General features: G+C 35.2%; 1 protein-coding gene and 1 long non-coding RNA gene across 18 annotated transcripts; one reads left to right on the forward strand and one right to left on the reverse strand.

Moving 5' to 3' along the window:
- Positions 1 to 68,253: 68,253 nt before the first annotated feature.
- Positions 68,254 to 311,781, forward strand: LOC149578593 (Metallo-hydrolase/oxidoreductase superfamily protein). 11 transcript variants are annotated; one of them, XR_016364586.1, is made up of 10 exons: positions 68,254 to 68,388; positions 68,469 to 68,571; positions 69,255 to 69,380; positions 97,942 to 98,100; positions 114,960 to 115,078; positions 155,227 to 155,418; positions 155,586 to 155,676; positions 183,922 to 183,994; positions 196,461 to 196,547; positions 262,247 to 262,867. XR_016364586.1 is itself a non-coding variant. In XM_089830048.1 (9 exons), exons 1-8 carry the CDS (start codon positions 68,312 to 68,314, stop codon positions 196,542 to 196,544), a joined length of 951 nt encoding a protein of 316 aa, XP_089686174.1. In that variant the 5' UTR covers positions 68,254 to 68,311; the 3' UTR covers positions 196,545 to 196,547; positions 311,148 to 311,781. The 11 variants fall into 11 exon arrangements, 9 of the variants coding, with proteins under 9 accessions (XP_089686174.1, XP_089686153.1, XP_089686159.1 ...); XR_016364585.1 differs by having other exon boundaries at positions 262,252 to 262,867; XM_089830048.1 differs by lacking the exons at positions 183,922 to 183,994; positions 262,247 to 262,867 and adding an exon at positions 311,148 to 311,781.
- LOC149578594 (uncharacterized) lies at positions 250,981 to 269,206 on the reverse strand. 7 transcript variants are annotated; one of them, XR_016364599.1, is made up of 5 exons: positions 268,918 to 269,206; positions 268,565 to 268,640; positions 265,160 to 265,321; positions 260,776 to 261,019; positions 250,981 to 251,253 (listed from the first exon to the last, which is right to left on the reverse strand). It is a non-coding gene; the product is annotated as an uncharacterized LOC149578594 (long non-coding RNA). The 7 variants fall into 7 exon arrangements; XR_016364600.1 differs by lacking the exons at positions 250,981 to 251,253; positions 268,565 to 268,640; positions 268,918 to 269,206 and adding exons at positions 251,540 to 252,205; positions 252,321 to 252,370 and having other exon boundaries at positions 265,160 to 265,435; XR_016364592.1 differs by lacking the exon at positions 250,981 to 251,253 and having other exon boundaries at positions 260,529 to 261,019; positions 268,918 to 269,205.
- Positions 311,782 to 576,716: the final 264,935 nt, after the last annotated feature.

Raw genomic sequence — 576,716 nt, forward strand, 5'->3', positions numbered from 1 at the left:
TTTTTGTGTAGCCTAATTTCATCTCCTCTTCAGAGATTCTTTTTTAAAACTCCATGGCCTACATTTTTTCTTGGTATCATGAATTTTTTTGTAATCAATTTCATCAAGACCAAAATTTTTATAGTTTATAAATATTTGCATATAATTTTTCATTTACTTATACTTACAACTCATGTAGCAAGTTTTGAATATCCACCTGAGCTGACTTTGTGTTGCCCGTGCTTTTGTTTTCTTGCTTCAGTTGCCTTTGATGTGTCAGGAAACCTATGTGAAGTTTGAAATATGTTAGATCACATAAGTACCAAAATTAATTATTACATAATTTCATTCTTAATATTATGACATACCTTCTTTCCTCGGGTGGTACCGGTTCTCCATGATCTCTTGCTTTTATCTCAGTGGCATCCTATATAAGATTATCCCACTTAATAATGGGAATATGGGGGGGCGTTGATAACAAGGGTTTTCTTTTTCATTTGGGTCCTATAGTTGAACCCAATATATACTTCAAAGCTTGGCTTTCTTTCTCAAAGAGCCTAAGTCTTTGAAAGATGTTGGGTCCAAAAAGTGATGTCATGCCATTAATGAGTTGGTCCTTTAACTCTTTCACTTGCGAATTCCACCTTTTAAGAAAATAAAAAAATTCTTAGATTCATAAATGAACAATTTACTTGAAGAAATTGATCAAATTAAGGAAACATGATCTAGCAATGAAATCAAAATATGATACCCTGTGTGTATGTTCAACCCAAATATATGCAAACATTCATCATTAAGTTTTTAATAAAATATATTATTCCTTATAAAATAATAATGTGATTAGAAGTTATTGCAATGGACTACACTAGAGGTTAATGCATTTGGTTATGAGTATAAGATTGTATGTAAAAGAAAGGATCGGTCTTTAAAGTGCCTAGAAGTTGGGGTACTTTTAGGGGAAGACCATCTTCATTACTAATGAGCAATTGATCACAATTCTTTAATGTTCTCATACATCTAACATGGGAACACCCAAGAATGTCCTTATTGCCTGCTACATAAAATGAATCCAATATTACAAAACGCCCCCTAAGAAATAATAGTTCAAGTGAAATAAACACATGAAAAATGAGAGAGAAAAAGAGGAATCAGCTTACTAATAGGCAGTGCCACCACATCTGTCACTAAGCTATGTGTTGCCAAATTTTTAGTCTTCAATGTCTCTTTAGTTATATTCCTTGTAGCAGGTGACATATTGAACAAAGGATCAATGGTAGGAGCTAAAAAATGATATTGTTAGAGCACAATAAAACAAGATTGTTAGAGATTTTTTAAAAACACATTGTTTAAGATAAACACAAGTGTAGGATACAACATGTGATGTACTTAAACCACCTAAAGTATTATCCTCTAGGGGATTGCCCATTAACATCCTTACCATCCTCTGAAAAAATAGCAAATGCATTTTATTTAATGACATAAATAAAAGAGTATACTATAAAAACCATTATTGAACTTTTGTTCTAATTAAAAACTACATTAATAATTATTGAATATGTGTGAGCTAGGGTCAACAACCTATTGATCTAATCTTGTGTTGCAGGAGTTTGAGGTTGAGTTCATGCCAGTTATGATAATTTTTTTCCTATATTATTAATACACTTCTTTAATGCAAGAACTGGATCAGGGGTTGAATTAAAATCAATAGTAAATTCAGCCAACTCATCATGGCGTGTCTCCTCATCCTTATGGACTACTTTTTCCTTTCCCTTGTCCTAATTAGCACTCATTTGTGAGAGCAATATTATCAGCTCTATCTTTAAAATTAATCCAAAATAGTATTGAAGAATCAAACATAATAAAAAAATATGAATCAACACATTTCTTGTATCTAATTTTTACAACAACAATGAGTTTTACCTGTCGAGAAGAAGAATTATCGACATCATATGGATCTTGTGGCTATTGATCCATAGTGTAGCCCTGCATTTCAAAAAAAATCATTGAGATATGTTAAAACACATGTGTTATTATTCTAAGTTAGTAAAAGATATACAAATTTAATGGTATGTTTATTTTTACTGCTTGGAGTTGATTTTAAATGTGCATAATATGTACCACCTCGCCCATGATAGTGCCTTTGTTTGGATCTATGTGATTCAAATTTTAATTAATAAGAAGCTTTTCACCTCCACGTATTGATTTTATTGCACATACAAATACACAATTTTCCTTGCGCACCTCAAATATGCAATTGGGTCGCTTCTTAGTTGACACAGGTAGTGTACTATTTATAAAACTTGCAATATTCTGTAATGCGTTTGGCCTTTTGTCAATCTATACAGCTATTGTTTTACTTTGTTTACTAACTTTTTGTTGTATATAATTTGCCGCAAGTGCAAGATCTGACATACTCCATCAATTCAACAACCTTGTTGTAAGAGACCTTTATGTCATCCATGAAAAATATCCCCAAACCATGTAATGAGGATGGTGTTATGTGATATATCCTCTCTCCAACACAAAAATCATTATTTATTGGAGGAAGTTCATTGGGGACCCATTATTTATGTAGACTTTTATACCTAAAGGGCACATCGAAGTCACCTTTACTCTCATCATCATAAGAACATGACCCCCCTTGAGCAAGGAAAATTTGCATGCACTTATTGAATTTCTTTCTAATAGTTTTCCCTCAAGTCAATCTCCTTGATTTAGAAATACTAAATGTCTCACTTTCTTCTTCCATTCCTACATTTTTCCTTGCTCGAGGAAGACAAATCTGAAAAATACCTATTTGTTGGTACCTGGACTCTATGAAATAAGAGAAATGGGTAGTAATGAGAGAGATATTTTACAAATGGTAAAAGACATTAATATCTATAGGGCATACTAACTTATACCTAATGATCCATGAGATTGTGTGGGATGCTTGTGAAAGGGCTTCATGTTTCTACAATAGTAAATCAATTGTCTTATGTTAGCTAAAAAATTCATGATATATATACTCAAAATTACATTGAATATAAGCATCACATATAAATTATTAAAAATAAAAGGTTATAATCATCATCATCATCATCCTCATCATCATGATCAGTAGAAGCATCGTCATCGTGATCAGTAGCAAAATCAGGAGCATCATTTGCTTAATGTTTATATTTGCACATATGGTTTTGAAAGAAAAATTTGGTGTAATTAATGTGTCTATCTACAAAAATATTGGACATGTTGTACTTAGTATTTATATCTGCACATATGGTTTTGAAAGAAAAATTGGTGTATTTATGCCTCTTCATTTTGATTTTGTTCAAGGGAAGCTTGTCAATGGTAATAGAAAACAAGAATGTATTTTCCAAGAGTTTACAATTGTTCAATAAAATTAATGTTTTACAAGAAAATGCGCTTGAAGAATAGTTAGCTCAAAAGCAAGAACATGGTGTTGATATTAAATATGCCTTTCTAAATCCTAATGGGTTGGGCCATTATTATTTGTCCCTGTCACATTCACTTTGATAGCCATGTTAGGGATGTGATCTCACCTAGTTCATCCTCATGACTTTTAAGTCCTTAATCACTATCTTGGGTGCTGAAGTTAATGTCCAAAACATTTTTGCCTTAGGGCCCTATCTGATCATCATTTGAAAGGGTCTCAATGTCAACCACAAAATCTCTTAATATGTTTAGGGGTTTAGAGGTAATGTTACTCCACTAAAGTTATTCATAATCATCCTTAGATTCCATTGTTGGGCCAGTGTATAAAGCCTTTATATCCAACCATTCATTATAAGTTAGAGAATGCACTTCATGCCTGGCATACAAGTGATGCATCTACATATGCAATATTATCACCTTACAAATTTGTATTTGATCGTGCTAGCTAGGAACAACTGATTTTTCAAATTATTTTCACTTGAAAAATTATTTCTCCATCTTTAACTAACCTAAATCCTTGCTTCTCCTAGTTGTATTGTTTTTCTATTGTTCTATGTTGTAGAATAGATTTTCAATTTCTTTCTCCGTGTTTTTATGATGCATAGAAAAGCCCATATCATCTCAGGATAACACTAAGGAAATTGGTTACAAATATATGAATAAAAAACTCAAAAAGGAGTTCAATTAAATAAATTATTTGTGTGTCTGATGTTATTTAATGACATATTAAACCAACTAATCATCATATACTTATAACGATCAAAGTATGCACAAAGTAAGATCTTGGTACATAAAATTTCAGCAAAAAATAGAGGGAACAAAATTCAAATAGGGAGTCATATTCCTAAAAAAAATCATAATATGCAATATGAATTACAATGAAGAGATAACTCAAACTAAATTTGTAGTATAATAGAGCTAGTTATGCAAGTTAGAAGTGCATGATATGCACAATGTATAAACTAGAGCCCAACTAAACTATGATATTATAAATTTAGGCTCAATTAAGTGAACTTAAGTTAGAGCATGAATGTACAAGCATGCTCTTGATTATGTATAAAAATGTGTATGATAATATTCTTGAACATGTATGCAATTATTTAATGCAAGATTGAAAACACTCTTAGCATGAAATGCATGAATAGGTCCTAACAAAAAAATACCTTATTAAGTACCGTTGCACAATTAAAACCTCTCAAAGTGAAGAAAAATGAGCAAAACCACATGGTCAAAAACCCTCTCCAAAAGTGAGAGACGTAACTATGAAATGTAAAATAAAGGGAGGCCTCAAGAGGACCCCTCAAAGACAAATTCCTTCATTGAAATAATCAAACACAACTAAAGATATGTAGTCCCTGCCCCTAGGTCGCATTTTTGTTATCATTGTTGAACTCTTTTAGGGCTAGTTTTATGTTGATGGTTAGCAGCATTGTTTTGAGACTATCAGATATGTGTTATGGATTCAGTTGATATGTGATGAGATTACTTGGTACTTTATAGTTCATGTATGCATGATGATTATTCAAGTGATTTCAGTTATTGATGGTTATTAGCTAGATGGTTTATCATCATGTGTTTTCTTATGGATACTTACCCCATACTTGCATGTGTATGGTGTGCATGTTTTCTTTTGTTTGGCATGTCTAATGTGGTTAAGAAAGGGAGTCGTAGTCACCTGCTAGTCGGGATCTACATGATGCACCACTTCCTGCCATTTTCTGTTTAGTTTAGTATATATTGTGCTTGTACATGCATGGTTTTTATGCAGGTTGCAGGTACTGGGTATCGACTTCCCTAAATTGCCAAGATGAGCGTACCCTATCACATTATCTCAATGATAAGAGAGGGGAGATAAATTCTCAAGTCCAAATCCCAACCTTTTAAGTCATTTGTCCTAATTGGAAATTAGGACAAGTATCTGTGTTGAGTACCCTTCGAATGTGTCAGATGATGTAATTTGTGATATTAACCCTTGGTTGATTTTGTATGTATTTTGGCTATGATGGGTTTTTCATATTTTATTTTATGAGTCCTTGATGTATTTTCTATTAATTAAGCCTAATTAAAATATTTAATTAATGGTTTAATTTAATGAAAAATTAATATGATATTTTAATATTTATTTTATTTAATTAATTGGGAAATTAATTAAATAAAATAATTAAATTTGAAGATAAAAGTTATAATTTTAAAGTTGGAATGTGATAATATTTATTTAAATAAATAAATATTTATCAATTAAGTTTCAAAAATAAATGTAAAGTGGAAAATATATTTATAATTATTAAAAGATTCTAGATTTCATGTGATTAAAATATAAATATATTAAGTTAAACAAGTGGAGATATTAAAGTTAGTGCATGAGATTTAATAAATAAATTAATTAAATTGGAATGAGTAAAGTAAATATTATATTAATGATTGTGCATTATTTTAATGTTTGCTCACATAGGAGTTTGCAAATTCTCAAGAGTTGTCATGTAGACAACACAGGAGTTTGCACTCTAAGTATGCACTAGTTGTCTACACTTAGGAGTTAGCATTTTATTTGAGCACATGGTGTCTACAACCTTATGACTCATCTAGAAGGTTGGAGAAGACTCATGCTTGGTTGTCATGCTTATCTTCTAGTTGTTTCTAGACACATTCTAGATGCATCTTAGAGGCCTTTAAATAGAGGCTCTCCTAGTGTGTTTGGACAAGCTTCAAAGCTTACATGCATTTGAAAAGCTTATATGCTTCTACATGCTCATATGTTTCTACATGCTTCTATGATTCTTCAAGCACTTCTAGTCACGTGGGAATTTTGGTTGGCTTGGATCTTGGAGATATTGCGTATGAGAAGAAGGAAGGGACTTTTTATGGACTTCTGAGGCATGGCAAATTAGCATTAGTGTCCAGGTGCACTCGTGATAATCACATATTCTATTTGCACTCTTTCTTTTTCTGTCTTCATCGTGTATGTTATATGTGTCTGAGACTTCTCTATGATTGAATCTGTAATTTGAAATTGGAATCTAGATATGTATTTATTTGGTTGCAAAAGAAATCAATAGAGAACTCATTAGAGAACCCTAGCTTCAATTTAAGAAAGAAATTAAATCTAAATCGGGTTTGGGTTCGAACTTATATTGTAAAATTAGTTAGACAAGATTTGAAATTAAAATAGAAATTCTAAGTTGAAAATTTGAATGGTTAGATGTAATCTTTTTATCAAATTATATTTTCAGATGCATACGGACAAACCTATTAGATGGATGAATGGGTAAATTTAGAGAACAATTACCTTTTAGGAGAAATTCTTAATTCATCACAAACTGCCCTGTCGCTGCCCCTTGGATAGACTCAAACTTAGTCATTCATAACTTTTTATCATGATCAAATTTATTCGATCACTCCAGTCAAAATTGGCACAACTTGGCCCTCTCTAACATATTTCAATTTCAGCCCGATCCAACGGTTCATTAGGGAGATATGGCCCTCGTACTGGGACTGTTTATTCAAGGACAGATATTTCTCCATTTCCCATAACCAAGAGTTCTTTATGCTTAAACTTCACAAAAATAATATATCAAAGCATGGAATGAATTAAAGATATTATTGCAATCTTTCCTTAGTAGAATCTTATGTTTATGCATTAGTTTTATATGATTTATTAACTAATCTAATTTAATTAAGATTAGTTAATAGTAGAAAAAGCATAATTAATCTATTTATCAACCAACATAGGAGGTATTTAGTTGAGATATTAATATTGGGGATTTATTATAATTTTTTATTAGTAAAGTAATAATTTGAACATTGATGGAATGATACATAGTTGACTCTTAATGAACGAAAGTATTATCAGTTGATAATCATGTAGTTATTGACATAGCTACTAGTTAATTTAATCGTAGAATTAATTAGATTTAATCGATAATAATTTAATTGTTTTATCAAGAAAATATTAGTATTCATTGAAAGAATGACGAATGTGGTCATTATAGATTTATTAATAAGATTCCCAATATAGCTTGTTATTAAATATTAACAAGTTATTATTATTGAACTATGAATATAAATATTTGTGTACTAGATTATAGTTGACTTTTAACGTACAAATTATAGTTAGCTATTAATCAACTGATATTAATTGAAACGTTGTCATGGATATGTAATTATTAATTAAATTAATTAGAGTTAATTAGATTTAATTAATAATTAAGTTATGTAATAAAGTTTTAATTGATATGCTAATATCGATTCTCTAGCAAAGTTGTGAAGTATCTATATTGAAGTTGATAAGTCTTATTCTAATGACTTGAATAATGACTTTGGATATTTTAATGGTTATTAGTGATGATTTAATTGTTGCAATGATTAAATTAAGAGACTTAAGATTTAGTAACATTTAATTGAGAACTATTAGAATGTAAAAAGGTCATGGATTGTGTACCTATGTTAATTGAATGATTAAATTGATCATTTTAATAAAGTTATAATCTCCTTATTCGAAGATTGATAACTGGCTCTCTTATAATATAACGAATAATGATCCTCTGATTAAGTTGAAGTAACATTGAAGAAGAGTTAATCAATTAGAATAGGGATCATAGTTAAATAAAGGGAACAATTTAATTAAAGGTCAATGATGATTAGTTTAATGAGCAAATATTTATCCTTAAGCTATTCTTAGGATATTATTTTAATGATGGAAAGAATAATGCTATCGGGGAACAAACGGGTTGACTTATAGGTCAAATGATTAAACTTATACACTTGAAGTATACTTGCAAACAGAAAACAAGAAACCTCTACACTTAATTCAACTATGTGATTATAGAAAACCAAAACATGTGTCTGAATTGTGTTTTCTCTATGCTTCTTGTTTTGGGTTTTTAGGTTGACTAGTGTTTACTAATCTTAGGTCGTTACCAAAGGCTTGGGGGTTATGCGAATGTGATGGCATGTTGATCTTATTTGGTCTTGATCTTTATAAACCCAACCATGGTTATGTGATGGAATGCTCTATGAGATGTTTGTAATTACTGATTGTTATAGTTGAGATTCTTATGAATGAAACACTTGAGCTAATCATTTTTGAGTCATCGGTCAGTTATCCTTGGATTACTTTCTAGTCGCCATGATGGGACTGAAATGTTGATTTATTTCTTGATGATGCCATGTTGTGACATGTTTTGACTCAACCATTTTGGAGTCTTTGATCAGTATGATTTTGAGATATTCTTGGTTTCTTGTTGAGAACCAATGGATATTGTGATTTATTTTGAGATATATTTTGGTTATTGAGAACCAATGATTATTATGATTATCAGTGATGCCTTCAGTTGCCAATAGAGAACTGTTGTGGTCATGATTTTCTATGGATGCTTTTCAGATGCTCATGGAGATTTGATGCTTTTATTGTGGATATTTGATGATTCTTTGTATGGATTATCTTTTGGATTTTCTTTCCAGTCACTTGTATAGGATTGGGGTGATTTTATGATTCCATGAGCTTAGGGTAGGTTATCTACTTGTAGTGTCGAAAAGTGGCTTGCAACGGGGGTCGGGGCCCTAAGTGGCTGCTAGGGTAACTTATTGTAAGTTTGGTTAATAAGTGATAACATTTACACACTAAATGGAGATTAAATGAACCTAAAAAGATAATTGTTTTGGTTCTCACCCATGCCTCGAGTGCTTGTACAAACTAGGATGGGAGTAGAGAGAACGCATGGTTGTGACCTTGCATTCCATAGTATGCCTCGTCAGTATGAGAGGATACTAGTGGCAGGATAAGGATCAGTATGGACCCATGGAGTTTAGCTAATTGCCAGGGTAACTTGTACATGATATATGCGATGACACTTTCCCACTTGCAGAGTAGGTTTCCTACATGTCATTGTGTGCCTCTGGGAATTAGATGTCAGTTTTGTGATTGGAACCTATGAGTTAGTATACTTTTAAGATTCCTGGACTTAAAGAGTTTTATGCTATGTGTATTGATATCCTATTTGGGACTTGAGATTATCTCCTCAGCACGGTGGGAGTGGACCACTTAGGTTTCACGCGATTGGGTGGTAGTTTTTTTCCACTCTTATCATTTGAGATCCGTCCGAGACACCGTACCTAATGCATTATTTGTAGGTATTTATCTTCATTCTGTTCTTGGATCATTATGATAGATGATATACCCTATGATGGATGTATTTACTGGTATGTTCCTTATATTGATGATTTGCATATGTTAAATGATGTTATCTTATACTTTACTTTGTATGTTAGTAGGATGTTTTAGGAGTGACATTCCTACTATATTAATATCGATGATCTCTTCGGTGCTTTGGGATGTTATGCATGGAGGGATGGCTAGGATCCACGATGGTTTAATGACTATTAACGGTTGGGAGGAACCGTGCACTTAGTTATTTATGTTTGTGATGTATAGTTATCTCTTATGATGGATGTCTATATCTTATGTGATGATGTATGATTTGTGGTTTCATTTATGTTATCGCATCGTGGATTAATATTGGATGATGATGTACTTTATTTACATGGATGCTTTATTCTTTTAAGCCTTTCATACCTTGTAACATGTACAGTGGATGATTGAGCTAAAATGTAGTTACAAAAAAGACACTTGTATATGGTTTAAGAATGTTGGATGTATCATTGTTATTTCATAAGGATGTGATGTTAGATGAATAGTTAATTTAGATATGATTCAACGTTAAGGGATCTTTAAGAATGTATCTGTTATGTATGTTATGTTTATTTGAATTGTTGCTATTGCTTCCGTTACTATGTATAAGTTGTGAATGGTTTATATTTCATGTTTTAAAAAAAAAAATGTTTGAAAAACTTAGTGAAATTCTTTGGATCCCTTGGCAGGGCATTACAAGATAACATGGAGATGCCAAAGTCTTTACAAAGATTGCACAAAATGTGAATAACACTCTAATTATCACATAAAAGAATAATGAGACCATTAGGAGAAAGAGAAACTCTATCATTAAATATGTAACACTAACACTAACACAAAAAAAAATAAAAATTTGAAACCAATAACAAGTACAATGAATGCAATAATTATTTTTTATTTAATTCAACTTATTACAAGATCAAGTACAAAGATTGAACACCTCTCAATCTGGAAACCTCAAAATGAAAGATGATATCATCCAAATATGTTTCCATTAATATGCTAATACATAAAGAGTTCAGTAAAATAATGAAGTACAACAACATCATTCTTAAACACCTATCTCCACATAGGGACCCTAAATGTTGTTTCAAAAAGTAACTTCAACAGTCGTCTTTAGCTACTTGCTAAACAACTCGAAGCACCTGGAAAAATACACAGAAATGCAACACAACATAAAAGGGGGCTCAATACACACTGAGTTGAAAAGCGTAATCCAACTGCATACACGTTAGAACAAACATATACATAACCATAATGCAGATATCTGATTCACTTTAACATAGTGCAGTTCCATAATTAATATGCAAGAAGTAAACATTTACTTAACAATGCAAAATTAAACTTGCACTAAGAATAATCCGTAAATGAATCATATATATACTGAGGTGTCATCGTTATGGCACTAAGATTCTGCATCCATGTATGGTATGCTCATAGTCAACAAAACGGTATTCTCTATTATACTTGTCAATGACAGAATAGAGATATGCCTTGTTCTCCGTACTTAACCATATAGATTTAAGTCATAGGTAAGGCCAATTATCTTTTTTAAATGTAATTAACCCACCCAATTCACTTTAAATTTATTGCTGAATTAATTAACTAAATAGGATATACCAAATTCAGCCACCCCGATATATGTTCATCATAGCTATTCTTAAAATACACATCAAACAGATTTACAAAAGAATGTACATGCAACAAATATAAAATCAATATGCAACATGATACTACATTCTTTAATCCATTCGTAATGCATCTTATTTTTCCAATTTCAAAAGTAACCTAGTTTACTATAACAACAGGAACAAAACTTTAATATTAAGATCTCATAAATATAATTAACTAACATATCACCTTAACGATATTCACCAAATCTTAATACTACACAATTGAACCTTGCTATCGTAATAAACTAGATTAATCTTCAAAATGACTAAGATAATAGAATTAGAGTAAATATGATATTCCTGTTTTAAATGACTTTCATCAAACAAATATCATAAAACTAACTTTATTTGAAAACAATTTCCAACTCAATATTAGATGGAAAAAAAAACAAAACTTCATCAGAATAATAAATCCAATTCATATATATATAAATTCCATATGGTTAATATTTCAAACCCATTTAGTTCTAGTATATAATGGTGTTTATTTCAACCTATGCTGACTTATATTTTACTGTTAAAAAAAATCACCTATTGTTCCATATAATAGTTTTCTACAACATTCTAATAAACAACTGTTCAATCATTACAAATATTATCATACAAATATAACATAATCAATAATGCTAAGATTTTATTTATTTTATTTCAAAATCCCAAATTGCAAATTCTACATATGGTCAGCTTACAGACTTTAACTAATTTTCACTAATACAAAAATATGTTCGACATAACTACTGCCCAGTTCCAATTTACCAAACAGCATAAGATAACTGAAATCCCAACAACATAAGAAATTCCAAAACATGTCATATCAAAATGCTCGATTACACATGTTATCGGGTGTTCCCCTACCAACTCCTTATATGTTGATAACCATAATAACTATGTTGAAAAAATAGAAACTCAACTATGTTTTAAATTGCAAACAAATTCTACAATCATAATGTCTAAGACTGGTGTCAAATAATAGCAACCATCTAATTTTCCAAATATCATATGAACACCATAACAATCGACAAGTCATTCAATCCACGACCTTTGCTCATAAACATCCATTTAAATTACCTCACATTTCCACAAGTTTGCTAAGTTAGAGAAATAGATCTAAACCAATGACAGTTCACAACCCCAAGTGTTTTTCAAAAGATATCAACTAAGTGACAATATTGAAATCACATCATAACATTCTACAGTTACATGCTAATTAACATAATTTAGATTTCATGCTAACTATTCGATAAAATGCCTCAGCTCTTGACTACTATCATGAGCTCAAAATTCAAGTGAACGCGAAACTGAGGTCGATCCTCTCACACCTTTATTGGTGCTCACAGAGCTCGATGGAAGTTTTAAAACATAAGTGTTATTACATAATCCACAAGCATGCTAACTGTCGTGAGCATGTATTTCTCACACAGCTCGACTCTAAGGAATACACAAGTATGTTTATATTTGTATATATAAACCATTTTACCCAAAGATCGAGCTCAAACAAAACCTATTCTTATTTTAACTGTGTCCCATGTCGTATGCTATGTGTATAAAAAAATATCAACAACATACATGGAAACAAAACACACAAAGAACCACAGACTTTTAAAACTGAAAATGGAAACCCGTATATTAAACATTAACTAAACCCAGATGCAAACAGCAAAGCATGCAAATATATGTATTACCCATATCCAAATATGAATAGATACAGAACTTGGTAAATCAATTGCCCAATCCTGCATACACCCATACTTGGGTATCGATAAGCATATTTTAACCACAGATTTCTTATTTTCTTCAACAAACTAACACTACAAGAACAGTAAAGGATTTCAGTTAGAAAATGCCCCCTACCTTAAATCACAGCAGGTGGAAAACCCCAAATAAACTTGATACAAAAGCCCGAAATGTCCAACTGAAAGCAACCTTCACAGAGCTACCACACAAAACTCGCAACCAACCTCCACAATGAAAGATAACAGCGAAAAATCAAACATCAAACAACAAATAACTCCCCCTGAGAAATCTCCTTGCTCGACTTCATAAGCAAGGATTTCTTTCCAACTGAAACCCTTCATGATGTCGATACTCTAGTAACATAACACAAATGTTATGTGTATGCAGAGCAATGAAGCCAAATTATCGGCATTGCTTCCACAGACCCAATGCTTGAAAAAGTATGGTGATAAAACCTTCAATGCCATTAAAATCTCATTTACTTGCATTTAATCCATCTGTGACACATCACAGACCGAGTACATATGACAAGCCTATTACCACCGCCATATTTTGGCTTTCAAAACAATGAACATATTACCATTAAACATAGCATCCGACACCCACTTAGGGTTACTTGATAATAAGAGGTAATAAAAAAAAAATATTTAAAATAAGAAAATTGAAAAATGTTTTTGCCAATCTCAATTTAGGGTATTTAAACCCTTTCAAAAACAAGTATATCTATATGCAATGCCAACTGCAGTTAGTAATGACAAGTCAATATAAGTCAGATAATCAAAACCAAAGTGATAATTCAACTCCCTCTCAGTCACACATATGAAAATATAGTGACAACTTCAAACACATAGAGCATATGAACACACAATAGTATTTGCAATAACAAGTTGAACATACAACTAAAACTTCTTTCTAATATCTATTCAACTCATAATGCAATTTACATCAAGTTTGAAACATATTAAACATAATCGATACCCAAATAGCATGCAATTATAGTTTCACATCGTAACATCCTAAGTAACCTTCAAAACTAAACAATTAGTTCTGAACAGAAAATATGTTCATCATAAGTCTCGAGTTCCAAATGACTCAAAATATAACCAAGTTCTGTAATGAAAGACAACATATCTATAGAAATGAACTCTAAATAGAAAGGTCTAAAATGCTGATGAATAGAACTAGTGGTTAGGCATGACACCCTCCCCCACTAGGATTCGACTTTCTCCTGGAAGTCAACAAACAAGTGCGGATGAACTACTCTCATCATTTCAGTGTCCTCCCAGGTAGTAGATGCTTCATCATTGGAGTCCCATAGGACCTTTACCTGCCTTATTTCTCTTCCTCTTAAACTCATAGTTTTGCTTTGCATGATCTACACTGGTTCCAGCATGATTTGACCATCCAAAATCTGCAATTTTTTCCAATCAAGTACGTGAGCAATATCAGGTATATATTTATGCAAAACTGAAACATGAAATACATTATGTATATGAGAAAGACTCGATGGCAAGGTAAGTTTGTAGGCAACAGGTCCTATCCATTCCAGAATTTCAAACGAACCAACAAATTGTGGTGCTAACTTGGATCCCTTTCCATAATGAATTGGACTCTTACGTGGTCTTACCTAGAGAAACACTTTATTTCCAGCCAAGAATTGACGGTCAATTCTATGCTTATCAGCATATTTCTTTTGTCTATCTTGAGTAGTAATAAGGTGCTCTCTGATCCTCTTAACATGTTGCTCCAAATCTAGCAACATATAAGGTCCTAAAAGAGTCTTGTCCTCCAAATTATCCCAACTGAGAGGTGTCCTACAAGGTCTACCATACAATGATTGAAATGGTGCCATACCTATGGAACTGTGATATCCATTGTTATAGGCGAATTCTACCAAGTGTAGATACTCCTCCCATTTATTCTGTCTATCCATAACGTACATCCTACGCATGTCTTCCAGAATCTGGTTGACACGTTCAGTTTGTCCGTCAGTCTCTGGGTGATAAGCTGAACTAAAATTCAGCTGAGTACCTGACTCACACTGCATGGATTTCCAAAGAGAAGAAGTAAACATTGGATCCCTATCAGAAATAATCTTTTTAGGAATTCTGTGTAACTTAACTACCTATTCCATATAAATCTTGGCAACCGTTGCATTATAGGATGATCTAACAGGAATAAAGTGATCAACCTTAAAAAATTGATCCACTACAACCATAATAACGTCATGCCTACGAGCTGTAATAGGCAATCCAGTAATAAAATTTATAGAAATGGTGTCCCATTTCCATTCTGGAATACTATGTGGCTGCAATAAACCCGCAGGGTGCTGATGTTCAGCCTTGACCCACTGACATTCCAAACATCAAGCCACAAAATCTGCTATGTCTCTCTTCATTCTAGGCCAATAGTAATGTTGCTTAAGGTCAGTATGCATTTTCTTGACACCCGGATGAGCCGAATATGGTGCTTTGTGGGCCTCTAACAAAATCAGATTTCTCAAATCACCCAACTCAGGAATGTACACACTCCATCTATACAGCAATAAACCTTCAGGATTCATCGAATATCCCTCAAAATTCCCTTCCAAGATGTTGCCACTATCCATAACAGTCTTAACATCCTGGAACCAATGATATGTGGAAAGGTTCTGTAAAATCTTATCCTTAAGATCCACTATTAGGATTAGAGAAGATAATTCATGTCACCTTCTGCTAAGTGCATCAGCAACCACGTTCTCCTTCCCTTGCACAAATCTGAACTCGAAGTCATATTCACACAAGAACTCCATCCATCTTCGCTTCCCAACATTGAGGTCTAGTTGTGTGAAAAGATACTGAAGGCTTCGATGATCAAAATGTAACTCAAATCATTGACCCAGAAGAAAATGTTGCCACTTGGTCAAAGCATGCATAATCGCAGCAAGTTCGAGATCATAAGTAGGGTAATTCACCTCATGACTCTTTAGCTTTTTGGACTCATAAGCTATAACACATCCATCTTGCATCAATACTGCCCCTATGCCATCCAATGATACATCAGCGAAAACCACGAAGTCTTTAGCTGAATCAGGGACTGCTAGAACTGGTGTACTGGTCAAACATTCCTTAAGTTTTTGAAATGCTACCTCGCACTCATCTGTCCATGTAAATTTCTTCCCTTTTCCCTGAAGAGATATTATAGGATGCGCTATTCTAGAGAAGTTTAACACAAATTTGCGGTAATAGCTTGCTAAGCCAATGAAACTTCAAACCTCTGACACATTCGTAGGTGCTGGCCAATCAACAATAGCTTGAATTTTGGATGGATCTACAGAAATTCCATTCCCTAAAATGATATGTCCTAAGTAACAAATCTTTGATTCAAAGAATTTGCACTTCTCAGGATTGGCATACAGTTTGTTCCTACGAAGACATTCCAAAACCTGCTCTAAATGCTGCTTGTGCTCCTCAACAGAGTTAGAATACACTAAAATATCATCCAAAAATACCACTACGAACTTGTCTAGGTATGTTCTAAACACACCATTCATTAGGCTCATAAAGATAGAACGTGCATTTGTTAACCCAAAAGGTACTACTGTGAATTCATAGTGCCCATACCTGGTATGAAAACTTGTCTTGTAAATATCAGCTTCCTGGATCCTAAGTTGATGATACTCGAATTTCAGATCAATCTTCGAAAAGACTCGGGCACCCTTGACTTGGTCAAACAAGTCATCAATTCTAGGAAAAGGATACCTGTTCTTAATAGTGACCTTGTTTAACTATCTATAATCTATGCAAAGTCTTAAGGAGTCATCTTTCTTCTTGAAAAAGATTACTGGAGCACCCCATGGCGAAACACTAGGACGAATCAAACCTTTCTCCAAAAGCTCCTCTAACTGAAATTTAAGTTCAACTAGCTCTTGAGCTATCATTCTATAAGGAGTCTTGGAAATTGGTTCCATTCCTGGCACTAAATTGATTCGAAAATCAATTTCTCTTCTCGGAGGTATTCCAGGAATCTCTTCAACAAAAACATCCAAAAAACTCTACAAGACTGGATGATCGAGAGAAGATCTCTTAACCATAGAATCTTCTAAATTGTTTACCAAAATGGCAAACAAACTGTAGCCTTTTTTAGCACACCTTGCCAATCGCTTGGCAGAAATTGTCCGCAAAGAGATGGGTCTCTTAATTCTTGCAATAACCCTAGCTAATCCAAAATCATCAACACAATTGATTGACTTATGCTTGCAATCCAAAATAGCTTGATGTTGTTCTAACCAATCCATTCCCAAAACTATGTCATACGATCCTAAAGGTATAACCCTAAGGTTCACTGAAGTAGTAAAAGATTTCATACGAATCTTACAGTCAGGAGAAAAAATATCAGTGTTCACCCTAGAACCTGACACTAACTCCAGTTGCCATCTATTCCTTGCCCTAACCATAGTATTCCACTATATGTAACTAAAGCAAAAGAAATAAATGAGTCTGTAGCTCTAGAATCAAATAAGATAGACACTTTCATAACTTGAGTATTTCCCTGAGCTTCAATAACCGTGTTCTAGTGTTCGGCTTGCTTCTAATCCAAAGTTGCAAAAATACGGTGGTTCCTGGTAGAATCACCAACTGTCACTTTCGACCTAGTTGGCTTAGGTCCAACCTTCGGCTTATCCTAGTTAGGGCATTGAGACTGATAATGACCTAACTGTCCACAATGAAAACACTCAATAGATTTCCTGAATCCCATGTTCTGACCAGAAGGATTAGGAGATGGTTTATTACTCTGCACACTTTCAGGTGGTTGAGATGGTCTAGGCTATTCTGAACCCTTGGAGTCCTTATCAAACTTCTTCTTCTTGAATTTCCCACCTGAAAATCCCAATTTCACACTACTCTGCGGAGGCTTTTGACTCTTACTGACATTCGAAGTAGGTGGATTCATGCTAGTTTTTTATGAAGCCCCATGACATCCAGACTTCATCTCAATTAGCTTTGCTCGCTCCGAAGCTTCCTACATAGTTAAAGGTCAGAAAGTTCTCACTTCCTCCCCAATCTTGGGCATAAGTCCTCTGATGAAGTGCTATATCATGGCCTTATCATTTTCTACCCAACCAAAAACTTTTTAATCTTGTAGAACCTACGTTCATAAGATTCCACTGTAGAGCCAGACTGCATAATCTGAAAGAACTCCTCTGCACGGGCTCGATGCCAATATTCAGACATGAACCTCTCCTTGAAATGCTCTACAAAGAGTTCCCATGTAACAAGAGAAATGTCAATGCCCAGCTTCTCCAACTCCTATTCCCACTACGAGGAACCAAATCCCCTCAAATGCATAACCGTCCATCTTACTTTCACGTTACTCAAGTAACGATCTAAGACAAAGCATCGCTTAATATTCAACAACCAAGCTTCTGCCGATGTACCCTGTTCTATACCAAAAAATAATGGCCCTTTCATCTTGGAAAGATCCTTGAGTTGAGCTCTTGCCGCTAGATCTTCTTCTACAGGAAGGTTAATACCTTGCACAAGAGGTCTCCTATCATTCGCTCCCCCACCAGGAATCTGGTTGTTAGCCTCAATATTATCGAGACGTTCTATAATCCTCTAAAGAACCATAGCTTGATCTGCCTAGTTATCCTGGTTGTTTCCAACCCCAGCATTCTAATCAAACTGATCAATCCCAGCAAAATTTTGGTGCCTAGGACCTCTATCACAACCTCTACCCCTGCCTCTACCTCTGCCTTTTCCAGCAAGGTTATCCTAAGGAATGCCACGTCCTCGAGTTCCTCTAGTAATGGGAGGCATGATAGCAACCTAAAAACAACTAACTGTTAATACACATCGATAACAAGTTAAACCCTATAACCCAAGAGTCCTAGTTATTCTAACCTGGCTCTGATACCAAATGTAACACTACCACTAACAATAAAAAAAAAAAAAATTTGAAACCAATAACAAGTACAATGAATGCAATAATTATTTTTTATTTAATTCAACTTATTACAAGATCAAGTACAAAGATTGAACCACTCTCAATCTGGAAACCTCAAAATGTGATCCGGGGGATACTTTCATCAAAATTGAAGTATCTCCAAAACTCCAACAATCAGCATCAGATTAAACTCCTTGAAATTTTGGACCTAATGCAATTTGAACAGACAAAAACGGAGTCCATATGCAAAAGTTATGGTCAGTCAAAGGTTGGTCAAATCGAGAACGAAGGTCATAAAAAAAGGTGAAAAAATAATCATCACCAAAGTGGTCAACAATGGATTTCAAAATAAAGAGCTCGTTGAGAGCTTTCTGACGGTGTTTGTTTCATCAAAAATAGAGCCCGTACGTGGAAGTTATGCCATTTTGAAGTCCAAAGTAAGAGATGAATATAGTTGATGTCATCATGACGTCAGCAAAATGGGGAAATAGGAAAAAAAGAGAGTTCATGGTCGGATTTGAACTCATGACCCTTTACCTTTAAAATTTATGCCTCAACCGTTGCATATGGGCGGCAACTACAATTTAAACATTGGCTAGCACCAATTTCAAATAAGGTAGACCGCCAAAGGGGTTAGAACCCCCGACCGGTGGTTACCATAAAATTATGGTTAACCGTTGTGCCATTTTAGCGCTTAGAGAACATGTTGCGGGATTTATATTTTATCCTTAACCAAACAAACCTCCAACCTTAGTAAATTAAGGTTATAATCTTTTTTTTTAACCCCAAAATTGACATGAGCCGAATCTGTTAAAAATGGCTAACAGGTTATTCCGAGAGGGGAATTAATTGAAGGGGTTATTTTTGTAAATTTGGTTATAGCCTTATTTTGGCTAATTTCATGTATAAAAAGGGGGTTTAGGAGACTCTTGGAGGCATTCAGAAAAAGGAGAGAACGTCCAAGTGCTAAGTATAAGGGAGATTTTTGAAGTGCTCATTCCTGTACTTTGAAACAGCATGATGTTCTTGTACTTCAAAGGAATGACTTTGTAAACATTTGTACATGATTTTTGGAGATAATCGAATCGGTCCCCCTATTGGAGCTGGACCCGGAGACGTAGTCCATACGGATGAACTCCGAGATCAAATTGTTTGCGTCTTCTTGCTCTCATTGTCTCTTTTATCAGCTTAATCTTGTTGTTCTCTTATTTCATTTACGTTAATTTGATTTTTTAAAAGTTTTAAATTAATTCTATGTAATAAATTAGCATTCCTCTATAATAGTCCTAGATCGTAATCAGATCAAATTTGGTATCAGAGCTTTTATTGGACTAGTATTGCAGATTTGAATGCTAACAAGATCCAGGATTGAGAAAGGCGAAGCAAAGCTTGAGGAATACAATCCTGAGATTGGAAAATGAAGGACTAAACCATCAGCACAAATGGCAGATGAAGGTGGACAAGCTTTTCAAGATAAGAGTATGCAGAAGACTCTTCAGAATTTGCAGACAATGGTAGAAGTTTTGGTACGAGAAAGAGAAGAGAAGATGCAAAGGCGTGCAGCTCGAAAGGACAAAGGGAAAAAGAAAGGTGCTGATTGTGATCCACCAAAGACACCTCCTTCTTCTCCTTCTTCTCCCTCTTCTCCTTCTTCCCCCTCTTCTCCTTCTTCTACCCATTCTGAGTCTTCCAATATTTTCAAAGGAGGACATAAGCCTCGAATTAAGTTGGATGTAAAGTTTGACTTACCAAAATATTGTGGGGAGTTAAATGCTGAGAAACTAGATGATTGGATTCAGCAAGTAGAAGTCTACTGTAGAGTTCAAAACCTTGTAGATGATGTTGACAGAATTCAGTTAGCCACTCTTCGTTTAGGTGGTGTAGCCCTAACTTGGTGGGAGAGTAGGTCTTGGGATGAAACTTCACAACATGGTAAGTTTAGTTTGTCTTGGTCAGAATTTGTTACTACTTTAAAAAAGCAATTCTACCCCCTAGGCCATATGCAATAGTTAATGATGAACTGGCAACATTTTAGGCAAGGGAAAGGTCAGTCTATCCAGGATTACACCCATGAATTTTGCAAAAAAGCTATTTCATTAAATGTCCCATTGTATACCCAGGACACCTTACTCAAGTATATAGCTGGTCTTCATTCTTACCTAAGGCATTCTATTCTCGTCCTGAATCCTTGTAATTTGGATGAAGTATGTGTCCAGGCAACACATTTAGAATCAAGGGGTAAGGGTACTTTCATTGATAAGTCTGATAAAAAGTCATCTAAGTCTGAGGAAAAGTCCAAAGGGAAAGGAAAGGGTAAAAAGACAGCAACAGTCAAGAAAGAGGGTGAGAAACCCACATGCTCACATTGCAAGAAAGAAGGGCATGATGATTCTAAGTGCTGGAAGTTACATCCTGAAAAGAGGCCAACGCGATATGGTGGAAACAAAGGTAAATAGAAAACTGCTGCTGTAATTCAACAAGATCTTGGATCTGACTCTAGAGATGAGACAAAGATTGTTGCTACCGGGATTCAAGGTAAAGGAAAAGATATATCTCTTTCATCATCTCCAAGTTCTTCTAGCATAAGTGCAAGTACAAGTAAAGAATCTTCTCCTAAGAATGATAAGCAAAGGAATGAATTATTTCACATTCGAGTTGTTATCAAGCATAATAAGGTTGATACATTATTCGATACGGGTTCCCAAGTTAATTTGATTTTTGAGAAAGTTGTTAAAAAGCTTAACTTGACTACAACACCTCATCCAAAACCATACCCTCTTGGATGGGTTTGCGATGATGCACAGTTACAGGTAACTAAACAATGCAAGTTAAGATTTGCTATCACTGCAAACTTTGTAGATGAGGTAGAAGCTGATGTAGTCCCTTTAGATATATGTGGTCTCATACTTGGGAGTCCCTATTTGTTTGATCATCAAGCTATCTTTTATAGGGGGGAAAATAAATATCATTTGTTTAAAGACAAGATTGAATACATTGTACGGGCACATAAGGTTAAGACTAATCTGGCACTAGTTAATGCCGGTCAGATGAAAAGGTTAGTCAACTCTAGTAAGAATTTTATGTTGATGCTTGTAAAAGCCAAAGAAGATGAAACATCTGAGGCATTTAAGGGATGTGATCCAAAACATAAGGCTGAAATAGTCAAAGTTGTTTCCGCTTACGATGACTTGTTTCAGGAACCGAAAGGATTGCCTCCTAAGAGAGAGATACAACATGAGATTCAGTTGCAACAAGATGCACCACTTCCTAATATCGGCATGTACCATTTATCAGTCTTGCAGAATGAAGAAATCAAAAAGCAAGTTCAGGAGCTCGTTGAGAAAGGAGTTATCTGTCCTAGTACTTCTCCTTGTGGTTCTCCTATTGTGTTGGTTCCAAAGAAAGATGGGACTTGGAGAATGTGTATTGACTACAGGGCTCTGAACAAGATAATGGTAAAGAATAGGTACCCTCTTCCTAGAATTGATGATTTACTTGATCAGTTGAAACATGCAATCTATTTCACTAAGCTAGACTTACGTAGTGGATATCATCAAATAAGAATTGCAGAAAGTGATCTTTGGAAAACTGCTTTTAAGACAAAACAGGGACTTTTTGAGTGGTTGGTCATGCCATTTGGGCTTTGTAATGCACCAGCTACATTTATGAGAGTCATGAATGATGTCTTCTATCCCTTTATAGATGATTTTGTCATAGTCTATTTAGATGATATTCTTGTATTTAGTAAGTCTTGGGATGATCATGTAATTCATGTAAAGAAAGTATTTGAAATACTGAGAAAAGAAAAACTATATGTAAAGATGTCAAAATGCGAATTTGCAAAGACATCCTTAGTGTACTTAGGCTATGTCGTAGGGAATGGTCAACTGAAAGTAGACCTTGCAAAGGTCGAATGTATTGTAAAATGGCCCAAGCCAAGTACAGTTACTGAAGTCAGGAGTTTCTTAGGTGCAGTTCAATACTAGAGGAAGTTCATTGCAAACTTCTCTTATATTGCATCACCATTGCATGCATTAACTAGTACGAAGACAACTTTTTAGTGGGGAGGTCCGCAACAGAAGGCTTTCGACACTTTAAAAGAAAAGTTGAGCACTGCACCATTTTTGGCTTTACCAAATTTACATCAACCATTTGAGATCGAGACAAATGCGAGTGGGTTTGCCATGGGAGCTATACTCATGCAAGGAGGTAAACCAGTCTGCTACCACTCTGAAACTTTTTCAGGAGCAAAAAGTAACTATCTTACGTATGATAAAGAACTTTATGCTTTAGTTCAGAGTGTTAAAAAATGGAAACATTACTTAATGGGAAAAGAAACTGTAATCCACACTGATCACCAGCCACTACAATATTTGCACTCACAATCTAAGTTGCAACAAAGTAGGCACTTTAGGTGGATGGGTTTTCTACAACAGTTTCATTTGGTAATTAAGTATAAGAAGGGTTCCCATAACAAAGTAGCAGATATGTTGTCTAGACCTCCTATTCAGAATGCTTTGATAATCCTTCAAAATAGTTCTATGGTTCATGAAAGTTTTCAAGAACAATATGCTAATGATGAGAACTTTAAGGATATCTATGCAGCTTTAATCCAGGGTAAACATGTAGAAGAGAAAGATTACTATGTGTAGGATAATTTGTTGTACCACTTGGGAAAATTATGTATTCCTAGAAATGAACAAGCACATGTAATAAGTGAAGCACACACCTCGATGATTGCAGGACATTTCGGGGTAAGTAAGACATTAGCTCAATTGCAAAAATATGGTTACTGGCCTCGTATGCAGGAAACTGTCACCAAGTATATAAAAGGGTGTGTAATGTGCGCAACCAGCAAACCAAGTAATAGGAAATTGGGTTTGTACACACCATTACCTGTACCATCCCGTCCATGGGAAAGTGTATCTATGGACTTTATAGGAGGTTTACCTATGTCTAGGAAGGGTCATGATTATTTGTATGTAGTAGTTGATCGGTTTAGCAAAATGTGTATTTTAATGTCTTGTAAAAAGCAACTTACTGCTGAACTGACTGCTCATTTGTACTTTCAAAATGTATGGGTTCATTTTGGGTTACCCACTTCTATTGTATCGGATTGAGATTCTCGATTCTTAGGGGAATTTTGGTCATCTTTATGGGGACTCATGGACACCAAGCTGAAGAAGAGTACAGCCTTCCATCCGCAGACCGACGGACAGATAGAGGTAGTGAACAGGACAATTGTGCATCTACTTAGAGGCTACTGCAGCAAACATCCTAAGTTGTGGGATGAAAGTCTTCATTATGTGCAACATGCTTACAACCATGCGGCACACTCTTCTACAAAGAGGTCTCCTTTTGAGACTTGCTTCGGTTACTTGCCTAAGACACCAATGGATTTTTCTTTTGGGAAGGACGATGTTGTAGATGGACGCCATGATGCAAAAAAGGCTTTAAAGTTCATCTAGAAGGTCCAAGAAATCAATCAAGCAGTAGAAGCACAATTAGAGCAGAGCCAAGCAAAATACAAGGCTCGCCATGATAAGCATCGCATTGATCACCAATTCCAAGTTGGTGACAGAGTTTGGTTTCATATCAGCAAGTAAAGAATGCAAGGTGAAGGAAGGAAGCTCAAAGCTATCAGGTATGGTCCTTTTGAGATCTTGGAAAAGATTGGTACTAATGCTTTTCGCCTTAATCTTCCTCCATACATGCAAATTTACTCAGTTGTCAATGTTGAGAATCTGAAGTTGTATGAGCCTCCAATGATCTTGGATGAAGACATCAGTGTTCAGGTTCCATCAGTAGATGATCTTTCACCAGAGTATATGTCAGAATTGCCAGAAGATGTTATCCTAGATAGGAATGTCAGAACTTCACGAAGAGGACCAGTTGAATACCTCCGAGTGGGATTGAAGGAGATGCATCCAAGCAAGGCAAGATGGATGGAGATTGGTAAAGTGAGGGAACTATACCCTCACCTTCTTTCTGAGTAATCCAAACTTTCGGTGGTCCGAAAGCTCCTTAGTGGGGAGGCTTGATCTGGGGGATACTTTCATCAAAATTGAAGTATCTCCAAAACTCCAACAATCAGCATCAGATTAAACTCCTTGAAATTCTGGACCCAATGCAATTTGAACGGACAAAAACGGAGTCCATATGCAAAAGTTATGGTCAGTCAAAGGTTGGTCAAACCGAGAACGAAGGTCATAAAAAAAGGTGAAAAAATAATCATCTCCAAAGTGGTAAACAATGGATTTCAAAATAAAGAGCTCGTCGAGAGCTTTCTGACGGTGTTTGTTTCATCAAAAACAGAGCTCGTACGTGAAAGTTATGCCATTTTGAAGTCCAAAGTAAGAGATGAATATAGTTGATGTCATCATGACATCAGTGAAATGGGGAAATAGGAAAAAAAAAGAGTTCATGGTCGGATTTGAACTCGTGACCCTTTACCTTTAAAATTTATGCCTCAACCGTTGCATATGGGCGGCAACTACAATTTAAACATTGGCTAGTGCCAATTTCAAATAAGGTAGACCGCCGGCGGGGTTAGAACCCCCGACCGGTGGTTACCATAAAATTATGGTTAACCGTTGTGCCATTTTAGCGCTTAGAGAACATGCTGCGCGATTTATATTTTATCCTTAGCCAAACAAACCTCCAACCTTAGTAAATTAAGGTTATAATCTTTTTTTTTAACCCCAAAATTGACATGAGCCGAATCTGTTAAAAATGGCTAATAGGTTATTCTGAGAGGGTAATTAATTGAAGGGGTTATTTTTGTAAATTTGGTTATAGCCTTATTTTGGCTAATTTCATGTATAAAAAGGGGGTTTAGGAGACTCTTGGAGGCATTCAGAAAAAGGAGAGAACGTCCAAGTGCTGAGTATAAGGGAGATTTTTGAAGTGCTCATTCCTGTACTTTGAAACAGTGTGATGTTGTTGTACTTCAAAGGAATGACTTTGTAAACATTTGTACATGATTTTTGGAGATAATCGAATCGGTCCCCCTATTGGAGCTGGACCCGGAGACGTAGTCCATACGGATGAACTCCGAGATCAAATTGTTTGCGTCTTCTTGCTCTCATTGTCTCTTTTATCAGCTTAATCTCGTTGTTCTCTTATTTAATTTACGTTAATTTGATTCGTTAAAAGTTTTAAATTAATTCTATGTAATAAATTAGCATTCCTCTGTAATAGTCCTAGATCCTAATCAGATCAAAATGAAATATGATATCATCCAAATATGTTTCCATTAATATGCTAATACATAAAGAGTTCAGTACAATAATGAAGTACAACATCATTCTTAAACACCTATGTCCAACATAGGGACCCTAAATGCTATTTTGAAAAGTAACTTCAACAGTCATCCTTAGCTACTTGCTAAACAACTCGAAGCACCTGGAAAAACACAGAAATGCAACACAACACAAAAGGGGGCTCAGTACACACTGAGTTGAAAAGCGTAATCCAACTGCATACATGTTAGAACAAACATATACATAACCATAATGTAGATATCTGATTCACTTTAACATAGTGCAGTTCCATAATTAATATGCAAGAAGTAAACATTTACTTAACAATGCAAAATGAAACTCACACTAAGAATAATCTGTAAATGAATCATATATATACTGAGGTGTCATCATTATGGTACTAAGATTCTGCATCCATGTATGGTATACTCATAGTCAACACATAACGGTATTCTCTATTATACTTGTCAATGACAGAATAGAGATATGCCTTGTTCTCCGTACTTAACCATATAGATTTAAGTCATAGGTAAGGCCAATTATCTTTTTTAAATGTAATTAACCCACCCAATTCACTTTAAAGTTATCGCTGAATTAATTAACTGAATAGGATATACCAAATTCAGCCACCCCGATATATGTTCATCATAGCTATTCTTAAAATACACATCAAACAGGTTTACAAAGAATGTACATGCAATAGATATAAAATCAATATGCAACATGATACTACATCCTTTAATCCATTCGTAATACATCTTATTCTGCCAATTTCAAAAGTAACCTAGTTTACTATAACAACAGGAACAAAACTTTAATATTAAGATCTCATAAATATAATTAACTGACATATCACCTTAATGATACTCACCAAATCTTAATACTACACAATTGAACCCTGCTATCGTAATAAACTATATTAATCTTCAAAAGGACTAAGATAATAGAATTAGAGTAAATATGATATTCCTATTTTAAATGACTTTCATCAAACAAATATCATAAAACTAACTTTATTTGATAACAATATCCAACTCAATATTAGATGGAAAAAAAAACAAAACTTCATCAGAATAATAAATCCAATTCATATATATATAAATTCCATATGGTTAATATTTCAAACCCATTCAGTTCCAGTATATAATGGTGTTTATTTCAACCTCTACTGACTTATATTTGACTGTTAAAAAAATATCACCTATTGTTCCATATAACAGTTTTCTATAGCATTCTAATAAAAAACTATTCAATCATTACAAATATTATCATACAAATATAACTTAATCAATAATGCTAAGCTTTTATTTATCTTATTTCAAAATCCCAAATTGTAAATTCTACGTACGGTCAACTTACAGACTTTAACCAATTTTCACTAATACAAAAACATGTTCGACATAACTACTGCCCAGTTCCAATTTACCAAACAGCATAAGATAACTGAAATCCCAACAACATAAGAAATTCCAAAACATATCATATCAAAATGCCCAATTACACATGGTATCGGTTGTTCCCCTGGCAACTCCTTATATGTTGATAACCATAATAACTATGTTGACAAAATATAAACTCAACGATGTTTTAAATTGCATACAAATCTACAATCATAATGTCTAAGACTAGTGTCAGATAACAGCAACCATCTAATTTTCCAAATATCATATGAACACCATAACAATTGACAAGTCATTCAATCCACGACCTTTGCTCATAAACATCCATTTAAATTACCTCACATTTCCACAAGTTTGCTAAGTCAGAGAAATAGATCTGAACCAATGACAATTCACAACCCCAAGTGTTTTTCAACAGATATCAACTAAGTGACAATATTGAAATCACATCATAACATTCTACAGTTACATGCTAATTAACATAATTTAGATTTCATGAAAACTACTTGATAAAATGTCTTGGCTCTTGACTACTATCATGAGCTCGAAATTCAAGTGAACTTGAAACTAAGGTCAAGCCTCTCACACCTTTATTGTATAAGAGAGTTTTGATTCATTGGTGCTCACAGAGCTCGATGGAAGTTTTAAAACATAAGTGTTATTACACAATCCGTGAGCATGCTAACTGTTGTGAGCATGTATTTCTCACACAGCTCGACTCTAAGGAATACACAATTATGTTTATATTTGTATATATAAACCATTTTACCCAAAGACCGATCTCAAACAAAACCTATTCTTATTTTAACTGTGTCCTGTGTCTTATGCTATGTGTATAACAAAATATCAACAACATACATGGAAACAAAACACACAAAGAACCACAGACTTTTAAAACTGAAAATGGAAACCCGTATATTAAACATTAACTAAACCCAGATGCAAAAAAAAAAGCATGCAAATATATGTATTACCCATATTCAAATATGAATATATACAGAACTCGGCAAATCAATTGCCCAATCCTGCATACACCCATACTTGGGTATCGATAAGAATATTTTAACCTCAGATTTCTTATTTTCTTCAACAAACTAACACTACAAGAACAGTAAAGGATTTCAGTTAGAAAATGCCCCTACCTTAAATCACAGTAGGCGAAAAACCCCAAATAAACTTGATACAAAAGCTCAAAATGTCCAACTGAAAGCAATCTCCACAAAACTACCACACAAAACTCGCAACCGACCTCCACAATGAAAGATAACAACGAAAAATCAAACATCAAACAACAAATAACTCCCCCTAAGAAATCTCCTTGCTCGACTTTATAAGAAAGGATTTCTTTCCAACCAAAACCCTTCATGATATCGATACTCCAGTAATAGAACACAAATGTTATGCGTATGCAGAGCAATGAGGCCAAATTATCGGCATTGCTTCCACAGACCCAATGCTTGAAAAAGTATGGCGATAAAACCTTCAATGCCATTAAAACCTCATTTACTTGCATTTAATCCATCTGTGACACATCACAGATCGAGTACATATGACAGACCCATTACCACCGCCATATTTTGACTTTCAAAAGAATGAAAATATTACCATTAAACATAGCATTTGACACCCACTTAGGGTTACTTGATAATAAGAGGTAATAAAAAAAAATTTAAATAAGAAAATTGAAAAATGTTTTTGCAAATCTCAATTTAGGGTATTTAAACCCTTTCAAAAACAAGTATATCTATATGCAATGCCAACTGCAGTTAGTAATGACAAGTCAATATAAGTCAGATAATCAAAACCAAATTGATAATTCAACTCCCTCTCAGTCAAACATATGAAAATACAGTGACAAATTCAAAAACATAGAGCATATGAACACACAATAGTATTTGCAATAAGAAGTTGAACATACAACTAAAACGTCTTTCTAATATCTATTCAACTCATAATGTAGTTTACATCAAGTTTGAAACATAATAAACATAATCGATACCCAAACAGCATGCAATTATAGTTTCACATCATAACATCCTAAGTAACCTTCAAAACTAAACAATTAGTTCTGAACAAAAAATACGTTCATCATAAGTCTCGAGTTCCAAATGACTCAAAATATAACCAAGTTCTGTAATGAAAGACAACATATCTACAAAAATGAACTCTAAACGGAAAGGTCTAAAATGCTGATGAACAGAAGTAGTGGTCAGGCATGACAAAATAATTAAGCCATGATACCTTTTGACTATTAAGAATGATTGCTTTGTACTTACCCTGTGTAGATGATAATGCAATTATAGATTAGTTCTTGCAAAAAATGTAATAAGGCCTAAACCAAGATAAACAAAGTTATGAAGCAATATAATTCCTCTTTAAGAATGATGCGGTCAAACCTGTCTAAACGTGCTTTGAGAATTTCAAAATTCTTCCATGGTGTAGGAAAACATATAAAATCCTCACCCACAACCTCTTTTTCAATCATCAAAAATGCTATCCAATTGTGTATATCGAGCGATGAATAGTTTTTAGCAGTAATGGGTGATTCAATTGACAGGCTCTTTTCAGGACTGGATCACGCTTTAGAAGGACTAGCTACAACCTAACTTATCAGAACAATTGGATTTGAGTATTTCTATCTAAAAATCAATTTTTTTCAAACATATGATCAAGATAAATTCATTCTAGCTAAATTATATATGGTCTCACACTTTTCCAATTGGAAATGTCTATTAAATGCATGTTTTACACTAGTTTTAATTAAATTACTAAAGAAATAAAATAATTTCAGATATCAATAGCTCTTTCTATTTTTTTATGATATTTTTTTAATACCATTTTATAGAGCTAAATGTCAAGAATATTCTCATATAGAATTTATAGTTTTTTAATTAGATATAGTATATTGTAATTAAAAAATTCTATAGGCATGTATTTTAACACTAAAAAAGATGACGATTTTGAGAAAAAAAACAATATTAAATCATATCAAAAAAATAAAAAATTATATTATGTTCTATAGGAGAGAGTCATCTTCCAAAATATATAATTTTTCTTCTAGTTAGAATAGATTTGTTTTGAAAAAAGTGGTGGGAGATGAAAACTATCGATTTCAGGTGAGTTGAAATTTGAATCATTATAAAAGAGAAAATATACATCTAAATCCATTTTTTTGTTTTTTATTGTTCTAACTATATATGTTGTCTATAACATAGTCTGAGATCAAAGGGAAATACATTTTTTTCATATAGTTTTGTGGTGGGAACTAGACCCCTAATTTTCAGTATTTTTCAGCAACGAAAAAATTATCTATAAAAATTAGGAAAATACATCATTTCTTATTCCAAATAATTATTTAAAATTATAACCCTAAACTTCCTTCATTTTTACACATTTCATTAGTTTATTTCATTTTCAAATTCTAAATTGTAATACCAGTTTTATGTCAATGAAGTTGAATGATTATACTTTTGTTAACCTTTTCCTTTACTAAAGGGTGACACGGCTTTGTGTTTTTACCCAAATCTGACTCTAAAGAAAATCATACAATTATTCCCACCATGGGCTTCAATAAAGAAAGTCTAGATGTTCTGCTTATATTTGAGTACAAATCAAAAAGTTGCAATCAAGGACAAGATTGTGCAGTCTATCTTTTTGAATTCCAAGAGAATGAGAAACGTAGAATTTTGTCAAACTGCAACCACAACTTCCATACATAATGTATTGATATGTGGTTTTACTCTCACTCTACTTGTCCTCTTTGTAGAACTACAGTGCAACCCTATTCATCTTCAAAGGTTAAAGCAAAGGAGGAGGCATCAATTTCCCTAAGTAATATTGGAAGAAAAAATGGCAATGTTTATACCCATTTGATGAGACGTCAAACGAGTTCTATTGTGGTGCACTACAAGAAGCCACCAGATATTGTTTTGTGGGTAAGAGAGAGTGAGCTAGGTCAAGGACTACCCATTAGAAGACCATGACCACAAATTGCTCTTCTTAGCCCTATCTTTCGAATAGGGATTTCTCTATTTTTTCAAGCTCTATTGAACATTTTGACAAGTTTTCCCTAAAAATCTCCATTAATGGAGGCTTTTAGAACCACATCAGAAAAATTAGGACACCACATTACTTCATGTAAATAGTATAACCTCAAAATGCATAAAAAAATTCTAGTACCTCAAAATGCATTTGATAGTCGGCCACTGACTCATGTGGATCATGAGAAAAGTGTGCATGTAAAGGTCAATCATACAAGAAATATTAGGACAAGTATGTGTTAGGTATAAAATATTGCCCAATGAAATATCAACTAATAAAGAAGTACTATTGGTATTCAAAATAATACCTAGTTGAAAGAGTGTGGTGGTAAGCTTGGAATCAAGCATGCCAAACTTTTGAAAGCATGTCATTTTTGTTGACAAATGAAAATCACATGGAAATATTGAACAACCTCAATCCTAAGGAAATAGTGTAGATGTCCAAAATCTCTCATGTCAAAAATCTCCATCAATGTTCACTGAACACTTTGAATCATGGAGTGAGATCCATATTTAAGGACCAAATCATCTACATATAATACCAAGATAAAATTATACCCCTTGTGTTGTTTCCCTCATGCTATTGAGTGTTGGGATTGGAATGACAATGAGTGAAATTAGGAGAGAGAGAGAGAGAGAGAGAGAAAGAGAGAGAGAGAGAGAGAGAGAGAGAGAGAGAGAGAGAAATAGTTCATCTTCTCCTACCAAGCCCCACAGACTTGTTTGAGGCCATATAATGAATGTTGGATATTACAAGAAACATGGAATTCCTAAAAAAATCCATATAGATCTCCTCATGAATATTTCTATGCAACAATGCACTCTTTACATCTATTTGAAAAATTCATCATCCCTATGATGTTAATTTACAATAAGTAAAATGATGTAGAGGCCAATGTTATGGAATATGTATGTAGCTGGGTCATTTTTTGTAAAGATGATTGTTCATTTTATTGTACCTAATCTGATGATAGTTGTATAGGAATTTGTAATCAACCCAGCTAATCAGCAACTATATCAATTTAACTAGGTTATGGCTTGTTTATTTCTAAAAATATCTACTATGATATGTTTTTGTAAAATTTCTTGTGAACTCTTCCCATTTTTCATGGTTTCCATTATTTTTGTGCAAGATCTTGAGGTAAGTCACTTAGCACGGGTTGAGTAAGTTTTATTCTTTTATTATTTGTATTCTAGAATATGTATGTAGCTAGATCATTTTTTGTAAAGTTGATTGTTCATTTTATTCTACCTAATCTGATGACAGTTCTATAGGAATTTGTAATCAACCCAGCTAATCAGCAACTAGACCAATTTAACTGGGTTATGGCTTGTTTCTTTCTAAAAATATCTGCTATGATATTTTTTTGTAAAATTTCTTGAGAACTCTACCCATTTTTCATGGTCTACATTATTTTTGTGCAGGATCTTGAGGTAAGTAACTTAGCACGAGTTGAGTGAGTTTTATTATTTTATTATTTGGATTCTAGAATATGTATACAATTAGATCATTTTTGTAAAGCTGGTTGTTCATTTTATTGTACCTAATCTAATGAAAATTCTACAGGAATTTGTAATCAACCCAGCTAATCAGCAACTAGACCAATTTAACTGGGTTATGACTTGTTTCTTTCTAAAAATATCTATTGATATGTTTTTGTAAAATTTCTTGTGAACTCTACCCATTCTTCATGGTCTACATTATATTTGTGCAGGATCTTGAGGTAAGTCACTTAGCACGGGTTGAGTGAGTTTTATTGTTTTATTATTTGGATTCTAGAATATGTATGCAGTTGGATCATATATGTAATAAGCTCCTTGAAAAATATCTCTCTGAATATATAAAGAGATATATGTTTAGAAGGAAATATAAAAACATACATCTTTACAAGGAAAAGAAAAAAACATTTAAATACATACCTCTTCTCTCCCTTGAAGAAAATCACAGAGCAAGGGCATGACAGGTTAATCAAATCACAGAGCAAGGCATGATAACGAAATGTAGAGATCACGAGGGCACATCAACCAAATCCACCAATCAGAAGGGCCATGACAATGTTCACATCTCTCTACCCTCATAATTCAAAGCTCTCCTCCTCTTTTGTGCATAGCTCTAAAAAATCAAAACAAATAGAAAATGATTGTTGTGTTTTCTTTTTTTTTTGTTTTATGATTGGGGGGCATTGCAATTACGACATTGATGTTAGTATTGTGATGACATTGGGGACAATTCTAAAAAAAATAAAAAAATGTAAATGACCACAAATTACATCATCATCACAAATTATTGTCACAATTTGACCCCAAATATTGTAGTGTGGTCTATTATAGCATACTAGGACCTTTTTTTTGCCAAAACATTACCTTGACCTCTTGACTATGCTCTTTGATTGGAATAGTTGTTCACTTGTCTATCTATCTTTGGCTATATATTTATGGTTTTGACACTTGATATATTGACTCGACTTCCAAGTTTCATAAATTACTTGAATACTTTTCTTGTAAAGTCTCTTTAATCTCTCTTTATTATTTTGGCAAGTAAACGCTTTACCTCTTTAGCTTAGACATCAAGTTATCTTGTGTCACCTTTTTATATTCTTCTAGTCTCCTTCATGTTTGACTTTATATCTACCACTATAGGTTTCAAATATTTTTCTACCAAATCTCAACTGAGTCCTTAAGAAATTTCAAGACTTATATGAAGAATATGAAAAACTAGAAATTTCAAACCTTGATGACCTTAAGAAATTTCAAGACTTATATGTTGAATATGAAAAACTAGAAAAGACATTTTATCCCTCATACCATAGACTCACTAGGACCATGATGTATTTATAGGTTGACCTTGTAAAGAAAATAAGAGAAATAATGACATCATCATATGAGTTTTTATCAAGTCCTCCATTTTTGTCTAGTGTGGAGTCTAATCAGTGTCCAAGTGGGAGATTATTAGTTTGTGGTGACTAATCAGGGAAGTATTGTACATACTTCATAATTCTTTGGGGCTCGAGGAATTGACCCAAAAAAAAATTTGGGCCCTATTTTATCGGCATTTTATGGCCTACATGTTGTAACTAATTTTAACCCTAAAGTGGCAAAAATACTTGTATAAAAGGGCTTAGGGTTAGGGATTTTTTTAGTGTGGGTGATGCAAAAATTGCTTCTTGTAGTGGTATTGAGCTATAAGGGATTACGAATTGTAATTAGGTTGTAATCACTGGAAAATAATAATATTGGACTTGTTGTTTGGTGGATTTAGCCTAGGGATTGGGTGAACCACGTTAAATCTTGGTGTCTTGTGTTCTCTTCTATGCGATCTATTAATTTCTGTTATTATTTATATTTGCATGTAATTATTATTTATGTCTGTGTTTTTATCCAAACATCCATATGCACATGGGTCATCTTCTTTGAGGTCTACATATTCTACTCTAAGATATCAATTGTCTTCATCTTTTGGATCTAAAGACCTCTCTAGAGAACAAGAAAGTGATACCTCCTTTGAGCCTATGTCAAGATTTCATGATGGACATATCTTTGACCAAAAGACAATGGTGAAGACATGGAAAGATCATATTCACTTGAAGAAAAACACAAAGATCCTAGACATACTTTTGAGAGGCATTTTTACTCCTTTGGAAGATTCTTATGATGTCATCTTGCAAACACTTCTTGACACTAAGATCATCACATTTCCTAAGTCTATCTCATACGTAAACACATTCTTGGAAATCTATTTTCTTATCATCGATATAATGACCATAGTACTTCATATTGCATTGAATTGAAAAATAAAATTCAAAACCTTATCGATGATGTGATCATTGATGTTAAGACCCCTAAAGACTTATGTGATGAGGACACTTCTCTTGAGAAAGATCAAATTGTAGTCTCTAATACTTCCAACACTTGTGCATCATCTAAAATATCAAAGCTTTCCAGCATGGCTCTATCAAGTAAAGAACCCAATGCTTTTTGTATTGACTATGTGTACCCTCAAGGGATACCTCTAAAATAAAGTCAAGGTAATCTACATTTGGCTACAAACCTTTTCAATGCTACTAAGAATAAATATCCTAAACCTTAATTCTCTACTATGTCATTCATGCATACTCCAACTAGTCCTTCATTATCTCTTCAAGAGCCCATCATTCAAAGCCAACATTCTACCTCATCCTTAGAACTTCCTCCATGTCAAGAGGAATCTCATAAATATAAAGCTATAAAAGTCAAGAGAGATCAAGATCAAGAACCCTTTCATCTCCTTCAAGATTCCACCTTTCCATATCCTATGTCTTATCCATCTCCAAAGTATGATGAAGATACCACTTCCACTATCTCCATTGAGCTTATTGAAAATAATGAGAAAATAACTATGTCTATTCTATCAAAAGAAACTCATCAAGATCAAATTATCCCTTATTTTTCTACTTCTCCACTTCAAACCTATGCTCAAGCTTCAAATGATCCTATCAAAAGTGTTCCTCCTATCGAAGTTACTCTTAAATATATTGATGGCTTTGGTCACTTTTCTCTCTGTAAAGATGTTGAAATCCCCACCCATTATATATTTGCATCTTCTAAATCCATAATTATTCCTTATCCATCTTAGATAAAGTCCTAAAAGCTTCCTTCCATATTGGGGTATTATGCTCCTCTGTCTCCTACTTCCACTCCTAGTTCATTAGCTACTTCTCTCATTATACCTCAAGATCAACAAAGACACTCATCCTTGAGAAATATTCATTCATATATATCCATCTAAATTATTCATGTCATCCTTGTTCATCCAAAAGTCCCAACCTTTTGGAAGAAATTTGGATGATGAACCTACAAATAAACATAAGAATCCATTGAAAAATGAAGATGACTATGTCCTATCTAATCGACATGTGAATACAAATAGAGAAAAAAATATTCAAGAGACCACAAGGATCCACTAAAAAAGGAACAAAATAAAAGAAAATATGAGTTCTTAAATCCATCATTGAAGAAGTACATTCTAAAGTATCCAAAGGAAAAGAAAAATCAAAAGCTATATGGATTCCCAAGTCTCTTTTGAAAGACTTGAATATTGAAAATACATCAAAGTTGACATTCAAGCTTCCAAAGAATTCCACTCCATCTTCTTCTAAATATATTCCTCAAAAGGTTTCAAATCCTTTCACTCTTCCTTCCTCCAACATTACCCTATTACCTCATGAATCCAAACTTCAAACTATTTCCTCCATGATCTCCTCGTCATTCCACCACCCTTCAAGGTGTGCATAATTGTTGATCTTGCCCACTTTTTATTCTATCCTTGTACATCACTTTCAATATCCTATCCACTATCCTCCCACCTTCTATCCTCCCAACTTTTATCCATCTATCCCATTTATCTTGTCCAAAGCCTTAAACCTTATCCTCCCTATACTTTTCCCACTATCACCTCCCTTCCATCAACCTATTAACATCTTAGAGAATACCTTTCTATGGTCTTGTATTATCATGAATTATCCTTCCAATAGGAGCACTATCCAAAATGAAAAGGCTTGAAATCTAAAAAATACAAAAATGATAAGAAAATAAATCAAAATATCTCAAAAATACAAAAAAAAAATCATATATAATGCTGAAAAAATCTTTAAAAGAAAAAAATGCCCTAAAAATTATCATGTTAGTGAACACCTAGCAATAGGCACATTGATATATCATTGAAAAATAAACAAATATCTCACAAATATAAAAAATCATAAAAAGTCTTGAAATAAAATAATAATCATGCCAAGTGGTGGGAACCTAGAAATAGGCGCTCCTTGAGATCCTCAAACTTATATCTATCAACATATCACTTTGCACTCTAAACTAATCCATCTCATATATCTCTACCTTCCTTTTTTTGGAATTGATCCTTTTGTAATCCTAGGGGGCATGAAATGTATAACTTATTGGGTCTCTAGGTTGTGTCACTATTTCTTTGGTCACTCTCTTAATATGGATTTTCAAGACTTATTGGATACTTTGGCTATAGTCTACTATGTTGCAATATTTCTCACTAGAAGATTTTATTCTTAGGAATATGGCCATGTAACATTCACACACGCACTCAAACTAAAAATTAGTTGAGACTTGTTGGATTATTTTCATTGTTTGTTGTCTATGATGATTTTTTTTCTAATTATTCCATCCCTAATAGTCTCTCAAGGATGTCATGAACTAGAGGATTGGGAGCATGGGCCATTTTTTAATTTGATTTCTGCCCGTGGGTGTAATTTTTAGATTTGAGGTGTCTTGAGCATCTTTCTCTAGCACACTTGACACTTAAGATCTTCAAAGTCACATCTTGTCTATTTCATTGTGTTTTCTCATGCAAACCTCCACTCGAGGCTTATCCTAACACTTATGCCTTGATATAGGTGTAATCTTGCTACAGTAAACTTAGGGAATCTAATTGCACCATCATCTTGACCTTTATGTCTTTGATGCATAGGTTGGATTCCCACATTCCTATCTAATATAGATCATATTCATATCCTTGTAATTTACACTAGTGATGGTTGTATGATCTTATGATGTCCCTAATAAGGCTCAATGATAAAAAAAATAGGACCTACTTATATAACCCTTGCAAGTGCACTTTCCATACTATCTTTCATTCTAGGGTTCATTCTAGATTAGTTTGCATTTGAGTTTCAAGAGAGTCTTCTTTATCTTTCATGGATGTGTCGACCAACCACATTCATCTTCTTGATTCTTCTTGATCATGTCTTCATCTTCTTTTGATATTTTCATCTCATTATTTTTTCTTTTATTGGCACCAAAATGGTTAATCTTATGATCACATCTATCTACCCTTTTGGATCCTTTATATAGCATTTTGACCTTATTTTTGAACTTGTCAGATTTTCACAAAAATTAAACCTAATTTTGACGAACTAGATCCATTTTTGGGATCAAAACCAAAATTCATGTTCATCTTGTTGGTCAAAATGACATTTTAAAATTCTTCCTTCTTTTGCACAATTGGTTGACCTTTCGAGGCTTAACTTTGAATCTTTCTGAGGAGATCATCACTTCTTTATGTCTTCATCATTTATATGCTCTTTCACTCTTCCTATTCATTCCATTTCATTACATATTATATTTCTCCTTGATTTGACCTATTTCCCATGCTTTATCATTCTTGATCAAACATATTCCAACTGGGGAAGATAGTGATCTTATTTTGAGGAAAAGTCTTTTTAAAACTAGATGTAAGATTGAAGGAAAATATTACAAAGTGATCATTGATAGTGGTAGTTCTAATAATTTGGTATATGAAGAGTTGGTAAATAAGTTGAAGTTGTAGATAGAAGCACCCTATAATTATCTTATTTCTTGGATCAAGGATGAACATAAATTACTACTAAGTACACAATGCCCTATGAGATTCAAGATTTGGAAATACTTTGATGAAGTTTTGTGTGATATTATGCCTATGGATTTTTGTCATGTTATTTTGGAAAGACCTTGGCAATATGATAGAAATGGTCTACATTATGGTGAGTTGAATCAATATACTATTTAGGCTAATGAGAAGAAACATGTATTGTTTCCTTTGATTGAGAAACTTAAAGAGTCATAGTTTACTATAGTTAAAGTTTTCTTGGTTGAAGAAAATCATATTGTAAAGGAAATAAACAGACTAAATGTATTTTTTTCTTTGATTCCTAAAAAGACTGAGAAATAAGATAAACTTGAGCATGCACTTATGGTTAAATCTTTGTTGATAAAATTTTGATATATTATTTATAATATTGCACCTAATGGTTTAACCCCCTACAAGAAATATAAGTTATCATATGGGTTTGACACCTAGAGCTAGTTTTCCTAATAAAGTACCACATAGACTAAAATTTGCAAAGAATCAAGAATTAAAAAAACATGTGCATGAATTACTTAAAAGAGGTTTTATCAGAGAAATTTTTAGTCCTTGTACAGTACCTTTTTCATTGTTACCTAAGAATAATGAAGAATATGCACTGATTCCAGAGCTATAAACAAAATAATAGTTAAGTACATATTTACCTTTCTTAGGATGGATGACATAATGGATCATTTGAGTGGAGCAAAATATTTTACAAAGATTGATTTGAAGAGTGCATATCATCAAATTAGAATCAAAGAAGGAGATAAATGAAAGATTGCTTTTAAGAATAATGAAATTTTGTGTGAGTGGTTGGTTATGCCTTTTGGTTTAACTAATGCACCTAATACTTTTATGAGGTTGATGCATGAGGTTTTGAAGAAATACTTGGGTAGTTTTTTGGTTGTATATCTTGATGACATACTGATCTACAGTAAGACAAAAGAAGAACACCTAATGGATATCAAACAAGTGTTGTAAAGGTTGAAAGAGGAAAATTTGTTGATAAACTTGAAGAAATACTATTTTATAAAAGAGGAGATTGTGATCTTGGTTTTGTGATTTTCATTGATGGTTTGAAGATGGATCCTAAGAAAGTAAAAACTATTCTTGAGTGGCCTACACCTAAGAGTGTTGGGGACGTTAGATCATTTCTTGGATCGAAAAGTTTCTATAAAATGTTTATCATAAATATAGTTTAGTTTGTAATGTTATGATAAATACTATGAAAGGTGATAAAAAGGAATTTACATGGACATGTGGAGAAAATAAAAACTTTGAAACATTGAAGGAAAAGGTCATAGAATTGTATGTGCTTTCTTTACTCGATTTTCCTAAAGTTTTTCAAGTTGACTATGATGCTGATGGAAGTGCAATTGAAGTTGTTTTTAGTCAAGAAGGTAATGATACAAAAGGTATTGCATATTTTTTATTCAAGAAGGTAATGATACAAAAAAAATTGAATGATGCTAAGAAGAAACATTCAATTTATTACTAGGATTTCTATGCTATTATTCAAGCCTTGAAGAAGTGGAGACATTACTTGATGCCTAGAGAATTTGTGTTGTACATGGATCACAAAGCCTTATAGTATTTGGGAAGCTAGAAAATTTGAATCAAAGACACAATAAATAGGTGGAGTATATGAGAAAAAAATTATTTTGTGTTGAAACATAGAAGTGCATAGTCTAATAGAGTTGTTGATGCTTTGAGTAGGAGAAGAATCTTATTAGCAGGGATGATATTTGAAGTGCTTGGTTTTGATGATCTGAAGAGCTTGTATAAAACTAATCTTGATTTTGTAGAACCTTGGAAATCTTGTAAGAATCATATGACTAATTAAAATGACAAGTGGGTTGATTATTTCATTTAGGAAGGCATCTTGTTCACAACATTTAAGTTGTGTATACCTAGAGGATCTATGAGAGATAATATCATTAAAGAGAAAAATAGTGACAAACTTGCAAGACACTTTAGGATTGATAAGACAATAAAGTTGATTTCAAAGATATACTTTTGGCCATAGATGTATAAAGATGTTCAAAAGATGGTGAAGAGTTTTAGAACTTGTCAAGTTGCTAAAGGAGATAGTCAGAATGTTGGATTGTATATACCTTTGCTTGTTTTGTATAACCAATATGGAATTTGTTCTAGGATTATCTATAACTCAAAGAGGTAATGATTCTATCTTTGTAGTGGTTGATAGATTTCCTAAGATGACACATTTCATACACTACAAGAAGGCATCAAATGCAATACACATAGAAGACTTAATTTTTAGAGACATTTTGAGAGTACATGGATTTCCTAAGACTATTGTTTCGGACAAAGATACTTAGTTTATTGGATACTTTTGGAGAACACTTTGGAAGAGATTGAATACCAAGCTTAAGTTTAGTTCTGCATTTTATATACAACTAGATGGAAAATAAAAGTTTGGGTAACTTGTTGAGATGCTTGATTGGAGATAAACCTACTAATCGAGACTTGGTCTTGGCACAAGTAGAATTTGCATATAACAGTTCAATGAATAGAAGTACTAAAAATACACCTTTTGCAATTGTAAATGGAATGCATCCTAGAGGAACTAAAAAACTAAGAAAGCTAAATAGTGAGTTGAAATATAGTTCTAAAGATGAGGAATTTGTGGACTTCATGAAGAATTTGCATGAAGAAGTGAGGAGTAATCTAAATAACAATAATTAGGAGTATAAGGAAAGAGTAGATAAGAAGAAGAGACAAAAGACTTTTGAGGTTGGAGATAAAGTGATGGTACATTTATAGAAGAACAAATTTCATGTTGGTACTTATAAAATATTGAAGATGAAGAAGTTTGGTCCTTGTAAGATCTTGAGGAAGTGTGACAATGAAAATGCCTTTGAAGTTGAATTTCCTGCTTACATGGATATTTCACCTATCTTTAATATTTCAAAAACTTATGATTACTTTGAATATGATGAAGAAAAACCTAATAAACTTGATTATCCTAAGAAGAAGACAAAGGGAATTGACATAACTATGGATAGTAGAGTTGGTAAAAGCACTAGAGGAAAAGATGACATAGAATACTAAGTGAAGTGGAAGATAGTTCTTCAATATCATAGGGTGAGTTGGATCTTAATGACACTTCTCAAAACATTAGAGCTTCCTGACGTGGACATCATTCATTATTTACCCAAGGCATCTAATACAAGAGCATCTTGGGTACTAGGGCAATCAAGATGCATTAGCCAAAAATATTTCCTTTTAGTTATTTTTGTCTGTTGTTTGAGGAATGGCCTTTTTTGTTCATGTTTTCTCTTTCTGTATAGCTGGTTCCTTAATCTAGACCTATATTGGATGCTTGTCCTATGTTTATAGAAACCAATTCATTCATATGTTGGAGTTATCCTTCTTGTTTTCTTGTGGCATGTTTCTTCTTGGCAGTTTGAGTAACTTGTGGTTTTGGCTTCAACGAGGTTCAACATGGTATCAAGGATTTTCATGACCTTGGGGTTTGCTTCTTAGATCACATGTGGACCTATCTTTGTCCCAACAGATTTTATTTTTCTTAATTGTAAGATCGTTAAATTCTCCTTTGGGGAAGGACCTATTATTTTGTAATTATTTGCTTGACAGGTCAACCTATGGTCTTGTTGGCTATATATTTTGAGATCTAGAGTTAGGATAGATAGAATGAAGTTGGATAGAAGGAAAACATTAATATTTATCTTTATAAGATTAAGATTCTAAGCTCATAGATCGCATGTGAATATTTATGGTTGTAAATAGGTAGGCCTTATGCCTAGCATGTTAATAGAAGATTGTCTCATCATATCTACATTAAATTATTTAAAATTTATTCCTATATATTGACTTCCATGTGTAACTCTCAGCAAGGGTAGCTTGGGACTACCTTCTATTGGCACCTAGCCTTGTGTCATATATATGTATATATATGTGTGTGTATATGTGTGTGTGTGTGTCATGTGTGTGTGTGTGTGTGTGTGTGTGTGTGTGTGTGTGTGTGTGTGTGTGTGTGTGTGTGTGTAGAGAGAGAGAGAGAGAGAGAGAGAGAGAGAGAGAGAGAGAGGATGTCATTCAAAAATAAAAGAGTTAAGCTCTCTTGAGCTACTCAAATGAGGCTTGGGAATTACACATTACATTGGTATGGATTGACCATTTGTAAAATGGTTTGTCCAACTACAACAAAAAAAACTTTAAATCAATATCCAAATCAATGTTAGAATTTGTATCATAAACCTTTCAAACTTAATCTAAGTTATGCTATATGAATCATAAGTATATTTCCCCAAAACCATCACTAGTACCATTATTGATTTTAATGCACCAAATCTTTTCCCTATTATGGAAACCAATAAAATATAAACACAATTCCAAACAAATCTTGAATACTTGATAAAATGTGTTAATGTACTTTATTAAATCAAAATCCTTTTTAAATTCCTAACTTAATCTTAGAGATATTAAGAGAAGATGTAAGAAAGAAGATAAGTCGAAATTTAGCATAGGGTACACACACACACACAACATAATATAGTTTATGTATTTGATTGTGTGTAGGATTTTGCATCGACATTTCAAATCACACATTGTAATCCATCATCAGGATGAAAGGAGAGCTGAAATATAAAAAAATAGAATCAACCAAATCAAATAAACTAGCAATTTATCTCAAAGTCTTCCTTATATAAGAATTTTCATCATATTGTTATAAAGCCATTTATAAGAATATAAACATCATAACCAAAAACAATATAAAAGCCTAAAAATAAAAAGTTAGACTTGTCCTCTACAAAAGAAACTACTAGTATCCTGCCCACATAAAAATATTATTTACATTAACCAAAACCAACTCCTCATTCAAGCTACCATCCAAGTCCACAAGAATCTTTATAACATTGCCTTTAGTGGCATTTTTATAGTATTGTACCGAGAAAAGGAATTATGCTATAAATAAATAATTTTAGTTGATATTACATATATTTTTACTTAAGTTATTTATAATGATGGGATATAAATTATTTAAGAAATTAATAAAATATATTTATACTTTTAACTATTTAAAAAAATTTTAAGATAAAAATAAAAGGCAAAGAGAGAGAGAGAGAGAGAGAGAGAGAGAGAGAGAGAGAGAGAGAGAGAGAGAGAGAGAGAGAGAGAGAGATAGAGAGAGAGAGAGAGAGAGAGATTTTCTTAAGATTGTATCTCATTATATGATTGTCTACAAGTTGTTTCTTCATACAAGTATGATTCTAATCTAGAAATCTATTTTGTATTGTTCATTCTAAAACATAACAAATATTAAATAATGGAGATGCTAAATTGATGTAGGAGCATCTTGGGTTGCCTTGTTATCTTTCTCATCTTTGTTTATTATGCATGTTAGTGTTGAGTTCTAGTAGTTGCTGAGTTGCAGTAGCTGCTAAATTGTTTGGTGTTGATTGAGTGCTTTAGTGGCCGAGTGTTCCTTTGTACACTGAGTGAATCTAATATTTGTTGATGCTATGTTCCTTCTTTGACCAATTTTTTCTATGATTGGTTCTTAGTGTGAGCCAACTTATGTATTTAATTTGGATCATAAAATTTAATGTAAAGATCTTGTCTTAGGATATGTGCAGACCATTTTGGGGTCAGCATTCTATTATGTGATAATCCAGAATATTTTGTAATCCATTTTGGAAAGTATAAATAGGGGTGTTTAGATTAGGATAGTTATGTTGGAGAGAATGGGTGTGAAGTAGGAGAGTTGGGAGTTTGAATCAAGGACCTATGAAAAGTCTTAAGTATGGAATTTTGTTAAATCTTGTTCCATAGTTGACAATGGCCCCCATGCGTACAACATCTTGCTTGGTAGACTGTGGATTCATGATATGCAAGAAATTTCATCTACCCATCATCAGTTTCCCTTACAAAAGAATGAATATTTGTATACCTGGGGATAACACTTTTCTATTAACTTAATTTCAGCAAGTGATTATGTTCCCCTCAATAGAGAAGTAGAAGACTTCAATGCAACCTTAGTTGAATGTAAAGACAAGTTCAATTTGGTAGACCTTGGCAAAGGGGGATCAACTCAACTCCCTCACAACACTACCAGTTTCACCTAGGTCTTATGGAAATCCTTCACAAGAAATAAGACCTTCCTCTTTGGCTATGACTTTATTTAGCACTTTTGTAAGCTCCTTGGTACCTATTCAATATTAGAAAGAAGACGTGGTTGCTAGAGACTAAATTTATAGAGAAGAGAAGTACATGTGAAATGAGAACTTCTCTCCCTCTCCTAAGGCTTATGGAAGAGGGTATACTTTTGTCAAACAAATGGGTTATCCTAGACATGGCCCTCTAAGTCATAGATTGGATGCTAGAGTTAAACCCCTTGATCATGTTCTTTTTAGATGCAAGTCTAAGGAGATGGTTGGCCTAGGATCTGTGAATCATAATGAGAACACTACTCCTATCCTTGATAATTCAGATAGTGAAGAAGAACCACAATACATGCCTAATTTGGAAAATCCTTCCACTAATCTCCTTTAGGGAGATTCAGATAGTCCAGTCACTCATGAGGTAGTTGCAACTATGGAATAAGATGAACTAGATGTAGAAGATCCTATCAGGGAAAGTCAACAAAAATGTCTTGATAGTTTGATGGAAAGTGAAGGTGTTACCCTTGATAGCATTCAAGCTTCCACATCAAGACATCGCAAACCTTCATGGTGTAAACACCCTAGTTGAAGTTCATAAATGAGTTCACATGAGTATGAATGGGACTCCTTCTCAGAGCCTTCCACAGTTGACATGGATGTTGATTTCATCCACACTTATAGTTCTTAATCTGAGGTAGCCGACAAGTCACGTATAGGATTAGAGGATTTAAACTCACATATTGCCTTAGTGGACAATTCTTCACTTGTTAGGATGAATCTTGATTTGGGTAGTTCGAAGATACTTGATGGACTTTGACTCTTTGATCACCAAAGATGATATCATTCACATTTACAACCTTGAACAAGTCATTGACTTACCTCTTGTTCATCCTAACCTCATTGATTGGTCCCAATGCTATCAGGAACCTAAGCTCTTAACATTTAAAAATGATTATGAGATAGCATGTTATTTAAATGTCATTGAACTTGTATTATCTTCCACTAGTGAACTGGCTACCAGCATGATAGAGCCATACATCAAGTACCTTAGTCGTAAAATAAAAAGAAAATAAAATAAAAAGAATAAGAGTTCTAATGGTGAAAACCACTCTGTAGCAGTGTCAGAACCAAAAAAAGTAAAAAGAAAGGATGTATCCAAGGGTGAAAACCTTTCTGAGGCACCTAAGGATGAGGTACTTGATCATTTCCTTGACTACTTTCAAGTTCCTAAGTCTTACAAGTAACTGATCTCATGTACAAATAACATTTTTTAGTATGAAGCTTTAACAAATGGACTTAAGATGGTCATAGAATGGAGAATCACAAAGTTACACATCTATAGGGATTCATAGCTGATCATCAACCAAGTCAATGATGAATATCTAACAAAAAATGAGAAATTGGTACCTTGCAAGCAGATGGTTGATTCCTTGAGATGATACTTCACTATTTCAGCAAATTCCTCCAGCAAAAAACAAAGTAGCTTATGCTATGGCTACACTTGCTTCAGTCCTTTGGTTAGGGCAACATGAATCCAATTTTAAATTCCTAGTGGAAGAGTTGCATCACCCTATCTATGAATCCCAAGAAATTCATGTCATTTGCACCCTTGTTCATCGCGAGTCATCCTGTTATAGTGTCATTTACACATACTTTCGTGATGGCATTATACCTGAAACCTTTAACCAATCTAAATGCATAAACCTTATCCAAAACACCTCTCGTCATTCCTTTATCTTTGGTGATTTGTATAGGAGGGGTCTAGATGGAATGCTTCTTAGATGCTTAGAAAAGGAAGAATCTAACCAAGTGTTAGTTGACATCCATGAGGGCATTTGTGGGTGACATTCCAATGGTGTTCCCATGGCTTGAAGGTTTCTTAGGGTGGGGTACTATTGGCCTACGATGCATATTGATGTAGAAGCTTTTGCAAAGTCATGTGAAAAGTGTCAAAAACATGGTAACCTGATACATGCTCTAGGAAAAGAGCTCATTCCTTCTATATCTCATTGGTCATTTCAACACTAGACCTTTGATCTTGTTGGGAAAATTCATCCCAACTCATCATGTGGACACAAATTTATTATCACTTCTATTGATTACTTCACAAAATGGGTAGAATTTGTCCCACTTTTTTTTGCCTCGAGCAAGATGGTCTCTCTATTCATTCTAAACCATATTTTTTTGATATGGAGTGCCTTATGAAATTGTCACTGAAAATGAAGGCCAGTTCAAAAATAAGGACCTTAACAAATCTGCAAGAAATTTAAGATTAAAACAACATTGTTCTTCCATTTACTTTCCACAAGGAAATGGTCAAGTAGAAGCATCAAACAAAACCATTCTTAAGATCCCACATAGAATAGTTTGTAACAATGGTAGAGATTGGCACTTATAGATAAATTTGGCTTATGGGCCTATAGAATGAGTATTCATACTCCTAATGGGGCTACTCCTTTTGCCCTTACATATGGTGCTAAAGCAATGTTGCCTTTAGAGGTTGAGATTCCTTCACTTAGAGTTTACCTAAAAGGTCTAGTTATAGATGAAGACTACCATGCCATGAGACTTCAAGAGTAAGAACTTCTATACGAGAAACATCAAGCATCATTTGCCCATATGAGGGTTTATCAAAAGTGCATGTCAAAAGCCTTCACCAAAAAAGGTTCGCCCTAGAGAATTCCAAGTAGGAGATCTTGTCCTTCATGAAAATCCTAAGATTCAACAACATAGAGATCAAAAGGGAAAATTTGAACCTAATTGGCTTGGACCTCACATCATTACAACAACTTTTGGGTCAGGTGCTTATTTACTCTCTACAATAGAGGGAGAGAAACTCCCTGATCCTATCAATGTTTTGCACCTGAAGAAGTTATATCCATGATGCATGTTCTATATGGGGGGCATTCTTTGTACATACTTATTAATCTTGAAAAAATAAAAAATAAATGATATATTGTCAAAAATTATAAAAATCAGAAAAAGTCCTGAAAAAATGATCATCTTAGTGAAAGCCTAACAATAGGAGCTTTGATGTGTCTCCAAAAAAATTATATATTCCAAAAATTCAAAAAATTCAAAAAGTGCCTTAATGAAAACCTAAAAATAGCTGCCTTGGTAGCAAAAATACAATTTAATTTTTTTTGTTAAAAAAAACTGAAAAATGAAAAATGAAAAATGAAAAAATGAAAAAAATTGCAATAAAATCCAAGTGGTGAAAACCTATAAATAGGTGCTACTTGAGGCATTTGCCCCCTATTTATTAGTGCATGTCCTTGACACTTAGCTGTTAGCTTAAAGAATAAATTTGACAACTGAGTGTCAATACACTTAACCAAGATCAAGAATAGGTGCCGAGTGCAATAGATGTCGAGTAATCTTCAGGTGCCGAGTAAAGTGTAGGTGCCGAGTGAAGATCAGGTGTCGAGTAAAGTTTAGATGCCGAGTAACATAGTTTTGTGTAAGTGCCGAGTAACTCAGTAGAATAGCATGTGCCGAGCAACAGAAATATTTCAGGAGCCGACTAATCCAGGATATCAACATAAGAGTTTGGAATCGCACAAACTATGATGAAAACAGTCTTTACAGTCGACATAAGGAAATCTCGAAGGATTTAATGATCAGATCGAATCTTTTATATTTCCTATGTAATTTGCATGCAGCCAATAAGAAAAATGATAAAGGCATGCAACCAAACAGCAAAAGATAAGTATTAAGCGGAAATGAAGATTGAATATGGATCATAGATCCAGACCTAACCCTAAATCCTCGAATGTCTTTATAAGGAAGACGATATCTCATAGAGAAGACATGATAGAGAAGGAGATGATGAAGATGATGATATAGAGGAGAAGATATAGAGTGGTTGATATACTATTTTCAGAAGCGAAAGATATCAGATCACAAGGGATCAAGATTAGACAAAGCAGAACAGAGCCAGCATTCAGCAATCAAGGATTGTAAACTATCAGGTTCATTTTACCTCATACTTTCTAGCCATTGTATTAGCATGGAAATCCTATGGTGATAGGTTAGCTTAACAGCTATTTCATTGATCCTAGAGATAGGTGATTAAATCCTTTAACAGTGTGACACTTCATGTTAAGTGTTTGTAAATAATCTAACCAGGTCGCTATTGACACAGTGTAAAGCCTTTAACAAGGCAGGCCTTTAACAGGGCAAACCATCAGAAGTGGTTAAACAATATTGCTGCAGTAATTTTTGTGGGTATCATCCCCACCCCAGTTTTACCTTCTTATTCCTGGAGGGTTTCTGGGTTACCAATTTCAGGTGTTATGTGTTATTGATGCATGTGTTAGTTTCATGTTTACTTAATGTATTTACATGCATGCAATTTATTTCCACATAAAAGTTTTATAGGACAAATTTTAGTACTTCTGATTCACCCCCCCCTCTCATAAGTACTCTTTCCACATTTGAATATTCCAACATTAGCCTTTCTCCATCATGCCTTGTCCTTGTAAAATTGGTCTTTGTCTTTGTTTAGGGAGCATAATTGTGTTATCTTTAGTCTCTTGGATGCGTTAGTCTTCATGACATCTTATGAACGATTTTTTTTTCAACACCACCCTAACTGTATTTTTCAATACAACCCCTGATATCAAGTATTTTTTAACACTTATTGGTTTGGCCTTACCCAGTTTTGTCATGTGATCTTACCTACTTGCAAGCATTTGATACTTATCCTCGGAACTCAATATCAATTAACACACTTAAATTTTTAAACACAAATACTTACTGCTTGAGCTATGTCATGCTTTTTTTCTTTGTGTGTTGACTGTTATTAATTTTCTTTAAGTTTCCTTCTCTAAAAAGTCTCTCCGATATGCATAGATAGAGGACTTGGGGCATGGGGCATGTTTTTATTTCCTTTCTACTCGTGGGTATGGTCTTAAAACTCTAGAGTGTCCCTTTTTGTCCCCTTGAAACACTTAGGAGATTGAGGTATCATCCTTGATTGTTGTTGCACAACCATTCTTATGGTCATCTTGATATCTATGCCTTGATGCGAGCATGGTTTTTCTACATTAAATTGGGTAAGCTAACATCAAAGTGATCTTGACCTTTATGTTTTTGATGCTTATGTTAGAATCTTTCCACATTCATATTCAATATATACCACATTCATATCTTCATTGTTTTAGATTACGGTAAAAATAGGTTTTGAAGGGACCCCAAAACCATTTCACATCCTCAAAAAAGGAAAAAACAAGCCATCCATTAGGAAAGAGTCCTTATAACTACTAGAAGCAGTACCAAAATTAGGTTTTACAAGGACTTGAAACCACTAAAAAAGTCCAAAAAATGTACCCAGGTTTTACAAGGACCTGGAACCATCAGTACAGTTTAAAAACTAAAAGCCAAAAAACATGACCAAACACAGGAACTAGAAGTAACAACCAGCAAACAGGACCTAAACAGGATCCCAACCACAAAAGAAGACCCAGGAAACTATTGCAGTTTTGTAATCATCTTAACTACCTCCTTACCAATCTTAGTCGTGTCCTGGATGGATTTAGCAGCCAAAGAAGCAGCAACAATCAAAGCTTTCTTCCTTGAACTATGTCTTGTCCTCTTGCTAGGGCCCTCCGAAGATATGGTTCCTTCATTTTCTCTTTTGTCCAATGTCGTCGCAGCTACACAGATGCTTGGGGTTACCTGCTCCATTTTTGTTCCACTTTCCTTGATGAGCATTCTAAGATTCTGCTCATAATCCTTTAGTTTTTTTGGGATATCTCCCATTTGCACCTCCATGTGTTGAATAATAGCCTGATTAGCCTCCAGGTTATGTTGCAAGGTATCCACTTTCTTCTTCAGCCTCATTATTTCATTATAAATCCAGGATTCGACCTGAAGGAAAGGGTCATCTTTTTGTTTGGCAGAGTGAAGGAAGGAAAGTTTGGTTTCCCTCGCTAGGGAGTCACCTGTGTCATCAGCAGGGGTGTGTGGTAAGGGGCCAACTTTATCAATTTGAACCTCCCCATCCAACAACTCCTCCTCACCAGGCTCCATAGGAATATGATGGCTCGGGACCTCCTTATCTTGTCCCTCAATCTCCTTTACAAGGGTGGAAGCTATCCCCATTTTTTCCTCCTCACTCAAAATGGCTGGATCATCGATTAAATTTTTAGACTTTCTCTGTTTCGAGTTATCCTTAGTAGTATCTTCCTCTCTCCCTTCCTCATTTTTGTCTTTCGTATCTAGATAACCATCCAGGTTAGAGCTAAACTCCCCAGCATCCATCCCTTCCTCTTCCTCAGGGACATCCTTATCTGAGCCTTTAGTACTCTCCACCTCTGTATCCTCTTCCACAATTTGTCTTCGAGAGCTGGAGGGTTTCTGTTTAGCCTTAACTTTCTCTTTAAGATTCTCATTAGTTTTACCTTTTAAGGGTTTAGGATTCTTATGCTTGCCAGTGGAAGGAGAGGAAGTAATGGATTTATTTTTACAAAAACCCTCAATGAGAAAAATTAGACCTTCATGTAAGATGGGTCGAGATTATTTCTTTCTATGGGAATTCAAACTTTGAAGCAAAGAAAACTGCTAATAGAAAAGGAAGGAAATTATGTCCTTGTACCTGAAATGGTTAAGAAAGACAAAGTGGAATTTGTGCACCCTTTTATTCCTTCCATCAAGGATAAAATACTCACGAATACAACCAAGCACATCATACCTTTAATCTGTTGCACATCAAAGAAGTCTCCATTCTTCTCCAATTGCATCTCCTCTTCATCCATCTTTAGGAATTTTTTGTAGGCCGCATTGGAAATATTGGTCTGCTTCAAGAATTTGATACATTTCATGGGGAGACCAGTGACCTTGGCAATGAATTCCTTAGTAAGCTTTACAGAGACTCCATGTAAAGGAACTTTGTCATCCACCCAGTTTTTGAAGAAGGCAGTGGTGACATGGGTTTTGAATCCATGCAACCGCTCTAGGTAGCTAACCACCTTCCCTTTCTGGAGACTCTTCCAAACGTCCTACCTAGCCTTCCAATCATCAAATTTTTTGGGTTCCTGCTTCCTCGGTTCACCCCCCATTTTACAGAGCGAAAAAAATACCAGAGACACCCAGATACCAATAGCAGAGAGGTTGAAGTGAGACCAGTTTTTTGTGACACGATATCGAGGTTGCCTTTTTGATGATACATGCAAAGAACACAGAAACTTCACATGAATGTACCTCCTCAGGGATGGCAATCTGATAGTCATAAGGCCACTCCCGCAAATCATTAAATTTCTAATCCAAGCAAATCTTTCCCACTTTGGAATGAATAACATCATAATTAATAATCGCTTTAAGATCCACATGTTTGTTTAATTTGTCAAGCCACCTCATCTTTTGCCCCATTTGAACTGCATGATTTGCTATCCAATCAATGACCCTGTTGGCTTCTCTATAAGTATGGGAAATGACCACTTTTTCAAAATTTTGAAATAAGGTTTTGATTTTCATAACCGTTGCCTCTATAGACCAAGAGATAGAATTTTTATTATTAAGGATATTTATAATATTTAGAGAATCACCTTCCAACCATAATTTGGAGTACTCCAATTCAACAGCTAAGATAGTGGTATAAAGGGCAGTAGTAGCTTCAGCAATATGGCTATTCAAGTGACCAATAGGGATAGCAATAGCATCAATAACATTTACCATATGATCTCTAAGAACACCTCCACATCATGCTCTTCCCGGGTTACCCTTAGCTGCTCCATCAAAATTCCCTTTGATCCATCCATTAGGAGGAACAAGCCACTTTATAATCGATCTAGGATTATCAATTTTCAACTTAGATCCTTGAGATCTTAAAGGGTAATCAAGTTGGAAGGTTTGAGCAAGCTCCCTTTGGGACTTAAAATTCTCCTTGAAGGCTCTGATGATATTCTGACCAAGCTCCCATCCTCGAATATCTTTATTTCTAAATATCTTGTTATTTCTTTCTTTCCATATGCCCCACCAAAGTTGGGGGAGGGTTAGTTTCCAAAGAAATTGAGCATTAGGATCCTTTGAGGGGCATCTCCAACTCTTGAAAGAAAGATCCACATTGTTTTGATGGACCCATGTCATACCCCAAAAATTCAAAATCTCAGTTTAGACTTCCTGGGTATAAGAGCATCTCAAAAACATATGATCTCTATCTTCAAGTCCCTTTCTACATAAAGAACACCTATTTACCAAATTTATACCTCTTTTTTGCAAGTTGTCAAGGGTCAGAATTTTGTTTTGGAGAAGAGTCCAAAAGAAAATGTTAATTTTGGCTATGAGATCCTTAATCCAAGCTTGTGACCAGAGAGGTTGATTACTCTTATCCTTAGAAGCAAAGATAAAAGAGACGTTAAATTTCCCACTAGGATCAGCATACCAGATAATCTCATCCTCTAGATAAGGGTAAAGAGAGACACCATTTAGGGATAACTGGATATTACTAAAGCCTTGATCAACATCAATTAAATTCACCCATGAATCATTTTGCCAGTAATGACTAACAAGAAGGCCAAATCTTTGCTTGCATCAATCAATTAAGGTCTTGTCATGAAAATATTCAATCAAAGGATGGTCCATAAGCTAGGTATCCTCCCAAAATTTCACTTTTAGTCCATTACCAACTTTCCAAGAATAACCTTTTTCTAAAGTTTTCTTGGTCCCCTGAATAGCTCGCCATATGGAGGAAGAGTGAATAATATCAGGAGAGTCGAGGTAATCTGGAAGGGAATAAGCATTGAAGAGATACTTATGTTTCCAAATGGTACTCCACTCTTTGTTGTCATGGTAAACTCTCCAACCCTATTTGGCTAAAAGGGCTTTATTCAAAATTTTGATTTTCCAAATTCCCAATCCCCCTTCACTGCGAGGTTTACATACTTGATCCCAAGCAATTAAAGGCATTCTCCTTTTTTCCTCAGAGCCAGTCCATAGGAAGTTTCCTTGAATTTTATCAATTGACTCAACAAATTTAAAAGGAATTCTGAAAAGACTTAGAGCATAAGTAGGAATGCTTTGGAGACAGGCTTTGAGAAGAATTAACTTACTAGCCTAGCTTAAAAGAATTCCTTTCAATCCCGCCAACTTTTTGCTAAACTTGTTAATAAGATCTTCCTAGAAAGCATCAGGGACCTTCCAGCCTAGGGGGAGCCCAAAGTAAGAGGATGTGAGAGATCCTATAGAACATCCCAGGATTTTAGCAATTTTAAATTGTCTGTGGATAGGGGTGTTAATGAAGAACACATCACTTTTACTCCAGTTAACCCCTTGTCTAGAAGCAACAGAATATAAGTTAATAGATTGCTTTAAAATCCTGACTTCCTTCACTTCAGCCTTACCCATGAAGATGGTATCATCAACAAATTGTCCATGAGAACAAATTAACGGATGGGAAGATGGTTGTAAGCCCTTAAGAAAACCTCTTTGGACCAAGTCCCCAATAAATCTCCCCAAGCAATCAGCCATAATAACAAAAAGGACGGGGGATAAAGGATCACCTTGTCTCAGCCCTTGAGAAGGAAAAAAGAAAGGAGAGGAGCTACCATTAACCAAGACCGCAATAGAGATAGTAGAAACCAATTGATAGATCAAACCCACAACCTTAAGATCAAAGCCAAAAGCAAGCAAAATATTATAAAGGAAAGACCAATCCACTCTATCATAGGCCTTAGCAATTTCCACTTTCATAATGAAGCCCTAATTGTTAGAACAAGCCAAGGAATGAATATTCTCATGAGCAGAGATGATAGAGTTAAGGATTTGTCTACCAAGGACAAAACCATTCTATTGTTCTGAAATAATCAACGGGATCACCTGAACAAGTTTGGAGGTGAGAACTTTGGCAATAGTTTTATAGAAAGAATTACATAGGCTAATCGGTCTAAACTGATCCGGAGAATCAACCCCAACTTTCTTAGGAATAAGGCACAGAAAGGTGGAATTGATTTCTTTAAGCATTTGTTTTGCCCCATAGAATTCCTTAACAGCATCACAAACATTTTTACCAACAACTTTCCAAAGCTTTTGGAAGAAAAACATGGGGAATCCATCAAGACCAGGGGCTTTATCTCCTCCTAAAGAGCTAACAGCTTTGAGAATTTCATCATCCTTAGGAATTGAACATAACATTTTATTTTGTTCCTTCGTAATCAGTGGAGGAATTACTTTGAGGAATTTAGCCTGACTATCCACATTAATGTTGGAATTAGTCATCATAAGGGAGGAGAAAAAAGTTACCATCTCATTCATGATAGCCTTGTCTTCAATAATTTTTACATCTCCCTTTTTAAGATATGATATGCAAGTTTTGGCCCTATGCTTCAAGGTGGAGAGATGGAAAAACTTTGTATTTTTATCTCCTTCCCTCAACCATAACAATCATGATCTTTTTCTCCAATAGATTTCTTCTTTAGTGATGATGTCATGGTATTGGGCAAGCTTTTCATTTTCTTCAAGGAGGAGATCAGAAGTATAACCTTCCTTCTAGATTTTTTCTAGTATATTTAGAATTTCTTCCTTAATAGGAATTTTGTTCTCAAAAATGTTCCCAAAGTTGTTCTTGTTCCATATTTTGATTTCCCTTTTAACATTTTAAATCTTGGAAACAACTCTAAAGAGGGCAGTGCCTTCAAAATCAATATTCCACTATTCTTTCAATTTAGTTTCAAACTGTGGGTGTTGCATCCCAATCTTCTCAAATCTAAAAGGAAAATTCTTCTTGAGGTTAATCTTCTCAGCGGTGAATATAAGAGGGAAATGATCTTATCCAATTTTCTGACAAGCCTCCAGCTTACAAATGAAGTCTTTAGTCCAATTAGGAGAAATAAGGGCATGGTCAAGCCTAGCCTGAATACATTCATTACCAACTTTCTTGTTGCTCCACATGAACTGGATTCCATAGAGGTCCAAATCCATTAAGCCCTCATTATTTAAGAACTCCATTAAATTCAATCTTCCTTCCAACTGAGTAGCATTGCCTCCCATTTTCTCATGGTCATAAAGAGGGACATTAAAATCTCCCATAGTGATCCATCGACCAGAATAGTCTTTGCTTTTAAAATTAGAAACAAAATCCCAGACCTTTTTCCTTAGATGCTTTGAGTTTGGAGCATAAATATTCACAATATACCAATCTTCCTTCTGGTCTGAACTATTAATTTTGGCTATCATAAGGTGTTTACTAGCAATCAAAATTGTTCCAGAGAAACAATTCTTCATCCATAACATCAAAGTTCCCCCTAATGCCCCTTCTGAATTGCTAGCATTTAATGAATAGTTTTTAAAAGCTTTAATTTGTTTCACTTTCTCTTTATTCATCTTAGTCTCTTGAAGCAAGAGAAAATTAGGCTTTTGTTCTCTAACAAAATTCCTAACAATGTCCAGTTTATGAGTACCATTCAACCCTCTAATATTCCAAGTTATGATCTTCATATCCAATTTTTAGGAGTAAAATCTAGAATAGTTGCCTGCCTACCATCACCAATATTTTGCATACTTTCTAACTCTCTAATTTTCTTAGTAGATCTTCTTCCAGGTTTGTCCAGGGAACCAACATCTGGTTTTACCTTAGTGTGTTGTTCTATTCTTTTCTCAATTTTTTCTAGATTAGAAACATGAGGTTTTCCCTTGATATGCTGATCTATTTTGCTGCTTCTAGTCTCTACCCCCTTAGTATTGTTCTTTTTTTCAACCCTTTTCCTTTGGTTTGGTTTATAAATTGAACCATTTTCTTTCACATCATCTAGGGGAGGAGGCTCCACCATAGAAAGGTCATTTTCTACCTGGGTTTGCACTTGAATCTCCCTAGATTGAGAAAAAGGAAGATCTCCTTCCTCAGGTAAATTTCCAATATCAGCCAAGATTTCACCATCCTCAAGCACAATTTTGTCATCAATATCTCCCCATTGGTCTTCTATCCTCTGATAAATAACAATTTGTTTTGATATATTTGCCTAATTTTCCAATTCTTGTTCAGGTAAACTGGTTTCAGTTTGTAAACCAAGACCTTCTTTCTCAGAGTTGGCTTCCTTAGAAGCAAGCTCTTTCTCTGCCTTAGCCTGTGGAACTTGAAATTTTTCGTTACTTTTTTGTTCTTGGTGTTGGCCTTCTTTGGGTTTCCATACTTTCTTATGATGAACCTTGTTCCTTTAACATATTGAACCTTGGCCTTCTTTGGGTTTCCATACTTTCTTATGCTAAACCTTATGAACCTTGGCCTTCATATCTTCATAGTTGTGCTTGTGACTAGTGATGATTGTGTGATTTTCTAATTTCTGTTAATAATGATTCAATGATGAAAATAAGTTATTTAACATTCTCTGGTGAATGATGAGCACAAAATCTTATGTTATAGTTTTTCTATTGCAAGTACACATTTGGATATTCATGTAGCTTGCATTTATAGACTTCATGTTAATTTGAATTTTTAGGTTGCATTATGAGTTTGAGAGGGTTTTTTTTTCTTTCATCTTTCTTGTGGACTTTTAATCAACCATGGTCATGTTTGATCTTCATTTCCTTCTCTTCTTTTGTGATCTCAATCAAAATTTACTACCTTAAATAGTTGATTGATTTTGGGGCATTCTCTTTCTTAAGGAAAATTCTCTTTCTTGTTGCCATTTCTTTCCACCTCTTTCAAACTTCTATCTTCCATTAACTTTCACCCCACCTCTTTTCTTCTAATTGAATTTTGGGGAATAATCTTTCATGTTTGATGATCAACCTTGGTTTTGTGATCCTTGCATCTTTCATCTTACACCAAGAACCTTATCTTTAGTTCGATTTGATCAAATTTGTCAATTTTTTTATTTCTCCTCTATCTCATTTCAACTTTGATCATGAGCGGGAAGTACCTATCAAACTTCAATCATTGATTCAACTTTATCAATCTTTGCTTAGCTTGGGCAACCTCACCTGAGATTCTTATCTCAAACATGTCAATTGCCTATTTACAGGGATGTTGACCTTATCTTTTTTTTCAAATCAAAATTATATTCTTTGTCCTAACGTGTTCCCAAATTGACCACACATCTAGGTTGTTTTGTGATCCCAAGTTGACCTCACACTTCAACTGCATTCTTTGACTACATGTGTTCCTAAATCAACCACACATTAGTCAAAGAGGTGCAAATTTATGCACCCTAAAATGGTCACCTAGACTATGGGCCCTCATTTATCAAATTATCAATTGCCTAAATCAATGCTTTGCAATATAATATCAAATCAATTCAAATCATTTTCTTTATCAAATTGTAATTAATTCAATTATTTCAATATTTCTTAAGGTTTGATCATTTTATCCTAAGTCTTATTTAATTAAAAGAAAACTTCTCTTTTAATTAAATAAATTAATCTCATTTAATTAAAAGAAAATCTTCCTTTTAATTAAATAAAATAATCTCCTTTTAATTAAAAGAAAAGCTCCTTTTTAATTAAATAAAATAATCCCCTTTTAATTAAAAGAAAAGCTCCCTTTTAATTAAATAAAACAATCCCCTTTTAATTAAAAGAAAATCCTTCTTTTCATTAAACAAATAAAATCCTCACTTAAATATCTTTGCATGATGAAAAAAGGAAATAAAACAAATAAAAATTCTTTTTCTCTACACTTAAATGCACATATTTCTAAGAAAAATTATTTTTCCTCTTTCCACTTTCTTGTCAAACACTCATCTTTTCTCATTGGTGGAATTTTGTCTCACACAGATCAAACCCTATTATCCTATATTGGTTGTGAGAAGCCTCCCACCTCCACACTTGACTATATAAGGAGCCCTCTTCTTCTCATTTCATGAGAAGAATAAGGTTAATGGATATAGTATTGTTACGCTACAGGTTTGGAGAGCAATTTTGGAGGAGTTTGAGCATTAGGGTTTGGACATTAGAGCTTCATTGCAACTTCTCTCTTCTTGTCTTCCTCTATCATGCATCCATGGCTTCCATCATCATGTTTCATCTTTGTATTTTTATATTAGCTTAGAGTCATATTTTTTTTCATAGATTAATCTTGCATTATTATTTCCTTTCATAGATTAGATTTCCTTTCTTGTATTTCTTTGCATTGTTATCATTTAGATCTTCATTTTCATGCATATTTGATGATCATGGAGACTATAACCCTTTCTTTTCCTCTTTGAATCTCTTATTTATGGTGTACTTACATGGGCACAAGCTAGGTCAAACTGAGGGCCTCTATTACAAATCATTGCACTCCATGAATAGAGAGCTATGAGGCACCATTTGAGATCTCATTCTTGAGAAATCTTGGATATAATGATTCATAGAAGTGTGTCAACATTTTAACACACAACAACTGGGCATGTATGTGTATAATTTATTGAATTAATAAAGTATTATGTTGATCCTTCTCTCCTTAGTGTTGTTCTCTACATTATTTTCTTTTGTTGTGTTAACTTAGCAAGGTGGTTGGATAGTTATGTGTGCCTCTGACCCTAGCTTTTCATATCACTCCTTATGTCAAGTGGTATCAGATCTTGAGGTTCTTCCTTGAGGAAATTGGATCATTTAGAACCCTAAGTTGGATTTGGTTATAGGGTGGTAGATTTGTGGATTTGACCTATAACTTGCAGAGGGTTATGATCTTCTAAGAAATTGTTCATAAAGATGGTTTGAGGTAGAGAAAATGTTGATATTGTTGGTATGGACATGTTGAGACAAAATGTAGCCAGATTAGATGTTGTGGAGATAGCCTAGAGGATAGGAGCACATCTTGATGATGTGAGTGATGATAAAGCAATGATACCAAAGCCTACTATGAAACCTAAGGAAGACTAGGATGATGAAAGATTATTGAGAGTGTTGTCTAGGGAACATTCAAAGCTTGTTGTGGAGGTTATTCCTTATGATGGAAAATTGGACACCAACATTGTGTTGGATTGGTTCTCTAATATCGAGAAGTTCTTTGAGTTTGAAAACACTCCTGATAATAGGAAGGTAAATATTGTAGTCACTAAGTTGAGGGGTGATGCCTCACTATGGTGGGAGCACTTACAAACTGATAAATAGAGAAGAGGAAAAGAGAAGATTGGGACTTGGTTGAAAATGGTGAACAAGGTAAAGAAGAAGTTCCTTCCTGTAGATTACCAAGTTATCTCATTGAGAAAGATGCAAAATTTGAGACAAAAGGACATGACTATAAAAGAGTATATTAAGGAATTCTATAGATTGGACATCAAATTTGGACATGTAGATGATGAGGTTAATAAAGTTGCAAGGTAATTGAATAGATAGAGCTATGAAATTCAAGATGAAATAAGTTTTGTGAAATTGGAAAGTGTGGAAGAAGCATATCAATATGCCTTGAAAGTTGAAGAGATCTTGGTAAATAAGCATGAACAAAGACAAAGAGGTAGAGGTGGAAGATTCAAGGGAGGCAGAGGTAGATCTTATGGAGAAGGTGGTAGATCTGAAAATTTTGTGCAAGATAAGGGTAAATCTAAGTGGAAAACTGAAGATAAAGGAAACACCGAGTGGAAAGGTGGTAGTTCTTACCGAGTTTCGAATGAGAAGGTACTAGTTCTTACTGAGTAAGATGCAATTCTTATTCTATAGGTGGTTTTCATGGTAATTGTATTAGATGTGGCAAAGAAGGGCATAGATCCTTTGAGTGTAGATACTCTAGTGAGAAATAACAAGGTAACATAAATGATGTGATTCAAGGAGACCTTGAGGGTTGACCAAGTGGACCTAAGGTTTGAGAAAACCTGATGGTGAGAAGAACTTTGTGTAATAAAAGAGTTGATGATGAACCTTTCCCGAGGAGGAATCTTTTCAAGACCAGATGTAAGATGGCAGGAAGATGTTGCAAAGTAATTGTTGACAATGGTAGGTCATCAAATTTGGCATCAGAGGAACTAATTACAAAGTTGCATACAAAGTTGCAATTGTAGAGGTTGAGACACCCTAAACCCTATCATGTGTCATGGATCAAGGATGAACATAAATTGTTGGTAAGTGAGAAGTGTGTTGTGAAATTCAGGATTCAAAACTTTTTGATGAAGTTCTATGTGATATTATGCCTTTGTATTGTTGCCATATTTTTCTAGGTAGACCTTGGCAGTATGATAGACATGTTGTGCATGATGGTATATTAGATCAATATACTCTTTGGGTAAATGGAGAAAATAAAACATTGTTACCTTTAATTAAGTCTCTTGATGAGACAATTTGTACTACTATTAGAATCTACATGGTTAATGGAAAGCAATTCAAAAAAGAAGTAAAAAAGTACCAAGTTTGTTTCGCTATAATTCTAAGAGGACCAAGTTGTGCTAGTAATGGCCATAGTAGATGATGAATGATAGCAGAAACTAATAGTTTTAGTTAAGTGCCAATAAAAATTGAAAGGTTGTTGAATGAGCACAAGGAGATTGTTGCTGAAGATATACATGATGGTTTACCACTAGTAAGAAGTATAAGTCATTATATGGACCTAATTCCTGCAGCTAGTTTTTCAAATAAAGCACCATATAGATTGACACCTATAGAAAATGAAGAACTTAACAAACAAGTGCAAGAGTTATTGCAAAAAGGTTTGATTAGAGAAAGTTTGAGTTTGTGTATTGTACTTGTTGTAATAACACCTAAGAAGAATGGAGAATGGAGGATGTGTATTGATTCAAGAGTTATTAATAAGATCACATTAAAATATAGGTTTCCTATGCCAAAAATGGATGACATGATGAATTATTTGAGTTGAGAAAAATGTTTTACTAAGATTGATTTGAAAAATGATTATCACAATATTAGAATCAAAGAAGGTGATGAATTGAAGACTTCTTTCAAGAAAAAAGATGGTTTGTATGAATGGTTGGTTATGCCTTTTGGTCTGACTAATGCACCTAGTACTTTCATGAGGTTGATGAATGAAGTTCTTAAGAGATTTTTGGGCAAGTTTGTGAGTGCTTACTTAAATGATATTATGATATTTAGTAATACCAAGGAAGAACATTTTGAGCATGTTAGACAAGTATTGTAGAGATTGAAAGAGGAGAAGTTGTTGATTAATTTGAAAAAGTGTTACTTTATGCAAGAATAGATTGTGTATTTGGCATTTTTAATTTTAGATGATGATTTGAGAATGGATCCTAAGAAAGTTAAAATGATTTTGGAATGACCTACACCTCAAAATGTGACTGAGGTAAGATCATTTCATGAGTTGGTTAGTTTCTATAGAAAGTTTATAAATTTTTTTAGTTCTTTATGTAATGCTATGACTGAGACTATGAGAGGAGATAAAAGGTATTTCAAGTGGACACGTGGAGCTGATAAGAGTTTTGAGACTTTGAAGAAAAAGGTTGTTGAGTTACCTGTATTGGATTTTCTTGATTTCAATAAGGCATTTTAAGTTGACTATGATGTAAATGACAGTGCAATGGGAGTTGTTTTGAGTCAAGAAGGTAAACTTATTGCTTTCTTTAGTGAGAAGTTGAATGATGCTAAAAGGAAGTATTTTGTGTATGATCAAGAGTTTTATGCTATTATTCAAGCCTTGTAGAAATGGAGACATTATTCAATTTCTAACGATTTTGTGTTGTATATTGATCATAAAGCTTTACAGTATTTGGAAAGTCAACATAAGTTGAATCAGAGAAATATGAAGTGGGTTGAATATTTGCAGAGTTTCACATTTGTGATAAAGCATAAGAGTGGAGTCACTAACCAAGTTGTAGATGCATTGGGCAGAAGACATTCTTTTTTGACTAAGATGAAAGTTGAAGTTCTTGGTTTTGATGAAATGAATGAGTTGTATGATATTGGTTCTAATTTTTTTGAGGTGTGGAGAGAGTGCAAAGCACCAAATATATCAAATCATATAAGTATGTATGATGAATATTTTATTCAAGAAGGTATGTTGTTCAAAAGAATTCAATTGTGTATACTAAGAAGTTATATGATCTAGTTAATTTGATTAAGGAAAATCATTGTGGTGGATTGGCTGGGCATTTTGGAATTGATAAGACGTTGAGTGTTCTTAAGGATAAGTATTATTGGCCGCAAATGTATAAGGATGATCATAAGTTTGTAAGGAGTTGTAGAATTTACCAAGTTGCAAAATGAGTAAGTCATAATACTGGATTGTATACACTTAATTAATGTTCATAAGAAACCTTGGAGTGACATCAGTATGGATTTTTTTCTTGGATTACCTAAGACAAACAAGAGGGTATGATTCCATGTTTGTTGTTTTGGATAGATTTTCTAAGATATCACATTTCATACCATGTAAGAAGACATCAAATGTTGTTCATGTTGCTGAGATTTTCTACAAAGAGATTGTTAGATTGCATGGACTACCAAGAAGTATTATTTTTGTCAGAGACAATAATATTATTGGCTACTTTTGGAGGACTTTCTAGAAAAAGATGGACACTGAGTTGAAATTTAGTTCTACCTTCCATCCACAAATAGATGGGCAGATAAAGGTTGTGAATAGAAGCTTGGGTAATTTGTTGAGATATTTAGTTGGAGATAAGCCTTGTAATTGGGATATGGTATTAGCACAACCTGAGTTTGCATATAATAATTTAGTGAATAAGAATACAAGAAAAACACCTTTTGAGATTGTTACTAGAATGCAGCCTAGACGAGTATTAGATTTGAGGGATCTTGCTGGTGAAGAGAAGATATGTGTTGAAGGAGAAGAATTTGTTGGGTTTATGAAGTTTGTGTACGAGGAAGTGAAGTTGAGTTTGGAACAAAGTAATTAGAAGTATAAGGAGATTGTAGATAAGTCTAGGAGACATCATGTTTTTGAAGTTGGTGATGAGATGATGGTTCATTTGAAGAGAGGAAGATTTCTTGTTGGAACATTCAATAAGCTGAAAATGAAGAAGTTCGAACCTTGTAAGATCTTAAGGAAGTTTGACATTGGTAATGCTTATGAAGTTGAGTTACCTGATGACATGGATATATTCCCTATATTTAATGTTGCTAATTTGCATATGTATCATTAGTTAGATGATGAATTTGTTGTACCCGATGATTATCCTAAGAAGCAAATTGAAGAGGTTGAATAGATTTTGGACCAAAGAGTTGGTAAAAGAAGAAGAGGAAAAGATTACTATGAATATTTGGTGAAGTGGAAGAACATACCTATGGAAGATGCTACATGGATTTCTCAATCTGAGTTGGATTCATCTTAGGTTGTGACACTTGCATGATTAAGAAGAACCATTCATTTCAACCCTAGTTTTCTAATGCACAAGCATCATGGGTTGCCTTGCTATCCTACTCATATTTTTTCATTATGCATGTTAGTGTTGAGTTCCAATGGTTGTCGAGTTGTAGTTGCTGCCAAGTTGTTCAGTGTTGGCCAAGTTGCTTAGTGTTGGCCGAGCTGTCCAGTATTGACCGAGTGCTTTGGTGTTCAAGTGTTCCTTCATGTGCCGAGTGAACTTGATATTTGTTGATGCTTGCTTCCTTCTTTGACCGATTTTATTTGTGATTGGTTCCTAGTGTGAGATGACTTGTGTATTTAATTTGGATGTGTGTAGACCATTTTGGGGTAGACCTTCTATTATGCAATAATCTAGAATCTTCTATAAGCCATTTTGGAAAGTATGAATAGGGGTGTTTAGGTTAGGATAGGTATGCTAGAGAGAGTGGGTGCAAAATAGGAGAGATGGAAGTCTGGATGAAGGACATGTGAAAAGTCTAAGTCTGTAATTTTGTCAAATCTTATTGGTCATAACCCAAAAGGCCTTACAACTGGGCATGCATGCAAATAATTATTTAATTAATAAAATATTTTTTTGTTCCTTCTCTCTTTGGTGTTGTTCTTTGTGTTATTTTCTTTCATTATGTTAACTCGGCAAGGTGGTTGGATAGTTAGGTGTGCCTCTAACCCTAGCTTTTTAGACCCCTTCTTGCATCATAAATATAACTTCTTTTTTTGTAAATCATTGTAGTTATTAGCTTTAGAAACATTTAAGATTCATGATATAGGTCACATCGCTAAAAAATGTCTGCACCAATGATATCCATGTGCTATAAGGTAATATCATAATGGATAATTTATAACTAGTATTTCTTATCAAAAAACAAAAATAAATACTTCTCTCTCACATTAGTAGGACTATATCTTCTTTTGAGTTAGTTTGAATTTCAAATTTATAATCCCCTCCCATCTATCTTTCACATACCCATTGCACAACAAGATACAATTACTTATATATTGGGGAAAACACCTAGTAGTCACCATGCTAACTTTGTGCACCTGGAAATCATGATTCCTAAGTCAGAATTCACATATTTTTTTGGTGTACCTCTATAGGTGAGTGAAGTGTTTAAAGCTAAGGTTTCAACTTTTTGGTATTCATGGATCTCTCTATAGGGATCGTGGAGCCCAATATGGTCCAAAAGTGCCATTTTAAAATACTCGCCTAATACCCATTATGTTCATGCACTAATAGTCACTTACTAAAATATGCCCATAGTTGTGGTTGCATGTCCAAATAGTCTTTATGAAAAGCCATAATCGTGGTGCACAAATGGGCCAATCATGAACCAAAAATCATAAAAATGATAAACTATTAGTGCATGTATTTTCATTTTTTGTGCTATAATTAGAAGTATACTTGACAAAAATAATAAAACTTTTTAGACCCCTATTGATAATGGGGTCTTTTCTCCCTCTCCATATCAAATTCTTATATAAGCCCCCCTCCCAATAATGTAATCAATAATCAAACTAACACTTAGAAGGCTACAAACTAAGCAAAAATAAATTAAATATGTTTCACACACACACACACACATATTATGTATATGTATATATATTATATGTATATGTATATGTGTGTGTGTGTGTGTGTGTGTGTGGGTGGGTGTTTGTATAAGTATATGCATATGTGTGTGTATACACACACATATGCATATACATATAATATATATACACATATACATGTGTGTATGTATATATGTATATGTGTGTATATATATGTGTACATATATGTATATGTATATGTGTGTATATATATGTGTACATGTACATATACATATATGTATACACATACATATATACATACACACATGTATATGTACATATATACATGTGTATGCGTGTACGTATGTATGTATGTATGCATGCATGCATGCCACGTGTGTGTGTGTGTGTGTGTGTGTGCGCGCGCATGTCTATATATACATGACCAAATTTTAAAAATGATTCAACAAGTAAATTTAAAGGATGTAATTCATAATAAAAAGAGTTAAGTTCCCTTGACTTGCTCAAATGAGGCTTGGCAATAAATATTATATCAGTATAGATTGACCACATATAAATTGGTTTGGCCAACTACAACAAAACAACATTAAATCAATATCCAAATCAATGTTAGAATCTTTTAACACTTTGAAACTTAATCCAAAATATGCTACATGAATCATAAGCATGTTAAGATTGCATCCACACTTTGTGATTCATTAGGATGAGAGGACAACTGAAAGATCAATAATTTAGAACCAACCTAATTAAATAAACTAGCCATTTATCTCAAAGTATTCCTTATATATGTCTTGTGATGATACTAGTATAAAACTATCTGAAAGAGTATAAAAGTCTTAACCAAAAACTATATACAAGCCTAAAAATAAAAAGTTAGACTTGACCTCGACAAAAGAAACTACTACGACCCTATCCACTGAGAAATCTAATTACATTTAACCAAAACCAACTGCTCATTCGAGCTATCATCCAAGTCCACAAGAATCTCTATAGCATTTCCTTTAGTGACATTTTTGGTAGTGTTGCATTAGGCAAATGAGTTGCAACATAAATAATTAATTTTAATATATATTATATATTATATATTTATTTAAGTTATTTATACAGTGGAGGATATTAACAATTTTAAAAATTAATAAAATATTGTTTTACTTTTAACAATTTTAAATTTAATAAACACAAAGATAAAAATAGATATAAATATAGGAATATAGTTATAGGGACAGAGGGAGAGGGGAGGAGAGGGAGAGAGAATTTCTTTAGATGTCATCTCATTGTGTGACTTTCTACAAGTTGTTGCTTCGTACAAATATGATTCCAATCTACCAATCTATCGGGCACTATTCATTCTAAAACACAACAGTTATTAAATAATGGAGATACTAACAACAACTTTTTTTTTTGCAAATTATTGTAATTATTAGATCTAGAAGTACTTAAGATTAATGATAGGTCACGTTACTAAAAAATGTTTGCATCCATGCTATCCATGCTATAAGTTAATATCATAATGAATAACTTGTAACTACTACTTCTTACCAAAAACAACAACTAAATACTTCTCTCTTCAATTAGTAGGACCACACCTTCTTTCAATTCAATTTGAATTTCACAGTTATACTCCCCTCCCATATATCTTTCACATACCCATCACACAATAAGATATAATTACTTATATATTGGGGAAAACACCTAATAGCCACCCAAACTAACTTTGCACACCTAGAACTCCTAATTTGTAAGTTGGATTTCACTTGTTTTTTTGGTGTACCTTCCTAGGTGAGTGAAGTGCTTAAAGCTAAGGTTTCAATTTTTGGGTATTCATGACTCTCTCCGTAGAGATCGTGGAGCACAAAGTGTTTCAAAAGCATCATTTTAAAACACTTGCCTAAATCACGCTATGTTCATGCATATATAGTCACTAACTAAGAAATGCCTAGTGTTCTTTATGAAATGTCCAAATAATGACACACAAATAGATCAATCACCAACTACAAAAACTAAAAAATAATCGACTGTTAATACATATATTTTCATTTTGAAAAATATAATTAGAAAAAATAATCAACTATTACTACATATATTCTCATTTTGAAAATTATAATTAGAAATATCCATGACAAAATCAATAATGATTTGCAGACCCCTATCTATAATATGGTCTTCCCTCCTACTCCATATGTTATATAACCTCCCCGCTTCCCCAATTTAAACTTTGAAGAAAAATCTTTAATTTCATTTTATACGAACATTAGAAGATTAAAGGTAAAAAATAAACTACTCTATTTTTATCCGCGTCCCTACGTATAAAGCTCTCACCGAAGAAGGCGGACAATAAATGTACACGTAAATGCCCGAGATCAAGTGAAAGGGAAGAGCGGTTTGGAATGAGCCATGGCTTTTACGTCTACTGTTGCTCAATCTTCTGTGTTTTATGCACCGACTTTCCATACTAACCAATATTATCGCAGGTCCACATATCCCCCTGTTTAAAGTATTTAGTGCCAATTTGGTTTATGTTGTGTATAATTACGTTGTGTTGTTGATACAGACACACAGGAAGTGTCAGTAGGAAATTGAGGCTTAAGATGAGCGCAGCTTCCAGTGGGGTTACTTCAATTCAAACAAAACCCCTAACGCTTACTTACCTCGAGGTTAGAATTCCTTCTCTTAGCACCCATCTAAACTCATCATGTTTCTTTAACTAAGATAACCAGGCAAAGATAGATGAGGAAGCTTGATTTTACATACTTAAATCTCTAAACAAGCAGACATGTTATGTTTTGGCTTTATTAAAATCTATTTAATTTACTGCATCCAAATGATGCTCTTAATAATAAAGCAGAGCATTTAAGAAATTATCCATCCCAAAATTCAGTAAACAAGTTGCAAAGCAATGCTACCATTTAAGTATGTTGAAATCAGTTAATTAGTTGAGCAGTTGCTCATTTTGCAGTGTTTCACCAACAAAATCTTATAGTAAGAATTGCCTTTTCTCAATTGCATAATTTTAAGTTTAATTTATTGTATCCAGATGATGTTCACAAAAATAAAGCAGAAGAATTTTTCAAAAAACTATCCATCTTAATAGACAATAAACAAGTTATAATGCAATGCTAGCTTTAATTATGTTGAAACTAGTCAATTAGTCGAACAGTTGCTCATTTTGAAGAATCAACTTTTCTTATACTATATCCGCACATAGTTCATAAAAAAAGGTTAGGGTATGTATCTTTCATAGCATATGGAATCATACTTATTTTTGGTGTAATTTGGGCAACACTACGGTGCAGTACAAAAAATTGAAGGCATTAATTGAATGACGGAAATGGTGCAGGCGAATGGCTGGCTGTGGGAAGTAAATGGAGTAAGGATAGTTGTTGATCCCATTCTGATTGGAAACCTTGACTTCGGTGTGCCATGGCTGTTCGATGGTGCTAAAAAGAAACTCAAGAATTTTCGGGTAATAATTCTTTTTGTACTTCTCTACTTGATTTCTAGATGGATATGCTCCATAGTTGAAATATTTTTTCCCCGCAGTTGTTTAATTTACAGGGTCCTTTCAAATGCGATTCAAATACAACAGAACAACCGAACGTACCAAGAATTTGTTTAGTTTAATACAAAAATATATTGGAGAACAGTTTAAAGAATTGAATCAGTTAGTAAATAAATAAGTCGTGCTGTGTAGGGTGGTCCAAGTACTCTTTAAGAAAATGCACATAAAGTGAATGCGATCCACATTTAAGAAATACATCATTTTGTGAAGTATCCCAGAAGACGTTAGATACACCCAAGTGTACCATAGAAATGTTTCCTTAAGTAGATGCACATAAAATGGATGGAATCTACATTTGAGAAATATATGTTATTTTCTAAGTATGCTATTAGATGTTGGATAGACGTATAGTTCATTATGCTTCAGCCTTGTTTTGAACACATAATCTATGGTATAGAGACAGTTGGTGAGATTTGACATAACCGTAGATATTCAGTGTAGACATCAATCCCAGCATCCAAAATATGGGCGTAGGTAGGTTTCCTAATATTTAATTGATGGCTCTGATCGAGTGGGGGCCATGGTTCATTGTAGAAGGTGCTTGCCAATTATATAATTTTTCGAGGGTTGCAAGTGTAAACTCATTGAGGTGTTAACGAGAATTTACCGAGATAAATGAGGGATGAGGATGAGTCCAAGCCATAAGGGGATTTGGGCAGAAAAGTTACACCAAGACATGGCAGCTTAGCTGAGGAGACACCTTTGTTCACATGTCCAAAAGCTTGCAAGTTGTGTGATTATTTCTCACCTCCAAGATAGTAAATATAAATTCTTGAAGTAGTTAGTGATCAATAGATTTTCTTAAAAAGGGAAGAATAAGTTCTTGGATTCCAAAGAGATAACATCTTGGAGGCACTGTAATGTCCCTGTTTTTAGCAGGTTCTTGCAGTTGGCTAGGTTAGTTCACCATTGCAACCCTCATGAGCTGGAAGTAGGATTTGAGGGTCTCAGTTATGTGGTTATAGGCTTTCCAGCAGCCTATAGTGTGTTTTGGCTCTATTTGAGGGACTTACTATTTATAGTAAGTCAAACTGTTGGTTCCGATGAGTTGAGTTGGGTTAGAGGAGTTGTCTCTTAGTTTTTATTTCGGGCTTCCAGTTTGGGCTCCAAGAATCTTGGAGGGAGCGTCTATTTATGGTAAATCACCCTGTCAGGTTCATTAATCATCTTTCATCATCAGGATCACTTTGGTGTTGTCAGATTTTGATTCTGATGCCTCTTCAATTGTTTTCGCAAGCTGGGTGATTTATTATTATTATTCATCTAAATACGTTGAGGTTGCTATTTTTGTTAGTGTTGTTGGTTGGTCACCTCAATATCATAGCTCGTTGGAACCGAGACAAAAAGTTTTAAATTGTGGGAACAAGAAATAGTGGCCTTGCGTGTCAAAATATTAAGTTATGGTGGAAAAGGTTATTTTTGGAGTCAAAAGCGATCAATAAATCATATTAATGACACTTTAGTATATTTTAATGTTGTGTAGAGAAAACTTCTTAAGTGGAGTTCTTTTGGGAAACTAGTGCCATTTGGAGATTATAAATATGAGGACATTTTGACGAGGAAAGCATCCAATTATTTGTTTATCTCTTTGCTTGTTGTCTTTGTGACATTTCCTGAAGTTCTGATTTTATATGCCCTTGCTGAAGTATAAGGGTTTGTATATGAGAAGCGCTTGGTAATTCACAGTTGAGGTATTATGAATGAATTCTGAGAGTTGTTATAGTCTGAATTGTGTTGTCTTCCTTATGTTTTGACTGTAGCTGGGAGACATTGTTGTGTGGGAACTTAATTGCATTTCAGCCTGCGAATTGGGAAGGGTTTGTGGCATTATTACCTAAGTTGAGCTAGTTCTTGCGTGGATATTAATTTGTGCAAAATTTCAGTCATTCCTTGATCCAGGCATGAGCTAATTGGAGCTGTTGTGATCAAAGTACACTTGTGTGGGGGGGTTTGGAGACGCCTATGCATATTGTGGAGGCTGCCATTAATTTCTAGAACAGCAATTGGCTTGTTTATAATCTGCGAACACCTCTATACAGCCTGCTGTTATAAATCTAGAGGCCTACAATTGTTTTCTGGTGGCCTGGTTCAATTTCTAGTGGTTTGCGTTTAGGTTGCTAGTGAAGGAAAATCCACCATTATGCCGAATTTAGGTTCTTTATCAATTAATGTAATTTTAAATACATGATTTGAGCAATTTAATTGCAGCATCAAGCTTTTGTTAAAAATAGATCAATTCAGTATTTGTCATAAAATTATAACAGAGTTATGCGCCAAGTGTTTGACGAAATGTCAAACCGTCAATTTGTAAAGAAAATTGATGTTTGTTTATCCTATAAGCAGACAGGGTTATTACAATGGTATCGGAACGGTTTCCTGTCAACCTGCAGGAATTGGGCTCAGTTTTTATTTTGTTCAATGCTGACTTTGAAGATTTTCAGATCTGATTTCTAGAGTGACCAACACTTTATTTTCTCCAACTATTGACAGACATAGGACTGACAATTCTAGAAGTTAGTGGAGTAATGAGGAAGTTAGTGTAAAAATGAATGCCTTGCAGGAGAGTTTGGAGAAATTGAAGCTTCATTAATAAAGGTTGGCGGATAGCTTGTCGGATCCTGCGACAATTGAGAGGGCAGCGAGGTATATGGTTTCTGCCTTTAGAAGGCTGACATCAAGGTTGCAGGGAAGGAAGCTTGAGTTTTCCCTGATAGGTGTCCATGATGCTGATGTACCTATATTTAGTACGATACTTGCTAGCCCCATCCGCAGTGTTGATGATGAACTCATTTCACAGAGATTAGTACCCTTGGTGGATAGCGGCATTGAGCTTTAGTAGGTTGAGGCCCCCAGAGTTGTTGCAGCTAGTGTAGAGATAGTTGATGCAGTTATTACTACTGACACTATTGGCTCTCTCGAGTAGGGGATTATTATTGGAGATTTGTATGTGAGCTATCATAGTGTTACTCTAGTACAAGAGGCAACTGCTTACTCAAGTGGGACCAATGCATATATGGAGTCAATGATGTTGGTGATTTGTATGCTACAGTGGAGTCGGTAGATGTGGGTTCATGCTTTCGTGTTATTGATTCACAACTTGACGTTGAGTCATATGTGCAGTATCAGGTGTCAGCAGTTAAGGCTTTATTAGGAGATATGGATGCAAATAGTCATGTGCAGTATCAGGTGTTAGCAGTTAAGGCTTTATTAGGAGATATGGATGTAGATAGTATGGACACATTTGATGATGCTTGTTGGGTGGATATTTTGCAACCGACAGTTTTGGGTAAAAATTCAGTCGCAAAATAGGATGACCAGCGACAGCGTGTGAGACAGTCTTTCCTACCTTAAAGGGAAGGCTCCCCCTTTTCACTGTTCCTTGGATCAACTCAAGGTAAGCAAGAAATTGAGAGATTTATAAACTGGGTGTTACTATTATCCTTTCTTCTTAACTTTCAAGAAAGGATCCACTTATTCGTAAGACGAATAATGGGCAAGTTGAATCTCTAATTACACTTCTATCACGAGTTGGAAATAGTGATACCGATAGATTTTCACTAACTCAAAGGCTAGCCAAAACGTACCAATTTGGCTCTAAGTCCTGTTGTACTTCTATGTGGTAAAATCTTTACAATTAGGGCACAAAGACTCCTAAAAGTAACAACAATCTAACTATTTTGCAAATTAAGACGAACACCCAAGCTACAGACAAAGCTAATAGCTATGATTTTCACAATTGTTCTTGGTCAAAGCTCGGGATTCAATTGTTTCTTAACTCTTTTCTATCAATCACAAGATACAATATCAATGACAAAAGATAGTACGAATCAAAGGTAACTTGAATGAATTATAGAGAAAGCTTACAATTCACACAAATAACAATCTCACTTAATCAAAGTTAAGTCTCAAATGCTCCTTTGTATTCATTTTCTCTCAAAATAGTGCTACACAAACAAAGTTCTGCTGGCACAATTTCTCCAGAGCCCTCTTGCATAAAGATAATGATGATTTTACAATGAGGGGGGCACTCGTTTATATAGGCAAAGAAGTTGAGAAAAAGGGGGAGGAAAAAGTGGGAGCAACTCAACCAACTTTGACCAAGTCTAACTACAGAAAATAAAGGGTTATATGCAACTGCATGTGCAACTCACATTACATCGTTTTACATACATGTAACTCGCATTACATATAATTACACTTTTTCATGTAATGCATCTTCTCCAACTACAAACATGAAAGAAGAAGAAAGAAGACGGAAAAGAAAAGAACAATTTTGAAAGGTCTTGTACTTGATGATGCAATCCTAGATGATAACAAGATTGGGAGTTCTTGTACCTTGTACTGCTGCATTCACATTGATAACCATAGTGTTGCGTCTTTTGACAACCTCTAGCTCTCTTTGATGAATTGTCCATTATCATGTGGAAACATGATGTGATCCATCTTTTTTCGCTCAAGTTGTTGTGAATTCTCCTTTATAGATTAGCACAAACTGGAGTCTTTGACACTTTGAAAACTTTCTTGATGATGTTTGGATGTACACTCGAAACAACTTTCTATCAGCACCTTTAATTCCCTTTTTATTTTTTTTTGAAGTGCTTGGCGCATGGGAATACGTGTAAATGGTTTTCAAAAAGTGACTTGGGCTTTCAAGATCTCACTGCACGGAAAATGGATTACATGTAAATGCAACATGTAACAGAAGGTGGAGGGTGAAATGAGATGCAAGTGTGAGTGAAAGATACGCTTTACATGCATATGCGGATGAAGGTTAAGATGGAAAGCATGGAAAGATACGAAAACATGTATTTGCTCATGGAGGTGTGAATGCATATGGAAAGGAGAAAATGACATCTTTTTGACTTTTCAAAAAGTGACTTTTAGTCAAAATTGGACTTTTTAGATGCAATTACACGTAAGACATTTCGTGTAATCGTGTCGTGCGAATTAAAGCAAAAAATGAGATTGATGAAAACGAAAGTGGAAAATGGGATTACATGCATGTGTGAATGGTGAATGAGGTGAAAAACATGTAATCACATTTGTTGGATGAGATGTGAGGTGTAATGACATGGAAATGGAATGTGAAAAATGATAACGCTTTCGCATGTAATGAAGGAAAAATAAGTTTTTGGGAAAAAACTTGCAACTTCTCCAAATGGAGAAAAATCGACAAACAAAAACACAAAACCAAAAAAAAAGAAAAACAACATATTTTTGAAAACAACTCAAAACATGCCAAGATGCAATGCACTCCAAAGATGAAATTCGAATTTGGAACTTGGGGAAGAACCAAAAACATCAAAATGAAGGGGAAATTCATATTTAAAGGAAAAATGCACATTCTAAGGCAAAGATTCTTACAAATAGCATCCATTCAACGATTTCATGCATAAAATTAACAAAGATAAGTATGAATTAAAATGCATGAAAGAAAAGGTCTACTTACATGAAGATTAAGTGCCAAAAATGAAGGAGAAAGAGCTAAAATAACAAGTTTTATAGTCTTAAGACCAATTCTCCCTTAAATCCGGATTTTCAAACAACCTTTTGACTTTTTCGGCACTTGCATGTAATGGACATTCAATAGTCGGATTTGACATGAAAGTGCCAAATAAATGGTCTCCAAAAACAATATCGTGCATTTAAAACTCAAAAAACAATCCCTTTGGATCAAATGTATGGGTTGAAAATGCAATTTTTTGAGTTTTTTGAACAAAAGCATGACTTTTTAGTTCAAAAATTTGGGCCGTTTTTGCAAAAACGTGGCAAAAAACTGCATGTTTTTGAGTCATTTTTGACTTGTGAATGCAAAAACGACTTCCCCAAATGGATATACATGGATCCAAATGCAAAAAAGTTGCTTTAAAACACATAGAAGTGGATTAAAACCCCAATTTTTCGGGCATTCTAAGCAAAAACGATTTGGTTTTTTAACACCAAAATAATGATCACAATGTAATGGAATCAGCAAATAAGGTCAAAACGATTTGATTCCAAACAAAAACATGTTCCAAATTTGAAGATTTATGGAGTTTTTGTGCAAAATTGTGCCTTAGCTTGGGAGTTTTGAACACATTTTTAGGTGCAATAAACTGATTTTTGATGAGGGCAAAATGATCACCTCTCCAAAACATTTTGAATGCAACTAATTTCATCCAAATCCATGGAGAAAATCATAAGTTATGATCAAAACAGGAGGTTTTTGGAGCAAGAACATGTTTACTTCACATAATAGGACATTTTTATGTTCATTACATATTTTAAAACATGTTGGAAGGCAAAAGATGACCTTTTAGAGTCCATTACATGTTTTAAAAAATATCTTGAGACATAATCTCACTTTTTGAGACTCACTGCATATTTTAAAATGTGTAAGACTCTAAAATCTCACTTTTTGGAGTCACATATTTTAAAATGTCTCACCTTTTTGATGCACAAGAATAAAAGCTCAAATTTTCATGTCATTGCATCAAAAAGGTCCACTTTTACAAGCATTTGATGTAATGGCATGAAAAAGGTCTTCAAGATGAGTTTTTATATGCATTAGCATGAAAAGTTTCCACTTTTCATAATTTTTTTATATGCATATGCACATAAAATGTCCACTTTTAGACTTTTAAGTTATGCATTTCACTTATTTTTATAAAAATGTCAACAATATGGGTCAAAAATAACATTTATGCATCATATTAATCAATATAATACAGAATTATTATATTAAAGTGACATTTATATAAGTATTTGATTTAAAAATCAAAAATTTAAAAAGTAACTATATAGTTCTATAGTCACTTTAAGTGAAAAATTAAAAAGTAACTCAACTTAAAATTATAACATAAAGTGCACTATAGTCACTTTAAGTTATAAATTTAAAAGATAAAGTAACTTAAAAACATAACAAAAAGTGAGTAAAATATTATATTTTTTAAAAAGTGAATGTCAAAATGAAAATATAACATCATTTTTTAAAATCGTGATGTTGCACCTAAAATGTCCACTTTTGAGGCACTAAAATGACCATATTTCTTGACTGACAACTCCGATTGACCTCTAGGTTAGACCGAATCGAAGGGGAAAACGAAAGGCATAACATGAACAAATTCAAATGACCAAAAACAAGCAAACACAAACTCAAAAGCAAAGAACGGACTGTGAAGGCTTCAAAAATCAAGCAAAGGCTCGACAAAAAGCAAAACAAAAAAGGCTTGACGAAGGCCTTCAATAAAAAGATTCATTGTATCAATTGGTACTGATTGGTTGATCAATACTAACCAATTAAATAATGAAATAAACTGAGAGAAATGCGAAATTAATTTGAAAAAGTTTCATATTGTTATCTACATTTTGTGGTGACAAAATGCAGGACAATAGCGGGCTCTGTCTGGGGAATGTTACTCGTTAATTCTTGAAAACAAAGAGTGACATAGAATCCAGTTCTCTAAGTGCCTTTATCCACTCCATTGGGCTATAGAGTTAGGCGACCAAAAATAAAAAGAAATTTGAAGCGACTAAAGCACAGCAAATCTAATAAAACAAAAATGTGCAAGTGCACTTATTGAAAACAAAAGAAAACCTACCTAATTAAAACTAGCCTAAAATGCAAATTTTAAATGAAAGCATTTACGGGTTCAACAAAATAGATACTTTTTTTCAGTAGCTTGCATGTTCATATGCAACTTCATATTGATGAAACACGAACAACTTGAGCAATGATGTCAAGGCCTGATGTAACACCTCCTGGAAGAGATGGAAGAATTCACCCTTTTGAGATGAATCATATGTACTGCTGCTCCAAGAAAATTTCATGAATTAAAATTGCTCCTCCATAAATGAAAATTCTTCTTTGACATCTTCTTTGATAGTATGTTCATATTCATGTACATGTGGAATCTCTAACTTTCTATTAGCCTCCAACCAAGCAAGATGTTGGATTGGACATCCCCTTGATCGAACAAATTCTGAATTTTTCTTGCCAACTGCAATTTTTTTGATTGGTTCATCAATCACCACTACCTTAAGATGCTCAAGAGAACCTTGCTCATGTGATTTCAGTGATGACATGATTGTACTGCCTGCCTCAACATGCTACTCACAAACTTGACTTGGGAAAGTCTTTACTATTTATGAGAAATTCTTTTTCAAGCTCCGGGTTAGAACATTTATGCAAAGTGTTTCCAAGTTCATGACCTTGAGACACAAACATATTATTTTCAGCTTGATTCGAACTTGCTTGCATGTCAACTTTAATGACATAACCATCTTGAACCTTGGAAGAAATTTTTTCCTTAATCTTTTCATCATGGGCATTCTGAGACTGCATACACCAGATATGAGAGTCACCAACTATGTCTTCTTCCTTTTCTTGGAAGAGAATAGCAAGATCACTAGCTTCAGATATAGGGTGCATCACTGTTGTCTTTGCTAATGGTGCTTTAATTGCAAGCTTCTTAAATGGTGAAGCTAACTTTTGTTGATTCCCAACAAGAGAACTATGAGGAATAACTGGAAGAGGTCTCCTTGGTATATCTTCATGAGGAACAAAGAACATGCCTTGAGCTATTTTCTTTTTGAGGGCAAGTATCTCATTTGCTAATCTCTGCACCGTAGGATCTACCCTTATACCGGACGAAGGTGAATTAGAAGAATAATAACTTTCTTCAAACTCGCTAAAATTCTTATCTTCCTAGCAAGAATAAGATCATCTTCAATTTCAATTGCCAATGTCTGTGCAGCTGCAAGAGTAATCGGGGTTTCTCTCCTTAATAGAAAACTGACTTCAGGAATTTGAGCATTGACAAAGAAACACTTCAAATTGGCAGTTGTAGGTTGAGCAGCAACTGGAATTCTTCGTGTCAATTTGTTGAAATGAGCAACAAATTCACGCATAGGCACATGAGAAAACTTTTTCAGTTGAGCAAGTTGGGCCAATAATGCACAGGCATCTTCAGGAGGCCCGAACCTTTCTTCAATCTTGGCTATGAGGGTAGCCCAATTTGTGATAGTACGTGATGGTAAATGGTAAAACCAATCAGCAGCCACACCTTGTAGAGTTTCCACGAACAGCCTAACAGACACGTCCTTGTATTCAATAGCATGAACACCGCATGCAATGTAGAAAGAAGCAATATGCTCATCAGGATGTTGTTCATCATCACCAAAGCACTTGGGAAAGTTCTTTCATGAGCCATTAGGAAGATCATGTAGAGGTGGAGCTAGATTCAACGGTCCAAAAGCATTTCTCCAAGGACCTTGTGCCATTTACATGTCCTTGGTAAATGTATGAAAGAATTTCAATAAATATTATTACAATGAAAAAGGATACGGGTATGCTCCAAATGAAAGCATGAGGCTCTCAAATGCGCGTCATATCCTCAGTAGAGTCGCCAAAAAACTATTGGGTGGATATTTTGCAACCGACAGTTTTGGGTAAAAATTCAGTCGCAAAATAGGATGACCAGCCACAGCGTGTGAGACAGGGTCTCTCCTACCTTAAAGGGAAGGCTCCACCTTCTCACTGTTCCTTGGATCAACTCAAGGTAAGCAAGAAATTGAGAGATTTATAAACTGGGTGTTACTATTATCCTTTCTTCTTAACTTTCAAGAAAGGATCCACTTATTCGTAAGGCGAATAATGGGCAAGGTGAATCTCTAATTACACTTCTATTACGAGTTGGAAACAGTGATATCGATAGATTTTAACTAACTCAAAGGCTAGCCAAAACGTACCAGTTTGGCTCTAAGTCCTATTGTACTTCTATGTGGTAAAATCTTTACAATTAGGGCACAAAGACTCCTAAAAGTAACAACAATCTAACTATTTTGCAAATTAAGACGAACACCCAAGCTACAGACAAAGCTAATAGCTATGGATTTTCACAATTGTTCCTGGTCAAAGCTCGAGATTCAATTGTTTCTTAACTCTTTTCTATCAATCATAAGATACAATATCAATGACAAAAGATAGTACGAATCAAAGGTAACTTGAATGAATTATAGAGAAAGCTTACAATTCACACAAATAACAATCTCACTTAATCAAAGTTAAGTCTCAAATGCTCCTTTGGATTCACTTTCTCTCAAAATAGTGCTACACAAACAAAGTTTTGCTGGCACAATTTCTCCAGAGCTCTCTTGCATAAAGATAATGATAATTTTACAATGAGGGGGGCACTCGTTTATATAGGCAAAGAAGTTGAGAAAAAGGGGGAGGAAAAAGTGGGAGCAACTCAACCAACTTTGACCAAGTCTAACTACAGAAAATAAAAGGTTACATGCAATTGCACGTGCAACTCGCATTACATCATTTTACATACATGTAACTCGCATTACATGTAATTACACTTTTTTATGTAATGCATCTTCTCCAACTACAAACATGAAAGAAGAAGAAAGAAGACGAAAGAGAAGAACAATTCTGAAAGGCCTTGTACTTGACGATGCAATCCTAGATGATAATAGAATTGGGAGTTCCTATACCTTGTACTGTTGCATTTATGTTGATAACCATAGTGTTGTGTCTTTTGACAACCTCTAGCTCTCTTTGATGAATTGTCCATTATCATGTGGAAACTTGATGTGATCCATCTTTTCTCGCTCAAGTTGTTGTGAATTCTCCTTTGTAGATTAGTACAAACTGGAGTCTTTGACACTTTGAAAACCTTCTTGACGATGTTCGGATGTACACTCGAAACAACTTTCCATCAACACTTTTAACTCCCTTTTTTTTCTAAAGTAAAGTGCTTGGTGCATGGGAATGCGTGTAAATGGAGATTGCCGATTTTCAAAAAGTGATTTGGGCTTTCAAGATGTCACTGCACGAAAAATGGATTACATGTAAATGCAACATGTAACAGAAGGTGGAGGGTGAAATGAGATGCAAGTGTGAGTGAAAGATACGCTTTACATGCATATGCGGATGAAGGTTAAGATGGAAAGCATGGAAAGATACAGAAACATGTATTTGCTCATGGAGGTGTGAATGCATATGGAGAGGAGAAAATGACATCTTTTTGACTTTTTAAAAAGTGACTTTTAGTCAAAATTGGACCTTTTAGATGCAATTACACGTAAGACATTTCGTGTAATCGTGTTGTGCGAATGAAAGCGAAAAATGAGATGGATGAAAACAAAAGTGGAAAATGGGATTACATGCATTTGTGAATGGCAAATGAGGTGAAAAACATGTAATCACATTTGTCAGATGAGATGTGAGGTGTAATGACATGAAAATGGAATGTGAAAAATGCTTTCGCATGTAATGAAAGAAAAACAAGTTTTTGGGAAAAAACTTGCAACTTCTCCAAATGGAGAAAAATCGGCAAACAAAAACACAAAACCAAAACAAAAGAAAAACAACATACCTTTGAAAACAACTCAAAACATGCCAAGATGCAATGCACTTCAAAGATGAAATTCAAATTTGGAACTTGGGGAAGAACCAAAAACATCAAAATGAAGGAGAAATTCATATTTAAAGGAAAAATGCACATTCTAAGACAAAGATTCTTACAAATGGCATCCATCCAACGATTTCATGCATAAAATCAGCAAAGATAAGTATGAATTAAAATGCATGAAAGAAGAGGTCCACTTACATGAAGATTAAGTGCCAAAAATGAAGGAGAAAGAGCTAAAATAGCAAGTTTTATAGTCTTAAGACCAATTCTCTCTTAAATCCGAATTTTTAAACAACCTTTTGACTTTTTCCACACTTGCATGTAATGGACATTCAATGGTCGGATTTGACATGAAAGTGCCAAATAAATGGTCTCCAAAAACTATATCATGCATTTAAAACTCAAAAAACAATCCCTTTGGATCAAATGTATGGGTTGAAAATGTAATTTTTTGAGTTTTTTGAACAAAAACATGACTTTTTAATTAAAAAATCTGGACCATGTTTGCAAATACGTAGCAAAAAACTGCATGTTTTTGAGTCTTTTTGACCTGTGAATGCAAAAACGACTTCCCCAAATCGATATACATGGATCCAAATGCAAAAAAGTTGCTTTAAAACACATAGAAGTGGATTAAAACCCCAATTTTTTGGGCATTCTAAGCAAAAACGATTTGGTGTTTTAACACCAAAATAATGATCACAATGTAATGGAATCAACAAATAAGGTCAAAACGATTTGATTCCAAATAAAAACATGTTCCAAATTTGAAGATTTATGGAGTTTTTGTGCAAAATTTTGCCCTAGCTTGGGAGTTTTGAACACATTTTTGGGTGCAATAAATTGATTTTTGATGAGGGCAAAATGATCACCTCTCCAAAACGTTATGAATGCAACTGATTTCATCCAAATCCACGGAGAAAATCAAAAGTTATGATCAAAATAGGAGGTTTTTGGAGCAGGAACATGTTTACTTCACATAATAGGACATTTTTATCTTCATTACATATTTTAAAACATGTTGGAAGGCAAAAGAGGACCTTTTAGAGTCCATTACATGTTTTAAAAAATGTCTTGAGACATAATCTCACTTTTTGAGACTCATTGCATATTTTAAAATGTGTAAGACTCTAAAATCTCACTTTTTGGAGTCACTTACATATTTTAAAATGTCTCACCTTTTTATGCACAAGCATAAAAGCTCAAATTTTCATGTCATTGCATCAAAAAGGTCCACTTTTACAAGCATTTGATGTAATGGCATGAAAAAGGTCTTCAAAATGAGTTTTTATATGCATTAGCATGAAAAGTTTCCACTTTTCATAGTTTTTTACATGCATATGCACATAAAATGTCCACTTTTAGGCTTTTAAGTTATGCATTTCATTTATTTTTTATAAAAATGTCAACAATATGGGTCAAAAATAACATTTATGCATCATATTAATCAATATAATACAGAAACATTATATTAAAGTGACATTTATATAAGTATTTGATTTAAAAATCAAAAATTTAAAAAGTAATTATATAGTTCTATAGTCACTTTAAGTGAAAAATTAAAAAGTAACTCAATTTAAAATTATAACATAAAGTGCACTATAGTCACTTTAAGTTATAAATTTAAAAGATAAAGTAACTTAAAAACATAACAAAAAGTGAGTAAAATGTTATATTTTTGAAAAAGTGAATGTCAAAATGAAAATATAACATCATTTTTTTAAATCGTGTTGTTGCACTTAAAATGTCCACTTTTGAGGCATTAAAATGATCATATCTCTTGACTGACAACTCCGATTGACCTCTAGGTTAGACCGAATCGAAGGGGAAAACGAAAGGCATGACATGAACAAATTCAAAAGACGAAAAACAAGTAAACACAAACTCAAAAGCAAAGAACGGACTATGAAGGCTTCAAAAATCAAGCAAAGGCTCGACAAAAAGAAAAACGAAAAAGACTTGACAAAGGCCTTCAATAAAAAGATTCATTGTATCAATTGGTACCGATTGGTTGATCAATATTAACCAATTAAATAATGAAATAAACTGAGAGAAATGCGAAATTAATTTGAAAAAGTTTCGTATTGTTACCTACATTTTGTGGTGACAAAATGCAGGACAACAATGCTATGAGTTGCACCAGGTATGATAGCCCTTGTCAAGTATCAACTGATGACTCCGAGGAGGTTTTGGATGGGTCCTAGGATCAGTGTTACAGGGTCTATCTTTTGAGATGGAAGCTGAGACATGCGGGGATATTTATATTGCGAGGGCTTCCATTTCTTCAGACAAAGAGTTGATTGAGGCACATAGTAGTATCTCGTATGCAGAGTTGTGTGAGGTTGATAGCACACATGTAGTGATTGATCTTGTGGTCGGTAGTTTTGATTCTGTTTCATATCACAGTGTAGTTACTGAGGTAGAGAGCTTACATAGGAGGCAGGGGTTACATAGGCATCATGTGACCAGTCAGTTGAAGGTAAGTGAAAGTGACATCGCTTCATCTTTCAAGCATTATGATGAGATCCGTCAGATGCTAGCTACATCTGGTCGGGGTGTTCCTATTTCTGATGAGCACAGTGGTAGTACTCTTTCACTAGCTGAGGTTCATGTGCTTCCAGAGGTTGTCAGGATCTTGAAGCATAACTATTTGTAGCTAGTTGCTGACAGGGATTACTTTTTGGAGTGGGGTAGCACCTGTTATGAGACATTGTTAGAGAAAGAGGAGGTGGTTGAGCTTACCTAAGAGCTTGAGGTGACTGTGGACTTTTTTTAGTGTACTCAGTTGGCTCTTCAGGAGTTAGAGTGGGTACAGTCAACCCTTGTCACAGACCCTGTACAATTGCATATTGTGGTTTGGGGTGAGTTTGCTTCCATAGTTAGAGATGAGGGACGTGATAATGTGGTCGACACACCCGTCCAGGATATGGGTGTAGTAGGTACAGAAGAGGTAAGAATGTTGGTGGGGACAAGGTCTCACGATGATTTGCTTCCTTTTGCTAGAAGCGAATCTATTTCTTCATCTTATATAGCTGATAGCATTGGACAGTTGACAATGCTACATTTTCAGAGGGATCAGTTGTGGGTCATAAGGGAGCAGGTTGATGCTTCCATATATAATTTCTATTGCACAAAGTTTTTCATGGAGTATCTTTTGGAGAGTTTAGATGTGCGGGAGGATTCATACAAAGTGTTTGAGGGTACTCTCATTCAAGGCTCTCATGCAATTCAAAGGTTGGTGGGAAAGATTGTAGAGACTCTGTCTACTATGCTTCCCCACAAGGATTTCAAGGTTGGGTTTGTTGAGAGGATTTCCCAAGATCCTACCTGACCAATAGTTCAGAGTCAGAGATTGGAGCCATATTTTGATTCCTAAATTGATACTGATGAGCCCTTGACAGAGATTGAGAGTTTTTATTGACATTACACTGTGAGGAGTGCTCATCACTTTTATTTTGACCCACAGGTAGAGGATTTGGTTTCACATCGGTGTGGGTTGGCTCCAGTTTCATACCATCCATTATGGGATGGGTTAGCACCATCTTTTCCAGATGGGATTGATAGCTGCAAATTAGACCCCTTGCAGTATATACACACCCAGGACGGTTTGGCAGAAGTTGGAGTTGGTGGTAGTGTTTCAGGTACCTATGGTTGTTATCATCTCCACAGTGCACTTAGGTGTGAGTATTAGTTTGATGGGGACTCAGGTGTGCACAGAGTTGGTATTTCAATTGCATTGACTTCCGATGAGTTGTTGCCTTCGTCAACGCCTCAGGTCAGTTTTCAGAGGATTCTGATATTGATGTCTGTTATTTGGGTGTTGGTGCTACAGGAGTTGCTTGTAGACAACAGGGATAGTATGTAGTTCTACCTTTGGGATCTAGGTGGATTGTGATGTCCATTTTACTTTGGGATTGCTTGGGGACAAGCAATCTTAGGGAGGGAGAACTGTAATGTCCTCGTTTTTAGCAAGTGCTTGTAGTTGGCTAGGTCAGTTCACCATTGCGACCCTCGTGAGCTGGAAGTAGGATTTGAGGGTCTTAGTTATGTGGTTATAGGCTTTCCAGTAGCCTATGGTGTGTTTTGGCTCCATTTGAGAGACTTACTATTTATAGTAAGCCAAACTGTTGGTTTTGATGAGCTCAGTTGGGGTAGAGGAGTTGTGTGATGCTCTTAGTTCTTATTTCGGGCTTCTAGTTTGGGCTCCAGGAATCTTGGAGGGAGCATCTATTTATAGTAAGTCATCCTGTTAGGTTCATTAATCATCTTTTATCATCAAGATCACTTTGGTGTTGTTAGATTTCGATTTTGATGCCTCTTCAGTTGTTTTTGCAAGTTGGGTGATTTATTATTATTCATCTAAATATGTTGAGGTTGTTATTTTTGTTAGTGTTGTTGGTTGGTCACCTCAGTATCATAGCTTGTTGGAATCGGGATGGAAAGTTTTAAATTGTGGGAACAAGAAACAGTGGCCTTACATGTCAAAATATTAAGCTATGGTGGAAAAGGTCATTTTTGAGCCAAAAACAATTAATAAATCATATTAATGGCACTTTATTATATTTTAATGTTGTGTAGAGAAAGCTTCTTAAGCGGAGTTCTTTTGGGATACTGGTGCCATTTGAAGATTATAAATATGAGGACATTTGATAAGGAAAGCATCCAATTATTTGTTTATCTCTTTGCTGCTTGTCTTTGTGACATTTCCCAAAGTTCTGATTTTATATGCCCTTTCTGAAGTATAAGGGTTTGTATATGAGAAGCGCTTGGTAATTCACAACTGAGGTATTGTGAATGAATTCTGAGAGTTGTTATAGTCTGAATTGTGGAGTCTTCCTTATGTTTTGATTGTAGCTAGGAGACATTGTTCTGTGGGAACTTAATTGCATTTCAGCCTACGAATTGGGAAGGGTTTGTGGCATTATTACCTAAGTTGAGCCAGTTCTTGCGTGGATATTAATTTGTGCAAAATTATAGTCATCCTTGATCCAGGCATGAGCTAATTGGAGCTGTTGTGATCAAAGTACACTTGTGTGGTGGGGTTTGGAGATGCCTGTGCATATTGCGGAGGCTGCCACTCATTTCTAGAGCAGCAACTGGCTTCTTTATAATCTGCAAACACCTCTATTCAGCCTACTGTTATAAATCTGGAGGCCTACGATTGTTTCTTGGTGGCCTGGTTCAATTTCTAGTGTGGTTTGCATTCAGGTTGCTAGTTAAGGAAAATCCACCATTATGCCGAATTCATGTTCTTTATCAATCAATGTAATTTTTAGTACATGATTTGAGCAATTTAATTGCAGCATCAAGCTTTTGTTAAAAATAGATCAATTTAGTATTTGTTTTCAGAATTTTAGTGTGAAGCATTTATATTCTAAAAACACAAAAAGAAACAAATACATTCCAATGCCATAAAATCATAACAAAGTTGTGCACCAAGTTTTTGACGAAATGTCAAACTATTGATTTGTAAAGAAAATTGATGTTTGTTTAAGCTATAACTAGACAGGGTTATTACAGGCACAAATAAGAAAACATGAAAATTTGCAGAGTTGTAAAGTTTGCAAACAAGTACTCTTATAGGAAGAGCTCTTTTTTACTCTTTCTTCTTTTTACAAACAATGCTAGTTCAACCAGGCTTCTAATACCAAATTATGTTGCAAAGCAGTCATTTACATCGATTCAAGTACTAGCCAATATAGAAAGTTTCAATGAGGAAATGCATTATTGTTGTTTGCCTAGACCAATCTGAGCAAAATTGGACAGTTGATGTGAATGGAGCCACTAAAGCCCATTCATTGATGTGAATGCTTTATGAACCATTCATTGTAAAGCCCCATAAGCTCCTCAATTGATAAGTAGGAATATTTCCTGTAAGAACCCCAAATAGGCTCTATGCTGATCACTGTTTGTTTCCCTGAGTGTAATGATTGTTTTTTGTTGGTTCTTGAATGTTTCAAGCTGCTTCTGGTTTTTTTTTTTTGGGTTTATAAAAGAGAATACAAATATTGAAACTAATTTACCCAAAATTATAACTCAAATCTAATTATAATGCTGATCGAACTCATTTATTCAGATGGCTCATACAATTTATACAATGTTTATTGTTGGAAGAATACATAAAAAAAACATCAGCATTAATAGTTGAAAAAAACCTGATTTTTGACTCCAAAATGCAAACACGCTGCTGATTGCTCCCTCTCTAGGCAGCGCCTATCAAAATCTGCAATATTAAATCTCTGATTCTGAATTTACTGTAGCGCGGTACTGTTCACGGCACTGTTCACGTCACTGTTCACGGCACTGTTCACGACACTGTAGCGCACTGTTCACGGTACTGTAGCTGCTGTTATAAATCTGCAAACAGATCCATCCAATTTTCTCCTACTGAAACACAATATTGACTTCTGGATGAAGCCAACTCACAGGCAAAATTCGGGTGATATTTCACACCTTCAAATTGCATCAACTCTGAAGAAACTACGTCCTCCACAGTCTGAATTCTTCTCGAATTTGTAGAAACCCTGGTTTTAAATAATTCTCATAACATGCTCTTGAAGGAAGACAAGGTTTGTTTATAAAGACTCCTCAACTCCAGAATGAGGCTCTACGCTCAATGTGGGATAAAAGAATATAATAATAACATAAAAAATGTTATTACATTAAAACTTAGAAAACCCCTTTTAATTTTCCCATAAGCTTGGACCCACAATTAATTGAAATATGGCCCCCTTTTATGATATCATGACCCTCACTTAAGTTATAATATAAAAACATATTATAACTTAATAATATAAACTCAAAACCAATAATGTTTATTCTAACTAAATAAACATTAATATCTCCATTATTACTCAACATTTTTGAATGTCGTCTGAACCGGGAGCTAACATGATAGAGCTGCATATGACCATACCCCTTTTCTAAAAATAGCAGGGGTCCACCTTTATAACTCCAAAATTGCTAAAAATAGCCTGACCAAGCCAAACTCATAATAAACAAACTCTGGCAACCCAGAAGTGTACTCTTCTCAGGTCCTTGGAAGATCTCCACACCAAGGTGACCCTCTAACCAATCCTACTAGCCTACGAGGGTCTCTGATAGGCTAATCACAAGCTAAAGTGATGTCTCTAGCTAGAAGGGGACATCACAGTCCACCCTCCCTGAAATTGCTTGTCCTCAAGCAATATCAACTCTGGATGCTGTAAAATCTCCTCGCTCTCCCAAGTAGCATCCTCTACCGGCAAATCCTTCCACTTCACCAAATATTCCCGGATGGTACGTCTCCTCAAGTTCCTTTCTCTGAAATCAATGATAGCCTCCGGAATCAAAACAAGTTTTCCCTCATCATCCAGGGGCGGTAATACTGTAGAAGGCACAATATGATGCCCCAACGCCTTCTTGAGACGTGACACATGAAAAACATTGTGCACCTTGCTCTCTGCCGGTAAGTCTAACTCATAAGCCACCTCTCCCACTTTCCTGATAATCCTAAATGGACCATAGTATCGTGGCTTAAGTTTCTCGGCACCATTCTTCTTGAGAGTGGATTGACGGTATGGCTGCAACATAAGATACACCATATCTCCGATCTCAAAAGTCCGCTCAGTCCTCTTTTGATCTGCGTATTGCTTCTGCTGATTTTGTGCCTTAGTTATATTATCCTTGAGAGTCTTAACAATGTCTTGACTCTCCTGTAACAAATCACCTGCACTGGGCACTCTACTGTCACTCAAAAGCAGATCCATAAAATTGGGTGCCTCATACCCATACAGGGCCATAAAGGGTGACATCTGAATAGACATGTGATAAGTGGTGTTGTAACAATACTCACAGAGATAAATCCACTTTACCCATGCCTTCTGTTGCCCTGCTATATAATTTCTGAGATATCCCTCCACCCATTTGTTCACTATCTCCGTCTGACCATCTGTCTGAGGGTGGTAGCTAGTACTCGGAGTGAGCTCTGTCGCACACAACCTGAATAACTCCTGCCAAAAGTGACTCATAAACCTGCTATCTCTGTCACTCACAATGCTCCGAGGTAAGCCATGTAATCTGAATATCTCTTTGAAGAACAACTCTGCCACTTGTGTAGCAGTGTATGTAGCAGTGATCGGAAAGAAGTGTGCAAACTTCGTAAGGCGATCCACAACCACATATATACAGTCCCTGCCTTGGGCTCTAGGTAGTCCTGTGATAAAGTCCATAGACAAACACTCCCACTTCCTATCAGGAATCGGAAGTGGCTGCAGTAAACCGGCTGGATAGGAGTGTTCCTGCTTATTCTGCTGGCAAGTGAGACACTCCCTAACATACTGAAGTACTTCTGTTTTGAGCCCCTTCCATGTGAAGCGCTCTCTAATCTGCCGGTAAGTCTTGTAGAAACCAGGATGTCCTGCCATAGGTGAATCATGAAAAGATTTCAGAACCATCCTTCTCACCGCTGATCCTGGGACCAAAAATATTCGCCCTTTGTAAATGATGAGCTCATTCACAAAGGTGTATCTGTTGTCCTGAATAGTCCCATCTATGAATCCAGTTGCCCAAGTATCCTTCGCATACTCTGCAAGGATCAAGTGTCTCCAATCCTCCGATATGTCTGTCAATAAGCTCAAATGGGGCCTACGTGATAAGGCATCAGCAACTACATTCTGCGTCCCCTTAAAATATGTAATATCAAAGTCATAGGACTGTAACTTGCTCACCCACTTTTGTTGCCTATCATTGAGATCTCGCTGCCCTAGAAAATGCTTTAGGCTATTATGGTCGGTTTTGATACCAAATTTGCTACCTACCAAATATTGCCTGAATTTAGCCAAAGCATGCATAATGGCTAACATCTCCTTATCATATATACTGAAGCTCCGCTCTGGCCCTCTCAATTTCCTGCTCTCATAAGCAATAGGGTGCTTCTCCTGCATAAGCACCGCTCCAATGCCCTCTCCAGAAGCATCACAGTGTAGCTCAAAAGGTTTGTTGAAATCTGGTAATGCTAACACTGGACAAGAAGTCATCAACTCCTTAAATTTCTCGAAACACTCCTGTGCCTCAGGAGTCCACAAAAAAGCTCCCTTTCTCATCAAATCTGTTAAGGGTGCTGCATGCCTGGAATATCCATCCACAAACCTCCTGTAGAAACCACATAATCCCAGAAAACCCCTCAACTGTGTAAGGTTCACCGGTGAAGGCCACTCCACAATGGCACGAATCTTTTCAGGATCCATGCGTACGCCCTCTGCACTGATGATGTGACCCAAGTACAACAACTCTGTCATGCCCAAATCACACTTCGACTCCTTTGCATACAAGGATTCTCTACCCAATATATCCAACACCGTGTCAAGGTGAACTAAGTGCTCCTCCCAAGATCTACTATATACCAAGATATCATCGAAGAAGACAAGTACAAATCTCCTCAATTGAAGATGGAAAACCCTATTCATTGTTGCCTGAAAAGTAGCGGGTGCGTTAGTTAGCCCAAATGGCATAACTACAAACTCAAAATGGCCACAATGACATCTGAAGGCTGTCTTCTCAATATCCTGCTCTCTAACTCTGATCTGGTGATAACCTGATCTCAAATCTATCTTTGAGAAGAAGCAAGCTCCATGAAGCTCATCTATCAACTCATCGATCCTGGGAATGGGGTACCTGTTTTTAATTGTCTTCCTATTAAGCACCCTGTAATCAATGCACATCCTCAATGTCCCATCCTTCTTCTTTACTAACACCACTGAAGAAGCAAAAGGAGACTTACTTGGTCTAATGTGGCCCATAGCAAGTAACTCCTTTATGGTTTTCTCAATTTCATCCTTCAACCTCTTCGGATGCCTATAAGGTGTAATCATGATGGGCTTAGCCCCCTCCTCTAACTCAATGATGTGCTCAATACCCCTGTCTGGTGGTCTACCTGGTGGAATGTCACTAAACACCTTAGAGTGTTTAACTCTAAGCTCCTGAATATCAGGAGGATATTCAATCTTCTGCTGTCCCTCCTGTGATGGCATTAACATGCACTCTGCTGCCCATTCTACCTGATTATGTCGAATCAATCTAGCCATCCTCCGAAAAGAGACCATCCTGAGATCACTATCCCTAATTGCCTTAAGGATATGTGTCTTCCCATTCACTTTAAACCTCATCTCCATCTCCTTGAGGTTAAGAGTGAACTCACCAATATCGTGCAACCAACTCATCCCAAGAACTATATCTGTATCTCCCATAGGCACAACATAGAAATCTGCCTTAAAGTCATAATTATTAACTTTCAATGGGAGTCTAGTGATCTTACGATCACAATTGAGAACATAGCCATCCGCTACCCTCACTCTAATTCCCCCAAACTCCTCTGTTTGTATGCCACGCTTCTCCACCATCCTAGCATCGATGAAATTATGAGTGGCACCTGTATCAACCAAAGTTATAACTCGCTGTCCAGCAAGTACTCCTCTCATCCGGAATGATCCTTCTTGCTTAATACTAGTGAGACGAGCTTCCCTAAGTTGCCCATCTCCTTCCCCATCCTTGGACTCCATTTCAAACAAGTTTTCAGCCTTGTCTTCCTCTTTTCCACCATCCATTTCCTCTATATCAGACTGCTGATCTGAATTATCTGATTCTGATTCCTCATAGTATGCCCACATAACTCTGTTAGCTTTTCCCTTTGGCCTAAGAGGACAATCATGGTTTGCATCATAGGGTCCCTTACAGTAGAAACATAATTTTTTCTTCCTCAAATCATTTAATGTTTCCCTGTCAAAAGGTGCTGGAGTTTTATCTTTAGAATCATTTTTAAAATCAGTCCTCTTTGGTTTTTTATAAAATGGTTTGTTATCCTTACTAGAAGATGCTCCTTTGGACTGAAATTTGTTTGTTGGGACTGCATGTTCCATACTTCTTGCCTTTTTCATCGCTTCCTGTAAAGAAATAGGATCAAATGCCTTTATCCACCCTCTCAGTGGTTCGGATAGGCCCTCAATGAAAAGAACTATCAATCTACGCTCTGAAATGTTTGGCACCATCACTGCCAACCGCTGAAATTCACCAATGAAATACTCCAAGTTGCCTGTCTGTTTCAACTGTGCTAAGTCCCGGAAGTAAATCTCTGGATCTTTCTTATCAAATCTTTCAACCAACTTATCCACGAAGTCCTGGTACTCTGTCACCTGGTTATGCTGAAGTGTTACCATACCATGGTACCACCAATCATGTGCTACTCCCTCCAAATGCAAGGTGGCATATTTGATAGCTTCAATCTCTGTCATTGGCCTCAGTGCCAAAAATGTGTCAAGCTTATGAATCCAAGCTTGAGCTGTCATCTTACCACTCCCATCAAATGTAGGCATAGTAAGCTTGCCTGTAGCCCTCTTCAGCTCACTATTTTGACCTCTAGGCCTCCTATCCTGTCTGAGTGACCTGTAATGCTCTCTCCTCTGATTAACAAAGCGTTCAAAGGTCATTTTCTCCCGAACCTGTGGAGCTAATAATTCCCATTCATCATTTGCAGCCATGAGTGCATCTGCAAATATGGGGTCTCCTGCCGCCTCCTCTGTCGGAGCTTCTTCTGGCTCCTTCGGAACAAATGTAGGGCGTGTAGGCCTATCAGCTGTTCTAGAATGGGTCCGTTGTGGTCTCTGATTACCTGTAGCACTCCTGTTATCTCCCTGTACTCCCTGTTCCCCATTCTGTCTAACAGGTGGGTTCATCCTTTCTACCATAGTAGTGAGTGCCTGTAATGCCTGTGTCATCTGCTGCTGCCCTGTAACCATTGCACGAAAGAATTCTCTGGTATCCTGATCATCATTATTCCTCCTGTTTCTAGGTGGACTACCATCATACCTCTCTTCCATATTTCCTGTTTCCTGTAGCTGTTCTCTGTCAATCAAAGCTCTCCTGCGGGTATAGTACCTGTGTGGTCCAATTTCCAGTGGCTGCATATGACTCCCAAACCCTCAGGATGGCAGGAACTAGGCTCTGATACCACTGTAAGAACCCCAAATAGGCTCTATGCTGATCACTGTTTGTTTCCCTGAGTGTAATGATTGTTTTTTGTTGGTTCTTGAATGTTTCAAGCTGCTTCTGGTTTTTTTTTTTTGAGTTTATAAAAGAGAATACAAATATTGAAACTAATTTACCCAAAATTATAACTCAAATCTAATTATAATGCTGATCGAACTCATTTATTCAGATGGCTCATACAATTTATACAATGTTTATTGTTGGAAGAATACATAAAAAAAACATCAGCATTAATAGTTGAAAAAAACCTGATTTTTGACTCCAAAATGCAAACACGCTGCTGATTGCTCCCTCTCTAGGCAGCGCCTATCAAAATCTGCAATATTAAATCTCTGATTCTGAATTTACTGTAGCGCGGTACTGTTCACGGCACTGTTCACGTCACTGTTCACGGCACTGTTCACGTGTACTGTAGCGCACTGTTCACGACACTGTAGCGCACTGTTCACGGTACTGTAGCTGCTGTTATAAATCTGCAAACAGATCCATCCAATTTTCTCCTACTGAAACACAATATTGACTTCTGGATGAAGCCAACTCACAGGCAAAATTCGGGTGATATTTCACACCTTCAAATTGCATCAACTCTGAAGAAACTACGTCCTCCACAGTCTGAATTCTTCTCGAATTTGTAGAAACCCTGGTTTTAAATAATTCTCATAACATGCTCTTGAAGGAAGACAAGGTTTGTTTATAAAGACTCCTCAACTCCAGAATGAGGCTCTACGCTCAATGTGGGATAAAAGAATATAATAATAACATAAAAAATGTTATTACATTAAAACTTAGAAAACCCCTTTTAATTTTCCCATAAGCTTGGACCCACAATTAATTGAAATATGGCCCCCTTTTATGATATCATGACCCTCACTTAAGTTATAATATAAAAACATATTATAACTTAATAATATAAACTCAAAACCAATAATGTTTATTCTAACTAAATAAACATTAATATCTCCATTATTACTCAACATTTTTGAATGTCGTCTGAACCGGGAGCTAACATGATAGAGCTGCATATGACCATACCCCTTTTCTAAAAATAGCAGGGGTCCACCTTTATAACTCCAAAATTGCTAAAAATAGCCTGACCAAGCCAAACTCATAATAAACAAACTCTGGCAACCCAGAAGTGTACTCTTCTCAGGTCCTTGGAAGATCTCCACACCAAGGTGACCCTCTAACCAATCCTACTAGCCTACGAGGGTCTCTGATAGGCTAATCACAAGCTAAAGTGATGTCTCTAGCTAGAAGGGGACATCACATTTCCATAGCAAGTTAAATTTTGATATTGCCATTAGAGTTCAACTATAGTTTGTGTCAAACTCATTGACCCATGTTTCATGAGTAGTGGCTCACAAGAACCCATCTCTCATGAGAATGAACAGAACACTTAGCACTCATTGTATCTAGGTTCTCATAGAGGTGAAGCATTGGGACTTCATAGGAGGTCACCCATCCTAGTACTGCTCCAGCTCAAGCATTCTTAACCTAGACTTCAAGTGTGACTTCAAGTGAGCATCATCTAGATGCAATGAGTGCTAAGTGTTCCATTCATTCTTATGAGAGATGGGTTCTTGTGAACCACTACTTGTGAAACATGGGTCAATGTGTCTAAGAAAAAAAACTACGAAGTTGGATATAGATAGTAATATGATAATGTTACAATTTGAATTGCTTTGGAAAATATCTCCTTGTTATCAATTGATGAGCTTAATGAGCTTTATAATGAATGGTTCATAAGGCAGAATATTTGCTGAAGGTGTTGCAAATGGGGTTGCAAACAAAGTGGGCTTAACCTTGGAGGAAACTTTTTGGTTAAGTGTGCTTGAGCTGGAGTAGTGCTAGGATGAGTCACCTCCTAGGAAGTCTCAATATGTCACCTTTGTGAGCATCACCTAGATGCAATGAGTGCCATTCATTCTCATGAGAGATGGGTTCTTGTGAATCACTACTCATGAAGCATGGGCCAATGAGTTTAACTAAAAACCAAGGTTGTACAGGGATGGGGGTACTTGGGTACTTAGGGTACAATACTGGTTCGGGTACGACTATTCTTCAAAATAGGAGAGGGGGTACTTGGGTATGTCAAACTTTAAAAAAAAATAAAATTAATATTTATAGAAAATCTGAAAATTTGAGTCATGACAATAATTTTTGAAAACAAGAACAATGATAAAGTTTGCAGATGTAATGTATTGTTTTTAGTTTCAGATTTGCAATATGTTTGTAAACAGTATTAATAATATACGATGAAGTTTTAGATGCTTAACGGAGAAGGCAGACTTTACACATGAACAAGAAGATCATAAATCATGTAAGCTATAACGATGATATTTCGCAAATGATAAACTTCTGACTTGAACAGTGATTTAGTTTATTGTCAATTAGTATTGTATCAAAGTTTTAAACTGATAATGTATTGAATTAAGATTGATAAACAAGAAGCTGACACACAAACAAAAAACTGAGGCAAAAATTGGAACCTTTATCAAGATCCTTAGAAATGATGCTCTCCACTGAGTACACGGTACTTGGGGTATGTGTACCTAGTACTCAGGTACGTGGGTACACATCCCAGGGGTGTGGGTACGTGTGCCCATGCAACCTAGCTAAAAATCTACATAGTTGAATCCTGATGGCAACATCTCAATTTGACACTTTGTGGAAAATATCTCCTACTTACCAAGAGATAATTGTGTCAAAGCGGTGAGCCATGGGATTAGTTGTAGGTTTTTAATTCTATTGTAAAATGATGGACTATTATCAATCAATGATTAGGTGAGCATTGTCCAAATTCCTATAAATAGAATCCTTTTCCCCTGAGTCTAGATCTCTTGCTGCTGTCTTAAGTTGGTGACATAAGAATTTGGTGTTGGTAAGCTCTTGTTAAGGATAAGGGAAGGTCATCTTACAAGAACGAGTTATCTTGAAGTAGCATAGTTTTCCCAAGGCTATTTGTGTTTAGGCCTTTGGGCCACATTTTCTGACTTAGATTTTTTTTGATTAGTGGTTTGGTTAGGTGTTTCTTGAAGAAGCTTCTAGATGCATATGTAAAATTATTTTCAAAAAATATATAAAGATTACTTTGGATGAGTAAGGGATAGTGAATCATTTTGTCTTTACATGATAACTTCAATTCTGTGAATAATTGTCTAAAATGTATTTAGAGTTCAATTCACTGGGTTTCTAATAAATTCTAGTTCATTCACAAAATCTTACATACATTTTCTGCACGCTTTGCTAATCTAGACTTTTATTTTGATGGGTGAGGCACCAATTATTGGGCTATTGATCATTTTTCATCTCTTTGAGTCTATTAGATCGTAAAGTAATTTATTTTGTGTTAGTCAAATGTAAGAGGTAAAAGTTGATTTATCTTATGAGAAATTCATGGAGTAGGTGTTCTTTGCCATGTTTATTTGTGTCTAGCCATTTAACAGAGTATGATTTACAAAACCCACAGATGATTGGTTTGTTGCCACACATATGGTATGTGTTACTTTCTGCAATCAAAATCTTCATTATCTTTCATTTTCCTATAGGTTTTTATACAATCACCTTCCTTGGCCGAGCAGAGCCTAGAGTGTAGAAGAATTACTCAACCTTGTCAAGTGGCCTAGGTAAAGTTATAATATCACTATGAGAAGTAATTTGATTTTATCTTAAAAACTATCCTTAGGAGCTCTATCTGGTCTATTTCTCTAGGATTGTAAGAAGTGAGCTTGGAGCACCAACACAACTATTATTTATTTTTTATAAGCTTGATGAAGGGTGCTCCCCTTAATACCACAAACATATAACAAAAACAAAGAAATAACAACAATTTGCGAGAGCAAAATATGGACTTCTTATTATTGCCGCAAATGCCAAATTACAGAATTTTGAAATACAATATGCAAACACGCATGGGCGCCTTCCTTACAATAATTTGCAACACAAAGTTGCGAACTATCACCTGGAGTTGTCCTAGACAATGTATGGGCATTCCTTATATAGGCATTTTTACACCGTCCGGGAAGTTTCTAGACATCAAACCCTAACCCTTGAGACCGACTTCAAAATTACATAGAGTTAGCCCGATACACCTTTGACACTTATTTTGGAAATTTTGGTCGGCCCAACTTTGGAAGGCCATAACTTTCAAACCATTGCTCCGATTGGCTACTAGAACTCCTTTTCAGAATCCACAACTTCTGATCTTCAAGATTGTACTCGCGTAAGCTCTAGTCGACCCCGTTTCGGAGCCCACTTGAGGCCTCTAAGGTCTTCAAAACTGACCCTGAAGTTTTTATACCAAAATTGCATACCAAAAATCTGCTACAACTTCACAAATACTCATGATATGGCATTGAGCCTCAACTAATAGGCTGATGTATCCAAGATGAACATCACCTAAAATTAGGACATTCCAAGCTCGTATGACTGACTTATTAAGTAGCAAGCCTTCATAGACAACAACTCTGCATTGAGGCAACCCTTATTCAAGAAACAAAAAAGGAAATATTTTTGGGTGATGCAAGATTGCTCTTACACCCAGGATGCTCCTGCATCAAAGCTCATGCAAAATTATTCAATACAAATATGAAATCAATTATGTCTTTCACATTCAAATATGTGTTAATATGTATCATGTGCAATAATACAATGCATCTCTAAAAAAGTCTCTTAACCAATCAACTACAAGAAGTATACAAGTAACCTCTTTTCTCATCCATATTACAAAATGGGTCTCATCTCATGGTTAACAGTTGATCAAAAGAAAAATATTAGTTTACACATGTGAAACAATGTGATAGTTTTGATGCTGTCCATTTGATTGCTGTTTGTTAGTATTGAATTATTTACTGCCACAAGAACTTATTTGAATCTTTAGACAGCTTTTCATCCTTGCTAGCTTGCTGTAGAATTTGAGATAGCAAATATAGTGGTCAGTATTAATATTATGTAGTATTTGTTTTGACTTATGTTGATATAGGTCATATTGACAGCCATTTAACTTTATTTTGTAACTTTTTATTTCATTTGTTTTAATTTGGCAGCTGGAGAATCTAGAAGAACTTGATTGCTTACTAATAACACAAAGCCTTGATGATCATTGCCACAAGAGGACATTAGATGCTCTATCAAACATATATCAGGACTTGCATGTGGTTTCTACCCCAAATGCAAAGCCGATTTTGGAGACACTTTTCAAAAAAGTATGACTTTGCATTTTTGGTGAGATAGAAATTTCAAATTTAATGGTACATGCTTTTCTATATCCTGTTTCAAGTGAACTTGAGTCGTCATTTGATATGGTCATTTTTACATTTGCTTCAAGCTCATATTTGTGCCTTTCTTGGATCTCCTTTCCTTTCATAAATAAGCACATTGATGTGGTTTGGAGATGGTGTAATGCAATTTTTTTCACATATTTATCTGTATTTTATAAAGGATTGGTAATCTAAATCAAGTATTGCTGTTAAACATTATTGAAATAGGGAGGTCTACATTTGTCTACATGAGACTGGGATGATGACTGTCAATGGTCACATTATGGAGATTGTGTGGCTGAATGCCCATTTTGTGTCCATTTTGTCCCATTTCTACAAATTTAGCATTTACTCATTTGCACTGTAAACACCTTAAAAATTGTTTAGAATTTGAAAATAATGTAAGCAATGATATGTAAATTTTTGAGTCAGAAATCAATTGGTAATGTTTTGGCTGGAAGTAATAATTCTCTTGCTTTTGAAAATTGAGTGTTTTCAAAATATTTCATTTCTTTAGCTAAAACTGTATATTGAATGGCATTTTTTGGATTACTTTGATGCCTAAACGATGCATGTTTCTTTGTTTGTTTTCTATTTTAACATGTTCTGAAGATGTTAAAGTTTGCTAATTATAAAGTTGAAACTTGAAACCCATTTATCAAAAATCCAATCTTTTATAAAATTTGTGAAAAATGAATCATCAAAATTTAGTTATAATTTTTTATGTGCGCAAAAAAAATGATTTCACGTTGGTTTTTGTTCTTGTCATGTTCAAGAGATGGTTAGTAGAAAATAGTTTTACTAATTTTAAATCAAATTGAATTTTATTTAATTTTTGAAGATGAATATTAATTTGTTTAAATTTTTAAATATGCATATGTAGGAGTTGATTGGTGATGACTCCACCCTGACAGATTTGCAAGAGGCCAAAATAATTGTCATGAGAGAGAAAATGGCTAGAATAGCTTACTTGTTCATGAATGCATGAATGGACTTGAAAATGTACATTAGAGGCTTTTCTTATAAAGACAAGGTGAGAGTTAGGATTAGACAAGATGTGGACATGTGATTTAATCCTATACAATGAGACAGCTGAAGTGCTAAACATTAAAAAATCTTGATAACTAGAAGTAGTTGTCAAAAGATAAAGATCATTTGACAACTAATCAATCTTCTAGGACACCTAAGGCCTAAGTAAACTTAAGTCATGTGAATAAGTAACCTTTGAGGAATTAGTGAAAACACTAAGTACAGGACCTTACTAACACCAACATCTCCCTTAAGTGCAACTCAGGGAGTAGTTTATTATGTAAATATGCAAGATTATTATGATAGGTTTTGAATACAAAACCATGTTAGATTCTCATGTACAATGCAAATGTTATCTCTAACAAATGAAGCTATGGATAAAATTGAGTGGGACAAGGCTCCTCTTCACAAGTGAGAAAAACTTACAAAAAATAAAGGATGATGTGGACTCAATGTTACATAGAATCAATTATCCCCCTTAGGAAGCATTAATAAGAGACAAAATATCACCGCCCTCCCTCCTCCCCATCTTGAAGAAGGTCCAATGTTGATGAGTATGCTTGGAAACAAAAAAGATCTAATGCCTGCAAACAACACACATCTTCCCTTAGACAGAAACAAGTCTATAGAATGATGAAGAAGCCACTCCATGTGCAACTGTAAAGAGGAGGAAGGTCTCCAAATGTATGTCTTTGAAAATTATGTTGGAGCCTCCAAGATTGAATGAGTTAGGACATAATCATGGTCATTCTCAACCAAGAAACATGACAAATCAAGAGGAGGAAACTCATAAATCTCAATCACCAAAGAAAATGAAGACGTGACTACAATTGTGCTAAAACTATCATCAAAGGGGAGACAAATTTCCTAGAATAGTCTGAGATCCCTATCAAATATTCATCCTACAAAGAAAACCTGAAACACTATGACATCCTGCTGATTAGAAGCATTCGAAGCTGAAGAAGAAGGAGGTGGATTAGGAGGCTAAACATTGTTCTCTAGAATACCAAGATTCAAGTGACCAAATTTCTTCGCAAAGACATGATTCGCCTTTGATGAAAGGGTGTGTACATCGACCAAAGGAACATTATCTTCATCAAGAGCAAAATGAGAAAAGGAATAAAAATGAGATGAATGCTCAACCATCCCAACCATCCCAATAACAATGGTCTCCCTAGTCTTTATGTCCCTAATGTAAACATAATTCGGAGTGAACTCAATTAGTTTACTTTGTCCTCTATGTGCGAGTTGATGAACAAAAAGGAAATTAGATGACAAGGAGGGAACATAAGGAAATAAAAAATTCCTTCTTTCATGTTAATAGAATCTTTGCCACAAAACCTCATGTGTGTGTTGTTATCTTTCAATATATGAAATGAGTTACAAGGCTCAGAAGAAGAGATCATATCCTTAGAAGATGCCATTTGATGAGATGTTCTTGAATCAAGAAGCCATCTCCCATGTTCAAGAATTCTAGAGGCCAGGAGTGCTTTACCTTTCATTTTGTCAAGCCCATGTGAACCTCATGTGGCTGCTGACTGTTTTGATGAATTTGTTGCTAATTGTGACGCTAAATAAGAATAACACCATTGTTACAAGACTTGGACTTGACAACCATTGTTTCATGTATCATGTAATAAATTAACCTTAAAGACACAATAATCTTAACAAATAGCAGCTACTTTGAAAGTTCATACAACATCAAGTGATACAAGCAGCCAAATTGTCACTTCAAATTGATCAAACTTGCCTACAAAAGTATAATTATGCATTTAAGGAAACTGTAATGTCCCCCATTTCTAAGGTTGAACTTAATAAATAATACCAATTAAAATAATAATAAATAAATACACAGATATTGTAATTTATTATTTAATATATTTATCAAATTGATATAATATAATATTATATCAATTGATATATTATGGTACTTGAAAATAATATAATATAATATAACTAATTGTATTAGTAAAACAATAGAGAATAATTCCTAAATAAATATATTATTCATAATAATAAATCTATTATTATTATAATCTGATTATTATAAACATATTAGTATGCAATATAATGCATAACATATACATTTAGTAATAAATCTTACTAGCCTATCTTAAATATATATTATAATTAAAATATAAATATATACTAAACAAACATTTTAATATAAACAAAACCAATATCCAATATGCTAAATGTAGACTTATGAATAGTCACAACTTTTAGCCCAGACTTATATATTAGAGAGGAAGATTACACATAATAGGGGGAGGCTATTATCAAGTACAAAGGAGATATATTTTGGAACTGAATAATTATATACGGAGAAGCATATGCAGAAGAAGACGGAATAGACCAGGGACTATTGAATTAGGAACCCTATCCAACAATAATAAGGGAGGAGAAAAGATATAAAAAAAAGATTGGAGAGCATATTAAAATGGAGAATACATAGTTGGCAACTTCAAAGATAAGAGAAGAGTCAGTATCCAATCCAACAGATATAAGGATAGATCGTATCACATAAACAATAAGCAGAGTAATTATGATATTTACTAGAAATTCGTGAGGGCAGAAATTATCATTGAATCAGGACATAACATTACCTTTGCCATCAGATTGCTTACGAACATACTGAGTAAAATGATCCATGGAAAGAACTTCGAGAATTTAGAATATCACTTTTTATATAGAAGACAGATGGAAATCAAGTGAAGAAATAGAAACATCAGAACTCAACAAGCTTAATATTTGAAATCAATGTTATACTCAGAAGAGTATACATTGGCAATTAGGAAGCGAGTGGATATAGTAATTTATTCAAACATATAAGTGATTTCATATAATATTATTTCTTTAGGAGAATCTCCAAACGAGAAATATCATCGCAGAGGACAAATAGAAAATGTTAGAAGAATGAATCACAACAGGAAGAGAATGGAATGCATTTGCATATATTAGGAAATCTCAATCGACATACATGAACGCACACTAATTCAAAGCCAATTATCAGAATAGCATCTTCATCAATTACTATCTTCATACAAGAAGACATGTTATCGTAGAGCATTGACAGACACTCGCATAAGTATTTGGGAAGTGATTAAGAAGTTGGTAAGATCCATATATTATTTGTGTTTGAGGGAAGTATCCAATCAGCGGCTAGGAACGAGTAGTCAGAAAATAGAGATATACACAAGCAAAACACAGAGCAACATTACACAACATGATGCTTTCTGACTCATCATCAATGAAAAGAAAATAAGTTACAAGGGAGAGAAATTCACTGTGATCTCATATTAGTTATAAAATATATATAGAGGGTCTAGTTCATTGAATGGATATTAACAAGATACATATTTATCATATTCAACATTTACATACATTGATGTGCAAGCTATTGATTGAGAGAAGTACTTTTTTCCATTTTTTATATAGAACTAAGAAATTTGTTCAAAACTTAAGTGATTGTAAAGAGGGATATAACAGTGGTATCAGAGCATGATCCTGCCATCCTATACGGTGAATCTTAAATAATGATCAGCATATAAGAACATAAATTGTCATCAAAGACATGTGGGAGAAGAATGAAAAAAGATATGTTAAATAGATAGACCAGGCAGTAAGCAATAATAAGGGGAACCATTTATTTTAGATGGCAGATATATGAAGCCAAAAGCACAAAGCAATGGAAAGCATTTGTGACATGGCTGCAGATGATCATCATTTAGATTAGCAACAAGTTCATATAATGAGGAAACGACAAGATACCTCATCCATTGAGGACGTATACCTCATCCATTGAGGACGTATAAAGATTGGAGACTCTATTCAAACTCTAGCAAGTGGAAGTATAATCCATATCTGAGCTACCCAAGTAACACCTTGGAAACAGTGACATATCTATGTGGCATGGGTCCTTCGACAAAACATATACAATTTGTAGGTACTACTAATCGTCACTAGACCATGAAGGGAGTGGTAAAAGAGAATTAGATATTACTTTGGCATCTACATGCATCATTTGGACAATTCTTTTCTTATGAACATCTCGATTATTGGATTGACTTTTTTAGTAGTCTCCATACTGGCATACAATTATAGTTAGCAATCAGAACAATACCATTTCAATTGCATACTTACACAGTAAATCTGAAGTAGGGATTACATTATCGCTTTAAACAATTGAGAAGACTTGCAACGTATTTCATACTTCCAAATCATGGACACTTGTAAGTGATTAAAAAGGAAACTACTGTTGTCATGCATTTTGTCACCACAAAATGTTGGTAACAACACAAAACTATTTCAAGCTAGTTTCGTGTTTCTCTAAGCTTCAATTTGATATTCAATTGCTTACTGTTGATCGATCGATCCATTTCAATTTGTGTATCAAATCATTTTACTGAAGGCCTTCATTAAGTCTTTTTCGTTTTGCTTTCTGTTGAGCCTTTACTTGATTTTTGAAGCCTTCATCATTTGTGCTTTGCTTTTGAGTTTGCATTTGTTGTTTTTTAGTCTTTTGGTTTTGTTCATGTCATGCCTTTCGCTTTTCCCTTTGATTCTGTCTAACCTAGGGCTCAATTGGAGTTGTCAGTCAAGAGATATGCCCATTTTAGTGTTTCAAAAGTGGACCTTTTTGGTGCAACAACACAACTTAAAAATATGATGTTATATTTTTAATTTGACTTTCACTTTTTGATAAATTTAACTTATATTCACTTCTTGTTATGTTTTTAAGTTACTTTAACTTTAAATTTTTAACTTAAAATGACTATAGTGCACTTTATGTTATAATTTTGAGTTGAGTTACTTTTTAATTTTTCACTTAAAGTAACTATATAGTTTCAGTTTAATTTTTCGTTTTAAAAATCAAATGTTTATTTAAATGTTACTTTTTAAATGATGTTTATATGTTATATTTTTAAATATGATAAATAAATATTGTTTATGGCCCATTTTGTAACATTTTTATAATTTTAAGTGAATTAAATGACTTAAAGTCTTCATAAGTGGACATTTTAGATGCAATAACATGTAAAATCCATCAAAAGTGGACATTTTACATGTCACTCCATATAAAGTTTACTTTGGTGGACCTTTTTGATGTGATTACATCAAAATTATAAGTGGATCTTTTTGATGCTATTGTATCAAAAGTGAAGTTTTTATGCTTTTACATCTAAAAAGTGAGATGCATTTGAAAATATGCATCCTCCCCAAAAGCTCCGATTTTTCTTATGAGCATATTTTAAAACATGTAATAGCACCCAAAAGGTGCGATTTTGATGAGATACATGTTTTAAAACATGCAAGTGACCCAAAAAGGTCCAATTTTGATCAAAAACATGTTTTAATATATGCAATGACACTCAAAAAGTCTGTTTTGAAGAACATGTTTTTGCCCTCCAAGAACTTGATTTTGATCATTGTGAGAGATTTATTTGATGGTTTTGCATGAGATCTTCTCCGATAGGGTCGTTCTTGCTTAGCCATGGATTTTCTAACATTGAAAATGGATTTATCGTGCTAAAAACAAATTTTCAAACTACTTCCAAGGGCACGTTTTTGGAAAAATCTTCAAATAAATCCATTTTGAGTGATTTAAATTACGGTTTTGCAAGGAAAAGAGGAGTTTTGGCATTCTCAATCATTTGCAACACCTCTTGGCTTACATTTTTGCACTTAAAAGCCTAAAACAAATTCATTTCATGCCTTTTATGATTCACGTTTTTGCTAAAAACGCCTAGAGAATTGGAGTTTTTATCCACTTTTGCATTTGGATCCCCATGTATATCCATTTGGGGAAGTTGTTTTTGCATTCACAAGTCAAAAATGTCTCTAAAACATGAATTTTATTGGCCACGTTTTTTGCAAAAAAGGCCTAGATTTTTGCATTAAAAAGTCATGTTTTTGTTCAAAAAACTCAAAAAAATGCATTTCCAACTCATACCTTTGATTAAGAGGGGTCGTTTTTTGAGTTTTAATGTGTGCTCTTGTCTTTGGAGATCACATTTTTGGCCTTCTCATGTCAAATTCGACCATTGAATGTCTATTAATTCAAGTACGGAAAAAGTCAAAAAATTGTTTGAAAATCCGAATTTGAGGAAGAATTGGTCTTCAAGTCTATAAAACTTTCTATTTTGGCTCTTTAACCTCCAAGTAAGTGGATATTTTCAAGCTTGCTCATCAATTCATGCTTATCTTGTTATTTCCATGTATATTATGGCTTGTTATTGCACACTTGTCCATATATATGCCATAAAAACTGCATTTTGCCCTTTAAAAATGATGAAAACTCTCATTTTCACACTTTTGGAATTTCCCCAAACTCCAAATTCGAAATTACATGTTGAAGTGCATTGCATCTTAACATGTTTGAGTCTTTTGCCAAAGGCATGTGTTTGTTTTGTGCTTGTTTTTGTGTTTTGCTTGTTTGCATTTTGGTTTTTCCTCCATTTTGGAAGAAATTGCAAGTTCTTTCCCAAGAACTTGAGCACGTTTCACTTCACTCCACTTTCCATTTCATGCGAAAGCATCATCACATTCCACTTCCATTTTCCATGCCACAACACTTCATATCTCATCCGACAGATGTGATTACATGTTTTTCATCTCATTCACTATCCGCACATGCATGTAATCCCATTTTTCACTTCAATATGCATTCGCACCTCCATGAGCAAATACATGTTTCCGCATCTTTCCATGCTTTCCATCTCATCCTTCATTTGCACTTACATGTGAAGTTTACCTCCACCCGCATTCGCATCTCATTCCACCTTCCATCTCCCGTTACATGTTTCATTTACATGTAATCCATTTCCGTGCAATAACATCTTGAAAGACCAAGTTGCTTCTTAAAAATCAGCAATTTCCAATAGCAAACATTCCCATGCGCCAAGCACTTCAAAAAAGAAGAAGAGGTAAAGGTGCCGATAAAAGGTTATTTTGAGTTTACATGCGGACATTGTCAAGAAGGTTTTCAAAGTGTCAGAGACTCCAGTTTGTGCTGATCTACAAAAGAGAATTCACGACAACTTGAGCGAGAAAAGCTGGATCACATTAAGTTTTCAAATGACAACGGACAATTCATCGAAGTCACAGACAATTCATCAAAGTCAGAGGTTATCAAAAGACGCAACACCATGGTTATCAAGGTGAATGTAGTGGTACAAAATATAGGAACTTCTGATCCGATGATCATTCAGGATTGCATTGCCAAGTACAAGGCCTTTCAGAACAATCGCTAGGATTGTTTCCTTCTCTTCCGTCTTCTTTCATCTTCTTTCATATTTGTAGTTGGAGAGGATGCATTACATGAAGATGTGTAATTACATGTAATGCGAATTACATGTGTATGTAAAAGATGTAATGCAAGTTGCACATGCAGTTGCATGTAACCCTATATTTTCTCTTTTAGTTAGACTAGGTCAAAGTTGGTTGAGTTGCTCCCACTTTTTCCTCAACCTTTTTCTCAACTCCTATGCCTATATAAAGGAGTGCCCCCTCATTGTACAAATCATCTTTTGTTGTATGCAAGAAAGCTCTACCACATTTGTGCAAGCATAACTTTGATTGTGTATTATGAATTTGGGAGAAAAGTGAATAAAAGAAGCAGCTGGATTCAAAGCTTTGACTGGAAGCAATTGTGATAGAGAAAACTAGAAGCTTTGACTGTAATTTGCGCCTATTTTCTTGATTCATGTTATTATTGTGTGTTCAATAAAAGAGCATAGTGTTTTAAGAAGCAATAGGAGCCAAAGCTTTGACTGAGAACGATTGTGGAAATATGTAGCTAGAAGCTTTGTCTATAGCTTATACTTCTTTCTTAATTCGCAAAATAGTTAAGTTATTCTTACTTTTAGGAGTCTTTGTGCCCTAATTGTAAAGTTTTTTCATATAGAAGTACGACCAGACTTAGAGCCAAACCGGTACATTTCTAGCTAGCCTTTGAGTTGGTGAAGGTTTATCAGTATCACTGTTTCCGGGTCTTGATAGAAGTGTAGTTAGAGATTCACCCTGCCCATTACTCGCTCCATGAGTAAGTGGATTGTTTCTTGAAAGATAAGAAGAAAGGATATTGGTAACACCCTTTTTATAAAATCTCTCGACTTCTTGCTTACCTTGAGCTGATTCAAGGAACGGTGAGAAGGGGGAGCCTTTCCTTTAAGGTAGGAGAGACTCTGTCTCACATGCTGTGGCTGGTCATCCTATTTTGTGACTGGATTTTTACCTAAAACTGTCGGTTGCATAATATCCACCCAACAACTACAACACAATCCATATTGCCATATTACCGTAGGCAGACAATTCATTAAGAACAAATAAGAAGTTGCACTATAGTTCTAGAAATCTGCAATAGGCAGCAAACAAAGCAGATATGTTATAAGAATTATAAGGATATTCATATTATATATGTTTAGAATTGCGTTCAATACTTTACTAATGGAAGAATAAAAGAACCGTATACAATTTATAAACAGAATGAAGTCTTTTAAATTGGAATTATAAGAATTTAGCTCAATAAGATTCCAAGGTTGCCAAGGGGATACTATAGTGGTAATATCTCAGACCCGATTAAGTGACCAAGATATATTATCCATTGTGGATCAAGAAAGCTATAGGCAATAGCAGATATAAGATCACATCAGGACTTGGTTATGAGTAATTAAGTAAAGGACTCCTCATTTGCATCAAATTGGAAATAAATATTAAAGCAAGGACATTCTAAATTGAATGTTATAATTCTTAGTATGGAATTAAGATAGAGAGAGATAACCTCTGTGAAGGACTTTGCAAGATATTCTATAATTGAATATTCTTAAGGAAGTGAGGCAGGGAGTCGAGTATTCTTTGAAGGACAATATATATTGTTAAAGAAAAACATATGCATATGTAAGGATAGATACACCCAGCGTAAGAACTCCCTCCTAGGAAGGATGGATACATCAAGATTGATCATCCATAAGGTCTTAATGAGAGAAAGTAATGTGAGAAGATGGTGCTTAGTGGAGAGTTGTTCTATTAATTAGAGCCCCCGGAAGCACTCCCCCAGGAGCTAAGCATTTGATCATAATCTCTCCTTAAGAAACAGATTAAATTGGGAATTATGATCACTTATTTTATAAACTGGCAAGAATTGAAAAATATTTTTCATGTTTTCGTGTTGGAGTCCTAACATATGATGCGCATCCATTTGTCAAGAAGCTAGTCACCACCCACAAACAACAAGATATAAATCTGTGAAAAATGTCCTTGACCTTTGCATATTTCAAATTGTAATTAGAGGAAGGAATCCACCAAAACTTTTAACATGTGTATGCTTTGTGTTTGCATCGTGTCTTCATGCATTAATGTGTATACTTTGTGTTTGCATCGTGTCTTCATACACTAATGTATATAAATTTTGTGCATGCTTTGTGTTTTCACATATTCTAATATATGTTCTTCGTGAGTGCCAAAACGCTGTGACAGTCTCAATGAATGTCAAAAGCAAGGACATTTTCTTAAGGAGTATTGAACACCATGAACATTCTTAGCAAGTGCTAAGATTAAGGACATTTTGTCAAGTTCTTAGAAAAGAATTAAGAAAAAGATTATATATCATTGAAAGCTTACTCATCTAGAAAGAAAGCAACACCTAGCAAGAGGAGAATCACAAGTACCACAATACCTCAAGATACGTTCTCTCTTTTTAGCAATCTTGTGATCCTTAAATTTATATTTACAACTATCTAATCCAAAATTGAAATTGTTGTTTCAGGATTGTAATGAGGTGCATCAATCAAATAACAAGGAGAAAATATTGAGTTCCTTCAGGACAAGCAATTTTGGGAAGGGCGGATTGTAATGTCCCCCATTTCTAAGGTTGAACTTAATAAATAATACCAATTAAAATAATAATAAATAAATACACAAATATTGTAATTTATTATTAAATATATTTATCAAATTGATATAATATAATATTATATCAATTGATATATAATGGTACTATGAAAATTGTATAATATAATATAACTAATTGTATTAGTAAAACAATAGAGAAGAATTCATAAATAAATATATTATTCATAATAAATCTATTATTATTATAATCTGATTATTATAAACATATTAGTATGTGATATAATGCATAACATATACATTTAGTAATAAATCTTACTAGCCTATCTTAAATATATATTATAATTAAAATATAAATATATACTAACCAAACATTTTAATATAAACAAAACCAATATCCAATATGCTAAATGTAGACTTATGAATAGCCACAACTTTTAGTCCAGACTTATATATTAGAGAGGAAGATTACACAGAATAGGGGGAGGTTATTATCAAGTACGAAAGAGATATATTTTGGAACTGAATAGTTATATACGGAGAAGCACATGCAGGAGAAGACGGAATAGACTAGGGATCATTGAATTAGGAACCCTATCCAACAATAATAGGGGGAGGAGAAAAGATACAAAAAAAGATTGGAGAGCATATGAAAATGGAGAATACACAATTGGCAACTTCAAAGATAAGAGCAGAGTCGGCATCCAATCCAGCAGATATAAGGATAGATTGTATCACAAAAACAGTAAGCAGAGAAATTATGATATCTGCTGGAAATTCGTGAGCGAATCAGGACATAACATTACCCCTGCCATCAGATTGCTTACAAACATACTGATAGTAAAATGGTCCATGGAAAGAACTCCGAGAATTCAGAATATCACTTTTTATATAGAAGACAGATGGAAATCAAGTGAAGAATTAGAAACATCAGAACTCAACAAGCTTAATATTTGAAATCAAAATTAGACTCAGAATAGTATACACTGGCAATTAGGAAGCGAGTGGAGATAGTAATTTATTCAAACATATAAGTGATTTCATATAATATTAATTTTTTTGGAGAATCTCCAAATGAGAAATATCATCGCAGAGGACATTGATAATATTAGAAGAACAAATCACAGCAGGAAGAGAATGGAATGCATTTGCATATATTAGGAAATTTCAATTGACATACATGAACACACAGTAATTCAAAGCCAATTTTCAGAATAGGACCTTCATCAATTACTATCTTCATACAAGAAGACATGTTATCGCAAAACATTGACAGACACTCGCATAAGTATTTGGGAAGTGATTAAGAAGTTGGTAAGATCCATATATCATTTGTGTTTGAGGGAAGTATCCAATCAGCAGCTAGAAACGAGCAGTCAGAAAATAGAGGTATACACAAGCCAAACACAGAGCAGCATAACACAACATGATGCTTTCTGACTCATCATCAATGAAAAGAAAAGAAGTTACATAGGAGAGAAATTCAATGTGATCTCATATCAGTTATAAAATATATATAGAGGGTCTAGTTCATTGAATATTTATCATATTCAACATTTACAAAAATTGATATGAAAGTCATCTTCTTCTTTCCCTCCTCCATAGTCAAGTCCTCACAAGGCAAACTCCGTACAACACAACCACCTAGTGCAAGCTGCCTCACATTCGACAATCTATCTACACACTCAAGAACTCCTTGACAAACTTCACCCAACCCAAGGTCTTGGTGCAAACTGCCTTAAGTTCAACAATCTGTCCATAGGCTCATGAACTCCTGCTCTGATACAACTTGATGAATGGTGCTCCTCTTAATACCATAACACAACAAAAATAGAGAAACAACACAAATTGAGAGAACAAAATATGGGCTTCTTATTATCGCCGTAAATGTGGAATTTACAGAATTACAATATGCAAACCCACATGGGCATCTTCCTAAAAACAGTCTACAAGACAGAGCTACGACTATCACCCAGAGTTGCCTAAACAATACTACGGGCCTCCCTTAAATAGGCAATTTTCACCATTGGGGAAGGTTGTAGATATTAACCCGAACCTTTAAGGCTGACAAAACTCCAATTAAAAATTATTTTTTAATTTAGGGTCAGCCCTAATTATGTTTTTAGGTACCCGAACTTCTGGAGGCCATAACTTTCAAAACGCATGTCTGATTTTCAACTATAAGTACTTTTTGGAATCGTCGGCTCGTGAACTACAACACCTGATACGCGTAAGCCCCAGTCAACCTAGGGATGACCTCGTTTTGGAGCCTCTAAGGCTATCAAATATGAGCTCAAAGTTTCTGTACCCAAAAACCTCAATAACTTCTGCAATACATATAGTATGACAATGCAACTCCACTAGTAGGTTGATATGGACTAAGATGAACCTCCACCTGTGAAATCAGAACATTTTGAGATCGTATTGTAATTTCTCCATTTTTAGCAGGTACCTGCAGTTGGCTAGGTCAGTTCACCACCACAACCCTCATGAGCTGACAATGGGATTTGAGGGTCTCGGCTGTGTGGTTATAGGCTTTCCAGTAGCCTATGGTGTGTTTTGGCTTCGTTTGAGGGACTTACTATTTATAGTAAGTCAATTTGTTGGTTCCGATGAGCTCAGTTGAGTTAGAGGAGTTTGGTGATGCTCTCAATTTTTATTTCAGGGTTTTGGTTTTAGCTCCAAGAATGTTGGAGAGAATGCCTATTTATATTAAGCACCCCGTCAGGTTCATTCATTATCTTTCATCATCAAGATCACTTTGGTGTTGTTAGATTTTGATTCAGCTGCTTCTTCAGCTATTTTTTCGCAAGACAGGTGAATTATTATTATTATTCATTTAAATACATTGAGGTTGCTATTTTTGTTGGTGTTATTTGTTGGTTAGCTCAGTATCATAGCTCGTTGGAACCAGGATGAAAAGTCTTAAATCGTGGGAACAAGAAATAGTGGTCTTACGTTTTAGAATATTAAGTTATGGTGGAAAATGTCATTTTTGGAGCCAAAAGCAATTAATAAATTAGTTTATAATGACACTTTATTATATTTTAATGTTGTGCGTTTGAAGCTTCTTAAGTGAAGTTCATTTGGTAAACTTTGTGCAATTTGGAGATTATAAATACGAGGCCATATGATGAGTAAAGCATCCAATTATTTGATTATCTTATCTTTCTTTGTTGTCTTTGTGACACCTCTGAAGTTCTGCAATTTTGTGCTCTTGCTGAAGTATAAGGGTTTGGGATCTATTGCTGAAGTATTGTAGATTCAATTCTGAGATTGCTTGGCAAATTGTGCTGAGGTATACGATTTGTCATTTCTCCTACTGTATTAGTTGTTGCTAAAGAGAAGATTAATTTTTCTTGCTGCTGGAGGTTGTTCTGGAATTTGTGACGGGATTCACTGGAATTGTTATATCAAAGTGTGCCAGTTAATTTGGAGTTGGTTGAGTGCCAATTTATATCTGTTGCTGGGTGTTATTTTCTATTTGCATTTTGGGAGCAACATTTTCCAAATCTGCAGTTGCATTTGTTTGTTGAAAAATTGTTTGTTGCTGCTAGTCTTCGATTTCAAGGCATGTCTTACCTGTAAGTTCATGGATTGTAACTTCTAATTTTTTTGGGTATTATTGATTTAGATAATAGGGAATATTTTATCAATTGGATTGTTGGTATTTTGTGAAAATACTCAATATCTAAGTTGATAGTGAAATCTGAATTTTTTCAGCTGTATATTCCCTATGTTATATCTAAATATTTGAATTGAAATTATTATTGCAAAATCTTCTAGTTTGCTGCTATATTGGAGTATCAAAATTGCAAAACCTCAAGAACAAAAAAAAAAAAAAATCAATTCTTTAGCGCAGATGTTTGGGATCCAGTTGAGTTATTACAGTGGTATCAGAGTTTGCTTGCAAAGTGTTTGACGAAATGTCAAACAACTGAATTATAAAAGAATTTGATGTTTGATGAAGTTATAACCAGTTGGGGTTATTACACATATGATCAACTTACTAAAAATAGTAAGTTTTCATAAATGGTAATTCTGTACTGAAATAACCCTTATTGAAAATGACAAAACAAAAATATTTTTGGCTGATGCAAGGTTGCCCTTACACCTAGGATGCTCCTGCATCACAAACTTGCAAACATTCAAAAAATAAATCAACGCTATATATTAGTAATTACATTTCATTTGAGATATGATTAATGTTGATCAATTAGCTTCCTATTAAAATATCTCCACATAAATGGAAAATTTAAACTTCTATAATTAATTAATAAACATGAAAGAAATTTGAAATTTATTAAACTATTGCAATTAATTAATTAAAAACATATTTTATTCACTTTTATAGCCTTTCAGCTTGGGCAGAATCTCAAGCATGGGGCTTAGTGAGTCTGCTAAGTCTGGCAGACTTAGCAAATCTGTCCAGACTTGACCGAGTTTGACTCCAGAGCACAATAGACTCTGTACAGCTGCCTCGGCTCAGGACTCTTAGAGTCTTGTAACACTGAATAAGACACTAATGAGGGCAGTAGGATGCCATTCTTTTGAAGTTGTGTGAGTTCATCAATCATCTTATCATAACACCTATGCTCATCAAGCCATTCCTACTTGGAAAAGGGATTGGACTTAGGGGTGTGCTATGAAGAAGAATCCTAAGTTTGCTCATTAAACCTGGGATCCTTTTTCTTCAACTTACCTTTTCCCCTACAAGCTTTTGGATTTGGATCTTTTGCAAGAACACAAGACTTTGAAGAATTCAATGGGCCTATGTGTGCCAATTTGGCTTGTTCCCTTGTGAGTTGAGCTATAAATCCATCAAGAGCAAACATTTTGTGTGTGGTGCCTAGGGCATCCATAGTAGCATAAAATATAGAAACAAAAAATAAATGACCAGGATTGAGCTTAGCAAGAGTAGAGAATCAACTCTTCATCCTCTTTGATCCCACAATCAATCAACTGTAGCCTAAGAGAATTAAGATTTGTGAAGAAGTCCTAGATATTATTAAAATTCGAAGCATTAAGACTCATTAGGTCATTCTCCAACATAAATTTCCTAATCTCATCAGGCTTATCAAAGAGACCATAAAGCACAGTTGCATGGGTACTTGTATGCAATACCCCTAAGACATGTACCAGGTACTGGTACACATACCCAAGTACCGGATTCTCAGTGAAGACTATCATAGCTGAGGACCTTAATTAAGATTTCTAATTTTTGTTTCAGTTTTTTGTTTGCATATCAGCTTAATTCAATATGCGATGAGTTTGGAAATTTGATACGATACTGATTAACAGTAAACTTTATCACTGTTCGAGTCAGAAGTTTATCATTTGCAATATGTCATCATTCTATAATTTATGATCTTGTTCATGTTTACATTTTTTCTTCTCCGTTAAGCATCTAAGCATTTAGCATACATTGTTATTGCAAACATATTGCAAATCTGAAATTGAAAACAATACATTGCATCTGTAAACTTTATTAGTATTCTTTTTTTGAAAACCCATTGTCATGACTCATATTTTCATATTTTCTATAAAGTATTAGATTATATTAAAAAAACTGTTGTACCCACATACTCCCATCCTCTGTTTTGAAAAATAGCTTTGCCCATATCCAAAGTACCCAAGTACCCCCGTCCCCATGCAATCTTTGAATGTTACAACTTAAAACTTGCTATTTCTGAACCATGGGTTTAGTACAATTTGAAGGAAAGAGTTTATGGTGAACTGGTCATTAATGAGGTTGTAGGATCACTGTTTCCCACACTAGTCTAAAAGGTAGTCTGTGATGAGACTTATACTGACATGAATTCAAAGTTCTGCTTTTATAGTGCTATTTGGTTCTGATTATAATTTATTGATTATTTTATATTTTAATAAGAATGCTGGTTGCAAATCATGTTATATTTATAATGCAGGTAACCTACATAGAACCTGGTCAAACCACACAATTGAAGGGAAGAAATAGTTCAGAGATAACTATTCGAGCATCAGCGGGGCCTGTTCTTGGCCCTCCTTGGCAACGTCCTGAAAACGGGTTAGGCCTACTTCAGTATGATTAAAATAGCATATAAACTTGCAGCTCAGTGTTCATTTTGTTGCTTGTTTTTCTTACTATTAAATGAAAGATATTTGCTTCAAATTTCACATAAGTGGCATGATCATTACCAAGTTCTTGCGTTTGTATCATGATAGGCTGAAATAATAGATGGTTTCAGTTGCATATTGTAGTTAGTATACTATTGCTAGTGAAATAATGTAAGCTCACACACTAACTTTTTCGATGCAACATATATAGCATTTGTCTTTCGGTGACTTCTCAGTCTTGCTGTTCAGAGGTTTTGGCTAAAGATGGTTCCAGCTATCAACAATGTAATTAGAGTAGGAAATATCTTTTTTTAATATATTATTTTTTCCCAAAGAAATCTTCCTTTTCCTTCCATTTGATAAGATCAAAATTTTATTTTAAATCACATAAAATGCCAAAAAGAGAAACAAAAAGACAGATTACATATCTGCCTTCTGGGTAAATTCTTCTGTCTTCACCAGGTCTCAGAAAGGAATATATGGATTTTGTGGATTTGTGATCTCTTTCCATAATGAAGCATTTTGTTTTGACTTTAGAGGATTGCTTTGGCTAGCTGCAAGTAAGTTATGTGAATGCTACAATTATATAATGCCCTTTAGATTATGTTTTTCTATTTTACCTATTAGAGAAATAATTTGTATGGTATTTATAAAATTTTCTATGTTCTAGGACCTTGTAGCATACCTATTATGTGCACAATAAAAATAGAGTGAGAGTAGGAATTAAATGGTCAGTAGAATTTGTTTCCTTTTCTTCATACACGCAAAGATATTGATTGTGTTTATTTCAGATGCTAAAAATATGCATTCCATGCTTATTATATTCTCTATGAAGTCCAACAAATATTGTAGTATTTGTAGGTATCCACAAATTCTATTTTCTCTTAACTACAAGTAGTCTAGTCAAAACTTTTATAACTGTTTGTTATTTCAGTGTTTTGCAATTTAGCCCACAACATTTTTATTGTCAACATAATAGAATACTTTTCTACATTTTGGTTAAGGTTTGTAAATAAATAATCATTGTCTAACTAAAACATGTTTTTGGTCAATGAATCCAAATATAGCATGATGGTGTTCATAGAAGGGACCTCTTATATTGTCACACTCTCCTGTATTATGGCCCTTTGTACACTATTTGGGAAGACATAACTTCATTGTCATACTCTCCCTATACCTAGCTATTTGTAAAGTCTCATGAAAAAAGTTGCATTTATCGAATTTGTTATCATGCTTTTTCTCTTGTATGTTTGTTCATCTATAGTACATTTCTATCACTTTGTTTTTGTTGGAGTAGCGTTCCCTAGGACATTACCTATGCAAGGTCAAGATGGGAAGAACATATGACCAAAAATATCTAAACATTATGTGTTCAGTGTTGTCATTGATGTCAACATGCTGTGTGCATTGATGTCAACCTAATGCAGAGTAGTGTAGAAGTATGAGAGTATCGTTTACCGCATGGGGTAAATAGATCAATGCATATAGACAATGAACAAAACAAGAATACTCCTTTATTATTCGCATATGCCAAGAGATTACACAATGCTTATGATGATGATTACAATGATCCCAGAGGGTGTATATATACTTTTCGAAGAACCTTCCCGAAGGGGTCGTCGGCTACATAACAAGAACCTTCCCGAAAGGCCCGTTGGCTACATAGTATTTACTGATGACATACATCCCATTGGCTACAGAATAATTACCGATGACATCATCCCCCCCCCCCCCCCCCCCAAAAGAAAAGTCGTCTTCGGACGACAATTACAAAATATCCAAGACAAATTAACAAAACGGAGTACATTAACTGACTAACTACAACAAGATAGATCTGTTTCTGTCACACCACTTTCACATTTGTCCCATGCCTGCACCAAAATGGTCTCCAAACCACGTTGCATCTGTAGCCTTTGCTAACATAATACTGTCTCCTTAATCAAACTGATCTTGATAGCCACCCATGCTGCTTTCTCTGTTTCCAACTTCTGGGTACCTTGGGCCAGGTGTCACTGTACTGTCTTCAACTGGATGATCAGCTCCTCCCGAGCTCTCTATGCATCCACCAAGACAGCTTCAAGTCTAACACCTACTCCAAGTGCCTCAAAGCATATCACCCCTCTCGAAAGGCTTGCTCTGTTGATCTTTCCACCTCTGGCACACTATGCTTGCAACAGCTCCAGGTCTCATCAATTTGTCACACTTCCCACAACTGATAATTGCACTGATTGGGGGTCTAGGGGGCATCGCCCCCAGCGGGGTTGAGGGGCAGCGCCTTGGCGGGGTCTTGGGGCAGCGCGGCGGGGTCGAGGGGCAGTGCCCTTGCCGCCAAGTCCAAACTAGCACTCTGGAACTCACATGAAAATTGCATGGAACACACCATTTTTGCAATTTTCTTCCAATTCCACATTCTTTCCGGCAACTGCTTATGTTTTCCCTTCCCTTGGCATCATGTGTTACTGATTCCAAACTGTTTTAATCTGTCGTTTTTTTTTTGCTCCTCTTCTAATTGCTTCTGCAAAACCTCCAGCCACAATCGGCCTCTGCCTGCACAAGCTCGTACGGTGACAATGCAGATGCAGTGTGGAAAAATAAATCATAAACTTCCCCTTCTGCTAGCCGTACAGTGGTCGCAACATGTTTGCAGAGCTTACATATGGTTTCCTTCTTCAATTGCCATACAGACTCTTTCATCGTACACCTTGCATTCTTGGATTTGCCCATGTCTTCTTTACCGTACGCTGTACGGTTCTATCATGCCACTGTAGATGCCGTACAGTCCTATTTTCAGCTGTGTGAACTGCCCTGCCACCCTACGTCGTATGGTCTTTTTTCTCCCTACTGCAGACATATTTTAAATTACATTTTTCATTGGCTATAAGGTGGTTATTAGTGTGCTGATGTTGCCATACAGTGACTTTAAAACTCTTTTTTTTTTTTGAGAAAAATTCTGCTGCTCCTTGATATTCGTCAACGACAAAACAAGGCACGCCTGATATATTTTCAATTTTGAACCATTCACTATTTCCAGAATTTCCTGCCTGTCCAATGTCCACCACTTTATTGCTTCGTTATCACCTACTTCCCAAATCTGGTATGGCCCGACCCATTTGACTTTAAACTTGCCCGGTTTGATTTCATTCCGTTCGTCATACTTCAACACTAGTTGCTCTAGTTGGAACTTGTTGAGTTTCAGGTGTTTGTCATGTCATGCTTTGCGCCTGTTCTATGTCACCTCCGTGGCCTTTTGTGCTTGCAATCGTCGAAGTTTATTTAAGTTACACGATCTCTTGTTCTCAACACTCGGTACCATGAATTCCGTCGGCTGGCACTCCTTGCCGTCAACAACTGTATTCTTGATTTTAGAACCTTCACTCCATACTACTGAAGCTTTTATTAAACCCTTCCTCTTTGTTTCCTCTGCAGACCGTATGATGTGTTTTCCTTGTTGCCGACACCTTTCTACTATATCCGTGATTCGATGTAACATTTTCTTTTCACGCGATCCGTTCACAGTGTTCTGTACGGTGGAATCTTTCCTTTTTTTGGGTTCGTACTATATGTTCTTCTCTTCAGCTTCAGCCGTAACCACCTTTCCTTCTTCCGCTTCTTTGTATTCTTTTGAACATTCATTTTCCTCTTCTTTCTCACCTTCGGTGACCCTTAACATATTATAGCTCGGAAAGAGCTCGTAATCCTCCATCTGCCAGTGAAAAAGGCCGTTCATCGAATCCAAATCATCTTCTTTCAATCCACCTTCCAACCGTAGGACTCCTTCCTCATTGGGTTCTAGTCGCTGCTTTCCGTTATCCTCTTCTTCGGAATTAGATGATATGGCTTCTTCGCCCACCATTTGTGTGTGTAAATCAATAGTGAATTGTCATCCCCTATTTTCCATTGATAGCGTATTCTTCTTCTAGTCATGCTTGACCTTCGCTTACACGCGCCATCCATGGCCAAGAATGGTGTTGTATCTGTTTACTGTACAGGTAAAATAAATGAACGCATACAGATAATGGAACATGAACAGCAGAATTCTTTAGATTATTTGCATATGCCAGAACATTACATTATGTTTAATAAGATGAATGATAGAAGATCGAAGATGATTTACAATGATCCCAGACAGGATATAAATACTATCCGCCGAACCTTCCCGAAGGAGTTCGTCGGCCGCAAACATTATGTCCGCTACAAACTATTTACCCGTCAGCTACAAAATACAAAACACCGACGATAATCATTCCGTCGGCTACAGAAACACCGTCGGGACCATCCAGTCGGCTGACACCATCCCCCCCAAAAAGAAAAGTCGTCTCTTGACGACTAACAAAATATCTGAGACAAATTAACAAACAAAATACATTAACATACTAATTACAACAAGATAAATTTGCTTTTGACACATCACTGTCACCTTTGTCCCGTGCCTGTAGCCTCTGCTAACACGACACTGCCTCCTTAATGAAGCTGACCTTGATAGCCACCAGTGCTGCTTACTCTGTTTTCAACTCCTCAGTACCTTGAGCCAAGTGTCGCTGCACTGCCTCCAATTGGATGATCAGCTCCTCCCGAGCTTTTTACGCATCCACCAAGACAGCCTCTCGGCCAACACCTACTCCTAGTGCCTTTGGTACACAGACAGTCCATGCCTGCAGCAACTGCAACTCTTTTGAACTGGTTAGACTCCCACGACTGATATCCGCAACGACTGGGGGTCCAGGGGGCAACGCCCCTGCGGGGTCCTTGTCGCAGTACAGGGTAGGGTCGAGGGGCAGCGCCCCTCGCCGCCAAGACCAAATTAGGACTCCGAAACCCACACAAAATTGCACGGAACACACCATTTCTGTCATTTTCTGCCGATTCTACACTTTTTTTGGCAACCACCGATACTTCCCCTTCCTTTTAGCATCATCTGCTACTCATTTTGAACACTTCGAATCTGTCGTCATTTTTTTTTTAAATTTGCAAAATTCCTCTGCCTGACATGAACCCAACAACTATCATTGCCTGTGATGAAGTCGTCTCTTCCTTCCTCAACTGTCGAAATAAACAACTCATGACATTAATATACCAACACTATTCGCAGATGCCGTAGAAATAAAAAACACCCGCGGGAATGAATTCGCGGCCTTGATAAAAACTTCTTGCCGAAAGACACTGCCCACGGAAGAATGTCCGCGGAGCACATAGGGAGGAAAATGAAAAAAAATTGCCTCTTCGTCTTCAATTGTCGTTCCCCTGTCTCAAGCCTTCAAGTCTTCTTGCAACGAAATCGCATAGAAGAATAACAACGCCGGCATGTTGTTTTCCACGTGTCAAGTAGATTGAAATCCGCGGCCTCCAGATAACGCCGTGGGAATAGGTCCTCCACCAAATGCAACGAACAGGAACCCGCGGAAGACTGCAAAAAGGTAGCCTCAACCGTCCCTGCACAGAGAGTGACAGAAATAGCAGAATTATATTCGCATATGTCAGACATTACATTATGCTTCATAAGATAAGATCAATGATAGAAGATAGATGATTTACAATGATCCCAGACGGGATATAAATACTATCCGCCGAACCTTCCCGAAGGAGTCCATCGGCCACAATCATTATATCCACTACAAACTATTTACCCGTCGGCTACAAAATACAAAACACCGACATTCCGTCGGCTACCAAAACACCGCCGGGACCATCCAGTCGGCTGACACCATGCCCCCAAAAATAACAGTCGTCTCCTGACGACTAACAAAATTAGGAGACAACTTACAGACAACAGAAGAAATACTAAAGAGAAGGGGGTGTCCCAGAAGTGTGCTGCTGGCGACGTAACTCATACACCTGCTCTGTCCTGATGCGGAGATTTGTCTGAATCTGGCAATTAACCTTGACGACCTCCTTTAGAAGAAGCACCACATCCATAGCCTGCCTCCTAGCTAATTGCATCTTGTGCTCAGCCGCATCCTTATCCCGGACTGCCGCCTCTGTACCTTGCCTAGCCACGTCCTTCTCCTGCACCGCTGCTGCCATATCTGCTAGTAGTGCCGCTCGCTCTGCGGCCCATGCTGCCTGCCGGTCAGCAGCTAGCTTCTTTCTAGCCTCACTCTCAGCTGCCAATGATCTCTCTGTTGCAACCCTGTCCGCCTCCGCACGCCGATGACCATAGTAAACATCCTTGTACAATCCCACAATCTCATGTGCTAGCTTCATCAAAAGGGTGTCACTGGGTCCCAACTTCGGCTTAGTAGCCCAATCCGCCAACATCTCAGCTGTCTCCACCGCCGGCCAACCCCTGTCTACAAAACAAGTCTGAAATCGTCGAGGACAGATCCCACGGATATATGCTCTGATCAAATGCCACTCCCTTCCGCCGAGTCAGGGCCTGAATTGCCACATCGTGTCCCTTCTTCAACGCAGACTTCATAGTCCTGAGGTAATCCTGGCACCTGTCCTCATCCGACCCGTAATCCTCCTTGGCGAAGTCCTCCAATGACCATTTCGCATCACTCTTCTCCTCCTCATCAGCGGGAGCCATGCCCACATCCGGTGCCGCCTCCTCTGCTGTTGGTGCAACCACGGCATGTGGCATTCCCTCCTCCTAAAGCTGAGGCTTTGGTACTGCTGGTGATGTTCCTGAATGCCTAGGAGATTGAATGGACGGACCTCGCTTGGCAGGAGTGAGTCGGAACTGTTGCCTCAAAAACACACTAGTTCTATCCATCACCTCCGGTTGGTCTGACTGCGCGAGCTCTATGTTCTCCTCCAGTCCTGGCTGGGATGACTCGACCTCTGCTAAAAAAGATGACGAAACAGTGACAATTGCATCACAATCGATGACATCCAACCGAACCTGCGGCTCAGGCTTCGGCGGTGGCAACTCTGCTCTCTGTGAGACTGCGATGGTAACATCTGCTGGTACAACTGGAATCACCTCCGCTACAGCCGTCAGCAATATCTCGGCGACTGTTCGCAGAACAACATCTGTCGCTGTTTGTGGGACCATCTCCGTCATTGTCTGTGGGACATCGGCCTCCGCTGGAGGAGACATGAGGACCGGGGCATGGCGCTGGCCAAACGGCGGAATAACTGTCGGAAAAGTAGTCAAGTGCGCCGAAGTTGACAGTTCAGGAGGGGTAAAGAATGTGGGTCCACTACCCGCTGCCTCACCGCCAACTTCCACCGAAGTGCTCTCCTCTTCCACGAACTCAACCCCGTCACTCACCGAAGTGCCCTCCCGTCTGCTATCTGTCTCTCCGAAAGCATCCAGTTTGCAAAGTACTTTCTTGTGGCCTGCTACTGATCCTCCTGTATCCAAGTGTCGTCAATAGAATATGGGAGGCTCCCCGTCTGCCAACTTGCCCCTTGGAGGAGCCTCAAAATCATCCAGTGGAATCTGGCTAGCTGCAGCCTCTAGAAACAGCCCGATGGCATGGTGCGGCATAAAAAATGTTCGCTACTGAAGGGTCATAAACTCCTCCATCCTATCAGCTAGGGCTGAGGCCCAATCATATACCACTCCCTGCATGATACCATTCATAAACACAATCTGTGGCAATGCTATATCTGAAGCTTGAGTGGCACCTATCAACCTTCTCTTGATGACGTCCATGATACACCGCCAGTGACCCTCCCGAATAAAGTCCCTGCGAAGCCTTCTGCACTTTGAATACTGAACCGCGCCTCCCTCTCCACGGGTGTAAGGTCCCGACACACTAGATCTATCCAATGCTCCTTTCGTTCCCGTGAGAGTTTATGGTACAGAAACACCGCCGGGACCATCCTGTCAGCTTACAGTATCTTCTTCGTTTCAGCGGGATAACGACAAAGTCGAGTAGGAACGGTTGGGTTCCAATCGTCACTGGTTGTGCCATCAGAACACCAAGAGGTTTAATGCCGTGTTGGTCCGCTGTTAGCAAGTGGTATGTAGGTGGCTACAATGTCGGCTGTCCCAACCTCTTCTAGGTATCCTCCGGTAACACATTCACACCGGACCCTTCATCCTCAATTGTGTCTATCAGGACAGTTCCCAAAATTCCAATCTCGACGATTGTCGGATGCCGTTCGGATGAGAGGGCTAGCAACATTGGATCCTTTGCACTTGTGCCACTTTCTTTCTCCCTTGTTCTACTGGTAATTTAGCCATTGGGGCGATGTTTGTGAGTGCTGATCGGAGTTGAGGCATTGAGAGCAGCAGGTCGCTTACTTTGATGGGTACTTCAATTTGTAATATCTGCCGTATGATGTTATGTTCCGCGCAGTTCCTTGTTGAGGTACCGGTAGTGTCCTTAGGTGTGTTTTCTTCGCCTGTGTTGCTTTTTGGATTTCTGCCCATGCTTCCTCCAATCTCTTCTTCTCTTCCGTCGGGTCGGGGTAGAGTTTTGCTTGTTTCCGTGTGATTGCCAGAACCTCCTCTTCGTCCGTTTCGATGGTGATCAAATTGACTCCTGATTTCGGAGACTTGGCATCTTCATGATCTCCCGAACTGCACCATTTGCATAACAACTTTGGTGCGCTTGCCGTTGTACAGGCTCAGGCAAAGTGGCCCCACAAATTACATGCTCGACATTGAACCATTGGTCGTTTGTTTGCATCATACTGAATTCGACTGCGGCTCTCATTATTATTATTGGCATTGTTGTTATTTTGCCCTCGACAATTATTTCTGTACCCTCCCGACATGGCACCCTCTGTATTGGTGTTTCTGCTCCCTCCTGACGCGAAAGCCTCCTGTGTCAGGAACACTTATTGAGGTCCTCTTGTTTTCATATTGAAGGGGCATTCTTTTGTGGAATGTCCCATGATCTAGCAGATCTCGCAGAACTGGTGTTTCAGATAGGATCCCTTCGTATGGCCTTCTGTCTTGCAGTTTGTGCACCATAGCTCATTTCCCTTGGTCTCCTTCTGCATGTTCTTAAATTCTTTTTTCATTCAGATCATATCCTTTTGGAGGGCTTGGACCTTCTTGCTACCTTTTTCGTCATCGCTGCTCTCTTCTTCTGAAGATGCATCGCTATCTGAATCGAATGAGCTACTCTTCTTCTTTTTTGTCTTCTGCTCGCTTTCTAAGTTCATTTCTCGATTGTATGCTTTAGTGTATGACGATGGCGGCACAATCTTCATCTTCTTCCGCAACTTCGAGTGTAGGCCTTCAATGAACCATCTTTTTTGCAGCCCATCAGTTGACTTATTTTTCATATTATTTATTAAGTCTTTTAATTTCCTAATGTAGACTCGGACTGTTTCATTCTTCCCCTGTTTTGTGTTGTATATCTCGGCTAAGATCTCATTATCGTCGTGGAGCAGTTGAAATTCGGTGGTAAACTCCTTAAAGTTGTCCCAATGGTTAATTTCTCGGGATCCGTATCGGCGAACCAATCAATTGCTACACCCCATAGGGTTGCTAGAAATTGTCGGACCCATTCATTTGTATCTGTTATGCCATTCGCCTTCCAAATTGTTTCGCATGTTTTACAGTGTTGGATTGGATCGGCTGTTCCATCACCATCAATCTTTGGCAATTTCTCCTTTGGTCCTGCTATTATTATTCGAGGATGAGGGGTTTGTTGTGTACTTACGTTTTTTTGCACTCTCGTGCTATTCTACACACTCGCATTGTTCTGCACACCCACACTATTCTGCACACCTGCGCTGTTTCTGACAGTCGTGCTATTTGGTGAAGAAGGGTTTTTCTCAACTGAAGCTGTCTGTTCCGAAAGTGTATCTTGGAGGAAGAGTTCACTCTACGCTCATGCTTCCTCGACACTCCGAGCCGTGCGAGTTAATCCCCTTCCATTTGGATTCTCTTCCCTCGACGTATGTAGGTTCAGAAACTCCTCCCTTGCTTCTTCCACCAAATTCAGCCTCTGTCGAGTCTCTTCCAACAATTCTTCAGTGCTACGGTGTCCGTCGGCAATTTGGTGAAACCTTCATCTGCGTTCGGCCTGTTGTGCCAAAATTAAATTCCCTTGTGCTGTACGTATTTCATCCTTTTCCTTCAGCTTTTTCTTATTTTTATTCAACTGATTCGGCATTAGTCTTCATTCCTCTGCCTTCGTACCAGGTCCATCGAGCAATGACGCCAAATGTTTACTGCATGGGTAAATAGATCAATGCATACAGACAATGAACAGAACAACAATACTCTTTTATTATTCGCATATGCCAAGAGATTACACAATGCTTATGATGATGATTACAATGATCTTGGAGGGTGTATATACTTTCCGAAGAACCTTCTCGGAGGGGTCGTTGGCTACATAACAAGAACTTTCCCGAAGGGCCCATCAGCTACATAGTATTTACCGACGACATACATCCCGTTGGCTACACAATAATTACCGACGACAAGTATTTGAAGTTTGATATGCAAGAAAGAGTATTTTGATATTTGATATATGGATTAGAGTATTTGAAGTATTGTAATATAAGCTCACATGAGCAATTTGATGACTGGTGGTGATAACAAGGCTGCATGAGGTATATTTAGAGGATGGAAATATGGGAAGCTGAAATATGCAAGAAAGAGAATTTGAAGTCTCTATGGGAGAATGCTCTGCATTTCTTTGCATAAGAAGTTGATGGCTTGTAGTGTTGGTACTCAAATGCATGGTTTGTGAATGTCACACTTTCATTTTTTCCAGTCCACAGTAATTCAGAGGAAGAAGTTGTGTTTTGCTGATAGGAAGGCTGGCTTGCAAGAATGGACAAGATAGGTTTGGAGAATGTTCTGCATTGGCATTTTAGGATGTGATTTGGTGGACATTTTTCTAACATCCATGCAATGTTCTAGTTCAGATATTTTATGTTGGTTTGCTTCTCAAGTGAAGATATCTTGTTTTGAGTGCAACATTGTTGTTTGTGTTAAGTCTTTGGCCGACTCAGCTAATTTTGATGAACTAATTTATAACTTATTGGTTTGAATATGCATTGGAAAGGGTTAAGAGATTGAAATAGTTCCTACTATGATGTGTTGTGATTCACATGGCATCATATGCATTGGAGAGTGTTTTCGAGATGACCCACTAATGTGCTTGTAGTGGCTGACTTTGTGTAAACATTGTTTATCTTTCTATGGCTGACCTTGTTAAACTTACAATGTTCAAGTCTGTATATATTAGTGTAGAAGGATGAATTGAGTGTGGAATTAGTGCGAATAACGTATGGATTGAATGTGAAGGCAGAGTAATGTGAATGAGAAAGAGAAGAGACAAAAGTGTGTAGATTTGATAGAGTAGCTACTGAGTTTGATTGAGAGATTTAATATCTTTTATATCTTCATTTCCTTGAACCTTCTAGAATATTGTGTTTTATTTCTGTAGCTTGTGCAAATTTGTATCTTGCACTTAGGCAACATGCTGTAGCTTGTAAGTTCTTGTTACCAATTTAATATTCCTCCTAAATTGCTATGTTATATGCTGAACTAAGTGTGTTTTAGTTGCTGAGAATACATATTACAGAATGAAAAGAATGCAGAAAGTAAAGTACAGGAACCAGTAAAGAAGAAAATTGATCACTTTTATTTAGAATACAAGTACCAAAACAGTACATTTTATTGAAATACTCAAAACTGTTTTGATAACGTACAAAGTGTTCAAGTTTTACACAGTACTTAAATACAATGCATTCAGATATCACAAGCATCCTCAACTCCTAACATAATATCTGAATAAACACATTGTATAAACAGAAAAATACTGAAAAGAAGATAAGAGGAAAGGCATCTATTGCCTGAACGGAAGATTTGTTGTGCTGAATGTTGAAGGGTTGAGCCCACATCTCCGTCTGAGAATAAACCTGCAAAAAAATGAAAGAAGAGATGGGTCAGTTCATGAGAATTGAGCAATGGAAATCTTTCCAATCAACTATACTCTACTGTTCCTACACCGTGGTTATTCAGATAACTATATTAAAAGACAAGAAGGCAAGAGAGAATGTTGGAGTTGAGGAAAGCCAACTCCGAAGACGCCCAAGATCACCTGCATGCGGAAACCTGTCAAAGAGAAGCCAAGGAGAGGAAGAGCATGGAGCAAGGGAAAAACCCTAAACGGACATGAGAGACAATACGCAAACACAAGAAGAAATGTATTTACAATATGCACAATGCCTTATGATGTGTTATGAAAATACAAAGAGGGAGCCCACTTATAAAGAGCTCATGGAAGCTTGTAGAACAAGCTGGAAGGTGGTAGAAGATAAGCTTGACAACTCAGCACATATCCACAAAAGGTGGAACATGCTAGAAGGGAACAAACTCCCGTGTTGTCAACAACTAACCACTACATGCATTAAATACTAAATATTAAATAAATGCATTTACCTAAGTAAGCTTAAGTAATAGAATAAATAATTAATAATTAATTAATTATTTACTCTAACAGAGAAATCCGAAAATAAAACATGTTTATATTAATGAGTTTGTTCCATGTGTAGATACAGGTATGAAGTTTGAGGTTGTTGAAGGATCTTGCATAAATTACACACTTGAAGCCTTTTGATTGAATCATGTAGGGGCCAAGGCTGAAGGACTGAGGAGGCTATCGAAGGGACACACATAAATTACAAGCATGAAACCTTTTGGCTAAATCATGTAGAGGCGATTAAAGACATGGAGAGACTGTCGAGGGGGCATACATAAATTACAAGTATGGGACCTTCTAGTTGAACCATAGTAGGAGATTGAAGACACGAGGAGATTGTTAAAGGGATGTACATGTGTTACAGGTATGAAACCTTTCAGTCAAATCATGGAGGGCATATAGAATTCTGAGTCTACAAGTTGAAGGAAATAGATCTTTACAAGTATACATCAGGTATTTTCATAAAGAAGTTTGAATCAGCAAATAAGTTGTTTGCTATCATTAAAGGATCATAATTCAGAGACATAAGATCACATATATAATAGCAAAAGAATCTAAAAAATAAGGATACAATTAGCTACATTAGGGCAGATCAATCATAACGAGAACACATATTGAGACAGTTAGAAGTTTAGAACCAATAGAAATAAGTCATGACTGGTCTGACTCAATGGATAATAAACTATACAAGGTATAGGTCACAAAAGAGAGAAGTACATCATGGCATTGAACTAGAGTGCTGTAATACGAATCTGATATATATTTTATACCAGCAGTATGGCATGAAATTACTAAATCAACAATAGATACAAACAATGAACGAGTTCTTGTGAAATATTCACATGAAAAGCCTCAGAGAAGACGGATTTCTCAACAACAAGGAAGAAAAAGCCTCACAATTATATAAAAATCTGAACAGTAGTAACCTACAGCCATCAAGATATATTGAAAGAGAACATGGACCTGTGCATGCAAAGCAATTGGTGATGATACAGCAGAAAAATAAATAAATTTTTTTACAGTTCAACATATTGCGGCGATGTTGGATCCGACAATCAGAATAGTTTAAAAGGTTTATGTAATCAGTTGAAAGTCACAACATGGGAATCAACTGCCTTCTTGAATGTTATTCATTTTCAAAGAATGGGTGGTGCAATTCTGTAGTATGGTGGTAATAAAGAAAATAGCATTGATAAATCTGAATACAACTTTGGAAATGCTTGTCAGCCGACTGGATGGTCCCGGCGGTGTTTCTGTAGCCGGCAGATTGACTGTCGTCGGTGTTTTGTATTTTGTAGCCGACGGGTAAATAGTTTGTAGTGGATGTAATGTTGTGGCCGACGGACTCCTTCGGGAAGGTTCAGTGGTAGTATTTATATCCCGTCTGGGATCATTGTAAATCATCATGGACTATTACTAATCTTATCAAGCATAATGTATGTCTGGCATATGCGAATAAATTCTACTGTTCGTGTTCGTGTTCATTGTCTGTATGCGTTGATTTCTTTACCAGTACGGTAAACAATGCTACTTATCATAAAAATGACACATTCAACCTCTAGAAAACAAATAGCACTATTTATGGAAAGCAATCTGCTGGGATTAAACTAGTTTTGATTTTGAATTCCATATCTGAGGGTGCAGGACAGAATAGTTTTTTTTTTCCTTTGTTGTTAATGGAAGATGGTTCAGCATGATATGACGGCAGGATATGACAGAAAGAAAATTTTTCCAGTATAAGATCCAGATTACTTTCATGGTCAGAATGGCAAGCCTGATGTCACAAATCTTAATTTCAATGGCAATTTTTTTATTTTTATCTGTTTGCGACAATGTTCACCTTTAGGAGATATAAATCTGGTTGATTAAAAAACATGTCAGAAAGAGACTCATTTGGATCAAGAAAGTGCAGAAGAAAATAATATTACAAGATGTAATTATGATATCATTACCAACCACACTAATAAGAATATCATGCGTAGTGAAGCCTTCACTTTGACAAGGGCTTCTCCATCAAAAAATGCTAGATACTAGTAATGCTAAGAGCATGGTAATGATGAATGCTTTTCTTAGCCAAGAATGTAAAAACAGTTCTTATAAATAGAATATTATGAAGGAGAAAAAAAGACTTACGACTAGAATGTTGAACCCATAAATCCAACAAAAGATCTCCACGCAGCTAAGGCTCAAACTCAAGCTGTTTGGCATCCAATGGCAGCCGTATACCAAGAGAGTAACCCAGAAGAAATTGACCAGCATGAAATAACAAAGCGGCCATGAAAGAAACAGTGAGCTCACACTAAAATGGCATGCAAACTCCATGCCCATGTTCGAAGCCAAAGGAGAAGACTGCAAACATGGTGTCCAAAGCACAAAAGGAAGCCTTCCAGCAAAGTAGAAACTGCTGTATAATTTAGGATTAGGTGATCACTATTTAGGAACCTGCCTAGCTTCTAAAGATTCATCTATCATTTTAGGACAACCCACCACTCGAGAGAGTTTCCATGTTTCAGCAGGATAGCTAGATTTTATATCTCGCTATAGGCACAATCCTGATTGACAATAGTTCTACTTCAAGGAGCAATGTGCTTCCATAACAGTGTGCCTAAAACAAATATTATAAACAATTATTTATATAGTGAGTACATTCTCACTGTATTTTTTTCCATATTGGGTTTTCCACGTAAATCTGGTGTTCAAATGTATGAGTGTTCATTGCAATATCTTTTATCAATGATTAGTTGGATTAAATTTAATTACTAAAGTTTATGACAAAATAAGTTAAGTTTTTGTGGGCAAGGAAATCGTGGTCGCAATTATAGCAAAAGTCAAAGCACTAATTATATCCATAGTTGCAGTCGAGGGAGTTGTATCAATGACTTCTAAAGAAAATAAAATCACATCTTGGGCTATAGCCCATTCATCATTCTACTCAGCACCATTATAGCAACCTAGGAGCCATTACTTATTTGAAATTTGTTCACAGAGATGTCATGCATGGTTTGGGTGTACTCATTCTTTATTAAACAAGCTTCTTTACTTAGAAAAGAGTGTACATTCTTCTTGCATCTTGGACAATGATTTGGAAATTTTCCATGACATGTTTGATATCAGGTAACTTTGTATCGTGCTGAAGTGCATGCATATATAAACCAGCTTTCTCACACAACTATCCTATTCAAGGACAATCATAATGACTGGAAATTCCATTTGCCAAGATAGCATCGACAATATTGGGAAAGTGACCAAAATAATCTCAAGAACCTTAGTTTGAAGATGTACATGCTCTGGCAAGATGGGCTTCAAAACATCCAATAAAAGGCTGTTTCCTCACACATCATATTATGCTGAAGAAACAGATCTGTGATGATATTGTAGTCAAGTCATTAGGAAGCATCTCCTTGAACAGCAATACTCTCATTTGTGTTCCCCTCTAATTTAATCTCATTTATTCTGCATTTTTCTTCCATAAATCGGTGTAAATCTGAAAAAAGATTTCCTTTGTTATTACTGCAATATCTATCATATGCAAATGTGGAGTCATCGGGCTTCCTTTGAGAAATTTGCTTCTTTATTTGCAATGGTGCTTTTTAAATTCGATCAAGCTGTGAGATATCAATTTCTAGCATTATTGCCGACATAATGAAAACAAGGAACATGTTGAATAGAGTAATTTGTATTGCTTAAATGTTGAAATTAAAAAATGATGAGACCTTTATAATTGGCCTATGCAAAATAATGCTTTCTATGAGATTTGAGATTTATTTACTATAAAGATGTAACTTAAGGACATGAAAAGATACACTTCATTATCTGGTCATATGTAAAGATCATTGAATCTTTAATATAAATATGCTAATAATCTAAATACAAAATATAACATTAACAATGGGATTAAGAGACCAGAGAGGGTGCCCAAATGGAGGCCCTAATTTGCTAAAATTAGGGCTCCATCAAATTTTTGGCCGACTAAGCTAGTTTTGATGAGCTGATTTATAACTTCCCTTTCCAACACTCCATGATGCAATGCTTTTCAGGTCTGTAAAACTCTCCAAGGATAGCAGGTCATCATTATGCTCAATAGTGGGGCAATACTCAACTTCATCAATCCCTTCGTAGTGGCCAAGAGATGGTTGCACATAGTAGAGCATGGGGGATTTAATGTCAAGGTGGTAGGAGGCCAGGTCCTACCATGTATACATTTGGTGCCACAAATGAGCATTGATGAGGCTAATTATTGCCTCTATTTTTATGATAATTTTAATACCCTGTTTTAATACCACCAAGACATTTGTTAACTTATGTTTACTTGAACTGATGATTAAAGTCCAAAATAAAACCATTAACCTATGGGTAGATAGTATGTCATATTTTGTGAATATTATCTATATAATGCACTATTTCATATAATCATCAAAATGTGTGTTCTAATATTTGGATTTAATTTGATTATGCTTATTTGCAAATATCTCTGCATTATAACTAACTTGTTAGCAAAGGAAGTTGAAGATGGTCGGAAGCATTCAAGGGGGAACATTGAAGATGGCCGACGACATTTAAGGAGAAAACGTTAAGGTTCAACCGCGGTGTAGTGGAAGAAGTCATAACGGTACCAAGAGACACGATCACTACCAAGAAGGAGCTATGAAGAATTGCTATATTTGCTCTGCACTTACTATTGTGTCGAATCGGTTGTCTAGACTTTATTACTCATACCATGAACTATTATCTTTCCTTCTTTTTCTCTGACGGATTTGTAAGTGTCGATCTTCTATTTATAGGGATCGGATCAATAGTGTTAGGAGGTTAGAAGAAAGTTTATGAAAAGAAACTGTTGACTCTTGCAGTGAGTTGTTTTTACAGTTTTATGTATCGTTCTCATGTAAGGAATTTTCGGAACATAATGAAATAGCTCTTGGTTTACATTCTATGTTAGCAGATTAGCAGAAGCCAATCAAGGGGGCCCACTTGGGAGGTGGATTAGATTAGAGTAGTATAGATTTGTTTTCAGTATTTTTAGTATTGCAGGTAGAAGTTATAAGTTCCTTCTTGTAGCATCATACTTTGTGAGTGTTCCTACAACATTTGTAAGAATAGTTATAGTAGATGAATTGAGTTAGAATATAAGTTAGTATTTAATTGTATTTCCAACATTCGTTTCAGTGAAGAGTTAAGTGTGTTAGTTTCCCGTAGCACTAGTGTAGGTTCTTTCCTTGCATTTTACTTTCCTACAGCATAAGCATAATGACTCATTAAGAAACCTAGTGCACATACCGTGCCGACCATTTCAAGTATACGCCCCTAGGTTGATAAATTAAATGCTCCTCATAGTGGGGAAAATAGTCTTTAGATTGAATATACTATTCCTAAGTACGGCCTTAGGCATGATTATTATACACCTATTGTGAGACGGATCATTTTTGGCACCATTGTCGGGGATGGTGTCAAGCTAGGAGCATTCTTGAGTCATAGTTCTTAGTTCAATTTTTTAGAAATTTGTAGGCCTAAAACTTTCTTCACTAGTGTGAAGAGTTCAATTGCATGCATAAGAGGAAGACAATGAGATGAATATGGCAGATTTCTTCCATGGGAGTCTGTTAATTTGAACGAAGAAATTAAAGAACAAGAAGTTGAGTTGCCTTTTGAGGACGCAAGCCCTATTTTTCCTACTGAATCATCCTCAAGAGTAGAACCTATGGATACGAGTGGTCTTCAACCTTTTGCAGAAATTTTGGCCAGTTTCCTTGATAGTACTGCTCCAAATTCACCAATTGTTAACAATCCAGTACCCAATGTTCCTTTTTAGTAGTAACCTTATAATCTAATACACTTTTCCATTTCCTCTTCCAAGCCTCATAAATAATGCTAATCTCAAGAATATACCCGCAGTTGCTCTTCCAAAGTTCTATGGCCTTGCAACTGAAGACCCTGATACTTTCTTGTTTGAGTTTGACATACTTTTTCATAGCTTTGACTACAACATTGATGCCCATAAGCTCAAGTTGTTCCCAACAACACTAAAAGAATCAGCTCTACGATGGTTTATGGGCTTAGGAGCCAATGCAGTAGGAACTTGGGATGAAATGCAAACTCTGTTTCTGGATAAATACAAAGAGTATTGCAAAGCATCTGGTTCAAGAGGAGATGACATCTTTAGGATATCACAAAAGGAGGAAGAAACATTGGAAGACTATGTTTTACGTTTCTTGTATACAATGCAAAAGATCCCTCAGCATGTGTTGTCTGAGGATTCATAAAAGCTAGTCTTTTTGAGAGGTGTGCATGATAATTGTCTAGAAGCACTAGACCTCATGGTTGGTGGTGATGTATATCAATCTTCCTGATATTACCTCAAGAAAATTTGTCAAAACTATTCAAGGTCAACTATGAAGAAAGACCAAGGACCTTGTTCCACAGGCAGGGTATTTCAAAGCTCGAGATATTTAACCTACTGACAGATTTCAAGCAGGATATCATAAATGATGTTGCTACACATCTCGACACAATGAATGCAAAGAAGAAGCATGCAGAAGCTGAATCACGATTAGTCGAGTACTGTCCTCATTGCTGCAAATAGAAGCAAGATTGTGCATGTAAATTGGTAGCCAACCTAGAGAACCAGCATTTGCCGATTGAGTACATGAAGATAGACGGGGACAATGATCGGGTGTTCTTCATTGCTCAATGTCGACCATGGGCCTCGAGACAAGTTATGCCTCAAGATCCTCTACAATTGTCAAATCCTTATAATAATCAATGGCAAAACCAAAGCTATTAGAATCCCTCCCAGTGCTCCCAACCTTCTTGGCCAAACCAATACAATAACCAGTAGCCAAACCAGTACAATCACCAGTGGCAAAATCAGCAAAACAATCAATGGCAAAATCAATAGAACAATTGGCAACCACCGCAGGGAAATTGGCAGCCTAATAATCAATGGAGGGGGCCTTCACAATGGCCTAACCAAAATCCTGGTAACCCAAAACTACCGCGTCCAGTTTAACAACTTGCAATAATGCCACCTCCTGCAGCAACTAATGTTAACTCTAAGCCAACTCAGTTGCCTGCTCAGCCTCAGCCAAATCCAAACAACAAGCAACCACAACAACAATTGTACACTACAGATACTCAGCAATTCCCTACATAGTCCTTAGAAGTATCTGATATACATTTAAGGTTGGGTAAAACTTTACCTACACCAGAATACCCTATTATAACAGAAGTCGCAGATACTCCTGCAGCACCTCTTCCAGAAGTGATACTGCTAGATATCAACCTGCTAACTGATGTATCTAGCAAGACTATTGACCATATCGTAGTGAATCCTCCTTTTCCACATAGGCTAGATAAAGAAAAATCTATACCCCAAAAGGAAGAGACATTTGACATTATTGAGCTGTTGAAAAACATGCATGTTCAAATTCCTCTATTTCAAGCTATCAAGGATGTCCCTCTTTATGGGAAGGCTATTAAGGAAGCATGTCTTAAGAAGCCAGGGCAGAAGCAGAAAGACCCTCAAACAGTTCATGTTGTCGGGTAACTAGCAGATATCATGTTAGGAAAGGTAGCAACATCAAAGTATTTAGACCCCAGTAGTCCAATGGTTAACTTGATCATAAATGGACAGACTGTGAAAAATGCTTTAGTTGATCTTGGAGCAGCAATCAATGTAATGAGCAAAGATACAATGCATAGGTAATGCATGGAGGGCTTAAGGACAACTCCCACAGTGTTACAACTTGCAAATAGTTCAATTGTCACTCTAGATGGTCTCATAGAAGATGTGATAGTGACTTTAGATTCATGGGAGTACCCTACTGATTTTCTTATCCTATCACCCAAAGTCAAACTTGTTGGCTATCCTGTCATATTAGGAAAACCTTGGTTAGCCACTACTGATGCCAAAATTAGTTGTAGATCAGGCAATATGACAATTTCAAATTGTCAAAACATAAGGAAGCTAGAGCTATATCCCCTTGCCCAACCCCAACTAGATTTGGGAGAACCTATTTGGTCAGATTTAGGAGATGAAGAGGAAGAATTGAATTCTGTAGCTCAGCTCATGATGTTGCATAAACAATCTTTTCTGAAAATATAGGAAGAAGATGATATAGTACAAGGCATTCTCACCAATGAGTGTATAGTGGCCAAAGATATTGATGAAAGTTTTGTCTTACAACTATGTACCTATGAAGACTGTGTTTACCCAACAACTCCTCAAATATTTGACCAGCTATTGCCAAGAGAAGTACCTACAAGACCAGTACTAGAAGTGTCAATGGTAGAATTAACAACTATGGTGGAACTTTCCCCTAGTCATAATCTTCATGTAAACAATAAGCTGTCCATATCCCAATTGGAACTGTTAACCAAGCTCCTCAATCACCATGAAAAAGCCTTTGCTTGGAATTATAAGGATATGGTAGGATTGAGTCCTAAACACTGCACCCATAGGATATACATCAATGAAGAAAGCTTGCCACTCCGATAGCCTCAAAGGAGAATAAACCCAACATTGTGTGAAATAGTTAAGATAGAGTTGCAGAAATTGTTGGATGCTGGATTTATCTATCCAATCTCTGATAGTAAATGGGTGTCACCCTTAGTTATTGTTCCTAAGAAAGGAGGGAAGTGGTGGATTTGTGTAGACTACAGGGAATAAATAATGCCACAAAGAAGGATCACTTTCCTTTACCTTTTATTGATCAGGCTTTGAATATTTTGGCTGGAAAGAAATACTTTACATTTCTAGATGGATACAGTGGATACAACCAAATAAGCATTGCTCCAGAAGATCAGGAGAAGACCACATTTACATGTCCTTGGGGTACTTATGCTTATTCTGTATTACCATTTGGTTTATGTAATGCACCTACTACTTTCCAGAGAGCTGTAATTAGCATCTTCGCTGATATATCACATGACTACATGGAGATATACATGGATGAATTCACTACATTTGGTGTCACATTTGAGGAAGCTTTGAAGAACTTGGAGAAGGTACTCATCCGATGTGAAGAGCACAATATGTCTCTCAATTGCGAGAAATGCTTCCTGATGATGCAAGGAGTAGTATTGGGACATTTTATCTCTGAAGCTGGAATCCAAGTAGACCCTGCAAAAGTAGAGGTAATTCTCACACTCACCACTCCTACGAAATAGAAAGAAGTTAGATCTTTTTTAGGACATGTTGGTTAATATAGAAGATTCATTAAGGATTTCAGTCACATAGCTAGTCCTCTTTATACCCTGCTTACCAAAGTGGCTGAATTCACTTGGACAAAGGAATGTGACAACTCCTTTCAAAAGCTTAAATCATTGTTGACCATTGCACCAATACTTAGTTGTCCTAATTGGACTTTGCCTTTTCACATACATACAGATGTTTCTGACTATGCCATAGGTGCAGTTCTTGGACAAAAATCTCAACATCTTGAAAATGCAATCTACCATATTAGTAAGAGCCTTCATGGACTAGAGTTAAACTACATAGTGACTGAAAAAGAACTGTTAGCAGTAGTTTATGCTTTGAACGAATTCCAACATTATATAACTAGCTATTCCATATTTGTTCATATTAATCATGCAGCAATTAAATACCTCACAACCAAACCTGCTATTACAGGCAGGTTAGCAAGATGGCTACTGTTGTTTCAGGAATTTGATATCACCATCATTGATAAGCCTGGGAGAGCCAATGTGGTAGGTGATTATCTATCAAGAATCCACCATGATGAGAATGATACTACTCTGATAGATTATGCAATTCCAGATGAGCATTTATTTCATATTGCTGTCCAAACTCCATGGTATGTAGACATTGCTAACTACATTGCAACTAATAAAATGCTAACACATTTCTCTTACAAGGAAAATAAGCTGCTTGTAGAGAAAAGTTTCCATTGCTCTTGGATTGATAATATCTTATTTTACACTGGATCCGATCAAGTTATGAGGAGATGTGTGAGAGAGGATGAGACATATGACATTCTACATGCATGTCATAATGAACCATGTGGAGGACACTTTGCAGCAAAAAGAATAGCATTGAAGATTTTAACAACTAGTTACTATTGGCCTACGCTTCACAAAGATGCAACCAACTATACAAGGAAGTGTGATAAATGTCAAAGGATGGGCAGACCAACAAGAATAGATAAAATGTCTCTCAATCCACAACTGGTGCTAAAACCATTTGACAAATGGGGCATGGACTTTTTCCAACTGATCCTATGTCCAATGGGAAATCATATATCCTTGTGTGCACAAACTACCTGACAAAATGGGTTGAAGTCAGCCATTGAAGAATGCTCGTGATCACAAAGTTGCAAAATTTCTATATGAAAAAATCTTTACTTGCTATGGTGTACCCAAAGAACTTGTCACTGACCAAGGTGCTTAATTCACTTCTAATCTGATCACAGAACTTATGAAAGAATATAATATTAGACACCGGAAATCAAGCCCCTATCATCCTCAAACTAATTGACAAGAAGAAGTCACATCGGGAGATAGAGGCCATCTTAACAAAACAATTCATTTGCACCGAAGGGATTGGAATAGCAGACTACCAGAAGCTGTTTGGGCCTACAGAACAACATGGAAGACTATTACAGGGTTCACACCATTTGAGCTACTGTATGGGAAAGTAGCAATGCTCCCGATTGAATTTGAACATAAAACTTTAAGAACAACATTGGAGTTGAACATTGAACTTCCTGCAGTATAGAGAGAACGTCTTCTGCATCTTAATTCTTTGGATGAAATGCGCAAGGCTTCTCTGGAACGCACTGAAATCATATAGAAGCAAAGGAAACAATGACATGACTCTCACATTAAGAATAATCAATTTCAAATTGGTGACTGGGCATTGTTGTATGATTCCAGATTTAAAGATATGCTCGGCAAGCTGCAGACATGATGGCTGGGTCCCGATGAAATAAACCATGTATTTGCAAACGGAACCATCTAGTTAACTACCATTGATCCAGTGTCTTTTAAGTTCTTAGTCAATGGCCATAGACTTAAGTTATATAAACGGCCCCAAACAAAAGAGGACTTTCTGTAGTAGTTCCAACGGCCAGATTGAAATGCACACTAGGTAACCCTTCCTGCAGTAGAAGGTGCTGACCTCCTGCCTACAACTCTTCAATACTAATTTCTTTGTGCATGCCCATGATAAAAACTTTATGTCCACATAAAGTTCAAAAATTCTCCATTCACTTTCTAATTTCTTCTTTTCCAACTCATCTCATTTCTTTATCTACCACCCACCCACCTTCCACGTCATCATTTTACAATGCTTTCAATAAACACCGCCAGTTTGCTGACGTATGCTGTCATTGCTGATGTATTTTCCGCCACCTTTTGGTACGTGCAATGATCAACTAACATGTATAAGCTTTTCAATTCTTTATTCATTTATAGTACATAGATATCGTTGCTTATATCTAGTACTGCATTATTTATATTATTGCAGCGTTATGCCAATTCCATACCTTGTGTTAAGTATGACAAGTGTGGACACTTGTCCATGTTTCGTAGGGGGTAGGGAAGGTTACTAATTCCCAATGACATTCCTATTTATTCATTAAGATTTTTCAAATCTTTATACTCCCTTTTATTGATTAAAACTCAATTGCTATAAGTACGGAAGTGTCTAGTTGTCGTACCCTTATTCTTGAATGATTCCTTACTGTCAGGCTATGATGTGACCCAAATTTAATTGTCAAGTGATCCGAATTCAATTCTTGGACGATTTTCACATATCTATGATTTACTCTCATTAAACTACATTATTACTGCTCATGATGAATTGTTATGACATTAACTAGCTGAAAAGAGTGTGAAATGTGAAAATGGGTTTGTAAAAAAAACAAAAGAAAGCCTGAATTCATAGGAGGGAAGAGGGAAATAGTGGAAGCAGAGCAGAGAGTGAAATTGTCAAGTAGAAATGGGTGGACAATTGTAGCGATGAGAACCGGTGGAGCACATTGTTTTACTCTCAGACGTAGAGGTAGTGAGAAGATTTAATGCGTGTGGCTGGTTAGGGTATTTCTTAAGTCTAACAACGTTTGATAAAGAAGCAGCCACAGAATTTACAAGAACATTTAATGAGGAAGAAGCTACTATATGGGGATTGACGGTTGTTGCTACAGAAGAGCGAATAGAAGTAACTGGGTTACCAACAATAGGAGAACATTACCTTGATGCGCATGATGCAAGATCAGCCAGGGCTCAGTTTATCACACCAACTAATCTTCAGTTGGATATAACCAAGCAGGGTTGCAAAAGGATGTCTCTTCTGTCGCCATACAACGAGCTGGTTATGCACATTATCAGGTACCTCACTTGTGAAGGAAGATTTTCATATTTGCATGCACATCATTTTAAATTGCTCAGCTACATAAGGCACAATTATCCAGTAAATGTTCCTAATTTCTTGTATAACATGTTATGCATTAGTGCTGAAGAAACCCAAAAGGGGAAGGACAACTCTGTCACCCATCATGCCCTAATCAAATTGCTCATAGAGAGATGGGATGCATCTCCCATGTCATGGGCAGAATTTGTCCAAGCTAAAACCCTACAACCCCAGGCTGTCCTTAATAAACAACCCAGCGCAAATAAAATGTAGCTCCCATTGATGAACCTATCGATAAAAGCACTCAAGATGCTGAAGTTGGCAATGTGCAAGAAAATGTGCCCTTACCTGCTCAAGAGACTAAAATACCTACCTCTGCCTGAGCAAAGAGAAAACATAAATTACAAGAAGAGATCTCGGCTCCGATAGTAGAAAAACCAAACCCTGTAGTCACAAAGCAAAAGAAAACTAAGACGGGTCCTACAATAGTCACTCCTGTTGCAGAGACACCGAAAGGAAGTAGTAGGAAGAAGGCTGCGATACCTAAGGAGACCCCTGTGAGAAGAAGTCCTAGAATGAGGGGACAAACTTCTAAAGTGTTAGTAGAAGCTCAATCTACTTCATCTAAACCATCCACTGAAGAATCCTCAATACAAATTGTTCTGGATGATTCGCCTCCTCACCCTGAAACTTCAAACATTCCTAAAAACCCTAATGAGGAATGTAGGGTTGAAGTAAATGAAAATCAAAATGATTCCCCAATAGGCCAACAAGGTACTCCAAGCTGTAAAGATGAAACAATTCCCATAATGCATGAGTTAGTTTATTCAAACACCGGCCTTGTTCCCTACAAGCCAACATGCCTTATAAATTTCTTAGAGTAGTCATGGAGGGAATAGAGGAAAAAGAAAAATAACTGTGAAGAGGACAGTGGTTCGATTACCCTGCAAAAACTTCTTTTCCAGTTGTGTGGAAAACATATGTTTACTGCAGCCCTATAGGAAGAGGAGAGGAAGAAGATGAAACTCACAGTGTCCCAAGGTGAGGAAATTACAGATTTGAAAGAGCAATTGGCAAACCAAAAACAAAAGATGGATCATACACTCAGGGCACCCGTAACAGCAGAACAACAAACTAGTTTGGAAGAAGCTACGAAACACGACATCTCTGGCAATAGTGGCTTGGTCCTGACATACGGAGATAGTTTAATGCACAACAGCATCATCAAGTGGAATCAAGGGAGCTTCCTCATTATTCCAGAACCCTCAACCGAACACACGAGTTCATTCAATCTTGGAGGGACAAATGGTAATTTATCCACAAACACTTTGAGCTTATCACAAGCCAGCGGACCACTCACAGGAGGCAACTACATCTATGTGAATGCCAAACAATATAAAAGAATAATTAGGCGGAGAAAGATACGAAAGTTTAAAAATGCAAAAAGAGGGAAGTTAGCAGCTTTACTTCCGAAACCGATTCCACAAACCCCAGACAGCACAAGGGAGGGAGAACAAAGTCTGAGGCCGACTGAAATCTCTAAAACAATTAAGCAGTTTGATAATACCAGAGATATTAACGGTAAAGGGAAGCTAGATAATTCTCAGGTGATAGACACAGTGGAGGATGGGCTACCGAATAATTACAGCCCCACAAGGACACCTATGATGTGGTATCCAGACATTTTTGTGAACGATTTAGTAGCTATGAAGGAAAGGGTGTGGGCACTTGAGGAGAGGAACCAAATAGAAAGTATCACAATGAAGAGAGTTATTGAAGATAACTGGAAGCTGGCAGCGGAGGTCAAGTCACTTAGAGAACAAATTCAAAAATTGCAATTTAATATGGAAAAAGGAGAGTATGAATTAATATTGTTAAAGAAAGAAGTAGGGGAAAAGAGGACAGCAGCAAGTACTATGGGAGAAGGAGAGGCTACAGAAGCAGACAAAAACTCGCAAATGAAAAATATACAAGATGCCATGGCCAATATGGAAATAAAAGAGAATCAACTCAGAGAACAGATTGAAGAAGTTAGATCATGGGCCAACATAGTAAAGGGGCCAGCAAACACTCCTATTGACAACATAGAAAAACAAGTTCGAAGACAAATTAGAGAGGAAAAAGAAAGAAATGAGAAAGCAACAAATATCGTTGTCAAAGGGCTACGAGAATATGGAGAACAGGAGAAAACAACGGATTTAGTTAAAGACTTCTTTAAAGACCAATTAGACTGGCATGGAACAACCATACAAGCTCAAAGAATCGGAAAATGGATTAGAGGAGGCAAAGATAGACATGTTAGAGTGACAATGAAGAATATAGGAGAAAAAAATAACATTTTCAGCAAGAGGAAGTTTCTTAGAGGCACACACATATATCTTGATGATGACCTCACCGTAACTCAGCAAGAAGAAAGGAGGAAGGAATGGGAAAAAGTGAAAACAGCAAGAGGAAAAGGCAAGTGGGCGTGGCTACAAGATGGCAAAGCCCAAATCAGCGACAAAATCACACGCAATAAATAGGAACTCGGGCCCACCCAGGAACATTTAACTATAGTTAGCTGGAACTGTAGAGGTTATCCTTGGAGAAGAGGACCTGGGTTAGGGCCGATAGCTAAAGATAATGACATCATTATGCTTACCGAGACTCATGAACATGATGGATGTAGAGTTCCAGATTTTGAAGGGTATAAGAAGGTATCACTGTGGAATGAAAAGATAGATAATAGTAAGGGGCATGGAGGCATCACCGTTCTAATAAAAGAAACTTGGAGCAGATTTGTAAACTTAGAGAAAGAAGATGTAAACAAGCAGTATATTTGGATAAAAATAACAGAGAATCAGATTTCTACAAGGGTGGCTATATGTTACTTCGCTCCAAAAGGCTCAAAAATATATAAAAAACATAGATTGGATCGAGAAGATCCGTTCGTTGCGCTAAAAAAAGACATAACAGCTTTTAGCTCTTTAGGGGAAATAATGTTAATAGGGGATTTCAATGCTAGAACAGAAAACAACCAAACTCTCAATCTTAAGGAGAGTTACAATGAAAGCATAGATCCAGTTTGGCTCGAAGAAGGGACACAAAAATGGGAAAGATCTTCACAGGATAGCATGGGAAAGATTAATCATTTTGGTGCTGAATTACTAGGCTTATGCTGCCTATACAACATGGTTATATGCAATGGTATGGAAAAGTGGCCTAAATCAGGAGGCATCACATGCAAAAGACACAATGGACAAAGTGTTGTTGATTATGTTATATGCTCGCAAGACTATGTCGTAAAGATAATTAACTTTGAGATAGAAGATTGCCCCATGGAGTTAAAATCTGATCATAACCCCATCTTGATAAGGGTGACTACTCACTTTAAAGATCAACATATTGTTCCAAAACTTTTACAGAAGAGGAAGATGATTCCGACTGGCAAAGTTTTAATGACACAAGAAAACCATGATACTTTTCAAGACTCTCTTTTGCGGCTGTCTAGGGTTCCGGGAAACCATCTAGAGTCTGAAAACAACATTTCATGGACAAGGATAATCTTGTTCTTACTATCATTAAAGCATTGGAGGAGTGTAAAAGATCTAGGGCCACAAAAGAAGCCAAGAACACTTTTTCGGCCAATCCTTGGTTTGATGAGGAGTGCAAAATGGCAAAAAGGAATTGGAAAAAGAACATGAACAAAGAAAGTAGAAAAGAGTATAATCAACTGATTTAAAAGAAGAAAGAAGAGTATGTGAACAAGAGAAGAATAGAGTTGATTAATCTTGGTAAAAACAACCCTTGAAAATTTTGGAAAGAGCTTCAGCAGAGAAAAACTCAGATAGTGAATAACATAACAGGAACCAAATGGCTGGAATATGCCAAGACTCTGAGAGCATAGTACCATGGAAACAGAGACTACAGGGGAGTTATTCAGTGAAAATGATATTATTCAAGGCATCAGGAGGTTAGCTGTTGGTAAAGCGCAAGATATAGATGGGCTATAAGCGGAATACTTAAAATGGGGTGCTGAAATCCTCACACCACACATCACTAAGATTTTCAACAGTGTCAATAGAGAAGGTTTCCCTGTAAAATGGACTACAAGTGTGGTGATCCCACTCCACAAAAGTGGAGATATAAACAATCCTTCTAATTACCGAACCATCATGATCAATCCACTATTTGGCAAGTTATTTGGTAGTTTGGTAGAACAAAAAATCAGCAACTGGGCTGAAACAGAAGGCAAACGTGCAAAAGGGCAAGCAAGCTTTAGACCAAAACACTCTACTATAGATCACGGCATCACTCTCAAGCATTTGATAGAGAAAGTTTGGGACACTCCGGGGAACGAGGCTTTTTGTTGTTTCGTGGACTTTAAAAAAGCTTTCGACACAGTGCCACGTAATAAACTATGGGATAGAATGGTAGAGCTGGATGTCCCTAAAGAACTTAGGTCAGCGGTTTACAGATTATATGAGCAGGTCAAAGCTAAAATCAGAACGACAGAAGGGATATCAGAAGATTTTGACAGCAACATCGGGTTTAAGCAAGGGTGTCCGCTTTCTCCAACACTATTCGGGCTTTATATTGACAAGTTAGAAGAGTGGATAAACAAGACCAATGGTGAGGGGGTGCAGCTGGCCCACTTCGTGATAAGATTGCTCTTATATGCAGATGATCTCATAATTCTTGCTAGAACAGCTAAAGGTTTGAAAGAGCACTTGAAAGCACTAGAATTTTTTTGCCATGATGTAGGAATGCAAGTTAACACTAGCAAAACCAAAATTATGATCTTCTCACTAAAGAAGAATAGGGGCATACAAGACAAGTTTCTATTTGAAAATAGCCCCCTTGAGATTGTGGAAGAGTACAAATACTTGGGCATCGATTTTCATAACAAACTCAACTGGGATACTTGTAAATCGAAAAGGATCCAAGGGGGCTGGAAGACGTTATACTCTTTACAAAACAAGTGCAGGAACGCAGAATTATGGGATTGGACGACCATGAAAACTCTGTTTGATTTGCTGGTCACTCCGGTTATTCTATACGGATGTGAAGTGTGGGGCGGTAGTATGTCCAAACAGAAATGGCAGCAAGTAGAAAGAATTCAAAAACACTTTATCACATGCAATCTTAAAGTCAAGACCACAGTTCTGTATGAAATCCTTTTGGCGGAGGTGGGTTCCTTTCCATTAGAAGCCGTCGCATTGATCCGAATGCTAAGCTATTTAAAGAAAACCCAAGGTCTAGAAACACATCGTTGGCCCAAGTTGGTAATAGAGGAAAAACTTGTGAGGCGGAAAAGCACATGGATGAAACAAAATGACAAATGGATGCAAAAATGGGATATCAACATCCAAGCTTGCCCGGATAACATTAAAGAAATAAAAAAGTTTGTCAATGAAAAATTTCGCAATATTCTGTGGACAAGACACATAGGGAGGAAAAAATCTTATTACATTAAAGAATTTAATCCCACTTCTAGTCATGATGAAAAGGCCTATATAAGGGCACCTATTAACTGGAAAGCAAAAATGTTGATGGCACAAATTAGAACTAGTTCACATCAGCTGCGATGTGAAACTGGTAGATGGCAAGTTCCAAAGGAAGAGTGGGCAGACAGAACATGTTTATTCTGCAATATGGGAACAGTGGAGACAGAGCAACACTTGGTCATGGAATGCTTGGCTTACAACGACATCAGATCTGATTATACAAAAATTCTGCAGAACAAGGACTTCAACTATTTATTTGAGGAAGATCAAGTGAAGAGAACAGCGGAGTTGATTATCAAAATTCAGAGAAGAAGAGACAAGTTAACCAAAACTTTGCAACTGACTAGTTTGGCTCCTGATTCGGGAGGGCGATTGCATGGGTCCCATAGACTACTTTAGTCTCGTGGACGTCATTAAAATCTATCATATCATATCACTCAAATTGGTTGGTCAAGCACTTGCTTGTAGACCACCACTTTGGATTTATGCTATGTGTTTAAAGGAACAATTCCTTTTATTCCAACTTATGCTAACCCTCAAGAATATAAATGCAGAATTCAAATCAGCTTAAGAATTCTATGGTTTATACTAGACTTTGCCATCTTGGTAGCAAAACTTACTCTATATGTGCACAATTCTATCATCCCAGCAGAAACCCAATGGAATCCTTTACTCTACATAGGGGATATACATCTAAGGGCCTTGATGTCCTGCATGTATAATGAACCTAATTATGATAGACAATTGAATAATTACAGAGATGAGGAAAGAACAGAGCCCCTATTATTGAGAGTTGAGAGCAGTAAACTAGAGGAAATTCTTAGGGACTGGTTTAGATTGACTTATGGGGATAAGCACAAGGAGATAAGGGACAAAATCTTCACTGCTAGAACTAAGGTCTATGCAGAATATGATAACTTACCTTACTTTACCTTTCAGAGAGCCATGGTTGGTGTTAAAAGTAGGTGGGGTAGATTACTTGAGACACTCAAAAGATCAGAGCCACACAGTCCCATCAATTTAGAGGCCACCCCTCACCGAGTTCCAAAGTATATACATTTGGGGAAACATGCTAGGATAGAACTGTGGTGCCCACTCACAATGCAACCTCCAATGCTCATGTGGCCCCTGTATGATATTAATGCGGACAAACTTGATAAGCTGTAGGAGGACAATAGAAGGGAAGTTTGGGAGAGAACATGAGGATTCTACTACACCTTCAAAAGTAGTAGGAGAGGAAGGACTGAAATTGGAGAATTCAGATCCCTTACTAGGAAATGCCATGCCTGAGGACAAGCATCAGTTTACAAGGGGGCAGATGATGAGGCTAAATATTGACTCTATTTTTATGATAATTTTAATACCACCAAGACATCTGTGAACTTATGTTGACCTGAACTGATGATTAAAGTCCAGAATAGAACCATTAACCTATGGGTAGATAGTATGTCATATTTTGCCAATATTATCTATATAATGCAATATTTCATATAATCATCAGAATGTGTGTTCTAATATTTGGATTTAATTTGATTATGCTTATTTGCAAATATCTTTGCATTATAACTAACTTGTTAGCAAAGGAAGCTGAAGATGGTCGAAAGCATTCAAGGGGGAACGTTGAAGATGGCCGACGACATTCAAGGAGAAAACATTAAGGTTCAGCCGTGGTGGAGTGGAAGAAGTCATAACGGTACCAAGAGACACGACTGCTACCAAGGAGGAGCCATGAAGAATTGCTATATTTTCTTTGCATTTACTATTGTGTCAAATCAGTTGTCCAGACTTTATTACTCATACCGTAAACTGTTATCTTTTCTTCTTTTTCTTTGACGGATTTGTAGTCAGTTTGTTTGCTTTTCTGTTTTAGAAGAAGTGTCGATCCTCTATTTATAGGGATCAGATCAATAGTGTTAGGAGGTTAGAAGAACGTTTATGAAAAGAAACTGTTGACTCTTGTAGTGAGTTGTTTTTACAGTTTTATGTATCGTTCCCATGTAAGGAATTTTCGGAACATAATGAAATAGCTCTTGGTTTACATTCTGTGTTAGTAGATTAGCAGAAGCCAACCAAGGGGGCCCACTTGGGAGGTAGATTAGATTAGAGTAGTATAGATTTGTTTTCAGTATTTTTAGTATTGTAGGTAGAAGTTATAAGTTCCTTCCTGTAGCATCATACTTTGTGAGTGTTCCTGCAGCACTTGTAAAAACAGTTATAGTAGATGAATGGAGTTGGAATATTATTTCGTATTTAATTGTATTTCCAGCATTCGTTTCAGTGAAGAATTTAGTGTGTTAGTTTCCTGCAGCACTAATGTAGGTTCTTTCCTTGCATTTTACTTTCTTACAACATAAGCATAATGACTCATTAAGAAACTTAGTGCACATATCGTGCCGACTATTTCAAGTATACGTCCCTAGGGTGACAAATTAAATGCACCTCATGGTGGGGAAAATAGTCCTTAGATTGAATATACTATTCCTAAGTACGACCTTGGGCATGATTATTATACACCTATTGTGAGGCGAATCAAGCGTCACCATGGGAACTACATTAGTGACGACTCTTTCACGGTGAACTTGCATGATACAAATGTCATTTCTGGCATCTAGTGGATGGAGACCCTTGACAAATATTCCTAGAGTGTCAAGAATTTGGAATTTAGATTCAAATTAGATGGGAAGAAAGTGTCCAATTGATGTGTTTTTTATGACCCACCAAATAGTAGAACAAAATACTGAGGTATCTTATCATCTCTTGAACAAAGTCTCGTGTATCCTAAGATTGCGAGTAGATCATACGATGACTCCAATGTTCCTTCAGTGTCAGGCATGACTGTGGATAAGCTCGGTGGTTGATGTCATTTGCTAATGATCACAAGGGGCTTTATGTGTATTTGGTCACATTCATTTCAAGGCATACTAGATATGGGAGCTACCAAAAGATTTTGTGATGAAGTACCTTTTTGGGGTTTTCACAAAATATGCAAAAATAAAAAAGGATAGGGATTAGGAATTTAGTCTAATCCTAGGGTAATTTAAATATGACAAAATAGTGACAATGAATAGCAATCCTACCATTGTTCTTTACATTCTCTGCTACGAAGTTTCATGCTCAGTGTTGTTAGCAAAAGGTATTATAGTTGACGGGTAGAGTTGTATGCGAAAGGGCGCACGACGGTTGAGTCACCCCTTCGGGAAATTATATGTACATCGTCCAAAGGGACTATTGGAGGATCATAATCATAATCATTGTAATCGTGTACTTGGAGTTTCATATTGCATATATGAATAAAGCCCTTGTTCTGTGTTACATCTTAATCTACTGAATGCGATAAGTATCCTTTTACCTTGTACAATAAACATTTGGTGCCGTTGCCAGTCGAACCTGGTATATAAGAGGTGTTATGAAGATTAATGCCGAATCTGCTTAATAAAGATAGGAATAAAATAAAAGATAAAGATGACATACGTACAACATGAGAAGCATTAATTTTAGCACAACAGGCAGAGCACAGACAAAAGTTTCAGCAACTTACCGATGAACACTGAGGGGGTGAAGGAGCATCGACGGAGGGAGTGCATTCACCTAGTAGGCAAAGGAGTGCCGAGGAATTGCTCGAAGAAACGTGATAGAGATTGAATTTGCTGGAAGAGACAAGGGAGGAGTTCCTTAACTTTTATATGCCGAGGGTAGAGAACCCGAATGGAAGAGAAAGTACTCGCATGGTTCAAAGTGCCGAAGGAGCACGAGCGTGGGGTGAACTCTTCGTTCCGGAGACACCTGACAAAAGGATACAAGTAGAGAATTAAACAACTTCGCTTGAAGAAGATCCCTTTACACTAGGTAACGTGGTTGTTCGAAGTAGGATGGTTGTCCAAAGTAGCACGGTTGTGCAGGACAACGCAGTACTTAGAACAGCATGGGTACTCAGAACAACGCGAGTATACAACAAGTAGTAAAGATTCAGAAGAAATTAATGATGGCAGGACCTAAGGAAAAATTGTCGAAGTTTAATGGAGATGGGACTACCAATCTAGTGACACTGTAAAACATGTGAAACAATCAAGATGGCGAACGATGTAATGGATCAGGATGACTGGATCTGATAGTTTTCGGTGACCCTACAGGATGTAGCAATTGATTGGTTTGCAGATGTCGATCTCCAAAAATTAACTACATGGCCAAATGTCAAGAAAAAATTCATAGAAGAATTCCAACTATTGAGGGATGACAACAAAATACTAGCAGAAATATACAGTATGAAGCAGGGAAAGAACGAAACAATCTGTGTATATGCACAAAGTCTGAAGGAGTTGATGGGGAGAATTGAAAGCCAACCAGTTGATGGGTTAAATAAAAGGTGGTTTGTGGAAGTGTTACAACCAACATTAAAGAAAAAGATGAAAATTGAACCTCTAGCATCAAATTCAAATTGAAAGCTGGAAAAGGAACTAAATCATCTCAAGTTCCTGAGCCAATTCAAGAATCAATAGAAGAATCAGACGAAGAATTGGAACAAAATCTGATAAAGGAGATTCAGATGAAGAAGGGGAAATCATGATCATATCTCCTCCAAAGCTTGCACAAGCATGTACGTCTTCTATACATGAAGGGCCCTTTTTGCATGAGGTTGATGATGATGTGGATTCATTTTCCATTGTTTACACTTCTTCCATTCCAATCTTGAAGGTTAATATCATGGCTCTTTCTATTTCCTCTGTTGCTTTTCGCGTCCTTGCACATGAACAATATGATCACTTAACAGATGTGTTTGAAGATTTTTCGACTCTTACCAATGGCCAAGTTTCTCAACTTGATACATCTTTGCCAGGATTTGAGCTTTTCATGACAGAGTCCTTTCAACATGTTTCTATGCCTTCAACAGTACAGACTGAATCTTGCTTAGTCATCTAGATTAATGCCAATGGTTTCCACTGTACCTGTTTCTGCGGATGAAAGTTTTAGCTTGCCTGCATGGTTGAATAAAATAACAACAAAGAGAAGGAAAGTGGTTGTTCCTCCTGACAATCTTCCTGTTAAGAAGACTAAATCCAAATCTTTGAAAGATAAGATTGTTTCTAGAATTTTGGTTGATTCTAATAAAACCAAGTTGGTTGAGGTTGTTGAGCCCTTGGTAGATAAACCTATTGAAGAACTTACTCGTTCTGACTACAAGTTTACTAAAGTTGAAATTGGAAAACAATCACGTTTGAGTTGCTTGCAAGATGCTTAAGATGCATTGGCTAATGTATCAAAGAGCAATCATGAGCTTTGGGAAAAAAAGAATCAGCTGAAATAGGTCTCTCATTTGAATGAGGTTATCTAGAAACAATCTTCTCAGAGTGTTGTTATTATGTCTCAAATGTCTAAAGAGAGAAGGTTGATGGAAGCCACCAAGTCTTGGATATAGGAAATCATTTCTGAAGGAGTTCGAGCCATCACAGAGACATTTGCAGTTCTTAGGCATGTTAAAGAGATAAATGAAATGGAGCGAAACTTAATTTCTTCTTTGACTCAGGAAGCAGATAACTTGAAGGAAATCCTTGATGATTGGGATGAAATGGTGAAATTCGATTTGGATGCCTTGGTCTCATGTGACATTCTTCCATCATGTGAAATATTCTTCAGATTTCAAGGGCTCATTGGTTATAAAGAGGAGACATTAAGGAAGCTGATCACAAAGTTGTAGGTGGCCTGTGGAGATTGTCAAGCAGTTGAAACAAGTGTTATTTGTGATTTGGAATAGATGGGATGTCATGTTACAGATGAATTTGGTAATCTTATTGCAGTAGAGAGTAAATTCAGAATATACAATCAGGATCAATGCTGATGTAGATTCTAAAGACTTTGGTTCGCATACAATGAATAAGTTTGTCTTGTATATATCCTTGACAAAACACTTGTTAGATACTACAACAACAAATTCAAGAGTTGTGCAATCAGCATATGAAAATGCAATGAGAGTTGAAACCATATCAAAGACTATGAAAATTGTTGATCTTCCCACAGTGCGTGACATCATTGTCAAATTCAAGACACTGAGAAACAATCTCTAAGATTGTTGTTTTTTGTTTTTATTTTATGTTAGTAGTTGTAAATAATGTATTACATGAAAAAGCATAATTACATGTAATGTGAGTTACATGTATGTAAAAGGATGTAATGCGAGTTGCATGTAACCCTTTATTTTTTTCTGTAGTTAGACTAGGTCAGAGTTGGTTGAGTTGCTCCCACTTTTTCCTCCACCTTTTTCTCAACTCTTGTGCCTATATAAAGGAGTGCCCCCTCATTGTAAAATCATCATTATCTTTATGCAAGAGAGCTTTGGAGAAATTGTCCTAATAGAACTTTGTTTGTGTAAGCACTATTTTGAGAGAGAGAATACAAAGGAGCATTTGAAACTTAACTTTGATTAAGTGAGATTGTTATTTATGTGAACTGTAAGCTTTGTCTATAATTCATTCAAGTTGTCTTTGATTCATGTTATCTTGTGTTATTGGTAATTGTATCTCGTGAATTGAATAGAAAAGAGTTAAGAAGCAACCGAAGCCAGAGCTTTGACTAGGAGCAATTGAAGTGTATAGCTAGAAGCTTTGCCCATAGCTTATATTTTCTTTTTAATTTGCAAAATAGCTAAGTATTCTTACTTTTAAGAGTCTTTGTGAGGTATGACCTGACTTAGACCTAAACTGGTACATTTTTATCTAGCCTTTGAGTTAGTAAAGGTTTATCAGTATCACTGTTTCTAGCTCTTGATAGAAGTGTAGTTAGAGATTCACTCTGCCCATTACTCGCTCAACTTATAAGTGGATTCTTTCTTGAAAGATAAGAAGAAAGGATATTGGTTACAACCATTTTATAAAATTTCTCGACTTCTTGCTTACCTTGAGTTGATCCAAGGAATGGTGAGAAGGGGGAGCCTTCCCTTTAAGGTAGGAGAGACTTTGTCTCACATGCTATGGCTGGTCATCCTATTTTGCGACTGGATTTTTACCCAAAATTGTCGGTTGCAAAATATCCACCCAACAATTTCAGTTCAAAGACATGAAAGTAACTTAAACCTATCAAAGTGTGTGAATATCAGACACTAATATAACCTACAGTTAAAGCTTCTAGTCTCATATTACCACAATTGCTCTTAGTCAAAGCTTTGGCTCCAATTGTTTTTTTTACTCATGTGTTCTAATAAACTTTTCATATTAACATGAATAAAAAACAATAGACACAAATCACAGTCAAAGCTTCTAATTTTCTCTATCACAATTGCTTCCAGTCAAAGCTTCGAATCCATTTGCTTCTTTGTATTCACTTTCTCTTGCATAAAATAAAGGATAATATTTACAATGAGGGGGGGCACTCCCTATATAGGACAAATGAGAGAAAAGGGAGAAAAAGGTGGGAGCAACTCAACCACCTTGTCTTGGTCAAACTAGGAAAGAGGATTTATTGGATTACATGTGCTGAAGGTTGTGTAATCGAATTACATGCAATTGGATTACATGTAATCTATCTTCTGCAACTACAAAGCTGAAAAACACTTGAAGAAAATCTTGAAGCTGTTGATTCTGAATGAATCAATCCTGTAGATTGTTAACAAAAGCCTTGTACTTGATGATGCACTTGTGGATAATCTCTGAATCGAGAGTTCTTGTATTCCGTATCACAACATTCTCTTTAATGAATTGCCAATTGTCATTTGAAAACTTGATGTAATTAAGCTTTTCCTCGTTCCACAATTGTTGTGAATTCTTCTTTGTCACATTTGCACATTCTAGAGTTTCCGACACTTTGAAAACCCTCTCAATGATGTTTGGATGTAAATCTGAAACAACTTTCCGATCAACATCTTTAACTGATTTTTAAAATTTTTTACTTTTTGGGATCAAAATGCTTGGTGCATTCACGCAAAAACTCAGGATCCAAGGTTGCCATTGGGAAAGTGGAGAGCATATGAATAATTGCTTCTTGAGAATCAAAACATGTCTTCTCGACAAGATGTCTTTGTTCTTTGAAGAAGTTCTGACATATTTTAAAGAGTGTGCTGCAACATGAAGATGAAAACATCTTCCAATGAGATTGGATCAATGAAAACTTTGGGTTTTGAGTTACAATGACGGATCCATGAGGGATGAGTGTTTGAAGTATGAATTAGATACTTATTGCACATGTTGGAAGGTTGGACATGTTTATGACAACTTGTATTTTGGGCCAGAATGGCCAAAATCGAGTTTAAGATGGTGGATTGCATGTGGGCAAATGAGACTTTTGCTATGTGTGACCAAGAATGCAAGTTGGAAGCATATGGATATGTGCAACATGAGAGTTTTGGCATTTAAAAATGTGAGTTTTTACCAAAATCGAGTTGAGGAGATGCAATTACATGCGGTAAAAATGACTTTTACTTGATGTAAATATGTAATTGATTTTGGAGAATGTGATTACATGTGTAGGAATATGGAGTTGTATTTGGATGATGGATGAAAATGGAAGGTGAAAGCATGGAAATGTACTTGCATTCTTGAGGGAAGATCTCCAACTCTTCTCCAACAACAAACCAAAACAAGCAAAAAAAATATACAAAAATTAAAAACAAAAAAGAAATGTACCTCTTGTTTTGGTTCAAGCCTTGACAAACTCCAAAACTTCACTTTGCATGCAATTTTGTTTTTGAGATGGAAGAGCTTTGCATTTGCAACAAAGATAAAGATTTCAAGCTTATTTAATAACTTAATGCAAAAAACTAAGGCTGCATTTGAACAAATGGGCAACAAAATGCCAATGAATGCAGGATATTAGCAAAACAAGCAAGAAATGCAAGCAAATTGGATGAAATAAATTGTAATCATCTTTATGATATTTTGATATAATATAAATCAGAAACTTCTATTTATCGCTATTTGAATTTTTTATAGTAATTGGTAATTGGATATTCAATGTTGTTCAAGTATAGTAATCTGCATTCCCAATTCTATATTGGGCATGTTACTATGTTACAATTTTGCTATGTTCAAGTATTTCGTATTAGTAGTTCTTAATATATTATACATAATTTCATAACTAACATTGAAGTACTATATCTGTAGTATATTACAGCACCCCTCGCTGCCCCCGCACCATCTACAAATTGAAGCCCTCTTTTCCTGTATTGGGAACTTACCTCGACATCCCAACTTCCCCCAATGCCTGTGTTACACTGGAAATTAGTTAAGTTGTCTTAAAATTAGCTTTGGCATAAACATCATGAGCTTTCTCTTTTGATTTTTGATAGTTTTCCTTGATTTTATATTGCAATGATAGTATTTGGTTATATGTGAGAGGATAAGCTTTTTTTTATATTATTGAGATTTCATCAAAACTCAGAGGTTAAATCCCTTTGTGTCCCATCAATAAATGTTTGGACAGTTCTTATTGTAGAAAATCTCTAGAACGATCAACACTTGTGAAGTAGTAAATTCCATTCATCTTTTACGTTGTTTCCTTGGGGAAACTGATGATATTGATTATTAAGCTGTGTAAGGAAGTAAATAAATAATATAATTTTGAGGGAATTATTTTAAAAAAATACTGTTTGAGGACTTCTCATGCTACTAAAAACTCCTAGAATTTTCACTTCCTTATTTGATAAGTTCAATTTTGTCACACAATTTTTGACCAGCTAAGCATTTTTTCCTTCCAATATGTGCTAATAAATAAGTTATGTGGTTGAAATTGGCTTTATTTGCATTACAGGAGAGTGAATAATGGCTCTGTAGATAAGTGTGATCAGATTTCTTTTACTGTTGGAATGTATGATAAGAATGACTTTCATGGAAATATTGTTGTTTCTATGTAACAAATATATATCTACAGTTTTCTGAGTCATGTTTAGTGTATTGACATAAGATGCTTTGTCTTGCAGGTACTTTATAAAGGCACAAGATCCAAGGTTCACATTATATTATGAGCCTCATTGTATTTATAACAAGTCTTTACTAGAAGAAGAATATGCAGATGTTGTTATAACTCCAGTAATCAAACTATTACTCCCTGCACTTACTCTTGTATCTGGGCAAGAAGATGCAGTTGAATTGTTACGATTATTGAAAGCAAGGTATCCATATGTTATACCCTAGAATTGAAAACATCAAATACAGATTGTAATATCACAGCACTTTAAAATATAAGAAAGTGGCAGAATTCATATGCCTTGGCCTTGGCTCACTTGCGAGTCTTGAAATGATATTTGTGCCTTGTTAATGAGTTTTATCTTTGGCATAGGTATGTAGTACCAATGAATAATGGAGAACTTGAGACCAAAGGGTTGCTTTCTAGAATTCTATATCCGGATGGAACAATGGATACTTTCAAGGTTAGTGCCTTCTCTTTTTTAAGATTAAATGAATTTAAAAGGTCAAAAAAGGCTGCCATGTCCTCAATTTGCTTCACTCAAAGTTCTAGCTTTGTAAACCTAGCTTGTAGTGTTTTGAAGGTATTAAATATTAAATAGTAATGAAGGAAAAGTACTTTCTAATCAAACTGATAATTGGATGCTTTATACATCCTTTCAATGTAAACCTCCAAGAAGGAAGAAAGGAAAGAAAAGAAAGAAGGAAAGAAATTATATTGATATCTATAGGTGACTAAAATAGGTGAATGGGGCTTGGATAATTAACTCTAGACAATAGCAAGAGGGAGTAAAAAAGGAGCTGATTTGTATGCTCTATTATTTAATTTTATATGCTTTTATGCAGGGCCCAGTACTATGGAGAGAGAATGTTGTTTATCTAATGAAATAAACTTCCATTACTCTAGTGCATTTCTCTTTACAACCTCAGTTTGAGTTGTTTGAGGTTTATGATTAATGGATATCAATTCAAATTGAAAGAAAACTTTCGTAACTTATTTAGTTTTTCAATTGTTACATTCAGTGTTAACCTTGATATTATTAACATATTTTTTTGCCCTCTTAGTGGTATCAAATAGTGAGGTCAGTAGAGGATCGATTGCTTGATAGGGTTGTGAATACTCATATTGCGTCTCATTTGTAATGTTATGATGTGATCATTAGGAAGAAGAGCTTGTCTAGTTCTCGTCAGGGGTTTACAATGTTTTCAAATTTTCAGAGGTGTAGTCATGTTCAACAACTACACAAGTTATTATATATAACCATTCCTAACACCATTTAGTAATAAAGGAATGATGTGAATATAATACAAAGTCCTCCATTTGATTAATTCTATTGTCCACAGTATGAAACCTTTTTTATTTTGTTTCGCATTTCTTTTATTTAATTGGCCAACATTGATCGATCAACCCCAATTTGCATAGTGAATTCTTTTATTGAAGGCTCTCATCAAGTCCTTTTCATTTTTTTAAGTTTTCCTTCCTATGCTTGATTTTTGAAGCCTTCAAAGTCCTTATTTGCTTTTCAAGTGTTTGATTAGTTTGCTTTAAGCTTTTTGTTTTGTTCAATATCTTGCTTTTGGTTTTCCCTTCGATTTGGTATATGTTAGGGCTTAATAATTGGACTTAGAAGTCAAAAGATATGATCCTTTAAGTGCCCAAAAAGTGGACTCTCTAGGCACAATTGCATATTTAAAATATGGATGTTATAATTCATAGTTGAGTTTCACTTTTTGAAAAATATAACATAAATTCACTTTATGTTATTTTTTAAGTTATGATATCACTTAAATTTATTACTTAAGTTACTATAGTGCACTTTATGTTATATTTTCACGTTAAGTTATTTTTCAAATTTTCACTTAAGTAACTACAGTGTATATAAAACATCTAAGGAAACTGTTGCTTTTAAATAAATATTTGCATAATATGTAAACTATATAGTGTAAATATTTAATTTTGACACATTTAAAATGCTTTTTACTCAATATTCAATTAGACATGTGCCAAATAGATCACTTAAGTTGCTCAACTCAATAACATGTTTTTTTCCAAATACGCTTCATGCAATTGCATCTATAAAGTGTGATTTTGCACTTGAATGGAAAAGATTGACCAAGGCAAATGGCAAAAACAAGTCATTTTAAATATATAATGGACTTCCAAGAGTCCGATTTACATGAAAACTCTCTTCTACATACAAAGGATGTCACATGTAATAGCACTTATAGAGTGTGATTGACCAAGGCAAATGGCAAAAACAAGTCATTTTAAATATATAATGGACTTCCAAGAGTCCGATTTACATGAAAACTCTCTTCTACATACAAAGGATGTCACATGTAATAGCACTTATAGAGTGTGATTTTCTCTAGGAAGCCCAGTTGTGGACTTGGGCAAATAAAAAGTTTATTTTCAAAACATGTAATGGACTTCAAAAACTCCGATTTGCATGTAAAATGCATTTCCATCCAAAGACATTACATGTAATGGGCCTTGGAGAGTCCAATTTTGCACTAAATACCCATGATGACCCTCTGAGACCCCAATTTTGCACTCCAAAGCCAAAAACGTCCAAAGCATAACATCTATTGCATATTTAAATATTTTAAATATGTAATGTGACTGGAGAGTGTGATTTGCACCCAATACATGCATTTCCAAACCCAAAATTGCATGCAATGGTCCTTTAAGAGTGTGATTTGCACTTCCAACTTATATACATGGTTATTTTAAATACATTATTGCATGTTTAGACCCCGGTTTTTCTCTCCAAGCAAAAAAGTTGGCATTTGAAAGGGGAATAACACATGCGATGACACATATAGAGTTCAATTAGGCAAGGATATGCATGTAAATGCATTTTTACTCGTGTTTTTGGCCATTTCATGCCGAAATGTTTCATGCAGCAATATCTCAAGGGCACGTTTTGCTCAATAATGCCCAGAGATATTTGTTTCCAGCACGTGTTTGAGTTTGGAGGGCGTGTTTTTGCGAATTTCGGCATGGAAATGCATGTGAATATCATGTTTTTGACTCTTTTAACCAAAAATGACTCACATTGATGCATTTGGAGGGCACGTTTTTATCCAAAAATGTCCAAAGATATGCATTTCATCAAAATGTTTTGCATTTGAATAGTTTGAAAGCTTGTATTTTGACATCTACATGCAAAATCGTCCATGTATTTGACCTTGGAGATTACCATTTGCAACTTTGAAGTGGTCAAAAGCTATTAAGTTATTGCATCCGTTTGCACTTGGAGAGTCCGATTTTAGAAAAGGCTGGTTCATTTCAACTTCTCTTTCCTCCATTTTTGGCTCATTGAGTTCTAAGTAAGTAGAAGATTGCAACTTTGCTTATGTTTCTTATTTATTTTGCTACATTATTGCATTATTTGGCTCATCTCTGTTCATTTGTTCAAAGGCAACCCATATTGTTTGCAATTCTTCTTTAAATAATTGTGAAATCTTCTCATATGCAAAATGATAAAACTCTCTCACACTCCAAAAATGAAATTGCATGTAAAGGGATAGCTTTAAGTTTGTCATGTTTGAGTCAATAGCAAGAGGTATGTTTTTGTTTTGCACTTAGTTTTTCTTGTTTTTTTGATTGCTTGATTTGTTTTCTTTTTGGAAGAAAGTTAAGATTCCTATCCAAGAATGCAAATGCATCTACATCCTTTCACCTTTCATGCCAATCCATACTTCATCCATTTTCCAACACATGCAATTACATCCTCCGAACCCAATTACATGTTTACCTCAAGTAGACATGATTCATTGTTACTAGATGTAATTACCTCTAGAGAACTCAATTTGATAAAAGGTCACTCTTTTAAATACCAAATTTGTCATTTCACACACATTCCTATGCATCCAACTCGCATTCTTGGTCATACAAACTAAAGCCCATCTTTGCCCACATGTAATCCATCCTTTTAAGTCCCATTTTGGCCCTTTTTGTCCAAATACATATGCTATCTGGATCATTTCCAGCCATCACATGTGTTCCATGAGTATCTCATCAATACTTCAAACACATTGTTCCTAATAGAGTTGTCATTGCCAACCAAAGTGTAATGTCTTCATGGAGCCAATCCCTTTAGATGATGTATTTACTCTTTTAAATTTCCATGTTGCAGCACAAGACATGTCTGTGCCATCAAAATCCAAAGGGAAGATGAAATACCAGTATGACAAAGAGTTGGCTCATACGACTGCATCACTTGTTTCATCTCCGTTGGTTCAAGTGTTAGATATAGAGATTGGGCATGTAGACATGGCTCATTTCTTACAAAGAAGTCAAGTCCTTGCCAACAGGGAGATGGAATGCATCAAAAGAAGTAATATTCATCTAGTTACCACTTTTCCCATGGCTGCCTTGGAACTTGAGTTCGTCTTGGGATGTGCTCATCATTTTAGCCCTAAGACAAAAACAATTAAGAATACGGATTGTAAAGTCTTTATTAGCCTAGATCTTGATGTTATTGAGCAAATCTTCAGAGTACCTCAGAACTCAAAATGCGTAGATTTGTTTTAAGAGATGTCTTTGCAATTGTGGAATCAGAGAAAATTGGATTATCAAAGGCACACAAATGATTACTGGTTGGATAAAAAGGGAACCAATTTCTCTAGATGGCCCAAAACAATACAAAAATCTGACTTCAAACCAAAAGTTAATGATTTAATAACTCTCCTTAGCAGAGTCTATGGCCTCAAGAAATCAAGTGATTTTGAATCTTGGATGTATAAGTTTATCCTTTAGATCTTTGATAACAAGAAACCCATCTACTGGGGAGAACTTATAAGCACAACACTATGTGAACAATTCGTTCATGTGGGAACATCAACATCATTTTACATGAATTCATACTTGATCTACATTGTTGTGGCTATGGTAACATTCTCAGGACTTCCCACCACAGGAGATCTGACTCTAGTTCCCATCTGGAACTATTATGACCAAATTACATTAACACTAAGCAAGTATCATCTTAGGAGGTTCCAAGATGCATTCTTTGGACATTTTAAGTGTCAGTTTCACAGAGAGTTGGTAATCAAAAGAGTATTAGATGAAGCTTGGGAGAGGGTAAATCAGTTTGGTTGAAATTCTCAACTTTCACCTATTTAAGAGTTGGTTATTTTCAAGGAGAACCATATACCTTACCAAGATATCCAATTGATAGGATTATTTTGATGGAATTGGCCAGACAACTCATAGAGGTGCAATCATACCAACACAGTTAGCATAGGCTAGGATTTGGCATTAACATTGCCAAACCCCTTGTAATTGGCCAATATACACTCAATTCAGTGTATAAAGCGAAAGCTATGGAAGAAAAACTTTAGCTTCTTACCTTAAAGAAATTCAAATCTAGGTTCGACTTTGACTACCAAGGGATGCATTCAAAGATCAAAAGAGCATTCACTTATGTTCATCGCATGGAAGGTTTCATGTTCATCGCATGGAAGGTTTGTAGGTTGACTTATGCACGGAGGTAGACATCATGAAAATGGACTATTGTAGGCTCACATTACGTTGAATCATTGAGCTCAACATGGTTTAGATTCCACCAGGCTTTCAGATTGAAGATGATGGCATGATCCTAGATCTAGAGTATCACAAAGCCTAGTTTGACAAGATTTGCCTTTTCCCTATCTAGTGGCAACATGAGGAAGGCAATTCTATCTTTGATAGGTTCCAATCTATCTTAGTGAATACCTAACAAGTGGCTGAAAATTAATGGCCTGAATAGAGTACATCTGAAACTTAGATTAGATTGCAACCATTTTGAACCTATTAGGAGAAAATCTTAGGTAGAGATCATAAAGAAGGATGTTCACCCTCTTTAGGACTAGTTAAAACTCTTAAATTAAAACTCAAAGGAGAAAAATGATCAAAACCACCTGAAGATTCTTCTCAAGCGCTCAAGCAAGCTCAAGGATCGGAGGAAGAACTTGATGAAGAAGACGAACAAGAAGAGGGAGACATAATGATGATATCTCCCCCACGACTGCGAAACAACCAAGATCCATCTACTAAGGAAAGACCTTTCTTGGATGTTGTAGACAATGATGTGGATTCATTCTCCATTGTTTTCACGCCTACCATTTCTATTTCAGAAGTGAACATATCGGCACTCCCATCTCTTCAGCAACTCCTTCTATCCTCAAAACAAAGCAATGTGAGAACTTGGGAAATGTATTTGATGATTTTCCAACTCTCACAGAAGGTCATTTTTCCCAACTTGGTACCTAAGTTGTAAGGTCTGAGATGTTCATGACAGAGTCATCTCAAGGGACACCCATGGTTCCAACCATAGTTTGTAGACTCGGACTTGGAGAGTACTCGACAAGCCCAAAATTTTCAACTTAGGAAAAACTCAGCATATACTCGACAAAAACTCTGGGAAAACTCGGCAACTCAGAAAGTACAAAAATTTAAAATCTCTTAAAGATGCATATTATTTTGTAAAATACAATTAAAAAATGTATTAAATTAGTACTTGACATTTCAATAGAGAAAATGTGTTGTGTAATAGCACTAAAATGATGTGAAAAATGCATCTAATCCAATGTTTTCCCTGCATCAACATTTTTACCTACATTTTTTTACATCTATAAATATGCGAGAGTTAAACTTGAGAGTGCTCGCCCAACAAAAAAACTTGGAGTACTCAGCAACTCTGAGAGTACTTGGAGAGTTTGCAAACTATGGTTCCAACCATGGTGTTACATCCCAAATTTTGACCTAATTTAAAATATAGTCATTGTGGTTCACATGAAGTCATTTGACAGTTAAAATTTTTTATAATCTTGTGAAATGGTAAGATGGTTGGTTGTTATAATTATTTATCACGAATTCATGGAATAGAATAGGCGGTTAGTTGTTATGATTATTTATGATTAAATAACTTATTATGGTAATATGATTTAACTGCGGAGAATTCCCTTGCAGAAGCACATTGAATGGGGGAAACATTGCTAGAAAGGATTTAGGCATAGGAGCATCACCATCCCTAGGGAAATGGGTTGAGGACCTAGCGACTTGAACATAAGATACAAAAGATGGAACCCCATGAGCTATTAAATAAATAATTTAAAACATAAAATAATTTAATTAAAATAAATAAATAAAATTATAAAACGTACCTCAAAGGATTTTAAATGATCTTTCATCATATTATTATAATATATATGTATTTATAGATATAAAAATGAAATGGCACCATTATATTATGATAACTTAATAAAATGATGTCACCCCATTGATATATTTACATGAATGTATGTAAATATATATTATAATAATAATCGAATTATAACTTTCCAACTTTTCTTCCACCCTTCTTATTTTTCTTCTTGATTGTAACCAATTAAACACTTTGTGTTTTTAATTGGCAAGATAATCTTTTAAGTTATGGAAGCCAAGAAGTCACGACTATTCCTTTTATTTTGAAGCAGTGTATAGAGGCGGATATCTTTTTAAATACACCCAATTACCTTTCTCAAAGATCGACTTCCGTTATTAATTCCAACTTCTCCATTAACTCTGTCTTTCTTTCTGGCTTCTTGGAAGTCGAGGAGACATTACCTTTTGTTTTTAAGAAGTCAAGAGAGAGGTGGGGAGATGTATTATATCTATTCAAGCACTCGACTGCTATTTCTAAAAGCTTCCGACTTATACAATTTTCCAAGCATCTATCTTCCATTTACGAGATCTCAGCAATACCATATCTCTAGATTTTTAGCATTGCCAATCTTTTCTCTGTTTGGGTTATTATTCTTCTTGCCGAAGATGTGACTGTAAGTCACCATGTGAATGCGCCTAGAGATGGTTCAGAGGAAGAACTGAATAAATAGCGTTTGGTAGGGCTCCAAACATTTCCAGAATTATATCAGGCTATTGTCCATCAATCTCAAGTAATGCGTGAAATGTTATTAACAGCTACTACTGTACACTGAACTCCTTAGCAGCAAGCAACTGTTGTGTAATCATCATGCTTAGGTACCATCAATTGACTCTCTTAAGAAGGAGTTACTATAAAAATAATAGTAAAGTATCCATGATATAGAATCGTATTTTATTTATGCCATTGATAATCAGAACCAAATGTTATTTGCTGCAAGATTTAAAGAACATGCTCTTCTAAATCACTGATTGTGATAAGTTGGAAGTACATAATCAATCATGTTCCATGCATAGCTGTATACTTCTTATCAGTTCCTACTGGTTTCTGATTTCTATACCAGCTAAACTATAGTTATAATCATCGGATAGAACCTCTTGAGAAAGAGTTATTGAAGATGCAATAAAATCATGATTTAAATATACAAATTTGAAATAAGAGTCAATGACATTTCTGCTAGTTTTAAAGAACATATTCTTTCAAGTTACAGTTTGTGATAAGTTGAAAACATATAATATTCTTTTACCAGTTAAGGATTAATAGAAAGAGCAGGTTGCTCTGAGATTCAATCACCTGGGACTCACCTAGTTGTACAACCAAGGAAAAGGGTGAAGAGGTGAGAGAAAGGACTCTGCAATAACATGAGACAGAATTAGTTATGATATAACAATGTTTATCATTTTAAAAAGGAATCATTTAATAACTAATGCATGATCATGTTTATTGTATTCTCTTGCTGTCGAGTTGAGTGGTGTGATTAGATACCAGGATGCTCAATGGATGACAAGATGTTCCTTGTCTATTTTAGGTAGGAAGGGTTTTTCTTGTTAGAGATTGTGTGGGGATAAGTTATGGTCCGAGGTTGGGTGGTTAAGCCCTTGACAATATTTCACTTCTCTACAAGTTGTCGGCTGTGCAACAGACAAAGATAAGCTATGCATTCAAACGTTTGTCGGAAACAAGTGTTTTCACTTTTATGATGTATATTCAAGTGGAAGGTAAGATTAATTGAGTTGTATCATCGTTACAGTTATTTCTTAAAAATGAAAGCAATTCTTATCATCAATATAATTGGCTATGAGTTAAATCGGTTGATCTTCTAACTGAATATGGAATAAATCTATAGGATTGTTATTTTAGTTTTTCATATATAAGAATAATGATCATAAGCATATCTTCTAATCCTATGTTAATGCCACAATTTATAAAGTCGGAAGGAAAGGAATGATACAGTGGTATTTGAAGCCCTAAATGATACAGTGGTATCTAAAGCCCTAAATGATACAGTGGTATTTGAATTCCTAAGTGATACAGCAGTATCTGATGTCCTAAATTATCCAATGGTAATCGATGCCCTAATTGATATAGTGGTATGTGATGCCCTAATTGATATAGTGGTATTTAATTGTAATTGTCATTTGATTTTGATATAGTGGTATTGGATAGTAGTGGTCATTTGATATTATTATAGTGGTATTTGTGGACTAACTTGGGTGGTTGCAGAAGCATCCCTAGATAGATTTTGGTGTCGAATTCCATGTTATGTAGATTTTAATTTCCATAGTAAATTCACTGATGGTGTTTTCAATTCTTAGTTAAGAAATTTTGTTTACTGATTTTAATCGTAAATCTCATTCATATGAATGAAACTGATTTAACTCCCTATGAAATGAACTAATAATTGTATTTCTTTGATGTGTTAGTTGCTATTTAAGACCTGGAAAAAGTGGATGTTACACATGGAAACTAAAGCATGCACAGTGACAACATAAATACAATAAGGATCAATGTCTATCGTAGCCACTGTCCCAGTTTCAGTAGATGAGGGTTTCAATCTTTCAACTTCTTGCTTACTTTGGGTTGATCCAAGGAACGATAAGAAGGGAGAGCCTTCCCTTTAAAGTAGGAGAGACTCTATGTCATACGCTATGGCTGGTCTACCTATTTTGTGATTGAATTTGTACAAACTGTCGGCCGCAATATATCCACCCGACAAATTCAATCTTCAATCATTATACTTGGTCAAGTACATACACATTGGATTGTTGTGGATCTTGTTGATAGGTGTTTTGTGACATGTGCCAACACAAAACAAAATACCAAGTGCTTTATCCTCGCTTGAACAAGGAAATCTAAAATGCTAAAAGCTGTGATCAAATAAAGTTACCCCAACATTTACAATGTGATATGCGGTTTTTTTTTGGATAGACTTAGTGAAATGATGTGATATTGCTGGTAATCAAGAGGTGAATCACGCACATTTTCTTCAATTTTGTTAATTTTTTCCCTCCAACAATGAATGATCTTGCAATAGGTCTCTTCAACTAATTTAAGAAAGATTATGTTTTAAAACAAAATGCAAGAAGGAATAGGTTTAGGATTCTAATATACTTTTAACAATGCAAGAAGCTATTATCGACTTGGCGAAACCAAACCAAGCTTTTCTTTGCCATGAGGAAACAACTATGCAAAGATGGTGTCATCTCCAAAGGCTAGGCAAATGATTTTCAAATCACTTGTACATATTTACACCAGAAATATGCCAATCAATGAGGATAAAGCAATTGAAGTTAAGCTTTCAAAAGGAGTTCAAACTAACCATGCACTGCAATTTGCAATCAGCAATCTACAAATGGTATGAACATGAGGGTTTTGCCATGAATCGATAACAATATCTTTAATTCAACTATTCAACTCAATGTAAACAAAATCTAAACCAATCAGAAGTAGGAAGCCATCCTAACATGCCAAAACAACACAAGTTCTCACCAAGCTTCAATGAGTTTGTATTTATTTTGTTAGTATTTTGGCAATGATATCACAAGAAGTCTTGTTGTGACCTTTAAACACATCACCACATTGGAAATGGGTACCCCCTTTATTTTGCTCACTTGGCCTTTTCAGATTGTGTCATCTCAATAGTGTTAGTTTTGATCTCCTTAGTTCCTCTTGTTCCTATTAGAAGTATTGGACTGAGTCTAGAATTTGGGTTATTTCTCTTCCTTTTAAGACTTCAGTTTTGGAACTTTTGTCGTTTTAGGGTTGTGAACTTGAATAAAATTTGAGTTTCATGGCTTTCCTACATTTGGAGTTTGTGAGCAGCACACTAAGGTATGCAATTCAGTCATGTCATTACTGAAATCACACGAGCAAGGTTTTCCCAATTACCCTGAGGTACTTGTGGTTGATGAACCAGTAAGCAAGTCATCAGATGCAAGAAGAGTTCAAAATTTGTGCAATCAAGGGCTTGTCCCATAAGACATCTTGCTTGGTTGGAGGCCAATGGAAAGATAGATATTCCACTTGTACTTGAGCATACAGATAAAATTGAGGAAGAGGCTAAACATGCATTTGTAGTCCAGTAGGAGCAATTTCAATTCATGTACCTATCTTGGAGTAGCAGTACATATGATTCATATCCAAAAGGTGAATTTGTTCATTTCTTCCGAGAGGTGTTACATCAAGCATTGACATCATTGTTCCAGTTGTTCGTGATTCATTTTTACAAAGTTGCTTGCAAACATGCAAGATACTACAAGTTGTTGAAAAAAGCTAGCTATTTTACTGAGCCAATAAATGGCTTCATCTGAAGAGTTGCATTGTTGGCTAGTTTTAGTTAGGTAGATTTTCTTTAATTTCAATAAGTGCAATTGCATAAGTTTGTTTTGTTTAAATATGTTTTTTTTGCGTCAGTTGTCATCCTTTTTTGTTGTTTTGTATTTTTGATGCTCGACTTTGTAGCCCAATGAATATTTAGGCACTTAGAGATTTGGATTCTACATTCCTTGTTGTTTCTAAGAACAAACGAGCTTTGTTCCCTAGTCAAAGCCAGTTGTTCTCAATTTTGTATTAGCAAAATCAGGGCAACGCTATGGAAATTTCATAGGATAAATTCTCTAGGGTGTTTTCTTAGTTGTTTCTTCTTGGTATTGTGTTTGGTTTCGGGTTTTCTTTTTGTCCTAGATTGATGACATTTTCAATTCTGCTCGTTTCGAGCTATCTTGGCCTCAATCGGCATTGTCTGTCAAAAATTATTAATGGATTAAGCGTTATGTAGGTGGGGTTTTTCGGCCAGATTGTATATCCTTGTTCTTTAATTAAAATCTCTCATTAGTGGGCTTTTGTTGGCAAATGCATCATATGAAGGTGTTATTTACATTTAAGATAGATTTAATACTCCAGTTTAAACTTTCACATCAAAATATGTGAGACTTCAATTAGTTTTTAATGAGTTTCTAATGTAAAGGTAGACTTTTAGATCCCCATTACATATCTCTGCATTAAAGCTATGATAACATGTAAATTTGTAACATGAGTGACCTATGTGCCATAATGTGGAGTTTTTAATTAATATTGCATAATGACGTTTTATTTTTGGACATTGAAGTTAATTCTAAAACTCCACCATTGATGTTTTTAACTCATAAGCCATAAATGGGCGATTTAAATGCATTTGCATGTATTTAAAATAAAGTTACAAACACATGCAAATAGACAAAAACAGAAAAACAGCCCATCATAATCAATAATGACGATTTTGGGCTCTTTTACATGTATCAAAATACATGTTACTATGTGCGTTTTCATTTGAAGAGCCTGTCAAAGGCTTAGAGTGTCGTTTTTTGGAGCTGTTGCATATAAAACTTAAAACTACATGTTTCAAAACACATGCATTCGGCTTCAAACAGCCCATTTATAGTAAAATGGCAATTTAAGGTCACTTCCATATGATTAAAACACATGCATTTGGCTATCAAAAGCATGTTTTTAAGTCCATCAAAGGGCTGGGTAGCGATTCCTAAAGAGATTGCATGTTTTGAAGTCTTTTAACCATATGCAAGTGTATTATAAAACGCATTATTACTCCCTATTGCATTTGTTTCTTCATTTCAAGGTTGAGTGGCAATTTCTCAAGCCATTACATGTTAATATGCCACAATTTGATCAATGAAGCCCATTTTAAGGGCCATTTGTGCAAGAAACGAAGCATAGAAGGCTGTGTTTTGCATCTATTTGCCTGAAAATTCATTTCTAAAGTCCATCTAGGGCATTTGCAGTAAAAAATGCCCTCATTATAGGCCTGCGTTGAAACTTCTAAGGCCTGTCGAGGGCATTCCAAAGGCTGCATTTGGTGATTTAAAGCTTTTGAATGCATTACATGGCTGCATTTTGCATTTTGATTCAATAAAGGACTTGGAAAGCGATTTTAGAGGCCATTACACATTTCTAAAATGCTGTTCACATGTGTATGTGGAGCTTAAAAGAACATTTCTAGGAAAGAATGTTATGCTACAACAATATTGTGAATGCTAAGATGCCTCTTTGAGCGTGCATTGCATCTTCATTGCAAGGGAATTCAATTTGCCAGCTTGAATGGTTCCTTCTTGTTGCTATTTCTTTGCATTTTTGTTCTCCATCATGGAGATTTGTTAAAAATCCCTTATTGAGTCATGAATGCATTAAATTGACAAGAAGAATGAATCAAGCTTCTTTGCCTATATAGTTGAAGCTTGGAGATTTCTTTCCAAATTTGAAATCTTTAGGAATTGAAAAGATTTCTTCAAGGTTTGTGAAAGACTTCTTCATTGCATTCCCAATAAAATATATGCTTTCTTTTTTTGAATTCTTCTTGGTGCAAGCTAGGGCTTCTTTTGTTTTGTTCTCGTTTTTTGTGTTCTTTTTTGTTTTTAAAAACTATTTTTAGATTTGTGTGGTTGTTTGAATAAGAGCATTTGTTTTCAAAAAAGAAGCAAATACTTCCCCTTGAAGTGCACCTGCAATACGAGTTCTTATCCGAGTGATACGGATAGAGATGCAAGTTCTTTCCATAAAGACAAAGCCGGAGACACTCATTCTTTTGCATATATATTCAGGATTAAAAACCTTGCTTAAATAATAAATCACTTAAAAAAGAGCAAGTATCTCCCTTATGCAATGCAAGTTAAAATGCCCACTTTTTAATTGTTTGCATGCACTTTTCCCCTCTTTGCCAAGGCCATAATTGAGCTTAAAAATCCCATTTATACATATTATGAGCTGTCCGGTTGACTTGTAGTGGGACTAAAAAAACTTGACCTACAAGTGAATAAACTCTCTCTTTGTATATATGCATATGCACCTCATTTCCTTGCTCAAAACTTGCTGTCCATTCATATGCAATGCTCCTAGAATACCTTTTTTTTCAGCTTTTCTCCCACCTAAATAGCTGTTTCTATTTTCTTTTCTCTACCCTTTGTTGCTCATAGGCCTTCCGCTCATATTCTATACGCATACTCTTCCAAATTTGTAACATTTTAGCTTGGAAGATCGTGTTATGGTTTTTCTGGTAATTAAAGAATAACATGAGGCAAGTGTTACATCCCAATTTTGGACCCAATTTAAAATGTTCATATAGCCATTGAGGTTCACATGAAGTCAGTTGACAGTTAAATTTTTTATAATCTTGTGAAATGGTAAAAGGGTTAGTCGTTATAATTTCATATGAAGATAACATGCTAGTTGATTATTTATCATGAATTCATGGAATTGAAAAGACTATCAGCCGTTATGATTATTTATGATTAAATAACTTGTTATGGTAATATGATTTAACTACGGAGAATTTCCTTGTAAGAAGCACGTCGAAGGGGTGGAAACATTGTTAGAAAAGAATTGGGCACAGGAGCATCACCATCACTGGGAAAATAGGTATGAATTGTGAATCACCATAGCTGAGAATCTAGCGACTTGAACATCAGGATACAATCAATGAAACACATGAGCTATTAAATAAACATTTAAAACATTAATCATTTTAATAAAAAAATAATACCTATCTCAAAGGTTTTTGATTGATCTTTTCTCCACATCATTATAATATATATACCTATGTACGTACACATAGATATAAGAATAAAGTGACATCATAATATTATTTTCTTTATAATAAAATGATGCCACTTCATAAGTATATGTACATGCGTGTAGGTAGATTTAAACCATAATTACTTTTGATTTATAACCTTCAAATCTTCTTCCATCTTTTTATTCTTTTTTTTGCTTGAAACCGATTGAAAACACTTGGCATTTTTATTTGGCATTCAAGAGCCAAGATATTATTTTTATGTTACAGCGTCTTGGAAGCCAAGGAGACACATTACCTTTTTCTTTAAGAAGTTGAGAGAGAGACAAAGGAGATATATTATTTACCAAGCCCCCGACTTCTATATTTTCCAAGCCTCCAACTTCCATCTACCACCCCATATCTCTACAGTACCATCTAATATATCTCTATGTCTATTGCCAATCTCTTTCTTGCCTTGTATAAATCTTCCTGCTGAAAACATGACATATTTTGTACTGGTTTTTGGAGTCTGAAGATCATTTCAAGGAAGAGTAGAATCATAACGTCCAACAAGACATCATCTTTTCTTCCATATTATATCAGGTTATGTGGTAAACTGAAACCCAAATATTGCTATACGTTTTCTTAATCAGTTGATATTACATTTTAGTCATACAGCAATAAGCTACAGTTTACAACATGATGCAAATCATTTTACTTAACATCATAGGATTGCCCTTCTCTACGTTAGTTTGTTTATGGCAAACAAAAAGCCAAGAAACCATGTTATGAAATCATGATTTATTTATGCCACTGGAATCAGAATCAAATGATATTTTCTACAAGTCTTGAAGAACACATTCTCTAAATCACAAATTGTGATAAGCTGGAATATATATTATTCATGAAACAGTTGAGAATCAACAGAAAGAGCTGGTTGTTTTGAGATTTAAACACTTGGGACTCACTTGGCTGTATAGCTAAGGAAAAGGGTGAAGAGATGAGAGAAAATAATCTATAATAACATGAAACAGAATTAGATGTGACATAACAATATTTATCATTTTTTAAAGAAATCATTTAATAGCTCATGCATGATTATATTTATTGTTTCTCCTCTTGTCAAGTCAAGTGGTGTGATTAGATATTAGGATGCTCAGTTGCTAACAAGGTGTTCCATGTCTATTTCAGGTAGGGAGGGCTTTTCTAGTTAAAGAAAGTGTGGGGATAAGTTTAAGGTCCATGGTTGGGAGGTTAAGCCCTTGACAACATTTCCCCTTGCCATGAGATGTCAGGATGTGCATTAGATAAAGATAAGTTGAGCATTCAAACATTTATTAGTAACAGGTATTTTTACTTTTATGATATTTATACAAGTAGAAGATATGATGGATTAATTTATATCGTTGAATTCGGGTATTTCTTTTGATGTAAGCAATCTTTCTCATCAATGTAATTGGTAACCAGTTAGATCGAATGATCTTCCAACTGAATACGAAATATATGTATAGGAGTGTTATTTCAACCTTTCATTTATATGAATGATGATTATGAGCATATCTTCTAATCTTATGTTATTGCCACAATTAGCAATAGGAAGAAAATGAATGATACAATGGTATATGATGTTCTAAATGATACAGTGGTATCTGATGCCCTAAATGATACATTGGTATCTGACATCCCAAGTGATATAGTGGTATATGATGCCCTAAATGATACATTGGTATCTGACATCCCAAGTGATATAGTGGTATATGATGCCCTAAATGATCCAATGGTAATTGATGCCCTAAATGATCCAATGGTAATTGATGCCCTAATTGATACAGTGGTATCTGATGCCCCAAATGATATAGTGGTATCTGATGCCCTAATGGTAATTCATGCCCTATTTGATACAACGGTTTGTGATGCCCTAATTGATATAGTGGTATTTGATAGTAATCGTCGTTTGATATTGATATAATGGTATTGGATGGTAATTGTCATTTGATCCTAAGTGGTATTTATGTACTAGCCTGGGTGTTTGCAGAAGCATCCCTAGATTGATTTCGGTTTTGAATACCATGGTATGTAAATTTTAATTTCCATAGTAAATTCATTGATGGTGTTTTCAATTCTTAGTCATGAAATTTTGTTTAACTGTTTGTAACCTTTAATCTCATTCACATGAACGTAAATGATATAATTGTCTTCCTATAAAAAAGAAGTATTAACTGTATTTTTTTGATATGTTAGTTGTTAGTTAACACCCGAGAAAAAGTGGATGTTACAGCAAGAATGACAACATGATGGAGCCATTGAAGAATGGATGAAAGATGGAATAATTGCAGGCATAGAATGCTTTCAAGGTAGAAATGGTTATGAAAAGATACTTTCCAAGGAACAACCATTATGATACAACATAACAAAGGATGCAGGTTCCTTTTCCAAATCAATATGCTTTCACCAAACCAAAACATATCAACCATTGGGCATCCTATAGCAACATGGGGACTAATAAAGGATAGTGTAATAGAATTCATGTCTTGTTAGACACTTCAAATATATTTGTCATGTATTTGTACTTTGTATTTGATAGATCACATGTAATGTAAAAACAAGATGTAATTGCATGTGAAGTATCACGTGCAAAATTGTTTCGTGTAATCATGTTGCAAGTGCTTCAAGCTTTGTAGCATTAAATAAGTCAAATTTAGTTAGAGAATAAATCAAGGTGGTTAAGGGTTCTCCCCTTCTTTCTCCACATCTCCATTTTTTTTCCTATATAAAGGAGGGAGCTCATTGTAATTTTCATCTTTTGGCAATGCAAGAAAGTTCTGCCAGTTTGTATATGCACTCTAAGACTTTGAGCTTAGATATAGATTTGAATTGTTTTCAATAAAAGAGGTAGGCTGTTTGGAGACTTGGTGTCAATCCAAACTGTTATGTGCTGATATTTTCTTGAGTTGATTGTGAGCCTTGCTGCATTGTTCAAGATGGATTTGAATTCAATTGTGCAGATTTTGAGCTGGTATTGCATTTAGAGTTATAATTCAATTAAGGTGTTTGAAGACTTTGTGCTTCAAAAGAAAGGATTGTTGTAGTTGGGAGTGATTACGATTACTTGGAGTTGAAGACTTTGCGCTTCAATTGTAAGTGTTTTTATCAAGTTTGAAAGTATTTGGTAAGAGACTGTTTGCCTTACTAGTTATTCTACTTGAATTCTAATTCAAGATAATCGTAGGAGACTTTAGGTTCCTATAATTATTTCCTAAAATAAAAATGTAGACTGTTGTCTTTGGAGTTGTTCTTATGTCAATCCCCAAGCCATTGGTATTGTAGTAGCAACATGACCTTTTTATTGAGTTTGAAAGTTGTAGTTGCTTGCAAATTATTCCTAAAAGAAGAAGAATTGATTAAGAGAACCACCCCTTTTGTAATTTCCAGTCAAGTTTCTATTGGAGCCACCTATGGTAAGAAGGGAACGTCCCCCATTGTTGAGAGGAGACAAAATTCTTATTAGATGTTGCCTAAAGTCACAATTTTGTAAGTTGTGGTCACAATAGAGTTGCAGGACTCTACGAGTCTCAAGGCAAGGCAACCTTCAAGAGGTTGGCGACCTTTGGACTCTGCCTCGACTAATTCTAGGCGTAGTCTTGCAGGACTCTAGAGCCCATGGACTCTCTTAACTAATAAAGGCATGTGGCTAGGACTCTTCCATGGCCAGCTAAGCCATAGAGTTAAAAATAAACTTTTTAAAATTTTATAATAATTTTTTTGGCTTTTATGATTATATTGCGATATCGAGTTTTAAAAACTTGTAATGGTTATTCCCAATAAGGCAATCATTATGGAGTTGTAAAAACTGTATTGCATCTAGCAGGTATAAAATATAACAATTTCTCTACAAAGCAGCTTACGAATAGGATTTCACTAATTTTTTTTGCCAAAACAGCAGCATCATATTACAATCTATATTCACAAAGTCCTGGAGCCAAGTATTAAACATTTGAAACAACACTACAAATTTGAGAGACTTGCAAATTTGCAACAAATAGAATGCTTTCCTTTTAAAGAATTGGACATCTCCAAAACAATAAAATAACAGTTTAAAGGTTTGTATAAGAATGGAAAAAATAAATGTCAATTAAGCTAGCCATTTGACAAAGTTAAAAGATGATGACATTTGAGCAATAATGTAGTTGATATCATTCCAAAAATTCATAATGATCTCTCTAATCTACTAAGAGCAAAAAATTTAAGTGAAGTAGTTATGAAATAACTTGCATGGTAGGAGAATATATTATGAATTTTTTTTGTAAACACTTGATAACAAAGTACCACTTCGAGGGAGATACCACCAACAGTCTTCAACATGAATACAATGCTCAACATGATGATAAAAAATAACAATAGTATATACCATATTCTTTCTATACTTTTAGTTTGACTTATTTCCTCTAGAAATTCGCATTGATACTTATGTGATTAATGTAAACTTGTGCATGTGTGCAAAGTAGCTTTTATTTATCTCAGTTATTGTATTTTTTATGTTAATTGACTAAATGATGCATGGAAAAAGTTTTAAATCCTTAAAATTTGAATTTCTTGGGTTTTCAATTTGTTGAGTCCTTGTTGAGTCCGGATGTTGAGTCTGAGTCCAACCCCAAACTAGCTTGTCGAGTTCGAGTCTTGTAACACTAGGTCACAGGGACTTACAAATTTTTTTAGCCAACAAACCCCTAAGTAGAGTACCATCTAGACCACGCCTATATAAGTCTTAGCTATGATTAGATAACATGATGCAGCATGGATTAGGTTTCTTTTCTCATTTTCAGATAAGTCTTTCGGAATGATTTGGTCTCTCAAGTAGGAATGTATTTGGTTGTATCTAGAGGAATCATGACCTATGGTGGAGCAAACTATTTGGGAATCTTGGGGTTCATAGGAAGGATATGCTAATTCTTCCACCGGAAACTCATAGCAGAATTGTTGTTCTTGAATTTGTAACAATGAGGCTAAGGTATCCATAGCATCAACCGCTTTGTTCTCTGTTCTAGGAATTTGTTGGAAAGTGATGAACACAAATATTTCTTCAAATCATCAACCATTCATTTGTATGGCATGAGTTTCTCATATTTTGCTTGATAATAATCATTGATTTGATTTATGATCAGCTGAGAATCCATATAGATACGTAATTCCACCATCTTCCATTCAATTGTCAATTTTAATCCATTCACTAAAGCTTCATATTTAGCAATGTTGTTCGTACATGGAATTATCAGCTTGTATGCCTTAGCAATTTTGTACACTTGAGGTGTTATAAAGAGAACACTAGCTCCTGATCCTTGTTGGGTGAATGAACGGTTCAAGAACATCTTCCACGGGTGCTCCGTTGGGTGTAGGATTGCTTCATTGGGAAACTCTATAGTTAGTGGTTTTTTATCTTGAAGCAATGTATCATCTAGATGATCAACGATGACTTGGCCTTTGATGGCTTTTCTGTCCATATACTCAACATCAAACTTTCTTATTATCATAACCCATTTTGCCAACGTGCCAATTAATATTGATTTATTCAAACAAGTATTTAGGTTGATCGATCTTTGCAATTAGCGTCACTAAATGAGTTGGCATGTAATGTTTGAACTTTTGTGAAGCAAACACCACTGCCAAGCAAGCTTTCTCAATGATTTTATAGTTGACTTCATTGGATACCAATGTCCTGCTGATGTAATATGTTGCTCTTTCTTTGCCTGCTTCATCATGTTGTGCTACTAGAGATCCTAGTAATGTTGTTGTAGCTGATATGTGCAATAGTAGAGGTTTCCCTTGGATAGGAGCCATCCTTATAGGTGAATTAGCCATATACTCTTTTATCTGATAAAAATTATTTTCACACACTTCGTCTCATTTGAAAGTTATCCCTTTGTGTAATGTCTTTGTAGAGGGTTGTGCTTTATCAACTAATTGAGAGATGAACCATCTGATTGTTTGGAGTTTACCTTGCAATGTCCTTATTTGATTAATATTCTTTAGGAGTTGCATTTCCATAATTGCTTTCACTTTTGTTGGGTGTACTTTAATACCTTTGACTAATACAATGTAACCTAAGCGTTTACCAAATGTAACTCCAAAGGAACATTTCTTTGGTTTCAACCTCAACCTGCCCATTCTATTAAAGATCCTTTCCAAGTTTTCTAGATGAGTTGTTCTTTTAGTTGATTTTGCTAATATATCATCCACATAGTCTTCCGTATTCTTATGCATCATGTCATTGAATATGCTGGTCATTGCTTGTTGGTAGGTCATACAGGCATTTTTAAGCCCAAATGACATTATTTTCCAATAGAATGTGCCCCAAATACATGTGAATGTCGTTTTTTTCCTAATCTTTAGGTGCTATTTTGATTTGGTTATAGCCTAAGAAGCCATCCATTAAAAAGTACATTTCATATTTGGTAGTAAGATCAACACTCATATCAATGTTTAGAAGTGGGAAGCCATCTTTGGGACAAGCTTTGTTAAGATCTCAATAGTTTGTGCATACTCTGATGGATTTATCAGGTTTTAACTAGGAAGATGTTTGAGATCCATTCGGCATAGTCTATTGCTCTGATAAAACCAACTTTCAAGAGTTTTTCCAATTCTGCTTTGACTAGCAGTGCTACGTGTGGATGCATTTTTCATAGTTTCTATTTCACCAGTTTAACTCTCGGGGCTATAGATAAATGATGCATTATTAAGTTAGAGTCCAGGCTTGACATGTTAGAGTAAGACCATACGAAATTGTGAGTTGTTGCTTCTCCTCTTCTGATAGTGATTGTGTTATACGTACTAGTTGAGGTGCTTTCGTTCTTCCCAATTTGATTGGTTGTGTTGGTTCTCAAAATCGCAAATTGGAAATCCAAGAGCCTGCCACTTCTCCGATAGGACTTTTCAATCAGTTCTGGCCAACGAATAGGAATACTTCTCGATTTCCTTGCAATTCAGGCTTCGCTACACCTAGGCGGGTAGACCTTCTCCTTGAACTTGATCACTTGGTTCAGAGCTTTTCTAACACGAATTTAAGCTTTGGGAGTTCTCCGGCTGGCAAAGTCCTTGAACTCGATTAAAATGAAACTGAATAATGGTTAGATGTTTTGTATAATATTTTTAAATAATGGATTTCATGCTTGTAGAAGGAGTATATAGATTTTCTGACTTCAATAATAAAAGACTAGTGCCTCTGCTCATCCAGGCAATAGAGTCAACTTCAGTGAATTTTCACATACTTCACAAAGTTCTTATACACTCATACTGTCACCAATTAAATAATCAAGATGTAATAGATCAAATATTTATGCAATTTTAAATTAGTCCAGATTGAATTTTAACTCTGGTAGGGTGACAAACTGGACACAGATGCGGAAACAATTAAATATTTTGCACTATCTGTGATGATCAAATTTAAAATGCTAAATGACCATGTCCACTTATCCGACATTTAAATTGTATACAGAATTCCAAAAAAATAATTACAAAGGACGATTCATCTACAGTTTAAATCTCCATACCTTTAATAATAAACAAAGAATATTTTATTTTATTATTAAAATAAAATAATTGAATTTACATTATAAAGTTATATTAAGCTCCTTATCCCTCCATACAAAATAATATAAATATGCTTCTTCTTTGAGAATATGAATCTGAATGTTTTTCGAATATTTTCTACAAATGAATAGCTCTCCCTTTATATCTTGAGAACAAACAAATATGCATTTTATTTTAAACAGGTGCACTGCTTCACCATAAGAAACTAAGATCATTTACATATAATAAATATAATTATATTTGACTTTAGCACCTTGCTGTAATTAATATTAACATCATCCAGCTTTTGTTTCTTTATCCTTCACAATAATATCGATTAGATGCTATTTGCATATTAAACATCTTCAAGAAAATATTGATTGGAACATTATCGATAATTCTCCTTATACCTTTATTATCCGCCAAATGAGATTTTATATGATTTCGATCTCTGGATAACATAGGTAGTCGTTCTTAAATATATTTACTCTGCATATTATTAATCCACTGGTCTTGACATAGGATATTTTCTTTATTGGAAATACCTCTCCGGCACATCCAGGTCGCATTCTAAGCATGTATCCAGAAATTATTCTTTCGCAGGGGCGGCCTCTTCAACTCGATATTGTGCCTGAAGATTCTCGTGCATTCAGAAATGACATGCGTATTCTAATGCCTTAGTGTACTATCGCAAAGGAGAAATATTCTATCATTTGTCATGGCTTAATCCCTATGTCTTCTGACTCTTTACACAGTAGGATATTTTTACACATACGCAACATACAAATTGCTTGTTTGTTGGGGACGATACTTTCAGATGTTCAAAGCTGTTCATACTTCCCTTCTCTCCATTTCTCAGTGGAGTCATTACACCGTTAACATAGGGTTTGATTAGCACTTCTCACCATGGTCTTTTCAAAATTCCAATCCATGGCACAAAGCCAACTCCTGCAGGTTTTATATTCATCACAACTACAGCCAGGAAACTTTATATGCCAACATCTTTCTAAAGAGGAACAATATATCCTTGGGTTCCAAATGTTCAGACTTTCGATGTTTTCTCATAGCTGTGTAGAGAGCTGAATGTGTACTTCTGTCTGAGCCTAGGATAGGAGAATGCTAAATATTTATGTTTCTGTCCATTTTATTTTCCAGATTATAATCTGTAACCATAACATTGTTCAGAAACTATCTGTACGTCAATCTGTGATTTGGGAAGGTATTGAGAAGTCTTCAAGTCTCCAGGAATTGATAGTGCATATGTGTGAAGCCAAGGAGCCCTTTAATTTCCTTGTGTACTGATTTGTACAGTAGTAATAAAGGATGTAATATTCATGCTCATTTCTGATATGACTGTGAATGGAAATATTGATTTCAACCCAACTATTTGTACATTGCCTTCAGTTCCATATGTATATGGCCTATAAAATGCATACCACTATTATATTCCATCATATTTAAAAATGGAAACTCAAAAAAAGTTAAGGTTCCATTAGGTTTGATCAACACTGAACATCTTTCTTGAGAGTGATCAGGTAGGATATCAAGATTCCCATCGTCAAGCGCCTCGGAGATTTTCACCATTGGATTTGTCATTTCTTTTCAGTATTTTCAGGTTTGATATTGCCACTAAGTGGTTTTCACCATTAAACCGCTTTTTCTTTTTCTTTTTGCTCTTGAGACTGAAAAACTTGATATCCCCCTTTGTCATATTTACACTTGGTGCATTGGTGGAAGACATAAGGTTTCAACTGCATTTAAGTCATACCAAAGTGTAGTCATTTGGAAAGGAAAGTAGGTTTATTGGTTCATTCTGACTCCATTCAATGAGTTCGGGATGTAATACGGATAAGGATTCAAATGATTCAGGGGATAGCACTGCATTATCATCAAAGCTCGTAATTTCTAAGACAAGTGTAATTAGGCTACTCTATGAAGGATTATTTAAACCGTAAAGAGTCCTAATGTCATCACTAGAGTTGTCGTCAGTATTATGCGGACCTAATTCAACTGATCTAGCATTCGACTGATCTAGCGTTGGAGCTTTGTCTCTCCTCTAGTTCACAAGCATACTTGTGTTTAATATCTACATCAATATCAATTGTAGTATCAAAAAAAGATTCCATTCATACTCGTTAGAGCTTGTTTCAACATAACGAGACATGTCTAATAATGCAACTAGCTGCCCAAAGTGAGGGTGTCTTTGTCCTCGTTCACTTTCAAGTCCTTACCCTAATTCATACTTGTGAATCAATTTGACTATCATCTAATCTACCCAAGAAGCGTGCTATAGTCATGGGTGTTTCCTCTTCATCATCAAAATTGTTTTCTTCTTGTCGACACTCAGGTTCTTGTAGTGTTGTAGATGTTTCCTCTTGAGAGATTTGTGTTTGATTAAGAATCTTCTTGCAAGAATAATAACCTTTCATGGGATATGGGTTCTCCTTCTACTTCTTCTTTATTACAATCATCTTCTTGTCAAATATAGGGCCATCATATCTAGGTAGAGGATGAGGTGCTTCTTCTTTGAATTGTAGACCAGTTTTGTCTTTCGGATTGTGCAACTTCATATGCATTGGTTTTGTGAGTCGCTCTTTGTTATTACCAATAGGCCCTTTTCCTTTGTAACCCATCCGTTGCCTGTTATGATAGCCTTTACTATACATCTGTGGGGATATATCTACATGTTTTACCTCTTGATCATGATCCTCTCCTTTGTATAGCCATACTAGGACAGTCTTTCTTCATTTTCTTCAGTAAGAGAGACACTACCTTTTATAAATCCCATTCCTTAATGAATTGTTAAAGCCTTACCAGCCAATTCTTGGAAGGACTCTTCAGGACTCGGCTGAGTCAGCTGGTAGAGCCCAAAAAACTCTACAAGCCTAACTTAGTTCGGGATTTGCAGAGTCCTGTGATTATGGTTTATTTAGCCATCCTCCCTATGAGTGTTATCTTTTGTAAGAGGTATCTGAGAGGATCTATCTTTGCAATGAGTTTTATTTTCTGTGTGAGCATATAATGACGTGGTTTTTGTGAAGGAAAAATTATGGTGAGAAAAGCTTTTTCAATTGGAGTATAGTTCAATTCATTACCCACAAGAGTACTACTGATATAATATATAGCCAATTCTTTTCCATCTGTGTCATGTTGTGCCAAAAGTGCCCCTAGTGTTGTGATAGTTGCTGATAAATAAAGTAAAAGGGGTTTGCCTTCCATAAGAGTTACTAAAACTGGTGGTGACATCAAATACTCTTTTGATCTGTTGGAAACCTTGTTCACACTTGTCGTCCCATTTGAATAGAATATTTTTACATGATAGATGTTGAAATGAATGATATTTGTTTGTTAATTGTGCTATGAGGTGGAAAACAGATTGTGATTTCCCTTGCAATGATCTTCATTGACGAATATTCTCTAGTGGGGGTGTTTCTAGTTTAACCTCGACTTTAGCAAGATCAACTTTGATTCCCTTAGGGGAAACAATGTATCCTAGGAGCTTCCCAGTGATTACTCCAAAGGAACATTTTTTTGGATTCAATCTGACTTTATATTGTTCGGATCTTTTAAAAATCTTGTCCAATATTTCCAGATGTCTTGCTCTAGTGGAAATTTTTCCTAGTGAATCATCCACATAGTCTTCTAGGTATGCGTGCATCATGTCACGAAAAATGGTAGTCATGGCTTGTTGGTAGGTGGCTCTAGCAATTTTCAACCCAAAAGGAATGATGTTTGTAAGAACCTCAAGTTCACCTTAACATACAATTTACAAACCTTGCATGATATTGTAAATTATAATGGAAAACACATAAATAAAAAGTTATGATTTTTCACTAATCAATGAATCTGCAAATTCCAGATTTTCTTTCCCACTCATACAGTCACTTTATGAATAAAAAAACAACCTAGTTCATATAAAATAATTATGTATCTAATTCCAACAAACACATTTTCTAATTTTTACTTCCTAAGTCTGATATTGAAAAAGAAACACTAAATGGCTCCAAAAGCAACTCAAAAATAAAATTTTCTACCTCAAAATCCACGCCAAGTTGAAATCTACAATTACCTTTATTGAATTCGCCAAACACCCTAAATCTACTCCAATGTGGCGTAAATATGACTCCAAAATAAAGCCATCACTGGTATGCAAAATTCAATGGATCTTTCCCCATTTTGAATTGTCGAAAACACTGAAGAGTTGTTGCCCTCCAATGTTGATGAACCCTTGTCTCATACAGAATTATCAAAACTTCCAAGTAACAAATCAAAAAGCTCATATGCATAATGAATTCAATTTGCAGTTTGCCCTTTTTATAAATCCTTCACAAGGTTCGATTAAAGAAGCTTCTCAATTAAGTCACACAAATGAATTATTAAATGGCTTGAATTGACTTTATAATATCACTCTATAACCTTCTTGGTTTAGGTGCCCAATTAATGCACTTTAATGATGTCTCATGGCCCCCATTTACTTTATAATTCCATAATAGACTTTATAATAAATTATTAATAAAGTGCACTTCATTAATAATTTAATAACATGAATCTATGCCATCGACTTTAAATCACTGAGTCAACTGGGAATCATGATAGTCAAGTGCATAAGCCATGTGACTAGTTGTCTTGCCCAAATTAGCAGCACTGTGAATTTGACTTACTACAATAATTCCTTGAAACCAAAGATGCCAAAGCTCAACAGTTCTTAGAGCCCGTTCAGATGCCCTTCTATAATTAGAAACCCTGACTTTCCTAAAATAAACATGTCATGTCCCCTATTTTCTTTCAATAGAATTAATTAATAAATGATAAATAATATTATCCTATCAGAATCACAACTTACATTGTACCTTCTACTATATATAATAAAGATTTAATGATAATCTATATTCATTAACATAATTGTTAAAATATAATAAGACTACCCATATGATGAACCATATATAATGGTATAATTCAATGACATAAATGAATAGTAAAATATTATTATTAACTTTGATAGTGTCATAATACATAAACATAATAATAATAATAATATGAATATAGTAAAATATGCATACGAATACTATATATCTTCACATAATATAATTTAGTTAAATATAAAACATAGCATAATCAGTAGCCAATAGACGGCTATCAACATAACTGTAATTATAAATTAAATCAACTGAGTCAGTAGTGATGACTTTCCTCCCGTAGGTATCACCTATATATGGAACGAGTGATCGATAGAGAAGGGGAGGATGGAGAACAGGCAGGGAAAAAGGAAAAAAAATGGAGTAGCCACCATTGACGGAGGAGAGACGAACCTTAGACCACAGGCATCTTATTCCACAATGGCAGAGATCCTTCGTTAAATAGCAGGGCAGATGGCTATGGAGGGATTCACAAACGGCTATGGAACAAAATAGTTCCTAGTCATCTCCAAAGAACAAATTTGAGGATAAGAAGATGGGCAGACATTCAAATCATGAAATTGAAGATAGGGATAGACTGCAGCAAATCTGGCACATATCAGATCCATTGATTGAAGACACCAATACCCGATATGGAAACCCAACTGTGCAACAGGAATGAACAAGGATTATTATTATATATTGCAGACCAGTTGCACTATATGAAGGAAATATATACTCGGAATCCTTCAAAGTATGACGGAATACAAGAGAAGGGTCGAAGACATGGAAAGAAGACCTAGGTGGTAATACCGCATCATAAGAGCAAAGATATGCATAGGAACTCATCTGATATTACACAACGAGTCATTAAACTTGCTGAAACCCATCAAGCTCATGTCTGAAGCGATTGGTTATTACATATGATGAGGACGAGCAATACTTTAGAAGATACAACCAACATTCCAGTCGGATTACAGTCAGCCTATGTTAGAACCAGTCGGGCACAATCAATCAATCCAGTTTTAGTTATTATAGCCAGCTAAAAATATGGAGTTGAATAGATCTTTACTAGACGTCAAAATGGAAGATTCAGAATGCATCAATGACAGAAAATTACATTTAGCATCACCGACAACTCTCTCTATTAAGCTTGGAGTTTGGTAACCATACCAACATACTAAAATGAATAACAATAATCAATCAAAAAGGAGGGATAAAGAAAAGTTAACAATTTTTGTGACAGAGATATATATTTAGATCACATATATATTTAGAAAGAGTGTTACATCCCAATTTTTTACCTAGTTTGAAATATAGCAGTTGAAGTTCGCATGAAGTCAGTTGGCAGTTTAATTTGATATAATCTGGCGAAATGGTAAGTTAGTTGGTCGTTATGATTTCAAGTGCAGATGACATGTTAGTTGATTGTTAATCGCAAATTCATGAAATTAGGATGAAAAGCTAACTGTTATGATTATATAATTTATAATTTAATTACGGAGAAAATTCTTGCAGGGAGCATGCCGAAGGGGGTGGAAGCATTGTTAGAAAAGAATTGGGCGGAGCATCACCATCACTGGGCAGACGGGTAAATGACCTAGTGATTTGAAACAGATTACATCTGTGGAACTGCATGAGTTATTTAAATAAATAATTTAATTAAAATATTTGAGTTAAAATATAAAACGTATTTCAAGGATTTTAATTTATCTTTCATTCATATCATTTTAATAAATATTTATAAACGTACATATAAATATAAAATGATTTGGCACTATTATCATTTAATAATTTGTATGAGTGATGTTAAATTGTACATTATAATAATGTTCGAATTATAATTGAATTATTATTATTATCTTCCAATTCTTTCCAACTTTTTATTTATTTATTTTTCTTCTATTCTTTTCTTTCTTTATAGTCGATTTAATAGTTGGTATCCGAATGGTCATCTTGGGTAGTCGAATGGTTTTCTTTATTACTATAGGTAGTCGTAGAGACAAGCTTACTCTATATTATGGATTTCTTTGGTTGTTAGCATCCATTCTTCTTCCTCTTTCAAAAAAATCCAATTCTCTTGGCAATCAAATCCTTGTATTTTCATAAAATTCTGAGTGAACCCGAATTCATATTATGCCATCAATTAGAATCTACCAAGCCGCAGATCTCTAAGCCGGTAGGCGGATTCATACCAAACATCAAAGTTATCTTCTATTCAGAATTTGGGCCGAGTCACCAGGGTTGGCGGATTTAAACTAGCGCATGTTGTTCTCAGTTTAGGTCACGTTTTGCATTCGATCTGGCAACCTGTAAGAACACTGTAGCTCAGTCATGGCTGCCTTGAATCTTTATTCTCTTTCTTTGCCTTTACATTTATTTAATACAAATGTCAACAAGTTTTGCAAGGCATTTTCGCAGTTCCCTTATCGTGTAGAGAAGTCATCATGCTTCATCAATAGAAATAACTCGATTAGGTGTATTGTTGCTAAACCTATGGAGAAGACTGGTATATTTTGATGTCTTATAAACCCAATGATTCACTGGCAGTCATTCTATCTTCATTTGATAAGCTTGTTACTTAATGAATATCTACAAGTTATAGAGGCACATCCTTATCTTTTAGACAGTAATTCCTATCTTTTATAATATAAATTATGGTCTCCGTGTGAAGTGAGTAGACAGGTAGCAATATAAATTCAACACTTAATGCTTTTATTAATCAGGGCCATACTTGTCAATCAACAAAGTTTGTGCTAATTGTCTTCTAACTTCTTGGATCTGTTTAGGCTTTTTCGTGTGGAACTAAGTTATGTAAATATTATTATATGAGTGCCTGTTTTCATTATTTCCAATTTGGAAACATAAATTTAATTGCCTTGGAATTCTTATCAAAACCATCTGATGGTATTGGCATATCCTAGAAATGTGCTCGATTTCGTATATGTTATTTCATTTTGTATGAACATAGTTTGTGAAATGTTTGGATAAACGTATAATTGACAGAACTGGTTAATCTGAGAATTCCTAATACCTGGAATTCACCTGGCTGTGTAGCGAACAAAAAGGGTGGTGAGGTGGAAAAGAGGAATCTATGATAATTGAATCCATAATAGCTGTGACATTTCAAAATTTATCAGTTAATATGAATCAATTAATAGCTCATGCATATTCCTGTTATTGTGATCTTCTACTGTCAAGTTGTACGGTGAGTTGTTTACCAGAAAGCCCAGTGGATGGTAAGATGTTCCCTGTCAATTCCAAGTAGGGAGGCCCTTTCTCATTGGAGATCGTGTGGGGATTTGTTGTGGTTCGAGGTTGGGTGGTTAAGCCCCTGACAGTGTTTCACCTCTCTCGAGATGTCAGACATGCGTCAGACAGAGATAAGCTATGTTTTCATTTGTTTATCGGAAATAGGTAAAATCACATTTATTTATGAGGAGCTAAGATTAAATTGAGTTATTTCATTGTTACCGTTATGTAATGGATTGATTTATAATTTATTTTTCATTTATATGAATATCGAATATAAATAAATTTCCAATCTTGAGTTACTGTCACAGATAAGTAATTGGAAGGAAAAGAAAATCTGAAGCCCTAATTGACTGTATGACAGCTGGAACCTTAAATGATACAGTGGTATTGGAAACCCTAATTGGATCCGTGGTATCGAAGCCCTAGTTGAATTCGTCGTCGCGGATGCCCTAAAATGAATCCATGGTTGCGGAAGCCCTAAGTGGTAAAGTGGTTTTAGGAGCCCTAAATGAACCGATGGTAATTGATGCCCTAATTTAAATCATAGTGGTAATTAGTTGTAAACATCATATGATTTTGAGATAGCAGTTTTTAGATGATAGTCGAGTTGTGAAATCGTTGTAGTATATTTGTGGACTAATCCAGGTGATTGCAAAAGCATCCCTTGTTTGATTTCAATTTCAGTTTTTTCGAGGTATGTGATTTTCAAATTCGGTAGTAATTTCATTTGATGGTACTTTAAGTTTTAAAGTTAAGAAATTTTGTTTAACTGATTTTACCGGTAAATCTTATTCACATGAATATGAATCATATAACTGACTTCCTATGAAACGAAGTGATAACTGTATTCTTAAGTATGTTAAAAGTTAATTTAGACTTGGGAGAACCGGATGTTACAAACAGTGATTGAAGAAAGATAACAAGAAGAAGCATATGAAGATAGAAATAGTGATTGAATTGTCATACTGTCCAGAGTATTACAAATTATGAAATTTATATCAGCAGTCCACTCCGAGATCATTTTAGGGAATGGTACTGAGTGTCAAGTTCATTCCAACCTAATCTTATCATAATTAATAAAGATCGTAGAGCACCAAGTGTGAATATAACATTAAGTCATCCAACATAAATCAGATTGTCCATCTGAAATTGCAAGGATATTATACCTTAAGGAAAGTCATTGACTGGTAAGAAGTCTCTTATAAATGATTTGAAGGAATTAGTTGCAAATTACATAGGCCTAGATGTGGGGACATTTCAAAACACTTTTATTATAGTAAGTATGCCAAACTGAACCAAACAACGAGCAATCTTAAACACTCCTATCCTCTGAAATGCAAATTGACCTTCAATTCTGCCAACTAAGACCCTCTAATCAATTGACCTAGCCTATGAAGGGCAATGACAGGCTAAACCAAACCACCAACCATGGTGGGCTAAAAAGTGGACATTACAGTCCACTCTCCTTGAAATTGCTTGTCCCCATGCAATCTCATTAACAATATCACACCAGCCCACTTGGATCCCAAGGGTAGAATTGTGTAATGTCCTAGCTGATACCAGCTAGCTCTTGTAACACCAACACTAGAATAAGTGGCAGTAGCTGCCAACCTAGATTGAATCTAACTATATTTGTCACAAGAGTGAATATCTCATATGGAAATAACTTGAAAGGATGGCAAAGCTTGCTTCCCAAAATTACACAAAGTAAGGTGTCATACTTATTGTCCAACACATTTGTAACTAGACTATGCATCTAAAAGAGGTCATGTACATGAGGATCATGTTGTCGGTAAAGTTATAAAATAACCGACGAGTAGATTAGCATGTTGTCAGTAAAGTTATAAAATAACTGACGAGTAGATTAGCATCCGAAAGGACGCGTAACGGTTGAGTCACCCCTTCGGAATGGTATATGTACACCGTTCGGAATGGACTTTGGATCATTGTTGTAATCATCATTGAAAACACTATGTAATCTCTTTGGCATATATGCGAATAATAAAAGGAGTAATACGGTGTTACATATTCTTGTTTGTTTCTTGCATGCATTAAACTATTTACCCCATACGGTAAACAAATCAAAAGTAAAACTATAGGCACTCCTCACTATGTAAACGCTTGAAAACCCCTTAGTAAGCTCTGTTTCAAATCTTGATGCATTCGTAGGATCTCAAACATCATGAACATTCATCTCAAGAGAGTGGTGAACATCAACCTCGAAAAGCAGATTGTCATATGACCCATGTAGCACTTGCCTCAATCAAAGGATTGTTCACAAATTGAACCTCATCAATATGCTGATCTGAACTGTACAGCTTGGAACTCTCGGAGTCATCTGTGTCACACTCCTGAATCATATCATGCTTTTCTATCACCTCACCATGTGACAAATAATCGCCATACAAATTTTATGGTTTGTGATCAACACTATGATAGAGGTTGTTTCAACAACATTCACTAGTTGATAAGTTTCAACATGTGTGCTAGCAACTTTGCACACATCAACATCAAAGGTATTGTTGTTACGTGCCTAATGGGATGGCTCGAAAGACACTGTAGAAATTGTTGTACAGTGTGTTCACACACTTCTTCCAAGATAGCTAGATGTCCATCCAAAAACCGATACTAGGACTCATTGCCAATCAATGAATTTTCTAATTTATTATCCGAGGTTTGATTTTTTCTCTCTATAGGATCAGTTATATGCTGGTCACTAGCTGCTGAAAATTCATTGTAAAGACTTCTAGATAACTCACCCATAAAGACCTCTTGTTTCTCTTTTTTGTTTTTTGATGTAGACCTCTTAAAAATGGATGCCATGTACCATGCTAATCTGTGTGTGGTTGTCAGGTGTGAAAGCAATTCACTCATCCTTTCCTGATTTGTCTAAGCTTCTCCAATTCTTTCATCATGGCTTTTGATTTTTCTCTTGGAAATAGTCATGTTGCTCAACTGAACTTCCAAATTGCAGCCGAAACTTACCCAACAAGTTGGCAAGAAAAAGTCTCCTAAAATATGCTAACATCCATTTACAAGTACTAACATGCAACAATTGACACCACACATGTCACCATTGTCTAATTTCCCGATGGTGAACTCGGCTTGAAGGCGATCTTGGTCCAAAGGCAATCTTAGCCCCAAGAGGACCTCTGTCCAGAGGCAATCTCGATCCGAAGGGGATCTCAACCCAAAGGCAATGACTTCCCGAAAGGGATCTCGGTCCGAAGGCAATCTCGTGCCGAAGGGGATCTATATTCGGAGGCAATCTCGATCCGAAGGTAATCTTGGCTTGAAGGAGATCTCGACCCGAAGGGGATCTTGACCCAAAGGCAATGACTTCCCTAAGGGGATCTCGACCCAAAGGCTATTGCTCTGATACCACTGTAATGTTCCGTATGCACATGAGAGGGAAGGAAACATGCAGGATTGACTTGGAGTTGCCACACAATCACCAAACGATGGAAGTTGTCTATCATATAGTGATGACCAAGAGGCCGTATGGTGAGAGATAGGAAAGCTTTATGGAGTTGCTAGTTGTCTGTACAGTGACAATTTGGACATTCTGTCGTACAGGGTGAGGGAAGGTGACCGTACAGATTATTGACCATACGCTATGGAGGGACTGATGGCGTACGAGAGTGCAGGACCATACAGAATGATGAGGGTCGAGAGCGGACGGGTGAATGAAGGTTGGCTAAAGGGATTATATTTCCTTCATTGATAATGCAGGGGTTGTCCAATCACCAAGATATCAATTCAAACACATAAAAAACACAATATATCAATATCAATATATTCTAGACAACAAGGATATTTGCAACATAAATAATGCCCTAACTTGCCAGAGTCGAGCCAAGAATACAGAACGGAATAGGGTGTGTTGAATCCCACTGAAACCGGAAAGCTTAGTAGGGAAGATCTTTCACTTCTGAAATGACGAACTATTAATACTGAACTCCAATAGGAATTCACAGTATAAAGAATAATCCAAAATTGCGTACTAAAAAACTACCTACAATCAGTCATAAATGCCCCTACGAAGAAACTTCTAAAGGGTTTACAAGTAATGCCGACATGGCAACACCTACAAATAAAATAAAAGATGGGTCCAAGATATACATAAATCAATCAAAACCACAAATACAAATATTCTTAACTGGGGCCCCATATTTATTAATTGAAGTAACTAATTAAAGGTCCTTTTATTATAATATTAAAATTCTGGGACCAATTAATTATTTAATTAAATTAAATTAAATTTTTACATTAAAATTTGGGGACATGATACATTGAGCATTGACATGTAACCATTAAAACTAACGTGCAAGTGCTGATCACTACTATGCAACCCTTGGAATCAACATGCAAACATCTTGATAGTCTCAAAACTAAAATGTAAGAGAAAATCACTGCCATGCAACATGAACTCCCTAGCATACAACTGAATATTTCCAATTAACCTAGGACGACAGGAAATCTCTTTGATACCACTACAAGAAGCCTATGTTTGCCTTCACATACATTTATACAAATCTTGCCTGATATTTTAAATTATAATAGCAAACACATAAATCAAAAGGAGTGATTTTTCACCATGCAATGAGTCTGAAAATTCTAGATTTTATTTCCCACTTATACAAATCACTTTTTTAATAAACAAAAAGCAACCCAATTCATAAAAAGTGGTCTGATGTTGCAAAAGCAACACTAAATGGCTGCAAAAAGAAATTATAAAATGATTTCTCCACTTCAACATCTAGGACAAGCTGAAAATTGCAATCACCTTTATTGAATTCAGTGAACACTCTAAATCTACTCCAATTTGGCACAAATATGACTCCAGAATAAAGCCATCACTGGTATGCAAAATTCAATTCGTCTTTCATCATTTTAAATTGCTGAAAACACTGAAGAATTGTCACCCTCCAATGCTGATGATGTGCAGAAAGCCTTGTCTCATACACGATTCCCAAAACATTCAAGCAACAAATTAAACATCTCATATGCATAATAATTCAATTTACACTTTGCCCTTTCCTATAAATCCTTCATGAGGTTCAATTAAAGAGCTTTCTCAATTAAGTCACATTAATGACTTATTAAATAGCTCAATTTGACCTTATAATATCACTTAATAACCTCCTTGGTTCAGATGCCCAATTAATGTAATCAATTAATGTACTTTAATGATGTCTCATGGCCCCCATTTACTTTAAAACTCCATAGTAGATTTATAATAATTTATCAATAAAGTGCACTTTATTAATAATTTAATAACATGAATTTGTGCTGTCAACTTCAATTCATTGAGTCATTTGGGAATTATGATAGTCAAGTGCATAATCCATGTGACTAGGTGCCCTGCCAAAATTAGCAGCTTTGCAAATACAACTTACTATAAATAAAGTCCTTGAATAAATGCTCAAGCCAATGATGTCAAATCTTAACACTGCTCTAGAAGCTCGTTTAGGTGCCCTTCTATAATTAAAAACCCTGACTTTCCTGAAATACGCACTCACTATAAATAGTAAGCATTCCAAACTGAACCAAGTGAAGAACAATCCTATCCTCTGAAATGAGAATTGACCTCTAGTTTTTTCAGCTAAGACCCTCTAGCTTGTAATGCCCTGCCCGGAGATCCTTGGAAACAAGGATGAAAACAAGCCAGAATAATTTTTTTTTTACAAGTGTAAGTGCACATGACAACAACATAAGCGGATCATACAGATCGCAACGGAAAACTTAACGACCATCCTGACACCCAACGGATCTCCAAACGTCACCACTAACCAAAACACAAACAAGAAAACATAAGAGATCGACCAAGCTAAAAGACCAAAACGGATTCCTGAAAATAGGCTAAGTCTGAATTCTGAAGCCCTGAAATTTCCTAGAATCTTTATCTTAGTCCGTAGAGGTCTGAAACCCATCTCAAATGAATCGTCGCATATATTAAAATATATCTTAAGTATAAGAACTTATACTTAAACGATATATTTTAAACCCCGAAGGACTAAAACAGAAACCCGAAAACTGGATTTCAAGAGAAACCAACAGAAATCAAAATGCAACAACATAGGGTTGAAGAACGCCAAAAAGGGTATCCAGATCAACTCTAAAAAAGTTCGGATCGCGACGAAAAGTGCCCGCTGTCCACCCGCGCAGGTTTTTACAAAAATTGTGCGATACTTTAATGCAGCATAGAAAAGTGTCACGCGACATTTCTTAAGGAGGAGTGCGACACTTTCAGGGACTGGGCGATACTTTTCCTTAAGGCGTGCGACACTTTAACAATGTCATGCGACAACTCCAAGAGGCGTGCGATACTAGAAAGTGTCGCGCGACACTTCTCAAAGAAGCGTGCGACACTTTACAGAATCGTACGATACATTTTGTATGGGCATGCGACACTTTTTAAATGTCGCACATTGCCGAACAAATGTTGCCCATACAAAACAAAAACACTTCCAGAACTCAAAAACGGGGAAAAACCGACAAAAGAACCTCCACACCGGGGAGTACCGGATCCACATTTCGAGGCTAGAACACTCGAACCAGAACTGAGTAACTGGAATACAGAAAATGGAATCTAACATCTAACAAATAGAAAAGGAACAGTACAGAAGGGAAACATCACCACAACTGAAATAACATCACAAAGAACAAAACAAACACAAGTACGCGGTTCCTCCCAACCATCAATGGCGTCATAAGACCATCGTGGGCCCTAGCCATCCCCCGCGTGTAACATCCCAAGCCATCGATCAAATCATCGGTGCTGTCGTGATAGGGACATCACTACTAAACATGCTACAATATAAGTAAATGAAATCTAACATGCTAGTAGAAAGCATAAGATAACCCTGTAATCAGATAACATCATCTACTATATGCTAAACATCATAATAAGGAATACGTAAAACCAACATCATGTAAACATGGAAAACAACATCCCAATGAAAGCATAAATCACTAGAGAGCATACTCCGCAAATCGAAGTACCAAGTGATACATCCAGCAACGATCACGCTAGAACAATAGACCGTCTCTGTACACCGGTCCCTAGCAGTGGTGAAGGTAGCTACGCCTTCCAACCACGTGGCACCCGTAGGTCCACACCCGCCGTGTTGATGGAGATAATGATTCCAACCACACACACACAAAACAACAACCATGGCTAACACACACGCCAAGCAATATGATGATTGAATCCAAGACAGAGACAATGCATAAACTACAGGTCCTGGTCAAACACCTCAATGGGCTACTACGTAGGGACTGATATCATGGAGAGTCACTTGGCATCGAAAAGCCCAAGCTCGGATCATGCGTTTCAACTCCTCAACGGAGGGCCCCGCATATACTTTTATTATTATCTTAAATTTATTACCACCCAATGGTTTATTTAATTATCACTTACTTAGAACTTCCTCTGCCAACCCTGTGGGACTAAGGTCACCAAGCTACGAGATAGAAGCCCCCTCCATATGCTACCCTACCCTACCCATGCTCATCCAACGATGAGTGCCCATAGGCATGCAAACTCCCAACCCAACCCCAATGATCACAACTTCCGGAAGTACCACGGAAGATCGGGCCCCATAGGTCACCCGATAGATGTACATGTGTGTGGCGCACCACCATCACAGAGATCATACACAAGGACATGATGAGAATGCAAACAGAAGTCAATCGACCGAAAAACATAATCGGGATGACGGATGCTATACGCATCCCAAAGCAACGAAAGATGCAAAAGTGTTCCGACTGGTATCCAAACGGATCATCCAGGTCCACAAACCACAATGTGCCAAGAAAACTCGAGAAAACAGGGCTGCACACAAAACGAGGTAAAAATTCCAAATTTTGGAAAAATTCCAAAATTAAAACCCATTTGGCCTTTGGGTTCAAAAACTCCAAAAATCCAAAAATAATTGAAAACGGACACCGTATGCAAAAACGGCCAGCATAACGGCCCAAAAACTCAAACCCCCATTCCAAAAATAGGTAAAACGTTCATACCCGACCAACCGGGCTGAACTAGCAAACAAAAACGGAGGGGAACACTAGTTCACAGCCTCCTAACATAATGCTACAAGAAACGGAAGCAGAAACAAAGTTAAAACATTAAAAGGGGAAGGCCCTACTTGACAACAAAAAGGGCCAAAATTGAAACCTGTAGAATAAAATAACCAATCCGCCAAAACTGCTGAAACTGACGGCAAAGCGAGAACTCCTCAAGTTGAATCCAACGAGACCAACCTCACAAAGATCCCACGCTCACAGCTCCCACAACGAGCAAAACAATAATCCTTCAGAAGAGGATTCCCAAATTTGCTCTCCAAATTTAATTTTCCAAAATGTGAGAAGTGAATAATGAATTCACTTTTTTAATATTTATTCATTTTTGAGTGAATAGTTCATTATGGAAAATAGCTGGCTGGAGTAGTTAAACTCCGAATCAACCCAAACGAAAACAGGTTATTATCCGTAATGGAAATTCACCTAAGGCAAAGCTGCCATAAATTAAATCCAAAAAGATTTAAAATTCGAAAACCCAAAATTACAGAAAATCACTTAACACTTTCGTGACGAATGTGAACTTCTAAATGCACAGACATGCTCACTGGTCTAATCACATAATGCAAATGAGTTCGGATTTACTAATCACCGAAAGGTTTTAATATAAAACAACTAAATAAGGATATGTTGACCATATAGGAGTGACATTGGCAAAATATGAACAACTAGATCACTAACTCCATAGGCCACTGCCAGGGATATAATTCCTGCACACTAAAACACATGATCAAGTGCAATTGCATATAACATACTAGCCGAAGCAATTAAAGCATTAAATAACTCATTAATCCATTTACATCACTCACATTCGCAAAATGTGTAAAGAACATAAATGAAGTAAATAACCATAGCATAACATCCATCTCAAAATAGCATCAACATGCAAGTACGATAAACTGAACAGCATAGCAACAAAGCATCTATGGTATGGAAATCAAAGTATAACATTCGACCCTCAAGTCATCTCAAGGTACAAATATCAAAAGGAGTAACAAGTATCTCTCGAATCAAAAAAAATAGACAAGGTACAGACTGCAAACACAAGAGGCACTACATAGCCAATTGACTTAGCCTATGACAGCCAATGATAGGCTAAACCAAATCGCCAACCATGGTGAGCTAAAAAGGGGACATTATAATGTTGCAACAGGAAGTTCCGTGAGAACAAGTGAATGTTGTTTTTACTTGATCTTTAGGAGCAATTTTGATTTGGTTATAACCTGAGAATCCATCCATAAGGAAAAGTATCTCATGCCCTGCTATGAGATCAACTATTACATACAATGTCGGGGAGTGGGAAATCATCATTGGGACAAGCTCTGTTAAGATCTCTGACATTTGTACAAACATGAGTATTCTCATCCGGTTTTGAGACTGGTAATAGATTGGAAATACAGTCCACACAATCAATAGACCTTATAAATCCAACATGTAATAAATTTTCTAATTCTGCTTTTACCAAAATGCTACACATGGGTGTATTTTTCTTAATTTTTGTTTACAGGTTTTACTCCCTGTGGTAATGACAAGTGATGCTTAACCAAATTAGGATCAAGTCCAGGCATGTCTGCGTTGGCCCAAGCAAAATTGACTGGTCTTCATTGAAAAATTGTATAAATGCCACTTGTTACTCTAATGTCAATGATTCAACTAGATGTATAATTTTGGGCTTTTCTTGAATACCAAGATTCACTGCCACTATTTATTTGACTAACATGGATGATTTCTCATGCTAAGATGGTTGGGAAGTGTGTCAAGCCTTCCATCCATAAGTGCCTCAAAAAGGTTTTCACCCTTGGATACATCATTCATTTTTACCTTTTCTGAGTCTAATAGTGTTGTAAAGCAGTTTTCACTAGAAGACCTATTTATATTTTCTATAATTTTGTGACTGAAAGACTTGATAAGTAAGCTGCACTGTCAATTTCAATAGCAAATAAAGCTCTATGGTCCCTAAGGGGTATATTAGTTTGTGCTCCGAGAAAATTTATGCTAGCCTCATCATTTTGAAAGGTATCCAATTGTGGTGGTCCTTTCTGTTCCCAATCAGTCAGTTTGGGATGAATAAGGGTAAAAACTCATGTTTAGACTCCAGGTTATAGACTGGATCAAGGGTAAATACACCCTCATATTCATGAATGTCAATGAAATCATCAAGGTCATCGATGGTGCCTCTCTCCAGCTTGTGTTGCATTAGAGGACTCGCCTACCTCACTCAAATTGCCCTAATTATTCAAGGTCTTATCTTTCTGCCTGTCATAACCTAGGTCAGGAACTCCACATTTTCCATTTGGTTGATTTGGTTTAAGGATGCCTTGGTATTGTAATCCCAAAGGACTATGACCATCATATCCATGCTGTTTCATTATTTTGAGTCTTTTTGCATATCAGTTGGCATCTTAACCTTTGGTTCTTTAGTTTGTTCTTTTGTTGTATCCTTGTCTTTATATAACCAGCCCAAGAATGTATCTTTTAAACCTCTGGTCCTAAAAGGTTTTTCTATCTTTATTTCTTGAACAGTTCATTGCAGGAATGTGTGAATGGATTTTTCTCTTCTCTTTAGCAAGAAAGATGTATGTGCCATATTACAAAACTAGATCAATTATTTGTAAATCTATATCAGTGATGTAAATAAAGCTTTGGATTATTATCAGTGGCATAAAATTTTGTAGATATTTTGGACGTTTTTGTTTGATACATAATCTTTTCATGAACAGGCTTTGTTATCAAAAGCCTTGCCACATGTTCAAATACTAGAGCCTTCTCCGGGGTCACCTTTGGATGTTCCCATACCATTATAATTGGTGATTCTTCTCTCCTATTTGTTCTGTATAAGTCAAATTTTTATATGATGTGTCAGTGAAATGACCTTAGCAATGCTTCATTTTGTATTTCCACTTTAGTCCTTATCTTTTTCTATTGATTTGAGCATATGTACAGTTTTCTTAATGATGTAAACATATTCATTGCAGATGTTATTATCAAAGTTTTATTTTGCTAATATTATCTTATCATTTATGGATATGTGGATCAGCTTCTAGACAAATTATTATTTCTTTGTTCGGAACTATTAGCTTGGTGACTTTGTGTTCATCGGACACAGCTACCACTGTGGTACTTTATGCAAACATGGATTTCAAATTTAGAAAAGTACTTGAAAATTAAGTTGCCAATCGAATTGTGTATGCTCTAATATTATATTGTATGAAAGCACTTTCTATTTGTTTCTGTAGATTACTCCATTTGGACACCTACAAGTACTTACATTGTTTATGTTTTTGTCGTAGGCCATAGCTAGATAATAATCATTGTCTTATAGAGGAGAAAATCTTGATATATTGATCCTCCAAATAAAAATGATTACGTGTGTAAAGGATAAAGCAAGGTGATGAAATGGAATAGTGGGAGCAAAACATTCATTCGTGCAAGAAAATTTCCTCATGACAGAAAAATTAAGGACTTTTAAAGATATACATGGAAAGAATGGCAGTGTAAGGCAGAGCTCTCTTATTGATTTCCACTTAATGTAATTAAAGAGTATCTTCTTTTTTCAGCAACCTAAGAAGTTTAATTTACAGTAAAAATGCTAACTTGTGAGCCAAAACAAGAAAAGTTTATACAACCCATACATCACAAATGAGCAGGCAAACACAAAGAATGACCTCTTCTCTGAATTCCTGCCAAGCATGTTTTCATATCAAGTGTAGGTGTCTTCGAAGTGAGGGTGTTGATACTCTGGGGTTAAATTATTTTCAGGTCAGAATGCACTTCTTCCTCTTGATGCAGCACATTTTAGGATTTAAAATTTGTTAGCTCTAGTGAACTAGTGAGAACTAAAAGTATATAGAGTTAAACTTTCTAACTGTTGGACATATCATGTTAATATATGAGTAAAAGTCCACCATATGTATGTAAAGTTGCATTCAATTGAATATATGTCCTCACTCACCATTCATCTCTGGTCCTAAATACAGCTTGAGTAATAACAGAGTGAGATTAGGGTCAGCAGGGTCTAACAATGAACTAATTACCCTAAAAGTTTGTTAGGGTTTTGCATCTTTTATTGCAGTACAAAGTGAAACAAATGTGTGAAAAATTTGCATTTTGAATTACAAGGCGAAGCTTTCCATAAATTAGAAACTAATCTAAAATTAGACAATACATACAATTTTTACCACCACTTTTGACCAAGGCACTTTTTTGTAAATATGTGAAGAATTGTCTGTTCTTTTTGCTGAAAAAAAATCTCACAAATACACACTTGTGTCTTTTAGTTGGAAACAAATCAAGCACATGTGAATTAGGTTGATCAACATATACACAAGAACACTAGAGGTAAATGAAATGCAAGACTCAATATAAAACTGTGATCTATGCCTCGAGCTCGCTTGTATTACTAAGCTTCTCAATTTATTGAAGCAATTCAACACTTAACACACATAACTAAATGTCTTAGTACACATTCTTAAGCAAGATTTGGATAATATGTCATTGAGTAAATAACAAATCTGGGGTAACAACGCTTTGCATACTTAATGAATTGTAACTCTTTGAATATGTATGTGTGATAATAATACTTGATTGATAAATGTAATTGCAAAATGGCAGGCATATTGTTTATTGTTTACAAAGCTATGCATGATAATAATGAAATAAATTAATTGAAGTATAATTATAACTATGATTGCTTGCATTGTGTGGAAGCTTTATTATAAATTATCACATTTGTTAATGTTGAAACCTAAGACACCAGATGCATGCCGCTTGCCCCAATATTTGGATGTGGATGCGCTAAATGCACAATCAAGTGCATATGTGCGCATCCACAAGGTGTGCATGTATACTTTGGGGACATCCATGTGCCAACACCACAACACCCAAAATGTGATTTTTTACTTAAAGAAAAAACATTTAAAAGCACTTTTTCAATTTTATTTTCCAAAAACTCTAAAGTGACTCTTTATGAGGTCATTCATCGTTAAAACATATTATTTTGTTTTCTGTTTTTCTCTCCTCATTTGGTCTCCATTTTGGCATTTCAAAGGGTAGATGATTACTTTCAAAGGTGATCGGTTGTAGGGTGCTAGATAGCTTTCTCAAGGGAGATGAATTGTCTCAAGTAAGCAATTGACCCTATGCTTGAGTTTTCTAAAAAAAATTTAGACTTTGGTGATTTTTTCAACTTTATGATGTAATTTTTCAATTTTGTTTTCCAATTTTTTTAAAGAATTAAAGAAACAAATTTAGCTCTCTATTATAATGTTTGTATTTATGTTTTTTGCACTTGTATGCTTGTATTTCTTAGTTTTTTTCTAATTTACATTTATGTATTTTCGTTTAACAAGAAGAAGTCATGTTGCAAGAGTTGCTACTCATGAAAGTTTAGTGGGTGGGGGAGTAAATGATACATTCAAAATTGATATAGGATTTCCTTTAGAGAGACATATCACAAGAGTTTTATAGGTTGTAGGAGGTCGGGGATATGTTTGGAGGTGTAATTATTGTAATTTATCAAATTATAGCTCATATTCTCGAGTAAAACTTCATTATATGGGTGTTGTTGGTAAAGGGATGAGAATGTGTAGAGGTCCAAATAAGAAGGGGTTGTCTCTTGTAGAAACAATAAGATTTGTAAAAAAACAAGAAGGGGTTGATAAATTGATTCTAAGATCAAAACAAATTGTTTATATTGGTGGAGTAAAAAAGAAAACATAAATAAATTTACCCATTGATATAGTTGCAACCTCCAAACACCTCTTCTTGCCTATACTAGACGATGAAGATGAAGTACAAATTACCAATTGCAAATGAGGTCCATCGGACATGACATTCAAATAGAGGCAAGAGACATTGTTGAATAAAAAATGCACATTTCCTTAATTCAATGGACTTGCTTTCAATTTGGCAAGATTGCTATATTGGTGGGAAATGATGTTAATCAATAGTGCACCTACAAGTTTCAGAGGTCCTGGGCTTGAAAAGTTGTGTACCACCTTGTTGCAAAGAGAAAGGAATGCTATAGAGGCCTCCCTTCAACCAATTAGAGATTCTTGGATTGATTTAGGTGTTTGTATTGTTTCCAATTGATGGAAAGATTAAGTAAATTGTCCATTATTAATGATACTGTAGACCCCCCCCTCCACATAGGGGCAATTTAATTAGAGAAATTGATTATGAAGGGGAAGTGAGAGATGTGCAGTTCATTTTCGAAATTCTCATTGAGTCTATCGAAATGGTGAATAATAAGAATGTGGTCCAAGTAATCATGAGAAATGCAAAAAATTGTAAGGGTGCAGGTGCTTTGGTTGAGGCAAAATATGAGCACATTTGGACACCATGTTTTGTAAACTCCCTTAACTTGGTGATGCAATAAATTGACACTCAAATGGAGTGGATGGAACAAATATACAAGAAGGTGGGGAGATCTAGATGTATGTGATGAGCCATCGAATATCACAATCAATATTCAAAGTTTTTTTGCGATAGGAGTTGTTGAGGTAAACAATAAATTAATAAATTAATTAAATTATTTATGTCATGTTTAATGAATCAATTTGTATATAAATTTGCTCAATATGTTCTTAACTACTTAGGTTGTTGAGACTTGATTTACATCTCATATTATTTGTATGAGATGCCTTTTGAAGTTGTGAGAGAGATTGGGTTAAATGGTTATTTGTAACCAATGGGGTATGTGGAAGGCTTCACATTTATGTAGGAGTTTGTAGGTTGTGGTTACTAATGTTTCATTATTACCAACTTGTATAATTATTTATGTCCTAGGTGATTTTTTACTATCACCGACTTGTGGTTTTGCAAGATTCAATTACTAATGTTTTCTTGTAGGATTTGTGCATGTAGACTTTGATATATCCTTTTTACAAATTATGATTATGTTTCTTGCTATAGCTTGCATGTGCACGTAGTGTCATATCCCACTAAAGTGGGGGCTATATGTATGGTTTTAAATTGGACACACTTTGATTGAAGACCTTTTAGCTTCTCTTTAGTGTGTTTTTCATTTCATGTTCATATATTTAGTACACACCTCACATCTTTTCTCTTCTTTCTCTTGGGTGAAATTGAGGTAGAATGTAACTAATCCTCCTTGATTTCCTTCATTCAGGACCTAATCTATGAGTATCCTCTCTTCCCAGGGCCCCAAAACCTGGATTCAATCTTCAGGTGAAAGTCTGAGTCACACATTTCATTACTGAACCTCTACTAGTTCGGAGTGTGGACAAGAAGACCCTGAAGGTTAGCCTTATGTACTAGGTTGACTCAAGTCGACTTGGTCCTAACACTTCTGGTGATTTTGGGCTTCTAGTTGTTTAACACCCCTATTAAAATCATGCTTGTGCAGTCGGCCCTAGCGGTGTAATTTTGTGATTATTTAAAAAATTCACTATAAAAAGCCATACAATCCCTGATTTTCAAGAACACGATAACAAGATGACTTGAGGAGCAAGGAGCAAGCAAGTGTGGACACCTCAATCTGACTTTGAGAAATTGCAAGGAAACAAAGGCTAGTTTCTTATTCTTCATTTCTAAGTAAGGCTATTATTCTTCATTCAAGCATTCAAGGTGAATATATCAATCATAGAGTTGCAAAGGGATATTGAAGATGGTTAAGAGTACTTTAGCCTTGGGCGCTTAGCATGATTTCTACATCATTCTTCAGATTTGATTCTTTACACCTTCATACATTTACACTTACATGCCAAAGTTTCACTCACGGAGTAGATTCTTAGAATTTTAGCATATTTACATTTGAGATCTACAAGTTGAGGATTACGCACATACATACAAATACAATTTTTTTCCTAATGGCTATTTGTGGAGGTAGAAATCACCAAAACGAGGGGTTGACTAAGGAAAACCCCTTTATAGTCGCCCACACACAAAATTGCTACAGATTTCTAGGATGAGAGCGAATAGGATTATAGATCTGGAACCTACAGTTTGCAAGATTTCTGGAGTCATTAGTTTTGGAGTTGTGGACTATGTCACCCTAGTTGTAGGATGCCCTTCCAAGTTGACCTAGTCCTTCAGTCTCAGATTCTAGGAAGATTTTTGGGTTTTGTTCCTTTCAACATTTTATTAAGAGATCTGCAGTTAGAAGTTTAGAAACAATTCATATTTGTGAGTTCTAGAGCCAAGTTGCATCTTCTACATTTACTTTTAGATCTCTATTGGGCTATTTGTGTGTATTTCAAATCTATGCTTGTCATATCCCTTATATACATTGCATGAAAGAGAGCTTGCTAGCATATTTCCTTGACAAGTTTCTAGATTTCGCATTAGCATCCCTTTATCCTCTTTGGGGTTTTGCTAATCAAATTTAGGGCTTATGGAGAGTTATGCTTGGAAGCTCCTCTTTCTTTTGTATTGAATGTCTCTTGGTGAAAGTGTTTAACTTGCCTAGTCTTGTTTGCATTATTATTACTGATGTTGTTTTCCCTTGAACATTTTGGTGAATGTGGCGTGAACACTCTCTTTGCTTGATCTTGGTAGTTAGATATTTGCTTTATGCATTGCAAATATAAATACAAAGATACCAAATATTTTGCATTGTTAGATTACCTTTACATTTTGCATGTTAGTCTTAAGTAATTTTGTTTTACTTCAAGATGTATGATTTCTTTTATGAGTACTTTGATGATGTGTTTTCTAGAGAACTTTCAATAATGTCTAGTAGCGAAGAGTCAGACGGAAAGAATGAGATCTTCATTGAATCCATTCCTCCTACGACTTCCTCTACAATTTTTGCAACAAACCTTTACAATAGGGTAATGTCATGGCTTCCTATGTGTGATACTGTGTGTAGTATTGAACCTATGCAATTCTCTCAGCTTGTTATTACTCTTAAAGGATGTCCACCTCAACAACCTGTTATCACTCTTAAAAGAGTTACTCATGATGATAAGCCTCTTATAGTCCTTAAAGGGAAACCTGATTACACTTCAGTCTCTCACACTTATTCTTGAATCTCTGCCTAATCCAAATAATGTAAATTATTTCTTAAAGTGTATGCATGCTATACTTGCACCTCTTCGGATTGTATTTAATGATGAAGATTTGCCACCTAAGGAAGTTCAAGATCAATATGATGCTCTTATGGTTGCGGTCTTATCAATGGGAATCTCATTCGAAGGACTCTAATTGATAATGGATCAAGTTTGAATGTTTGTAGCTTGGATATGTTGAAAGCTATAAACATTGATAGCTTCAACGTTTATAGCTTTCAACGTTTATGGTTGTGGTCTGCTATGAAGCCAAATAGTCTTCTATCCATGGTTTTGATAATATTGCTAAGAAAACTTTGGGAGCCATAACTCTTCCTTTCAAAGTTGGTCTGATGGTGTTACTTTGATTCATGTGATGCTTGGACCTCTCAATTACAACCTTCTTTTGGGGAGACCATGGTTGCATAAAATGCATGTTGTTCCTTCTACTCTTCATCATAAAGTTAAGTTTATCTATGATAATCTGATGTATACTCTACATGCAGATGATAAACCTAATAATTGTTATAGCACTAAGTCTTCTAAGGTGTTAGAACGTAGGGAAGACAAACAAAAGGACAAAGTTGAATTTAAAAATCAATCAAGTAAATACCTTCTTTATTAGAAGATGATTGGGGCACTTTAGACTTTAATCCCACATTCATTGCAAAATATAAGGTCTTTGATCTCTCTTTTATGAAGACTTCTGAATACCCTAAAGAAGAAAATGTTGTCTCAACTTCTCTTTTTGGTGAATTGAGTAATCATTTCATCCTTGCTTCATGTAAGGAAACCATTGAAACTATTAAGCCTGGTGGTCAAGAGATAGTTTCTTATGAAGCTCATTCGACTATCTTTGATATGGTTAATTACTATTTTCCTAGATACTGTTTGCTCACTAAGCATGGGTTTTATGGTCAAGGATGTGGAAAATATGAACAAGGAATACAAGTTCCTTTATTTAATGATGTTATGAGCATACCTATGGTTTAGGATTTAATCCTAATAAACAACCTTCCTTCTTTTTGAATGTGAATCCACTAGTAAATTTGGACCTATTTTTTAATGAGGGTTGGTCGAATTTTTGACAATCAATGGTCAAAACATTTCCTCATTATAATCTCATCGAAATTTTGATGAAAGATAGGGTTGTCTATTTATCGACAGACAACCATGTAAAAAATGAGCGTCAAATCATAACCAGTAGAGGTTATTGACAAGCTTGCCATACCACTGACGATAGACCTCATTGAAACATTGTCAAAATCCTATGAGATTTCGATGATGTTGCCATGTCATCAACGACAATTATCATCGATAGATCGAAGAATAGTCATGTTCATGAGATCATGTTCTCCTCCCCTTATAAAGCGATGATCCCAAGTCAACTTTCCCCATACGCTCGGCTTACACATTGAACAGTTGGTAATTTTAGAATTATTGCAATGAACCCCAACATGATGCTTATGATGTTATTAAGCTCTAAAAAATATTTTATGTTTGGTCATGATAGAGACTAGATCTTCCAAATTCTTAGGTTGGTCTTAGCATAGGTGAAATTTGTTTTAAAAATTCACCATCCAATAAGAAATCATAAAAATAATATTCAATGTATCTTGGTAGTGTAAATTCGGCTACCTTAGCCCAAAGTTGACCACGAGGCAAATTTTTTTTGCAAATCGGCACTCGGAGGCCTCGATTTACAATTCGGGTATGGTCATTTGCTGATCTCATTAATTATTTTTCATATCTGTACTTTATTTCTTTTCATTTTTCGTCAGTATTATCGAAATTTTTTTTTGCCCTACGAGCAGGTGGCAGAATTTTTTTTCTCGCAAGTATCGGGCTGTCAGATCTTGGCCCTACGCAGGAGAATATTTTTGGTGTGGGCATATTCCTTTGTTTACATCGCAAAAGTTGTACCACATTACACATCATCGGCGGCCATCCTAAATTCTCTGCCAACCACACATCCGCCCAGTGTGTCTTTGTTTAAGCACTTTGCGGCCATTTCATTTTAAACAACATTGCTTGCACATTCCATGGCAATGTGGGACAAAAGTTTATAAAGCCCGACGGCCATTCCACCTTTTCTGGCCCACGAAAGTGAAGTCCAGCGCGCTGTTTGAAATCTCTGGTGCACGTGCGCTTTCCCGGCAGCAACCAGCACTTCTCGGCAACGACAGTCCCTTTTTTGGCGCATAAAGTATATACCGATGGCATCTCAGTATATTCTGGCCATTATGTGTTCTTACATCGCATTGTATTTCTCTAGCCGCGCATTTTGAAAATTGGCGATCCTAGGTTTTCTTGGCCGCACATTGCGTTTTTTGGCGCAATGTTGATTTTTCAGCGTTGCTTTTATCAAAATCGGCGAATGACATTCCTCCGTGCACATTTTCCCTAATCACGGACAGACAACTTGGTGACAACTGTCACCACCTCAACAATACGTGGGCGGCCTAATCAGTGCCACGTGGACTGTCGTGTACATTCAGCAACAAGTGACATGCAGGACACTTGGAGCCACGTCAACACTCGAGTAGAACCCATCAAACTGATAGCCAATGCCATGTGTTCCGCTTTGACACGTCACTTGCCACCCAAGCGTCCAGTCAGTGCCACCTAAGCAGTCGTACTATGCCCACATGTGCGTCTGTACGACATGTGTCAAAATTATGTACCATATGGACAACGCAATCACCTTGCTATGTCACCCCAAGCGTTGATTTCTTTGTTGACGTCAACATCTCATGTGGTTAAAATTGACAGCTGTCTAACTATCAAAACCAAGCATTTTATAACTACTCTGATAGCCATTTGACCGTCAAATTTCAGCTAGCAGATTTCTTGTCAGACCCCTTTCTAGATTGCTTTTTGATTTGGCAGCCTGACTTTGCGAGCCCATAACTTGAACATCCGAACTCTGATTTAGGTGTGATTTTTTTTTGAAATTGGGTAGAATTCCCTGAACTTTTCAGTGGTGGTGTTCTTTTCTAGTTTTGGTGCCAGAATTTTTTAGAAATTGCATTTTTTTGGTGATTGTACCTGCATAATCTTACATTTTGCAACTTCAAACGCTCCGTACGGGCACCTCTGGCCACTTTTTCAGGTTTTGTTTTATTTTTTTTGAAAGTGCATTATTTTTTGTCTACTTTCCAGATCTGCAGTCAGATTCTAGGGTTGTGTGGACCAAAATCTTACTTTCAGAATTAGGGATTTTTTTGCATTGTAAAGCTTTGATTACTTTTCAGAATTGTTGTACATTTGAGCTACAGTGCTTGGTGACAAATTTGGGCCTCAAAAGGTAGTTGTAAATGAAAAATCAGAAAGTCCATTTTGTTCATTTTGACAAGTGGCCCGTTGTACACGCACTACTTATAAAGTGTCAAAAGCATCTTTTTTGGGGGGGCTTTTGATTGAGTGAAAAGGGGGGTGTTTATTGTGTTTTTGTGTCTCTCTTTTGTGCTCTTTTCATTTTTTGCATCATGGGTTTAGTTAAATGTCCACCTCTAACTTCGTGCAATTATTCTACATGGAAAGATATTGCATGCAGTAGATTAATGAAAAAAAGTTACAGTCTTTATGTTGATGGTACAATTACCAAACCTATTGATGCTAAAGAACTCATTGAATGGAAACAACAAGACCAATAGGCTTTAGGAATTATCAGGAGTTGTGTACATAGAGATCTTTCTTCCACATTGTCAGTTTCACGAAATCCAAACCAGCTTGGGACAACCTTGAATCATTATATGGTAAGGTGGATGAAGAACAAGGATTTCAGATTGAGGATGATCTACATCTCTTGGATCCAAAGAACTTTGACACAATTCAAGATTATATCAACAAAGCCAATGAGTATAGGGCACTTCTTAAAGATTGTGAAAATCCCATGAAGGATGACAAGTTGATTCATCACATCCTGAAGAGGCTACCTTCAGAGTATGCTTCGTTTGTTTCGAGTTTTAATAATCATAGGTTGACCATGGGAACTACTTACCAGAAGCCTTCATTTGATGCATTTGCAGAGATGTTGATTGTTGAACAATCTCAATTGATGGATTTAGGACTTCTCAAGTCATTAAAGACCAAAGCCTTGGTGGCTAGTGATGAGCACCAATAAATTCAAGGAGGGAAACATTCTGGCAAGAAGAAGAAGAAGCAGTGGAAGTAGAAATCACAATTTGAGACACAACAATCCTCCTCACAGCAAGGCAATTCTTCTTCCAACAAGAAGGGAAGTAATGAAAAGAAGGACAAACTTTTTTGTGCATACTACAAAAAGCCAAGTCATGACAAGCATCATTGCAAGACTAAAAAAATCGATGAGTTAGAAAATCTACTCAGGAAGAAAAAGATTCAAGTGCCAGGTACTTCCAAGGATTCAACTCCAACCTCTTCAAAGGGTAAAGGGCAAGCAATTATGGCAAACACAAGTTCTTCTTTGGAATGGATACTTGACTCAAGTGCCTCCTACCATATGGGCTCTTCAAAGGGAGACTTTTCTTCATTGAAGTAGTCAAAGGTATTGCACATCTTCGTGGGAAATGATACTAAAATGAAAGTTGAAGGAAATGGACAATGGGGAATTCAAAGATGTTCTCTACGTACCAAACCTTAGCTCCAATCTCCTCTAAGTTTACCAAATCACTCACCTTGAAGATGGTCATAAAGTTGAGTTTCTTCCAAATTCAATGATGGTGCACAGTCTAAGAGATGATTCATTGGTTGCAGTGAGGAAAGTCAATCATGACAAGAGGCTTTACTTCTTCTCCCACTTTGTGCCTAAGTCTCCTTCTCAAGCCTTGTTGACTCACTCTAATTCACAAATCAACTTATGGCATGAGCGGTTTGGTCATCTTGCCTTCCTCTATCTTCAACAACTTTTCTCAAAACACATGGTCAAAGGTCTACCTAAAATCAACTTTTCTAAGGGTGAGTGTTCATCATGTTCTATGGATATGCATCTCGAGGAGAAGTATGATAAATGAAAGTCTTCTAGAGCACTGGTTGTTCTTCAGTTAGTTCACATGGTTTTAACAGGTCCTTTTGCAGTGACTTTAGTCAGCCAAGGCTGCTACATCCTCACATTTGTTGATGACTTTTCACAATCCACTTGGGTCTACTTCATCACAAGAGTGAAGTGGTTGATAAGCTTCAAGCCTTCAATACTCATGTTGAACACAAATCAAGGAAAGCCACCAAGGTGCTATGGGTGGACAATGTTACAAGATTCAAGAAGAGTTGGCAGATTAACGGATTTTCGGATGATTCATTGATTAATTAACAGAGGAACAAATGTGTTCCTTATAAAGAATTACAAGGACGTTGTTTCTAAAAGAAACAACGTAGACTGAAGATGGAATTAGAAATAAAACTAGAGACAGGATAGGAAACATTCCTATCTAGACTGAAGACAAAAGAGACGGGATAGGAAACATTCCTATCAAGACTGAAAGACGGACTGCAGACAAGTAGTTGACTATTATAGAAAGTATAAGATATTATCTTAATACCCTCCCTTAATGGTCAACGTACGGATGTTGGAATATTCTGTGATAACTGAGACCCTCCTTGGATCTACAGAATGTTGAAACCAAGAAGCTTTGCCAGAAGAGTGCTATGACTCAAAATAAGTTGCAATTACAAAACTTCGTTTTTGTGGAAAAAACGGTAAAACTCAGAATCTCACGCAACCTTGCGTATTACAGACATCTTGAAATGATTTTTGAGGAGAAAATCAACAAACCCAGAATCTCACACAACCTTGCGTATTATAGACAAGTTGAAATGATTTTTGAGGAGAAAATCAACAAACCTAGAATCTCACGCAACCTTGCATATTACAAACAACTTGAAATGATTTTTGAGGAGAAAATCAACAAACCCAGAATCTCACGCAACCTTGCATATTACAGACAACTTGAAATGATTTTTGAGGAGAAAATCAACAAACCCAGAATCTCATGCAACCTTGCGTATTACAGACAACTTGAAATGATTTTTGAGGAGAAAATCAACAAACCCATAAAAAACAAAAACAGATTCAGAAGGCGAAAAATGCAGCTTCGCCTTGATCAGGACCCGGAGAAGTCGGACGCTGCCTAACACCCAGAACAAGTTGATCGGTGTTTTGATATTCGAATATCGTCGTTTGGATGAGCTTGTTCTAGGCACAAAGACTCGTCCGACCTCTGACCAAGCAGAACAGGACAAGTTTGATGATCGCAATCGAGAGGCTGTTATGCTTCTTAAGCTCTCTGTTATCGATGATCAGCTACCACAGATTCCTTCAGGCAAGTCAGCTGCAGAAATCTGGAAATATCTGAAGGAGCTGCATGAAACATCTGACAAAAGTCGGGCATTCTTTCTAAAGAATTAGTTGTTCTCCATTATGATGGATGAACATATGTCCTTACAAGGACAATGAGAACAGATATATGGACAAAAGATTTAGAGACTTTTGCAAGCTTGAGGGAATTGATCTACAAAATCCACCAGCATTCAGTCCACAAAAGACAGATGTTGCAGCGCTGAGGATTAGGACTCTCAAATCTATGGCAAGTTGCATGATAAAAGCCATGTCTCTTGATCCAACACTTGAAGTTGAAGCCATTAGCAATGATGCTCGCATACTTAATAGGTCTCCTCATAATGATTTAGATGGGAAGACTCCTTTTGAGGCATGGTGCAGTAGAAAACCAGTTATGAGTCATTTCAGAGTGTTCGGTTGTCCAACATGGGCTAACCTATCTTCTAGGGGATGCAAGGAACCAACACCTAGGCCTTGTACTTTCATAGGATATGAAGATAAAATGAAGGCTCATAGACTTATGGATCTTGAGACTCACAAGATTTTTGTGGAGAAGGATGTACACTTTGAGGAAAGTTCACCCAGCTTATCCTCTAATCCTCTCCACACATCATACATAGTGGAAACTAATAGTGACACCAACGATAGTGCTTCAACGGATTTAGACACGTGGGGTTCTATCGATAGTTGCAGTGAGTGGTCATGACATCAGTCTAGTCCACATGCATACATTGCCACAGTGACAGGTCCAGCACAACAGGGTACATGTTGTCTTCTAGCTCCAACTTTAGTTGATGACTACATGGAAAACATTGCAGGTTTGTTCGTGGAGTCACACACTACTGACTTGGGAGACAACCTTGATAATTTGCATCTTCTCTTTGATAGAGATGATCCTTCTATAGTTGTTGTGAGGGCTCACTCTGACCCTCATGTCCATTCTCTACATGATCAATCTTCACAGGTTGGTGTGATTGTGGATACTTATGTAAAACAGTTGTCGGAGGTCTCTTTGTCAGTTGAGAAGACAGATGGTTCATTGGGACAGGTTCAACAGACATCTTTGCTAGATCTGCATTCATTCTTTTCAGCACAGTTGGAAGGGGAAAACATCAACATCAGCACAAGGATACTTGAGCCGGTTTCAGGGCCACCATACATATTTAGGATTGTACCTTTGCCATTGTTTCTTCCAAATGGGAGGAACGTCATTCTGCATTCATGGACCAGCTTCTTCCTTGGAGCAGCTTTCACTGACAGGCATTCTTTATTTGGCGGGGGGGGGGGACTACCTTGTCTCTCTTCCTCTTCTTTCTTATGGAGGGGCCTTTTCCCTCTTATGAGGTTCTTGTTCATCTCATTCTTCACTCTATTATATACTAGATGTATGTCATAATGGGGGGAGGAGGGGGGGGGCGGGGGGTGGGGTCTTGATTACTCCATCCATCCATGCATCCCTTTTCATCTCTCCTTTTGGGGGAGGGTTTTTCCTATGAGGTTTTCCCTCTTACTCCGCTTTATGAGATATTACATTTCATTATGTACATGGGTACCTAATATGGCCTAGTAGCCGGGACCCATCTTGCATTTCATCCTAGTTTTCGTAAGCTTAAGGGCATTCCCCTAAGTTGCACGTAAGGGGGTGTTGGTGTAAATACACATTTACTATTTACATTTACTTAAGTTTACTTAGGTTAATGCATTATTTTGCACTATTTTATTATTTTATTTTGTGAGACACTTAGGAGTTTGTGTACTTTTTTGAGTTGTCATGTTGACAACACAGAAGTACGCAACTCTATTTCAGCACATGGTGTCTACAACATTATAGTTTGCATCATTCACTGAGCTATCATGTAGACAACATAGTTATTCGCACTCCCTTTTTAGCACATGTTGTCTACAACACTGATTTGTGTGTTACACTCTTGTAGGCTTATCCTCTCATCATCTCACTTACTTCCATGCTTAATGGAGGATAACCCATATCTGGTGGACATGTGTCCGGTTGTATGACTTATCATGTAGTTGATTCCAAGGCATTCTAGAAGTATCTAAGAGGCATTTATATAGAGGCACTCCTAGTGTACTCTTAGCAGGGAATATTGAATGAATATATCATCATTCTGATCATACTCTCTCTTTCTGGTCTACAGTTGTGTTTGTGTTTGAGTTCTTAATTCTCAAGTGAATTTTGCCCTAAGGCAAATTCTTACAGTCGATGAGTCCATGGATGCAATGTAGAACTAAACTTCAACTCAGTATCCAAATTCCTCCACAAAACCTTCCATAAATAACCAATGAATTTAATATCTTCGTATTAGTTACAATACTTCTTGGTAATCCATGAAATCTAACAACCTTTTCATAGAAAAGCTCTGCAATATGCACTACATCAAATGTCTACTACATTGTATGAAATGTTCCATCTTAGAAAATATATCAACAACAAAAAACATAGAATCATGACCTCTTGTAGCCCTAAAAAAGCCAAGAAAAAAATCCATACTGATCTCACTCCAAGGTTTCTCAAGAGGCAAAATAGGTGTATACAATCAAGTATTCTGACTTAATCCTTTTGCAACTTGACAAGTTTCACAACTCCTTACAAACTTTTGAATATCTGTATATGACTATGGCCAATAATACTGCTCCTTAAGTAAACTTAATGTTTTATAAACACCAAAGTTTCCAACCAAACCACCACTATGTTTTTCTTTAATCAAAATAACTCTCATAGATCCTCTCTATATACACAACTGAATTCCTTTGAACACCATACCTTCTTGAATGAAATAATATTCATATTTACTTGGTTGATCTAATAGATTTGGTGCTTTGTACTCTCTCTGCGCCTCACAAAAGTCAGGGCCAATCTCATAGAAATCCTTCATCTCATCAAAGCTAAGAGATTCAACCTTCAAAAAATCTTCTACTCAATGCATCCGCAACATGGTTAGATACTCTTCTTGTGCTTGATCACAAATGTAAATTTTTAAAAATACTCAACCCACTTCATATGTCTTTGATTCAACTTATGATGACTTTTCAAATACTATAAATCCTTATGATTAGTATACAACACAAACTCCTTAGGAATCAAGTAATGTCTCCACTTCTTCAAAGCTTGAGCAATATCATAAAACACTTGGTCATACAAATGATACTTCCTTTTAGCATCATTCAACTTCTCACTAAAGAAAGCAAGAAGTTTATCATCCTGACTCAATACAACTCCAATTGCACTACCACTTGCATCACATTTAACTTGAAATACTTTAGTGAAATCAGGTAAAGCCAACACACGTAATTCAACAACCACTTGTTTCGAAGTCTCAAAATTATTATCCGCTCATGTGTTCACTTGAAATCGTCATTCACATTCTTAGGTGTAGGCCAATCAAAAATTGCTTCAACCTTCTCAAGGTCCATCTTGAAACCATCAACCAATAATTTCTTCAAGATTAGTCATCAACCTCATAGAAGTACTTGGTGCATTAGTCAAACCAAAAGGTATAACCAACCATTCATACAAACCTTCCTTTGTCATAAAAGAAGTCTTACACTCATCACCTTCTCTAATTCTGATATAATGATAGCCATTGTTCAAGTCATTCCTTGTAAAATATTTCTCTCCACTCAAAATATCCATTATATCATCCATTCTAGGCAAAGGGAATATGTACTTCACTATAATCTTATTAATAGCTCTAGAACTAGTACACATTCTTCGCTCACCATTCTTCTTAGGTGCTAATATAGCTAGTACAATACAGAGACTCAAACTTTCTATAATCAGACCTTTCTGCAATAATTCATTCACTTGTCTATTAATTTCTTCATTCTCAGTAGGTGTCAATCTATAAGGCATTTTATTCAACAAACTAGCTCTATGATTCATATAAATACAATGATTTATAATCCTTACTAGTGGTAAACCATCAGGTACATTCTATAAATTAATCTCTTGATACTCGGTGAACAACTTTTCAAATTTTTTTGGAACTCAATCAACATTGTCATTACTTGGTGCACTAGGAATTACAACAAAACAAACTTTTCTTTCTTCATATCTTTCACAAACTAGTTTCTGTTAACCATATAAACCCATGCAATAGTACAATTAACCTCATCTAGACTCTCAATCAAAGGTAATAATACTTTTCTCCTTCCATTCACCTAAAAAGTATATTGTTTCAGTCTACCATCATCCACAACATGTCTACCATACTACCAAGGTCTACCCAAAAGTATATGACAACAATCCATAGGCATAACATCACACAAAACTTCATCAAAGTAGTTCCAATCTTGGATTTTACAATGCATTGCTTATTTACTAGTAACTTATTCTCATCCTTGATCCATGAAACATGATAGGGTTTTGGGTGTCTCAACCTCTACAATTGCAACTTAGTAACTAGCTCTTCTGGTGGCAAATTCATTGAACTACCACCGTCACTAATTACCTTGGAATATCTTCCTACCATCTTGCATCTAGTCTTGAAAAGAGTCCTCCTTGGGATAGGTTCATCATCAATTCTCTCATTACACAAAGTTCTCCTTACCATCAAATTTTCTCCAACCTTATTAGGTCCACTCGGTGGACTTACAAATTCTCCCTGAACTACAACATTTATGCTACTACCTTCAGTCCTCTTCCCAGAGTTGTTACATTCAAAGGTTCTATGTCCTTCTTCTCCACACATGAATCAAGTACCATAAAATCCTTCTCTTCCATAACTACCTTAGTAAGAACTACCTCTTCCTCAGTAAAAACTACCACCTTTCCACTGTGTTTTTCCTTTCTCATCATTTTTCCGCTTAGATTTTCCCTTACCTTGCACAATATTGTCAGATTTGGTATTTTCTCCATAAGATCTACCTCTACATCTTTGAAATCTTCCACCTCTACCTCTTTGTCTTTGTCCATTCTTCTTTGTCAAGATCTCCTCATCTTTTAAGGCATACAAATATGCTTTTTCTACACTATCCTATTACAAAAAATTGATCTTGTCTTGTATTGGAGTCCTCAAAACCATTCAAATACCTAGCCACTTTCTCTACCTCATCATCAACATGTTTGGAGATTTAATGTCTAATCTTTAGAACTCCTCAGTATACTCTTTCGCACTCATATCCTTTTGCCTCAAATTTGGCATCTTTCTCAACAAATTTACTTGATAATCAACATGAAGAAACTTCAATTTATTCACCATATTCACCAAGTTCTAGACTTCTCTTTCCCTTTTCTTTGTCTATCAATCTGTAAATACACCCACCAAAGTTATGTTATCTTTACCTTCCTGTTATCAGGAGTGTCTTCAAATTCAAATAATTATTTCTCCACCTTAGAGATCAAATCCAACAAAGCATTGGTGTCCAACCTTCCATTAAAGCTTGTAACTTTAACATCAGCTTAGAGTGTGCCCTAGACAAAACTCTTAACAATATTTCTTCATCAAATTCTACCTCGGGTTCAGGGTTAGGGTTTGGTGCTCCTTCATCATTACTAACATCATCAAGATGTACTCCTCTCCTTTGGTCTATCTCGACAACATCTAATCTGGTTGCAAGTTGTCTCAACATGTCCATAATAACATTATCATCATTTTCTTTACCCCAAACCATTTTTGCAACAGGTTCCCACAAGATTATAACCCTCTACAACTTATAGGTCAGATTTCACCCTACAACCAAATCCAACTAGGGCTCTCCATGATCCAAACTCCCATGAACAAACTAGCTCTGATACCACCTAATGCAAGGAAGGTGAGTGATTAGGGATGAAGGCTCTCCTAACAATCAACCAACCTTGCAGATATCACACAACAAAAGCAATTCAGAAAGAGACAACACTAGAAAGGATAGAGGAATGAAAATCCTTACTAATTCATCAAATTTTCAACATACATGCTCGACTATGAGGCCTTAAAGGTTACAACAAATAAAAGATTCAACTACACATCAAAATTCCTCCAACATGTACAATCTATGATCTCCTATCTTGATTCTAGTTCCTAGCTCCAAAACTAATGCCTAAAACGAGACCAAGACTCACTATTTATATTTGCCAAAATGGATTACGAGGGATTCTAGATCATCATGTCTAGAAGGCTGACCAAATAGCATTCTACACACATCGCAATTGTTAATACAATACATTAAATAATGACCTCAAATTAAATAAACGAGTCAACTCTCAAATAAGAGCCAAACAAACAACTTAGTGAAAGACAACACTGAACAACTACAACAAGATCACCAAGTCACTTGGAAAATACATAATAGGATCACTCGGTGAACAAAGGCAAGAATACATCCATCGAGCCAAATAACAACAAAGTTATCAAGCACGTCCACAAGTATGACCAAGCACACGTCTGCCAAGTAGGATATATATGCAACTTAGGATGCTCCTCCATCAAGACCTATCCCTATAGGATGCCACATGGAGGTCAAAAGATGACATTCTTCAACATGGAGAAACAATTGTATTCCACACTTTTTTTATTTTTCTTCTCCTCTAGAGTATGGTGCAAAAGCACCCTAGAGGGCTAAGTTTGGCTAACAAGGTCAAAATTTGAGCTTTTTGTTTTTTCTTGTCTTTTAGGTAAATAATGCTATTTGAGGTCATTATGATGTGTTTGGACCAAACTCTTCAAGTTACAGGTGGATTGGTAACAAACGACACAAGTAACAAAGGTTGGCGTAGTTGTCGTAACTATTTTTGTAACCTTGTAGCAATTTTTTGAAAATATGTTGTGAAGGTTGATTTTTGGCAGTTGGAGGCTATAGCCCACTTGGATGGGCATATGACCTTTGTCATATCATTAAAGGGTGGTTGGTGTGATTTTTGGAAGTTTTTCTTAATGGAATTAGAGTTATTGTGCATTTCAATAAATTACAGTCATATTATCTCTACTTTTCACTATGAACACCTTCCTGTTTGCATTTGAAACCTATTGTGCATAAAAGAAAAGTGATAATTCCATGAAAATTGTCTTTTTATTTTATTGAATTTTATCATGATTTGAAGAAGATATCATCATTTTCATAATAAAAAATATCACAAGCCCTACCTAGGGTTCATTGAGAGAGAATATATGTATAATTTCACTTCCCACTATTAAAAAATCTCAAAATGGGTGGGAAGGTTATTTTAATGTTGTATTACATATTCCAAGTCTTGCATAGCCCCAAGACAAAATGACATATATGAATTGGGACTAATTGGTATGATTTTCTAAGCACATCAAACCTAGTGATAGTGAGGTTGAAGAGTTTCTTAGAAAGACCAAGTGAGTGGTCTTTTAAAGTGATTGATGTTAGAGTGAGGAATGCGGGGACCATATTCTTCCCTAGGAGGAGGTTTGAAGTCACAACAAAAAAGAAGTACTTCATGTGGAAAGGATTGTTCCAATACTTTGATTGCCACAATCATAAGATCATTAATGCTAGAGTTCTCCAAATGATGTGTTGATTGAAACCCCAAGTCAGAAAAGGCCAAGAATGTTATGACAACCCCTTCAAGGAGGTCTCATACATCATAAAGCATTGAGTTTGGGTGCCCAATTAGTATTTGAGTGGCCTTTGGCTAATGGTACTAGCTACCATAAATAGGTCCATTATCTTAATCCCAATTTATTACTCAATTTTTAAAGGTAATTGTACAAGGTGACCATCCATGAAGTTCGATACATTGTATAAATCCCAAATGGACATAGAAAAATGATTTCATACCTTCTAGGTCATTTCTACAACAAAAGTTATGGCCAATAAACCTTGACGATCTATCTAATGTCAGGTTTGATAGGATACTAGACAAGATTAGGGTTTGTGAATGAAAAAATACCATTGGTTATTTGTAGGTTTGAATTATTTATTATTTTTGAATGTTCTGGAGTTGTCTACGCCTCCTCTACATGAGATTGGTATTAGAGATAGAAGACCTTGAGGATCCAAGATATGCATCACAATGTGCGAGTTGAGAAAGAGAGTTTGTTGTAGGTGTGGAAGAGAATCGGTGACTTATATCCTCTTAACTATGTATAAGGTTTGTAAATTTCTTCCATTAAGTAAGTGGGTAGAAGAGTCTTAGAGAGTGTGTCTTCCAAGACCTTATTGGGTAGAGAACAATTGTGTGTGTCAAAGTATTGGGATACCAAAAAAATGGAGATTTAGAAGAGACTATTTAGTTGAGATTTTCAAAGAAACAAGTTACCACACAAGAAACAAGAGAAAAGAAGAGAGGGCATGGAGATATAGAAGAAAAAGTAGTAGAAATAATTAATGAATATAGAACAAGAGATAAAAGGGATGAGACGAGCCTTGTAGAAAATGGAAGAAAGAATTAATCTTGAGATATGACAATTTTTGAATTAAGAAAAAATGGATTTTGAAGGGACCCCAAAGCCCTATACAAAAAAGAGGGGAAGAAAAAACTCCACAAAGAAAAAACACTACCATAGATATATTATTTCCCTCTAGAAGCCCAAAACCAACTTACGAAACATAGCCAAGAAAGGAAATAATAACAAAGTGATCCAGGAGCATCTAGTGGTGTAAGGGCAATTTTGTATCACCCAAAAATATGCTCAGTGTTGGTTTCTATTTGATGTGTTTGTATTTTTGGATACCATTTTGGGCCAAACAAAGATTGCAACTCTCATATTCCCATTATTACTTTTCAAGGTTAGTGTTTTTTAGCACCTTAGGATACGTGTCAATGAGAAAATATATTAATTTGTAATAGGGTCATAATTATGATGAGTCAAAAGGTGTAAGTCCAAGGGAAGGTTGTAATTGTAATTTCAAACACTCTAGAAAAATAATCAAGTCAAGGTTTCATAGTTTGAAATTTATTGCAGCTTTAAGTTGCCTCGAGACCTCCTAAGAATACTTTGGATCCAATTTAAGGCACTAAACATCTTTGTACAACCTCAAAAAATGGGGTCAGACAAAGTCATCCCATAGGCATATAGAGCGCTTAGAGAGATTTCTAGAAATGTAAATAGTTTGTCAATCAGAATCCTGGAATAAAAGTTATGCCTCCTAGAAGTTGGACTACCATTACGATAATCTTCTAATTTTGCACCAACTTCTAATGTAAATTTGGCAACTCAAAAATCCTTGTAGCTCCTATAGTCCACTTGAACTCTTTTCTATCCCTTCTCATTGTTTCAGTTAGGGGTGCATAGATACTACTAAAATTCCTAATGAACTTCCTGTAAAAACTAGCCAAACCATGTAATGACCTCATCTCAGTGACAGACCTTGGGGTAGGCCATTCCAAGATGACCTTCACCTTCTCTAGGTCCATTTTGAGGCCATTAAATGATACAACATATCCCAAATAGACTAAATCCCTAATTCCGAAGCTACACTTCTTCAAATTAATCAACCATTTTTCTTTCCCTAACCTCTCAAAGACACTACAAATGTGCAACAAATGTTCATCTAGAGACTTGTTGAAGATCAAAATATCATCCAAAATAACATGAAGAAATTTTCTTACAAATTTCTTCAGTACCTTGTTCATAAGTCGCATGAAGGTGCTTGACAAATTGGTCAGTTCATAGGGCATGGCTAACCACTCATATAGACCCTCATTGGTCTTCAATACATTCTTCCACTCATCACCCTCTCTTATATGTATATGGTGATAGCCATTATTGAGGTCTATCTTTGTGAAGTACTAAGGGAAAGGAAACTGATACTTGATGGTTATCTTGTTTATAGCCTTAGAGTTTGTACACATCCTCCACACTCCATCCTTCTTCAATGCTAGTATGACAAGTACTGTACATAAACTCAAGCTCTCCCAAATCAGACCTTTCCTGAATAGCTCCTAAAATTGTTTGTTTGACTCCTCGTCTTAGTAGGAGTCATCCTATGGGCAACCTTTTTAGGAAAACTGGATCCATGGACTTAATCCACTTGATAACTAATTTTCCTTATTGATAGTGACCCTTCAAGGACACTATCAGATATGATATCCCTATACTCACTTAGTAGACCCGAGACATCTATTAAAACTCCTCTACCACCTTTTATGTCCTTCCCCCTAGGTGGAATTGGGGTAAAATCTAATATGTCCTCTTTAAAGCTCCTACTAAATAGTTTTAAGCTCAAGGTAGGATCTATTTCTCGTAGGTCCTTCCCTTCAAACATCTATCCACTTGGAATCTACTCATTGCACCAAAATAAGATTTCCTTGGAGTTTGAACCTAATTTTTGGATTCTGGGACTTGTTTTTGAGCCCCAAGACAACCTCGAGGGTTTTTACACCTAATCATCAAGGACACAGTTCACCCATAACCAATTAGGGGTGTAGTTCACCCCTAATGAGCCAATTAGGGGCACTATTCGCCCCTGATGATACACTATTTTGGCTCCCCTCTTTGGGTCCCATGTTCTAGGATGTCTAGATAAATTCTAGGTTGGTTGGCCTGTTAGAGTTAACTAATTCAAAGCCCTTTATAAACCCTTATGCTTCCTCATTTTATCACATCTCATCTTCAAGTGTTCAAGAATCCACAAGCTCACGCTCTTAAGCTCTTAAGCATTCTTCAAGCATTCAAGACATTCAAACTATGTTCATTGAAGATCAAGGATTTATGCAAAATCTATCATTCCAACATTCAAAATCTCCCATCATACATTCAAGATCCTTTGTTACATATTCTACATTCATCCTCTCAAAATCTACATTCATCTGCATGCATTCCTAAGGCAAATTTCAAGCACATTCATACATGAAGGTTTTGATGTCACTTTGATTTCCTTTCTAGGGTTTTGAATTTGAGTCAAAGCTATTGCATCTACATACTAGATTACATTTCACATTTAAGAGCATATTCATAGATTTATGTTGCTCTTATGTTAGATCTATCACTACTACTTGCTAGCATTCCATTTCACTTATTTCAATTCAAGGTTAATTCCTAAACTAGGGTTTGAATTTGACAAACCACCCCCCCCCGAAATAAAAACCCAAAAAAAACTTTACTTTGGAAGTTTCGGATCTTGGATTAACAAATAGGTTATTGATCTAGATACCCTTTTTGGCTTTTTACAGATGTCCAAAATCATAATTAGTATCACACACCCTTCATCAGGGGTGCACTATACCCTTGATGTTCCATTTCGCCCCTAAAGATCCAATTCACCCCTGATAGGTCATCAAACAATTTTTGGATTTTGTCTGTAGTGCAATTTTCAGTCTTGGTCAAGGCAATCAACCCTTTCGAAGATCATTTGACTGCCCATTTTTAGGTTTTTATCTCATAAGGTATTTCATCTTCATCTCTTTCATTTATACATACTTCATTATTTTGTCACATCTTTATATCTCAACTCTACGTTGCATATCTTCTCTCTTAAACTCTCTTAAGGTGGAGGTGCGAGGGAAATAAATCAAAGTTATTCGTTCTTTTTTCCTTTAGGTTTGCATTGATATTTCCTCTTGTATCTATCAAATCTAATTCAAGGGATGGATCTTGGTCTTTCCCCTTCTAAGTGTGTTAGGGTGATTGATTCCATTTTACCTATGCACATTTTTGTGAACCCAACCTTCTTACATATCTTCTTTCATTTTAAAATTAGATTTCTTGCATTAGGTGTTTACCTTCTTTTTGGTAAACCCAACCTGCTTGCATCTCTTGTTTAATTTTGGAGATAAATTTTATTTTGGTGTATCTAGATCCTTTTGCAACATTAGTTTCATATAGATAGCATTTTATACATTTGCATTTTGAAAATACAAAAAAATTGCATCTAGTTCCTTTCGTTGTTATTGCATTTCCTTTCAATGGAGATTTTCTCTTTCTTTTCAAGTTTTATTCATAATATTCAAGATGTTTTATTTCATGTGTATGATGAAAGCTTATTTTTTCCTTGCATTAATTCACATCCCCCTTCAAAGAAAAATCTTTTCAAAGATGTCATTAATCAACCTTTAGTAATTCATGATGTTCTTACTTTTGATAGTGACACTATTTGGGATGAGCCCTTGGATAGGAATATTGATTACTCTCTCCATCTTGAAACTTCTTTTCTTAATGATTGTTCCTCTTATAATGATTGTTTTCTTCCCCCCGTAGATGCTTCTAATATTTGGTATGACCTTTTAGACATGGATATGGATTTCTCTCTTCCTCAAGAGGCACCTTTGGATGATTTCATGGTTCTTGCTCCTATTGATCACCTTATTTCTCTGTACTTAATTGATATTCCTTCTATAGATGATGCCTTGATGGATTTTGTTTGTCTTTCTCCTACGAGTGCCTTAGTCATAGAAGACCACACCCTTGATTCTCCTTCTTTCTTTCAAGACACATCTCGATTAAAATTAGGTCTCGTTGAACATGATAATCATTATGACCTTCTTTTCACTAATTCAAACTTAGATCCTAAGGATCCTACTCATATCAACCCTATAAGTGCCTTCTCAACTTTTTGTGATTGGGTATCTAGAGATTTCGCACCAACATCATAAATTCTTGAATTTGTGCATCAAACACCTTTATTTTATGAGTATATGCATTTTGATTGTTTATCTTTACACTTTCATCTAATTAAATCTAAGAGACCTTTCTTTTATAAGCTTTATCAATTCACTGCTTGTATTATGTTTCATGTGATTTGCAATGATGAATGGCATATTTTTCATGATCATTTTACTTCATATGTCTACATCCCTACTATGTTACTCCTTGGTTTGTAAAATTGCTAGCCTACTCTTAGGGGGCTTGTTGTCCTACTTTTTGAGTAACATAATAGCCATTTCCCTTGTCTCTTCACTTGGGGGGCAAGGGCCCTATTTAAGCTTTCTATTTATCAAAGGATTCATTATCTCCCTTTCTTGATTTGTTTTCCTTTTATATGATGACATCATTTTGCAGTGTAAATGGGAATCATGTAGGGAGAAATAACGTGTCCTTCCTTCTTCAAGCATCCAATATCTCTTATAAATTTGCATTCTATTAGGGCTTACATTGGATTTTCTCTCTCTTTTGGATCCATTATCTCTTTTTTGTTTCTTTCAAGATAACTAAATAGGAATGATGTGGTATCCCTTCATCTATCTATTTCATTTCTCTATATATTTTCATTGTTCTCTGGAACATTCTTATTTATGATATGCATTGCTTTGTTACATGCATGGCTGTAGTTTTTTCCTAACAAGTGCCTTTTCATACTTTAGATTTTAATGCTTCTCATTTAATGATCATCTACAATTTACTTTATTTGTGATATTCTTTTCTAGCATCTTATGTTGTTTAGAATTGATTGTCTTATGATGTTTTCTTCTTTTATCCCCTCTATGGTGTAGCATTATATCCTTCTTACTCAATATTGGGTGTTTGTGTTTTGAACATGGCTATCATTTTTTTCTTACGACCTATCCTTATATGTTGCAGGATTTTGTTATATAATCTACCATAAATTTCCTTTTCTTGTCTCATGCTTGGGGGGCAAGAAGCTCTCTTTTTCCTAAGGATCTACTTTCTTTAAGCTTACATTGAACTTGTTTATCATGTGACATTGATCTTTTCTTTATGAAGAATTATGTCTTGGCTATGGGTTCTCTCTTTCACAAGGGGTGCATGTCCTATGTCATCACATCTTCTTTATCAAGTAAAGCTTTCCCTTACTTGGAGATTATAATCCTCCATCCAAGCTAGATCACTATTTCACCTCTATAAGGGGCTGAATAGGTGTATTCTTGTTCTTCTTCCCTTCTTCTTGGAAATGTTATTTTAATCAAGCACTCCTCTTAGGTGGATGTCTTGTCATTAATATTTATCCCTTTTGAGGATCCTCTTTCCATAAGTGATATGTCATTTTCATGATTTGTTCATGTTATTAGATTGTAAGAGTTAAGGCTCTTTACCATGAATGCAGTCTGCATTGTTGCTTTAAGGATATATCCTTGTTGTGTAAAATAGGTACCATCTATCTCTTCCTTCTTATGCCTATTACTTCTTATGCCTATTACATAGACATGATAAGGCGGGGGGCATACATTCACCCTTCTTGTACATAGTATTGCTTTCATGGGGTAGAAATTAGAAATTGTGAGCATGGTTTAGAATACTTTAGCCCTAGATGCTAGGTATGCTTTCTATGTTATTCTCAAATCTATGCATTGTTACTTCATCTATCTTTTGCATGCACAAACATATATGGTAAATCTCACAATGAGTAACGTAGACAAACTTGGTAAATCTCATTGATGGTTAACACATCCAGATAAATATATGCTAAATCTTATATTTAGGTAACACATAACAATTTGCAAACTCAAAGTCCCAATATAGGTAATACATTCAAACACAACATGCTAAGTCCTATACACAGGTAACATATATTTTACACAAGACCATGTCATGGTGATACAATGGATGTTGATCTATGAATGGATCTTTGGTGGATTGATTAGAGGGTTACCACCCTGTTATGCTATTTCAACACAATCTTTTTGCAGCAACTCTTTTGGTGAATCACAATAGGGTGGGCACTCTACTAGGTGACGTAATCACTTTCTTTTTCTTTTCTTCTTTCTTTTTTGCTTTCATGCTAGTAGAGATAGATACACAAGTTATGTTATTAATGATATTGCTTTTGCATTTCTCATGTCATCACTTATGCTCTTGTAATGGCTTTCCAAATATGATATTAGTAGGAGATATGTTTCTTTCGATGAGATTTCTCTCAATAGATTATTTGGGCTTGTTTTTAGTACTAACTCCTTGTTATATCCTTTTAGCTTTCTTTGTACCCTCATGCATGTATGTGGAGTTATGACCCTTGGTCTTGGGGGCTTATTCTCTTTGATAAAGTGATGTCGTATCTCATTGAGATCCACCATATTTTTCTTCTTCTCCCTTCTTCTTCTCTCTAATTTACTACAAGTGTGAGTAGATCCACACATTCGCTTAAGTGGGGGTTAAATGTACCGACTTAAATTGGAAGCACTCTAATTTAATGAATGTTTAGTACCTATTTAATGTGAGATCATAAATCGTGTTCTGTCTTTCATCTCATCTTCACTTTATTATCCTTCCCCCTAAGTGGAATTGGGGTAAAACCTAATAGATCCTCTTTAAATCTCTTATTTCATAGTGTTAAGCTCGACATAGGATATATTTCACATAGGTCCTTCCCTATTCATCTATCCACTTGGAATCTATTCATTTCTTGAAACGAGATTTCCTTGGAATCTAGAACTAATTTCAAGATTTTGAGACCTATTTTTGAGTGACGAGACAACCTTGGAGGTTTGTGCACCTGATAATCAGGGGCACAATTTGCCCCAGACCAATCAAGTGCATAGTTTGCCCTTGATGGGCTAATCAGGGGCATAGTTTTCCCCTTATGAAACCCTATTTTGGCTCTCCTCTTTGGGTCCCATCCTCTAGGATGTCCAAGTGTTAACATTTAGGTTGGTCGACATATGGGAGTTAGTTTCAAGCCCTTTATAAACCCTTTCATTTCCTCATTTTCTCAAATCCCATCTTAGTTTCAAGCCCTTTATAAACCCTTTCATTTCCTCATTTTCTCAAATTCCATCTTCAAGTGTTCAAGCATCCACAAGCTCACACTCTCAAGCTCTCAATTTCTCAAGCATTCAAGCTCTCTCCATTGAAGTTCAAGGATTCATGCATTCAACTTATTGAAGGCGTTTAAGCAAGATCTATCATCCCAACATTCAAGATCTCCCTTCTTACATTCAAGATCCTTTTTTACATCTTCTACATTCATCCTCTCAAGATCTACATTCACCTACATGTATTCCTAAGGCGAATTTCAAACACATTCATACATGAAGGTTTTGATATCACTTTGATTTTCTTTCTAGGGTTCTGAAGTTGAGTTAAAGCTATTACATCTACATACTAGATTACATTTCAAATTCAAGAGAATATTCATATATTTACATTGCTTTTATGTTTGATCTATCACTACTACTTGCTAGCATTCCATTTCAATTATTTCAATTCAAGGTTAATTCCTGAAATGGGGCTTGACTGAGGTGAATCCCCCAAACAAAAAACAAACAAATGTTTTATTTTACCGGTTTTGGATCTTGGATTGATGAACAATTTGTAGATCTGGATATCGTTTTCGACTTTTCATAGAATTACAAAATTAGAATCAGTGTCACACACCCTTTATCAGGAGCACACTACACCCTTGATCCTCCATTTCTTCCATTGAAGATCTAGTTCACTCCTAATAAATTGCCAAATGATTACAGAGTTTTGTGCATAGCGCAATTTTCACTCTAGAGCATGGGAATCAACCCTTTTAGAGATAGTTTGATGACCCATTTTTAGATTTGTATCTCACAAGGTATTTTATCTTCTTATCTTTGATTTCTGTATACTTCATCAATTTGTCACATCTTAAATAACATCTCTATATTGCATATCTTCTTGCGTAAACCCTCTTAAGGTGGAAGTGAGAGGGAAACAAATCTGAGTTATTTATTTTTTTCCATTAGGTTTACATTTATACTTCCTCTTGTATCAATCAAATCTAATCCAAGGGATGGATCTTGGTCTTCTCCCTTCTAAATGTGTTAGTGTAATTGATTCCATTTTACCTTTGCACAAAGCATACGAGACATGCTAATGTTTTATGTCGTCTTGAAATTTTGTTCCATCAACAAGACATACACTAGCACTACTTCATACATCTTCATTGTCCTTTATTAAGGACTCGAGCTTGTGACAAACTCCATATTTCATCAAAGAATAGGCATTTTCACGACTATCATGTACTTCATGTTGGACATACTACCACATCCTTCCCAACAAAAAATGGTGTGCATCCATTAGCATGATGTCACAAAGTACCTCATCATGGTAACTCCCAATCTTGAACTTCACCAAATACAATTCACTAAATAGGACCTTATGGTCATCCTACACCCAGACAATCTAGTAAGGGTGTGTATGTTTATCCCTCTTGAGTTTTAACTTTGTGACCATCTCCTTTGACAAGTTGTTAGTACTTCCACCATCAATGATTACATCACAACATTTACCCTCACATGTGCACCTAGTATGAAATATACTCCTTTGTCAAGGTTTGCTCTCACCACTCAACAAGAACCTTTCGTTAACCAAGACCTATCATCTTTCCTCATCCACTAAATGTGATGACTTGGCATCATCATTCACATGAGAAACTCTTGCTTGACCTTCATATCTCCTATTTTCCCTTCCTTGGCGTTGGGGGCACTCATAGGCTTGATGGCCTTCTTTGCCACAGTAAAAACATGTACCAAAAAAGCCTTCTCTTCCTTACCCTTGTCCTCTTCATCTGCCTCTTCCTCTTTGGTCTCCAAAATTTTGATCATGGGAGTAGTTAAAACCCTTGTCCCTCTAGTTTTGGTTGGTACCCACATCGCCATTTTTCTTCTAGTACTCATTTTAGCCTCCAAAAGACCTACCTTGTAAACTAAACTCCTTTACTCTCTCTGCCACTTTGTTAAAAAGAAAAGGCACCGAAATATATAGAGCTCAACAAAAGAGGTAGGTTCCCATGGTTTTCAAAACCATCTTCAATGCATAAGAGGTAATTTGTATCACAACACAAGAAACCTGCTAATTCCATGACATGTTGCTCATAGCAACTTCCAAGGCAACAAAACCTATCTCATCCATAATGGTCATCTTGATATATGTAATGCAAGCACAACATAAAAATGATCATGAGCAAGATTAGGTACATTCCTTACCTCACACCACTTGTCTAAAGTAAACTCCACCACAAATTCCTGTTGCTAAATTACAAGTCCAATGCACAAAAGAAATTTCCAACCAAGACTCTTTAGTTTACAAAGGAAATTGTCAAAACAAATTCCGCACCAAATGGAAATATTTGACAATATCTTCACATAACTTAGAAACTTCCAAGTGAGAGTACCAACTTCCTAAAAATATGGAGTATGCCATCTCATCACCTTCCATGTAGGATGTCACCTCACCAAGAGCTCCCACAAAGTGAATGGAAACTTAGGAAATTAATAAATTAAGATAAATCAATAAATCAACATGTTAGGACTCTAAGGTTGAGACATATTTAACCCAACAAGGAGTACCTAGTGAAGTGGAAGGGATGACTGGTGGAAGATTCAACCTGATTATCCAAGGTGGAGGTTTCCCATTTAGATTTGTCTCAACCAATTGCAAAGTGTTAGGGTCATTTTTCAATTTACCTTGGGTGTCTGATGTAAAAACATCCAATGGTGTAAGGGCAATCTTGTATTACACAAAAATATGCTTAGTGTTGGTTTCTTTTTAATATGTCTTTATTTCTAGGAACCCATTTGGGCAAATAGAGATTCCAACTCTCCTATTACCATTATTACTTTTCTAGATTAGTGTTTTTGAGACCTCGAGATATGTGCCAATGTAGAAAATAGGTTATTTTGTAACATGCCCATAATTATGAAGAGTTAGAGGGTGTAAGTTGAAGGGAGGTTTATAATTGTAATTTCAAGCACTCTAGTAAAAGAATTAGGTCAAAATTTTTTACTGTTTGAAAGTTATTGCATTTCTAAGTTGCTTGGAGACCTCCTAAGAATGCTTTGGATCCCAATTTGAGGTACTAAATGACCTCCTAAGACCCCAAAAATGGGAGTCAATCAAAGTCGTCCAATCAAAATATAGAGCTCTCAGAGAGCTTTTTGAAAATGTAAATGGTTTGTCAATCAGAGTCCCGGATCAAAAGTTATGCCTCTCGAAAGTTGGACTACCATTTCTAGAATCTTCTAATTTTGCACTAACTTCTAATGTGAATTCTAGAACCTTCTATTTTGGTGATGACATCCAAATGGCACAACGTAAATGTATTCCTAATCTTAAACCTGATTTGGGTTATTTAAAGTCAATTTTTGCGATGTAAAGGCAACTATTTTGTGGAGTTTGGGAGAAGGTACTGTGAGAAGGGTTTTCTCCAGAAACTGATAATGTTGTAAGCCCCTAGGACATGTAGTTGAGTCTATTTTTGTTCTTATGAGTGTAATAGCATATTATTTCTAATAATATATTTCTCCTTTCTTATTGTGTTCAATTTGTACTTGAGTTGTTCCCTCATCAAGTGGTATCAGAGTAGGAGTTCCTAAGTGTGTAGACAGATCACCGACTATGAGGTTGTTTAGACTAGGACTATGTAGTTGTGGGTTCTAAGAGAGTGAGAAGATGCCTCCATGAAGAGAACATGGTGGAAGGGCTAGAGGTGTTTCCCCTAAGGTTTGAGCCCTCTAGAGACAAGTTCAAGCATTGCAAGAGGAGATCCATAGAGGGATGAATCTCGTTGTAAGGGATGAAGTTGAGGAGGAAAATGAAGAAGGAAATGTTATACATGAAAGAGAAGATGAAGCCAAAGTATTGAGCCAATAGGAGGAAAATATTTTTAGAGTCATTGCCAAGCTAGGAAAAAAACCTAAATTTGATGTCTCCATGTTTTCAAGAAATCTAAACTCGGATGAGTTGATTGACTAGATGAACAAGCTAGAGGAATATTTTAAGTATGAGGATATTGCATACCATGATAGGGTTAAGTTTGCAAAGGCCAGACTGAAGGGTCATACCAAAATCTAGTGGAAGGAGATTCAGTTAGAGAGGAATAGAAGAGGGAAGAATAAAATCACAAGGTGGGATTGCATGGTGGGAAAACTAAAAAAAAGTTCATTCATGTTGACTATGAGCTTAATTTTTTTAAGAAGATGCAAGGGTTAAAGCAAACTGGCAAATCTATTCAAGAATATATAGAGTTTTACTGAGTCCTTATTAGGATGAGGCATGCAAACACTAACACGAAAAAGGTCATATGTTATCTCAATGGGTTAAGACCTAGCATTCAAGATGAGATAAGTTTGGTTACAATGACCAGCATTGAAGATGCATACTAGTTTTCCTTGCAAGTTAAGGATAAGCTAAACAAAAATTTCAATGGAAAGCAAAGAGGGTGAGGTCGAGGAAGGGGACATGGTAGGTCTTTCGGAGGCCAAAATGAGGACTAGAAGGAAAATGAAGATGTGGATACCAGCCAAAACTAGAGAAACAAGGGATTCAACTGCTCTTATGACCAAAATTTAAAATTTTGGAGATCAAAGAGGAAGACGACAAGGGTTTGGAATAGGAGGCTTATGTCGTACATGTTTTCACTATAGTGAAGAAGGCCATGAAGCCTATGAGAGATTTCAATGCCAATAAAGGGAAAATATGAGAGCTAAAGCTCAAGCAAGGGTTGCTCATGTGGATAATGATGCCAAGTCATCACATTAGAGGATGCGAAAAGAGGAGAGTTCTTGGTTAATAAAAGGGTCTTGCTGAGTGGTGAGAATGAACCTGGACAAAGGAGTTTATTTCGTATGAAATGCAAGTGTGAGGGTAAATATTGTGATGTGATCATTGATGGTGGGAGCACTGACAACTTGTTGTCAAAGGATATGGTCACAAAGTTAATACTCAAGAGGGAGAAACATCCAAACCCTTATCGGATTGCCTGGTGTAGGATGACCATAAGGTCCTAGTTACTAAATAGTTTTTGGTGAAGTTCAAGACTGTGAGTTACCATGATGACATACTTTGTGACATCATACTAATGGATGCATGTCATTTGTTGTTGGGAAGGTTGTGGCAGTATGATTGTCATGCGGTACATGATGGTCATATAAACACCTATTCATTAACGAAAGATGGAGTTCATCACAAGATCAAGTCCTTAATAAAGGAAGATGAAAAGGTATGTAGTAGTGCTAGGGTATGTCCTTTTGATGGAAGAAAATTTGGGGATGACATGAAACATCAGCATGTGTGTTAAGCTTTAATTCCTAGCGTGGATAAGGAAGGTGGTAGAGAAGTTCTAGTAGAAGTCTCAGGTCTACTAAGTGAGTATGGGGATGTCATATCTGATAATGTCCCAGAAGGGTTTCCACTAGTAAGGTAAATTAGTCATCAAATAGATATAATCCATGGAGCCAATTTTCCAAACAAGGTTGCTCATAGGATGACTCCTACTAAGACCACGAAGTTGAATAGACGAGTTCAGGAGTTGTTGAGGAAAGATCTGATTCAAAAGAGCGTGAGTGCATGTGTATTACCTTTTGTATTGGCATCAAACAAGGATAGAGAGTGGAGGATGTGAATAGAATCTAGGGTTATAAACAAGATAACCATCAGGTACCAGTTTCCCTTGCCAAGGATGAATGAACTTATGGGTTGCTTGAGGGGAGCTCAGTACTTCACAAAGATAGACCTCAAGAGCAGCTATCACCAGATACAAATAAGAGAAGGAGATGTGTGGAAGATTGCATTCAGGACCAAGGAGAGTCTATATGAGTGGTTAGTCATTCCCTTTGGACTGACCAATGCATCAAGCACCTTCATGCAGTTTATGAATGAGAGACTGAAACAATTTCTGGAAAAATTTGTTATTATTTCTTTGGATGATATTGTGATCTTTAGTAAGTGTGTAGATGAACATTTGATGCACATTCGTAGTGTCTTTGAGAGGTTAAGCAAAACAAAATTGATTAAATTTAAAGAAGTGCAACTTTGTAAAAAGGGAGTTAGTCTATTTGGGGTTTTTTGTGTGATCTGATGGTCTCAAAATGGACCCAGAGAAGGTGAAGATCATCCTGGAATGGCCTACCCAAGGTCTTCCACTGAGGTGAGGTCATTCCATGGTTTGGCTATAAATTATAAGAAGTTCATTAGGAATTTTAGTAGTATTTTTGCACCCCTGAGTGAAACAATTATAGGAGATAGAAAAGAGTTGAAGTGGACTGCAAGAGTTGCAAGGAGTTTTGAGTTGTTGAAGAAGAAGGTGACATAAAAACCTGTGTTAGCACTCCTTGATTTTAGCAAGACATTCAAGATGGATTTTTCCAATAGTGGTGGTGCTATTGGAGTTGCATAGAGCTAAGAAGGTAAGCCTATTGCATATTTTAGTGAAAAGTTGAATGATGACAAGAAGTATCCTATTTATGATTAGGAGTTCTATGCAAAGTTTAGGCCTTAAAGAAATAAAGGCTTTTTTTTTGCAAAATAAATTTATTTTGTATATTGATCATTAGGCATTACATTACCTAAATAGCAAGGTAAATTGAATCAAAGACACTGGAAATGGGTAGAGTTCTTGCAGAGCTATATATTTGTATTGAAAGATAGAAGTGGAAAATCAAATCGGGTTGCAGATGCATTAGTTGTTACTGACATAAATATAGGTTGAAGTGGTTGGGTTCAATGAACTCAAGACTCTTTACTCTGAAGGTCTTGATTTTGCAGAGGCTTGGAAGGCCTGTAAGGAACCTGCTAGTATAGATAGGATCAAGTGGTTGGATTACATGATCCAAGATGGTATGTTGTTCAAAGGAAACCCGCTGTGTATTCCAAGAAGTTCCATGAGGGAGAACTTGATCAAGGAGAAACATATGGAGGGATGGAATGACACTTTGGTCGAGATAAGACCATTGATATTGTTAGCAAATATTATTTTTGGCCTTAGTTGTCATAAGATGTGAAGGAGTTTGTACAAAGTTGTCGAGTGTGTTAGACTGCTAAAGGGGTTAGTCAAAATATTGGACTCTATCAACCATTTTCTGTGGGAAGAAGTAAGTATGGATTTTTTTCATGGGTTGCCAAGGACACAAGAGGGTAATGATTCAATATTTGTTATGGTTAACATGTTTTTGAAGATGGCTCATTTCATGCCTTGTCACAAGACCCATGATGTGGTTCGTATTGAATATTTGTTTTTGAGAGAGATGGTGAGGATACATGGTCTCCCGAAGAGTATTATTTCAAACAAGGATACCAAGTTTGTTGGGTATTTCTAGAGGATTTTGTAGAAGAAGTTAAAGATAGAGTTGAAGTTTTGTTTTGTACATCACCCGTAGACTGGTGGAAAAACTAAAGTGGTGAATAGAAGCCTAAATAATTTGTTGAGGTGTTTACTAGGGGATAAGCCCAAGGGATGGGATTTCATTCTACCATAGGTAGAATTCGCTTACAATAGTTTTGTGAATGTGAATCTTGCAGGTCACCATTCCAAATAGTATATGGGAGTAGTCCAAGGACTACACCAAAGTTGAGGAAGACGGAACAAGGAGGGATGAATAGTGTTGAGGGAGAAGACTTTGTTGAACATGTCAAGCACCTACATGAGGAAGTGCATGAACGTATCATCAAAATGAAGTATAAGGATAGAGTAGATCAAAAGAGGAGTCATAAGGAGTTCCAAGTTGTGGATATGGTTATGGTATACTTGAGAAATTAATGTTTTCCAGTGGGCACCTACAACAAGCTAAAGATGAAGAAATTTGGTCCTTACTAGTTTTTGAAGAAACATGATTCATGAAATGCATATGAGGTGGACTTCCCAAATGCAATCCATATTTCCCTTGTTTTCAATATTGTAGACTTAACAAAATATCATGAAGATGGTATAGAGGAGGAGTTGATACTTAATTCATGTCCTATTCCTACTTCTGAGAAGGAGGAGATTGAAGAAATCTTGGATAGGCATGTGGGAAGGAGTACTCAAAAGATCCAATATGAGGAGTACCTAGTGAAGTGGAAGGGAAGGCTGATGAAACATTTGACTTGGTTATCCAAGGTGGAGGTTGCCTATTTGGGTTTTCCTCAACTAGTTACAAACTGATAGGACCACATCTCAATTTACCTTGGGTATTTGATGTAGGAGTATTTAGTGGTGTAAGGGCAATCTTGTATCACCCAAAAATATGATTAGTGTTAGTCTCTATTTAATGTATTTGTATTTATGGATACCCATTTGGGCCAAATAGAGATTCCAATTCTCATATAACCATTATTACTTTTTCGGGTTAGCATTTTTTAGCACCTCGAGATATGTGTCAATGTAGAAAATAGATTATTTTGCAATAGGGCCATAACTATGATGAGTTAGAGGGTGCAAGTTATAAGGAAGGTTATAGCTATAATTTCAAGAACTCTAGACAAAGAATTAGGTTGATAGGTTTCACCGTTTGAAAGTTATTGCAATTTTAAGTTGTCTGGAGACCTCCTAAGTATGCTTTGGAGCCTAGTTTGAGGCACTAAATGACTTCGTACAGTCTTGAAGAATGGAAAGCATATGTAGTTGGCCCAAGTGCATATGAAGCACTCAGAGATTTTCCCAAAATTTTAATGGTTTGTCAATCAGAATCCTAGATCAAAAGTTATGCCTCCTAGAAGTTGGACTACCATTTCTAGAATGTTCAAATTTTGCACCGACTTCTGACATGATCCTTCTAGTTTGGCAGTGGCCACCAAATGACACAATGTAAAATGTATTCCTAACTCTAAACCTAATTTGGGTTACTTAAGGTCAATTCTTGCAATGTAAAGGCAATTTTTTGTGGAGTTTGGGAGAAGGTAATGTGAGAAGGGTTTACCCCAAAAATTGATAATGTTGTGAGCCCATAGGGCATGTAGTTGAGTTTATTTTTTGTTGTAATGAATGTAATAGCATATCATTTATGATAATAAAAGTCTTATTTTCTATTGTGTTCAATTTGTACTCAATTTGTGCCCTCATCACAAAGCACCAACTATTCTGAACCTAGATGAGGGTTTTCTTTCCCTTGGGGCAGATTGGGTTTTCAATCTTTTTATTATTATCTGCCAATTTCTTTTGGTCTGATTTTGTGGGGCTCCTTTTTCAAGTTGTTGCATACTCTTCACAATTGGCTTGGTTGTTTATGCTTAGTTGAAAATCTTCTTCTTGTGAAATTGTATGGGGTTTTGGGTCCCTTCAAAACCTATTTTTATCTTAATCAAAAACTACTCTAAACCTCAACCTAATAGAAAGTCAAGAAGAGAGACAAGAAAAGCCCAAGCTGCCCCTGGGGGTTTTGATTGAAAGAACCCACAATTTGGAAAAAAAAATGAGCCATAAAAAGTCGCCTTAAGATTTCCCTTGGCACCCTTCTCATGAGAATGAAGGTTCATGTTAAATGAAGGTGATTATCTCTTAAATGCTTTCCTTTAACTAAAATTCAACCATGTTGAACTTTCACAACCACCTCCTACCAAGCCAATGAGTCCTTCACAAAAATCCCATCACCTCCAAAGAGGTCATTATGTTGAATAGTCCTAGCAAAACTAGGGCTATACTAAGGCCCAAAAATAGCAATAGTCTCGCGCATAGAGCTAGTAGGCTTCCCAACAAGAGCACTAACATCCATCAAACTAGGAGATGCAATAGAAGATCCAATATAATCAAAAGACACTTGAACAAAGCCAACAATCTTATGAACCGGAGCTCTTATGAATCTTTTGAGATCATTTGGGATAATGTTGATCCATTTTGGAAAGTTCCAAATCAATTTGTTGAAAATTATAAAAGTTGCACAAAAGTTGTCACGTTGCAAAAAAATTGTCAAGCAACTTTGTCAAAGTTGTTAAAATTGTTATGATCATTAACAAAATAGTTTGTTGGTTGTAACACATGAAATGGTTGTAAAGGCATAAATAAGGCCCCTCAATTCAAATTCAAAGGTTGGAAAGGGATGGAATGAAAGAAACTTGATTTTGGCACCTTTTTCCCTTTTTTCTTGTGTAAATAGTTTGTATTTTGTTTGGCACAACTTGACACAAAATGGTACACATATAAAACTTATATGGTTGAAAAAGTAATTGTATTACGTATGGGCCAGTATTAAAAAAAATGTCATTTGAGTGATCTATTAAGCCAGTCTTCCTAACAACCCTATTAAAAAGCTAGGGTTTCCAATTTGACAAAATGCCATAACTTATTTGTCGACAATTGGATCTTGATGAAAATTGGAGGAAATGTTTGTCTTCAGTTTATCAACCATCTCATCGAAGTGATTTCATTAGTTATTGTTTTTTTCTAAGTTTAATAATGACTATTTGTCTGATATCTTCATGTATTTGGCCAAGAAACCATGAAAAGAATAACAATTTGCACAAAGGGAGTTTGGAGATGCATTATTGGCAAGTGAAACATGTTATTAGATGTATGATGACTCTTTCAAATTCAAGAAGTGGAAGGAAGATCTTATGAGTTCATTTTGTGGTGATGCCCTAGTCTACTTTCTAAAAGAGCCTTTTTAGGCCTAACTAGTAGGACACACAATTTTTGAGGCTTTTGAAACAAAGTAAACATATTTGATTTTGATAAAGGCCTAAATGGGTATTTGGAATTGCTTTTACATTTTTGGTACGATGCCTACCTTGGATGTTATGGTGCAAAAACCCTATTTCAATGACTTCTAGGAGAATTGAAGGCTTAAGAGAAAAAAATAGTCATTGGATATTTGTCGGATTGAAGAATTGGTTATTTGTGATTGTTTTATAGTTGTCCACCATTGCTCTTTTCATATTTTCCCTTTTAATATCTTTTTTTTAAAAATCTCATGTTTGAGGGACTCACAACTTATCATTTTGTAACTTTTAACCCTATATTAACTAAACTAAATTGAATTATGTTATCTTAATTTTATTATTTTATTATTTTATTTAAATTGTATTCTTATTCTTTATATATTTTAATGTTATTATTTATTATTCAATCCTATTTTAAAAAGGGAACATTGTAATCCACAATTTGAGCTTGAGAGTGTTAGACTATGTCAATGGGAACAACTTCCCTAAAGGTTCTTGATGCAATTTTTGATGAACGAGTTCTAGATTAGGATGTCTTACAAATATATAACTTGAAATCTCACTGAAAAAGTGTCAGTCACAAGAGATAATTGATAGTTACTAGGGTTTTGTCTCTTCAAAGTCTTGATTTGTTTGTTTCAATTTGCTCTTCCCAAATTTCCAATCCAATTGCCAAATATCAATCCTTCACACAAAAGAAAGAGTGTGTGTGTTTGGCTCTATTGTGACTTCCCTAAGTGAAACACTAGGTATGAAATTGTACAAGCATACAATTTATGACACTAGTCTTGGTAAAAATCTTTAAAGCCTTATTTCATACTTACCTTAACCATATCTAAGACATCATGCTTTTTAATTTCTAACAAGGGAGGACGTGCATATGCAGAAGGCAATAAAATTCTTGACCAAATTCAATGTAGTCCCTTGTGGCCATAAACAAAATATTAAAGGAGGCTTAAGCTTTGGTGCAACCTTTTTAAAGCTTCCTCCAAGAATATGTTTCAAGAGAAAATTATGTGTAGGTTGTTGTACCTCTTTGGGGAGACTTGTAATTGTTGTGGAAGGCATAAAGGATGCAATATAATCATATTTTGAGACATCAAAAAGGTATTAAGAGATGCATGGGTTTAAGGAAGTCTATAATTGCAAAACTGAATGTTTGACTGGTCAAAAATAGAATAAGCATCTCAAGCAAGTCAAATAAATCAACCTTTGCAATATAAATCTTTTTTTTTAATGTTTGTGTTCTAGTGACTATAAATTTCTATTATTTTTTAATTTTTTGTTTGTACATTTTTCCATTGAAAATATTTGTAATAAATTTGGTGAAGGAATGTTGATGTTCTAAGGATTGAACTCAATACTATGATTGTTATTCTTAATGTTCCTAAAACTAAAACCATAGTTCAAAAAAACTTTCACATAAATTGCTTGGCAAAAGGCCTATAGAATCAGCAGTTGGAAAAAATGAAAAAAAAGTTATTGAACCAAGGGGATTGGTCACATATAATAGTTAGGCATGTACACAACAACACATATGTGGTTGAACAAATTATTTTTTAAAAATGTTTTGATTTCAATGTTTTGGTGTGTCCTTGTCAATGGGAACATGTATATATAAAAGAGGGTGCATGAGTATATTTTCACAATTTTTTCATAGGGTTAGTCGTTATGAGAGGACAAGTTGCAATATCATCAAATTCATCTAGACTTGCCTATCCAAAAGTCTATTTTTAGCTACCACAATTTCAAGGAGAAAGCATATTATGGGATTTGTTATTTTTTGACAAGTATTTATAACCTAAAGATGATTAATTTAGATATCTTTACATGTTTGATGTGAAAGCATAAAGTCGTAACTTTTTAATAAATTCAATCCATAGCTTAACTCAAGGTTGCATGATTTTAGTTTTAACCTAAGCTACCAGTTTGAATTCAAATCCACATATGACTATGAGAACCTAACATGTGGATACATGATTTTTTTAGAGGGTTTTGGATGCGTGTTTACATCCATAGGTGTGTGGCTACATGTTTCTACGTGCATGCACATGTATAGTTGTGTGTGAATGTGTGCATAAATATTAAATGTCAAATGATAGTACACAAATATTCAAATAAGTCATATATATGCTCACAATTCCAATGAAAATAAAAAATCATTTCAATTACAAAATGTAGTTCATGATTCATCAGTGATCAAAAAAATTATCAAAAAAATCAACTATTGGATTGTCATCTTTCATCTACTGTAAGGTCAAGATCATTTGAATACAAAGTGGTTCCCTCTCACTAGATGCACCATGTCTTGAGATGTCATTGTCGTTGTCATCATTGGCATATGTCGTTGCCACCACCATCATCATTGTCATCATTATCCTTGTCCTTGTCCTCATCATCCTTGTCCACATCATCATCATCATCATCATCATCGTTGTCGACATCCTCGAATTATTATCATCATCATCATCACCACCATAAGTCATGGAAAGTCCAGTAAAACACTCAATTGCATCCAAGTTGGCACATTCAAGGGTTACATCCCAAAGCTTCCTTTCCTCATCCTTGCAATGTCCTTCCTTACATGACAATAGACATAAGTTTGAATAAATATAAACCAAGTCTTAAGCATTTTTGGAGCCCAACCTATTACACTTCACTTAGTGGATAAAGGAGAATGTACTCTAGTTCCAGTCACTGGTAGAACTTGCAATTATAGTTTTTGCAAAAATATAAATAAAAATGCAAGGTAGATTAAAGAATGTTAAGTACTAAATTGTAGAATACAAATGGTTTAAAAAAATAAAACTTACTTGTGAGAGGATCTTGATTGCAATAGGTTGGAGGTACCAAAGTTTTTTACTATGGATGTATCGTCATGTGATAGCTTTCATGTTTGATTATCAATAGTTATTGGAGAGTGAGGCAAACATGCTAAATTATTTCCTAACTTCCTACTTCAGTTCTTTATCTTGGAAGATCCTAGTAAATGTTTGCTTGTATTCATTACCAACTTCTTCATCTCCATATGTTAGTGTCCCAACATAGAAAGCACTTTCTATTCAGGGGCAAATGATATCAATGATAATGATACAAACAAGACTAGGCAAGTTGAACACTTTTACACTAAGACATTCAGTACAAGATAAAGAGGAGTGTTCAAGCATAACTCTCGATAAGCCCTAAATTGATTAGCAAAACCCCAAAGAGAATAAAGGGATGCTAATGCGAAACATAGAAACTCGTCAAGGACGTATGCTAGCAAGTTCTTTTTCATGCAATGTAAACAAGGGATATGACAATCACGGATTTGAAATACACACAAACGACCCAATAGAGATCTGAAAGTAAATGTATGCCAAGAGAGAAAATGAGAAATGGAGTACTTATCCGAAAACATGTAGTGGAAGATGTAATTTGGCTCTAGAACTCAAAGTTCTGAATAGTTTTCGAACTTCCGATCATGGAGCTCGAAATAAAATGTCGAAAGGAACAAAACCCAAAAATCTCCCCAAAATCCTAGATTGAAGGACTAGGTCGAATTGGAAGGACATCCTACAACTAGGTTGACATAGTCCATGACTAAAAAACTAACAACTCTAGAAAGCTTGTGAACTACAAGTTTGAGATCTATAATCCTTTTTGTTGCCAACCTGGAAATTTGTAGCAGTTTTGTGTGTGTGGGTGGCTATAAAGGGGTTTGCCTTAGTCAACTTCCTATTTTGGTGATTTCCACCTCCATGAATAGTCATTAGGAAAAATGTTGTGTGTATGTGTGTAATCCTAGACTTGTAGATCTAGAATGTAGATATGCTAAAATGCTAAGAATCTACCCTATGAGTAAAACCCTAGTATGTAAATGCGAATGTATGAAGGTGTAAAGAATTGGATTTGGAGAATGATGTAAAAATTATACTAAGGCCCCAAGGCTAAAGTACTCTAACCATCTTTGAGATCCCTTTGCAACTCCATGATTGATATATTCACCTTGAATGCTTGGATGAAGAATAATAGCCTTACTTAGAAATGAAGAATAAGAAACTAGCCTATGTTTCCACCTTGCAATTGCTCAAAGTCAGATTGGGGTGTCCACACTTTCTTGTTCCTTGCTCCTCAAGTCATCTTGTTATCATGTTATGTGAACATGAGGGATTGGATTGCTTTTTAATTGTATATTTTTAGAATAATCATGAAATTACACCGCTAGAACCGACTACACAAGCAAGATTTTAACGAGAGTGTTAAATGGCTACAAGCCAAAAATCACCAAAAGCGCTAGGACCATATCGATATGGGTCGACCTAGTCTAGCAAGCTAACCTTAGGGTCATCATATCCAGACTTCGACATAGTAGAGGTTCAGTGATGAAATATATGTCCCATACTATCACTCGAAGATCCAATCTAGGGTTTTGGGGTCCTAGGAAGAGAGGATACACATATTAGGTCCTAATTGAGGAAAACCAAGGAGAATCAATTAGGTCCTACCTCAGTTTCACCTAAGAGAAAGAAGAGAAAAGATGTGAGGTATGTGCTAAAGATGTGAACATGAAATGTAAAACACACTAAAGAGGAGCTAAAAGGTCTTAAAGTGAAGTACATCCAATTTAAGACAATACATTTAGCCCCCACTTTAGTGTGATATGACACTACATGCATATGCAAGCTAAAGTAAGAAAACATAATCATAGCTTGTAAAAAGGATATAGCAAAGTCCACATGCGCAAATCTTGTAGGAAAACATTAGTAATCACATCCTACAAAACCACAAGTCATTGATAATCAAAAATCACCTAGCACTTACTATAGAAGGATAGTGAAGCTCGTGGATAGCCATGGCCCCCTTGTTTTGAATTGCTCATTAGAAAAAGTGAAACAAGGGATCATGCTAAACACAACGAACTATGAATATGAAGTGATGAAAACAAGCCCTCAAAACAATTCTAGATTGACTCTGAATGTTTCAAGAGGATCTTAGAAAGGTAGGTAACTAAATCACGATTGTAACACCTGTAACAATGAGGAAATTAGAGTTACACAATTCAAGATATTGCAAAAAGAGTGAATAGATTAAATACTTGTAAATTAGGGTTTTGTAAAACATATTCAAAATGTAACCTAAAATTATGTTATATAAGTTCAAGTTACCCTTTGAAAGCTCATTTTTTACCTTATGCTCGAAGGAGCGAAGAAGAAGGAAGAGATATGCTGGAAATAAAGCCACTACAGCCCACGCGGATGGAGGTTCTCTAACAAGATGTACTGGATGGTGTCGCACTCGAGGAGGTAAGCCTTAGACCCATCTTTACATTGTTTCACGTATTTCTGTTTTCCATATTTATAGAATGTAGTTGCATGAGTATTTTGTAGTGTCCCTAATAGGAGGTTGACCTAGTCCTGGGTCAAGTCAACCTAGTCCATAGGGTTTCTAGGGTGTCCCATGGGCATGACAACCTAGTCCCCCACCAAGTTGACCTAGTCCAAATGTAGACTAGGTGTTATACCAAGTTGATATGATGGACTAATAGATCTATTGTTTGATGTATTTACATAATCCATCGGTCATGACAGAGCATTATATGTTAGATGCCATGATATATATCCAAGAGCATATACAAGATCTGACAGCGACAAATATCCAAATACTTAGGGATACAGGGTTGTACTAGGTAGCACAATAGCCACATGTGAGGTTCCATATAGGTATGTTGTTAGCATTGATGGAGAGGTGGGATAAGAGTATATGCTCCTTCCACTTGCTAGTGGGAGAGATGACAGTCACATTGGAGGTTGCATATCAATTCTTACGCTTGCTGGTTTGGGGACCTATAGTGAGACCCCAAGGACAAAGATCACGTAGAGAGATTGAGACAGATTTCGAGCACTGTATGGGTATACCATACAAAGAGAGACAAAGACTAGACCAGGTGTGTTTGAAGAGCATCATCCTTGGATAGGTGCCTCTTCCAAGGAAGATTATGCTATGCGTCATGACCACTACTCTTGTACCCAATATAATGGATACAATATTCTCGATGCCTCTAGCACATATAGTGAGGCATATGGAGAGAGAGTCGATAGTAGATGCACGGGGACAAAGCATGATAACACATATGTACTATGAGCTGGGGGAGTTTGTGAGATATAGCAAGCTAGTCTTACAACATGTACTCTTACAAGTGTGAGCCTTCGAGCATTTCAAATACATGAAGCTAGCAGGGTTTCTGATTGTGATACTAGTAGTCACCAAGAGTATATGCTTACTCACTGAGGCATCTCTGGCAGTTCACATATATAGTATACTGGAGGATCAGATTCAACTGGTTGAGTCTACTTAGGTTACATGGAGACCCATCGTCTCACAATAGCATAGCCACAATCAACAATACAATTGAGATGGATGCACCAACAGAGGGCTCTAGAGGGTAGGCACCAGAACATAGTGGTGCCCTACTATTATGATAAAGTGATGCTATAGTTTGATCTTTAGTAGGATTCTCTTCCAGTTGTGCCCCAATATCCATACAAAGCTAGATATAGGGATATTCCTAGGACTAGAAAATGACTAATAGTGGATGATACTATAGTGACAGATACCAAGGGTCTAGATGACATAGAGGTACCCACTACATTGGAGGATGCAAGAGTATCAAAAGACTACCTATGGTACTTCAGTGTTCATGGTGTGAGAGTGATATTCCTAGATGACTATCCCACTGGCGATCTAGGTCCATACCACAGAGTATTACAAGGAGGTGATGGAGATGATGATGATGGGTCTCCACTAGAGGAAGAGATGATGGAGGTTGAGGGTGACAACGATACACCAGTAGTAGGTGTGAGAGCACAGGAGAAGATGCCATCTCCTTCAGAAGCCAGACCGTCATGGTCATGCACACCATAGAATCATACCAAGACTCCTCATCATAGGACCAAACAGGTCAAGTGTGGAGAGTCTAGTCGTCCACTAGTAGCTACCCACTTCTTGGACATAGATCTTGGGTTCCAAGAAGGAGATCCACGTATGAAAAAGTGATATAGAATGAATGCACAAGCAATGAAAATATATGATTGGTGAAAATTGTATTTGTGCAACGAGTCTGGAGGAGTGGAGATCCTTTGTGAGAGATATCCTGTCGGACATGGCAATAGAAGAAAGGATTCCTTCCATTTCATAGATCCAGTACGTGAGCAGACAAGATCTCAGACACCATTCAGACTTTTTTACACCTATAGAAATGGAGCTATAGTTGATGCGAGAGCAGCTAGATCAACAAGGTTGTGAGCTATGGGAGTACTGACGTAGATTGCATAGCTGATCAGATAGGAGTATCTCTAGGAGTCATACATATGTATCCACAACTTAGAGGACAACCGCTTCATCACATCATAGAGGAGATAGATTTAGAACTCACCTTCCTATGGATGAGAGTTGATTGCACCATTTTGATATTAGGCACATTTTGTATCTAGTGCCTACTTATGTATACCAAAATAGTTTCATGATACATATAATGAACATGTTTTTCTATTCCTTTCCTTTGATTAATTTGCTATAAATAATTAAAATAAAAAGAAAATAAAACATGTGAAATGAATTATTACACATGATAACATCGTAAATGTGTGATATTAATAGGTTCCTTAAAAGGTATGCCATTCAAATCAGCAAGTTTATATGTCCCAGATCCATATACTTTGGTGATAATATAAGGACATAGCTAGTTAGGACTAAACTTCCCTTTCTTGTTGGGTAAGGCAATTACATTCCTTTGATTCTCATAAAGAACTAAATCTTCTACAGAAAAAAAAAAAAAGAGAAGAAGAAGCATTCAATCACTCTACTGTTATATCTTTTGTTTACGAACTTATGATAAACCATGATGTGTTCTAGAGCATTGATTCATTGTTCATCCAACATCTTAAGCTCTTGTAAACGTTGTTCTCAAAAAGCGCCTTTGTCAATTATACCTTTCAAATAAACTCTCAAAGATAAGATAGGATAAGATAAGATAAAATTATTAATGTCCACGAAAAACCAAAACGGTTTATGGGACTAAGCATACAAACAGAAGAGCCAGCCAAGCAAAGGCACCAAACGGTGACTAAAAAGGAACAAGCAACAAGAAGAAAGAAAGACAAGGTAAGGACTATGGGTCCTTAATTGTCACAAAGAAATCTATAATAGAGAGGTACATCCGTGGACAATCCATAGTCTTCAGATGTCGTGAAGAACCCCTATAGGACTGATGCTTCCTGTAGAGACTGGTACAATGTCTGACAAATCTGGAATGTGAAGTAGTGAAAGGCCTTTTCAAACCCCGCAGAGGAGACAAGGGAGAGAAAAAGGTGGTAATGAGTTGATCAGAAGTCTATCTCTGATGAAAGGACTGCAGGGTATTCTCTCGAAGATGGGTGGGCTCCTGAAGATAAAGTGCTAAACACCGCTGATCAATATAACTGAAGAACATCGAGAGAGAAGAACAGTCTCTTAAAAGGCAATAGAATCTCCCTCTGATCTCATAGTAATGAGGAAAACGAAATATGAAGTGAGTCTCGGTCTCAACCTCCATCAGAGTGCATAACTGGCATAATCGATCAGCCTGATCCATATGGTGATCAGTCCGAGCTCTGAGACAATGAGAACTAACCCTAAAAGAGCCCAAAGAGAACCGTAATGCATGATTCCAACGCCGGTAAAGATAGGCAAGGCGAACAACAATACCATCCTGAATAACAAGAAAATGCTCAATGTAGAAGGCCATCTTAGGTCGCAAACCACCCAGGGGATGACACCAAGTAGTGGTAATGTACTGCTTATAGATATCATGTGTGACATGCTAATTCAACTCCTGACGAGAGGGAAGAAGATGAGCTGGGGCATCCAATGAAAACTGATAGGGAGGAAGATGATCAATCTCAATCCCGATCGAACCCAACAAAGAGGTGGCCTGAGTGTACCAGCATCTTGATCTAGCAGAAGTGTCAGATCTCATAATCTCCACCAAAAAACAATATGCCAAAAAAGAGTATCTATGTCGTTCAGCACCTGTCTCCATAAAACCACGAAGCCGATGAAGAAACCAAATCAAGTAAAAAATAATGGCAAGTTTGAGAGGATGAGCACCAAACTCCACTTAAACAATGCTGTGAGGGGTGAATCTGTGACACCTAATGATACGACGCAACATTAGTGTCTAGACCCGCTCAATAGAAGCCCAATCAGAATCAATAAGAGAAGGTCCCTAAACCACAAAACCATAGAGGACTGTCGGACGAACCAAGGAATCAAAAAGGGACAACTTGGATGAAATATCCTGAAAATGATGCCTGAAGCATTGTCTCTCCAGCAAAGCCAGGGAGCCCATACCCTTACTGACTCTAGACTGAATAGCAGGTCTCAATCTGAAATGTGGTCCTGAGAACTTCACACCAAGATACATGTAAGAGGGAGTAATCTCAACCTCCTTCCCCTGGAAGAAGAAATGGAGATGAGAGGTCTTTAAATAGTTAAAGACCATAACATGTGTCTTAGATAAATTGACCACAAGTTGTCGCTAAGTACATAAAGAAGCAAGACTATCAAGGAGCCTCTGTAAGCTATCGGGAGAAGAGGCCAAGAGAATGACATCATCAGCAAAGAGGAGAATAGAGAACAAAACCTGATGTAAATAACACCCATCTCCTGGTTGAGAGGATTTCATAAGAAAATCCTCCAACTCATCAATATACAAGCCAAACAGTGTAGGGGAAAGAGGACAACCCTGCTTCACGCCAATGGTGCTCTAAATCAGATCAAAAAAGCCCTCTGAAGTTCTGAGCCTACTAGTAACCTTCTCATAAAGTCTCAAAATAGCAGTCTGTAACATATCTGAAATCCCAATCTCCTGAAGCCGCTGAAATAAAGCCAACCTAGGAACATAATCAAAAGCCTTATGAAAGTCCACAAAACAACAATAGACCTTCTAAGAGCGGTGTCTAGCCTCCTCAATGATAGCCCACAGTGTAAAAACATGATCCATAGTCTGGTAGTTTGCCCGAAATCCAGCCTGACCTCTCGCCCTACAACCTTGTCGATCAAGCTCACTGGATAACATGGTGTTCAGAGCAGTGGCATAAAGTTTGGCAAAAGTATGACCAATCATAATAGTTATGTAATTTCCTGGATCAGAAACAGACCTAGACTTGTGAATAGGGTAAACGACGTGTCTAGACCAAGAATCAGGAAACCCAGTGCAAACCACTCTATTAAAGAGTGTAGGAAGGTAAGATCCAAGAACTGAAGCACCAAGTTTGAAAAGTTCTGCCTGAAAACCCTCTTCATCAGCTGCTCTATTGCATCTCAAAGATCTGGAATTTCTAATTCTAAAGGCATTATCGCATCCACCCCATAAACTAAGTTATAAGGAGATGTTCGAGTCGCAATTTAGACACTAGTTCTGTAAGCCCATAAAGCATATACCGAGTGTGCCAATCCTTAGCATGTTTCTTAACCATCTTTTGAAGGATTTGTTCGATAACCTTATTAGAAGCTTTCAATTGTCCATTAGATTAAGGGAGGCAAGGAGAAGAAAAATGACGATAAATGCAATATTTCTCCAAAAAGGCCTTAACTTCCTTATTTTTAAATTCAGCTCCGTTGTTCAAGATGATAGACATAGGGATACCAAATCTAGTGATAATGTTTTGAAGAATGAAGTCACAAATAACATCCGCAGTGGTAAAGCAATGAAGTACAACTTCTACCCACTTAGTAAAGTAATTTGTGGCAATGAGGATATAAGTATATCCTTGAGAAGAAGGGGGTGAGATCTTACCAATAAGATCAAAACCCAACATACTAAAAGGCCATGGTAGAACTTGAGAATGCAAAGCATATGCAGGAGCAGGAATAAGGTTATTATGGTGCCAACATTGTGAACGCTTTTTAACGAAGGAGAATGAGTCATGTTCCATAGTTTTCCAATAATATCCCATACAAAGGAGCTTGGTAACTAAGGATTTCCCACCAAAATGCCCCCCCACCCCTGCATAATCTAGCATGAGATTCTTGCAAAGGTACATGGATTTCAGCTTTAGTAAGGCATCTGAGGAGAGAACCATTGTAAGATCTTCTATAAATAACATCAGTAAGAATGATATAACGAGTTGCAAGCTTTTGAATTCTACTCCTAGAATTTCTAGTTGTTGACTCAAGAAATAACCATCTTTAAGATATTGATAAATATGTGAATACCACTCATCTAGATGTGAGTTAAGACAAGTTGCATCTAGCGAGGTATCATTTGAAATAGCAGGCTCAGACAAAGAGTGAATCGTAAACTAAAAATCTAACATACCTTCCTCTAAAGTGATAAGGGATGATGCACTAGCCATAGCATCAATGTGTTAATTATCTTTTCAAGGTAGGTTTTGTATAGAGAGAGAAGAAAATTTCCCAACTATATCCAAAGCGAGATCATGATACTTAGTCACTTTATCATTCTTAGCTTGATATGCACCATTAATCTATTGTATGACAAGTTCACCAAAGATTTTTCATATGTTTGATATTCAAGGATAAAGCCGCTTTCAATCTAGCAATAAGGGCTTCATACTTAGCAATGTTATTAGTGCATGAAAACGTAAGTTTATTAGATAAAGGAATAGGTTTCCTAGATGGGGATATCAATATAACTCCTACTCTAGACCCAATTTGACATCTAGAGCCATCGAAGTACAACTCCCATGTCTCGTCTATATCAATAGATAAGACACATTTATCAAGAAACTTATCGAGTGTCCTTCTAAGAATATGAGAGGGAGTCTCAACCAAGTAATCAATCAAGGCTTTCCCTTTAATAGCTTTATGAGAAATAAACTTTAAATCAAACTCCACCAAGAGTATGACCAATTTATCAAGTCGTCCAAATAAATCTATCTTCGAAAAGAGATGTTTAAAAGGATCAAACTTCATATCAACGTTAACTTCAACATTAAGGAGATAATGTCTGAGTTTTTGAAAAGCAAAAACTAAAGCTAAACATTGTTTCTCAATTGCAGTGTAGTGTGTTTCAAAATTAGTCAATGAACAACATATGTAATAAACAAGATGTTCCTAACCATCTTGATCACACTACACCAAGATAACACTCAATGCCTTAAAAGAGGTGAAAGTGTAAAGAAAGAACGGTTTATTGGTTCGAGTTGGATGCAAAATAGGAGGATTAGCAAGATAAGTCTTGAATTGTTCAAAAGAGAGCTTACAATATTTATTCCAAGAGAAAGTAGAATCTTTCTTAAGAAAGGAAGTGAAGGGGATAGTATGATCCGCCAGGTTAGACACAAACTTGCAAAAACCTTGTATATTTCGATGTAAGTTACGAAGTTGCGAGATATTACGAGGAGGCATATTGACAATAGCATCGATTTTCTCTCTATCTACCAATAGCATCGATTTTCTCTCTATCTACCTCAACACCTCTATTGGATATTATGAACCCAAGGATTTTTCCACTATAAACGCCAAAGGCACACTTTCGGGGGTTTAAACGCATATCATATTTCCTAATCCTTTCAAAGATCTATTTGAGAATAGGAACATGCCCATCACTCTTATAGACTTTGCTAAAATGTCATCCAAATGATCATCAAGAATCTTATGCATGTAATCATGAAAAATTAATGTCATAGCACGTTGATAATGCAATACCCCAAAATTGGCACATTGCCATATCAACTAACTTTGGTTTATTCAACTATTCCTAAGTCCTATTTTACTAGGCAATTTGAATTCTAATAATTGCTACTTGGCCTAGGTGTCAAATGTAGAAAACCCTAATCTACATTAATCTCACTATTTATTTAATTCCTAAGTATCGACTCAAATTAGCTACATAAACCTACTGATTTAATTTAATTATAAGTGTTCTACTTTAATTTAATTAAAATTACCTCTTTAAGCTAATGTACAAAGGAATTAAATACATTTAATTTAATAAGATATCTCCTCTTTTTTAGTTATTGAATTTAATTATTCAAATAATTAAAGTTTATCCATTTATGAGGTCATATTCTATTTTATTAAATTAAATATTCTCTCCAAATCTTCTCTTCAGTTCAAAAATGGAAACTCTAGGTGAACTAAAATCAGAAAAGGAATTAAATCAATTAACTCCTTTTTCAACTCAAAAATAAATCAGTGAACTCCTTTGTCCACTAAAAAGCAATCAGTTAACTTCCTTTTCAGGAGGAAGTTTCCATTATGATCGAGTCTCATCTTCAATCTTGATCGTTCATTCCAGTTAATCTTGACCGTCAATCATCTCTTGGATTCTATAAAAGAAGTTCTCCATTCCTCATTACATGGAGGAGAATTTTGGAATTTGCATTGAACTTATGTTGGAATACTTGCTCATCTTGCTCACATTGTCATAGCTTTATTTCTTGCATTGTAATATCATTTAGATTTTAAATATACATCCATTTAGCATAGTATGTTATTTGATTTCTTAGATTAACAATTGCATCTCTCATCTAGGTTAATTGCAATTTCATTTAGTTGCATAAATCCTTCATTCTAAAGGTCTGGTTGCCTATTTCTTGTTCTGAGAGCAAAGACGTAGTCCTTCTAGTTAGAAGGCAATAGGTCAATTTGTCAAATTATTTCAGATGAATAATTCAATGTTCATTCTGGGATGGTTTCACACATAATGACCATGTTGAAGTGTGTGTGAGGATCTGAGGCCCACATTTCACGTACACGGATAACACTTGCATTTCTTAATCCAAAAGGCATCATTACCTAACAAAAGGTTCTCCATGGAGTTATGAAAGCAGTCTCATATTGATTATAAGGAGGAATGAAAATCTGATTATACCCAGAGAATCCATCCATAAAATATAGCAATGCATGTCCAACAGTTGAGTCCACTATGATATCAATGTTCAGTAAAGGAAAGTCATCTTTCAAAGAAGTCTTGTTTAAATCTTGGAAATCAACACACATCCTTGTTTTCACTGTTAGAGACAACCATGATGTTAGAAATCCAAGGGGAATAATCTATACTATGTATAAAACCATCGTTTAAAAGCTTTTCTATCTCAACCTTAACCAAGAGAGCAATGCGAAGACTCATCTTATGAATCTTTTGTTTAATAGGTTTAGCTTTTGATGTTAAAACTATGTTATGAATGACAATTTTAGTCAATGCTAGGCATATCAAAATATTTCCAAGGAAAGATATTAGAAAATTCCAAAGAAGTTCAACAAGTTGTTTTTGTTATGTTTCACCTAAACATTTTCCAATCTTAATAACCTTTTTAGAGTCATTAGGATCAACGAGCACATCTATTGTTTTAGTGATCAACATATTATTCTTTTGTGCTTCTTCAATAGGAGGAAGAAGATCAGTGTGTGACTATTATTCCACTTCTTCTCCAAAATATCTGTTAATGTCCAAATGATAAGAGGCTTTCTCTTATTATGATGAAAAGAAGGTAAATCCTCATATGTGCCTAGAAAATCAGCCAAAGCATCATTAGGGGATAAAACATCCAAAGAAGCCGATTGATCAAATGTAATTACATGTAGATTTCTTAGCTTCAAAGGACCACTGCAGATATGATCACTAGTACATTTTACCACTATTTTTTACCAAAGGCCATTTTGGCTTGTAAAATTCATTTTATTTTTGTTTATGATCCCAAAAGGTCAAAATTTCGATGTTCCTTAAGTTTAGTGTCAAAATTTGACATTCCTTAAGTTTACTGTTGAACATTCGACGAATGTGGATTATAAAGAAAAAAAAAAGTGAAAAGTGAAACTCATTTTTCACTTTGTGAGTATCGATCAAGCGTGGGAGAAGACGAGGAGAGCAATGACTAGATCAAGAGAAACAATCAAATCGAGTACGTGAAATGAGTAAGAGATGTTGGAGAAGACATTTGCCATGGCCCTTTGCATAGGGATGCATAAATGCTAGTGTGGGAAGTAGCTCTTTTAGGTCATAGTTGTGTGCAGAGCCATTTGAATCTACAAGAGGACCAAGAGCATCCTAATACAAAATCGAATAAGTATGTAACCATTTTTCTCAAAATTGTCTAGTTGATTACATTGTGGATTTTTAAATATCAAAGTATATATAACAAGGATTTGAATAAGTATGTTTTATGTGACTCATAAATTTATTTTCGATAACCAAGTGGTGACTGTGCTTGTGCCTATTTCAGTGGTGATTGCTAGTAGATTTGAGATTTTCTTTTTCTTTTAATATGCCCTTGATTGTTATCTATAGCTCAGTTACAGTACCCTATTTCATACAAAGATTAGGGCATATACTAAGTAGTAATGTAACAATTCAAGAGTTGTAAAAGTATTAGCACAACAATCGAAACATAGAAACTAACCAATGTACAAACATTCATCCCATCCCTAGTCCCATAGATTTGAAGGTGTTATCATGAGATAAAGAATTATTTTGAAATGCTCAAACTTCTCTTCGTCAATTACTTCGGTGAAAATATCTGCTAGTTGATTTTGAAGCTTCTTGAATGCATGTTATTGTGTTAGGTCTAAAAATTTGTTTGAACAAATGTTATTACCTTGGCAGCTTGAACTTTTATAATTGAATTGTTGTTTTAACAAGTCGAAGTCTTAATATTGAATTTTTCACTTTGACGAGTCTCAGAATTTGAAAACAAACCTGTTATTTCGATGGACCTTAGACTTATTTTTTCCATATTGGCAAAATCATTAAAAATCATTGGGTGTAATGTATTTATTTTATCCATATTAAATTTAATAAAAATGACCAAAATTTAGGGGCAAATGTAAGAACAACCAATATCTATTTTATCCATTTTTCCTTCTTTTGTACACCAATACAACTCAATGGTCCCAGTATTGCACCATCTCGTACTGCAAATCTACCCTTGCCTTTTGCCTATCATCAAATTAGTCACAATGTTGCACATTGAACTTCCTCATTCCTTTCAATCCTATCAACGCCACCTTGTGTTCCCTTACCATTAGGAACCTACAAAATCAAGAATTCTTACTATCAAAATAATATAATCCTTGGCTCAAAAGTCTGATTAATTTTCAAGGGGGTTTATCTTAAATAAATTGTCATCTTTATTAACAATGTAAGTAGTATTGTACCAATCATGTAAGGTCCTCCTCACAAAAATAAATGGTGGAGCAGAACTTGCATTGGACTTGATCATAAATATGTAGGAGCAGTGTTCAAAAGTGGAGAACATATACATTGAATTTGATCTAGTGATAGAAGGTTATATACGGTTGACAGAATGGCCACAAGAAAACTTAAATATACATTGTTAATTTTATTTCATATAACTAATTTATTTAACAAAGACCCAAAAACCATATATATCAAGAATGGTACTTACATATAGATTGGGCTCAAGAATAGTCTAATAGCTATTGAAATTACAACACCCAAAAACCCAAGACCTAATGACCTAAAGACAACGCATATAAAATGACTCTCAAGATAGCCAAATACACGATCAAAGTTAAGCCATAAAAAACATTACTATAACTATAACTGAGCTATCGATCAGACTTTTTAGAAGCCCTGTTTGTGGTCCAAAAGTAAACCCTTTTCATGATGCAGAAGTGTGACAATGGAGGAAGCCCTAGAGCGAATAAGGTGAACCATTTCATCCCCGATTGCCAGTAAATGCCTAACAAACACAGTTTCCAGTTCCAGGGAAGAGAGTTGTCAATTCTCCAACATAATCTTAGCAGCATCATAAAGAGAGACAAGTATGTAGCTCTCGTAAACATTTGCCCCAACTAGTCGTCTGAAATACGAGCAGAGAAGGGTGACTGCCAATGGAGAACTGGCAGTCTAAGATGATAATTGCTTGGAGATATACTCTCTGGGCTTGGCTGATATAATAGGGTGTATCAAAGTCCCCTTCCTCATCAGAGGGATAATCGTGACAGTCCATGCTGAATCTCTACGAGCAAGGAGAAAAATAACAAATGAGCCCTAAACAACAGCTGAGTAACAATGAGGAATGTTAGGAATAAAGCCTTGCAAATTGTATTTTAAGGCGGAAAGAGTCTCCTCACCACAAAGAGCATTAGTTTACACATTTTGAGTGCACAACACGCCAGATAACCTACAATAGAGAAAAAAATGTCTCAAAAAAATGGAAATTTCTTTACACGTCTTTTTCGTACCTGATATGGCAAATTTTTACAGTTAAAAATTGATATAAAACTGTTTTGTTAATGATGTCTGTATAGAAATTTCCCAACTAGAAACCCAAATTGTATACAAAATCAACACATGTGAGACGAACTACTAAAGTTTTGCATCTCACCGAGAAATAAGAGTGGAAGACTGGGCAAGCATTAAAAACGCACCAGGTTCATTATGAAATGGCAGCCCCGTCCCTGGCAAGAAGAATAAGATGGAGTAGGATGTAACTGCTCACCTCACAATAACCATGGCTTATTCTTCTTATAATAACCCTTTCTCACTCTATGCACAAATGGACAATATGAAATCAATGGGTGCAAGTTACAGACTGCAAAAATTCAGTGCCACCATACCATTTCAATTACCAGTCCACACAATCAAGCTCAGCAAAATAAAACTTCATATCAATTGACAATGGCAAAAAATAGAACTTCACATACCTAATGTCAATATGCTTCAACTCAAACCCACAAATACTGCTACTAGGTAATGTGAAAATTGAACAATAGGAAACGTAAATAGAAGATTGTAAAACTAGCATACATAAATTTTGCAGCAAAAGGTACAAAGCTTGAAAGGGAAGCAACTAAAACATAATCAAATTGTAACATTGGAAATTCTTTAATTCTTATGAGTCTAAAAGCTAGGCAAGCAATGTAAAAATGTCTCTATTATATTTGGATATTAAGGATCCTACAAACTATGCATGCAAATTGCAAACTTGCAAGGAAAGTTCAAAACACAATGATGAGGTTCTCCAAATGGATAACATTGTCCCTATGACAGTGGTTGCACAAGTAGTATGATAGTCGCAAATATAAATGTCTACTTAATTTGAAATGGGTAAGTTTTTATGCCATTGAGATTTAAGGACACCAAAACTCCTATAGATTGAAGACAAATGCATGCAACATGTATCAATGCCTTTTTCATTTACAACTATGGTTGTGGACTGCTGCCATGACTGTAACAGTGTTCTTTTTCATGGACAGTCCAAAGATGTGAGTTTGCTCTTACACAAAAAGCTCATGTAGAAGTTATATTGGAGTTTTTTGGAATCAAAATATACGCTTAATACTTATCCAAGCTCCAATATATCCAACCTACCATCCAATAACTCATGGAACATCAAATCTCTAAGTTCACTTTCTGCTACATATGAATATTAGACCACTCATGCTTCCAAACACTTGTCAAAAACGTGAATGGATACCTGAAATCTTAGAGTTATAAACTATATATATATATATATATATAATACAACCCCGGGCATCCCAAAACAGAGAGAGAATAATGTTTTACATTTTGCTTGCTCTTGGATTACACTACGTAGAGTTTGGACCTGCAGTTACAGAAAAAGACCCCTTTCTCAAATCAGCATGAAATTGACCCAAACCAGTTGCAAATGAAAGTTGACTCTCAAAAATTAACAACCATATACGTTTACGGTCATAAAATGTCCATAAAAGTCTGTACAATCTGCTGCAACCAGACTGTTACAGAAAAATCTGGGAAGTAGCATACACAAAAGCTGTTATAACTTGAACAAAAATAAATGAAATTACCCCAAAATTGAGTTGGATGAAAGTAGATTCATGGGGATTTAATTACCAATCACTTGAGTATCATGAGAATGGAGGAAAAGTAGACGAAAAAATAAAATAAAACTCATACTTTAATGTTGAAAATGTGTAAGAAAATCAGAAAGTTTTAGTTGTAAATCTTGTTCAAATATTCAAGCCAGCCTTACCACTTAGCCAAAGTGAATTATTCAAGGAAAATATATGCTGAAGTAACTGATCCACGTGAAATGAAAGAAAACATCGATTCTAACTCAATGGACATCGGAGTGTACAGTACAATAGTATAGACACTTCTCACTTATTTAGTTATGTGCAATTGCATAAGTCCCACTTATTCATTGAGATGGAAATTAATCCAGAAGTAAACAAAATCATGCCCCAAAACAAACATAGGCTGATACACCCCTTCAACATAACTCTAAACTTCACCAAAATATATCGGAAGGAGTATTAGTTAAACTGGTGAATTTAATTAGACATCTATAGGTCTGATATAATATTGTTACAACAGGTACAACAGAATAAAGTGTCATCACAACTCAAAACCACAATAAATTAATGCCAAAAAGGTTTGGGAACGATTTGGAAGATCTTGGTGCTCCTGGACAATAAGAAACAAGGCCCATAAACTAAGTTTTACACCCAACAAGCATCATGCCTTCTTTGCATGCCTGCATGGCGCAACCTTTTCTAGGATGTATGGCCTACTCTATATTGCTTCTTATCAGGTCACTGTGCTTTTCCTCAAACATTCTAATCAAACAAAGAAACATTCTCAATATTCTCTAAGCATGGAAATGCATATTTGCTGATATTTTGATTCCATTTTGTCTGAAGTCTTGAACAATACAGTTCTGATCTTTGTACATTCTTACTAAATTTTATGCTCAATTCTTGAGCTTTGACAGATTTAAGTGAAGCTCTAGAGTGCAGAAGCAACCATAATAGAAGTACCAACAGGATATAGTTACCATTACAATGGGATATTTACATGCTTCATATTAGGGAACATGCCAGGTAGGTTCTATCATCTGAATAAATACTTAAGCGTCAAAGTTACAATAACTGGAGTTAATGTTTTAAGGTCTTTTTTTGGAAAACATTATCTTGTACACTCCAGCTAGATTGGTTAAGCACAATCCCATTTATCTGGAGGTTGGTTTGGCCTTCTCTACAATATTGTTATATATTTCTATACCCCTATGGTTGATCTTTTCAAGTTAATGCTTCCACTTAGTTATAGAGCAATGCATTGGGTGATTAAGCTTAACAACAGATAAGGATCTGTACCACTAGTTTGGCTCAACAGAGGGATCTAGCCTCACCATGCCAATAGTTTGGCCTAACAACAAAACAGAAAGACCTAAATGATCCTGTCATGCTAAATGATATGGCTACCTAGATAATTGCATGACTTAGCACTTGTACAATTCCTAATTAATGACTTATTGATTAGATTGCAACACTTAATACCTAGTTGCATTGGAATGCAAAGACATGATCATACACCAAATTCCACATTAAAGCCCATGTTTAGTGCTAAGGATTTTCAAGGTAGAAGATGCAGGTGTCACAATGCAGCTGGGGGATATATATATGCTGCTGGTTCAATTGCATAATCCACTACCTACTATTTATAAGGACAATCGACTTAATCCACTGATGAATCAACTGACTAACCAACCAGCCGCCTATAGAATGGTGGGGGGGGCACATGAGCGTTAGCTTTATATATCCAGGCAAAACTAATAGGAAAGCATTGAGTACATACCTAGATCAAACTATAACATGGATCTACCTTTCATCCTAACATTAATCACATTTCCATGACAATGAAAACATTGCATGGATCAGAACTAGCAGTGGGTTAACATATTAAAAATACAAATTTGATGATTACAAAATGATTGGGTAGATAGAGAAAAGAGAGGAAATTGAAACAGAGCAATCTTTGAAATGGTAGTATGCGTAGACCTTTTGATTTCTCCATTCAAATCTGCTTATTTCATTTTCATATGATGTAATAACTAAAAAGAAACTAAATCTAGCAAAATTAAGATCTTCAGCCAGTTCAGACATTAAATCCCTCTAAAAGAAGGCTCTAATATAACAGCCAGATTTGCAGAAAAAAAGAGCTCTGAACAAGATTTGAAATACCTTCAAAGCAAAAGAGCATTCAAGCTTCAAAATGCTAAAATCCAGACATAACAGAAACCCAAAAAAAAGTTGCAAGCAGATAAGAGTTTATGCTTCGAAATGCTAAGACGTGTGAGAATTTATGCCTCCATATGCTAATAACATTAAAAATTTAAGCTTCAAAATGCTAAAATCCAGATTTAAAAGAAACCAGAGAATTTATCCTTGAAAATGCCAAAAACCAGATAAAATAGAAACCAAACTAAGTTGCAAACAGATAAGAGTTTTAGCTCAAAGATGCTAAAAATAGCTGCAAGCTGTAATGTACAGCAAATTGAAGACAACCAAAGTGAAGCACAAAAGTACTATGAGGAGTGCCCCAAAGTAGCCTAAGAGTAAATTAATAAGTGCAAGTTGTAATATACAGAAAAATGCAAGCATGATTCAGATTAAGTCATGGGTTTGTGTCTATAATAAGTAGCATATAATGTTGTTAAATATGAGCTAAATATACATATTGTTGTTAGTGACGATACACAAAACCATTGGTTGTTGTGCTATACAAAACTGAAGGTGAAATGTCCTGAGCAACAGATTGCTCAGCAAAATATAGAAGTGATAGTTGTGAATTGTAGGGAGATGGGTGTTTTCCAAGTACAAGTCAATGCATTATTGCAGGGGGAAATCACTGCTTAACAATCTTGACAATAGTGTTGTTGATAGCCAGTGTGAATGTGCCATATAGTTGTAGCTTCCGTAGAGCGTAGACCATTTTTTAAATGTTTTTTTGGTAGTCCTCATATGTTATGGCAGTAATCTCTGGAAAGTGTTCGTTTAGGAGATCTCCATGTAAAGTGCAGTCAATGTTTCCTTCTTGTCTATGCAATGTGCATAACAGATTGTACAATCTCTACAAACTGTACTGCTTATACCTTTTAGTTCTCTCATGTCACAGACAATTTAGCATGGCAATCCCACACAGCGAGCCTATTAGACCATCCCCACTACACAACTACACGGAGAAACGGTATTAATTTACAACATTTTGCACCTATCCTAGCCACAACATTATTTCCCCATGTCATATAATCATTATTGCTTTCTCCATTCTACTTTCTATCTAACAAATAACTTTGCAAGAAGAGGCCATGTACCCTATCTCTTGAACCCAGAAAAGCAAAGAACGATACAAAGCAAGTCTACTCATTCTCTCTTCATCCTCACCTATCTTACACTTTGTTTCCTATATAATTCCCTACCTTTACAAACATTCTCACATGCTTACATTCCCTCTTCTATGCAGTCTGAAAACCAGAAGCCTACAAAGTCTGGCACCACAACGGTACACCATTTCAGACTCCACGAGCAATACAAACATGAAACATACTCAACTACTTTCATTGCTTAAACTATGAACCTGCAAATAGAGCTCTGGTACAGTTAACAATTGATAAAATCTTGGCTGATAATAACATGTTTAGGCTCAAATCATTTACATACAATGTGGGTGACTGCCTTTTTGACTCTTGCCATATCTTATTCCATATGCGATATGGCTCAGTGGAAATACGTAATGGTATCATCGATCATTTCTTGCATTGCCTTGAAAATAATGACCCTAAGGCTTTGTTTTCTTATAGTTACGAACTAGACCCACAAACCTTGTATGAACTGCACGGCCTAACTGATTTTGATACATACATATGTCGAATGCGACTGTCAGCAATATCTAACACAAGTTCTAATGACTGTGGCCTCTGGGGGGATCTCTTCTGTATTAAGTGGCTGTCAAAATGGCTAAATATAGAAGTCTGTGTTTGGTCGTCTACACGAAAGTTAAAGTACTTGCACTTCAATGATGGTTTTAAGAGCAATGCATATTCTATTCTATTTCATGATGAAGACCCTCTACATGGACACTTCGAACCACTAATCCAGAAATGACAATTTCCCCACCAAGGCACTCACTTGTCCACAAATGCTTCACTTCCTCGTCCATTTACCAATATTTTCTCAAAGATTTGTCAAACTTCTCAGTTTCCTTTGTGCAAAAATGCATCTTCAATATTAGATTGTGGTGATAGTCTTTTCAATGCAATTGCCATGTTGATGGGCGGTGAGTTTGATCGTCATAGTCTTCGACGATACATGGCACAATCATTTTCCAATATGATTCTGAGCAAGGACAAAACAGCATTGGAATGCAAACAAACATGTATTCAATATGATCTTGGCATGAGTTGTGGTGTTACAAACTGGGAAACATTCATTGCACAAATTGGATCCCCATATGAACAAAGTAGAATTGAAGGAGCTCACTTCTGTTTCGAATGGCTATCCTATATCTTGGAAGTGACGATAAGAACCTGGTCATCAATTGATGTCACATGGATCCAAGAATATTGCAAGTGTAAACAACCATCAAAGGTATTCAATATTATGCTGCACAAGATCAACGATTTGCACACACACTATAGTGCACAAGGAGTGGAGCCTATATTGCAAAATGCTCAAAGCACCCAACATTTGCCAACTACAGCATTGGAAAAAACAACTCCAATAGTCAACATGGATAGTAGTAAGCAAATCATCCCAGCTAGTACACATGTGCATGCTACTTCCTATATATTAGCAGAAAAAGCTTCCAATGAAGGCTTTACCGACAAAGACAACATGCGACTGGATGGATTAAAGAAACCTCTTACAACAATTAATAGAATCTTACACAAATCACTCCGCAAGGTCAAACAAAAAATACATACAGGTGGTACAATCACAAGAAACCAAGGTAGAAGATGTATAGCTGGTACAATCACAAGAAACCAAGGTAGAAGAAGAAAACAACAAACACCAATCACTTCTTACCTTGAACAGATTAAGGACACACCAAAACATAAATGTGCAATTTGTGCACAACTTAATTTCAAAAGAGGTATGAGAGACGTTAGACTAGATACATGCTATAGACATTCCCTATTACTTCCACAAAGGAAGACTTCCCCAGAAGGCCAGATATGCAAGTTCTGCACTAAGCAATTACAACAATCCAAAAGGCCATCCTATGCATCCCCAGAGAACATTAGGACAAATAGGCCTCTACAACATACAACTATGGTTTCAAAACTAGAAGAAAGACTAGTTTCATTACGAATTGCATTTGCACAGATCTAGCAGCTAGGACGTAGAAGATCCCAATACGGTTTAACTGGAACAATTATCAATGTGCCAACAAACATTAATCTAATACAAAGTGTATTGCCACGCCCAATAAATGACACATGGACAGTTGTTGTTGCATTAAAGAGGCGTTTAGAGTATACAAATGCATATAAAAAAGGAAGGGAATGACCAACTACCATTTTCAATGCACTCCAAGAGCTATACAACACAACACTATACAAAAAGCAAAATGTACAGATTAACAAAAGCTGGGAAGATCACTTGACATCTCCTGAAGATCAAGTACTAGAAAATACTCCCTCATCAAATCATGATGACATTGATCTTGACAATTCCCTAGAAATTCGAACAGATACCTTAGTCCACGGGTTTACTGAAGCGAGAACCATTCATGCCTTGCAAGACAAAGTAATAGAGATAGCACCCGCAGAAGGTAAGCAACCACTGGGAATATTCCAGGATGAGCATGTAGAAGAGATGACCTTCCCCACACTATTCTTTGGTGAACCACGTGACAAAGACATTAAGAAAGGATTTTCGTACCAAAAGATATCACAATGGGAATTACAAAATTCAAATCGAGCCTTTGCATATCACACAACAAACTTGTTCTTCAAAATTGTCAAAATACTAATAGCTCAAGTTTTCTCAACGATATGGATAAGAATTCGCAAAGGAAAACTAAACGGTAGAACACTCAAGGCAAAGGATGTCAAATATAAGCCAAACCTTGACAAAATCCTACAATCAGACATTGGCTATACGGATTTCAAAAAAATTAGAAACTCGCCAGACTATTTCCACCATCTCAAAAAGAAAGTGTTTGCAATGATACGACAGTTAGGTCCTCCAACATTCTTCATTACATTCACAAGTGTTGAGCAAAATTGGGCTCCACTAACCACAACACTCAATGAACTATACCAGACACACTATGTGGATTCCAAAAAAATATAAGCTCAAAGCCCTAAAGACACTGACTTTTCTGCACTAATAAAAAATGACCTAGTGACTTGTACTTGATACTACAGACATCGAATCAATGCAATGAAGCAATTGCTCTATTCTGATGATACATTCTTTGGAAAAATAACCAACTATTTTTCAGTAACAGAATTCCAAAATAGAGGAAACGAACATGACCATTTCATGCTATGGGTTAAGAATGCTCCAATCTTTAGAAAACACCCTAATGCTAGCATTGAACATTTTGTTGACAAGTACATAACATGCAACTCAGATTACTTAGATGACAACATGTCCAAGTTGCATAGACATCACCATACAAACAATGTAGGAAAACAAAAAAGAGTAGTTGTCACTTCGGTTTCCCACAACTTCCAATGAGAAGAACAATAATACTTGAGCCATGTAGTGAAGATATAGAAAAGAGCAAACATCTTGCTGAACAACTAAGATGTACCTTGGAGACCTCAACCTTTGATAGTACTGTCCTTTACAACTTTCTTGAAAGCCTTGCATCTAACTGAGACTGAATATATCTCGGCAATACGGTCCACCTTGTTAAGACCAACAATTTTCTTGAAAAGGAGCCCTGCACACATTTGGAACAATTCTTTCTCACCTCAAATCCCACAGTTATAGCAAGCAAATACAGATGCCCAATTTGTTCTAAATGCCTACGCTGCAGCATTGTATTGTAGCTCCTGCATGACAAAGGGTAATAACTCAATGACAAATGCATTCAACAGGATTCGAACAGACCATAGACAACATAACATTGATGCTATAAATATGATGAAAGGACTAGGTAATGCCTTGCTAAACTTGCAACAGATGTCATCTCAGCAAGCTGTACATATTGTGCTTGGCCTCCCTCTTAACTATAGCTCACGAAAATGTACATTCATATGGGGTTTCTATTAAATCAGCCGTCAGTTCTATAATCAAAACAAATAGAGACTTAAAAGAGCTTTAAATCTAGTCTAATGCAGAGTGTTAATAAATCAACACCACATGTGAGTGTGAGACTAGAGTCTAGTGTAAACTGATTATTGTTGAATTAGTGTGGAGTTCTGAAAATAAGATGAATGTGATAACTATCTGCAGCTAGAGGAACATCTCACATCGGGTTTCTATAAAATCAACCATCAGTAACAAGTGGAAGACATAGAATTGAGTAGGAATTAAAGTATTGATTTCAAGAAACAGTACAGTAATGTAATCAATGCCATTACAAATCATTGATGGAAGAACTGTAAGACATAAAATCAAATAGGAATTAAAGTAGTCATTTGAAAAAACAGAATAATTGACAGAGCAGATTTCAAACAGAGTAAACATTTAGAATCAATGCCATTACAAATCATTGATGGAAGAACTGTAAGACATAAAATCAACTAGGAATTAAAGTAGTCATTTGAAGAAATGGAATAATTGACAGAGCAGATTTCAAACAGTAAAAATATTTATATGCTTGTATTTAATAGAGGTCTTCAAAGTTTCAAGAGTTCGAAAACTAATATAGTAATAATTAACAGAAAATAAGTAGGCAAGAAACATCCAGAATAAGTCATGGATGTGTGTCTATAATAAGCAGTGGATAATGTCTTTGTACTGATATTGGCAAGTGCAAGAAACATCCAGAATAAGTCATGGATGTGTGTCTATAATAAGCAGTGGATAATGTCTTTGTACTGATATTGGCAAGTGCAAGAAACATCCAGAATAAGTCATGGATGTGTGTCTATAATAAGCAGTGGATAATGTCTTTGTACTTCAGACAAATATAATCTTTGTTGTTCATTAGACTACACAAAATTAGACAAAATTAGGCTTTGTTACATCAGATAAATATATTCTGTGTTGTCTGTTATGCTATACAAAATTCATGTTTGTTATGCTGTTGAAAACTAAAGGTGTAATGTCTTCAGAGCAGGTTGCCATGCAAAATACAGAGGTCATAGTGGTGCTTCGTAGGAGGCTGGGTGCTTTCCAAGAACAGACCGATGCTTTATTGCAGCTAGAAGTCACTGGTTTACAATCTTGACAATAGTGTTGTTGATAGCCAGTGTGAATGTGCCATATAGTTGCAGTTTCCGTAGGGTATATACCATTTTTGAAATGTTTTTTTGGTACTCCTCACATGTTATGGTGACAACTCTGGAAAGTTTTGCTTTAGGAGATCACCTTGTAAGGTGCAGTCAATGTTGCCTTCCTGTCTGTGCAATTTGCATAACAAATTGTGGCGGCATGTAGGCATGTAGGCTTTGTTGGTCTGTTACAATGAGTACAATCAAGTGTCTATGAAGCCTTGGTTAAAGTCTTACCAAAAGTAAGAATGGATAGTACTGATTGCATAGTGTATAGTAGTAAATCTATATAATCACACAGTTTCAAAGACTGAAAAACTATGACCCAAAAATACAGAACATTTGTTTGTTCACTAATCCATCACAAACATAAAAGTGATACAGGATATTTTGTAATAAACTATCTATTCTTACTAATTTGAACATCGAAAGCTATGTAGCTCGAGTTGTGGGTTTGAAAAATATGTGCTATAGCTAGATCAGACTAAAATTTGAAAAACATGTGCTATAGCTAGATCAGACTAAAATTCTCATGTGGTTGCCACCATTTGACAGCTGGTTTATTTATGTTGACATGTGTTGGGACTTCTCCTTCAATGCAGCTATGAGTAGATCATTCTATGCACTGTAAATAACATTAACATAAACAAAAAATAGAAGATTATAAATGATTCTGAGAAACTAGTACAGAAGTATATGGAAACTAGATTATTCAAATTCCATTAGGTTTTCCTTTTTCACCAGCTCAGAAAGTTGTGGATGCGTTAACATAAACAAAAAATAGAAGATTATAAATGATTCTGAGGAACTAGTACAGAAGTATATGGAAACTAGATTATTCAAGTTCCATTAGGTTTTCCTTTTTCACCAGCTGAGAAAGTTGTGGATGCAATGATACTGGATAGATGTGGGGCTGAGCAAAGATGGAATGGAACCAGTGGAGGGCAGAGCCATATAACAATAGATCATGAGATTCTTGATTAACGATATTCTGTGATTGTGCACAGATTTGGGCTTACAGATAACAGTAAAGGTGCTGACCAGTACAAAGAAGAGGATGGTATTGTCGAAAGCTATGTAGCTTGCATAAATGATATGAGCTCTTAATCTTCACAACATGAGTAGTCCTCTTTTCCAAAATGGATTTCTTTGATACCTTATCAGTAGTAGCCTTAATAATGGCAATTGGCAGAGTGAGGAACATGCAAAAGGAAAGGGTGAATAATCAACTGTTAACAAGGAAGGAACAATATAGGCTACTACATTTACAGCCTGGATCTGCACAACTGTGTAAAATATTCACCAAAAGACTTGAGTGAGATATTGAGGACTTCCATATGTGTGTATCTTGTTCAACTATTGTCTTTGGCTACTCTACGGAGCTCCATTTGTTGAACCCCACAGCACTTTGTTGCTCACCATCAATGGTATGCCTCCCCGTTATATGTGGTGGTAAGTTATGAATCTTTCTGTTCCTCTAAGTTAGATTTCTAGGAAAAGTTTCCGAAACAAAATATATAATTTGGATATAGATTAGAAAGAAAAAATAAGGGAATATGTAGGAAAGTAGCAAACACGAGTGACCCACCTGAAATGTTAAAAATTTTACTCCCTGCATTTTCCTGTGTCACAGGATTGGATAGGTGACAGGTGGGTGCTGAAAATGAATTTGTTTTCATCTTGGGGATGTTTCATTTGAAATTCATTTAGAATCGGGAATATACGATTAATAGAGCAGTCAGAAAAATAAAATCCCTACCAAAATTGACCCTCTCTAGAGAATGACAGCAGACACATGCAGTGCTCTACCGTGCCTTGCCATACACTCATTGATAGTATAACATCCCTAATTTGAACTATTTTTTCTGTCCAATCCCCAATGTCAAAAAGTTCGACTTCAAAAATATTCAAAGATTAATTAACTTCCAAATTCATGGCAGCAGTATGAATTATGTTCTTTCGATTGCAAGAATCTACGAAAAATACAAGCGTAATGCATGATAGATGAATTGTTTAAAGATCTTTTCCTCTCTTTTTTTGTGGGGGTCTCTAAAAACAGGGAAGAATATGCAAATGGAGAAATCGTTGTAGATAGACAGAGAAGACTCGAAAACTCTAGATTAAGAAGAGGATCTCAGATAGCTAGGATCCTGTGCACTTTATGAACCACCATGCAGAATGAAATGACAGTTGATGCCAGACCTGGCTGGGGCTTGCAGGCAGGGTGGGCTTTGGCTTAAGCTAAGAGTGGCAAGAAGTTTGCAAGTTGGAACAAGTTGATGGGTTTGGTATATAAGATTGTTAGACCAAAGATCTTTAAATGCATGGAAGAAGGCCAAGAGCAAGATCCAAATTGTTCATGCAACTTCAAGTTAAAATTTTGTCTGAAATTGAAGATTTCAAGATTTTCATTGTGAGGTTTCCCAGATCTGTAGGAAGAATACTTAGAAGGGGATTGAGATGAGCATCCACAACGTGCGAGCGCATCATGTGAGAGGTTGAATAGGGGAGACGAGTAAGCCTGTTTGAATGCACCGAAAGTCTCTGGAGTTTCACAGAGTTCGATCCCTAGACCTTCCGGGAGATGGGAAAGCTAGTTCAAATATGCAATCAACTCTTCCATTGCACTGACACTTAATAAAGGAATAAACTGCATTTGCGAATATTCAATATTGTAATTAACTTGAAAGATCGGGCAGATATTCCCGAAGAAGAAAATGAGAAAACGTGTTTGCACTATTTTAAATAACTTACCAGCAGGTTTCTATTCCATCCAGTAGCGCAGCAAGCATATTGCTCAAAATATTGAGAACTTTGAGCTTCACTAGGCGTCTAATCTGATAGCGATGTCATTTGATTTGAGTGAAGCATCAGGCTTCCAAGGTTCAGAACACTCACCACAGCTTTAGGCAACGTCTGCAGGAAAATTTCACTCGATTTTCAAATAAAGATTCATACTGAGGAATACAATATGAATTGTAAATTTTGACACTTCCATCATAATATAGAGCCCAAAAGAGCTCCAATAGCACAATTAGCCTAGTTATTAGATTAAACTGTAAGATGAAACATGGCAGTTTGACAAATAGTAGATAATGGTATCTGTGAAACTGTTTAAACGGCCGCCATTGTACCTTAGGCTTTGAAGGTTTTTTATTTTCTGCAGAAAAATCACTATTAAAGACTTGGATCATGCATTGGTTTTGTAGTGTTGGGATGAATAACACTTAAAAATATCAATATCAACTAAAAACTTTGGTTTATGATGCACACAAAAATATCATCTAGACGAAAGAGATTGTGTGTACTTTGAACAAAAATATTATTCCTGTAACTTTCAATAACATTGGTGACCAATTAACAATAGAAGAGGACTCCAAATTAGTGATTGAGGGAGGCTAGATCAGGATGGAAGATTAGAAATATCATCTTGGATATTAAGCAAATCTTGAATGAAATGAAAATGGCCCACCTACAGCACATCTATAAGGAGGACAATCAGGTGGCAAACATGGCGGCTGCCATGGGGTTTGATGCAATGGCAATCACATGTTGGGAGAATTTAGTTGATCTCAACCAAGATTTAAGGGTGTTGATATCCAAGGAAAAAGGCGAGATAAATTCAAGATGAAGTCTATAAACTTTAAAAGTAAGGCCAAATTTGGCAAGACGGTGATTTTAGTCACTAAATTAAACTATTGCGTTTTGGAAGTAAAGGGCAAACGTGGCCGTACAAACGGTAAGTGGAGTGATTACAAATTAAGAAAAATGTATTTTTGTAATTATGGAAACCCATTGCGAGTTTCAAATTGCTCTCCAAAGGGAAGTACGAAAGATATTATTAATCAGGGTGTCAGAAATTGTCGGGGTGAGAAAATTATGATTTTTCACATCCACGAATCCCATAATAACTCGGTATGGGATTTTGGAGCTCATCAAACACGAGTCTACACTTTTTATTTTCATCTTTTCAAAAGAGTTAAGAAGGAGAGTAGTTGCAGAAAGATCAAAGCCGAAAAAGTTCAAATGCGTATTTCTGAAGAAGGGGAGTCGAAAATTGGAGAAATTGAAATGGGGGGGGGACCTAAATCGATTGGAGCCAACAAAAATTGAGAACTTTAAGGATAGAATGGCTACTTGGTTTTTACTGAAGGAAGGGGGTTTTTTGCCCTACATGATGTCGATGGCTGGATATGATGAGAATTGCACGCACCAGTTTGTGAATAGCTGGAATGACAGGAAGGTTAACATCAATGGTATCACCTTCCAAGTCACAGAGGAAGTAATCACCATGGCGACTGGCCTCTCCATGAAGGGCAAAAAATGGAGGAAAGTTACCAAAATTACTGACGAGGGCGGCATGAATAGCTTTTTCGTGGAGGGTGAGGAGCCGATTCGTTACAGAGGTGGGTTTAAAAGAGATAAGTTACCTACTCCCTAGGATGATGTGTGCCTAGTCCTTATGAGATATCTGATGCTGGAGGGCAGGTTTGGTGTATGCTATTACTACCATTTTCCTCTGTTGAATCGTTTCAGAAATAGGGACTTCATTTTTATTCTTTTTTTTCTTTTGCACTCTCTTGAAGACATGGTTGATGATGTTAGGGAAAAAAAGAGTAAAGGTTTAAATTTTACCATAATTCATCAAGGCTTAATTTTTTGCCTTTATCAGTTTCACCTCGCTTTGTGTCCCCCCAGAGAGGTGGTTGTGGAAAACCCACGCCATGGTTAGAACTCCCCCCCAAGCTCAAGTACGAGGACGAAAATGCACACCCCCAAGCCATCCCCTAGTAAGGAAACTAAGAAAAAGAAAAAAATTCGACATAGCCTTAGAACAAAAGGGAAACAAGAAGATTAAAATTGAAAAATTGGTGGAGGTTGTTGGAGAGGATTCAGGGGAGGATAATGGGGGTAAACCTAGAAGGAGGTCTGGTAGGCTTGCTCAATCCCAAGCTAGGTGCAAACAGAAGTCCCTTAGATACCCAGTGGAGGAGGTTGAAGAAGATAGCTCTGGCAACAATAGTGATAGAAGGGAGGAGGAAGATATTCCCAACTCCAAGAAGGATGATGGTAATGAGGAGGGGAAGAAAAGTTTTAACTCTGGGAACAATTCAGTGGATGATACTCAAACCTAGACGTCTGATGGGAAAGCGGGGAAAACTAAGACCACCCATGTGTCTGCCAGTGTCTCCCTCAAACCTATTACCTTTTGTGAAGAGAACAGCAAGAAGGATAATTCCCCCATAACCATTTCATCCCCTGTTAAGGAGAATTCGAAGGTTTCCTCTAACGCACAGGTTTTGCAGGATAAATCACAAGTGCAGAAAATGAAGGAGGTTGCTGCAAAGGGAGACGTGGGGCCTAAAGATAGGACTGAGGTGATGGACGAGCGATACATGCATCTGGAAAGAAGGGTCAAAGCTTTGGAGGAGGGATTCTTCACCTTCTCCAAATTCGGCCTTAAAGTTACCCATGTTGCGGCAACAACCCTTCAATTGCTGGCACAGGAAAAGGAGGACGCGAGCTTGGACATGGAGGACCATAAGTTGCTCTTCAAGTTTCTTGCTGATGACTGGGCCCAGATCCTACTACATGCAAAGGGGAAGGGGAAAAAGGAAAACTAAGTTTTTTTATGTTCTTATCAGTTACTAGGATCTTTGGATCCAAAGACTTTTAATACTTTACTGACAGTATTGGTTTTGTTGGTTATCAGTTGTAATTAAGACTTGGGTTGGCTTGGGTACCTTTTTGGGCAGTGTGGAAATCTAGTAGTTAGTTTGTCTCCTCTTTGGTTTTAGCTTAGTTGCTGGTCTTTGTTCGTGGTTGCAGACTTTTGGATCTTTGCTTAGTTAATTTTTTGACTACTGGTGTTTCTAGCTGGTAATGTGCTGGTTACCAGCTTTTTGTTTGTATTTAGGCCGACCCCCTTGCTTTTGGTTGCTTTTAATTTCAAAAACATTGGTGACCTCTGAAATTAAAATGATAAATTACCTATTACAACGTCAAAGAATGGATGTTCCTTAAACTAAAAACAAAACACATAAAATAATACAGAGGATGAATTGAGCTGAAGTAAAGTAATGGAGACAAGTGAAAGTAGGAAAAAAATGTAAGAAAATAGTATAAAATAACTCTGAACATAGGAATAAATGTACAAACCCTAGTTTAGCTCTTTGACTCTCATCGCTCCCTCAAATAATGCAACCAGAAGAATTCATCTCGCCATCTAATAGTTCTGCAAATAAATCTAGTAGAGAGTCTATGAGTAAAATAAATGATAGCCTATGATACTATAATACAAAAAATCAAACTTAGTAGGAAAATTAGAGAAGATTAATAGCTACAGTTTAGGATAAAATTAGTAATGTACAAGCCATGATATGCAAAAAGTAGCGGAGACTGCTATGAAATTTACAAGGGGAAATGGAGGCCAACAATGATATTGTGCCGACCAATATCATGGTTAATTGTTAATAACATCAAACTGATCATAAATTAGTTGTGACATTTACCCTCTCACAGGAAGATAAAAGTGAAGAAATTGTAAGAGATAGTAAACCATCGCCAAAGATTATATTTTCGTTCATTACTCATGGATATTGATACACTAGTGCATTTTTTCTTAGCATTGGCCACGTCCAAGCCAAATGCTAAACGTCAAAATAGAACTAAGGCATGTGGACTGTTACAATGTTGCCAACTTAGTTTCAAAACCCTTATTTTGTCAGCAATATATGTTAAAACTCTTATAATGCGCTGACAAAGACTTGAAGATAGTGCATTCTATTTGCGAGCTCCTGCAATGCACTACTAGAGGCCTTGCAAATCGCATGTTCTCTTGCTTCGTATTTTGTGATATTTTAAAAAAAATCTGGCACCATCGATTTCAATCCAATAAAATGACAGATAGACAATTTTCATACTTTTAAAACTTAAAGAATTTGCATCTTTCATTGATCAAATTGATCAAGCTTAGGATTAAAATAAGAAGTAAAAAATTGGTGAAATCTGATTGGTTTTTGGTAATCTGTTTAATCACTATTTAATATTTGCCTTGACAGTAGTTCTCTGCCTTGGCAGGAACTAATAAATGAATTGCATTAATAATCATACCTTTTGCCACCAACTTACGATCTTGTCAACTCTGCCTATGGATGTTGATTTTTGCCCAATATTGATATTCATAAAAATGAATAAAACCCCAACAAAAATAGTCTTAGCCAATCACAAATTTTTAATTAGCATAGAATAATTTTATTTTCTTAATATAACTCCTCAAACTATGCAATATGGCAGGTGGTTACCAAGAATAAAGAAATAAGGGGGGTCAAAAGAAAACATTAGTTCCCCACCTTATATGAGGCAAGGACTAAAAAGTCATTGAAACTAGACCACACGACACTATCATAATAGTCTCCTATAGAAAACTCAACATAACATTTCTGTTGGACAATTAAATTTTGATCATCATTCACCCAAGTGACCATGTGTGGTCTACTATTAAGGATCTTCCTTAGGTTTAATTTATTTATCATCTCATAAGAAACTAATTTATCAAAATAGCTTGAAATAAATATCACCTTTTTCATAGTTTACCTTGACTCAAAGATTGAGTCCTAGAGATGGAGAATTTTTTGAACTTGTTGGTACCTTGGACCTTTTCTAAACATTAGAAAGTCTCCTTCTAGTATTGGATGGACATTCCTAATTAGAAAGATTCTAGTATTAGATGGACATTAGCATTGAAAGTTTATATAGTTTTAATGTTCAGTACTAGCTATCAATATCATTCTTTGGGATAAATGTATTGCAAGGAACTATAATGTTACTTTACAATGCCCAATATTAACGGATTTGATGGTGACTATTTTTGTTAAGGTTCATTTTTTTTTCAAACCATCATGATGCAGAGCAAGGTGGATCAACCCAAAAGTCCAATCAAATCAGGACAACAATCTTCAAGTCAACTCTAAGATACAACTTCTCTACATTCTTCAACCTTTATGCAATGCCAATACCTTAAAGGATCATACGACATCATAGATCCCCCTTGCTCCACATGCTCAAGAAACCCAACTAACTAATCAACATCTAAACTTGCACATCAACACTTAACATGATAGTAACCTATCACCCTTATTGGTTCATATTCCAACATCCTTGTACACTTCCTATTTTAAAGCTCTTGAGACCAATTCTTGATCTTCCCAATGTCTACCAATCATTTAACATCACCTATTCCATATATCATTCTTAAATACCCAACCACAACTGGTGAACATACATCAAACCTCTTATCTAATCAACACCATATCTACCTTGCTTCACATTTGTGATTAACCCGGTCTCTATGCCACATTTACTTGTCAACACTTTAGACAATTAAAAACTTATTAGCCACCAACCATGTGTTCCATACACTACATTCACTATATGTCCCATAGGCCTTGCCCACTATTTTCTCATTGTTTTCCCTATTTAAGGGTTTTGACAGTTTGTAATCAAACACAAATATCTTTGTTGATATGTAATAAAATTGAGTACCACAAAACTCAAATCTAATGTAATTCAATGCATCAACATGTCTATCCAATGGATACTTCACAATGAATAGGGAGCTAATGGAATACCTGTAACAATTTAACACTTCAGAAAAATATGAATTGCAAAACATATATCATGCTTTACTTGCTTCAAACTCTTATTACATATGTTTTCCTAGCCATGTCTCATGCCTCACATTTTAAATAAACTTAAATTAGTTCCTAAAAGAACAAAAAACCACCAAAACTATTTGTAACCACCCCAAAAACCTGCTTGTGCATAACTTATGTTGACAGTCACTAACCCGACATGTTTTGACTAGTTTATGTTTATCTTTAATGACCATTGACAAGTACACACTCTTGGCTTCCAAATGTGTCATCTTATTACATTATGATGTTGTGTTAATGAACATATCAGCCTAGTTTAAATACTGAACACATGAACTTCATAATTAGCCCTATATGGCAATTATCAAAACTGTTGCATTCCCACTGCATTTAATTGCATTTTCTAGCCAATTTACAATCTTTAATGACCTTATAGGTTCACTTGACTCCATATCCTCATGGATCAAGCATTTTACCCTCGTTGTGTTCCTTAGCCTCTTGGTGATATTCTTTGGTAAATGATAACTTTTCTTTTTTTATAGATCTTTATCCATTAATTTCATTTGAATCATATCTAGTATGTAAATAAGTGAAAGTTGAAAGAGAACATAGCACGACAATATTTTGGAATGGAACCATGATGAGAATTACACTTGCTATACTTTGAAAATTTATTAGAACAATTTCCTTTAGGCACATTAGAAGGACACATTATTTGAGAAATTGAAGAATACTTAATGAAATATTGTACTTTCTTCAAAGCATGATTACATTACAATTGATAGAAAGGATCAAGCTTTGGATCAATTCTTAAGATAAACTTATTATTCAGTTTTGCCTAAATATAATGTAAACCACCAAAATATAATGTAAACAACATGCTATCACTTAATCAACATACACATATTATCAAGCCATAGCATTAAAACACTTGAATGAGACAATTTCTATCTCTTGACTCTTAAAAAAGCAATGGCGAGCATGAGCAAAGGCAGGGGAGGTTTTCAAATTTTGAATTATGAAAAGGGTGGGATTCCTCTAGACTGTCGGAATTGGATCCCTGGTCTGGAGCACGGGCCGTAGAAGGGGGACAGTTAAGGGTTGTGTATAGGGGGTCAGTCAGAGAATGCTAATGGGAACCCAGATGCTCCTCCCAAGGAAGTGGTTAAGATTCCTTTGATTCCCAATGGGGGTCAGTTTGCCAAATGGTCTTCTATTTTTGGGATTAAACCCTCAAGTAAGTCTTCTTTCCCGCCTATTGAGATTCTTCCCGAGTTAGAGAAAGGTTCTTGCGCCATTGCCATTCCAGACAAAATCATGGATCATAGTATTCGATCCATGGCTTCTACCCTGATTGGAAAATTCTTGGGACCGAGACCGAATATAGATGATGTGAGGTCTTTTATAAAGAAGAAATGGGCTCTTAAAAGTCAAGTTTCAGTCACGGCTATGGCAAGGGGCTTTCTATCTTTTGAATTCACTTGCATGGAAGACCTTTCCTCCATTCTCAGCGATGGTCAATGGGCTATTGGTCGTTCCACTTTGGTCCTCCAGAAGTGGTCTTCCAAGCTGAATCTGAATGACTCTTTTTTTTGTTCAAGCTCCTGTGTGGGTTAGACTACCCAAATTGCCTTTAGAATTCTGGAACGAAGATGTTTTTGTGGGGCTAGCTAAGTCTTTTGGAGAAATTTTGTCTATTGATCCAATCACTACCTCTAAAAGATGACTCAACTATGCTTGCATCTACATTGGGGTTAGAGAAGGCACAGACATGCTAGAAACTGTGGCTTTTCACTCAAAACTTGGAGTACATGTTCAAAAACTGATCTATGAAATAGTGCCTTTTGCCTATTTCCTTTGTTTGAAGCCTGGGCATAAGGCAAATCAGTGCCCAAGGGTTGTAAAGAAAAAAAGTTAGAAAAGTTAGGTTCCTGAAAACTCGGCCAAAGAAAAGAAGAAATCCAAGCCCACGGGAACCTTTGTCAAGGGAAAGAAGAAACTAATCTAGAGATGCAAAATTACTAAGTAGCCTGAGCACTAGGATGGCAAGAAGGAAAAGAGTAATGCCATTAGGCAGGATGGAGTCCAAGGCAATAGAAGTTGCAATGGTCCACCCCACTTTGACCCCGATATACAAGACGGAGCCCACAACAATGTTCCAAAGGAGTCTACAATGGACGACCCAACTGTTGTGGCCATAGTTGTGGTAGAAGACAATGTGATGCTTGTAAAAGAGCATAATGTAGGAATGCAGGAGACCCCCCGGGCGAAGATTTAAAGGGTCTCTAGCTGAAACCCCTCGAATAGTAGTGTTGATGATTCTGTAAGGAAACTCAGGTGTGGAAACAACTTCCTACACTAATCTCTTAAGAGAAGTATGGTGCAAATCCTATTAAAATCTTTTACACTTACAGATTCAATATCATGTAAACAACAATATTTCAGCCAACCAAGCATTAAAAAAATAGATAGAGAAAGAAACACATAACATAAAGATTTGCCAGTGGGGAAAAACCTTTCGGTAAAACAACCCCACCCCTCCAGAACCTGCACAATGTATTATCTTCAACACAAGGTTACAATACACTTGCAATGCAACTTCAACAACGACAACAAAAGACTCCAGTAGCAACTCACATTACCAACAATACACTTTCTCGCATCCCACCTCTTTGCAACCCTAAAAATGCTTATAACATGCACTTCACTTTAGGGCTACTCCCAAAGGTAACAATACTCAAATTTATTAGTTTCCACATGTCTTCACCTGTCATTGAATCTTCCTGACATCGCTCTTATATGTCATAGGAATCTGTCATAACTGTTTTAGCGATGATCTCCTTATACACCATTCAAGATGCCAACACATCAACATTATTTGCAAGAAATACATTTTACAAAACAAATAATAAGAATAGGAATTATCCAAGGTTGAGACACCTTATTCCTAACATTCTCCCACTTGTCGAACACCTTGTAAGAGTAATAGGAACATAACAGGAACTAACCGCTATAGGCCAAAAGGCCCATAGACTCCGAACACCATCTGAACTTCTTAGTGCCCACTGGTTTCATTAATGCATCTACAACATTCTTCACAGTATCTACCTTCTCCAAATTTACCTTTCCATCTTCCACCATATCTCTCACAAAGTGAAACTACACATCAATGTGCTTCGTTCTGGCATGGAAAGTTGGATTCTTCACAAGGCAAATAGCGCTCTGACTGTCACACCAAATAGTAATCTATTCTGCATCAACACCAACATCAGAACACAATCTCTTAAGCCAAATGGCTTCCTTACAAGCATGAGTAGCAGCCATGTACTAAGCTTCTGTAGTGGACAAAGCAACCACAAGTTGTCGCTTGCTCATCCAACTGATGGCACCACCAAACATAGTGAACACATAAGCACTAGTGGATCTCTTGCGGTCAATATCACCTGCCCAATCTGAATCCACAAACCCACGAATACAAACTGAATGCAAAAATCTAGAAGAGTTACCATGATAACATATGGAGTAATCTGATGTACCCCTCAAATATCTGAATACTTGCTTAATTGCATCCCAATGTACCCGTCCAGGATTAGCCATAAATCAACTCGGGACTCCCACTGCTTGGGCAATGTCTTGTCTAATACAGACCATAGCATACATAAGACTACCAACTGCACTAGCATAAGGTACTCTACTCATGTCGTCCACCTCACTAGGAGATTTTGGACAATCATCTATAGATAACTTTGTTCCCACAGAAATAGGAACACATAGTGGTCTACAATCTGCCATGTTGAACCTGTCCAACATAGACTTCACATACTTACTCTGACTCAACCAAAGTTTTCTGTTAGACCTGTCTCTACTGATTTCCATACCCAAGATGTACCTAGCTGCCCCAAGATCTTTCATCTCAAACTGTGCTAACAACTGAGATTTAAAATCAGAAATCATACCCTTACCCTTCTCAAACAGCAACATATCATCAACATATAATGCAACAATAAGAAGGCGATAATTTTCAACTCTGAAATAAACACAATGATCTGATTTCGATCTTACAAATCCAATTGACAACACAAAGGCATCAAACTTAAGGTACCACATCCTAGGAGATTGCTTCAAACCATATAGAGATTTCTTTAATTTGCAAACTAAGGATTCTTTACCTTTAACAATGTAGTGCTCACACTGTGACATATAAATCTCTTCTCCAAATCACCATGAAGGAAAGTTGTCTTCGCATCCATCTGTTCTATCTCTGAATCATATGATGCAGCAAGAGATAACAGAAATCTAATGGATGTCAACTTTGCAACAGGAGAGAATATTTCACCATAATCTATTCCCTCTACCTGTGAATACCCCTTTGCAACCAATCTAGCTTTGTACCTTTCAACACTGCCATCTGCACAAAATTTCTTCTTGAACACCCATTTATAGCCAACAAATTTTCTCCCTTCAGGCAAAGGTACAAGGTCCCAAGTTTTGTTTTTCTCTAATGAAGCCATCTCATCATCCATAGCCTTAATCTAGGAACCTGCATCTTCCATGCCCAAAGCCTCTTTCACAGATCTAGGCTCATCAGTGTTAGTAATCAAAGCAAAAGCACAACTAGAATCTAACATAGAATAACCAAACCTTTCTAGTTTCTTTCTTTCTTTCGTGGATCTCCTCAAGGGCTATGGTTTAGGTTGTTCTTCCTCTTCTTCTGAACTATCAGAGCTGCTAAGGCTCTCCTCATCATTAAACCCAACATGGTCTCTCTATTCAGTCTTCTCAAGGGTAGGAGGCAACTGAACAACATCTTTTTCCTTTTCTTTTTCATCTGGTTGTAGCACAATAGGAGAAGATGTCATCTCTCTAAAAATAACATTTCTACTATACAACACCTTACTAGTCACAGGATCCCAAAGCTTGTATCCTTTCACACCAACACTGTATCTGATGAAAATACATTTAACAGCTTTGTTTTCCAACTTAGATCTTTTCTCCTTTGGAACATGTGCATAAGCTTCACAACCAAAAACACGAAGATGTCTAATTGAAGGCTTCTTACCAGACCACACCTCCATGGGTGTCTTACCAACAAGGGCTGATGTAGGAGATCTATTAACTAGATAGCAAGCAGTGACCACAGCTTTGGCCCAGAACCTTTGTTCTAAATTAGCTCCACTAAGCATACTCCTAGCCTTCTCCATCAGTGTCTTGTTCATTCTCTCTGCAACTCCATTTTGTTGTGGGGTATAAGGAGTTGTCTTATGCCTCTTGATACCTTGTTCTTTACAAAATTGTTCAAACTCTGCTAAGCAAAACTCACCACCATTGTCAATTCTCACACACTTAATCTTCTTACTAGTCTGATTCTCTACAAGGGCTTTAAATTCCTTGAATTGACTTAAGACTTGTGTCTTATTTTTAAGGAAATAAATCCATGTCCTTCTACTGTAATCATCTATGAAAGATACAAAAAATATAGACTTGGAGATTAAAGGAACTTTTATAGGACCAAATACATCAGAATGAATAAGGTCCAAAACATTAGAAGATTTGTGAGAACTAGAGTAAAATTGAACACGATTTTGTTTACCATAGACATAGTGTTCATAGAAGTCGAACTCGAGATTGCAATCATTTAACCCCTCAACGAGATTTTTATTTTTTAGGGTTCTGAGACCCTTTTCACCAATGTGACCAAATCTCATATGCCACAACATTGTCTTTTCTATAGGAAGCTTACCTTCCAAAGTGTTTGCATTGCCATCGGAACCAATAACCACAAAATTCTTCACTACTCGTTTAGATGGTGAGGATGAAGAACTATTACATAGAGGAATACGTGCATCTAGCTGAAATAAAGTACCTCTCCTAGTACCCCTTGCAAGCACTATCGATCCTCTCATCATCTTGCATCCTTCTTTCAAAAAAACAATTTGCACACGTACATCATTCAGCATACTTATAGATAATAGGTTTCATGCCAAACCTGGAATGTGCATAACTCCATTGATTCCCTTTACTCGTCCATCAGGAAATTTGATAGTGACCCTTCCGTGTCCAACTATCTTTAGGTGAGAATCATCACCCAAGTACACCTTTCCACCATCGAAGTCTTTATATTTTGAGAACCAGTTTCAATGAGAGGTCATGTGAAAAGATGCACTCGAGTCAACCAATCACACATCATCAGATGCATGGGCTGCCAAAGCTATGATGAATGCATCGCCATCTTCTTGAGATCTTTCTGAAGCTGAATGTGAACCTTTCTTCTTCTTCTTCGACTCTTTGCAATCTTTATGGAAGTGCCCAGGTTTATCACAGTTCCAACATTTTTCCTTGGATGTACTGGAAGTCTTTGACTTCCCACGGGATTTAGATCTACCCTTATTGTCAGACTTATTGTAATTTTTTTTCCCTCTTTCCGTGGATCTCCCACGAACAACAAGGGCTTCTTTTTCTGAAACGGAAGCCTTTCTCTGCATCTCCTCTGATAGCAGTGAAGACACCACATCATCCATTTTGAAAGTGACTAATGTGCTTCCGAGAGCCATCACAAGATGGTCCCATGAATCCGGTAAAGAACACAAAATTGTGTAGCAACAATCCTCCTCTAACTTGACACCAGCTGATGTCAACTGTGCAGCCAACAGATTAAATGCATTTAAATGATCCGTTAAGGATCCACCTTCCTCCATTCACAGAGAGTACAACTTCTTCCTCAAGAATAACTTGTTCACCAGAGATTTGGTCTGATACACGGCCCCAAGTCTTTCCCACAAACTATATGCGATTTTCTCATCTAGAACATTTAGAAGAACTGCATCGATTAAATAGAGTCTTATGAGACCCTTAGCTTTACAGTCTTTGATATCCCAATCTGCTTGAGCTACAGTTGTTGTTCTTGTAGCACTTGAAGTCGCTTCCCATAGGTCATGATCTTCCAACATGTCTTCCATCTTGAGTTTCCACAACTCGAAATTAGTGCCATTAAATTTCTCCACCTCCATTCTTCTATATGATGAACTCGCCATCTCAATCTACAAATAAGATTCAGGATGCTCTGCACAAGACTCCCACTCAACTTGAGATTAGCTCAAAAAACCCTACCCAACAACTAGGATCAAAAGTTGATCAGGCTCTGATACCACTTGTAAGGAAACTTAGGTGCGGAAACAACTTCCTACACTAATCTCTTAAGAGAAGTATGGTGCAAATCATATTAAAATCTTTTACACTTACAGATTCAATATCATGTAAACAACAATATTTCATCCAACCAAGCATAAAGAAAATAGATAGAGAAAGAAACACATAACACAAAGATTTTCTGGTGGGCAAAAACCTTTCGGTAAAACAACCTGACTCCTCCAGAACTTGCATAATGTATTATCTTCAATACAAGGTTACAATACACTTGCAATGCAAGTTCAACAACGACAATAGAAGTCTCCAGTAGCAACTCACAGTACCAACAATACACTTTCTCGCATCCCACCTCTTCACAACCCTAAAAATGCTTATAACATGCGCTTCACTTTAGGGCTACTCCCAAAGGTAACTGTATTAGGGTTTTACCATTCTTCGAGAAAATATTGGGGTAGAGTGTACAGTACTCAAATTTATTAGCTGCCACATGTCTTCACCTGTCATTGAATCTTCCAGACATAGCTCTTACATGTCATAGGAATCTATCATAACCGTTTTAGTGATGATCTTCTTATACACCATTCAAGATGCCGACACATCAACATTATTTGCAAGAAATACATTTTACAAAACAAATAATAAGAATAGGAATTATCCAAGGTTGAGACACCTTATTCCTAATAGATTCCTTGAGGGCGGTGGAGCACAATCAAAATGACGAAGACGTCAGTGATGGGTCTAGTCAGGTGGGATGTCTTGCTCCTCTGACGAACTTGCTAGCATCCAAAGGTCTGGGGACTAAGCTCATAGAGCTTATTAACAACTATTCACTAGATCAGATCTCTCAATGGGAAGATTGAATTGACAACTGCTCTCAAGATAGTATTAATGGCTGGAGTCTGGTTAAAAAGAAGAAGAAGAACCATGAGCACCCTTCTCTGTCACTAGCGACAACCAAAAGTAGGGTTAAGGCTAATGTCAGGGGTAATCCCAAGACTCCAAGAAGGAAAAATACAAACCAGTCATTGCAGGAAGAGACCAAAAAGAACTTGGCAGACAAGAGCCAGAGAACCATTAAGGAATACTCTGGAAGTAAGAAATGAAGATCATATCTTGGAATATCAGGTTCCTAAATGGGGCTCAGAAATAGGAGTTAGTTAGGAATATGATCAGAGATCAAAGACTAAATTTTTTATTGATTCAAGAAACCAAAATGAGAAAAGATGTGGTAGGCAAGCTCTCTTTCTACAAGAACATGAGTATTGAGGCCATAGACTCAGAGGGAGCTGTAGGAGGGGTGTTGATTCTCTATAATAACAAGACTTATCAGATATCTACTATCTATAATTCAGGTAATGCCCTCCTATGCAAGGTATCCCATGTTCATAGTGATGATTCCTTGTTTATTTTAAATCTTTATCCTCCCAATTCCAAAAGGGAGAGAAAGGTCTTTTGGGCTATGTTGCTAGAGGTAATTATCCTCAACAACATAAACAAAAGGATTATAATGGGGGATTTCAACTCCCCCCTCTATGATGATAAAAAAAGTGGAGCGCTTGCCCTGGATCAGGAGAGTAAGTTAGACCTTTCGAACTTCATTAAAAACTTGGCCTTTATGGATGTTGATCTCCTGGGGGGTAGATTCACTTGGTCTAACAAGAGAGTTGGAGGGGATTATATCCAATTCCATATTGATAGAGCTCTTATTTCCCCTAATTGGTTGCAATCCCACTCTTGCAGGCTTTCCCTTCTCCCTAAAATGGGATCAGACCACTCCCCCATATCTCTCTTTGTTAGTCCTCTTATGTTCAAAAGGTCTTTCTCTTTTCATTTCGAGAAAATGTGGATTTCCCACCTGGCTTTGGAAACCACATTTTCTTTATGGTGGAACATTGAGGTGGAGGGTACTGCAATGTTTAGGGTGGCCCAAAAATTGAAGAATGTGAAAAGAAATATTAAAATCTGGAACAAATCGAACTTTGGCCACATTTTCTAGGACAAGGATGAGAAGACTAATCAGCTCTGCAAAATCCAGGAAGAGATTCAACAAGAAGGATATGATGATCAGAATTGGTTGGAGGAAAGGTCTATCCTCTCTGACCTCCATAACATCATTTCCAAGGAAGAACACTTTTGGAAACAAAGATCAAGAGTTAACTGGCTTAAAGAAGGGGACCAGAACACCAAGTTCTTCCACTTATCTACCTTAAAACATTGAGCCAATAACAGTATTTCTAGTATCAAGAAAGGACATAATTTGTTATCTAAAGATAATGAGATAGCGGATGAAGCAGTACATTTTTTCTCTTCTCTTCTCACTAAGGATCATTCTCTCTCGATGTCTGATCAAGAGGATATTTTGTCTGCTATTCCTTCTCTTCTACAAGCCCATCATAACTCTATGTTGAAAGCTATCCCAACCCCAAAGGAAAATTTTCAAACTCTCAATTCCCTTCCGGATGATAAGGCCCCTAGCCCGGATGGTTTCCTGACTTTCTTTTTCTAGGTCTATTGGGAGGTGGTCAAAGGGGTTGTCGTGAAGGCTACGCAAGAATTATTTGGGGCCAAAAACCTTTTGAAAGAACTCAATGCCACCTTTTTGGTTCTCATACCGAAAATCTTGGGAGAAAATTTGATGGATAAGTTTAGGCCCATCAGTCTTTGCAACTCTTTCTACAAAATCATATCCAAATTCCTCACTACTAGGATCCTCAAAGTTTTCCACCTAATTATATCCCCTCAGCAAACAGGCTTTGTCCCAAGGAGACAGATTCTAGACTCTATTATCATGGTGCATGAGGTGATTCACTATCTTGAAGCTGGCAAAAGGGAAGGGTTCTTGCTAAAGCTTGATATGTCTAAAGCTTATGACAGGGTAGATTGGAATTTTTTCAAGCTTTTGGCTTTGATTCCCAGGTGTGTAAACTCATCTTTCAGCTTGTCTCTTCCCCTTCTTTGTTTGTTATGGTAAATGGTTCCCCGTCAAATTTATTTTTCCCTTCAAGAGGGTTGAGACAAGGTGATCCCCTTTCCCCTGTTCTCTTCATCATTTTGGACGATTGCTTGGAAAGGCTAATTTCAAGAAAAAGATAGGACCAGAGTCTGCAAGGTCACAAGCCTTCATTTGGTCATCATTCTTTCACCCATCAGTAATTTGTAGACGATACTATTCTGGGGGGAGAGGCTGTAGTCTAGGAGGCTAGAGTGTTTAAGGGTTTGCTGAATACTTATACTAGGGGTTTTGGCTAGGCTATTAATTGGGATAAGAGTTTGGTCTACTTCATCAATACTTCGTTAGAGAGACAGAGAGAAATTGCTCGTATCCTAGGAAGTGGTATTGGAACTCTTCCTGCAAGTTATCTTGGAATTCCTTTGGAGTCCAAACCCCCCGAAATCTTTTTGGAATAGCATCATTGATAGATTCAACAAGAAATTAGCCAGCTAGAAAGGTGCTACCCTCAGCCAGGCTGGCAAATGCACTTTGGTGAAATCTATTTTCCAAAATCTCCCCACTTTTGCCTTAAGCCTCTTTAAGATACCATCTAAACAAGCTGACAGAATGGAGAAGATTCATAGGAACTTTCTCTGGACTGGGGTTGAAGAGCACAAAAGATATCATCTTGTCATCAGGGACCTTGTTTTCCTTCACAAATGTTATGGGGGCCTTGGTATTAGGAAAATCAAACATCTCAATAATGCCCTTTTAGCTAAATAGATCTGGAACATTTTTTAAAGTACTGGAGAATGGAGGGAAATTATGAATGAGAAATACCTAAGAAGGAAGTCTCTTAGTTTTTTGCTTCATGAGACTGAGATTCCTCAAGGATCTTACATATGGAATGGGATCCTTAAGGAAAAAGTCCTGGCTAAGTCCAAGGCTAAATGGAAAATTGGTAAAGGTGAGAATATCTTATTTTGGCAGGACAACTGGACAAGTCAAGGACCCCTTATTGATCACCCAAATTATGGTAGATGGGTAGAGCCATGCATAAGAAGATATGGTTTGAATATCAATGACTACAAAATAGGCAATGGATGGCATGACCTGTCTATGATATCCCCGAACCTTAAACCTTTGATGATTGGCCTAAATGCTATTTCCATAAATAACAAGAGGGATGAAGTCATCTAGGGAGATAACTTAAATGGGAAATACTCTGTTGCCTCTGGGTATTTTTCAATGTGGGATAGGATGGAGAAACCCATCTGGGCTAAGACATAGACTCCTGGCCTTACCCCAAAAATCAACATCTTCTTCTAGCTTTTTCTCCAAGAAAAAATCCTTACTCTAGATAATTTAGCCAAGAGAGGTTAGATTATCCCCAACAGGTGCAGTCTATGTAAGCACGACTTGGAGACGATCGATCACTTATTTATCTATTGCTCCTTTTCCTCCAAAGTTTGGAACCTCCTGACCAGGGACTTTGGGGTCAGTTGTTGTCCCCCAGCCAACATTGAAGAATTCTTTAGCCAATGGAAGAGTTCACACTTAGGTTTGATCACTCAATTAATTTGCTCCTAGTCCCTCCTGCACTTCTATTGGGGTATCTGGAAAGAGCAGAATAATCAAATTTTTAGAGACAGTGAATCCCCTGAGTTTGTTATTGCTGAGAAAATTGAAGGATTAATGAAGGAGAATTTTTCCACCACAAAGGAAGGAAATATTGAAAAAGGTGGGAATAACAAACAATAAAAAAAGGATAGGGACAGGAAAAGATAGGAGACCAGGTGGTTTTTTCCCCGTGAAATTTAGTACAAAGCCAATTTTGACAAAGCTACAAAAGAGAACCCCGACCTTGCAGGCAGTGGAGGCATCATCATAAATAGATCTGGTGGAGGAGTTATGGCCTTTTCCAACCCGCTTGGACATCAGACGAATCACTTTGCAAAAGCCAATGCTACTAGTCACAATGTTAAACTGGCCCTGGCTTCTGGGATTGAGAACCTCTGGTTGGAGGGGGATTCATTAAATATCATAAATTATCTCAACGGTAACTCTACGCCTTCTTAGACCATTCTAAATGTAATTGAGGAGTTAAAGTCTAACATGGGTAAGTTCAACAAGACCTATATCAGCCATGTGTACAGCGAGGCCAATTCAGCTATCGACTGGTTCGCCAATGAAGCGGTCACAAAAAATTCAGAAATAGTAAATAATTTAATGACTGGTGACAACTTTTCGACAGCAGTAAATAATTTAATACTACAAGATCACATCCAGGGAAGTACAAAAGAAACCCAAAATTAGTGATGGGAAGATTTGTAAGATTGCATGTCGAAGTGGGAGTTAATGAAAATCATGCAAAATTCTTTTCAAAACATGTTTTCATGTACGTACGACATGCTTCAAGGGTTGTCTTGAATACAACCATGAAAATTGGTAAATTCAAAAACGTTTTTGAGTTTCGCAGCTTGAAGGAGGCCGAGGACGATAAGAAAATTGCAAGTAGGTGGGGGCTTATTGAGTCAGAGGAAACCATGGTAGGGGAGAGAAGTAGGACAAAGCCATTGGGGGAGGCGGAGAAATGGAAGGAGAAACTGAAGGTTTGGCATAAGTTGGAAAAGGGAAAAATCACCAGATTCTTGGAGAAGCTCCATGGATTTGATATGGGGATCACCAATATTATGGTGGATTCTTGGAAAAATGGGAGAATCAAAATCGACAGGGTCACCCACCATGTCAATGCGGATTTGATAGCTTGAGTTGCAGAGATCCCTCTGGAAGGGAGTAACTTCTTCAGAGACAAGAAAATATCGACAAACGTTGTCAAAGTTTTTGCGAAGGATGAAAAGGAGCTAAATAAGCTTGTCAAGTTGGAGACGTATTATGAGATGGAGTCAATTAAAAAGCTTTGGAGGTATGTCCTTAGGATTATCATTGAATACATTTCCTTGGACCCTAGATTTGATAGGATTAGAACGCATCATTTTGTTTTGCTTAACCACTTTAGGCATGGAATTAAAATCTCTTTTCCTTTTTATCTTTTCACCTCCATGAGCAAGGGTATCAAGGGTTTTAAGAGGAAACCTACCGCTAACCTAGCCCTTCATGAGGGATTACTCCTCTTGGTCTATGAGTATTTCAAGACTCAAACTAGGAGAAAATCTTTTGGTGATACTGGGTGTGCATCTGAGGAAACTGGGAGATCAGATTTTGAGGATGTGCATAGCATAAAATTGGAAGAAGAGAACAATGTTTCCTCTAAAGGTAAAGCCCCCACGAAAGAAAAGAAACCCTTTGCTCGCATTCCTTGCAGAAAGAGCCCTAGAAGATTACCCCTCATTCCCCCTAAGCCTGAGCCTTAGAAGGAGGAGGAGGATAACGATGATGATGAGGACACAGACTCAGAGGAGGAGACGAAGGGGGAGGATGATGAGAAGGAGGAGAAGGGGAGAGAAAGTGAAAAGGAGGAGGAGGATTCTACTAACATGTCAGGGAATCCCAAGAAAAGGAAAGTAGATGAGGCTTTTGAAACCAATGCCCAAATCCTTGAGATTCTAGGCCCTAGCCCCACTACCTCTCCATTTGTAGATATTCAGGGTAAAGAGAGTGGGGATGTGATAATGAAAAATAGGAGGAGTTCTTGGAGGAATTTTAATTCAAATACAGCTAAATTGGGGATTGAGAGGGAGCCGTTGAATATCCAAGTGATGGAGGAAATTGATGGCAAAGCCCACTATGATGAACTCATTGACCCTTCTTTGGTCATTATCTCTGATAATACGAGGAAAACTGGGCTTAACCTTTAGAACAATGCTAAGAACAACATGATAGACAATTTTTGGTCTATTAAATGGTTATTCTATGAAATTGAAGAACTTAAGGGGAAAAGAAGCTAGGAAGGAAGCCAAGAAACTGGTAGCGACTAGGGACACAATGAAGAGGAGAGAAGCCAGGATGGAAGCCAACGACACTTCAATGTCTAGGAACACAAGGCTAATCAGGAGGACATAATCACCAAGGTTGAACAAAAATTCTAAAGGATGGAGTTCTCCCATTAGAACTTGGCCAATCAGGTGATCGCCACTTTGAATGCCTTGAATGAGAACATTAACAATGTGGGTGAATCACTGATTAGTGCTGGATTTGGTGGGGAAAAGACGGAGAAGGCCAACTTGGACATTGGGTAGGCTGAGGATGATCCGAAAGAAATTAGGGACCAGGTGGATGCTTAGAACCAAGACCAGGAGGACGTAGACGATAGGAAGACCAATGAAGTTGCAGAGACCCTGCAGTTCTTGATAGAGAGAAGTGATAGTTAGTGCTAATTTGTTATCTCATTCCCCCCCCCGCTTGTGTAGCTAGTTCTTTCTTGTTCTAGTGTAGCTGGTTTTTTATTTCTTGGTTATGGGCCTATTGTTTATGGTTGGATTTTGTTAAGCAATTTCTCTATAGTTGGACTTCTCTTAATATTTCTATTTTAGATATGTTATAAAAACTTTTGGGTTTTAGGATCCCTGTAAAATCTGTTTTACTTAATCAAAAACATTAAAACACTTGATGGTTACATATTCTTGTACATTTGTAGTTCATTATCAACAAATCCTTGGATATCCCCATAGTTGTTGACTCAATTAAAGAGTCCAAGGATGATACCCCAACCATTAGTGTGCTAGAAGCCATCAAGATTTCCTATGAACTTGAAGAAAAATTGTGTAACTATGAGCTTACAGTCATCCTAGCTCCTCCTCTCCTTCCTCCTCCTTTCGACATGCCTCCTTTACCCCTTCAAGCATATATAAAATATTGAATCCCTCTTGGTAAGTGAAGGAGAGATTCTCCAAGGAAATAATGGTCTAATTAAAGTAAATTAAATACAAGAAAAAATGAATAAAGGAAGCAACTAACTATTCTACTTTTATAGAGAGGTATGTGGTACCTCTCCCATTTGATTTTTGTAAGTCATTGTGATGGACACAACCTTGTTGATCTTTCTTTATGAAGTGATCACGTTTGGAACCATGAGTGGTCTACACCCATGAGGTGATTAGATTCATGTTACTATATCAATTGCTTTGATTATCCTTATGGTTAATTTATGAGATTATGATGTGTTAGATGGTTTTACTGAGGTTTGTGTCAGTGGTTACCAAGATTGATGTGGTATCATGAGGTTGTTGCATGATTACCCTAAGATGTGTGCAGAGATTGCACTGTGTATTATTATCTTGCTACACTGGACCAGGTTTGATGTAGGAGGATTCTAGGTTGTACTACTATCCTGCATGTTTTTAGTTTTTACCTTGCTATTGAAACTATGTTTTTCTGGTTTGTGGGTGTCTATTGTAGACCATGTAACTAATTTTGCACAATTAATGAGAGGATAAAAATTTTAGGGATTGAAGAGGGCCTAGAGTATTATCTATGGTTAAAAGTGCAAGCCCTAATTCATTATAATTTGGGAGATATGGCAATTCTCCCAGAGTATTGATTTCTGGTAGTTCTGCACAACAATTTTCTATGCTTGACTTTTGGGGTGGATGTGCACTTATCCTTAGTGAATCAACCTTTGTGCCTTTAAGGGGTTGTAGAAAACCTAAATTATTACCCACAGTTCGAAGCATGAGCTCTAATTCAATCAGAGCTAGGAGATATCGTGATTTTTCTCGAATATTGATTTCTGCACATTTAATTGTTAATGCAAGTCGACTTGTGGCTCTTCAAGTGTTTAATTTTAGTTTTTAGCATTCTGGGCCAATTTGTGGCTTAGATTAGTATAAGTAGGGATCTTTAATCATAATTGATGGGAGATAATTGATGGAAATCCAAATTTGAAGCTGGATCTTGGATTTGAACATATTTTGTATCTAGCCATAACCTAGAAGGCCTTACAACTAGGCATGTATGTTGATATTTTCATGAATCAACAAATAATATTGTTCTCTCTTTATGGTGTTGTTCTATTTTGTGTTTTCTTTTGTGGTGTTAACTCTCGCATGGTGGTTTGGGTAGCTAAGTGTGCCACTTGGCCTGAGTTACTCCCGACCTATCTTGCGTCAAGTGGTATTAGAGCTTGAGGTTTATCCTTGTGGTGATTGGATTATATAGAACCCTAATTTAGATATTGGTTGTAGGGTTGCAAATCTGAGGATTTGACCTATAACTTGCAAAGGATTACAATCTTCTAGGAACTTAATTTGCAAAGATGGTTCATGGTAGAGAAAATGCTGATAACGCAATATTGGATCAATTGACACAAATTGTAGCTAGATTAGATGTTGTGGAGATAGCCCAAAGGAGAGGAGCATATCTTGATGATGAAGCAGTAGAACCAAACCATAATCTAGAACCTAAAGAAGATCAAGATGAGGAAAGATTGTTGAGAGTGTTGTCTAGGGAAAATTCAAAGCTTGTTGTAAAAGTTGTTCCTTATGATGGAAAATTGGATGCCAATGTTGTGTTAGATTGGATATCAAATATGGAGAAGTTATTTGAGTATGAAAACACTCCTAATAATAAGAAGGTGAAGATTGCAGTTACTAGGTTGAAAGGTCATGCTTCACTATGGTGGGAGCATTTGCAAACTGATAGACAGAGGAGAGGAAAGGAGAAGATCAAAACTTGGCCAAAGATGATGAACAAGGTAAAGAACAAATTCTTTTCTACTGATTACAAAGTTAGCTTGTTGAGAAAGATGCAAAATTTGAGACAAAAGGACATGATTGTGAAAGAGTATACCAAGGAATTCTATAGATTGGACATTAGATCTGGACATGTGGATGATGATGTTGAGAAAATTGCAAGGTACATAAATGGATTGAGATCTAGAATTCAAAATGAAATAAGTTTTATGAAGTTAGAAAGTGTGGAAGAATCATATCAATATGCCTTGAAAGTTGAGGAGATCTTAACAAATAAGCATGAACAAAGACAAAGAGGTAGAGGTAGATCTTATGGAGTAGGTAGCAGATCTTACAGTTTTGTGCATGATAAAAAAAATATGAATGGAAGAATGATGACAAGGACAAGACTGAGTGGAAAGGTGGTAGTTCATACCAAGGAGTTGCTGGATCTTATCGAGGAAGAGGTAATTCTTACCTTAGAGGTGGTTTTCGTGGTAATTGTTTCAGATGTGGTAAAGAAGGACATAGATCTTTTGAATGTAGATCTTCTGAAAGTGGACAAAATAATAGAAATGTTGTGATCCAAGGAGATAGTGAGAGTTCACCAAGTGGACCTCAGGCTAGAGAAAATCTGATAGTGAGAAGAACCTCATTTAATAAGGGAAGTGATAAGGAACTTATCCTTTGAAGAAGTCTTTTCAAGACTCGATGTAAGATGGATGGGAAATGTTGCAAGGTGATCATTGATAGTGGAAGTTCAACAAATTTGGCATTAGAAGAGTTCATTAGAAAGTTACAGTTGCAGAGGCTAAAGTATCCCAAACCTTATCATGTTTCATGGATCAAAGATGAGCATAAGATGTTGGTAAGTGAGCAATGTATTGTGAAGTTCAAAATTGGACATTACTTTGAAGTTTTGTGCGATATTATGCCCATGGATTGTTGTCATATTTTGTTGGGTAGACCTTGGCAATATGATAGATATGTTGTACATGATTGAAGATTGAATCAATATACTCATTGGGTAAATGGGAAGAAACAAATATTGCTGCCTTCGATTGAAAGTCTAGATGAAGTCAGTTTTACTGCAATAAAAGTTTGCATGGTTAATGGAAAGCAATTTGAAAAGGAAGTAAAGAAGAACCAAGTTTTTTTTTCTAGAGTTCCTAGAGGACCGAGCGTTGGTAGTAATGACCAAGTAGTAGAAGTTGGTGATGACAAAGTGACAATAGAAATTGTAGAATTGCTGAATGAGTATAAAGATATTGTTGTTGAGGATATTCTTGATGGTTTATCTCCAATAAGAAGCATAAGTCATTGTATGAATCTGATTCCTTGAGCTAGTTTTCCAAACAAAGCACCATATAGATTGACACCTACAGAGAAAGAAAAACTTAACAAACAAGTGCATGAATTGCTACAAAAGGGATTAATCAGAGAAAGTTTGAGTCCATGTGTTGTACCTTCTATATTAGCACCTAAAAAGAATGGAGAATGGAGAATGTGTATTGATTCCAAAGCTATTAAAAAATCACAGTGAAATATAGGTTTCCTATGTCGAGGATGGATGACATAATGGATTGTTTGAGTTGAGCAAAATATTTTACCAAGATTAATTTGAAGAGTGGCTATCATCAAATCAGAATCAGAGAAGGTGATGAATGGAAGACTGCTTTCAAGACAAAAGATGGTTTGTATGAATGGTTGATTATGCTTTTTGGTTTGACTAATATACCTAGTACTTTTGTTGATTAATCTGAAAAAGTGTTCTTTTATGCAAGAGGAGATTGTGTATTTGGGATTTGTGATTTTAGTTGATGGATTGAAGATGAATCCTGAGAAGGTTAAGCAATTTTGGAATGGCCTACACTTGAGAATATGGGCGAGGTAAGATCATTTCATAGTTTGGCTAGTTTTTACAAAAAGTTTATAAAGAATTTTAGTGTTGTTTGTAATGTTATGACTGAGACAATTAGGGGAGATAAAAAGGAAATCTATTGGACACATGGAGCTGATAAGAGTTTTGAGACTTTGAAATAAAAGGTTGTTGAATTACTTGTATTGGCTTTACTTGATTTCAACAAAGTATTTCAAGTTGAATGTGATGCAAGTGGTAATGCAATAGGAACTGTATTAAGTCAAGAAAGTAAATTTGTTGTTTTCTTTAGTGAAAAGTTGAATGATGCTAAAAAGAAGTATTCTGTATATGATCAAAAATTTTATGCTATTGTCCAAGCATTGAAGAAGTGAAGACAATTGATTCCTAAGGAGTTTGTGTTGTATACTGATCATAAAGCTTTACAATACTTGAGAAGTCAACATAAATTGAATCAGAAACATATGAAGTGGGTTGAGTATTTGTAGACTTTTACATTTGTAATTCAACATAAGAGTGGAGTTACTAATAGAGTTGTTGATGCATTGAGTAGAAGACATGCTTTGTTGACTGAAATAAAGGTTGAAGTTCTTGGTATTGATGAAATGAAAGAGTTGCATGATGTTGATCCTAATTTTTCTAAGGCATGAAGAGAGTGCCACCAAATCTGACAAATCACATAAGTATGATGAGTATTTCATTCAAGAAGGTATATTGTTTAAAGGTATTTAATTGTGTATTCCTAGAAGTTCTATGAGGTTGAATCTAATTAAGGAAAAACATAGTGGTGGATTAGTTGGATATTTTGGAATTGATAAGACATTGAGTTTGCTAAAAGAGAAGTATTATTGGCCACAAATGTATAAGGATGTTCAAAAGTTTGTAAAGATTTGTGGAGTTTGTCAAGTTGTAAAAGGAGCTAGTCAAAATATTGGTTTGTATACACCTATTACTATTCCTAAGAAACCTTGGAGTGACATCAGTATGGATTTTGTTCTTGACTTACCTAAGACAGTGAAGGGGTATGATTCCATATTTGTTGTAGTGGGTAGATTTTCTAAGATGACTCATTTCATACCATGTAAGAAGACATCAGATACTGAGCATGTTGCTGAATTTTTCTTTAAAGAAATTGTGAGATTGCATGAACTACCAAGAAGTATTATTTCTAATAGAGAGAGTAAATTTAATGGTTATTTTTGGAAGACTTTGTGAAAGAAGATGGGTACTAAGTTGAAGTTTAGTTCTATATTCCATCCACAAATAGATGGACAGACAAATGTTGTGAATAAAAGCTTGGGTAATTTGCTGAGATATTTAGTTGGGAATAAGCCAAGTAATTGGGAGATGGTATTGGCACAAGCTGAATTTGCATATAATAATTATGTGAATAGGAGTACAGGGAAAACACCTTTTGAGATTGTTACTAGAATGAAGCCTAGAGGAGTATCAGATTTAAGAGATATTGTTGGGGAAGAAAAGAGAAGTCTTGCATGAGAAGAATTTTTTTATTTTATGGAGTCTTTACATAAGGAAGTGAAGTTGAGGATAGAAAAAAGTAATTAGAAGTATAAGGAGAATGTTGATTAGTCTAGAAGACATCATGATTTTCAAGTTGGTGATGAGGTGATAGTTCATTTGAAGAAAGGAAGATTTTCAATTCAAACATACAGTAAGCTAAAGATGAAGAAGTTTGGACCTTGTAAGATCTTGAAGAAGTTTGACAATGGAAACACTTATGAAATTGAGTTACCTGATGACATGGATATATTTCCTATATTCAATGTTGTTGATTTATACAAGTATCATGAGTTAGATGATGAAGTTATTATATCAAAGGACTATCGTAAGAAGCAGATTGAATAAGTTGCATAGATATTGGATTAGAGAGTTGGTAAGAGCACAAAGGGAAAAGATTATTATGAATATTTGGTGAAGTGCAAGAATAGATCAATGAAAGATGCTTCATGGATTTTTTAATATGAGTTGGATTCAACTCAGGTTGTGACATCTCAATGATTCAGAAGAATCATTTCTTCCAACCCTAGTTGTCTCATGCAAGAGCATCCTAGGTTGCACTACTATCGTGCATGATTTTAGTTTTTACCTTGCTATTGAAACTTTGTTTTCTGGTTTATGGGTGCCTGTTGCAGACCATGTAACTAATTTTGAGAAATTAATGAGAGGATTCACATTTCAAAGATTAAAGAGGGCCTAGAGTACTATCTGTGGTTAAAGGCACAAGCCCTAATTCATTATAAGTTGGGAGATATGGTGATTCTCCCGGAGTATCAATTTCTGGCAATTTGGCGTGACAATTTTATGTGCTTGAATTTTGGGGTGGATGTGCACTTATCCTTGATGAATCAGGCTTTGTGCTTCTAAGGGGTTGTGGAGGACCTAAAATACTACCCACTGTTCAAAGCACAAGTTTTAATTCAATCAGAGCTAGGAGATATCATGATTTTTCTCAGATATTGATTTTTGGACATTTAATTGCTAATGCAGGCTGATTTGCGACTTAGATTAGTATAAGTAGGGGTCTTGGGTAGAGTCTTACTCATAATTGATGGAAATCCAAATTTGAAGTTGGATCTTGGATTTGAATGTATTTTGTATTTGGCCATAACCTAGAAGGCCTTACAGCTGGGCATGCATGATGATATTTTCATGAATCAATAAAGAATAGTGTTCTCTCTCTCTATGGTGTTGTTCTCTTTTGTGTTTTCTTCCATTGTGTTAACTCTCGCATGGTGGTTTGGGTAGCTGAGTGTGCCACTTGTCCTTAGTTACTCCTAACCTACCTTGCATCAAGGTTCCTATAGCAGTAGTTAGTAATGTATTTGACCATGTTCACTTATGTGTTTTAAGTGCCTTTTCATGTTGTTTAAACAATCATTATTAAATGGTCAAATAATTAGAAATGAATTGTCCATGTTCGATTCATTGGTTTTGTGCTACAGATATCTACCTTGTTTATTTCGATAATTTATGCAAAATGGGTTGTTTAAATAGATGATTTTATTGTGATTGAATACATAGCTAAATTAGAAGATTTAGTGCATTTATCACTTCAGTTATATTATTATATACAATTGCACTTGATCTTGTTGTTTATTGTGCAGGATTTATGTCCCTGATAGTGGCACATAGAGTTAGTGATTCAACTATTCATATCTAGCTAATGGTATCCCTATATGGTCAACATATCCTATTTAATTGTTTAAATTAAACTCAGGTTATTTAATAAATCTAGACTCATTTGCATTATGTGATTAGACCTGTTAGCGTGTTTGTGCATTTAGAGGTTTGCAATTGTCACGAAAGTTGTTAAGGAATTTTGTGATTTTGGTTTAAGGGAATTTTGGGCTTTATATTATTTAATTTAATTCTCGACAGCTTTGTCATAGTTGAATTCCAATTACTTGGAATAGGCTATTTTCATTTGGGTTGATATAAGGTTTAACTAGGTGACCTGGTTAATTACCCTAATATGTTATTCACCCAAAAAGTGAATATATATCCAAAAAAGAATTTTATTCCTCACTTCTCACTTTTTGAAAATAAAAATTTGAGAGCAAATTCCAAATCCTCTTCATGAGGAAATATTGTTCTGTTCATTGTGGGAGATATGGGCATAGGATTGTCACGAGCTTGGTCTCATTGGATCCAGATCGGGGAGACCTTAGATTATCACGACTTTTGACAGTTTTCGTAGGGTTTTAATTTTATTCCTTGTGTTTTCGTATTTGCCTTTTTGGCTGTGAGGTAGGGCTCTCCCATTTTTTTGTTTAAACTCAGTTTCTACTTCCATTTTTTGTAGCCATTTGTTAGGAAGTTTAGAACTAGTTCCCCTTGGTTTCTAAATTCTAGCTCTACTCAGTTGGGTGAGTATGCATTTCCTTGTTTTATGGGATGGGGGTTTGGGGTTTTGCACTGTTATGTTGGTCATTTTTGCATACGAACTACAAACCCAAATTTTATTTGATATTTGTGGCTTTTGTACCCTAAGACAAAATGGGTTTTAATTTCAAAATTTTTGGGTTTTTGAGGTGTTTGCCTCAATTTGCATGTCGCCTAGTTTTCTCAAGTTTTCTTGGCACGATGTTGGTCATGGATCTAGATTATCCATAGGATGTCAATCTTACCAATGTTGAATCTTTAGGTTTGCATTGAGATTCATGTCAAATCCGTACTCTTGATTATGTGTTCGGTTGAGTGATTTGTACTTGGTAGTTTTGTCTCCAATCGAATCCTTGTTATTTTGTGGACCTTAGAATTCATGTAGAATCTATACTCTTAGATTGAAGTTGATTGAGTGAGTTCATGATGTTTGGTTTTGTTGCATCATTGGGATTTGTGTAGAGTCTATACTCCTAGATATAGGCCGGTGGAGTGAGTCCTAATGTTTGGAGTTATTGTTCATTGGGATTGTTGTAGAGATTCCTAGATATAGGCCAATTGAGTGTTATTTTGCTTGTGTTCTTATCCAGCTTGTGTTTTATGATCTTTGTGTTGTTGGTGCACCCACACACAAGCACATACATGTGCATTTGTCAATTCTTGCAAGACACAACCTCTTGGGTGATTCTGGTAGAGTTATGTTCATTTGGGTTGGGTTGGGAATATGCATTGCCTACGGGCACTCATCATGTGATGAGCATGGGTATGTAGGGTAGACAGTGGAGGGGCTTCTCTCACAACCTTGGTGTCCTTTTTCCTAGAGGGTTGGTGTGAAGAAGTTTCTAGGTAAGTAATAACTAAAGAAATAAATTGAGTAATAAAACTAAGATAATTAAAATGTGATACCCTATACAGTTTGATCCTAGGCTATGAGCTTGTACGGTTTATTCGAGGGAAAGTGTATTTCGGTTTGATTCTGATGACACTCAATGATGGCCTCCAAGGGAGTACCTTTTGAGTGTTTCCACATTAGTGTGATGACCTCCAAGGGAGTATCTTGAGAGAGTTTCCACACTAGGTTTAGCTTGGGAGTACCAAGCATATTACTCTCCACTATAGTCCCTACATAGTTGACCCATAAAGTGTTTGACTAGGAGTTGTTGTTCTTACATTGTCTCATTATCTTGGTTTTAGTAATCTTTACTGTCTAGTGTGTGTGTTAGCCATGGACGTTTCCTTTATGTTTTTTTTGGTTGGATCATTATCTCTATCAACACGACGGAAGTGGACCTATGAGGTCCATGTGGTTGAGAGATGTAACTACCTATGCCATTGCTGGGGACTGGTGTATAGAGATAGTCTATTTCCAGTTGTGACTGATGCTCGATGTTTCACTTGGTATTTCGGGTTTCTAGAGTATGTTCCCTTATGATTTATGATTTAATTGGAATGCTTGGATATCATTTTTAGATGATGTGAGTTTTTTTAACACATTATTTTATTATGATGTTATAGCATATGATTAGATGATGTGATTCAATGTTAGTTGAATTATCTATGCTTTGATGGTTTAGCATGTTAGACCTTCTTGTTCTTATGATGTTAGTTACTTTTGTAGTGGTACCGCCCTCATAAGATAGCTCTGACTATCTAGTTGGTAGTTTGGGATGTTACACATGGGGGATGGCTAGGGCCTTTGAGGTGTCATGATGTTATTATGGTTGGGAGGAATTGAGCACGAGTTTTAGTTGTGTTGGTGCTTAGATGTTTACGTTTTCTTCATCTGAGGTTTGGGTTTATTAACCATGTATGTGCATTGCAATATTTCTTTCTGCATGTTCTTTCATATGTTGTTATGGGTTATATGGATAGATGTTTTCTCCTTCCTGTTTGTTGGTGTCTTGTTTCTTATGCTCTTGAGTGATCATTCCTAGATTTATGTGGATCTAGTACTCCCCGGTGTGGAGGTTTCATGGTTTTATGTTTTTTCATCTTGCCTCATTATTGATATGTTGGCATTCCTCGCATGAAGGGTAGTTCCTCACGTGAGAATGTATTGTCTTGCATAGACATACATTCTCCCTCATGCGAGAATGTACTTCCTCACGTGGAGTGTTTGCTTCCTCGCACAATGTGATGCAAATCGGGTGGAGTGTTGCACTTTCTCATGTGGAGTAATGCACTTCCTTGTGTGCAGTGATGCAAAGTCTTGCACAAGATTGGAGACCAATGCACTTCCTTGCACGAGAAGCAAGGGGTATTTAGGCTTGGCCAAGAAAAGTCTACAAGTTGGTTTTGGCCACCTTGTTGGATTTCACACCTTTCTAGTTGAAAACTATGTTTCTATAGGGTTTAAAATATATTGTTTAAGTATAAGTTGACGTATATTTAATTCTTTATAGTTAAGATATATTTTAATATATGCGACAATTCATTTGAGATAGGTTCTAGACCTCTCCAAGTTAAGATAAAGATTAAAGCAAATTTCAGGGCTTCAGGATTTCGAGCTTAGCCAAATTTCAAGAGTCGACATTTATCTTTCAGCATAATGTTTAGTAGAGGAGTGGCTGTAACTTTGAGCCCTCGTCTTCTGCATTATCGTTGTTGGTCTTTGCTTGTGATTCTTGATTTTGATATGATTAGTGGATATAGACTTGTACATGTCTAACCATGCTAGGAGTTTTTACTTTGGGATTGAAAGAGAACATCCCCTTGGTATATTCTCATGATTCGTGTGATCTTTGGTTTGTGAGTTGTAGCTTAGAGCTTGGAGATCTTTGGAAGTAGTTGTAAGAATTCCATTGGTGTAGGTGAACATGTGAGTCTTGTCATGTTCCCTATTCTCATCACCTTGTGTTGATGCTTCACTCTTGCACTTGGTTACTTTATATTGTTGTTAAGCAACTTATCTTTAAAAAAAAAATATTTAGTGCATGTTTTATCCTTGTGTTCGAAGGATCTCCGAGTAGGGCATTACAAGGTACATCACCTCAACTAGTCCTTGCTTGAGGAGTCTTAACCTCAAATCAAATAAAGTTTTTACTTAACTTATAGTCACCATCCACTTTTATTCACCACCATTGAAACTAAAACATAAATGGTAGCAAATGTTATTTACATTGTATTCACACATGTCGTTGTCTATGAAGAACTAACGTATTTTATAAAAGAAAGTTAAAGAGAACTAGAACATGAAACTTAAAATGAAATTTGACATTGCCATCATGGATTATGTAGTCGTGTAGGAATAAGACTATTATTTGGTTCGATGACTAGTATCAGACAAAATATCCATTGGGAATATACACGGAATAGCCAGACGAAATATTATTTTGTATAAAGATTCATTTATTATAGCCTTGGACTACATCTTCCATTATGACATAATTTCTGCCCATAATTGTAGCTCATGTTTCATGTCTTGGGATTGTCATCTGGCTAATGAACAAGGAAAATACATATACTTATTGGCTCATTCCTAACCATAACTATAAATAGAATTAATTATTGCATCACACAAAAATTTAATTATAATATATAGCATTATAATATGCATGTTAGCTACTATGGTGGGTTCATCATAGTATGTTAAGTATCAAAGAGTCTTAGTAAAGTTGATAAAATACAAATAAATTATTATATGCATATCAAGTACTATGGTGGGCTCATCATAGTATATTAAGTATAAGAGAATCATAGAAATTCCAATAAAATACAATAGAACCAACCCAAAGTACCTAAAAATACACTAATTCACAAACTCGTCAACAATGTATGATGACAAAGTTTAAACAAGAGGCTTACCCTGGTAGACCCAAAGCTTGGCTAAAAAGGAGATAACAACAAGCCTAATAACTAACTCCTCACTAGAAATGTCAAATCTTTGTAGACAAAGAATGTGGAAGGAAAAAATGAGAAACACAATTCTCATTGTTATGACACATAATACACATGAGAAACCAAGGAAGCCCCATTGACACAAATTATCCCAAGACATCAATTTTGAACCATTAGCCTCATGAAAAATATTGCATTTGGGTTAAGAGAATTTGTTCCACACCTATTTAGTTTAAATATATCATTTTTCTTATATATATATATATATATATATATATATATATATATATATATATATATTCATTTGATTTGTTTAGATGCCAAGCTTATTGAAGAGATAGTAATATTTAATTATTTAATTATTTTTGATTATATACAAAGATACTAGTAATGCATGTATGTTTATATTTGATATAATTTTATAGCTCAAATATTTGCATATGAAGAAAATCCATGCCTAACAATATAAACCCAAAACAAAATAAGTCAACAATTGTTAGATTGTGGTCTTGGTTCAAAAGAAAAGGTGATGGAAAATGTTATTGTCCTTTCAAAACGTGCAAGGGCTTAAAGAATCGAAGAATTCTAATCACAACAGCTTAGAGACATTGTGGGCAACATGATCATATTGAAGGGGGAAATGATATTTGTCTTTTGGTGAATGTGGATTTCAACCTGGTGGAACATGGAGGTGTGAATATCGAAACAAAAGGTAATGTTCCCATGGAAGAAGATGATCTTGAGGCAGAGAACACAATTGAAGATGTTGGTATTGGGGTAGCTAATAATGTGCTAGAGAATAGGATTGAAGAAGATGTTACTGCGCAACTAATGAAGATGATGAAGACAATAATAGTAGCATGTAGTGCCTGCCCTCGTTCACATCTTTTCTAGACATATTGTTGCTATTATTATTAGACTATGATGGACTAGTTTTATGTTGATGGATTAGTGGTATTGTTTTGGGACTATCAGACATTATGTTATGGATTCGGTGGTTATGTGATGAGATCATTTAGACTTTACATTTCATGCATACATGATGATCATTATATTGTTTTCAGCTATGGTTGATGATTAGTTGATGGTTATTATCTCATGTGTTTTATTATGGATACTTACCCCATACTTGCATGTGTATGGTGTGTGTGTGTTTTCTTATTGTATGGCGTTTCTGATGTGGTTAAGAAAGGGAGTTGTAGTCACCTGCTTAGTTGGGATCTACATGATGCACCACTTCCTGCCATTGTCTGTTTAGCTTAGCATTATATATTGTATGTACATGCATGGTCTTTTTGCAGGTTGCAGGTACCGGGTATCGACTTCCCTAAATTGCCAAGATGAGCGTACCCTATTATACTATCTCAATGATAAGAGAAGGGAGATAAATTCTCAAGTCCAAATCCCAAACCCTTAAGCCAATTGTCCTAGTGAGGTAGGACAAGTATCTGGATATTTTATCCACTGAATGTGTCGGATGGCATAATTCGTAATTTTTTAACCCTTTAGACTGATTTTGAGTGATTTTCTCTATGATGGGTTTTCATATTTTTATCTTGGAGGTCTATGGTGAATTTTTTGTTAATTAAGTCTTAATAAATAGATTTAATTAATAAATTAATTATTTGAGAAAATTAATATAAAATATCATGTTATTTGATATTTTGATTATAATTAATTAAATGGAAATTAATTGAAGAAAAATAAATAAATAAAAGAAAATTAGAAATTAAAATTAATAATAATAATAAAGTAATAAATAAATAATAATAATAAAAGTTATAAAAATTAAAATAAAAGTTATAAATATTTAAATAGAAATTATATAAAAAGCGAATTAGAGTTATAAGCTTGCATGGGAGTTAGCGCACTTTTCTATTTCTTATGTGTCAACAACACGAGAGTTAGTGCATCAATTAAGCACATGGTGTCTACAACCCTATGGCTCATCTTGAAGGTTGGAAAAGACCCATGCTTAGTTGGTGACACCTTCCAGCTGTTTCTAGAAGCATTCTGGATGTTTCCTGAAAGCTCTTTATATTCAGGCATTCCTAGAAGCTTAGACATAGCGTTGGGAGTGCAATTGGAGCATTGGAGGACTCGAGAACTCTGAAGAAGGGAGGAGCTTGCTCTGCGAGTTTTCTGAGGAAGAGCGATTTAGCATCAGAATTCGGGTAGATTCTTGTGATTTTACTTATGCTATTTTCGCATCATGCATTCCTTGTCTTCTTCGTGTCTTCCATATGTCTTCTGAGGAATTTCATATTTTATTGTGCATTCTCAGTATGGGTAGATTAATTTATTTGAGCATTTCATATGCACAGATCTGAAAAGAACACGGGGCTAGGGTTGAGATTCATAGTCAAATCCATTAGATTAATTATTGGAAATTTTGGAGATCAGAGGTCTATGGAGGAATTCTGTTTATATTCATATATTGTCAATTTTCTTATACATACATACATACATACATATATATATATGTATATATGTATGTATGTATGTATATATGTTCATATACTGTGATATTTTTAATTTTGTATATATTTATATATATTTATATATACATACATACATATATATATACACACACATATAATTATATATATATACATACATATGTATATATATAATATATATTTGTTAAAAAATTGGATAACATACCCGTGGGCGAAAACGTTTTAAGAAACATTTTAAAACAAATTGCAAATGGGAATCGCGTAAGCGATTTTAAAGAAAATCATAAACATTTTATACTTTGAGTCGGGGGGGGGGACGAGACCCGCACCCCCCACTGCGGTCGCAGTGTACCGCCATCCCAGGTACTGCGATGGCAGTGGTACGCAATACCACTGATGTCGCAGGGCTTGCGACCGCAGGGTCCTACGTACCGGCAGTCATATTATGTAATGTGTGTTATTTTAAAAAAAAACGTTTGCCATTTTCAATTTTGGCATTAATCGAATTTGATTAATTCAATTTTGTTAAATGATAAAATAATTTATATATTCATATATGTATTTATATATATATATATATATATATATATGTATATAATATGTAAATACGATTATATGTTTTATAATTGTAAATTGATAATTGATTTATATCAAAGGCTCATGATTAAAATTAATTATTCTATTAAGTATATTAAATTTTGATTTGGTGGGGGATGTTTGGATTCAAATTATAATTAAAGAATGGATTTGTATTCATTCTAAATGTATAAATGTTCCTTTAAATTCTTTCTCTAAACTTGGAAACGTAAACCGAGACTTTTGCATTTAAATTCAAATTGTAAATTTAGCAAAACCAAAACATGTGTTTGCATTGTGTATTCTTTAAACTATTGTTTTGGGTTTTGAGTTGATTAGTGTTAACTAGTTATAGGACGTCTACCAGAGGCTTGGGAGTTATGTGATTGTGATGTCATGATGATGTTTTAATCTCGATCTTTATAAACCCAACCATGGTTATGTGATGGAATGCTCTATGTATTGGATGCGATTACTGATTGTTATAGTTGAGATTCTTATGTATGAGACACTTGACTTAACCATTATTTTTGGTCATCGATCAATTATCCTTGGTTATTTTTTAGTCGCCATGATGGGACTGTGATGTGGATTTACTCTTGATGATGTCATGTTGTGACATGTTTTGACCCAACCATTTTTGGAGTCTTTGATCAGTATGATTGAGATATATTTTGGTTGTTGAGAACCATTGGATACTTTGATTATCAGTAATACTTCAGTTGCTAATAGAGAGTTGTTGTGTTCATGATTTTCTATGGATGTTTGCTCATGGAGATTTGATGCTTTTATGCATATTTGATGATTTTATTATGGATTATCTTTTGTGATTTTGAGATTTATGATTCCATGAGCATTAGGGTAGGATATCTGCATGTAATGACAGGAAGTGGCTTACAATGGGGGCCGGGGCCCTAAGAGGCTGCCAGGGTAACTCATTGTAAGTTGGATTAATAAGTGATAACATTCACACCTAATACTAACTAAATGAACCTAAAAAGATAAGTGTTTTGTTCTCGCCCATGCCTTGAGTGCTTGTATAGGCTAGGATGGGAGTAGTGAGAACGCATGGTTGTGACCTTGCATTCCGTAGTATGCCTCGTTAGTATGAGAGGATACTAGTGGCCGCATGAGATCAGTATGGACCCGTGGAGTTTAGCTAACTGCCAGGGTAACTTGTACGTGATAAATGCGATGACACTTTCCTGCTTGCATAGTAGGTTCCTACATGTCATTGTGTGCCTCTGGGGATTTGATGTCGATTTTTTGTTTGGAACCTTTGAGTTAGTATACTTTTAGGATTCTTGGACTTATAGAGGTTTGTGCTATGTGATTTTGTTAGCCTTTTTGGGACTTGAGATTATCTCCTCAGCACGGTGGGAGTGGACCACTTAGGTACCACACAGTCGGGTGGTAGTGTATTTTCCACTCTTATCATTTTGAGATTCATTGAAACATAGTGGCTGATGCGTCCTTCATGATGGTGGATATGTATCCTTTTCATTGATGATTAGCATATCTTAGATGATGTTATCTTATGCTTATATTTGCATGTTAGAATATTTTCTACATATGATGTTGTTAGGAGTGACATTCCTACTATGTTAGTACTGATGATCTCTTCGGTGTTTTGGAATGTTACGCATGGAGGGATGGCTAGGATCCATGATGGTCTAATGATGCTATTAACGGTTGGGAGGAACCGTGCACTTAGTTTATTATGTTTGATCTTTACGATGGATGTATATGTCTTCTATGATGATGTATCATGTATATCATGTGATTATCTTTACTTTGATGTATCATGGATTAGAATAGGATGATATACCTTATTCTATGTATGTATATTCTTTTGAGCTTGTCATACCCCGTGACATGTACAGTGGATGATTTAGTATTTGAAATGTAATGTATAAACATGGACTTATCATTATTATTTCATGTGGATGTTGTACTAGATGGATTCATGTGTGTTAGATGTTTTTAGATGTAATCCAACGTTAAGGGATCTTAAAGAATGTAATTTGTTATGTATGTTATGATTACTATCAGATGGACATTGCTATTGCTTCCATTATTGTGCAGAAGTTATATGTGGTAGTTACTTTCAAAAAAAAAAAATGCTACCAAACTTAGTGAAATTTTAGGTTAATTCTTTGGATCCCTTGGCGGGGCATTACATTTGGTATCAGAGCCCAAGTTTCTACATTGGGAGCTCTGGGTATTTTGGAACAACTAGAACTTTGAACTATTAAGTGTATTTTTTCGAACTTGGACTAGGTGAATTGAAAATAGAATTTGAAACTGTTACTTGTATATTTTTCATACTTCAACACTTAGTTTTAAAACTGAAAATTTTACTTAAACCTAAACATAGAACTGAACTTAGCCTATTGCAACGTGTGGTTGTAATAGTACTTTGTATTGTTGTAGGATGGTATCTGGGACTAGGTCTTCTATTAGAGGCCGTGGTAGAGGCCGTGGTAGAGGCTGTGGTCATGACAGAGCTATCAGTGTCCATGAGTCTGCCCATGAGGGATCGACTCATGTAGAGAGCAGGGAAGAGCACTCTAGCAGGCAGCAGGAAGAGAGTCGTAGAGAGGACCAAGCTGAGTCTGAAGAGGTTGGTTTGAGGCAGATGATGCAAACTATTCTAGAACGTCTACCTCCTGTTCAAGAACAACCCAAAGTGCACTAGACAGAACAAGAGCATAGACCTAGATCTAGAAGTCCTCGAAAGGATCGTCAGAGGTCCATTGTGTCCACTCAAATGAAGGATATTTCAAGATCCAAGGTTAAGCCTTTCAATGGGCAAGGTTCTGGTTATGTGGTCGAGCAGTGGCTTATTTCCCTTGACAGGATTTTTGCCATGCAGGAGTTCGACAACAATTTTAAGGCAAGATTTGCGATCACTAATTTAGAGAATTTTGGGGCCACTTGGTGGACGATTGAAAAAGATCCCATGAAGGGGACTTTAGATCACCCAATTTTGCAGGAGTACGCAGATGTCTTTCCAAGTGAGATTCCAGGCATGCCTCCAAAGAGGGACATTGACTTTAGTATTGATCTGATTCCTGGAGCGGAGCCTATCTCTAAAGCTCCTTATCGCATGACTACTCAGGAATTGGGTGAGCTACATCTTCAACTAGAAGAACTTTTGGCCAAAGGGAGCATTCGACCTAGTGTATCACCATGGGGAGCTCCAATGCTCTTTGTGAAGAAGAAAGACAATTCTTTGCGCCTTTGTATCAACTACAGACAATTGAATAAGGTGACTATTAAGAATAGGTATCCTCTGCCTAGGATTGATGACTTATTTGATCAAATCAAGGGAGCTACAGTATTCTCCAAGATTGATCTTAAGTCAGGATACCACCAGCTTCGCATTAAGGAAGCAGATATTCACAAGACCATTTTTCGTACTCGCTATGGGCCTTATGAGTTCACAGTGGTACCTTTTGGGTTGACTAATGCTCCATTGGTGTTCATGAGTTTGATGAATGGTGTGTTCCTATCTTAGTTGGACAGGTTTGTACTCATGTTTTTTGATGACATATTGGTATATTCTAAGACTCAGAAGGAGCATGAGGAACACCTACGGTTGGTATTGCAGTGTTTGAGAGACAATCAGCTTTATGCCAATGCAGCTAAGTGCGAATTCTTCAAAATGGAGATTTAGTATTTAGGGCATGTTATTTCGGGTGATGGTATTTCAGTGGATCTTGCAAAGGTTCAGGCGATAATAGATTGGCCTACACCAACTAATGTGCCAAAGATTCATAGTTTCATGGGTTTAGCCGGTTATTATTGCAGATTTGTCCATAACTTCTCTAGGATAGCACATCCTATCACTTCTCTTCAGAGGAAAGGAAAGAAGTTCATGTGGACAGAGAAATGTGAGGAAGCTTTTCAGAAGCTCAAGGAGCATTTGACTAGTGCATTGATTCTAGCCGTACCTGATCCAGTAGGTGATTTCATGGTGTGTACAGATGCTTCTCTTGAAGGGATTGGGGCAGTGTTGATGCAGAATGGACGGGTGATTGCGTATGAATCATGCAAGCTCAAAGATCATGAGTTAAATTATCCTACGCATGATCTTGAGTTAGCAGCAGTAGTTCATGCTTTGACAAGATGGAGACATTTCTTGTTGGGGCACATATTTGAGCTACATAGCGATCATCGTAGTCTACAGTACATTTTTACTCAACCTAATTTGAATGCTCACCAGAGGCGATGGATGGAGTTTCTATGCAAGTATGATTTTGAGGTTAAGTACATTTAGGGTAAGGAGAATGTGGTGGCGGATGCTTTGAGTCGCAGGAGACATGTGGTATTATCGATGACCCTTAGTGTGGATTTGAGGAGTCGGATTCTCCAGGCACTTCCTATGGATTCCTGGTATCAGGAAGTGTGCAGAGAGATAGATTCAGGAAGAGCTTTGGAAGGTAAGTTTGTAGGTTACATTCAAGAATTAGATGGTCTTTTAAGACATCTGGGGAGGATTTATGTGCCATTTTTAGATGAGCTTCGCACCTTGATACTGGCAGAAGCCCATCGTACACCTTACTCAGCACATCCAGGTGTCAAGAAGATGCATGCTGATTTGAGACATTTGTTCTTTTGGTCTGGGATGAAGCGAGATATTACTAATTTTGTGGCTAGGTGCCTTGAGTGTCAGAGAGTTAAGGTAGAACATCAGCACCTGAATAGACTTTTGCAGCCAAATCTCATTCCTTCTTGGAAATGGGATATTATCTCCATGGATTTCATTGTGGGATTACCTATGACAACTCAACGTCATGATGCTATCATGGTCACCGTTGATCGGTTGACTAAGGTGGCTCATTTTTCACCGATTAGGTCTTCCTACACAGTAGCTTCTGTAGCTAATGTCTTCATGCGTGACATTGTGAGATTACATGGTATTCTTAGAAAGATCATTTCTGACAGGGATCCTATATTCACATTTGCATTCTGGACATCGCTGCAGCATGAGCTTGGAGTGCAATTAAACTTCAGTTTGGCATATCATCCAAAGACTGATGGCCAGACAGAGAGGGTGAATCAAGTTTTGGAGGATATGTTACGGATGTATGTGATGGATAGGCAGACACATTGGGAGGACTATCTCTACCTGGTGGAGTTTGCTTACAAGAACGGGTATCATAGTTCTATTGGCATGGCACCATTTTAGTCATTATATGGACATCCTTGTCATACACCATTGAGTTGGGACAGTCTTGAGGATCGCATCCTGTTGGGTCCTGAGATGCTTCGTGATATGGAGCAACAGGTAGTGCGTATCCATGAGCACTTGACTACGACACAAGATAGACATAAGAAGTATGCTGATGCTCATAGGACTGATAAGTAGTTTGCTGTGGGTGATAAAGTTTTGTTGAGAGTGCGGCCGCGAAAGAGTCTGATCCGATATGGAAAGGGTTCTAAGCTAGCACCTCGCTTTGTGGGACCATTCGAGATTTTAAAGAGGATTGGCCTGGTTGCTTACCGCCTTGCTCTTCCACCCAGCCTAGCTCGCAGTCATGATGTTTTCCATGTTTCAGTGCTTCGACAGTATATACCTGATATTGTACACGTTCTTGATTGGAATGCATTGCAGGTAGAGGACAGGCAGCTAGCTTTGGAGCTGGTTCGTATTCTGGAGCAGCGGGAGTTGACCCTCAAGGGTCGAACCATCGAGCAGGTAAGGATCCAATGGGACCCTACTGATGATTCTTCAGCTACTTGGGAGGATGCAGCTAGATTGAGGGAGTTATATCCCTACTTGTTTGTAGGCTTCCAAGAGTAAGCCTAACCCAAGGGGGGGGTGGATGTAGTGCCTGCCCTCGGTCACATCTTTTCTAGACATATTGTTGCTATTATTATCAGACTATGATGGACTAGTTTTATGTTGATGGATTAGTGGTATTGTTTTGAGACTATCAGACATTATGTTATGGATTCAGTGGTTATGTGATGAGATAATTTAGACTTTACATTTCGTGCATACATGATGATCATTATATTGTTTTCAGCTATGGTTGATGATTAGTTGATGGTTATTATCTCATGTGTTTTATTATGGATACTTACCCCATACTTGCATGTGTATGGTGTGGGTGTTTTCTTATTGTATGGCATTTCTGATGTGGTTAAGGAAGGGAGTCGTACTCACCTGCTTAGTCAGGATCTACACGATGCACCACTTCCTGCCATTGTTTGTTTAGCTTAGCATTATATATTGTATGTACATGCATGGTTTTTCTGCAGGTTGCAAGTACCGAGTATCGATTTTTCTGAATTGCTAGGATGAGCGTACCCTATTATACTATCTCAATGATAAGAGAAGGGAGATAAATTCTCAAGTCCAAATCCCAAACCCTTAAGCCAATTGTCCTAGTGAGGTAGGACAAGTAGCTGGATATTTTACCCACCGAATGTGTCAGATGACATAATTCGTGATTTTTTAACCCTTTAGACTGATTTTGAGTGATTTTCTCTATGATGGGTTTTCATATTTTATCTTGGAGGTCTATGGTGAATTTCCTGTTAATTAAGTCTTAATAAATAGATTTAATTAATAAATTAATTATTTGAAAAAATTAATATAAAATATCATGTTATTTGATATTTTGATTATAATTAATTAAATGGGAATTAATTGAAGAAAAAGAAATAAATAAAAGAAAATTAGAAATTAAAATTAATAATAATAATAAAGTAATAAATAAATAATAATAATAAAAGTTATAAAAATTAAAATAAAAGTTATAAATATTTAAATAGAAATTATATAAAAAGCGAATTGGAGTTATAAGCTTGTATGGGAGTTAACACACTTTTCTATTTCTCATGTGTCAACAACACAGGAGTTAGTGCATCAATTAAGCACATGGTGTCTACAACCCTATGGCTCATCTTGAAGGTTGGAAAAGACCCATGCTTAGTTGGTGACACCTTCCAGCTGTTTCTAGAAGCATTCTGGATGTTTCCTGAAAGCTCTTTATATTCAAACATTCCTAAAAGCTTAGACATAGCATCGGGAGTGCAATTGGAGCATTGGAGGACTCGAGAACTCTGAAGAAGGGAGGAGCTTGCTCTGCGGGTTTTCTGAGGAAGAGTGATTTAGCACAAAATCCTGGTAGATTCTTGTGATTTTACTTATACTATTTCCGCACCATGCATTCCCTGTTTTCTTCGTGTCTTCCATATGTCTTCTGAAGAATTTCATATTTTATTGTGCATTCTCAATATGGGTAGATTAATTTATTTGAGAATTTTATATGCATAGATCTGAAAAGAACACGGGGCTAGGGTTGAGATTCATAGTCAAACCCATTAGATTAATTATTAGAAATTTTGGAGATCAGAGGTCTATGGAGGAATTCTGTTTATATTCATATATGGTCAATTTGCTTATACATACATACATACATATATATATATATATATATATATATATATATATATATATATATATATATATATATATATATATATATATATATATATATATATATATATATATATATATATATATATATATATATGCAATTATATTTATATATATATATATATATATATATGTTCATATACTGTGATATTTTTAATTCTGTATATATTTATATATATTTATATATACATACATACATATATACATATACTTATATATATATGTATATATATAATATATATTTGTTAAAAAATCAGATAACATACCTGTGGGCGAAAATGTTTTAAGAAACGTTTTAAAACAAATCGTAAATAGGAATCGTGTAAGCAATTTTAAAAAAAATTATAAACATTTTATACTTTGAGTCGGGGGGGGGGGGGACGAGACCCGCACCCCCCATTGTGGTCGCAGTGTACCGTCATCGCAGGCCCTGTGACCGCAGGGTCCTGCGTACCAGCAGTCATATTATGTAATGTGTGTTGTTTTTAAAAAAACGTTTTCCATTTTCGATTTTGGCATTAATCAAATTTGATTAATTTGATTTTGTTAAATGATAAAATAATTTATATATTCATATATATATATATATATGTATGTATATAATATGTAAATACGATTATATGTTTTATAATTGTAAATTGATAATTGATTTATATCAAAGGCTCATGATTAAAATTAATTGTTCTATTAAGTATATTAAATATTGATTTGGTGAGGGACGTTTAGATTAAAATTATAATTAAAGAATGGATTTGTATTCATTCTAAATGTATAAATGTTCCTTCAAATTCTTTCTCTAAACTTGGAAATGCAAATCGAGACTTTTGCATTTAAATTCAAATTGTAAATTTAGTAAAATCAAAACATGTGTTTGCATTGTGTATTCTTTATGCTAATGTTTTGGGTTTTGGGTTGATTAGTGTTAACCAGTTATAGGACGTCTACTAGAGGCTTGGGAGTTATGTGATTGTGATGTCATGATGATGTTTTAATCTCGATCTTTATAAACTCAACCATAGTTGTGTGATGGAATGCTCTATGTATTGGATGCGATTACTGATTGTTATAGTTGAGATTCTTATGTATGAGACACTTGACTTAACCATTATTTTTGGTCATCGATCAGTTATCCTTGGTTATTTTCTAGTCGCCATGATGGGACTGTGATGTGGATTTACTCTTGATGATGTCATGTTGTGACATGCTTTGACTCAACCATTTTTGGAGTCTTCGATCAATATGATTGAGATATATTTTGGTTGTTGAGAACCATTGGATACTTTGATTATCAGTGATACTTTAGTTGCCAATAGAGAGCTGTTGTGTTCATGATTTTCTATGGATGTTTGCTCATGGAGATTTGATGCTTTTATGCATATTTGATGATTTTATTATGGATTATCTTTTGTGATTTTGAGATTTATGATTCCATGAGCATTAGGGTAGGATATCTGCATGTAATGACAGGAAGTGGCTTGCAATGGGGGTCAGGGCCCTAAGAGGCTGCCAGGGTAACTCATTGTAAGTTGGATTAATAAGTGATAACATTCACACCTAATACTAACTAAATGAACCTAAAAAGATAAGTTTTTTGTTCTCGCCCATGCCTTGAGTGCTTGTACAGGCTAGGATGGGAGTAGTGAGAATGCATGGTTGCAACCTTGCATTCCGTAGTATGCCTCGTTAGTATGAGAGGATACTAGTGGCCGCATTAGATTAGTTTGGACCCATGGAGTTTAGCTAACTACCAGGGTAACTTGTACGTGATAAATGCGATAACACTTTCTCGCTTACATAGTAGGTTCCTACATGTCATTGTGTGCCTCTAGGGATTTGATGTCGATTTTGTGTTTGGAACCTTTGAGTTAGTATACTTTTAGGATTCCTGGACTTATAGAGGTTTGTGCTATGTGATTTTCTTAGCCTGTTTGGGACTTGAGATTATCTCCTCAGCACGGTGGGAGTGGACCACTTAGGTACAATGCGGTCGGGTGATAGTGTATTTTCCACTCTTATCATTTTGAGATTCATTGAGACATAGTGGTTGATGCATCCTTCATGATGGTGGATATGTATCTTTTTCATTGATGATTAGCATATATTAGATGATGTTATCTTATGCTTATATTTGCATGTTAGAATATTTTCTACATATGATGTTGTTAGGAGTGACATTCCTACTATGTTAGTACCGATGATCTCTTCAGTGTTTTTGAATGTTATGCACGGAGAGATGGCTAGGATCCACGATGGTCTAATGATGCTATTAACGGTTGAGAGGAACTATGCACTTAGTTTATTATGTTTGATCTTTACGATGGATGTATATGTCTTCTATGATGATGTATCATGTATATCATGTGATTATCTTTACTTTGATGTATCATGGATTAGAATAGGATGATGTACCTTATTCTATGTATGTATATTCTTTTGAGCTTGTCATACCCTGTGACATGTACAGTGGATGATTGAGTATTTGAAATGTAATGTATAAACATGGACTTATCATTATTATTTCATGTGGATGTTGTACTAGATGGATTCATGCGTGTTAGATGTTTGTAGATGTAATCCAACGTTAAGGGATCTTAAAGAATGTAATCTGTTATGTATGTTATGTTTACTATTAGATGGACATTGCTATTACTTCCATTATTGTGCAGAAGTTATATGTGGTAGTTACTTTCAAAAAAAAAATGCTACCAAACTTAGTGAAATTTTAGGTTAATTCTTTGGATCCCTTGGCAGGGCATTACATAGCACATCCAATGATGATGATGATGAGAACCTTGATATACCTATAATTGAAAAGGCATATGAGCCCCTGTACCAACACTCCCAAACAACACTTATCTCTGTTGCATTGTTGTTGGTAAACTTCAAGGTTATGAATGGTATATCCAATGTAACAATCTCACACATGCTAACATATAGTGTCATTTTTGTCATCTTCTATGTTAGCATACCAATAATGTTTTGTATATTTATAAAAAAAAATTCATAGATTGATAGGTGAGTGTTTGTTACTACCATTAAACATTATATCCCCTTCTTATCGAGAATTATCATCTATTATGAAAGATATTGGAATGGACTATTACAAAATACATGCATGTCCCAATTATATTATATATCATAAACAACATTAATTTGCAACACAATGCCTTGATTGTCACATTAGTAGATATCAATCAGATCAAATAACCTAAACGGTGTGTCACAAAGTTCTTCAATACATTCTCATTATTCCACATTTGTAATGATTATTCAGGTGCACTAACTTGGCACAATTTATGGATTATCATGCACACAATAGAAGTCAAGATGACATTATGTGAATGTCTACAGATGGTTCTACATTTGAGGACATAGAAGATAGGTGGCCAATATTTAAAGAAGAACCTTGTAATCTAAAGCTTTCATTGGCAATAGACGATCTCAATCCATTTGAAGAGATAAGATTTGTTTACTTGGTCTGGCATCAGTCTAACATGTTTTTGTTATTAACAATAACATTCCTCTTTGGATGCCCATAAAGAGGGAGCACATAATATTGGCAATGATTGTACTAGGTATTTTTCTATTTAATAGTCATCTAAATTAATTTACAAACACAATATCAAAATGGTCATAATAATTATGTTTTTTTTAAGTTCATCAAACTAGGTAAGTACCAAGTGAAAGATATGAATGTATATATTGAGCCCTTGATTGATGAGTTGTTAAGAGTTATGGAATGGGGTCACTATGTACATCTCTAGACCAATTGGTGAGAGACAATGTCAATTCTATGCGAAACTTGTATAGACAATACATGATGCCCCTAGGCTAACACACTTTTGTGGTATGTAAAACTGTTAATGCATATTTTTGGTATTTAATAGTGCTAACCAATTTTCATTGTATATTTAAGTTGCACATGATAATTGTAAATATATGAATAAGTACCAAGTGAAAGATATGAATATATATATTGAGCTACTGATTGATGAGTTGTTGGAGTTATGGAATGGGGTCACTATGTACAACATCTCTAGACCAATTGGTGAATGACAATTTCAATTCCGTGCAATGCTTGTATGGACAATACATGATGCCCCTGAGCTAACACTTTTTTGTGGTATGTAAAACTCTTAATGCATATTTTTGGTATGTAATAATGCTAATGCATTTTCATTGTATGTTTAAGTTGCGCGTCATAATTGTAAATATGAATCTTCTAGTACAGATGTCATCCAATTATACATGATCTTGCAGGTTTTCAGACAAAGGGAAAATTTGCATGTCCAATTTGTTGTATAAAGATGAAATCTCGTCATTCAAAAGTTTAGGAAACAAAGTGTTCGATGAGCATAAACACTTTCTCCACAAAATTCATAAGTATCAAATTACCGAAAAACATTTTTCAATGAGATAGAAGAGACAACATCAAAGCCACAAAGAATGACACCTCACATATGGAAGTTGGTATACAATAGAATGAATTGTCGAGGCAATGTCATTTGATCTGATGTAGGTTTTTGTGTGAAATTTAAATTTGGATACTTTCTTTTATTTAGTAATGATGTAATTTATGTTCATGAAGGTCCTCAAGGCATTGATGAGCATCTTCTAAAAGGACTTAAAAGCTATCCTAGACAATTTAGTAGGTTGTTGTACTATGAGCACCTCCCAATCATGGATTTATTTCATGTGATGCATATTGGAAAGAATGTAATAGAGACACTATGAAAAATATTAGATGGAAGACATGAAAAAGAAAACTTGAATCAAAATTTGTAATGACATAGATGAATCCAATCATGCATTGAAGTTTTTCCTTGAATCAAATAGCAATGGAAACCAAATTAATATGTGTTATTCTTGGTTACTAACACATCAACAAACTAATGTCATATTTGAAGCTATAAAAAATCAAAATTTCCCACATGATTTGTTGCAAACATTAGGAGTTTCATATAAAAGAAAGGTGATTTTGGGTTAGGGTTGAAAACACATGATTGACATATCTTTGTCAAGGTAAATCACATTATTCTTTATTTACAATAAATTTGTAAAACATCATGTACTTTTCATTAATTTATTTCATAATATATTGAAAAGATCATTTTATTATTATTGCAATACGTTCTCTCTCCCACACAACTTCGACAACATGAGTGTAAAACAAGTTATATATGATCTTGATAAATACATGAGGTTATAAGTGTTATTTGTTTAATTTGTTGTATAAATATTATTTTTGCATCTTGCTTCTTTTTCTGTAATTTATTGTATATTTTTTTGTAGAGTGTCGTTACTATGGTTTGGTGTGATGAATATCTTCTAGGTGGTTGTCATCTAAAGAAAATGATTAAAAAAAACATAACACAATGGAAGAGAAAATTTTTGCAACTTTTGTGTGAGATGCAAAAGTGTCTACTTTCAACTTTTTTCAACACATAAGAACACTACCTCATACATTTAGTTGAAGAGATTTAATTGTGAGGACCTATACCAACTAGGTCAATGTGAATGGTTGAGAGACACTAAATTTTTTTGAAGGGCTTGGTTCGAAAAGGAGCACGTCTTGAGGGTTCTATGGTGGAGGGATATATGGTATACTAGACCATGGTATACATTAGAGAATATCTTCTCAAGTTTGCATCAAAGATCCATGTAGATTGCATTTGGGATCCCATCTCACTTACCAAATTCAAAGGGGAGTACTTGATGGGGAAAGCTAGATTGAGGAAAGTGTAAAGTAATTATAAGATGTTATTGTAGTTAGTGAATTCTTATCCATCATCAATATAAATTGTTTCTAATTGGTCTATTTATTTTATACAATTGTTTGTGAGTGGGATGCACTTCATTTGTATATTACAAACAATCTTGATTGGATGACTATATGGATTGAATGATCTCAACAAAATGGTTGTTAATTAACATGGAAAGTTGTTGCTTCATTGGTCAAAGTTGTTCATCGTAATGGAGATTCCAATGTTACATCAATGGTAATTGATCTAGCAAATAGTTTAAGAGGTGGCAAGGTATGTATAATTTAATCTATCATGATCAATTTGTTTAATATCAACTCATGGATAGATGCATAATTTTGACATGTTTGAAAAATAATAGGTTAAACACCACAAAGCTATGTACGAAAATGGCTATAAATTTCACATAAAAAAAGTTGGATGACACAAAGAGAACTTGTAATTCTAGGATAACTACAGTCTTTGAGGTTGCTAATATTTTGTCTAGAAACAATGTCCATCCTCAACAATCTAAAAACAAATACTATGGCATTTTGGACGATATAATTGAATGTGACTTTAATTCCTTCAAACTAGTTTTTTTCGTTGTCTAAATCAGAATGGTCTAGAAATGATGTGCATTGTCAACAATCTAAAAATAGATACTATGACATTTTGGATGATATAATTGAGTATGACTTTAATTCCTTCAAACTAGTTGTATTTGTTGTCAGAATCAAAATGATCTTGATTGGAACTATTATTGAACATGATAATGGATTTACAATGATTAATACAAGGTCATTTGAGCCAGTTGGAAATGAGCCCTATGTTCTTCTAAGCCAATGTAAGCAAGTTTTTTACTTTGGTGTTCCACATAAACTGGGTTGGACAATTTTTGTTAGACATGATCCAAGAGAAAGACTAGCAAAGTATAATGTGATTAAAAATGAAAATACCAAAGAAGTGGAAGACGAAGTAGATGATGATGATGGTGAAGATGAAGAAGGAGATGATATGATGATGGTGATGGTATTGATGATGGTGGTAGTAGTGGTGGTGGTGGTGGTGGTGATGATGATGACAACAATGATGGTGGTAATGGTGGTGATGGTGGTGGTGGTGGTGGTGGTGATGATGATGACGACGACGACGGCGACGATGATGATGATGGTCATGGTGATGATCATGATGATGACAATGGTCATTATGACAATGACGATGATGATGGCGATAATGATGATGAGATGGACAAAGAAGATGATAAATGACATGATCAATGGAAATGTATTAGGTATGATCAATTAATTGTAAGAGTTATTGATATATTCATTGAAAATTTGAGTTGTAATAAGTTGTCATGATTAATATAGTATCATGATTAATGATAATAGTATTGGTGACTTATGATATAGATGTTGCAAATATTTGTTACGATACTCTATTCTTGGCGTTGATTACTGATAATTTTTTTTTTGTAAAGGTAACAAATTAAAAAGTATATAATGATTATGATGTATGCATATTGTTCATGTTATGTTCTATGTAATTTGTAGCTTAAGTATCATGTAATTTGTAACTAACTTAAGACAAATGATTTACATATGTAGGAAACTGTACCCCTCTAACGAGGATCATACACAGTGAAATGATTCAAGAGGTATAAGTTTATTACATGCTTGCTTTCTCTTTACATTCAACATTAACTTTAGGCCAACTTCATCAATATTAGCCTCATTTTATAGCAAAATATTTTTCTCCTTCAACTATATCTCTCATTTGATGGACTACAAGAACCACCAAATAGGTATCTGTCAGATTTGTCTTCCCCAAGCGAGGGAAATGCAGGAATAGAAGAGGATAGTGAAACATGTAGTTGGTCTATGAAAGAGAGACAAACTAGAGGTCAAAAGATTAGAAGAAAATTCAATAAACATATGCAATTTTCCCTTGCTCAAGGGCGATCATGTTCTGATGATGATGAGACAAAAGGCGACATCAAGGTCCCCTTGAGATACACGCATCTTCAGAAAGAATGGTTACCCAAGGAATTACCTCCAATTAACACTAATTTTGTGTTAACGAGAGAATACATCACATAGCTCCATCATCATTACATGGTTTGGGCCTATTTTCATTGATAGCATAAAAGTTAGTTATAATGATTTTGTTAAATTTATGGAGTATGTAGGATGCTTAAATTCTTAAACTTTTCATTGTATCTAAAGTAATTGAAGCAAAATTAAAAAATTTCATTGTATCTGCATTAGACATTTTGTTTTCTATCTATGAATTGATCATGTTAGTGAACATATTCAAGAGAAATTGGAAATTAATATGCTGGATATCCTTTACTATTTATTTTTCAGAGAAAAATTAAAATATTATGCTTGAGTGGACTATTGTCATGATTTTAGTCTCCTATATTTTTCAAACTTTTAGGAATAGGGTTGATTCAATATAATGTCAAGTTTGAGTCTAGATTGCCTATAGGATTATCTTTCTTTTCATCATTCCTTTGAGCTATCCTAATGCAAAAAATCATGTGAGCAATACATCAATCCAAGCTAGGGGATTAGGGTTTAGAGGGTTTGTAATGTGTTACCCTAATGAGAAGAAGGTTTGGATTTTCTACTAATTTATATTTTTTGTTCCTAATGATGTTGAAGATAAAGATTCATGTTGAAAGGTAGTCCCTCATGAAAGTATTTCTACAAATCTCTGAGACACCCTAATTCTATGATCAAATTTTCCATTAAAGGCATTCATGTAACTAGAATCAAGAAATCACGGGCATATACGAAGAAAATACAATAGAGAAACATCGAAGACCAAGCTTGAAAACAATATATAGATCGTTAGAATGAACTACAAGTAGAATCAATTGAATTCGATGTAGGAGAAGCAAATAAATGTACAAATGGCAAGGAACACGATCAAATTTGGCAAAGACCAAAGTCAAAATCAAATTGACGAATCAAAACATGTTTGATTGTCTGAATCACAAAATTAAAAAGTCAAACAAACAAAATAATGCATTTCATTGGTCATTTGATAAGTCAAAATCTTATGTGTCAGTTGGGCCCCTTTTCTTTTAAACATAATATAGTGCATGTTCCCAGTCATTAGATCTTGAAAGATCAACGCACGACACTTCCCCGCATTCTAGAAGTGCTTGAGAAATAAACAATGTGGGCAAGCAACATGAGACATGTGTCTTGTTGACCCATCACATTCCATGAAGCACAATCAAAATCTAGTCATGAGGTGCCATGAAGCAAGAAAAGTCAATGTCAGATCATCCAGGCAATAAAATACTGCCACATGTATGCTATGGTGTGTATAGATGAAAAATGGACCCACAATGCAGAATAAAACAAAAGATTAAGATCTTTTATTTCGACTGTCAAATTTCAGTTGATTTACGGTGCATGCTTTCCCACTTTCCAAAGTTGCATGAATTTTAGACAATGTGAGAAAGTGACAATTTGATGCGTGGAATGGTGGACCCGCCAAGGAAGTTATAAAGGAAATTTATAATGTTTTAATCTTGACCGTTGATTTGAGATCGGCGATTGCAATTCAAAGTTCTATTGAACATTGGAATATGAAATATGTGTATTTGGTGCAAAACAACAAAAGATATAGAAACAGTAATATTTTGTAGAGTTTTCTAATATTGCAGGAAGCCAAATGGTCACTAAGTGTTTTAGAAATACCATGGATCTGGAATCACTTATGGAGAAGATGTCACATGTTCATACGACTGGATATTTTCACATTTATTCTCTTTTATATTATGACTGTTGCTCTGCCAAAAGTAGAAAAGGATAACAACAAATTATAAATGTAACCTCATTGGATAATACAAGGATCAACAATTTTATGCAAATTTTCACCCTGTATTTCTAGATACTGAGTGAGAATCAAGAGGTTGTATAAAATGAAGGATTTGATTGATATCTGCAACTAGGTCTTGTGTGGTCTTAATTCCATTTGAGATTGACATCTCTAATGTTCTGTTTATTATCTACTTCAGCTAAGATAACTTCACATTTCATAATAGTTGCTATGGGATAGTAGGACACATTTTTTTGAATTTGGTGATTTCTTACTAGATCCTATTTTAGTGGAGAGTTATCAGTTAAAATTGATTCCATTTCATATTTCATTAGCATCTCTACTTTATCTCTAGATTGCATTTCACTAGAACTAATTTACACTTAGAAGTAGGAGCAAATGTTAGAAGAACTTCAAGGTAGCTTGTGATATCCATTCCACTAGGTGTTATAAGTTGCCTAAATCTATTTTTGCCTAGGGTGTTTGTAATTATGAACATCCTAGTTTAGCCTCTCCTACTCTTGAGTTAAGAGCACACCCCCATATCCAAATGATCTATTAAAAACACAATTCATTGCATATAAGGGAGTTGTACCTTATAATTAAAAGGGTAGTTATATAACACATACACTGACCTATTTGTTGGTAACATCCTTTTGTTTCCTCACATTTTGGGCATCTAGAGTCAAGGTAAAGCCAAGCTAGCAAGAGGGACAAACTGTTAACCAACATGGACCAAATTAATGCAGATAATATTAGATGTTAACTATATCAATCTCTTGGTTTCCAGCAATGCAGAAGGAAGCCCTAGTTCAATATGCAATCTCAATTGATATGCGTAAGACATCAGGTGGAGCTGAAAAATGCAACATGTTTGCATTTTTGTTACAAGCCATTAATTAGGTATTCTATGTTATAGACCATCACGAACAATGTAACTTTGACTCTTATAGCCATGGGTAATATCCTCAACATGCAAGGAAATAAAGACTTTTTATTTGCTCCCTTATTGAAGAAATTCTCTTGGCCATAGCAGCCAGAGTTTGAACATTGGTGATGGTCTATAAATTAAAAAACTTATGGACTTATTAAAATAATGTAAATGTGGTGCATTTTTTTAGCTCCACCTATTGTCCATCTACATGGAACACATCTACATGTGCATTCTTGATTCAGAGTGGTTGAATCTTATTTTGGATAGGAGGGAGAGAAGCCAAAGACATGAGTTCTTTATTGGCTACAGACAATGATTCTTCACTATTTACATTGCACTTTTATCATTGAGTTCCTTATTTTGACTATGGGTACAATCTATATTTTGATGTTATTAAAAGTAATGTTTTGTTGCCCTTGTTGAAATGTGTCATACCTTCGTTCCCTAAAATTGATCTCTTCTAATTGCAACCATATTGGTAATATGTTGATCTTAGTCTTCTTAAAGAAGTTGTTATAACACTATAGATCCTAATATGCATATAGCACACTCATCAATGCAACAAAACTAGAACATATCTTGAAACTTTTCAACATCTTTTGTAACACTAATTGATCATGATTTTGTTGTATTTGGTTGCAAGTTACTAAGCAATAGAATTGAATGAGAATTTGGGGTTGTAGGGTAAAGAAATCATCTCTCCATCATTTGAGGGTAATTCTAGATAAGGATTGAATATTTATGTTTTGAATCTAGAAGGAAAGTATCGATAACAATGTTTTTTAAAGGTTCTTGCATAATGTTGTTTTGTTACATGTTTGGTGTTGAATGAGGGACAATATGTACCTGTACCTCTCTTGCTCATGAATTTCTATTTTTGTAAATAATTTTTGTATTTCTACACCATATCTAAACAATTCTATTTTTATAACCTATACCTCTCTAGTGGTTGCCATACAGAGGTAATTGGTATCTTGCATTTAGAACCTTTATTTGCTTTTCATAGTCAATATTTTAGCCTAAAAAAATACAAAAACATAGCTTGCATATCTTAGGGAGATTTATTATCTGAATTAGAAGGAATAGTTTTCATAGGTCATTCTTTAGGGTCCATTTGGTTTATGGAATTGAAGAAATTGAGATTTCTATGTCAATTCTCGATTTACCCAAATCAAGGTTTTGCAAATCTTGAACCCTATTTTGGGGATTTTACTTGAACCATTTGTTTCAAATGGAAGATAAGTAGGTAGATACATTATTATCCATTTGGTTCTTCTAATTAGAATTGGAATTTGAACAAACAAGAAATATTGGATTGAAAAAGTAAGAGAAATTGTATTTAACTTATCGTTATTGTATGAAATCTAGAAGGCACAACACTTAGAAGAACTAGTAGACATATCCTATATACAATGAAAAATTGAAGACTATAGTCAAAGAACCATTTATAATTCTCAAAACAACTCCAAATGGGAAGATACAAATGTCCACAACTCAGAGACCATGCACTATCTGTCTTCCAAATTATTCAATTCAGCATTATGCTCCACTTCCATTATCGTTTCAACAACTCCCTTTTTTGTCTATCTAGTATCAAAAATATCTAATGCACATACAGTTTCTTAATAGACTAATGGTGGGACCCTCCTCAATTGATTCAAACTAGAGTTTATTAGATTTCAAAAATCTGCAACAACAATAAATGTTTCTTTGAGGAGATTACACTATGGTACAACAACCATTGAATTATGTTCATTGTGAATTAGTTCTCGATCAAGCATGTAGCAACATTTGGACACCTAAATCTTGTTTTGATTCTTATAATTCCTCAATACTTCAATTACACACGTAAAAGCCAAAAAAAATTCATACATCCTTCGTAATTAAGCGCACAAATGCAAAAAAATATCTATTTTCATTCTATCAGCTTCCTAAAAAGTGTAACTGGGTTTTAAATTTCAATTCTTGATCTAGAGAGGGAAGTATTATTACTTGGTTTTGAGGAGAAATTAGAAGTCAAATATTCTAATTCCATTTTGCCAATTTTGAAACAAACGATTTTTTTTTCAAATTCAGATTATGGAGATGCCAATTCCCATCTTCTTCCATGAACCTCACCTTGGATTAGGCACCTTGCATTTTTCTTTAGCTAATATTCTTATCACCTACTTGTCCTATCTTTTTGAAATCAACAAAATCCACAATCTTATAAAATTGGTCAATCTTCTATCAAATGTAGGCAGCCAAAGCTAATACTTAGGAGTATGGTTTATTTTCAAGATTCTAAGGAATTCTAGTTGATCTTCACCAAATCAGCATTATGGATGCAATGGTGAAGTTAGATCTGGCTCTAGACGCTCTCAATTTTTGTAGTACTCCGGATTCAGGCTGAGATGTTGAAGCAACAATGGTCTCAAATGACTGTGATGAGAAAATCTCCAAGCTCCGATACCATGTAAGAATTTTCCTTAAGGCAAAATTCACCCATGAACTAATAACTCAAACACAAGCACAACTATAGACCAGAAAGAGAGAGTATGATTAGAATGATGATATATTCATTCAATATGCCCTGCTAAGAGTACACTATGAGTGCTTGTATATAAAGGCCTCTGAGATACATCTAGAATGCCTCAAAATCAGCTACATGATAAGTCATACAACTACGCACATGTTCACCAGATATGGATTATCCTCCATTAAGCATGGAAGTAAGTGTGAAGATGAGAGAATAAGCCTACAAGGGTGTAACACACATATCAATGTTGTAGACAACATGTGCTAAAAAAGGAGTGTGAATGAATGTGTTGTCTACATGACAACTTAGTGAATGACACAAACTCCAGTGTTGTAGACACCATGTGCTGAAATAGAGTTGCGTACTTCTGTGTTGTCAACATGACAATTCAAAAAGGTACACAAACTCCTAAGTGTCTCAAAAAATAAAATAATAAAATAATGCATTAACCTAAGCAAACTTAAGTAAGTGCAAATAGTAAATATCTATTTACACCAACATGGACAAATAAAGGTTGTGAACAAAAGCTTAGGTAATTTGTTGAGATGCTTAGTTGTGGATAAATTGAGTAACTATGATTTAGTATTGGCACAAGTGGAGTTTGCATACAATAATTCAATGAACATGAGTACTGGAAAGACATGTTTTGAGATTTTTATAGGAATGCAACCTAGAGGTATATCAAATTGAAGGGATATTGTTGGTGAACAAAAAAGAAGTGTTGAAGGTGATGAATTTTCTAAATTCATGAAGTCTTTGCATAAGGAAGTAAATTGTAAGTTGGAGCTGAGTAATTAGAAATACAAGGAGAATGAAGCTAAGTCTAGAAGACCTATGAGTTTTTATTTTGGTGATGAGGTTATGGTTCATTTGAAGAAAGGTAGATTTCCTATTGGCCCATATAGTAAGTTGAAGATGAAGAAATTTGGCCCTTGTAGAATCTTAAAGAAGTTTGATAGTGATAATTCTTATGAAGTTGAGTTACCTAATGACATTAATATATCTCTTATGTTCAATGTTGTTTATTTGTACAAGTATCATGAATTTGATTGTGAGTTGACAACTCTAAGTGATTATCCTAAGAAACAAATTGAAGAGACAGTAGATTTTGGATCAGAGAGTTGATAAGAGTTGTCAAGATCTTTTGTACATACAATATTAATAGATTTAGATTTTCTATACATTGACATGCTTATTTTGTGTTGTGGGACAATATGTATTTAAATAAGAGAGAAAGAAATCTTAAATATTTTCCATGATATAACTTTGTTAAAATTTTCAAATTGTTTGGAAAAAGGACAATCCTTTTATAAAACATGTGAACCTCTCAATGGCACAATATTAGGAAATGATGGAATAAAATAATATAGTAATTGAAGAAAATCTTGTTGTTTTTTTTTAAATTTATCATGTACACTAGTATATTATTATTTGAAGTGGATTTTAAATTTATTCTCAACATAGCCACATTTTTTGTTTTTAAGTTAGGCAATAGTTTTTCAATAATTTAATGAATATTCTCTTCTATATATTGGTTGGAAGAATGTAGGTTCTTTGAAGACTAATTTTTTAAATATTTATTTTTATAAAATTAGATTATGCATTAGGGGAAGAGATCCTGTAATTGACTTTTAGCTTTTGTGGTGGGCAATTGATCAATTTGTGCATCACTATTGGACATTTCATTAAGACTACTAACCATGTAACCACAAGTGTTGGCTTTTTTGGTGTGTGAGCAACTATGAAGATAGTGGGTATTGAACAAGCATTTTCAAATGACATTTTACCACTTTGTGCTCCATGATCCCTATAGAGAGATCTGTGAGTACCCAAAATTTCAAACCTTAGCTTTAAGCTCTTCACTCAGTTATGAAGGTATATCGAAAAAATCATGAAATCCAAGTTCTAGGTGCACAATGTTATCCTGGGTGGCTACTACATCTTTTCCCCTGAATTTATTCCAAAATGAACATATTGTTTTTATACTGAAAATTAAATGATACACTATTGCAAAAAGAACAATCATAACTTTAAAATAATTTAAATTAAATGGTGGCTTCATATTCACAACTCTACTAATGTTTCTCCTTTATCAAGTATATATTAGTTTAAGAAGTCAGAAACATTGGTAGTAACAGTCATATGCAGTCATTTATACCGCTTTTTTTTTTTGGTTTTAGCATTAAATTTTATGTGCATTTTTAAATTTGTATTTTAATAGCTTTTGAAATTATTTATTATTTTAGTGTTTGTGAATCTTGTACAAAATTTTATGTGGGAAGTATTGAAGATTGTAGTTATGATAGAGATCTTTATCTCTGATTTTTCAAGAATATGATTGTTATGACCATTATGGTCATCAACAATTGAAGAAGACCTTAGTCATAAAAAATGAGATAATATTAAATATAGACATGTGTCATACATCATGCATAGAGGCATGCATTTGGAAATATGAAGATACTTTTTTGGGGGATTTGAGGAGACCTTTCTTCATGATGTGAAGAGTCCCTCAAACTCCATATATTTGTATGATTACTTTGTGTATGGATATCACATCAAGAGAAAAATATTGTACTTGAAATTTTTTCTTGATCAATAAAACTGATATCTTTTTAGTGTGGCTAAATATTTCCCTTCAAATAGAAGATTTTCAAATGATAATCTTGTGTGTCTATTTTATCTATTTTTTATTTTCTTTATTGTTGTTTATTTTTATTTCTAAATAGATTACTAACTGTGAAAAACTTCACAAAAAATTTTGCTCAACAACCAAAAAGATAGTGAGTGTCAAGTTGCTCGGAACCTTAAGTAGCTGAGTGATAGGCAATGTCAAGTTACTTAGTCTCCAAAGGAAAGAGCTCATCACCTATGGGCTCAGACAAGACTACACTAAGTGAACTTGGTTGACAAAGGAATTGAGTGAGCTCAGTCAAATTGGTCAGGGAGGAGACCAAGTGAGCTTGGATTATATAGTGACCAAGTGAGCTCGGTCAACACTAATACCAAATGGTTTGGTAAACACAAGAAAAGCTCGGTCAGCACTAGAACTGAGTCAGAGCAGAGTACTTGGTTAACTAGGATGTTGAGTTACTTGATGAATGACCTGGTTTCTACCACCATTAAAACTTAGAGATAAGAACAAAGAACTTGCAACTCTAATCTTCTCAAATACTAAACACGATGTAGAATAGATAGAAATAAGACCAAAATAATCTAGACTAATACGTCGGCTTGCTTTCTATTCAAAAACTAATTCAACCATTACAAAAATCTAGGAGCATGTGGCTTCAACCAGAATCAAAATACTTTAATCTACAACTTATGTTTGAAATATAAACTTGTAGCACAAAATGACTGCATACAATAACACCTAGAGCAATCACTACTTCACAGGACATAAAATTAAAATATAGAGAACAAGGAGATCAAGACATGTGCTATTGCAACTTCTGATCTTCTTCCTAACTTCCTGAACCTTCCTTATCTTCTCTAAAAGCTCTTCTCTCTTCAACTAATCTCCATCCTTCTTGATTATCAAATCAATGATCATTCTTTCCTTTTGTCTTGTCTCAAAAACTTTCCCTCTCATTTTGAAATTCAAACTCACCTACCAAGTTCAATGCTCCTAACGGGTAGGTGGGTAGTTGACTCAAGGGGCAACTAAAAAATTTCAACACTCTCACTTTATCTCGAGCCAAAAAAGCAAGGATCACTCCTAATCCAAATGAACTATGCCAAGACTATTTCTTAGACACACATAAGTTTATATGCCCAATAACTTAGTAAATATGTCTACTAGCTGCTGCTTAGACTTACAAAATTCATGTTGATTTTTTCATTCTCCATTAGCTCTCTAATGAAGTGATATCTAATCTCAATGTGCTTTCTTCTCCCATGGAAGACTAGATTCTTTGATGGTGCAATTGAGAAAATGTTATCACAAAAATTGTGGTTCCATCCTCTTTCTTTTCATTCAAATTTGTCAAGATTCTTCTTAGCTAAATAGTTTGACATGTTGTTGCATTTGCTACTATGTATTCAACCTATGATGTATATTGAGCAACATTTGGTTGCTTCTTGGATGCCCATGGAATTACACCTGAGCCCATATGAAACATATAATTGGAAGTGCTCTTCCTATCATCTAAGCTTGCAGCCCAATCATTATCAATGTACTCAACCAACTTAAAATTACTATCAACAGTATACAAAATATCAAATCCCTTGGTTCCAACCACATATCTTAGGATCTTCTTTCCCACTTGCCAATGAGAATCCTTTGGTGTTTCCATAAATTTGAAAATCAAGCTTACTACATGCATCATATAAGACCAAATTGTCATCAAATACATCAAGCTTCCAACCATACTTTTGTATAATGTTGGATTCACATTTATGCTACAATCTTCCTTGCTCAACTTCAGACTTACTGTTGTTGGTGTTGGGGTTGCCTTGTTGTTCAACATTTTGAATCTCTCTAAGATCTGATTTGCATATTTTCCTGAGAGATGAAGATGCCATCATGCATTTGTTTTAGTTCTATGCCTATAAAGTACTTCAAGAGACCTAGGTTTGTCATCTTGAACTCACCAATTAGGAAATTATCATTTCTAGTGAAGATTAACTCATCTACATACAAGTCAATAATCACAACCTTACCCTTTTATGCCTTCATGTAGAGAGTGAGCTCACCATCACTTTTGCTAAAGCCATTTTTCACCAAGTATGAGTCAATCATACTATACCATGCCTATGGAGCTTCCTTGAACCCATATAGAGCTCTCTTCAATCTATATACCTTATGTTCTTTAATTGCAACTTCATAACTAGGTGACTACTCCACATATACCTCTTCTTTGAATACTCCATTCAAGAAGGTGGAATTCACATCCATTTGATATACATTCCATTTGCGTTGGGCTATAATTGCTATGACAACATGCATAGTTTCCATTCTTACAACTGGGGCATAAGTCTCATCATAATCTCTGCCATACTATTGCTTATACCCCTTGACCACTAATTGTGTCTTATGCCTATCTACTTTTCCTTCAGCATTGCACTTGGTCTTGTAAACCCATTTAACTCCAATTACTTGTTTCTTGGAAGGAAAATTAATTAACTCTCATATTTTATTTCTTTCTATAACATCTATTTCCTCATCCATGGTATTACACCATTTCTCCTCTTTCATAGCTTCTTCAAAATAGATTGGATCATTATGAAAAAATAATGCAAAACTAAAACTCTCATCATAGTCTTCATTATACATTTCTTCTTGGTATATCTCCCTTAGACTCTTAGTCTTTCTTGGAAATAAGGAGGTGAGAGTGGGATCTAAATCTTCAGTATTTCTACTACTATTGTTATGCATACCAACTTGAAGTTGTCTTGAGCTACTAGGAGCTGAACCTTTACATGTTTGAGGTGTTGGAAATAGATAATACTGAGAGGGGGGGTGAATTATTATTTTCAATCTTTTAACCCACAACTGAATATTATTAATCACTTTATGATGTACATAATAAAATAAACCAATAGTACTGAGCAATGAAAACAACCATACACAAAGAGAGATCATAGCACCATATTTTGTTAACTAGGGAAACCTTGGACTAGGGAAAACACCGATGGGAATGAAACCCACTAGATGATTCACTATATATAAGGATACAATTAAGGATACTGACCATGTTAAGAGTCTATTGTTAGGAGACTAGGCCTTGTTAGAAGCCTCAAACCTATTAGGAGTTGGTGGATCATATACAAATGTGTGCAAGAAGAGCCAACTACCCTAACATGCAACTATACAATAAGTTCTTCAAGAAATAAGTATACATACAATGTTGACTTGTTTCTTGTACTTCACAAACCTTCTGATTGATGATTCTTCCCACAATATCGACTGTGCACATATCAATTTGCATTAGATCTTTGCATCACATATCAAGGTGTCACATTCACTTGTTACTCTCATTTCACAAGATCATATCAACTTCACATTATAGAAACATTCATTTTCACTTTCACAACTCACACCTCACTTCGCAAATAAAATTCTTTACTTATATGGAACATCTTAGTGAATTCTTCTTTAGTTGGCTCATAAAACATCACTAGAGTAGGCTCAACAAGAAAATATAACTTAAAACAATAAATCAAATCGTTAACCATATTCTATTGATATGCTTTTTTCTGCATTGTGTCAGTATTGCATCACTGTTTTCATCATAAATTGAGTTTGGTTGACTATATGGACATGCACGCTAGTACACATCATCCTTATGTTGTCATGCATCTATGTTCAACTGTGCAAGAGAATATTTTGTTATCATCAAAATTGTCCTATTGTTGTAACACTATTTGATACTTAGACAATTTTCTTTTGCAACTAAATGAGGTTAATCTGCAAAAAAAAATATATTGCCATAAATAACAACCATAACTTCCCTTAACAAATTGATTGGACATATTGCCAATAATCTATCCCTTTGGCATTGATGCCAACATTTTGGGAAAATTGGCTAAGTTCCAAACATGCTATCATGCCAATCAAATCAAATAATCAAAACATAAAACATTAAAGACATTTGTATTCATGTTTATGAAAGATTACATTTCTTATCACTTCCTATTACAACATATTGCTCCCCCTTACATACATATTAAAATTATTTTATAATGCAATTTTCCATATATTTTCCCCCTTTGACATTACTGACAAAGGTGTCAAAAACTATCAAAATTTGGTTGCTGCATGTCAACATTTGGAAAGACAATCACTAAAATTTGTCTTTAACTGCTCAAATTATTTCTTCCAATTGTCCTTTAGTGCATCGATACACTGATAAGTACACATAGAGCATATGCTGCCAATTTTGTTGCGTTCAAGTTTGTAGCCACAAACTTGTCATATGAAGATTTTACCGATAATCACTCTTTTAATTGGTTTTCTAGTAATGTTATCTATGTGAATAAGTGTGCTCTCAAAAGAGTGAACCTTTTTAGGATTTTCTCCTTCTCCTCTTGTATTTCCCTTATATTATCATGAAGTAACTGTACTATAGGCTCAATGGTGTCTATTTGTTGATTCAACTTCATGACTATCTGAAGCTTAGTCACTTTATCCTTGATTTGGTCATCATATTGTTTTAGATGAATGTGTGCTAAGCTACACTTAGAATATGCCTATTTTCCTTCCTCTATACACTTCCTCAATACCTTAATACATATGTTTAGGGTTTCTATGTCATTTCTTATATTAGTGCACATGGTGTTTAGGAGTTTACCATCATGCTCAATCTATGCTTGTATGGTAGCCACATTCATAAGTGTTGAGAACTCATCATCAAAGGCCTTGCACAAAATCATTGTGCATTGTTGGATGTTTGTTGGGGTGTCAACAGGGCTCATTGCTTACTCCATTTTTTCTAAAACTATGGTCAAAGTCTTCTCAAGTGACTTGACTAACTTCTTTCAAGAAGTTTTCTTAGAGATGATATAAGATTCTTCACTTCTTCTTCTTCATTAGATTGAGCTAAAACTACTGCTGCTTTTGCTATCTGAGTAGGAGGAGTGGAAGTTCCCATTACTACCATTGTTGAAGGAACACTTGAGGTACCTACTTCAATACTGGTTTCCATCTTATGTGTAATCTCTTTAGTAGTCTTTTGATCCTCTTCATTGTTAGAGTTATTGTAATCTACAATATTGCCAACAATGTTAGTACCATAATTATTAAATGAGTCCTTTGATATGTCAACAGTCACTTTGGTGTTATCTACTTGCATAGAGTCACTACCAATAGTGATGTGAGGAGGAGAGATTGGTGTAGTTGGAGGTTCAGTACTGTGAGGAGGGTTGTAAGTTGTAGGACTATCCTCCTTTGTTTGCGAACTCTCCTTGGGTGACTGGGTGACCTCTACTATCTATGCACTTATTTTAGGCTTATTTCCTACCTCTTCTATTTGTGCACTAACTCTAGGAATTTGTGCACTTCCTTTAGGCATTCAGCTTGCTTCTACTAACTGTGCACTGTCTCTAGTCATTTACGCAGTTCCTCCAGGCATTTGGCTTGCCTCCACTGATTGGACACTGTCCTTAGGCACAGTAGACATGAAAGAAACTATGGCTTGTTGAGTTTCTTTGTTGATTTACTAATAATTACCTCCCATAGTTAGGATGGATCTTCTCTTATGCCTCAGTATTGGTGCTATACCTTTCAAATTTTCTTTTATGTCTTCTTCACTATTTATAGTACATAACATTCTTATCATGTTTACTCTTATTTGTTTGTCCTCTTCTATAACTCTATTTTTCCTATTCAATAGTCTATTGTACAAGTCTTTGGGTATTTGCCCCTTTATAGTATCAAACCTTTTATCTTTCAAAGTCATATTTCTAACTACAACATTTTCTAGTTGTCTCTTATCCATGTTATTATACAAGTCATAATATTTATTCAGCTGTACAAAATTGTTATCATTAATAATTTTCATGTTAAGGTTTTCTACCTTTGGCTTCCATGCTCTATCTCCTGCTGATGTTTCACCTTCCTGATTAGCTGCTTCAACTAGTTTGTCACCAATTTCTTCCTCAGACCCAAATGAGCTAATCTATAGAATTTTCCTCCTTTTTCTTGGGGCACTGATTGTCTACTTTATTCTCCTTGTAGACTTTCTTTTTGTAGATGTTTCCTTTGTCTTCAATAGTTTCCTTGGTGGTTGTTGTTGTGCAACTACTACATAGGGCACAAAAGGAGTTTTTGCACTTTTTTGGGCAACTGTGACCTCTTCTGTAGGTCCTGCCACTACAATGGGTGTAGGGGTTAGGAGCTCAGTTTGGCCACTGGCTTTCATCTCCATGGTTATTCCCTTTATCTCATCAAATTCTTTCCTTGACATTCTAGATTCCTTCAGGATGGAATAAATAACTTTTTTCAATTAGTTCCTCACTCATTTCATAACCCATAGGTTCAATGAATTTCACTCGAGGAACTACTGCCTCCATGCATGTATAGTCTTTTTCAACCATAAAACATATTTCATCCTTGTACTTTTCTACAAGTGTTGGAGGTATTCTATACCTCTTCTTCATTTCCATCTGAAAAGACTTCATGATTCTGTCCAATTCACAATCTTTGATTTCTTAAGGTCTAGATTTGTAGGCTTGAGTGATTTGCCGCATTACGCACTCATGCTCATTCCAAGTTGTACTACTTGGAAACTTCTTGGTAGCATAGAAGAATATATGTATCAAAAGGGATTGAAATATGAATACTGCACTTCTTGACTTCTTAATTCTTGAGATATTGTCCAACAATTGAGTTCTAACAATATCACACATGTTTACTTCTTCACCTCCTACAACTAGGTAAGCTACGTGTAGAAATCCTGTAGGGATTGAATAAATTCTTGATCTATGGTTATACTTGTAACCCAAATTTTTGCAAATAAGTCTTACTCCATCATCTTGGACTGAGTTGACCTTCATATTCCTTCTGTCAAAATATGTGTTGAGATTTGCCTCAACAAGCTTGCACACATTCTTGATATTTACTAGATTTTTGCCTTGATTGCTTAATCTTGTGACTTTGTGAATTAGGTCATTATGAATGCTAATGATAGAGTCTCCTAGCAATAGAAGATTATCATGAACTCTACTAAGAATTATTCTTATCTAGTCATTATTGTTAGGATTAAATGACAGATACAAATAACAATTACATGCAAATATAACCAATAACAGAAAAAATAATAAATAACACAGAAAAGAACACAAGGCACCAAGATTTAACATGGTTCACCCAATCCCTAGGCTATATCCACTAAAAAACAAGTACAATATTATTTCGATCGAGTGATTACAACCTGATTACAATCCATAATCCCTTACAGCTCAATACTGTCGTAAGAACCAATTTTGCATCACCACTTAATGAAAATACCTAACCCTAAGCCCTTTTATACAAGTAATTTTATGCCTCTTTAGGGTTACAACATGTCAGCCATATGTCAGCCATATGTACAGTACTTTCCTAATTAGTCACCATAAACTAACAATTATTATCAAAGTCTGTATGGAACATATGCTTAACTAGGTTAAGATGTTCCAAAAACTTATGTTCGGATTTCAATGACAAATCATTGTTGCACATCTTTTCTGATTCCTTGTGAATCTTAGAGTCACCTATACTTTCAATCTTGCAATGAATGTAACTTCTAATATCTCCCACATGAAGAACATTTTTGGAATTTGCAAAAATGCTCCATTGAGGTCATCGAGCAAAGAAACAAATGGGTACTTCTTAAAATTATACCTAGGTCTGTTACTTACATTATAAACTTCTTGCCTTGCCATTCTTTAAGGATTATGCTCAACAATTTAAAAAAATACCTCAATTATGCACACTAGGGTTTCTGGCAACTTCACGTGCTTGTAGGGTTCTTTAATTCTTCAAATCTCGCATCAATCTTTCTCATAAACTTTGCACAAACAAATGATGTGTGCAAGTCAGTTCACATCTTTTAAATCTTTTGCAATCTGTACTGCACAATAAATGTGTATCTATCACTAGTTTAGTATATTGTCTCTATGTAACAGAGAGTTTGATCCTTTCATATCTCCTCATCCTGATCATATCAAGAAATGCACACTTTATTGTAGACTTCTCTCAACTCTTAATACCTTCTCTAGCATCATTTATCAATAAATGATACTTTGATCCATTGGGAATGCTTAATTCTGGTGAGAAGAGTCACTAACAATAAGTGACTTCATTATCCTATCAGGTATATCTTCTAAAATTGTATAAGCACTTTTTGGTTCTTTTGCTTTCACAAATGATTCCTTTAATTCATTTGTCTACTCTTTTGCTTCGTTTCTTCTATTGTTCCTTTTGTAATTCTGGTTCCTATTTAGATCTCTTCTGTCCATTCTACAAAATCTTGTTGTGTGTCAAAAGTTATTACATAACTGACATACAGGTACATCCTTTTTGTGTTCATTCAACTTGTCATCAGGTGTTCTACAATTCTTTACAATGTATCCAAGATTTTTGTATCTGTAGCAAACAATTTGTCCTCTTTTTCCACTTTCATTACTCTGAGATCTTCTCTTGTTTCCTGAATGGTTAGTGTTCCTATGCATCCTACTATTTCGATTATTACTATCAAATTTAGGTTTCTTACAATCTATTGCATAGTGACCATATCCATGACAATTATGACAATAAAATTTTGAAATAGGTTTGAAAGACTTACCTTCACAATTGGCTTCAGTGTCATTAGGTTCATCACACCAGGCAAAAGACTCCTTTCTAAACATATCTTGATCAAATTATTTGTTCTTCTCTAAGTGAGCAACATTTACTTTATCCTTAGATGTATCATCTATTTTACTTAGGTCCTTATTAACTTCAGGAGTAAAAAGTTCTTTTGTTTCAATAGGTTTCTCGATGGATTGACCAAGAAAGAATCCAAGTCCAGTCTTATCATATCTGGGTCTTTGTACACATATTTTCTCTTTAATTTCATCACTACTAGTATACAATTTCTCAAGTTGCTGCTTGGTTTGTACAAACTCACCTTTTACAATAGTGTTGTATTTTTCTAATTCTACATGTTCTATCTTAATAGATTCTAGTTTTGATGTTACCTTGCTTAACTGGGATCTCAGATCTGCATTCTCTTCTTTTAGTTCAGAATCAATCTTACCTCCATTTTTCTAAAGACCCAGCTTAAGTTCAACTATCTTTAACTCATGTTTTAGGATCTCATTTTCTTTCTCCAGCTCTTCAATGTCATCATTGCTAGGTTGATTAGTAGGACCTTTCTATTTTAGGTCATCTATCTTGTCCTTCAATTCACTAATGTAGGTTTTTGCATGCTTGTATCTATCTTTGAGACCATTTCTTTCATCAGTAAGAAGATCAATCTGTTCAAGTGCTTCTTCAAGTTCGATATCCATAGGGATCTTATTCAAGTTGTTAAGCCCTTTTTGAATAACTAAGCTCTGATACCAATTGTAGAAATAGATAATACTAAGAGGGGAGGGGGTTGAATTAGTATTTTCAATCTTTTAATGAAGAACTGAATATTATTCATCACTTTATGATGTGTATAATAAAATAAACCAATAGTACTGAGAAATGTAAACAACCATACACAAAGAGAGATCATAACACCATATTTTTTTAACTAGGGAAACACTGGCCAAGGGAAAACCCTGGTGTGGATGGAACCCACTAGATGATTCACTATATATAAGGATTTGGTTAAGGATATTGACCCTGTTAGGAGTCTATAAAGCATGTATAGTGTCTCAAGTCCCTGTTAGGAGACTAGGCCTAGTTAGAAACCTCAACTCTATTAGGAGTTGGTAAATCATATACAAATGTGTGCAAGAAGAGCCCATTGCCCTAGCATGCAACTATACAATAAGTTCTTCAAGAAATAAGTATACATATGATTTTGCCTTGTTTGTTGTACTTTGCAAACCTTTTGATTGATGATTCTTCACACAATAGTGATTGCACACATATCAGTCTGCATTAGATCTTTGCATCACATATCAAGGTGTTGCCTTCACTTGTTACTCTCATTTCACAAGATCATATCAACTTTGCATTACTGAAACATTTGTTTTCAATTTCACAACTCACACCTCACTTCGCAAATAAAATACTTTACTTATATGCAACATCTTAGTGAATTCTTCTTTATTCAGCTCTTATAACATCATTAGAGTCATCTCAACAAGAAAATATAACTTAAAACAATAAAACAAATCATTCATCATATTCTACTAATATGCTCTATTCTGCACTATGTCAATACTGCATCACAATTTTCATCATAACTTGAGTTTGGTTGATTGTACGAACATGCACACTGGTATACGTCATCCTTATGTTGTCATGCATCTTTGGTCAACTATGCAAGAGAATATTCCAAGGGAATATTCTATTATCATCAAAACTATCCTGCTGTTGTAAAATTGTCTGATACTTAGACAATTTTCTTCTGCAACTAAATGAGGTTAATATAAAAAACAAATATGTTTCCATAAATGACAACCATAACTTTCCTTAACAGATTGATTGGACATATTGCCAACATGAGGTTGCTTTACTTTTTGCCTTTGTCTGCAACTATCTATGTTTTCTTCTCCATCATCTTGTTGATCACCAATTTCATCTTCTTCATCAATAGTTGGCACTTTACTTGATATTCTTGAAGATTCATCCACCAAGCCATCCCATGACCGATTTTCAAGAAACCCCACATCTCTTGAAATGATAATCTTCTTGGTGATTCAATCATACAACCTATAGTCCTTTGATTTCAAGTTGTAACTTGTGAAGATACACTTCACACCTTTATCATCCAGCTTTTTCCTTTGTTCCTTTGGCACATGCGCATATGCTACACATCTAAACACTCTCAAATGCTCAACTATCCATCTATGACTTGACCATGCTTCAAGAGGAATCTTGTCACAAATTGCCTTTGTAGGACACTTGTTTATCAAGTATATTGTTGTTTCTATAGCTTGTCCCCAATATTGAGTTGGAAATCCCTTTGCTTTCATCAAGCTCCTTGTCGTCTCAACACAGGTCCTATTCATCCTCTTAGCCACTCCATTTTTTTGTGAAGTATAACTAGTTGTAAGCTCCTTCTTGATGACTAATGAGCCTATAAAATGTCATATATATATATCCATTTTTTATAAAACTTTACCCCATGGTTTTAATATATATATATCCAAGCCATTTCCACATATTAACTTGGTTTATGAAGCATTAACTATGATAAATGATGTATTGATTAACAATTGCATGTATAGCTAGTTGATGCTAGATTATGATGATTTATTGTGATAAATGGTTAACATTGAATAATAATATTTTTGAGGTGGTTAACATGTTTTATGTGAGTTATTTGGGTCATTCATGCAGCTGGAAAGAAGGAAAAGAAAGTTGACACTTGTCAATATTCAGCAAGTGTAGGAAATGAAGAAAAAGTTAAAAGCCAGTTGTAGAAAAATAGACATATCTTGCTCAATTATTAATGAAATTAAGAATGGCTTATAGTCTTGAAAAGTTAAGAAGAAGGAGCATAAACCCTTTTAAGAATTTGAGTTGGTTCGAACCAGTTAATGAGCAACACGGATCAGAAGTTGGTTGAGGAAAAAGTGGCACGTTTTCAAGCAGCATAAAACCACTTTCAAAAAAATGACCATAACTTCCACATTACTTAATGAAATTCAGATTTTCAAAATGATATAGAAAGAGGAAAAGGAGGAGCATAACATGGTAAAGGGGTTTGAACTAATTCACAATAATGAAAGATAACCATGCATTTGAAGTGGACTACTGTAAATGTGGAACTGAAATTCAGACCACTTTATCATTACTTTTGTAATAAGATTCTTCCTTACTTAAAAGGATGATGGGAAACTTGTTCATTGGTTAGAGGATTGTTAGAGGTAGATGTAGAGAGATAGAGGTAGAGGTAGAGATGTAAAAAATTTAGATAATATACAGTTCCTGCAGCAACTACTGTGCAGTTTCATGCAACCATTACTGTGTATTTAGTTTGTTTCCAGCATTGTTATTTTGCAACGATAGAATAACTTAGAAAGTTTCATGGTGCATATACTTTGCAGACTTGTTTCAAGTATACGTCCTCAGGTTGACAATTTAAATGAACCTTCTCTATTAGAAATATAACTGCTCATTTTGGATGTCTAATCCGTGAGTTGTGTTTGTAAACCAAGTTATTAATCTAATTGGGAAGCTGACATTTTTCACGCCGTTGTCGGGGACAAGTCAAGCTGTGAGAGTCTCTGAGTTTTTAGCAGCTCTTTGTCATTTTCTAGAATCTTAGTTTCTTTTCAAAGCACTTAGGATCATAGAAGTTTGCATGTAACACAATATGGATTTTAGATCCATGGAGAATGAAGATCCAATATCATTTTCAGCAAGTTTGGAAATCAATGAAGACATGTTCTCTAGCATAATAGAGGAATTTTGTTCACATATTGATGAAAAAGTGCTGATTTGTGAGGAGGAAAATGAATACAACCTTATTTTTCAAAATGAAGAAATCACCATGCACAAGGTTGTTGTTCAAGATGAATGTGATGTTAAATCAAAACTCCTACTTCAAAAAGAAAGTTGCAATAAAATGAAAATCAGTCCTCTCATGCATAAAAGTAAAGAAGATATTGAAGAAAATCAATTTTGGGATGATTTAGAGGAGTTTTGCTTAACATTAGATGTTAAAACAACATTTTTTGTAGAGAAAAACTATGAGCCCTATGAAGATGGTGCAGAAATTCCTATACTTTTATCAAATCAGCCACAGAAATTAGTTTTTAAAAGTCAAGAAGAGGATGGAGAAGCAACTCATCTACACAAATACAGCAAGGAGGGTTCAAAATTTCTGCTTTCATGAGGGTGTCCTATTAGACATCTCATTCATATGGAGGAAAAAATGTTGTCACAAACTATGGTTGTAGAAAAAGAAGAACTTGCAGTTGAAGACAAAGATACACATGTAGCTGCACCTAAAGGAGACACATTTCAGCTTACTTATATACTTTAGTATAGCAATATATATTATCAACATGAAGTAATAAGTGAGTTTGTTAATGTATTTTCAAAAGTTTTGTTTCATACTAAGTTTCAACTACTACTGCAACTCTTTCTCATTATGCATAAGCATGGAAAGCATTGGAAGACTTTGAGAAGAGGAAGATATTTCAAAGAACCAGTAAATGGTTTTGTTTGAGCAGGTCATGTAATCTGGTTAGTGTAGGGTAGGATAGGTTACGGTAGGTTTTTCATTCAATAAGTGTTCTTACACAATGTCTTAGAGTTACTAGTTGTCTAGTTTAGTTTGTTTCCTAGTTGTTCTTTTCTCAATGACTATTTTGGAGGAGTTCATAGTTGGTTGGTTGCTCAAATTTTAAATCATTTTTCCAAGGGTGTGAGTGACTCAAGTTTCTACTTGTGGAAGAAAGTCTTTGCATATGTTTCCAAACACTCCATTGAGTAGTTGAGTCTTCATAATGTCAGGAATGTTCTATTCAATGATGGTGTCTAGTTGGTCTTATCTGTAAGTTTCATGTTGTAAGAGTTAGTCCTACAGTAACTACTTTTTGGTTGTAATAGTTAGTCCTGCAACTACTGCTCTTTGATTGAATAGACACTCCTGCAGCAACTACGATATGATCCAAAAGACAACCTTTAGAAATTATGAAGACAATAATCATATTATGTATGCAACACTCTTGGAGGGACCTGAATATTCATCAATAAAGGGACCTGTACTTTCAGTTATTTGTAAGTTTGAAGTTTCTCAGAACAACACAAATGGTACTATGATTTCCATTTATTCATAATAATTATCATTTTTAGTAATTGATTATCTATGCATTGCATTTTGATTTTTAATTATCATTAATATAATTATATGCTTCATAAGTGCTTTTTCTTCTACCCTCATGCATACATTCTCATTTGAGGACAAACAACCTTTTAGCTAGGGGGAGCACATGTATACCTGATTTTATTGACACAGCTTATAGGAGGATGACCTTTCATGTATACCTTTTATACCACCTTTGAAATTCTTGATGATTGATTAAAGTTGTCACAAGATTCCATGCTGAGAGTTTTCATGACTAACTAATGCCTATCCCTTGCTTGAGGACAAGCAAGATTTCAACTGGGGGTAAATGATGAGCCTATAAAATGTCATATCTATATCCATTTGTTATAACACTTTACCCCATGGTTTTAATATATATATATCCAAGCCATTTCCACATATTAACTTGGTTTATGAAGCATTAACTATGATAAATGATGTATTAATTAACAATTGCATGTATAGCTAGTTGATGCTAGATTATGATGATTTATTGTAATAAATGATTAACATTGAATAATAATATTTTTGAGGTGGTTAACATGTTTTCTATGAGTTATTTGGGTCATTCATGCAGCTGGAAAGAAGGAAAAGAAAGTTGACACTTGTCAATATTCAACAAGTGCAGGAAATGAAGAAAAAGTTAAAAGCCAGTTCCAGAAAAATAGGCATATCTTGCTCAATTCTTAATGAAATTAAGAATGGCTTACAGTTTTGGAAATTTAAGAAGAAGGAGCATAAAATATTTTGAGCATTTGAGTTGGTTCGAAGCAGTTAATGAGCAACATGGATCAAAAGTTGGTTGAGGAAAAAGTGGCACGTTTTTAGGCAGCATAAAACCACTTTCAGAAAAATGACCATAACTTCCACATTAATTAATGAAATTCAGATTTTCAAAATGATATAGAAAGAGGAAAAGGAGGAGCATAACATGGTAAAGGGGTTTGAACTAATTCGCAATAATGAAAGAGAACCATGCATTTGAAGTGGACTGCTGAAAATGTGGAACTGAAATTCAGCCCACTTTGTCATTACTTTTGTAATAAGATTCTTCCTTTTTTAGAAGGATGATGGGAAACTTGTTGAGTCGTTAGAGGATTGTTAGAGGTAGATGTAGAGAGATAGAGGTAGAGGTAGAGATGTAAATAGTTTAGATAATATACAGTTCCTGTAGCAACTACTGTGCAATTTCATGCAGCCATTACTGTATATTTAGTTTGTTTCCAGCATTGTTATTTTGCAACGATAGAATAACTTAGAGAGTTTCATGGTGCATATACTTTGCAGACTTGTTTCAAGTATACATCCTTGGGTTGACAATTTAAATGAACCTTCTCTATTAGAAATATAACTGCTCATTTTGATGTCTAATCTGTGAGTTGTGTTTGTAAACCAAGTTATTGATCTAATTGGGAAGCCTACAATGACATTCTTCTTGCAAAAATTTACAAAAAATTGGAGGTATACTCCCCTCCTCTATCTAACCTAAGGACCTTTACATAATGTCCACATTCTTTTTTAGCTAGGGCTTTGAATTCAATAAATTTACCAAATGCTTCAGATTTTCTTTTCAAAAAATACACCAATTTCCTATAACTGAAATCATTTATGAATGTCATGAAATAAGTACTCCTCCCAATAGAAGTGGTTTGCATAGGGCCAACTAAATTAGAATGCACCAATTCTAATGGTGGCCTTGCCCTTCTAGAATTACCAAAATTAAAGTGAAGCCTATGTTTCTTACCCAAAATACAAGCCTCACACTTGTCACATGAATCTACAATGCTTGGAAAACAATCTACCATTGTTTTCTTGGAAATAAATTTAAACTAGCAAGGCCAAGATATCCATATTTGAGACACCATAGCTTGGAGGGGTCTTCAATCATACTCCTATGAGCTGATTGTTGATGTATTGATGTACATGCATGCTTGGGAGGTGCATCACTAACTTAAGAAGAGAGATATGTCTCTATCTTCAAAGGGAACATCTGGTTCTTTGTCATTTGGATTGCTGCAAGTATTCTCTTACTCCCATCCTTCTCATGAATGAAACACTTGTCATTTTACATCAACACCTTGTAACCATTTTGAATGAGTTTTCCAACACTCATCAAATTGTGCTTTATACCTGAGAAAAAATATACATTTTGTATCTTCTCCTTCTCATCTTGTTTGGTGCAGACCATGATAGATCCTTTACCCACTATGGGAATGGTTCCATCATTTCCTATTTTAATTTCATATTTGAAATTTCTATCTATGAAAGAAAATAAACTTTCATTACCACTCATATGCTTGTTGCAATGACTATCCAAGTACCATACCTCAAGGTTGCATTCTTCACCAATGTTACATATGATGAAAGTTATGGGATTGTTTGCATTTTCCATATTCACATCAACCACAATTGCATTTTGTCTTGATTGATCACCTTGCTTCTTCTAGCATTCACTTGCATAATGTGCAAACTTATGATAGTAATAGAATTCTACATTGCTCTTATTGGAGTTATAATTCTTCTTACCTCCTCTAGAATTTTTTTGAGACCTTCTTGCTCCCTCTTGATTGCTTTCTCATCCTGAGCTTTCTCCTCCAACATTCCTCTAACCATTTCTTACATGACCTCTTCTTCTTGAGCCTCTATCGGAGCCATTTATTCCTCTCCCCTTGCCTCTTGAATTTTATTTCACCTTGCAAGCTTTCTCTTGGGAAGATGTGGTTGACTTATTATTGGGTGCTCATGGGTTTGAAGAGTTCCCATCAACTCATCCATTGTCAATGTGGTGAGGTCATTTGCTTCCTCAATGGTCATCACAAGATTGTCATATTTTTGAGGTAGGCTCCTCAATATCTTCTCCACAATCCTTTTATCTTTATACTTTTCTCTATTTGATTTGAGCTGGTTTATCAAAGTAGAGATTCTTGATCTGAAATCTGCAATAGGTTCATTATCCTTCATTGGAAGGTTCTCAAACTCCCTTCTGATTATCTACAACTTCACTACTCAAACTTTATTAGTTCCTTTGAAGTTTGTCTCAAGAATATTCCAAGCTTCCTTTGAATAGTTAGCTGTTGTTATCTTAAGAAAAATAGTTTGTCATTGTTGCCTCAATCAGACTTAAGGCTTTTGCATCCCTTCTTCTTGACTCCTTTAGTTGAGCCTTCTGAGGGTTGGTGAGGGAAACATATTGTGTTAGGTCAGTTATATCATTAAACCCATTCATCACAAACTCCCACAAATCATTTGCAACCATAATGGTTCTTGTTTTCCTTACCTAAGTGTCATAATTTTGTCGATTAAAGGACAATGGTTGCTGCCATGTCTTTCCCATAACTCTTGTCATGTCAAATACCTAGAAAAAAAATGCTCAAACTCACAAGGATGTGGGGCCTAAAAGTTCTAATACCATGTGAAAAAATTCACAACAAATTTTGCTCAGCAACCAAAACTATAGTGAGTACTAATTCTCTCGGCACCTTAAGTAGTTGAGTGATAGGCAATGTCGAATTACTCATCAGTAATGAGAATTGAGTGATTCAATTTTTAAAGGAAAGAGCTCAACACTAATGGGCTCATACAGGACTACACTGAGTGAGTTCGATTGAAAAGGAAACTAAGTGAGCTCGGTTAGGGAGGTGACTGAGTGAGCTTAGATTATATAGTGACCAAGTGAGCTTGGTCAACACTAATGCCAAATGGTTTGGTAAACATGAGAAGAGCTCGGTCAACACTAGAACTGAGTCAGAGCAGAGAACTTGGTTAACTAGGATGTCAAGTTACTTGGTGACCAACCTATAGCCTAGTTTCTTCCACCATTAAAACACAAATAATAAGAACAAAGAACTTGAAACTTTGATATTCTCAAATACTAAACACAATGCAAAATAGATAGAAAGAAGACAACAATAAGATAAACTAATATGCTTGGTTGCTTTCTATTCAAAACCTAATTCAACCATTACAAAAATCTAGGAGTATATGGCTTCAAATAGAATCAAAATACTTTAACCTACAACTTATGTTTATAATATAAACTTGCAACACAAAATGACTTCATACAATAACACTTGGAGCAACCACTGCTTCACAGGACAAAAAAAATGAACATATAGAGAACAAGGAGATCAAGACCTGTGCTACTGCAAGTTCTGATCTTCTTCCTAACTTCCTAAACCTTCCTTTTGTTCTCTAAAAGCTCTTCTCTCTTCTACTAATCTTTTTCCTTCTTGTAGTGTCCTGCCCAAAGATCCTTGGAACAAGGATAAATAAAAGCCAAGATTTTTTTTTGACAAGTATGGATGCACATGACAATCAACATAAGAGGATCAATAAGATCATAGCATAAGATTTAATTAATAATACTGACATCTAATGAATCTCCAAATGCCACTACCAAACTAACACACTCAAACAGAAAATGAAATCCAAAGATGACAACAAAACATAGAATCTCAAATCTATCGAAGCATGGAAATACAAGCAATCACAAAGGGTACTTGAAACACCAAATTGCATTCTTTGAAGAACAACAAAGATGTCCCCTATTTTCCATGCAATAAAACACAAAGGAAAGTCTCATGCAAGGAAGTACCCTTCCATGTGAGAAAGTGCAACAAGCTATTTGAGGATTTGCCTCTCGTATGAAGAAACGCTTGGTGCAACAACTAAAATGCACTACACTAGTGTTGAATTTTATGCAAAGAAGTAGAAGAAAGCACACAAAGAAATACAACACATTACGAGAGAAAATGCCAAGTCTCACGTAGGAGAATGTACAATCTTGTGCAAGGATTCCCAATAGCAAGCAAGAACACACAAAATGAGAAGATAGCCCAAAAATAATTCCTCCACATTGAGGAGTACTGGATCCACAAATCAAGGCTGAGTCACTCGAAAACAATAACTGCAAGATGGAAACTGCATCTAACCATCAAAAACATAGTAGTAAAGGAAATGTAATGCCTACCCCTACTTGACTTTTATGTTGTAGTGTCAAATTCTTTTAAGTCAATTTTCCAATTGTGTTTTATGATTATCAGTACTTGGTTACCGGATTAGATCAAATGTATTTCATGCTCAGTTTATATATGTGATGAGTTACTAAGTTATTTCATGTATTCAAGATTATTTCTATGATGATAAATATGTATGTTCAATTAAGTGATTTTAGTTATTTGATGATGGTTAGATGGATTTATTATATGCAATTTCTATGGATACTTACCCCATATTGCATTGTATGGTGTGCGTGTATGTTTTTTTTATGTGTGATGTTTCTAATGTGGTTGAGGAAGGGAGTCATAGTCATCTGCTAGTCGGGATCTACACAATGAACCACTTTCTGTCATTGCCTATTTAGTTTAGAATATTATGTTTGTATATGCGTGGATTTTATGTAGATTGCAGGTACCATGTATCGACTTCCCTACATTGCTAGGATGAGTGTACCTTATCTTAGCATTTCAATGGTATAAGTGGGGAGATAACTGTTGAGTCAAAATCCTAAACCCTAAGCCAATTGTCTTAAAAAGTAGGACAAGTTATTTGAGTTAGTTTCATCTTTCCGAATTTGTCAAGTGACGTAAATTTGTGATTTTTACCCTAGAGTTTGTTTTGGTATTTTGTGCTTTATGATGGATTTTCGTATTTAGTATTGTCAGCCTGTGATGATTTTCTATTTTAAATAAATCATTATAAAAGATAATTTAATGATATAATTTAAATAAAATTTTATAAAGAAATTCAATATTTAATTTATCCAAAAATTAATTAAATAAAATATTTAAATTTAAAAGATTTTATTAAAGCTCTATTTTTGATGTATTTATATTTATTTTATTTAATAATTATTATTTAGGAGTTTTATTTTAATAATAAACTCTAAATAATGTTATTAATTAAGTTAATAAATATATTATTTAAAATTTCATATGAATTAATTAAATAAAAGAATGAAATTTAAAGATAAAGTTCTAGTCTAATTGCGTGATAATATTTATTTAATTTAATAATAATATATTTAGGAGTTCATTTTTAAATAAATGCTAAATATTATTATCACTTAAGTTAATAAATATCATATTAAAAATATCTAAAATATAAATTAATAAGAGAGAGTAAACAAATCTTTAATATAAGATTATTTTAATTAAATTGCATAAAGCATATGCATATAATTTAAATATAATAAATTAAATTAAAGAGAGAAAACTAATTAATTTAATAAATATATTTTAACTAAATATCTAAAAGTTTGCTCATGAAGATGTAAAAGATAGATAATTAAAAGATTTTGATCAGCAAGTTGCCTCTCAGGATTGCACAATTAGAGCCCCAAATCTAGGGAGAACTCTTTATTAGAGATCTAGAGCTCATTTTGCAATTACTCAGGTTTTTGAGGAGAAGTTTTAGAGAAGAAGGTTTTAAAGAAAAAGAGAATTGTTATGTGTTCTATGTGTCATCATTTTAGCATCAAATCCAGGTAGGATCTTGTGGTTTATTTGTACAGTGGTTTTTGCTCTTCAAACTTCTATCTTCTTTGTGTTTGTTGTGTTTCTATTTTTAGAAATCTTTTGGGTTGAAAACCTTGTTTGCATATTTATTATTCTTCATTTTCGGGAACTTCTGTAAGCAATTTAATGATTGAGAACTTCTATAAACATCTGTATTCAAATTGAAAATTAGAAAACCCCGATGTTAACATTTACTATTCTCTGTTCTTGAATACATCTGTGAAAAAGTTAAATTGAAACCCTTATTGTTAAATTGAGGTTTCATATATGGATTTGCTAAATCAAGTCGTAGGTTTTGAAATGATAACCAAGGTTGCTTTATTGATTTTATCTATTTAGCCCAGATTTCTCTACCAGGTTTAAGTTGGAAAATTTATCATACACACACACACACACACACACACACACACACACACACACACACACACATTGTAATTTATAATTACTATGTAGCTATATTACTAAATACGTTATGTATGGGGAGGGGGGGGGGAGTTACTTGTTTTGTTTTTTATAAACAAAATTAAAAAAATAAAAATATAGTTTAGGTCCCCACCCCCCTTTCTTTCTATAGTGACGACTTGTACTACCGTTGTGCAGCAGGTACTGCTGCAATGGCAACAACTTGGCTGGTGAGCCATTATAAACGCAACGATTTTTTATAATTTTATTAATTTATTAAAATTTAAAATTATTATTATTAATAATTTTAAATTTAATTTTTTAAATTATTATTATTAAATGTTATTAGAATTAAGTTTTATAATTAGTTTTAAATTAATAATGATTAATTCAATAAGATTATTATTATTTGTTTAATGTATAGTTATTTAATTATGAAATTTAATATTTTTTATTATTAAAAATTTAATATTAAGTTATTATTTTATTAATAAGATAATAAATATTATTATCAATAATTAATAATTATTATTAAAAGTTGATAATATTGGGATAAATACTTATTCATTTAATAAACATTTTGTGAAATACTTTATTTGTAATATTTTAATAGAGTAATTTGATGATTTTAACTTTGCTAGAAAATTGATCATTTTAATTAAACTCGAAATTCTTTTGGTTTAGTTGGTTTAATGTTATACTTAGAATGGATTCCTATATCTAAAGAACTTGAATTAATTGTGAATTCATAAACTTTAATATTTATGATACTTGGAAAAGAAAATTATAACCCTAGTTTTGAGCGTCGAATCTTGTGTTTGTTTAATAACAAATTGAACTATGAAACAATGTTTAAATAACTTTATATGAATTAGTTGAATTGTCTGGATTATAGTGAACTCAGAAACATAGTGAATCTGGTAACTAGAGAAATGAAAATTGATTACCTGTTCTTGTATATAAAAATCTTATGCTTGAAAATGAAATGGAAACTTGAAAACCTACAAGTGAACAATTGAACTATTGTGTTTTCAAAACTTGATGAATTGTGGAAAATGACTTTTGTATGTACTCTCTTCATGACATGTGATTTTACTGTTGGGTTTAGGGGTTGACTTATCTTTGACCGGTCAAGATGTATTACCAAAGGCTTGGGAGTTCTATTTTGCGATGTCATGATGATGTTTTGATCACGATCTTTTATACTTAACCATGGTAATGTGTCTTGTATGCTGTATAAGGTGTTTTGATCTAGTGATTGTTATTTTTTTCTAGTGTTCTTTTGTGAAGCTGAGGTGAATGGTGTACCTATCTAATTTAACCTTTGAGTCTTCAATCAGTTGTTTTTGGATTTTTTTTTAGTCACTTTTATAGGATTGATGTGTTTGTATGAATTAGTTTTGGTGATGTCATGTTTTGACATGGATTTAGTTTATGTATACATGATTTTGGGATCAGTCCTGTTAGGATGAACGTATTGGTGGAATCCGTAATTATGACTAATCTTTTTTATACTTGTCAGTTGCTTGTTTAAGAACTGATGTATATGTGGTCTTTTGTGATCTTTTGATTTTACTGAGCTTAGGGTAGGTTATCTATATGTCATGTTGGGAAGTGGCTTGCATTGGAGGCTGGAGCCGTAAAGAGGTTTCTTAGGTAACCCATTGCATATTGTTTTAATAAGTGATAACATTTTATTAAATGGGTTTAAAATGAATTAACAAGATATTAGTACTTCAGAAAGTCACTAGGGAGCTAGAGGCTTAAAAGACTAGCTAGGTAATCTTAGAGTTGACTCATTAGTATGCCTTGTCTGTACGAAAGGATACTAATGCCACATAGAGACACTAAGGGGCCATGGTCTAGAGAGGCTACTAGGGTAACCTTAGAGTTGGCTCATGAGATGACACTTGCCCACTTACATAGTACATTTCCTACATGCCTATGTTGCCTCTGGGATTAGTTGATACTTGTGTCTTGGTATCCTTTGAGATAGTTTTCTTTCAGGTGATTCCTTGAACCTAGATGTTGGTTTTGATTTTTGATTTCGTTATCCTATTTGGGACTTGATACTATCTCCTCAGTGCAATGGGAGTGGACCTTTTTAGGTTCCACGAGGTCAGGTGGTAGTGCTTTTTCTTATACCATTGAGATCCAACTATCGGATGTGTTTGTGTAGATGTTTCTTTTTATCTAGTCTTGTATTTCTGTGATGGATGGTTATACTCTAGGAGTATTGTATTTGATTTCATAGATCTTACAAGATGATGTAATCTATTACATGATGTATATTATTTCAGCCTTTCATACCCTATGACTTGTATAATGTATGACTATGCATTCTGTTTATTGCCAAGTGGCATCTTGTAACTGTATATTATTTAAATAGATTTGTAATTATAATTATTATTTAATATGGATGTGTTATATATTGGATTTATTATTAATTAAACTTAAATGTGATTCAACGTCATGGGACCCTTAAGAATTGTAATTTATTTTATGGTATGTGTTTATGTGAATGTTAATGCTTTTGCTATATTTTATATCTATTGTTGTTGAGTTATTATCTTTAAATAAAAAATATTTGGCAAAATTAGTGAAACTTTAGGTTAATTTCTTTTGGGTCACCTAGTGGGGCATTACAAGAAATGTACTAAAAGCAACATCACAATGAACAAAAAGACCTAAACTCGTGCACAGTTCCTCCCAACCATGATAGCATCATGAGACCTTTAAGGTTCTAACTATCCCCCACACTTAACATCCTAAAATATCGACTAGATAATTGTAGTTGTCTTATAAGGGCGTCACTACTAAAGTGTAATAACATCATAAGAACAAGGAAATATAACATGCTAACAAGTAAAACAATAGATATTCCAACTAATCAAAACACATCATCTAAACATATGGTAAACATCATAATATAGGAATGTGCCAATTAAACTAACATCATCTAAACATAATATCTGAACATTCTAATGAAAGCATAAATCACAAGGAAACATACTCCAGATAAACTAAAATACCAAGTGTAACATCAAATACTAGTCACACTGGAACAATAGGTTGTCTCTATACACCAGTCCCCAGAAGTGGTGAAGGTAGCTACAACTCTTGACCATGTGAAACCTGTAGGTCCATTCCTGTCATGTTGATGGAGATAATGATCCAACCACAACACACATAAAGCAAATGTCCATGGCTAATAGTCATGCTAGATAGTAAGATGACTGAAAGCAAGATCATGACACAATGCAAGTACTATAGGCCCTAATTAGACACTCAATAGGTAACTATGTAGGGACTCTATAGATTGTGGTGTGTGTTGACTTCCTTTGTGTGTTTGTGCTCTCATATCTTCTGGTTAACCTCATTTTCTTCAAAGGTGAAACTATACAATTTTCTATAGTTGTAAGATATAGAGCAATCAGATCTAACTAAGAAAAAATTAGAAAAATGTACAAAAAAATAAATAGAGAAAAATAGAGCTACTCAAAATAAAATTATATTGGTTACATTGTGCTCTCTCATTGATTATTACAATATTGCATGATTTATATAACAAATCAATGCATGAACATAGAGAGATGAAAATCACCATTGAAACCATTAACTATGGTGGAAATAAAATCAAACACTAAGTAACAATTCTACTTAAACGTGTGGTTCATGCAAATCATTGCTTATATCACAACTATGATCACTGCTGAAATGACTAAAAATGATGGAGCAAAACAAAGAGTGTGTCAAGTTAGAATTAAATAACTTCAACACTCTCCTTTAATTCTAACTAAGGAGAATAGAAGCTAATAAAGAAAGGAGGAAAGAGGGAATTTATGATAGTAAAATTGTAATCATCTATCAAGTGATAACTGGCATAATGTTGAATGAAAAACCTTCTCTAAAATTGAGATGATGATCAAGATCAATATGCATGAGTGTCCCTAATTTCACTGCTTGAACAATGAATAGATGACAAATAAAGGAAAAACATCTGTTAATCAAATCAAAGAATAGTAGTCAATAATTTGCATAGCTCCCTCAAACAAAGTATAGATGGAAAATAGACGCAAAACATCTATCATTCAAGGATGTAGCTAACAAATGATTCTATACGAGTGACCCTAATGACACTGCTCAACCATGCAAGAATAAATTTCTAATTGAAAATATAGGTGTCAATTGTTGATAAATCTTATCAACTATGGAAGAAAAGGAAGAATTCACACCAAGAGGCATGACATATCCATGAAAGTAGTGTGTCACTAGAGAGAAAAGAAAGGTGAGATCCATGTGAAGTAACCTTGACCTATCTTTGATGTAGAATCAGGTCCAACATCTAATGTCGTGACTTTTTGGTACAAGCTTCTACTTGTGGGCCTAAGCAAAATTAGTGGCTTCCATTTTAAATAATTGCATCACATAAGAAGAGAAAAGATTGAAAACTCCATTCTTGTAATTCCTACAAATAAAATAAATGTCTCTTTTTCTAGAAACCTTAGCTATGATACCATGTAAAATTTTCTATGGTTGTAAGATATAGAAAAATTAGATCTAACTAAGAAAAAGAAAGAAAAACATATAAAAAATTAAACAGAGCTGCTCAAAATAAAATTTTATTGATTACATTGTGCTCTCTCAATGATTATTACAATATTACATTGTTTATATAAAAATTAATTCATGAATATAGAGAGATGAAAACTGCTATTGAAATCATTAATTACGGTGGAAATACAATAAAACACTAAACATAAGTTCTACTTAACGCATGATTCATGAAAATCACCACTTATATCATAGTTGCAATCACCATTGAAATCACCAAAAATTCAAGAGCGAAAAAAATAGTAGGCCCAGTTAGAATTGAATAATTCTAACATAAACAACATTTAGAAGCTATGACCTAGTGTGTAAAATATGAATTTCTTGAGTGTGTCCAATGTCGATATGTGAGAAACACTCTTTGGAGAAGTGAATTTCATGAAAAAAGTGGATTTTAGCTTCAAAATGAGCTTGGAAAAATTATTTCAGTAATGTCACAATGAGTTGGCCACAAACCCCAACAACCTTGTTTATTAAATATGGCATATCTAATCTGAGCATGAGAAATGATTATGATCAAGAAAAAGAAGGGGAGTTTAGTGAGCTTGGTTGGCTGTGGCAAGGAGTTTTTTCACAAATGTCATTCAAATGAAAACATGGCGGATCTGTGTATCCAGTAAAGAATTTTTGTGTTGTAGTTGATCTTGTATTTTTGCAAGGGAGTTCTGATCTCCTCCTTGTTGGAAATCTAAATAGGGAAAATAGGATACAAAGAGGGGGCACTGAATTAGGATCTATAAAACTTTTCACACTTCAAACATGAAATATATTTGATATCACCACATAAACCCTTATCTCAATATTATCATAAATCACATCAACCATTTATTGCAATAAACTATCAGATCTAGTATCTAACTACATGAATGATATCTCATAAATAGATTATACATTAACACATAGATTTGGTAACACAAAAACCCTCCAAGGTGAAGGTAAAATTGTGGTGGGGATAACACCCACAAAGTCTTCACTACTGTGTCAATAAAGTTGTGCATGTTAAGGCTACAATGATTTGATCACTTCTGATAATCTACCATGTGAGGGGTTTGCATTGTTAAAGGCTAAATGAACAGCTAGGCTCTATCTTGGTTAAAGGATTTTTACATCACAACTAAGTGAGTACTTTGTTAAGAGATTCACAAAAGCTTGTTAGAGTTACTTTATTAAGAGATTTGAACCCTAAAACACATGTTAGAATGTTCATTACCTAATCCTTCGATTAGCATTTCAATGCTTGCTAACTGATCTCCTCTATGCAATATAATATCATCTTCATGTGATAGGTTTTCTTTTTCTCTACTTACAACTCTTCACTGCACTTCTTGGTCTATATTGACTTAACACTCTGATTCACCTACAAAACTTTGCATGTAATATGAATCTTTATTCATACACTCACACATGCTCAACCATATGAACTAGGTCATAGGCCCTCCTTAAATAGATGTTTGGGTGAACTTGCTAGATCAAAATCAACAATCTAAATTCATTTCTTTTTCCACTTGGAACTTGCATTTTTATGATTGGTGGATTTCCTCACATAGGGATTGATGATCTTCCTTTGAATGTGTGATCACCTCCTTGATTATCTCCTCAATCTTAAAAATACACTTCTAGCTTGATAAAAATGGTTTACATAGGATTTAGTGTCATTCCAAACATAAATTTTAAACATATGTTAGTGATCAACACCTTCACCACACTAATGCTTGACATAAACTATTCCTTCATGTTGTCCCTTGATCTTAACTATGCTCGACATGAACTAAATTACTCAACCTATGTATCACTCAGTGTCAACTACTACCCCTGACAAACTTGAAAATCAATGGAGTACTCAATGATCATTAGATCATTTGGTAGCAACTACTTATTGGCTCATGACTTGAAATATATACAAGCCTCTAATACTAAGCTTGGCCTATATAGGATGATTCAATTGCAATGATGACCAAATATTTCTACCTTATGAATGACTAAGTGTTTGAAACTAATAAAAAAAATGACTTAGGGATCAACACTCCATGCAAAGAGAACATTTTTTCTCTATGTTACTTGTTTGATCGACATTGGAACTTGGGCAATGTGGACCAGAGAAATTTAATAGATAATTATGTTGCAACTTTTGGGATCACAAGGAAGTTAGTTCTTGAATTGTTGGTCATTTACCTACTGGATGATAAAACAATTGAGGCCTTGGAGGAGGCATGTCAAATTCTTCTCGAAATTGTTGGTTCAACAACACATCCAAAGATTGCAAATGTTTTACTTGAAAGCCAGAATCTAGATGCTAAAGCTTTAATGGTTTTTCTTTGTAGTGGACATGATGGACATTTAGGAGTCATAGATTTTGGTTCTTAGTGGGGAAGTAGAGTTACTTGTCCTACAAAAATAGAGATTCTCATTGGTGAGATTTCTTTCTTATGCATAGGAAGAAAATTGGTTGATAGGATGATTGAGTTACCTAGGTACAAAAAGGAGGAAATATTTATGTAGAAGTGTCTTTTACAGATAACAATACAAGATCCTTCTTGTTCTATAGGTAGTCTTCTTCTTGTATTTTTCATTTAGGATGCAATCTAATGAAAACATGAAAAGTTTGACATCGGTGTTTGTAGAAATGATTTGATTTGACATCAACATAGCACTATGTATTTTGTGATATTTGATTTTTTTTTTATAACACTTGGAATAGTGTAATGTTATAGAATTTTTCTATATATATATATATATATAATGAGTTGATTTTATGAGTTATTAATTAATCTCTCTTAGTTGCAGAGTGTAACAAGAAGCAATGAGATGAGGATAGATCAATGAATATGAGGAAGTTTCTTTGATGATCCGCATTGGGAGGATGATGTTTTAGTTCTAGAGGGAGGATTCATATGTTTTCCTCTTGTGGTGATCAAATTTATTACTACTAACAAAGAGTCTTTATGAAATCCCCATCATTCTTATACATGTTAAAAAAACATTATTTTCATCAAATTAGGTATTCTAGAAATTGAGACTCCTACTGGAAATGAGTTTCTATTGTAACTTTCTACCTTGCTGATTATGAATTCTTATTCATGTGAAATTAATGAAGTTATAAAAACAACTTGAAAATCTCTTTCACTTATGAGGGAAATCATAGTGAACACCATGTAGAGAGAGTCCATAATGTCATCTCATTGAGAGATTATATGATAGAAGTTGGATGTCATGATGAGAGAGTCCTTGACAACATCACAGTGAGAGTCTGTGATGTAAGATATTGTGATCCTTGGAGGCTTGTCATGTTGAGAGATTCCATGACAACATAACATTGAGAGAGTTTATGATGTAAGTTGGTTGTGATTCTTACAATTTTTTCATGTTGAGTGGTTCCATGAATTATGTTATGTTGAGATAACAATTTTTTAGTGAGAATCTATGTGATTAGAATTTATCATTGACATTTTGTTGTTGCAGCTATATGTGACTACTATGCTAAAGATTTGTCTCTTGCTAATAGGGAGTGTTGAAGATTGTAGTTGTGATAGAGATCTTTATCTCTCATTTTTTAGAAATATGATCATTATAACTATTATGGTAATCTTTAGCTAAAGAATACATTTGTGATAAAAATTGAGTTAATATTCAATATAGTTGCATGTGTCATGCATCATGCGTAGAGGCATGCATTTGGAAATATGAAGAGACTTGTTTTGGGGATTTGAAGAGACCTTTCATTATAAAGTGAATAGTCTCTCAAACTCTATATATTTGTATGATCACTTTGTGTATGGGTATCACAACAAGCGAAAAACATTGTACTTGAACTTTTTTAATCAAGAAAAGTGATATTTTTTGAGGTTTGTGTTAGGGAACAAATTATCTTTTCTAATTACACAATAATTTACCCTATACCCAAGATATAGAAAACACAATAATGTTCACAACAGTTGAGAAAAATTCATATTATTTGTTTTCTCTCTACATTTATAGGTACAACTCCCTTTGTAAAATCTATCAATGAATTCAAGGAGACTAATCAAAGATCAATTGTGCACTTTTACTAGAATGTGAATAAGGCACTCTCACATACTCTTATGTAGTGAGGTGCTGGTACATTTATTTGTTCACAAGAAAGAATGAAAAGCCCATAGTCCTTTCACCAAAAACAATCTTAACTAAAAGAAACTAAATGTTACAGTGACTTTAGAGTAATCATTCAAGAAAATTAACATAAATTGCCAAAAAATAGCAATAGATATCCCATACAATAGATCATGTTTTCACAAAGTAACAATGATTAAGTCACTTCAAATGCCAAGTTTTAAAGCATGATCAAAGATGATATATATGTATTCAAAAACTTTCTTAAGCACACAGTCATCCAAAAGAGTGTTTATACATATTCTATCTATCTATTTCTGTTTTGATTATATCAAAAGAACTAATTTTATCAAAGTATATATTCTAACTTACTAAATTCTAACCCCTAACTTGTTCAATGCCCCAACATTTATAGTTTTTAAAAATATCCAAAAAGGCCTCCATTAAAGCCCAACCTTTTGGTTAAAATAGTTACAGTAAATAAAAATAGTTTTGAAATAGTTTCAAAAAGAAACAATGGAAAGTAATGATTCCGATCAAGCTTTATTGTCGGTCTTCTCTTCCTTGCCCATAGTTTGCCTCACGAGTTTCCAGCTCCTGAAGGTGTTCATGAACTCTTGCATCACATGAGAGTGTGGGCTCTTTAAACTCAGTAGCTTGAATCTACATGCATCTTTTTTCCACCTGAACTATTGGATCTTTAGACTTTGTCATGGCACATTCCTATTCAATATAGCATGGATTCAATATTTGCTAGCATGGTGAAATCACTAGAAGTGGGTGTGTTAGTATCTTTAATCTTCATAATTGCATCATTGAAGCTTTTTGTCAATGTCTCAGAATCCATATTGCCATCATCAAACTGTCAAATTCCTATAGGGTTTACCACGTTCATATCCTTTAAAAGCTCTTCATGCATCCCGACAATCTTATTTTCAATGGATTGCATTTCTTTAATAGCCTCCTTGTAGATTGATTCTTTCCAGCTCATATTATTTTTTAGGATAAACAAAATATAGGAATATATGGTTTTCATAGGATTTTTGATCAAAATTTTGAGTATCCTATATTTTTCAACTTCAGTAATCTGAAATACAATGGCCTGACATCGGTTTTAGTCATACTCCCATCTTGGTGTAAGAGTTTGAATTTCACCCAAGAGTGTCTCCCCTTCAGCATTTGTAGTAGTTTCCCTTTTTGCATTTGTTTAACCAATTGTTGGTTGTCTATGAAATTAGGATCAAAGGACTGTGGGGTTTGAACCACTGGAAGGGCTCCAAGATTCATCAATGAATCTATGTAGGCAGCCATGGTCACTACTAATGCCTTGAGTTACATCTTTTCTCTACTATCTTTTTCTAACTGGATTAGCATGAGATCCATGGAAAACTTAAAAAATTGGTTACTTGTGCTCTTGTTAATAGTTCCTAATTTGACAAAAGTAACCTTAAGACCTTTAGTGTCAATATCACCAGATTCAACTTTCTGCTTATAGGTGGCTACTTCTATTGTTATCTTTCCACTCACGGGATCTTTAATCACATAGGCATTGGTTTTTAGCTTCTTAAATTTGGAACCATGAGCTGCATACCTGATTACAATGTCCTTCACTAGTGTAGACATTGGTTGCAGGTTCCTTTTCTTGCTAACCAAGTTGGATAGCAAGGATGGAATAATAGGGCTAGTAGAGATTCCTTGAGTATCTCTGGTAGGAGTCATGAACATGGGTTGGTCTATTTTGGGGGCTTCAATCATCTGTACATCACCATCAAGATTTTATGAGAAACTGAGACTATCACCTAGATCCTCTCCTTGGGTCATCATCTTCCCCTTTTGAATTTCCTGCTGCATGAGGGCCTCAAACTTGGTTTTAGATCTAGTTCTAGGAGCCATCTTCTATATAGGGCACAACATCCTTTTCTTCCTACTAGGAGTCGATATACTACCTACAATAGGAGACAAAACTTGAATGTTAGAAGTTAGTGGTTCAGAAAAAGAAATTATTTTTGGAGATTTTCCAGATGGTGGTTCATTGACTATTTTCATGATTTTTCTCCTTAACTAGTTTTCTGTGTGGGTGAGGATGGATCTAGTTCTTAAATTTATGTCATCCTCCTCTTCTTGATTCCAATCTACTTCTAGCTATTTTAACTCACTGGCCTCTTCCCATCCTAGTTCAATGATGTCTAAACGATCTTCAACTACCCCTTCTTATTGAAATTTCAGTTTGAGGGAATTAATTTGTTGAAGTGTTAGCCATGGATGGTATCTCTTTAGCACTTCTTCCTCATTTTTGCAATCCTACCACAAGTCTTCTAAATGTGGGAGTATAGATGACTGACCTTTTAAGCCAAGAACTTGAGCCACGAATATTTTACTGTCAAAATCTCTTCTTCCTTTATAAGACCCAAAACCAAAACCAAGCAAGTTACTACCTATGACTGAGGTGTTAATCATGTTGCTACAGGTTAAAGAATTGAGTTTGATAGGCAACATTGACTCCAAACTTTCTTGGGGTAGACTATCTTTAATTACAAAAAAGTTTTGTCTGCAAAGTTCTACCAAAATAAAATAGTCAAGTGCATAACACGATAGCTTCATTGGTTCATCCTCAAACCCACCTACTCTCAAATAAGTAAATTTAGGAAACTGGATGAAATAACTTCCATAGTTCTAAATCAATTTTTGGGCTTCTGAGGAAAATCTAGTCATGGACACCTTTTTCAGGGCCAAGTGTACACTTTCTATCAATACATCATGTATGTATCTAAAATATTCTAACACCCTGTCCTTTTGAAGTAGAGGGCAGTATTGATAGACTATTATTTCTTCACTCCAGGTTTCATGCAGGATGGAGGTGATGTTACTAACATAAGCAATCCAATATGTGAGGTAGGAGGCCATGTAAAAAAATTCCTTAAACTCCTTAGCGCATTTGAGCTGGCTTCTTAATGAATTATCAATTACTTCAGCCCAATCCATCCATTGTTCCCATTTTATAATGATCTCTACATAGTAAAACATCCATTCTTCAAAATGGAAAACATCGACTGAACCCTTAACCCAATACAATAATATTACAAGATCATGGATATGGGGTTTCATATGATCTTTAGTGACTACCTTGGGCAATCTTGAACCTCCACCATAATTGGTTTCTGTCCACTTCCTGCCTAGGATGTTACGATATTTACTTGGGCTTTCCTGATACTTGGCAAGGGACATGATAGGAGAAAATGCAGCAAATGTGCATTCAACAAGGCGTGAAATTGAGGCAATGGTTTCCCTAGAAATAGAAAAAAAAAATTCTCCATCCTTGTTTAAGATACTTTTACTTCTCACATCATAGTGATCAATACAAAATTGAAACAATTTAGGGCTTACCAGGCAGGAGGAAAAGCTACAGCTTCAATCAGGCCACTAGTCAAGATTTCCATACAACCATTCATTTCATCAGCTCGCTCAAGGAAATTGGATTGTAATTTTTCTACTTTAACACCTTCTAAATTGGTATCACTAATGATAAATCTCTTGCATTCTAGACTTGAAACATACCTGAAGAAATGCAGTACAGATTTCATCTCAAACAAGGAAAGCAAAACCCAAAACTGATTTATCTTGGAAAGAACACAGATGGTATAACAAAGAGAAGATTTTTCTATGTTCTCACCTATAACTTGCTGAGAAAAATGACCTCTTTTCCTTATCTCTTAGTTGCTTCTCCTTCAAATCTTTCTTTCACATAATAAACACAGAGAAAATTTATGCTCTTTTTAAAGGAAATGAACATATAGGTGAAAGTACAGCCTCATAATGAGGCATTCATGGCAAATCACTTGAGGTTGGACTCGTAGGTTTGAAATACCTTGACAAGACCCTTTATTAAATAACTCCCTTTGTGGCTATTCTGACAATGATTACTTTCGTTTGACACTCAATCTTCTTCTCGAGTGAAAGATTTCCCAGCTTAAGTCATAATGAAAGCTTTCCTTATGCTTGAAATTAAGGCACACCTTTTAATTGTTACCTCCTCATGTGTCAATTAATGTCTTGGGAATCGAGAGCTTTTAGCCAATCATAAACACTTTTTACTAAAAAGCCTTAGTTTTAGAACCACTTCAAACTGCTTCGAATTGGGATTCAAAGAGTTTCGAAGTAGTTCAAAGGAACACTTTGTAGTCCTTGGCATGCATTACCTACAGGAAAATGGTCAATGTAAATCCCTTCAATTGAAATTCTTTGAACTACTTTAAACTGAGGTTCAAAGGGGTTCAAAGAGGTTTAGAATACACAAGATATGATGGATAACACAAGAAACTTTGTACAATGTTTTGTAGTGATTAGGAAATCATGTGATGAAGGTAGGAGACTTTGATAACCAAATTGAACATGCTCAGAGAAAGCTTAAAAAAATTAAGAATAATGACGACTCAAAATAGGGCTAATAGGGGCTCTGACTGGGGATTGGGTACATAGAGTACATAGAGAACTCAAAATACTGGAGACAAAACTAGCACAAGAAAACACCATAACAACAGTGGGAAAACAAAAGAAAAAGAAAGCAAAATGAAAAGCCAAAAATGGAGTATGTACATGGTCAAGACTGTCTAAGGGATTACATCTTTATTAACTTCATATCCTGCCCGTTATAGGTAAAGGGCATAATTGTGCCATGTGGGTAATTTAGATAGAAAGTATTTGAGCCAATAGCTTCTAAAATGATAAATGGACCCTTCCAGAGAGAATCAAATTTTCCATTTACTCCCTTAGGTTCTCTTCTATTATCCCACAAAAGAACTTCATCTACTTTTAGGAAATTATGGGGTCAGGCTTTCATATCAAAAATTTGTTTCACCTTCATCTAATGTTTAGTAATATGATCAAAATGCCTATCTCTTTCCTCTTCCAGCTTGTTCAAATACATTATCCTCTTTTCTATGGAGTCTTGGAAAAAGCCATCTTTGATCACAGATTGAAAAATTGTAGCAAATAGCTCTAGCGGTAGGGACACTTGAGCACCTACTTTGTACACCAACTCAAATGAGGCCATGCTAATGGCTCTTTAAGGGGTAATTCAATCAACCCACAATACTTCATACAACTTTTTGTGCTAATTCTAGGGATTATCAGCTACCAATTTCTTCATTATAGCAACCAGGACCTTGTTACTAGATTCTGCCTACCCGTTCCCTTGAGGAAAATAGTCTGAAGAATGAGCTAATGACATGCCATGTTCATAGTAGAAAAGGGACATCTCTTCAAATGAAAAATAGGTTGCATTATCTACAACTATCTTTTGAGGAACCTTGAACCTAACAAATATATATTCATATAAGAACTCACACACCACCTGAGAGTTGGCCTTCTTAGTTGGTATAGCTTCCACCCACTTGGTGAAGTAATCAATAGTTGTCAGTATGTAGACATGCCCAACACTAGATGGAGGATTTAATGGCCCAATAAAATCGATAAACCATTGATGAAACGGTTCATCAATCACTACTAGTCTAAGGGGTAAAGCTGCTAACTGAGGACAACTAGTAAAAAGTTGGCATTTTTCACAGTCTTTTACAAAAGAATAAGCATCTTTAAAAATACCTGGCCAGTAGAAATAGTTTTTGAGGATTTTAAAAGCAGTAAATGTAGATGAAAAGTGTCCCCCACAAACATCTGAATGATATAATTTTGATAACCTTTTCTATTGTTCGTTGTCTACGCACCTCGGAAAGGTTCCATCCACTCCTCTTTTGTATAGAATGCCATTAGAGATTACATACTCTATTGCCTTCAGTCTAAGATTGCATTTTTCTTTATAGCTTGTATTTAGGGGGCATTCACCATACATCAAAAGGTATGCTACATTAGAGCTAGGGATCTATTGAACTTATTAGAAAAATAGAAGGTGTTGCTTCAATATTATCAAGAGACAACTCTTTATTCTTAGCTATCAACTTACATAAGCCTCATCCTCTCACTAAAGAAGTAGGCTTGATGGTCAAATTATATTCTTGAACCTTAGTCACCCATACAACTCTCTTGTTCATCCCAATTTCCTATTGAGTTAGTATACTTTTAATTGCTATCTTTGGTGCATAAACAGTTGAATCAGAATGCAGAATGTAGTATCTGAATTGATTTACTGCCTTCACAAAAATGGACACATGCTTCTCCATTTGAGTGTAACTTAATTCATGCTTCTTTAGGAGAATTCCCATGAAAGCAATTGGGGCTTCATTGTCTTTATCATCCCTTTGAGTCAAAATACCCGACAAAGTGTGTTCTGAAGCATAACAATAAATGATAAAATCCTTTTCAAAATCTAGACTTACTAGCATGGGAGCATTTTACATGGTTGTTTTAATGTCCTTAAAGGCTTTCTTACCTTCCTCCTTCCATCTGAAATAGTGCTTCTCGCTCATTATATTCAGCAGATGCCTCACTTTTTTAGAAAATTTAGGAACAAAGCTTCTCAAAAAATTAATTTGACCAAAGAAGAATTTTAACTCACTCCTATTGGTCGGTAGAGCCAACTTTTGTATCACTTTTACCCTATCTGGATCAATCCTAATACCTCTTTTTGACATGATATGTCTAAGCAATTTACCTTCTTCAACAAAGAATATAGACTTCTTAGGATTAAGTGATATACCATGTTGTCTACACCAACTTAGCACTGCCTCCAAATATCTCAAGTGATTCTTTCTCCTTTTAGAGTATACAGTCAAATCATCAAGGTATATTATAATTATTTTTTCCCTCAAATCTTTAAAAGAAGAATTCGTTGCTCTCTAGAAAGTTGTTGCTGCATTGATTAAGCCAAATGACATTTGACTATAAGAAAAAGTTCCCCAAGGAGTAATGAAGGTTGTCTTGTGCTCATCTTTAGATGCAACACTGATCTAATTATATCCAGAATATCCATCAAGCATTGACATCACTTTTGATCTAGCAACTATTTACAGAATATGATCCATAGTGGGGAGTGCATAATTGTCCTTAAGACTGGCTTGGTTCAAATTTTTGAAGTCTACACAGATTCTTATTTTTCCATTTTTCTTTCTCACCGGGACAATATTTGCTATCCAAGTTGAGTGATGGATTGGATAAATTATGCAAACTTTCAACATCTTTTATACTTCTTTCAAGATAGCCTCAGAAACTTTAGAATTATAATTTATGAGCTTTTGTCAAAAAGTGGTAGCTCCTAGTTTTAGAGGTATATGATGCATATATTCCCCATTCCTAAAGTTCTTTAAGTCTTCGTATCCCTAGGCAAAAACATCCTGATATTTGGTGAGCAGTCTTAACAATGTATCTTTTTCTCTTTCAGAGCAAGTTCAACCAATAGAAATCCATTTAGGATTTTCTTCATCCCTAATATTGATTTTGTCATGTTCCCCTAGGTCTTTGTTAGGACCATTTCCCTTCTTCATGGTGCTATCATCCTTTCTATCGAAAAGATGTTCTAAAGACACTAACCCTTTTGGAATTTTATTTCCTTTTAATTGAACAATTTCTCCTGATTCAGTTAATTCTTCCCCAACTAATTTACCATCATTCTCTGATCCTTAAAAGAAAATATCAGAAAAGTTTTTGGCACATTCAATAAAATCCCTTAACTATTATCATTGTCAAAAACCTGCCAATGATTTACGTTATCTAGGACCCTAGGTCTGTAAATCATCTCACTTCTGTAAGTATCACTTTTGAATGGATGTGGTAGAAATAGAGGCTAAAAAAACTAAGGAATCAACTTTAGTATTTTGAGAATGAAGCACAAATTCAATAGAGAAAGCATCAAAGGATGAACAAGTTCATCCCAAACTAGATTCTTGTAATGTCTCAACTTATCATTTTTCATAGTAAACTACTTTCTTACCTATTTTACAATGAGTTCAGCATCGCCTCTCACCTTTAATTGCTTTACATTCTTTGCTTTGGCTTCCAATAGGCCTAGGAGCAATGCTTCATACTTTGTAGTGTCATTTGTGTTATGAAAATCCAATTTAAAAGAGAAAGGGAATATTTCTCCTAAAAGAGAAATCAAAACAATTCCTGCACTTGGACCTGAATTGGAGTAGCTACCATCGAATTCTAAAATCCATAGAGTGTTCCTATGGTCTCCCATATTATCCTCCTTGGGTTTATCATCAAGAAAGATGACATAATTTCCAAATTGGCACTCTTTATACAATATTTGGGCTTTCAGATTGTCTAAGGGTACCACCGTGTATTTATTCTTAGGTTCAAGTTCTTGTTTTATTTTTTTCTTTCCTACTAGAATATAAGCTTTAGACCAATCCATCTTGATTTCTCCACCCATATCTTTACAGAAGGTTCTACTAAGAAACATTCCATAACTAGTCGATATGTTAGCTATGATGATAGTGAGTTTCAGCCTTTTATCTAGGCAAGCATAAAGAATAGCTTGTACATCTTTTACCTAACCAACTAGGGGTACTTTCTTTTTGTCCATGGAATAGCAATGCCCAAAAGTTTTAGTAAGATCTAAGCCAAGAGCCTTAGCAACAGCGGTAGGCATAATATTATCAAATGCTCTAGAGTCAGTTATACAATTACTGAGTTTATGCCTGTTTAATAATAAGGACACATAGAAAGGATTAGGTTTCGTCTCTTCCATCTCACCTTCTGCAGCATTGACCACTAGTTGGGCATGGGGGACATTTCCTGTATGTCTTTTAGATACAAAAACTAGTTTTTCTGAGGATTCTCGATTCTCAGTTGTATGTTCAACAAATTGGGCATTAGTGATAGGTGTCCCTTTAACATACTGAACTAAATTATCCAACTCCTTAGGGTTCATTCCTAAATATTCTGCTGGAGAAATGGATATAGAAGAAGATTTACAGAAGTCAACAATGTCAAAAGAAGACATACCAGAAGTTGTTCCAATCCTAGATAGAAGTTTGAAATCCATGTTCTTTGCTAGATCATTGTGTACATGTTCTTTCCCTTTAGAACCTGAGGCACTTGTGTTAGTTCTAGGGTTAGGTTTCTAATTTCTTTGGTTCCTAGTCATAACAGTGTAAGCTGGATCTTGGAGTGTCACAAAAGCATCTCCCCCTCTTTCTAAGTCAAATTCATATTCAAGAAAATAAGTATTTGTATCTTCACCTTTAATTCTTTCACTTACCTCTGGCAATTCAGTGCTCAAGGCATCTTTAGCTAGTTGAACACATCTCAACCGCTCTATACAACTTTGCAGGACATGGCCTGTAGTCAAATGGAAAGAACACATAGTTTCTTTAGGCACTCCCTCAATTTTTTGCCTTGGTTGGGAAGTTGTTAAACGTGGGGTTTTCTGATGACCCTGATATTGCTGACATCTATTAATATCTTGACAAGGGGATTGGTAAGGACCATGAGGTCTATTTTGTTGCCTTTTCAACATGGTTGTATCATTCAACCTTTGAGTGAAAGGGTCTGTGGGTGTAGAAGTAGAAGTAGGATTGGAGGTTTGGACATCTCTCTTCCACTTGCCAGCAGTAATGAATGCATCCTCTAATTGGATAGCCAATCTTTGAGCAGTAGCTAAATCAACAACTATGTTTTAAATGATGTGAAAACTCACATTAGGTGGAACTACGTTAACAAAGAATGTTTTTTGATTTTCCCCATTTGGTCTCAAGGTAGCTATAATTCTCTCAATTAACAAATAACCTGACTACGATTTCTTGGGTCGGGACACTTAGGACTCTACAGGGTGTATGGAAGGCACTCAAGTGATCATCTATAGAAATTTTACCATCCCCACTGAACTTAGGTAATATTTTAGTTTCACCATTGGGTAATGTAGTAGGATTGACCTCTAGGTTCAATAGGCCCATATTTTGACCCCACGATTGGTCGATAACCATGGTTGGTAGCATAAATTGCAATGGTTGGATGTTCAAATAAGAAGGGACCAGGGATTTCAATGGAAGTAAAGATTGAACCAAAGGTGAAAGAGGGAAAAGTTTTGGGGGAGAACTAGGCTTGCTGTAGGATTTAGTTTTTTTCTTCTTTGGGTCATTAAAATCAGGTAGGAAAGTCAAGTTTTCTAGAGGCTCAAAATTTTCATCAAGAATACCCTTTTCTCTTCCTCCTCTCATATACCTCCTTTTAGCCACATCTTTCTTTTTTTAAGGTCTCATAGAAATTTGAGCAAGTCTATTTACCATTGCCTCTTCTTGAATTGTTGGCATGCCTCTCAAAAGTTCAGTGTGTTCTTCTTCTCTTTCAAGCACAATCAATGCTTGTTGAAACTGCCAGTTATTCTTATGTAATGCCCAAGCAATAGATGTTAAATCCTAGATTATATCCTCTTGTATGTCTTCAAATTTGAGATTAGGCTATATTACCATTCTAATTCATTATTATTTTTAGGGCCTAATCTTTTTTGAACAGGGACTGTCCCCAATCGAGCCACCAAAATCTATTAACGAACATATTGTCTTTTCCAATTACACATAATTTACCCTATGCCCAAGATATAGAAAACACAATATTTGAGAAAACTTCATATTATTTGTTTTCTCTTTGCATTTATAGCTACATCTCCCTTTGTAAAATCTATCAATGAATTCAAAGAGACTAATCAAAAATCAATTGTGCACTTTTACCAGAATGTGCATAAGGTACTCTCACATACTCTTAGGTAGTGAGGTGATGGTACATTTATTTGTTCACAAGAAAGAATGAAAAGCCCATAGTCCTTTCACCAAAAGCAATCTCAATTGAAAGAAACTAAATGTTACAGTGACTTCAAAGTAATCATTCAAGAAAACTAGCATTAACTTCAAAAAAATAGCAATAGATATCCCATACAATAGATCATGTGTTCACAAAGTAACAATGACTAAGTCACTTCAAACTCCAAGTTTTAAAGCACTATCAAAGATGATATATATATATATATATATATATATATATATATATATATATATATATATATATATATTCAAAAACTTTATTCAGCACACAATCATCCAAAAGAGTGTTTATACATATTCTATCTATCTATTGCTATTTTGATTATATCAAAAGAACTAACTTTATCAAAGTATATGTTCTAACTTACTAAATTCTAACCCCTAACTTTTTTAATGCCCCAACATTTATAGTTTTTAAACATATCCAAAAAGGCCTCCATTACAGCCCAACCTTTTGATGAAAATAGTTACAGTAAATAAAAATAGTTTTGAAATAGTTTCAAAAAGAAACAATAGAAAGTAACCATTTTGACCAGGCTTCATCACCGATCTTCTCTTTCTCGCCCACGGTTTGCCTCAGGTCAGCTTCCAGCTCCTGAAGGTGTTCATGAACTCTTGCATTGTATGAGAGTGTGGGCTCTTTAAACTCAGTAGCTTGGATCTACATGCATCTTTTTTCCACCTAAACTCTTTGATCTTCAGACTTTGCTGTGGCATGGCATTTCTGTTCAAATACATCATGGATTCAATATTTGCTAGCATGATGAAATCACTAGCAGTGGGTGTGTCAATATCTTTAATCTTCATAATTGCATCATTGAAGCTTTTTGGCAGTGTCTCAAAATCCATATTGCCATCGTCAAACTGTAGAATTCCTATAGGTTTTACCATGTTCATATCCTTTAAAAGCTCTTCATGTATCCCAACAATCTTATTTTCAATGGATTGCATTTCTTTAATAGCCTCCTTGTACATTGATTCTTTCCATCCCATATTATCTTTTAGGGTAAACAACATACAGGAATCTACAAATTTCATAGGATTTTCACTCAGAAATTTGAGTATCTTGTATTTCTCAACTTCAATAATCTAAAATACAATGGCTTGACATCGGTTTTGATTAGACTCTTATCCTGGTGTAAGGGTTTGAATTTCACCCAAGAGTGTCTCCCATTCAACATATGTAGTAGTGAAATCTAGAATAAATTTGTTGCCCTCTTTAAGGATTGAAGTTATCTAGTCTTGCATTGGATCTAAAAGTACTTTCCCTTTTTGCATGTGTTTAACCAATTGTTGGTTGTCTACAAAATTAGGAATAAAGGATCGTGGGGCCTAAACCACTGGAAGGGCTCTGAGATTCATCAATGAATCTATGTAGGTAGCCATGGTCACTACCAATGCCTTGAGTTCTTTATTTTCTCTACTCTTTTTTTTTACTAGGTTAGCATGTGATCCTCAGAGAACTTGAAAAATTAGTTATCTGTGCTCCTCTTAATAGTTCCTAATTTGACAAATGTAACCTTCAGACCTTCTGTGTCAATATCACCAAATTTACTTTTTTTCTTATAGGTGGCTACTTCTGCTATTATCTTTCTAGTCACAGGATCTTTAATCATATGGTACATTGGGTTTTAGCTTCTTAACTTTGGAGCCACGAACCGCATACTTGGTTATGATGTCCTTCACTAGTGTAGACACTGGCTACAAGTTCTTTTTCTTGCTAACTAAGTTGGATAGCTAGGATGGAATAATAGGGCTAGTAAAGATTCCTTGAGTACCTCTGGTAGGAGTCATGAACTTGGGTTGGTCTATTTTAGGGGCTTCAATCATTTGCACATCACCATCAAGATTGTCTGAGAAACTGAGACTATCACCTAGATCCTATCCTTGTGTCATCATCTTCTCCTTCTGAATTTCTTGATGCATGAGGTCCTTGGACTTGGTTTTAGATCTAGTTCTAGGAGTCATCTTCTATATAATGGACGACATCCTTTTTTGCCTACTAGGAGTCGATATACTACCTGTAATAGGAGACAAAACTTGAATGTCAGAAGTTAATGGTTTAGAAAAAGAAACTATTTTTTAAGATTTTCTAGATGGTGGTTCATTGACTATTTTCATGCTTTGTCTCCTTAAATAGTTGTCCATGTGAGTGAGGATGGATCTAGTTCTTAAATTTATGTCATCCTCCTCTTCTTTATTCCAATCCACTTCCAGCTATTTTAACTCACTAGCCTCTTCCCATCCTAGTTCAATCACCCCTTCTAATTGAAATTTTAATTTTAGGGAATTAATTTGTTGAAGTGTTAGCCTTGAATGGTCTCTCTTTAACACTTCTTCCTCATTTTTGTAATCTTGCCACAAGTCTTCTAAATGTGGGACTATAGATGATTGACCTTTTAAGCCAAGAACTTGAGCTACAAATCTTTTACTATCAAAATCTCTTCTTCCTTGATAAGACCCAAAACCAAAACCAAGCAAGTTACTCCCTATGACTGAGGTATTAATCATGCTACTATCAACCACCCCTTCTAATTGAAATTTTAATTCTAGGGAATTAATTTGTTGAAGTGTTAGCCTTGAATGGTCTCTCTTTAACACTTCTTCCTCATTTTTGTAATCTTGCCACAAGTCTTCTAAATGTGGGACTGTAGATTATTGACCTTTTAAGCCAAGAACTCGAGCTGTAAATCTTTTACTATCAAAATCTCTTCTTCCTTGATAAGACCCAAAACCAAAACCAAGCAAGTTACTGCCTATGACTGAGGCATTAATCATGCTACTATGGGTTAAAGAACCAAGTTTTATATGAAAGAATGACTCCCAACTTTCTTGGGGTAGATTATGTTTAATTACAAAAAAAAATTGTTTGCAAAAGTTCAGCCAAAACAAAATAGTCAAGTGCATAACGTGGTAGCTTCATTGGTTCATCCTCAAACCCACCTACTCTCAAATAAGTAAATTTAGGAAATTGGATGAAATAAATTCCATAGTTCTGAATCAATTTTTGGGCTTCTGAGGACAATCTAGGCATGAGCACCTTTTTTAGGGCCAAGTATACACTTTCTATCAATACATCATGTACCTTTCTGAAATTTTCTAACACCTTGTCCTTTTGAAGTAGAGTGCAGCATTGATAGACTTTTATTTCTTCACTCCAGGTTTCATGTGGGAGGGAGGTGATGTTATTGACATAAGCAATGTAATATGTGAGGTAGGAGGCCATGTAAAAAATTTCCTTAGACTCCTTAGCGTGTTTGAGCTAGCTTCTTAATGAATTAGCAATTACTTCAGCCCAACCCATCCACTGCTCCCCTTTTATAATGATCTCTACATAGAAAAACATCCATTCTTCAAAAAGAAAAACATTGGCTGAACCCTTAACCTAATGCAATAACACTACAAGATCATGGATATGGGGTTTCATATGATCTTTAGTGACTACCTTGAGCAATCTTGAACCCCTTCCATAATTGGTTTTCATCCACTTCCTGGCTAGGATGTTATGATATTTACTTAGGCTTTTCTAATACTTGACAAGGGATTGGATAGCAAAAAATGCAACAAATGTGCATTTAGGAAGGCATAAGATCAAGGCAATGGTTTCCCTACAAATAGAAAACACAGATTCTTTATCCTTGTTTAAGATACTTTTACTTCTCACATCATAGTGATCAATACAAAGTTGAAGCAATTTAGGGCTTAACAGGGCAAAAGGAAAAGTTGCGGCTTCTTTCAGGCCACTGGTCAAGATTTCCATACAACCATTCATTTCATTGGTTTGCTAAATGGATTGCAATTTTTCTACTTTAACACCTTCTAAATTGGTATCACTAATGACAGGTCTCTTGCATTCTAGACTTGAAACATTCTTGAAGAAATGCAGTACAAATTTCATCTCAAAGAAAGAAAGAAAAACCCAAAACTAATTTTATCTTGAAAAAAGCATAGATGGTAGAACAAAGAGAAGTTTTTTCTATGTTCTCACTTGTAACTCATTGAGTAAAATAACCTCTTTTCCTTATCTCTCAACCGCTCCTCCTTTAGATCTTTCTTTCGCATAATAAACAAAGAGAAAATTTATTCTCTTTTTAAAGGAAAAAAGGAACATATAGGGGAAAGTACAACCTCATAATGAGGCATTCATGGAAAATCAGTTGCAGTTGGGCTCTTATATTTTAAATCCCTTGACAAGACCCTTTATTAAATAACTTCCCTTTGCAGCTATTTCGACAATGATTACTTTTGTCTAACACTCAATCTTCTTCTTTGGGCGAAAGATTTCCCATCTTAAGTCATGATGACAACTTTCCTCATGCTTGAAATTAAAGTGCACCTTTTAATCATTACCTCCTAACATGTCAATTAATGCCTTGGTAACCAAGAGCTTTTAGCCAATCATAAATGCTCTCTATAAAAAAGCCTTAGTTATAGAACCACTTCAAACTGCTTCGAACCGAGATTCAAAGAGGTTCAAAGTAGTTCAAAGGAACACTTTGTAGTCCTTGGCATGCATTACCTATAGGAAAATGGCCAGTATAAATCCCTTCAGTTGAACTTCTTTGAACTACTTTGAACTGAGGTTCAAAGGGGTTTAGAGAGGTTCAGAATACACAAGATGCGACGGATAACACATGAAACTTTGTACAATGTTTTGTGGTGACTAGGAAAACATGTGATGAAGGTAGAAGACTTCGATAACTAAACTGAGCATGCTTAGAGAAAGCTTAGAAAAATCAAGAATAATGGCAACTCAAAATAGGGCTAACAGGTTGCTAGGTTTTCCCTTTCAAGTGGAAGGGTTTTCCCAAGATGATTGTGTATGTCTTTTGTATCTATTTTCGCTCTCCTTCATTGTTGTTTTTCATTATTTATGAGAAGATCATTAACAAAAAGTTATTTTAGTTTATTTATGAATATTTGTAAAAAAAAAATTGTATTTAAAAGTATTTCTAAATTAAAATATATGAAATGATTTTATTTTTTTTTAAAGGAAAAAGAAGAAAATTGTTTTAAATAATTATTGAAAGAGTTTAAGGCAATATCCTACAATTCAATGGTAACTTGTGAGTCTCTCATGTAGGAGGTCTTGGATTCAAGTCTACTCAAGCTTAGCACATAATAATATTTAATTTAAATAAATAATAATAATAATTTTTTGTAGTATCATATCTTTAAAATAATTAAAAACTTTGATGAATTATTTTTAGATACATTCATAACTATATTCTATTTTGACTAAGAAAAATATTGAAAGATTTTTTTAAAATAATTAACTCAAGTATACATTTTCATTCAACTTTTAAGTGACATCTTATTATTAGATATATTTCATTGTATATTTTTAGTTTTTGTAATTGTCTTTTACCTATAATTTTACATCTCGGAAAGAAAGTTGAACCTTTATGATCTAAAGAATTTTCTTTCTTTCCAATTATGTAAGATTTTTTTTGCTTTGAACTCTTAAATTATAAGAACTTTGATTTGAAATCTACTTGCATAATAAAAAACTAAAGTTCAAAGCAATTCAACAAAATTACAAGTGATTCTTAGGATTAAACATTTGCATACAAAGCTTTATTTTCAAACTTTGTTATTTACAATGTTTGGACAATGTACCTTTTTAAAATTAGATAGATATCTTTACTAAATAATTTGTTTAGTATTAAGCCTCAACAATGTAATTTTTTTATAATATATATGCAAATATACACGCATACTTATATACATATATATAATTATATATATGTTTTGTGTAGACAATCCTCAATCTAAAACAAATAGTTGGATCTGAACTAGGATTTGAACCAAATCTTAGAACATAAATTTTGTAATTGAATAAGCACTCCCTAGTGCTTCTTACATTGAATACCTAATTTATTTTAATAAGACATTCTCCTTTCTTGTCTCATTATGTTGTACATTTTAAATAGAAATTTTTATCTTTTGTCATTTTAGCATTTTCTCATGTGTTACTTGACCATCAACATTTCACTTGTATAAAAAGCATTATCTTTTTTACTCCTTTCTTTTGCTCTCTTTGCAATACTTAACTCTCTCACACGTGTTCTACTTGATTTTGCCTCTTACTCATGGTATATTACATCTTCCTCATACAAATACATTAGTTTCCTAATTCCAAAATAAGGTATGAAAGACAAGTCATAAATAATAAGGACTAACACATAATAAAGCCACAATTAATTTGCTAGAATTTAAAAACAAGGCCTTGCCTTTATAGCAGTCTCTAGAGTCAAATCTCTAAAAGGCCTCAGTACAAAGTTTTCCTTCCTTTTTTATTGTTGTTACATCATGAAAAAGAACCCATACATCATTAATAGAAAGAAAGAATAATCTTGCTTGCAATGGCCCTCACAATAAGTCCAAATATGTGAAGTTACTTAAAACCCCACTTTTTAAGTACTATGCTTTAAATTGTCCATTTTCTTCAATTCATGGTAATGACACTTATCAATCATAGCATTTTACCTTCTACATGTTCACGATTGGTGATCAAGAAGAGGAAAAATAGAAGATTTATAGTTACAAATATGACATTCTTACATGTTTGAATGCTAGTCGAAGACCTACAAAAAATATAGAACACTACTCTAACTTTTTATTCGAACATGGATACTAACATGTAAAAGGTTTTTTCCTACAATGATACATGTTTGCAAACTTAGACTTTTATCCACACTTTTATTATGTAAAGCTTTAGTTATGCTTTTAAATAAAACACCTATTAGCATATCCCTTGTACCTCCTTCAAGTACAAGTGCTAGTTTGAAAGTTCTTAAGATTTCTTTACTTTTTTATGTATGTGATAAATCTACACAAAATATAACACTTTCTTATTATTAAAAATCCATATAGAATATAACCAATATATAATATAATATAATATAAAAAATTTAAGAAAATAAAAATATATGAATATTATTACTTATTTATTTACTTTAGTTTACTTTTCTTCACATAGTCTCTTTGTCCATTCTATAACTTCATTCTTTTGGCACATCTTCAAAATTTTGCCATTTTTTCTCCATTCTTAAGTTGTCCTAGGTTTACTCTATTGTACCCTTGTTTTCAAAATTTTTCACCAACTTTTAATTGTGGGTGAAAAGGAATGGTCTATGCACACTCATTGCTATGTAAGCTTCCCCTCACCATCAATTTCACATCCATCCTTCCTATTTGTTGTAGCAATGCACAACAATGAATGCGTGGGCTTATTCGGTGACATTGATACAAACAACAACAAAAATGCTTTACCAAATTGGCATCAATGTAGAGGGTTTCACCTTTTGAAACAAATAACAAAGAGATAGGTATTCTAAATCAATATTGTGAAATTAAAAAAAATATTTATCAATTTAAAATAATGTGGAAATTTTTTTTTAAAAATTTACTTTTATGTTATTAGATTGGTGTAACTTACAATGGTAAGAAATTCTAGCTAATCATGTAAGTTTTCCAACACTATTTTGTAATATAAAAATATGAGAATTTTAATATAATAATATATAATAGTTTTAAAATATAATAAGAAATAAATAAAATAATTTGTTTGAAATTTGTTTTACTAATAAGAAATGGTCATTTAAAATGAATAATTCAATTGGATTGGTGTAATTTTCTACAAAATTAATAAGCAATCTATTGACTAACTTCTACAAATTATCGTACATTTTTTTCCTCACAAAAATCTCTTTTGCATTTACCTTAAATTATTTTATATCTATACTTCTAAAGAATTTCATCAAGCAATAGCTATATAATTTTTAAAGATGATGTAAGCTAGATGAATCTGTAGCTAGATAAGAAAAAAAATGTTTTTACTTTTTTAATTACACACTTCCCCCTTTTCATGAACACCTTCTTGTGTTTTATTAGTCCTTGCCTATAAACTAATGTTTTCAATGGTGGTCACATTTTATTTTTTTAATCAAAACTAGTGAGTTGCTAAAGTTTAAAAATCAATTATTTTTTAATTAATTTTCAAATAGTGATTTCTATTTTTGATTGGCTAGTTACAATTTTGCCAGGGGTAAAATTCATATTTTGACATGCAAAAATTAGAAAAATAAGTTTCTGGAATGTTTCTCTACTTCCAGAATTATCCATTGAATCTTCTTCTCGTGAATATATTCCAAGAGAAAGATTTAATAACAAAGATCTAAAACCAGCATCACCTCCATAGTCTACACATGCATGGTTAGTACCCCACTTGCAATAAATTCCTAGAAAAACTTAGTCAAGAGTGCAAATAGAATCTGTGGAGAGCATATGTCTTGCAAATACAATTTAAAGTCTTGTTTATCAAGCTTTGCATCAAATCCCAAGTCTCCAAATGCAAGCCTACTATATTGATCAATCCAAAAATTCTGTAGTAGACGAGTCTGTAAGAAAGACAAGTATAGAACTCTAAAAAAAAAGAAAATAATGATACTTATTCAATGCATGAGAAACTAAAGGCAACCATTTTTCTCCCATGCTTTTAATCTCCCTCTTTAGGCAATGCAATCCTTGCATGATTATTGATCTTTTCCATAATTTGCAGTAGAAAATAATTGAAATCAAAGTCAAATAAACACATTTAAAAATGTGCAGCATCATTCTCATACTTTAGAAGTACAATTGAAATATGTCCTCAAATATTTCAAATTCTTTAGAACTTCAGCCTTTTAGAATCCTAGGTGGGATCAACAGCATTAAGAAATGTTGTAGCCCAAAAACAACAATGAAGAGAAATAAGTTAAGCAAATGAGAACATATTATTTTGACTATACATACACATATACATATACATATACATGTGTGTGTGTGTGTGTACGCACACACGAAGTTGTGCCAAAAGGGGGGTATAAGTGGACACCTTTTTCCTGAAATTTGCAATTTCTGAACTTCAACAAGAATTTGAAGATAGTTACACTCAAAATTTTAAGATATGACAAAAACAAAAGTCATAGTACTTTGAATCTAGTTTCTAAACCACTAATTTTTTTCCAAAATGGTTTAGTTTTAGGTCCTCAAAAAAGGTGTCCATAAAAGGTGGTACTGTTTATTCCAAAAAAACATAACACAGTACAAAGTGTGGCCCCCCTAAAATTTTAACATTTTTTTGAAATTCTTTAATCACTCTGGTCAAAAGTTACTTAACACTATGCAGTTTATACCAGATTTCTCAAGTTATTTTAAAATGTGTTTTTTTTTTAAAATATTTTTTTTAGCTAGACACATCCCAAAAATGTGAAATATCTATGTGCTCCCCCTACAAATAATTGAAAACTAATCTAAAATAAAAACTTTTTTTTTCAAAGTGTGTAGAATGGAGTCTAGTTTCAAAATAAATTATAGATAAAATGCTTGAAATAGTTCAAATTAAAAATAAATTATATGGTTTTATAGCTAACATAGAGACCTAAAATGTCATGTAACCTAATCTTATTGATGCCCAAACACGAGGAATCTTGAAAGAGAGCACACAAGAAAAATCAATCATTTTTTGTATGTTTGTTGGAAAACATGTCTCAGACTTGTTTATAAACTCCAAACCTTTGGGTTGGATCTCCAAGGCAAAACCAAGCCTTAGGCTTGGTTTTAATGCAAAGCTTTCAATAGTGTGTATGACCTATAGTGTGCATGTGCTATTCAAAGCATTTAAATTTTGATCTCAATATAGTGCACACACACTATTGAGACCTAAATAGTGCATAGAAGAGATGCAAAGCAAGAGCAAGAGAGAGCAGGGGGCCAAGAATGGCTATGTGTGTGAGAGAGAGAGAGATAGAGAGAAAGTAGGGGATGGGAGAGGGGAGAGAGTAGGGGATGGGAGAGACAAAGGAAGTGAGAAAGAGTAGGGGTGGCAGAGAGAGTATGAGATGGGAGAGAGGAAGTGAGAAAGAGTAGGGGTGGCAAAGAGAGTACGAGATGGGAGAGAGAGGAAGTGTGAAAGAGAGTAGGGGTGGCAGAGAGTATGGGATGGGAGAGAGAGGAAGCATGAGAGAGAGTACAGGATGGGGGAGAGAGATTGAAATTAGGAGATGGGAGAGAGAGGAAGTGTGAGAGAGAGTAGGGGTGGCAGAGAGAGAGTACAGGGTGGAAGAGAGAGATTGAGAGTAGGGGATGGGGAGAGAGATATTGAGAGTAGGAGATGGGGGGGGGAGAGAGAGAGTAGGTAGTGGGAGAGGGAGAGTGAGAGAGATGAGGATGGGAGTGCATGTGTGTGAAAGAGAGAGAGTAGCTCGAGAGAGAGTAGGGGATGGGGGAGAGAGTAGGCGATGGGAGAGGGAGTGGGAGAGGGAGAGAGAGTGGGGATGGAAATGTGTGTGTGTGTGTGTGTGTGTGTGTGTGTGAGAGAGAGAGAGAGAGAGAGAGAGAGAGAGAGTAGGGGATAGGAGAGAGTGTGAAAATGTGAGAGAGAGCAAGGGGTAGTTGAGAGAGAGTAGAGAGGGAGAGAGTGAGAGTGAGAGAGAGTGAGAGTGAGAGTGAGAGTGAGGGTGAGAGAGAGAGAGTGTGTGTGTGTGTGAGAGAGTGAGAGAGAGAGTAGGTGGTGGAAGAGGGAGTGGGAGAGGGAGAGTGAGTGAGAGATAAAGTAGGGGATGGGAGAGGAGAGAAGGGGTATGGGTGTGTGTGTGTGTGTGAAACAAAGAGAGTAGGGAATGGGAGAGGGGAGAGAGAGATGAAGAGAGAGTAGGGGATGGGAGAGAAAGAGAGTAGGTAATGGGAGAGGGAGTGGGAGAGGGAGAGAGAGGGGGGATGGGAGTGTGTGTAAGAGAGAGAGTAGGGGATGGGAGAGAGATAGTAGAGAGGGAGAGAGTGAGTGAGAGAGATAGTAGGCGGTGGGAGAGGGAGTGGGAGGGAGAGAGAGGGGGAATGGGAGTGTGTAAGAGAGACAGAGTAGCAGATGGGAGAGAGTAGGCAGTGGGAGAGGGAGTATAAGAGAGAGAGGGGGAATGGGAATGTGTGTAAGAGAGACAGAGTAGGGGATGAGAGAGAGTGTGAGAGTTTGAGAGAGAGTAGGGGTGGCAGAGAGAGCTCATACAAGATGGGGAGAGAGAGAGAGAGAAGGGGATGGGAGAGAGTGAGAGAGAGAGTAGGGGATGGAAGAGAGAGAGTGAGAGTAGGGGATGTGACAGAGAAAGTAGAGAGGGAGAGAGAGTACTTGAGAGAGAGAGATAGTAGGCAGTGCAAGAGGGAGTGGGAGAGGGAGAGAGAGGGGGGATGGGAGTGTGTGTGACAAATATAGAGAGTAGGGGATGGGAGAGGAGAGAGAGAGGGGGGATGGGAGTGTGTGTGTGACAAATATAGAGAGTAGGGGATGGGAGAGGAGAGAGAGATTAGGGAATGGGGGAGAGAGAGTAGGCAGTGGGAGAGAGAGTGGGAGAGGGAGAGAGAGGGGGAATGGGAATGTGTGTAAGAGAGACAGAGTAGGGGATGAGAGAGAGTGTGAGAGTGTGAGAGAGAGTAGGTGGTGGTAGAGAGAGCTCATATGGGATGGGAGAGAGAGTTTGAGAGTAGGGGATGGGAGAGTGTGAGAGAGTGTAGGGGATGGGAGAGAGAGAGAGTAGAGAGGGAGAGAGAGAAATTGAGAGAGAGAGATAGTAGGTGGTAGGAGAGGGAGTGGGAGAGGGAGAGGGATAGGGATCAGGGGGATGGGAGTGTGTGTGATAGATCTAGAGAGTAGGAGATGGGAGAGAAGAGAGTGGGGGGATAAGAGTGTGTGTGTTTGTGAAAGAGAGAGAGAGTAGGGGATGGAGGATAGAGAGTAGGCAGTGGGAGAGGGAGAGAGTGAGAGTAAAGGATGGGAGAGAGTGTGAGAGAGAGTAGGGGATTGGAGAGAGTGTGAGAGAGAGCAAGGAGAGGGAGATAGAGAGAGGGGGATGGGAGTGTGTGTGACAGATGTAAAGAGTAGGGGATGGGAGAGAAGAGAGAGAGGGGGGATGGGAGTGTGTGTGTGTGTGTGTGTGTGTCTATGAAAGAGAGAGAGAGTAGGGGATGGGAGAGAGTGAGAGAGAGAGAGAGTACAGGATCAGAGATATAGAGTGAAAGGATGGGAGAGAGTGAGAGAGAGAGAGTAGGGGGTGGTAGAGAGAGAGTATAGGATGAGAGACACATAGTGAAAGGATGGGAGAGAGTGTGAGAGAGAGTAGTGGATGGGAGAGAGAGAGAGTAAGAGTAGGGGATAGGAGAGAGAGAGAGAGTAGAGAGGGAGAGAGAGATCTTGAGAGAGAGAGATAGTAGGTGGTGGGAGAGGGAGCAAGAGAGGAGGAGAGAGGGGGGATGGGAGTGTGTGTGAGAGATCTAGAGATTAGGGGATGGGAGAGGAGAGAGAGGGAGGGATGGGAGTGTGTATCTATAAAAGAGAGAATTTAGGGGATGGGAGAGGGGAGAGAGAGTAGCCTGAGAGAGAGAGAGAGAGAGAGAGAGAGAGTGAGAGAGAGTAGCAAATGGGAGAGAGAGACTAGGTGGTGGGAGAGGGAGTGGGAGAGGGAGAGAGAGGGGGGATGGGAGTGTGTGTAAGAGAGAGTAGGGGATGGGAGAGAGTGAGAGAGAGAGTAGAGGGTGGTAGAGAGAGAGAACAGGATGGGAGAGAGAGAGAGAGTGAGAGGAGGGGATGGGAGAGAGTGTGAGAGAGAGTAGGGAGAGGGAGATAGAGAGAGGGGGATGGGAGTTTGTGTGACAAATCTAGAGAGTAGGGGATGGGAGAGAAGAGAGAGGGGGGATGGGAGTGTGTATGTGTCTATGAAAGAGAGAAATGGATGTGAGAGAGTGTGTGAGAGAGTAGGGGGTGGAAGAGAGAGAGTACAAGATGGGAGAGACATAGTAAAAGGATGGGAGAGAGTGTGAGAGAGTAGGATTTGTCAAAGAGAGAGAGTACGGGATGGGAGAGATAGAGTGAAAGGATTGGAGAGAGTGTGAGAGAGAGTAGGGGATGGGAGAGAGTGTGAGAGAGAGTTGGAGATGGGAGAGAGAGAGAGAGAGAGTAAGAGTAGGGGATGGGAGAGAGAGAGTAGAGAGGGAGAGAAAAATTGAGAGAGAGAGAGATAGTAGGTAGTAGGAGAGGGAGTGGGAGAGAGGGAGAGAGGGGGGGATGGGATTGTGTGAGAGATCTAGGGAGTAGGGGATGGGAGAGGAGAGAGAGAGAGGGGGGATGGGAGTGTGTGAGAGATCTAGAGAGTAGGGGATGGGAGAGGAGAGAGAGGGGGGATGGGAGTGTGTATCTATAAAAGAGAGAGTTTAGGGTATGGGAGAGGGGGGAGAGAGAGAGAGAGAGAGAGAGAGAGAGACAGACAGACAGACAGAGAGAGAGAGAGAGAAGCAGATGGGAGAGAGAGAGTAGGTGGTGGGAGAGTGAGAGAGAGAGGAGGGGATGGGAGTGTGTGTAAGAGAGAGTAGGGGATGGGAGAGATTGTGAGAGAGTAGGAGGTGGCAGAGAGAGAGAACAATATGAGAGAGAGAGAGAGAGAGAGAGAGAGAGTGAGAGAGAGTGAGAGTAGGGGATGGGAGAGAGTGAGAGAGAGAGTAGGGGGATGGAGGAGAGAGAGATAGTATGCAATGGGAGAGGGAGGATGGGAGTGTGTGTGAGAGATCTAAAGAGTAGGGGATGGGAGAGGAGAGAGGGTGAGAGAGGGGGGGGGGGGAGAGAGAGAGAGAGAGAGAGAGAGAGAGAGAGAGAGAGTAGGTGATGGGAGAGGGAGAGCGAGAGAGAGAGAAAGTAGGGGATGGGAGAGGGAGTATGAGAGGGAGAGTGAGAGAGAGTAGGAAATGGGAGAGGGAGAGTGAGAGAGAGAGAGTAGGGGATGGGAGAGGAGAGAGAGACTGAGAGAGAGTAGGGAGGGAGAGAGAGTAGGGAGGATAGAGAGTGATGTGTTTTGACATAGTGCGTATGTGCTATAGTGCATATGCACTATGTGAAATCACTCAAAAATGGTCAAAAAGTAACTTTGGGGCCCATTTCATCCATTATTTTCTTTTGATTTGTTGTGCTTTTTGTTATTCTGATATAAATCATGGGTTTCAACATAGGAAACACTATTTCAAGACTTTTTGAAGTTAGCAAACACCAAATTCAATCATTGGATACATGATTTGAAGACTTTTTGCATACTCCTTGTATAGAAAAGGTTAGTACAATCCATTTTAAATATTGTTTGTTGATATATAAATACAAATTTGATTATAATTTGACATGTTGTTTAATTAAATATAGTCAATTTATTGAAATTTGTATGTTTGAATGAAATGTTATTTCAAAATGGTTAGAAATTTGACGAATTTTTTGATATATATTGCGTATACATTCAAATAACTATAATTTTTATATGTATTTGAACAATTTTTAATTTAGACATTGTAAGTAATTTAGATGTTTGAATAATTTGATATGTAGAAATCATCGTCATGCCAAGGAAGAAACCAAAAACTCAAACAAATGAAGATAGGGAAAGAGATTTGGCAATTAAAAGAGATAAAATGAAACTAATACGTGAACAAAGAAAATTGCAAAGCAATAATGAAGAATTGAATTTTGAAGAGGATCAAGAACCACCAGTACAAAGAAACAAAGAGGAAGAATTGGAAAGACAAAGATAACAAATGAGATTGTCATGCTCAAGAAGACAATTGAATTGTGAAGCTACACCATCTTCCAATGTTGGAGTCATATCATCCTCTCATGTTGAAGAGACACTAATTTGTAGATCCGACGATGTACACACTCCATCATGTCATGTTGAAGGCGCAACATCAACACATCAAGTAGGTGATATTCCATCTTTTGCATCTTATTGCCAAGGCACATCATCTTCGGTTCAAGGTACGCAATATACTCAACCTCATGTTGATGTTCAAAATGTTGAGGGAATTGAAGAGATTATAACACCTTCTAGAATTCATTTTAGAAGGCCAAAATATTTGATTGATATTGATACCAACATTTTTAAATCAATGCTTGACAAGATTAGCAAGCATACTTGTCAAAGAAAAGTTAATCATATGTGGAGATTTTTTTTGAAGAATTCAATATTATAGGTCAATGCCAATTATTTTTTGAAATGATGAGGAATTTAAAATTTAGGCCTATCATGAAGATTCTTGGGCTAAGAACGATGGACAATTCAAATGAAAAAAAATATTGTAAAGAATCTAATGAGTGCTTATGACAAAGTGGGTTCTAAATCATGCACCAAAGATAGTAATATCACAAGATGAGTACTTGCATCGACAATAGTAAGTAGCCAAATGAAGAAAGTTTGACTCATGAGAAAGACAAGCAAAACATTAAAAATTGGTAGAGGTACACTAAGGAGAGCTATGCTAAGGCATGAGAGATTGGAAGATCCAACAAAAAAATGAGTTATGGATATTTAGTGGTAGGCTACCACGAAAGGATAAAGAAATTAGTGAAGCTTTGAAATTATTAATCAATTTTTTTTGAAAAAATAACACACGTGTTTCCCCTAATCAAAGAGATGTTGTAAGAAGGAGGATTGGTAGCCAAAATCACAACCCACATGTGAATATTTTATGGACTCAACTCAGACACAATTTTTTGCAAAATTTATTGGTATGTATCCTCAAATTTGAATAAGTCAAAGATTTTTTGACATGGGTAGACCTTTTTATGTCAAGATAAATCACACACGCACAACTTTTTGTTGTAGGATACATATTGAATTTTTTAAACCATTTTGATGTTTTTGGGCATATATGTGTGTTTTTGCATTCTAAGTTTGTTTTGTAGGATTGTGACATGAATAAGCCACCAAGATCTTCAAAGAAATTCATATCCAACATTTTATGTGAAATAGGGGATGGCCAACAATTTTACAAGACATCATGCTTGGATGGTACATGCTTATTTTGTGGTTCTTTACAACTTTTATCAACTTGTCAACATATGAATAGTACACATGCAATTGGAAATGAAATAGTAGATTATGGAAAATTTAAAATAGTGACATATGCTCTAAAAGATGGGAAACAAGGAAAAAGATGTGATTTAGTCATTGAAAATATTACAGTGTATGAATTCATGAAATTTTTTTATGAAAAGATTATTTACAAGTATGCAAGGCATACACATAGAGCTCGATGGCTGGATTTGCAATTCAAGTTGTGCAAGGATATGTTTCCATTGGATACCATTGTTTCGGTTGTAGACTTTGTAGAGAACTACACACTACAACCACAAAATGAAGTGCAAGAAAAGTATTATACTTCTCAACAAGTTTCCATATTTGTTCACATAACATTCATGCATTCACCTACAAGTACAGAGGATGACAAGAAGATTTTTAAGGGAGTACCATTTTTACATCAGTGATGATCGATCACATTCTACAAAGTTTGTACAAGGTTATTTTCAACTATTTTATGGAGATTTGGCTAATAGGGGCATCACATATCATCAACACATTATTTGGTTAGACAATTGCGCATCTCAATTCAAGAATGCACGGATGTTCTATTGGTTAAGCAGGATGTACAAGTTGTATAGAATTCAATATATGTGAAATTTCACAAAGGTTGGTCATAGAAAGGGAGAGCACGATGGTGCAGGCGCATGCATCAAAAGAGCCTTAGCTCATGAAGAACTAAAGTACAAAGATGGAGCAATATTAACAGATGCAAAATGCATCATCCAATAGTGTAATGCTACAATGGGTCTAGGTAAGGAAGGCGAGTCTACAACTCATAGATTTTTTTGGTTGATAGATAATACTAACATTGCACCATATTAGGATTGTTGCACACTAACAAGATCCAAGATCTAGTGAGTTGCATTCTTTTAGAAGCTCTGATGCAAGTTCATGGAGTATCCACACATGAAAAATGGTATGTTATTGTCCATCATGTTCAGAGGAAAATTGGGATGACTGCGAGTTGATTGAATGGGTGGACAAATGGGATATACGAGTTTTGGACCCAATTAACACCTATCGTCCCCCACAAGCACTAAAAATGGTAGAGATGGATTCATCTATTGACTTTGACTGCTTGTCAAATCTAGTGCAAACTAGTAATATATATATATATTTATATATCTTTTTAATTTCAATATGTAACTTTATAACTTTTACCTAAGTATTTTCTGAATTAATGACTGCATTTTGTACATTTGTCACTGCAGGTCATGTTTTTGTTGTTATTGCACCTTAAGACAATGAAGAAGGGACAGATTATTATTTGTGTCATTGTGTCCAAGACAAACAAAAATTGGATCACTTGGTTATAGATGGTGAAGGTTTAGAGTACCATGTCGGTGCAGTGGTTGTAATCGGCACATGGCTTAGATGATATTCTATGAAGAACCCTAACTTGTGGTTATTCGAGGATTGGAAAATAGAGAGGAAGATTCTTCATTATTCAAACCTTGTTGTTGCATCAAATGTCCACTTGATAAAATATGGTGGAAAACCACATAATAAGATTCTTTAGAAAGTTCACGAGCTAGACCACAAGGCAATACTTGAGACTTTAAAATGTAGAGCAGATCCATTTGGCTCATTAGATTGAATAGGGAGAGTGGGAGAGATAAAAAGAGTGATCAATTCTAGGATCCAAATACAATGTTCCAACCTCTCCCCCAAGACTATCCACATGACAAGGTGGGTATTGTTATTATGTGTAAGTGATGAGATAAGTTTAAATCACATATTTTATGTTTTGATTTTTTTAGGATCTAGATACATTATTTGAATTTATATTAGATTCTTTAATAGGACCCATTTTTAGATTAGTCGTTTGAATAAGTGAAATTTTAGAATTTGTTGTTTAGATCAAAATGTAATGAAAGAACATAAAAAATTGTTAGAATGTGAATGCTTTGTGATGTAAAGTCATGATTGTGTGCATGTAACCAAAAAATTCAAACTGGTGAAAGCAAGGATACAATGGGAGAAGTTTTCAATACTCATCAAGAAAGGGTTATCATAAAACTCAGAAAGCAAGGATTTCTACAAATGGATAATTCTTAATGACAAGCCAAATTCAATTTTTGTCATTCTCAAATTTTAGTGGATTAATCTTATCTTAGATTTTTTACTATGCTAATTCTTCATTTGTAGGTCATCAAAGAAGAGGGCTAATAAAGTTGAAACACCAGTGATAAAGGGTGAGATGCCAAAATCATCCACGAAATGGTATTATCAATTCACATCCTCAATTTTTATTAGTGCTTTTTTTTCAAGTGCCATTGTGTGTTAATCATCTTATTCCTGGGATTGCAGAAGATCACAATCATCAAAAAGTAAGAAGGAAAACAAGTCTCGATCTGATGATAATGGGGCAGTTACAGATATAGTTCTCTCTAAGGATAATGTTGATCAACCGATGTATAAGTTGAGAGAACCAAAAGACTTTTGATATTTTGATATTTTTGGGATGTTGTTTGCAATAATTTCAACACTTGATGAAACCAAATATTATGAGTGGAACTTAGTAGTTTTGTTTAAGCATGTCTAGATCCCTAAAAATAGTCAATGAAAAATACATTTAAAGAGGTTTCTTCGATTGTGCACATTAAATATGTCCATGTTGGATTTTCTGAAATTATTCCATACTATGATTTTGAGGTGACCATTCAGTTAAGCAATAAAATGATATTAAAAAAGAGGTGCAAAATAGAGATTTCTCATGTTTTTCTTCTCTTGTGTGCATATGGGATAGTTTTAGTTTTGTTTCTTGTGTACTAGACCGGTTCTTTCTTATTGATGATACAACCACTTATAATAATGATGCATATAAAATATTGTAGTCATTGGTACCCTTTCACTTAACAATCATGCCACCTTAATGAGGTAAGCCAAGTGCATTTTTATTCACTTTTTACATTTTCCCAATAAGGCACTCAAATCAAGGTTTCTTCATTTTCTTTTTTTGGGTGTGGGGGGGAGTTGGGTGGGGTACATTAAGAGGGGTTGTCAAAAGCTGATGGGTGGCCAACATGCTTTTATTATAATTCCTTCCATGCATGGTTTGGCCCATGCAAAGATAATTATGCAAATTACTATATTTAACTTGCCTCATAACTCTTCCCTTCAATATCTATGACAATATTTTCCAACATGTTTGTTGTACTCTTCATGGTGCAAATGCTAAATAAATTGAAATGGCTTAAGTGATTCTATATGGATCTGAAGCAAGGGACTCATTTAACCCCAAGTTGTGCATAGAAGGGTTGTTAGGGAATTTCTATAAGCACAAACTAAGGATGGAAGATATATGAGCTAATTGCACAAATGAATATGAAGTCTAATGAAGTTATTCACACTTCAATGCTCATCAAATGAAGATTGAATGGATTGCAAAAATGTCAACTTGCCTATTGTCAATTTTTTTTAAAAAAAAACAATCCCCAAAATGGATTGGAACATTGAAGCCCTCAAGACTATAAAGGATAAAATGAACAAATTAGTTGAGAGGAGTGAAAGATATTTGAAGAAAAAGAAGAAGCAACTTAATCTAGAGATGGGAGAATCTTTAGAGGGTAAGGTGAAGGAAGAAGAGTAGCAGCAAGAACAATAACAAGAAGCACCTCACAAAGCAATAAACACAATGGAATACAAAGAACTTTAAACAAATATTAAAGAAAGGATCAAGAAGAATCCAAAAATTGACTTTTTGTATCGAACTTCTTAGATTGCTTAACATACCCGTCACCTTTAAAAATAGTTTCTACAAAGACAATACAAGGCATTTCACAAGACATTGCAGTGATCCTTCATAGCACTACCTTCCTAAGTGGCTCATGATGGAGGTTATAATGTTTTAGAATGTTAGGACTAGTTTCAAGTTGATATTAGCCCAATTGTAAAGGCTTGAGACTCATTGGTGTTTCTATAAACCTTGAGTCCTTAAGAATGATGCAAAGGTTAAGTAATCCTAAGCACAATGCTGATATCAATCCAATAGGACAAGTCTTACACCTAAACCTCTACACCTTGACACAACAGCAACACAAATGGATTAACATTAATCCATAAACTTGACACCTAGCAACTTGATTCAACACCGAAGAAATGGTGGATCTTCACAAGTTAAGACTCTTAGCATGTAAAAGGGGTTCCATATATCAAAAAAAAAAAAAAAAAAAAAGGGCATATAGTGATTTGAATACAGGTTTCATAGTTTTGTCTAAATAATACAGCACTTAGCATTAATCCATGCAACGTCAAACTTGACTCAATGCTCCAAAAATGTTGGATCCTTACAAAAAAAGTTGACCAACATAATAAGGGATTCAATATGTCAGCAAGACCCAAGAATTAAGACCAAACAACATGTTCAACATGGGTTTCATGGCACTGTTTGAGAATGCAACAATTAAGGCTACTAGCCTGTCCAAGACAAAATGTGCAATAATTATAAAAACTTCCAAAGGACCTCCCCAACAAGTTGGAATTATAGATACCCTTTATGGAGTTTATCAAACCTTCAAAAGGACAAGTGTTGCAACCAAATATAAGTCCTCCAAAACTGAACTATCATACGGGCCTTCCAAACTCCAATCAACACCTTAACTTGCTTTCAACCTCTAAACAGTGGTGCAAAGCACCTAATAAAAATGTTTTTTTTTTTTTCAATGTAATAAGGCCTTTGGATTGATTAAGAAAATCTCCTCAAGGCCATCCAACCATGTATTGGATACAAGACCCCAAGGTGTTAATATGAACCTAGGCATCATTTGGTCCAAAAGGTGAAATTTTGGTTTATTTTATGTTTGTTAGGATAGTTTAGGTGTTTTGAGTCTTAGAATAACATTTAGGAATGGTTAGAATTGAATTAGGAAGAAGGTTTGTCAAAATGGCAAAAATTGCAAAAGTTGCATTAATTTGACAACTTTTTCAAAAAATCACTCCGAACGGCTAAAACTGCCATGGGGTGGTTCTACCCATTTGTAATGGCCTATAAAGGCTCTAGAAACTTGAGGCAAGAGATAACATGAACAAAAATATGTACTTTCTCTTTAGAATCAATAAAATCTTTTGTTTCTAGACTATTTTGACTAGTTTTTCCATACAATACGACCTGCAGTGATTAGGAAGTCAAAAATTTTGTACTGATTTGATAGCCCTACTTATTTATGAAGCTTTGGTTTTGATTTTAAGTGTTGATCCGTCAAGATAATCAAGTTATTGATTTTTCTTAGTCACTGCCCTGTGAAACCCTCAAAACAAGGGTTTGGCCAAAGAAATGGCCCTAACTTGAAACTCCACCATTGGAAATTGTTCCAAATTTGTATGGAGCAAGTTAAGGCAATGCATTATCATATTTTAAAGGTCTTGAGATAGGAGGCTACAACAAAGATTTACAGGAGCAAGCCCTAGGTCTAATATTATCCATGTATTAGACCTTGTTTGTGCAATTTGGTTGAGTAATGTGAAGAAAAGGAGTTGAGGACTTGGTGAATTAGCAAAACACTTTTATCTAGGTTAGGAGAACACTCTGGAGTTGGAAGATTGATTTCATGAACCCATTTCTTGGCCATTGGCTTGTAGACCATGCCTAAAGTTGCTAATTAGGCTTGAGTGCATGGTTGGGGTTAAGGCATGTTGGAGTGGAGTGAAGTTTTCAAACTTTGGAGTCTTTTAATCCTTGGAAAAGGGTATCTAAAACTATACTTTGTTGGCCAAGTCCTTTGGAAGCGTTTTGAGTTATTGTTGAAAAAATGAAGTAGGAGGCCTAATTTCCTAGTAGGTCAAATGCTACATTCTATTTTGTGGGTTGTTTTCAGTAGGTCTAATTAGTGATTTGCCTTATTTTGGTCATATCAAGTTTCCCTCAAGCCATCATTGGTGTTAGAAAGCTTGGGAACACCATAAACCCACTTTTGCCAAGTTGAGGGGTACTAGGCCATTGTTGATCGAAGTAGTAAGAAGTTGGATTCTTGTCTTCTTTAGAGAGCTGGGTTTGTAAACTTTTTGGAAAGTTGTAATATCAGATTAGTATCCATTTGGAAGTGAGTCATAGCCTTTACTTTACCCTTGTTGAGTTTGGAGGTTTGGGGGGTGGAGTCTAGGGCTTGCTAGTAAAAATAGGTACCCTACTCCTACAACCCTGAAACTCTGCCATCTTAAAGATCCCTCTCCTAACTTGCATTCCACAAAGTGGCATTGAAATCCCACAGTGGGTTTGCAAATTAGGAGGCCATCTTTTTGAAACCCTTAGATTTAGGGTAAATCTGGATAACCTTCACGAAATCTGCTATAACTTTTGTTCTAGATAAGTTAAACACTTCAAACCAAATGAAATGGAATCCTCACTCAACCCTCTATCCAACCATATACAACTTGTGCCACTCCCAATCCATACAGGTCATACAAAAATTGAAAAAATAGTAAGAAAGGCATAAATTCTTAGTTTTATTCACCAAATGTTGTCCACCCATCTGTACAATGACCTTCCCCACATGTGGAGACCTTAGATAAGTGCCTTATAATTCTTATAACTTCCATTTGGATGGTTGGAAGATTATACAACTTCCTTTTTTTAGTTTGACAACAAAAAATGCTCTTTAGCAAGCATTTTGCAACTTTCTTGCACTTTTTCCCTTTTTTACAAACCTTTAATCCAAAGTTGTGTTAATGATTCAAATCCACCTAAAACATCCTAAAAACATCAAAATACTCAAAATCACACCTAATATGACTCCTTGGTTACAAATGGTCACTTGGCTTATAACCACACCAATGTGCCATTGTACCTTACAATTGAGTCTTTTATTACAAGTATGGATCAAACTTCTTTCCTAATGATTCTAACCTACTAAACACCTTAAATTCATGCCTAAGAGCCTTAGGTTCCCTACACCACTAGGGTTCTCAATTGACTTAGATCAATCACAACTTCTTAGGGACTCCCCTTCTCTAATAGGCCTAAAAAGGAAAACTCTCCCTAGATGGGTTTAGAACTCAAATTTCCTAATAGAAAATATTTCTATGGACCTAATCTCTCAAAAACACCCAACTTTAAAGTTCTCAAACCCCCAACAACTGATTTGCATAATGTTATTGACATTTCTAATAGGGCTAATCCTAGCTTTCTCGATCAAACTCCCAAAATTTACAAAGGGCCACACTATCTTTTAATCTCTTTAGACACCCTTTGACCACCTCTTAGAGATTCCAAAAGATCAAACTCTAACTCTATTCCAGCACCAACTAACACCCACTTTGAGTCACAAACCTAATTGGCCATATTAGGTTAGGTTACAAAGGAAGTATGAGTAAATGGGTTCATAGACCTAACTCCACCCCTTGGAACTCTTCTTTACATCCAATTAATCCTCCTACACCCTTCACCTAGGTCAAATCAATCAGTTTGGAAGTGTGAACCTTCTTTCTTCTTCAAATCTAGACTAGACATATAACAATGTTCAGTCTAGGGCTTGCTAGTAAAAATAGGTAACCTACACCTACAGTTCTGAATCTTTGCCATCCTGAAGTACCCTCTCCTAACTTGAATTCTCCAAAGTGGCATTGAAATCTCACAATGGAATTGCAAGTTAGGAGGCCATCTTGAAGAAACCCTTAGATTTAGGGTAAATATGACCAACCTCTACAAAAATTGATGTAACTTTTGTTGTAGATAAGATAAAGACTTCAAACCAAATGCAATGGAACACTAACTAAATCCTCTATCCAATCATACCAAACTTTCACCCCTACTAATCTATACAGGCCATACAATATTGAAACAACACAGAAAAAGACAAAAATTATGAGTTTTATTCAATGTTTGTTGTTCACCCATCCGTACAATGGGTTTCTCCTCTTGTGAAAACTTTAAATAGATGTTCTCCAACTATAAAAACCACTTATCAGCACTAACCCTAATCATTTTCAACACTAATCAACAAGAACACTAAAATATTGAACTCAATCATAACAAAAGATAGATTATTACACTCGAACTCATGAAAAACACTAGGTCATTGGTCAAGTTGATCACATATAAGTATGAAATGTCCCTTTTCTGATTTTTTTTGATATTTCCAACCTCTAATCAGATTTTCAAGATCAAACAACTAATATCACAAAGATCCACCAAATTTCTCAAGAAACCCCAAATCGGGTATGCCAGAAATTGTGCCAAAAGCTTCATAGCTTCACCTATTATTAATAAATCTGAAAGTAGAAATTTTTACAGAAATTTCAGCAGCATAATAGCCTACAAAATGACATTTCCAGATCTATATATCCTTTACACAACAGTTCTCAAATGTAGGACAAAAACTATGCTCATCGGGCTCCCAAAATTAACACAAAAATGCCCGAAAACACCACAAAAACACTAATAATATATCTTAGAAGTTTAATCACGTCCCAATACATATATTCAGCTCTATTTTAACACCTTAAAATTTGAAATACAGTAGCAACCCAAACTGATATGAAATACTCAACTGAAAACACTAAACTCATACAAAAAACACACCCGAAAACCCACAAATCTGCACTGTTCAGCACAAAGGCAAACTCTGTATGAGCATGCACATGGAATGGCTTCAAACTCCCATCCTTAGCCTTCTTGGAAACCTGCAAACTCCCATTCTTGGGTCTCCCTGGAAACTTGCAAACTCCCATTCTTGGGTCTCCTTCTCCACAGGTTTGGCAGCCTCTGAAGAATAACAAAGAATGAGCAAAAATCAAGTTCTGGAATTCAGCCCAAAATGCCTCCAAACCCCTTAAAAGAGGGCATAACTATAACTCACATCCAAGAGAGGTTAATGAAACATATTTTAATAATAATTTTCATTTACTAGTCCAACGGTTTCCAAAGATTAACCCCCTTTTTTCGAAACTTCACTTTCTTGGGCCTGCCTGCCTTAGCAAAGATTATTAATTTTTAATTATTTGAAAAGGGGACATGACAAGTCCTCCCCTCCCAAACATTGCTTGTCCTCAAGCAATGGCTAAACAATAAACCAATCAATCCACCTAGATCCCAAATGTAGTCATGAACTATACTACTACCAATTAACACAGGCTCCTGCAATATCCTCTGCAATATGACCAAGAGGAATCCATAATCAAACTGACAATTATAGCTCAACCAAACTCCAAAATCACCACTACCACAGTCAAAAACCCATGAGACACAAACTCTTAGAACATCAGAACCTAAGTAAAGTGGACAAATCAAACTACCAACACAGTAAATACCATCAACGCATCCCACTGGCCTATACGAAATGTACAATCCAACTCTACAACAATGGTGAACGCTCTCGAATGAAACTGTACCAAGTATGGAGAATCCACACACTGTACAACTCCTGCAATCAACACAACTTTGCAAATCACCGACCACTATCTCATAACCATAACTCCCATGCACTGTTGATGGTGAAAAGACATTACAAGATAAAGAGTAAGAAATGGAATCCAAACCAAATTTGTCTGCCATCAACTCCTTAGCACAAGGATCAAATGCTAACTGATGTACATACCCTGCAATATAATGTTGATAAAAGAAACCAACCTCAGTCAACAACTCACCATGAAGAAGTGATACAACCCACTGTGACTGATCACTAGCTAAGTCAGAAGATGTCATAGCCAAAGGAGTAGAATCAATAACAACACCTGCTGAAGCATCACTCCAAAACTCCTGCTCTAAATCATGTATTATCAACCTATCAACTGCAAGACCTATCACCATGTCATGCCCATCACAACTCTCATCCCGAGGCATCAAACTATCCCATAACTGATGATAAGCACTAGGAACTAAAGTACATCTCTGTATCATCATCTCATCAACATGGTCATCAAAGGTAAATTGATGAGTGTACCTCATAGTGTAATGCCGATAGAATGCACCAATCTCAGTCAGTGGCTCAGACTGTAATCCAAATGAAACTAACTGCAATTGATCATTAACCATGTTGGAACTAACTACTACCTCCGAAGATATCACCAAGGGAGTAGTATTACTAGCAAGAACCATGCCAACTGCCGACTCACCAACATCACACATGATCTTTGATACATCTCTAGTCTTTGTGCCTTTAGTACTAGAGGCCACCACCCTGTCAGGCATACAAAAATCTGCTACAACACCCAACTCAACTAAACATGACTCTAGTGGGAATGAACCTGATATGCCAATGTTAGTATCAAGGATGGATGCATCACCATCTCCACTATCTCTGACCATCTCGGCCATGGACATCCTTGGATCACCAAACACCATAGCTTGTGACTGTATAGAATCAGGTAAAGAATATAGTTGCTCTAACTCCATGATCACCTTAGCCAAATGAAACTGTGACTCCTTGAAAGCCAACTGTGTACTCTCAAGAATCTTAGAAGTCACCTCAAGCTGCTCAATAAGCTCACTCACCTCATCTTCCTTGGCCAACAATGCATCATATGTTGTACTGCCCCACTCCATAAGATAATCTCTGTCGGCTACCAAATGCATATAATTTTGTCTCAAAATTTGAATAGCCTCCCATAAAGAGTGGATCTCTGTCAAGGAAAGATAACTTCCTTCCTGCTCATCACTAGTAGGAGAACCCCATCCATAAACTGCTAACAACTGACGAGTAGCATCAAAATGTTGGCAAGTGATAGCAATGTCTCGGTCACTAACTCTCAACTGATTAGACACATGATGGCACTGACTTGACTCTCTCCTACAAACCTCCTCTGATGTATTGTCTAAAGGAGTATAATCAAAGTCACTAGTCTCTAGAGTATTACAATCCATATCTTGTGAATCAAATCTAAAGCTCATATCAACATATGGAGTATCAAAAACATTAGCACTGCTGTCCAACTCCTTTGCACCCAAGGAAACTAAGTTTTCAAAACTGCCCACTACATCCTCCTGGATGTCATCAATGCCAATATGATCCTGGGACTCATCTGTACACAGTGCCAAATATGAAAGATCATCAACACATTCCAGCAAATATGGTCGACTGGATATATGAACAAAGCCCAACATCGGTGTATAAAAACTAATACCAACATCAGACAAGATACTGGCACAAGAAAAGACAACACCATGTAATCTGCTAATCAAATCCATGATAGCACCCAAAAAAACACTGCTACCAAAAAGTGTTAAAGATCTCCAGTCAACTGAATCCTAAATGCCAATATAACAATCTCGAGTCCATATCCGTAAACTAGAATCAACTGGTAACTCAAGCAAACTCCTCACCTGAGTAATATGACCAATACCAACTAACTCCACATACCTGTCATGATGAGATAATGAAGTCACAATACTATCTTTGTTCACCTTCAGCTGGTTGGACAAATCATGTGAAGTACTACCAGCCTCAACCTCATGTGGTGAAGCATCTAACTGTGCCTGGTACTCTTTCTTAGCAAAATCATGAATGCTCAATGTTTGCTCATCTCTACCAGGTATCTCACCATCCTGCACAACAACATCCTCATAATCATCATCTGAACCCACTACACTGTAGTCACTACCTATTGTAACTATACCATCCTGAATACCTGTGGCATCACCCTTTGACGACCTATAAACAATTGTCTCAATTTGAGTATCAAGTTGACCATTACTATCAATCTGTGTAATATCCTTTCCCACCACCTCCTGTGGTAGAGTAGAATCTGAGACCTCTACCTGGCTATCAGCTGGTTTCTCAAACTCCTCATGCAAGTTCTTGGTAATTGTGTCATCTACCATGTGAGAAAATTTGCCAAATAGAAATCCAGTCAACTTATCCACCTTAGCTGGGTCGGACAACATGTCATTCATTATACGGTGGTGCTCAACCAACTGTTTAGACATGTCATGGCTTATTTTCATAAGTTTATCTCGAATGTCTAAATAACCATCCTTTCTACTATTTTGACTCTGGATATCAATTGTCCAAGATCGTGTCCTTTGAGACTCTGTACTATACCTGCCCATTCTGGACAAAGTAGAGTGTAACCCCAATAGGATATAACTTCTTCAAACACCAAGAACTAACATGCAAATGATTAGAAGTAGCATGCAACCATAGATTTTGACATGCAACTGATTAGAAGCAACATGCAACCACCAAATTATGACATGTAAGATCTGGGTAGTTGTCAAAACTGACATGCAAGATCTGGGTAGTTGTCAAAACTGACATGCAAACTTCTACAACCACCAAATTCACCAAGAACTAACATGAAAATGATTAGAAGTAGCATGAAACCATATATTTTGACATGCAACTGATTAGAAGCAACATGCAACCACCAAATTATGACATGCAAGATCTGGGTAGTTATCAAAACTGACATGCAAGATCTGGGTAGTTGTCAAAACTGACATGCAAGATCTAGGTAGTTGTCAAAACTCACATGCAAACTTCTACAACCACCAAATTCACCAAGAACTAACATGCACATTATTAGAAGTAGCATGAAACCATAAATTTTGACATGCAGCTGATTAAAAGAAACATGCAACCATAAATTATGACATGCAAGATTTGGGTAGTTCTCAAAACTGAAATGCAAGATCTGGGTAGTTGTCAAAACTGACATGCAACTTCTACAAACCCTCAGGCTGGCAAGATCATGGCTCTGATACCACTGAAATGTCCCTTTTCTAAATTTTTTTGATATTTCCAACCTCTAATCAGATTTTCAAGATCAAACAACTAATATCACAAAGATCCACCAAATTTCTCAAGAAACCCCAAATCGGGTATGCCAGAAATTGTGCCAAAAGCTTCACAGCTTCACCTATTATTAATAAATCTGAAAGTGGAAATTTTTACAGAAATTTCAGCAGCATAACAGCCTAAAAAATGACATTTCTAGATCTATATATCCTTTACACAACAGTTCTCAAATGTAGGACAAAAACTATGCTCATCGGGCTCCCAAAATTAACACAAAAATGCCCGAAAACACCACAAAAACACTAATAATCTATCTCAGAAGTTTAATCATGTCCCAATACATATATTCAGCTCTATTTTAACACCTTAAAATCTGAAATACAACAGCAACCCAAACTGATATGAAATACTCAACTGAAAACACCAAACTCATACAAAAAACACACCCGAAAACCCACAAATCTGCACTGTTCAGCACAAAGGCAAACTCTGTATGAGCATGCACATGGAATGGCTTCAAACTCTCGTCCTTAGCCTTCTTGGAAACCTGAAAACTCCTGTTCTTGGGTCTCCCTGGAAACCTGCAAACTCCCGTTCTTGGGTCTCCTTCTCCACAGGTTTGGCAGCCTCTGAAGAATAACAAAGAATGAGCAAAAATCAAGTTCTGCAATTCAGCCCAAAATGCCTCCAAACCCCTTAAAAGAGGGCATAACTGTAACTCACATCCAAGAGAGGTTAATGAAACATATTTTAATAATAATTTTCATTTATTAGTCCAACGGTTTCCAAAGATTAACCCCCTTTTTCCGAAACTTCACTTTCTTGGGCCTGCCTGCCTTAGCAAAGATTATTAATTTTTAATTATTTGAAAAGGGGACATGACAAAGTACAGATACTTAGTATGGTTGGATAGCTTTGTGAATCTTTTTTTTTTTTTTTCACTTGAAATGAGGTTCTAATTTACTCTACAACTCAAGATATTCCCATTTTACTAACTGGTGTCCCCATTTTGTGCCATTACCTAGGGTTTCATCTATTTTCCCTCATATCTTGAGATTCCACCATGGGAAGTTAACGACCCTTGGTGGAATCTAATTTAGGAAAATGTGTTTTATGTTCCTTTTGGTTTTAGTTCAAAAGAATGAGGCTGGAGAGAAAAACTTGATGCCCTAGGCATGCAAGATCCATGTGCATGCTAGAAATTCCTAGCAACATCTTCCATAACTCACTACAGAGAATGTTTCGAGGCTTGAAAATTGGTATGTGATCATCTAACATGATCCCCCTCATGTTCCAATTTATGGATTGACATTTTGCTCAAGGGGTAGGGTACTTCCTAAGTTAATGGATGCCTAATTGCCTACATTCCTAAGTGAGCCTTAAAAAACTTAGTTGTTGCATACTTCTCTTGAGTTCCCAAAGCTTTAGTATGTTGTATAAAACTGAAAAGGGTATCCAAATCAGTGATTCTTTTCTTTGGGTTGTGAGGAGATGCTTGTGATTTTCCATGTTCAAGGCTACAAGCCTAGTCTTGAGTTTGTGAAGCAACTAGCCAATGAAAGTTGCATAGAATCTAATGTTGGATTCATGTTAATTTGGACCTAAATATACCCTTTCCATGCTTGAAAGTCACCCCTAGTCATTATTTGTATTTGTGGGGTTTTGTGTCAAATAAGCCTTGTGATGCCCTTAAGAGCAACTAGTGATTAGTTGTCTTTGTCATAGGTTTTCCTTGTGAGTGGGGATTCCTAGGAGTGGTTGGGTTTCTTAAAAGGTTATAAAGTTCCTTCGGGTCATTAGGTTAATTTTTAGGAATCTAGGAGTTAAGATGTCAAAAATTGCAAAAAATTGCAATTGTTGTCAAAGCAAAATTGCAAAAATGCTGACAACTTTGTAGGAGTTTGGGAATTGGTGAAGGGCTAAGAAATTGGAAATAAGTCATTTTACTATTGCCAAACCTTTTCCAAGTCGTAGAATTGGAATCAAGTGAAAAATGTAAAAATTGCACTTTTTGTGCAAAGTTGCATTGTTAAAAGTTGTAAAAGTTGCTCAAATTTGCAACTTATTGGAAAAAGGGTTGTGGGATTGAACTGTCTGCTCCATTAGCTTCGGGTGCCTGGGTAAACTCTATCCCAACCTTGTCTCATCCCGTTCAGCACTCTAACTTTCTTAGGCACAACAAATCGGAATGTCCCTAAGGTCACTAAATGCCATAGAGCTGCGATCTTTGATGGGGCTTATCTCGAAGCTCGTACGAGTTATGGATGCGATTGTAGTTCCTATAGGACTATGTTATAGAGACCTACACTAACATCTCTTTCTTTTTGGAGATCATACTTTGTTTTGATTTTGCAATGCCATCTCGGGTGATGCTAAAACTTGTAGTGTTGGCTAGTACAAAGTTGCCAACTATCAAATCTCTCTCACCTTTCATCGTGGGATTGAACTATCTACTTTTTTAGCTTCAGGTGGCTGGGTAAACCCTATCCCCAACCTTGTCCCATCTCTTTGAGTGCTCAAATGTTCTTGGGCATGCCGGACCGAAACGTCCCTAAGGGTCACTAAATGCCATAGGGCTGCAATCTTTGATGGGGCATATCTCAGAGCTAATGTGAGGTATGGATGTGATTCTAGTTCCTATAAGACCGTGTTGTGGAGACCTACAATAACCTCTCTCACTTTTTAAATATCATACTCCATTTTGATTTTGCGACGCCATCTTGGGTGATGCTGAAACTTGTAGTGTTGGCTAGTACAAAGTTGCCAACTACCAAATCTCTCTCACCTTTCATCATGGGATGGAACTATCTGCTCTGTTAGCTCCAGGTGACTGAGTAAACCCTATCCCCAATCTTGTCTCATCCCGTTCAACCCTCAAACATTCTCGAGCACACCAAACCGAAACGTCCCTAAGGGTTACTAATTGCCATAGGGTTGCAATCTTTGATAGGGCATATCTTGGAGCTCATGCGAGGTATGGATGCAATTCTAGTTTCTATAGGACCGTGTTGTGGAGACCTACAATAACCTCTCTCGCTTTTTAGAGATCATACTCTGTTTTGATTTTGCGATGCCATCTTGGGTGATGCTAAAACTTGTAGTGTTAGCTAGTACAAAGTTGCCAACTACCAAATCTCTCTCATCTTTCATCATGGGATCAAACTGTATGCTTTGTTAGCTTTGAGTGGCCAGGTAAACCCTATCCCCAACCTTGTCTCATCCCGTTCAGTGCTCAAACGTTCTCGGGCACGCCGAATCGGAACATCCCTAAGGGTCACTAAATGCCATAGAGCTGCAATCAATGACAAGGCATATCTCAAAGTTTGTGTGAGCTATGGATTGAATTCTTGTTCCTATAGGACCATTCTATAGAGACCTACACTAACCTCTCTCACTTTTTGGAGATTATACTGTATTTTGATTTTACGACGTCATCTCAGGTGATGTTGAAACTTGTAGTGTTAGCCAGTACAAAGTTGCCTACTGCCAAATCTCTCTCACCTTTCATCGTGGGATCAAACTGTCTGCTCTGTTAGCTCTGGGTGGTTAGGTAAACCCTATCCCCAACCTTGTCTCTTCCCATTGAGTGCTCAAACGTTCTTGGGCACGCTGAACCAGAACGTCCCTAAGGGTCACTAAATGCCATAGGGCTATGAACTTTGATGAGGCATATCTCAAAGCTTGTGTGAGGTATGGATGTGATTCTAGTTCCTATAGGATCATGTTGTGGAGACCTACAATAACCTCTCTCACTTTTTAGAGATCATACTCCATTTTGATTTTGCGATGCCATCTCGGGTGATGCTGAAACTTGTAGTGTTGGCTAGTACAAAGTTGCCAACTACCAAATCTCTCTCACCTTTCATCATGGGATCAAACTATCTACTTTGTTAGCTCTGGGTGGCTAGGTAAACCCTATTCCCAACCTTGTCCTATCCCGTTGAGTGCTCGAACATTCTTGGGCATGTCAAACTAGAACATCCCTAACGTTCACTAAATGCCATAGGGCTTCAATCTTTGATAGGGCATATCTTGGAGCTCGTGAGAGGTATGGATGCAATTCTAGTTCCTATAGGACCATGTTGTGGAGACCTAAAATAACCTCTCTCACTTTTTAGAGATCATACTCTGTTTTGATTTTGCAATGCCATCTCGAGTGATGCTGAAACTTGTAGTGTTGGCTAGTACAAAGTTGCCAACTGCCAAATCTCTCTCACCTTTCATCGTGGGATCAAACTATCTGCTCCATTAGCTTGGGGTGGTTGAGTAAAACCTAACCCCAACCTTGTCTCATCAAGTTCAACGCTCAAACATTCTCGGGAAAGCCGAACCAGAACGTCCCTAAGGGTCACTAAATTCCATTGAGCTACAATCTTTGATGGGGCATATCTCAAAGCTCGTGCAAGGTATGGATACAATTCTAGTTCCTATAGGACCTTGTTGCAGAGACCTACACTAACCTCTCTCACTTTTTGGAGATCATCCTCTGTTTTGATTTTGCAACACCATCTTGGGTGATGCTGAAACTTGTAGTGTTGGCCAATACAAAGTTGCCAACTACCAAATCTCTCTCACCTTTCATCGTGGGATCAAACTGTCTACTTCATTACCTTTAGGTGGCCGGGTAAACCCTATCAAAATGAACAGTTTTAAGGTCAATGATTAGAACAATACAAATAGTGTACAATGTTCATGGATATGTGAGCTTGGATATGTGTTGCAAGATGAGTATAGACCTTATGTCTACAATTGCCATACTTTATGTAATGATTTAAGAAAGTTACAAATGTTTTAGTAAAAACTAGTTGTAGGCTAGTGATAGAGAAATATGTCAGGTATTGTTACTATATTTTGGTTATAACTTGTTAGTGACTAGAATTAAGGTTTGAGAGCTTAAAGCATGGTAGAAGACTTGGAATAGTGCATGATTTTGGATTTGCAATTCATTTGGTTTGTGTTGTGATGATCACTAGCATGTGGCATATAGATTATTGCTTCTAGGAGCTAAGGGGATGGTGTAGTGTATTGTTTAGATTGGCGAGTGTTAATTGATAAGTAGGAATCCAATGAGTCCTGGGTGTTCTATTCATTCTCATGAGAGATGGGTTCATGCAAACTACTACTCATGCAACATGGGTCAATGAATTTGACTCAGAAGCAACATAGTTGAATCTTGATAGAAATATCATAATTTGAAATGTTGTGGATTATATATGTTACTTATCAATTAACAAGCTTATGGGGATTATGAATCAATGGTTCATAAGGCACAACACTTGATGAAGCTTTTACAAATGGAGTTGCAAGAAGGGTGGTTTTAACCATGGGGTAAACTTTTTAGTTAAGCGCACTTGAGTTGGAGTAGTACTAGGATGGGTGACCTCCTAAGAAGTATTTGTACTTCACCTGTCTAAGCATCAATTAGATTCAATGAGTGCTAAGTGTTCTATTCATTATCATGAGAGATCAATTCGTGTAAACCACTACTCATGAAACATGGTTCAATGAATTTGTCTCAAATACTACACAGTTAAATTTTGATAGCAATATCACAATTTGACTTCTTGTAGAAATGTCTCCTACTTATCAATTAATGAGCTTAAGGGGAATTCTAATGAATGGTTCATAAGGCACAACACTTGGTGAAGGTTTTGCAAATTTTGTTGCAGGAAGAGTGGGTTTAACCATAGAGGAAACTTTATAGTTAAGTGTGCTCAAGCGAGAGTAGTACTGGGGTGGGTGACATCTTAGGAAGTCCATGTACCTCAGCTCTATGAGAATCACCTAGATCCAATGAGTGCTAAGTGTTCTATTTACTCTCACGAGAGATGGGTTCTTGTGTCCCACTACTTGTGAAACATGGGATAATGAGATTGACTAAAAAATTACACACTTGAATTCCATTAGTACTATCACAATTTGACTTGTGAAAAAAGATCTAAGACTACTTATCAATAACACAATTTGCTAGATCATTTGACCTATCCTGGCATATACATAGATATCTAGTCTCCATGGTGATAGATTGATTGATTTATGAGGTGCACATATACATGTGAGTGCCCATTACAATTGGTATTCTATGATGGCAAATATAACATATGGAATTAATGAAACCTTGATAATACTATTAGGCTCTACATCATAACTAAACCTTGATAATCCTATTAGGCTCTACATCATAACTAAACCTTGAGAATCCTATTCTGGCTCTACATCACTATCTATCTCTGTCATGTGACAATCCTTCACTGTTTTGAGGCTAGATTAATGGATTTACCCCTCCCACTGTCTGTGATGTAGATGTAACTTGTGGGAGAGGGTTTTAAAATTTTAATGAATGTATATATGACAATTTTGTGTTCAGGGTAAGAGTTTTGACAAAGAAAAAGAATTGAAGACTGGTTGGGCAGTGAAGAGCATGGGCATGGGTAACTGCCCCAAGTAGAGAAGTAAGAGTTTTCTCCAAACAAGGATAATTTTTATATTTGATATCATCTATTGGGATGATTTTAAGTATGTTTGATCCATTTACAAGATCTAGAAAGATTGGGAGGTGAATTTTTGGGAAAGCCCTAGGGTAAAGGGCCTAGAAGTGAGGGTTTGGTGAAAAGGGATGTAGAAATGCTAGAGTGACCAAAAAAACTTTGAAATATTTTCATTTGAGTCATATTACAAGACTTTTTGAGGTTTTTAGGGTTCCAAAAAATAAGGGGATATGAGTTTCTTTGTAAATGGCCACTAATTAAGCCTAGTTATGTAACTGAGATAGCAAGATTTGAGAGATACTTTCCAAAAAAACTATAGTTGAAATTTTGGTATGTTTTAGAAGGGGATAAATTTTATCTAGAACACTAAAGGGTTTGGGAATTTTAATGGAAAATTTTGGAGAAAATTGAGAATTACTGTCTGGCAAGGGCTAGTTGAGTCAAGCCTATAATAGGCAAAATTGAGAAAGTGTAAGAGATGAGTTGCTAAGAGGTTGCAAGGAGTTGGAACATGTTAGATGGGATTTTTTGAGATGACCCAAGGTGTTGGGGTCATGGTGTGAAGCCTAGGATGGGTTTTGGTATGTTGGAGGCACCAGGGTACACTAGGTGCATAGGTAGCAATGTGGGTGTTTTGAAGACAAACTTAAGAATTGAGTTATAACCTCTTTGATATGGTTCTGGAAAGGTATCACCAAGTCAGAGACCTCCTCTTGAACTCTAGTAGAGTTAGATTCCTTGGGTAGATTCCAAGAGTACAAAGGAATCCTGGAGTTGAGTTGTGATTCCTAGGGGAATAGCGAGAGACTCTGCATCAAGTGCGGGGCTTAGGATCTCTTCTAGGGACTATTTAAACACCAAATCCACCTTTAATTATAAAGGTCGTATGATGCAGAGTCCTTGAAAATGCTTCATGAAGACCTTGAGTGCCTTGAGTACCTTGCACCATGTGTGTGTGTGTGTGTGTGTATAAAGTTATTTAAAAAGTAAAATAGACTAGTAGTAAATTTAACTTGTTTGTAAGTTTTGTGGCCTATCTACATCTAAAGAATCAAAGGCATCACAAGTCTCAATTTCAATAACCACAATATTATAGGAAATCCATCCAGTAATCTAAGAAATCTAGAGAGTATTTCTTCGTTGTATCCCCCTGATAGGGAACCTAAGAGATCACATAACTAATAAGGGTAAAAGTGGAATAAATTTTATTCTATTTTTAACAAAAAATTTATTCTATATTAACTCAACAACCAAGTTCTTATAGGTTCACAAACATCACTACTAGAAACACATACATAAGTTCCCATAAGTAAAAACCATCATAAATATATGAACAAGATTTCATTATAAATAATTGAATCCATTATTACAATTAGATAGCGTAAAAATCACATAAGCATACCAAGGACAATCATCTTTTTATACCCATTCTTCTTTATTGCAACTAAGCATGTGTACAAATACATATTACAAAGAGCAAGTATCATTATATATCATGTTTTCATATACTTCTAACATTTTTCTCCTCCGACATGATCTCTATACAAAATGGATACATAAGTATTATATCATAGTCATGATACAAAAATATGATGTTGCAACATCTAGTCACACACAAAAAAAATGCAAAATTGGAATGTGTGAAGAAAGATCATCCAAGGCTCTTGAAAAACTCTAGAAAAATACTCAATGGATAAAAGACTTTCCACCCAACCATGGAACCTTATTGCCTCACTCCCCTAAGCTAGGAGATAACACAAGGCTCCACACCAAATTCAAACATAAGCAAGGGGATAAAATATCTATTTTAACACTGATAAAGTTTATTGCTAATCAATATTGTATCAAAAATTCAAACTAATTAGGTGTTGAATTAAACTTGATAAACAAATGACAAAGAAGGAAAACTTTAAACATGAACAGGATCATAAATCATATGATGATGACATATTGGAAATGATAAACTTATGCTTAAACAATGATAAAGTTTATTGTTAATCAATATTCTATCAAAGTTTCGAACTGATTAGGTACTAAATTTAATGTCATACATGAACATATCTAATTTCATGTCATACATGAACATATCTAATTTAATGCCATACACGAACATATCTAATTTAATGTCATACATGAAAAAATATGTAATATAAAATGATAACCAATAATGTCATGTACATTAACAAACACATAATATATTATGATAACCAATAATGTCATAAGTCTAATAATGTCATGCATCAAATAAATGTCATACATCAAATATAAAATGTCATATATACATCAAATGTATATCGAATATGTCCACTAACATAAAATCCAACATATATGTCCACTGATGCCTATACATGTACATGTTTATGAACTATATCTTCTTCTTCCCATGAGGGGAAAGAAACAAATCTCTAGAGGCCTTCAGTCATTGTGTGGAGGGAGATGGTGGCGAGGATGGGGTCCTCCTCACACGCTTGCTTGTCCTCTTATTGAGGCTCTTCTCTAACTCGAGTTGATACAAACAAAGTAGAAATGAATAAATAATTATTATACATTGAAATCAAAAATATGTACACACAAAATTAATTATTTTCTTACCGCTATCATATAGTCACTCTGCAAGTCCACCTTGAACGTTCGTGGATGATCAGGTGTGACAAGACCTTACAACAATTGAATCAATATAATCACTTATAAATAACATTAGAAATTTTGATACTAACTATTATAAACAATGACTAAAACCAAGCAAATTCTTTCATACCTCAGTCAATGGCTGTGAACTAGCCATAGCTGTAGCCACTTCACGATCGATGAACTGTCAGGGATGAGGAGTGTCTGATGTCATGAGCTGCATGCCATACAATACACATTACATGTAACATGAAACATGAAAAAAATATAATCAAATGAATTAAATTAACATGAAACAAATGTACCTCTATGAAGCTCATATGATGTCTATGCTCCGAGTCCATAGTAAATGTCGACGGTCCTGTAAAGAACTGATGCACATGCATAATTTTTTTTGTCAATCCCTAATATGATTACTTAATAAATATATGTATTAATTTAAATGATTAAATCGATACATACCTCTAGACTCATGGACAGGGCAAAAAAAGGGGCTAGGGGATCGCTACTAGAACCACCAACACTCTGACCTTGAATTTTGAACAATGTCAATAGATGCTAATTAATTAATCCTTCACTATACATATGAAATGTGATCAAATTAGTAAATTTTAATTTTAATTTACCTATGTGTCAATGCCAAATATGTCATTTAGGAACTGATCAGTGACGAACCCATCATCTGCACCATCTCCAGCATGAGTGCCAAATGTGACCCCGACGCACTGAAGGCTCCCCCTCACCTAATGGACTTGTGCAATGGATGAGTATCTGTGTCAAAGCATTAATGGTCCCTAGAGCACTGGCCTCTACATGTTCCTTCACAACTGAAGGAATAGTCACATGCTCACCCTGTGGCTTGACCATAGGTGCCCTAACTACATTAGGGTCACGACGTGTCCCTGGCCTCTCAAATGATGACCCCCCACCTCTACCCTAGGAATCTAATATAACAAAATAATTGGAGATCTCCCCAAGGAAAAACTCACAATACAATTTCTTTAAAAAATACATGGGGACCTCATGATTGTTGCAAGGAGGGGCATCAAAAACCATCCACCATCTATCCCAAAAATTATTTCTAATAGCATCGCGTATGCACCAATGGATGGGGAACCATTTAGTACCCTCTCTAACAATATTTTGTTCACCGGGTTTTCTAAATAATGCACATATTCTACCTTTTGGTATATCTTTTTTTTGAACATCTTGCTATGACAATTTATTTGCATAAAATCTTTTTTGTTCATCCCTCTTAACCTGCCAAACATCTAACTGACCACTAACTGAAGCTATTTGGGTCTTAATGGATTCGAGGGATGATGCCAATTGAGCCCTCATTGGATTGGTTTGTCCAAATTCTTTCAACTGACCAATGAGTCCTTCTAATTCAGTTTTGCCTCTTTCTATTTCATTTATTATATTTTCTTGTGTGCTAGGTGGAGGTCTTGCAATTGGTTCAAGCTACAAAATTTGTTGTTCTTCTTGGGGAGGGTTTTGGTTTTGATTTTCTTGAGGGTTTTGAGCTTCTTGGGGTTTTTTCGGTTGATTATTGACATTTCCTAATAAAAAATCAATTGAAATCTAAATAAATAAACAAATCTAAAGAAAAATTGTAAAAATCATACAAAATAATATAAGAAACCTACAAAACAATATAAAAAACATATCAAACAATGCAAAATGAAATTTATATCACATACATCACGAGCATGCTTGTGATCTCAAATTTTGCAAGTGAGAAGGCATATTGGCAAGGCGGGTGGTGAAAAGCTTTGTTTTCTCCGATTCGCATATGTGCTGTTATTGGAGGAAGGTTAAAAACATAGATAAAATAAATGGGTTGAGGGTATGCAGCTCATTTATAAAATTTTACATTTTTTTAAGCGCGTATGCGTTATGGCTCGGGTTACCTAAGCCATAGCACATATGCGCTATAGTGTGTATGCGCTATAGCACATACGCACTATTCAAAAATGGAAAAAAAAAAAAAAAAACCACAACTCAATTCATATATATATATATATATATATATATATATATATATATATATATATATATATATATATATATATATATATATAATATAAAACTAGGTAATAATAAACTATTTGATTGTCAAAGTGGCACCCGTGAAATAGCATTGTGCCAATGATGCTTAAAGTAATCGGATATTTTCATATACGGATTGAGAAAATGTGCAGCTATGATTGAGAAAATGTGGAGCTTTCTGTGAAGCAATTGCCATGCTACATGGAGACAAAGACACAATCCTTGACTATCCATCAATGGCAATTCCTTGTTGAAATAGATCAGATTTGGGAATATTGGCAAGAACTAACAAGTCAAAAAAGATTAGGGGCGGGGGCCCTAGCTTGGTTGGCTAAATCTTCCCTGTTGCAGGGGGTTGGTCACGGGTTCTAGTCTCCCTTGTCCTTGTGGTACCGGTGGGCGTGTTGCGCCAGTGCTACTGGTCACGTTAAAAAGTTTACCAGGCACACTGCAATTTATAGGGGGGCCACGTTGCACCGATTCCTGCAATCGAAAAAAAAAAAAAAACAAGTCAAAAAAGAACAATAAAACTCCAGTCCATAAATCACAAACTTAAAACTCTTAATCTTCGTGATGCAATGTTTATCCTTCTGTTAAAATTGACCTTGGCTGTAGATATGGAGGGATAAAGGGGAGCCCCAAATAGGTAACATAGAAACTATCTTGCATTACTTTATTGTGGCTTCATTGACCTATCAAGATTGAGTTCCAATTCCACTCAAATAAGTGTGTTCATCAGGACATATGCAAGGGGGAGCATAAGATCCAAAGCCTTCTAAGAATCCAGATATGCTCTAACCTGTTGGGCCTTGACTATCCACTCAACCATAGGCGGCTTTATAAGCTCTAAAGTGGAGAATTGGACATGAATCATGTTGCATTATGTCTCCCTCAAATTAATTCAAAAGCGTTTAAATAGCACTGCAACCACCGAATGATAAAGTCTAAATCGGTTACCTGATCGATTGTTCTTTGGTTTGACTAGGATGCCTATCTATTAAATTTTTTAAAAACCAAATACTTTTAATGGCAAGGATAAGATAATTATGAAATAAATGCATTGTCAAAGCGTCAAACTTCAGTGACTTTGTTTGGACATATATTCTTTTCAATTCCATTTTCGGTTGTAATTTTTTCATCTACCACTTCACCTAATTTGCACGATTTCAAAGGTTGTCTTTTGGGAGGATTACTATTTTTTAAAAGTTTGGGTTAAATTTGATTCCAGATGGAAAAGATTAATTGATAATTTTCCAAATTCATATTACTTAATCTTTTTCCTTGAATTTTTTCCTTTTTCAAATTTCTAAATTTTTATAATTTTTATTTTATTTTATAAAGATTATAATGAATACTTCATAATAGATGCAAAATACTAGATCTGGTTGTAAATAAAATAATAATAACAAGTCAAAGTAACAATAAAATTATTAGTCCCTGTTCTCTTTGGTCTCTTTATATAAAAAAGGATGTATTAATGTTTTTGCTATTTAAACAATAGTTTAATTTTTTATTTAAATATGAAAAAAAAAAATTGAAGAAGCTACATATTTTTTGTATTTATTATATTTAGATTTATAACTTTACATGATTGAAACTTCTATAACAACAATTAAAATAATAATATTGACTATGTCAATTGTCTACTTTTTACTTTCCAACTAATAATATCAAACAATATTTTTATTAAGTTTTAAAAAATAATTTATTTGAATGAATTTTATAAATAGTACATTAGAGGTGAATATTTTATTTGAATAATCATATTTAAATTTTCTACTATTGTATGTTTCACCATTGTACTATGTATTGAAGTTACTAGTTAAACATTATAAGAATTTTTTTATGTTACTAATAATTATATTATTCTTATGTTATGTGATAGTTATATTTAGAAATTACCAAATGAGTTGACAATGAGAAATTCAAAAAATAATAATTGTTTTTATTGAAATCATTCATTGTTCTTTAAAATTTTATTCTTATTTCTTAAATTAAAAATGATCATAACTTATATTTTTTAATAAGTTTTAGAAGTGCATAATTTTAGAATATAGAAGTATATACTAAAACATCCAAAATACAATAGTAAACATTTCAACAAGTACCTCCTCTTACATTACAATCTTGTCACTAAAGTCCTATCAAACTTCAAACTCCTCATATTACCCTTCTCATTATTCTCTACCCTTCATAAGGTAGCGACTCCAGCTCGACAACTCTTGTTAATATTCAAACTTTTCTTTTTGTGTATTATTAGCTCTTGCCAAAGGCATGGTACTATTGATTTAAAAATTTAAATACAACTTCTATAGTTGATACTAATTTTAAATTTTATCTGGTTATATAAATCTCTTTTATCTCTAATTCATAAATTATATTTTTCTAACAAAAAAATCAATAATTTAACTTATAGCTGGTGATGAGCAACATTAGTTTAAAGAAAAAAGATAAAGTATTTTGGCCATAAATATAAAATAAAAATAAAATTGCATTGTATGTAATATTTTTTACAATTAAATTTGATGAGCTTTTGATTTAAGAATACATTTTAATGTATATGTTATTACTTTATAAAAAATATGAAATTACTTTTAAAATATTAGTGATATATTACTCTCTTTTTTAAATTTCATTAGATTTCTTTATTTTAAATTTTTTTGATCAATAAGAAGCCGAAGTCAAAATTCATTATTATTATTATTTAGTTTGTGTAAAACCTAAGACCTTTCGGATAAGAGGGATAAGAGGCTCACAATTTACCACTGTGTTTTAGGCTCTTGTTAATAAAAAAATATGAGAAAAAGGAAAAGGAGAAAAAATATATGTTTTAATTATTTAGTAGATTCACTCGAACTTTTAAAAAGACTGACACGTCAACAAAAAACGGAGTGCATAATCAACCAGTCCCAAAAAGTTATTGAATGTGAAGTTCAATTTTTATGTTTGGTCATTTACATTCTTCTTATTTGTTTCTCTATTTTCTCTTGAAAGCTAACGTATAAATATAAGGGCAGAGTCCTTTGGGAATTGGGATATGTACCCCACTAATTGACAATTTAAATGTAATTATTAAATAAATTAAAAATTGCAGAACAATTATTTTTTCTTTTAAATTTAGTTAATAAATATTATAAAATGATTAAATCTGTTGAATTAGTCGGCCGTGGCTTCCAAGTCCTGTGTATATGCTCACATAGCCACAAGTTGCGATGAGCCACGATGAATCTTATTGTGTGTTCTCAATTTTTCTTTTGAATTAACAATTGGTATAAGAACATGTAAGATCAGGAGACGTAGAAAAATGCAAGAAGAGAGCCCCAAGGATAGAAATAAAATAGAAACGCAGAAGTAACCCAAAACCCTCTATATTCTGGACGAAAATATCTCATTTAGAGAATTGAAGGTGTGACTAGAGCACTGGTGGCTTTAACCGTGGTTAAGTGTTTGAAAGAAGAGTTGAAGATCAAGCGACAAAAAAAAAAGAGTTTATGCTTGTTGCTGAAATGATGCGCTGACTTGCAAGCCTTGACACAGGAAGAGAACAATAAAATAAGTTGTTTTTCTTTTGAAGAAAACAATAAAAAATTTAATGCTGAAATGGATTGGTGTCAAGTCTATGTGGAATTTGAAGAGGCATGCTTGTGTATGCCCTTCAAAATGTCTGTCTGGTTTCCCTAAGTTTTAGAGAGGTTGAGATTTGAATGAAGGAGGCGGATTTGTCTTCAATGGCAGTGGTCATTGCTACAGTTGTCACCACTGTTGAGATTTTGGAGGCAATGAGGTAGCTGCAGAGAAAAACGAATTGAAATCCACATTGACACAATGGCTGAAGCAAGAAATTGGCTTATCAGAAAGCCATGGTCAAGATAATATTGCAAAAATTTGAGTAGTTTTGAAATTATCATACTACTGGTTATGGGAGTTTCAGGTAGGTTGTTGAAATGTTGTCCAAGCTACGCCATGTGCAAGTGGAGATTATAGTGGTATCCCAAATATTAGTGGTTATTGCAATACACCTTGACGAGCTCCTCCAAATTTATTATGAGATGTTGGTTTTGGATGGAGAAATTCCAGTTTCAGGTATCACAGTTTAGTGTGATGATTGATATCATTTTTCAGATTTTGTTATTGATATCATGAATAGTTTAATGTCATACTCCATAGCAAGAGTTATGCTGTTATGCGATGCTTATCTTCATGTAAGATGAAGATGTTTAGTTTAGAGTGTTGGCATGGAATAGGTTCTTCTCACAGGTTGTTTTCTTTGGAGCATGTGGTCTTCTTTTGTAGAGATGTTAGATTATGTTGTCATGTTGTGTCCTAGGATTGTAGACTTGCAGTGGGAGTTTTTGGCAGCGGTATTGAGTACATTGATCGTTGGGTTGGAGAGCATCATGATAGTGCGCCTTTGGTATTGAAGTTTGGTATGGATTGATGATAGCAGTTTGAGTGAGGCTATAGTTCTCTTGGATTAGAGAATATTTGTTGAGATGGTTTCTTTTAGAGGTTTCAGCATGAAGTCCAAGGGGCCTACACTTGTGGATGGATGCGAGTTCATTATGGACCTAGTGGAGATTGTTCTTAGAGAAGAGTCATTGTGACTTGGTGTATTGTGAAAGAACATTCTCACTCCTCACACTTGGTCTTCTCGGCAGATTTACCTCCTTGTGCATTTGAGTTTAGGGGACTCGGCTAGCAACTTCTTGTGGTTACTATTCCAGTTGTGACGAGTGTCTATTGACAAATTCTTATCATAGTGTTTGACAAGGGAAAGCAAAGTTTAAGTGGGAAATTATTCAGATATGAGGTTGCAGCATGAGTTGAACTTCAAGTGGGAGATTGTTGGATGTGAAGTCCAACTGTCATGTCTGTTTATTTCACATTCTTCTTATTTGTTTCTTCATCTTCTCTTAAAGACTAATTTATAAATATAGGAGCAAATGTCTGTTTATGTAAGTTGTAATGATTGAATAAAATATTTTCTCTTTTCTGAGTATGAACGGAGTCACAAATTGCAGTGAAGCACGATAAATCTTGTCTGTTGTCTTTGTGTGTTCTCAATTTTTCTTTTGAATTATCAAAATCCCTCACACAAAATCACTGAAAACGAAAATCTTGACAAACCAGAATAACACAGAATGACAATCTCATATGCCTTTCTCTATTTAGCCAGCTATTTCAATATATTTGACTTGAGGATGCTTCGACACTGTGATAGTGAGTACTCCATTTTCCATGGCAACAGTCTTCCACTTCTATTTTCACCTCCTCTTTCTTCAACCCTCCAACAAAGTACTCACATTTTGTTTAAATATCCTTACAAATGAATTAAAAAATTCACAAGCAACGTCAGATTCCACTTATCATGCTTTCAAATAGCGGCAAAATTCCACAATCAGAACATTGCATATAAATATATCTTCAAATAACGGAAAGTTCCTACAAACAGAACAAAACATTCCGCTGTGACTGCCAATCAGTGAGCATGTGAGTGCCAGTGCCAGGGGCGAAACATAATTCTCGATGAAGAAAGTTAAGAATTAAATAAATACCAGGAAGATCTGCCTTGAAAATGTGCGCATCAGGTTTCCTTCAAATCAATCTGTGTATTTGCTACAGCGGTTGCATCCCTTATAAAATCAGTGGACGGAGTTGCTAAGGAATCAAAAACTTTAAAAGGATCATGTTGTTCTAGAGCTTAATTAAAGCTCTTAGTTAGGTGTTTCGGAAGAGGTTAATTAACCTTTATAAAATTAGTTTAAAATGACAAAAGTCACTATCAATAAAGATAGAAAATTAAAGTGATTACATCACAGGAAGGACAAGGTATTGACCTTATCAAAATGGTATGTACAAGAGAATCACTCATTCTTTAGTGAAATGAATCCCCGCTATGTGAGATCACAAACTTTTCAATTCAATTAGAATTATGTCTTCAAATCTGCAAAATAGAAAATATGGTTAGTGGAAATAATGGACATTTTATCTTTTTCAATATTCTTGGCATTGTATCCATATATGCATTTCCCTCTACCTTCTCCATGTAACTTGGAATCATCCTCCAAGAAATTTATAGCCTTTGGATCATATTCGAGTCGTCTATGACTTGTGCTTCGCCAGATCCTCGAACTCAAATGAAAAAGATAAAACATCTCTTCTTCCAATGTGAAAAGATGTCAAAGAGCTAACCTATCTTGCTTTATAAATCCACAGGTATGCTCCAGACTCTACTTAATTCAGTTTTTGTCTTTTCAGAAATCAAGATGATGATATGTTCAGTTGTATTTTTCAAAATGAAGCACAACTTGTTCCACAAACTGCTTCAATTGATTGCAGAGATGAAGTTGTTATTTATTAAAGAGACTTTATTTCCTTTGAGTAGTTGGTTACCAATTTTAAATGGTTTTGAAATCAGTTGAAAAAAAATAGAATTTGTTTGAAAAATCTTCATTAAACTATGCACGAGATTTATAACAACTTTCTTTTATGGTTGTTTCGGAAACTAAATATCTTTTGGGCTTAAATGAAATTGTCAATATGATTATTTCAGTTTATTGGTTGAACATTTGAAAGATGTACTTTATTATGAAGAGTCTTCGTGACTGATTATAGTTTCTACCTTAATAAAAAGGTACGAGTTTTTGTTGATAATATTCAACACTTAGAAAGGGCAAAAAGTCAACCTTTCTATTGTTAACATTTTTGAGAAATGTAACAATCTTTGGAACAATTTGTGTCAAGAAAAGAGATTTTTGTTCAAGAAATTCTTTCTCAATTCTATAACTGATTACCTATAATTTAATGAAATATTTTTTGATGTATCCCTATTTAAGGGAGCATAGGTGTGGGTGTAAACTAGATAACTAAGTTGTAACAGTAACACATCTATTCTTCCTTATGTATGGAACATTTGGATTAGTCTAAAAGCTTCATTATAATATTACTTACACTTATAAGTGTATGATATTGAAAATATACACTTATATGTGTAATATTGGAACCAAAACTCAAAAGAGAAAAAGGGTTGTAGTCCTGAGCAGTTGTAGTTGTAGATGTAAAAAGGAAATATAACTCAATAAAATAGCAGGTTCAAATGGAGTCATTTTTCTTCTTATGACAAAACCAAAAAGATTTTTGAAGGTTTTCTACTCAGTACAAAAATCTCGTCTCCTATCTGTGAGTTGTTTTTACATTGATATTGTTAGGATTAACCATGGACAAAAATAAAAATTACATGCAAATATAAACAATATTAGAAAATAATAAATCACGCAGAAGAGAACACAAGACACCAAGATTTAACGTGGTTCACCCAATCTCTAGGCTACATCCACTAAAGAGCGAGTCTAATATTATTATGATCTAGTGATTACAATCTGCAATCCCTTACAACTCAATACCACCAGAAGAAGCAATTATCACATCACACCTTATGAAAATCCCTAACCCTAAGCCTTTTTTATACAAGTATTTTTTTTTCTTTAGGATTAAAATTTGTTACAACACATGTCAATCATAAAATGCCAATAAAGTAGCCCTAAAGCCCCTACTCAGTGCCTGACCCAGTCCCAAACCTTGCTGAGGAATTACAGAGTATGTACAATACTTCCCTAATCAGTTACCACAAACTAACAATCTCTCACTTGGGGACTGATCAGGCTCCACATTAGACAACAATCCTCCATTTGGAGACTACCCTTGTAGCTATGTCGCAACTCCATGAGGCTCCCACTAGATCAAACCACCTTGGACTCTGTTGTTCTTTTATTTTGTTCAATCTAGAGGACCAATCGAAGTTGAAAAGGAGTTTAGCTTCTCCCTTGTCACTACCTTTGTAAAAATATCTACTGGATTGTCATTTGTATGGACCATTTCCAGCATTAACTATCCATCATCCAAAATTGACTGAATAAAATAGTACCGCAACTATATGTGTTTTGTCTTTGAATGCAAAGCAGAATTCTTTGCAAGATGAATGACACTCTAACTATTTGTAAAGAAATAATTATCCTTTTCTGGGTGTGCTAATTCTTCTAAGAAGAACTGAAGCCATATCATCTCCTTAGCTACCTCTATAGTACCAACATACTCTGTCTCTATAGTAGATAAAGCATTCACCTTTTATAACCTAGAAACTCAGCTTACTTTCGCTCCACCAATAGTAAATACATAACTTGTAGTACTCTGCCTAGTATCAATATCCCCTGCCAAATTTGAGTCAACATAGCCTTGTAAATAAGTAGTAGAGCCCCTAGAATGTAAACAATTATTGGATGTTCCTCTCAAATATCTAAGAATCCATTTAATCCTATTCCAATGCTCAAGTCCTGGATGACTCATATACTTACTAATGACTCCCACCGTATGTGCAATGTTTGGCCTGGTATATACCATAGCATACATCAATCTTCCTATATCTAAAGCATAAAGTACTTTGGACATCTTATCATCCTTTTCTTGTATCTTTGGAAACATCTCCTTAGTTGACTTCAAATGACTAGGTAAAAACTTTAGGATTCTTCATAGAGAAACATTGCAACACCTTTGCAATATAACCAGCCTAAAATAAAGTCAATTTTTTGTTCTTCCTCTAAAAAATTTCATAGCAAGGATTATTTTTATGCCCCAAAATCCTTCATAGCAAATGAATGTGCTAACTGGCATTTCAACCCCTTAATGTGATCTGGATGCTAGACCCAACTACAAACATATCATCAACATATAAACATAAAATAATGTAGTTGTCATCATCCAACCTCTTAAAATAAATACAATGATTTAAATTATACCTATTGTATCCATGCTCATGCATAAAACTACCAAATTTCATATACCAATACCGAGGTGCTTTCTTCAAGCCATATAAACTTTTATGCAATGTGCACACTAAGTTCTCCTTATATTTGACCTTAAATCCCTATGGTTGTGCCATATATATCTCTTCATATAAATCGTGATGAAGAAAGGTTGTTTTAACATTAAGCTACTCTAAATGCAAATCTTTAGTAGCCACATTACTTAAAATAGTACAAATAGAATTCATTTTAAGAAGAGAAAATATCTCATCAAAATCAATGTCTTTTTTTTTGTGCAAATCCTTTTACAACTAACCTAACTTTAAATCTTTTCTTACCTTCATCCTCTTCTTTCAACCTATAAACCCATTTATTCTGTAAAGCCCTTTTACCTACAAGAAACTTGCATAAATCCCATATTGTATTTTGCAGCAAAGAGTCCATTTCTTCTTTCATTGCAGACTCTCATTGAATCTTTGTATCCACTTGCATAGCTTCATCATAACATCCAGGTTCACCAGCATTTGTTAGTAAAATACAGTACAAAAGAGAGAAAATATTCCTAGAGGTCTACTTAGCCTTGTTTACCGTCTAACATTCACTAGGGTGTGTGGTATTTGTTATTGCAATTGTGGCAGATCATGAAGAATTTCTAGAACATCATCTTCTGGAGTATCATCCAGCAGCACATAATCATCTTATTTCTTCTCATGCTACTGCAACAAATTTTTGTACAACACTTTCTCATTGAATATGACATCCCTGCTTCTTACAATTTTATGATTTTCAAAATCCCAAAGCCTATAACCAAATTTATCAATTTTATATCCAACAAATATACATTTCTTTGACTTAGCTTCCAACTTGGTTCTATTTTCAAAATCAATATGTGCAAATGCTTCCCAACCAAAGATTATGAGAAAAAAATAACTCACCTTCTTACCAGTTCATTCTTCCTTTGGAATACCACAACCCAAAGGGGTAGAGGGACCTCTATTAATCAAACATATAGCAGTATTGACAACCTCCACCCACATGTTTAAGGGAAACCCAATATGCAATCTCATGCTCCTTGCACATTCCATTATTGTTAGTTCATGCATTCAGCCATTCCATTTTCATGTTGAGTCCTTGGAATAGTTTGTTGTCTACAAATACCATTAGTGGAGCAATAATCTTCAAATTCATAACTGCAATACTCACCACCATTATTAGATCTAAGACATTTTAATTTCTTACCGGTCTCATTTTCAACCAAGCATTTACATTTCTCAAAAGTTTGAAATACATCAAATTTATGTTTAAGAAAATATATCTATACTTTTCTAGTTGCATCATCAATAAATGTAACATAATAATGAGAGCCACCAAGGGAAGATACCTGAGTTGGTCCCCATACATCTATATGCACAACTTCTAATTTCTCATTTTTCTTTTCCTTCCCACTCTTCACAAAACTCACTCTCTTTTGTTTTCCATACACAAAAATTTCACAAAAGTCCATATTGACACATTTCAAACCTGGTAAAACTTTCTTTGAATGAAGTAATTTTATACCTTTCTCACTCATGTTCCCAATTCTGTAGTGCCACAATGTTGTATCAAAATCTACAACAACTATTTGTTCTCTCTCTACTCAACTACAACAATTGTTCCTAAACATTCATTTTTTTTAAAAACAATTGAAGTATAAGGAACAATATGACCTGTATAAAGATATAAGGTGCCTACTTTCACACCTTTTTCTACTACAAGAGAACCTTTTGAAACTTTCCAACTTTTTTCACTAAAAGTAACTACACAACCCTCATCATCAAGTTACCCTACTGAAATTAAATTCTTAATCAGCTTTAGAACATGTCTCACCTCATGTAGTAGCCAATGATTCACATTCTACAACTTAATCTCAAATTTTCTCTTTCCAACAATCTGACAAAGTTCATTATCCCCCAAATAAATGAGCCCAAAATCCCCTTGGAAATAATCAATAAAATAACTTCTATGAGTTGTCGCATGAAATGAAGCAGCAAAATTTAAAACTCAAGAATTATCAACACTTTTTAAGGAAAGAAGAAAAACATCCTCTTCAAATTTGTGACTTACCACATTTGTCTTCTTGTTCCCTTCTAGTTTATCTCCTTCATTGTTCTTTCGAGTCCAACAATCTTTCTTCTTATGCCCTAGCTTTCCACAATACCAACAATCTCTTTTTCCTTTGGATTGAGACCTCTTTCCCTTTGACTTTACTCTTGATTTTTCATGATTTTCAGAATTGTTTCCTCTCTCAGTTGTTCTGCCTTTGCTTTGTGTGTTCAAAACACTTCTTGATATAGATCCACCTGAGGTTTTCCTATTAGTTTCCTCACTCAGAATAACACCAATCATATCATCAAATTTTAGGGTATTAGATCTAGAACAAAATTACTCACAATCATTACCAAGCCATTCCAGCTTGCAGAGAAAGAACACAAAATCAAGAGAGCCCTAATTTATTTATCAAAATTGACATTTACAAAAGATAACTGACTAGTAATAGTATTAAACTCAATTAAATGATCTGTAGATCCACCTTCTATCATCTTCATATTAAATAAATGCTTCATGAGAAATACCTTATTTGAAGCTGAGGGCTTTTCATAAAGTTTTGCTAGGGTTTGCATCAACTCTTATGTTGTCTTCACTTTTGTAATGTTAAATGTCACTAATGGTTCCAAGAATAATTGAATACTTCCAAGTGTCTTTCTATCTAAAATCTCCTAGTCCTTATTTGTCATAGTTCCTTGTTTCTTTGTTTTTCCTTCCAACGACTTCCATAAATCCTTTTGATAAAGATAGTCTCTATTTGCATTTTCCATAACTATAAGTTCTACCCATTAAAATTCTCCACCTTCAACTTACCCTTGCTCGGCATCTCTCCCACTCAACTGTGAGTGAGGCTTTTGTGCAAAGGATAATTGAAAAATGAATTGGCTATGATACCACTTGTTAGGATTAACCATGGATAGAAATAACAATTACATGCAAATATAAACAATATTATAAAATAATAAATCACACAGAAGAGAACACAAGACACCAAGATTTAACGTGGTTCACCCATCCTTAGGCTATGTCCACTAAACAAAAAGTCTAATATTATTACGATCCAATGATTACAACCTAATTAAAATCTATAATCCCTTACAACTCAATACCACTGCAAGAAGAACTTATTGCATAACACCTTATAAAAATCCCTAACTCTAAGCTCTTTTTCTATAAGTATTTTTGTTACTTTAGGGTTAAAATTAGTTACAACATGTCGGCCAAAACCCCCGCTTGGGGCCCAACCTAACCTCAAACTGTGCTGAGGAATTATGGTGTATGTATAATACTTCTCTGATCAGTCACCACAAACTAACAAATATGTTTTAGATTAACGCAAAAACAGGTTTTGAGGGGACCGAAAACCCCTTACAAAAGTAAAAGATATACAGGAAGTATCACCAAATTTTACAAGGACCTAAAACTTGAAGTTCCCAACAAAGCATCAAAAAAATAAGTTTTATAGAGACCTAAAACTAGAATTTAAACAAAGTACTAACTCGTGTTTTACAAGGACCTAGAACCTAGAGTTAAAACTATAGAAAACTAGAAATAACAACAACAACAAATAGAACCAACAAACTGACTAGAGACCAAACAGCTGCAAACTAGACTAGTGACTTGATTAGCTCTTTAATGACCTTTGCTAATTCATTGCCAGCCTCTATTGTACTCTAAAGGATCTCTTCTGCAGTAGAACCAGGATCCTCATCAGTCGCCTTCTTAGTACTCTATCTTGTTTTTTTATTTGGCCCACCAAGGATGTTTGCCACCACAGCCTCAGGAGACATAATCTCCTCATTGCTCTTTTTCCCTAAACTAGCAGTCACAACACATAATTTGGAACTCACCATCTCCATTTTTTCCCATTGTCTTTGACCAACTACCAAAGTTCCATTTCATACTCTTTCAAGTTTTCAGGAATATTCCCAACTTGGTTTTCCAGTTGGGTTCTCTTAGTTCTTTCTTGTTCCAATTTATTTTACATTTCATCCATTTTCTTCTTAAGCACAATTATTTCATTATAAAGCTAGGAGTCTACTTCAAGGGAAACGTCCACTTTCATCTTGGCTTTATGAAGGAAGGATACCTTGACTGAGTTAGTTTCATCTCCAATCTCATCACCAGATTTTTTACCAGAAGCATTGGTAATTTCTTGGTTTTCCTTGAGATAGATTTGATTCTTAGAAATCGTTCCCTTTTATTCCATTATCTCCTTCTGATTCTCTTTATTTAGGCATTGGTCTTTAATGACACGGGCTTTACCTTCATTATTCTTCTTAGCTTATATATCCTCTAGACTCTTACTATCAAAAACATCCTTTTTAGTGGGAGTAGGCTGATCATTATGGTTTCCCTCATTCTTCTATGAGGCTTCAGAGAAAGATTTTGACTCTGCATTCCTATCTTTACTACTCTCCACCTCATGCTTAAGTGCAGAAATATCCCTGCTACCAGAATTACCATCCAAATTAGAGCTCAAATCCCCTAATTCTATATTATTGTCTTCATCTCTAGTTTTCTTAGACTATTTTTTTCTCAATAATTTTCTTCTTTTTCTCCCTCTTAATTTCCTTCTTAGAACTCTTGCTATCACTAAAACCCTCCTCAGTTTTAACCTTAATTTTCTTAGCACTCATCTTTTGATGAGGCTTATTACTAAGTGATTTATGCTTCTTCTCCATTAAAGGAGAGGGTTTTACTACATTATTTTTACATTAATTTTTAATTAATAAAATAAGCTCCTCGTGGAGCACTGGTCTAGATTCCTTCTTTCTATGGGCCTGAAGACTATGAAGCAAAGATAACTTCAAATAAAAAGGAAAAGACATCCTTTCTCTATATTAGAAATGGTTTAAAAATATGAAATGAAATTTATGTACCCATTTTGATCTTCCATCAAGAATGAAGTATTCACAATATTCACAAATGCAAGACAAGACATCTTTCCATATAGCCTCGAGTTGGTCCAGGTCATAGAAATCCCCATTCTCTACCAACCTTTTCTCCTCATCATAAGTTTTAAAAAATTTCTTGAAAGCTACATTCAAAATACTTGTTTCCTTTCTGAATTTTAACCCACCCATTGGAAGATTGGTAATCTCTACTATGAAATCCTCTATCAAATTCACTGTAACAACATGCACAGTAACCCTTTCTTCAGTCTAATTCTTAAAGAAGTACTCTGTGATATGGGGCTTGTAGCCATGTAACTTCTTGATATACTTTATCACTTTTCCCTTGGATAGTATTTTCCACACCATAGATTTTTCCTTCCACTCCTTGCATGTTGTTGGCTCTTGTTTCCTTCGCTCTCCACCCATCACATAACATGCTCTATAATTTTTCTGAGAAATAGTAACATCAACTAAGAACAAGGTGTGTTTTATCTCAAGAAAATGATTTATCCTTAAAAGGTGCCAAGAACTTTTAATGGTGACACAATAGTACCTCCTTGAGATACGCAAACAATCTGCCATAAAACCATTAGTAACCATAATAAATTGCTCAATATTTTGTAATATTTTCTTTAGAGGCATTAGTCATATCATTATTAATAGTCGCCACCAACTCACTCTCCTTGCTGAGTTAATCATGCCAGGTCATTTTTTTTATCCCTATAGACCGCTTTATTCATAATCCAGTCAGCAACTTTATTGCCTTCATGGAAGATGTGAGTTATAATAAATTTCTCAAAAAAATTAATAAGATCTTTAATTTCATTAATGCTACCATCAATAATCCAAATGGTCGTACTCCTATTATTCAGCATATTGACAAGATTAAGAGAATCTCCTTCTAGCCATAGATTCCTATAACTAGAATTCACTACCAACCTAATAGTATACATAGCTATAGTAGCCTCAACTTTATGAATAATTGATTTACCAATAGGAATAACAATAATATTTACCACTCTACTATAATGGTCTCTCAAAACTCCACCACATCTGACTCTTTCAGGATTCCCTTTAAAAAATCCATCAAAAATTATCTTTCAACCAACCCAAAGGAGGAGATTTCCATTTCACATATTATATTTGGTCTTCCTTTTTAGTATTAGTTCCAATACCATTCATAGAATTTCTCATTTGGGCTTCATCACTATTTGTGTTCTAAGATCTAAAATTCTCTTTAATGGCTCTGATGATACTATGGCCCACAACCCACTTAGGAGTTTCTTTATTTCTAAATATTCTATGGTTCTTTTCTTTCCAAATACCCCAAAAAAGATGGGGAAGAGAGATCTTCCATAGGAATCCAATTTTAGCTCCCCTAATTAGACAAATCCAATTCTTAAAATACTTATCAATATTATCAAGCTAAACCCACCAAGTATTCCAATATTGAAGGAGGTATCTCCATACATTCTGACTATATCTATAGTTCAAAAATAGGTGATTCCTCTCTTATAAGTCCATCTTACAAAGAGAACACCTATTCACCAGATAAATACCTCTTTTTTGAAAATTATTCAGGGTCAAAATTTTATTTTTAAGTAGAGTCCAAAAGAAAATGTTAATATTAGGGATGAGACCCTTGATCCAAGCTTTAGCCCATATGGGGGAATTGACCTTATCCTTAGTTTTAAACAAAGAAGAGACCTTGAAGCATCCACTAGGTTCAATCCCCCACATAGTTAAGACTTTTTTATTAGGATAAAGGCTACAAGTATTAAGATAAATTTGGATGCTAGAAAGACTTTTAATAATCTCGGCAATATTAACCCAACCATTATTAGACCAATAATTCTCCACAAATTCTCCATAACCCTATTTACATCTATCTATAGGACTCAAATCCACAAAATAATCCACCGATGGGTGATACAAAAGCCACTCAGCTTCCCATAACCTAATTTTACTTTCATTACCAACTTTCCACTTACAACCTTTATTCAAGATATGTTTAGCACCTTGGACAACACTCTAGATTGTAGAAGAACTATGGATAATAGGATATGACAAAAAAGTAGAAATAGAGGGGGCATTATAAAGATACTTTTGTTTCTAAATAGAACTCCATTTCTTATCATCATGGTACACTCTCCACCCATGTTTGGCCAATAAAGCTTTATTCATACATCTGATAGATCTGATTCCCAATACTCCTTCCATCTTAGGTTTATAGATCTTCTCCTAGGCTATTAGGGTCAATCTCTTTTTATCCTCAGTTCTGGACCATAAAAAGTTCCTTTGAATTTTATCAATAGCATTCGAAAATTTAGCTAGAATCCTAAAGAGACTCAGAGCATAAGTTGGGAGGCTTTGAAGACAAGCTTTTAGAAGAATAACTTTACCTACTTGACTCAGTGTGTTTCCTTTCTATCTAGCTAATTTCTTCTTGAATTTCTTGATTAGATCCTCCCAAAAGGTATCAGAAGGACTAAGTCCGAGGGGAAGGCCTAGGTGAGTGCTCAGAAAAGAACCAATAGAACAACCAAGAATATTAGCAATTTTCCTTTGTTTATGATCAAGAGTGTTGACAAAAGAGAGAGAACTCTTATCCCAATTTATCAACTACCTAGAGATAGTAGAATAAAGATTTAGAGCTTTTTTAAGACTTCTAGCCTCCCTAACATCAAATTTTCCTAAGAAAATAGTATCATCCACAAATTTTTCATGAGAGAAAATAAGCAAATGAGAAGTAGGTTTCATCCCTTAAATTTCTGCTCTCAAAACCTTCTTCCCAATATACCTACCTAGACTATCAAACATAATAGTGAAGAGGATCGGAGAAATAGGATCACCCTACCTCATACCCCTAGAGGGAATAAAAACATCAGCAAAACCCCCACTAACTAAAACAACCAGAGAAGAGGTGGAAACAAGCTGAAAATTTAGCTTTATGACAGAATAATTAAAGCCAAACGAACATAATACCTTTTGAAGAAAACTCCATTCTACTCTATCATAAGCTTTAGCAATGTCCACTTTCATAATGAGACCCTATTTGTTGGATAGAGATAAAGAATGGATATTTTCATGAACTGAGATAATTGAATTCAAGATTTTCCTTCCAAGAATAAAACCATTCTATTGTTTAGAGATACCCAGTAACCTCAAAGTCAAAACTTTTGAAATGATTTTGTAATGTAGTTACAAAGGCTAATAGGACTAAATTGATCAGGGGAGTCAGCTCCATGCTTCTTTGGTATGAAAAAAATAAAAGTAGAATTAATCTCCTTCTGCATTCTTTTAGCTCCAAAGAATTCTTTAACTACATCACAAACATCTTTACCTACGCTTCCACTCTTTTTTGAAGAAGAACATAGGAAACTCATATGGGCCTATGGATTTTCCCCCTTCAAATGAACTAATTGCTTTATAATTTCCTCTCCATTGGGAATGGCTATCAAAAATTTGTACTGATCACTAGAGACTACATGAGGAATAGCTTCAAGAAGCTCAAAATACCTAGTGTCATCCACATTACTATTAGAAGTTAGAAGAGAAGAAAAGTAGGATAACATTTCATTAGAAATCTCAATTTCATTAGTAATTTTCTCTCTTCCCTTAGAAAGGCTAAAAATTTGGTTCTTGGATCTATGTTTCATAGTTGTTAGATGAAAAAATTTAATGTTTCTATCACCTTCTTCTAGCCAAATTGATCTAGACCTCTGCCTTCAAAAAATTCTTCTTTAAAAATGATGTCATGGTATTCAACCAACTTTGCATTCTCTTCTTTAACTAGTTCCTCCAAATAACCTACTTGTTGAATTTAATCTTGGATAGTTTTTAGATCATCCTTCAAATTTGAATTATTTTCAAAGATATTCCCAAAAGACTTCTTATTTCATTCTCTCACTCTTCTTTTAACATACTTAAGTTTGGATGCAACTTGAAACTGAGTTGTTCCTTCAACATTAATATCCCACCAATCTATCAATAAAACCTCAAAGTTAGGATGTTGCATCCAAATTTTCTCAAATCTAAATGGGACATTCCTTCTTTTTTGAATAATTTCAACCTTAAAAAAGGAGCAGAAAGTGGTCAGAAGAAATCTTCTATAAAGCACTAAGAGTATAGACAAAATCTTTACTCCACTCTAGAGAAATAAGAACTCTATCCAAATAAGCTTGAATACATTCATTTCCAAAAATTTTATTACTCCAGGTAAAATCAATCCCTTGGAGGTCCAAATCCATTAAACCTTCTTTAGCAATAAAATCCATAAGATCTAGTCGTCCGTCCAATTGACTAGAATCTCCCCCTTTCTTTTTATATTCATAGAGAGGAACATTGAAATCCCCCAAAAATAATCATTTACTATTATAATCTAATCTCTTTAGCTTAGAAAGATAGTCACATTATTTTTTTCTAAAATTTTTACTATTAGGAGCATACACATAACTACATACCAATTTTTATCCTGAGATAAATTCAAGATCTTAATTGCAATAAAGTGCTTATTGGAATCTATCAATATACCACAAAAAAAAGATTTCTTCCACATTATCAAAGTACCACTTGATCCTCCTTTAGAACTACTAGCCATAATACAATAGTTCTTGAAATATTTCAAATTCTTAGCTTTACCTTTGTCCATTTTTGTTTCCTAGATCACCATTATATCAAGTTTATGTGTTGGAAATATAAGAGGAGTAACTAAGAGGGGAGGGGTGAATTTGTTACCACAAAAATAAATCCCAGATTCCTTAGATATCAATACAAAACATAAAAAATGTTGAAACTATTGTTACTCAGTTAACACACAGGAACTCAATTAACACTAACAATATGTTGTAACTCAACAAACACTATAATATCAACTGTTACTCAGAAAATATTGAACATGCAGATATTAAGATGTTAATTGTGATTAACCTTAATTATCTTAGCTACATACACATAAAAGAAATGACATGAACACAAGTAACACAAAGATTTAACATGGAAACTCAATTTGGAAAAAACCACCAATTGCAACTAGTTACTATTTTTCACTTTTCTAAAGTGAGCCCTATTAGGAACCAACCCTATTAAAGGTTACAAGACACACTGTTAGGTGTGACCCTATTAGAGGATTTAAACAGCTTGTTAGGAGTGGCCTTGTTATAGGTCTTTAGATGCTTCAATCTAGAAATTCCACCTTATTAGAGGATTTGGCAAATAGTTGTTAGGCTGACTCTATTAAGAGATTTGATACATTGCTACAATGGTTAGAGAGTAACAAAGATATGACCTGATTGTTGATGCAACTATATTGTTGATTTTAGATCTCAATTTTGTACACTCGATTTGTGTCACACTCTAAACCATTCTATCCAAACGATTCCATGAGTTGGAATGCTTAGATGTTGGCTTAGAGCTCCCTATCCACAGAGTGCAAGAAGCTAGTATTCAAACATGAAGGCTCTCAACAAGCCTTAGAAATGTGCTTCTTGCTAGTAAACCATGCAACGGGAGGTTCTTTGAGACAAGAGCAAGAATGCAAGTGTCTACAATGAGTTTCTCAAAGATGCAATGCAAGATGGGAGACTAAACTTGAATGGAAATGCAAGATGCCGCTATGCTAGAATGTGAATGAGAGTGTTACAATACTATTATTTAAACTATGTGAGATTATTGCAATAATCAAAGCTAAACTAACATGCAACTATGCTAAGAATGCCATATGATCTTATGCTAATATGATGGAATGATAGAATGAGACAAGAAATGAGAAGTTCTCCACAAAACTCCAAAGAAATCTGTTAGAAAACTTGCAGCATAACAATATTCAAAAGATGGATGGATCCTTTGAAGGGGAAAGCTCTCTCCCTTTTAAAGTCGTATGGATGGTAGAGATCAAGATGGAGATGGTGGATGATCAACGGTGGAATTCAAAAATAGGTGCGATCCATGTGCACACACAAGTCAACCAGTAGAATATAAGTTGACTTGTCATATAAGACAAAAGTCTCACAAGCCTTTTTTTTTAATTGTAAAATAGAAAAAGGACTTTATGTATGCACTTCAAGTGGGTTAGAAGAATGGGGTGCTTTATTTAATTAAAAGGGGACATGTTCTTTTAATCAAATAATGAACTTAGGATAGCATAGTCAAACTATAGGTTATAATCAAATAAATTGATTATTAGCAATTTGGCCTAGGTAAGTGATTAAATTAAATTAGCCAAAATGCTGAGAAGGGGCCTAATAGTCTAGATTACCATTTTTAGGTGATTACATTTGCCCCTCTTTGACTAATGCGTGATCGATCTGGGAACACATTATGTCAAAGAAGATCGAAGCCAAGTAGGCAGTGATAGATATAGATATCTAATTCCAAAGAATGAAATGCAGAAATAGATAGCAAGTCCTGAATGCACAGCCTGATAGCAATAGTACTGAACATTAGGAAGATGATGTTAGGATCTGAAAATAATTCTAACATCTAGCAAAGCAAATAGATCGAGAGCAAGTGATAAGGTCAACCAAATGCTCCTAAGAAATAGATAGCTATAACAATCGGCAATAGAGTATTTCTGCCCCCTCAGGATCAAAATCAAAATGAGGTAAGAGGAAGTAGAAAGTAGCTAGACATGAGAAAATTGAGATATAGCAATGTTGGATATGATAGATAAATGATTAGAACCTAAGAATGACTATAAGAAACTGATAAAATGCCCCAGTTTGACCAAAGTTGATCGCAAAAGATAAATCATAAAAATTAGGTCAAATTGAGTAGAAAGAGGATTTAGATGTGAAAAGGTGAATAGAAGTAGATATGAAGCATGGAAATGATGAAGACATGAAGACATGAAGATGCCCCAGTGATGATTCAAAGATTTGACCTCAAACGGTCAGCTAACTGCTTAGAAGAAGGTAAAAAATTTTAAATGCAATTTTGACCATCAAGATGAACTCTAATTTTGATTTCGATCCCGAAAATGGATCTAGGACATCGAAATTAGCTAGGGGTGCAATTTTGGCGCAATTCTGAGGAGTTTGAAAATTAGGTCAAAATGAGGTTGGAGTCTATAAAAGGGGTCCAAGTGTCATTTTCACTATTCATTTGTCTTTTGGTGATTTGAGAGATTTTGTGTGGTCCACATAGCATCATGGCTTAGGCGAACATTCCTCTTCATCGACACCGTTTCGAGCGCAGTCGGTTGCATAATCGGCCAGAGCGATATGGGGCGCCGGTAAGTAACTACCTTTTTGTCGCTTTTTCGAGCTTTTTGTGAGCTTTTTCGCACATTTTTAATTTTTTTGAAAAAAAGTCGTGCGATACTTTTAAAGTATCGCACAGGCTTAGAAAAACTATTGTGCGACACTTTTTTTCAAAAAAAGTGTCGCACTGTTCAGAAAAATATGTCACCCCGGCGATACCCAAATGTTGCACGATGCGGTGCGAAATGTCGCATGACATAAAAATATCACACTCCTATGTAAAAAGTGTCGTGCAACACTGTTTCAAAAAAATGTCGCACTCTTTATGTAAAAAGTGTCGCACGGCTAGTTTTGTTGTTTTTCTTAATGCTTTTTTTTGTCATGTGACTATTACTGATGATTGCTTGTTTTACCTTAAAATGAGGTATTCCTGGCATTATAGATTAGAGCTCCCAGGGTGGTTGGTTTGCGTGTTGTGGAGCATTTGAGCAATGAGGAGCAGACTCCGCTAGTGGCCATGGGCTTGTGTTGGGTTGTACGGATGCCCCATATTCGGGCAAACCATGGTTTGCTATCTGCACTAGCAGAGAGGTGGCATAGCGAGCATAACACCTTTCACTTACTGACCGACGAGGCGTCGATTACCTTAGAGGATGTATATCGCATTCTACAAGTGCCATGTCACAATGAGCCGATAAGTTACTTGGTTAGTAGTTTATTGATTTAGCCATTTCGATGTTGGATGCTAGGTGTACTGATGTTAAGTTTGGTGATGGCACAGGTGTACTATGATACGACCTTGACAAAGGGGCGAGCGCGAGTGTAGGAGATTTTCCAAGATGTGACCATTCTGGACCATCACCTGAGTTGGGAGAGATTGATGAATGAGTACGGATATGATTATCCTTTGCCCAGTTTGTTATGCTCTTTGGTAGCCCAGGCCCTGGTGACAGACTGAGGCCAGAAAGGCTTTCTACTAGGATGGGGTCGACTGGTATATGATCTGATCTCCCGACCATGTAGGATGGCGTGGCGGCCTGCTATACTAGCAGAGATGTACCACGAGCTTCATGAGATAGTATACCATGAGGGTGGCTCATGGGCATGCAGAGCAGTGTTAGCACAGATCTAGGCTTGGGAGCACATTGCTGTGATCTGACCACGGGTGCAGCCATGAGAGCGCAGCCAGCCATATATTTTTTGCTATAGAGGTTTCATCCCACAGAGGCATAGTGGAGATGTGACCTATTAGTGATGCCTGTTTGATGAGCTGACAGCATTCACATGGCGAACATATCGGGAGTGTCAGCGGTGGTCAGATTCATGGGAGTTAGACTACATGCGGTATAGCAGACCGCTGGTGGGTCAGAGCGCAGACATTGTGGAGCAGTTTATGATCAGTCGCATATGGCGACAGTTTGCAGAGTGATAGGTGGTGTCAGTGGAGACCACTACCTATGCCCGGATGCGCATAGATGAGGGATTGGGATGGCTACCGATACTGGACTATCAGACAGTAGTTTGGGATACTGTAGCACTAGTGGCGACTCCCTGGGATTATCGCCCAGATGTGGCAGATGTAGGGGCTGATCTGAGGTATCTTTAGGAGATGTAGAGACACCCATTCTCCTGGTTCACACATCCAGATGCAGCACCTGCAGGAGTGGGAGGTGGAGGTGGCGGCGAAGGAGGAGGAGGCAGAGGGAGAGGGAGAGGGAGAGGTGGTAGGTAGATGGAGGGGGAGAGTTCCCGAGCAGGGCGGAGGAGGATGCGAGCACAGGCAATGCAGGAGGGGGAGGAGTCCTCAGAGTCTAATGGTGGAGAGGAGGAGGTGCCCTTGAGGAGATGGTGAGCGGTTAGGGTAAAGGCACCCGCAGAGCAGCCAACAGAAGGAGAGGAGTAGGGTGCAAGGATCCGTGCCTTGGAGGCAGAGCTGCAAGCAGCTCAGGTGACCATTGCAGTACAGGATCAGCAGCTGATGGATGAGCGAGCATGAGCAGATGAGCTGCACTGAGAGTGGGATACTGCGAGGTGAGAGGCAGCGCATCATGATGCCCGAGCTGCATACTATTATGCTGCCTATAGGAGTATGGTACCACCAGGACAGGGTCTTCCTGATTATTCAGAGTGAGCAGGCAGATCAGAGGGTGCAGTGTAGGCATCGGATAGGAGACAGGCTCCTCCACCAGGGCCAACACCAACCGCAGAGGGTGGCAGTCAGACATGACATTGTGTTTTGATTTGTACCTCATGTATTTTTGAGACATATATCTAGATTTTGGATCTCAAATTTGTATATGTACCATGACACATTTGATATATATATGAGATGCTGGGTTTATCAATATTCTTGTGTACTTGTCTCAAAATGTATGTTTCAACTTTCATGTGATGTTTCAGTTTTTGTTTTCAGCTCATGTATGTGTATATTCTTATGAGTATTGATTTTGATCTCTCATATGGATGGTATAGACTTAAATGTTCTTGTGAAAATGTGACACTTGGATAGATCGTATGTGATGATTTTGGATTAACCCCTTGTGATGACAGGGTAGCAAAGAAATGGAGTAAAAGATTAAGAAGGTGAAAAGACATGAACAAGAAGAAAGTAAAGAAATATATGAAAGGAGTTAGCTGATATTTCCACAAAAAGATGAAGAGAGAGCTCTCCCCATATGCAAGAATGAAATACTAAGCTAGAAAATGAACCTAAAATGCAAGCTAATATGCAAAGTGGTTTACCAGCAAGAAGCGCATAACATTTAGACTCTTAATTTCATCATTGAGCATTTATTAGGGACATCATGAGATCATACAACCATCACTAGTATGACTATGAGGATATGAATATGATCGATATCAGATAGGTATGTGGAAATCCAATCTAAGCACCAGAGACATGTAAGTCAAGATAATTACACTATTAGATTCTTTAAGTTTAATTTAGCAAGATTACACCTGTATCAAGGCATAAGTGCCAGGATAAACCCCAAGTGCGATATTGCAAAATAGTCAAGGATGATACATTTGTAAGTCAAAATGTTGAATAGCTCAAGCATAAATGCTTACAACACTATAGACAAACAAAGTATACCCACAAGCAGAAATCAAGAAAACATGCCCCATGCCCCCAGTCTTCTATTCAATGACATCCTTGAAAGACTATTAGGGATGGAACATATAGTAAAGAAATCGTCATAGACAACACACAAAGTAGATAAAGATCAGCATAGCTCAGTTGTTTAAGTGTTAAAGTGCATGTGTGTAAGTCACTTGGCCATTTCTTCAAGACTTGATTCTGATAGTGAGAAATATCGTGACATCGGAGACCGTAGGTAAACTATCTTAAAAGTGTTGAGAAACACTTGATGTCAAAGTGGGTGGGGGTAGTGTTGAGAAACATTGTTTTGTGAGTTGTCAAAGAAACCCAAATGCACAAGAATACCTCAAAAAGGCTAAGTAGTTATGCCCCCAAGATGAGGAAAAGAAAAAATTCCAAGCTAGGAAATGTGTAGCAAAGTAGGTGATTGAGACTGATAGACATAGGTGCAAGGGTTTCAAGTAGTACCTGTTTCCAGATTTTCACCACTTGACAGATTTTTTCAGGGCTTTTTTCAATTTTTTTGTATTTTTGTATTTTTGATTTTTTTGGTGATACATCAAAGTGCCTATTGCTAGGTTTTCACTAAGATGATCATTTTTTCAAGATATTTTCTCATTTTTAGGATTTTTTCAGCATCATATATGATTTTTTGGATTTTTTAGAATAATTTAGAGATCACTATTCTCAAGCAAGATCACATCATTTTCTCCCAATGTCTAGCAAGGTATAGGACATGATGGAGGAGAAAGTTGGTAGATAGACAAAGATGGATAAGAAAGGAGTATGAAGAAAGTGAAAGTGATCCTCAAAGACGCACTCGTCAAGAGTACCCAAGCTAGGGAAAGATAGCCATATAAAGTAGGTTTTGGATAAGCAATGGAAGAAATGAGCAAGATAGCATGTAGGATAAGTAGTGAAGCCAACAAGTGTGATAGCATGAAGCATGTAGTCCAAAAGAGTAGACATGTCAAGAGACCTATGAGAACCATGTTTCATTTATTATGATCAAGACTCAGGGGTCAACTAGATAAGATAATAATGGGATAGAGCAATAATAATAAAGCTCCAGATAGAGGCTATGAGAGAATGGAAGAGCACAATAGAAAATCTTGTGGATAAGATAGCCAATATGCAAATATAGCTCAACATTGTCAAGATCAAAGAGAGAAGAGGGGATAGATGGATGATGGAAGAATTACACATGATACCTGTTTGCTAGGTTTTCATCATGGTACTTATCCAAGGTGCCACAAGAAGTAGTTTTCACCATAGAATAAATTTATTTCTCTTTACTTTTGCTACCAAGGTGCCACAAGAAGTGGTTTTCACCAAGGCACATTTTCATTTTTATTTTTTTTTGCTTTTTTTTCTTTTTCTATTTTTTTTTTGAATTTTTAGAAAGAGCTCAAGCTGTTTGAATGTAGATAGTGCTCCTATAGAAAAGATAAGTCATGATAAGCCAAGACCATAGAAAGGTATGCTCAAAGATGTTGATAGGGTGATGAAAGAGAAATGATAGTAGGAAGAGTATATGGAGGATAATAGTTCATGTATAGAAAGTAAGTGTAAGATTTAGAGGATTTCATGAGGGTAGTTGAAATATTGGACAAGATCAACATTGACACACACCTTTAAGGGTATTGAAATGATGGAGGAATCATGGATGAAGTAGCTTGAGGTTTAGATCTATGAGGTGGTAGAAGAGATTTGGAAAAAAATGGAGTGGAAGGCTTTGGAATATTTTTAGAAATTTTTTGGAAGATAGAATGGAAGCCTTTGGAAGCTTGAATGTCAACTTTGAAGTATTTTCAATATTCAAGTCTTTTAAAAGAGACTTGGGAATCCATATAGCTTTATGTTTTCCTTTGGATACTTCAAAAAACATTTCTTCAATAATGGGTTTAGGAACCCATATTTTCTTTGATTTAGCTTTTTTAATAGTGGAGCTTTGTGGTCTCTTTTGTGCATTCTCCTTCTTAGCATTCACATGTCGATTAGATGGGACATAGTGATCTTTCTTTTTCAATGGATTCTTATGTTTATTCTCACTTCCAAAGGACTTGGGATTTGTGGATGAATAAGGCTGATATGACTAGTTTAGATGGATAGATGGGTGAAAATTCATCAAGGATGAGTGTCTTTGTTGATCTTGAGGTATGATGGGAGAGCTAGGAGTGGATAGTGTAGGAGATGAAGGAACATAAGGCCCCAATATGGATGGAAGGTTTGAATGCTTTAGCTTAGATGGATAAGGACCAAGGATAGATTTAGAAGATGCAAAGGGATAGTGGGAAGAGATATCAACATCTTTAGAGTGAGCAACATAGTCAAAGCCATCAATAGACTCATGGGTACCTTTGATAGGAACAACATTTTTAATAGAAGCACTTGAAGCTTGAGCACAATTTTGAAATGGATGTAGAGAAGTAGAACATGAGGGGATGATTTGATCTTGACAAGTAGCTTTGGATAGCATATGAAGGGAACTTTTCTCATAATTTTCAGTAAGCTCAAGGCAGATAATGGAAGTGGTATCTTTATCATACTTAGTAGGTGGACAAGATATAGGATATGGAGGGAAAAAATCTTGAAAGAGATGAAAGGGTGCTTGATCTTGATCTTTCTTGACATTTATAGCTTTTTCTTTTTGAGAGTCCTCTTGACATGGAGCTCCTTCTAAGGACAAGGGAGAATGAAGAGTGAATGAAGTAGTGCATGGATTAGGCATAGTATTGCTTGAAGGTTGAGGATATTTAGGATTAGTAGCATGGAAAAGGTTTGCAGCCAAGTGAAGGTTAGCTTGAGTTTCTTTTAGAGGTAGCCCTTGAGGGTACGCATATTGCATATGGAAAGCACTAGGTTTTTTGTTTGATGGAGGCATGTTGAAAAGATTTGAAGTGTTGGAAGAAGTGGAGGATGTAATGAAGCCACTACTAGACATAGGTTCATCAATGTAATCTTGCTCAAGAGAAGTATCCTCAGCACATGAGTCACTAGAGGTTCCAAGATCAATAATCTCATCATCAATGAGATCTTGGATTTTATGTTTAAGCTCTATAAAATTAGAAGTAGCATGGTCATTAGATTGATGATAGGCACAATAGGTATCCAAGAATGGATTTCCATAGGAGCTAGACTTAGGCAACATGATGAGCTTGGTGCCAAGAAGTGTTCTCAAAATGTCATCATAAGAATTCCCCAAGGGAGTAAAATTTCTCTCAAAAGTATGTCTACAGTCCTTTGGTTGTTTCTCAAGTGAATAGAATGCATCCATTTCTTCATTATTATCTTGGTCAAAGATAGGTCCATCATGAAATTTTGGCATAGGCTCAAAGAAGGTATCACTTGCTTATTCTCTAAAGAGGTCTTTAGATCTAGAAGATGAAGACATTTGATGTCTTGAAGTAGAGCATGTAGACCTAGAAGAAGAGGATGACCTCAAAGAAGGTGACTCACATGCATATAAAGACCTTAAGGAAGATTCATGTAACAATGTAATCTTCTCCTCCAACCTTTTCTCAAGTTTAAACTTAATTTCTATCATGCGCTTAGAGAGATGAAGGTAAGAAAGATCATTTGTCTCTTCTAGTTCTTTGTATTGTGCATATAGATCTTGAAACTCTTTAGTGACATGGCAGGTATCATGATCATCTAGATTCGGTTGAATTTTGGTAGCACAAGGTTTAGATCCCATAGTGGTAGATAGATAATCAAGCATGAAGGAGACTAGAGGAAGCTAATAGGGTGACACAAGATAACTTGATGTCCAAACTAGAGAGGTAGAGTGTTCACTTGCCAATATAGTAGAGAGAGATTAAAGTGACTTATCAAACAATATGTCCAAGAAACTTATGACATGAATGACTCAAGTCAATAGCTAGGCAAGATGCCAAAATAGCCAAATAGATAGAGCAAGTAGGGTGACAAGTGAAAAACTTTCCCAACCCAAGAGTGTAGTCAAGAAATCAAGGTAGCCATTTTAGCAAAAGGATAACTAGCAAGCATGTATAGACCATGAAAACAAAAAGACCAAGAGTGCTAAGACCAAAGAGCCACTTTAAGCATGTTCAAAAACTAGAGACATAGCAAATCAAAGTCAAATGATGAGACTCCCCTTAGCAAGCAACACAAGAAAAATGTTAAGACTTGATGCTTTGACTTGGTTGACAAAGTTTGACAATAGTTGATAGCATAGCAAGTTTGATGTTCAAAAATAATTTATTTCCAAGCAAGATAGTGACACATGAAGTAGTCTTCAAACAATCAAGCAAGAGACAAAGCAACCTTGCATGATACAAGCATATGTGAGGTCTTAAAAGAAATCCCTAGAACTATCGTCATGTGTATGTTCAAAAGATTTTCATAGGTCTAGCACATTCAAGAACACATCAAGCAATATCTACCTAAGGACATGGTTCATTACTCAACAACTTGGCCCACGCTTGATGCTCCTTTGCCTCACACCAATCGGTTTCCCACAAGAGATATTGGATTTGTCATGGAAATGCCATAAGCATAACCAAGGGAACACAGATGGTGAGTGTAAAATCTTGGGGTGATCCAGGTAGTCCACTAGGATTGATCCTTGCACCAAGAAGTTGAGCAGCTAAAAAAGGTAGTTACTAACTTAGGGTGTTTAGATAGGGCTTCTGTTCATAGTGTTCCTCTTGCTCCCAATTACGAGACACCTCACCTTGTGATGAGTAACTGATCTCATGACCCCAAGAGTACCTTAAGCATTTTTACCTAGTGATCTCCCTATGGTCAAAATCCCATAAGCGATCACACTAGGTGAAGACAATCACTATGTCTACCAAGGTTTTGTGTCCTTGATAGCCTTGAGTTTATAGTGGGTTGGAAGAGCCAGGTAATCTGCTTGTCCCCACTTGGGTCGTTCCTCTTAGGTTGTCCAAGAGCAAGCCCTCTAAAAGATTCTAAACTACACAACGAGTGGATCAACTTTCAGAAGTCAAGATTTCTGATTCACCACAAGGGTGAAGAGCATACTCTCCTATTCCAATCATTTTCTCCCAAACACACCAAGAAGATTTAGTTACCCCTTGCTTTTGAAACCAAATGGCAAGTCAAGATTTTTGATTCACCATAAGGGTGAAGAGCGTACTCTCCTATTACCAAAAGACTCCAATCACAAGTTTTATATGCCTATGAAAAATGAAAAATTAGTCAATGCCACACATGAAAACAAAAAAGCAAGAAAGTTTGGGTTTTTATGCTTTGGGCAGCCCTGCAAATAATGTTAGTAGCCCTTGTGCATTTGAAGCTTTGACATGCGTTCTTTTTATGCAATGTTTTAATTTTTTCACAAGGATGGCAACCTGAAATCACAACTTGTTAGCCCACAAGTTAGCACGAAATAATCACAAAAACTGTGAATTAAACGTCTGTAAAATAGCCTAGAAATCTGCTTAAAAACAACAGTCAACCAACTAAGAATAAATTTGATCAAATCCCTCAAGGAACAAGCAAAAAAATCATTAGGCGATACTTTTTGCTGAACAAATATCGTGCGATACTTCATAGTACACGAAGGCGATAGTTTTTGTTCAAGCGACACTTTTTTTTCAGCCATGCGACAGACTTTTGCATAGAGGGCGATAGTATGCAGGCTTCAACTGCGACACTATTTCAAAAAATAGTGTCGCACGATAGTACTGTGAACTGTCGCACGATACTGGAAAACTGTCACCCAAAACTGCGACTGTAAAAAAAGAAAAAAATGCAGAGTAGTAAGGGAAATGTAAGTGAAAATAGGAAAATTTAGGGTGAAACGTACAGTCTAGCCCCATGGTGGGCGCCAAAAATGTACACTCGATTTGTGTCACACTCTAAACCATTCTATCCAAACGATTCCATGAGTTGGAATGCTTAGATGCCGACTTAGAGCTCCCTATCCACGGAGTGCAAGAAGCTAGTATTCAAACATGAAGGCTCTTAGCCAAGCGTTAGAAATGTGCTTCTTGCTAGTAAACCATGCAATGGGAGGTTCTTTGAGGCAAGAGAAAAAATGAAAGTGTCTACAATGAGTTCCTCAAAGATGCAATGCAAGATGGGAGACTAAACTTGAATGGAAATGCAAGATGCCGCTATGCTAGAATGTGAATGAGAGTGTTACAATACCATTATTTAAACTATGTGAGATTATTGCAAGAATTAAAGCTAAACTAACATGCAACTATGCTAAGAATGCCATATGATCTTATGCTAATATGATGGAATGAGAGAATGAGACAAGAAATGAGAAGTTCTCCACAAAGCTCCAAAGAAACCTATTAGAAAACCTGCAACATAACAATATTCAAAAGATGGATGGATCCTTTGAGGGGGAAAGCTCTCTCCCTTTTAAAGTCATACAGATGGTAGAGATCAAGATGGAGATGGTGGATGATCAACGGTGGAATTCGAAAATAGGTGTGATCCATGTGCACACACAAGTCAACCAGTAGAATATAAGTTGACTTGTCATATAAGACAAAAGTCTCACAAGCCTTTTTTTTTAATTGTAAAATAGAAAAAGGACTTTATGTATGCACTTTAAGTGGGTTAGAAGAATGGGGTGCTTTATTTAATTAAAAGAGGACATGTTCTTTTAATCAAATAATGAACTTAGGATAGTATAGTCAAACTATAGGTTATAATCAAATAAATTGATTATTAGCAATTTGGCCTAGGTAAGTGATTAAATTAAATTAGCCAAAATGCTGAGAAGGGGGCTAATAGTCTAGATGACCATTTTTAGGTGATTACAAATTCTAGCTCAAATAGTTGATCCTTCCTGATCAGATTAATCTTTTCTGCCCAACAAGGGTATTTTGTTTATCCTTCCAATTCACTTCCTCTAAGCATCTTCTTATCTTTAATCCTCAACTTGACCTTATATCATATACATTGTCGAGTTTGCTTGAATACAACTTATAACAATTATTCTCCATCACTTCAGTCGACTAGAACCAACAAACAAGTCTATTAAACTCAATATTCCAAACAAGAAAATCCTTTATTAGCTGACCCTTCTCAATAGACACAAACACTAAAATTGTTTTCCTGTGCTAACCAAGTTAACTTGGTTAAAACTGCATCTTCACAAACTTCCTTTGGCAACCGAGTGAGCTTGGTTAACTCTCAACTTTTGTGAACTTCTCTTCAATGCCCAAGTGAACTTAGTAGACATTGTCTTCTAAACTTGGCAAACATTGGAATGCTTGGAAGACACAGGAAACTGTCTTCATTGCCCAAGTGAGCTCGGCATACACTGACTGGTAAAGATATGGCATTTTGTGTAACATAAAAGACAATATATAATTGATCAATTGTTTTAAACAATCTCCCTCTTTGGCATTGATATAAACACAACACGTCATAACACAATAAAAATTTAGAGAAAAATAAAGGATAATATCATTAGTTTCATTCTGATTCTCATCCATGAGAACTCCCTCTATCAATGTGAAATCCCTTTGACTTCAATCTCTTCCTCTAACTTTAGTTTCACCCTCTATCAAAAAACTTTGTCTTCAACATCTTCTTTTGATAGAAAACTCTCCTTTGATATCAGACCAATTTCTCCCTCTTTGACATCTTCAAAAAAAATCTCTTTGAAATGATGTCACAACAATCTCTCCCTCTTTGACATCTTATGCCAAAGACAATATCTAGTGAATTTCAATGTACCTAATGTACGTATTCATATGTAATCTACCATTTTATTACTACATCAACTTGATTGATCTTCAACATGCTCTGGTTAATGCATCACTAAACTTCATTTAGTGAGCTTCAGATAGAGGAATAACCCCTAACTTACCTCTTAGATACAAAAATGCATCCTTAGGTAATGGCTTGGTGAATATGTCTACAATTTGTTCTTTAATATTCACATATTCCAATTTCACCTCTTTGTCTTGCACCAATTCTTTCAGAAAAATGATATTTTATTGCATATGCTTGGTCTTGGTATCCATCATCGGATTCTTTGATATGTTGACTACACTAGTGTTATCATAGAAAATAACAATTGGATCCTTGGTTTCTACCTTCATATTTTCCAACAATTGTTTGAAACAAATAATATTGGAACAATTGACTCTTGTTGCAAAATACTCTGCCTTTATTGAAGACTAAGAGATGCAATTCTTCTTTTTACTTGTCCAAGAAACTAGTGACTTACCAAGAAAGAACACTCCACCACTAATGCTCTTCTTATTATCAACACTTCCTGCCTAGTTTGCATTAGTGAAGGCTTTCAAATCTAAGTTTCCTCCTTTCTTGTACCATTATCCATAATCTAAAGTACCCTTCAAATACCTAATGATTTTATTTATTGCAATCATATGATTTTCTTTAGGATTAGCTAAAAATCTTTCCACCATAACAACTACAAGAGAAATATCAGGCCTAGTATGTACTACATATTGTAGTTTTCTAATCATTGATTTACATGTGGTTTGATCTACCTCCTTGGAATAATCATTTTTGGAAAGCTTATGTTTAGTTGTTCCATCTGGTCTTGAATCCTCCATTCTAAACCCGTTTAGTATCTCGTTGATATACTTAGATTGAGTAATGTAAATACCATATTTATTCTATTGAATCTGCAAGCCAACAAAGAATTTGATTTCTCCAAACACTGACATCTCAAAATCCTTACTCATTTCCTTTGAAAAAGACTTTCACAAATCATCATTTCCAATAAACAATGTATCATCCATAAATATTTCTACCAACACAATCTTTTTAACTAGTACTTCTTTGATGTATAGGTTGTTATTATCATTTGTCATTTGAAAACCAATCTTTATCAAATATTTATGAAGTCTTTCATACCAAGCTTTGGGATCTTGTTTGAGACCATACAGTGTTTTGTGCATTTTAAAAATTATATCCTTTTTTCTAGGATCTACAAAGCCTTTAGGTTTTTCTATGTAGACTTCTTCTTCTAGAATTCCATTCAAGAATGCAAATTTCACATCCATCTGATACACTTTAAATCATTTATGTGTAGCATAAGCAAGTAAGGTCCTAACACCTTCTAATCTTGCAATAGGAACAAAAGTTTCACCATAATCAATACCTTCCTCTTGAGAATAACCTTTGCATACTAACCTTTCTTCGTTCCTTGAAACTTCTCCATCTTCATTCAACTTATTTATGAAAACCCACTTTGTGCCAATTACATTCTTATCCTTGGGTCTGGGAACAAGAGTCAAATTCTTATTCCTTTTTATTTGTTCTATCTCTTTATTCATTTCTTCAATCCAACTTTCATTATCCAAAGCATCTTTAACTGTTCTCGGTTCAAATTTAGCAAGCAAACATGTACCTTTCAATTTTTTCATTGGAATTGTTCCATTTGACTTGTCTCCGACGATCTACTTAGGGTCATAGTGTATTCTAACATATTTTGCTAATACAGGCACTTTGAAGTTAGAATATGTTCCACTTTCCTCACCATGATCTTCTACATCATGCTCGAGTCCCACTATCTATTACTCAGGTCCTTCAAACTCAAACTTGAGTTGCACTGGCTACAACTCAGTAGCTTCTAACTGTGAATCGGGTCCTTCAGACTATGACTTAGGTTGCACTGGCTGCAACTTGGGTTCTTTTAGAGATTTTGGGGACTACGGAGGTGGAGTCTGTTGACTTCCATTTGGATTAGGCAATGCATCAGGTTCAAAGTAAATAAACTTTTCGTAATGTTCAAGTTCTGTGCTTCTCTTTTCTTCACTCTTTTCTGCAAACTCATCAATCTTCACATGTGCACTTTCTATGATCTTATGAGTAGTTAGATTCAAACATTTGTATGCTTTATAGAGTATTCTAAGAATATGCCTTCATCACTTTTGACATCAAATTTACCTAGTCTCCTTCAAAATATAACATTTGCTACCAAATACTTTCAAGTAACTTACATTAGGTTTGCAACCATGCCATAGTTCATAAGGAGTCTAATTTGAGTCTTTTTTTAGTTGTACTTTTTTTAAGGTATGAACTATTGAATTGATTGCTTCCTTCCAATATTTGATTACAACATTCTTTTCTATCATCAAGGTTCTTGCATAATCCATGATTGATATGTCCCTTCTTTCTACTATACCATTCTACTGAGGTGTACTATGTGTTGATACTTGTCTTTTGATTCCTTTTCGAGTGTAGAATTCATTGAATTCATTAGAAATGAATTCACCTCCTCTATTTGATCTCAAACATTTCAGCTTCTTTTCGATTTCCTTCTCTAGTCTTGTCAGATACCACTTGAACTTTTGAAAAGCTTCAGACTTATCTTTTAGATACATTACTGTCATCCTCCTAGACTAATCATCAACAAATAAAATAAAATACTTATCTTTTCTATAGCTCTCTGTACCAATAGGTCCATGAAGGTCTGTATGAACCAACTCCAAGACTTATTTAGAATGATAGTTCTTGCTCTTAAGACTTGTCTTTTCCATCTTACCAATTTAATAATTTTTGCCTAGACCCATATCAACTTTCCTTAGACTAGGAATACCTCTTACTCTTTTATTTTTTCTTATCTTGATTAGGTTATCAAAGTCCACATAACACAACCTTTTATGCCATAACCAACTTTCTTCTACTTGAGCAATGAAACATGAACTTTAATTAAGATCTAGGTAGAATAAGTTACCTTTTTTTTTGGTTATCGAATCCAACTAGATTTCCTCTTCCATCTAGTAGCTTGGCCTTCCCATTCATGAATTCTACCTTGAATCCAATGTTATTCAACTATGCCACACTCAGTAGATTATGTTTTAGTCCTTCCACCCAATAAGCATTATCACATTTGAGTTCATTGGTTAGACAAATGCAACCTTTTCCGTTTATGCAACATGGTTCATTGTTTCAAAATCTTACACTTCCACCATAATAGTGTTCCATATGTTCAAACTTTGTTTTATCACCAATCATATGATGAGAACAACCACTACCAATAATCCATGTATCATTTTCACTAACATGAGAGATAATTGTCATTTTATCATCTTCATTATCTTATTCATCTTTTACAACAATATAAATCATTTCATCATCATCACTGCTATTAGAATATTTAGCCATGAAATATGACTTCTTACCTTTATCCCTGTAGTCCTTTTAGTTCTTGTAATCCTTCTTGCCTTTATACTTGTTATTCTTCTTTGTCATCTCTGTTTGGACACCTTACAACAATGTGACCAACTTGTTCACAAGAAAAATAGATTAGAGGAATTTTACCTTTGTACTTTCCTTTGCCTTTAAGATATCTTCTTGCAAGTAGTGCTTCAATAACTTCAAGATCATTGTTAGAATTGTCTTTCTCTTTACTTTCAGATTGTTTTCCTTTAGACTTTGCAGCTTTCTTTTTGAGTGACAACTTGGCTTTAAATATAAACTTAAGATTTCTAGAACTAGGAACATAACTATTATAGTTATCTAGCTCAAATGTTGTCAATCTTCCCACTAGAGAATCCAAGGTTATCTTATTATTTGGATCACATCTCATATCTTGAATAGCTGACACTCTGATTGCATAGATAGGAAGAAGGGTTTTGAGTACCTTTTTGACCATTGTCACATCCTCAATTTTCCTCTAGAGGCTTTGATTGCACTAACACTAGCTTTGATTATGTCAACATATTTTGCAATGTTTTCATCCTCTCTCATCTTCATCTAATCAAACTAACATCTCAAGCTTTCTGCCTTGGCTCTTCTAACATTATCGTCACCTCCATAGATATCCTTTATCTTTGTCCACATCTCTTGAGCAATAGCACACCCTTTGACATTGTCAAATTCAGCATAGTTAAGACTGGATGCAATGTCAATCATCATAATGTTATGATTCTTCTTTTCAATAATCTCCTCCATAGTCAATGTTCCAGTAGAAGATTTATATTGAGCATTCAAATATTTCAGACTTGAATCACAAATGGTTTCTATATGTAGCTTTATAAGTTCCTACCATGCCTGAAAGTTATCTTTGTTCAACTTTGGAATCTCTCTCCTGTAAGACATCTTGATCTTTAGCATAGGTCCTTGAAACCTTCTTTGCAAGCAACAAAAGCTCTGATACCAATTGTTAGAAATATAAGATGAGTAACTGAGAAGGGAGAGGTGAATTAGTTACCACAAAAATAAATCCTAGATCTCTTAGATCTCAATGAAAAACATAAACAATGTTGAAACTATTGTTGCTCGATTACCACATAGGCACTCGGTTAACACTAACAATATGTTGTAACTTGACAAGCACTATAATACCAACTATTACTCGACAAATATTGAACATGCATATCTTAATACTTTAATTGTGATTAACCTTAATTAACTTAGTTGCATACACATAAAATAAATAGCATGAACACAAGTGACACCAATATTTAACATGGAAACCCAATTTGAGAAAATGCCAATTGCAACTAACTACTGTTTTTCACTTTTTTGAAGTGAGCCCTGTTAGGAGCCAACCCTGTTAAAGGTTACAAAACAAACTGTTAGAGGATTTAATCACCGTGTTAGGAGTGTAATTGTTAGAGGTCTTTAGACACTTCAATCTAGAAATTCCACCTTGTTAGAGGGTAAAAACACAAACTTGTGTCACCCTTTTGTAAAAGAAAAGGCTAACAAAAGTATAATTATTCAACTTCAATGATATAAAATTGGTATTATCATTTAAAATTTGAAAATGAAATAAACTAATAAATTGTGTAGAAATGGAAGAAGTTTAGGATTATAAATTTTAGTAAATAATTTGGAATAAGAATTGATCTATTTTCCTAATTTTTATAGATGATTTTTCAGTTGTTGAAAAAAGCTAAAAATTAGGGGTCTAGTTCCCACCAAAAAACTATATGGAAATAAACTTATTTCTCTTTGATCTCAGACTATGTTATAGATAAAATATATAGCTAGAATAATCAAAAATAAAAACTAGCATTTTAAAACCTATATTTTATCTTCTATAATGATTCAAATTTCAAATCACCTAAAATTGATAGTTTTCATCTCCCACCACATTTTTCAAAACAAATATATTCTAACCAGAATAAAAATTATAGATTCTAGAAGAGGACTCTCTCCTCTAGAACGAAATATAATTTTTTAATTTTTTGATATTATTTAATATTTTTCTTTCTAAAAATTAACATCTTTTCGAGTGTTAAAATACGTGCCTGTAGAATTTTTTAATTACAATATATTATATCTATTTAAAACACTATAAAATCTATATGTGAATATTCTTGACTTTGAGCTCTATAAAATAGTGTTTATATGTTATTAATAAAATATAATTTAAAAAAATTAGAGTAATTAAAATGCCATTTTTCTGAAATAATTTTATTTCTTTAGTAATTGGATGCAAACTAGTATAACACATGCATTTAATAGATATTTCCAATTGGAAAAGTGTGAGACCATATATAACTTAGCTACAATAAATTTATGTAGATCATATGTTTGAAAAATAATTGATTTTTAGATAGAAATACTCAAATTCATTCATTCTGATAAGTCATCCTAAAAGGTGACACATCTTTGTAATTTTACCCTAGAAGATTTGGCAAATAGTTGTTAGGATAACTTTGTTAAAAGATTTGATACACTACTACAATGGTCAGAGAGTACAACAATGATATGACCCAATTGCTAATGCAACTGTATTGTTGATTTTAGATCTCAATTCTGGCTCAAATACTTGATCCTTCCTAGTTAGATTAATCTTTGCTTCCCAACAAGGATATTATGTTTATCCTTCACACTTATCTTCAATCCTCAACTTGACCTAATACTTATATCATATACATTGTCAAGTCATCTTGAATACAACTTATAACAATTATTCTTCATCCCTTCAGTTGACTAGAACGAACAAACAAATCCATTAAACTCAATATACCAAAACAAGAAAATGCTTTATTAGCCAACCCTGCTTAGTAGACACTAACACTGAAATGATTTTTCTATGTTAACCAAGTGAAATTGGTCAACTCTGCACCATTGCAAGCTTCCTTTGGTAAACGAGTGAACTTGGTTAACACACAACTTTTGTGAACTTCTCTTCAATGCCCAAGTGAACTCAATAGACACTATCTTCTAAACTTGGCAAACACTAGAATTCTTAGCAAACACAAGAAACTATCTCCATCGCTTGAGTGAGCTTGGCATACACTAACTAGTAAAAATATGACATTTTCTGTAACATCAAAGACAATATATAATTGATTAATTATTTTCAATTTCGTGCTCTCTAACAAAGTTTTGAACAATATCCAACTTATGAATACTATTCATTCCCCTAATATTCCATGTTATGATTTTCATTATAACTTTTTAGGAGTAAGATCCAGAATAGTTTCTTGCTTCCAATCAGCAATATTCTGCATACATTCAACTTCTCTCCTTTTTTTGGTAGTTTTTCTTCTAGATTTATCCAAAGTTCCAACATTCGGTTTCAGTTTTATAGAATTCTCCAATTTACTTCTTCAAGTTACAACTCCTATTGGAAAGGGATTAGATTTTTTGTCTATTCTTTTCCTTTGAACCTATTTCTGTTTAGGTTCTTCCTTCTCATATATTAGGTCCAAATGCTTGGAATCTAATTTACTTTCATTCAGAGGGATTTCTTGACAAAGTAGTTTCAACAACATAGGATCTTCTTCATTTTGTAAGTCCTCCAAGATATCAATCTCATCCAGCTGTCCACTCCTCTCCTCAAGTATTTCTCATTCCTTGATCTCCTCTAACTCCTCAACATCTTCCACTTCCTCTTCATTTTCCTGATAGATAACTTTCTGGTTCAATAATGATTCAATATTCTCAGAATCCTTAATGGCTTGTTGATTGTCCTCATTGTTTCAAGTCTTCTTGTCTTCATCCTTCAACATCTTCTTCCTTTGATCAGCCATAGATTTAAGATTTTTTCCCCCTTTATGGTCTTTTGATTCAGGAATGATTTTAGGTTTCCAAACCCTTTTCAGTAACTTCTTTTCCACATTCACCATCTTTTGTTTGTTTTTAAGTTTCAATGGACAATTTTTAGCCCAGTAACCCATCTTTTTACAAGCAAAACAAGCATTAGGAAGATCTTAAAAAGAGATCTCTTGATTCCACTTTCATAATTTTGAATTGATTTCCACTTTCTGAGGGAGGTCCTTCAAATGTGAAACTTTCACATAGATTCTAACACAATGAAGTTTATATCTAGAGGTGGTCATATTATCAATAACCATGAGTTCTCCAAAAGATCTAGCTATCTCCTTAAAGACATCTTCATGCTAGAACTTGAGAGGGAGCCCTGGGAGTCTTACCCACACCTGCTCATAGTTAGGAAAAAAGAATCTAATAGATCCATATTTGATTCCCATTTATTAATCATTAAATTACTATTCCCAAATGACCAAGGTCCACCACATAAGATCATATTCAGATCTTCCTTACAAGTAAATAAAAAGGAGAAAAACCTTTTCATCAGAAGAGCAATATCCACTTGACCATGGAGAGCGCATTTCCTTTTAATCATTTTTCTTAAGGTTTCAATATCTGGTCGGGACCCTAAAAATTTCCCAACTAGGGTTAAATCTATAGTAGAGATAGAATAATCTACTATTGAATCTAGGATAAAAATTTGGAACTCACCTTTTTTCCAATAGGATTTAGAAGTAACATGAGGAAAAGAAGATTTGCCTCCTAGCCTTTTTCAAACAAAGAAGACTACTTTCTTTGACCTACTTCATTGTTCTCCTTCTTTTTCTCCTCAACACATACTCCTTCGGAGTTCTTACACACACCCAAAGAATGTTCCCCTTTCAAAATATGGGTCCCCTATAAGGACTCAAATCTTAGACAAAGGATCTAATTGACAATAGTCAGAAACCCCATATGTTCTAGAGCCAAAACCCAACAAGACTTTGCCTTCTTCCTACTCCACAATCCCACCTAATCCATTTTTAGAATCCACTACCCTAATCCCCGTAGCACCCTTTGAACTCCATGCATCCAGATTCCCTAGAAAACCAAATGCAATCCCCACAACTAAATTCCCTCCTACCAGATTCTCGCCTACCAAGTTCCTGCCTATCATCCTGTGATCGATGGATCCTATTGGTAGAAGGTGACAAATATAACATTATGTTGATGGGAATATTTACATTGATATAAGGTCAATATTCAAAAAATAAAAACTAAAAGATATGTTATCTTGGCTTCTTGTTTATGAAATCAGATTATGTTTATGAATCAATTTTTTATGTTCTAAAAAATGTTATGTATCAATCAAATTAAGTTAATAAATACCTCTATACTTTGATCCACCCCACCCCTCCCCCTCTTAGAATATCACTTCTTCCAACGAAAATTCCTTAGAGGAATTCTTAATTAATTTTTTTGAATGTTTGAGATGTCCCCTCAAATTGTGATGTGTTTTCAAATTCCCCAGTTTGGAGGGAATTCAAGCAAAGAATTCAATGAGATGGTGCCTCTTCCTATCATGTTTGAGGGCTTCCATTATTACATGTGCAAGGTCAAAATTTGGAATAGTAGTTGAACACTCTTACAACTAACTAGTCACATTCTTGATAACTCAGCACACACTAAATGTTATCAACTACTCTATCAAAGTCACCAAGATTAATTTGACAAACATCTTTAACACCTTTATTATTCCTTCTCACCTTATTATTTGGATAGACTTCCATGATATCTCTACGATGCCATCAAAAATGTCTTGGGTATATACTACAATCAATTCACTTTATTTGTGGGACTTTCCTCCATAAAGTGTAGTAAATTTCTATTGTCAAATAGCTCACATGCTTACTATTCATTTCTTCCCTCTAATTGTATTTATACGTACCAAGCTTTTTCTTCTCCCATGAGCAATGATGGAATATTTATGAACCTTCTTATCCAAGATGCTACCTTTGTATGATTTGATGCAATTTAAGAACACAAAATTTATCATCAAAGCTCAACTCTTCTATGGAATTTTCAATTTAGCATTCAGCCAAACAATAGTTATACAACTCCTAGTAGCATTTGGTCAAACACTTCATAACTTCTCTACAAACAATGTTGATCTCATTAGACTATGAGCACTCTTTTCTTAACTCTATCAAATATTTACCATTCAAATATGTGGCATACTTAGAGATAACATCTATTTTTTATTAGTTTCATACTCAATTTTACACTATGCATATGTGGACATCTTGTTATATGGTCAGCAAGGCTTCTTGAGAAGTTCATGTGCTTATAATCAACCTGGAAAAATAGTTTCAAATTAATGGTGTCAAGGAACGCTTTCATTAATTCTCCCTACAAACATCAATTCTTCCCCCATTATTTGATTTTCTCTATGAGAAGCTAATATGTCAACTTATTCACCCATTATATTTCTAAAACATTTGAATGTCAACTATCACATTGACTAGCATATGGGTTTCAAGCACTATTCATGCTAGACATCTCAATTGTATTGTAAACCCATTTTCTTTGTTTCTCCATACATTGTGATTTAGTGTTTGATGCATACTGTGGAGACAACTAGCAACTAGTACATCCTTCTCTTCATACTTATTTAATAACGCAGTTTGTCAATCAACACCCCACAACCCTAGAATGTTTTCTTCCATCGAATCTCAAACCAGAACAAGATGGAAAGTCTCATTATTATGTATACTTTAATAATTTTAATGAATTTATTTTTTAAAACTTGTCAATATTCTGCATGTCCCGTGATCTTTCTTTTAGTGTCGGGAATGTGGAACCACATTATGTGAGCTTCCATCCTATTGAAGATCTATGTCAAATAACCCAAGAATAATATTTTTTATTGCACATTTCTCATTTTGCACAAGTTGCTCAATGTTGGATTTCTCAAGATCTTTTGATTCAGACCTTGAAAAATTTCCTCATCTTTTGAGATTATTGGAAGTAAGTAACTTTTATAGAGGTTAATTAACCTCTCAGGAAAAGATGCTAAGAATCGTCTCCAAAATACATGTTTTAAAATTCATACTTAATCTTTTAATTTTTTGGAGGTTAAGGTTTGAGGTTCAAAACATGTGTTATGGGAAGTTAAGATTCTAAATGAAAATACACATTTTCAACTTTGTTTCTTAAGCTCTTAAAGTTTTAAAAGTTATTGTTGCAATTAAAAACAACCTTTTATTAACTTTTCATAATTTGAGACTCAAGTACCTGATTTTGGAAATTTTAAGTGTTGGACGGAGCTATGAGAAGAAGGCATCAAAACCATAAAATCATTGAAAATTGAATCAATTATCAACTCTTTAAAAGCTTCAAGTTTGACACATTTGTAACTTTTTTGGCTTGAAAAGGGAAAATTTTTACATGAGCATGAGAACTAAGGCAACAAGCTTGAAATGCCTCATGAGTCCACCTCACAAACATTCAATTCGGTGACATTTCTTGTTTTTCTTCTCTTCCTCCTTGCTTCCTTCTCCACTTCTCTATAGAATATACATGTCTTCCACTTCTATTTTCACCTCTTTTTTCTTTATCCCTGTAACTAAGTAATCACATTTTGTTTAAATATCTTCCCAAATAAATGATTTTTTTTATAAGCAACATCAAATTCAATTTAATATGCTTTCAAATAGCAACAAAAATCTATAATCAAATCATTACATCTACATATCTTTTCAAATAATGGGAAATTTCCACAAACAAAACATTTTGTTGTGATTGTGAAGAATCTAACAATTCCCAATATGATAGAGCAATAACAAAGATTTTTGCTTTGTTTTCCTCAATAAACAAAATGCACAACAAAATAGGAGAGATGAAGACACCAAAAAAAAACCAAAGGGCTAGAGATGTGCAAGATTCGATCTTACTTTCTTCTATTAATTTATGGGAATAACTTTTACAATCTAAAAATAAACTACAAACTTCATAAAAATACAACTAACTACTACTATTGCCAATCACAGATCAAACTTGCAGTAATAGGGGATTGCATACAATCAACTTGGAGCTTCTTGGAGCTCACACAAAAGTGCTTGGAGAAACCATTGCTCAATAGACAAACACCTAGCTGCTACTATTGTAAAATCTATGTCATACACAGATAATAAAACCTGAAAAACTTCCCTTTTTATTGGTGCACACTAACCAAATGAATGAGAGAATAATGGAATGGAAAACATTCCCTCTCTTTTGTCTTCCTATTGTCCTCAAATACTTTCCCACAAAGTTTACAATTCAAAAATACCTACCATAATTAATTTTTTGATTGTTGAGGCTGCACTTACTTGTTGTTGTCCTCTTGATAGGTAGGTGTGTGCTTGGCTCAAGGGACAACCATAAAATTAGCTTTAAATTCTAACACTCCCCCTTTTTCTTGAGACAAAAAACAAGGATCACTACTAATCCAAATCAACTACTCCAACACTTCTTCTTAGGTGCAGAAAACTAACTATGCCCAATGGATTAGTGAATATATCTGCTAGTTGTTTCTCAGACTTATAATACTCCATTTTAATATCACCATTTTCAACCAGCTCTCTAATAAAATGATACCTTATTTCAATGTGCTTGCTTCTTCCATGAAACACTAGATTCTTTGTCAAAACTATTGAGGAAATGTTGTCACAATACATTGTGGTTCCATCCTCTTGTTCTTCCTTCAAATCCACAAAGATTCTTCTCAACCAAATAGCTTGACATGTTGTTGCAATTGTTGTTATATATTTAGCCTCTATTGTAGATTGAGCAACAATTGATTGCTTCTTGGATGCTCATGAGATTGTACCTGAACCCATATGAAATACATAATCAGAAGTGCTCTTCTCATCATCCAAACTTTCAGCCCAATCAATATCTATATAACCAAGCAGCTCATGTTCATTTTCAACACTATACAAAATATTGAATCCTTTAGTACCATTCACATGCCTTAGGAAAATATTTCCCACTTGCATATGGGAGTCTTTTGGAGTTTCCATAAATTTAGAAATCAGACTTAGAACATGCATTAAATCAATATGATTTGCTATCAAATACATCAAGCTTCCAACCAAACTTTGTTGGAAAATGAAGATGGGGTAACTGAGAGGGGAGGGGTGAATTAGTTACCACGAAAACAAATTCAACAGTCCCAAAGATGCCTTAAACTTAGTTGCTGCTGCTACTCGGTAAACACATAAATTACTGCTTAAAACTTGATAGATGTTTAGTTAATTTATTAAGCATTTATTGAAATAAGCGACCATGCAAAAGAAAGTAATCATGAACACAGTAGACACCAGATTTACGTGGAAACCCAATATGGGAAAAACCACCAGCAACTAGTCACCAATTTTCACTCTTCTGAAGTGAGCCCTGTTAGGAGCCAACCCTGTTAAAGGTTACAAAACACACTGTTAGGTGTGACCCTGTTAGAGGATTTAATCACCTTGTTAGGAGTGGCCTTGTAAGAGGTCTTTAGAACAATTCAACTGAATTGCCACCCTGTTAAAGGATTTATGGAATGGCTGTTAAACCAACTCTGTTAGGAGATTTTGGAATCACTGTTACAATGGTTAGAAAGCAACAATGAATGATCTGAAAATACATGCAACTTATCTTGTTGAATACAGATCTCAATTTAGCTCCACAAGATCCTTACTGATTAAATATATCTTTGCAACTCCAAGATTTCTCTCTGCTCAACTCTGCTTAGGCACACACAAGTCTCTTCCTTGCACTTCCTTGCACTATCCGTATACACTCTCTATTCCACACTTTTTCGCATCTTGAGCACCTCTTTATATACTATACATAATACCAGGTCGGCCCAACCAACTTGACAAAAAATATTCCAAAGTCGGCTTGAACTAACAATCAAAATAAAATTCTTCACTAGCCGACGTTGCTCGGTCAATACAGAATTAAAAAAACTACTTCCTGTGTTAACCGACAGAACTCGGTAAAAACTACAATTACCGGGGAATTCGATAAACCTGCCACTTCCTTTGGAAACCGACTAGACTCGGTAAAAGCTGTCTTCGACTACCGAGTGAGCTCGGTGAAAACTAAGCTTTCCTTAGCTTACCGTGCGAACTCGGTTAACACTAACCGTCCGCTACAAAATCCTTTGATACTCGAGTGATCTCGGTAAGAACTAAACTTTCCTTAGCTTACCGTGCGAACTCGGTTAACACTAACTCACCATGTGACATACAGAAACGCTCGGTATACACTGCAAAAGGCTTTACTGACCGACTGAGCTCGGTAGACTCTGTAAACTATTTTCCTGACCGACAGAACTCAGTAGACTCTGTTTGATAACTGATATGGCATTTGTGTAACATCAAAGACAATACACAATTACTTAATTGTATCCAACAATCTCCCTCTTTAGCATTGATGGCAACACAACATGTCATAGCAGAAATGAAATTTGAAAGCAAGTCTACAGCAACACAACACAATTAACAATTCTCCCTCTAAGATAGAGAACTCTCCCTCTTACAGTAATCTCCCTCTGTGAAGGAATTACATAATCAAATTTCAAAAAGATATGACAGTAAAACTCTCCCTCTTTGACAACACATGCCAAAGACAATCCAATTTCAATGAATTTCATTGTACCTTTAGTACTGATTCATATGCAATATTTCCTTGATTTGTTGCATCAACTGATGATTGTTCAATTTTGTAAGAGCTGATGCGTCACTAAAACTTATTTTTAGTGAACTTCAGATAGGGGAATGACCCCTAACTTACCTCTAAGATACAAAAATGCATCCTTAGGTAAAGGCTTTGTGAATATGTCAGCAATCTGTTCCTTTGTATGGACATATTCCAATCTGATTTCCTTGTCCTGCACCAATTCTCTGACAAAGTGATACTTGATTGCAATGTGCTTAGTCTTAGAATGCATTACTGGATTCTTAGATATGTTGATTGCACTTGTATTATCACAAAACATGACAACTGGTTCCTTGATTTCCATCTTCATGCCTTGTAGCAATTGCTTGAACCAAACAATATTAGAATAGTTTACTGCTGTAGCAACATACTCTACCTCTGTTGTTGATTGAGATGTACAATTTTTCTTTTTGCTTGTCCAAGAAACCAACCTCTTTCCAAGAAAGAATGCACCTCCACTTGTGTTTTTTCTGTCGTCAAGGTTTCCTACCCAATCAGCATCAGTAAACACTTTTAAGTCTAGGTTGCCTCCAAATTTATACCATAATCCATAATCTTCAGTTCCTTTCAGATATCTCATTATCCTCTTGATTGCCATCATGTGATTTTCTCTTGGTTTGGCTAAAAATCTTGCCACAATTCCAACTGCAAGAGCAATATCTGGCCTAGTATGAACTACATATTGCAACTTTCCAATCATAGATCTGTACAATGTCTAATCTATTTCCTTTGAATCATCTTCTTTGGTAAGTTTTAGACCAGTACACATGGGAGTTCCAACTGGTTTATAGTCTTCCATACCAAACTTTTTCAATATCTCTTTGATGTATTTTTCTTGAGTGATGTAGATGCCATTCTTGTTCTGCTGAATTTGAAGTCCAACAAAGAATTTGATTTCACTGAACATTGACATTTCAAATTCCTTGCTCATTTGTTCTGAAAATTCTTTGCAAAGATCATCATTCCCTGTGAAAACAGTATCATCTACAAATATTTCTGCCAGGACAATCTTATTTTTTGGTCCTTCCTTGATATACAAACTACTGTTATCATTATTTCTTTGAAATCCAATTTGAATAAGATAGCTATGCAATCTTTCATACCATGCTCTAGGGGCTTGTTTCAGACCATACAGTGCCTTGTGCAATTTGCAAACCATGTTCTTTTTATCTGGATCTATAAAACCTTCAGGTTGTTCAATGTAGACCTCTTCATCCAGTATACCATTTAGAAATGCTGACTTGACATCCATCTGATAAACTTTAAATCCTTTATAAGCAGCATATGCTAATAAGGTTCTAACACCTTCCAATCTAGCAATGGGAGCAAAAAGTTTCTCCATAATCTATGCCTTCCTCTTGAGAATATCCTTTGCACACTAATCTAGCTTTGTTTCTTGATACTTTACCATTTTCATCCAACTTATTTCTGAAAACCCACTTTGTACCGATTACATTTTTGTCTTTAGGCATGGGTACAAGAGTCCATGTCTTGTTTTTCTCTATCTGCTCTATTTCTTCATTCATTGCTTCAATCCAATTATCATTTTCTAATGCATCTTTGACAGTTATAGGTTCAAAATCAGCAAGTAAACAAGTACCTTTCAACTTACTTCTTGTGATGGTTCCTTCAAATTTATTTCCAATGATCTAATCTACTGAATGATGTCTCCTGACATACTTGGCTAGAATAGGTTCTTTTCCTTTTGGATGAATCTTGTCGTTATCTTCTTGCATTTCTCCTTCATGCTCGGTTTGGTTTGGCTTGGTATCAATTGGCTCGATATGCACATGCTCGATTACCTCTGGCTCGGTAATCTCTAACTCGGTATTCTCTGACTTGGTAGACGTTGGCTCGGTAGATGTTGGCTCGGTAGATGTTTCCTGCAACTCGGTTAGTGATGACTCGGTACAAGAAGGTTTCTGATTCTCAGATGCAATTGATATTATATCCGGTTCACTGAAGATGAATCTTTTGTAATCTTCTGGTTCTCTTCTGCTTTCTTCTTCAGTCTTTTTTGCAAACTCATCAACTTTCACATGTATACTTTCTATGACTTTGTGAGTAGATAAGTTCAAGCATCTATATGCTTTACTCTTGCATGAGTATCCAAGAAATATACCTTCATCACCTTTTACATCAAATTTACCTTTTCTAGATTCTTTCAAGATATAACATTTGCTTCCAAATACTTTCAGATAACTTACATTGGGTTTATAGCCATACCATAATTCATAGGGAGTTTTGAATGAATCTTTTTTCAACTGTACTCGGTTTAAGGTATGAACTGTTGTACTGATAGCCTCCTTCTAGTATTTTATAGCAACATTCTTTTCTATCATCAAGATTCTTGCACAATCCATGATGGATCTGTTCCTTCTTTCAGCTATGCCATTTTGTTCAGGAGTACCTGGTGCTGAAACCTATCTTTTGATTCTTCTTTCAATACAAAAGTTATTGAATTCATGTGAAATAAATTCACCACCTCTGTCTGACCTTAGGCATTTCAATCTTTTCCCTGTTTCTTTTTCTATTCTTGCCAAATACCATTTGAACTTTTCAAATGCTTCTGATTTATTCCTTAGGTACATGACAGTCATCATTCTTGAATTATCATCAACAAAAAGAATAAAATATTTTTCACCAGTATAGCTTTTAGTTCCAATAGGTCCACATAAGTCAGTATGCATAATTTCTAATAAATCTTCAGATTGATAATTTTTGCTTTTGAAACTAGACTTACCCATCTTTCCAATTTGACAATTCTTGCATAAACCGACCTCTAGTTTCTTTAAATCAGGAATGCCTCTCACTTTCTTGAATTTTCTTATCTTTACCAAATTGTCAAAATTCACATGACATAACCTTTTATGCCATAACCAACTCTCTTCTACTTGAGCAATAAAACATGAATGTTCACCAAGTTCAAGATAGAACAAGTTACCTTTAGTTTGAGTACCAGATCTAATCAGCTTTCTTTTACCGTTCATCAGTCTTGCTTTGCCTTGGATGAATTCTACTTTGAGTCCATTGTTGAGTAACTGTGCCACACTCAACAAATTTTGCTTTAGGCCTTCTACCCAATAAGCATTATCACATACAAGTTCCTAGGTTAGAGTGATTCTTCCTTTTCCTTTGATGCAACAAGGTTCATTGTTTCCAAATCTTACACTGCCACCATCATACTCTTCAAATTGATCAAACTTTGTTTTATCTCCAGTCATATGATGTGAGCAGCCACTATCAATGATCCATGTATCATTCTTACTTATGTGAGAGATGAGTGCCATTTCTTCATTGTCAGATTCATCTTTTACAGTAATGTAAACAATCTCATCCTCTTCTTCATCATTAGAATCATTAGAATCTTTAGCCATAAAACATGATTTCTTACTTTTATCCTTAAATGATTTGAGATTTTTCTTACTGTTCCATTTATTATCTTTCTTTTCATCTTTATCTTTCTTGTTTGGACACCTTGCAGCAATATGACCGACTTCTTCACATGAAAAGCAGATTAGGGGTACTTTACCTTTGTATTTACCTCTTCCTCTTGAATATTTCCTTGCAAGTAGAGCTTCAATTACTTCAAGGTCGCTGTCAGAACTCTGATCTGATTGATCTTCACTCTCTGACTGAGATTCCTTCTTCTTCTTGCCTTTGTCCTTGAGTGAAAGCTTGGCTTCAAATGCAGACTCAATGTTCTTTGCAGCTGGGACATAATTATCAAAATTATATAGTTCAAATGCTGTCAATCTTCCAACTATGGCCTCTAGGTTTATCTTGTGATTGGCCTCACACCTTCTTTCTTGAATGGCTGATACCCTGATGGCATAAACTAGAAGTAGAGTTCTAAGAACTTTACTTATGACTGTCTCTTCACTGATACTTCCTCCAGAAGCTTTGATAGCACTGACACATGCTTTAATTCTTTCAACATATTTGGCAATGTTTTCATCTTCTTTCATTTTCATCTGATCGAACTGTCCTCTCAGACTTTCAGCTTTGGCTCTTCTGACATTTTCATCTCCACCATAGATCTCTTTTAGTCTTTCCCACATTTCATAGGCAGTAGTGCAGTCCTTGACATCATCAAACTCTTCATAACTCAAGACAGATGCAATATCAATCATCATAATGTTATGAGTCTTCTTTATAGCAATGTCATTGACTGATAATGTACCTGATGGTTCTACATATTCCTCATCAAGATATTTCAGACCAGTGTCACCAATGGAAGCTAGATGAAGTCTCATTAATCCCTGCCATGCTGAGAAGTTGTTTCGGTTAAACCTTGGGATTTCCCTCTTGTAAGACATCTTGATCTTTGGCTTAGATCTTTGAAATCTCCTCCTGCAAGCACCAAAAGCTCTGATGCCAATTGTTGGAAAATTAAGATGGGGTAACTGAGAGGGGAGGGGTGAATCAGTTACCACAAAAACAAATTCAACAGTCCCAAAGATGCCTTAAACTTAGTTGCTGCTGCTACTCAGTAAACACATAAATTACTGCTTAAAACTTGATAGATGTTTAGTTAATTTATTAAGCATTTACTGAAATAAGCGACCATGCAAAAGAAAGTAATCATGAACACAGTAGACACCATATTTACGTGGAAACCCAATATGGGAAAAACCACCAGCAACTAGTCACCAATTTTCACTCTTCTGAAGTGAGCCCTGTTAGGAGCCAACCCTGTTAAAGGTTACAAAACACACTGTTAGGTGTGACCCTGTTAGAGGATTTAATCACCCTGTTAGGAGTGGCCTTGTAAGAGGTCTTTAGAACAATTCAACTGAATTGCCACCCTGTTAAAGGATTTATGGAATGGCTGTTAAACCAACTCTGTTAGGAGATTTTGGAATCACTGTTACAATGGTTAGAAAGCAACAATGAATGATCTGAAAATACATGCAACTTATCTTGCTGAATACAGATCTCAGTTTAGCTCCACAAGATCCTTACTGATTAAATATATCTTTGCAGCTCCAAGATTTCCCTCTGCTCAACTCTGCTTAGGTACACACAAGTCTCTTCCTTGCACTTCCTTGCACTATCTGTATACACTCTCTATTCCACACTTTTCTGCATCTTGAGCACCTCTTTATATACTATACATAATACCAGGTTGGCCCAACCAACTTGACAAAACATATTCCAAAGTCGGCTTGAGCTAACAATCAAAACAAAAATTTTCACTGGCTGATGCTGCTCGGTCAATACAGAACAAAAAAAACTGCTTCCTGTGTTAATCGGCAGAACTCGGTAAAAACTACAATTACCAAGGAATTCGGTAAACCTGCCACTTCCTTTGGAAATCGACTAGACTCGGTAAAAGCTATCTTCGACTACCAAGTGAGCTCGGTGAAAACTAAGCTTTCCTTAGCTTACCGTGCGAACTCGGTTAACACTAACCGTCCGCTACAAAATCCTTTGATACCCGAGTGATCTCGGTAAGAACTAAACTTTCCTTAGCTTACCGTGCGAACTCGATTAACACTAACTCACCATGTGACATACAGGAACGCTTGGTATACACTGCAAAAGGCTTTACTGACCGACTGAGCTCGGTAGACTCTGTAAACTATTTTCCTGACCGACAGAACTCGGTAGACTCTATCTGATAACTGATATGGCATTTGTGTAACATCAAAGACAATACACAATTACTTAATTGTATCCAACAAACTTTTATACAATGTTGGATTCACATTGTGCTACAATCTTCCTTACTCAACTTCAAACCTATGGTTGTTGGTGTTGGGGTCACCTTCTTGTTTTGCATTTTAAACCTTTCCAAGATTTTATTTGCATATTTTTCTTGAGAGATAAAGATGCCATAATGCATTTGTTTTACTTCTATGCCTAGAAAATACTTCAAGAGACCCAAATCTATCATTTCAAACTCACTTTTCATGGCCTCTTTGAAATCAACAATAAGGAAATTGTCATTCTTAGTAAATATTAAATCATCTACATACAAGACAACAATTAAAACTTTACCAACAATTTCCTTGATGTAAAGAGTGGGTTCACCACCACTTTTGCTAAAGTCATTACTCCTCAAATATAAGTCAATCATGTTATACCATGCTTGTGGAGCTTTTTTTAGCCCATAAAGAGCTATTTTTCAGCCTATACACCTTGTGTTCTTTACCTAAAATTCCATAACTAGGTGGCTTCTCCACATACACCTCTTCTTTTAACATGATATTCAAGAAGGTGGACTTCACATCCACTTGAAATACCTTCCATTTTTGTTGGGTTGCAATTGCTATGACAACATGCACAATTTTCATTCTTGCAACTGGGGCATATGTCTCATCATACTCTCTACCATATTGTTGTTTGTACCCTTTAACCACCAATCATGATTTATGCCTATCTATTTTTCCATCACCATTGCACTTAGATTTATAGACTCATTTAACATCAATAACTTGCAACTTGGGAGGTAAATCAATTAGCTTCCATGTTTTGTTTCTCTCTATTGCATCAATTTACCTATCCATGGTCTTACACCATTTCTCTTCTTTCATGGCTTCTTGAAAATAAATTGGATCACTATGAAAAAATAATGCAAATTTTACACTCTCATCAAAATCTCCTTCATACCTTTCATCTTGGTATATCTCCTTTAAACTTTTGGTTTTTCTTGGCAATAGGGAGGTGAAAGTAGGAACTGAACTTTCATTATTGTTGTTGTTTCTATTTTGTGCATTATGAACACCAATCTGGACTTGTCTGGAGCTACCTGGAGCTAATTCTCTATTTGTCTGTGGTTTCTTTCCTTTTGACGTATTTCTGTCAAAAATAATCCAGAGCTTTTCGAAGCTATCTATATCTACTACTCCTTCATCTTGTTGATCAGCAACTTCATCTTCTTCATCAATAATAGGCACTTTACTTGAAGTGCTTGAATATTTATCCACTGAGCCATCCCATGATTGATTTTCAATAAACTCCACATCTCTTGAAATGATTATCTTCTTAGTGATCGAGTCATACAATCTATATGCCCTTGATTCTGAATTATAACTAGTGAAGATGCACTTCATACCCTTTTCATCAAACTTTTTTCTTTGCTTCTTTGGCATGTGTGCATATTCTACACACCCAAACACCCTCAAGTGTTCAACCATTCATCTATATATTGGCCATGCCTCAAGAGGGATCTTTTTATGAACTACCTTTGTTGGACACCTATTTATCAAATATATTGTTGTTTCTACAGCCTCTCCATAGTATTCAGTTGGGATTTATTTTGTTTTCATCATGCTCCTTGCCATCTCAAAAATGATTCTATGTTTCCTCTTAGCCATTCCATTTTTTTGCAGAGTATAGTTGGTTGTAAGCTTCTTTTTTATTTCATTTTTCCTACAAAAATTTACAAAATAATTGAAGATATACTCCCCTCCTCTATCTATCCTTAGGACTTTGACATAATGACCACATTCTTTTGCAGCCTGGCCTTTAAACTCTAAAAACTTATCAAATGCATCATATTTATTTTTCATAAAATACACCCATGTCCTACAGCTGAAATCATCTATAAATATCATAAAATAAGTACTCCCCCTAATAGAAGTGGTTTGCATAGGTCCAACTAAATCACTATGCACTAGCTCTAATGGTGCTCTTGCCCTTTTAGAATTACTAGAATGAAATGAAAGCCTATGTTGCTTACCCAAAATACAAGCCTCACACTTGCTACATGACTCTACAATCTTTGGCAAACCATCTACCATTATTTTCTTAAAAAGTAAATTCAAACTTGCATAACCAAGATTTTCATACTTGAGATGTCTTAGCTTGGATGGGTCTCCAATCATGCTCTTTAGAGCTGATTGCTAATGTACTGATGTATATGCATGCTTGGGAGGTGTCACAATTATTTAAGAAGAGAAACAAGTCTCTATCTTCATTTAAAACATCTGGTTCTTTGTCATTTGAATTGTTACAACTATTTTCTTTTTCCTATCTTTCTCATGAATGACACATTTGTCATTTTTCATCAGCATTTTATAACCATTTTGAATGAGTTTTCTAACACTCATTAAATTTTTCTTCATACCTGGGGTAAAATAAAAATTTTGAATCTCCTTCTCACCTTGCTTGGTGTAGATCATAATAGATCCCTTGTCTACGACAGGAATGGTTCCATTGTTTCCCATTCTAATTTTAGACTTAAAATTTTATCAATAAATGAAAATAATTTTTCATTTTTTACTCATGTGATTGTTGCAACTGCTATCCAAATACTATACCTTAGGGTTACCTTCTTCACCAATGTTGCACATGATAAAGGTTGTGGGACTATTTGCTTCAACCACATTTACATCATCTACATTTGCACTTTTTATTGACTGGTCTCCTTATTTTTTCCAGCATTCACTTGCATAATGCTCAAATTTATTGTAATAATAACACTCCACATTTCTCTTGTTAGAGCTATAATTTTTCTTTCCTCCTCTAGAGCTATTATGAGAGTTTCTTGCTCCTTCTTGGCTACCTACTCATCCCGAGCTTTCTCCTCCAGCATTTCTTTGCCCATAGTTATCATGGCATCTACCTCTTAAGCCTCTTCTAGAGCTATTTCTTCCTCTCCCCTACCTCTTGCATTTTATTTAGCTTTAAAAGCTTTTCCTTTGAAAGATGTTGTTGGTCTACTAATCCAGTGTTCATGGGTTTGGAGAATACCCATCAACTCATCCATAATCAATGTGGTGAGGTCTTTTACCTCCTCAATGATAATCACAAGATTACCATACTTTTGGGGTAGACTTCTTAAAAATTTCTCCACTATTCTTTGCTCCTCATATTCTTCTCTATTTGACTTCAACTAGTTTATCAAACCAGAGATTGTTGAGCTGACATCTCAATTAAATTCATTATCCTTTATTTGAAGGTTCTCAAACTCTTTTAAAATCATCTGTATTTTCACTACATGGACTTTATCAGTCCCTTTAAAAATTATCTTAAGAATATCCCATGCTTCCTTTGAATAGTTAGATGCTACTATTTTGGAAAAAATCATATCTATCATGGCTACCTCAATCAAGCTTAATATTTTTGCATCCTTCCTCCTTGACTCCTTTAGCTAAGTCTTTTGATCGTTTGTAAAGGTAGAATATTATGTTGGGTCTGTCACATCATTAAATCCATTGATCACAAACTCCCACAAATCATTTGTAACCATTATGGTTTTTATTTTCTTTGCCCAAGTATCATGATTTTTCCCATTAAAGGATGTGGTTGCTGCCAAGTCTTTCTTTCATCTCCAACCATGTCTCCTATACAAGAAACTTCAATACCTAGAAAAAATACCCAAACTCACAAGGATTTAGGTCTAAACAACTCTAATACCATGTGAAGAATCTGAAAATCCCCAATATGACAGAGTAATAACAGAGATTGCTTCTCTATATTGCTCAATAAAAAAAATGAATAGCGGAATAGGGGAGATGGATATACCCAAAAAAAAAGAACCCAAAGGACTGGAGATGTGCAAGCTTCGTTCTTTCTTTCTTCTATTAAATTTTGGAAATAACTTTTCCAATCTGAAAATAAACTACAAACTTCATAAACATAAAACTAACTACTATTTTTGTTGATCACATATCAAACTTGTACCACTAGGGGGTTGCATACAATCAACCTAGAACTTCTTGGAGCTCACACAAAAGTGCCTGGAGAAACCACTGCTCAATAGAAAAACACCTTGTTGTTGTTGTTATAAAATGTGTGTCATACATAGAGAATAAAATCTAAAAATCTTCCCTTTTTGTTGTTGCACACTAATTGACTGAATGAGAGAATAATGGAATGAAAATCATTCCCTTTCTTTTGTCATACTATTTTCCACAAAGACTTTCCCATTAAATCTTCAATTCAAAAATACCTATCGTAATAATTTTTTTGATTGTTGGGGTTTCACTTACTTGTTGTTGTTCTCCTGATAGGTAGGTGTGTGCTTAACTTAAGGGACAACCAAAAAAATACTTTAAAATTCCAATAGTGATATCATTTATAAAATCAAAAATTTATGGCAATGAAATAGAATTCTTAATGAAGAAATAAAATAATAAATAAATATATGCCTTGAAAATGTGCACATGAGAGGTTTCCTTCCAATCAATCTATGTAATTTGCTAGAGAAGTTGCATCGCTTGCAAAATCAGTAGAGGGAGTTGCTATGGAATCAAAAACTTGAAAAGGATCCCACATAGCCAGTGAAAATGGATCATACACAGAGGACCTATGGCCCCATTGACTTGGAATAAGAGACATTTTACAACACTTGGTGATGAAAAAACCTTTGCAATACAATTTATGCTTAAAAAGTTTCAATGCTTGACCAGTTCCAGATCATTGATATATATATATATATATATAATGTTAAAAAGGTAGTGGTCAAAAGAGTGTTGTGGAAAAGGTAGAGTTATTCCAAATGTTTTCCAAGCCAAACCAGAGTCTTCTAGCAGTTATGGTAACCATTGTGATCATATTATTCTAGAGCTTTTGAGTGGCATGTAGAATGACACACTTAGCTTCTATTACAAGAGGTATTGTAATGTTTTCACATTCATGACAATTCCTATTTAATCTTATGTTTATCTTTTGGGAACTAATATTTTCATCTACCTTGAATTTAAAATTTTGAATCCTAAAGTTTTGAGACAGAATGTTATTTTTTATTTTAAAATTAATATATAATATATAATTCTTATTTTTTAATTGGTTGTTCTAAATATTTTGGGAAGTTTATAATTTTCAAGAACTTGGAAAATTGAAAAATAATAAAGATGATGATGTATGTTTCAATTTTTTCAATCATTGTCAAGATTTTTTTATTATTACCTTCACCATTCAGAGTTTAGACAATCCGGCATTGAGGATTTGCAGAGAGGAGGGAAGGGGAGGGGAGCGGGAGTGATGATTATGTTGATAGTAAGTTGTAGTTAAAATATTTTTCATTAGAAATTTGTAAAATGATGATGTAATTACAGTGGTTGTATTTTATATTATTATTTTCTTGATATTGTAACTTGTGTAATTCTAAGCACTCCTGTAAACCATAATGTAACTTATATTTTTAGTGGGGTTGAATCCACTAAAGCTATAAAATGATTATCGTAATTCTTTGGCTACTTTTTATTCCTAGATCCCAAAGAAGTCTTGGTGCATCTTCTTCAAATTGCTATTACTCTAAATTGATGCCAATAAAAATGCAAGACCACTATTATAAATTGAAAAATGTTTATATGTAACCCCACACAAGTATCCCTATATGGAGATGAGTCTAGGTTAGTAATGTCATTAAGCATAATGACTACACCAAGGTCAAATCTAGTTGAAGGGTTGCATCCACTGAAGTTGTAAAATGGTGATGTAATTCTTTGGCTACTTTTTACTCTTGGATCCCAAAGAAGTCTAGGTACATCTTGATCTTCAAATCTATGTTACTCTAAACTGAGTCAACAAAAGTGTGAAAGCACTATTATAAGTTGGAAAAAATTTGTATATGACTGCACATGAGTATTTATATACACAGATGAATCTAGATTAGTAATTTCACTAAGCATAATGACTACACCAAGATCTAGTTGAAGGTTTGAATCCACTAAAGTTAGAAAATGATAATGTAATTCTTTGACTACTGAAGGATTTCCCAAGCATATATGTATTTTTAATGTAGTCTTTCTTCATTATTGAGGATATTGTCAAGAAGTCAACACAAATATGGAAACTCATTTATGAGTTAACCACAATAAAGAAAGGAGAACCTAAACCTTCTAAGGTCAAAGATGATAATGAGGAAGATAATGACAAAGATAATACTGTTAGAGGAGGAACAGAAATGAAAGAAGATGACAAGGCAATAGCTTAGCCTGAGCAAAAAGAAGAACAAAGTGCATGACACACAATTGCTGAGTGTTAGTCCTCCACATGACACAACTGAAATAGTAACTATAAAGGATGCTTCTTATCTATCATCTTAGAACATCAATCATCTTATTGAAGAAGATTTAAAGAAGATATTAGATCAATCTACACTGTAGGCCAAACTTTGTGGCAATCCTATTTTGGTAAGTATAGATGAACTACAAAATTCAATGACTAATGTTGCAAGGGAAAAGGTGAATCCACAAGAACCACCTTCTATCATCCCTTCAGTTACTAATGTGCAACCTTTGGTCCAAATGCTAGAAGCTACATCTACCAAGGTTGATACAATTGCTAAGATTGATACTATTGAGAAGAAGATATCAGAAGAACAAGTCACCATTGCAAGATAGTAGGAAATAGGTCAAATAGACTTATCTACACCTACAACACAAGGACAATGTGCAAGTCAAGTCATAGTGGCAGAACAAGGGAAGCCTAAAGAGTAAGCTGACACCTAAGGTGAAGGAACAAGTTGCCATTCAAGATTTGGTAGCTTTACCAACATTTGGCACTCCTTTCACACAAACTCTTTAGAAGTCGAGCATAGAAGCTATTCCATTGCAAATCTTAGTGCCAAGCCCAAGTTCATCAAAGGTTGAAAATGTAATTCACTATGGACATATAAGCCTTGATGAAGAAACTATTATACCCAAATATGACTATGACACCATGACATTAGAACAAATAGGCATATTATAGCAAGCCTTAGAAAGGAAAAAGCATCAAGAAATGCTCAGGAGAGAACATAGGCAGAAGTAGGAACTTGAAGACATTAAGGACATCTTTCTAGATGCATTTAGTCTGCCAACTCCTGAAGAGACCAAGCCACTAATGAAATAGTAGATAGATATAGTGGAAAAGGTCAGTAATGAAGACATTGATACTAATACCAAATTATTAGAATGGTTAGAAAAGAAGTTCCAAAACAAGGTGAATGAGAAAATATCTAGTAAGATAGCACTAACACAAGTTGCATTGGCAACTAAGGTTGAGGATGTGAAGAAGGTACTTGAGAACATATTCTCATTGCACACAAAATTATGCAATCCATCACTCTTCAACCAAGAGACCAAAAGTCACATTCTAAGTCTAGAGTGCCAAATTTCTACATTAGGTGCAAGACTACCAACAAACAAATCTAGCTTAGAGTGAGAAGCATTTTAGGACATTGCTTCAAACATAGAGCTAGTTAGTTGTATTGATAGTAGATGAGGCTAACATAAGAGCCAAAATAACTAGCATACAAACAATGCTCATCACACATATGGAAATATTGCACAAGGAGCTAGGCTATTTTGAAACTCTACTGAAGAAAGACCCCATTCTTTCTACTTTAGATGGTCTACTCCACTTTGCTACCGAGCTTTCCATCCAACTCAAGTCATTGGATGTTGCATGTGATAACTTCACTAGTACATTTGCACTTGTTTTTCTACCAAAATTTTTGACCAAAGCTATGATTTCATGTTATTTTTGGTTTTTATCCCCATGGTCAAAAGTGTCCTAAGTTTTCCTAGGTTGGTCAAAATTTTAACCAACTCAGGTCATAATAAAAAAAGAAAAAAATATATTCTTATACTCATATGTTATTATTCCTATATATTTGTGCACCGAGCTTATAGTCATATGTTATTATTCTTATTATGCAAGGCTTCATTTTGCGTTAGGTAACGTTGAAATTAGTGGGTAATATTGCAGATTTCCTATTTCTACTTTACAATTTTCCCATTTTCACTTTGCAACCCCATCTTGAATTAGTGTTTTGTCTGTCCCTTCCATGGTGTTTTCTTCGCTCTCCCCAAACCATCGATGATCCCTAACTCAGACTAGTCTCAACTTGGTATTTCTTTGGTTTTTGATTAAGTAAAACAGGTTTTACAAGGATCTTGAAACCCAAAAGTTTACAGCATAACAAAAAGAAAATTAAAAAGTCCAACTAACAAGAGACTGTTGCTAAAAGCCAAATATTGAAAAAAGGCCCAAGGCCAAGAGGCAAAGGCCAGAAACCAAAACAAAGAACAAAACCAAAAGTGAAGCAGACTATTGGTTGTCCTTCTCCAGGTCTTGCAGAGTTTCTACAGCTTCATTGTCCTTCAGACTATCTACTCCTTCCTGGTTCCTATTCCAGGTCTCCACCTGGTCCACCTTGTTCACTTGGTCCCTGGCTTTAGTCTGAGAAAAATCCACCTACTTGAAATCCATCCCAGTCTTCTATACAATGTCCCTACCTAAGCTGGCTCTCATCAGAGAGTCACCCAAGTTGATAATGTTCTCATTCAGAGTGTGCAGGGTGTCCACAATTTTTTTAGTTAGCACTTGGTGGATGGATTCAAACTTCTGGACTTTTCGTTCAACCAAGGAGAGTCTATCCTTGTCTGTCCCTAGTGTCCTGGCCACTGTGGATGTTCTAGTTACCAACTTGGGCAGTATTCTTTCTTGTGGTCTCCTGAACCCTGCGAGTATTCTGACTAGTGTCTTGGTTGTTATTTTCCTTAAGGGTCTCAATTTCCTGAAGCAACCATTTGATAGAACAAAAATTGTCTACCAAGCAATTGTTTGCATTATTTAGGAAATTGAAGCTAGTTTCTCGCACGTTGTCAGAGATGACCAACATAGCAGGGTCAATTAACTCGTCGTAGTGGGTTCTACCGTCAAGGTCCTCCAACACTTGGATGTTCACCAGTTCTTTGACAATACCCAGCCTAGTAGTGTCCATGTTAAAATTTCTCCAAACCCTCCTCCTATTCTTCCTTACCTCCTCCCCACTTCTTTCCACCATAATTTCATTCATCTCCTCAGGCAAGGATATGGGTGGGTAGGGCCATGGGTTTTATGAATTTGGGCTTCTTCCTGAATTAGGACTTGGTCAACCTTTCTTTTCCTGGGGTTACATGGAGGGGAAACAGGGGCAGCCTCCTCCTTGTCACTATCCCTCCCCTTCTCCTCCTCACTCACATTATCCTTCCCCAGATCCTTGTCCTCTTCCTTTGAATCAATATCCGTCTCCTCCTCTTCCCCATTGTCAATTTTCTCCTCCTAAGGCTCAGGCTTGGGGGGAAGGGGGGGTTGGCTTCTTGGTATTTCTTTAGTTAGTAAGGGTGCTCATCCTTGTTCTAGCAGACCTGGTGGACCTAGGGCCCCATTTGTTAAATTTTTGAGAGAAGATTGAATGGCTTCATAATTTCCCTATTTTATGATGTGTAGACCTACGATGTTCGATACCCTCAAAGAAATGGAGGGGCATTCACACAGGCATTTGAAAAGCAATACACCCATTTAGATAGGCATACTGAAAATAGAATTAAGGAATGGAAGAGCACTCTTCATCAAATCTCTGGTTTCTCTAGTTGGTCCCTAGAAGCAAAATCTAGGTAAGTAGTTTAGATCTTTTAATTTTTAGGCCAAGACCAAATATTTATGGCAAGATGAAAATTACCATGAACTGCAAAAATTTCTCATAGATTTATCGACCTTGCATTCCATTCAAATTATTTTACATCTTTTTTTTCCTTCCTATTACATCAAGAGAAGTAGAAGTTGTGGACTTGCTTTCCTGAGTATTGTTGGGGACCTTCTACATTTCATACACCAAAATTTATATTTCTTTAGTGAGCAACACTTCAATGGGCTTTTGTATCTCTTACAATCATAATGTTCTTCAAATTTTCACCTCTTGAAATTATTTTTGAGAGCTTATCCAACATTGAGTGTTGCTTTTGAGGCACATTAACCAAGAATATTTGTCTTCCATTTGTTCATATTATTTTGACTATAGCAACTTGTTGTTGTATAAGCAATTTATATTGCAAAGGTATCTATTTTGTAATGTACCAATAAAAAAAGTCAATACTACACCTATTTCACATCCAAATAGATACTATAGTTGACTCAGAAGATTCCAATATTGTAGGCTTTACATTATGAACTGCCAATATAGAAAATGACAGAAGAGATTCTTGTGAAAATAGGACCACAAATAAAATTCAGTCTCCTCTTTTTTCTCTTCTTCCGCAATGGTGTTCAGAAACTACAATTAAATCTTGCAAGCCTAAGTGCTCTCTCAAAATAGCTTTGAGAGAAGATGAAGAAAGTGGGTAAATGAAATTATTAATAATCGGTAAGACTCAAATAATTATGTTAGACCTATATAGGTAAATTTGTATTGTAGATTATTAGAACACAAATTTTATATAATATTATTAAATAGTTTTTAAGTGAGCTATCAATGCATTTATCAAATATTTTTGCTTTTTTCATGCATGACTTAATTTTTTAGAGAGAATCTTAAAACATTGGTTTCTTTATAGAGTTCTATGCATGAGATCCTAACTCTCATGCACACCAAATATATATATATATATATATATATATATATATATATGAGCTTCAATAGAATAGGTTTGTGACATATCTTATTCTACTATAGTAGAAAACCATTAACATTCTTATTCATATTCCAATAACCTCCTAGATGTTTTGGTTATTAATGTGAGACCACATATGTGTTCATTATAGAGAGAATACAGAAGTGGAGTTTAGATGTTCTTACTATGAGATTTAGGTATGTAAATGTCAGATCTTCTAAAATGAATATAAAAAAGACTTCTTACATCTGGCAAGAAAATAAAGCATGAATGATATAGTACACATCTAATACAAAAGATTATTGTCATTTCTATTTTCATACATTTATGTCTTCAAATTATGATAACAATATTCATGAGTTATGATTAGATTATAGGGCATTATAAGAAAAGGTACATCTAATGATTCCGATGTATCCATACATACACCTTCCAAGTGCTCCTTTTAACACCATCCATGGTATATGAATAAAAAATCTTGATAGCTTTAATTGGTAACAACACAACTCATGTTGCACCTCAAAACATTGATTTGCATTATAGATAACTCAATTGCAATGCTAGGACTAGATACTTGTGCTTTGCTCCTAATAGCACTCTTCAATCAACACTTGCACCTTACTGGCTCACTTTCAACAAGCTCACCTTGGATTTAATTCTACATGAAACCTTGTAGTGGGCTCCTCAAATTTTGGATGCAACAATGTAACATAAATAAGAATTTTGAAGAATTCAAATATACAATATATGGTGTTCAATCATGATGTGTACACCAAACATCCACAACACAAAGTCCACCTTATCAAGCACCAAGTATGTAGAGAAGGCAACTTCAACCATTAAATTAGAGGGATCTTAATCCTCATCAACCATTAGAGTTCATTCCATGGCATGGTTTTTATTTTCTTATCTATTAGAAAATTATTGGTGAGTAGAATAAAGGACTGAGGACCTAGGTGTGTTTTGGCAACATTAACTAGGGTGTACGAAGTTACTAAATGGTCTTAGAATCAAGGCATTCCTTGGTATATCGCAATAAGTGACTTAGAACTTAAGGGAGTCCTTGTATTGGAGTCCTAGCATGGGTATCTATCCTAGAGAAGGGTCCCTAGCATGGAAAAGCTAAGGGATGCTCAAATTAGCAAGTAGGGGATGTTAAAAATTGAAAATAGGAAAAATTACAAAAGTTGCTATGCAAGAAATGTTGCAATTTTGCAAAAAAGTTGTTAATACCCTTCCAAACATGAAGGAGGAAAATGAAAGCCCTAAATGGGAAGGAGAAATACCTAAGAGGACCTATTTAACCTTCTAAAACCCTAAAGTTGCCAATTGGTTGTGTCAATGTATGGACTGTATACTAGAATGTTAGTTTTTGGACTATAAGAAGGAAAATTTGAGAGTAAAGGAAACTTTTGAGAGTTAGTTTTATTGTTGTATCACTTAGTGTTGTAGTTATACTAGTTTAGGACATTTTTGTTTTAGTAAAGTAGATGTATTTGTTTCCTTTTTCATTGTTTGTAAATTCTTTTCTTTATTGCTAGTTTGTTGTCCTGAATCAGGCAGTTGGCATTAGAAATGTTGTAACTCACTATCCCATGATAGATATAGTATTTCCTCTTGGTGATAGTGAGTGTACTCTATGTACCTCCTCTTGGCAAAAGGAAGGGCCCTCAAAAGCCTAGGAAGCAATTTTGAGCTCTTGACCTAGGCGAGCCAAACCACGCCCAGCTAGGGAAATTTGATATTGTAGAGCTCGAAGATAGTAGAGTTGTGGAGATTTCCATAAGAGTGGAGTGGACATGCATTGAATGGTATGCTCATCAAGAGTTATTTCTCCAAAACATTTGTATCCATATGTTTACTTTCTTTTTATGTTTTAGATTCTTGGAGACCTAGGGAGTTGCACTCAAAATTGCAAAAACTTCATTGTATTACAATGCAGAAGTGTTTTTGGATTCAATTTTCAATAAAAACCCATGTAATATTAGTGTGTTGAGTTTTTTTTTTCTATTATAGGTCATTTATTGTAATTTTGGTAGATTCCCTATTTCATAAAAACACATGTAGTTTTAGTCTCATGAGCTTTGTTTTGTTGTTGTTGGTCATTGATTATAAAAATGTATACTACATTCATTGTAGATATTTTACAGCCCCTCTAATGTGAATACATAGAGATTAGGCAATAAAAGATGTACATATGTTACACTATTTATTGTGACTATTTGCCATATTCTGATGTGCAGAGATTTGCTGCAACATTAACAGAATAGAAGATTTCTTGCAGCATTAATAGCACATAAGACACCATTGGAATAGAATCTGATTTCTATTCACCAAAGGGTACACATGCTTTATATCTACTTGTAGTCTACGTAATAATTAGACTACAATTATCTCAAGGATTATATATACTTGTGTTGTGTAATAATTAGACTACAATTATCTCTTGGTTTATAGGGAAGCTTAATTTGTTTTTCTAAAATCACTACTACTACAATTTTCTGATGGATTAATTAGACTACAATTATCTCTTGGTTTTAAGGAAAGATTACTTTGTTATTCTAAAATCCCTAGTACGTTCCTTATCTTGGTTTATAGGGAAGATTAATTTTTTATTTCTTAAATCATTCCCACGTTACTTATGAATGAATGTAGATTTTTCCCAATTAGCCCTTCATTTCTATCCTATTGCAACATGGCATCCAGTGCTTTTTCCATGTCATTATACTCTTGTTGATTCTTTTTGTATTCAAGTATTAATCAATCCTAATATAGCATATTCTGAGTGCTTGTTTGAATCTATATATTGTTTTTCCTAACTTGTGGACCTTGCATTTTTTCATCCATCAATTTCATATCATAGAGGTAATTTCACATAAACCCCTTCTTCCAAAAATCCATTTGAAAGTGAAAACATCACATCCATTTGAAATATTTTTCATTTATTTTGCACTGCAATAATGAACACAACCCTCACTATGTCAAGTTAGGCTATAGGTGCAAAAGTTCCATAAATCCTCACTCTATCAAGACTGGCTATAAATCATGCTTTGAACTTCTCAACTTTACCATAAACATTTCACTTTATCCTACAAATCCATTGAACACTTGTAATATTTTTATCGTTTGCTGAACTTACAAGATTATGAGTGTTATTTCTCTCTATGGCATCAATCTCTTCATCCATGGTTTTAAATCAAACCTCTTTTTTAACAAATTTTTCAAGGTTTACAAAATCATATGTAATCAATGAAAAGTTTGAAACTTGGTATATTTCTTCATTCTTCAAATCATAAGCAAAAGAAAATAGATTTTCTAAAACGTTCCATCTTAGCTCTTGCCTTTCTTATGATCCAAAGCAAGTGCACTTTATTTGTTGATGGTGTAGACACCCTCTCTTTTGGGATCCTCTCACGAAAAAGCAGACCATAACTTCAAAGAATGACACTTTTGAAATGGGATTTTTTTAACCCCAATGGAACAAACAACTGGTATGTTGGCATCTGGTATGCTCAGATCCCTGACAAGACCATCATTTGGGTGACTAATAGAGAAACTCCCATAAAAAATATGCCTGGCCTTTTCTCTCTGTCTACATTTTTTTATCTCATTGTCTCTGATTTGCAAGGAGAAGCTATCTGGTCGAGTAATGATACTCAGTGAGCTAAGGAATCCATGGCTACCATGTTGGACTCTATTAATTTTTTTTTTTTTGGAGCCCAAAACACTTCAGAGACTATGTGGGATAGTTTTGCACATCTAACAGATCATTTCATGCCCACCATGAAGCTATGGAAAGGCATGAAAGTGAACTCTTGGAAGAGCTCGGTGGATCCAACGCTTGGGCCCTTCTTTCTCCAGATGAATCCATCTCCAGGAAAGAAGGATTTTTTTTTGTAGTAGAAAAATGGTGTTTCATATTACACCTCAGGTGACTAGACTGGAAAATATTATTCCAGCATGCCACAGGCAGTATCTGATACTTCATCTAAACAGGAACTAGTAGAGTTTTCTCTTACAAGACTCTACTATACATATGATCTCACACCTAAAGTTAAGGTGATGAACATGGTGAGGAATGTTCTCAACACTAGGGGTGAGCCGACGGTCTACTTTTTGATTAATAATACCTGTAGCCTAGTTTGTTATTTGCCCATCAAATCAAAGGCTAGCTTCCAATAAACATATTGTTCATATTTGTTGATATTGATTTGGAATTTGCATTTTTTATGGTTGTTTGAAGTTTTTTTTTGAAGCTGAAGCAATGCACATTGTGGATTTGGATCATTCTAAGAAGAGGAAATGAGGAGAGAGGGTTTTTAGATTTAATCCCTTCGGAGATCCAACATGCCCAACTGATTATTATGATGCTTTTAGGAACAATGTTCAAAATTTTTTGGAGGATTTTTTAGAGAAAAAGGATACGAATGTGGAGGGTGTATACACCCTAAAATGATCACCTAGACTATGGGCCCCCATTATTCAATTTATCAATTTATCAAATTTCCTGAATCAATGGTTTGCAATATTTTATTAAATCAATTCAAATCAATTTCCTTGATCAAATTCAATTATGTATTTTTCTAAGGTTGATCATTTTATCCTAAGTTTTATTTAATTAAAAGAACATCTCCTCTTTTAATTAAATAAAATAAGTCCCCATTTAATTAAAAGAAAACCTCTCTTTTAATTAAATAATTCATCCACATTTATTAATTAAGAGAAAAACCCCTCTTTTAATTTAATTAAATATTTCCTATTTAATTAAAAGAACTTGCTCCCTTTTAATTAAATGAAAATCTCACTTAAATATCTCTTTTTGATGAAAAAAGAAATAAAATAAATTCTTTTATTTAATTTCTCTACACTTAAATGCACATATTTCTAAGTGGGACTTATCTTTCCACTTTCTTCTCAACCACTCCTCTTTTCTCATTGGTGGATCCTTATTTCACATGGATAATTATTTCTCCACCCTTGATTAAATATTTTTCCTCTCAATCTAGATCATCCAATCTTTTTTTATAAGGGAGAGGCCTCTCCTCATTTTGGATACCCATGATTATGCTATTGTTATGCTATAGGATTGGAGAGCAAATTTTGAACGAGGAGTTTTGAATGCTAAAGCTTTTGTGGAGAACTTCTATCTTCTTGTCTCATTCTCTCTTGCACCCATGACTTTCATCATGGGCTTTTATCATTGCATTTTCATATTAGTTTAGATTCATATTTATTTTTATAGATTAGATCTTGCTTTCATAGATTAGATCTTGTTTTGTTTTGCATTGTTATCATTTAGATTAGCTTGCATCTTCATTTTCATAAATATTTGATAATCATGGAGACTAGCACTCTTGTTTTTTCTCTTTGAATCTCTCATTTCATGGTGTACTTGCATGGGCATGAACTAGGTCAAACTGAGGGCCTCCATTACAAACCCTTGCACTCCATGAATAGAGAGCTATGTGTCGCCATTCAAAACCTCACTTTTGAGAAATCTTCGATATAATGAACCATAGTAGTGTGCCCACATTTTAGGCATACATTTTTGGTGCCCACTGTGGGGCAACCCACCTTTGCTTGTTGGTTTTTATGCAAATCTATTTGCAGACTCAAAGAAACCCTAGATTTGAAAGATTTGATCATATCTTTCAAACAGCTAGGTATTTTGATCTAAAATTTTTTTTTTTAAAGGTGGTGATATGTCCAAAAAGCTTTGGTACAATTTTAATTTTTTTTTGAAACATTTTAAATTTTTTATGATTTTTCCTTGATTTTTCATAAAAAATTATTTTTGGGAGTAAATCAGCACATTTTTCAAAAAAAATTAGAGTTTCAGAAAGCTGTTTAAATTTTAAATAGAGTTGGTTCTTTGTATTTTTATTGTAGAGGTCATATTAGGGGTCAATAATTCAATTTATAAAAACTGGTCTGTTTTGATAAAATGACTCCATAGGGCACAAATTAAAAGCTCTTTTCAAAATTCTTGAATTTTTGGAAAGCCCTATAATTTTTTATAGGGGTTACCTTTTTTTATTTTGAGTTTTGGATCCGAATTCATATCATGTAGATCCAATCTTTATGACTAGGTCAAAAATCAATTGAAAAAAAAAGGCATTTAATGAATAGTTTGCATTTCATTTTTACAATGAATCAATGCATGATGTGGGCTTTCATTTGGGTTACTTACTGATTATTATCAATCTTAAAATTTAAATTTTTAGATCTAACCCTAGTTTTGCATGAGTTGGACATATATTGCATATCTTGTGTTTGCTTATTTTTTTTGTGGCTTTGTTCATTGCGAGCAAGCATTCAAGGGTAAACAAAAGGTACAAAAAAGAAAAGATGTGTTGCAAGGATTACCAGGTATTTTATTTGAACTCGAAAACATTTAGATTTGGAACTAAAATGAACATCTCATGTGTTTGGCTTGAGTGTTTTTACATGCTTTCATAGATTCGCATTTCAATTGTGGCTTTAAAATTGAATCTAGATTTGCTTTCACGCATTTATGTTTCACATAGTAATTAGGCCCTATGAACACTATTTGAGAGATCTTGAGAGACTAAGCTTCATTCGCTTGCTTTACATGTGAAGCTCCTCTTGACGACAGATCCTCTTGTAGGTAGGGAAAGATATTTGTTATTATCTTACTATTCGGATTGGATTTGTCCTCAACATCCATTAGTCTTCTCTCTTTTGAGATTGGTGGTGTTTGTTGTTGGATTTTCCAAAAAATTGGTGAGGTAATTTCAAATTAGTGTGTCAAAAAATTTTGTTTTCTATGTTTGGGTAAGGTGAAGAGGCTAGAGGAGTATGCTCTATTCTCTTTTGGGCACATCAAAAACTTGGAACCCTTGAATCCAAACCAAGTCTCCATGTGGTATAACTTTGTGAGTCTACCTTGGTTACAGAGGGTTAAACCAGAGTAGACATTCCTTTTATTAGGCCAACCACGTGGATGGTACCTCAAGTGGTAATAGTTATTTTTGACGTGGTAGTAGCAACCACTATATAAATGTCCTTGTGGGGGAAATCCTCATAGGTGTAGTCTTTGTTGGTCTGTCAGATCTCCTCAATATCTTTGATTGATTAAATTCTCAGAATATGTCAAAACCCTGGTGTGCCAAGATTGGATTTTTCCCACTCTAGATTACAAAAGCTGTAGAATTGAACATTACTAAGAACCATAGTGCTGCCAAATTTTATTTTCTAGAACTATGTATGTGATTGGAAAATATTTTAAGAACATACATAGTAGTGGTTCTAGGGATTAGATTGATACTACTACACTATTCTTGTTCATATGCAAGGTTGCTTTGTCCCTTTCTCATTGTTTGAAGACATTTTTATGAAATCTCGGGTTGTTTTCTTGTGTGCTTGGTTCATGATTAAAAATCTTTTGATACATCTAGTTGGACATTTAAAATGAACAAAATCTGAGTTCTTGAGTCAAGACTTTATGATCAAACTATTTTGTTGTCTTAGGTTGATACAGTTTGAATTAGGCTACTTATCCTATCGTTAGAAGCCTACTTGCACCTTGGGTTTTTGTGTTTTGACCTCTTGAATTAGTAATCATTGATTTCACAAGAGACCTTGTTTGGAGTTGGTGAGTTTGAAACCATCTTTGTTGAAAAAGATATACACTTGGATCTTTTGATATTACACTTGGAGAGTCTTAGTAATCTCTTGTCCATTCACTTTCATAAAAAAATAATTTTAATTATTTATAATTTGGGTAAATCATCCTCCTCATCCATATGTGCTAGGGTATTCACCCAAAGTTGTGAGCACCTCTATGGTAGTGTTGGTTTATGCCTATTGCAAAAATTCTATCTTATCACATCTCTTTTGGACAAGTTAGTGCTTTTACTATCCTAGTTTGGTACCAACATTTCTTAGGGTTATCCTATCAACTAGTACCTTTTCTTTGATGTTGATTACAAATGCTATTACATGTTGCTCAACATTCAAATGATCTCAAATGGTATCAAATTTTCCAAAATGACTCTTGGTCTTCTTTCTTCTTCATCTTCCATGTCTTTCTAATCTCCCATTTCCATTCTTCCTCTTCTTCACGTCTTCTTGATTCTTTTCCTCTTATTATCATATAGTCTACCTTCTTGCATTCATTCTTTCTCTTCTTTCATGCTTGATTCTTCTTCTTCTAGAACCATGGATCTTGGATATCTTTTTAGGGATCCTCATTTGAGCTCAGATGAAATCCACCTCCTTCTTGAATTTGAAAAGTGTTGTCACTCCAATAGGTACATGGATGCTAACATTGCAACAAGAATGTTAAAAAAAATAGATAAATCAGACACATTTTCTAGGATCATGTGCAAGATTAAATCACAATATCCTTCTTCCAAATATTCCTTATCTTCCAAGTCTTATCATGATTCTTCTAAATATCATTCAGATTCTTCATCTTCTAAGTATTGTCATGATTCTTCTAAATATCATTCAGATTCTTCATCTTGTAAGTCTTATCATGATTTTTTTAAATATCGTTTACATTCTTCATCTTCTAACTCTTATCATGATTCTTCTAAATATCATACACATTCTTCATCTTCTCAGTCTTATCATGATTCTTCTAAATATCATTTTCATTCTTCATATTCCAAGTCTTATGATGATTCTTCTAAATATCATTCATGTAGGTCTTCACCTACCCCTTCTTCACGATATCATTCTTCTTCTACTTCTACCAAGAGTCTTATTCCTCTTATTGAGATAGACCATAATGAACAACATGAAAAGCCTTGTAATATGCCTATCTATAATTCCTATAGTGACAATGATTATGATGATAATGACTATTATATACCTACGCATCCTAAAAGTCCTCCTAGTCCTATGCTTGTGCTTAAAGGGGATGAGTCACATATAGATATTGATGGTAATCCATATGACTCAAATATTGAAAATAACATTGATAAATTTTGTGAACAATACCTAAATGATAAATCTACATTTTTTGAGGAAGAGAAAGCATTTTTTTCAGCTGAAATAAAACATCAATGCCACAAGAGTTTATCTTCTCAAAATTCTCATGTTGAAAATAAAGATTACACTCTTGAGCAAGATCATGTTAATGTTGAACCTTTGTCTTGTGATGGTTCTCTTCCATCTTCTACTTCCTCCACTATCTATACATCCCCTAAAGATTTTGAGTCTCTCAAATCTTCTACAAATCTTTTATCCAACAAAGATCCTAATGCTTTTCATGCAGTTCCCTATAGTTATCCTCAAGGGCTACCTCTTAAAGAAAATCAAGCTAACCTTCACTTGGCTGAAAATACTTCCAATAATTCTAAACCTAAAGAGCCTAATCCTTCATGCACTATAATGCCTACTTCAGCTAGTCCTTCATCATCTATTCCAAAGTCTTCCATACAATTCCAACATGCTTCCTTCTCCTTAGGAGTGGCTTCATGTCAAGAGGACTCTAAAAATGATAAATAAAAGAATATAAAAAAAGATCAAGATAAAGAACCTTCCATGTCATCCAATCCTTTTCATGATATCTCTAATACATTTCATGGTTCTTTTGATCCCTTACGCCCTTTCTCATTCATTCCACCATGTCTTAAGTCTTCTCCTAAGAAAGATCAAGATACTACTTGCACCACTGAGCTTATTGACAATAAAAATGACCTTAGTACATGACTTACTCCTTCCAAAGATGATACTTCCATTAAGGTTATTAAAAATGATGTTGTTACTTCCAATGTTGAGCCTATTGAAAATCAAGAGAACAATTCTATGCTTATGTTATCCAAAGATCCTTGTCAAGATCAAAGTCTTCCATCTTCTTGTTCTACCACACCATGTTCCCTTCCACTTTCTACTCTTCCTAAGTCTTCTCAAGATTCAAGTACTCCTATCAAAAAAGTTGCTCCTATTCAAGATGTTCATGATCCTATTGGAAATCCTAATGCTCACTCTAAAGATTCTAATGTCCTTGATTGTCATATAGATTTTAATGAACTTATTGATTACCCTTTTGCATCTTTCACATCCATCCTTGGACCTCCCCCACCAATACTAGATGCTTCATGTCTTCCTTCCATCTTGGGTCCTTATGTCCCTTCACTTTCCCCTCCCAACTCTCCTAATTCATCATCCATCTTGGGTCCTTACATCCCTCCCTCTCCTATCTTTCCTCAAGATCAACATAGATGCATATCCTTAAATCCTTTTCATCCACCCACTCACCTCAACCAATCATATCATCCTTCTTCTTCCACAAGTCCCAAGTCTTTTGGAAGTAACCTGAATGTTCAATATAAGGGAAAGAAGAAATTCAAGAATCCATCTAAAAAAAAAGACTACCATGTCTCCTCTAATCAACATGGGGGCATCTTTCCCACTTTTACATTATGTTTTTTTGAATTATCCTATACCGGCCTTTCATTTCTTGTCCAAATGTTCTTTACATGACAATTTTTCCCTAGCTTGGGTACTCTTGAGGAGTTAGTCCTTGAAGATCACTTTCACTTGCTTTATACATTCCTTCCTTATCCATCATATTTATCAGCTTGTTGCTCCATCATGTCCTCTACCTTGCTAAACATTGGGACTGTACGATGTGATCATGCTTGAGAGTTTGGTCCTTGTTTTTGTTTGGAGGCATTGTATAATCTTTGTACATATTTATTGATCTTGAAAAAATACAAAAAAATGATATATTTTAAAAATTCAAAAAAAATTGATATATTTCAAAAATCCAAAAAATGATATATTGTGAAAATTCTAAAAATTAAAAAATTTCTTGAAAAAAAAATTAAAAAATTATATATTCCAAAAATACAAAAAAAATTCAAAAGTTCAAAAAATCAAAAAATCAAAAAACAAAAATACAAAAAAAAAAAAATACAAAAATTCAAAAAAAAAAAAAAAAAAGAATAAGTGCCTTGGTGAAAACCTGGAAACAGGCGCCTTGGTAGCAAAAAATACAGAAAATTTATAAAAACTCCTAAAAAATTAAAAAATTAAAAAAATCCAAGTGGTGAAAACCTGGAAACGGGCACTACTTGAGGCCTTTGCACCCCTATTTCTTCACGCGTGTCCTCAACACTTAGCCTTTCTCCATCATGCATTGTCCTTGTTGCCTTGGTTTGGAATTGGTCTTTCTCTAGGGGGCATAACTATGTTAGCTTTGGTCTCTTGGATGTGTTAGTCTTTAGGACACCTCGCAAATGGTGTTTTTCAACACCACCCCAATTGTATTTTTCATTACAACCATTGACATCGAGTGTTTTTCAATACTTATTGGTTTGGTCTTACCCAGTATCATCATGTGATCTTCCCTTCCTGCAAGCATTTGATCCTTATCCTCAAAACTTGGTATTAGTTAACACACTTAAATTTTTAAACAGAAACACTTAATGCTTGACTTATGTCATGATTTTTTCTTTGCGTGCTAACTATTATTGATTTTTGTTAAGTGTCCTTATTTGATAAGTCTCTCCATGATGCATCGCTAGAGGACTTGGGGCATGAGACATGTTTTTATTTGTTTTTTGCTTGCAGGTGTGGTCTTGAAACTCTAGAGTGTATCTTGTTGTCCCCTTGAAACACTTAGGAGATTTGAGGCATCATCCTTGATTATTTTTGCACAACCATTCTTATGGTCATCTTGGCATCTATGCCTTGATGCGAGCATGGTTTTTCTACATTAAATTGGGTAAGCTAATATCGAAGTCATCTTGACCTTTATGTCTTTGATGCTTATGTTAGAATCTTTTCACATTCCAATCTGATATAAATTACATTCATATCTTCATAGTTGCACTTCTGACTAGTGATGATTGTGTGATTTTTCGATGTCTGTTAATAATGGCCCAATGATGAAAATAAGTTCTTTACATTCTCTAATGAATGATGAACACAAAATCCTATGTTACAGTTGCTCTTTTGCAAGTACACTTTTGCATTTTCATGTAGCTTGCATTATTAGACTTCATGTTAGTTTACATTTTTAGGCTGCATTATGAGTTTGAGAGGGTTCTCCCTTCATCTTTATTGTGGACTTTTAATCAACTGTGGTCACATTTTGATCTTCATTTCCTTATCTTCTTTCGTGATCTCAATCAAAATTTCTATCTTAAATAGTTGATTGATTTTGGGGCATTTTCATTCTTTTGTCTATTTCTTTCTATATCTTTCAAACTTCTATCTTCCATTTTCTTTTTCCCCACTTCTTTTCTTCTAATTCAACTTTGGGGCATAATACTTCATGCTTGATGATCTACCTTGGTTCTATGATTCTTATATCTTTCATCTTACATCAAGAACCTTATCTTTTGTTCAATTTGATCAAATTTATCAATTTTTTGTTTCTCCTCTATCTCAATTCGATTTCGATCACGAGGGGGCAATAATTATCAAATTCAATCTTTGATTCAATTTTATCAATTTTACCCTTGACTATGGGCCCCCATTATTCAATTTATCAATTTATCAAATTTCCTAAATCAATGGTTTGCAATATTTTATTAAATCAATTCAAATCAATTTTCTTGATCAAATTCAATTATGTATTTTTCTAAGGTTGATCATTTTATCCTAAGTTTTATTTAATTAAAAGAAAATCTCCTCTTTTAGTTAAATAAAATAAGTCCCCATTTAATTAAAAGATAACCTCTCTTTTAATTAAATAATTCATCCACATTTAATTTATTTAGAGAAATACCCCTCTTTTAATTTAATTAAATATCTCCTATTTAATTAAAAGAACTTGTTGCCTTTTAATTAAATGAAAATCCCACTTAAATTTCTCTTTTTGATGAAAAAGGAAATAAAATAATTTTTTTAATTTAATTTCTCTACACTTAAATGCACATATTTCTAAGTTGAACTTATCTTTCCACTTTCTTCTCAACCACTCCTCTTTTCTCATTGGTGGATCCTTATTTAACATGGATCATTATTTCTCCACCCTTGATTAAATCTTTTCCCTCTCAATCTAGATCGTCCAATCTTCTTTATAAGGGAGAGCCCTCTCCTCATTTTGGATACCCATGATTATGCTATTGTTATGCTGCAGGATTGGAGAGCAAATTTTGAAGGAGTTTTGAATGCTAAAGCTTTTGTGGAGAACTTCTATCTTCTTGTCTCATTCTCTCTTGCACCCATGATTTTCATCATGGGCTTTTATCATTGCATTTTCATATTAGTTTAGAGTCATATTTGTTTTCATAGATTAGATCTTTCTTTCATAGATTAGATCTTGTTTTGTTTTGCATTGTTATCATTTAGATTAGCTTGCATCTTCATTTTCATAAATATTGGATGATCATGGAGACTAGCACTCTTTTTTTTTCTCTTTGAATCTCTCATTTCATGGTGTACTTGCATGGGCATGAACTAGGTCAAACTGAGGGCCTCCATTACAAACCCTTGCACTCTGTGAATAGAGAGCTATGAGTCGCCATTCGAGACCTCACTTTTGAGAAATCTTGGATATAATGACCCATAGTAGTGTGCCCACATTTTAGGCATACAGAGGGAATGCCTCTATACTCAATCATGCTTCATGAGGATTCTCAATTTAATTAGATTCCCATTTTTGTTATTGAAGAGTCATTTCATAATTTGATTCATCCTCATTGTGATCACTGTCGATGTATTGGTAAGAATCACCAAATTTCTTTCTGCCAAACTATTATTTGTGGATCAGAAGTATTTAATGCTCTTTCCTTGATTGTAGAGTTAATGATGACATTTGCATTTTGTTTTTAAGTTCAATGATTAATTTTACTACATTGGTGATTATTCTAGTTTTCTCTCATTTTAGCATTAATGGCATAGTAGAATCAAGCCTCAATGCTCCTCCTTTATCTTGATGATTAGTTGTTGGCATTTAGTTTATAAGTTTTGATCACATTTATTTATTGTGCACTTTGTTTATAAACTAGCTGAAGATCTGAATTCATGTGATTCACAAACTGTAAAATATTTAGAGAAGATCAATATGGCAGATCTGAGCATTTCATAGGTAAAAAATTTTGTTCGCAAATTGAGCGTCTCATGGTGTATATGACTTTTTAAGCATGTATTATGTTATTCATAGTTAAATGCTCTCTTTTAGGTTTTGACAGTTTACTCTATTCTATTTACAACATGAGTTTGAATGCATGGGAATCCATGAACTTCATTGGTTTCAATGTTGCCATTAGGTTTTTTTTTTCTTATAGCATGCTATGCTATTAATTTTTGATTTTTTAATAATAGAACTTATTAGTTGAATATTAGACCGTATGTCGAAGGAATACATAGATTAAAAAATGACATATTTCTTTAGTTTTTAGTGGTGGCTTCATTATTATCTTTATTAGACTTACAATCAATTTTTAGTTTTCATTCAATCTGTGCAGTGTGAGTATCGAATGAACTTGGAGCTGGTCACCCTAAAGCTACAAAATTTTCATTCCTTGTGGTGGTTGTAACATCATTGACAATTGGGCTTATATTTATGGCCATCATTCTTACAACCAAGAATGATTTTGTAATACTATTAACGAGTAGTTCAAATTTCTTCTTATCTCTTTCCATCAGCTTAGACTTGGTATCCACATTAGGTTCATTGATCTTTTCAATAGTTGCACCAATTTCTCCAAGATTAGAGCCTTCTCATTCAATGTACTATTTGGCACAATTTCCATCAATATGTCTTCCATATCATCAAACATTCTTTCTTAGTTTTTTTAGCACACAATTCACTTCATACAACCATGGCATTTGTATCCAAAGTGTTTGGATTGCAATCAAGTATAATTATCACTTCATTGTCAAAGAATTGATTTGGGAAAGTTGGATAAATTTTATGAAAGAAAGAGGCAACAAGACTTTTATGAGTAACTGATAATGGAGAAGTGGTGGATGGAATGGAGGAACAACTAGTTGGAGATTGCATAATCAACCAAGCTGGCCCCACCACTATGACACCTGCAAGTGAAGCAGTGGGAACCTAGCTAGGAAGTGATGACATTGAAAAGATTTTTCTTCTTACCAATTCTCACTATCTCCACAAGCTATAAAAGCATGTCTCTTAGAAGTCATTTCTATGAAACTTCTTGATCAATGTCACTTGATAGTATAATTGACAAGGTTGAATGATAATTTTTTCCACGTGTCAGAACTACATGACAACTTTGGTGTTCCCATTCTAGGGTCCTCACTTTTAACTATTATCAGTTGTTAGAAATGTTCTACAGATGTATGCTATTAATAATTGAATTATCAATTTGTTGTATAATGTTCCATTCACATGTCTTTCAAACCTGTATTTTTTATTGAAACAAGGTATGCTTTCTAAAGTATACTTTACCTGTAAGACATGGTCATGGAGCAAAAGAGACATTTTAGCACTACACAAAGAGAGCATGATTGGTCTACATTCAGAACACTGAATAGGAACTATTGTGTGCCCATGCAACTCCAGATGTGTTGGGTCTCTATTATCAATAGTTCAAAGGAGTTTTCAAACAAATATTAGAGACAGTAAAATTAAAAAGTTTATTGTGTTATCTCCCATGAGTATCTATTCCAAACTTGAATTATTTTTTAAACAATTATGTTGCTTAAAATCTTGTTTATCTACAAGACATTCGCATTTAGTAGAAACATTTTAGAAGTTTAGAAGTTTGACATTAAGATGAATGTATGGTTGCAACTTCTATTCTCCATTATTGTCTGAGATCATTCTGATGGGTTTAGAAGTTTGACATTAAGATGAATGTATGCTTGGAACTTCTATTCTCCATTATTGTTTGAGATCATTATGAAGGAGATATCATGCAAGGTCCCACTAGAATGTCACTTATTTGGACCCCTAGAATGTCCACAACTGATGGGTTTAGAAGTTTAGAAGTTTGACATTAAGAAGTTTTGAGACCCCAACTGAAACACCCAAATCACCTTGCCGACTCACGAGGGTCACTATTCAAAAGGCACTTAATTAGTTTGGAAACAGTCAATTCATTTGAGCAACAACTGTTTGACTTTTGTAATTGGTCTTAAACCATAATAGTAGTAGATTGATGACTAAATGAGTCTTACTCATCTCAATGTCAGTCAGATTTTCTTTAGTATTGGTGATGTAACAAACCTAGGTAGTTGAACTTAGCAGCTCTAAAAACATGTGTATTAGGTTAAGATATGGGTAACCTTAACTTGTAGGTTGATGTATGGTAGTAATTTCAATATTTTTCTAGCAATAGATGTTAATCTTGCAGAATAAATACTAGATCAAATTTGAGTTGCACCTTGGATTTTAGGCATATTGCATGTATTATGAGTTAAGTTGAATTTACATTTTCTCACTTTGTACAAAAAATCCTAATGTATATTGTGATGTCAACATAGATAGTCTATTCTAGTTATTTTTTTGTACAATTTTAGTTAAAGACACACAAGTCAACAAACTTCCTATTGATATACTTTGTTGGATTAAGTGAAAAGTTAATAATCAATTGTATTTGTCAACTTTTAATAAAATAAATGAAGCAATGGATGGAATGCATTTAATATGATTATTTTCTATCATTTATTAATGATTTTTCCCATCATTTATTGATGATATTTTTATGACTTTTCCCTGTCATTGGTTAAAACTAAGGACGAAAGATGCAAAATACATGTTTTTTAAAATTTAAGTATAGCATAGTCCTAATCAATAGCATTATCCTAGTAATGATGTAATAAATACCTGTCATATGGATTCTTTAGAACATTATATGGATTTTTCTAATACAACTACACAAAAAAAAAATTAATTAAAAAAGAAATAGAGTTCACTCTTATGTGCAACTCCTCTTTCAACCTAAGGGTTGGCTGTGACAAATGATCTAGTACCATTTTGAAAGCAATTGAAATTTCAAATGGCAAAGAATAATCCACAACAATTGAAATTGAAATGGGATATCTTAACTGCATGGGTTTAAGAACACTTTTTATTTTAGAGAGAATCTTGTGCATTGTTACCTAAATTTCTTATGATATTTTTTTGTCTAGCATTTCAAAGTGGAAACTCATAGATCACTTTCTTTATTTTGTAGGTACTTGATGCAACAAACGATGAACCTTGGGGTCCACATGGGATGGTTATGGCTGAGATTGCTCAGGCTATAAGAAATTTATAAGACAATCTTTAGGGTTTTGCATCAGAACTCTCACACAGATTTACATTTCTTTTTGGCGGTCATCCAAAAAATAATGGATAAAGCAATTTGTATGTGATGTAGCAATGAAATCCAATTGGTAATGGGTGTTCTCTGAAAAAGGATTAGTGACACTAGTAGGAACTGGTGTCAAGTTTACAAGGTAGATTGTTCTTATCCTACTCTGGTAGTTAGTAATTTGAAGCTGCATATACTTGGTTCATGCCAAAAGTCAACAATAGTATATGAATTGCCTAAGCTAACATTTGTAATTTTAAAAACATGTTTTTTTTGCAATGGAAGTGTTCCTTTTTTCATCTTCTATCAAAACTACAAAATTGATTTTGTTCTAATCTTATGGCACCTTTGGAGTTGAAAAAAATTCTATTAAGAAACTCATCTTTTGTCATTTCAAGGCATTGACTATTTTGGAATATCTTGTGGCAAATGGATCTAAACATGTTGTTGATGAACTATTGGAACACACCTATATTTTTTTTGGCTAGGAAACTTACAGTGGGCAACTAAAATTAATTTACTTATACATTTGATTCTTGCATTGTTCTCTACTCTATATTGAATATTTCTAGGTTGCTCAGTTAAAATATTTGAGATTGATGTTTTAGCTATGAGATTGATAGTTGGAATTTTCATTGATTAGGCACTTTCAAATTTTGAGTTTGTTGAACCAAATGGAAAGGATCAGGGAATCAATGTGAGAAAGAAGGCTCAAAATATTCTCTCTCTTATCAATGATAAAGATAAAATACGAGAAGTGAGACAAAAGGCGGCAACCAATAGAGACAAGTAAGTGGCTAAGTAGTTATTGGCTTCTTTCAAAATTAGTTGTGGAATAAAATAATTTCTTGATGAGATTATTCTTATATTTATATATGGTATGGTGATCTATCTTCATCTGGAGGATACAAGCCTAGTTCATACTCAGGGTTTTGTGGTGGATACCATGGTGATTGATATGATGATGATTGTTATGGAAGTCAAAATAGTGGCAAATTTGATGGTAGTCCTAGCCAAAGAAAAGATGATTATGCTTACAAGTACAAAAACTAAAATCTCAATGGTCAAGATGGTGATGCTCTCCACAAAAAAAGTATAGATAAATATGAAGATGATGACTTTGCAAGAACTAGGGATCACAATGATGATAGTTTTGTCTCCTAAAAAGGAGTATGATGATGAGGATAGCTCTTTTTTAGGGTGCTTTTCCTATGCATTTCATTCATTTTTTTATTTGGCTTGGTTCTCAATTTTATTTCACAAAAATATTTACATGAATCAAAATGGTGTCTAATTGATTTTCTTTTCTGAAGCTTAAGGTTCATGCAAACAAATTGATTGCATGGTGAAAACATGGCTATTTTGCAGTGTTTTGGTAAATGTTTTAATATGGCTGAACCATTTGAAATGATTACAAGTTTGATCTTTTCTGATTTGAAATTTTAGTCAAATTAGCATTACGTGTTAAGATTAATATCATCTAAATTAGTATTAAAATGGTGTTGCATTTTATTGTAAAAACTTAGAAGCCCACTTTAGAATAACTTTTATGCCAACCAAAATACTAGGTAGGGAGGATACAAACTTGTATGCACAGCTGGTCATTAAGGAGATTGACAAGTGAGGCTTATATTTCTATAATTTATAATATGCTAATATGAACATACACAAACATTTAAGATTCATACACTTTTGAGATCAACTATAGATGTCACTACAACTTTTACAAGTTACTCAAACCAAAGCAAGTTTTATTATTTTCTCTTTGCCCAGAGAAAGTCACCTTTTTTTGCAACTGGGGAAACTTTTGTTAATAGGTTATCTGGTAGAAGAGTCATTTGGCCTGGTCAACAAGGTACCTTTGCAGCTCACCAGGTATAAGGGCTTACTTCTATAAGGAATTGTGCTATTATTGAACTAAGTATCCTCAATTAAACTACCTTTAACTATTTAGATAGTTAGGAAGTTCACTTATGGATTCAATTGTGTATATTTTTAGATAGTTACGATGCTAAAAAATACACAATTGAATTGAGAACCAAACTTCATAATCTTCAATAGATTGTGGAAATTTGATATTATTTAGATAGTTTCAAATTGTTTTAGCTTGTTTGATGGAAAGGAAATAGTCACTTTCATGATATCTTCATAGCTATTTGAGTTAGCAATTATTGATTGTCGGGTAATTGTACATGCACTAAGTCCTAATTATTTCAAATATTGTGAAATGCTATATATTTATCGTGGTCATGTTATTGGTTTTTGTTCTTATTATAAATCAGAAGAATATTTAAATTTTTCTTAAATTCTATGTCTCCTGTAGCCTAAATCTTATCAGGGAAATGAGTACTCAATCCAAGCAGGTGATTATGGGGATTTCCATTGGTGTGACTATTAGTGTGATATTAGTAGCATGTTTCCTCTATTGTATCATATGGCATAGAAAGCATTATAAAGACCAACTAAGCAGGAATATTCAAAGTAGTATATCACTTCCCATCTGTGTTAACAACATTGATTCAAGCACAATACTTTCAAAGTCTGTAATTGATCATGGAGCAACTCTAGCATCCAAACAAAATGGCCATTCAACTTGGTGGGGAAAACATGAGAAAGATTTTGTTTCTTCAGCCTCTGGGATTCCAAAATACTCATAGAAATTTGTCATTTTTTGTATTTTAGATTTGTACATTATGTCTGTTGATGGGCTTCATATTTGAGTTACTTTTGATTTGATCTCTATTTGCAGACTATCTTTTATTGAATATAATGTATTTATTTGACCTACTCATACTTGAGTTTCTTTTGATTCAAATTTTGTACATAACTTTTCTTTCATCAAATATTCAATGCCCTTTTTTTCTTAGCTTTTTCATAACTGGTAGTATTGTACAACTTGTTGAAAATGCTTAATGGTGTTGGAGCACCTAAGCTATAGGAAGTCAATATGAAACGTTATGATATTTTAAGTCCAAAGAGGTTATTCATGATGTGATAAGATTATTTTAGTCATAAATCCTTTTAAATCCAAATGTAAGGATATGGAAGTCAAAGTTGTAAAGTTCTCCTAATAGGTCCTAATTGTGATTAGAAGGCCATATTAGTATAAAAGAGCCATGGAAGGGTAACTATAAAAGTCATTTATAGTCCATTTTTAATGTGTTTGGAAGGTTCTTGCAACAATTTAAAGCCATTGTGTCAAGAATGTAAAAGTTGTCCAAAAAGTTGTAAAATGTAGCTTTTCAAAACTTGCTAAAGTTGCAAAACAATGTAACCATTGATTGTTGCAATTGTGTGATTTTGTCTTGATGAGTAGCCATTGATCCAAGACTTCAAGTACTAAAACTAACTCATTCATCAATTTAAATCAACAAAAAAACAAGGAACAACAACAAAAACCTTTGGATGAGCACATTGAAACCCATTGATGTACATGCTTGTAGTTTAGCTTTCATCGCCTTCCAAATAGTTTTTGTTGATAAGTAGGAGATATTTTCCACAACGTGATATTGCTATCAGGATTTAACTCATTGATGTACATGCCACTAGTTTGGCTATCATTGCCTTCCAACTATTTTTTGTTGATAAGTAGGAGATATTTTCCACAACGTGATATATGAAGTACTTGTCATAGGCTACATGAATACCAATCTACAAGTGGATTCCCTCAAGGTTTCCAAAACACATATTCATAGACATCTTGAAACTATGCTCTTAGGGTTTCCAAAATCCATGCCTTAGCCTCTCTTGGGATTCATCCATTTTGCAAGGAATTACTCCAGCCATACTCGACAACCTACTCATAATTAAAAGGGGCTATAAAAAGACACTAAGGGATAGGATATGAATATATCAAATTCAAATAGATTCTGAATGTATCCATGTATGTATGTGTTTATATATATGTTTATATATTTCTGATTTATCAATATAAACTATGATCAATACTATATCTTATGAACTAGACCATGTATTGGCTCTTAGCCTTACTAGCTTTCAAATACTACATTTTGTAAAGTAGTACTAAAGTGTACTCTTGCTATTACACTTTTGCTTCTAGCTAATGAATAATCACTCACAGATCTGTGTATGCAACTTGAATTCTTCTTTTAAATCACTAATCTCTTATTCATCCCCTCCATGATGTTTCATGCTCACTTTTTTATATCCCCTTAGAGATACCTCTTTTCAGAGAGTCACAATTTTTTAATTAAGTTAGATCTTCTCCTCCTTAGTTTCCATACCCCTTTGGAGACTAATTAGTATGCATCATTCGGGATATAACATGGTAATCTCACTCTTTTTGGCTGACAGTGTTAATTGCATGATTAAGTTATAAACTTCTTCTTGTAGGGGAATGCATCACAATAAGCCAATGACTATTTTTTATTTATGTCCATACATAATTCCTCTTATACATGAAGATACCTGTAGCTATTTTGTTATGATAAGATATTAGATGTAATCAAATTCTTTCAAGGATATGAGGACTATGTGTACGATATGTTGTTTGTTGTACCATCACATTCCTCCAATTGATACAATCATGCTTGTTGTTTAGTTGATTATGTGCCTTATCTTAATTGATGCTTAACTACCCATGTTAGCATTAGTTTTTTGATCGATTTATACACAACTTTGTTGATTTATACATAATCATTAATATATCATTGTTGTTTGTTATTATATGTTGCTTCTTGTTTTACTCTACTAGTTATTATTACATACCTCATGGGACAATTGCTACTTATTATGAGCTCTTTCAATATTGAGCCCCATTGGACATTACTTAGATAGAGATATGTTTAAATAGTGTAAAAGTTTTGGTATTAGTTACAATAATATTTGGCAATTGAGCCCCACACATCAAAATATTCACAAGTTTAATTTCTAGTTTATTTTCTAAATGTGATAGTAATAAATTTAAATTTCTCTATGGATGCCCATTTGTTGATAAGGAGCATGTATGGGATGAGTTGATGTATGGGATGGGAGCATTTATAGCAATAACATAGCAAAACCAAGGGAAGGTTTTGTAGCACGGAATGGAGAATAATTGCATGTCTCATAGGTTCCCCTCTCAACGACCCGTCTTATTGAATGCCATGAGAGAACACACTTAAACTAAAAACTTGATGCAGCCTGTAAATTTGAAAGCTTTCTAAATTTTGGTGCCCCAAATTAGTCTCCTTTTGTAAAGTTTTACAGACAAATGGTACATGTTTGTAGTCAAGGAAGGTCTGAAGTTTACCATGCTAACATGTTTATAGTAACAACTATGGGTAGAGATGGATACTCTGCATGGGCAGGTTCACGTGTTTAATCACACCTTTCCTTCATTAATTGTTATTTAAGATTGTCATTAACCCTCTTTTTTCACAAGAGTTGTTATTCAAATGATTAAATTTTGATTCTAATAAGCCTAAATTAGATTAGTGAGAGCCTAATCCCATATATGCATCTATTGATCTGCCTTTAACATATCTCCATAACAATTATATTCCATATTATCTAAGAGAGTCCATGGGTAGGCATTCATTGGGGGATTCACCCACTCTATTTTTTTTTTAAAACAACTTACTTTGGTCAAAATTTTAACCATCTCCTCATGGATTTCCAGCAAGAATTGGTTGAAATTTTCACCAATTCTAGCAAGTTTTCAACCAAACATTGGTGGAAATTTTGACCAATTGTTGAAAGTTTTCTACCAAGAATTGGTCAAAATTTTGACCAATTCTGGAAAGTTTTTGACCAGACATTGGTGGAAATTTTGACCAATTCTTGAAAGTTTTTGACCAAGAATTGGTCAAAATTTCAACCATTTCTTGACATTATTTTACCAATATTTGGTTGAAATTTCGAACAAAAATGGTAAATTAGAGTTAGTAGAGACAAAAAAAAAATCGATGAATGTATTTGTCAAAATTTTGACCAACCTACAAGTTGGTCAAAATTTTGACAAAAAAAATTGCCATGAACTGCTTGGTTAAAATTTTGACCAAAATTCATCAAAAATTGAGTTCAAATTCAATAATGGTAGGATGCAACCCTCAAGATAATATTGGATGTCCATAAATCTTTTTTGGATAAACTCACAATAAGTGTATAGCCCATTTGACATAAGTGTCAAAAAGGGGGGAAATAAGAACAAAGGGGGAGATATTAGCTAAGGAAGAGCAAGTATAAAAGAAGTATCAAATGAAAGAGCATTAGTAACACAGTGCATTGAAGTCAAAGTGTATCAATAGAGACACATTTATTCAAAAGGAGCATGGAATTTTTGTTACAGAATAGACATATCAACTCAAGGGGAGTTATCAAATTTTGAGGTATACAAGTTATTGAAAATTTTTGAAACTTTGAAGTTTTGTATCTAAGTCAAGTCATGGATATGTTATGCTTGAGAGATCAAGGATATTAATGTATATTCAAGTTTTTTTGACACCCATGTCAAAGGGGGAGATTGTTGATCTTAGATTGGTTTTGACAAGTGAGTGTCAACACACTGAAGTTATTTACTTAGTTCATGCCAAACTAGAAGTACATGCCAAGCACAACATGTAAACATTAGACCATGCTAAGTCACAGTGAGTGTCAAGCCACTCATGTGTTGAGTCACTCATGTGCTGAGTCACTCAAGTACCAAGTAGATAGACCATGTTGAGTGATTCAGGAGGTAAGTAAATAGTGGATGCCAAGCAATACAGGTGTTGAGTCACAACAAAGGGAATAGTGCATGCCAAGCATAAAAGACTTCAAATGTCGAGTGACACAATTTTGACATATTTGTTTGTAATGGCACAAACAACTATGTAAACCATTTTTGAGCCAACTTAAAGGTAAATTATGATATTTTTGAGATAAGAACAAATCTCTAGTTGAATTCCCTATGCAATTACATGCAACCAATCAAAAAATGGATGAATCTCAGTCGTAGATTCATACCTAACCTTAAGCCACCAAAGTCTTCTTAAGGAAGATGAAAAACCCAAAACTATTTATCAAGTGTGTAAGTAATTGAAGGAGAAAAGAGGATAGTTTGCATGAAAAAATAGAGCATTCATGGTGACTTAGGAGTTATGAAGAGAGAATTAATTGCAAAATCAGTCAGAGTAGAACAGATGATAGAGAAAAAGATACAACATTGAGACAACTAATCAAGAAGGATCAAGAAGACAGTGTCTAGAGGTGATCTATCATCAAGCAAGCAAGTGCCAATCGAAAGATCTATATTAAGACATTATAACAAGTGATTTTAGTCAAATCTCTTAATAAAGTAGTCTTAATAGGCTGTATGAAATCCTTCAACAGGGTGCTTAAACTTAGTTGTAAGTTAAAGTCCTATAACCAAGCACACTTCTAACAGGGTGATAAAATCCTCTAACAAGGTGAGACCTAACAGTCTTTGTAAGCCTTTAATAGGGCAGACCTTTCACAAGATAGATCATGTTTCATGGTCAAAACATTGTAACCTTCATTGGATACACTTTATTGCTGTAGTAGTGAATATTTGTGGGTGGCATCCCCACTCCAGTTTTACCTTCTCACTTGTAGAGTTTCTAGGTAATCATATATGGTGTTATGTGTGTGAATACTTACATGTTTAGATGACTTAGATGTATATGCTTTATATGTTATTTTAGTTTACTCATTAAATGCATGAGATAGATATGTGGTGAACATTTTATGGGTCCAAGTGTAAAACACTGATTCACACCCCCCCTCCCCCTTAGAAGTTTACCTTTCCTATTGTAATTCGAACAAAATTATTGTGACTTGTCATCCAACCGTTCACATGGGGTAGAAAGGATGCAAGAATTTGTCACGAGATGATAAAATGGGTGTTTAAAGTTGGTCATTTGTAGACAATTTCCAACTTGTCCATGAGCTCAAATTTCCTAGGAGAAAAGAGATTACTAAAGAAAACTTAGAAAGAATAGAAATCCATTCAAGCAGCTCATGTGCACTTTGTCCTTATATTAGTTGGTCTCATCTTTAGTGCTTTATTTACTGGCAACGTTGTGAATCTAAAGTAGCCAAAAGTAATTGAAATGGAAGTAGAATGAAATAATTTCAACCAACACTTCGAGATTTTTGTTTTAAAACTAAAATTAATACTATGATTTGGTTTTATTCTCTTCTCAAAAAGTGGACAGTTTCTATTTTTTTAATATATAATCCAAATAAATGTAAATCCTTATAATTGCAAGATGTGACATGTGCAAAGGATATATAAGTTGCAAGTGTTGAAGTGTAAGAATTGAATTCTTTAACAGTACCATGTACACAAAACAACCATAAAATCTGGAAATATAAAGTTGAAAAGTCAAATGTTGACTTCATAAGCATAATTACTTGTTCCAATTTTAATTTAAAGCTGGAAATTTCATAACAACATTTAGACAACTTGAAAACTGATATCTCAAGTCATCATTACATGAACAACTTAATCTTCCTATACATGTGATATTGCAAATTCAACCACATGTCAATATCATAAACTTAAAAAAATTATATAGTCTACACATAAAAAAAAATTCATAAGTATGTCGACCTACACGTCGAACATAAAGAATCATAAGTATGTCAAATGAGATAAATGTACACTAACATTAAAAAAAAAATAGCATGCCATCGGACCTATGAGCCCATCCACATGCAATTATGTCTCCAAGCCATAAGAAGGTTGTTCATATGTTTTCACGAGATAGAAGAGTGGTCCAAGCACTTTTATCACCCAACCATAGAGGCTTGTCAAGGTTCTGCGATTAAGAAGAACTACCCAACCTTGGCACAAGAAGGCTAGAAACTTGACACAACTAGATTAGAAGGATTTGGTGTAGCCAAGTTCCTAATTCTACTTTACACATATGACTAGTAGAAAACATACCCAAGGATGTGGAAGAGGGTAAACAATGTAAAATAACCAATGCATTTCAATCATATGCATAAATGTTTTACTGAGCTTGGCCAAGCATAAAAAATGAGTAATAATGTAAAAGACTAGTAGGTAATATATAAGGAACACTAACACAAGTTCTCCAATAATTACCCTCCTCTTTGATCCCACATTCAACACCCTTACCAAAGATTCAAATTTTATCCCCAATATAACTTAATGTAAAAAAAATGATAACATCTAACTCATGAGGTAACTTCTCTAAGCTTTGAAAAAATATTAGCTATAAACACTATATACATAAATAAACCCATTAGATTTTTTTAATGCAATCATTTGACAATATTTATAAGGGTGAGAGTTTATTTAGTACCTACATATACACAAATATTTTTTCAAGAACATATCACAAAAAATAAGGAGAAAAAAACCACAAAGTTAAACCTTAGTATGTGTTGTTTAACCCCTTTCATAATTAGGTGGGAAAAGATAATGATAGTAAAATTTGTTAGTCCAAATTATTAATTAGGCAAAAAACCAAAATCAAGTCAATTTCTTTTATATATAGACTTCCCTACCAGCAAAGTGAAGCTACAATTTTCCAATCTAGGTTAGTGTAGAAATGGATCTCAATACAAGCATTTGTGCAATATTATTATTGTCTACTATTTTGTTGTATTTTCTACTAGGATGAACAAGGAAAAACAATGGAAGGTTGTCATGTTTTATAGGAGCATTTGTGTTGCCCATCATTGGGCTCTGTGGAAGTTGGCATTCTTATAATATCAAATTTTCTCATTGAAACTGCAAATACAGGCAGTCTTCACTTCCAGATGGCACACAAAAACCTGAAAAGGGAAATGATGAAGGTTTGTTGGTGATTATGTGTGACAAAAAGAAGATACCTAAGTTGTTGTAGTGGGCACCTAACTCCAACTAGGTTCCTCATGCATACATTATAGCTCAAATGATCCATGGTAAGAGAAATATTGTGGCTAGTGGGATACGAGCCTAGGTCTCCAAGCCTCAATGTTGGGAACAGAAAACACAAATTAAAAAGAGAAAGAAAAACTTTATCGAAGTGTAGTAGATTTAACGCATACTAAGCTATGTAAACCATTATTATTCTTTCAAAGTTGATGAAAAACTAACTTGGACATTTTCAATACCTTCCAGATGGCTGCAATTTGCTAGAAAAACATGATCTTGAAAGTAATAAATAAAATTTTAATGGAACTCAGCACTTGAAAAAAATCACTACTTAGGGAGGAATGTATGGAAAATCCTAGTAATTCACAGTAGATGTAGGATTCAAATGATAAGACTGTGATGGCTTATTTTCCTAAGGCATGATCATCATAGCAAGACCAAGCCTTGATACAGTGCACAATTAAATGGCAATGGAAACTAATTCTCCTTACTCCCCACCCCCCTTACTATATCATGGAAATTATGTTTTGAAGAGACTGATTAATATCTTTTTCTTATAAAATTTTCTAATCTCATGCAAAACTTTTGAAATCTAAACAAAATACATTGACTTGCACATAAAACAAATAACAATAGCTCTAAAAGAAAACCTGATTGTGAAATTGTGTTTCAAAATTTCTTCGTTGGAAAGTCTGGCAACCATGGAGGGATCTCCTCTTGTCGATTTTCCTCTTCCTATCAATACCACTATCCTTTTTCCTTGTTTAGAAATGCTGTTTTTATCCCTATACTACCAATTCCACTCCCCTCCCCCTTTTCAAAAGAAACTATGTTCTTATTTTTAATTTTTCTCCATAACAAAAGTGTGCCTCATCCTCCTCTCAAATCACTCTCCCTTACAACATGTCACTCCATATCTTCCCTTTTCTACCAATTTTTATGCCACAATCATTGAATTTTTAAAATCCCTCTCTCAATTGGTTGGTAAACTTAAATGATGAGCTTCTATTATATTCCAAATGTGCTAACACTTGAGTAGAACTATCAATTATTTGCCCACTCCTCCATATTCATAGTTCACATGATGAAACACATGTCAAAATAGAATAACCATAACAATTGAACATTTACTTACTAAAAACTTGTTAAATGTTTCTATTTAATTCATGAGCAAGTTTTTAAATTGAAAACTATTAATTACTAATTCAAACTAACTTAAAAATCACAAGAGAATAGATTTAATACAAAATAAAATAACTATGTGTGTGTGCAACTACACCATAAAAATTTTGGACCAAACCAACCCTGTTGAGAAGCTAAACTCCTCTACCTCATCCACCCTTCTACTTTTAGTACCTGCACACTCACAAACTCGCACAAGCCTAAGGGTAAGTGCACCAAGTTGCGATGCCAAAAGGGGGGTATAAGTGGACACCTTTTTTTTGAAATCAGCAATTTTTGAACTTCAACAAGAATTTGAAGATAGTTAAGCTCAAAATTTTAAGATATGACAAAAAAAAAAAAGTAGTAGTCCTTTAAATCTAGTTTCTTAACTACTATTTTTTTTCAAAATGGTTTAGTGTTAGGTCCTAAAAAAAGGGGGCCACAGAAAGTGGTACTATTTATTCCAAAAAAACATAACACAATACAAAGTCTGGCCTCCCTAAAATTTTAACTCTTTTTTTGAAATTCTTTAATTGCTTTGGTCAAAAGTTACTTAACACTATGTAGTTTATCCCAAATTTTTTGGGTAATTTTATAATGTGTATTTTTTTTATGAATTTTTTAACTAGACACATCCCAAAAATGTGAAATATATGTCTGCTCCCCCTAGAAATGATTGAAAACTAATCTAAAATCAAAACTTCTTTTTTTCAAAGTGTGTAGAATGGACTTTAGTTTCTAAAAAATTAAGTTGTTGCAAAATTTGATGAACAAGCTAAAATCTACAGCCCAATTAGTACATGTTGGTTTTGACAAAAAAAAGACACACATTCAAAAGAAATTATACATGAAAGGCTTGAAATAGTTTAAATTAAAAATAAATTATATGGTTATATAGCTAACATAGAGAGCTATAATGTCATGTAACCTGATCTTATCGATGCTCAACCTGTAGCGCCTACCCTCGTTCACATCTTTTCTGGACATATTGTTGTTGTTGTTATCAGACTATGATGGACTAGTTTTATGTTGATGGATTAGTGGTATTGTTTTGACACTATCAGACATTATGTTATGGATTCAGTGGTTATGTGATCAGATCATTAAGACTTTACATTTCATGATGATCATTATATTGTTTTCAGTTATTATTGATGATTAGTTGGATGGTTTATTATCTCATGTGTTTTATTATGGATACTTACCCCATACTTGCATGTGTATGGTGTGCGTGTTTTCTTATTGTATGGTGTTTCTGATGTGGTTAAGGAAGGGAGTTGTAGTCACCTGCTTAGTCAGGATCTACACGATGCACCACTTTCTGTCATTGTCTGTTTAGCTTAGCATTATATATATTGTATGTACATGCATGGTTTTTCTATAGGTTGCAAGTATTGGGTATCGACTTCCCTAAATTGCCAGGATGAGTGTACCCTATTATACTATCTCAATGATAAGAGAAGGGGGATAAATACTCAAGTCCAAATCCCAAACCTTTAAGCCAATTGTCCTAGTGAGGTAGGACAAGTATCTGGATATTTTACCCACTGAATGTGTCAGATGACATAATTCGTGATTTTAACCCTTTAGACTGATTTTGTGTGATTTTCTCTATGATGGGTTTTCATATTTTATCTTGGAGGTCTATGGTGAATTTTCTATTAATTATGTCTTAATAAATAGATTTAATTAATAAATTAATTATTTGAGAAAATTAATATAAAATATCATGTTATTTGATATTTCGATTATAATTAATTAAATGAGAATTAATTGAGGGAAAAAGAATTAAATAAAAGAAAATTAGAAATTAAAATTAATAATAATAATAAATTAATAAATAAATAATAATAATAAAAGTTATAAAAAATAAAAATGAAAGTTATAAATATTTAAATAGAAATTATATAAAATTGAATTGGAGTTATAAGCTTGCATGGGAATCAACGCACTTTTCTATTTCTCATGTGTCAACAACACGGGGGTTAGTGCATCAATTAAGCACATGGTGTCTACAACCCTATGGCTCATCTAGAAGGTTGGAAAATACCCATGCTTAGTTGGTGACACCTTCTAGCTATTTCTAGAAGCATTCTAGATGTTTCCTGACAGCTCTTTATATTCAGGCATTCCTAGAAGCTTAGGCATAGCGTTTGGAGTGCAATTGGAGCATTGGAGGACTCGAGAACTCTGAAGAAGGGAGGAGCTTGCTCTGTAGGTTTTCTAAGGAAGAGCGATTTAGCATCAAAATCCAAGTAGATTCTTGAGATTTTACTTATGCAATTTTACGCATCTTGCATTCCCTGTCTTCTTGTTGTCTTCCAAATGTCTTCTGAGGAATTTCATATTTTTATTGTATGCATTCTCAATATGGGTAGTTTAATTTATTTGAGAATTTTATATGCATAGATATGAAAAGAACACGGGGCTAGGGTTGAAATTCATTGTCAAACCCATTAGATTAATTATTGAAAATTTTGGAGATCAAAGGTTTATGGAGAAATTCTGAAAATTGAAATCTATATTTATATTTTGTCAATTTACACACACACACATATATATGAAATCATATATATATATATATATATATATATATATATATATATATATATATATATATAATATATTTGTTAAGACCGAATAATATATCTTAGGCAAAAATGTTTTAAGAAACATTAAAACCAAATCACAAAACCCGAATGGGAATTGCGTAAGCGATTTTAAAAAAATATGATATACATATTATACATTATAAAAAAATATGATATACATATTATATATATGATAAAAAAAATATGATATACATATTATACATTAAGCAGGGTCCTGCGTACCGACGGACTATTATGTTATGCGAATGTTTATAACATTTGCCATCATTTTTAATTGTTATTAAAAATTTATATGTGGCATCAATTGAATTTTTTAATTCAATTTTATATAATGTAATATTAATATATGTATATATATATATATATATATATATATATATATGTATGTATAAGTATATATATAATATGTAAATATGATTAATAATAATTTGATTTATAATTGTATAATTGATAAATGAATTATATCAAAAGTTCATGGTTTAAATTAATTGTTTTATATGAAATTTAATTGTTAGTTTGGTGGGGGATGTTTTGAATTAAAATTATAATTGAAAGATGGATTTTAAAGAATACTTTTGTTCATTCAAAACATATAAATGATCCTCCAATTCTTTTTCTAAACTTGGAAACGTAAACCGAGACTTTTGCATTTAAATTTAAGTTGTAAATTTAGCAAAATCAAAACATGTGTTTGCATTGTGTATTTTTTATGCTATTGTTTTGGGTTTTGGGTTGACTAGTGTTGACCAGTTATAGGACATCTACTAGAGGCTTGGGGGTTATGTGATTGTGATGTCATGATGATGTTTTAATCTCAATCTTTATAAACCCAATCATGGTTATGTGATGGAATGCTCTATGTATTGGATGTGATTACGGATTGTTATAGTTGAGATTCTTATGTATGAGACACTTGACTTAACTATTATTTTTGGTCATCGATCAGTTATCCTTGGATTATTTTCTAGTCGCCATGATGGGACTAAAGTGTTGATTTATTTATTGATGATGTCATGTTGTGACATGTTTTGGACTCAACCATTTTTGGAGTCTTCGATCGGTATGATTGGGATATATTTTGGTTATTGAGAACTATTGGATACTTTGATTATGAGTGATACTTCAGTTGCTAATAGAGAGTTGTTGTGTTCATGATTTTCTATGGATGTTTGCTCATGGAGATTTGATGCTTTTATGCATATTTGATGATTTTATTATGGATTATCTTTTGTGATTTTGAGATTTATGATTCCATGAGCTTAGGGTAGGATATCTGCATGTAGTGACGAAAAGTGGCTTGCAATGGGGGCCGGGGCCCTAAGAGGCTGTCAGGGTAACTCATTGTAAGTTGGATTAATAAGTGATAACATTCACACCTAATACTAACTAAATGAACCTAAAAAGATAAGTATTTTTTTCTCGCCCATGCCTTGAGTGCTTGTACAAGGTAGGATGGGAGTAGTGAGAATGCATGGTTGCGACCTTGCATTCTGTAGTATGCCTCATCAGTATGAGAGGATACTAGTGGTCGCATGAGATCAGTATGGACCCGTGGAGTTTAGCTAACTGCCAGGGTAACTTGTACGTGATAAATATGATGACACTTTCTCGCTTGCATAGTAGGTTCCTACATGTCATTGTGTGCCTCTGGGATTAGATGTCGATTTTGTGTTTGGAACCTTTGAGTTAGTATACTTTTAGGATTCTTGGACTTATAGAGTTTTATGCTATGTGATTTTGGATAGCCTATTTGGGACTTGAGATTATCTCCTCAGCACGGTGGGAGTGGACCACTTAGGTACCACGCGGTCGGGTGGTAGTGTTTTTCCACTCTTATCATTTGAGATTCATTGAGACATCGTGGCTGATGCGTCCTTCATGATGGTGGATATGTATCCTTACATTGATGATTAGCATGTGTTAGATGATGTTATCTTATGCTTTTATTTTCATGTTAGATTACCTTCTACATATGATGTTATATGTTAGGAGTGACATTCCTACTATGTTAATATCAATGATCTCTTCGGTGCTTTGGGATGTTACGCACGAAGGGATGGCTAGGATCCACGATGGTCTAATGATGCTATTAACGGTTGGGAGGAACAGTGCACTTAGTTTATCATGTTTGATCTTCTATGATGTTGTATCATGTGTACCATGTGATTATCTTTGATGTATCATGGATTAGAATAGGATGATGCATCTTATTTCACGTATGTATATTATTTTAAGCTTGTCATACCCTGTGACATGTACAGTGGATGATTGAGCATTTGAAATGTAATGAATGAACATTGGACTTATGTGGATGTTGTACTAGATGGATTCATGTATGTTAGATGTAATTCAATGTTAAGGGATCTTAAAGAATGTAATCTATTATGTATGTTATGTTTACTTTTAGATGGACATTGCTATTGCTTTCGTCACTGTGCATAAAATATATGTGGTATTTACTTTCATGTTGAAAAAAAAAAAATGCTACCAAACTTAGTGAAATTCTAGGTTAATTCTTTGGATCCCTTGGCGGGGCATTACACAACCACAAGGAATCTTGAAGGAGATAACACAAGAAAAATCAATCATTTTTTGTATGTTTGTAGCAAAACACATCTCAGACCAATTTATAGACTCCAAATATTTGGGTTGGATCTCCAAGGAAAAACCAAGCCTTAGGCTTGCTTTAATGTAAGGCTTTGAATAGAATGTATTCCCTATAGCGCACATGCACTATTTAAAGCTTTTTGAATTTGGGCCTCAATAGCATGTGCTCATTATAGTGCGCACACACTATTGAGACCTCAATAGTGCATAGGAAGGGAAGAAGAGATGCAAAGCAAGAGAAAGAGAGAGGGGGGGATGGCTATGTGTGTGAGAGAGATAGAGATATAGAGAAAGTAGGGGATGGGAAAGGGGAGAGAGAGAGTAGGGGATGGGAGAGAGGAGAAGTGAGAGAGAGAGTAGGGGTACCAAAGAGAGTACAGGATAGGAGAGAGAGTAGGGGTGGCAAAGAGAGAGTATGGGATGGGAGAGAGAGAGAGATTGAGAGTAGGGGATGGGAGAGAGAGAAAGTGTGAGAGAGTGAGTAGGGTTGGCAGAGAGAGTACAGGATGGCAGAGAGAGATTGAGAGTAGGGGATGGGAGAGAGAGATAAAGTAGGTGGTGGGAGATGGAGTGGGAGAGGGAGAGGGAGAGACAAGAGGATAAGAGTGCATGTGTGTGAAAGAGAGAGAGTAGGTAATGGGAGAGGAGGAAGAGAGAGAGTAGCTCGAGAGAGAGAGTAGGGGATGGGAGAGAGAGAGAGAGAGAGAGTAGGCAGTGGGAGAGGACGTGGGAGAGGGAGAGAGAGGGGATGGAAATGTGTGTAAGAGAGAGTAGGGGATAGGAGAGAGTGTGAAAATGTGAGAAAAAGTAGGGGGTGGCAGAGAGAGAGTAGAGAGGGAGAGGGAGAGAGTGAGAGTGAGAGAGAAAGAGAGAGAGAGTGTGAGTGAGTGAGAGAGAGTAGGAAGTGGGAGAGGGAGTGGGAGAGGGAGAGCAAGTGAGAGACAGAGTAGGAGATGGGAGAGGAGACAGGGCGGGATGGGTGTGTGTATGAAAGAGAGAAAGTAGGGAATGGGAGAGGGGAGAGAGATAGAGAGAGTAGGGGATGGAAGAGAGAGAGTAGGGGATGGGAGAGAAAGAGAGTAGGCGATGGGAGAGAGAGTGGGAGAGGGAGAGAGAGGGGGATGGGAGTGTGTATAAGAGAGAGAGTAGGGGATGGGAGAGAGTTTGAGAGTCTAAGAGAGAGTAGGGGTGGCAGAGAGAGTAAGAGTAGGGGATGGGAGAGAGAGAGTAGATAGGGAGAGAGTGAGAGAGAGAGAGACAGTAGGGAGTGGGAGAGGGAGTAGGAGGGAGAGAGGGGGGATGGGAGTGTGTGTAAGAGATCTAGAGAGTAGGGGATGGGAGAGGAGAGAGAGGGGGGGATGGGAGTGTGTATCTATGAAAGAGAGATTTTAGGAGATGGGAGAGGGGAGAGAGAGAGTAGGGGATGGGGGACAGAGAGTAGGGGGTGGGAGAGGGAGTGGGAGAGTGAGAGAGAGAGGTGGGATGGGAATGTGTGTAAGAGAGATAGAGTAGGGGATGGGAGAGAGTGTGAGAGTGTGAGAGAGAGTAGGGGGTGGTAGAGAGAGCTTGTACAGGATGGGAGAGAGGGTGAGTGAGAGTAGGGGATGGAAGAGAGTGTGAGAGAGAGTAGGGTGGGAGAGAGAGGGTGAGATAAAGAGAGTAGAGAGGGAGAGATAGTACTTGAGAGAGAGAGATAGTAGGTGGTGGGAGAGGGAGTGGGAGAGAGAGGGGGGGGGATGGGAGTGTATGTGACAAATCTAGAGAGTAGGGGATGGGAGAGGGGAGAGAGAGGGGGGATGGAAGTGTGTGTGTGTCTATGAAAGAGAGAGAGTAGGGGATGGGAAAGGGGAGAGAGAGAGTAGGGGATGGGGGAGAGAGAGTAGGCAATGGTAGAGGGAGTGGGAGAGGGAGAGAGAGAGGGGGAATGAGAATGTGTGTAAGAGAGAGTAAGGGATGGGAGAGAGTGTGAGAGTGTGAGAGAGAGTAAGGGGTGGTAGAAAGAGCTCGTACAAGATGAGAGAGGGAGAGAGAGTAGGGGATGGGAGAGAGTGTGAGAGAGAGTTGGTAATGGGAGAGAGAGTAAGAGTAGGGAATGGGAGAGAGAGTAGAGAGGGAGAGAGGGAGAGTGAGAGAGAGAGAGATAGTAGGCAATGGGAGAGGGAGAGAGCGGGGGGGGATGGGAGTGTGTATCTATAAAAGAGAGAGTTTAGGGGATGGGAGAGGGGAGAGAGAGAGATTAGCGCGCGCGCGCGCGAGAGAGAGAGAGAGAGAGAGAGAGAGAGAGTAGCATATGGGAGAGAGAGACTATGTGGTGGGAGAGGGAGTGGTAGAGGGAGAGAGAGGGGGGATGGGAGTGTGTGTAAGAGAGAGAGAGAGAGAGAGAGAGTAGGGGATGGGAGAGAGTGTGAGAAAGTGAGAGAGAGAATGGGATGGGAGAGAGAGAGTGAGAGTAGGGGATGGGAGAGAGTGTGAGAAAGAGTAGGGGGATGGGAGAGTGAGAGTAGGGGGATGGGAGAGTAAGAGTAGGGGATGGAAGAGAGAGTAGAGAGGGAGAGAGAGTAGGCAGTGGGAGAGGGAGAGGGAGTGGGAGAGGGAGAGAGGTGGGATGGGAGTCTGTGTGAGAGATATAGAGAGTAGGGGATGGGAGAGGAGAGAGGGTGAAAGAGAGTAGGTGGTGGGAGAGGGAGAGAGATAGTAGGCAGTGGGAGAGGGAGAGAAAGAGAGATAGTAGGGGATGGGAGAGGGCAGAGAGAGTAGCCTGAGAGAGAGAGGGGGATGGAGTGTGTGAGACAGAGAGAGTAGGGGATGGCAGAGGAGAGAAGGTGAGAGAGAGTAGGTGGTGGGAGAAGGAGAGATAGAGTAGGGGATGGAAGAGGAGAGAGAGTAGGGGATGGGAGAGGAGAGAGAGAGTAGGGAGAGAGAGAGTAGGGGATGGGGATGGTGGTATAGGGAGATATGTGTTTTGACATAGTGCATACAGGCTTATAGTGTGTACGCACTATGTCAAATCACCCAAAAATGGTCACAAAGCAAGTTTGGGTCCCATTTCATCCATTCTTTGCTTTTTGTCTATTATGCATTCTGTTGTTTCGATAGGAAACATGGGTTTCAAGCTGTTGGAAGTTATCAAACGCTATTTGAAGACTTTTTGAAGCTAGCAAACACCAAATTCAATCATTGGATATGCTATTTGAAGGCTTTTTGAATATTTTTTCTATAGAAAAGGTTAGTGCAATCCTTTTTAAATATTGTTTATTGATATATAGATACAAATTTGATTATAATTTGGCATGTCGTTTAATATATAGTGAATTCATTGAAGTTTGTATGTTTGAATGAAATGTTATTTTGAAATGGCTAGAAATTTGACAAGTTGTTTGATATATATTGTGTATTCATTGAAATAATTGTATTTTTTATATGTATTTGAATTATTTTTAATTTACACATTGTAAGTAATTCAGATGTTTGAATAATTTGACATGTAGAAATCATCATAATGCCAAGGAAGAAACCAAAATCTCAAACAAATGAAGATAGGGAGAGAGATTTGGAAATTAAAAGAGATAAAATGAAACTACTATGTGAATAAAGAAAATTGCAAAGCAATAATGAAAAATTGACTTTCGAAGAGGATCAAGAACCACCGATATAAAGATACAAAGAGGAAGAATTTGAAAGATAAAGAGAATGAATTAGACTATTATACTCAAGAAGACAATTGAATTGTGAAGCTACACCATCTTCCAATGTTGGAGTCATATCATCCTCACATGTTGAAGAGACACTAATTTGTAGATCCGACGATGAACACACTCCATCATGTCATGTTGAAGGCACAACATCAATATATCAACTAGGTGATATTCCATCTTTTGCATCTTATTGCCAAGGCACATCATCTTTGGTTCAAGGTACACAATACACTCAAACTTATGTTGATGTTCAAAAAGTTGAAGAAATGGAAGAGATTATAACACCTTCTAGAATTCATTTTAGAAGACCAAAATATTTGATTGATATTGATACTAACATTTTGAAATCAATGTCTGACAAGATTAGCAAGCGTACTTTTCAAAGAAAAGTTAATCATATGTGGATATTGTTTTTTGAAGAATTATATATTATAGGTCAATGCCAATTATTTGTTGAAAGGATGAGGGATTTGAAATTTAAGCCTATCATGAAGATTCTTGGGCTAAGAATGATGGACGATTCAAATTAAAAAAATATTATAAAGAATCTAATGAGTGCTTATGACAAAGTGGGTTCTAAATCACACACCAAAGATAGTAATATCACATGACAAGTACTTGCATAAACAGCAGTAAGTACCCAAATGAAGAAAGCTCAACTTATGAGAAAGACAAGCAAAACATTGAAAATTGGTAGAGGTACTCTAAGGAGAGCCATGCTAAGGCATGAGAGATTAGAAGATCCAACAAAAAATGAGTTCTAAACATTTAGCAGTAGACTACCATGAAAGGGTAAAGAAATTAGTGAAGCTTTGAAATTATTGATTGAAGATTTTTGAAAAAATAACACACGTGTTTCCCCTAATCAAAGAGATGTTGTAAGAATGAGGATTGGTAGCCAAAATCGCAACCCACATGTGAAACATTTTTTGGACTCAACTCAAACACAATTTTTTGCAAAATTTATTGGTATGTATCCTCAAATTTGAATAAGTCAAAGATTTTTTGAGATGGGTGAACTTTTTTATGTGAAGATAAATCATACATGCACAACTTCTTGTTGTAGGATACATATTGAATTTTTTTACCATTTTGATGTTTGTAGGCATATATGTGTGTTTTTGCATTTTGAGTTTGTTTTACGAGATTGTGACATGAATGAACCACCAAGATCTTTAAGGAAATTCATATCCAACATTTTATGTGAAATAGGGGATGGCCAACAATTTTACAAGACATCATGCTTGAATGGTACGTGCTTATTTTGTGGTTCTTTGCAAGTTTTATCAACTTGTTAATATATGGATAGTACACATGCAATTGGAAATGAAATAGTAGATTATGGAAAATTTAAGATAGTGACATATGCTCTAAAAGATGGGAAATAGGGTAAAAGATGTGATTTATTCATTGAAAAGATTCTAGTGTATGAGTTCATGAAAAAATTTTGTGAAAAGATTATTTACGAGTATGCAAGGCATACACATAGAGCTTGATCACTAGATTTTCAATTCAAGTTGTGCAAGGATACATTTTCACTGGATACCATTGTTTTAGTTGTAGACTTCGCAGAGAACTACACACTACAACCACAAAATGAGGTGCAAGCAAAGTATTATACTTCTCAAAAAGTTTCCATATTTGTTCACATAACATTCATGCATTCACCTACAAGTTAAGAGGATGACAAGAATATTTTGAGGGAGTACCATTTTTACATCAGCAATGATCAATCACATTCTACGGAGTTTGCACATATTGTTTTCAACTATTTTATGGAGATTTGGCTAACAAGGCCATAACATATCGTTAGCACATTATTTGGTCAAACAATTATGCATCTTAATTCAAGAATGCACGGATGTTCTATTGGTTGAGTAGGATGCACAGGTTGTGTAGAATTCAATATATATGGAATTTTACAGAGGTTAGTCATGGAAAGGGAGAGCATGATGGTGTAGGCACATGCATCAAAAGAGCCTTAGCTCGTGAAGAACTAAAGTACAAAGATGGAGAAATATTGATAGATGCAAAATCCATCATCTAGTGGTGTAATGCTATAGTGGATCTAGGTAGGAAGGTGAGTTTACGGTTCATAGATTTTTTTGGTTGATAGATAATACTAACATTACACCATATGAGGATTGTTGCACACTAACAAGATCCAGTGAGTTGTACTCTTTTAAAAGTTTTGATGCAAGTTCATGGAGTATCCACACATGAAAAATGGCATTCTATTGTCCATCATGTGCAGAGGAAAATTGGGATGAGTGTGACTCAACTGAATGGGTGGACAAATGGGATATACGAGTTTTGGACCCAATTGACACCTATTGTCCCCCACAAGCACTAGAAATGGTAGAGATGGATTCATCTATTAACTTTGACCACTTGTCTGATCTAGTGCAACTTGGTAATATATATATTTATGTATCTTTGTAATTTCAATATGTAACATTATAACTTTTACCTAAGTATTTTCTAAATTAATGACCACATTTTGTACATTTGTCAGTGCAAGCCATGTTTTTGTTGTTATTGCACCTGAAGATAATGAAGAAGGGATAAATTATTATTTGTGTTGTTGTGTCCAAGCCAAACAAAAATTGGATCACTCAGTTATAGATGGTGAAGATTTAAAGTACCATGTCGATGCAATGGTTGTAACCAGTACATGGCTTAGATAATATTCTATGAAGAACCCTAACTTGTGGTTATTCGGGGATTGGCAAACAAAGAGGAAGATATTTTATCATTCAAACCTTGTTGTCACATCAAATGTTCACTTGATAAAATATGGTGGAAAACCACATAATAAGATTATTTGGAAATTTTGTGAGTCAAACCACAAGGCAATACTTGAGACATTAAAATGTAGAGTAAATCCAGTTGGCTCATTAGATTGAATAGGGAGAGAGGGAGAGAGAGAAAGAGTGATCAATTGGATCCAAATAAAATTTTGCAACCTCTCCCCCAACATTGTCCACATGAAAAGGTGGGTATTGTTATTATGTGTAAGTGATGAGATAAGTTTAAATCATAGATTTTATGTTTTGATTTGTTTAGAATCTAGATACATTATTTGAATTTATAGTATATTCTTTAATAGGACCCATTTTCAGATTAGTCATTTGAATAAGTGAAAGTTTAGAATTTACTATTTAGATCAAAATGTAATGAAAGAACATGAAAATTGTTAGAATGTCAATTCTTTGTGATGTAAAGTCATGATTGTGTGAATGCAACTAGAAACTTCAAACTAGTGAAAGCAAGGATACAATGGGAGAAGTTTCCATGACTCATCAAGCCATTCAATAAGTTGCTTGATCATTGCTAGAAGCTCAAACCAATAATTCTTTGCATTTGGAACATTGTTACCAATAATGATATTATGACTAACATGTTTTTATCTTTTATTTTTTGTTATGTTTGTTCACTCTTAGTCTAAAGATTGCAAGGTTGTGATTGTGTGGAAAAATCCACACCCTTAAGGATAATCATAGGTGGTTCATCAATGTTTGATTTGTAGCCTTCCTTTTTCCCTTAAGACGTAATCATGTTTATGTTCTCACAAGTTGGGGTGGAGGGAGGGGTATTGGTGGAATTAATTACTAATTACACTTTACTTATGTTTACTTAGGATACAACATTTTCATATTAGTTTTCATAGGAGTCAACACATTATTTAGCACATATTGTAGGAGAAATCCACATGCACTTATTGTCATCTCACACCTATTTGTTTGTGAGATCCACCTATGTGTTCTTACCATATTATGCTTCTCTCATTGTTTCACATGTTACACATATTTTTTTGTACAATGGATAACGTTCCACCTTTAGGCAACATGCGATTACACCTTGTCTAGTTGATAGGTTATCACTAGCAGCACTCCTAGTTATCAAGTATTACCTATATATTTAGGAAGATCTATGTGTATTGAATCCATAAATATTTTTATTATTGATAATAATTGAATCTATAGTCATTTAATAATCAAATCATTTCATCTCTCTCATTTGTGTTATCAATTGAGCTACTAGATCTTGTCATTTTCATTTTTTGCCTTGAGCAAATTCTTACACTTAGCATAGCTACTATCTTTCAAAAGTTCTTCCTTATCCTTATAAATATTGGATTTGAGTGTAGTTTCAATATTTGGTAGCTCATTACCAAGGATAGTCATCTCATAGAAAAAAAATTCTTCCAGTCTAAGCTTCTCTTGAAACATTTTTTATAGTTCTTAATTTCTAAATAGATATGACTTTTTCATTGTAACATGTAGGAAAAGATCTCATGATTTTACTCATGTTCATCATCATCACTTAAGGTTCCATCTCTACTTATAATTGAACAAACTATATCATTCACTCTCTACATAAATGGTGAAATAGTTCACTTTCACTCACCCTTATATTTTCATACTTCCCCTAAAGACCCTACAACTCAGATTTCTTAACATACCCATCACCTTTAAAAATAGTTCCTAGCTTTTTCCATGCCTCATGGGTTATCATTGATCCATAGATGTGAGAATACTCTATATCAGACAAGGCACTAATCAAATATTAAGTTTCTATCATATTTTTTCTTGAGTTGCTTCATTTGATTTGTAGTAACATTTGATAGATCATTTGGTATATCATAAGGCTTCTCATTAATATCCCAATATTCATCTCCCATACATATCATATAAGTAGTCATACCATTCTTCCAAACTAGGTTGTTGGTTCCATCAAACTTAGGACCATCATTTTGTAAACTTTCCATGTCAAATATCGCGTTAAGTGGTCAAACATCTTTAAAAGGACTTGGCTATAATACCAATTTTTAGGCCCAAGAAGAGACAAGCACATCTTAGGGAGGGGGTGATTCAATTGTATGCCAAATATAATAATTCCAACCATTTAATTTATCAAACATCTAAAAGATAAATAATATTACAAGATTTCTAACACTAAATACATAATACATAACACATAACATCGTATATGTTCTTGAGGAAACCTATTAGGGAAAACCTAGTGTAAGTCAAAACCACAAGATATTTGTACTATGAAAAAGTACTCTTAATATTTTTTTAAAAATAGAAAAAAAAATCAAACCACTTACACCTAGAGGCATATGATCCAACTTATGGACATGCTATGTAGAGCACATTTCTTACAATAAATCTTAGATTTTTCCTTTAGTTGGGTTCACTGATATAATATTGATTACAAGAGAGTGAACATAATGTCCATTACAACCAAGAAGATAAACATCTCAAATACCAAGACAAATCCAATGAAGCACAACTTCTACTTATTTATAAAATGCATACAATATATTTTCTTTCCACATCCTTTGCATACTTAACATACTATCAATTATAGAAATGTTATCTCATTTATACATGTTACAAAGATTAAACATAAACAAAGTTAGCTAATGCCTATTACAATCAAAGATATAAATATTATGTTTAATCAGTAATGTTATCCAAATCAAGTCATCCAAGACTTGGATAGGACTCAAATGAATAACCAAAAATATGCAATGGTATCACTAAAGTAACACCAAGAATCACAACTTATTGCTTCATCGAATCAGTTAGACCCTAAATAAAGAAATACCAAAAAACCACCAAATAAATAAAAATTTGATCTCCTCAATCAATGTGAACCATTAACATGATCTAAGAACACCAACAAGAAGCATGAATACAATTTAGAGCCTTCATATCATCACTAACTCAAATCCCAAATTATTTTCAATATTAATCAACAAGAACACTAAAATGTTGAACTCAATCATAACAAAAGATAGATTATTATACTCTAACTCATGAAAAATCCTAGCTAAGAAAACAATGATAATTCCAATACAAATACTAACATAAAATGTTGTCCTCTTTCATTTTTTTCCACATTTTTTCATAACATTAAAGAAATAAAATGAAGATTAGGATACCCATTTCACTCCTCTATAACATATCAAAAGATGAGGTATGGTTGTTTTGGACCAAGTCTCTGCTATTACATTTTGGGCCACTTTTTAGGCATTAAAATGAGCAATATAGGTAATTTTTCAAGGAAAAAAATATTTTTATATTTTTTAGAAGTTTATTAAGGTCTTTAGGGTCATTAGGGTAAGTTTTAGGCATCTAGGAGTTAAAATGTCAAAAATTGCAAAAAATTGCAAAAGTTGTCAAAGCAAATTTGTAAAAATGTTGACAACTTTGCAGGAGTTTGGGAATTGGTGAAGGGCTAAGAATTTGTAAATAAGTTATTTTAGTGTTTCCAAACCTTTTCCAAGTTGTAGAATTGGAATCAAGTGAAAAATGTAAAAATTGCACTTTTTGTGCAAAGTTGCATTGTTGAAATTTGTAAGAGTTGCTCAAATTTACAACTTAGTGAAAAAAGGGTTGTGGAATCAAACTATCTATTTTGTTAGGTCTAGGCAGTTGGGTAAACCCTATTTCCAACCTCATCCCATTCTTTTGAGTGCTCAAACATTCTCAAACACGCCACAAACTGAAACGTCCCTAAGGGTCACTAAATGCCATAGGGCAGTGATCTTTGATGGGGCATATCTCGGAGCTAGTGTGAGGTATGGATGGGATTATAGTTTCTATAGGACCATGTTGTGGAAACCTACAATAAAATCTCTCACTTTTTGGATATCATACTCTATTTTGATTTTGTGATGCCATCTCCAGTGATGCTAAAACTTGTAGTGTTGGCCAGTATAAAGTTGCCAACTACCAAATCTCTCTCACCTTTTGTCGTGGGATCGAACTATTTATTCTATTAGCTCCACATGGATAGGTAAACCCTATCCCTAGCCTCATCTCATCCCGTTGAACACTTGAACATTCTCGAACATGCCAAACTGAAATGTCCCTAAGGGTTATTAAATGCCATAGGGCAGCAATGTTTGATGGGGCATATCTCAGAGCTCGTGTAGGTATGGATGCTATTCCAGTTCCTATAGGATTTTGTTGTGGAGACCTATAGTAAACTCTCTCACTTTTTGGAGTTCTTACTAAGTTTTGATTTTGTGATGCCATCTCGGGTGATGCTGAAACTTGTTGTGTTTGCCAGTACAAAGTTGTCAACTATCAAATCTCTCTCACCTTTCATCGTGGAATCAAACTATTTATTTTGTTAGCTCCAAGTGATCGAGTAAACCCTATCACCAACCTCATCCCATCCTATTGAGCATCAAACATTCTCAAGCATGCTGAACTGAAACATCTCTAAGGGTCACTAAATGCCATAGGGCAATGATCTTTGACAATGCATATCTCAAAGCTCATGTGAGGTATGGATGTGATTCTAGTTCTTATAGGACCATGTTGCAGAGACCTACAATAACCTCTCTCACTTTTTGGAGATCTTACTTTATTTTGATTTTACAATGCCATCTTAGGTGATGTTGAAACTTGTAGTGTTGGCCAGTACAAAGTTTCCAACTGTCAAATCTCTCTCACCTTTCGTCATGGGATTGAACTATCTATTTTGTTAGCTCTGGGTGGCTGAGTAAACCCTATCTTCAACCTTTTCCCATCCCATTGAATGCTAGAACATTCTCAACCATGCCAAAAAATGTCCCTAAGGGTCACTAAATGCCATAAGTTAGTGATCTTTGATGGGGCATATCTTAGAGCTCGTGTGAGGTATGGATGTGATTCTAGCTCCTATAGGATCGTGTTATAGACGCCTACAATAACCTCTCTCACTTTTTGGAGATCATACTCTATTTTGATTTTGTGATGCCATCTCGGGTGATGCTAAAACTTGTAGTGTTGGCCAGTACAAAGTTTCCAACTGCCAAATCTCTCTCACCTTTCATCATGAGATTGAACTATTGATTCTACTAGCTCTAGGTGGCTGGGTAAACCCTATCCCCAACCTCATCCCATCCCATTAAGTGCTCAAACATTCTCAGGCATATTGAACTGGAACATCCCTAAGTTTCACTAAATGCCATAGGGCAATGATCTTTAACAGGGCATATCTTAGAGCTCGTGTGAGGTATGGATGTGATTATAGTTCCTATAGGACTATGTTATGGAGACCTACAATAAACTCTCTCACTTTTTGGAGATCTTACTCTATTTTGATTTTGTGATGCCATCTCGAATGATGCTAAAACTTGTAGTGTTGGCTAGTACAAAGTTTCTAGTTGCCAAATCTCTCTCACCTTTCATCCTGGGATAGAACTATCTATTATGTTAGCTTTGAGTGGCTAGGTAAACACTAGCCCCAACCTCATCCTATCTCATTGATTTCTCGAATTTTCTCCGGCATGCCAAACTAAAATCTCCCTAAGAAAGATAATGACACATTAAGGGGCTTACAAGAGTTCATAAGTTTCTATTTATCTCCCCCATATTGAAAATATCATGGAGAAAACATGGTGTGATATGTAGAAGGAGAAGATTCTAAAGGGCTCATAACTTTTCCTCCTCATCATAACTCACGATCTTAAGGGTTTATTGTTGGATAAAATTATTCAATTGTGTGTTGTCTTTGATGTCACACAAATGTAGTATCAGCCATTAGATAGATTCTACTAAGATCAGAAGGTCAGCAAGGCATAGGACAGTGTCTACTAAGCTCAAAAGGTCAACAAGGCATAGGATAGTGTCTACCGAGCTTAAAAGGTCAGCAAGCCAAAGGATAGATTTACCAAGCTCAGAAGGTTAGCAAGGCAAATGATAGAATCTACCGATCCCAGAAGGTTAGTAAAGAAAACTTTCAATATCTATCGAGTAAACAATTCTTACCAAGCTCACTCGATCATCAAAAGAAACATGGCAGAAATAGTTCTTACCAAGCTCATTCGGTCATCAAAGAAAATGTGGTAGAAGCAGTTCTTACCGAGCTCTCATGAAGGAATTTAGTTCTTACCAAGTAAACATAGTAGCCAAAGGATTTTACAAATATTGCAATGTTAACCAAGTCAAGAAGGTTAACTTAGGAAATTTCTAGAAGTAGTATTTACCGAGCAGGGTCAACTAGTAAAGGATTTCACTATTTTATGAAATAACGTTTATTTGTTTAGAATGATATTTGTAGCTGACTAATGTATGGTATATTGGTAAATGTAACATGTAAATGGGCTGACTTGAAAATCTGAATGGTATAATTAAGAGGTCAAGTTGCGAATTTTAAGTGCAAGTGAAGTGGTAGTGGAATTAATGTGATATGAGGATTGATTATTGTGGAAGCTAATTTGAAGGATGATCAGAGATCATTGGGGAGTAGCAAAGCTATATTTGATCAAGGAGGATCTATGATGCTGAATAGAGACCTGTAGTTAGCAAATTTAGTTGCATCTTGTTTAGATCAATTCATTGTTGCTTTCTAACCATTGTAACAGTAATAGTGATTTCAAATCTCTTAACAGAGTTGGTATAACAATCATTTTGTAAATCCTCTAACAAGGTGACAGTTCAATTGAATTGTTCTAAAGAACTCTAGCAAGGCCACTCCTAATAGGGTGATTAAATCCTCTAATAGGGTCACACCTAATAGTGTGTATTGTAACCCTTAACAAGGTTGGCTCCTAACAGAGCTCACTTTAGAAGAGTGAAAAATTGGTGACTAGTTACTTGGCAGTTTTTCCCATATTGGGTTTCCACGTTAAATCTGGTGTCTCTTGTGTTAATGTTGTTTTTAGTTATATGTGTGAATGCTTGAAGATAAATAATAGTTTAATTTATCAAGTTACGACATTTTTTTACCGAGTATTAGCAGTAATTAGATCTTTAAGACATCTAAGGGATCTATGGATTAATTTTTGTTAGTAACTGATTCACCCCCCCCCCCCCCCCCCCCTCTCAGTTACTCTATCTTTAAACCCAACATTTATTAGAGGTAGGCTTAATATGGCACATATTCTAATGTGCCATAGGTTTATAATATTGTGTCAAAACTATCAAAGGAATGATAGAGATCACTTTTTTGCATCATTATGAGGGTTTCTCAAGGATCTTATCTTATCTTATCTTATGTCATATTTGTGAATAGCAAAGAATGCATTCACTACCTCTTTCATTATCATTCAAAAATACCAATCACATTAACATGCTCCTAAATGATAGATTTGTAAACTATGATTTTTTTTAGTTCATTTTCTTATATTGAATAATGGTTTGGATCCTTAAAAGAAGTGTTCTTCTTATAGTTGTGGGTACATGTGACCGTCACCAATGTATGATAGTTTCATGAGAGGCAATAAAAAAAGAAGTCAAAGTAAATAGATATATAAAGTATGAAAGTATATGGTGTAGGAGCACCCTTCCAAAGCTCCCACCATTTCATTTTGGTGTGATAAACTTCTCTTAAGAAGTATGTGAATACAATAAGAGCATATAGCTCATGCTTGTGTGTTAAAGTTAGGATAGGTTTTGAAGTTTCCTCCTTCGTCTTTGTTCTTGACCTTTAGTTGGAATCATTCTAAGTTCTTTATGTTTCCATGTTGGTGAAAGGTTGAGTTAGGAGTTTCTATTACATTTTGGGCCCAGAAAATGGGTGCAAACATTTGTTTGACAAAGCCCTAGGCGAGCTAGGCAATGCCCAGCTAGGAGCAATCAACAAAGAAGTAGTTCTCAAGAGCAAAGTATAAAGATTCAAGACTTTCCCTTTGGAGGGATTAAAGAGGGATATAAGAAGGTTTTTTCTTGAAGGGGATAAGTTTCTATAAGTTGAATAAGGTGTTCAAAAGTTGAGGATAGCAGGTAGCCCTCAAAACCCCCAAAACCCTCACTTTTTGGCATTATTGTTGTGCAACTTTTTGGTGGCCTAAAAGCTCAAAAATCTTTGAGTATGGACTGTGTGAAAAAAATTCTCTTGAGGCCAAGTCTAATGAATCCCTAAGGGTAATAAGTTATTAGCCTTATAAATCCAAGTGGAGGCCTAATTAGGGGCTCTTCTAGTAGCCTTTTTGTGAAGAAACTAAGAAATCAGGTATGAACCCATTGTTACCATCCATTCAAGCATACTAAAAGTGTTCCAATAGCACCTTAAAACTCATCAAAACCTTGGTTGGACTAGGGATTATTGTGGAACCCTGGTGGACCTACATATGCATTTGGAAGAATTGCACTCTTAAGAGGATAAGTGAGGCATGGAGCAAGTTTTGATCATTTCACTTGGTGGGAAGGTCAAGGAAGGTCAGGGGATATTCTAAGTTGTAGGAAATCCTATAGACCAAGTTAGATGTTAGGAGAACACAAAGATCCTAGGGTGGATCAGTGGCATAGACTGGGTAGTATACCCTAAACTTTCCCCATTAGAAAGTATATTTTAGAATGACAATAAGTGAATAGACTCTACACAATGCATTGAGGATAGTTTTCCAAAGAGATATCCAAGAAACTCATACGATATATGAAAATAAAGAGTAGATAATGGTAAATAAATATCAAAGTAGAGAACATTTTTTGAATATGATAGGGAATGACTATGTTTTTGTGTTACATTCCAAGTAATGATTAGTTGGGTTGTACGTCATAGACTAAGGGAGATGATATTCATGAAGGTTTCAGATAAATGGCTACTATAATTGTCAAAACAATGTTAATGATAATCAATGCATAAGGTAAAGGCATTATGAAGGATTGAGATCAAAGGAAAATATTCAAGGCAACAATAGTGAGTGTGATGAACAAATTTTTAAACCTTTGTAGTAGTGTAACTATCAACATCTCTAGAAAAACTCTTAAATCTTTATCGAAATGCTAATTTCCATGAAAACAATGATATGGTAGTAAATTTAATATTCATGTTCATTTCTAGGGCTTTGTGGTAGGGTTAAAGAAAGTGGAATCATTCCCTATGTAGATGGAATAAGTGAAAGAATGTCAAGTGGCAAAGTATAATCATGACAATCTTTAAAATCATTTTGAATTTTCTTTCAACTAAGCATATCAATAGTGCTCATTCCAAACAAGTGAAAAAGTACATGTGAGAAGCCTATGTAGTATTTATGTGCAAATGATATAGAGGTGTCCACTTGAGATCAATGATTGATTAAAGTATAATGAAAACCCTCTTAAAAGCTAGTTTACTACTATATCACATAGATTATAGTCATATGGTAAAAAGCATGGAGAACCTTCATGGTAGAGGTATATAAGAACTAATTTAATGGATCATATGATAGTGAATTTAACAAAAAATAAGACATAGTGAGACAACAATTTAATAAATCTAGTAATCATGTGTAATAGAATAAAAGACATTTAGTACTATTTATAGTATGAGTAATAAATTAAAATGTTTCAAGGATCTTTTAACAAAACACCTAGTTATGTACGTGCAAGATGAATCAAAATCAAATACTACTGAGTTGTAAAGTTTTTGATTAGATAAACACATTTTATAGGGACCCTAAAACCCAAGAGTTAATACATAAACAAGGCTGATAGTAAGCATACAAAGCCCAGCCAAAAAAGTACCAATTCAAAGGCTGATAATAAGCAACAGACTAAAACCATAGAAAAGACCAAGAATAGAAACCACAAGAAATGACCAGGGTAAAAGCCCTTACAAAAAGCCAAAAAAAAGGCACAAGAAGAAACAAAAGAATAGCCAGAGGATTAGTCCTCATTCTTTCTCTCTAGGTCTTGCATGACCTAAGCTACCTCATAGGCCATCTTGTTCTCCTCAGCCTAATGCAGGTGCTCCCTTTGATCCTCATGGTCCTGATCATTGTTGATGTTGTCCATAGCAGTGTTGACCCCCATTCTACCTTCATCTCTGTCTTTTCCATCCTCATCATCCTTCATAGCTCTGTCTTTGATCCAATCTGTTAAAGATATGATGTTTTTGTTAATGGAGCTAAGCATCGAAATCATCTAATTTGAGAGCTTATGATTGTAGATTTTGAGGTTGTTAATCCTTCTCTCTGCCAGACTAAGCCTCTTGCCATTGCCTTCTTTATTATCAGAGTCTGCTCCATTCCTATTAAACTCCATATGACCCACATGTTATTTGACCTCCTCTAACTCATGGAAAAGCCACTTGATTGATCTAAAGTTATCAATCATGCTATTGCGGGCATTATTCAAGAGATTCAACCCATTTTCCCTTGCTTTGTTTGAAATTGCCACAATCACTGGGTCTATGAGTTCTTCAAGCCTCGTCTCTTCTTGGTTATCCACGAGGACCTGCAGGATCATGGCCTCTCTAAAAATGCCCATTTTTTAGGTCCTGACTCTGAAGTTTTTCCAAGCTTTCCTCCTGTTATTTACCTGCACCTCCCCACCCTCTATCTTAGAATCCAAAATTTTTTCCTCAAGTTGTGCATGAATATGGATAGGTGAAAGAGGCAGTGAAGACATATCCCATTCTTGCTGCTTTATCTCATCCTCTAGACCTTGCCTCTTGCATTTCTTCTCTCCACAATCATCCTTATTTTCCTCTTGCATCTCCATTTCCTCCTCTTTTTTCTCCACATCCTCCTCCTCATCATAGTCATCCTTCACATCCTTCACAGGATGCTTTTGCCCATGATCCCTAACACTTTTTCTGCTAGGGGTGATGGAGGAAGGCAAGTTTTTGACCTATTGGGTGGCTTTCTTATCAACAGAAGAAATCACATCATCCTCAGAGCTAAAGCTCTGAATGTCATCCGAATCTGAAGAGAAGCTGGAGCTTCTATAGGTCACATTCTCAGTCTGAGGGTGAGCCTTGCTAATAGACTAGGCCTTAAAATGCTCATAAATAAGCAATAGGAACCCCTCATGCAACATGGGGTTATCAGTAGGCTTCTTTTTGAAGCTAACCACCACCTTGCTCCAAGAAGTTAACAAGTAAAAAGGAAAAGAAATTTTACGAATGTGCCAAAAATGATTCAACAGAACAAAGTGTTGGGTACGAGCCCTATCAAACCTAGGGTCCAAAATAATATACTCTATAATAGCTCTTAGAACATACCTCCATAATTTCTTCATGGTATCAGGAACATAATATGTGTCAATCTTCTTCAGGGCTTTTAGTTCCATCTTGTCCTTTACAAAATCTTGCATAGCATTAGCTGAGAGCTTCTTGTCCCTGAAAAACTTAAAACCCTCAATTGGGATTTCAATAATGGTCAAAATAACCTCCTTAGTGATCATGAAAGAAACCCCATTCACCTTCACTCTTCCATCCTTCCATGAACCAATCATAATATTGGTCACCTCCTGATCAAAGCCATGCAATTTCATTATGTATCTAGTAATCCCACCCAGATCCAGTGGCTCCCAAACTTTATCCCTGCTCTTCCACTTTTCAATTTCATCCACTGGCTCTTTTCTACACCTTTTGCCAACCATGTCTATACTTTGCACACCCTCAATTCTCATATGCACCTCGCACTGCAATAGATTGGAACCTCTGTGAGTAAGCAGAATGTAGAAAGAATTAGCCCTTCTGTCACTGCTATTGAAAATGTAATAAACGACCCACAAAGCATGTCAACTAGTGTGTAATAAGTTGCAGCAATTACAATTTCCCATGCTAACTTTTTGGGAAGTATCCTTTCCCTTTCATCCATTCATACTCATAATTGTGTATTGATCCTCTCCGTACATCCTTGGATCTTGTCTAGATTGATCAAGCTTTTAACATCTGCCGACAAAGTATTTCCAAGATGCCATGTCATAATTTGGCTTGCGTCGACCCCTATATTTGCAAAATTGTCAGCAACTGGGTTAGCTTCCCAGAAAATATGAGTGACATGGGCTCTACTGAATTTGGCAAGTGTCTCACGACTCTCATCAATTAGATTCACAATTGACCATGATGGCTAAGAGTTTCCATTAATACATTTAATAATGTTGTTCGAATCCCCTTCAAGCCAAAGATTAGTAACTCTAGTTTCAAAAGCTAGTTTGACAACATTACACACAGCATTCACTTCCGCAAAGTGGTTGGTTTGATAACCCAGTGGGAAGGAAAAAGCTACAATACCATCTCCACTTTCATTCCTTATTATGCCTCCACTTCCTAAGGAGCTAGGATTACCTTTGGACACTCCATCGAAGTTGGCTTTATGCCAACCTTTCGATGGGAGAAGCCATTTGGCTTCCTGTCTTTTCATCTTTTTGTCTTTTTCCTTCTCCTTATTTCTGCCACCTAATTCAATATCTCCACCTTTCCTTACTTAATAGTTTTTTCTTAATGTTAGAAAATGTTTTCTTTCATATCACTTTAGTCGGCTCCTCTTTATCTTTGAAGATTCTGTTCTTTCTCTCCTTCCAGATGCTCCAAAAAAAATGAGGCAAAATCCAGTTACTTAATTCCTAAAGATGAGACCTGATGAACATACATTTCCATTGACAAAAGAGGTCCAGGAGGTTGGAAGGCACACACCAGCTAAAGCCCAAGTCTTGGGTGAGGAAGACCCAAACCTCCCTAGAGAAAGAGCAATGAGTGAACAAATGATTGCCAATCTCCATCTGATCTTTACATAACACACATTTGCTAGCCATAATATGACCTCTTTTAATGAGGTTATCCTAGGTAAGGATTTTGTCCTGAAGAGCCAGCCAGTAGAACATATTAATTTTTGGAATGAGGCCAGGAATCCAAGCCCTCGACCAAGGAGGAATCTCTTTTAATCTCCAAAGGGCCGAGTACCTAGAGGCAGCAATATATTTCCCATTGGCATTATCTCCCCAGACCAACACATCCCTTTTGTTATTTAGGGCCATAGAATTAAGCATAATCACAATAGGGATAAGATCTGTAGAGATGACGAAAAGGTCTATCCATCCCTGGTCTTTCCTGTAGTTACTAACTTTCTTCCCAAAAATGTTGATGTAGTCATTCATCTAGACCTCATAGCTAGGGTTGTTCATAAGCGAGCCCTGAATGAGCCAACTATCAGACCAGAATTAGATGTCCTCCCCATTTCTCAGCTTCCAAGATACTCTAGAATTAGCCAAATCCTTGGCTTTTAAAAAACCATTCCAAACAACGGACCCTCTTGGGATATCTTCACTAAAGAGGGTAAACTATTTAGAGGGTCTCTTAATATACTTGTTTTCCATAATGTCTCTCCATTCCCCTATGCTACTGAAGATACACCATATTTTCTTTGTCAGTAGAGCCTTGTTGAGGTGAGTTAGCTTCCTAATGCCTAGGCCCCCATATTTCTTAGGAAGGAAAACTTTCTCCCAAGCAACAAGAGGATGCCTTTTATTCTTTTCAGACCCCGTCCATAAGAAGTCTCTCAAAAAAATTTCCATTCTCACAGCAAATTTCACATGGATCACAAAGAGGCTCAAAGCAGAGATAGGCAAGTTTTGAAGGGTGAATTTCACTAGTTGGAATTTTCCATCTTGGCTAAGAGAGGCCCCTTTCCAACCAACCAACTTCTTATTAAATCTATCCATAATGTCGTTCCAGAAAGTATCAGGAGGGCTCGTGTCCAAAGGAAGCCCAAGATAGGTAGAGAGAAGCTTCCCCACACTGCATCCTAGAATTCTGGAGATTTTCTTCTATCTGTCCTCAGGGGTGTTGATGAACAAAATAGATCTCTTATCCTAGTTAATGAGCTCCCCCAACCCTCTATAGTAGATATCCAAGATGTCCTTCATAGCCTTAGCCTCTTTAATAGAAGCCTCCCCTCCCATTAAGGTATCATCAAAAAATTGTTGATGCAAAAAAGGGGCACTTTTAGAAGAAGGTTTAAAACCTTTAATTCTCCCTACCTTCTTATTCTTCTCTATAAGTTTACCTAAGCATTCCACCAAGATAATGAAGAGAATTGGCGAAAGAGGATCCCCCTTATGAAGGCCATGGGAAGGTTTGAAAAAATCAGAGGGGGATCCATTAACTAAAATTGCAAGAGAGGAAGTAGACACCAACTGAGAAATCAGCTTACAAGATTTGTCATCAAACCCAAAAGCCTTCAGCACCCTATCCAGGAAAGACCAATCGACCCTGTCATAGGCTTTAGAAAGGTCCAGTTTAACTAACATCCCTTCCCTTTTTCCAACTTCCATAGAGTGAATCACTTCATGCACCATCATTATGCAGTCTAAAATTTGTCTGCCCGAGAAAAAACTAGTTTGCTAATGAGAAATAATTAGAGAGAGGAGTTTGAGCAATTTGGAAGTAAGAACCTTCAAAATGATCTTGTAGAAAGAATTGCAAAGACTAATAGGTCTAAACTTGTCCAAGGAATTGGCTCCAAGAGTTTTAGGAATGAGAACTAAAAAAGTGAAATTTATCTCCTTAAGAATGCTTCTTGCCCCAAAGAATTCCTAAACAGCTTGCACCGCATCCTTGATCAAAATAGGCCAAAACAACTAGAAAAAGAAAGACGGGAAGCCATCAAGGCCAGGGAATTTATCAACTGGCCAAGAGAAGAGAGCTTCTTTAACTTCTGACTTGGAGGGAATGGTTCGAAGCAGATTATTATGGTGAGGAAGGATGACCTTAGAGACAACAGACAATGTCATCCTGATCCACTTTGGAAAGCAAAGGATCCCAAGACAATAGGGAAGAGAAGAAAGAAATAGCCTGAATTGATATTTTCTCATCATTGGTCAACAATCCCTGTCCTTTCTTTAAATTTTTGATTCTATTTTTTGCACGATGCTTAAGAGTAGTGAGATGAAAAAACTTCATATTTTGATCTCCCTCTTTGAGCCAATTTACCATTGATCTTTGTCTCCAAAACTTCTCTTTACTAATTATATTGTGTAAATTTGAAAGGATAGATAACTCAACCTCCCTGTTTAACTCGTCATATCCATCCTCCTAAATAGAGGTTTGAATAGTAGAAAGATTGTCGGTAAGGACTTCCTTCTCAAAGAAAATGTGGCCAAAATCAGACTTGTTCCAAGCTTTAACCATCCTTTTAACATTGCTTAGTTTTCTTGCTACCCTGAACATAGTTGTGCCTTCCACATCAATACTCCACCAAAGCTTAATCTTGTCTAAAAGGTTAGGATGGGAGGTCCACATTTTTTCAAAATGAAAAGGGGGAGGCCTTTTGGGACCTATAGGAATGATCGAAAGGGAGATAGGGGAGTGGTCAGAACCCACTCTGGGCAAAATAGTTAATTTGCAAGAGGAGGTCTTTAGCCAATCAGGATTGATAAGAGCTCTATCTAGTCTTACCTAAATACAATCCTGACCAATTCATTTATTTGACCAAGTAAAGGCACCTCCCATGAGGTCCAGATCCAGAAAAGCCAGACCATTTATGAAGTTTGTAAAGTCAGTTTTTCTTTCCCAATCCAGAGGTAGACCTCCCTTCTTCTCCTCATCCATCAGCGGAGTATTGAAGTCACCCATAATAATTCATTTCTTTAAATTGCTACTCTGCACTAGACTACGAGCTCTGGTCCAATAATTCTTTTTTTCTCTCTTATTGTTAGGAGCATATAAGTTCATCAGGAACCAACTAACATTGGAAGGGATATGAAACACATTACACAAAAGAATATTACCATCATTGTAGGCTACTTCAATTCTAAAAATTTTGGTATCAAAAAGTGTTAGCAAACCCCTTGAGGCAACATCAAAATCCAAAGCCTCCCCACTCATCAAGTTGCTAAACTTAATCTTCCCCAAAAAATCCTTTTTCATCTTAGTTTCTTGCATCATCAAGATGTCTGGTCTCTGATCTCCAATCAGGTTCTTGACAATTTCTTGTTTATGGGCTCCATTAAGGCCCCTTATATTCCATGATATGATCTTCATGATTAATTCTTAGAACACTCCTAAAGAGTTCTTTGGAACCCATTCACCAAGCTTCTTTTGGTCTCCTCCTCTCTGGCTTCCTTCTCAGATTTTCTACCTCGTCTAGCCACTGAGCCCACATCTAGTTTGTAACTACTTCTAGTCTCCATCGGAGAGGCTTGAGAAGGTCCTCTAACATTTTTCTTCCTAGGCTTTGGGGAATTAAGAGCTTCAGTCTTCATGAAAAAACTCACTGACCTGGAAGCCTTGAGGGCAGACAATGGGTTGGATAGCTGGAACTCCCACTGGTCCAGTTCCTTGACCAAAACATCCAACTTTCTTGTGTTGGTCCCTCCAGCTAAAGAGGAAACAATATTTTCCTCTAGGTCTTGATAGATGGTAATATCCCTATTATCTCTATTATTCTCCACCTATAAGGGAGCCTGGACCAGCCTACTCTCAGAAAGTGGAGACCTTAACAACACCACCACCTGAGCATCTTGCAGAGGGGCTTCCTTGCCTTCCTCAACTCTAGAAACCAACCTTCCCTCAGCCAGAGCACCCTCAGTCATTTGGGGAGGAACAATAGTTTGCTTCTCCCTAATGATAAGAGAGAAGGTCAGGGCAATCTTTGACAACTCAGCCTAAGGACCTTCCATATCATTCGTGCCCTAAGACAAAGTAGAATCAGAAGGATGCGATTGATTTACCTTCTTTGAGTCATCTACCACCTTTAAATTTGCCGATAGCAGCCCCTGCTATCCTTGGATGGAGGTCTTTTTTCTCCATACTTTCTTGACCCTAACATGAGAAGCCACAGAGGGATTCTTCTTCTTAACTAACTTTTCTTTCGGGTATTGAAAAGAATTATGGCCTGTCTTAAAATAATGATAATGTCCAAATGGGACACTCTGATAATCCAACTGCTGAATATGAGTGCCAAGTTTGGACTGAAAGCACACCACTTTAGGCATATCATCCCTTCCCTAACACCTATAAAGATCATTGCATAGGTCAATCTACTCTTAGAAGCAGTAGTTGGGTCTATGGAGAGAAGCTCTCCAAAAGAACTGGCCACACCCATAAACACATTCTCACTCCAAAATTCCAAGGGCAGCTCTGGGAGTCTAACCCATACTGGAGCTTGCTAAAAGAAAGATTCATTTAAATCTAGTTTAGAGGATCATTTTTGCAACACCAAGGTAGCCCTTCCAATGGTCCAAGGTCCTTTACATAGGATGTCAGCCATATCCTCTTTACAGGTGAATTCAAAAGAGAAAAATCCCTTTGCCATTGCAGTAACACTGACCTACCCTTTTAGGCTCCACTTCTTCATTGTAAAGGATCAAACAACATCAATGTTTAGTCTCTAACCCATAAACTTCCCCACCAAAGTGGCAGCCATCGAAGCTATGTTGTAATCAACAATTTTGTCTGGAATAGCAATCGTGCATGATCCCTTTTCCAAACCAGACACAACCTTAACCAAAGGGAAAGAGGACTTACCTGAAGGCTTAACACCAAATAGTGAGGCCCATTTCACTGGGAGATTCCCTAGTCTTTCCTCCTTAGATAGCAATTCTGGCACATGTTGGGTACCACCAGCCTCATGTGGGGCCCCATCCCCAAAAACATCCTCTCCACAATCAGCCTGGCTATCATCCTGCATGCTAGGATTCCGAGATCCACCTCCCTGAGATTTCCTGCCCAGTGCCAGGTTTGAAATTTGAACAACTTCCTGATCTCTCCCCTTCCCACTCCCTAGTCTACTTCCCTTACCTCCATCTTCATGTTGGTCCCCATCCCAAGACTCCACCTCTTCACAGTCAGCTTGGATTCCATCCTACATACCTGGGATCTGAGATCCATCTCCCTAAAGTTTCCCGCCCGATGCTAGGTTTGAAATTTGAACATGCACTTCCCGTTCACTTCCCTGCCCTCTGCCCTACCTACTCCCCTTCATTTTTTCTTGTCCTACTGATTTGTAAAGTTGTGAGTTAGTTCATAAAGGGATAACCATGAAGGAACAATCACAGTTCTAAAGCTATGAAGAGGAGCTCCAAATGCCATTTAGGTGGTGGTAGGTTGGTAGTTTGAGGAAACTTATTATCTACTCCTATTTTTTCAATGTTGAACTCTATTAGAATAAATTTACAAGTTTCACCTAGCATGAACTAAGAATTCAACAAAGGCTTTCAAATATTTTTGCATACATGTCAGTGCACTAGTGATATATGGTGATTTTGAGGCTACACTATATCGATGTATTATTATATTGTTATGAAAAATGGTGATCTAATGATTAAAAGCCTAACAAATCTAGAGGTCCAAAGATGTGCAATTGTCATAGCATTAAGGATAAGACATTGAAATAGTGAGGTTTTCCATTTGGAGAATGTGATAGTTATAGCATTATGGCAATAGTAGTATTAAAAAAGATGACAATAGGCACTCCAAAATTCATGGTCTAAATGAGAAAAGGGATTCCAAAAGATTTATTATATTATGCAAGCAAGGGCCCTGAAAGTGAGTGTGAAGAATTCTTTGACCAAGCCCTAAGTGAGCTAGGCAATGCCTGGCTAGGGACTATCAACAAAGAAAGAGCTCTCGAGAGAAAATCTTAAAGAATGAAGACTTACCCTTCTGATGGATTGAAGAGTGGTATGAGGAGGTTCTAAGTTGTGGAGGAGGAGTCCTGATGAAGTGTGGAAGGTGTCTTAAAAGTGGGGACAACAGGCAGCCAAGAAAGCCCTACCAAACCCTCAATTTTGCTATTTTTGTTGTACATCCTATACACACCCTAAGACCCTAAAAATACTTGAGCATGGGTCCTATGTATCAATTCTTCTTAAGGCTAGAGGTGTTGAAACTCTAAGAAAAAGTGATGCAGCAGTATGCAGTAGAAGTCTTCAAACAGCAAGGAATGGTGGAAATGCTCAAATTCCCTCAACACCCAAGGTGAAGGGTCCTAGTGCCAAATACCTATCACAAGTATGGATATGGGCTTAATGGAAGGTTATCACAACCCCACAAGACAAGGTAACCTAATCACTAGGTCTACCCAAGTACCAAGCACCAAAAACTCAATATGCACTACTAGATTCCCTTAGCCAAAAGAGGGATCAAACCCCAAAAACTGAATGAAAAGATCAGGGGTGGCCTAAAATCACTAATATGGCCTATTTAGGTCCTAAAAAACATGAATCCATGATGCATTTCATCAAAGACAACTTATATTATGAAGTTGCTTTGAAAAACCACTAAATTGGCTTATAGCCCTCCTAGAATGAGGAAGAGGTGTAAATTTGGATTCTTCCAAAGGACATGGTGACTTGACTAGTGATTTGGATACCCTTTTGGGTCTTATGAAACATTCCAAAGTTCCCAAGCATGGAGAAGAATGGAAGTTGCTAATGTTGCAACATTAGACTGCATTTGAAGGCCTAATTAGGGCTTTGTTTGCACTATAGGTACACTTTATATAAAGAGAAAATACAATCCAAAAATTAGGACATGTGGGTTCATGTAAATGAGACAAATTTCTAGGATCTTAGCCTCTAGTGAACCCAAGAACTCAATCTAGAAGGATTGTTGTAAATGTTGATTTGGTGTACTCTTCATGAAGCACACCTAAGGTATGGCGGCAAACTCACCTCCTTGCATCTTCTAGGAAAAAAATTGCAGAATATGAAATTAAATTATTACACCTTGTATTCCACCAAAGGGCATAAATTTTCCATGGTGGAATATGCCAAAATAACCCAGCCCTAGCAAGTTGTTGATTTCTAGGCCGATTTCTGGGCAACTGGCAATAAAATTTGAATAACTTTCAAACTATGAAGAGTTAGAAAATGAGACTTGTTGAAAAATAAAATAGATAAAATTCCTCAACTTTTAGATCCATTAATACATCTCCAATCATCTTTACACATCCGTACTAGGGTCTATAAAACGTGTTTATGCAAGGAAAAATGCTGATTTTATTACTTTCAATGCCAAAATTACATATCTGTCCTATCACCCGCCTATAAGGGCTTATATAGGATGCTCCCAATGGTTATATGAGTAGTTTGAACCAACTAGACATTAATAGAGGATTTAAAAAAATTTAGCAACTTTTTAAGAAGTCGCTCAAAGTTGCTTTGACAACTTTTAGAGCAATTTTTGCATATTTTGCAATTTTGCATATCTAGTGACCAAAATTGTCCCTAACCTTATTCTTATGATCCTTAAAGGATTTTAACATGAAAAAAATTTAAATACCTATGCCTTAGATCATTAATGACCAATAGTTAGACAAGGGCTTATAAAATGCCAATCTTGTAACTATGGCCTTACAATGAGATCCAATGTTAAATCTATTATTCCTAAGCATGACTAAAGGCCACAAGGACCTTAGTTTGAAATATTTATGGTGCTTTTTGAAGGTAGAGTGGGTTCTCTTGCACTATAAAGGAGCTATTGGCCCTAAAAATCTAGGTGGAGGCCTAATTAGAGGCTCTCCTTGTAGCCCTTTTGTGAAGAAATCTTGAAATTGGGTACAAACCCATTTTTATTATCCATTCAAGCATAGTACAAGAGTTTCAATAACACCTTAGGACATCATAGAAACCTTGGTTGGACTAGGGAGTTTTATGGTACCCTAGCAGACCTATAAAACCTTTGGAGGGATATTGTTCCTAGAAGAGTAAGAGAGTGATGCGGCAAGTTTGGATTAGTTAACTTGGTGAGGAGGTTGGGCAAGGTCAGCGGATGTTCTAAGTAGTAAGAGATCCTATAGACCACATAGGTGTACAAAAAACACCAAGATCCACATAAATACAAGGTTGCACAGGGACGGGGGTACTTAGGGTATGGGTATGGGTATGGGTATGGGTACAACTATTTTTTATAATAGGGGATGAGGGTACTTGGGTATGTCAAACTTATTATTTAATTATACTTTTATATTTATAAAAAAACTTGAATTTATGAGTCATGAAAATGATTTTTCAAATCAAGACCAGTGATAAAGTTTGCAAATGTAATGTATTGTTTTCAGTTACAGATTTGTTATATGTTTGTAATAATAATTTATGATAAATTTTCAGATGCATAACATAGAAGGTAGGCTTTAAACATGAACAAGAAGATCATAAATCATATTAAAATGACATATTACAAATGACATATTAGTTATATCTAGATTGCAATCTGAGCCACTGACGAAGATTGGCACATTCTATCGACATTACATTGTGAGGTATGCTCATCAATTCACCTTTGATGACTATGTTGATGAGATGATGATACAGAGATGTACTTTGGTTCCTAGTGCTTATCATCAGTTATGGGATAGTTTGATGCCTTCGGATGAGAGTTGTGATGGGCATGACATGGAAATAGGTTCTGTAGTTGATAGCTTGATAATACATGACTTAGAGCAGGAGTTTTGGAGTGATGCTTTAGCGGGTGTCGTTATTGATTCTACTCCTTTGGCTATGACATCTCCTGACTTAGCTGGTGATCAGTCATAGTGGGTTGTATCACTTGTTCATGGTGAGCTGTTGACTGAGGTTGGTTTTTTTTATCAACATTATATTGTAGGGTATGTACATCAGTTAGCATTTGATCCTTGTGTTGAGGAGTTGATGGCAGGCAAATTTGTTTTGGGTTCCATTTCTTGCTATTTATCTTGTGATGGCTTTTCACCATTAGGGGTGCATGAGAGTTATGGTTATGAGACAGTGGCCAGTGATCTACAGAGTTGTGTTGACTACAAGAGTTGTACAATGTGTGGATTCTCCATACATGGTACAGTTTCATTCAAGAGCATTCACCATTGTTGCAGAGTTGGATTGTACATTTCATATAGGCCAGTGGGATGCATTGATGGTATTTACTATGTTGGTAGTTTGATTTTTCCACTTTACTTGGGTTTTGATGTTCTAAGATTTTGTGTCTCATGGGTTTCTGACTATGAAAGTTGTGACTTTGGAGTTTGGTTGAGCAGTAATTGTCAGTTTGATTATGGATTCCTTTTGGTCATATTGCAGAGGATATTGCAGGAGCCTATGTTAATTGACAATAGTATAGTTCATGACTACATTTGGGATCCAGGTGGATTGATTGGTTTATTGTTCATCCATTGCTTGAGGACGAGCAATATTTGGAAGGGGAGGACTTGTCATGTCCCATTTTCAAATAATTAAAAATAATAATCTTTTCTCAGGCAGGCAGGCCCAAAAAGGTGAAGTTTTGGAAAAAAGGGGATAATCTTTGGAAGCTAATGGACTAATAAATGAAAATTATTATTAAAATATGTTTTATTAACCCCTCTTGGACGTGAGTTAGGGTTATGCCCTCTGTTAAGGGGTTTGGAGGCATTTTGGGCTCATTCTAGAACTTGATTTTTGCGCATTGCTTTGTTGTTCTTCAAAGACTGCCAAACCTGTGAAGAAGGAGACCCATGAATGAGAGTTTTCAAGTTTTTAGGAAGGCTAAGGATGGTATTTTGAATCCATTCCATGTGCATGCTCATATAGAGTTTTCCTTTATGCTGAACAGTGCAAATTTGTGAGTTTTTGGGTGTGATTTTTGTAAGAGTTTGGTGTTTTCGGTTGAGTATTTCATATCAGTTTGGGTTGCTGCTATATTTCAGACTTTTAGATGTTAAAATAGAGCTGAATATATGTATTTGGTCATGATTATACTTTTGTGATAGATTATTAGTGTTTTTGTGGTGTTTCTGGGCTATTCTATGTTGTTTTTCAAGAGCCTGATGAGCATTGTTTTTATCCTCCGTTTGGGAGCTGTTGCGTAAAGGTTATACAGATCTGAAAATTTCATTTTGTAGGCTTTTATGCTGCTGAAATTTCTATAAAAAATTTCCACTTTCAAATTTATTAATAATATGTGAAGCTGTGAAGTTTTTGGCACTATTTTTGGCATACCCGATTTGGGGTTTATTGAGAAATTGGTGGATCTTTGAAATATTGATTGTTTGATTTTAAAGATCTGATTAGAGGCTTGAAATATCATATAAAATCAATAAAGGGACATTTTAGTGGTATCAAAGCTATGATCTTGCCAGCCTGAGGGTTTGTAGAAGTTTGCATGTCAGTTTTGACAACTACCCAAATCTTGCATGTCAAAATTTATGGTTGCATACTACTTCTAATCATTTGCATGTTAGTTCTTGGTGAATTTGGTGGTTGCATGTTGCTTCTAATTAGTTGCATGTCAAAATCTATGGTTGCATGCTACTTCTAATCATTTGCATGTTAGTTCTTGGTGAATTTGGTGGTTGCATGTTGCTTCTAATCAGCTGCATGTCAAAATCTATGGTTGCATGCTACTTCTAATCATTTGCATGTTAGTTCTTGGTGTTTGAAGAAGTTATAACCTATTGGGGTTACACTCTACTTTATCTAGAATGGATAGGTATAGTACAAAGTCTCAGAGGACACGATCTTGGACAATTGATATCTAGAGTCAAAACAGTAGAAAGGATGGTTATTTAGACATTCGAGATAAACTTAGGAAAATAAGCCATGACATGTCTAAAAAGTTGGTTGAGCACCACCATATGATGAATGACATGTTTTCTGACCCAGCTAAGGTGGATAAGTTGACTGGATTTCTATTTGGCAGATTTTCTCACAGGGCAGATGACACAATTACCAAGAACCTGCATGAGGAGATTGAGAAACTAGCTTATAGTCAGGCAGAGGTCTCAGATTCTACTCTGCCACAGGAGGTAGTGGGTTTAGATGATGATTATGAGGATGTTGTTGTGCATCAACAGTGAGATACCTAGTAGAGATGAGCAGACATTAAGCATTCATGACTTTGCTGAGAAAGAGTACCAGGCATAGTTAGATGCTTCATCACATGAGGTTGAGGCAGGTAGTACTTCACATGATTTGTCCAGCCAGCTGAAGGTGAACAAAGATAGTATTGTGACTTCATTATCTCATCATGAAAAGATGAGAGATATGATAGAGGATCACATTCGAATGATTCAGTTATAGGGTAGACATAAGGGAGTTCAGGAAAAGTCTTCTTGTGTTGACTTACAAGCGATTAGGGAAGGAATGGGAATGATGAAGTTAAGTTATTTAAATCTTCTATCAAATCGTGACTATCTTCTTAGCCTTGTTGGAGACTATTCAGATGCCTTGAGGAGGAAGGAGGAGGAAGTTGACAGGATTTCTCATGAGCTTGAGGACACTCGAGCTTCTTTGGTGAATACTCCATTGGCATTACAAAACTGGGAGAGACATGGGGATAAGAATGGCATGGAATTGAGTTTAGTTTCATCTTGCACTCCTGATACTAAGCTTTCTACGAAAAGTAGATCATATGTGGTCATTGATAATGTTGTAAGTTCATCTTGCATTCACATCCAGGATATAGGGACAATGTTAGATAGGCATGTGGAATTAGTTGGTATTGGGCATATTACTCAGGTGAGGAGTTTGCTTGAGTTACCAGCTGATTATAGTTTACAAATATGGACTCAAGATTGTTATATTGGCATTTGGGATATAGTTGACTGGAAATCTTTAACACTTTTTGGTAGTAGTGATTTTTTGGGTGCTATCATGGATTTGATTAGTAGATTGCACGGTGTTGTCTTTTCTTGTGCTAGGAGCTTATCCGATGTTGGTATTAGTTTTTATACACCGATGTTGGGCTTTGTTCATATATCAAGTTGACCATTTTTGCTAGAATATGTTGATGATCTTTCATATTTGGCAATGTGTATAGATGAGTCTCAGGATCATATTGGCATTGATGACATCCAAGAGGATGCAGTGGATAGTTTTGAAGACTTAGTTTCCTTGGTGGTTTCTTTTGGTACAGAGGAGTTGGATAGTAGTGCTACAATTTTTGATACTTCGTATGTTGATATGAGCTTTGGAGTTGATTCGCATGATATGGATGGTAATACTCTAGAGACCAGTAACCTTGAGGATACTCCTTTACACAGTGCATCAGAGGAGGTTTGTAGGATACAGTCTAGCTAGTGCCATTATGTGTCTAGTCAGTTGAAAGTTAGTGAGCGAGACATTGCTATTGCTTGCCAACATTTTGATGTTGCTCGTCAATTGCTAGCAATTTATGGATGGGGTTCTCCTAATAGTGATGAGCAGGGAGGCAGTTATCTTTCCTTGATAGAGTTCCACTCTTTATGGGAGGCTATCTGGATTCTGAGATAGGATTATATGCTGTTGGTAGCTGATAGAGATTATCTTATGGAGTGGGGTAGTACAAAATACGATGCATTGTTGGCTAAGGAAGATTAAGGTGAGTGAGCTTACTCAGCAGCTTGAGGTGACTTCTGAGATTCTTGAGAGTACATAGTTGGCTTTCAAGGAGTCATAGTTTCATTTGGCTAAGGTGACCATGGAGTTAGAGAAACTACAATCTTTACCAGATTCTGTACAGTCACAAGCTATGGTGTCTGGTGATCCAAGGATGTCCATGGTCGAGATTGTCAAAGATAGTGGAGATGGGGATGCATCCATCCTTGATACTAACATTGGCATATTGAGTTCATCCCCACTAGAGTCAAGTCCAGTTGAGATGGGTGCTACAGTAGATTTTTGTGGTCTGCCTGACATGGTGGTGACCTCTAGTACTAATGGCACGAAGACTAAAGATGTTGTATCAAAGACCATGAGTGATGTTGGTGAGCCGATAGTTGGCATGGTTCCTGCTAGTAATACTACTCCCTTGGTGATGTCTTTAGAGGTAATAGTCAGTTCCAACTTGGTTAGTGATTGATTGCAGTTAGTTACATCTAGATTGCAGTCTAAGCCACTGACTAAGATTGGCACATTCTATCGACATTACATTGTGAGTTATGCTCATCAATTCACCTTTGATGACTATGTTGATGAGATGATGATACAGAGATGTACTTTGGTTACTAGTGCTTATCATCAGTTATGGGATAGTTTAACACCTTCGGATGAGAGTTGTGATGGGCATGACATGGTGATAGGTTCTGCAGTTGACAGCTTGATAATACATGACTTAGAGCAAGATTTTTGGAGTGATGCTTTAGCCGGTGTTGTTATTGATTCTACTCCTTTGGCTATGACATCTCCTGACTTAGCTGGTGATTAGTCACAGTGGGTTGTATCACTTGTTCATGGTGAGCTGTTGACTGAGGTTGGTTTTTTTTATCAACATTATATTGCAGGCTATGTACATCAGTTAGCATTTGATCCTTGTGTTGAGGAGTTGATGGCAGGCAAATTTGGTTTGGGTTCCATTTCTTGCTATTTATCTTGTGATGGCTTTTCACCATTAGGGGTGCATGGGAGTTATGGTTATGAGACAGTGGCCAGTGATCTACAGAGTTGTGTTGACTACAGGAGTTGTACAGTCTGTGGATTCTCCATACATGGTACAGTTTCATTTGGGAGCATTCACCATTGTTGCAGAGTTGGATTGTACATTTCGTATAGGCCAGTGGGATGCGTTGATGGTATTTACTATGTTGGTAGTTTGATTTGTCCACTTTACTTGGGTTTTGATGTTCTAAGAGTTTGTGTCTCATGGGTTTCTGACTGTGGAAGTTGTGACTTTGGAGTTTGGTCGAGCAGTAATTGTCAGTTTGATTATGGATTCCTCTTGGTCATATTGCAAAGGATATTGCAGGAGACTATGTTAATTGACAATAGTATAGTTCATGACTACATTTGGGATCCAGGTGGATTGATTGGTTTATTGTTCAGCCATTGCTTGAGGACAAGCAATATTTGGAAGGGGAGGACTTGTCATGTCCCCTTTTCAAATAATTAAAAATAATAATCTTTTCTAAGGCAGGCAGGCCCAAAAAGGTGAAGTTTTGGAAAAAAGGGGATAATCTTTGGAAGCTAATGGACTAATAAATGAAAATTATTATTAAAATATGTTTTATTAACCCCTCTTGGATGTGAGTTAGGGTTATGCCCTCTTTTAAGGGGTTTGGAGGCATTTTGGGCTCATTCCAAAACTTGATTTTTGCTCATTGCTTTGTTGTTCTTCAAAGACTGCCAAACCTGTGAAGAAGGAGACCCAAGAATGGGAGTTTGTAGGTTTCTAGGAAGGCTAAGGATGGTAGTTTGAATCCATTCCATGTGCATGCTCATACAAAGTTTTCCTTTGTGCTGAACAGTGTAGATTTGTGAGTTTTTTAGTGTGAGTTTTTTAGTGTGATTTTTTTAAGAGTTTGGTGTTTTCGGTTGAGTATTTCATATCAGTTTGGGTTGCTGCTGTATTTCAGACTTTTAGATGTTAAAATAGAGCTGAATATATGTATTTGTTCATGATTATACTTTTGTGATAGATTATTAGTGTTTTTGTGGTGTTTTCGAGCTATTCTATGTTGTTTTCGAGAGCCCGATGAGCATTGTTTTTATCCTCTGTTTGGGAGCTGTTGCGTAAAGGTTATACAGATCTGAAAATTTCATTTTGTAGGCTTTTATGCTGCTGAAATTTTTATAAAAAAATTCCACTTTCAAATTTATTAATAATATGTGAAGCTGTGAAGTTTTTGGCACTATTTTCGGCATACCCGATTTGGGGTTTATTGAGAAATTGGTGGATCTTTAAAATATTGGTTGTTTGATTTTAAAGATCTGATTAGAGGCTTGAAATATCATATAAAATCAGTAAAGGTAAATTTCATAATCAGTGATAAAGTTTATTGTTAATCAATATTCTATCAAAGTTTTGAACTGATTAGGTACTGAATTAAGCTTGATAAGCAACGAGCTGATACACAAACAAAAAATAGAAAAAAATAATCCAAAATCTCAATCAAGGTCCTTGGCTATGATGTTCTACACCAAGTATCTGGTACTTGGGTATGTGGGTACAAGTACCAGGGGTTTGGGTACAAGTACCCATGCAACTTCATAATATATTATGATAACCAATAATGTCATACATGAATAAACATATAATATATTATGATAACCAATAATGTCATACATGAATGAACATATAATATATTATGTTAACCAATAATTTCATACATGAAGGAACATATAATATATTATGATAACCAATTTAATGTCATATATGAACAAACATATAATATAAAATGATAACCAATAATGCCATACATTAACAAACACATAATATATTATGATAACCAATAATGTCATACATGAACAAACATATCATATATTAACCAATAAGTTCATAAGTCTAATAATGTCATGCATCAAATAAATGTCATACATCAAATATAAAATGTCATATATACATCAAATATATATTGCATATGTCCACTGACATAAAATCCAACATATATGTATGTTGATGCCTATGCATGTATGTCTGTCGACTATATCTTCTCCTTCCCCTTGAAAAAAATCTCTAGAGATATTCGATCGTTGTGTGGAGGGAGACAGTGGTGATGATAGGGTCTTCCTCACATGCTTACTTGTCCTCCTGTTGAGGCTCTTCTCTAACTCGAGCTAACACAAACAAAGTAGATATGAATCAATAATTATTATACATTGAAATCAAATATATGTACACATAAAATTAATTATTTTCTTACCACCATCAAATAGTCACTCTACAAGTCCACCTTGAAGGCTCGTGGACAATCGGGTGTGACAAGACCCTACAACAATTCAATCAATTGATATAATCATTTATAAATAACATTAGGAATTTTGATACTAACTATTATAAACAACAACTAAAACCAAGAAAATTCTTTCATACCTCAGTCAATGGTTGTGAACTAGCCATAGCTGTAGCCACTTTACGATCGATGGACTATCGAAGATGAGGAGGAGTCTCAGATGTTAAGAGTTGCATGTCATACAATACATGTTATATGTAACATCAAACATGAAACAAATATAATATGAATTAAATTAAAATGAAACAAATGTGCCTCTATGAAGCTCGTATCACGTCTAGGCTTGGAGTCCGTAGTGAATGTCAATAGTCCTGTAGAGAACTGATGCACATGCATAAATTTCTTTTTCAATCCTTAATATGATTACTTAAAAAATATATTTATTAATTTAAATGATTAAATTGATACATACCTCTGGACTCATCTACAAAACGAAAAATGGGGGGCTAGGGGATTGCTACTAGGGCCTCCAACGCTCTGACCCTGAATTTTAAACAATGTCAATAGATGCTAATTAATTAATCATTCACTATACATATGAAATGTGATCAAATTAGTTTATTATAATTTTAATTTACCTATGTGTCAATGTCAAATGTCTCATTCAGGAACTGATCAGTGATGAGCCCATCATCCGCAATATCTCCAGCATGACTGCCAAATGTGCATAAGGATATGGATGATGTGCACATGTGACTAGGATGCACACAAGGCTCCTCCTCAACTAATGGACTCATGCAACGAATGAGGGTCTACGCCAAAGCATTAATAGTCCCTAGAGTGTTGGCTTCTACATGTTCCTTCACAACTAAAGAAATAGTCACATGCTCACCCTATGGCTTGACCACAGGTGCCTTAACTACATTAGGGTCATGACGTGCCCCTGGCCTCTCAAATGATGACCCCCCACCTCTACCTTGAGAGTCTAATATATCAAAATAATTGGGGATCTCCCCAAGGACAAACTCACAATACAATTTTCTTAAGAAATACATTAGGACCTCATGTTTATTGCAAGGAGGGGCATCAAAAACCATCCACCATCTATCTCAAAAATTATTTCTAATACCATCGTGTATGCACCAATGGATGGGGAACCATTTAGTACTCTCTCTAATAGTATCATGTTCACTAGGCTTTCTAAATAATGCACAAATCATCCCTTTTGGTATATCTTTTTTTTAACATCTTGATATGATAATTTATTTGCATAAAAAAAAATTTGTTCATCCCTCTTAACTTGCCAAATTTCCAACTAACCACTAACAGAACCTACGTGGGTGTTAATGGACTTGAGGGAGGATGCCAATTGAGCTCTCATTGGATTGGTTTGTCCAGAAGCTTTCAACCTATCAATGAGTGATTCTAATTCATTTTTTCCTCTTTCTAGTTCATTTATTATGTTTTCTTGTGTACCAAGAGGAGGTCTTGCAATTGGTTCAGGTTGCAAAATTTGTTGTTCTTGTTGTGGAGGGTTTTGATTCTCATCTTGTTGAGGGTTTTGGTTTGGATCTTGTTGAGGGTTTTGGTTTTGATCTTCTTGGGGATTTTCCAGTTCATTATTTACATTTCCTAATAAGAAATCAATTGAAATCTAAATAAATAAATGAATTTAAAGAAAAATTGAAAAAAACTTACAAAATAATATTAAAAACATATAAACAATGCAAAAAGAAAGATAACATATGGTGTCCTTGTGATCTCAAACTTTGATGGCAAGGAGGCATATTGGCAAGGCAAGTGGCAAAAACCATCTATTCTTTCAATCCACGTATGCGCTATGAGGAGGGGAAGTAGGAAAATAGAAAAAATGAATGGGTTGCAGGTATGTAGCCCATTTATAATAATTTGGTTTTTTATAAAGCGTGCGTTGCCCAGGTTACCCAATCCATAGCGCATGCGCGCTATTAAGAATTAGAAAAAATAAAAAAAGGTGTCACCTTTTTGGCACCACAACTTGGTGCACTTACCCCTAAACATTAGTATTGCCAACATAATGATAAATAAGATAATATTTTTAATTACAATATCTTTTATCAAAATTCATAACCTCAATTACATTTAAGTAATACAAATTTTAAACATTCATCATACATCATAAGATAGAACATGTAAATACAACCAGAATATTAACCATCATGTCACAACCTCATAACATCAAATATATAATGGCTATCATAATAAAAATTAAATTAAATTACCCATCTAATAACATTGACAAGGATGAATTGATATGGGAGGGTAATCCAACCAAATCCTACTTGGTGGCCTTAGGGTACAGCTCCCTTTGGAGCCTGAAGGAGAAACCTCTTTGGGCTAAGGCCTGGCTGCCTTGTCTTACCCCTATAATTAACACTTTCTGTTGGCTGATGCTTCAAGATAAAAATCTTACTCTGAACAACTTGACAAAAAGAGGTCAGTATATCCCTAACAAATGTATCCTTTGCAAGCATTACTTGGAGATGTTTAACCACATCTTCATCCATTGCCCCAATTCCATGGAGGTATGGGAATATCTCGCCAAGAACTATGGGGTCAGTTGGTGTAAGCTAGGGAATATTCTAGACTTTTTCTATCAATGGGATAGCATTTACAAAGGCAGGCACCTACATAGTATAAGCATATGGACTTTTCCCCACTTCTGCTAGGGAGTATGGAAGGAGGGAAAAAAAAAATAGAGACAGAGAGGCTCCTATTAATATGCTTGTAGATAAAATCAACAGTAATCTGAGAGAAAAATTTCTTATCAGGAAGGGTGGAGATCCTGATGAAGGGGGTAATAGTAAGGATAGAGAGAAGGACAGGAGAATGAAAAGATAAGGAGTCAAGTAGAGACTCCTCCTTGAAGGTTGGCACAAAGCCAACTTTGATGGAGCAGCCAAAGGCAACCCTAGTTCAGCAGGATGTGGGGGCATCATCAAAAATAGCCATGGTGTGGGTATTGTTTCTCTCTCCTACCCCTTAGGAAACCAAACAAATCACTATGTTGAAGCCAATACTACTCTCCACACTGCTAAACTAGTGCTAGAAGTGGGAGTCAAACACTTATGGCTAGAGGGAGACTCAAACAATATCATTAGATGCATAAAAAGTGATCTTCAACCTGTCTGGACCATTGTAAATATAGTGGAAGAAATCTACACTACCCTTGGAAAATTTAAAAGTGTTCATGCCAACCATGAGTATAGGGAATCCAACTTGGTAGCTGATTGGTTTGCCAACAAGGCAATCAAGAAAGAGATGGCGAGAATATGGACCACTAGAGGTAATATTCCATCAGTTATGAAAGATCTAATCAATCAAGAGAGGATCTAGGGAGGTGCAAGAGAAATCCCCTATTAATTATGGAAACTAATGCAAAAATGTGTGCAAGCCAACACATTTATGGAAAATATAGAGGGAACTGGTCGATTAAACATTTGATGTCTAATTACCACTCTTTATGGGTTGCTTATTTTCTTTTCCAATTCTTTAAAATTGAAAAAAAAGGCAATTTTGGACAGAGTAAATAGAGGACAAAGAAAGGTGAAAAAGAACTATATTTATGCAAAAGGAAATCACCCAACTAACCAAGATGGTGGGAGAACGAAGCAGAGGCAAACCAATTGGAGAGGCAGAGAAATGGAAACAGAGAACCAAGGTTTGGGAGAAACTCAAAAAGGGAGGCATCGCTAACTACATTGCCAAGCTTCACGAGTATGACTTAGCAGTCACCAATCTCATGGTTAATTCTTGGAAGGATGGCAGGGTTAAGATTGATGGGGTGTTGCATCATGTTAATGTGGAGGTCATCACCCATGTTACTAAAATCTGTGATGAGGGTTTGAAGTTCTACAAAGATAAATAAAGATTCTACAAATGCGATGAAGGATTTTTCCAAGAACACAAAAGAGAAGAAGGAGCTGGTGAAAAGTGAGACTTACTATGAGATGGACTCTATTAAGAAGCTCTGGAGGTATGTGTTGAGGGCCATCATTGAGTTTATTTCTCTAGATATGAGGTTTGATAGGGTTAGAACCCATCATTTTTTTTTTCTTAACCACTTCCATTATGGAGCTAAAGTTTCTTTTCCTTTTTACCTGTGTTCTTCCATGAACAAGAATACTTCAGGGTATAAGAAAAAAACCTAGTGCTAACCCTACCTTGCACGAGGGTTTACTTCTTTTGCTCTTTGAATATTTTAAAGCCCAGTCTAGGAGTAAACCCCTGCACCATGTTATGGCTACTTCTAAGGAGACATGGAGCTCTAATTTTTCCTCAAACATGGAGGAAATCTAGAGCTTAAGTTCAGAGAAGGAGGAAGACTATCAATCTTCAAGAAAGAAGAGCAAGGGGAGAGAGAAGGAAATTCCCACTCCTAGTAAAGCTCCTTGCAGGAAAATCCCTAGGAAGGAAAGATCAAAGACGAAGTAGAGGAAGATCAAAGATGAAGCCATGCCACTAGAGGGGGAAAATGATATGGAGCTAGAGCTCTCTAAAATCCCTCCCCTTCTCAAGCCCCCACAAGAGCAAGAAAATGAGAAAATGGAGGAAGGAAACACAAGCACTGTGCTTGTAATAAAATATAGGTGTATGGCTTGGAAGAACTTCAATGCCAAATATTCTAAAATGGGGATTGTTAGAGAATTTATGAACCTCCAAATCCTTGAAGAAAAAAAGGGCAATATCCAATTGGAAGAACTTATAGAACCAGTGCTAGTGGCCATCACTAGAAATGTGAGGGAGGTGGGTATGAATTTGCTCAATAATGCAAAAAATAGCATGATGAACAACTTCTAATCTATAAAATGGATAATTCATGAGTTGGAGGAGGCAAAAGAAAGAATGTGGCAAATGGAAAGCTAGGTGAAGAAGAATGAGCAAGGGAACTTGACTAACCTAGGGTATTGAATCAAGATGGTTGAATAAAGGATGAAAAATATGAAGAACTTCAACCACAGCATGGCTAAACATATTCTCACTCTTCTTAAATCTCTCAATGATAACATTGCCAGTCTAAGTGGCAAGCTGAAAGCCAGCGGTTTTTTTGTAGAGAAAGATGGGAAAGACAATGATGAAGATAGGATGGAAGAGGACACCATAATGAACATAACTTAAAGCCACATGGATTAGAGCTATGAGAAGAACCAAGAGCTCTTGGAGGAGGAGTTTTAGAGAGCCAATAAAGTGGCAGAGACCATTCAAGACCTTGAGAGAAAGGTAGGGGAGCAAGCAAAGAAAATACAATATTCACCTTTGGCTTTTTTTGTCTTTATAGGTTTTTTTCTTTTTGTCTTTTTGCCTGTATTTCATTCTGGCCTTTTTGTTGGCCATTGTTCTATTGCTAGGCATTTTTTGTTAACTTTTTGCCTTTTTTATGTAATAACTTTTGGGTTCAAAGATCCATTGACAATGAAAATCTAATCAGAGTCTATAAAGTATTTGACTCAAGTTGAGTCATACATAGTAAATAAATACTCATAATCAAACAAGGTCTTCATCATATAAAATAAAGAAACCAAAACCACAAGTTATATAGTTAGAACACATATTGACCAAGAACATATCAACTATAGTTTTAAGTTTAACACATAATGACTTAAATTCTAGCTCACAAAAATTGACGTAAACATAAAATTCTCTAGTTGAGGTCAACCAACCTAATTGACTGAGTCAAAAACTATCAAAATTATCCTACATAGTAGGAGTCACACAAAGTGGATCATGACATCCTTCCCCACTAGGATGAGACATCATCCTTATGTCACAAAATAAAAATATCCATAACACAATAATCACATCACACATAAAGTTTTACACATGATAATAAAGCATAAAATACCCATAAACTCTAGATAATAAAGGATCTAAACACAACCTTTGCATTCTCTCAAGAATGCTAATCAACAAGGTGGATAGGTTCCACTAACACCATTCTCAGTTCCTAGACCATCTAACTATGGCTTCTACCCATCTCTTGAATTTTAACGTTGAGGATAGCTAAAATAAAAATGATTGCCCACAAACATGAGGCAACCATCGTGGGGTCCTTTCCTTCCCTCAGGTCTACCCTTACCATTATGATTTTTGTTGTGATGCCAATTCCCATTCTAAGAATTTTGGTTAGAATTACTTCCTAAATTTTGTTGATTGCCATCTCTTAGAATTAAATTTGATGAGCATTCACCATTTTCATGTCTATCATCTTCAAATCTCCTCTTAAATCCCTAGTTATTAGATGACTTCACTGGAGTCTCATCCTTAAGTTTTTGTTCTTGTTTAAGAACATTCCTTAGTGCATAGTCCATAGACTCGAGCTCATACATTTTTACCTCAATATAAATTTTAGGATGCAACCCCATGAAAAACTTGTGAGTCCTAAACAAGTCATCATTTTGATACTTAGGAACATATTTAACCAGATGGAAAAATTGTTCATGATACTAAATGACTAACATGACTCCTTGGATGAGCTTAGAGAACTCAAATGCCTTCTTGTCATAAAACAACTAAGGGAACCATCACTTTCATAAATGTTACAGGAATTCTTCCCATGATATCTCACCATGATGTAACTTCTTTTTAGCCATAACATTTTTTGACCATGTTGTCGCTTCACCAACGGGCTAAAAAGTAGCCCATACTACTCTGGATTTTTCGATGAAATTACAGACATGAAAATAATTTTCCATGGTAGCTATCCAAGATTTGACCTCATCTCCTAAAGTCTTACCATTAAAAATAGGAGTTGTGACCTTCTTGAGGTTCTTACTAAGATCATCTATGATGTAGACCCTATGACAAACTAATCCACTTATCCTATAGTCAACTTCTTCCTTCTGTTACTCTTTATTCGTTCGATCTTCTTCATGTTTCCTTTGAGTTTGAAGCAGTTGGTCCTCCTCTCTTTTCTTTTGTTCTTCTTCTTGCTAGTGCATAGCTTCCATGTGCTCATCTTCCTCATCATGTCATCCTCTCATGGTATTTTCTATGTCATCCATGTGTTGTCCCTACTGAGTGAGGAGTGCCACAATTTGGTCTTGCCTTGGTTTTTAGGCTCATTCTAAGGACCATTGTTTCCCCCACACCTATTGCCTCTACAAGAATACATGGTGATTGATTAATTTTGTTGCAAGATTAAATCATGTAACATTAGCATCAGTAAGAACTTAGGTCCTAGTGTTTAATACAACTTTGATATCACATGTAAGAACCAATTTCTCTACTAGTGCCATGTACGCAAAACAATCATAAAATATGGAAATATAAAGTTGAAAAGTCAAATGTTGACTTCATAAGAATAATTACTTTTTCCAATTTTAATTTTAATTTGGAAATTACATAACCACATTTAGTCGAGTTGAAAGCTTATATCTCTTGAGCCATCATTACATAAACAACTTAATCTTCCTATACATCTGATATACAAAGTCAACCACATGTCAATATCATAAACTAAAAAAATTCATATAGTCTACACATAAAACTTTTGTCATATGTATGTTGAAATGCATGTCAAGCATAAAGATTCATGAGTACATCAATTGAGATAAACATACAATAACATAAAACACATAAAATAACATGCAATCGGACCTGCGAGCCCATCTTCATGTGATCTTGTCTCCAAGCCATTAGAATAATGTCTATCTGCTATCATGAGATGGAAGAGTGGTCCAAGCACTTTTACCACCCAACCATGGAGTGTTTAGCTCCTTGAGTTTCTCTGGTTAAGAAGAACTACCCTACCCTAGCACTAGAAGGCTAGCAACTTAGCATAATTGGATCAAAAGGATTTCATGCAGCTAAGTGCCTTATTCTACTTTACACATATGCCTAGTAGAAAACATAAACAAGAATGTGGAAGAGGGAAAAAAATGTAAAATAAACAATGTGTTTCAATCATATGCATAAATATTTTACTGAGCTTGGCCAAGCATCAAAAAATAGTAATAATGTAAAATACAATAGGTAATATATAAGGAAAACTAACACAAGTTTTATAATAACTACCTCCTCTTTGATACCATATTTAGCACCCTTCCCAAAGAGTCAAATTTTATCCCCAATATAACTTAATGTAAAAAAAAAATTAACATCTAACTCATGAGGTAACTTCTTTAAGCTTTTAAAAAAAATAGCTATAAACATTATATACATAAATAAACCTATTAGATTTTTTTAAAACGCAACCATTTTACAATATTTATGAAGGTGAGAGTGTGGAAGAGGAAAAAAAATGTAAAATAACCAATGCATTTCAATCATATGCATAATTTTTTTTACTGAGTTTGGCCAAGCATCAAAAACTAGTAATAACATAAAATACTAGTAGGTAATATGTAAGGAACACTAACACAAGTTTTCTAATAACTACCATCCTCTTTGATCCCACATTTAGCACCCTTCCCAAAGAGTCAAATTTTATTCCCAATATAACTTAATGTAAAAACAAATGATAACATCTAACTCATGAGGTAACTTCTTTAAGCTTTAAAAAAAATATTAGCTATAAACATTATATACATAAATAAACCTATTAGATTTTTTTAAAACACAACCATTTTACAACATTTATGAAGGTGGAAGTTTATTTAGTGCCTACATATGCACAAATATTTTTTCAAGAACATATCACAAAAAATGAGACAAAAAACCACGGAGTTAAAGCTTAGTATGTGTTTTTTAACCTATGTCAGAATTAGGTGGGAAATGATAATGATAGTAAAATTTGTTAGTCTGAATTATTAATTAGGTGGAAAACTAAAATCAAATCAATCTCTTTTATATACAGAATTCCTTGCTAGTAAAGTGAAGCCACAATTTTCCAATCTAGGTTTGCGTAGAAATAGATCTCAATACGATCATTTGTGCAATATTATTTTTGTCTACTATTTTTTGTCTTTTCTACTAGGATGAACAAGGAAAAATAATGGAAGGTTTTCATGTTTGATAGGAGCATTTGTGTTGTCCATCATTGGGCTCTATTGATGTTTTCATTCTTATGATGTCAAATTTTCTGGTTGAATCTACAAATACAGGCAGTCTTTACTTCAAGATGGCACTCAAAAACTAAAAAAGAAAAATGATGAAGGTTTGCTGGTGATTATGTGTGACAAAAAGAAGATACCTAAGTTGTTTTAGTGGGTCCCTAACTCCAACCGTGTTCATCACACACACATTATAGCTCAAATGACTAAGAGTATGAGAAATATTGTGGCTAGTGGGATACGAGCCTAGGTCTCCAAGGCCACAATGTTCAGAATAGAAAACATAAATTGAAAAGAGAAAGAAAAACCTTATCAAAGTGTCATAGATTTAACACATACTAAGCTATGTAAACCATCGGTATGCTTTAAAAGTAGATGAAAAATTGACTTGGATGTTTTCAATACCTTCCAGATGGCTGTGATTTGCTAGAAAAACATGGTCTAAGTGGCAAGCTGAAAGCCAGCGGTTTTTTCGTAGAGAAAGATGGGAAGGACAATGATGAACATAGGATGGAAGAGGACACCATAATGAACATAACTTAAAGCCACATGGATCAAAGCTATGAGAAGAACCAAGAGCTCTTGGAGGAGGAGTTTTAGAGAGCCAATAAAGTAGCAGAGACCATTCAAGACCTTGAGAGAAAGGCAAGGGAGTAAGCAAAGAAAATACAATCTTCACCTTTGGCTTTTTTTGTCTTTATAGGTTTTTTTCTTTTTGTCTTTTTGCCTGTCTTTCATTCTGGCCTTTTTGTTGGCCATTGTTCTATTGCTAGGCATTTTTTGTTAACTTGTTGCCCTTTTTTATGTAATAACTTTTGGGTTTCAAGATCCATTGACAATGAAAATCTAATCAGAGTCTATAAAGTATTTGACTCAAGTTGAGTCATACATAGTAAATAAATACTCATAATCAAATAAGGTCTTCATCATATAAAATAAAGAAACCAAAACCAAAAGTTATATAGTTAGAACACATATTGACCAAGAACATATCAACTATAGTTTTAAGTCAAACACAATGACTTAAAGTCTAGCTCACAAAAATTGACGTAAACATAAAATTCTCTAGTTGAGGTCAACCAACCTAATTGACTGAGTCAAAAACTATCAACATCATCCTACATAGTAGGAGTCACACAACGTGGATCATGACATCCTTCCCCACTAGGATGAGACATCATCCTTATGTCACAAAATAAAAATATCCATAACACAATAATCACATCACACATAAAGTTTTACACATGATAATAAAGCATAAAATATCCATAAACTCTAGATAATAAAGGATCTAAACACAACCTTTGCATTCTCTCAAGAATGCTAATCAACAAGGTGGATAGGTTCCACTAACACCATTCTCAGTTCCTAGACCATCTAACTATGGCTTCTACCCATCTCTTGAATTTTAACGTTGAGGATAGCTAAAAGAAAAATGATTGCCCACAAACATGAGGTAACCATTGTGGGGTCCTTTCCTTCCCTCGGGTCTACCCTTACCATTATGATTTTTGTCTACATATGCACAAATATTTTGTCAAGAACATATCACAAAAAATAAGGAGACAAAAAACAGCGGAGTTAAAGCTTAGTATGTGTTTTTTAACCTCTATCATAATTAGGTGGGAAATGATAATGATAGTAAAATTTGTTAGTCTTAATTATTAATTAGGTGGAAAACTAAAATCAAATCAATCTCTTTTATATACAGAATTCCTTGCTAGTAAAGTGAAGCCACAATTTTCCAATCTAGGTTTGCATAGAAATAGATCTCAATACGATCATTTGTGCAATATTATTTTTGTCTGCTATTTTTTGTCTTTTCTACTAGGATGAACAAGGAAAAATAATGGAAGGTTGTCATGTTTGATAGGAGCATTTGTGTTGTCCATCATTGGGCTCTATTGATGTTTTCATTCTTATGATGTCAAATTTTTTGGTTGAATCTACAAATACAAGCAGTCTTTACTTCAAGATGGCACATAAAAACTAAAGAAGGAAAATGATGAAGGTTTGTTGGTGATTATGTGTGACAAAAAGAAGATACCTAAGTTGTTGTAGTGGGTCCCTAACTCCAACTGTGTTCCTCACACACACATTATAGCTCAAATGACTAAGAGTATGAGAAATATTGTGGCTGGTGGGATATGAGCCTAGGTCTCCAAGGCCACAATGTTCAGAATAGAAAACATAAATTGAAAAGGGAAAGAAAAAACTTCTCAAAGTGTAGTAGATTTAACACATACTAAGCTATGTAAACCATCGATATGCTTTCAAGGTTGATGAAAAATTGACTTGGATGTTTTCAATACCTTCTAGATGGCTGTGATTTGCGAGAAAAGCATGATCTTGAAAGTAATAAATAAAATTTCAATGGAACTCAACACTTGAAAAAAATCATGGCTTAGGGAGGTATGTATGGAAAACCCCAGCAATTCACAACAGATGTAAGATTCAAATGATAATATTGTGGTGGCTTATTTTTCAAAGGCATGATCATCATAGTAGGACTAAGCCTTGATAGAGTACACAATTAAATGACAATTGAAACTAATTCTCCGTACTCCCCAACCCCCTTACCATATCATGAAAATTATGTTTCGAGGAGACTGATTAATATCTTTTTCTGATAACTTTTTCTAACCCCATGCAAAAATGATTCAACAACACTTTCGAAAACTAAAAAAATGCAGTAACTTACACATAAAACAAATAACAATAGCTCTAAAAGGAAATCTGATTGTGAAATTGTGTTGTAGAAATTCTCCTTTGGAAAGTTTGTGCAACCACGGAGGGGTCTCTTCTTGCCGACTCTCCTCCTATCAATACCACTACCCTTTTGCCTAGTTTTGAATAGCTCTTTTTCTCTCCCTACTACTAAAATCACTCCCCTCCTCCTTTTTAAAAGAAATTGTGTTCTTCTTATTTATTTTTTTTCTCCATAACAAAAATGTGCCTCCTCCTCTCAAATTTCTCTCCCTTACAACATGTCTCCCATCACTCTATTTATCGCTACCTTCCTCCCTTTTTTTTTTAACAACTCTTCTCCAAAATGACCTCCTACTAATACTCACAGTTCTTCCCTTTGCTCCTAATTTTTACACCACAATCATTGAAGTTTTAAAATCCATCTCTCAATTCAGTTGGTAAACTTAAATGATCAAGTTCTCTTATTTGCCAAATTTGCTAACACTTGAGTAGAACTATCATTTCTTTTCCCACTCCTCTATATTCATAGTTCACATTATGAAACACATGTCAAAATAATATAACCATAATAATTGAACATTTAATTAGTAAAAACTCATTAAATATTTCTATTTAATTCACAAACAAGTTTTTAAATTGAAAACTATTAATTACTAATTCAAACTAACTTAAAAATTACAAGAGAATAGATTTAATACAAAATAAAATAACTATGTGTTTGTGCGACTACACCATACAAATTTCAAGCCAACCTTGTTGAAGAGCTAAACTCCTCTACCTCAACCACCTTTCCACCTTCAGAACTTGCACACTCACAAACTCACACAAGCCTAAACATTATTATTTCCAACATAATGATAAATAAAATAACATTTTTAATTACAATATTTCTCATCAAAATTCATAACCTCAATTACATTTAAATGATATAAATTATAAACATTCATCATACATCATAAGATATAACATTTAAATACAACTAGAATATTAACCCTCATGTTGCAACCTCATAACATCAAACATATAATAACTATCATAATGAGATTTAAATTAAATTACCCATCTAATAACATCAACAAGAAAAATCTAATCAGAGTCTATAAAGTACTCGACTCAAGTCGAGTCATACATAGTAAATAAACACTCATAATCAAACAAGGTCTGCATCATATAAAATAAAGAAACCAAAACCACAAGTTATATAGTTGAACCACATATCAACCAAGAACATATCAACTATAGCTTTAAGTCAAACACATAATGACTTAAATTCTAGCTCACACAAATTTATGCAAAGCTTAAATTCTCTAGTCAAGGTCAACCAACCTAATTGACTGAGTCAAAAACTATCAACATCCTCCTACATAATAGGAGTCGTACAAAGTGGGTCATGACATCCTTCCCCACTAGGAAGAGACATCATCCTAATGTCACAAAATAAAAACATCCATAACAAAATGATCACATCACACATAAAGTTTTACACATGACAATAAAGCATAAAATATCCATAAACTCTAGATAATAAAGAATCTAAGCACATCCTTTGCATTCTCTCAAGAATGCTAATCAACAAGGTGAATGGGTTCTCAATTTATAACTACAATAGGACCATATTAAGATAAAATAATACATGCTACATACCATATTTTCACAATTACATAACACTGTCAACTTATAGACTCCACAAATCTTCACACGTGCAACCTTGGACTTCACATGCTTAACAACATCATCAACATGATATCTTCTACAATTTTCTAAATGTTCTTAAATAGATTCTATCTCTGCTAGGAGATATGATCCAATTACCAAAAAATGCTTCTCATGAACTCTATCTGTATACTATCTTATGTAAATCTTCAATAACTGTCACTAGTCTTCAACTTTTTGCATGCACACTTAACCATGGAATTAGGACACTATAGAATATGTCCCCAACTGCACTTGACCTCAACTCCAATCCTCAAGCCTCACAATCTAAATCATTGTTTCTCTATTAGTATTCACAAAATAACCAATATGTTGACATCAATAACAAACACTGCCATAAATGCAACATATGATCATACTAACTATTTCCCAAATTCTCCAGTAATGTTAGGATACTCTCCCATAGGAATATCGTCAACATTCATACTAAGAATCCCCCCCCTTGGCATTAATGGAAACATAGATGAAAAATATCTAAGTTCCAAGAATACCAAACATACATTGCAACTAGTCCACTGATGTAGTTATCTTCTTTTCAAATCCTTTTCACCAATCAAATCAATCTCTCATGGAAATATCTCTTCTCCCCTATTTTTATCTTCTCCCTTGTATCATATACATCTTCTTGTTGAATTTGATAAAATCTCAACCCCATAGCTTCCAAGAATCACCTTTGATTTTTTAGCATCATTTTTTATAAATAAAATCAAAAAATCAATGTCTCAATTTGCACGCCTAGGTCAATATGACCTATGTACAAAAAAAGCCAAACTTCTCATAAACAAAACAAGGGCATGAAGATTTGGAGCTCTAATACTATGTTGAAATTGATAAAATTTCCATGGATTCCATGTGTGTTCCAACTATGCCACCTCCATAAAAAATGCTCAAAAATGGTGGCTCGTGACTGAATTATGGAGATAGAAGGTCCAATAAAAAAAATCGCTTCCAGAAAAATCATGTAATCTCCACCCAAAACCAAAATTTCCAAAATTGGATGTGAAATAGAGCCGAAGGTGGAGTCACTTCCAAGCAGATGAAAGAGAGGGGATAAGTAGTTTCCAAGGTGGAAAAAGACAAATCGTGCCTAAAAAGGAGGAGCAATCAAACATAGTCCTACACTTGTTGATTGCTCAAGGAATGTGCCTCCACCAAAAATAACATACAAGCTACTAATGATTGAGGCCAAAGATAGAGGCATTGGCTATTTGGCCAAATATTTGCATCAGCCTCATAGCCTGTGCCACACCTATAGTGTCAAATCAAAGCCTAAGCTTTTTGTCAATATGTGCCTGTTACATGAGGGGTGGATGCAGCACAATCATTGTTTTAATCCAAATAAAGTTTTGAATGTTGCAAATTTATCCCACATTTGAATGAAAAAACTTGTGTGAGTTGCTTTCTTTATTTTACACTTGCCTAACTTTCATTCACACACAACATGATGTGGCAATAAAATTATTAGAAGAAAAACTTTTGCATGTGTCACAAAAGTCTCATATATTTCAAGGTGTTGATATGTGGTATAGATTTAAATGTTTCTTTTTTGCAATAAAATATTTTGATTTATACTTTATTTTTCAATAAAATACAAGCTTTTGTTCCCTAAGAAGAAAAAACAAGTAGTAGTTTTAAAAAAGAAAATTTAATTATTAGAATTTACTGGGTTTCTAATAGTATATTATTTAAAATCAATTTAAAGTAAAGTAAAATATTTATGTTTAATGTTAATGTTAATTAATTTATAATATTGTATTGTTATTAAATTGATAAAATTGTTTAATAAGATAGGAATATTCATTTTTAAACACATTTTAGCTATCAGACATTTTAGCGCAACATTTTCAAAATTAGGTAAAGAAAATGGATTGTTATTAATTTTTAAAAATTATTTGAAATTATGAATGAATAAAAATAAAAATAAAACTATTTAATATATTTTCAAATTAATTGATTCATTAAAAGGATAATATAATTTAAAAATAAGTTCTTTAAAGTTTATAATTTATACATTTTTAATTAAATATATTGAATGAAGAAAGAATATATCAATAATTGTAATTCAAGAGAAAAAAAAATTACGTCAAAATTTAAATGCACTGGATTAATTTCAATAATTAAAACTAATCTATATTTATAATTTTGTACAAAATTTAAGATATATAAAATCTAATTTAATTTATATATAATTATAAAATAAATTTCAACCCTTTCATCCACACTCTTATATATGAATCAATTATCTTCTATATTTTTAGAATGTCAATCTTTAAAACAAAAACTCTCATTTTAAAAAATTGTATCTTCTATTTTGTCTATACAAATTAATTAACCATCCAATATAAATAATAAAGTTTGATTTCAAATCAATGCATGTTTCTAAAAAGTATTTTGTTATTTTGTGCCTCTTTATCTTAATGATTGATTTTTTCATTGAAAAATCTAAAAATCTACTTCTTCTTTTCATGACAAAAGTACATAGAACATGTATGAATTTAGAATATACATAATATTTACACATAACTATAATATTCCATATTCTTGTTAGGATTTAACCACTAATAGAAATAACAATTACATGCAAATATAAACAATATCAGAAAACAATTGATCACACAGAAGAGAACACAAGACACCAAGATTTAACGTGGTTCACCCCAACCCTGGACTACGTCCACCAAACATCAAGTCCAATATTATTACAATCCAGTGATTACAATCTATAATCTCTTACAGCTCAATACTATCAAAAGAAGCAATTTTTGTATCACACCTTATGAAATAATCTCTAACCCTAAACCCTTTTATACAAGTATTTTTGACACTTTAGGGTTAAAACTAGTTACAACATGTTGGTCATAAATCGGCGAATAAATAATAGCCAATTGGTGAATAGTAGCCAAAAACAATTTGAAGTATGAAGTATGTACAATACTTCCCTGATCAGTCACCACAAACTAACAATCTCCCACTTGGGGATTGATTAGACTCCACACTACACAACAATTCTTCTCAATATATATATTTTAAATTTTGATTCTAAGATTAATATTAACTTCAAAAAATATGTTATTATGTGTTTCTTATTACAAGAGCTAAGAAATCAAATTTAAGAGTGAAAAAACAAGATTTTTGCTTATAATCAATTAAAATTTTGGTAATCATTTGATGTGAACTTGAGATTTTTATGAACATACTATAATAAAATTAGTTTGAAAATGAGAGACTTGGATGCACAAATTCTTGCAAAAAATGGACCCAGCTTGACTAAATGTATTCTAATTAAACGAGATTAATTATAATTCTTAATATGATAGGCAAGAGCCTACAACACAACGATAAGTTGTGAGCCTCTTATTGAAGAGGTCTTGGGTTCAAATCTACTCGCACTTAACAAATAATAATAATAACTAATCATAACACATAATGATTAATCTTGGCTTCGGCCTCTTATCGATCCAAAAAATAAAAAATAAAAAATTCTTAGTATTATAAATAATTAAAAATAAATTATGCACTATTTTTTAATATATGATATATTATTAATATTCAGGTAAAATTTAACACACAATTTTTAATATAGTTATAATATTCTTTTTTAAAATAAATATATTATATAAGATAAATAAAAATTACATAAGAAATAAAATTGCATTATTATATAGTATGTCAAAAATAATTTATTTTTTAAATAAATATATTATATAAGATAAATAAAGATTATAAAAGATCTAAAATTACATAACATATAATAAAATAATTTTTTAATTATTTATCTATTTTTAATAAATTAAATTAAAAAATAAAAAATTATATAACAAGCGCTACAAAGTGGCTAAGTACTTCTCGATTTAATTATACTAGAAATAATAGTATATTAAAAATTAGGAAAAATAATAAAAATTTTATTATATTAGAAATAATAGTATATTAAAAAAATAGTTTTGATTATAATTATTTAAATAAATTTTTTTTATTGCACTTAAAAATGGCGAGCAGACATCGAAAGGCAAAAAAGTGAATTTTATCAGGCATACGAATAAGGGTAGACCCAACTCCTCAAACTACTCTAAGCTCCATCGCCATGGCATATCACAAAAAACCAAACTGGTGACCCAAGGATGGCGAACCAATAGAACCAGGAGTATGAAGCAGGATTCAGACTCTAATGGCAACAAAGGGGTCTCCATTTCAAATCACTTCGAGCCACTAGTCAACTTGCAGGTGGAGGAAGAATCAAAGCTTATCAAACACTAGGAATAGATCCCTCACCAAGATTCATTCAGTTGCTAGTTTGGATAAGCAAATGTTTGTTTTTAATTCCACCAAATATCCAAAATTTAGTCTGAACCCTCCACTCCTAGGGCATGATGGTTTCGCCAATCCCCTGGGTATTGACTGCAAACCCCAGCAACTATTTTGTTTGCCCCACTTCTCTGATTCCATATACATTCCACCCCACTGAAGAGATGGTGACCTTTTTCATTCATTTTTCCTACCTGCACATTCTTTTAACCCTATAAAAGAAAGAGAGGAGGATACAGTCCTCATAATCAGTAACCACGATAGCGAGGAGCAATGGGAGAAATGCCAGGAAGTGGGACTTTTCACCTATTGGAATGGCCCCATAGTTGACTTGAACAAACTGGTTGATTGGTTTGAGGAGTCCTATGGCTCCCAGGTTTGTATTTCTAAGCACTTTGATAGAATTTTATTTTTCCATTGTTGTGATGAATTGACAAAAGAGGAGTTTGTTAGGTTTTTAGATTATAGATTTAAAGGGCATGCTATTCATTTTTTTGATTGGGTTCCTAATTGTGAGGAAGGCAATTTACAGTTTAACATTCCAACATGGTTTTTTGTTAATTCTCTACTTCCAAACTTAAAACATATAGGGATTTTAAAAAGGATTGGTAGAAAATTAGGCAAACTTATAGGGTTGGATGTAGCATTTGAGACTAACAATGATATTAGATTCCTAATTAACTGCCAAATGAATAGCAATTATACCAAATTTCTAAAACTCCTCACAAATAGATCTTCATATGTTTTGAAATTCCATAAGTATGAGGGTAGACTGGTGGATATTATCAAAATAGATGATGAGAAAAGGCATTCCTTCAACATGGATGTAAAAAGTTCAGATCTAAATAGATCGCTACCTCTTATCAGAAGTAGGATAATCAGAATGAACCAAGAGTGGTGTAAGAGAGAAGATTGCAGTAAGGATCAGAATTTGATTATGGTAGAAGGAAAACTAGAAATGGTGAATTACTTGCAGTGGCACAGGAATGAGAATCCTCAGGGCAGCCCCAATTTACAATCAATTGAGGATTTGCGATCAAGTAAAATTAATCAAGTAATCAATGAAAAAGATGTTAATCATCAAGGGAAAGATCTCATATTGGAGAATCCTGGTGGGGAAGAGAAAGTTCATACTCCAAATAGTAGAACTCATCTACAAAGCATTATTGTTGACAACAGGAAATAGCAGAAAAAGGGTAAAAAGCATAAGATAAAGAAGAAAAGGGACAGAGAAGGTCAGTTGCCAAAGGATCAAGTGGCAATTTTGGAAAAGGAGGAGGAAAATATCACATCAGTAGCTCAAAAGAATTATAAAGGCAGCCCCTCTGATAAAGTATTAAAGGACTCATGCACTTTTAAAGAGGACAATCAAGACCCAATCTTAGTAGAACTGCAAGAAGAGGAACCTGTTGATCATTTAGAAGGAAGCCTAGTAGAGAAGGAGAACTCCATGTTGTTTAATTTTACTTCAAAAAGGGAGAAGGATTCTAATATGGAAAAGGATGTGGACGTTCGGGCATTTAGTCAACCTCAGGTAGCAGAATGCTTTATGGGATCTCTGGTTAAAAAGAGCAAGTTCTGGCAGACTCCTTCTTCCACAATTAGTTCCCCATTCACTCCAAACAGCAATATACAACATAGGGAAAGGAATACCACACTCAAAGAAAAGCTACCAGTCATGGAATTATATGAGTTCTTAAACAAGGAAGATAATTTGGATCACGGAATGGTCAATGGGAGCTTATCAGATTCTAAAGAAACAAGTCTTGATCAACTCTCTAATGAAATAATCCAAGTCTTCAACTTTGAAAATATAGATAAAAGTTTGGATGCTCAAAAAGAATATTTAATCAAGAAGGTCCTCAAGCTAGGAGGAAAAAACTACCCCTGTGAAGATCTCAGGAATGACATATTAAGGATTGAACAGGAAGACAATTTAGCTAGGCATTCTCCAATGATTGATTCAGGTTTAGGAGATGGCAAGAATAAAATTGACAAGAATCCAGTAGAGAAGGAAATTTTGGTTAAGGTTAAGAAAGCTAATCCTATCCAGCTTGGATTACATATGAACCAAGAGGGCCTAAAATCTCCTATTTGTGGTAGATTCAAAGGCAAGCAGGGAAGAAGATCACTCAAAGAACTCAGAGAAGCTGATGGGCAGAGCAGAGAGCAGTAAAAGATTGACCAGTTATTTAACATTGGGAAGGGGAAGTGCCTTCCCGACTAGGTATGAAGATCACAACTTGGAATGCTAGGGAACTTAATGCCCCTAGTAGAAAGAGGTTATTAAAACATAACCTCAAAACATTTGATTATGATTTCGTATTAATTCAAGAAACTAAATTAAATAACGTAGAAATAGCTAAAATGAACAAAGCACTAGGAGTTTGGTATTCTATTTTTCAAGAATCTATGGGGGCCTCAAGAGGCCTAGGTTTATTATGGGATCCCAGAAAGGTTAGCATTAACATTTTAAATAGTTGTAGTAATTGGATCAGTGGCAATGTACAGAGTTTAAAATCTGATCTTAATTTCATTATTATTAACATATATGGACCAGTCAGTAATGCTAGGAAAAATGTAGTATGGGAAGATATAGGGTCTTTTATGAATAGTTTCAAGGACCGTTTGATTGTATTAAGAGGTGACTTTAACACTATTCCAAATATAGATGAAAAAGTAGGAGGTATTCAAGTGTTGTCCCAAGCATCCAAAGACTTTAGGAAATGGTGCATATCACATAATCTAATTGACACCCCTGTTAATAATGGAATCTACACTTGGAATAATAGGAGGAAAGACTTTTCTTTTATTGCAGAAAAGCTGGATAGATTCCTGATAAAGGGATATCTGGACATTGGGAATCGAAATTTTATGTCCTCTATCTTGTCGATTGTTGGGTTTGATCACTTCCCAATTAGATTCAAATTCAGTGAGCCTCATAAGCCTGCTAGGAACCCTTTCAAATGTGAGAAAATGTGGTTCTTAGATCTGAACTTTCTCAATAATATCAAAGAATGGTGGGCCTAGGATACTTGTGAGGGATCAAAGATGTTTGTTTTTACCACTAAACTAAAAATACTTAAAGAATGTATGCTACAATGGAACAAGGAACATTTCAACAACATTTTTAAGGAAAAACTCGATATAGAAAAATAATTAAAAGACTTAAATGCTTTAGTAATCAGTAATGGCATGAATAACTATAGTTATAGATTAGAAAAGGAGCTGCTAGCCAGACAAGAAGATATTCTCTCAAAAGAGGATATATTTTGGAAACAAAAATCTCGGGAAAGATGGCTAGCTGAAGGAGATAGGAACACTAAATATTTTCATAATTCTACGTTATATAATAGATTGAAGAGCAGAATCACAAGTATTAAGAATCAACAGTGAATCTTAACTAATAATCCTAGCAAAATAGTGGACACCTTTGTCAAACATTTTCAAAATATTTTAAACAATCACGAAGGATCTAATAAATTAGCACAAGACAATCTCTTGAAAGTTATTCCTAAAATCATTTCTAATGAAGACAAAAAAAGTTTAAACAAACCTATAACTTTGGAAGAAGTTAGAAAGGTTGTATTTGAAATGGATCCTAATAAATCCTCGGGGCTCGACGGCTTTCAAGTTTTTTTCTTTCAAAAATGTTGGGACATTATAGGGATTGATTTATTGAAAGCCATTGAAGCATCTAGGAATGGGGGCTCCCTTCTAGCTGAAATAAACCATTCTTTTATCACTTTAATCCCTAAAAAGTCAGACCTAGAAACGCTAGGAGATTATAGACCTATTAATTTATGCAATACTGTCTACAAAGTCTTTTCCAAAATTTTAGCAAATAGACTCAAAGTCGTACTTCCAAAAATTATTTCTAAGGAATAGACTAGTTTTATGCCAGGTAGGTCTATCCTAGATGGTATTATTACTATCCAAGACACCATTCACTCTACTTCCTCCAATAAAGAAGCATGCATGTTCATGAAATTGGACATTCAAAAAGCTCATGACATGGTCGAGTGGAGATTCCTATGCAAGATTTTGGAAGCATTTGGATTTTCACATCAATGGATAAATCTTATCTTCAAGTTTATCTCTACACCCAAGATATCCATTCTTATAAATGAATCGCCAGAAGGCTTTTTTGAAGTTTCAAGGGGTATTCGCCAGGGAGACCCCTTATCTCCCTCCCTCTATGTCATCATGGAAGAAGCATTTGGGAGAGCAGTGTCGAAAGTGTACCACAAGAGAAGGATTTTAGGGGTCACAGTTACTAATAATGTGCCTAACATCATGCATCAACAATTCGTGGATGATACCATACTACCTGGAAAAAGTTCAGTCCAAGAGGCTCATAGTCTTAAAAACATTATAAAATTGTATATGGAAGCATCTGGACAAAAAGTTAACGAATCCAAATCTGAGATCTTCTTTATCAACATAGATCAAGATATGGAACTGCAAATCTGCAAGCTGATGGGTTATAAGAAAGGTGCTTTCCCTTGTAAATATCTTGGGATTGCCCTCGAAAAAGGATCTAAATCAAGTAAAGTTTGGTATAATAAAATGGAGAAACTGGATAATAAACTTAGCTATTGGAAGGACAAATGGCTTACGAAGGCTGGTAAATGCACTAAGATTCGTTTAGTTCTGTCTATCATTCCTACTTTCCCTCTCTCTTGTCTTTCGCTCTCCAATTAGTTTCTCCATAAGCTTGAATCAAAATTGCAGAATTTCCTATGGAGGGATAGTGAAGAGGACAAGAAGCTCCCTCTAATTAAAGGGAAGAGCATCTATACACCAAAAGAAATGGGAGGTTTAGGGATAAAAAATTTACAATGGCAGAATGTTGCTCTCGGAACTAAACTTATTTGGCACCTCTTCAGGATAGAGATCATAAATGGGCCAAGATTATTTATAATAAATACCTTAATGTGGAGGACCCACTATCTTTTTTTAGACTAATTAATCCCCCTAAGGGGTCTGAGACCTTGAACTTCATGATCAAATGTTGTGAGCTGATATGTAAACATCTAACTTGGGATATTGGCACAGGTGAGGAAGCTCTCTTCTTAGAGGACTCTTGGGATGGAAAGCCCCCACAATACAGAGCAAAATTTCTACCAACCTTATAAATAAGCTTACAAATATTTGGGGTAATAAAGTTCGGGATTACAAAATATGGGTTTTGTAGATGGGTCTCCTAAATGGTTATGGAAATCTCTAGATGCTCTAGGCCTAGATGCTAAATCTGTTCAAGATTTTGTAAACTTACTTTAAAATAGGAAACTCAAACATTCAGAAAGGAGTGATACTTTAGTTTGGTCAGCATCTAATAATGGTATCTATAATGTGAAAGATGGATATAGGGCTATCCTTGATTCATAAGATTTGGAGAGAGTTGATATTCCTTTGAAGCTTTGTTGGGATACATCTTGTCTCCCAAAAGTTGGTTTCTTTCTATGGTTAGCCATCCAAAAATAGGATTCTGACTATGGATAGACCTTTCATTCTAGGCATTTAAGGACCCTCTAGATGTGTTCTTTGTAAATAGCACTCTGAGGATGTGGATCATATTCTTTATAATTGTCCTTATTCCCAAACCTGTTGGGAATGGCTTAGGCACATGCTGGGTTGGTCCTCCCTGCTACCTAAGTCTCTGGTGGACCTTCTCAGAAGTTGGCCCATGGCTTTGGTTAAGGGTGTGTACAGCAAGCTTTGGAATATTTCTCCTTCTATCATGATGTGGGAGCTCTAGAAGGAAATAAACCGACATATTTTCTGAGATATGGAATTCAAGTCTGTAGAATTAATTACCAAAATAGAACCTAGTATTGTTGAAACCACTAACTCTTATCTAAGGAATTACCAGCTTGAGGAAGGATCCTTTACAAAATGGGATGGGCTAATAAAGAAGCATTGGTCTAAGTTGTTGAATCCTCCTCTACTTTATAAGAAAAAGAGTAAAGAGGCCAAGAAGAATTGCAAATGGGAACCTCCTCCTCGTGTTGGGCCAAACTTAATTTTGATGGAGTGGCTCAGGGTAATCCCGGTACAGTTGGTATCAGATGCATCATCAACAATGAAGTCAGTCGCTGGTTAGCAAAAAAAGCTTTGTCCATCAAACCTATTTCTAACAACTTGGCTAAACTTGAAGCTCTCTCTCATGGTCTACAATTATGTCTCAGGTTAAATCTATCCAAAGTCATCATTGAAGGAGACTCTCAAATCGTGTTAAACGTCGTCAGGAAACATTCTACCTCAAATTGGGTTCTCAACTCACAATTGGAAGAAGTTCTTACCCTTTTAGATAAGCTCAAGGATTATAGAATTTGTCATATTTATAGGGAAGGTAATCTAATCGTAGACCAATTAGCAAATTCAGGGGCAGATGGTGCAAACTCACTGTTATGTAATGAAGGATTCATCTAGACATTTTATTTTAGATTATCTGTAGTTTTTAATTTTTATTTTTTTATTATGTGTGTCGGTTTTTTGTTATATTTCTCCCATTTAGCGTTATTTGTCTCTCTTTACCTTCTTTTCTCTACATTTCTCTCATCCATTTTCACTTCTCATTATCAGTATATCTGTAGGTCTGTCTTGGCATATTTTATCCCTATGATCCTAATGTTCTTTGGGTTTAATTGCTAAGGTTTGGTTTATTCTTCTCAAAGTTTCCTCATTGAGGTGTCATCATTAGAACGATGACCTTAGTAGCTTGCCCTCTTCTATATCGATTTATCATTTTCAGCGTTTGCCCCTGTGATCTTGTCATGATCTTATTGACAACTCGCGACTTTTCTTTTAGGTTAACTCCATTAGCTTTAATGCTTTCTGTTTCCAGTTGTTCCTGGCTTTCTCTTTGTAGGTGTCCTTGTCATTGGTTCTTGCATCATGGCATCCACATCATGGAATCTAACATTTATTTGTTCCATGCCTCAGAAAGCCAAACCATGGCATTTTGTGGCTCTGTCAAACCTAAGAGGTGGAATCGTATTTTATACCCTATAGATGAAATGACTTGCATCACTACTAGTCGAGCCCTAGGGGAAGGAGTTTCCAACTATCAGTTTACTTGGCAAACCAATAGCAACATCATTAGCTCATTTATCAGTTGTTTGGCTAGGGCTAAAGTGGAACTGGATGACATTATTAGGCTGTGTCGTGATCTTTTCATTCCAACCTAGTGCAAGGGCTTGGAACAAGCGGTGCGCAGCATTGATGCCAAACTCTAAATTTCGCTTTCGAAAAAATATATGAAGCTTCCAATGGGACATTCGGATTTGGAGACAACGTATAGGCGTCCTTCTCTGGTAATACAAGAAGGGTTGGCATTTCATCAAGAGTGACCCAAAATGGAAGTCAGTCCCCATTTCCTCCTCCGCTGGCGTGGGATCATTCTAGACGAGAGAAGGGATTGGATTACCAATTATCTCCACATCTTCAAAGCCTTCATTCAACCGGGTGTGACCTTCGACAACATTGATGACCTGGACTTTTGTACTCCGAACGCAGAAAGAACCAGCAGAGCAAAGGTGGATTTTTAGTTCCCTCCCAACTACTTTGTGGAATCACCCAGTGATATCCTGGAGGTGATAATGGTTTTCTGGAAGAGTGGATGGGGACCAGCTTAAGTTTGGTAATTTAGCTCTATTTAGGGTTGGTTTTTTGAGCCGTATAGCTATGCCACTAAGATTTTGGTATGTAATTACTCTAGCTTCGGGGATTATACTATTTTTGTGTATTTGATAAGTGACTGGGTACTATCTCAAACTGTTGAAACTTTAAGACTTAATAGTATGTAAATATTTTAATACTTTATTCTCGCGGTCTGTGTTTTTTCTAGTCTGGTTTGGTTATCTCTTGGTTGATTGTTAGATTTTAATAATTACTATTGGTAATAGATGGTATTATATTCTCGGATGGTTTTTAACCTCTCGGATGGTTGTTAATCCCGGATGGCATCTAAGTCTTTCGACGAATGCGCAATTGTTATCTCTTATTTGAAAGGATTTTGATATGGATGCCCCTGGGTTCTATTCAACTTCGAATGATTAGGTCATTTAACTATCTCATGAGTAGAAGGACTGGATCCAAATTAAGCTTGAAATCTTGAATTTGGATCCTAAGGATTGAGCTCGGCTCCTTTGATTTTTAGCTCGATCTGGTCGATCTTGATTTTAGGTTCTCGTCTCAGTTTCCATTAATTGCTTTCATATATATCTTCAAGGTTTCATATTATCCCCAATCGAAGCAGATGGGCTTCATGAATATGTCGGAGTAGATAGGCAGATTCTCAGTTTGCTCTCAAGATTTGTTAGTTTTTGATGTTCTATCTATCAAATCGAAGAGGATTATCTTTGCTCTGTATTGTTTCTTTGGATATATTTTGACATTAGATTATATGTGCTTTGGTATGGTTCAGTAATATGGCTTTGGTTTCTAGGGCTCCTGTAGGAGGTACATTAATTGTTATAAATCTTGTAGCTATAGGACTTGATTGAATTATTCATTTAGCTTTCGACTTGGCCTTCAGCTATTTTTATTTAATTGTAGTTACATTCCTTAGATGGGTTTTAATTGTGTAGTCTTAATTTGTTATGCATCTATCTCTATATGATGATTTATTGATATTGCTTAATAAGTATTATTAGCTCACATGTATTTATTTTTCCTTAACCTTCAAAGGTATGTAGTATTTTAACATTTTAGTATTTGGATTTGTTAAGATTAACTCATTAAAATATTAAGATGAGAAACTTAATCAATTTGAGCTCATCGGTTTTTTTGATATATGCTTGTATTTTTTGTATACTTACCGCTTTGAATGCCTAGTTTGTTGGATGGTACTCTTCTGGAGAACTGTTATCTATTTGTTGGTTTATTGCCTCCCATCCAAGCACCATCTAGCAGAGACTCTGAAGCTTACTGAAAAGATGTAATAATCAGGGGTATGTCCCTTTTCTTTGTTTGTAACATAACTATGTAAATGAGTTCACTGGGGTATGCCCCTTTTAAAATTTGTAATAATATAAGACATTTGTCCTGGGCGTGATTGAAGGTTTTCTTCTTCGTTCTTTCCTACCAATGCCTGTTTGAACGGAGATAAGCTACTGTAATTTATGTTTTAATTAATAAAATTCATTCAAGGCCTTGGCCATTTACTGATCAAAAAAAAAAAAAAAAGTGTTATTATTATTACTATTATTTTATAAATTATTAAAAATTTAAATAATAGATTTAATTTTATTTGTTTTGTATCTTAAACTTAAACTTTATTTTATTAATCTATTATTTAATTATATAATAAATAAAAATTAATATAAAATAATTATACAGTAAAAAAATTATCATATAGTTTTTAAAAATATTATATTTATATAAAAAAAAAAAATTCAAAAATTGTCACAAGAGCACTTAGCTTACACAAGTATTAAAAATGATAATAGAATTATTAAGGTCCCCTCAAATATCTAATATCTAATAGCTAAAATGTGTTTAAATGATAAAATGAATATTCTTATCTTATTTAATAATTTCTTAGTATAATTATACTAAAAAGTATTATAAATTAATTAGATTAGCATTAAAGAAAACTATTTTATTTAATTGTAAATTGATTAACATAAACTATTAATAAGAACCCACTAAACTCTAATAATTAAATATTAAACATTTCAAAACTCAGTATAAAAAGTTGCATAAACACTACATATAGGTACATATGAGAACATTGGTGACACATGTGGAAGTCTATTTGATTTGACGCTATAAGTGTGGCACAGGCTATGAGGCCAATGCAAATATTCAGCCACATAGCTAGTGCCAAAGATAGATGGCCCGCCAAATTTAGCGACATTTACCAAAACACAATGCATTTGGTTAAAAATGTCTATGCAGCCCAGAAATGCACCCGATGTGACAGTTATTTGAATTTATTAATTAATTTAAAATTCACACAACCATAGTTTTCTGATTTTTAAATTAATTAACAAATTAAGAAAACTGTCACTTCGGGTGCATTTGTTTGACTATTTAGCCAAGGGCAAAAACAAGGGCGCTCCAATAAGGTACCAAAAATAATGGCATGGTGAGACTAATATATAACCTCAACTCCAACCAAAAATTGCATGGATATTGGTGCAGACCTAGGAAGTCGCAACAGAGACAGGTCTTCCAATATAAGTCTCACAACCTTCAATAATTTCCAAGAAAATTGTCGGTGATAATCCAAACCATATGCACCCAATATAGTGTATGTGGAAGAAGATCCCCATAAACATCCAATGAAGCCACACAAAGAGGAGAAGAAACCTCCATGAATCCACCAATCAAAGCAGGAGTGATACGAAGATTTCAAGGCACAAAATATGGTTGAGAACCAAATGTTGCTGATACAGTGGCTGACGAAAGAGGGTATGGGCTAGTTACTAATGTATTGGTGGTAAAGGGGTCGTGACCTAGTTTATGTTGAGTGCAAGAGCCTCGAGGTCGTAGAGCTCTGAAATGTCATAGGAATATGGCTACTCAACTCATCTTTCCCAAAAATCTAGCAACCTAAGTGCGCTCAAATTCGAAATGGAATCTGGTATCTCCTCACTCAAGGCAACGTCTATACAGTCACGAAAATGCACTTCCTTATGAAGGAGAGGACTTGGAATTTTTTTTGAAAAGTTAGAAAAAGCAATGTAAAGAAAGTGCATTTTCGTGGTTGTATAGCCATGGGCTTCACTCAGTGCGTTATTATCCAGATGCAAATAAAGGACTTCTTCTGCATGGATGCGGCTCGAGGCAGGTATAGAGGATGTACCACAAAAAAATTTCTCATTTAAAAAAAAAAAATTGCTTCCAAACAACTTTTTTTAATAAGAAAAGGTATATGCAGACCTCCAAAAACAACTCTTTGGAAAAAGGTTTGGCTTGGCTTTTGGACCTATACTTTTTCTTTCAGAGGTTTCATTTTTCCCCTCCTTAAGATAAACTTAGGGAGTAGCTAAAAATCTAGAAACTACTACAAAAAGTAGAATCAGGTCCCGACAAACAAAAGTCTGATGAGGTACCAAGCACAATCAAAACTCTGAAAAGAAGAGAAATAGAGAAACTCACATGGGAAACACCTTACTCCAAAAAGAGATGAAAAAAGGTTTTGCAAAGATTTTTTTGATAAATAAAAATAAAAAATCACCTTTGTTTTGGGAAGCGTGCCCAAAGTCAAAATGGCCTAGGTGCAAAAAAATTGCCTCAGATTTCAACAACTTCTAAACTGGACATATTTTATATGGAAATGGGGGTTTTCGAGTGTTTTGAGCTCAACGGTGATGTCTATTTGGGCTCACAAGGCTCCTAAAAATAGGTCCCCCCTAAATCCAATATAAAACACTTCTGAAAACATAAACCCTCTAAAATAGAAAACTCATATCTGAAAACCAATGTCAAATCTCTCATGAACAGAACGGGGGCATGAAGATTTGGTGTTCTAATACCATGTTAAAGTTAATGAAAGATCAACTCCAGAGCTCCCAAGAATCATCTGCATGCAAACACTTGTCACTGAAAGAGAGAAGCAAAAGCTATAGAGGTTAGGATTCCCAAATCCACAGATAAGATATTCTTGATGAGCAAAAAGATAAAATTGCTATTATCAAAAGTGAATTGGTTTAATATTTTTAAAGAGAGATCATCCTTATAAAGTAGATTGAAACCATAAAAAGATCTAACCTAGGTTGTATCATAATAATTAATAAAAGAATTAATTATTAGATGCCTAAAGTTTAGCTTAAGAAAACTAGAGTTAGTTAGAAAATATCTAATTACTTCTCTCTTTCTATAACAAGTGTTTGCATGCAGGTGATTCTTGGGAGCTATGGGGTTGAGATTTCATCAACTTCAACACTTCTTCCTCATTTCAATGTATTATGAGATGTTTTTAATATACATCTTATCCCTCATTGACATCAGGGTGAACCCACAATAATGGATTCCACTTTTGTGCCACGAAGGAAATCGTGAAATGTTGCAAAATTCGCATATCCAATTTAACATATGTTCGAGCGAACATACTAACTATGTTTGCGTGAACATAAAAAAATTACATGTTCGCGCGAACATATTATGTTTATATAAGGGATGTTCGGGTGAACATCCCTCATTAATGTGTTTGCCCGAACGTATTTTTACGGCGATTTCGCATTGAAAACCCCATTTTCCTATTCATTTTTACGACGAGGTGAATTAGATTAGGATGTTGGAGCGAATGTGTCAAATTGGTAATCGAGTAGCATCACTTTGCATCATTCTCCTCTAGATTCTCGTCATCATGCTATTTTGGGTATGTTTATATGTTATTATTTGAATTTTTTTATGTTTTTTATTTTTTCAAAGCATATATTCATGCTAATTTAATATTTTTATTATTTATTTATGTTAGTTAATTCTATTAATTTAACATTTATAAATTTTTTGTATTTGTTAGTTATATATGAGTGTTATTAGAAATTATTAAAAAACATTAGTGTAGAATATAAGAAAAATATCAATTTAGCATTCGAAAACAAACTTAGAAAAAAAAATTGTTAAATTAGATAAATATTAGAAAAAAATTAGAAAATATATTTTTTTATTTTTTATTTTTTAAATATAAGAGGCCAAAGCCAAGATTAATTATTATGTATTATTATTAATTATTATTTTATTAAACACAAGTAGATTTGAACCCAAGACCTCTTCAATAAGAGGCTCACAATTTACCGTTGTGTTGTAAACTCTTGCCTAAAAATATTTTTAAAATGTTAATCTAAAATATCAAAAAAATATTAGTATAACATTAGGAAACAAATTTAGAAAAATACTGGTTTTATTAGAAAAATATTAGAAAAAACATTACATTTATATTAGAATATATTAGAAAATATTTTTAAAAACATTAGTCTAGAAAATATTAGAAAAATATTACAATATATTAGAAAAATATTACAAAATATTAAAAAAATAATAGTGTACTAGTAACATAGAATATTAGAAAAAAAATTGGAAAAATATTAATTTTATTAGAAAAACATTAGTTTAATTAGAAACAAATTTAGAAAAATATTAGTTTTATTATAAAAACATTAGAAAAAACAAATTTAGGAAAATATTAGTTTTATTACAAAAATATTAGAAAAAATATTAGATTTAAATATTTAAAAATATTAGAAAATATATTTAAAAATATTAATTGGAAAATATTAGAAAAATATGAGAAAATATTAGAAAAAAATATTAGAAAATATTAGAAAAATATTAGAAAAACATTAGAAAATATTTTTAAAAATATTAGTCTTGAAAATTAGAAAATATTAGAAAAACATTAAAAAATATTTTTAAAAAAGATAGTGTAGAATTATTAGAAAAACATTACTTGAAATATTAAAAAAATGTTAATCTATAATATTAGAAAAATAAATTAGTATAACATTACAAAATAGTATTTGACATTAAAGAAAATAAATTAGTATATAACATTACAAAATATTAGAAAAAAACGTTACAAAATATTAGAAAAGTATCATAAAATATTTTTAAAAAATTACAAAATATTAGGAAAAAAAACATTAAACAATATATTAGAAAAACATTAGAAAAAACAAAAAAGAAAATTAGTGTAGATCTAACTCAAAATCTAACTCAAACCCTAATCCAAATCAAACCCTAATCATGAACCCTAATCTAACTAAAAACCCTAATCTAAATCAAACCCTAACCATGAACCCTAATCTAATCGTAAGTTTAGAAATCAAACCCTAACCAAAACCTAATCTAACTCAAACCCTAATCTAAATGAAACCCTAGAATCTAATTCAAACCCTAATCTAATTGTAACCCTAGAAATCAAACCCTAATCAAACCTTAACTCTAATCGTAACTAAAAATTGAAACCCTAATCTAATCCTAAATGAGAACTCAAACCCTAATCTAAATGAAATCTTAGAATCAAACCCTAATTTAACACAAACCCTAGAATCTAACTGTAACCCTATAAATCAAACCCTAACCAAACCCTAATCTAAATCAAACCCTAATCATACCCTAATCTAGAAATCAAATTGTAATCAAACCCTAATCTAATCCTAACCAAAAACTCAAACCCTAATCTTTATATCAAACTCTAATCATGAACCCTTTAAATCTAATTGTAACCCTAGAAATCAAACCCTAACCAAACCCTAAATTAACTCAAATCTAAATCAAACTCTAACTCAAACCTTAAGTAACGTACAACCACAACCCTAACCAAACCCTTTAATCTAGAACTCAAACCCTAATCTAAATCATTTGAACCCTAATCAAACCCTAATCTTTAACTCAAATCCTAATCTAATCCTAACCCTAATCTAACTAGATAACCCTAACCTAACCCTAACTATAACTGAAACCCTAACTCAAATTGAAACCCTAATCTAACTCAAACCCTAATATAAGATTCCTAACTTCAAACTCAAACCCTAATATAATCCTAACTGAAAACTACAACCCTAGAATCTAAGGGTAAGAGCACAATGTTAGGTCGTAATTCCACGAAAGTCAATTCTGTAGAATGAGACCTTTCCAGAATTGGGTACCTAATTTCTTTAGAATCGAGTACTCGATTCTGGAAAGGTATGGTACTTGATTCTAAAAATTGGGTACCCAATTGCAAAAAACTACAAAAGCCAAATTTTTTGGGTTCATTTTTATTGTTTGCAAAATGTGAGCCAGATTTTAGCTAGATAAGGGAGCCCGTTTTTTGAAGTTCTACTAACCCCCTGTTGCTCTTTTCCAATGTACCAGGTATTTTACTTTGTTTTCTACTATTTTATTTCATTGCTTTCAGTTTTACACTTTATAATTCCATCAATTTATTATTTTTTTCACTTTTAATATGTAAAATTGTAAATTTTCATTGTTAATAGTATTAGTTTTAGATTATTGTATCTATTCATCTAAATAGTTTCATATATATTTTTTTTTTAAAAATTTTAGATGTTCATTTAAAAATTATTATTTTAGATGTTTTGATGTATTCAATAAAAATCACAATGTTAAATGATTAGATAGATGTAAATTAGATTGTTTAAACATGTAATTATATTCAATATTTTATATTTATTTCAACTAAATAGTAATTAATTGTAAATTAGTTTGTAAACCATACAACAAAGAAAGTAAAACTAACTATATTCCTAAGTCTAACCTCAACCTAACCATAATTGTACAATAATTTAATCTAAACCCTAAACATAAAACGAAGTATTTAATGTGTAACACCCTACCAAGGGATCCAATCGTGCAAAACTAAGTATTTAATGATTTTACTTATTGTATTGTACTTTGTTTCATGGATCGAAAAGGGATGATGTAATCTATTTTATAAATGTATATTCTTTCATCCTTTCATACCCTATGACATGTATAGTGGATGATTGTGCATTCTGAATTAATGTCAAGTGTCATTCGAAACAAATGTATATTATTTAAATGGATTGAACAATTAGTTATTCTTTCATGTGGATGTGTTATTTATTTTACTTAGTAGTATTTAAAAATTAAATGTGACTCAACATCTTGGGATCCTTAAGGAATGTAATATGTTATGTTTGCTTATGTATTATTTTATGTTATTGCTTACTTAGTAAAACTTTAGGTTAGTTCTTTGGATCCCTTGGTCAAGCATTACATAATGTGCTCTCTTACCTTAAAACCATATCTTTTTTAATAAAAATACAAACTAATTGTAAACATAGTATTAACCTTGATGTAAAATCTCACTTTCACAGTAATTCTAAGCCTAACCCTAACACTGATTACAATTTTAACCAAATTATATAATTAAAATTGAGAAACCTAACCCTAATCATTAATAAACTTAATCTTAAATGTTAAACCCTAATTCTAATTGTAACTTCAAATCTTAAACCTAACACTTGATCACTAGCCAAGCAACCATAACAGTAGGTCCATAATGGAAAGTAATCTTAATCCTAGGTTTGAAAACTTTATTTAATGATTTTAAATTGGGTTGAAGAAATATTAAAATCTTAAATGATAAACTATAAAATAGTACTTCAAGAAAAACTTATTTTGTACACTTATATTCTAATTATATTTTGTACACTTATAATCTAATTATATTAATTTGTTAATAATTATCTTGATAATGATATTTAAATATAATTTATATTCTTTTAATTTCTCCACATAATATGTAGGACTTAACTTTTCACCATAATTTATGTAGATAATACATTTCAATCGATATGGATTTTATCTTTAGATGTGTGTTTAATTCTTTTAGCACGAGGTTTGTTCACATTGGACATAGCTAGAGTGTCATAAATTTGACAAAGAATCCAATCTTCCATAAGAAAGAAAAACACATGGAAATCCAATAATATCTTCCAACTAAGATCTTGTTATCACCCTAACTATTACTACGACATTTACACAAAACATAATTGTGATCTAGTAATCAAACATGAAGTTGCCTATAAGTAAACACCACTTTTTTATACACATTCTTGGTTACAAAAATCTTCACTGAACATCTAAGGTCACAATCTACATGAGTCTCCAACTTAGCCTCTTTACTAAAATTTATACTAGAGGGAGAAACAATTTTTTGGTTACTTTTGACTACATCCTCCTCATTTCACTAAAAAGACATTCTGGAACCATTACTTTTGGGACCACCTTCTTCTATCGTCCATTAATAGGTCCAACAATTTCTTAAAGAAAAGGGTAGTAAATCTTACCACCATGGACACCTCTATTCAATTCTTAAAACATCACCTAGTTGAGAAGGGAAAAAAGTTTCACCTCCTTTTACTTTCTACATATCACTTGATATTTCTTTAGAAACCTCTTGAGAAACCCTTTTGAATAGTTTAATTCATAGAGCACATGTCATTTCCTTTGGTTTACTAAGATCCAATAGGACTACAAAAAATGTCGCAATGATAGTGTTCACATGCATTGTGTGTAAATTACTATGTCATGTCCAAAAAATTTAATACTATTCTCCAAAATCAACCCTAAGAAAAGTATTTTTTTTTCTTAAATGAGTTTAATCCTAATCAACATATCCATATGATGGCACCTTAAGTGTAGAGTGTCATTACTGGAATGGAAAGGAAAATTAATATTTCTACCTGGCCCATGATATATATAACCTTCACTATATGTTACTTGATAATGATTAAATTGGTTTCTAAAGTTCCATTATTAGATGGGGCCATTATTCTCCCGCTGGGAAAGGGAGTATTTACAGGAGGAAAAGAAATCAGGCAACCCATGAGAGGGAGACTCGGCAAAGAGATAGCAGCTAAAAAAAAATTCACCTATGGAATGTATAATTAGTGTACGTGGAAATATTGATCTATATGTTATAATATATCTTTGTTAATAATTAATTTTAATTGATCAATATAAATTAAATTTAATGTAAATAATATATTATACAATTATTCAATAAATTGATATCTAAATAATATTATTTTTATATTAAAGTAGTTAAAATAAAGGAGCTTGGCGCATAACAAAACAACGGTTAAACTATTGGGCACTTTCACATCCTTTTCCTTAATATCAAAAGCATGTTCCTTTGAACTTGCATAGACAAAACAAGTTCATATCTAACATAAAAACTAGATTTCTAGTTCCTCCTTATAACATAAACACACAAATAAAGATGTACCATCTACATCTACTTAAAACATAACTACTTAAAGAGTTATTTAAGTCTACTTAAAGAGCTATTTATTCAATTCTTGAAAACCAACACATTTCCTTGTAGATGTCACCATATGAAAGGCTAATTATGTGTGATATTATAATATGTTCAATCCTAACCCAAACCAAAATCTTATTTATATGTTCAATCCTAATTGTTTTAATATTAAACCTTAATCGTACAAATTTGCTAAGGCATACTAATAAACATATTTATATCAGATATTTCTAGAATTCACATTTAAGTTGATTTATTAATATAGTTTTTTGGAGTATTATTTTATGATTAGGCTTAAATTTGGAATAATGTTCAATTAGCCTTAACATTAAAGTTTACTTAAGTGTTTAACTTTAATATTTATTTAATTGATATGGTTTTAAAGATATGTGCATTTATATAATTGATATTTTAGATTTATTTTATTAAATAGTAATTTTGTGATTTTTTATGTTGTTTAAACATATATGCATATTATATTTGGTGGACCCACCCACACAAGCACCCCCTCCCCCACCCCCACTTCTGCCCCTCCATCTCCACCTCCACCTCAACCCCCACCTCCACAACTACCTAGTCCTCCTCCAGCACCTACCACAGAGGATCTATAGGAGAGCATGAGGCGTAATCTTAGCGACCTCATGTGAGATATTGAGACTATCAAGCACGAGGCCCACCCTCCTCCTCACCTACTACACCTTGTAGATAGCATGCAAGGCGTCGTTCACTCTATACAACATTTGGATTCTAATATTGATAGTTTTAGATTATGGAGGAAAAACATGCGTGCATTTTATTCTAATGGCCTATCCTATAGAGAGGTCCATAAGCTGAAAATGGTTAAATGACATTTTACAAGATATTTTGTAAACCCTAAGATGGGTGATGAGATTAGTGAGAAGAAGCCTCACATTTCTATTAGATGGTGCACGTATCTATGTATATCAGCACACTTTTGGGAGCGGTGGTGGATGGTATTTGACCATCCACCACACACAAATCAAGAGGTGCCCATGTGCTTCCTTAGAAAGCTATGGTCTAAATTTGAATTTGGTTTGAAACCCAATTATTTTGATATTAGATCATTTCAAGGGGTTGGTGGAGGGATGCCTCAAGATAGGCCTAGGGAAAAGTTGAGCGATAGAATGAGGAATCGCATACGGCCTCAGCCTCTTGTACCTCCTCCTGCACTAGTTGTCCCAACACCACACCATCATCAAGAAATGTTATCTTCTCTTACCTCATTGAGTGCCCTTTCAAGAAATTTAGTAGAGCAGTGGACACGGGCGAGAGATATTCATCCACTTGGACACATTTGTACTAGTTGTGGAGATATATGCCGAGGCCCCTAGAGTGATGTTGGTGCGGCACATGATGACCATTATGCTGAGGGTGCTAATTTTTTATGATGACACATATGCTACCCATGGTGATGGTAGTGATGATATTGATGTGGCATCATTTGTTGAGCTCATGCAAGGAGAGCCTAGAGACAGTCAGGAGGAGCAAGTAAAATTTTAATTAACATTTAAATAAAGTACATAGTTATTTACTTTCTACATACATGTGTAATTGTATTAACCATATTAATGTATGTTGATTTTGAAATAATAGAGTATGGATGATATTGTTCTCCAAGGAGGCAGTATAGTCTTTTTTCAAGACCTGCAGAGGTTGGCATCCTTCATAGAGTATGCACTTTGAATTACAATGTAAATAATGTACATTTGAACTTGAATTTAATAACATTTGCTATAAATGTTATTTTTATCTAATTTTGTAGGTAATGTTAGTTGCTACACAGTTTGATGTCAGTACAGGTCTTGATCCATTAACCACTAAGGCACAACTCAAATACCTACAGTATGAACTTTTGACTCAAGACAAATAATTTGTACTATTTTTATGTATGTACATTTTTATTAACTTATAATCTTCAACTTTGATTCATGTGTATGATTTTATGTGTTTTGGTTTTATGAACAGGAGATGGATCGTACTTATCCATATAGGCCTTAGTATAGTATATTTTTGACTCCATCTTTTGACCATATGAGACATGTGAATGATCATTGTGGTAGCATATCTTTAGACACATCTGTGACATTGGATACTACTTAGGTATGATATATATACATATTTTTATAGTTTATAAAAAATTTAGTGTACAAATTATGTACTTTTTAGTTTACGTACTTTATAATTCATGTCTATATAATTTTGACTGAATGTTTATGTATCCATAATTTTAGGACTATCGCCATGAGTGTTGTTGAGAGTACGGGACTAAGTCAGATGGAGTTACCTACATCATCCTTTGAGGTCAGTATTTTGATTTATGTACATACATAGTTCATTATGGTCTTTATCAAATTTTAAAAATGTATGTATTGTAAATTACAGGACCTCACCACTACTGCATTTGGTATCTTTCACAGTGCACCTCCTCCCATTATAGAGGGACACCCATCTCATGTGGTATTATTTTTATTATGTAGTGAATATTTAATTTATTGGCAAGCTAGATTTTGAAACCCATTTCAATTAATCATGTACATGATGAGACACCTCATGTTACACAGGATGATCCATTTGAGTCCTCTTCGTGTGGACTAAAAAGGACTGCAGATCAGATAGATTAGGTCTTTTTAGCACCTTTAGATTTTGTTTTTATGACACATATTATTTATTTTGATACACTTTGTATTAGGATAGCTAACTATATTTTTTGACTTCATAGATCATGTTATGACATGTTAGACCATGTACTATTTTTTTATGACTTCTTATCATGCTAGTGTATGTAGTATATATTATTATGTTACCATGTTGTAAGTATGAACTGTTTCCTTTATTGCGACATATTTTATTCATGTTATGACACATTTTGTAAGTATATGGTACATGAAAAATAATTTTCAAATTTTAACTCTTTATATACAAACATTAATTTAAGCATGTTTGAATGTAAAAGTAATAGAAAAAAAAGGAGGCCATTACTTGAATTGACAATTAATTTATAATATCAAGTGGACACCTTTAACTTTCAAATAGAAGTAAACTCATGTTTTTAAATGTTTACAACATGTTTCACAATATATGTAAGACAATGTCAATGACATAAATAGAAGTGAACTCAAAATATAAAATTGGTTCAACGCATATCTTCAAATGAGGTATTGTAAAATAAAATTGTAAAACAAAAACACATGTTAATAAAAGCATAAATTAATATGAGTTAACTGAACTATGTAAATATGTGTAATTTGCATGTACTCACTATGTGTAATTGCACAAAATGTTGATGTTTGATCCACCTTAACATTTAAATTTGCATACATTGTAATTGAGACCTGAATAAGAGGTATATATAAGTTCTCTAATTTTATATTGACAACACATACATACATGTAATTAAATTGTATAAGTACATATATATAAATAGGACAATAAAGAAAAAACTTACATGTGTTTGATTTAAATGTAGTCATCCCACTATACCATATGCATCCTCTCTCTTTTCCAATGCATCTATGATTCTCTCGTGCTCATCCATCGAAATTTTCCATAATACCTTATTGGCAGGTCTCCCTTTGTATCTTTCTAATTTGATATTCATTTTCACAACCAAATGAGAATAGTGTAAACTCTTTTTTTCAAATTGGTAGTCTTCAAATGCTAGTAAATCATTTCTTCTTGTTAGGTATGTACGTAGCCAGGTGCCAGCTACAATGACAAACCCAATTGGATACTCAAAACCATCATCATCTACTTGATGACACATCAATTTTTTTTGAGGTTCCACACATCTAGCTAGCCAATATTCAGTTTATTCATCGTTATCATTAGGTGCAATAATAGCATAAACATGTCCTCCAAGATAAGATAAAGTACATAAACACTTTAATCACATGTATACATATATAAATAATATATTAAAGACCTGTACTTGAATTATATTAATGACATGTACATAAATAAATAATATAAAATGAAGCATGGTCATAAAAAGATCTAATTTAGTTGTGCATACTAGGTTGTATGAGGTCTAAAATATGACCATAGTCTTCTGATGCAAAAGTAACATTCTGGCCTTCATTTACTATATCGTCTTGAAAATGTGTGTTAGTAGGTGCTAATGATTTTTTTTTTTCAATCTTCAACCCATTCTGTATTCTCACATTCTTCCCATTCACCTACAAGACAAAATTGACAAAAACAAGCAAGCTCCCTAGTCCATATAGTCCAAGTGTTAGAATATGAACTCCTAAATGAATGTCATTTAGCTGACTCGCTAATCGTATCACATTCATATCTTGAAAGGATATTCTTCTCTTCAACTAGGTAGAAGAAATGTTTGATTGTACAGTTCTAACTTGATCCTATGTATAAATATTTGTTACACCATTTAAAAATCTCATGTGCATTTTGAATTTGGTTTTTTCTTCAAATTTTAATTGCTCTCTACTAAGGGCTTTCTTCACACATGTACCAGCACCATCATGTTCTCCTTTACCATGTCCAGCCTCAAAAAAACTCCACACATGTTGGATATTACTTTGCCTATGTATCCTACTCAACCAATAGAACATTCTAGCATTCTTGAATTGTCCTGTACAATTATCTGACCATATCCAATGTTGTTTCATTTGAATTTTTCTCTCTTTTAAATTATCATAGAAGACCTTGAAACACAAACTCAGATGAATGAAGTTTATTATCACTCATATAAAAATGGTATTCTCTCAATATTTTTTGATCCTCCTCTATACTATCAGGTGCATGCCTATAAAATATATGAACATAAATTGTTACTTGCACTGAATTGTAATATTGTGGTTGTAACTCATCTTGCAGTGCAAGTCTAGTTCTCTGCAAAGTTAAAAATTGAAAGTATAGTACCAATTGGAAATGTATTCTTACATATGTGAAATTGTCCATCAAGACATCTAGCATATTGAGAGTGTTTAACATATTTTGGTATGATCAGACTCTTAAACTCATCCATAAATGCATGACAACTAACTTTATCTGTAACTAGATCACACCTTCTTCCAATCTTCCCATCCTTCAAAGGATATTCAATAGTTTTGAATCATTTTACATCAACTAATTGTTGTCCAAAAGTAGTCAAACCATTTTCATGCAAACATTCATCTAACAAAAAAAGATTGCCACACATATCACATGTACCAGAATGACATGCATTGAAAAGAAAGTATTGATCATTAGGTGGCTTACAAAACAAACCTGATATAAAATCCTTTATAGTTTGAGGTGGTATTTTTATACCACATTTCTACAACATTTCTTTACTATGCATGATACCACATATAGATCAAAATACATCATAATGGTAATGAAATTGAACATGAGTTTTACAACATGTGATTCTTTCGTTGTTAATCCTTACATACCATGGTTTACACTTTTCAAAAGATCTTTGACTAATGGTAATAGTTAACACCTTACCATCTACAATTTTTCTAAACAATTCAGTTTGAGTCATGTCCAAAAGGTGTTTAGGATGTGGATCATGTATTTTTGAGTCAACTCTCAATTTAAGAACATCTCTTGAATTAGGTGGTACTTTTGTTTTATCATGCCAAAAAAATTCAACCAAACTTTTGACTTCACTAGTAAGTTTCATATCACATCTCAAGAGTCTACCACTAGAAGTCCACAAAATATTTGTTGGGTCACATTCAAAGTTAACCCTTCTCTTTACATCTCTTTCTGAAGTCTTACGATTCACATTAAGATATCCACTTATGTTACTAATGAATCTTTTATCATTTGTTGATTTGTTAACTAAAGCTATTGTTATTGCTCATCGTGTTGCATTCTTATCTTTAGAGCAACTTCTCTTTCTAATAACATCAAAGGCACTAGCAACAATGTATACAACTTATTTTAAAGACTCATTTTTATTCTTTTTTTTTTGCATACATCTCTATCCTTTTCATTACTTTTCGCATTTTAGACATTTTAATTAGTTGCAACATCAACTGACATTGAAACCCAAATTTCTTATTATAAAAAATGTCTATATAATATATTAGCATATGTCCTAATTTATCTCCATGAAACCAATCCCTCAAGATTATCTAGCACATCATAAGGAAAATAAAAATTATGTTCATGCACTTTAGTATCATTCTGACATGTTTGTTCAGTCATTGGTGTTTCTATGTCTACGTTCATACAATTGTTATTTTCAATTGGCATTTCATTTTTACTGTTATTTGGAATTTCAATCACATTTTCAATTTTTCTTGGTATTTATTTCAGGGCAGGCATTTCCATTGGAGTTTGTTGTGCATGATCATTTGACAATCTATTCTCATGAATAAAATTTAAATCATTTAAATTGTAACCTGCTTCTAAAAAATCACCAATTTCATCATGAGAAAAAATTTGAGGGTTTAGAGATACACCTGTATTGAATGTTTGATTAGAATGTGTACCTAAATCTCCTTGTATTAGGTTCTGTTCTTTAGCCTCTTCATCCATCGTGGTATCCTCAATATCTTCTCCTTTGAAACATTGCTCAATTCTCTAATTATGTGTCTTCTCTCTCATTGATGTTGTGCTTCATTCTCTTTATTTTTTGCAATTTTCTCATTTGTTAGAACATTTATTTTCTTTATTCTTCATTTTTTTGATCCTATGTTTGCACCAGTTTTGAATTTGAATCAACGGCTTGCAAATTGTAGGAGAAGACAAGAAAATAGAATAACTATGACAAAAAAATCATTGTTGCAGATCAAAACTATCATTTAATCATTTTAATAATTAAAACTTGTTCAATGGGGAATCTTTTGGGGCCCAACAGGTAGGTTAGAATCGGGTACCTGATTCTAAATCAGGTGCCCATTTTGGTTAACGGCTAAAACCAAATCAGCACCCAGTTTTTGAATTACAAATCGAGTGCTTGATTCTAGTGACATGGGCAGGAATTTGGAGTGGCCGCAAATTTGCATGGGGTTTTGCCTTGGGGAAAGGCATGGCATAGGCTTGGTCCCACCAAGCCTATGCCTTTATGAACCATTCTTTTCTAAGGCATTTAGTCAAAAAAATTAGGGATTATTGTAACTTTTATATGGTCATACCCATTGAATTTTTTGACAAAACAAAAACCCATTATAGGTCTTACTATTATGATTCCAAAAATATAAATTTTATAGTGTTATGAGTTCATTTGCTATTTTTCCATTATTTATTAATCAAAAGTATCTCTTAAATGTTAAATAGTGACATTCACTAAAACTTTAATAACTTTTTAAATTTTTCATATTTTGTAAATTAATTTACATGTCATCAATCCTCACACAATTCTTTTTTAAAAAAATTT

This window comes from Cupressus sempervirens, chromosome 1 (genome assembly GCF_028749045.1).
Source record: "Cupressus sempervirens isolate cs-2001-9-10 chromosome 1, ASM2874904v1, whole genome shotgun sequence".
Classification (NCBI taxonomy): Eukaryota; Viridiplantae; Streptophyta; class Pinopsida; order Cupressales; family Cupressaceae; genus Cupressus; species Cupressus sempervirens.

Excerpts from the sequence above, each read along its gene's own strand:
- LOC149578593 (XM_089830048.1), top strand. The coding sequence starts at position 68,312 with ATGGCTTTTACGTCTACTGTTGCTCAATCTTCTGTGTTTTATGCACCG. Across the intron at positions 68,572-69,254 it reads TAACGCTTACTTACCTCGAG|GCGAATGGCTGGCTGTGGGA; the intron begins GTTAGAATTCCT and ends GAAATGGTGCAG. Across the intron at positions 115,079-155,226 it reads TGGCAACGTCCTGAAAACGG|GTACTTTATAAAGGCACAAG; the intron begins GTTAGGCCTACT and ends TTTGTCTTGCAG.